This window comes from Geotrypetes seraphini, chromosome 3, assembly GCF_902459505.1.
Source record: "Geotrypetes seraphini chromosome 3, aGeoSer1.1, whole genome shotgun sequence".
In the NCBI taxonomy this organism is placed as follows: Eukaryota; Metazoa; Chordata; class Amphibia; order Gymnophiona; family Dermophiidae; genus Geotrypetes; species Geotrypetes seraphini.
In genome coordinates this window covers 260,568,830-261,145,545 of record NC_047086.1, presented here as the reverse complement: position 1 = coordinate 261,145,545, position 576,716 = coordinate 260,568,830, and the positions used below count along the sequence as shown (strand labels likewise).

General features: G+C 44.1%; 1 protein-coding gene across 2 annotated transcripts; it reads left to right on the top strand.

The window, feature by feature from the left end:
• The first annotated feature begins 196,240 nt into the window (after nt 1-196,240).
• RIOX1 (ribosomal oxygenase 1) lies at nt 196,241-565,234 on the top strand. Of its 2 annotated transcripts, XM_033936262.1 has the most exons (15): nt 196,241-196,452; nt 232,641-232,937; nt 283,517-283,662; nt 341,290-341,389; nt 379,219-379,332; nt 379,866-379,972; nt 403,215-403,322; nt 431,496-431,530; nt 439,844-440,022; nt 455,397-455,501; nt 479,658-479,799; nt 486,050-486,170; nt 521,830-521,929; nt 534,659-534,745; nt 565,106-565,234. In XM_033936262.1, exons 1-15 carry the CDS (start codon nt 196,387-196,389, stop codon nt 565,172-565,174), a joined length of 1,776 nt encoding a protein of 591 aa, XP_033792153.1. In that variant the 5' UTR covers nt 196,241-196,386; the 3' UTR covers nt 565,175-565,234. The 2 variants fall into 2 exon arrangements, with proteins under 2 accessions (XP_033792153.1, XP_033792154.1); XM_033936263.1 differs by lacking the exon at nt 534,659-534,745 and having other exon boundaries at nt 565,106-565,227.
• Nucleotides 565,235-576,716: the final 11,482 nt, after the last annotated feature.

Genomic DNA, 576,716 nt, shown 5'->3' with positions numbered 1-576,716 from the left:
TTAGCAAAGCCTTTCACAGTGTTCCACACAGGTGTCTAATACATGAAATTGCCCTCAGTATGGGCCCAAAGTGACAGACTGGGGCAGGAACTGGTTGAGTGGAAGGCAACCGAGGGTAGTGGTCAGTGGAGATTGCTCTGAGGAAAGGGATGTTTCCAGTGGTGTGCCTCAAAGTTCAGTTCTGTGCCCGTTTGGTTTATATGCCTGCTCTTTTTAACATTTTTGTAAACGATGTTACTGAAGGGCTGTCAGGTAAGATATACCTCTTTGCAGATGATACCAAAATCTGCAATAGAATATACACCCCTGATGGTATGAATAACATGAAGAAAGCAGGGCAGGATTAATTTTTCGAGGGCCCCTAGGCACACAAGTACACTGGGCACCCTGCCCTACCCCACCCTGCCCTGCTTTCTGCTTCACCCCCTGCTCCGCCCCCATTTATTTACCTGTTTCCTTATTTACTTCTTTATTTCCGCTTTATTTCTTTTATTTTAAAATTCTAAACCAACAACAAAGATTACCATACCAGTGCCAGTGTACTGTTTTTCTTCTATTCAACTCCCAAACATCTCTGAACAAATCCCCCCTTCCTTCCTAGAGGAAGAGATCTTCAGCTGGCAGGGCTTTGGGAAGCCCACAAATTTATATTTTTCATTTGGATAGAAGGCATGGGGCATGGTGGGAAGAAAATTTAGTGCCCGCCATTTTCTTGGACTAATACATTTCTCAATAACTTTCAGAGGTTAAAATCTCTTTCTTCAGATCAGTAAACTATATTTCTATTACAGTATCCCTGTCCTGACCTGAGGAAGGGAGTTTTTGGTCTCTGAATTAGTAAAAGATGTATTAAAATTAGTCCAATAAAAAGGATCACCTTATTTCCATTTTCTATTTATAAACATTTAGCAACACAGCTACAATAATAATTTATCCTAAACAAAAAGAAATAAATAAAAGAAATAGAAATTTTTGTCTACCTTTATTTGGTTTCTGCTTTGCTCTATTTCTCATCATTCTCTCCCTTCCATCCACTGTCCCTTTCTCTGCCTCTTCCATATGGCATCTGCTCTCTTTCTATGCCTTTGCCAGAAACTGTGTGCCTCTCTCTTCCATTTCTCTCTCCTCACAATTGGTTGTCATCCATCTACTCCCTTCGCTCCCCCCATGGTGTGGCATCTTCTCTTCCATCTCTCCCTCCTTCTCAGCAGATTTTAGCATTTCTCTCTCCTCCTTTCCTCCCCCCAGATCTGGTATCTGTGTCCTCTCCTTCCCCCATGCTCTGATATCTCTCTCCCTTCCTCCTTTTCTTCACTGGTCTTTCTTCTCAATTTATTTTCTGCCTCTGTCTAAATTCTTTCTTACTATTCAGTTCTCAATTTCCCTCTTTCATTGTGTCTACCTACAGCTTGCCACCTCTTTCCCTCACCCCTTCCAGTATCTAACTCTGTCCTCTTCCCCCGATTCAGCATGTGTCCTTTTTCTCTCTCCTCCCCACTTCCAGCGTATGCTCCACTCTCTCAACCCCTGAAGCACAGCTGAAGATGAATGAGGATATTAGGGCTAAAAACCTAGAAGTATAAGAGTCAGAGGGGTTGTTAGCATGAATATTGAAATCAAAAGAATGAGGGAAGAAAAAGAATGTTTGAGAAAGAAGGAAAACAGCAGTGGCGTACCAAGGGGGGGCGGGGGGGCAGTCCGCCCCGGGTGCACGCTCCAAGGGGGTGCACAGCCGCCTGGGTCTGGAAGCTCCTGCGCTGCTGAAAACGGCACCTCAGCGCGGCTGCCAACTCTGCTCTGGAATAAATACAGCAGCCGCGCTGAAGTGCACAAAGGTCCCGCAATGATTACTTTTGCTGCCGCTGCTTTGGAAGAGGTAAGTGATGTCGGAGGGGGGTGGACCGGCAGCTACAGTCATCGCGGGACCTTGCCTCTGCTGGCCCAGTCCCCCTCCGATGTCACTTACCTCTTCTGAAGCAGCAGCAGCAAAAGTAATCATTGTGGGACCTTGCTGATTTCGATGGAGAAAGAAAGAAGCACAGCAGGGTGGTGGAAGGAGAAAAAGGGGGTCAGGGTGGTATGGAAGTGTGGTGAAGGGTGAGAAAGGGGGTCAGGGTGGTATGGAATCATGGTGAAGGGTTAGAAAAGGAATCAGGGTGGTATAGAAGGGTGGTGAAGGGTGAGAAAGGGGGTCAGGATGGTATGTATGCATGATGAAGGGTGAGAAAAGGAGTCAGGGTGGTATGGAAGCATGGTGAAGGGTGACAAAAGGAGTCAGGGTAGTATGGAAGTGTGGTGAAGGGTGAGAAAGGGGGTCAGGATGGTATGGAAGCATGGTGAAGGGTGAGAAAGGGGGTCAGGGTAGTATGGAAGCATGATGAAGGGTGAGAAAGGGGGTCAGGGTGGTATGGAAGCATGGTGAAGGGTGAGAAAGGGGGAAGATGCTGATGGAAGTGGGGGGAAGGGAGAGGAGAGAGTGAAATGCCAGACCATGGGGGTGTGGGAGGGATGGAAAGGGGAGGCATAAAGTTTCTGGAAAGTGAATAGAAGGAGAGAAGATATCATATAGAAGGGGCAGAGAGAGGGTAGACAGTGGATGAAAGGAAGAGAGTGACAAGAAGATGAGAAAAGCAGAAACCAGAGAAAACAAGGTAGAAAAAAATTATTTTTCTTTTTTTTTTTTTTTGCTTTAGGGGAGATGCATTGCTGTTTCTGTGGTGTTGCATTGTAAGCAGAGTCCAGCTTCTTGGTGCTTCAGTTTAATCTTTGTCTATGTATTTTTATTCCATCTCCCCATTTACAAAATTGTAGAGTGTTTTTTAACGTTGGCATCTGAACTGTTACCACCATGGCTAAAAACCACACTACAGTTTTATAAAAGGGGGAGGGGTTAGTTTGTGATTACATACTAGGCGAAGGTGTTTTCTGTGTTCTGTGTGTTCAGAAAGACTTAGTTTTCTGTGTAGGATTGATCTGTACTAGTCTGGTTTGTTTAGTTTTACAATGGGTTTATTGATTTAATGCTCACTGCAGTATGTAAGATGCTGCCTTTTCCTAGGTACACTCTTGTGTGATGTGTGGATTGTTACTAAAAATCATGTTTTTCATACAGATGAGGGGGTGTCAAAAAAATGATGGGCCCCAGGTGCCACATATGCTAGGTACGCCACTGGAAAACAGTTTTGCTTTTAGTTATTAATCCATATTATTTAGTTATTAATCCACGTGATTTCTTATCAGGACCCCTGAGGAAGAAAGCATTGTCGAAACATGAACCGTGTTAGGTCCATAGCTCCCAATGGTTTGGGTTCTAGATATATTTTATGTGGATTATTTAATTGTACTTTTAAATAAAGCCTGCATCTTGAACATCGCCATCTCCACACAGTCTTTTGTTTTCACTGGACTTGCATTTTCTGTTGAATTAAGGGTCAATTTTTTGCTTGTGTTTTTGAGAAATCTACAAGAGGATGAGAGTAGCAGTCCAACACCACCTCAACGCCCAACCGGGCGAGGCATATGAGAGAACAGGTAGCCTCCATGATACAGGGCAGCAGCAGAAGTAGAATCAGGGCAGATCAGTTAGTGCAAGCAAATGGAGAGATTGAGAGATGGTCGTAGATGTAGGCAAATTTGTTGGAGACAGAGCAGGAATTCTACAGGGCACACGAGAAGGGCAAGGAAGAGGAACAGAAATAAGGTTAGTGATATTGCGGTGTGACCCGCATGAGCAGTGGCGTAATAAGGAGGTGGGGGTGGACTACTCTGGGCACCATCTTGGTGGGGGCATCATCCCTTCTCTGCCCCATATCTCTTTAAAATCTTCACCAACACGAGCAACTACCCTAACCTGTTGTTTGCGCAGGCCTAGCTCCCTCTGAAATCACTTCTGGGTTGCCAGGCCAGGAAGTGACATCAGAGGGAAAGCCTGCACGAGCCGCAGGAAGAGAAGCTGCCCCTACTGGCAAAGATTTAGAGGTAAGGAGGTAGGAAGGGATGGTATGAGTGCAGTGTGGGGTCATGGAAGGAGTGGGGATGGCACGGAAGGAACGGTGGATGGAGAGGAGGGCGTGAGATCTATTTGCATGCACTGCTTTCATCGTATACTAATAGATCTCATGCATATTCATTGGGGAAATCCTGAAAACCTGACTGGATTGCAGCCCTCGAGGACTGACATTTAACACCCCTGGGGTAAATCCAGACATCTGGTAACTCTAGGCAAGATGCATTCAAGGAGAGTGGGAATGGCTGAATGAGAGGAAGGTGGTGTTGAAGCTTTAGAACTGAGAAGAGGGTAGTGGATAAAGTGGAGGGTGAAGTAATGGATTCAAAATGTGAATGGTGTGGTGTTGAGGAGCTCAGTGGCTTGGGATGAAAGGAGAGGTTGGGGAAAGTTAGGAGGAGGAGGAGGCTCAGGGCTAGTCTCACAGCATGAAGCCACGGGGACATATAGGAAGGTTTGTCAGGAGGGTTCAAGCGTGATAGGCATGGTTATGTCAATGTCATAGGAAGGCTGCAGGGTTTCAATATGGGAGAATATAAATCTGCTTGTGCCTTTCAAATCATAGAGAGCCAGTAAATACAGATTACAAGCTAAACTTTCAATATATGCATTACATTTTCAGATAGAAAAAAAAAAAAATCTATAGTTACAGTTAATATTGGTACAGGACAGAGGGTCACAACAAGAAGAAAAAGAGTGATTTAGGGCAGTGATGTTCTTAATCACCTTATCATGTGATCACTTAGCACAAAGCCCATGAAAGGAGGAGGGAAATCAATTTGGCTCTGATGGGCTGATCAGAGTGGGGAAACCTTTCAGAGAGACAAGCCTTTCAATTCCTAGAGAGACAGTAAATACAAATTACAAGCTAAATTTACAATATATGGATTACATTTACAGACAGAAAAAAATCTATGGTTACCAAAAGTTAATACTGGTACAGGACAAAGGGTCACTACAAGAAGAAAAAGAGTGACTTAGGGCAGTGATATTCTTTTTCATCACCTTGTTATGTGATCACTTAAGCACAGAGCCCAAGAAAGGAGGAGGGAAATCAATTCAGTTCTGATAGGTTGATCAGAGTGGGGGAACCCCCGACATCCCATTCCTTCCTCTCATCGGTGATGCCCACCCCTCCCTGACACCCCCCATCAGGAGGGCTGCCCACTCCCTCTCACTACCAGTGATGCCCAACACCCCCTGGCAGGATGGATGCCCACTCCCTCCTGCTGCCAGTGATGTCCATCCCCTCGACACCCCCATACCTTTCAATCCATAGCCGTCCACAGGGATGATTAAATCCTCCGGATGGCAGGCCCACCTCTTCAAAATGGTGGGTCTTTCCCTCCCTGGTGCATTCTGGAATGCACCAGGGAGGGGCATAAGGCTCTGATTGGTCCAGGCGCTTAAGGCCCCTCCTAAACTACTTAGAAACTTTCCTGATGTCTTTAGCACCATCCAGAGAGTGTCGAGGTAGTCCAGGGTCAGAAATGGGGGTGGAACAGGACAGGGCTGGAGTTGGAACAAGGTGGGGCTGGGGGTGGAATAGGACATGGCCATGTGTCAGGGATTTTACAAGGCAAAATATAGTAACTCTATGAATGACCCAACATTGCCTAGGAGTGAAGCCTGATGTATTTCACAGCCTGTTGTCCGGAAGGAGGGATACCTGTACAACGTGGAGGGTGGGGGAGGGAGGGAGGTTGGTACTCTGGAAATTTCTTTGTGGGTTTCTTTTTGTTTGTATGGGGGGGGTGAATCAAAGAGATTTTATTAGTATTTTTACATACAGAAAAACATTAAGAAACAACAATAACCACCCCCTCCTTTTTCATCACATAGCAAATAAAATCATTAAAATAATTTAAAGTTTCTTTGTAGTATAATAATGAAACTGTTCAGTGCTGATTCCGGAACTTGGAGACTTAGCAGATGGCAGGCTAACAGTTGAGCTCCCTCCTATGAGCATAATTTGTTAGTTTTAAAGTAATAAATTTTCTCCAGATTCATTTTAAATTGAAGAGAATGGCATCAACTAAACTAAAACCACAAGAAACTCCTGCTAAATCAACAGGAAAGTCTAAGAGATTTAAGGAAGATCCACAAACAGCCAATGGGGTCCCATTACCTATGGATGCTCTGGATATAATTGATGTAATGGAAGAATTAAGGAATATTAATTTAAACCTAATGGAAATGAAAAAAGAAATGAATATTATGAACAGTAAGTTTGATATTTTAAATAATAGAATGGACAAATTGGAAGATAAAATGGGAAAAATTGAAAATATACAACAAAATTACAAGGAAGATCATAGTATCTTGTTGGAAATTAATAAGAAATTGATTGACATGGAAAACAGATCTAGAAATCAGAATATAAGATTAATTGGATTAAGGGAAGGCGCTGAGGGGAAAAACATTATCTCTTTTTTAGAGGAGATAATACCAAAAATTCTTCCAATAAAAATGAAAAGTTCATTGCAAATAGAGAGAGCACACAGAATTGGAAAGAAAAATGCTCAACATCAAGAAAAACCAAGAACTGTAATATTGAGATTGCTAAGATTCCCTCAAGTACTAGATATTTTAAAAGCTGCAAAAGAGGCAAAAAATATAACATACAAAGACTCTAATATGATCTTTCTCCCAGACTTTGCAAAATAGACTATTCAGGTCAGGAAAAAAGTTTTCCAACTTAGACAACCTTTGAAAGAAATAGGAGCTCAATATCGTTTATATTATCCTGCATTAATGAAAATTACTTACAAAGGAAAATTTCATCAGTTTAGTGATCCAGAAAAACTTAAGGAATTTCTTTCATCCCAAGAAACAGCTATGAATTAAAATTTAATGTACCTAATGGAATTAAAACAATGTCAAGATAAGAAGAAGGGTTTGAAATTTGTTCTCATTGATTTTAATAGAATAGATAAAAGTTTTCTAAAAGACATTAATATGGCTGCTACAAATAACTCATTAACTGTAATGGAACATTTAGTACAGATTCAAATTAATACAGAATGGTAAACAAATGAGTAATTAAATACAGTGGTACCTTGGATTACGAGCATAATCCATTCCAGGAGCATGCTCGTAATCCAAAATACTCGTTTATCAAAGCGAGTTTCCCCATAGGAAATAATGGAAACTCACTTTGATACATTCCCCCCCCCATGAGAACCGGCATTGCTCCTCCCGAAGGCCACCCCTGCGATCCGGCACCCTCCCCCTGCGATCCGGCACCCTCCCCCCGCGATCCAGCACCCCCCGTGATTCGGCACCCCCCCCCCCACTGCAATTGGGCACCCCCCGCCGCTTCTTACCGTTATCTGGGCCTGAGCACCAGCATGTACTGTGCGTTGGTGCCGGTGCCTGAAGATCTGCCTCCTCTTCTTGCTGGGCCTTGAACATCTGCACATGCTCAAGGCCTGAGAGTTCACATCGGAGAGAACGTGAACTCGCAAGCCTTGAGCATGTGCAGATGCTCAAGGCCCAGCAAGAAAAGGAGGCAGATCTTCAGGCACCGGCACCAACCCACAGGACATGCTGGTGCCGGTGCCCAGGCCAAGAAGACGGTAAGAAGTGGCAGGGGGTTGCCCAATCGTGGCGGGGGTGCCTAATTGTGGCGGGGGGGTGCCGAATCGCAGGGGGAGTGTGCCGGATCACGGGGGGGAGGGTGCCGGATCGCAGGGGGAGGGTGCCGGATCGCGAGGGGGTGCTCGTAAATCGAGCCATGCTCGGTTTCTGAGGCGCCGATTTTGCGAATGTTTTGCTCGTCTTGCAAAACACTCGCAAAACGGTGCACTCATAAACCGAGGTACCACTATTCATGTATTCATATATTCATATATTCATATTTACCTGACGACGGAGAGAATGTGGAGGACAGTGGGAGGAGCAAGGAACATTGATTAAGGCCTTGAGGAAATTCCTTCGAGTGGACAACTGAGGAGTTTCTCTGGGGTGTGGAAAGTATGGGATTTCCGTTGAGGGTTAAGGATATGGATCTTTGTGAAAGGTCAGAGGTTGAGTTGTAGGTGAGCTGCTGCTATTTTGTAGTTAATGTTCCCCCTATGGAGATTAGAGCGGCTCGCCTCCTCCCTATGCTCTCTGAAGCGGGGGTTTGGCTGTGGCACTGGGGTGCGGGAAAACTATGGGCTTTGGTCCTGAAATACTTTACGACTTTGCGACTGCAAATTGTTCAGCTGACTTCCTGTTTCACTGCTTCCGGATTTCAGAGACTAACAGGGGTGAGGTGAGCAGTTTCTTTCTCAGGCTCTGGCTCCAGAGATAACGCACTGTAGTGCACTGAGGCATTTATAGAGTAAAGCCCGGTGAAATTTGCACCCCCTGTGTCTTGCCCTCAACCTGGCTTACATCAACTGGCTCTGTGATTGCCTGTTTACGGAGCAGCGGCGGAGTTACAGCTGATTGCAACTTGTGGCTCGGATAGGATCCGGAGACTGGGGTTTGTTTGTTTTTTGTGTGTTTGTGTCATAGCGACTGATTGCCAACTCTAAACATGACTTTTAACCTTTTGGAGAGAGTAATTGATGCCATTTTGTTTGTGATTGGGGAGCAGAAATTGATTTAAATAACTGCTAGCAGATTTAGATTTCTTCAGCGAGAATTTTGATTGGAAAAATTCCTAAGAGCAGAAATTGTATTTCAAAGAGAGCTTTCTACAGACAAACCAAGGGACAAGAATTCTTTCCTAAGGGATTGTTTACTTTTGAGTTAGAATTGTAGACTTTTTCAACTGTGATATATACTGCAGCAAATTGAAGTGATATTGTTAAAATTAATTATGGCCTAAAAGTTTGGTCATGTTAATTATAAAGGTTAATAGAAATGGATGAATTATAGAGAATATAATACTACAATGGTAATTCTAAAATTTAAATGAAATAATATAAGACTTGATAATTATTACTTTATTAATATTAAGAAGGGATGTAAAAGAAATTCAGATGTAGTTTTGATATTTAAAATGTAATTTTAAAGAACAAATGTCTTACTGAATTGATTTAATGAAGATTTTTATATAAAAGCTGGATATTTAATTAAAAAGAATGTAAAGGGTTTTAAATATATAGTTTGCTCAATATTTAATAATAAAGGAGAAGTAGTTAAATAAGATGTTTATGGAAGGGATAGGGTGGCCTGGTCTGAGCAGATGTCTTCAAGTTATCGTATTATTAGGAGGGGAGGGTTAGGGGAGGGCATAGGAAAGGGTTTTTGGTATCATAGAAATTTAATATTTAAGGAATTAAGTGAGGGGAAAGAATGTATTATATAGTAAATTGAAGGGAATGAATTATCTGTATGTAAAGTAAAATAAATTAATGTATTTGTTGAAGTTCAAATGTGCTGGAAATAAATATTTTGATGGAACTTAAATTATTTTCACTAAATGTAAATGGCCTCAACCATCCAATAAAAATAAAGAAAGTACTTTTATTCTTAAAACAACAGAATATTAATTTATATTACATCCACTTATCAGATTTAGAGTCTCAAAAGCTTAAAGGAAACTGGGTGAAACATTGCTTTTATGCCCCAGCTGTAAAGAAAAAAGCAGGTGTTGCAATATTGGTGAATAAGAGATGTAATGCTATGTTCAAATTAATTGCTGCTGATCCCTTAGGAAGGTGGATACATGTAGACATGAATCTGGGAAATACTACCATGGCGCTATTCAATGTTTATGCACCTAATTCGAACCAAATTGAATTTTTCAAATCTCTACAACAATTATTGTTACCACTGGCTGCTTCTAATTTAGTTGTGGCAGGGGATTTTAATGCTGTTATAGATCCTTTAATGGACAAAAAACCTAGCAGAATTATGAAATCATTAGAGTTGGATAATTTGGTTCAAAATTGTGATTTAAAAGATATATGGCGAATATTTCATTTTAATGACCGGGAATTTTCATTTTGCTCCCATGTCCACAAATCATTTTCAAGAATAGATTATATATTTGTTTCAAATGCATTAGTTCAGCAAGTATCACAAGCCTCCATTGATCCAATTATTTTATCTGATCATGGTGGGGTGTGGATTAAAATTAAAATGAGTGACCAGGAGGATAGAAGATCTGTGTGGAGATTTGATAATGCTTTGCTTGTAGAACCAAATTTTATTGAGAAAATTCAGTTAAAAATAAATGATTATTATCAAATAAATAATATGGATGATATTTCAGTGGAGACGTTATGAGATGCTTTTAAGGGAACCATAAGAGGCCAAATTATTTCTTTTTTGGCGTATATTAAAAAACAAATTAAAAATCAATTTTCCAGGTTAGTACAAGAAATTAAGATATTGGAATCAAAATTAATGGATAAATGGGAATATTCTATTTTACAGGATCTTTTGAAAGCTAAAGGGAAATATAATGAGATTTCTTCTAAAATGATAAGGAAAGATTTATTTTCTCAACAGGCATTGTATTATGCAAATTCAAATAAGGCAGGAAGATTACTGTCAAATTATTTAAAAGCAAAAAAACGAAAAACAAATGTAGTGGCGATAAAAGATGAAAAAGTAAATGCTTTTACACAAATTGATTCTATTTTAAAACAATTTTTATAATTTTATAAAGATCTGTATTCTTCTGAGCCTTATTTAGATAAAGAAAAGAATGGATTGGAATTTTTTAATTTAATTAAGGGACCGAAAATTCCTGAGCATATAAAAGAAAGTTTAGAAAAGCCAATATCAATTAAGGAATTGCAAGCAGCATTGAAGTCCCTTAGAGTTGGATCCACTCCAGGTGAAGATGGTTTTACAGTAGAGTTCTATAAATCATTCCAAATTATCCTAGTACCATATTTATTAAATTTATATCAGAATCAACTAACTAATGGTTGTATTACAGGCACCATGGCGGAATCATTAACTATAGTCTTGCCAAAGCCAAATAAAGATCCCAATCTGGTTTCAAACTACAGGCCTATTTCTTTAATTAATGTTGATGGAAAACTTTTAGCTAAAACTTTGTCTATACGTTTGGCTAAAGCTCTCCCTTTTATTATTGGAATGCACCAAACTGGATTCGATGCTCAAAGACATTCTTCTAACAATACTAGGCTTGACTTGCATATGTTGAATTTATCAAAAGCCTTAAATGATCCAGCTTTTTCAGTATCCCTTGATGCAGAGAAGGCCTTTGATCGTGTTGAATGGACCTTCATGTATCAAGCGTTGGAATGGTTTGGTATTGGTTCAGGATTTATACAAATGGTTAAAACATTGTATAGCTCCCTGTTGTTGATATATTTATTGTTAATTTGTTTAGACATATTGTCACACTTATTGTAAGTCTAAAAATGAATAAAGAATTAAAATTTTAAAAAAATACAATGAAAGAAACAATAAAAATAAATTAAAAATCATTATTACAAAAGGTCACAGAAATGTGTGAACAATGGAATCCTTTACATTTTTCATGGTGGGGGAGAGTACGAACTATTAAGATGATGATCTTGCCTGTGGTTTGTTATCAGATGGGTATGTTGCCGGTTTATTTTCAAGTGTCCTTTTATAAAAAATTAAATAGTATTCTTATAAAATTTATTTGGCTAGGTAAAACTCCTAGAGTGGCCTTGGTATCTTTACAAAGGCCAATTTCAGAGGGAGGGGTAAATTTTCCCAATTTTTATAGGTATCATCAAGCCTATATTTTGCGACAGGGTATGTATTGGGTCCTCCCAGAGCTCATGGAAAATCTCCCAGATTGGTTGTGGCTTGAATGGCAACTCATGTCTCCTTTGCGCCTTTGCTATGTGCTCAGTATCAAAATGCCTAGTTACAGTAAAGATAACAGAATATTAGCTGATACATGGAAAACATTGCGTTATGTAATTTAACAACTATTCCAATTCACAAATCTACAAATCAATCTATATGGCTAAACTCCAAGATTCAAATTGGCGGAGAAAGGCTCGCCTGGAAGCATTGGATGATAGCAGGAATATGTCTATTAGATGATGTTATTTCTAATGGTAAAATGCTTGAATTTTCACAGTTGCAACATAAATTTGGCCTTAATAAATCAGAAAGTTTTAGATGGCTGCAACTGAAGCAGGCCATTCAGGCGGGGTTCCCTGACTGGAAAAACCTTAATAATCAATTTAGTATGGAGTTCTTATGTTTTCAGGCGGATTTCTTGGGACACCAGGTCGCCCAGTGGTATAAATTGCTGACTAGATTTATTAAAAAGAAACCAAATACTGGTCTGAGAGACATTTGGAGTATTGAGATTAAGCACCAAATTACTGCGTCTCAATGGCCACGAATTTGGACTTGGTGGATGAGATGTACAGTGTCGGCATCTATGAGACAAACTTGTTTTTTTCTGTTACATAGAGCATTATGGACCCCTGTTCGGTTACAAAAATTGGATAGCTCTAAGTCTAATAAATGTTGGCACTATCATCTCATTTAGATCATTTATTATTCTATTGTCCATTTATTATGAATTTCTGGAAATCAATTTGAGACCAAATTAATTGTTTATTAGATAACCCAGTGGCATTATCATATGATACTGTACTATTTGGTATGGCAATGAGAGCATAAAGTCAGATTTCTATAAATAATAACAAATTATTATTTATAATGACTGGGGTTGCCATTTAACAAATTACGTATAATTGGAAAAATTGGAGTAGATTAAATTATAATTTCTGGTGGAATTCCTTATGTCGTGTTTATAAAATGGAGAGATTTATTGCAATACAGCGGGGGGGTTTCAGGAAATTTCAAGATGTGTGGGAGCCATTTACAAAGTATTGTACTGATTAGATGACATTTTATTTTATTTTTTTTTCCCCTTAAATTTACAAGTTCAATTATGAGGGGGGAGGGGAGGGTAAATTCATTGTTACATATTGTATAAGGTATTGATTATATGATAAGAGAGGGTGGGAAGGGTGGGAGATAAGAGCATATCATTTGTACCATTGATGATTATTAAGTGTTATATTTATTGTTAATTTGTTTGGATATATTGTTACACTTATTGCAAATTTGAAAATGAATAAAGAATTTAAAAAAAAAAAGAAACTGTTCAGTGCTGATTGTATTCTTTTGCAATTTTTTGTATTGTTCAGTTTGTACTGTTGTTATATCCTTTTTTCAATAAAGAAATTTAGAAAACAAAAGATGAGTGATATGCTGCAAACAACTTGCAGGTTCAGATGCATAATCCTAGCATTCAGGACTACTAAATACATTGCACTAGAATGTGAATATGAAAAAGCTATGAGGGCCACCAAAAGATTTCAAGCTTATACATGCAGCTAATTTTGCAAACTGCCTTGACCTGCTTGTTCAGACTAGATATTAACATTAAAATTTAATACTCATATTGATTCTACAATACTTCATAGATACTCGTATATTTTAAAAACTCACTTTACTTTGGATTGTCAGCAGTAGCAAATTCAATAAATGAAACATCTGAGTAACACACTTAAGAGATTGTTTGCAGTTACTATATCAATTTGACAAGATTGAAATTAATGCATTTACAGGATTTAAAGAGCATTTCAGCCAACTGTTTGAGAGTTGCAATGGAGAACTTCGGGGGCTGCATGCAGTTTTGGGACCACCATTGGAGACCAGTGGCCTAGAGCAGTTTTCTTCAACCACCGGTCCGTGGACCAGTGCCGGTACGCAGAAATTTTCTATCGGTCTGCAGGGCCGGCATGTCCATCGGGCCCAGGACAGCGTTCTTCAGCCACGGGCCGGCTCCCTGAGTGCTGCAGTGCACAAAGCTGTGGGAAAAGGCTCCTACACGCGTCCTGCACCTGAACCGGAAGCCTTCTCTCTGACGTCGCAACGTCAGAGGGAAGGCTTCCAGATGAGGCGCAGGACGCGTGCGAGGAGCCACTGCCCACAGCTTTGTGCAATGCAGCACTCAGGGAGCCGGCCCAAAGATGCCGCATTGATCGCACCGTGGACCGGCCTGAAGATAACACCAGGGGCAGGCCAGAAGGCAAGGCACATGGAGGGAGAGAGACAACAATGGTAGGGGAAATGTTTTTATTTTGACTTAATGATTGATTTGCTTGTTCAGGAAGAAATGCATTTGTTTCTTTTCCTCTGGGGTTGTACTGCTTGCAGAGTCTTGCATCTTAGGGTTTGTTTGTAAATATTAGTACTTTTGGTTTTTGGTCCTGCATATGCATGGGGTTATCTGTTTTCTGGTAGGAATGAATGTTGAAAAGCATACAGTGTGCTTTTTGTATTTTAATTTTGTGGTTAACCATTATGTGTTGTTAATACAATTATATTGTGTGTATATATGAAAAATGAATGGAAAAAATGGTGTTACAATTAGTACTATTATGGGGATGAGGTCTGGGGTGGAGATTGAGTGGAGATGGGCACAACTTAACCCAGTGATCTTCAACTGCCAGTCCATGGACCGATGCCGGTCCACAAAATAATTATTTTATTTCCACCAGTCCATAGGTGTCAAAAGGTTGAAGAACACTGGCCTAGAGCATCAGATACGTCTGGGCTGTTCCTGACTTCTAGCTGCCAGGAATTGCAGAAGAGTACATAAGAACATAAGAAGTTGCCTCCGCTGAGGCAGACCATAGGTCCATCCTGCCCAGCTGTCCGCTCCCGCGGCGGCCCATCAGGCCCATCGCCTGAGTAGTGGTCTATATCTATCTATACCCTTCAATCCCTTTTTCTTCTAGGAATCTATCCAAACTTTCTTTGAAACCATTTAATGTTTTCTTGTCTACAACAGCCTCTGGAAGCACGTTCCATGTATCCACCACCCTCTGAGTGAAAAAGAACTTCCTAGCGTTTGTTCTAAACCTGTCCCCTTTCAATTTCTCCGAGTACAGATGTCAAGAAGTTATTTGGATGGTCATGCAAAGAGTTTGGATTTAGCTTATGATTTTTCTTAATAGCTCAAGATGAATTATTTCAGGTAATCTAGGTATTTTCCTGTTCCTCGAGGGTTTATATTCTCATGGACTGTATGACTCTTAGTGTGCATTGATCATTAACATGCACTAAATCTGTTAGTGCATCTTAGTAAAAGGGCTCCTTAATTTTGTACCTGAGGAAATGGAGAGTTAAGTGACTTCTGTAAGACCTCAAGAAGAGGCAGTGAGATTTAAATTGGGCTTTTCTGCTACTTCTCTGATAAGCTCACTGAGAAGTACAACAATTCCAGAGCAAAAACAAAGAATCATAGTAGACTTAAAATCTCAATCCACACAAAGTACAAAAACCCCAAGGATGATTCTCAAGTTTTTTTACAGAAAGGGAGAAGATAGTGAAGGATGAGAGGAAAAGGCACAGTGAACGATAATCTTCTGCTTACTCAATCCAAATGCTTCCCTATGGCAGCCTTAAATTAATTATACAATGGATTTTTCACTTTTGATATTCATAAGAACATAAAAATAGCCATAATGGGTCAGACCAATGGTATCCTGCTTCCAACAATGGCCAATCCAAGTCATAAACATCTGGCAAAAACCCAAATAGTAGTAACATTCCATGCTACCAATCCTAGGGCAAGCAGTGGCTTCTACAATGTCAATCTTAATAGCAGACTAAGAACTTTTCCTCCAAGAACTTGTCCAAACCTTTTTTAAACCCAGATACTCTAACTGCTATTATCACATCCTCTGGCAATGAGTTCCATAGCTTAACTATTCATTGAGTGAAAAAATATTTCCTCCTATATATTTTAAGTTTTTCCATGTAGTTTCATTGAATGTCTTCTAGTTTTTGTACTTTTTGAAACAGTAAAAAATGGATTCACTTCTACCCATTCTACACCACTCAGGATTTTGTAGACCTCAATCACAGAAACATAGAAACATGACTGCAGATAAAGGCCAAATGGCTCATCCAATCTGCTCATCCGCAGCGTCCATAGCATTCATTATCTCCTCCTCTCCCTAAGAGATCCCACATGCCTGTCCCACATCCCCCCTAAGCTATCTCTTTTCCAAGCTGAAGAGCCCTAACCTCTTTAGCCTTTCCTCATTTGATAGAAGTTCCAACCCCTTTAGCATTTCCTCATTTGAGAGAAGTTCCAACCCCTTTATAATTTTGGTTACTCTTCTTTGAACCAAACCATAATTCCGCTATATCTTTTGGTGACCAGACTTGAACACAATACTCAAGGTGAGGTTGCACCATGGAGACAGAGGATGTTTGCCAGCTAATTTATCCTAATAATATGCAATGATCACAATATACAGTATTTGGTAGGAATAATGGAGGGAAAGATATAAGGCAATGCTTCTTGGCCCTCTCCTTGAGGTACACCTAGCCAGTTGACTTTTCAGAAATACCAGGATGAATATGCATGAGATAGATCTTTATAATATCAGTCTCCAATATAGGCAAATTTATCTCTTGCATATTCATTGTAGTCATTCTGAAAACCTAACTGGCTACAGTAGGTGTAGTTCCAGGAGAGGGTTGAGAATCATTAATATAGGGGACGATTTGTAGGCAATGAATGGGGATGATAAGTTATTAGTAGGGGACATATAAAATTTAAATGGGTTATTAAATACCCTCATTAGGACAATAACTGAGTGGCTAGACTTTAGCTCGTATATGACAGAATAAAGGAGCAATTGAAATTCTTCAAAGAATTGCTAATATTGGTACTGTAGTTGCATCACCTTCTAATGAATCACTACTGATTTAAGATGTAGAATAATTCAGCTGCAGCCCCATGATAGTGCAGAACAAGAAACCACGTCACCTGGATCCAGGGCCAGCATTTATTATCTGAGCTTAAGCAAACCGCTGTATTTCCTCAAGCCTCTGCTATTGTACTTGGATAATGATTATAAATATCATTCCCCCTTCCAGCAGAAGCTGCCTGGCAGAGTGAACATACTAAATCACTTGTAAGGCCATTCACTCCGGAGACAACTGCAAGTGTACTTTTAAAAGGCTATGATTAGAGAACTATTAGGAGGGAGTGGGGGGGGGAAGATGCTGCACAAAAGCACAATATTCTAACCATTACCGATTGACAAATCTGCTGCAAAAGTATTAAAAATCTTAACTATTGGTAAATGTTTGATTCTATTTTGATCCAAGGCTTTTTTCCCCCCTGTGCACTTTTGTGGGTTTCTGGGGACATTTGCCCAAGTGATCTAGAGACCTGGGTGAGCTTATTCGGGCCCAATGTGGGATTAAGTTAGAAAAAGTTAATGCCAGAGTTATCTTTTATTTCATAATAACTCAGTAATAAGTGCTCAGTTATAAGAACATAAGCAATGCCTCCGCTGGGTCGTGCCCAGCAGTCCGCTCACGCTGCGGCCCAACAGGTCCAGGACCTGTGTAGTAATCCTCTATCTATACCCCTCCATTCCCTTTTCCAGCAGGAAATTGTCCAAACCTTTCTTGAACCCCAGTACCGTACTCTGCCCTATTATGCCCTCTGGAAGCGCATTCCAGGTGTCCACCACACGTTGGGTAAAGAAGAACTTCCTAGCATTCGTTTTGAATCTGTCACCTTTCAACTTTTCCGAATGCCCTCTTGTTCTTTTATTTTTCGAAAGTTTAAAGAATCTGTCCCTCTCTACTCTCTCTATGCCCTTCATGAATGGGCATCACCTTGCCAATTGGTGGAATTTTGAGATTGCCTACCTAGTTCACTCACTGTACCAGAACCTTTTTTTTGGGGGGGTATACTTTTGAGCTTATTGAATTGTTGTGGCACACCAAACCAAATTATGTATGATCATTAATCACAGAACCTACCACTAACAGGAGGCAAACAATTTTAATTATTATACTGGCTTCAGTCTGATGATACCTAAACATACAGGCCAAGAATGAAGGACAACTCCTATCCAGACATCAGACCAAAGCCAGCAGAGGAGGCACAGAAGCAAAAAACTAGAATTGAGTATTTAGCCTTGAACCCTCCCCCCCCCCACACCTCAAGGGGGTTTGGGGAGATAAAGGATTATTGTATAAAGTTGAAATAAAATTCCAGCCTCACCCCTCTATTTTTATCTCTCCCTTTTCTGTCTCCCCCCTCCTCCCATGCTCTGGTATGTCTCTCCTCTCCTGAAGAGGTGCTGAGTGAGGATACGCTAAAGGGAAGAAAAACTGCATTGGAATATCTTACCTACTGGCATTCAGTCTTGGGAAAAGGTAAACTTGGGCTTCAGTCGATTATTTCATTACTTTCTTAGTTCAGTACTTTACTTTTTCAGCAAAGTCAATTTTGGCAATAGTATAGCTAGAGTCTCTATTAGGATTTTATACAATAACTGTTGTAGTCTAGATTAGGTTTCATTACAGAGCATAAAATAAAATCAGATTAGGGCACTGATAGCGGTTGAGGAAAGTCTCTATTTAGTTTTTTTAATTCCCTCCCACCTTCCCCAGCTCCCACTCATCCCAAGGCTGATCTATTGACTGATAGTCTCTTCAGCCAATTAGAAATAGGTAGGACTTTTTCAGCTTTTTTTTTCATCAGGTGCAAGTACTTCTGCAACCACACTAATGCTATGAAACATTGTGTCACCAAAGCTGTTGCTCAGGTTACAGCTTCTGTCTCTGTGTAGACAGAGAATGTTACCCAAGCAGAGGGAGTGGTTCCGTGTGCAAGCTGGCTTCAGCTTGAATCCCTCATGAAGGAAATAGAGGAACTGAGAAAGGAGGTGGCAAGACAGAAAATCATTCATGAGAATGAGAGGTCCATAGATGAGGCTTCAAAGAGGTCCATAGATGAGAGGTCCATAGAAGAGGCTTCAAAGATTTCCAGCAGTGGGGAAGAGGCTTTGCTAAGGGAAGACAGCTGAACTCAGATTGCAGAACCCTGTAGGATCAATATTGTGACTCCACCTGCTCTTGAACTGAAGAATTTATATGCAGCCCTGAAAGTGAAGGAGATGAGAACATCCCAGGGAGAAGAAGGACCAAAGTTTGAAATCCCCAAAGTTGCAGGAGGCATAAGGTAGTGGTGGTTGGTGATTCCCTACTGAGGGGTATAGAGGCATCCATCTGCAAACCAGACATGATGTCCTGGGAGTTGTACTGTCTGCCTCGTGCCAAACTTCAAGATGTTATGGAGTTCTTGCCATGACTCATCAAGCTTAATGACTATTATCTGATACTACTGATTCATGTTCACATTAATGATACTGCTAGGTACCCCTCTGAACATATCAAAAGTGACTTTGTTGCTCTGAGAAAGAAGGTGAAGCAGTCAGATGCGCAGATGGTATTCTCGTTGATCCTCCCTGTTGAGGGTAAAGGCCTAGGCAGAGTAAGGTCAAAACTAGAAGTTTCTATTTCAGTGCAACAATTTGCTTTTGTTTATCTAAAAGAAGATCTGTACTCGTAATTCCTTGAAGTAAGCAGTATAAGGGCAATTCTATCATTTAGGTGACCTCATTTATATGCATGTGTGCTGGGTTTCAAATGGAGCCAGGCTATACAGCCCCAAATCCTGTTCCTGCATTGGTAAAAAAATAAATAGAAAGGAAAATAACAACATGAAAGAAACATGGCTCATTGTACCATATCCTATCCATGGCCATATTTAACATGATTTTGCCCATGGACATAATTGGAGAGCAATGGGAAGGGGAAGTTTCTGTTCCAGAGATCAGAGACCATAGCCTTATAGAAAGCCGAATCCAGCTCTTGTTTAGACTAGGTCAGGGGTCTCAAAGTCCCTCCTCGAGGGCCGCAATCCAGTCGGGTTTTCAGGATTTCCCCAATGAATATGCATGAGATCTATGTGCACGCACTGCTTTCAGTGCATATTCATTGGGGAAATCCTGAAAACCCGACTGGCTTGTGGCCCTCGAGGAGGGACTTTGAGATCCCTGGACTAGGTATTTGGTACTATCAACATTTGGCACTTCTTAGGCAGTTGCAATTTATTGCCTGTGCCTAAATGAAGGGGTTTGCCCAGTAATTGTTCCAACTAAGCAAAATCTAAATGAGCTGGAGGAAGCTGTTAAGCTGGAGAATAATGTGTTGGGTTTCTTTGGGTTTTGTTTGGTTATTTTTGCAAAATTAAGAGCTAAAATAAGTTCAGTGTGCATTAAATGATGGAGAGAGCAGATATTGGGATATACATATTTGCATGAGGCCTTCATTGTTCTAAACATCATTTTAGGCCAGTCATTGAAGTTGACTATGTTTGGGGCCATGTTCCAGGGCTACTTCCAGCCACTAGATGTCACTGTGAACACTGACAGCCTCTATGATAATGTTAGCCCCTACCTGACCTGGGAATTGAACCAAGATTCTCTACATGGCTAGGTGCAACATTGCCAGTGAGGCCATTGAAATAAGCTAGAGAAAAATAGGGTGTTTTTTTTTAAATCAATCTAATTCCATTGGCATGTTGGCACAGGATATCTTAGAATTATCTCATATAAACTAGTGCTTAAACACACAGAAGATCTATTTATGAGCTGTGTGAAAGAATCTTATAGAAATTTGGAATGTGCTTGCCTATGTGCTGCTCATGAAAATATTTAGTGGAATAATGAATTTGAAAAAAACTGAAAAAGGAAAAGAATTTACTTCATATATTTATAGAAAGGCAGCTACATTTTCTCCTATGTAGTAGTAGCTCTTTCCCTTAGTCATCTACCTCTTATATCTCCTTTTAATTAGAGGCCTGTCTTAAAGGCTAAATATGGAACTTTGGTTCATGTAAACTGAAAAAGAAGGAGGAGAGGTGGAAAAGTCATTTTAGAAGCACTGAACTTATAGGAAGCCTGATTGAAAAGTAATGAGTCTGCCGATGTTTTTCTTTCCAATAAGTAGATGGGGCAACACTGGGCTGGTTCTTGTGAAGCTCATAAATCAACGTTTCTGAACCTGCAGTTGGACTACCATAGCCTTTATTGTTGGGTCACAGTGAGTGAAAGAACTTCATATGTTTCATCATGGCAGATGAAGAAGACGTGTCTGTGAGAGTATGTCAGAGGTGCATGATTGAATTTTGTGTTAAACTTGGTAAGAGCGGTAATGAAACTCTTGAAATGTTAAGGCAAGCATACAATGGTGAAACAATTGGCTGCACTGCGTAATCTCACAGACACCTCTTCCTTAACTGCCATGATGAAACGTTTGAAGTTCTTCCTCTCACTATGACCTAACAATGAAGATTATGGCAGTCCAACTGCAGATTCAGAAACATTGGTATATGAGCTTCACAAGAACAGGCACAGTGTTACCATGTCTACTTCTTAAAACGAAAACAGAGGCATTCTCATAAGTGCCAGCTCTGTGGGTGCTGTGGGTACCTGAACATCCCCAATATTTTTGGGACCTTGCGTGACCAGCACCAGTGAGAGGTTCGGGAATATCTTCCCCTTCTGACCCATGCACCTCCCTCCCTTCCCCTCCAATTCCCGCAATGGCTACCAAGGGGATGCTCCAAGGGCCAACATCACAAATTTCTTTCAGCAGCAACAGCATTCATGGTTTGCTGCTTATGTTGGCTTCAGACTTTCCTCTCTGCTGGGTCCTGCCTACTTCCTGTTTCTACAAAGGCAGAACCTGGCAGAGAGGAAGGCCTGAAGCTGACGAGAGCAGTGAATTGTGAAGGGGAGAGAATTGCTGACTCGATTGGTGGGAGGGAGGAAGAAGGAAGGCTAGGGAAAGGAAAGGAGAGGAATGGAGTGAGGGAAAGAAAGGGAAAGAGATGCCAGAACATGGCGGGGGAGGGAGAAAGGCTAGGGCATGGAGGGAAGGAGACAGAGATGTCAGACCAAGGGGGAAGGAAGAAAGGAGGGAGGGAGGGAAAGGAAGGAGAGGAGATGCCAGAGCATGAAGGGGGAGGGTTAGGGAAGGAGACAGATAAGTGACCAAGGGGAAAGGAAGAAGAGGAGATACCAAAGCATGGAGGAGAAGGTAGAAATTGAAGGGAAGGAAAGAAGAGCGATGCCAGAGCATGGGGGAGGGAAGGAAAGGAGACAGATACCTGACCAAGGGGAAAGGAAGGAGAGAAGATGCTAGAGCATGGAGGGGAAGTAGAGATGGAAGGGAAGGAGAGGAGAGAGATGCCATTGCCATGGCATGGGGGGGACAGAAGGAAAGGAGAAGAGAGAGATGCCAGAGCATAGGGGAGGGAGTAGAGACAGAGAGAGCAAAATGGAAAGGGGGTGAAGCTGAAATGAATCATTTACAAAAGAGAGAAGGGGCACAGAATAGTAAGTTTAAGGAAGGGACATAGAAAGAGGGAAGATGCCATATGGAAGGGGGAGAGGGAAGACAGTGGGTGGAAAAGAGAGAGTGTGTGGACAATGGATGGAAGGGGCAGAAAGAGGGCAGAGTGGATGGAAGGAGCAGAGAAAAAAGGTGGAAAGTGGATGAAATAGGCAGAGAAAGAAGGCACAGTCTGGCTGAAAGGGGCAGATGCATAGGAGAGAGAGGACAAACATTGGATAGAAAGAAGAGAATGAAGAGAAGATGATTAAAGCAAAAACAACAAAAGATAGAAAAAGATTTTTTTGTTGCTTTAGAATAAAATAGTATTGATAAATGTTTATAAACAGAAAATGGAAATAAAGTAATCTTTTTATTGGACTTATTTTAATACATTTTTTTACTAACTTACAGAGTCCAAATCCCCTTCCTCAGGTCAGGACATACCGTAACAACAGTACACTGTACTAACCTGAAGAAGATGGTTTTGGCCTCTAAAAGCTAATTGAAAAATGGATTAATCCAATAAAATGGTATTTTCGTATTTTCCATTTTTGTTTTATTTCTATTTGTTAACTTGTAAAGTGGTGATTGTTATTTGTCAGTTTTTTCAAATTTACATCTGCTACCTTTATATTTTGCAGAGTATTAGGGGCCATGTGTCACTGTTTCTGTGGTGTTTCACCGTATGCAGAGCCTGACTTAATGGCGGTTCCATTTAACTTTTGTCTACATATTTCTATTTGTAGTTAGTGATACCATACTTGGAGAGGGTGTATCTGTGTACTATATGTAAAAAAAACAGTACATTGTTTTCTGTTAGCATTGATGTGCAGGATTAATCTGGCTTGTTTAGTTTTACAATGGGTGTATTGATGTTCTAGTACTTACTGCAGTGTTTAAGATGCTCAAAGAAAAATATTGCAGAAACATTGTACTGTACTTGATGACAAGTCTTTATTTAACCAATCAACCTTGTTTGAATGTGGCCCACCTATATGGAAGTCTTGTTGGATTGTTTTTGTGGTGTTTAAGATGCTGCCTTTTCCTAGATGCACCCTGACTCATGGAGTGCGAAAAATATTTTTTTTTTATAGAGAGAGGAAGGGGGTGTTAAAAATGATCGGCTCCGGGTATCAAATATACTAGGGACTCCACTGCCTTCCCAGTCTCCTTTCAACATCGAAATCTTCTTTTCCAAAGGGCTCCAGAGTGGCAGCCATTCTCACAGGCTTCTGGTGCTGCCTCAAAGCTTTCTGTCTGCCATGATCCACCTTTCTCTGATACAACTTCCTGTTTCTGTGTGGGCGGAGGGAAAGCTTCGGGGTAGCGCCGGAAGACTGTGAGAATGGCTGTGAGAATGACTTTGACAAGAGACTGGATAGGTGAGGAGAAGAGAGGGAGGGAGATGGACAGAAGGGGAAGAGATGCTTGGACTGTAGCGCCACTGGAACTGTTTTAAGTTACCCCAGGGGTGGGATGGGGGTTTGGTGGGATGAGAGCAGGGGGAAACACAGACCAGGGGGGATGTTGCACAGTAAGGGCAGAAAGGAGGAAGGGAGGGAAAATGTTACACTGGGAGGGAGGAGAGATGACTCAAGCAAGGGAGAGATGTCAGATTCCAGAGAAGGGTGACAGATTAGCACCCAAGAAAAAGATCTGGGTATCCTGGTAGACAATACGATGAAACCTTCTGCCTAATGTGCAACGGTGGCCAAAAAAGCAAAAAGGATGCTAGGATTTATTTAAAAAGGGATGGTTAACAGACTAAGAATGTCGTAATGCTCCTGTATCACTCCATGGTATGACCTCATCTGGAGTATTGTGTTCAATTCTGGTCTCCTTATCTCAAGAAAGATATAGTGGTGGTAGAAAAGGTTCAAAGAAGAGCGACCAAGATGGTAAAGGGGATGGAACTTCTCTCGTATGAGGAAAGACTAAAATGGTTAGGGCATTTCAGCTTGGAAAAGAGATGGCTGAGGGGAGATATGACTGAAGTCTACAAAATTCCGAGTGGAGTAGAACAGGTACAAGTGGATCAATTTTTTCACTCCGTCAAAAATTACAAAGACTAGGGGACACTCAATGAACTTACAGGGAAATACTTTTAAAACCAATAGGAGGAAATTTTTTTTTCACTCTGAGAATACTTAAGCTCTGGAACGCATTGCCAGAGGATGTGGTAAGAGCGAATAGCGTAGCTGGTTTTAAGAAAGGTTTGGACAAGTTCCTGGAGGAAAAGTCCATTGTCTGTTATTGAGAAAGACATGACGGGAAGCCACTGCTTGCCCTGCATTGGTAGAACATAAGAACATAAGAATAGATCAATAGGCCATCAAGCCCAGTAGCCCTTTCTCACAGTAGCCAATCCAGGTCAATAGTACCTGGCCAAAACCCAAGGTGTAGCAATATTCCATGCTACTGATATAGGGCAAGCAGTGGCTTCCCCCGTGTCTTTCTCATGGAATGGAATATTGTTACACTTTGGATTTTGGCCAGGTACTAGTGACCTGGATTGGCCACTGTAAGAACCGGCTACTGGGCTTGATGGACCATTGGGCTGACCCATTAAGACTATTCTTATGTTCTTAAGAAGAGAACGAAAGGGAAGGAAGGGAGAAAGATATGCCAGACTGCGGAAAGGAGAGGAAAGAGATGCCAGACTGAAGGAAGGAGAAAAGAGAGATGCCAGACTGTGGAAAGCGGAGAATGGATGAAGAGAGATCTTAGACCACAGGAAGAGGAAAGGAAGGAGAGAGAGATGCCAGACTATGAAAGTGGAGAAAGATAGAAACATAGAAACATGATGGTAGATAAAGGCCAAATTGACCATCCAGTCTGCCCATCCACAGTAACCATTATCTCTTCCTCTTTCTAAGAGATCCCTTGTGCCTATCCCAGGCTTTATTGAATTCAGACAGTCTCTTTCTCCACCACCTTTTCCAGAAGACTGTTCCATGCATCTACCACCATTTCTGTAAAAAAGTATTTCCTTAAATTACTCCTAAGCCTATCACCTCTTAACTTCATGAGGGAGAGTGTGGCGCAGTGGTTAAAGCTACAGCCTCAGCATCCTGGGGTTGTGGGTTCAAACCCACGCTGCTCCTTATGACCCTGGATAAGTCACTTAATTCCTCCATTGCCCCAGGTACATTTAATAGATTGTGAGCCTACCGGGACAGACAGGGAAAATGCTTGAGTACCTGAATAAACCCATGCAAACCATTCTGAACTCTCCTGGGAGAATGGTATAGAAAACTAAATAAATAAAATTCAGAGCCTCCTTTCAAATAAAAGAGACTCAACAAATGCGCATTTATGCCACGTAGGTATTTAAACATCTCTCAAGTTAATAACAAAATATAAATCTAAACGTAAAAAATGTTATTAGCCAAGTGGTGGAAGCACCTACTGAAAAAAACATTTACTTAAAGTGGAGAAAAAGCCTCAACCTTATTTAATGTTTAGACAGCAACCCACTGAGTTTTTTAGCCATTCAACTTCTAGGCAAAAAACTCCACAATTATCAAAAATGTCATTTTCAACATGGGATATCGCCTCACCACTGTGCACAGGGAAAATAGGAAAAAAGAACAAGAGACAATGGTACAATTAGCTTCACATCATAAATGCTGTGAATTTATTGATGATGCTATAGCAGGAAGATTGATACGTTGGAATTGAGCAATACGCTCTGCGAGAGTGATATCATGATATGAAGATAAGTGCAACATTGTCTCTTGTTCTTTTTTCCTATTTTCCCTGTGCACAGTGGTGGAGTGATATATCATGTTGAAAATTACATTTTTGATAATTGTGGAGTTTTTTGCCTATGATACAGAAGTTGGGGGTAAATGGACAATACTCGGACTGGAAGAACGTCACCAGTGGGGTGCCGCAGGGCTCGGTGCTTAGACCCGTGCTCTTCAAAATAATCATAAACAACCTGGAAATGGGTACGACGAGTGAGGTGATTAAATTTGCAGACGATTACAAAGTTATTCAGAGTAGTGAAGATGCAGGGGGATTGTGAACGAGAGGGCACTCTCTAAAGTTAAAAGGGGATAGATTCTGTACAAATGTAAGGAAGTTCTTCTTCACCCAGAGAGTGGTAGAAAACTGGAATGCTCTTCCGGAAGCTGTTATAGGGGAAAACACCCTCCAGGAATTCAAGACAAAGTTAGACAAGTTCCTGCTGAACCAGAATGTACACAGGCAAGGCTAATCTCAGTTAGGGCACTGGTCTTTAACCTAAGGGCCGCGAAGGGAGCAGACTGCTGGGCACGATGGGTCTGACCCAGCAGCAGCAATTCTTATGTTCTTATGTTCTCCCTCTAATCTTTTTCTTCCCTCTCATCTGTACCTCCCTCCCTATGACCAAAAATTCTCCTCTTTCTTCCATTCCCCGTATACACCATCTCTCTTTCCCTTTCACTGACACACTCACAACTAATTCTCCCTTTCTATTCCCTCTCCCACCTCAGCATCTCTTTCCGTTCCTTCCTCCTTCCTCTATCCCAGGTTTATGCCTTCTGTGCCCAAAAAGTAAAAACGCACTCCCTCCCTCCCTTCTGTGTCCCGCATTTGGGCCCCTCCCATGTCCCAATGCGCTTCCTCCATGCTGCAACACACACATGACCTCTCACTCCCTCCTTCCTTTTCTGCTCCCCTCCCACAAGACTGTACTCTTGAGCCCTCCAGTCCTAGAGGTGAGAGGTTCTATATTCCTCTGTCCATCATATCCCTATGTCCATTCCCTGAGTCCTCCTGTCCTAGAGGTGACAGGCTCTGTACCTCTGTGCTAGTCCCTTAGGACTAGCTGGGTTCAAGCTGTTAGAGCAATGGGTTAAGAAACAGTTAAGCCAGGCTTTAAATCACACTTCTTATGTTTCTTATGACCTTCTTCATTGCCTTTTGCCTCATGTACACATTTAGACTTTAAGTCCCATGGAGACTGGACTTATCATACCTCAGTTTTGAATAAGGTTGTAAGTGGCTTCAAGTTTCATTAGGAAAGATAAGCTGAATTGTTTATTTATACTCTTATGCACCTCCTACATAATACAGTCTACCTATGATGATATGTAAATCGTAAGAGAACTACAATGCTCAGGTACTTTTGAGGGGCAAGATACAGTGGGAGTATGATGGGAATGGTATAATCACATACTGTAAATATTAAACTATAGTCAATTGAAGTTAAAAGTGATACAGTAATTGTCCATTGGGTGGTGCGCTCATCCATTAAATGGGGGGGATAATAATAAAAATGGCATGTGTGTGTTCTCACCAGAACAATTTTGATGATGAGATGTTTCTAATAAGCACTCTGCAGCCAGTAGTTCTCTGCAAGGAGAAGCATTAAAGGCATTCAGAGTCAGTGAAGCCCAGGCCTTGGTCTAGACACTACAAATCAAACAGCAGCAATAACAGAACGCCTCTCCACACCATGGCCTGCCTACAGACCATGCGCTTCCCACAACTTCCTAGTTCCTGCCTTCCAGCCGCATTTCTCACAGGGCAGCAGGATTCCCATCATCTCTGTTCCCGTGCAGCTCTCTAGTCACAATCTGGGGTAATGGGAGGATTAAGTGACTTGCCCAGGGTCACAAGTAGTAGATTTAAAACAAACTGGAGAAAATATTTTGTTACTGGGGAATGTGATGAAGGCAGTCAGCTTAGCAGGGTTTAAAAAAATATTTCAATAATTTCTAAAACAAAGGTCCGTAAGCCATCATTAAGATGGACTTGGGGAAATCCATTGCTTATTCCTAGGATAAGCAGCACATAATATGTTTACTCTTTGGGGTCTTGCAAGGTACTTGTGACTTGGGTTGGCCACTATTGGAAATAGGATACTGGGCTTGAATGTCCCAGTATGGAAACTCTTATGTTCAACTCTCCAGCAACATGACCATGCACCATCACTCAGTCTTCCCATTAGGCATTATTACCACTTCTTTCCAAGGCAGTCCACCTCAGTGACTTTGTAGCCCAAATGGTTCAAAGCTCTATTTTGATGCTGAACTGCAGCCTGACTTTGTGCCTATTTTACCTGTCCAGGAAATGCAGTACCAACAATGACCACAAGGTGTCAGTATTGTGTATTAGAGGTTACATGCAAACAGAGCCACAAAGACACATCTTTGAAAAGAAAGGTTTTGAAGCTTGCTTTAAATTTGGCAGTGTTAGTTTCTTGTCGCATATTCAAAGGGAGGGAGTTCCACAATGCAGGTGCTATTACCGAGAAGATTGTATTGTAGGTGTGTCCTAGACTATCTAACTGATGGAAGGAATTGCAAGAAGATTTTGTTGTGACGAAAGAAGAACTCTAGAAGTCATGTACGAAACTAACAGCCTATCCATGAAGGCTAGTGAATGATCTGTTTTTACTTTGAAGGTAAGAAAAAGTAATTTGAATGTAATCCTGTGGGTGATAGGTAACCAGTGTGCATTTTCAGGAGAGGAGTGACATGATCATATTTCTTTTCCTTGAAAATAATTTTTACTGCTGTGTTTTGTATTATCTGAAGCCTTCTGATTTCCTTCTGTGTAATTCCCTGTTAGAGTGAATTACAATAATCTAAATGGGAGATAACCAATGAATGGATGAGGATATTAAGAAATTTGTAATCCAGAGATGAAAGGGACCAAATCATTTTGAGTTTGAAAAAACATTTTTGAACTACTGAACTGACTTGCTTGTTGAAGGATAGCTTATCATCAAGAATCACCCTTAAGAGCTTAATTGATGTAATGGATTGGATAGGCGTTGGCTTAATACAGATAGGGGTTATTAGGGATTCTGTGTCATTTATTGGAAATAGCAAGAAATGCTGATGATACTGGTAGTCTTAAGTATAGGTTTCCTCTGATGAAAAACAAAATAATAAGATTTGACAAACAAGAGCTCCTTTTGAACATAAATTACTGGAAGAATTAAATTGTCTTTATCGACATACTAATTGAATAGAATTTAAATAAGCTCAACACTGAGTGTATTACAACACAACAATGGGTACTGTAGAACATCCCTACTCATTATTGCTGTGATTCTTTCTTCTTAGCAACAATTCTGCTTGTAGCCATAAAAGTTCCATATTGTAGGGACCTTTCTGTACAGTTACTATAACATCCTACTATATTGATCGCACATCATCCTGCTTTCATAGCCTCAGTAATATGTTTGCTATTATCCTGTCTTCTGCAGTATCTCAGCAAGTGTTTTTCTGCTTCTCTCAAATCAGAATCTCCCAAGATGCTCTTAATCTGGAAAAAAGGTTCCCGTTTATGCTCAAATGAAGTAATTCTTTTCTTAAATCTAAATTCCATTCTGCGAGTTTATGGTATTTCATATGCTTGATCATTTTGACAATGATCAAAGGGTATCGTATTTCAGGAAATAACTACAGTGCTGTTACTTAATTCTGTGTCTGTATGGTTTTATAGCTGGGTCACAATGAAATCCTGTTGATGTAGGGGCAGCTTAAGGTCCATTTATCACTGCTGTGATCTGGACATTGTGCAGAGTCGTTTGGCACTGCTGACTATCTTCCAGGGCAAAACATACAAATCAAAGGAAATTTCACTTGTACAAAATAAATCTTTCATTTTCACTGCTGGCTCGAGTTACAGCTGCACTGCTTGTGCTAAGATGGGGAATACAAGGAACAGACTTGCTATAGGGCTCGTTTTTTTGGGGGGGGAGGGGTTAAGAGTAAAAGATTTACACGTTTAACCTTGAATTGGGTTTAAGAGTCCTTCTTGATAATCTTCATCCATCATTATTTGGGGAATTAATTTGACCCAGAAATTTGTTGTGTATCAGGATTAACACATTTTAAGTTTTTTGGCTGAGAGTCGAATATGTGATATATTAGATTTTATAGGGTTGCAGTTATCATGTTATTTTAGCACAAGGTCTCATTGCATAAATTCAGACCCCTGTGCTAAAATAAAATGACTTATGGTAAAATAGCCCATCTTAACAGTAGGACACACTGCTGATTAATTCCCCCTCCCCAACTAATTAGTGCAAAAATGTCCACTCTCTGCCTTCAGATATGCCCCCTCAATGATAAAATTAAAAGTATCTTTAGCATGTGGTTCGCACGGGCCAATCAGGACATTACTACAGGACACCTGAGCACATTTTGTGGTAAGCCCTTTTAAGCTATGGTAAGTAGTAGCATTTGCCACAGCTTAGTAAAAGGACCCCTTTGAGAGTTATGCTCATAAATTGGCCTCTTTGAATATTTCACAAAATTCTTAAATTTAGGGACATAACAAAGTGAGTGGCAAAATGGGTGGATTTAGGGTATAAAAAAAGTTAGGAGCTTAATACTGATTTTCAGCATTAGACACATAAATCTAGGCAAATTAATGGTAGGCCTAAATTTATGAGCATAACTTTTAAGCTCCTTACTTAAGATGAATTTTCAGCTGAAAGCTTATGCTCCTGTTTAGCTAAAAATAAGGCATAAATTTAGAAGACTAACTTAGAAGCATAAATTTAGGAGCTCAAGCATTTTCTGATATCAGACACTTTTTGTTCACTTCCAGTGTTTGATTGTTCTAATTTCAAATGCTTTTCATTAAACAGATTCAAATGGTACAAAACTCAGCAGCGACATTTCTGCTGGAAAAATCGAGACAGATGAGTGCCAACCCGCTACTGAAAGAACAACATTAGTTCCCGATTGAAATTAGGGTGAAATTCAAGATCCTACTGCTGACACACAAAATCATTCATCTCTCTGAACCACAATATCTAGCAGCCAGACTACTTCAGCACACAACAACATGCGTACTATGCTCGAGCCAAAATCACCTGCTGGAAATTCCCTCCTTCAGAGACATCAAATACAAAAGCGTCAGGAAAAAAATGTTTTCAGTGATGGCTCCAAGGTGGTGGAATGCCCTCCCGAAGGAACTAAAACTAGAATAGGATACCGGAAAGTTCAAGAAAGGGATAAAGATCATCCTATTCACAGACTACTTTAACCAATAAAACAACGTAGAGGAGACAGTTGGTTAGCCCTCACTCCCCCTTTCCCCCAATTAGGAACACGATAGGATAGATACAATATGAATATAAATAGACAAAGTCCAGAAGTCCAGAAAACTGGACGCTGAGAAAGATATTATTTCAAAGATAAACATAAAACATGATACAGATATGGGTATATAGATTATATTTAGTTGAATCGGCTAACCTCCTTAGGAGGTGTGTAAAAATTGTGTACTTAGCTGCAATACTAAACCTAGTATATGTGAATATACGTAGGACAATTGATTTGGTATAAACATATGCATATAAGTAGGATGATCGATGTGCCAGTAACATAAGTAGGATGATTGATGTCACTGTTCTGCTTTAGGACCTTCCTCCAGATGAGTGCCTCCTTCCAATGTAACTTCCGGAACACTATGGGCTTACAGCATGGCTCTTGAGTGGGCAGCCCTAGTAAGGAAAGGTTATTCAGAGGCAGTCTTCACTATGCTTCTTAGAGCAAAGAAGCCTTCAACAGTTGCAGCCTAGGCTTAGCCTGGAAGATGTTTCAGCACTGGTGTGCCAAGGACGATGTGGAGCCATTAAGAGCTCCTATATCGGTGGTCCTAGCATTTTTGCAAGCAGGACTTGAGAAGAGTCTGGTGGTTGGTTCTCTAAAAGTACAGGTAGCAGGTCTGTCATGCTTTAGAGCTTGAGGGGAAAAAGCTTCTCTGGCCTCTCACCGTGATGTGACAAGGTTCTTAAAGGGGCCTCTTTGGTTGCATCTTCCGGTGAAACTACCCTTCCCCTCCTGGAATCTTAGTCTGGTCCTTCAAGGCTCCATATGAACCTTTGCAGGAGGCTACCCTACTGGGCCATACTGGGCGATTGCTTTGGCGAGACAGATCTCAGAATTACAAGTACTCTCATGCAGGGAGCCATTCCTCAAAATTACAGAAGCAGGGATTTCCTTGTGCACAGTCCTGTCCTTTTTGCCAAAGATGGTTTTGTCCTTCCACATCAATCAGGAAGTTTGATTGCCCGCATTTCACCGCACAGAGTTGAAGAAAAAAGACACAGTATTGAAATTACTGGACATCCATAGAGTTCTTCTTTATATCTGGAGGTGACCAATGACTTTCGGGTCTCAGATCATCTCTTTGTGCTCACCAGCTAGGCCAAGAGAGGCAAGACAGCATCTAAGGCCTCTACTGTATATCTAGATGGATTAAACTGTCAAGTTCCTTGGCGTATATTAGCTGTGGTAAACAGCCATCAATCTCTTTGAAAGCGCATTCCACCAGAATCGTGACTTCATCATGGGTGGAGGCTTGGTCAGTTTCTCTTGAGGAGGTATAGGGCAGCTACATGGTCCACTCTTCATACTTTAACCAAGCTTTATAGAGTGGACTTGGCAACCAGGAAGGACGCTGATGTTAGGTCCTCGGTGTTGAAGTCAGGCTCAGTTGTCCCACCCTAGATTCAGGGGACTACTTTTGTATGTCTTTAGTATTTAGAACTACTAAACACATTGCATTAGAAAGAAAGATTAGGTTCTAACTTTGATAATCTTCTTTCTTGTAGATGTGTCTAGTAGTCCTGAAATCCTACCCTGTTGGTCAGTTTTGCCTACTTTCTGCCTCAGTCAGAGTGTAAATCTGGGACTGGAGAAATTTTCTACCAGTTATCTAAAATAAGTTTTTTTTTAAAATCATTTTTATGCCTGGGTACATGGCACATAAGAGGCTACGAGCTCCGTAAATGTTAATGCTGGTTGCACACAGTTTATGTCTTGGGTTATATTAACTTTTTATGTACAGTTCATACAGCACAGGAAGATTCTTCATATCCCTCCTTCTTATGTTTCCTGCTTTTGTACAAACTGAAGAAGCATGAGCCAGCCCACTGGGAAGGAGTTGAGAGATGAGTGACATCCTTCTGCAATCAACTTGCATGTGTAGGTCTATAACTCTCGCTTTCAGGACTATTAGACACTTCTACAAGAAAGAAGATTATTGAGGTAAGAACCTAATCTTTCTATATTTTGGAAAAAGGTATATGTAAAACCTTTTCCATATATTTCTTTAACAAATCCATACAAGATAGAATAGGATGCTTTGGAAAGTTTATAAAATGTAAATTAAGAAATTATTGAGCATTTTCTAAAGTCTCTAATTTCCTTGCTGTTAATGTTTTATGTTTTATCAAAGCCAATTGTACTTTCTGAGAACAGCTGCCTGCTCCTCTATTTTATCTATTCTGAGCTGCACTTTTCCCAAGGCAACAGCAGTCCCAGTTGTAATTTCCTGATTTGAGATCACAACAAGTTTTTAAAGTCTTTGATCTAGGGGGCTAAATTCTGAATTAGCTGGCTAGATCCATTTTAATATTGACCTCAAACTGTTTATTCGTTGTTGAATAATTGTAACTATCTTTAAGGAAACATCAAAGGGGCAATTCAATAACTTGGCACCTTCAGTTAGGCACATAAACCTGGATTCTCTAACCGGTACCGTTGTCAGCGGCCACCCTAAAAGCAGCTGCTAATTGTGTGTCAGTCACATGATGGCGCCATTTACAGAATCGTGCCTGGCAAAGATAGGCATTGGAAATGTAGGCCAAGGTTTTCAAGGCCTACATTTTTGGCACCTGTCTTTGACGTGAATCGTGCCTATGTAGGTATCATTGAAATGAAAAGTGTGGAATAACTTGTAAGTTTCATGGCTTCACATCATTCTCTTCTTGGTTGGGCTGAGAACGTTTCAGCAGCCCCTCGTGTACTTTATAGTAGGGTTACTCAACTGTATGCCACTGTCGAGTAGAGAAATACGCGCACAAAAAAAATGCTTATTTCAGTTTGAGATTTTTGGACTTTTCCCCAATTTTGAGACCTTCTTCAGTTTCCAGTGCACATCAGAATTTTAGCATGCCCTAAACAATGCATGTGCATTGTTTTATCAGATAATGCATACTAAATCCGTTTTGCATGCAAACAACTGAATGAAAACTAATAAATGCACATTCCTGCTGTCTAGCAACCTCCCACTTCCCCACAAGCTCACAAAGAAGCTTTAGCTCCACAAACTCAGCTACTGCCACCACCTCTCTCTTTATACTTTATGAAAGAAAACCATCGTATTTTCATTTCACCTTCCTAAGCTCTCCCTTGAAATATGCCTCTTTGGTGTATAATTTAAATGACTTTGAACTTAAAGTTGCATTGCCTACAGTATTGTGGTTTTACATCTTGCCTTTTTATCTTAAAGGTCCTACTGTGCTTTGTAATATAATACTTCAAAATATGCATGCAGCTAGCTCTGGAGTAAAATACTTGATAATATATTCTGGTGTCAGGATAGCACAGAAGCTTCCAAAGCGAAAAGGGAGATAGAACAATGAGATTTCTGCTGCTGGATCCACCGTGAGCTGAGTAAAGAGGCTGAGAGTAAAGAAAAGCGGTCTAAGGTCACAGTGTTAGTTCTCATCCCAGGACTTCTCTTAACTGGCTGTTCACAGATCTAAGCTGTGTCGCACATTCGTCTTTCTTAAATTAATGTGAGAAAGAAGAGTACAGGTGCCAGCTGAGGCACTGTGCTTTAAAAATAATTTTCTTGTTCTTAAAGCTGATAAAATGCAAATCTGAAGGAAATGGGTCAAATGGAACAGAACCATGAATCTTGTGCTAAAATGGGACACAGGTCAAAAATAAGCCCTGCCTCTGTAAGCACTTCTCATAGACTAGAGAGTCAGATATAAGAAAGTTTCTTCCTCCCAAATTTGTCTTGAATATCCTGTATAGATGGGAATATGTTGTGTTCCTTATAAACATGAGTATTGCTTTGCCTATTATGGTTTGGTTTTCTTCACAAGAGAAGCAAATGCTCTTTTGGGCTTTGGGGCATTTAAACAGGTCCAAGAAACACTTTTCTCAGTCATTCTGAATGCCACCAGTTGATTGCATTAAAAAGGACCACATGGTATCTTTTTATAGTTGAATATCCCTAAGGCTGTTGGAATTTCTGGCTACTGCATTAATGACTTTCAAAAAGGACAAGGAAAGGCTGAGGTTTACTTTTATTATTATGTTGAAATAAAAAACACACCATCCAATATTCAACAGGTTTAACAGGGCAGGAGAGGTGGCCTGTGGCCACCTAACCGCTGATATTCAGCGGCCCTTAACTGGACAGCACTGTTGAATATCACCACTAAATACCCCTGTGGGGAAATCTGTGGCAAGAGCTTTGGTGGAGCCTAGAACTTAACTGGTTAGCAGTGATAGTCAGACTGCTAACCAGTTTAGGAAACAGCTAAACTTATGACAGCATAAAAAAGCTGTCTGAATTCTGAATTCAGAACTAACTTCCTCCTGACAATCCTGAAGACAATCAAAGTCCCAGTCTGACCCTCCAACCAGCCCTCCCCCACCCCCCTCATATTACCGTAAGCTTCCTAGGACAACCTGGAATTTCTCTAGTAGTCTAGAGGATCATACAGACAGGAGAGATGCCCACTTATTCGGAGATCTAGCCTTAAAATGGCCACCATGACCCCTACCAGCAATATTTTAGTAGACTGCCACTAGATATCATGGTGGAATTTGAGGTCGAACTCAGGATGGCAGAAGAAAATTGGTATCTCTCCTGCTCATACAATTCCTTAGACTAGGGGTAGGCAATTCCGGTCCTCGAAAGCCACAGGCAGATCTTGTTTTCAGGATATTCACAATAAATATGCATGAAATAGATTTGTATCTCAAGGAGGCAGTGCATGTAAATCCATCTCATACATATTCATTGTGGATATCCTGAAAACCTGACCTGCCTGTGGCTCTCAAGGACCGGAATTGCCTACCCTTGCCCTAGACCAGTGATTCCCAACCCTGTCCTGGAGGAACACCAGGCCAATCGGGTTTTCAGGCTAGCCCTAATGAATATGCATGAGAGAGATTTGCATATGATGGAAGTGATAGGCATGCAAATTTGCTTCATGCATATTCATTAGGGCTAGCCTGAAAACCCAATTGGCTTGGTGTTCCTCCAGGACAGGGTTGGGAACCACTGCCCTAGACCACCAAGGATATTCCAGATAGGTCCAGGGATATCCTACAGGGATGGAGGGATGGGTGCTTAGGTTGAGAATATCATCTTCAGGGGTTCAGAAGGGCCGAGGCACCTGTTTCCTCTTATATGGGTCAAGGTCAATATTCAGCCAGGTCCCACATAAGTATCTTATGCAGGTCCTGGTTGAATATCAGTTTTGACCCATATAAACTCTATCAGCCAGCTTATTTTGAATTAGCCCCAGATATTCTGTGCTTCTGCTCAAACACGGACTAGCATTGAATAGCTGGGGCTAATTCTGTCCACGGTACTCAGTGTTTGAAAAAAGCTGACCATCACAGGCTGAATATAAACTAAGTAAATTACAGAGTGTGATTCTTATTGTCTGGTCCACTCTGGTCACTCCGGTCCATTCTAGGCTTACAGAGGATTAGGCCCTAATAATAGCTCACAAACGTCTCCATCTCACAGCTCCAGCCTACATCATCTCCAAATATCAGCAGTACACCCCCACCCACCCCCTCCGCTCCGAGGCAGAAAGGCAGCTATGCATCCCCCCAGGGAGATCTTGTCAGATGGAAACAGCCCACAAACGCTTCTATAGCCATTTTATCCCGTGTCTATGGAACCAACTGCCTGCTGTGACCAATCCAGTGCCAGCGCAGGCTTAGTCCCAAAAAGGAGCAGCATTAAGAACTTGCGTTCCCTTACCAAGAGAGCTGACCAGGTCAGTAGCAGTAGTCAGGAGTCTGCTGACTACTCTACAGACATGGAGACTGGTCACTCAGCCATACTCAAGAAAATACATTTCAGAATAGGTTTAAGGCTAAACCAATGAGATAGACAGCTGTTAGAGAGAAGTCTGTCACTTTAAGGCAGCCCCAAAAAAGGCAGTATAAGGAAAGCCAGGCTCAACAGTAAGGAGAGCTGGATCCCCTCCCTCGCTCCAGGTGCAGCGGGTGGGGCTACCCCAGGCTTAAAATGCAAGACTTAGAACAGCAGAGGGGAGAGGAGGTGGAAGCTGTAACCAGAAGGGTGCAGGGAACAGCCCAGAGAAGGCTGCAGCAGTGCCCTTCTCCTGAGCCTTAGCTTGGTCATGAGATTGAGATGACCGAGGAAGGACTGGCAGTGCCACAAACCTCCAGGGACCATTCAAGCTGTGAAGCAATGGACATTACCTGTGAACCTGAGGAGCCAATGTTTTGTCCTGACTTCATGGAGGTGGGTCCCTAATGAGCAAAGCAGAACTGTGTTTAATTCTGCAATTTAATAGTTTTTGCCTGTGGTTTGTTTTTTTTTTACTTGGAAAGCAAACCTCTGTAGGAGGAATCTGGAGACTGTTTATGGAAGTTTTTCTTTTTCTCTCCTAAGCAAAGACTATATAATAAAAGTGTAGAAACCAGGAGAAAATGCAGCAGAATTAAGAAAGGTGGGGTTTGTTTGGTTTTTTTTACTGCTTCTCAAATATTTGTTTTGTTCCTACTACCTTTTATTGGCTGAAAAAGTGGTGTTGCAGCAGTTGCAAGTTTTTCTGGATAAGTGTGACATTTTGGATGATCATCAGTTTGGATTTAGACCGAAACACTCCACTGAGCTTCTTGTTCTTTCTGTGCTTGACACCATACGGGGTGGGTCTCATATTTCATGTTTTTAGATATGTCTGCAGCTTTTGACACCATTAATCACCAAATCTTATTAGAACGATTATGGGTGATGGGAATTTCAGGGAAGGTGAGGCAGTGGTATATGTCATTTTTGGAAAACCGTTCTTTTTGTGTTGAGGCGAATGAGAAAAGGTCAGATTGGGCCTTTTTGCCCTGTGGGGCTCCTCAGGGATCTGCCCTGTCAGCGGTCTTGTTTAATATTTACTTGCTTCCACAATGTAAAGTATTATGAACGTTGGCTGTTAAGTTTCATCTTTACGCTGATGATATTCAATTCTTTATTCTGTTGAAAAATCTCAGGATGAAGCGTTATCATACCTGAATGACTGCTTTTCTGTTATTCAGGATTGGATGACGCAAAGCCATTTAAAGTTAAATGTTGCAAAAACAGAAGTGCTATACATTGGCCGTGGGAAGAACATGGCGATTTGTCCTTCTGAGATTTCTCTTGCAGGTGAGGTCGTCCCATTGCGAAGACAGTGCAGGAATATGGGAGTTGTGATTGATTCCACTCTGTCTTTTAAAGTCCAAATTAAGGCAGTGATTTCTAGTGTGTTTTTCAAACTGCGTTTATTGCAGAGGTTGCATATTTATCTGTCAGATGATAACTTTCCTACATTTATCACGTTAACTGTAACACCGCTACTTGATTATTGCAACTCTATTTATTTAGGTTTGCCTGCGTGCTGCATGCTGCATGCCTTATCATTCATGTCTCAAAATTCAATCACGCCGATACTGCGTGCGCTTCATTGGCTGCCTATTGGTATGCAGGTGGAATTTAAAGTTCTGCATGTGATGTTTAAAGTGTTGCAAAACAATTGTCCATCAGTTGTTTGTTATCTTTTTCAGTGGTATTGTCCTTCATGTGAGTTACGGTCTTCAGATGGCTTGACATTGGAAATCCCATCATTAGCAGCTGTAAAGCTCATAAGCAACCTTGTCTGTTCAAGGGCCGGCACTGTGGAATGCCCTACCTCTGTCATTGTGTCAATCGACTATGTTTTGGCAATTCAGAAAATAATAGTTTGAGGATGTGTAGTTCTTTTTCTATTCCAGGTTGAGTGTCAGTACTGGTTTGTGAGGGGTATTTTTGTGTTTTTTTTTCTTTTTTATTGGGAGATGTAAGTTATGTTATAGCTTATGGATGTGCAAGCTCTTTTAATTTTATTTTTACTGTATTCCATTTGTTTGTTGTTTAGAATGATTTTGCATGTGTGTATTGTTCCCCTTCTAGATTTGTAGATAGGCGGATTATATATAATTTTAAATAAATAAATAAAAACGCCTCATGCCCTGAAGACTCTACTGGAGCTATGTAATGCAGTCAAAAGTGAAGACTGGAGTAAGTTCAGTGTGAATCTATAATAATAAAACCCTAGAGCGCACATGCGCTTTTGAAAGATCGTGAGTCCTGTTGGTATGAGGTGTGCTTCTGTGCCAGTCCTCACGGCGCCTGCGCTAACTGGAGGCGCGTGTGCCAGCGACTCCTCCCTCCCGCTGCCGCTCCTCTTCAAAGCAGCCTGCTGAGGTTCGCCAGCCGCTGTAGCGAACCTTGCAGGCCGCTCTCTACCTTCCCGATGGCGAGCCTGCTGCAAGACGATCTGCGCTGAGAGGACCAGCTCCAGTTGGAGGCATGGAGGGGGGGTGGAAACAGAAGGCGGCCACGGAGTAGGCAGGCATTGCACAACAGGGGACCAGGGGGAGAGAGAAAGGGGGCTGCTTTGGGGGTAGGGGGCCACGGAGCACGCAGGCATGGTAGAACAGGGGACCAGGGGAGAGGGAAAGGGGGCTGCTTTGAGGGGAAGGGGGCCACCGAGCACACAGGAATGGTAGAACAGGGGACCAGGGGAGAGGGAAAAGGGGTTGCTTTGGGGGGAAGGGGGCCATGGAGCACGCAGGCATGATAGAGCAGGGGACCAGGGGAGAGAGAAAGGGGGCTGCTTTGGGGAGAGGGGTGTGCTGGGGCAGACAGCAATCATCGGGGGGGAACAGAAGGGGGCCACGGAGCATGCAGGCATGGCACAACAAGGGGAGAGGGAAAGGGGGCTGCTGGGGGGAGGGGTGTGCTGGGGGGGCACAAAACAATCATGCTTTGCTCTGGGAAGGGAGGGGACACAGAAGGGGGCCACGGAGATAAAGGCAGGCATGGCGCAACAGAGAAATACAGGTAGGCAGGGGGCCAGGGAGAGACACAGACAGAACGAATGACAGACAGACAGCGTCCAAGGAGAGAGAGACAAAGAAAAAACCCCAGACAGGCAGACATCTCTAGCACCCGTTAATGTAATGGGCTTAAAGATTAGTAATAATAATAATAACTTTATTCTTGTTTACCGCCCAACAATGAGTTCTGGGCGGTTAACAATCAAGAAGGACTGTATAAGCAGTGAAACTTGCATGTAAACAAGTTAAGACAATAATCATGATACAAACTTATCAAACAAATAGGCTTTCAATAACTTTCTAAAGGCATGATATGATTGAGTTTGAGGAATCAAAGAACTTAACCAGAAATTCATTTTCCATAACTGATAAGCAAAAGTCTTTTCTAAAAATCTTTTATAACGACAAGCTTTTACAAATGAAAACATAAACATATAGACATTGCGAGTAACCAGAATTCAGCTTGTATAATTTAAATTGGAAGGATAGGTATCCTGGAGCTAGGCCAAAAAGAGCTTTAAAGTAAATGCAGCCAAATTTAAAGAGAATTTGCACTTCGAAAGGCAACCAATGTAGTTGTCGATAAAAGGGACATAAGAACCCTGACGATAGGTGATTATTCCATACTTGAGAGGATTGCAGAAGGATGGCATCTACATTCTTCAGCTCTGCCTCCTTCTCCAGTGCTATAGAGCCCCCTTCATTTTTTTCCTTTTGCAAGCGAGTTGAGAAGGTGTGATTGTGATCTGCTCTGACAATATTTTATTATTTGGGGGTTTTAATCTGAGTTTGAGGCTTTTTCAGTGCTGAAGAAGTCCCCAGTGACCCTGTGGCAGCTCTGCCTGAGAGAGGACGCAGATTCTAGGTCAGACGTCTACAGCTGGCAAGGCAACCCTGCATTGGAACTTGTGGAGCTCAGGGTCCATTCCCTTTGAAGTTAGATTACATCCTGATTTATCAGGTGCTTGAACGCAGGCTGTTTGGCCCCAGTTTCGGTCCAGCAGAGTTTAAACAGTGCTGGCTGTGTAAATTGTTCCCCCCATTCATGCATGGATTTGCTTGGGTTGAGGTATCGGTTGGACTTTAAGGGCTAGATTTACAATGCCTACCTTTGCTGGGCGATCCGTGGCCGATCCGTTGCCATCTTCTTGGGCGATCGATTCAGCAAGCCTTCTCATGCAAATTAATGCAATCGTATAGTAACTGAATGGATTGCTACAGAGCGATTGGGACACATGCGCAGACCATCTTATTTTCCTGTAGATGGTCTGCGTATGCATTGGCTCTCAGCACAAGCGTGGGAGGAGGAGGGAGAAGAGGTATCGAGGAGGCTAGATCCAAGGCAAAAGGGACGAAGATAGGGCAAGGCAACTTGGATGAAAGGCTGGGCCAGCAAAGAGCAGACCCATGCAGATGCCCTAGCCAGAACACTAAACCCGCCCCGACTCTCCTGCTCTCTGCTGCCCTGCCCCACAGTGCAAGCCCATGGTTTTAAAGTGGGGCTCCACTGCGAGAAGGGCGGCAGAGAGAAGGAGAGTCACGGCGGCAATTTTCCCCACAGAGAAGCAGACTTGCTGCTTAAACACACGAGACAGGAAGGGCGGCAGATAGTAGGGTTTTTTCCTGGGCTACAGGGCTGGTATTTCAGTACGGGAGAGAGCAGGAAAGGAGTGAGCGACTGGTCCTCACCAGTCGCTTGGTTTCGGATCGGCCAGCTGAGTCGATGTGCCTGAAAAATGTTGGTGAATCACTGACTTCCTAAATTTGCATGCCATTTCCCTCATTTGCATGCGCAGATCGGATCGGGTGCAGACATGATCGGCCAGAAGGTTAGTGAATTAGATCGGGGTCGCAAACCAATCGGTACATGATCAGTTTGCTTAGTGAATCTAGCCCTAAGTCTGACCAACAGCCTGAAGATCCCAGTTTATAGAACTGGTGTGCTGTGTCTTCTCCATTCCAAGCTTCTGTGACAGCAACATCAGGCTAAACCAGCACAGACAGTGAATCCTACCTATTGGTCTCTATGGGAAAATCGGGGGGGGGGGGGGGAGGGAAGGGATCTGAATTTTAAGGTTTTAAGGATTGCTGGGCTGTGTTTAGGGTCCTGCACCTCCAAACAACCCTTCCCCAAATTCTTTACCCTTGGGTGGATTTTCCCAGGCTGTTTTTAGTGCAACTATACTACCACAGCAGCCATCTTGGATTTTGCTGATTTTGAATAAAAGCCTCCAGCTGCCACAATACCCCCTAGATTTGCTCTAAAACCAATTGGGGTAGACTCCTTTTGTGTAGATACCCCTATATCATGCCAGATTTGTGACAGATGGCTGGCGGAACAACAGCCACGTGCCATGTGGTGCTGTGAGACATGTAAGGGAGGGACTAGAGCCTCAGACTTAACCCTATCTGGCATCCTTAAAGGCCAGGTGACTGAAGAGGACCTCTTGTCTGGGGAAAATAACTTTTCCTGAGCCTGGGAATGGAGCTCGAGTGAAGCGCAGGTGCGTGGATGCTGCGGAATCCGGGAAAAGGCAGAGTGAAACCCAAAGAAACAGTTCAGTGGTTCCCAGTCAAGACTTTACCCCAGAATTTGTAAGCTTATTGTGGAAACCCTATTTAAAATGTTGGGGTTCTTCTGCATCGACCAAGAGGGCATTGGTGTATGTGCAAGAGGATGTGTCCTCTCCAAGTGTGCTTTCTACAGCAGATGTTTCTGGGCAGGAACCAGAGAACCAGTCTGATTATGACTGGGGATGTTGGAATTCAGATTGTATGCCTTTACTGTCCCAGAGTGAAGCGTCCCTCCTGGGGGATGCGGGGTCTCAATTAGAGACCAGAGACCAGGAGATTGGAGTCCCTCTGGAAAAAGGTGAAGACCTGACAGTCCACTGCCTATTTAAAGTGATGAAGTTGCTGGAGCTTATTCCGGAGTTATTACGGGAGTTAAAACTAGAGTCTCCACAAGCTGCAGTGTCGCAGTGCTCGATCATGAGTGCTTCCCAGATGCAGACTTCATTTTTTCCATTGCAACTGGATCTTACTTCTCTAATTACGGAATGTTAGGAGGTTCTGGAGTGCTCCTTAAGGGAAGCCAAGACAATTACAAGGATGTATTCCATAGCTCCTGAATTTCAGCTGGCAATTCAGGTTACCAAGCAGACTTCCCTCCCTAGTGAGGGGGATATAATCTTGAAGGATGTACAGGACTATAGAGTGAATGTAGGCCTCAAATGTAAGTTTGAAGCCTTAGCTTTGGGTTTTAAGGTGGCCTCTTTCAAGGCACTTGTTGGTAATGACTTTTTCTTGCCTTTGAACCCACCATGCTTCACTATAAACGGTGTTCCCCTATCAAACTGCACATCCACTAAGATCTTGGGTATGACTATAGACAATTCCTTATCATTGCATGCTCATATTTCTAGAGTATTCTCTTCTTTTCTAGCTTTACACTAACTGTGATCCGCTCTTTCATTTCTATGCAAAAGTAGCTTACGCATTCTTATACATTCTTTGGTATTTTCAAAATTGTTGCAATTCTATCTTAATTGACCTTCTATAATATCTGCTCCACAGACTTCAACTTGTTTAGAACACTACAATCTGTCTTCTTTATAACCGCTCAAAGTATGATCGTGTTGTACCACTCTTAAAGTTGGAACACATTCTCCCAATATGCTCTAGGATTCCTTTTAAAATTAATCTACTTACATTCCAAATTCAAATTGTGGATCTTCCGTCCTTCTAGGCTACCTTCTTGCTTCCTTATGCCCCACAGAAGACCCTTTGCTCAACACAACAAAAGCTTCTTTCAGACATATCTTTCTGGACACTCACAGAAACTCATTTTCTCAGTCATAGTTCCAACTCTTTGGAATTCTCTTTCTCTCTACCTTAGGTCAGAACAATCCTTAAATATTTTCAAATCTCAACTAAAAGCCTATTACTTTGCTATGGCATTCAATTCATTTTCTAGTAACTTCTGCATCTTCAGCTCTCAATTGAATAAAACATTATAGAGCTTCCGGTTGTACTTTTAATTGGAGCATAAATTATTACCGGTACTCCCTTACCAATCGTTACTACCCTTCCCTGTTAACATGTAAACCATGTAATTCGTTCCCTCCCCATTTTTCTTTTGTTTCATGTGTTTGGTCTGAATTTTGTTGGTTTTATTAATGATATAACGTTCCCTTCCCCAGTTTTTTTTAATTGTACACTGCACGGATTTTACCTTTGGTTTATATTTGTGGTCTATCAACTAAACTAAACTAACCTAGTAGCTAGTCGGGACAGGAGCAATTCCTAGTCACCACTGCCCATCAGTCAAAATGGATGCCATACTTGCAAGACAGTCTTGCAAAATTGCCATTTTTGAACTGGAGCCGATATGGGTAAGAGCGACTGTGGAGATTTTGCAAGAGAATCCTGTTTATGTGGCTTGCAAATATGCCAGTAGAAAATATAGCTTATCACCAAAGAAATGTACTATTTATTAGAACATCACAATAGAGAAAGTGTTGCAGTAAAATTTTCAGCTGGAGCACCAATCTTTGTCTGGAAACAGTTAAACCTAGAAAGTAATCTTTCTCCCTCTCCCCCTTCTCCCTCATGTATAATGAACCTACACCTAGAGACCATCTTCATAGTGAGGACACAGAAGGGAGGCTACTTTAAAACACAACAAATGATTATGTCAACCATATTAAAATGTATATGGCAAGGCTTCCCAAACCTGTCCCGAGGACCTTGAGCCAGTTGGTATTTCAGAATTTCCCTCTTGAATTTGCATGACATAAATTTGTATGCAGTGGATACTAATCTATTTTATGCGTATTAATAGCAGATATTCTGAAACCCAGCTACCTGAGAGGTACCCAAAATAGGTTTGGTAAGTTCTAGAATAAGGAGGCTGCAGTAAGCCGGAATTCTCAACTGTTGCTTGCTAATGCCATTTGTCAAAAAGCAATTGCAACATAAAGATAATTGGCAGGCAGGGGAGGGGGATGGGTCAAGGCATGATCTTGTTATTTTCTAGTGTATTTGCAATTTCTGAATTGTAATACGCAATAGTATTTGAGCCAAGCACTAATGAAGCATATCGAGACCGATTTTTTTTAATTATTATTATTATTATTATTATTAAAAGAAATGTGGTCATTGCAGATCACAATCCAAAAGATGGAATGAGTCCATAACAATGCCTAGATCACCCCACATTTTCATGATACAAACACTGGCCCTCTGCTAATATGAATTTAACATTACATGTTCAGTGTGGTGCCATTCAGCATTTAAGAAGAATTTTGTTTTGCAGAAAGAAAACCATAAAGGGCTCCTAAGTAGCAGACTTACAGAAAATAGCATCATATATTTTCGTAAAAGTGGCTAATATTAGAGAGAGAGCTGAATATACTCAGTAAAAAAAATATCAGAAATATTTTCCAGGAACTGAAAATCACACCACACATGGAAGTTAATCTGAGGTGCCAGAAATTATATTTAGAGGAACATACTATTCACTGGCAGCAAATCCGAACTTGATCTACCATTTTGCTCACTTCATATGAACTCTAGAAAAATATGTATTAATAAACATGATATAATTTAGGCAAGGAAACAAGCACTGAGAAGAGATTCTAGTAAGGGAGGGGGAATGGAAATGCTGTAATTTTAGAAACCAAAATAAAAGAAAAAAGAAAGCATGGTTTATTTCTTTTTTTAAAGAATTTAAATGAGAACATATTGGACTGCAATACACTGCAGATAGTGGTTTTCTATCCTGGGAATGGAAGCACAGATTAGTTCTCAAGGAAAAATTTGCAGCAAAATTAATTTGTGAGCCTAAGTCATCTCCTAGTGGCTGTTAGTATGTACTGCAGCTCTTGAATACTGCCTCTAAACAGGGCAGGATTTCGTAGTGTTATGCTGAAACTATGGCTGTGATTGTTGAAGTTTTATATGGTTCAACTCATTTACTGTTTTTTTTTCTGCCTGTTAATTTGAATCTTTCTGGACTGTTGATACATTTCTGTGGTTTGGAACAAAAAAGACTCAACTCTTTTTGCAAGTGCAATGAGAAGTGTGAGTAATCCTTTAAGGCCAAAGTAGAGAGTAATGAGGGGACAGGCAATGGATGGAAAGTGGGAGAGAGGAAGTAAGGTGCTGGATGGAAGGGGAAAAAAAGAGAGGGTGCAGACACTGGATGAAAGGGGAGAAAGGGGGCAGATACTTGATAGAAGGGAGAGGAAGCAGATGCTGAATAGAAGAGATGGGGCAGACGCTGGGTGAAAAGGGAGAGAGGAACTCAGGCACTGGATGGAAAGGAAAGAGAGAGAAAGAGAGGGGTCAGGCGCTGGATGGAAGGGGATGGGAGAGAGGGGGCAGATGCAGGATTGAATGGGGAGAGGAAGCAGTGCTGAATGGAAGGGAGGAGAAGAGGCAGATGGTGGATGAAAGGGGGAGAGAAAAGATCAGGAACTGGATGAAAGGGGGAGAGAGGAGGTCAGGCACTGGATGGAAGGGGAGGGGAGATAGAGGGGTCAGTCACTGGATGGAAGGAGAGAAAGGGTGCAGACTCTGGATGGGGATAGAGGAGCAGATGCTGGATAGAAGGGGGAGAGTAAGCATATGCTGGATGGAAGGGGGAGAGAAAATGTCAGGCACTGGATGGAAGGGGAGGGGAAGAGAGGGGTCAGGTGCTGAATGGAAAGGGAGAGAAAGAAGGGGCAGACACTGGATGGAAGGGAGAGAAGAGAGGAAAGGGATGGAGAGAGAGAGGGGCAGATGCTGAGTAGGTGAGGAGAGGAGAGGGAACAGACGCTGGGAAGAAGGAGGATAAAAGGAGAGGGAGCAGACACTGGATAAAAGGTGAAGAGAGATCAGGGGCAGATGCTGGATGGGGGAGAAGAAAGAGGACAGAGTTAGTGAAAGACTGGGAAATAAGAGGAAGTAAAATAGGAAAGCCAGAGTGAGGGAAAGAGACATCAATCAAAGGAAAACTGTAGATTGTACACTAGGAAATAATTAAATCTGGAGAGAGGCAGAAAAATAATTTGAAGAATGTTGAGTGGAAAAGAAAAAAGAAGAAAAATTGACAAGAATTCTTAGCAAGAGAGTTAAAAGGAAAACAAGGAAAGCAGAAACCAGAGACTGGGACCAACCTAGTTAGAAAAAATAAATGACAAGACAACAAAGGTAGAAAAAAAAATTAATTTTATTTTTAGTTTAAGATAAAGTAGTGTGGTAGCTGTGTCAACAAATGTTAATAAATAATGAAAATGGAAATAAGGCGATATTTTTTTATTAGACTAATTTTAATGCATTTTTTGATTAATGTTTAGAGACCAAACCCTCCCTTCCTCATTTCAGAACAGGGTACTATAACTGCTGTATACTGTCCTGTCCTGAGGAAAGAAGTCTTGGCCTCTAAAAGCTAATTGAATTTAGTCCAATAAAAAGATATCATATTACCTAAATTTTGTTTTATTTCTATTTGTCAACCCAGTAGTGTAGCAAGGGTAGGAGGCACCCAGAGTGGCAATGCCCCCCACTCCCACCTCTCTGCCCCATGCCCTCCTCACCATACACACCCCCGTGCCCTCCCTGCCACCCCCCACTCGCGCCCTTCCTTCCCACCCAGTACTTCTTTATATCTTCACCAGTGTAAGCAGCTTCTACAGCTGCTGATCTTGCTGACTTTCCTTCTGATGTCACTTCCTGGTCCCGTGACCTGGAAGTGATTTCAGAGGAAGCCAGGCCAGTGCAAGCAACAGGCTAGTGTAGTTGCTCGTGCTGACAAAGATTTTAAAGAGGTAGGGGGCTGGAAAGGGAGTGCGCGAGCATGGCGTGGTGGGACAGAGAGGTGCCAGCAACCCCACCAAGATGGCACCCGTGGCAATCCGCCTCCCCTTATTATGCCACTGTGTTAATCTATAGTGTAATGATTGTTTAATATATATATATAAATTTACTTCTGCAATCTTTATATTTTGCACACTATAGGGGAACGTGCATTATTACTTTTTCTTTTTCTCCAGTGTTGCACTGTGGCTTCTTGAGAGAGCATCAGGGAGGGAGCTGGAGAACACGGGGGGACTGTAGAGTAGAACATTGGGGAGGGGGGCAAGTAGAGTAGAATGTGAATTTAAAATTTGGGCACCTATAGATAACTTAAAAGCTAGGATGCTGCACTCCAAGCAGTAATTCACATGTAAGTGCCATTATAGCAGTTACTGAGGTGACATTGCATATTTTAAAATCATCTGCCTTGACCTCTCTGAAAAAAGCAGAATATAAATGACAGGGCGGGGATAAACAAACACAAATAATTAACATTTTCTATGCACACAGTGTGCTTTGTGTAGTTTAATTTTGTGGTTATCATTATGTATCAATAATAAGATTATATTGTGTGTACTGTATATGAAGAATGAATAGAAGAAATGGCATTACAATTAGTACTATTATTATGGGGGAGGGCTATGGGGCCTTCATTGGGTGGGACCTGATGAAGAGTTTGGGCAGGTCTGGAGCGGAACTTGGGCCTTCTCAAACAAAAAAGCGTTCTGCTGCCTATGAATGAAGGGATATAAGTATGATCACACACACACTCCCCCAATGGTCACTGACCCCCCCCCCTCCTACCATCCAAAGATGTGAAACAGTACATACCTGCCTGTATGATACTTCAGATGTTATGGCCAGTTCTAATAGAGCAGGTTTCTGGACTAGCTTAGTGGGCGGTGTAGGCCATAGAGATGGGGACTCAGGTCTATATCCCTCTCTAATTACTGTAAACCAAGAGTGGATGTTATTTAACAAAGGTGGAAAGAAGAGGAAATAAGAGCCAGCATGGTTAAAAGGTGAAGTGAAAGAGGCTATTAGAGCCAAAAAAACATCCTTTAAAGAATGGGAAAAGGATCTGAATGAAGAAAATAAGAAAAGACACAAGTTAGATGCAAAACATTGATAAAGAAAGCTAAGAAAGAATATGAAGAGAAACTTGCCAAAAAGGTAAATACTCATAACAATTTTTAGGTACATCAACCCTCAATCTACCTTTCCCTTCCCTCCCCTCCAGCAGGATTGGGATGCCCTTCCTTGCTGCTCCCATGGGCCCTACAAACATGCAGTGTTTGCCTATACTGCAGACAGTGATAACATCAGATTCCTTCTGACCTCCCTCCCATGGCTTTTCCTCTATCATGTCCTGCCCACACGGTAATAGGAAATTATGACGGAGAGATGGACTCCGGGGCTGGCTGGAGAGTGCCTGTTGATATTGTTGCTGCCAATGCCGGTGAAAACTTCAAGTTTGTAGGGTCCACAGTAGGTGAGACAAAGGGAAGCAAGGAGGCAATCCCAGATCCTCTGGAGGGAATAAAAGGTGGAACGGGAAATAAGGAGGTGATGCTGGACCCATAGGGGAGGGCACTGATTTTGGAATGGCAAGGCAATTTTTAGGGGTGGCACTTGCCATCCCATGCCATCCTAAAGTGATGTCTATGCTAAGCACTCCATGATCACATTACAGAAGCATAGCTCCAATCGCACTGGCTTCCGATCCCAGCAAGAATACAATTTAAATTCTACTGCCTACTATTTAAGATTTTATACGGAGACAGTCCAAACTACCTGAATAACCGCCTCATCCACAACACCGCAACCAGACATAGGAAAACTCACACCTCATTCTCATACCCCCCAATTAAGGAGGTCAAACGGAAAAAACTATATGATGGCCTCCTGGCCACTCAAGCAGCCAAACTAGACAACCAAATCGCCAATCTACTGACGGCATCCCTTGACTACAAGACTTTTAGAAAAGAAATAAAGACCATACTCTTCAAGAAAACTCTGAAAAAAGAAATAATACTGCAAGTCTCAAACTCCACCTCTCACTAAAGCCAACTACCCCAAACAAATAACCTTACCCATTTCTTACTCTTTTTGAAAATGACCAATTTTTTTTTTTTTTGTAAGTTCTTCTTGTAATACATCTTGGATAATTCTTTTGTAATCCGCCTTGAACTGCAAGGTAATGGCGGAATAGAAATCCCTAATGTAATGTAATGTAATATTGAGCAAGCTTCTTCACTTTGTCTAGGAAGAGATAATTTATATTGTGTTTGGCACCTGAGTTATTTGCAAATGTTGCATCTATGGCCCCAATCCTGTCCTTCTTTGAATGGAGAAATTTTGACTGAACAGCAGTTTACATAGCCAAAGATATCTGTTCCAGGAGGCAATAAATGTTTGAAAAAAATCCTCACATGATTATGTGCTGCTGCAGAATGTGAAAGGGCTTGTAAATATCAATCCCATTTTTTTTCTGTATTCTATTCTTTTATAATCAATGTTTATTCTTTGTATAGTTTTAATATGTATAATTCATCATAATCTAGATTGTCTTAGCTGTATTTATTTGCAAATATTTATTTATAAAGAATTGAATAGTCTAATTATTTTATAATCGATTGTATTTTAGTTGCTTTGAGCTTGTCAGCGAAAGTGACCCACAAATAAACTGTTGATTGATTGAATGTAAACTCAATTGGTGTACCCAAACTGCTAATGAGATTTCTTTTCAAAATGATTGGCATTTACTGCTCTGCAGCATATTGGTTCACTTAAGCAGTTTTCAGGCACTGATAATGACAGGCAGGAGCTAATACATGTACTTCTGGGCTTGTTCTTCTAATCCTAGCACTGGCTGGCCTTTCCAGCCTTTTTTGTAGGGTGTGATTCCCACCTTCTAGCATAGGTTTCCTTAATTAGAAGTAAAGACCTTTATTCTAGAGAGTCCAAGCCACCCTCCTGCAGAGTTTTAGGGTCCTAACTGATTCTAAATGATGAGTCAGGATCCCCTGTGTGGTGACATCATCCAGAGATGCCAAGTTACTCAGTTCCATGCTGGAGATTTTGGGATAACCCTGGTTTTGAATTTACATCCCAAAGCAGTGTGGGATGTATAGTGCAGATAATGACAGAGCTTGTAGGGATGAGGCAGAGACAGGGCAGAACTCACCAGGATAGAATGGGGATGAAGATAGACCCCGTGGGGAAAGGCACAAATTTGTCCCTGTGTCATTCTCTCATTCGTAGTCCTTGATTCTACCAATGAAAATCAACACTACAGGTCCCACAATGCATCAGGATAGGGATATTAGAAAATCAGAACTGCTCTAAATCTCTCTCCTGTCTTGGAGTAGCTTGAAGAAAGTTTAAGGAATTAAACCTAAGGTTAAAAACAAAATGACTCCAGTTGTTTAAAAAACTGAATCATTCTACACAGCACAAGTATAATTTTTCAGTAATAACTTTGTTCCATGCTGAATTACTTTTAATCACCAAACAGGAAAAGGGGGAAATGACTTTTATATTTTCAGTGATTTGTTGATTCCTTTGGTATCTGTAGTTGCTGCGTCAACACTGGAGAGTGTAGGTGTACTGTAGCTGAATCAGCACCTCTGACTCATCTACTGATACGTCTTTTAAAATTAAAGTAACAGGCTGGATTTGTAATCCACAAAATACAGGCTTTATTTCAGCCAGTACTTGCCAGTATACAGTACTGACAGCTTTTTCCCTGCCTGCATTTGGCAATTGCCTCAATATGCAGTAGAAGTGAAACCAAAGGGACCTTATAGCCCAGTGGTCTCAAGCTCAAACCCTTTGCAGGGCCACAATTTGGATTTGGAGGTACTTGGAGGGCCTCAGAAAAAATAATTAATGTCTTATTAAAGAAATGACAATTTTGTATGAGGTAAAACTCTTTATAGTTTATAATAATAATAATAATAATTTTATTTTTTGTATACTGCCATACCCAGGGAGTTCTAGGCGGTTCACATATCTTTCCTTTTGGCTAAGTCTTAATAATAATATTGTAATTTATAGCTAAAGAGACATATGATCAAGAAGCTGTTTTATTTTTGTGATTATGATAAACATACCAAGGGCCTCAAAATAGTACCTGGTGGGCTGCATGTGGCCCCCGGGCCGCAAGTTTGAGACCACTGTTATAGCCTGTACATCAACTCAGAGTCTACTGTCTCACCTCCTCCGACACAAGATGTTTGTATCGAGGATGGAAAGACAGACACCATGCGCAGGTGCAGGCAAGGATGGCCCCTTCCAAAGAGTGAGATTTGCAAACCCAATGAGGGAGGCTTTTCTTGCAGAGGATTTGAGGTATAAATCTGGCATGAAGAGACTGAGGACTGAAGAAGGACTTCTGCCTACTCATATTGATGAGCAGTGCCTTCATGTGCACATAAAAATAGATTTTTGCATCATGGGTGACACTTTACATACTATAAATTCAATTTTTTCAATTGTTTACCAATACTAAACCATGTACACATCTGTGGAAATAATTCAGCTGTATTTAAAGATCTCTCATGTTCATAATGTAAACCTGATCAGACACAAGTCTGACATATAGTACAGACAACCACCTTAATATAAATCAGGTCTTGCAAAATGTTCTCAAACCATGTCTGATGTTTTGAGAAACTAAAATTATATTAAAGAACTATGGAGATTGGACTATTTTCTGAACCCTCATTTACACAGAATGAGTAGGATTACCAAAAAGTTGGCACCAGCTCACTGAAAATGCTGCAAAATCAAATTGGAAGTGTCCATTCAATGTTGTTTCTCATCAACATTCAAATATTTGGGCATCCACTTGGCTGACAGCTTCTGCATACCCAGCTGCTCATGGATTATACACCCAACATATTCCCTGGATATCAGTAGTAGTGCTGCCCGATTCAGGAAAAAAAAATTCAATTCATTTCAGCCTATTGAATCGATTTTTCAATTCGATTCAATTTTCCTGCCCAATTGGGTGTTTTTATAAAACATCCTGGTGGGTTTATTTTATAGCCTCTTCACCCACTTTGCCTTCTCCTAACCACACTGGCGCTGTGGTGTAAACAAAATAAACAAACACAAAAGACTTATCCTCTCTCACATTTGCTCTCTGTTAAATCCTAGCTCACAAAAGCTCTGGCAGGATACACTTTTCAAATCTGACATATTGTAATCACAAAACAGAAAATAAAATTATTTTTTTTACGTTTTGTTGTCTGGCCAATATTCAAATCTTGTTGGTCCCAGGCTCTAGTTGTCTTCTGATAACTTTCTTGCCAGGGTCTCCTTTTCTTCTTTCTCCGTGCTAACCATCAATCTTCTATCTCTGTCCACCCCTTCCGTTTCCCTTCCCTCACCTGAAGGTCTGGCATCTTTCCTTTTTTTTGTCTCCATGCACAGATCCATCTTTTCTCAACTACCCTTTCATCCAGCATCTCTCCCTCCTTTCTCACCACCCCAGGATCCACCATTTCTCCCTTTCTGTTCCCAACTACCCTCCTATCCAGTATCTTTATCCCCCCCCCACACACACACACACCATTCCTTGTGTCCAACTTCTCTCCCTTTCTGTTCCTTCCCTCCCTAAATCCCATTATCCACCATCTCTCTCCCACTCCTCTGTTTTTAGACCTATTATTTCTTCCCCCCAAAGTCCGGCATATGCACATATCTTTGAATTCCCCCCTTCCCTCCCTCTGTGTACTTCTACCCCAGGACCCCCTCCCCTGAAGGTCTGTAACCCCCTGAAGGCCTGTGCCCTGAAGGACTGCGCCTCCCCCCTAAGGTCTGTCCCCCCTGAAGGCCTGTCCCCCCAAGGACTGTACCTCCCCCGAAGGTGTGTCCCCCCCTTGAAGGCCTGCACCCCCCCCTGAAGGCCTACACCCCACCCCTGAAGTCCTGCACCCCCCCTGAAGACCTGTCCTTCCTGAAGGACTGTACCTTCCCCCAAAGGACTGCCCCCCCACCGAAAGGCCTGTGTGTTCCGCTCTGGACTCCTGCGCCTCCCTTTACCTGATTGCAGCCTGCAGAAAGGATCGCGGGTACTTTAGCGATCCTTGCAGGTTGCCATAGGCCTCAGGAGCTGTTGTCCTTCTGCCGCGGTCCCGCCCCTCCTCTGATGTCACAGTTAGGATCGCGGCAGAGGGACGACAGCTCCTGAGGCCTATGTCAACTTACAAGGATCGCTAAAGTACCCGCGATCCTTTCTGCAGGCTGCTCTCTGCCGCAGTCAGGTAAAGGGAGGCGTGGGAGGTATCCCAGATAGAATCTACGTGGGTAGGTTTAATCATAGGACTTAAAGAGAGCTCATTATCATTCTGGTGCTGGTCAAATCTCTCAGTTCAGGAACTTACTGGATGCTGTCTCTACACTCCTCCTACAGCACCCTCAGGTTCCAAGAGGAGCTCAGAATCAACTCCCATGGTGGCTTTTGGCCTTCCAACGACTCCCTCCAAGTTCCAATCACTCCTCTCTATCGATGTTGCATTAGCCGCTATGCTTTCTGGTTCTCATGGCTCCATCGACTGCTCCGGGTGCTTCCCTATGTATGGGTCAGAGGGAGAAAGTCTCTCCTCTGGGCTAAGCATTGCATCTAGCTCGGGTAAGGCCACTTTGTTGTCAGCACCCACTCTGAAAGATAGCGCTAGATGAACGACGAATCTTTCAATGGAGGAAAGGGGAAGAGAAGAGGACTCAGAGGGGTAAGTCCTAATCTTCCCCTTTATCTTTCCAATCCTTATAAAAGGAATTTGCAGAAAAGTTTTAAATAGGAAAAGTTCAAACTTCGGAGCCCGTATCAGCGTGTCTGACTAGAACACCATCTTGAATCTCCTCCCCAACAACACTCTTTTCAACTCTTTTCAGTTACAGTGGCAAAATAACACTCAGAATTTAGGAAGTTTGTTGTGCTGAGAACTTTTCAGCATCCCCTCGTAAGAAAGCTAAGAAGCATAAACATTCTTCCCCTTCTAAACATACCATGACATCCTCCCAAGCCTTGACTTCATCAATACATGTTAAATGTTGACATGAAGATGACCATTCTCCATCCATGCAGCTGGTATCTCTGCAAAGGCATACCTCGACATTGAGGTCTTCTACGCTTCACCTACTGGTACAACAGACTGCTTCCATGTCACTGTCTCTCTTGGTACTGATGCTACAGGAAAGAGATCTGAGCTATGTTCAGACAAGAACTTTCAGGGCTATTGCAAATGCAGTCCACACAGGCTTCAAAGGCTACCATGCCTGCCTGAGCCCAGCCCGAGGATGCATTGAAGCATTGATCAAGGGCACGGTCACATACACCAGCTTGACACTGGGTATTGGCATTAACAAGGATGCATCATCTTTCTTGGAATAATTTTCTCCTGTTTCATCTCAATATACCTCGATGCATACTTGATGCTCTCCTCAATGCACACTCTCAGATACACAAATAAGAGAGTACTTTGAGGAGTCTGACTGATATATCTCTACAATCCAGTGAGGACCTGCCAGATTTCTCAGAAGAAGTGTCCTATGGTATATTTTGTATTTTGCATGCCTTCCTTATCAACTGGGAGAACAGATTCCTATACGCATTCCCTCCAATACCTCTCATCAGGAAAACTCTACTTAAACCTTTCCAGGATTGGGGCACCACAATCTTCATCACACACCCCTGGCTGGGTCAACCATCATTCCCTCTTCTTCTATAGCTATCAAATCAGGTTCCTTACAAATTGCAACTGTTTCCTACCCATACAGAATGAAGGCTATCTCCTACATCACAGCACTCGCTCATTTGCACTCACAGCATTGTATCTATCACTGAGAACATAAATACCTACCAACATTTTGCTCCAGTCTTATTGAAGCATCCAGAAAGCCCTCCATGCAAAGGTGTTACAGAACAAAGGCTCTCTCCTACATCCCAACCCTTGCTCAGTAACACTTATGGCATGATATCTATCACTGAGCACATAAATATTTGAAAAAATTTGGTTTTTTTAATTACCTTTTACTATATGTTTTTGGGGGTGGGTTAAGGGAGGGGTACTATCCGAATGATAATGGTGTTCTTTTCACCCTTTTTTTTTTATATATATAAATTTAGTGATTTACAATATCAAAAGATACCAAGGATAAAGGTTATTTACACCAAGTTTTAACAATACTTATACAACGCAAACATTCCTTTTCAAGCCCACAAACAATGGGGAAGCATACAACTTTCCAACTAACAAAAATAAAGAAAACTAAGAATTGGTTCTTGATTCATATGAATCTTGACCATTCCATACTATTTGGGAATCTTACATCCACCAATTTCTCAGTAATGAATCATTTAGAACAATAAGGAAAAATCTGTCATCAGGGACGTGCCAGAGTAAATCAGGGCAGTAGAAGGCCCCGAAGCAGCGTGTGTAGAGTGCTGCACACACTGCTGGAGTCGCAGGTTTGTCGGGAAAGGGGAGCAGGAGAGAAGACATGCACAGCCACTTGCAGCAGGGGCTTAGAGGGCAAGAGAGGAGCTGCAATTGGACAGACTGAGGAAGGAAATGTTTAGATAAAGAAGGGCTGAGAAGTGAGAACTCGATGTGAATACTTCCAATGATCATCTGAAGGTGTGACTTTGCTTGTTAAATTTGAATAGTAAAGACAGATCAGAAGAGGCTTAGTGCTGACAGTGGCAGTTGGACTATGAGTTATCTTGAAGAAGCAGCCGGCTGATATCAGATGATTCAGAAGAGGCTTAGTGCTGACTGCGGCGGTTGGACTGTGAGTTAATTTTAAGAAGTAGTCGGCTCTAGGGGGGCGTGGCCTGATCGCCACGGAAAACACACAGATGGCGTAACGGCTCCTCTTGCACACGCCTAATTCAAATAAAACTGTGCTTTTATATTTGGTTTTTTTTTTACACAGTCTATTATATTTTTGCTGCCAGAACCCTCAACTCATCTCAGAGGAGTAACCCAGACACCCGATGTCCCGGATGAAGGTGTCGCTCATATCCTGGGTCATGCCGAGGTCGCAAATGCGCCAGTTGTACGGGATCTTCGCTTAAATCCCAGCGAAACCGGCACAAAATAAAAAAAAATTGGCACAAACTAAAAAGAACAAAAAAGGAAAAGAAAACTTCTCCAGCGCTGCTCAGCAGTAAGAGGCCTGAGATCTCCAGACTCCTGATGTCCCGGATGAACGTTTTGTTCATGTCTTATGCCATGGCGGAATCGTAAGTGCGCCAGAGATGTGAGACCTTCACCTTCATGCCTCCTGGAATTTTAAACTCCGGCGAAACCGACACAAATTAAAAAAAATAACAATACAAAAAAAAAAACCGGCACAAATAAAAAGGAAAAAAAAAGGGAAAGAAAATTTCTCCAGCGCTGTTCAACAGTAAGAAACCTGAGATCACGAACATCCCTTCAAATACAGGAGTTATTGGAGCTGTTCAGAAGTATGAACTCATTTTCAGATGTGCTCAACATCACAACATGATCTCATTTGGATTTGAGGGGAGTGTGTGGTGCAGTGGTTGGATCTACAGCCTCAGCACCCTGGGGTTGTGGGTTCAAACCCCGCGCTGCTCCTTGTGACCCTGGGCAAGTCACTTAATCCTCCATAGCCCCAGGTACGTTAGATAGATTGTGAGCCCACCGGGACAGAGAGGGAAAAATGCTTGAGTACCTGATTGTAAAAACCGCTTAGATAACCTTGATAGGCGGTATATAAAATCCTAATAAAACTTGAAGCTTCACTTGAGTGACTTTGAACCAGCCTTGGTTACCAGAGATCTCTCTCCCCTGCAGGGAGCTTGCTGCATTCCTTTGAACCTGTATATCACAGGTATATTTGCGGCTGTGGGTAGAAGAGAGTGTGCCTAAGAATAAATCTTATTCAAACTATTTCTGACTCACCTACAGAGCTTTCTCGTATATGTGTAGCAGTTTTAAAGTACGCATCAGATAGGAATGCCGGTAAGATCGGCGAAAACACCTAAACATAAATCATCCTGCTCAGTGCTTAAAATGGCGACGTCACCGACTCCAACTCTAACCTCGGCACAATGGGGTGATTGGGCCCAAGAAATTTCAAAAATGGTCACCGCAGCCCTAGAAGATAAATTTCTTAAATTACAGTTGGCTGTAGACTGTATTAACGATCGTTTTGAAGTACATGCTGGGCGTATTGCAGCAGTGGAGCAAAGGGTGTCTGAAAATGAAGATGCAACATTGCAAGATCGCGAAAATGTGATTGCCTTGCAAAATCAAGTGGCAACATTGACAACACGTTTGGATGACCAAGAAAATCGTCAACGCCGCAATAATCTACGAGTTGTGGGGCTACCTAATCTCCGTGTTGATCAAGATCTATACCATTTTTTTCAGATTTGGCTCCCAAAACAACTTGGCCTGGTGACCCCTGTGACTGGTTTTCTATGCGAGCGGGCACACCGCTTAGGCCAACGTATGGAGGATAACAACCGCTCGCGAACAGTAATTGCTAGATATATTAACTGGAAAGACAAAGAACTCATCATGCAAGCCTTTCGGAAACATGGTCGATTTGAATATGAAGGTCAAAAATTACTATTATTTAATGACTACTCCTTATATGTATCCACCCTTCGCAAGGCAATGGTGCCACTATGTTCCACACTTCATCGTCGGGGAGTGAGGTTCGCACTTGTGTACCCGGCATCTTTACGCATATGGAGAGATGGGAAACCACATACATTCACAGACAAAGTAGCCGCACAACTATTTATAGACTCTATGTCTGAGACTATGATCAATAATACCCCAACGATTTAACTCTACTTGTCATCAGTCGTGCAGTTTTCTTTGAGGTCTCTGTCTGATCAAATCAATTCCAGTTTTGATATTTCAGATTGTGCCAATAAGCTCTTATCTCACTGTACTATGTAATGAAATACATACTTTGTATAGTCTACTAAGTTAAGCACACTAATCTCACATTTTATATTACTGATTAGGTGTGGATTTTGTTAATTGCTTCACATGTGTTATTCTTCTGTGCTCATAGGAGCACCCTTAAAATATTTTAAGATATGCATAATATTATGGTTTACTTCTTTTCTATCAAAAATTAAATCAATTGGAGAAAAAAATCTTTTATAATTCACCTAGTAAATAATATAACATTAACTGTGAATCAAAAAATATTTGAAATATATCTTAAATTATTCTAAAATAATTTATAGAGTGCTCAGTGTGAAATCTTATTCAAAACCAACAGGTTAATAGAATGAAGATGTAATAACATTCCATCATTGCACTCACCTACCTACCAGCCCTGTTTGATTGATTGTTTGTAAATTATTCAGGCTAAATAGTGATGATGAAGAAATAAAGATGAATACTTAGCTGAATGTTGTAAATAAATAAGTATCTCCTCCATAAGATATATTCTTAGATTCAGCTCATTAATACTGGAGGTAGTGTGATGAAGTCTTTTTTGTATATATAACTCGCTGGTTTAGTAGAAAATGTGAAAAAAGTGAGTCTCCAATCCACCATTAAAAATAGTACATCTCAGCATAAAGCTAAAACTCCTTGTAGTGAAAGTAATCCAACATTTCCTCAACACCGATCGTGTTTCACTATGTTTTGCATCATCAGGAGGAAATAACTGAAAAAATAAACATATATAACAGTTCTCAAAAACCTAAACTATTCAATAAATTTTTCTTCAAAACTTAACAAATAAAGTACCTTCGGACCACACAATGGAGAGAATACGCCGACAGGAGCTTCCTACTGAAAGGTTGTATCAGCATGTGACGTCTGACATCAAGACGTAACAGTGTTTTTATAGATCATTTAGAGATCACATGATAGCTAAATGAGTAATGATGTGATATCTTAATTGAGCAATGAGTAATGATGTGATATCTTAATTGAGCAATATATATCTATCATCTTGTGGTCCACTCTATTTCTTTGTTGAGACCATTTGGAATCACTGTGTTCCATGTATAAATCAGACGTTGTTCATGATAGAGAAGTATATGAGAGATATCACCCTGTCTATTGAATTTAAATTGCCTGATTACACAGAATTTAAGGTCATTAAGAGAATGACCAGCTGAATGCCAGTGATCAGTCAAAGGAGCCTCTGATTTAATAGTGCGAATACTGCTCAGGTGTTCTGCTATTCTTAACTTAATAGCTCTTTTAGTTTGACCTATATACATCTTATTGCAAGGACAAAAAATCCCATATATTACTTGAGAGGTGTTACAATCTGAATGTCCCCGTAGGTGATAAATCTTATTTGTATTAGGTACTTTAATTTGATTAGTAGTCAAAGAATGGCAACAGTATTTGCATCTTCCACAGCTGGTATGTCCTGTTGATTCAACAGTAGTTTCATCAATTAAATTGTTGTTGAAATATTCACCTAAATTTTTACTCCTTTTATGAGCAAACATGGGAGCTTCAGAAAATATAGAATGAAACCTTAATATGTTCCAATGTTTGTGTATGATTTTTTGTATAAATGAAGTCTTACAGGAAAATGGTAAAACACAAGTCATTCTTAAATTGCCTTGATCACAGTTATTTTTAGGTAATAATAACCAATCCCGATTGGCATTCTTGGCTCTCTTGTAAGCAACTTTGATACATTGTTCAGGATAGCCCCTATCACGAAATCGTTGTTTCATGATCCCAGCTTGATGATGATATTCAATTGGAGAAGAACATAATCGTTTCAATCTGAGAAATTGACTATTAGGAATACTGTTTTTGAGTTGTTTTGGGTGAAAACTTTTGTAATGAAGAATGGAATTCCTATCAGTGTTTTTCCTATATATAGTTGATTGAAATTGACATGCTGATAGAGAGATTTGAATATCCAAGAAGTTAATACTAGATTTGTCTATATTGGCACTGAACTTGATGTTATGATCACATTCATTTAATTGCATTACAAATTGATTCACTTCTTCTATTGTTCCTTTCCAAATAAAAATAATATCATCAATAAATCTTTTGTAAAATAATATTTTGTTGAAAGACTGGGACTTGTATATGAATTTGTCTTCAAATTGGGCCATAAATAAACATGCCACAGCTGGAGCAACTGTTGCTCCCATGGCAACACCTTTACATTGTAAGTAATATTGATCATTATATAGAAAGTAATTGTTGTTAACCACTAATTGAGCCATGAACATCAAAAGATTCAATTTATTACCTATTTGAGAAGACTTTGTCAAATATAGTTCTATAACTTGTAATGCTACATGCTGGGGTATACATTGGACATAACTTCGCTATATACTAGTATACCCCAGCATGTAGCATTACAAGTTATAGAACTATATTTGACAAAGTCTTCTCAAATAGGTAATAAATTGAATCTTTTGATGTTCATGGCTCAATTAGTGGTTAACAACAATTACTTTCTATATAATGATCAATATTACTTACAATGTAAAGGTGTTGCCATGGGAGCAACAGTTGCTCCAGCTGTGGCATGTTTATTTATGGCCCAATTTGAAGACAAATTCATATACAAGTCCCAGTCTTTCAACAAAATATTATTTTACAAAAGATTTATTGATGATATTATTTTTATTTGGAAAGGAACAATAGAAGAAGTGAATCAATTTGTAATGCAATTAAATGAATGTGATCATAACATCAAGTTCAGTGCCAATATAGACAAATCTAGTATTAACTTCTTGGATATTCAAATCTCTCTATCAGCATGTCAATTTCAATCAACTATATATAGGAAAAACACTGATAGGAATTCCATTCTTCATTACAAAAGTTTTCACCCAAAACAACTCAAAAACAGTATTCCTAATAGTCAATTTCTCAGATTGAAACGATTATGTTCTTCTCCAATTGAATATCATCATCAAGCTGGGATCATGAAACAACGATTTCGTGATAGGGGCTATCCTGAACAATGTATCAAAGTTGCTTACAAGAGAGCCAAGAATGCCAATCGGGATTGGTTATTATTACCTAAAAATAACTGTGATCAAGGCAATTTAAGAATGACTTGTGTTTTACCATTTTCCTGTAAGACTTCATTTATACAAAAAATCATACACAAACATTGGAACATATTAAGGTTTCATTCTATATTTTCTGAAGCTCCCATGTTTGCTCATAAAAGGAGTAAAAATTTAGGTGAATATTTCAACAACAATTTAATTGATGAAACTACTGTTGAATCAACAGGACATACCAGCTGTGGAAGATGCAAATACTGTTGCCATTCTTTGACTACTAATCAAATTAAAGTACCTAATACAAATAAGATTTATCACCTACGGGGACATTCAGATTGTAACACCTCTCAAGTAATATATGGGATTTTTTGTCCTTGCAATAAGATGTATATAGGTCAAACTAAAAGAGCTATTAAGTTAAGAATAGCAGAACACCTGAGCAGTATTCGCACTATTAAATCAGAGGCTCCTTTGACTGATCACTGGCATTCAGCTGGTCATTCTCTTAATGACCTTAAATTCTGTGTAATCAGGCAATTTAAATTCAATAGACAGGGTGATATCTCTCATATACTTCTCTATCATGAACAACGTCTGATTTATACATGGAACACAGTGATTCCAAATGGTCTCAACAAAGAAATAGAGTGGACCACAAGATGATAGATATATATTGCTCAATTAAGATATCACATCATTACTCATTGCTCAATTAAGATATCACATCATTACTCATTTAGCTATCATGTGATCTCTAAATGATCTATAAAAACACTGTTACGTCTTGATGTCAGACGTCACATGCTGATACAACCTTTCAGTAGGAAGCTCCTGTCGGCGTATTCTCTCCATTGTGTGGTCCGAAGGTACTTTATTTGTTAAGTTTTGAAGAAAAATTTATTGAATAGTTTAGGTTTTTGAGAACTGTTATATATGTTTATTTTTTCAGTTATTTCCTCCTGATGACGCAAAACATAGTGAAACACGATCGGTGTTGAGGAAATGTTGGATTACTTTCACTACAAGGAGTTTTAGCTTTATGCTGAGATGTACTATTTTTAATGGTGGATTGGAGACTCACTTTTTTCACATTTTCTACTAAACCAGCGAGTTATATATACAAAAAAGACTTCATCACACTACCTCCAGTATTAATGAGCTGAATCTAAGAATATATCTTATGGAGGAGATACTTATTTATTTACAACATTCAGCTAAGTATTCATCTTTATTTCTTCATCATCACTATTTAGCCTGAATAATTTACAAACAATCAATCAAACAGGGCTGGTAGGTAGGTGAGTGCAATGATGGAATGTTATTACATCTTCATTCTATTAACCTGTTGGTTTTGAATAAGATTTCACACTGAGCACTCTATAAATTATTTTAGAATAATTTAAGATATATTTCAAATATTTTTTGATTCACAGTTAATGTTATATTACTTCTTTTCTAACCATATATTATGCTGATAATACTGATTTCTTCTTTCTTATTTTAATGCTCTTTCTATTTTTCTTCTTAGACAGGAGTGTCTACCTAACTTTACAAATATATCAGCTATTTTTTCTTGACCAAGGGGATATACTTTATATTTCACCAATGCATATCATATATTATGGCTGACCTACATGTCTTTTCTTTTAATGTGAATGGTCTGAATCATCCCATTAAAAGAAAAAAGATATCTAATTATGTGTTCAACAAACATCCAGATATAATTTTCTTACAAGAAACCCACCTTCCACCCGCTGCTGCCACGAAATTCCAACTAAAGGGATATTACGCTCATTTATACTCCCCTGCAACTCATCAACAGAAAAATGGTGTTTCAATATTTCTTAAAGATAAACTCTCTCCCATTATTCATTCAATTAAAACAGGCACGGAGGGAAGATGGTGTCTGGTACATGCTGCGTTGCACTCAGTGGATTTTGTTCTTCTTAATATATATGGCCCGGTTAAAGATCACCCGGAATTTTTTAGAGATATTCAGCTAGCGCTAATTGAATTCGGTTCTTGTTCTCTAATATTGGGAGGGGACTTTAATCAAATCCAAGACTTGTATATTGATAGATCTTCTTATTGTAAACCTTCCAAATCCAAGTCTTTCACAGCTCTTCAGGCTCTAAATGATGCCTTCTCACTTGTAGATCCTTGGCGATTACTTCACCCGAAAGGTAGAGAATACTCACATTTTTCACCACCACACAATACTTACTCGAGAATTGATTTCTTTCTCATATCCTCTTCTCTCATTCAGGATCTTACCAATGCTATTATACATCCAATCTCTCTTACGGATCATGCTGCCATTTCTTTATATATTTCTATCTCGGCTCCATGTAAAGAATCTCCTTCTTGGAGACTGAACAACGCCCTACTTTTAGATGAAGAAACTGTTGAAAAAATTAATTCGTTCACAGTAGAATTTTTTGAAAATAACTCTAAAGATCCTGAAGTTTGTCCTTCCATAGTCTGGGAAGCTTACAAAGCAACCCTTAGAGGTGAATTGATAAAAATTGTCTCTTGGAAAAAAAAAACAGTCCATGATAAAGGAAAAAGAATTAGAAAACTCTATTAAAACATTAGAAATACAACATATGTCTAATCACTTACATGACCCAAATATTCTCCAAAATATCCAAAAACTTAAATATGAATATAATACCTTAGTTTCATGCACAGCCAGACGGGATATCTTCATCTCCAAATCTGGCCATTATATGGGAGATAATCTTATGGGTCGCCCCTTGGCCAGATACCTTAAAATTAAATCCAAAAGATTACATATCACATCTATCCAAAATTTATTAGGACAATTAGTCAAAACAAGATCTTTAATTTCTTCTCAATTTGAAAATTTTTATGCTTCATTATACCAATCTGAATTTGCGGCTTCTGAATCAAATATAGACTCCTTTCTTTCCTCCTTATCTCATCCGACCATATCGGACTCTCTTAAATTGGAACTAGATTCTCCGATAACCATAACAGAAATAGAAGCTGCCATATCTTCCCTACCGACTGGGAAAGCTCCTGGTCCGGACGGTTTCACTAATGAATTTTTTAAACAATTCCAAAACATTTTAGCTCCTCATCTCCTTACATACTATGATTTCCTCCATTCCACTCCAGATAAACAATTTAATTTCACTGAAGCCACCATTGTAGTAATTCCTAAGCCTGACAGAGACGCCACTTTGGTCAAAAACTTCCGTCCTATCTCTCTCCTTAATTTAGATTACAAAATAATGGCAAAATTACTTGCATTAAGACTTACCAAAGTGATTCCACATCTTATACATAAGGATCAAACAGGGTTTATCAAACAAAGATATATAGGAGATAACCTGCGCCTCTTTCACCATATTAATGCTCACGCTAAAACTTTGACAGACCCAATAATAGGCCTAGCTATAGACGCTGAAAAAGCCTTTGATCGAGTGGAGTGGCCTTTTCTTTTCTGTGTCTTGAAATGGTATAACTTTGGCTCATTTTTCACGAAATGGATAGAAACATTATATCACTGTCCCACCGCTCGTATTCTAATTAACAATTCTCTATCCAATAAATTTCCCCTTCACAGAGGCACTAGACAGGGATGTCCTCTCTCACCACTACTGTTCAATTTAGTGTTGGAGCCTCTTCTCTCTGCTATTCGACAAAACCCCTTAATTAACGGTATTCCCTCCTCTGATCGAAACTTTAAATTAGCAGCCTATGCTGATGATGTCTTAATTTTTCTTAGGAACCCTCAATCTTCTCTTCCTCATCTTATACATATCATCAAACAATACTCCCGATTTTCCAGATATTCTGTCAATTGGGAGAAATCAGAAATCTTTCCTCTGAATAATAACATTCTTCAATCAGATTTGGCTAACTTTCCATTCACATGGTCTAATGAAGCTGTGAAATACTTGGGGATTTTAATACACAAGGATCCGGTCCTCGCTCAAGATCTTAATATATCTAAAATCAAAAATTTAATTCTTAACACTACATCTCGGTGGTCTCCACTTTATTTGTCTTGGTGGGGTAGGATAGCATCCATCAAAATGACCCTAGCACCTCAAATTAATTACATTCTCTCTATGCTTCCTCTTTTATGCCAGAAATCATTTTTCCATTGGCTAAATAGGAAGCTATCTGAATTTATATGGAACAAGAAAAAACCTCAAATTGCTCTAGCCAAGCTGAAGGCCTCTAAAATTAACGGTGGTCTTAACTTCCCGGATTTCTATCATTATTATATTGCTTCATTAGCTAAATATGGAGCCTACTGGGTTAATGACTCCTTTTCTCAAGACCCTCCTACTTGGTTTGAAATGGAGTGTTTTCTATGCAAACCTCTACACATCTCCTGCTTACTAACGATATCAATACCTAGACATTTGAGAAAGTATTCTCTGTTAAATTCAACGCAGCATGCTCTCCATCATTTAGATAATATAGCTGAGATCTCAATTAGTGTAAGCCCACTCATGTCTCTTTGGAATAATCCCAAAATCCAAAACCATGGCAAATCCCTTTCATGGAAACGGTGGCAGCGAGCAGGTATATGGTTTGCTCATCAATTGTCTACTCTCACTACGTCAATTCCTTTTGATATACTCTGCTCCAAATACCTGTTGCCTTCCTCTGCCTATTCACAGTGGATCTCACTTATTGAAGTGCTGTCTTCTGTGCATATACGGTATGACTTCATGTCTTCCAAAAACACTATCTACCATTGGTCTTTATGGTCTCTATCAAAAGGAAAAGCTATATCTTTTTTCTATAATATTCTGAGAGATCATTTATTCACTTTTTCATATCAATCTATGAAACACTGGGATAATATACTCACCATTCCGCTATCTGACATTGCTTGGGAATTCTTTTGGTCTTCAACAAACCGCCCACTTCTTTCTTCTAGAGTTTCACAATCAATGTTCTTTATTATGTGGAATGCAATATGGACCCCATTTCGCATGTGGAAAGCCAATTTAAAACTTGACTCTATTTGCTGGAACTGCTTGAAAGAGGAGGGAATTCTTGATCATATGTTTTTTCATTGTACTTTAGTCCGCTCTTTTTGGACCCAAATTTGGAATACCATACAATCTATCACTAACTGCTCAGAAGAAATTTCTATGGACATTATAATCCTTCGATCTCAACATCCCTGCTTCGCGCAATCAAAATGTCCTCCTAAACTCATTGATACCATGATTGTGACTGCTCTCATGCACATTCTGAAAAATTGGAAATCATTTTCGTTATTAGATTATACGTTTTGGTGGAACTCACTATGTATGTATCATAGACTTGAATCATATGCATATGAGAGTAAAATCACACTCCGAATCTCCATGAATTTAAAAAGCAAGAAATCACCCTGGTCATTTTTAGATTCATATGTACGCTCTGCTTTGTAGACACTCCTGTCTTCCCTTCCTTTTCTCCACCTTTCCTCTTTCTTTCCTCTTTCTTTCCTCTCTCTTTTTATTTTTACTCTGTCTTCTTTCATCTTTTTCTCATACAGTCTTCACAAACAACTCCATTACTCTGAGCTTTTCTTAATACTATGGTCCTTTATAATTAATTTTATATTTATAGATCATATATATATACAAAACGTTATCTTATTCTTATGTATTTGAATTGCTCCTTGTATTTTTCAAAATACTCAATAAAAATTTATTTAACTTAAAAAAAAAAAAAAAAAAAGAAGGCCTGAGACTGAAGAAGGAAAGAAAATTGGAGAGACTGAGGTAGGAAATGTTCAGAGAAAGAAGAGCTGAGACTGAAGAAGGAAAAAAATAGGAATAAATATCTACAGGGAAACACAAGATCAGGAGCATACAGAGAAAAAAATACAGCATAGAGGTTTGCAGGAATAAGGAACACATAGAGAAAGTAGAGCAGAGACCCCTGCAAGAAGAGAAAAAGAGCAAAGAGATTGGGGATGAGAAAGAGGTCAGACATGCTTGCAGGAGAAAAAGCGAGGCAGTAATGTTACAGCTGGAGAGTGCAAAGTGAGGAAGAAAGCAGAGACAGCATTACACAGAGAAATGGAGGGGGAGAGAGACAGAAAGAAAAAAAAAAGACAGACATATATTCTAGCACCTGTTAATGTAACGGGCTTAAAGACTAGTTTGATAATAATAGAAAAAGATGTTTAATAATACATTACTCAAGCAAAGCACATGAAAAAATATATATATATTACATACTAAACCTGGAGTCCATGATTTGAAATTATTATGCACCATATTTATGTGACTTTTTAGACTGCTTGCACATATTTTAATTGCTACCAATAAAAAAGGGTTTTGAAGACCAAGCACATACTGCTCCTTTTCTGCATGTGCAGAGGAGACTGTTTCCTTCAAGGTTGCTGGTGTGCTACATGTTTCCAGATGTACAGTATGTGCCATCTTGGAATTTTATTGCTGACAAGACTCCCCACTTTTTGTTGCAATATTCAAGAAGGACTTTTAATAAGCTGTTCAAAGAAATGGGCCTAGTGTGTCCTTATGCAGGTCTTTCCTACATGCAAAGCACATTTCTAGCGCAGTCATAAATTCAGGTTTTTTCTATTATAACATTTTTTGGCTGTACGCTGTTAGCATTAGTACATGGTAGTGGTGTAGGCAAATAGCCAGTTTTGGGTGGATACAATATTTTCTCTGATGCTGCCCTACCCCAACTCTTCACCCCTCCCCCGGCACCTCAAAACTCAAAATATAAATGTTTTAGCTAATGAGGATCCCCAGGCTCTATAAGTTAAATATTTCCTTTGAAGGTGGCCAAAAGAATCTTTTACCAAGTTTGGCAGGCAGCAGCAATGTCCCTGAAACACCAATGTCAGCAACCACACATGCATGAGTCAAAGATGGTGATGCACCCTGCAGAACTTGGTAGAAAGGAATTCTGACCACCTTTGGAGGAGATCCACAGCTGGCGATACTTGGAGATCCCCACCAGCTACTGCAAGAGTCAGGACTGCTGTTAGACTTGCTGGGCCCAGGCTAGAAAATAAAGGAGGAAGCCTTCCTGATCCCCTCTATTCCCTGCCTCCCCTTTAGTCACCATCATAGCAACAGACTCTCTCAAAATACAGAACAAGAGATCCTAATAACTGAACTGGGAACCTCAAGAAGTTAAACTTGGCATGTACTACAACACTAGAGAAATAAAACCAGAAATTAATTTCCTTCACTACTGAACATAATACAAAGACATCTGCTATGCACATTTCCTAAAGCTAATATATTTTATTTAATACATTCAAAAAAAAAATGCTTTTTCTGCCTTTGTTGTCTGGACATTTTATTTTTCCATCATGTTGATTCCAGTTTCTCTTTTCTGCTTTTCTGTTTGTTTTCTGCTAATTCTTCTTCAAGCAGCTGCTGTCCATTTATCTTTTCTCCTCTCTCATTCTATTCCTTCACTATACCTACCTTTGACATATTAATCTTTCCTTTTTCACTTTTTCACTTTTTTCTTTACTGCCTTTCTGTTCACTCAAATTTTACCCTTTTTCTCATTCTTCTCATTTTTACTTTTCAGCTATCAATCAAATTCCATCTTCTTTCATTCACTAGCTCTTCCATTCCCCTACATCTTTAATCAACTCCCTATTACCATATTTTTACCCCCTATAATCATTATCCACCTTTCATTCGTTTCCTTGCCACCGTTCCTTGGCCTCTCCCACATTGTTCTACCATGACCAGCATCTTCTTCCCTCTACCTTTCTATCCCAGTACCTGCTCCATCTTCTTCTCCTCCCTTCCCTTGTAGCCTGACATCGCCTTGTCCCTTCCACTCCCTCCTCCTGCATCTTCCTGTCCCTTCTCTCTTCCTTCCTGCCCCTCTCCCATGGTCCAGCATTTCTCCATCTCTCCTCCCTCCCTCCAATTGCCCAGCATATATTCCTTATATCCATGGATCCATCTCTCTCTTTCTCCCTTCCCCTTCTGTGCATATCACTCCCTTCTTTTCCACCTTCATGTCCAATTTCTCTTCTCCCCCTCTCTTTCCCATTCTCCATCTCTCTCTCTCTTTCTTCCTTGTGCCCTAGTTCTAACAACTCTCTTTTACTTCCTCCTTCTTATTCAGCATTTCTCTCCGCTCCTCTCTACCCTCATGTCCAACATTTCTCCCTCTTACTCCTCTCCCCTTTGTACAACATCTTACTCTCCTACCCTACCCCATCTCAACTCTAATAATCCTCCCTCTCTCACAACCCATGCAACACCTCTTCCTACCACAATATCCCATGTCCAGCAATTCTCTCTCCCACCCCACCCCACCCAATATCCAGCAATTCTACATCTCTCTTCCCAATGCCCCATGCAACATCTCTCCCTCTCTCTCTCCCTTCCTCCTACCCCACCCTATGTACAGCAATTCTCCTTCTGTTCCCCCTATACCCCTTACAACATCTCTCTCTCCCTCCCTCCCACTTCACTCTATGCCATTCTCCCTCTTTCATCCACTACAGCCCATGCAGCATCTCTCCTTCTCAGCCAGCAAATCTTACTCTCTCTTCCTCCACACCCCATGCAATATTTCTCCCTCCCACCCCACCCCATGTTGAGTAGTTCTCCCTCTCTATTCCCCTACACCCCATGCAGCATCTCTCCTTCACACCCACCCCACATCCAGGAATTAACCTTCACTTACCTCCCCTACATACAGTACCTCTTTCCTTCCTCTTATGCACTCTCTACCAGTATGATCGTCGTCCCCCTCCCTCTATCATCACAAATTTGTCTATCACAGGGTTTCCAGCAGCAGCTGTGATTCCTATATGCTGCCCGCAGCTATTTTAGAAGCCACCCCTCTGCTCTGTATTGCTGCTACTGACACAACTTCTTGTTTTTGTCTGGGTAGTATGCAGCAGAGGAGAAACTTTTGGGTTAGCTACGGGCAGCATGTACGAATCGCAGCTGCTGCTGCAACCCTTTGATAGATAAATTTGTAAAGGAAAGAAGGGAGGAAGATGCAGGACTGAGCCCAGGTTGCACCCCCCTAGTGCTGTCAAAAGTACAGAATTACTTTGGGCCTGAGGTTGAGTTGGTTGAATTGGCCCACCTGGGCCTACCCATGGCTATGCCCCTGGCTGCATGGTATTTAGGAGGTACTAAGGGTGCATGCATGTCCATTCTGTACCCCTGACAAACCCCCTTTCAAAAAATTACAAAAAATTAAATTCCATGCAGTTAGCATGTGCAGATGGTGAAACTAATGCAGAATGCTTTAATGCATTCTACATTAGGCCATTTTTCCTGCCTCTTAGTAAAAGGACTTGTTATTTATAAATTTGTTCCTATACTACACTAATCCAGTTTAATTTTTTTCTGATATTAATTTTTTTTAGCTGATGTTCAAATGTTGCCATGCAGGCTCAGATTTAAGAAGCAGCCACTGAAGTGGGAAAAAAGCATGCCCTCCCTTGCTCAGCATATCCCATGATATCCTCCCCCCCCCCAAAAAAAAAAACTATGATTAAGATTAACCATAACACTACTATTTCTACAGCTATGAAAGACCCTGACAAATATATATAAAATCTGTAACAATTTTATAATTAGTCCATATAACCGTAATCAGTTTACAAAAGCCCATATATACTGTTGGTAATGTTTAGTACTAAATATAATGTTATCACAATGTGTTTGAGACCAATTCTATTGTGCCATTAAATAAATTCTGTCGTCTAATGAGTGGATAATGTACTTGCTGCTGCAGCTCCTGGGGTGGGAGGGGAGGGAGGGTGGGAGGGGGTGGGGTTGGTTGCTGTTACACTGTAACTGCGGATTGTTTTTGAAAAAACATATTACTGTACTCATTTGCTGTTGTCGTATGAATGTTCAATAATAAAAAGATTAAAAAACATAATGAGTGGATAACCTTATTGAATGGTTTGCAGAATACATAAACCTCCATCAAGTTTCAGTGGTTGGTATTTGCATTCCAAATAAGTGTGTAAATAACTGAGATAAATGAAGCACATTCTCATTTCTGCATACCCAGAGGAGATAAATTACACGTCCTTTGGGGAAAAGTACATGAAGAAATGAGTGACTGACTAGTGAAGCACTGGAAAACTGCATTCTTTACTATATACCCTACTGTAAATGCTCTTACATGTTCTTGCTTATGCTTCTATTTTTGCTTAATTTCACACTGCCCTAATTAAAAGAAGCCCTTACCAGACAACTATTTTGCACATTAGGTTGCAAGGCTATGAGATGGTATATTGACAGTCTCGTAACAGTTCTGGAAAGTAAATTTACATGCTACATTTTTATACAGCTGTATTGTTCTGGAGAGTATAAGGAACCAGTGCTTGTTCAGCACATTTGATGTCAATCTTTTCTTCTATATTATTATCCTTCTAGCTAGAGAGTCATAAAATATGTTTTTGTTGCACAGAATGCCAGCAAGAGAAACAAAAATAACAAGCAATGACATAGAATAAAGTCCAGGAAACAGGTCCGATAAACAAAGGTTGCCAGGGTATTAACTAAACTAAAAGAGCTTGCCAGCATTCATTCAAGACCTGTAGATGATTAAAGCAGATGTGGATCACAAGGCTTTTGTAAAACCTAGTTCAACATTGGCTGCTCAAACATTTTGTGACAAATTATTAGTAAGAGGGGACACCAACATGCTGGCCTAACACCAGAGCATCGTGTTCCTAATTGAGGAATACTCCATACACACATAACACAGGCAGTTTTGATGGCCTTTTCTCCCATCACTTTCCTGCTCTTAAGCAAATGGTCAATAAATCAGTTGTGAGTAGAAATAAAAGGTCAGAGCTTTATTTAGAAATTGGAACAACTGAACTTCATACCCAAGTCAAGTACCAGGCTGCCACATTGCAAACTAAGATGCACATTATACAACTACACTAAACTTGCAGATAATCCATGGGACCATGTGAATATCTGAGCTACTCTGGAAAATTAAGTTGTTCTAAGAATCTTCAAGACATGGGTGCAGTTTGGAGGGGGAAAGGAGGGCATTGCCCCACCCCCCAATGAGCTGCCCTTATCTCAAGAGTAAGGAGGAAAACCATCCCCCTCCCCTGCAAGTCCAGCATCCCTCCCATCCCACACACCGCCTGTGCAAGTCTGGCACCACTCCAGCGCCCCCTCCCCTTGGGATGCAAATACGTGGTAGATCACCAGCACAGGCAGTATTGAATATGAGCTGCTTCTAGAATGGCCCTACCAGGACATATCTGTGTCGCATCCTGCCTTCATATGGGTGGGACGTGGCATATGGGTGGGACGTGGCACAGAAAAAGCCCTGGCAGGGCTGGCTCAGAGGCGGACTGTATTCAGTGCTGCCTCTGCCAATGACAATGAGAGGTGATGAAGAGGAGCTGAACCTGCATGGGGGGAGGGGATGCAAGAAGGTACCAAAACTCTGTGTGTGGAGCTTGACCCATTGGGGGGCGGAGGAGAAATACTGAACTTTTTGGAGGTGAAACAGCAGAAGAGAGACCCAGATTCCTAGAGCAAGGGGGGGAGGAGAAGACATCTTGGACCTAGGTAGGGAGGGACAGAAAGAAGAGAAAGAGAGAGACCTGGAGCAAAGGGGAGGGTGTTAAGCAGAGACAGACAGACAAACAGAATCTGGACTGGGGAAGGAAGAGATGCTGGACCAGTGGAGGAAGGTAGAGAGCAATGCCAATATATAAGGGTCTGTGTTGCTTTGTGGTGTTCTTTTTGATGTCTTTGTGCCAATATTATACAGAGAGTAAGCTTTAATTCCCTATAGATCAGTCTAACAAACAGTTCATGCACATATACACAAATTAAACATAAAGTAAAGATACATCACCGTTGAAGTAGAGGTACGCATCATCTATGCGAGTGACTGGAGAGATCCAAGTTGCAGTCAAAGATAGAGAGCTTCAAACGGGCCAAACACCCCTTTGGACGTGTCCACACAGAAAAGATCTTCGAAGTTTAACTGTCACTTGCTCCCTTTTATACCTTAACCAAGTCGGATAATTAGCTGATTAATCAATAACTTGCACTTTATGGCCTAAACACCCGAGTTTGAACACTCAAGGAACTGGCCAGGTTCCAGAGTGAACCAAAGGCAGTGTTATTGCTTCTAATGTCACCTATTCACCTTCCCCCCTCATAATGGAACCCGACGTAAGAAACTATACGACAGCCTTCTAGCGACACAGGCAGCGAAAATTGACCCCACCATCACCAAACTAATGATCAACACAACAGACATCAAAGTGTTTCGAAGAGAAATCAAAACATTTCTATTCAAAAAACACGTCCTTACCAACTAATATCCTCCCCTTTCGCACAAGCTCTCCCTCTATTGAATAACACATTAGTCATCTCCTAGAACCTGTCCTTCCAAACATATTCTGACTCCTATATAAGCATTTAGTTTCAAGTTTCAAGTTTATTAGGATTTTATATACCGCCTATCAAGGTTATCTAAGCGGTTTTCACAATCAGGTACTCAAGCATTTTCCCTATCTGTCCCGGCAGGCTCACAATCTATCTAACGTACCTGGGGCTATGGAGGATTAAGTGACTTGCCCAGGGTCACAAGGAGCAGCGGCGGGGTTTACCTCACTATCCAACAAACTTCTTACGTCATTATTAGGTAACTTCTAGTCTGTAACCCGTATATACTGATATTCTCTACTGTATCCTGTTATCACTTGATTCTCTGCTATGTAATTCTTACAACTGAATCCTCTACCACACCATGTAAAGTACATGAATCACTGTTATGTAATTTCTCTAGATAATCGTTGTTACGCAATTCTCTCGGTAATGTCCAGATCTCTTATAATTTGTAATCCGCTTAGAACCGCAAGGCACAGGCGGAATAGAAATCACTAATGTAATGTAATGTAATGTAAAGTAGTTGCAAAAACTTTGGTTTTCCGGATAGGTAACATCATTCCTATCCCTAGGTCATTAAGTGAGATAAACACACATATAGAATAAATATTGTATGTGTGTTTTCCATTAACACAAACTCTGCTTTTCAGAATGGTTTATAATTAAGCTCTACTAATTAATATAAAATAGTGGAAGTGGGTAAATAAATAATTATAAATATGGATGCTCCACTTGTTGAACTGAGAGCACTATCTCAACAGATGAAAAAGCCTCAGGTTTATTCTGGCAGAGCATGAATGCTCAAACCTCTTCCACCCACATCATCGGCAAAAAACTTCCGAGGAGAATGTGCTGCTGCCACTATGTTAATCTTAATACATGACTGTGCTTACTTGAAATGATTGAGAAATTTGGAAAATTTTCAGGTTATACGAAAAATTGGAGTAAATCAGAAATTCTTCCACTCAATGTCCATTGTACAAAAGGTTTGTGTGATTCATTTCCCTTTCTTTGGAGGGAAGATGGAATAAAGTATTTAGGCATTTAGATTAAAAATACGATGGAAGAAACAATGAAAATAAATGAAAAATCGTTATTACAGAAGGTTACAGAAATATGTAAGCAATGGAATCCTTTACATCTTTCATGGTGGGTGAGAGTCCAAACTATCAAGATGATGATTTTGCCTGTGGTTTGTTATCAGATGGGTATGTTGCCAGTTTATTTTCAAAGGTCCTTTTATAAAAAATTAAATAGCATTCTTATAAAGTTTATTTGGCTAGGTAAAACTCCTAGAGTGGCCTTGGTATTTTTACAAAGACCAATTTCAGAGGGAGGGGTAAATTTTCCCAATTTTTATAGGTATCATCAAGCCTATATTTTGCGCCAGGGTATGTATTGGGTCCTTCCAGAGCTCATGGAAAAACTCCCAGATTGGTTGTGGCTAGAATGGCAACTCATGTCTCCATTACGCCTTTATAATGTGAATCTCAGCACCTAATTTTCTTATATGGAGACTATACGCATAATCAGTCCGTCCCTGCAAGAAGTTATCTTACAAGTCTGCCAGACTCCATTTTAACATCCTTTGTTCAATATTTTTATAGTTTATAGATCCTCAGAGGGCCACCTCGCACTCAAATATATTTCATGGTGCGGGGCTTTATGCACCCTTTCGTCACTGGACCTGTCTTTTAAAGTGTGTATAACATACGTTTTTCAATTATGATTAAAGTATAAAGTATATCAAAAGTACTTAGCTTTTTAATTGACGCTAGTCGGGAGGGTGGAATCATAAATGTCCAACATGTTTCGCCCGTCTGTCTACCAGGGCTTTGTCAAGGCTCCCACTCCCTACAAAAAGTTTATAAATATATAAGGTCATATACAGGTTCCCTAAGTATCTAAACCTTAACCATATATCCAATATTAAACATTTTAATGTGTTTTAAAACTGTTAGTTTCTTACCGTTAAGTAACCACATTACGCCTTTGCCATGTGCTCAGTATCAAAATGTCTAGTTACAGTAAAAATAACAGAATATTAGCTGATACATGGAAAACATCGCGTTATGTAAGTAATTTAACAACTATTCCAATTCACAAATCTACAAATCAATCTATATGGCTGAACTCCAAGATTCAAATTGGCGGAGAAGGGCTCGCCTGGAATCAGTGGTATCATGCAGGAATACGTTTATTAGATGATGTTATTTCTAATGGTAAAATGCTTGAATTTTCACAGTTGCAACAGGTGGGGTTCCCTGACTGGAAAAACCTTAACAATCAATATAGTATGGAGTTCTTATGCTTTCAGGTGGACTTCTTGGGTCACCGGGCCACCCAGTGGTATAAATTGCTGACTGGATTTATTAAAAAGAAACCAAACACTGGTCTGAGAGACATTTGGAGCATTGAGATCAAGCATCAAATTACTGCGTCTCAATGGCCACGAATTTGGACTTGGAGGATGAGATGCACAGTGTCGGCATGTATGAGACAAACTTGGTTTTTTTCTGTTACATAGAGCTTTATGGACCCTGTTCGGTTACAAAAATTGGATAGCTCTAAGTCTAATAAATGTTGCCACTGTCATCTCGAAGCAGGGACTTTAGATCATTTATTATTCTATTGTCCTTTTATTATGAATTTTTGGAAATCAATTTGGGACCAAATTAATTGTTTACTAGACAACCCAGTGGCATTATCATATGATACTGTGCTATTTGGTATGGCAATGAGAGCAAAAAGTCAAATTTCTACAAATAATAACAAATTACTACTTATAATGACTGGGGTTGCCATTCAACAAATTACGTATAATTGGAAAAGTTGGAGTATATTAAATTATAATTTTTGGTGGAATTCCTTATGTCATGTTTATAAAATGGAGAGATTTATTGCAATACAGCGGGGATGTTTCAGGAAATTTCAAGATGTATGGGAGCCATTAACAAAGTATTGTACTGATTAGATGATATCTTTTCCCTTAAAATTTACAAGTTCAATTGTGAGAGGGGGAGGGGGGTAATTTTATTGTTACTTATTGTATAAGGTATCTAATATAATAAAACGGTAAGCTGCGCATGCGCACTTCCTATGCGTGCGTCCGTTTTCCGTGAGCTGTAGCTAGGAAGTGCGCATGCGCGGCTTATGGTTTGGCACTTCCCTGCTCTCGAGGCGAAACAAACCATCACAAAGGGAGTGAACGCCGAGTCCTGTGGCACATCCGGATTGTGAGCAGCCCTGCCTTCGGTCCTGTCCCTGTTAAAACGGCTGGCAATAACAAAGTCAGATGCCATGGGTTCTTCCCTTGTGCCAAATTACTAAAGGCTCTGCCGGTCTCGATCCTGCCCATCTCTGAAGTTACTTCCTGATTTTGAGGGGTGGGATCGAGACCGGCAGAGCCTATAGCGATTTAGCAAGAGGGAAAGCCCCCCTGATGTCTGGCTTCGTTATTGCCAGCCGGTTTAGTGGGACCGACACAGGACCGAACTCCCCCCTCCTTCCAGCGGCCGCCAAACAATGCCTTCCTCCCTGCCATTATCCTCAAGGCCTGGACTGCAACACACTCAAAACGAGGCTCCTGCACTCCTGGACCACAGAGCACACCCGATGCCGCTGCCGACACAGCAGCGGCTGACTCCTGCTTCCGATAGGGCAAAGCGACTGCTGACTCCTGCACGCAACTACACGAAGGGCCGGCAGTTTGCAATTGGGCCCACAAGCCTTCCTCTGACGTCAATTCTGATGTCAGAGATAAGGTCTGGGCCTGGACCTGGACTTTCTCTCCGATGGGAATTGACATCGGGGCAAGACTTGCAGACCGCTGGTCCTTCTCTTCCTTTTCTGAAATGGTGAGCACGTCAGAGGGCGGTGAGGGGATGGTGGGGTGGCAACGAGCAGCAACAGAACGCCAGGGGGCGCAGAGGTATATTTGCTCCATAAGACACACACCCTTTTTGGGGGGTGGAAAAAGTGCATCTTATGGAGCAAAAAATACGGTAATTAAATCGGTTAAGTTATAGTTGTTGAGGACAGGGCACTGCAGTTTAACCATGTGAGGAACATATGGTAGGTGACAAAAATAGCAGGCAAGGGGTGGTGGTGGACAGCCAAGGAAAAAAAAAAGAAAGAAAGATACAAATACAGAAAGCGGCTAAGGAGAGAGAAAAATAAATAAAGACAGACACACAAACATATATTCTAGCACCCGTTAATCAGGGGAGGGCTGCAGGGAATGAGAAATCAAGTTTCAAGAATTTACATAAAGATGTACCATTCAGTGTCCCAGTGCTTCAGAGCAGGGGGGAAAAGGAAGGGAGAATGGACAGGGGGAGCAGGCAAGGGGTGGTGGTGGACAGCCAAGGAAAAAGAAAGACAGAAAGCGCAAAGGAGAGACAGAGAGAGAGAAAGAATTAAAGACAGACACACACACATATATTCTAGCACCCGTTAATGTAACGGGCTATAAGACTAGTTGATTATATAATAGGGAAGGGTAGGAGATAAAAGCATATCATTTATACCATTGATGATTATTAAGTGATATATTTATTGTTAATTTGTTTGGACAGATTGTCACACTTATTGTAAGTTTGAAAATGAATAAAGAATATAAAAAATTAAAAAAAATACATGACTCTGCTATGATACATGAGTGATGTCTTAGTTAGTAGCCAAAAAAACTCCAAGAAAATACTGCACAAGATACTAAATAGAAACCATAAACAGCAGCAAAAAAGTCTAATAGACTTTCAAAGTAGCTCACTCTGTCTAGCGCACTAAACTTATAATGATATCATATAACCTGTGAAGGGGGGATCCTCAGTGTAAAGGCTCAGCGAAAGGAGAAAAATCTCCAGCGCTCACATATTCTGGTGAAGGTCTAATAACCTCCACCTGCACTCCATCATCGAGTCCCTCCCGTGTGCTCAAACCAACCAAATAAATCAGTGAAAAAACTAATAAGTGATAATAATAAATCACATTTTCACAGTACTAAAGTAAAGACAGAGTAAGATACTCTGAAAGTCCCCAGCCAACTCCCAGAAAAAAATAATAGCAGACTTAGCTTGCAGACATAGTCCGAAGGTGAAAACAATGGCGGGGCACAAGAACCCACTGCCAAAGTCAGCCCGGTTTCGGAGACTCTGGGTCCCTTCCTCAGGAACCTGTAGCGTTGAGTGGACAGCAGTCATTTGGCCATGAGTGGCAACAGAAGCAAACAAGCCGGAAAAGGGGGAGGAGCTAACAGAGCTGCAGGCAAGGAGCGCTTAACAACTGAACAGAGCACATATGTCATGAAGAAGCAGCCAATCGGACCCAAATGCAGACAACCAATCAGCTACACAATAGTGTTCCACTCAATAGATTCATTCAGTCCATGGGGATGGACTGCATCAAGTTCAAAAATCCAAAACTGTTCCCGTAGCTGAATATGGGCAGACCTGTCACCTCTAAAGTCCATAGTTATTTGTTCAATAATGAACCAAGTCAGATCAGCAAACCTATGGCCCTTATCCAAACAATGAGGTGCAGAAACAGTAGAGGTGTTCAGCTGACTCTCATATTCTGAGAGTCTAGTTTTTATTTTACGGCTGGTCCGTCCCACATACAAAAATTTGCAAGGGCAGATGATGACATAAACCACCCATTGAGATGAACAGGTCGTATGTTGTCTTAACTTGTACTCACGCTGGGAAACAGGATGACACCAAAGAGTTAAAACACACATTACAATGGCCACAAGGTTTATGACTGCCCTGCATATGAGGATTGTTACCATACGATTGACTCAGTAAGTTGCCCAAATTTTTAGGGCGGGAAAAGGCAATTCTAGGCAAATCTTTAAAGCTGTCATGAATGCCTAAAATATGCCAATATTTCCTAATGATACTGGCCACTGTTTGAGCCTAGTCAGAAAAAGAAATAACACACACTTGGCGGTCAACAGCAGAGGTGTTCTGGGGATCTAGCAGTAGCTCGGGGTTGGCATACCGAGCTCTATGGTAGGCAGACAATCAGTGGCGTACCTAGGGTATGTGGCACCCGGGGCCCATCATTTTTTGACACCCCCCCCCCCCCCCCTCATGTAAATTTTTTTTTTTTTTTTTTTTTTGCAATAACCATGAAATGGAATAAATGGTCAGAATAGAAACAGGCAGTGAAAATTTTCTTTTTTCTTTTTTTTTTTTTTTCCAAAGTATTTTTATTGAGAATGGCAAAAGGTCCAGACAAGCAACCATGGTCTGTACAGAAACTTATACATTATCAAAAAGAACACAGAATGAGAGTAACAGCAACAACAAGCATGAACAAGCCTCTCCCAAGAGAAAATTGCCAATGAGAGGCATAGCAATACACAACAAAAGGCCAAAACTTGGGGCAAGCAAACAAATCCCACCCCAGAACCCACAAGAATAATAAGCCGGACTAGACCCTCAGCCATATTTTATAATGAAAAAAACCCCCACAAGCAACAACACCCAGACCGCTCACCAGACACACCAATCCGCACATACAAGCACCCAAGAAACACCCAGCCACCACCCAGACAAAACTACCAGACACACCTACCCCACCAAGCCCAGACCCACCCCCCCTCCCCAGAGAGTGCAAGCGCAAAGTGGACCGTGAAAAGGGCAGCTGCAGAAGTGGAAAGCCCCAGATAAGTAGGTTAGCTAAAGAAAAGCCCACAGATAGAAGAAATCAGGATAACAGAAGTTTCCAACAAATGCTCCCACAGAAAATTTTCTTTTATTGAACCTCATTTATGTAACCATTATTCCAAACATAACATAACATAAATTATGTCTGAATTGTCATGACATCAGAAGTACATATGGAGTAGTTGCAGGTGATGCTTGGGACAGTTCTGATTATGTTAGTTTGGTTTTATGTGTTTTTTTAATAGAAGGGTTTTTTATTTCTTTTTTTAAGGTTTTGTAGTTTGTGGTCGAGGTCAATAGGTTGTAGAGTTGGGGGTCAAGTGTTGCAGCTCGAATGGCTAGGAGGTTGTCGAACAGTTTTTTTCTTTTGACGTTTTTGGTTGGAGGGTGTGTGAATGGTGCGTGAGTTCTCCTATGTCTGTTTGAAGTGGATTGAATTATTTAGCTGAAGAAATTAGTTACCCCCCCCCCATTCCACACACATTAATTCTCTTCCATTTTTGTTCCCATTATAAAAAAACACTGATAAGTTCCCAAGAAAAAAATACATTAAAATAAGAAGTGAAAACAAAGGCCCCTACAGATGAGAACATAACATAAGAATAGCCTAACTGGGTCACACCAATGGTCCATCATGCCCAGTAGCCCATTCTCATGGTAGCCAATAGTGCTGCCCGATTCAGAGAAAAATATTTCATTCGATCCGATTCACCCTGTTGAATCGATTTTTCGATTAGATTCACTGTTAATGACACCGCTTTTTAAGTTTAAACAAAGTATAACAATAAATTTCACAACAACAATAAATTTCACAAAGTACTTAAAAAAAAAAAAATCACATTTTTCCATTAAAGCAGTTCTGGAGACATTTGCTTGAACAGTCTTTTTTCCCAGTCCATAAGCAAGCAATATGAAAAAGATTTCCTTAATTATCTACTCAAACATTTTTGCTATTTACTTTCATTGTACCTATACTATTATTCAGTAGAAAAAATGGACTTAACTGTGCAGGAAATGAATCTCCTCATACACCCACCATATAGTGCAAAAATGTGCAAAGGTCTGTTTTTTTCTTTCGATCACTACATAGCCTAATGCCACACAAGCAGCGCTGTTACAAACATATTCTGAAGGTCAATGCTAAGGTTGACAAAGTTTCCTTCCTTGGACCAGAAGGAGATACTGACAAACCACTGGAAGAGATTCTAAAACAACTACCCAGAAATAACACCCAAAGACCCACTCAGTGTGTGAACCAGTTGAGTGGAGTGGACTAACTGGGGGTGGAAATGGGCCCAGAGTTTGCTCAGCAGAATTTCCCAGACTACCTCTTCCTCTCAACACACTGACATGCTACCACCACCACCAACACTAGGAACACCTCACCGAGTATGCCAGCAATGCTTATAAACTTTATAAAACACATTATTATATTTTCTTATAAAGCATATATTTTAACTGAACTCAGCCTTGCCATTCACAAAAATAGAAAAGTTCCCATTTCAAGCTGTCTCATGTACACTTTTCAAATCTAACATATTGTAATCACAAAACAGAAAATAAAATTATTTTTTCTACCTTTTGTTCTCTGATCAATATTCAAATCTTGTTGGTCCCAGGCTCTTGTTGTCTTGCTTGCCAGGGTCTCCTTTCTCCGTGCTAACCATCCGTCTGCCATCTCTGTTCTCCCCTTCCGTTTCCCTTCCCTCTCCCGGATATCTGGCATCTTTTCTTTTTTTTTGTCTCCATCCACAGATTCACCTTTTCTCCACCTCCCCACCACCCCAGGATCCACCATCTCTCCCTTTCTGTTCCCAACTATCCTCCTATCCAGTATCTCTATCCCCCCTCCACACCATCCCCTGTTTCCAAGTTCTCTCCCTTTCTGTTCCTTCCCTCCCTAAATCCCATTATGCACCATCTCTCTCCCACTCCTCTGTTTTTTAGACCCATTATTTCTAACCCCCAAAGTCTGGCATATGCATGTATCTTTTGAACCCCCCCTTCCCTCTCTCCCTCTGTGTACTTTTACAACCAGGACCCCCCTCCCCCGAAGGTCTGTCCCCCCTCCGAAGGGCTACACCCCACCCCTGAAGACCTGCACCCCCCGAAGGACTTTACCTCCCACCCGAAGGTCTGTCCCCCTCTGAAGGCCTAAACCCCACCCCTGAAGGACTGCACCCCCCCCCCCCCGAAGGCCTGCACTCCCTTGAAGGTCTGCACCCCCCCCGAAGGCCTGTCCCCCCCTTGAAGGCCTGTCCCCCCCCCTTGTAGGCCTGTCCCCCCTTTAAGGCCTGCCTGCCTGCCTTTCCCCCCCTTGAAGGCCTGTCTCCCCCTTGAAGGCCTGCACCCCCCTTGAAGGCCTGCACCCCCCCTTGAAGGCCTGTCCCCCCCCTTGTAGGCCTGTCCCCCCCCTTGTAGGCCTGTCCCCCCCCCTTGTAGGCCTTGTCCCCCCCTTGAAGGCCTGCCTGCCTTCCCCCCCTTGAAGGCCTGCACCCCCTTGAAGGTCTGCACCCCCCCAAAGGCCTACACCCCCCCCCGAAGGTCTGCCCCCCCCTGAAGGCCTGCCTGCCCCCCTTGAAGGCCTGCACCCCTTGAATGTCTGCACCCCCCCCCGAAGGCCTGTCCCCCCTTGAAGGCCTGCCTGCCTGCCTGTCACCCCCTCCCCCTTGAAAGCCTGCTTGCCTGCCCGCCCCCCCCCCCCCTGAAGGCCTGATGCCCCGACCCACCCCGAAGGACCGCTCGCCCCCCTGGCCTCCCCGCACCACCTATGAACAGCCGCAGCAGGATCGCGAAGTCAGCGTCGGGTACCAGCCCTAAGGGGGTGTTCCCGGCCTTGCCGTTCAGTCCCCCGCCACCCCCGAAGGACCGCTCGCCCCCCTGGCCTCCCCGCACCACCTATGAACAGCCGCAGCAGGATCGCGAAGTCAGCGTCAGCGATCCCTGCTGCTTCCTGCGCCACGGTCCCGCCCCTCCTCTGACGTCAGAGGAGGGGCGGGATCGCGTCGTAGGAAGCAGCGCAGGGATGCTGACGCTGACTTCGCGATCCTGCTGCGGCTGTTCATAGGTGGTGCGGGGAGGCCAGGGGGCGAGCGGTCCTTCGGGGGTGGCGGGGGACTGAACGGCAAGGCCGGGAACACCCCCTTAGGGCTGGTACCCGGGGCGGCCCGCCCCCCCCGCCCCCCCCTAGGTACGCCACTGCAATGTTTCACAATAAAAAACCGTTTCTTCAGGGCTCACAGACTCTCACTTTTTCACACATTTTCGATCTCACCAGGACAGTGATCAATGATGTGGTCCTTTAACAACGCCTCTACCATCTTTCCCGGTACTGAAGTCAGACTCATTGGTCTGTAGTTTCCCGGATCTCCCTTCGAACCTTTCTTGAAGACTGGTGTAACATTCTCCACTTTCCAGTCTTCCGGAATCCTTCCTGATTTGATTGACAGATTGGCTATTAGTTGAAACAGTTCAGCTATAACCCCTTTCAGTTCCTTCATTACCCTCAGGTGGATGCCGTCCGGTCCCAGGAATTTATCATTTTTAAGCCTATCAATCTGCCTGCATACCTCTTCAAGACTGACTGTCGACCCTGTCAGTTTCGCGTCTTCATTTCCTGTGTATAGCCTGTCAGCTTCTGGTATATTGGATATATCCTCTTCGGTAAATACAGATGCAAAAAAATGTGTTCAGGAAACCCAGGAAAAGGATCATTGAGGATACGTTAAAACCCTCGACTCAATGTGGCGGCTAAGAAAGCAAATAGAATGTTAGAAATTCATGTATCACATATGATGCTGTTAGCGATTGGTGTATTTATCTTGTTCATATATTTGTTAATTGTGTTATTTCTGTTCTCTTGTTGACTACTTAATAAAAATGATATAAAAAAAGGAATGTTAGGAATTATCAGGAAAAGAATGGAATACAAAAATAAGAATGTTATAATGTCTTCGTATTGCTCCATGGTGTGAATGCACCTTGAATATTGTGTACAATTCTGGTCACCACAGCTGAAGAAAGAAATATCAGAATTAGAAAAAGTACACAGAAGGGCAACAAAAATGATAAAGGGGATGGGATGACTTTCCTATAAGGAAAGACTAAATAAGCTAGGGCTCTTCAATTTGGAGAAGAGATAGCTGAGAGGAGATATGATAGAAGTCTATTAAATACTAAGTAGAGTAGAACAGGTAAACGTGAGTTGCTTGTTTACTCTTTCCAAAAATACTAGGACTAGGGGGCATGCAATGAAGCTGCTAAGTAGTAAATTTAAAACAAATAGGATAAAATATTTATTCACAACATGTAATCAAACACTGGAATTTGTTGCCAGAGAATGTGGTAAAAGCAGTTAGCTTATCAGGGTTTAAAAAGGTTTGGAAATCTTCTTAAAAGTCCATAAAGTCATCATTAAGATGAATGTGGAAGAATTCACTTTCTTTTTTTATTGAGAATATGCGGCATAAAATCTGTTTTACTCTTTTTTTAATTTATAATTTCAAAGAAAAGCTTCCAAGCATTAAACATCTTGAACAGAAAGTTAGATTAAGACAACAATTATTTTTAAATCAAAATTGATAAGGCTTACAAGAAAATTAAACATCACTTAATCTATCTCAAGTCCTCTATATAAATCTGTTTTACTCTTATGGGATCTTGCCAGGTACTTATGATTTGGATTGGCTACTGTTGGAAACAAGATACTGGGCTTGATGGACCTTTGGTCTGTCCCAGTATAGCAATGCTGAATGCTCTTATGGGTCCAAAGTGCTATTTTTTAACTGACATGTGCAATTTATAGAATCATGTGACTAACATTAGGCACAAGCATTTATGCCAATAAAACCAGGCCTAAATGCCTGCACCTAAATTGAGTATGAATCAGGCATATTCTATAACACTGTACTTAACTTTTAAGAACGTTCACGACCACCAGTGCTCTTCCCCTGTCTATTATGTCCCCTTCTGGAATCCAGGCACTAGAATTTATGCACACCACTTTATAGAATACACAGTTCTATTTAGCGCAAACTGGCTTGTTAAACAATTAAGTTTGCATGCAAAGTGGCAATGTGCACAGATTTGCATGCGTAACTTTGACCACAGTTTACAGAATCCAGGGGACGGTTCTTAACATGTTGCATCTTTGCACCTAATCTTGGCATTGCCCCCTAGCCCCTATGTCACTCATTGTAAAGATATGCATCATCGTTTCTGTGATTTAAAATAGTGCATTATTGAACATGTGCAGATCTACTGCCGGGAGAGGGGGGGCTGATCGTCTCTCCTTTTTGAATTTTTGGAAATGGTTTTAGATTAATTTGTTAATTAGGTGTTAACATCCTGTTTCCTCCAATAACATTTTGCTGTCCTTGTACAATCAATCATTCTTTCCAGACTGGACTATTGTAATTCCATCTATCTAGGTCTAACCAAGAAAAATCTTCAAAGACTTCAGCCGATCCAGAACACTGCGGCTAGGTTGATCTTCGCAAAAAGCAAATTTGACCATGTTTCCCCGCTTCTGTCAAAACTTCACTGGCTTCCGTTGATTTCTAGAATTCACTTTAAATGTACCTGCCTAATATTCAAGATCCTACATGGTATTCTTCCTCCCCTAATTCCACTATCCTGGAATTCTTCGAGACCTGACACTACCAGATCCACCCACAAACTTAAACTATCTTTCCCCTCGTTAAAAGGCATCTTGTAAGCAGGTAAATTAGGGAATTCCCTTTTCTTAAAATTCACTGAGCTTTAGAATAACCTCCCTGCCCCACTGCGGAACCTAGGCTCATTCCAGTTATTCTGAAAGCATCTGAAAACCTGGCTTTTCTCCAAACGTAAAGCTATCTATTTAAAATGTAAAGCTAGCTATCCTCTTCATAACCCCTAATTTCTTATGTCCTTCCCTCATTTATTAAATTTACCTGTAAACCGTGCTAAGCTCTATCATTATGGAGATGATGCAGTATACAAACTTAAGGTTTAGCTTTCCCCAAGTGGACTGTCCTTATTGTCTTGAAATGTATCTTACTGAAATGGCTTGAGGGGGACACGTCGGACTACTCTATCTTGCGGTGCCGAATGATTACTCTCCTGATGTGGGAACGCAGAGATGTGATGGACTTTAACTCCCTCTCAGGGCGCGTTTTTCAACATACCTGGGAACCTTTTTGGACCACTATGACCCCCTTGGCTCGTAGCCGATTGCTTAACTGTTGATCCTATGTCTTTCTGTATCACTCTGTTACCATTGGTATGCTTGTGTTGCTTTCTGTTAACCCATTGCCTATGTTGGATTTGTTTTGGGAGGAGGACCTGGGGGTGGGGGAGGTATGGTGGGATGGGGGGAGGGGAGTTCTGTGTGAGGTATTGTACAAAACTTTAAGCTTATTTGTAGATCTTGTTGTGTATTTGTTTGCTTTCTGGATGAGCTCAATAAAATACATTTGAACACAAACTTAAGGTTTAGTTTAGTTTAGTTTAGTTTAACATATATGTATATGTTATATGTATAAATGTTTAAAATACGCACATAGGGGCAAATTATATAAAAGACATTAAATTTAGGCATCCACAATGAGGACATCCAGCGACTTAGCCTTCAAATAAAGGGAATAAGCCCAATTAACAGTTTTAACAAGCAATAATTGGAACTTAGACGTCCAAACATTGGACGCAATCCTACAAATAGATGTCCACAATTTAGTGGATGTCCATCAGAAAAAGCTGCACCTAAAAAATAGGCATGGGCATGGGAGTGGCTTTGATTTGGATGTCCATTTACAGAATTGCATGTTACTGAACATGCTAACGCATCTACCTAGCGCCTAAAATGTAAGCATTGCAAAACCAGGTCTACTTTTGGGCGTTAGATGGACGCAAGTTAGGTAGATGAAACTTAGGCATTACTTAGGTGTGCCATAGGTGTTCGCTTATAGGTAAATGGAGCTTTTATTTTTGGGGTGTAGAGGATTCCAGGTTGACATTAAGGTCAAAATATGTTTAAGAATGCATTACTTATGCAAAGTACATGAAATAAATATATATATTGCATACTAAACCTCTTTTTTGGGGGGTAAAGAGGACTTCTATTTGATAATAATAGAAAAAGATGTTTAATAATGCATTACTCAAGCAAAGCACATGAAAAAAATATATATATTGCATACTAAACTTCTTCCCATATACCATCTCTCCCTGTTCGCCACCCTATGTCCAACATTTCTCCCTCTCTCTTCTCCATGCATATCTCTCTCCCCTCCACCATATGCAGGATTTTTCCCTATCACCCCTTTCTACCTCTTCTCTCCTCCCCCCCAACAATTCTTCCTCTCTCCTTTCTCCCCCATGTGCAGCATCTTTCCTCCCCTCCCACCCATTCCCCTGTGTAGCACCCTCCAATCCCCCTGTATAGTAGTATTCCATTCTTTCCTACTACCCCCCTGTATAGCAGCACCCCACTGACTTTCCCACAGTGAGACCTGACATACCTCTGGGGCCTTCTGAAGCAGCAGTGTAGCGATGGTGGATGGTCAGCAGTGGCATCGCTCTACACAGACTACTCACAGCCTGCCCTGCTAGGGCTTCCCTCTGCCACGTCATCAGTGATGTCATCAGTGACATGGCAGAAGGAAGGCCCCAGCAGGGCAGGCTGTGAGCCAACTGTTCAGAACGATACCTCAGAGGTACGTCAGGTCTTACCGGGGAGGGTGGTTGGTCACTGAATTGGTGAATCCGATTTTCTCGGACAATGAATAGATTTGAATTGATTCACTGAAATGAATCAGTGAATCAATTTGAATTGACGAATCAGGCAGCACTAATGGCCAGTATAATTGCAAGCACCTAAATATTAGGCATTATGTTATACTGATATTCTGTAATGGAACCTAGGCACCCAGGGTCCTATATAGAATAGTCTTTACTGCATGCCTTTGTGGCACCTAAATATGGATGCCAAAGCTATAGAATTGCCCTCCAAAATATCGTGCATTACTGTTTAAATTTGGAAATTGAATGGAATAGCTTTTGGTATGCAATTTCAGTTGGGCTGCTCAAATATATTCTATTCAATGGGGATGCATGCTTTTACTTACTAACTCCATGTTTCTTTAAAGCTTGCAAGCTGAAAGTTGTGTTAAGCCTACTTGGATCTATGGTGTAGAAAAGATTTCAAAACATGCTTCCATGTCAGATCACTTTTATATAAATGAAGTTGGAAATAATCACAACTCTCTAACTTAAGCAATTTTTTTATCTATGCAATATTTAAAAATCAATAAGTAAATGACTTGTACAGCAAAGCTGATTTGAGAAAGAAATAAAATTAAAGGCAACATAATAACTTAAGGAAAACTACTTAAGCCAAATACCCTCAAAACATCAAAAGCCCACAATTTAGAGGATCCAATATCGTTAGAGGAGAAACAAGAAAATAACAATTATCAAGGAAAGGTTAAGCAAAACCATAAGACTAGATATCTTTACGTAATTTTGATAAAAGTTTTCTATCAACAAAAGTTTCTTGGACCAATGATTATATTTTATTCAAGCTACACAGTGGAAGTTTTGTCTGTTTTAATTGCTTGTTAATAAAGCCCCACAGGCTTATGCCTTATACATACAAAAATATTTACAGAGATTTATACTTTAATTAGTTCAAGTTTGTGAAGGGTCTTATTATATTTTTATGTATATTATATTAGTTACATGGGAGGCAATAATGGAACTGCTCACATTGCTACAAACTCTGTGGGTGGTATTTAGCTATGATGTTTTCAGCAATAATCAAAGACAAATTATGCAGGTAATTTTGCGCTGCTAAAAAGTTTCTTCAGAACTTTGTGTCTTGTTTTTCCATGATGCTTTCTCTAGGCCAGCAATCTCAAACTCAAACCCTTTGCAGGGCCACACTTTGGATTTGTAGGTACTTGGAGGGCCACAGAAAATATAGTTAATGTCTTATTAAAGAAATGACAACTTTGCATGAGGTAAAACTCGTTATAGTTTATAAATCTTTCCTTAATTATTTCTGATAATTTCAGCTATACACAGCTGAAAGCAGTGCAACATGCAGAAAGTGAAGTTTAGATAGTTTTTCACTTTCTGCATGTTGCACTGCTTTCAGCTGTGTATAGCTGAAATTATCAGAAGCAATTAATGAAAGATTTATAAACTATATACCTTATGCAAAATTGTGATTTAGATTCTAATCTAAAGTATCAACTGCAAGAGACAAGATTTTGGTGTAGTCCTCTAGGCTTTTTTGTAGAGGGAAGAATCAGTATCTGACTTGTGGCTGGAAAACTTGTGCCTTAAGTGTCCGGTGGTCATGTCCGCAACCGCCTTCAGCTCTCACCTCCTCCAGCACGGGACACAACCGCCATCTTACATCAAGCATTCACCGCCAGGAGAGGTGCCGAATTTTGCAAGAGTTCACGAAACTATGTGCACAAGCACAAGCTGCACTGCCTCCAATGGTTACCTTATGTTCTGGAATGTTGTCCATCTCACTGCTATAACCTCATGCAAGCGCTTTCCTGCGTATATATGCGATTGTCCTCTCTACTCCACCTCACAATCGCGTACGGATGCAGGAAAACACTTGCGTGAAGTTACAGCAGTGAGACAGGCAACGTTCCAGAACAATGGTAATATACCGAGGGCCTCAAAATAGTACCTGGCGGGCCACATGTGGCCCATAGGCTGCAAGTTTGAAACCACTGCTCTAGGCCAAATAAGACACACCAGGAGTAGGCCTCCATACAATATACATAATGTTATCTCCATGGTAGATAGGCAATTTTCAGTTAGCATATTTGACTAAATAAAACACTGTCTTATCTATGGAAATGGCTTTGATCATTCTCCTCCCCATCTGAATTATGTGTGTCTATACAAGATAGTGCTGCCCGATTCAGGGGAAAAAATTTGATTCAGCCTATTGAATCAATTTTTCGATTCGATTCACTTTTCCTGCCCAATTGGGTGTTTTTTAAAAAACATCCTGGTGGATTTATTTTATAACCTCTTCACCCTTTTTATAGCCTCTTCATCCCCTTTGCCTTCTCCTAACCACACTGGCACTTTGGTGTAAACAAACAAAAAAGACTTTTCCTCTCTCTGTTAAATCCTAGCTCACATTTGCGGTCTAACACCAGCTCTGGCAGTATACACGTTAGAGAATGACACGGTGAAAAAATTGGTCCCCGTCACCGCCCCGTCCCCGTCTCACCATCCTCTGCACCGCCCCGTCACCGTCATTCCCTTCACCGCCCCGTCACCGCCACTGCCACCCCATTCACCGCCCCGTCACCGCCACTGCAACCCCATTCACCGCCCCGTCACCGTCACCGCTGCATACATAAAAGCCTCAAACGGGTACGATTTTATATACTTTTCTAATATCTCCCCTATGTATCTGCCATTGCCCCCCCCTGTGTCCATATACCATCCCCATGGCATGTCCCCTTTTTGTCTCTGTCCCTATGCCCCATGCACATAATTTCCCCTCTTTCTGTTACCTTCCTGTGTCCAGATTTCCCCTATCTTCCTCTTCCATACCAGTGTGTCTCTTCTTTTCAACCCCATCTAGCTTTTTTCCCTCTTTCTTCCCCCCCCCCCCTGCTTCTAGCATCTGGCTCACCTGCCTGTCCTTCCCTTTCTTTCCTGCTGTGGGTTTTTCTTTCCGTTTTCATCACCTTGGCCCAGAATCCTTTACCCTTTCACTCCCTCCTTACAGTCTGAGCCGGGAACACGGGTGATCGCACGGTCCTCGCAGCCCCCACTCGCCTGCCCAATTGATCCTAGTGTTTAGCCAGTTCTCTCCCTTCTCCTCACCTTATTTAGCAGGCTTTCTTTTTCAGCGACCTGCACGCTTTCCCAAAGAGCCGCACACGCGCGGCTGCTCAGTGTTCAATCTTCTGCTCTGCTGCAACTTCCTGTTTCCGGTTGCGTCAGAGCAGAAGATCGAAACTGAGCAGCAGCGGCTCTTTGATAGCGTGCGGGTCGCCGAAAAAGAAAATCTACAAACTAAGGTGAGGAGAAGGGAGAGAGCTGGCTAAACACTAGAATCGATTGGGCAGGCGGGTGTGAGCTGCGGGGACCGCGCGATCCTTCATGCCTCACTGCGGGGACAAGACCCATTCACCGCCCCGCGGGCGGTGAATGGCCTTGTCCCCGTCGCCGCAGCGACTGCTAGTTTTCTTCCCCGTTTTCGGTGGTGACCCGCGGCTAAAATGCGGTGGCCGCGGGTAAACCGCCACCGTGTCATTCTCTAATACACGTTTCAAATCTGACATATTGTAATCACAAAATAGAAAATAAAATGATTTTTTATACCTTTTGTTGTCTGGCCCTTATTCAAATCTTGTTGGTCCCAGGCTCTGGTTGTCTTCTGATAACTTGCTTGCCAGGAACTCCTTCTTTCTTGGTGCTAACCATCCATCTTCTATCTCTGTCCTCCCCTTCTGTTTCCCTTCCCTCCCCCGGAGGTCTGGCATCTTTCCTTTTTTTCGTCTCCATCTACAGATCCACCTTTTCTCAACTACCCTTCCATCCCCATCTCTCCCTCCTTCCCTACCACCCAAGGGTCCACCATCTCTCCCTTTCTTTTCCCAACTACCCTCCTATCCAGTTTCTCTATCCCTCCTCCACACCATCCCTTGTGTCCAACTTCTCTCCATTTCTGTTCCTTCCCTCCCTAAATCCCATTGCCCATCATCTCTCTCCCTCTCCTCTGTTTTTAGACCCATTATTTCTTTCCCCTCCCAAGTCCGGCATATGCACGTCTCTTTGAACCCCCCCTTTCCCTCCCTTCGTGTACTTCTACACCAGGACCCATTCCCCTGAAGGTCTGTCTCCCCCCTGAAGGTCTGCCTACCCCCCCTAAGGCTTGCCTATCCCCCCTGAAGCCTTGCACCCAACCCCTGAAGGCCTGCACCCAAGGCCTGCCTGTCCCCCCCTGAAGGCCTGCATCCAAGGCCTGCCTGTCCCCCCTGAAGGCCTGCATCCAAGGCCTGCCTGTCCCCACTGAAGGCCTGCTTCCAAGGCCTGCTTGTCCCCATGAAGGCCTGCATCCAAGGCCTGCCTGTCCCCACTGAAGGTTTGTACAACCCCCCCCCCCCCCAGAAGGCCTGCACCCGCCCTCCCCCCGGAAGGCCTGCGTGTTCCCGCTGGCCTCAATTTACCTCAGTTCATCAGCCTGCATAAGATCGCTAGTGTTAGCGATCTTTGCAAGCTACCATCAGGTCTTCGAGCTGCCTTCTCTGCCTCGGTCCCGCCCCTCCTCTGATGTCCTTTTTGTGAAGTTCACAGCAGTGCCCTGTAAGGTGCCCCACAACTCTGTTGCCATGTCTGGGTGGCCATTCATGACTTTGCTGGCCCACTTCCAAAAGATCTTGTTCTAGGCTTTTGGGACATGGGATTTTTTGGAACGAGAATATAGTATAAATTGCGAGTGAACAGTTCTGGACCCAATTTCTTAATCAGTTTTCCTTCTGTCCTAAGCCTGATGCCCCAGAAGCCAACTGGCACAACTGGAGGATAGCAAATGTTACACCTATCTTCAATAAGGGATCCAGAGGCGACCCGGGGAACTATAGACCGGTCAGCTTAACCTCAGTTCCGGGGAAGATGGCCGAAGCGCTAATCAAGGACATTATCAATGAGCATATAGAAAGAAATAAGCTGATGAGAACAAGCCAGCACGGTTTCTGTACTGGAAGATCTTGCCAAACGAACCTGCTACACTTCTTCGAAGGGATAAGCGAACATTTGGACAAAGGTGACCCCATAGACATAGTATACCTGGACTTCCAGAAAGCCTTTGACAAAGTACCTCACGAGCGCCTACTAAGGAAACTGTGGAACCACGGGGTGGAAGGAGACATACACAGATGGATCGGTAACTGGCTGGCGAACAGGAAGCAGAGGGTAGGAGTAAAGGGACATTATTCTGACTGGAAAGGGGTCACGAGGGGGGTCCCATAGGGGTCAGTGCTGGGACCACTGCTATTCAATATATTTATTAAAGACCTGGAAACAGGGACAAAGTGCGAAGTTGTTAAATTTGCAGATGACACGAAACTCTCCAGTAAGGTTAGATCTGTAGAGGAATGTAAAGAACTTCAAGGGGACCTGAACAAACTGAGTGAGTGGACAAATAAATGGCAGATGAGCTTCAATGTAGAGAAATGTAAAGTTATGCACATAGGGAAAGGGAACCCGATGTACAACTACACACTGGGGGGGGGGGGGTTGTTCTGGGGGAAGGCAACCTAGAAAAGGACTTGGGGGTTTTGGTAGATAGAACAATGAAACCGGCAGCACAGTGCGCAGCAGCCTCAAAAAAGGCAAGCAGAATGTTGGGCATTATCAAAAAAGGTATCACTACCAGAACCAAAGAAGTTATCCTCCCGCTGTATAGGGCGATGGTGCGACCGCATCTGGAGTACTGCGTCCAGTACTGGTCGCCATACCTTAAGAAGGATATGGCGATTCTCGAGAGGGTCCAGAGAAGAACGACAAAAATGATAAAGGGCATGGAAAACCTCTCATATGCTGAGAGGCTGGAGAAGCTGGGGCTCTTTTCCCTGGAAAAGCGGAGACTTAGAAGGGATATGATAGAAACTCATAAGATCATAAAGGGTATAGTGAAGGTAGAGAGGGACAGATTCTTCAGACTAGCAGGGGCTACAAAAACTAGAGGGCACTCAAAAAATTGAAGGGAGATAGGTTCAGAACAAATGCTAGGAAGTTCTTCTTCACGCAGAGGGTGGTGAACACCTGGAATACGCTTCCAGAGGAGGTGGTAGAGCAGAGTACGACTTTGGGGTTTAAAAGGGGATTGGACGAGTTCATGAAGGAAAAGGGGATCCAGGGGTACAATTACTATACAGTACAGAAGGCTGTAAAGTAATAGAGTAGTAGAGTAATAGATCACTACAGGTCATTGACCTGGGGGGCCACCGCGGGAGCGTACTGCTGGGCGTGATGGATCTATGATCTCACTCAGCAGAGGCAGTGCTTATGTGCTTATGCTTATGGGCAAACCTCTCTGAGACTACCTACTGCTCTCTTGCTCCTCTATCTACTAAGACTGTCTCCTACTCCCGTAAGGCCCCCTGGTATCTTCTGTACCATAGAGAACTGAAGCAGAAATGCCGAGTACTGGAGCGTAAATGGAAAAAATCCAAATCCCCTGCGGATAGACAGTCTTGGAGGGACAGTATTAGGTTCTATAATACAGTATTTAAAAAAGCAATTAAGAATTTCTACGATGATAAAATCATCAGATCCAATAACCAAAGCAGTACATTGTTTAACATCTGGCGCTCCTTAACCTCTAAAAACGACTCCTCTATATTCTCCTCCTCTCCAGCTGTGGATGACCTAGCAAAATTTTTCAATCAAAAGGTTGCTACTATAAGAAGCTCTTTTCCATCAGTAGTCACTTACAATTCTGTGGTGCACAGTGACACTAACCCTATCCCAGTAGACAGATCCTGGATAGTCTTTGAGCATGTATCCGAAGTCCAGGTTTCAAAATTGTGCCACAAATTAAGATCTTGCAAATGTGCTCTGGACCCGTTTCCTTCTTACCTATATGAGAAAATTCCCACACAGGCTATTTCATCTCTCACTAGACTTATAAACTCTGCCTTATTATCAGGCCTATTTTCTATAGAAATGTGACACATTGCCCTTACCCCATTACTGAGAAAAGCTGATCTAGACCCATCTTCACCGTTTAACTATCGTCCTATAGCGAATATTCCTCTCCTGACCAAAATGCTAGAGGCTATCATATCTACTCAGCTCTCATCTTATTTAGAGAGATTCTCCATTCTCTTACCTTGCTAATATAGCTTCAGACCCAATTTCAGCACCGAATCCTTACTGACCTCATTAACTTCAAAGGTTCAACAACTATATTCTTGTAATAAGTTTGCAATTCTATTACAATTTGATCTATCTGCGGCCTTTGATGTTGTCCACCACAATATTCTAATTTACCAACTTTCTGAGATAGGCATTGATTCCACAGTCTTAGACTGGTTCTCAAAATTCCTACAATCTCGCTCATACACTCTTAATACGAATGGCACCTTTTCATCCCTTTGGAAGCCATTATGTGGTGTCCCACAGGGATCACCTCTGTCCCCTATTCTTTTCAACATCTATATGTATATCTACTTTGAAACTTTTCAAACTATCTCCTCTTGAAACATTAAATACATATGCAGATGACATCCTTGTCCTCCTTGAGATAGATTCAAATCTTACTAACCTCACTTAGAATATAATAGCATGCATAACGAAACTCCATTCATGGGCCCTCACTGTACAAATGAAGCTGAATGAGTCCAAAACAAAATTACTTTGGCTTGGCCCAAAATTAGATCAGCTACCCACACTTATTTAATTACCTTCTGGTCCCACACTGCAAATTGAATTCTCAAGCATAGTTTTGGGTATCATTATTGACTCTACACTTTCATTTAATGACCATCTCAACTCTCATGTAAAAAAATGTTTTTTTAGTCTTCACATGTTGAGAAAAGTGAGATCCTGCTTCCACCAACATCATTTTGCTGTCCTTGTACAATCAATCATTCTTTCCGGGCTGGACTATTGTAACTCCATCTATTTAAGTCTAACTAAGAAAAATCTTCAAAGACTTCAGCAGATTCAGAATACTGCAGCTAGGTTGATCTTCACAAAAAGTAAATTAGATCATGTTTCCTCGCTTCTGTCAAAACTTCACTGGCTTCCAGTAATTTCTAGGGTTCACTTTAAATATGCCTGCATAACATTCAAGATCTTGCATGGCATTCTTCTTCCTCTAATTTCACTATCTTGAAATTCTACAAGACCTGACATTACCAGATCTATCCAAAAACTTAAACTATCTGCTGCTGCCTGTGACTTTGTGAAGAAAGAAGTGCAGCTGGAAAGGAGGAGGAGGAGGCCTACTTGGATGTCTTAGAGCCAGCCAGAACACAGATACACCCCCTTGAGAGGGGGCATGAACTTGGGATACAGTGAGGGTGATAAGCCACTCTCAAAACGCCCACTCTTTCATATGAAGAAAATTGTATGTGAAGGTTTTCTTTGATAAGTGTTTGAGACATGGACTACACTTCTAATGAGGGTTCCTTGAAAAAGATAATCGAAACGTGGTCCGCGTCAGAACCCTTATAAAGCTTGAAAGCTAAGTACTCGCTTCAATGAGTTGTTTGAACATTGTGAATTTCACCATTCAAAATATTTATTAGCACTTTTATACATATGCGACGATTGGGTGGTAGGTCTGGCTATAGGGACTTTGGGCTAAATTCACTAAGGGCACGGATCCGATCCGATCCGATCCGTAAGGGATCCAATCCGATCCATGTCCGGGGGGCTGATTCACGAATCGCCTTCATGCAAATGAGGGTGATCAGAATCACGAGCACCCAGATCACTCTATAGCGATCCCAACGCATGCGCAGACCATCTGTAGATGGTCTGTGCATGCTTAGAGCAGCAATGACCTTTTTTTTTTTTTACTCTTAACTTTCCTAATTTTTACAAGCCCAGCGAGCCTGTGGTTTTAACCCACTTTAAACCCACGGATTAAAACCACAGGCTCGAAATGCGGGGAATACGATCGGGGCAAAGTGCTGGAAAGTCAGGGGCTGAGAGCAGGAGATAGGGGCAGACAGAGCTGAAAAGTCATCCTTTTGCCGGGACAGGCCGCTCGGCTGCAGCCCGAGGGCTTCGATCTTGCGGCGGCTATTTTTCCTTCTATGTCCCAGCCTGTCACGGGCTTCAAGAAGTGTAGCAAGTGTCAGCGTGAGATTTCTCTTACGGACCCACACTGTCACTGCCTCAAGTGCCTTGGGCTGAAACATCACCTGAAGTCGTGCCTGTGCTGTGCTACGCTTCAGCCTCGAGCTTTCAACTGTCGTTGTATTTTGGTGGATAAGCTCTTCAAGATGGATTCTTCCTCTGATCCTTCGACTTCAAAGGCGACCGAGGCCTCGACTTCGACCGAGGCCCCTCCTGCTTCTACTGCTTCCACCTCGAGCCTCATCAGACCTTCGTCGTTTGCAGCGGCTCTCTCTTCAACATCTGCTGTATCTTCCCCTGTTTCCTCAGGTCAGATAGCTCAGCAGACAGTTCCAGCGGTAGTGATTAAAGTGCCTAAGACTTCCAAGTTGAAGCACACTCACACTGCCTCGGTGGAACCTCCAGCCAGAGCAGGTGGACCGGTTTCAGATGTGGATCCATCCTTACTGGCTTCTTTCCAGACCATGTTGGAGAAGCAATTTATTGAATTCCTTATTAATATGGGACCGAAGCTTCTTCCTCTCATCCAGCCTGGGCATTCAGCAGACTCCCGCGAGGTCGAGCCGCTTATCCTGCCTAAGTCTGAGCTTACACACTCTTTGCAGGGAGCAGAGTCTTTCCGAGTGTCTGGTCTGGCATCCAAGCACGTAAAGCAAGGAGCAGAATCTTTGGAAGTGCCTCGGCATGAATCCTCACACTCTATACAAGGAGCAGAGTCTTTGGGAGTGCATCGAGGTTCCTCCACCAAGCCTCTGGAGCTTCGCTTTACAGCCTCCAGTCCTATCCATTCCTTGATAGCATCGGCTGCTTCTGTCTCTGAGGCGAAGTCTTCTCAATATTCGAGATCTGCTTCCATGCACAGTTCTCACTGACGATCGAGGCCTTCACCGAGGCATCCTTCCAGGCATTGCTCTTCTTCTAAAGAACGACCTTCTTCAACTAAGCCTCGCTCTACTCCTACTTCGATCAGACCACTGACTCCTCCTTCAAGGTCTCCAATGCCGAACCTCGAAGATGCAGCGGTTTCGATTGCCTCGTCCAAGTCTCCATATTCTTTTGATGCCTTTTTTCCTGCCGAAGCTTCATCTTTGACCCAGGCTGCCTCGACGTCCTTGAGTCCTTCTCGAGGCAAAGCATTGGCGGATCAGCTATCTTTCTCATCTTTTCTTCGTCAGATGGCTGTGAACTTCGATCTTCAATTAGATACTGTCTCCAAATACTCTAAGAGTACCTCGAAGTCATGCATCTTCCTCAACCTCCGGCAGAGTCACTTAAGCTTTCTCTTCATAAGCTTTTGAATCAGACTTTTGGTCGATGCCGGGAGACATATACCATACCAGCTGTTCCAGGAAAATTGGACTCTAGGTATAAAACTGTGCATCGCAAAGGGTTTGACAACTCGCAGTTATCTCATCAATCCCTGCTTGTCGAGTCCTCCTCTTCATCACATTTTTTCACAGTGGGGAACGTCTCAGATAGACCTCTTTGCAGATCCCCACAACTACAAACTGCCTCAGTTCTGCTCCAGGATATACTCTCCTCATCCCCTCGAGGCAGATGCTTTTCTTCTGGAATGGATGAATCTCTTCCTATATGCATTCCCTCCATTTCCTCTCATTCTTAAGACTCTGGTCAAGTTGAAAAACGATCATGCCACCATGATTCTCATTGCTCCTCGGTGGCCGAGACAACCTTAGTACTCCTTTCTACTTCAACTCAGCAGCAGGGAGCCATACCTATTACCAGTTTTTCCTTCTCTGCTTACACAGAGTCAAGGATCTCTGCTTCATCCCAACCTGCAGTCTCTACACCTGACAGCTTGGTACCTCTCAACATAACCTCTCTTCAGTTTTCTCAATCTGTATGAGATGTTTTAGAAGCTTCTAGGAAGCTTACCACTAGACAATGCTATCACCAAAAATGGACTAGATTTTCTACGTGGTGTTTTTCTCATCATAAGGAGCCTCAGCATTCCTCCTTATCTTCTGTTTTAGACTATCTTTTGCACTTATCCAATTCTTGCCTCAAGTCTACATCTATCTGAGTCCAGATCAGTGCAATTGCGGCTTTCCATCAGCCTATTGAAGGGAAACCCCTCTCTGCTCATCTGGTGGTTTCCAGATTCATGAAAGGACTTTTCAATGTCAAACCTCCTCTCAAACCGCCTCCTGTGATTTGGGACCTCAATGTTGTCCTTGCTCAACTGATGAAGCCTCCATTTGAACCAATTGATAAGGCTCATCTGAAGTATCTCACTTGGAAAGTGGTGTTTCTCATAGCCCTCACTTCTGCTTGACGAGTCAGTGAGCTGTAAGCTTTAGTTGCTGATCCACCTTTCACTGTGTTCCATCATGACAAGGTGGTTCTTCGTACTCATCCTAAATTCCTCCCTAAAGTGGTCTCGGAATTTCATCTCAACCAATCCATTGTTCTTCCAGTGTTTTTTCCAAAGCCTCATTCTCATCCTGGAGAAGTTGCTCTTCATACTCTGGACTGTAAACGTGCTTTGGACTTCTATTTGGAACACACCAACCACACAGAACTGCTCCTCAACTTTTTGTCTCCTTCAATCCAAATAAGTTGGGACATCCTATTTCTAAGCGTACCATCTCCAACTGGATGGCTGCTTGTATCTCATTCTGCTATGCCCAGGCTGGATTACTCCTTCACAGTAGAGTCACAGCCCATAAAGTTAGAGCAATGACATCTTCAGTAGCTTTCCTCAGATCTGCACCTATTGAGGAAATTTGTAGAGCTGCTACTTGGTCCTCGGTTCATACCTTCACTTCTCACTATTGTCTGGATACTTTCTCCAGACGGGATGGACAGTTTAGCCAAACAGTATTACAAAATTTATTTTCCTAAATTGCCAACACTCCCACCATCTCATTCTGGTTAGCTTGGAGGTCACCCATATGTTAGAATACCTGCCTGCTTGTCCTGGGATAAAGTACAGTTACTTACCGTAACAGGTGTTATCCATGGACAGCAGGCAGCTATTCTCACAACCCACCCACCTCCCCTGGTTGGCTTCTCTGCTAGCTATCTGAACTGAGGAGACGCGCCCTACGCTGGGTGGGAAGGCGCATGCGCGGTGCGGTTGATTCGAAACTTCTAGTTTCTTCAAACAAGTTTGCTTGTGAGGCGTCCACATCCGGACTCCGTCGGTGACATCACCCATATGTGAGAATAGCTGCCTGCTGTCCCTGGATAACACCTGTTACGGTAAGTAACTATGCTTTCCCTCACCTTGTATACTGACATTCTAAAATCAGGTTTTCAATGCAATGTACATTTGCATGTGATAGGATTTACACATGTATAACGCCAATAGGGTTTCTAAAATAAGGACCTAAATGTGGAACAACAAACATTTAGTGCTCCTATAACTAAGCTGCGATAGCAGTCTTAGCGCGCGCGCTAGACGCTAACACCAGCATTGAGCTGGCGTTAGTTCTAGTCGCGTAGTGCGGGTTTAGCATGCGCTAAAAATGCTATTGCAGCTTAGTGAAAGGAGCCTTTAAAATGGAAAAGGAAAATAGATCTGAAAAGTTTAGAAAATCTTAAATGATAGACATTTGAAAGGCTTCAAAGAGGCAAATCTTGCACTATCCAAAGAGAAAAATCTATTTTTTTAGTGTGTGTGAATAGATATGTAGTCAGCTGCTGCGGTAGAAGCAGATATATCACAAACACAAAAATAAATACAAGAAGAAACAATATGTCCCGAAGTGCCACCCCCATAAACTGATGAAAAATTAAACGTAAACTTTATGTGAGAAAGAAACTGAGACTTTTGTAACAAGTGTGACGGAAGACATCAAAAACATGCAGAGTGATTAGCAGGGCAATTTAGTAGAAACCTGGCAGCAACACTTTGTGATTGTTTTGTGATAAGAGGAGCATTATCTTGCACATACCAAATGTATTTTTGGCGTGTTTGCTCTAGCACTCAGAGTCGAAAGATGAGCTTTAAACACACACATACATAATGTATATGAGGTTATCAAAAAATGATGACTGATATGCTATCTTGCTTAATTTTGTACAGATTCAAAACAAGCATTCATCAGAAGCACAGAAAGACCAAACAACTCAAGCACTTATCAATAATTCAATAAGGGGAAAATTCATCAAGGAATGCTAACTGATTCAGTATATACAGTACTGTGTTAGTACATTATGACACTCAAAGGAATATAATGGGCATCTTAGCGTTTAGTGTAAGCTAGTGCGGTTAATGCACTCTAAATTGGTTAGTGACCCTTGATGAATTCCGGCCTCAGAATCATGATGAATTTTTTAAAAAATCTGGAAGTAGCTGTGACAGGGGGTAGTTCCCTGTAACTGGCCAGCCAGTAGAGGGAGCTTGTGCACTGGAGCTCATTGAGAGAGCTTGAGCAGCGGAGTTGATTTGCATAAGAACAGCAAATGCTGCTGGGAGCTATCCACTCACCCTGAGTGGATTGTGGTGCTGAAAAGGACAGTTCCCAGACTGAGAGCTAAGAAGAAAGCAGGTGCTTCTTTGGGAGTTGGGCAATTCTTTGCAGGAGGAATGTTGGTCCTTTGGCCTAACTCCTGGTAAGTCCATTGTAGCCTGGAACTGATAGGGGGCCCAGTGTAGTAGAGTAACCAGGCTGACTTGTCCTGAGGGAGGGAGTGATTGGGGCAGCAGTGGAAAACCCAGTAGTGTGAGGGTGTGTGGGGACCTATACATTGGTAGAGAGGTCAGTAGTGCCTGGAGTTGAAGAAGTGGCTCAGGCTTAACAATCTGTGGTGGGGTCAGTGATGAACAGTCAAAACCGGTGAGGACCTAAGAGACCAGAAAGTAGGGAACTGGCACTGGCCCCACAAGCAGCTGGAAGAGCTGTGGACGATCTGGATGGAAGTCCAAGGCTGATGAGTAAAAGTCTGACAGCTGATCAGCTTTGGGACCAGCGGGGTTGGAGGCAACTGGTGGAGTGTCCAGTAAATGGCACCAATAGAGGTCAGTGGATCCCTAGGAGGCAGCCTAGTAAACCCTGGAAGTATTGCCCAAAGATTTGATGAGCATCTGGCAGAGGGACCGCCTGGGATGGTTGCAATTAGTGGAGTGACTGGTAAATGGCACCAGAAGCTGCTGAACATCCAGAGGGCCAATGGAGGGTTGGAGAGGACTTGGAAGGTCCTGAAGAATGCAGAGAAAAGGGCGGAGCTCATGATGACCAGAAGGTGTTTGGAAGGACCTGGTCACATGTTTTTAGGAGTATGAATACAGTGGGTTTAACCCTGTATGTTTGTTTTAACAGTAACCTGAGAAGGAAACACCTGGGGAGCAGAGATATGTGATGGGGGTTTACCACTCAGACCTTCACATGATCACAGCAGCATATGATAAACACAACATTAAGGGCCTCATTCACTACGGCTTTTCTTCTTTTTCTCTCTGAAAGGGTAGTGAATCTGGCTCTAAGGGTCTTAATTTTAAGATTCCAGCCATCTAGGTGATTATTTTAGAAGACCTCTTCATGATTTAAATGTATAAGTACCAGCGTATACATATGTATTAAGAACATAAGAATTTGCCTCCGCTGAGTCAGACCAGAGGTCCATCGTGCCCAGCGGTCCGCTCCCGCAGCGGCCCATCAGGCCCATTGCCTGAGCAGTGGTCCTTGACTATTTTTATAACCTATCTCTACTCCTATCCCTATAACCTAACCTCAATCCTTATCTGTACCCCTCAATTCCCTTGTTCTCTAGGAACCTATCCAAACCTTCTTTGAAGCCCTGTAACTTGTTTTGGCCTATCACAGTCTCTGGAAGTGCGTTCCACATATCCACCACCCTCTGGGTGAAAAAGTATTTCCTAGCGTTTGTTCTAAACCTGTCCCCTTTCAATTTCTCTGAGTGCCCCCTTGTACTTGTGCTTCCCCATAATTTGAAAAATCTGTCCCTGTCCACTTTTTCTATGCCCTTCAGGATCTTGAAGGTTTCTATCATGTCTCCTCTAAGTCTCCACTTCTCAAGGGAGAATAGCCCCAGCTTTTTTAGCCTGTCAGTATATGAGAGTGTTTCCATACCCTTTATCAGTTTAGTTGCTCTTCTCTGGACTCCCTCGAGTACTGCCATGTCTTTCTTGAGGTATGGTGACAAATACTGGACACAGTACTCCAGATGTGGGCGCACCATTGCGCGATAAAGTGGCAGGATGACTTCCTTCGTCCTGGCCGTGATGCCCTTCTTAATGATTCCAAGCATTTTGTTTGCTTTCCTTGAGGCTGTGGCGCACTGTGCCGATGCCTTCAGTGTTGTATCCACCATTACTCCCAGGTCTCTTTCAAGGTTACTTACCCCCAGCAGTGATCCCCCCATTTTGTAGCTGAACATCGGGTTCTTTTTTCCTACATGCATGACCTTACACTTCCCTATGTTAAAGCTCATTTGCCACTTTTTTGGCCCACTCTTCCAGTGTCGTCAGATCCTTTTGGAGATTTTCACAGTCTTCCGTTGTTTCAACCCTGCTGTATAGTTTGGTGTCGTCTGCGAATTTAATGACCTCACATTTTGTTCCCGCCTCCAGGTCATTTATAAATATATTGAACAGGAGAGGTCCCAACACCGACCCCTGCGGCACCCCGCTCGTAACCCCTTTCCAATCTGAGTAGTGACCCTTCACTCCAACCCTCTGTTTTCTGCCTGCCAGCCAGTTTTTGATCCATCAGTGGACCTCCCCTTGTACCCCGTGGTTCCATAGTTTCTTAAGCAGTCTTTTGTGTGGTACCTTGTCGAAGGCCTTTTGGAAGTCACTGTGACAGGGAAGTTCCTGTCACAGTTAAAAAGACCGCTAGCCCAGTCCAAAGTGCAGCCCTTAAAACTGTTATCCTCAGAATAAAGCCTGGACACCCTGCTAACAGCCAGTACAGCCAGAGAGATGGGAGAAAGGCAGATGATGTCACAGCCAGGAATTCAGGCAGGGAGGGCACAGAAAACAGAGTCTATCCCCTATTACTCCTTTTCCAGAGTAAGGGAGAAACGTGAAACCAACCCAGAAAGGGGTGGAGTCACCCACCATGGTCTACAGGCTCGTAATCCTCAAGTAGCAAGACTAGAGAGAGATCAGGGGAACACAGCTGATCCCAATTGGATAAGAAGAGCATCACACCAGGAAGGCAGTTTCAAAACCTCTCCTATCCACCAGGAAAGAGGGTTTTCACGAGGCCAGCCAGCAAGGAAAGAAAGTCTAACTCCAGAGAGGTACAGTAACTTTCCAATTAAGCCTTGGGGTGAAGGGCTGGAAGTTTATTATGATGATGAAAACTGTTCAGAAAAGCTACCAAGCTCTCAGAGACGGGGATGGGAGGTAAAACAGGAAGTGGAGGACTTAATGGAAACCTCCAATCCCAGGGATACGGAATGGGAAATGTACAGTGAAGCTGACCCAGAAGAAAGTATGCTGGAGGAGGACATGGACATTTGATTGAGCAGTGTGTGGTTGTTTTCTTCCTCCCAGTAATGAGACAAGTCTCTGCCAAGGAAAACAGTGTCTTTAAACCTCATTTCCCCAAGTCCCCAAAGGACTAAAGCTAAAGGACGTTAGGGGATATATCAGGTGGGGCTGAAGACCTTGGTAAAGGGAGGCTTACTCCACACAGCCTGCAAGGCAGGGCTGTGAGCGTCCTTAAAAGGGGACAAAATGTTGGGGAGGGAAACAGAGGCAGAGAAAACATTTTTTTTTCCTCTGACTGGAAAGACATTTGAAAGGAGGGCTGGCACCTGCAGTGCTCAGCCGTGTGGCAAGAACTGTGGCTAATAGAAGCCAGCTACCCTGAGAAGGGAGAATATTGGACATTGAAGGGACTGAAAAGCATATTTGATTTTGATTTACCCTTTTTGTTGATAAGGACTGTCCAGTCCCTGGACTGTGGCACAGAGAAAGTGCACTGGACTTACGTGAGAAGGAACTGCATAATCAATGCCTAGGAGAAGCAATTGTTTATTTTGGGACTTTTTCCCTTTGCCTTAATAAACCCAGTTAAGTTTTGGTTAATAAATCTAGTGTCCAGGTTTTCCTTCCACCCACCATATAAAAGGCACACAAATAAATCTTACCTGCGGTCCGAGCCGGGTTTGCCCGCTCACCTGGGTCCTGTCCCAGCCACAGTATAGAGACTTGGAATGTGACAAAATATCTGCAGCTCCTGCAGCTCACCCAGACTATCCTGAAGATGGTGGTTTTCCCTCTCTCTCTGATTTTATGGATTTTCTTAATCGCTCCCTAGTTACTATTGGTATCTTGAATGAGATGGCTCCTCAAAAGTTCTCTGTTATTCCACCCCATAAGAGCCCACCGTGGTCCCACCCCAATTTTTATCTTTTTAAGTCCCAGCTTAGAAGTGCTGAGAGGAAATGGCATAGGTCACCAACTTCTGCTACCTATTCCTGCTGCCAAGCTAATATTAATACTGTGCGGCAGTTCATTCGGCCTAATTCTCCTTCTATACCACACCATTTCCCATGCTTGCAACAAATCAAGGCAACTTTCTGATTTTTTTTATTTCATCTAACCTACCTCCTCCTCCCCATCCCTTTATTGTTCATAGATTCTTCCATTTGGCACTTACAGGTTCCATCTTTTCCTTCCAAGATGATCCATATCACTTTCTTCTTTCCCCAGTTGCCCTGAATTTCAACTGTTTTTATGTTGGTTTTCACATACAGTGCTAATCCTCCACCTTTTTGGCCAGCTCTATATTTCCTAAAAACAATTACAGACCAGTATCATTGCATTCCACTCATAGGAATCAATAGGTCACATCACTGTGATTATAACAAAATCTAAGTCTGCTTCTAACATCAGGGCTTGCAGATCCTGCACTTTGTTGCTTAGACTGAGAGCATTTGTGCTCATAGCTTTCCAGCTTTATTTTTTTTTATGCTCTCATCTTTGCTTGTTTTTTTTGCCTAGTCTTCCCTTCTGCTTAGTTGTGGATATGATTTAGTAAGTTGGTCCATTTTATTATTACTCCCACTTGTATCTAGCAGAGGCTTCCCCATGTCTTATTGGGCAGACTGTATAAATCATGTAGATCTTTATTTTCCATCATCTACTATTGTTCATATGTAATTCAGTTTATTACAAAAACATAGATCAAGGATTTTGATCAAGGGAGAAATTATTCTCAGAGCATACAAAGATGGTCTGGTTAAAGAGGAGATCTGTGGCCCCAAGATTATGCTGACCATCAAGAATGAAGCTTAAAGTGGTAACAGTACCTTTCATTGTGCTTCAGCCCAGCAAGACCTTACACCTGCTCTATAGCTAGCATAAGTGCTCACACCTACATTATAGTGAATATTTTACCTATTATGCTTGTATTCTATAAAGGAAAGTAGGTGCATATTTTCTGTGATACAGTAGAATAGGCACCACATAGATGCTCTCTAGGCACGTACAGTGGTGCCTCACACAACGAACTTAATTGGTTCCAGGAGCAAGTTTGTTATGCGAAAAGTTTGTTATGTGAAACGCGTTTTCCCATAACAATACATGTAAAAAAAAATAATTCGTTCTCCCTCCCTCCCACTGTCTGTCTGTCATTTTTCCCCATTTCCCTGTGCAGCAGCATAAGGGGTTAGGGAGTTTCTCAGGCTGGCAAACTGTCTTCTCCTCTCCCTCTCTAATGCTCCTCCTATGCTTTCCTTTTCTGTTCTCTTCCTCCTTCACCATCCTCTCCTCTTTGTCCAATCTCTCTCTCTCTGCTTCTCTCCTCCTCTCTGATTTTCTTCTTCTACCTTGCCTCTCCTCCACCCTCTGATGCTCGTCTCTCCTGATTCCCCCCTCTGGTGCTGGCCGACTCGTGGCTGGCACCCATTGGCTGCTGCGCGCGAGACCTGCCAGCGGCCGGATGCAATGGGAAGCAGTCATCTGTTGGAGGCTGTAGTCGGGAGTCAGCGCCGTTAAAGCTGGTGGTCGCCTGTTTGAAAACTGTCACGCCGCTGGACCCGGGAGGCGACAGAGAGCAACCGTTGCCAATCCAGCGCGTCTCTCCCCGTCTCCTCCCTGTGCGCGCATGCTCGCTCTCAGGCCTCCCCTCCCCACCCCACCATCCTAACTCATACCTGAGGCCGTCCACCACCAACACCATTTCCGCAGCTCGCTCGCGCTTCGATACCCCGTCCCCTCTGATGCTGGAAACAGGAAGTGTTTGGGGGGGAGGGCTAGATGCTGGATAATCGGGGGAAACAAGTGAGAGAGGGCAGTTAAGTGCAGTGCCTGCGCGGAAGGATGCAGCTCGGGCGACTTCGTTGTGTGAAACGAAGTCCGTTGTACGAATCAAGACAAGAAGTTCGTTGTGCGCAGCGTTCGTTGTGCGAGGCGTTCGTTAGGCGAGGCACCACTGTATATATAGATGCACTGTTATAGAATTATCCCCATACCCCCATATTCCATAAAGGTTGCCCAAATTTGTGTATTCATTTCTGGATGCAGTCCTGTGATTCACAGGCAAACTGATTAGGTAATAGACCATTAACAATCAATTATTGATGTTAATTTGCATTAATTTGGATTTATGCACTTATTTATTCCTCTCCCTATGACATCCCACGTGCCTATCTCACACTTTCTTGAATTCAGACACAGTCTTTGTCTCCACCACCTCTACCGGGAGACTGTTCCATACATCCATCACCCTTTCAGTAAAAAAGTATTTTCTTAGATTACTCCTGAGCCTATTACATCTTAACTTCATTCTATGCCCTCTAACTCTGGAATTTCCTTTCAGCTGAGACTCGCCTCATGCGTATTTATGCCATGTATGTATTTAAATGTTTCTATTATATCTCCCCTCTCTGCCTTTCCTCCAAAGTATACAAATTAAGATCTTTAAGTCTGTCTCCAAACACCTTATGATATAGACCACCGACCATTTTAGAAGCCTTCCTTGGACCATCTCCATCCTGTTTATATCTTTTTCAAAGTGTGGTCTCAAGAACTATACACAGTATTCTAAATGAGGTCTCACCAGAGTCTTATACAGCAACATCAATGACTTTTATTCTTCTGGCCATTCCTCTCCTTATGCATCCAAGCATCCTTCTAGCTTTTGCTGTTGCCTTTTCAACCTATTTGGCCACTTTAAGAACATCACATGCTATCACACCCAAGTCCTGCTCCTTTTTCATGCACAAATGTTCTTCACCCCCTCAACTGTACCCAAAGGCCTGGATTCTGTAAACAGCACCTAAAATGACTTGCATCTACAAAAATGGTGCCAACTGTGTGACAATCACGCTTGGACATTATTAACAGAATCGCAGCTAAGAAAAAAAACTTAGATGCCGGTAATGTAGGCCAGGGTTTTATAGACCTACGTTTCCAGCGCCTAAGTCAGGGGTGTCCAACTTGCAGCCCCGTGAAGTATTTTGTGCGTCCCCAGTCAAGGGCGATGCAGTGTTTTTCTCTGTTGCCCTCGGGTGTTTACCATCTTGCAGGCTCCCTCCTCTGTCTTGCTGCAGCGTTTGCACATTTGTGCAGCCCCAGAAAAAAATTTTTTGGCCAATGCAGCCCAGGGAAGCCATAAGGTTGGACACCCCTGGCCTAAGTTTTAAGGAGAATCGCACCTAACAGTGCCTAAGATCATCTCCACCCCTAACCACACCTACTTTAACCTTAGGTGCCACTAGCTGCCATGCTGTAGGCATGATTCCGGTGCCTAATGCTTTTAATTTTAATTGGATTTTAATGGTACAGTCGATTACCACACTGATTAAAGCCAATTACGGTAAATTAAGTTTGGTGCAATTTATAGAATATGGCCCAAAGTGTCTTGCGTGCAATCCAAATGGGAGCAAGGTCATAGGAGGGGTACAGGAGGGTCAGGGCAGGAGCATTCCAAAAATGTAAGTGCAATAAAATAGAATTTCTGAGTTACAACAGGTTTCAACCAGCATAAATCTTCACACCTAAAATTGGGCAAAGGAATCAGCACTAAGCACTATTCTATAAAGGGTGCTTGGGGCAGAGTGCCCTTTATAAAATATGAGTTCAGCACAAATCTTTCTGGCATCTAATTTTGGACCCAACAAGCAAGGAACCTCAGTACTCCACTGTGCAACGGAACAACCGCAAAGCAAAACATCGGCCAAACAAGCCAGCAAAGTGGAGCTGAAGAACTGGAAACTCTCATGTTTATTTATAAAATAAAATGAAATCTATAAACCAATAAAACCAATTACAGCTGGCAATAATAACACAAAGTTCCAGGTTTATACCAGTCTGTAAAAAGTAATAGTCATCTGTATGCAAATAATTCCACCTTGTCATATGCAGTGGTAGTAGACATTAAGTTCCACACATACAATATAGCAAATCAGCTGACAAATGGTGTAGCAAATTGGGAACCGGAAGCAGGAAGTTACGTCTGAGGGGAATGGGACGCCAAAGGCAGGAAGGCGCTGCGTCACAGGGGGGTGGGCCAGTGGAGTAGGAAAGTTGTGGGATCCATTGTGAGCGATCTCGAAGACGAGTTAAAGTTTTATGAATTTATTTATTTGGATCAGCTGTGTAATTTAATGAAGGACCCCGACACTGAAACACGGACCATGTAGGGTCCTATTCATCCATCTGGTTCCCAATTTGCTACACCATTTGTCAGCTGATTTGCTCCTGGAACTTTGTGTTATTATTGCCAATTGTTTTTATTGGTTCATGTATTTTATCAATAAACTTGAGAGTTTCCAGTTATCAACTCCACTTTGCCGGCTTTGGCCGGTGTTTTGCTTTATGGTTACCTAATTTTGTGCACCATTTACTGAATCCAGCCCAAAGTGTAGAATGGGTCTGTGAGGATATTCCTCAGCATTATTTTTGTGGGTTATAAATGCTTTTTCAAGCTGTGACCAATGTACCTTTTGTTGTTTATGACTAATACCTAGAGATTATTTCTTTTTACAAGAACTAAAGTTAAACAAACCCCAAACATATTCCAACATTCTGTTTCTAGAGGATTTCGTATGATTGAGTCTTTAGTTCCAAAAGCTAAAGTTGTAAGATCCTTTCTTTCAACAGACTTTTTCCACTCTGTGTCAGTGCCAAAACTCTTTTGAAAAAGTGCACCTAAAGTCAAAAGATAAATGAAACAGAAAAAAAGGAAGCATATTTAATTAATAGATGTGATCTGTCAAAGATCCTGGCAGGCAGATAAATGGAAATGACTTAAGGTTACATTCATTAAGGATTTTTGACCTTGGTGATAAATAGAAGAAAAGCTTTGGTTATACCAGTAGGACCATTAGAATGTTGCTTTCATTGTGGTCAATTTCCTTCTGCTTCAGGTTTCCAACTCAATCAGAACCATCCATAACTGGGCTACAGCATCTTGAGATTCCATTCACAACTAGATGGGGGTAGAGGGTTTCTACATTTTGCATTAGTTCTGCCAAATAATCACAATGACAGTCTTAGCCACACAGAGGGTAATCTAATATAATAAAATGCTAGGCCGCGCATGCGCACTCAAAAGTCGTGTTCCCTGATCCGTCATGGAAACACGAGTGCGCATGCGCGCGTTTTACGTCACCACAGCCTCCCTGCTCTCCACCTCACGCCGCTGCTTTGGGAGTGGGAGTGTGAGCTACTGGAGGGCCCGGTAGAGGAGGGAGCCGGCTGTCGGCGGAGGGCAGACGCGGACCCAGGACGGACTTGCTCCAGCTCGCGCCACCTTTCTTTTCTTTTTCTCCGGCCTGCACCCAACCGTAACTCTCCTCCTTTTCTGGCCCGCCCCGCTGAGAGGGAGAGCGGCGCTGACACTGCCGTCAGCTCAACTTGGCCGCTCCGTCTCTGCCAGGGCTAACAGCAGCAGCCTCCGAAGCTCCTCAGCAGCCTGTCCTGCCCCCTTGAGAAGGGCTCCCGCAGTGTCCGGAAGCGGAGATGGCGGCGCTGCTGCTGGTGGCGCTGCTCCCACTGCTGTGCCTTTGAGCAACGCGCTGGAGCTGGACACCGCCTGTCGGCAGCAGCTCGACCAGATGGCGAATAGCAGCGGCTAACAGGAGGAGACAGAGGGGAGATGCTTGGTTGATGGGAGATAGAGAAAAGGGAGATGCTGGACTGTTGGGGGGATAGAGAAAGGGAGGGGAAAGGAAGGGAGGCCTGGGGGGGCAAAAAAAGGAAGGGAGGCCTACTGCTGGACAGGGGGAGCACGAAGAGGTGCTGATAGACAGGGGGGGAAGGAAGGGAGGCCTGCTGGACAGGGGGAGCAGGAAGAGGTGCTGATGGACAGGGGGGGAAAAAAGGAAGGGAGGCCTACTGCTGGACAGGGGGAGCAGGAAGAGGTGCTGATGGACGGGGGGGAAGGAAGGGAGGCCTATTGCTGGACAGGGGGAGCAGGAAGAGGTGTTGATGGACAGGGGGGGAAAAAAAGGAAGGGAGGCCTACTGCTGGACAGGGGGAGCAGGAAGAGGTGCTGATGGACAGGGGGGAGGTAAAATAAAGGGAGAAGTGCTGCTGCTGGATATGGGGAGCAGTGGAGGGGTGGTGGTGGATACAGGGGAGATAAAAAGAAGGGAGAATGGACAGGGGGAGCACGCAAAGGGTGGTAATGGTTAGCCAAAAGAAAGAAAGACAGAAATACAGAAAGTGGCTAAGGAGACAGAGAGAGAAAGAAATAAAGACAGACACACACACACATATTCTAGCACCCGTTAATGTAACGGGCTATAAAGCTAGTTATGTAATAATTTGCCTATATTTAGGCACCAAGAATACACCAATTTGGAGTATGCACCTACCGTATATACTCGAATATATGTTGATACTAATGTAACAGGTCACATAAGTGCCTATGTTTTATGCTTAAGCACTTACACCTGTCATTGAGCTGGTGTAAATATTTGTGCTTAGATTGTGAATCATAGGCCCTGATTCTATAAAAGTTGCCTAAAGCTAGGTGCCTAGGTCAGCGTGTCTAGCCAATCTAAGCACCTAATTTAATTATTTTAAATGTTTAATTGGCATCAATAACAAGCAATTAGCACCACATAATTGGCTTAAATTAAAATTATTGTGTATATACTAAACCGATGTAACTTTTTTTTCTCTCATAAAAGGGGGAGGGGGTGAAATGTTGCCTTGGGGAATGTGTGGTGCAGTGGTTAGAGCCACAGCCTCAGCCCCCTAAGGTTATGAGTTCAAATCCCATACTGCTTCTTGTGATCCTGGGCAAGTCACTTAATCCATAGCCCCAGGTATATTAAATAGGGTACAAGCCCACTGGGACAGATAGGGAAAAATGCTTGAGTACCTGAATGTAAAACTCGTGGAGGGGCATAATCAAAAAATACATCTAAGTTTATTTTGGGCCTAAGTCAGACATGTCCAAAATCCATTCTCAAAAAATATGTCCAAAATATTTTTTTCGAGAATCATCTACTTGTACGTCCAGCCATTTCATCGTCCAGACCGCTAAGTCATCTATCTTTATACCCCATTCTCTTCCAAACATTTGTCCAAGTCAAAAACGCCTAGAACATATAACATAGTAACATAGTAGATGACGGCAGATATAAACCCAAATGGTCCATCCTGTCTGCCCAACCTGATTCAATTTAAATTTTTTCTTCATAGCTATTTCTGGGCAAGAATCCAAAGCTCTACCCGGTACTGTGCTTGGGTTCCAATTACCGAAATCTCCATCAAAACTGACTCCAGCCCATCTGCACCCTCCCAGCCACTGAAGCACTTCCCCAGCTCACCCTCAACCAAAAGGCCATATACAGATACATACCATGCAAGTCTGCCCAGTACTGGCCTTAGTTCAATATTTACTATTATTTTCTGATTCTAGATCCTCTGTGTTCATCCTACGCTTCTTTGAACTCCGTCACTGTTTTCTTCTCCACCACCTCTCTCGGGAGCACATTCCAGGCATCCACCACCCTCTCTGTAAAGTAGAATTTCCTTACATTGCTCTTGAATCTACCACCCCTCAACCTCAAATTATGTTCTCTGGTTTTACCATTTTCCTTTCTCTGGAAAAGATTTTGTTCTACGTTAATACCCTTCAAGTATTTGAATGTCTGAATCATATCTCCCCTGTCCCTCCTTTCCTCTAGGATATACATATTAAGGGCTTCCGGTCTCTCCTCATACGTCTTCTGGTGCAAGCCACCTATCATTTTCATCGCCCTCTTCTGGACCGCTTCGCCAGATACGGTCTCCAAAACTGAACACAATACTCCAAGTGGGGCCTCACCAATGACCTGTACAGGGGCATCAACACCTTCTTCCTTCTACTGACTATGCCTCTCTTTATACAGCCCAGCATCCTTCTGGCAGCAGCCACCGCCTTGTCACACTATTTTTTCACTTTTAGATCTTCGGACACTAACACCCCAAGGTCCCTCTCGCCGTCCGTACATATCAGCTTCTCACCTCCCAGCATATACGGTTCCTTCCAATTATTAATCCCCAAATGCATTACGCTGTATTTCTTTGCATTTAATTTTAGTTGCCAGACATTAGACCATTTCTCTAACTTGTGCATATCCTTTTTCATATTTTCCACTCCATCTTCGTTGTCTACTCTGTTACAAATCTTGGTATCATCCGCAAAAAGGCAAACTTTTCCTTCTAACCCTTCAGCAATGTCACTCACAAACATATTGAACAGGATCATCTCCAGCACCGAAACCTGAGGGACTCCATTACTCACCTTTTCTTCCTCCAAGTGACTTCCATTAACCATCACCCTCTGGCGTCTGTCTGACAGCCAGTTTCTAACCCAGTTCACCACTTTGGGTCCTAACTTCAGCCCTTCAAGTTTATTCAAGAGCCTCCTATGAGGAACCGTATCAAAGGCTTTGCTGAAATCTAAGTAAATTACATCTAGCCTATGTCCTCGATCCAGCTCTCTGGTCACTCAATCAAAAAATTCAGTCAGGTTCGTTTGGCACGATTTACTTTTTGTAAAGCTATGTTGCCTTGGATCCTGTAACCCATTAGATTCAAGGAAGTACACTATCCTTTCTTTCAGCAACACTTCCATTATTTTTCCAACAACCAAAGTGAGGCTTACCGGCCTGTAGTTTCCCACTTTAGCTCATCTTTTGGATGTGGGAGGGGTCAGCAAAGTGATGGATTGGCCACCCAGACATTGCAACAGAGTAGTGGTGCACCTTACAGGGCACTGCTATGAACGTCACAAAAAGGGAGTCACATAAACATCTCACCACAACTCCCTTGCAGATCATGGTGTGCCCTCCAAAACCTACTAGACCCACCTGTCTACCACCCAATAGCCTTTATGGCTGTAGGTGCCACCCATATGGCAGTTTGAGGGGGTTTGGAGGATGCACATGTTTCACCATGAATGCAGTGGTTAGAGTGGCTTAAGGGACTGGGTCCTCCTTCTATGATTCATTAGCCCCCCCCCCCCCCAGACTACTTAAGCTACCTCTGTGCAGCTCTACTACACTTTCCTATGCCAGGTGCTGATGTTCTGTAGGTAGGTATGTACGTTTTTCCAATTTTTATGGCAGTAGGGGGTCTGTGACCACTGGGGGAGTGTGTGGTGTCTTTGTGTACTTTTTGTCTGCAGTGGTTTTCTGGTCATTATGGATAAATTCTGGGCACTTAGACCTGTTTTTAGATCGCCTTAGTCACTACATATAAGTTCCATCTAGGCAGTCTTGTTAAACTTTCGGTTATACTTGCAGTATGACTTAAGTCTAGGTCAGCCCACGTCCCGCCCAAATTCCTCCCTCACCACTCCTCCTAAAACACCCCTTTCAGCTCTGTGGCTCTGAAAAGGCCTAAGCTGTTTTTAGATACGTCTAAAACCCATTTCGATTATCGGCACTTGGACAACCTATCTTTAAGGTCGTCCAAGTGCCGATTTGGGCAAGATTTTAGACGTATTTCTGTTTCAATTATGAGCCCCTTAAGTTATAAGTGGTATATAAATACTTAATTAAATAAACCAAGGAGTTTATATTCAAGTGCCTTGCCTTGCACCCAGCCCTCCTCTCCTCTCTCCTTCCTTCCCTTTCTACCCTGCCCCTGATTCCCACTGCAGGTCTGCATGAAGCCCTGGTGATCCTCTGGTGTGCTGGGACAGGAGCACTTCTTTCCACATCCTGCCCTGGTCAACTCTAAACTACCCAGCCCGAGACTGTGGGAACTCACAAGAGTGCAGCAGAAACTCACAGCAGTCATTTTCGATCACAGTTTTCACAGGGCAGGAGCATATGAAGATTGCTCTTGCCCTACTTCAGAGCGAGACCACTAGGGCTTTAAAGGTAAGGTCTAGAGGAGTCAGGGAAGAGGGTTTACAGTCAGCTGGGTCCAGATGCGGGAAGGATTTCTCCTGTCCTGGCTCACCACTGGACCACTAGGGCTTCAGGCAGTCCCGTGGGAGCCCTGCAACAGGTCTGAACAGAGGTGGTGGAAACCCCCATTTTGGGTCATTTTTTGGGCTAAAAATTTCAGTTTATATTCGAGTATATAAAGTAATTGAATGGTAGCTGCCTAATTCAGTTAGGCACCTACCACTTTCAGCTAGGTGCCTAGTCCAAGACACCTACCAGAAAGTAGAAACATAGAAACATAGAAGATGACGGCAGAAAAGGGCTACAGCCCATCAAGTCTGCCCACTCTGCTTACCCACCCCCTGTCTATGCCCTAATGACCCAATTTCCTTATCTTGACCCTCGTAGGGATCCCACATGGGTATCCCATTTATTCTTAAAGTCTGGCACGCTGTCTGCCTCGATCACCTGCACCGGAAGCTTGTTCCAATGATCAACCACTCTCTCTGTGAAGAAATACTTTCTGGTGTCGCCATGAAATTTTCCGCCCCTGAGTTTGAGCGGGTGCCCTCTTGTGGCCGAGGGTCCCTTGAGAAAGAAAATATCATCTTCCACTTCGACACGTCCCGTGAGGTACTTAAATGTTTCGATCATGTCTCCCCTCTTCCTACGTTCCTCAAGAGTGTAGAGCTGCAATTTGTTCAGTCTCTCTTCGTACGAGAGACCCTTGAGCCCCGAGATCATCCTGGTGGCCGTCCGTTGAACCAATTCAATTCTGCGCACATCTTTACTGTAATGTGGCCTCCAGAATTGCACACAGTACTCCAGATGAGGTCTCACCATGGCCCTGTACAACGGCATTATGACTTCAGGCTTTCGGCTGACGAAACTTCTATTGATACAACCCAATATCTGCCTTGCCTTAGATAAAGCCTTCTCCACTTGATTGGCAGTTTTCATGTCTGCACTGATGATTACTCCTAAATCTCGTTCTGCTGAAGTCCTAGTTAAAGTTTCTCCGTTCAAGAAGTACGTCCTGCATGGATTTCCGCTTCCGAGGTGCATGACCTTACATTTCTTAGCATTGAAGCCTAGCTGCCAGGTTGAGGACCAACTTTCCAATGTAAGCAGGTCCTGCGCCATATAATTCTGTAAACTGCATTCACTTACTATATTACATAGTTTGGCGTCATCGGCGAATAGTGTTATTTTACCTTGAAGCCCTTGATTCAGATCCCCTATGAATATGTTGAAAAGGAGTGGACCCAGGACCGAGCCCTGAGGCACTCCACTGGTCACCTCCGAAGTTTTAGAGAGGATACCATTAACCACCACCCTCTGAAGTCTGCCACTCAGCCAATCATTGACCCATGCAGTTAGTGTCTCTCCTAACCCCATTGATTCCATCTTGCTTAGCAGCCTGCGGTGTGGGACACTGTCAAAAGCTTTCCTGAAGTCCAGGTACACGACGTCCAAAGACTCTCCCAAGTCCAACTTTCTTGTTACCCAGTCAAAGAAGCTGATGAGATTGGATTGGCAGGACCTACCCTTGGTGAATCCATGCTGACTGGGATCCCGAAGATTCCCTTCATTCAAGATCGTGTCCAATTTGCTTTTAATTAGTGTTTCCATGAGTTTGCACACTATTGATGTGAGACTCACCGGTCTATAATTCGCAGCCTCTGCCCTGCAACCCTTTTTATGCAGAGGAACGACATTAGCTAATTTCCAGTCCAGGGGAACTTTCCCCTTACTTAGGGAGAGATTGAATAGCTCAGCCAACGGTTTCGCCAGGACATCACTCAATTCTCTGAGCATTCTTGGGTGCAAATTGTCTGGTCCCATGGCTTTGTTCACCTTGAGTCTTGCCAGTTCACTGTAAACTTCACCTGGTGTGAACTCAAAATTCTGAAACGGGTCTTCTGTGCTTTGTGTTGCCTTCAACTGGGGACCGTGTCCCGGTGCCTCACAGGTGAAGACTGAGCAGAAGTATTCATTCAGTAGTTCGGCTTTATCGGAATCTGCTTCCACGTAACTTCCGTCCGGTCTTCTAAGGCGTACTATCCCGCCTGTGTTCCTTTTTCTGTCACTAATATACCTGAAGAAGGATTTGTCCCCCTTTTTAATGTTTTTTGCCAGAATTTCTTCCACTCTAAGTTTTGCCTCCCTAACTGCCATTTTGACCGCTGTAGACCTGGTCCTATATTCTACTTTTGCCTCTCTTTTCTCCGTAGGCATTGTTAGGGGCAGATCATGGGCATATTTAGCATCTGGGTGCCTGTTTTGGACTTGGGTGATAACACAGGCAGTGGAACGCTTTTTTGTTTGGGGGAGGGCCCAAAAGCTCCACCATAGACCCCGCCCCAGAATGCCCAAGCTCCAGACCCTGCCAAACTCCAGACCCTGCCAAACTCCGCCCTACACCCTGCCCCATAATAATAGTACTAATTGTAAATGCCATTTCTTCCATTCATTTTTCTTATACACACAATATAATCTTATTAATAACACATAATGGTAACCACAAAATTAAACTACACAAAGCATGCTCTTTATCCCCCTCCCCACCTCTGCACAGCATTTCTTCCTCCATCCTCCACCCCCATGTGCAATATCTCCCTCTCTCTCCCTCTCCACCATCTCTCTATCTCTCATTCCTTTCCTTGCTGCAAAGGGAGTGGGGAAAGTGAGAGAAAGAAAGAGAGAAGGATCTAGGATGCTTCTCTCCAACTCCTTCAATTGCTACATCCAACATTTCTCTCTTTCCTATCCCATGCATTGTGTGCAGCATTTTTTGTCCACCAGCCCCATGGCTAACATTTCTCCTTCTATAACCACTCTCCAGCACCGTGCTAGCAGCATCTTTTGTACCACATCCAACATTTCTCCCTCTCCTATCCCCTACATTGTGTGCAGCATCTTTTGCCCACCAGCCCCATGCCTAACATTTTTCCTTCTATCACCGCTCTCCAGCACCATGCCACATCTCTTCCTCCATTCCCTCCACCATGCCTAACATTCCTCCCTCTTGCATCCCTTTCCATCTGTCTCACTGTTCCCTCTCCACATCCAACATTTCTCTCTCATCTCGCTGTACCTCATTCCTCTCCCATCATCATGTCCAACAATTCTCTCCCTCCCTATGTCTTTCTTCCTTTCCCCATGTATACCATCTCTTTCCCTCCCACTCACACCCATTGTCAACAATTTTCTCTTTCTATTCCCTTCCCCACCCCAGCATCTTTCCCTCCCTCCCTCCATTCTATGTCCCAAGTTCATGTCCCCTCTCTTCTGTGTCCCATTGCATTCTCTCTCTCCCTTCTGTGTCCCAAGTTTATGCCCCCTCCCTTCCTTTTAGCCTTCGCCCCAAGTTTGTGCTCCCTCCCAAGGGTGTGTACCTGTGTTCTGGTCGGCTCTAAGACATCCAAATAGGCCTCCCCCTCCTCCTTTCCAGTTGCACTTCTTTCTTCACAAAGTCACAGGCTGCAGCAGAGTATGGCCAAAGGTCCCGGGTGTGCTGGCTGTGTGGCCTGCTACCAAAAGGAGTGCGGCAACGCAGCTTAGAGGGAACATTGCTTTATTCCTTTTCACTTTTTATCTAATCAACTTTCTATTTCCTTCTCTCATCCCCTACCTTTCACATTTCTCATCATCTTATTCCCTTTTATCTGCTTCCCATTACCACATTTCCCTCGTATACTCATTATTCTGCTCACTCATCTCCTTGATTACTCTTCCACATGAATCCACCAATTCTAGCATCTCCCCTCCTTATGGCTTACTCCACCCTCATTTCCTTCCTCTCTTCTCTCTCCCTCCCACAAGTGCAACATCTCTCCCTCTTTCCTCCTTCTTTCCTTCCACCCCCAGTCCATATCCCCTCTGCCTTTCCCTGTCAATCTCTCCTCTCCCTCTTCTGCTGTCCGTGAGTCATCCATCTCTCTCTCCCTCTTCTGCCCCTTCCCTGAATCTTTTTCTCTTTCACCATTTTATTAATTTATTAATTTTAAAATTTTATGAATCGCTTAAATCTAAGTGATGTACAAAATATTTACATCCACAATTTCAAGCACAAACATTATAAAATGCAGTAAACAAATAAGTCAATCTTCCTTACAAATTTCCTTAATACAGAATTCTTTAAATTTTGCCCTCTCCACCAAATCCATCTCTCCCTCTCCCCATTTTGCCCCCTCCACATGCATCTCTCCCTCTCCCCATTTTGTCCATTCTACATCTCTCTCTCCCTTTCATCTCCTTCTACCATCTCTTCTTGACACCCTCACCCTTCCCCATGTTCATCTCCCCCTCTCTTGCTCCCTCTGTCCTCCTCCAAATCCATCTCTCACTGTTCCCCTTCTACCCCCTCTGCTGTCCCAAAATTCATCTCTCCCTGTCCCTCACAAATTTAGCATCTTTCCATCCATCCTCCCTTCTTCCCTTACCCCATTCCTGAGTCTCACATCTCTCCCTCCTTCCCTCATTTGAATCCAATATCTCTCCCTTCCCCAAAACCTATATCACTCCCTCTCTAACTTCTACTCCTCCCCTGAACCTGAAATGTTTCAGGAGGGGGCTTATTTCTAGGCAGTACTCTTGTGGAAGCGGCATCTTGCTGCCAGCCATCATACCTGCTGGTCGGCTCTCTCTGCCACGAACCATCCCCGACATCTACTCCTTCCCCCACCCCCACCCTGTGCGCGTCTATCCTGAATTTCTTGTAACACTTGCTGGATGGCAAAATCGATTCACATTGTCACACTGCAGCCCGCCCTTTCTGACAACTTCCTGTTTCCACAGGTACACTGGCAAGATGCCACTCCCTTGAGAGTGCTGAGACCTCCGCCTCAGTTGGTGTTTCTCTACCGGTAGGATCCCTGTCGGCCCTATTAATACCATCAATTTTGGGGAAGGCCATAGCCTCTGTGACCTTCCCCATTCTGATGCTTATGGGTGCCAATATTTAGGCTAAGAAAACCCTTGCATAAATAGGATGCACCTAAGGTTAGGAGGCCTACCGGTGTCTAAGTTCACTTTATGTATCATTAAGCACAATTCTATATGTGTCATTAGCCACAATTCTAGTGGTCAGAGCTAAAGCCTCAATGCCCTCAGTTTGTGGGTTCAAACCCTGTGCTGCTCCTTGTGACCCTGGGCAAGTCACTTAATACTCCACTGCCCCAATTACTTAGACAGATTGTGAGCCCACCAGAACAGATAGGGAAAATGCTTGATTTGTAACCTATTCTGAGCTCCTGTAGGAGAAAGGGTTAAAAAAATTGAATAAATAAATAACTTAAGATTGACATGCACTATGTTCCTCGGTGCCTATGTTATAGGTGCTATACTGTATATAGAATCAGGGCCATAGATTACAGTATTTTATAATCTATATGCATTGTGTATAACTGGGTGCCCTGCCCACAATCTGTCCCATCCTCCTTTGAACCTGCAAAGTATATACCATTAAATACTGGCAGATACTTACAGAATATTGCTTAGCTAGAAATGGCTCATTCATGTGCAGATGTGTACACATATATGTTTAAATGACTAGAGTATTGGCATTTACATGCATACTTGCCACTTAAATTTAAGAGCCTCTTATCAAGCTGTGGTAGTGAGTGCTGCTCAGCAAATGCACTGAAGACCATTCAATCCCTATGGGCTTTGGTGCATTTACCACACTGGCCCGCACTATTTGGCTTGATATGAGAGACCCTAAATGACTCTTTATGGAATTATCCCCTAAGTATGACTGGGCAGCAATGCCTGGCTGCCCTGAGCAGCCTGGGTTGCAGTTCTGCCCCAATAACTGAACCAAGGCACTTCATTGCAATATCAGTGAGCTGCCAGGCTGACCTATATAAACTGCTTTGTTGGCACATTACCATTCCACCAGCTGCTTACAAAATTTTTACACTGGACTGAACTAGTCAGGCAGTATTGTTTACAACTAATCTATAACCCTTTAGAATAGAGATGCCACTTACCATTTTATTCTCTTTGTAACAATGGCAAATTTACCAGTTAGGTACTATAAAAAGAGTAAATGTTCAGCTATCCAGGACAATTTGCCAAGTAATAAAAACTAAGAAACCATAAAAGAATGAGATATGATTTGATTTATTCATTTCATAATCCACTTGCCACCAAAAGGGATCAAAGCAGCTACAATAAAAAAATTATACATAAAATAGAGTTGACTTGGGCAACCCAGAATGAGTAATTGCTTTCTGTTAAAAAATGACTTATCTCAGCATAAAAGGACACACTAAGCTAGAGTTACCAATAGGTGTCAAAACTGTTGTACAATTCAGAAAAGTTGGAAAGTGCAGTGAATGCAGTCTGAGCACATATTTTTAGAAATGTCATGGTCACAAGTGTGTATGCTATTTTCCTCTTCTGACCTAAACATATTTCCAAGGTACATTAATCCATTTTAGCGTGGCTACATTGCTTTAAAAATTGACCTTTAATTAGCCCTTTTAGGGAGGTCTGCACCTGAAATACAGACGAGCAGACAGGGAGAATTTACCTTACCTATTCAATACTAATAAGTTGACTATAGATAAAATGTTAGACCGATATTCTGCAGGATTTATGCATTCACTAGCAGGTGGCCCATGCATAACTCCCCCTATTCATATAACTTAAAATTTTATCAGATCATTATTCAGCCTGTAGAAGTCAGCATGTTTTCTCTATGTTTAGATTATTCATATACATGTGTAGATTAGTCAGTTTTATCATCTACATGCATACCTTCAAACACCACCCTTGTTCTACACAAAGTCTGCTCGTGTATACCCCTACTGGCAAAGTACAAGTACATGCCATCAAGTCATGGTCAGTATTTTAATAAGAGACCATTTAATTACATAAATCAGTCTTTCATGTGTGAAAATGGTTTACAAAATTATCCTGCACATGGATAAGTTATCCATTTAGGACCTATAGCTTCAGTAAATGGCGCTGGGACAATGTGCACTAAGTATGAATTCTAAAAAAGTAGTTCCACATGGAATTGTCTTTAGAGAATACTAGCTTAAGTCATTTTTTTACCTACCTTTAGGTGTGAGCAAATGAGGTTTAACATGGATAAGTGTAAGGTGATGCATGTCGGTAACAAAAATCTTATACACGAATACAGGATGCCCGGTGCAGTATTCGGAGAGACCCCCCAGGAAAGAGACTTGGGAGTACTGGTCGACAAGTCAATGAAGCCGTCCGCACAATGCGCGGTGGAGGTGAAAAGGGTGAACAGAATGCTAGGAATGATTAAGAAGGGGATCACAAATAGATCGGAAAAGGTTATCATGCCACTTTACCAGGCCATGGTATGCCCCCCACCTAGTATACTACGTCCAGCACTGGTCATCGTAAATGAAGAAGGACACAGTACTACTCGAAAGGGTCCAGAGAAGAGCGACTAAAATGGTTAAGGATCTGGAGGAGTTGCCGTACAGTGAGAGATTAGAGAAACTGTGCCTCTTCTCCCTTGAAAAGAGGAGACTGAGAGGAGACATGATCGAAACATTCAAGATAATGAAGGGAATAGACTTAGTAAACTAAACTAAACCTTAAGTTTACATACCGCATCCTCTCCATAAAGATAGAGCTCGGCACGGTTTACAGGAACTTAAATAAAAGGAAGGAAAAACATAATAAGAATTAATGATTATAAAGAGTGTAGAGAGATTTACATTTTTGAGAATAGCCAAGTTTTCAGATGCAGCAGGGCAGGAAGGTTATTCCAAAGCTCAGTGATTTTGAAGAAAAGAGATTTCCCTTATTTTCCCGCGTAGATAACGCCTTGTAACAAGGGGAAAGATAGCTTTAGTTTTGGGGTGGATCTGATAGTGTCAGGGCTCATAGAATTCCAAGATAGTGGAATGGGGGGGGGGGATAATGCTATGCAAGATCTTGAATGTTAGGCAGGCACATTTAAAGTGAACCCTAGAAATTACTGGAAGCCATTGAAGTTTTGACAGAAGCGGGGAAACATGATCAAATTTACTTTATGTGAAGATCAACCTAGCCACAGTATTCTGGATCTGCTGAAGTCTTTGAAAACTTTTCTTGGTTAGACTTAGATCGATGGAGTTACAATAGTCCAGCCTGGAAAGAATGATTGATTGTACAAGGACAGCAAAATGTTGTTGGTGGAAGCAGGATCTCACTTTACTCGATATGTGAAGACAAAAAACATTTTTTTTTTACCAGAGAGTTGAGATGGTCATTAAATGAAAGTGTAGAGTCAATAATGATGCCCAAAACTTTGCTTGAGAATTCAATTTGCAGTGTGGGACCAGAAGGTAATGAAATGAGCATGGGTAGCTGATCTAATTTTGGGCCAAGCCAAAGTAGTTTTGTTTTGGACTCAATCAGCTTCATTTGTACAGTGAAGGCCCAGGATTGGAGTTTCGTTATGCATGCTATTATATTCTCAGTGAGGTTAGTAAGGTTCAAATCTATCTCAAGAAGGACAAGGATGTCATCTGCATATGTATATAATGTTTCAAAGGGAGATATATAATGTTTCAAAGTAGACATATAGATGTTGAAAAGAATAGGGGACAGAGGTGATCACTGCGGAACTCCACATAACGGTTTCCAAGGAGATGACATGTTAACAGTGTAAGAGCAGGATTGTATGAATTTCGAGAACCAGTCTAAGACTCTGGAATTAATTCCTATCTCAGAAAGTTGATAAATTAGAATATTGTGGTGGACAACATCAAAGGCCGCAGATAGATCAAATTGTAATAGGATTGCAAACTTATTACAAGAGTGTAGTTGTTGAACCTTTGAAGTTAATGAGGCCAGTAGGGATTCGGTGCTGAAATTGGGACTGAAGCCATATTGACAAGGTAAGAGAATGGAGAATCTCTAAATAAAATGAGAGCTATGATAGCCTCTAGCATTTTGGTCAGGAGAGGAATATTCGCTATAGGACGATAGCTAGATGAAGATGGGTCTAGATCGGCTTTTTTCAGTAATGGAGTCAGGGCAATATGTCCCATTTCTACAGAAAATAGGCCTGACAGTAAGGCAGAGTTTAAAAGTGGTGAGAGATGAAATAGCCTGCTTGGGAATTTTCTCATATAGGTAAGAAGGAAACGAATCCAGAGCACATTTGCAAGATCTTAATTTGTGGCACAATTTAGAAACCTGGGCTTCGGATACATGCTCAAAGATTGTCCAGCATCTGTCTATTGGGATAGGGTTAGTGTTGCTGGGCACCAGAGAATTGTAAGTGACTGCTGATGGAAAAGAGCTTCTTATAGTAGCAACCTTTTCATTGAAAAATTTTGCTAGGTCATCCAATGCTGCAGAGGAGTCGTTTTTAGAGGTTAAGGAGCGCCAGATGTTAAACAATGTACTGCTTTGGTTATTGGATTTGGTGATTTTATCACCGTAGAAATTCTTCCTTGCTTAGTAGATAAAGACAGTAGGGGGTCTGTGATCACTGGGGGAGTGTGTGGTGTCTTTGTGTACTTTTTGTCTGCAGTGGTTTTCTGGTCACTGGATAAATTCTGGGCACTTAGACCTGTTTTTAGATCACCTTAGTCACTTCATATAAGTTCCATCTAGGCAGTCTTGTTAAACTTTTGTTTATACTTGCAGTATGACTAAGTCTAGGTCAGCCCACGTCCCGCCCAAATTCCTCCCTCATCACTCCTCCTAAAACACCCCTTTCAGCTCTGGGTGTACAGTGGCTCTGAAAAGGCCTAAGCTGTTTTTAGATACGTCTAAAACCCATTTCGATTATCGGCACTTTAGAGAGAACATGAGGGCACTCTCTAAAGTCAAAAGGGGATAGATTCCGTACAAACGTAAGGAAGTTCTTCTTCACCCAGAGAATGGTAGAATACTGGAACGCTCTTCTGGAGGCTGTTATAGGGGAAAACACCCTCCAGTGATTCAAGACAAAGTTAGAAAAATTCCTGCTGAACCAGAACGTACGCAGGTAAGGCTAGTCTCAGTTAGGGCACTGGTCTTTGACGTAAGGACCGCCGCGTGAGGAAACTGCTGGGTACGATGGACCACTGGTCTGACCCAGCAGCAGCAATTCTTATGTTCTTATGTAAGTCTATTATAAAGGCTCATGCCTAATTACTGTCATTTAGAGGTGAATATGGAAGTATTCTATAATTATGCTCCTAAAGCCTGAGAATGCCCATGATCATACATGCCCTAACCTTGGCCACACATCCTTTGGAGTTGCACACAAGATGAAGTGGAGGGGTATTTTTGATATGAAGCCTAAGTCCAGGTGTAGATGTTTATAGAAGTACGTCCAAATACTGGATATAGAAAATGACTATTTTCAAAACTGTAAAATGTCTATCCTTTTTTTTTATGACCTTATTAGACATATTCTCATTTAGTGTGTTTTTTGACCATTTTTAAAAAACAAAATGTCCAAATGAAAAACACGCAAAACGGGTCATTGGGAAATAGGAGGCGCCAGCATTTTTAGTAGACTGGCCATGCAGACATCCCAGTAGATCAGTGGGGCACCCTAGGGGGTACTACAGTGAACTTTACATAAAGAATGCCAGGTACACATCTCACCATAACCCCCTTACAGTAAGCCCTCCAAAATTCACCCAAAACCTATTATACCCCACTATATACCACCTCAAATAGCCTTTATGCCTGCAAGTATCTTCTTCTTTTCGCATTTTTAACCTATCCTCTTGTTTTTACCCTATTTGTTCTTACCTCTTGATATTGTAAACCTTTCCTCAATTGTTATTTTGTGTCTAGTATTGTTAATTGTATAGCGTACATTTCCCTGTTGTGTTTATTTTATTGATTTTAATTACATATTTCCCATTGATTTTCTTTTTATATTATTCTAATCTAATCTTCCATTTGTGAGTCGCACAAACCTATACAAGCTCAAGGCGACAGATCAAAGAGGAAGTGGGAAAGTAGAGGGGAGCATGGAGAAGCAAGGGGAGGGGCCTTGAAGTAGGGGGTGCAATACAGAAGCTGAAACAGTTAAATGTCAAAGAGGTGGGTCTTTAGGTTTTTCCTGAATGCGGTGTAGTTTGTCTCTTTCCTGATTACTTCTGGGAGGTCATTCCAGGTTTTTACACCCAGATAAGTTAGCATAGAGTGGAAAATTTGCTTGTAGTGGAGGTATTTTGTGGATAGCAGGTTTAGTTGAATTCTATTAAGGATTCTTCTTGATGTCGACCAAACAGTAAAGAATAGTTGGATGAAAGGGGCTGCTGAGTTTCCGTACAGAATCTGGTGTAAGATACATGAAGTTTTGAAAATTATTCGTGTTGATATTGGGAGCCAGCGTAGTTGCTTGATGAAGGTTGTGACTGAATCATAAGAACATACGAATTGCCGCTGCTGGGTCAAACCAGTGGTCCATCGTACACAGCAGTCCCTCACGCGGTGGCCCCCAAGTCAAAGACCAGTGCTCTAAATGAGTCCAGCCTCACCTGGGTACGTTCCAGTGTAGCAGGAACTTGTCCAACTTTGTCTTAAATCCCTGAAGGGTGTTTTCCCCTACAACAGACTCCGGAAGAGCGTTCCAGTTTTCTACCACTCTCTGGATGAAGAACTTCCTTTCAACTTTAGAGAGTGCCCTCTTGTTCTCCTTACCTTGGAGAGGGTGAACAATCTGTCTTTATCTGCTAAGTCTATTCCCTTCAGTATTTTGAATGTTTCAATCATGTCCTCTCTCAGTCTCCTCTTCTCAAGGGAGAAGAGGCTCAGTTTCTCCAATCTCTCACTGTACAGCAACTCCTCCAGCCCCTTAACCATTTTAGTCACTCCTCTCTGGACCCTTTCGAGTAATACTGTTTCCTTTTTCATGTATGGCGACAAGTGCTGGACGCAGTACTCCAGGTGAGGACACACCATGGCCCGGTACAGCGGCATGATAACCTTCTCCAAACTGTTCGTGATCCCCTTTTTTATCATTCCTAGCATTCTGTTTGCCCTTTTCGCTGCCGATGCACATTGCGCAAACGGCTTCATTGACTTGTCGATCAGAATTCCCAAGTCTCTTTCCTGGGAGGTCTATCCAAGTACCGCCCCGGACATCCTGTATTCATGCATGAGATTTTTGTTATCGACATGCATCACTTTACACTTATCCACGTTGAATCTCATTTGCCATGTCAATGCCCATTTCTCGAGCTTGATTATGTTACGTTACAGATCTTTGCAATCCCCCTGTGTCTTCACTACTCTGAATAACTTTGTATCGTCCGCAAATTTAATCACCTCACTCATCGTACCAATGTCCAGATCGCTTATAAAGATGTTGAAGAGCACGGTCCAAGCACCGAGCCCTGCAGCACCCCACTGGTGATGCACTTCCAGTCCGAGTATTGTCCATCTACCCTTACTCTCTGTTTCCTATGCTCCAGCCAGTTTTTAATCCACGTTAGTATTTCACCCTCGATTCAATTGCTCGCAATTTTCCAAAGTAGTCATTCATATGGAACCTTGTCAAACGCCTTCTGAAAATCCAGATATACAATGTCGTCTAGGTCGCCCTTGTCTATCTGCCTGTTTACTCCCTCGAAGAAGTGCAGCAAATTTATCAAACAAGATCTGCCTTTGCTGAAACCGTGCTGGCTGGTCCTCATCAGACCGTGTCCGTCAAGGTGATCAATGATGCGGTCCTTTATCAGCGCCTCTACCATCTTTCCCAGTACCAAGGTCAGACTCACCGGTCTGTAGTTTCCCGGATCTCCCCTCTAACCTTTTTTGAAGATGGGCGTAACATTCGTCACCTTCCAGTCTTCCGGAATCTTTCCCGATTTGATCGACAGATTGGCTATTAGTTGAAGCAGTTCAGCTATAATCCCTTTCAGTTCCTTGATGACCCTCGGATGGATGCCATCCGGTCCCAGGGATTTATCGCTCTTAAGCCTATCGATCTGCCTGCATACCTCTTCTAGAATGACCGTCAACCCTGTCAGATTCCCGTCTTCGTTTCCAGCATATAGCCTGATGGGTTCCGGTACACTGTGTATATCCTCTTCGGTAAATACAGATGCAAAAAATATGTTCAGTTTGTCAGCGATTGCTTTGTTCTCCTTTAGCACTCCCTTTATTCCATGGTCATCCAACGGTCCCACCGCTTCCTTCACGGGTCATTTCCTCTTAATATATCGGCTTAATATACGACTTGAAGTTTTTCGCCTCCTTGGCTATTTTTTCCTTGGCCCCTTTTACCGCCTTATGGCACCTGTGTTGATGTTGTTTGTGCTTATTCCAGTTTTCGTCCGTTCTTAACCTTTTCCAGTCCTTAAATGAAGTTTTCTTGTCTATGATCGCTTCTTTCACCTCTACTAAGCAACGCTGGTTCCTTGTTCTTTTTCCTCTAGGATCCCTTGTTGATATGTGGTATATATAGATTTTGAGCCTCGGTGACTGTGTCCTTAAAAAGGGACCAAGCTTGCTCTAGCGTTTTTACAGTGCTTATCCTCTTCTTAATCTTCTTCCTCACCATGAGTTTCATCCCTTTGTAATTCCCTTTTCGGAAGTTCAGTGCCATGGCCATCGTTCTGGACCGATGTTTCGCCCCTGCATCCAGGTTGAAGCGGATCATGTTGTGATTGCTGTTTCTCAGCATCCCTTCTACTTCTACACCTTGTGCCGGTCCTTACAGTCCATTTAGAATTAAGTCTAGAATTCCATTTCCTCTTGCATTTTCCTTGACACGTTGTTCCAGGAAGCAATTGCCTACAGAATCCAGGAACTTGGTCTCCCTAGCGCAGCTGGAAGTTCCTAGGTTCCAGTCTATCCCAAGCAGTGGCGTACCAAGAGGGGGGCGGGGGGGAGGTCCGCCCTGGTTGCAGCCTTAGGGGGGGTGCACAGACGGCCCGGTCCCTATCGTGCTCCCACCCTCCCAGCGAGAGCAGCAAACCTCCCTCCAGTAGCGTCGGCTGCTTCGCGGCTTTCTCCTCCCTCTGCCGTGTCACTACTCTGTTACATTAACGGAAAAGTGGAAATTATTCTACCCCTTATGTACCACTCTGGTGGAGAAAAAGGTGCACTTCATGTTCATTTATCCAGCTACCTTGCAATTTCACCATCATGGCCAGTGGCACTCCTTTGATTCCTCTGTAGAAGCTGCCAATTATCTCAACACCCACTTGCTGCATCCGCAGAGACCCACGGGCTGCGGCGCCTGTCGATGGCACGTTTTCTATCCTTCCTTGGTATGCTGCTATGCTGATTGCAATGGGGCAGCCTTACTGGGATTCAGTTTGAGACCCTTTTGGGACTATGGCGGGGAGAGTTGTATTTCCACAATATTTGTTATTCTGGTTCTTGTTTGCACTTTCTATACCTTCTAAGCTTTATTATAATATTGTGTGGGTTACCTATGTATTTTTGATTCTCTACCTTGTGTTAATAATTTTGTTGACTCGGGGCTCAGGAAGGCATCCAATTGAGCCCTTACACACCAGCAGGACCACTTGGGAAAGGTTCTGTTGTTATGTTTAGTACAGGGGTTTGGATTGGGTTGGGGGAGGTGGTGGGGGAGTAGGTAGGGGGGGGACTTCTTTTTTTTCTTTTTTCCTGAGGAGGGGAGTTCTGATCGAGATAGCTCCTTGAATGCTGTGATTGGTGATGAGGAGGAAGTCATGCCATCTTTGGCATTTTTATTATCTCTGGACCCCATTATTTCTTTTTGTCTGTCCTGGATGTGGCTGGGAGCCTGGGATAGTTCTGTTACTGGAATGACGTGGCAATGCAGTATCATTTTCATCAGATGCCCAGGTCCCTAGTGACCACATTATGTCTTATGTCCTGGAATGGCATTACATCCCCTATTAAACGCACAAAAATTCTGAATCAGTTACAACACCATAAGGTAGATATAGTCTGTCTACAAGAAATTCGTCTGACAGATCTTGAACATGCTAAATTGAGAAGATCTTGGGTGGGGGCGGTGTATGCGGCCTCCTCTCCCCAGAAAAAGGCTGGGGTAGCTATTTTAATTCATAAATCTTTGCCGTTTAAGACCCGCCTTGTGGAGTCTGATCCACAGGGCCAATTTCTATTACAGTGGGTACATATTCATTTTACTTGCTAAATGTTTATGCCCCTAATGGTATGATCATTCCTTCTTTGAACATATTGTTGCTATGCTATTGGAGCGCGTAGCTGACCCAGTGTATGTGGCGGGTGATTTTAATCAGACTTGTGATCGGTCCAACCCAGGAGTTCCATCTGGGGGGGCAGGTCTACGTGGCATCCTGTATTTATGTATAACCTTGAATTTGGTTGATCCTTGGCGTTTGCTTCATGTCCAGGAGCAAGATTATACACATAGATGCCATGCTCATGGAATATTTTCTCGCATCGATTACATTTTAACTACTAGACTGTCTTTTCTTAATATTGACGAGGCCATCATTGGACCCTCAGTTATTTTGGATCACTCACTGATCTGGATAGATATCAATGTGGACTTTAGTATCCGAGGTCCCTCTCGCTGGCGTTTCCCTAGCTATTTGTTTCAGGATGCACATTTTTGCAGTTTTCTACAGGAGAAGTGGGGAAATTTTTTTGAATTTAATGGTCAGCATCTTCATGAGCCGGAATTATTTTGGAATACAGCCAAAGTAGTATTATGGGGGGATTGTATTGCCTATGTCATCACGTGCAATAGAAGGTTATCTAGAGGCATTCTTCGTTTGGAATGTGATTTGGCAGCTGCAAAGCGCCATTACATTGTTTGCCCAACTCCAGCATCGAAGGAAACATTATTGTCTATAGAAACGGCTCTTAATTTCCACATCCATGAGCGTACGACAAAGATGCTGTTTTACCAGAAATTTAAATATCATCGTTATAGTAATCGTTCAGGGAAATTATTGGCTTATTTGACAAAAAGGGCGAGAGGCCAGCCATTTATATTCGGTCTCAATGATAAAGTGGGAACTCTGCAACATAAAACGGACCGGATAGCTAATATATTCTTGAAATATTTTCAAGAATTTTATGAGCGCAGGGACCGGGGAGCGGATACTCTTCTCGGGGATTATTTGGAGGATTCGGGTCTCCCAAGGTTAACTGAATCAGAAGTGGAGATCCTTAATGCGCCCCTTACCCTTAGAGAATTACAGAAGGCAATTCAGATTCAATGCAATTATTCTGCCCCGGGACATGACGGCTTTACCGCCGAATTTTATAGGCTGCTGTCCTCTCAGCTTGGACCTCCATTGCAAGACTATTATGACTATGTTATAGAGGGGGGGAGTTTTCCTTCAGGAGCTAATGAAGCCCTCATAATGCTAATTTTAAAACCGAGCAAGGATGCCACCTCTCCTGACTCATATCGCCCTATTTCGCTTCTTAATGTTGATATTTAAATTTTAGCCGAAATATTGGCAGATCGCCTGTCTTCTTTCCTTCCCAGACTTATAGGGCCTGCTCAGGTGGGATTTGTGAAGGGTAGACAAGCTCTGCATAATGTCCGGAAGGTGCTTTTGGCCATGGCCTATGCTCAATCTCAGGATATACCCATGTTATTGGTTAGTTTAGATGCGGCCAGAGCTTTTGATCAGGTAGATTGGAATTATTTGTTTGCGGTTTTGGAATATTTTGGCATCTCTGGCTGGTACACACGGGCGATGCGGACTTTATATAGAGGACCGGTTGAACGGCTGTTGGTTAATGAGATCACGACTGAAGCATTTCTGATTGGCCGAGGAACCCGACAGGGATGCCCGTTATCTCCACTCCTTTTTAACTTTATTTAGAGCCCTTCCTACATACTATAATTAACGATCCGGATGTAGTGGGAATTGCGTTTCCTAATTAGACGGTCAAGGTACTAGCCTTTGCAGATGACTTGATTTTTACACTGACTCAACGACAGCGCTCCATTACTCACCTTTTGAACTCATTAGAGGAGTTCCAATTTTATTCTGGCTTTGCCCTTAATTATCAAAAATCCACGGTTTTGGCTATTCCTTCTACAATACCAGATACTTGAGAGGGTAACTTTCCGTTCTCTTGGGCCCAGACATCTATCTAGTACTTGGGGGTGTGGATACCTAGGGATCTCTCTACCTTATATGCTTACAATGTAACCTCTTTGCTGGAGGACACTTTACTTTGGAAAACTTTTTCTTTGTCAGTAGCGGGACGGGTGGCCCTTTACAATATGGTACTTTTCCCAAAGTGGTTATACCAGTTTCAGGTGCTTCCCCTCTTACTGTCCCTAGCCCATAGGGTTTAACTTACTAGAGGGATTTAACGATATGTTTGGGGGGGGGGGGTAAACCCTGTATGACCTTTGCTAGGCTTTGCCTTCCTAAAGATAAAGGAGGATATGGATTGTTAAATATTCATTGGTATGCAATGGCCTGCCAAATGAGGCATATTAATGATTGGTTTCGGGGTACCTCTTATTTCTCTGTTACTGACTTAGAATTGTCACTGTTATCCCCTTATCATATTAGTTATTTCTACATGTCACAATACTGACCCTTCGTTCTATGGTGGCACATTATCCTATATTTGCCCCTGCAAAGCGGACATGGCGCTGGGTATGTGGATGTCTGAAACTGTCACATAAGATTTCTCCTTTTCTCTCACTTCAGGGAAATAGGGATTTTCTACCGGGAATGCAATCTGTTTCTTTTCAGCGGTAGGCCACTTCTGGTTTACGATATATTTCCCAACTGTTTACTGAAGGGGGTCAATTGGCCTCCTTAGCTTCTTTGCAATGTACATTTGGACTCTCTGGAACGGACATTTTTGCATATTTACAGTCAGTCATTATGTTCGCTCCCTACCTGCTTGTCACTTGACGGACACTTGTCAGGACGCACTTTCAGAGATGTTTAGTTTATCAGCACAACAACTGATTCCTCTCCGTTTTCATCATGTGGGTATTCGAGACTGTCAACCAGGCCCAAACTTTACTATATTAGCTGCTGCTTGGGCAGAAGATCTCCAGTGTGAGCTTTCCACTCGTCAGGTACAGCAAGTGGTGAAAAACTTGAGGAAAGTGTCCACTAATATAATTCAGCTTAAGTTTGTTCTCTGCCTTTATATATCACCCATGCGAGTCTATCAGATGGGCATCAATGCCCGAAATGTTCTCAATTGCACGCTTCGCTGAGACATATGTTCTGGTTTTGCCCTAGTATTTTTCAGTTTTGGCAGCGCTTTGGTCACTACACCACATCTCTCTGGGGAAGACGGTGGACTCCGACTCCCAGAGCACTATTTGGTTTCTAAACTATTGCTTCTCCCAAGCCCAAAGGACTTTCAGCATTTGTAGCTAGAGTAATGTTACTGGACAAGAAGGCAATTTTGTCCCAATGGTTGACAAGTAAACCCCCCGACTTACAGTCAATGGGAAATAGCCAGCTAGGGAGGAGGTAGGACCGCTGGACGAAGGAGACAGGAAGGGAGCGGTGAAGGAGGAGAAAGAAGTCGCAGAAAGACTCAACATGTTCTTCTCGTCTATATTTACAAACGAAGACACAACCAACATACCGGAACCTGAACAAATATTCAATGGAAATCAAGCAGAAAAATTAACATCCATGGAAGTGAGCCTTGATGATGTACACAGGCAGATAGAAAAACTTAAAACTGACAAATCCCCAGGTCCGGACGGAATCCATCCCAGGGTTCTGAAGGAATTAAAGGAGGAGATAGCGGAACTACTGCAGCAAATTTGCAACCTATCCTTGAAAACAGGCATGATCCCGGAGGATTGGAAGATAGACAATGTCACGCCCATCTTTAAAAAGGGATCAAGAGGTGACCCGGGAAACTACAGACCAGTGAGTTTGACCTCGGTTCCGGGGAAACTGACGGAAGCACTGATTAAAGAACACATCGATGAACATCTGGAAAGAAACGAACTTTTGAAAACATCCCAACATGGTTTCTGCAGGGGGAGATCGTGCCTAACGAACTTATTGCACTTCTTCGAAGGAATTAACAAACGGATGGACAGAGGAGACCCCATAGACATCATATACCTTGATTTCCAAAAAGCCTTTGACAAGGTGCCTCACGAACGTCTACTCCGGAAACTGAAGAACCATGGAGTGGACGGAGACGTACATAGATGGATCAGAAACTGGTTGGCGGATAGGAAACAGAGGGTAGGGGTGAAGGGCCACTACTCGGACTGGATGGGGGTCACGAGTGGTGTTCCGCAGGGCTCAGTGCTCGGGCCGCTGCTATTTAATATATTCATAAATGATCTAGAAACAGGCACGAAGTGTGAGATAATAAAATTTGCGGACGATACAAAACTATTTAGTGGAGCTGGGACTAAAGAGGAATGCGAAGAATTGCAAAGGGACTTGAACAAATTGGGGGAATGGGCGGCGAGATGGCAGATGAAGTTCAACGTTGAGAAATGTAAAGTATTGCATGTTGGAAACAGAAACCCGAGGTACAACTATACGATGGGAGGGATATTATTGAATGAGAGCAACCAAGAAAGGGACTTGGGGGTAATGGTGGACATGACAATGAAGCCGACGGCACAGTGCGCAACAGCCGCTAAGAAAGTAAATAGAATGCTAGGCATAATCAAGAAGGGTATTACAACAAGGACAAAAGAAGTTATCCTGCCATTGTATCGGGCGATGGTGCGCCCGCATCTGGAATACTGCGTCCAATATTGGTCTCCGTACCTTAGGAAGGATATGGCGTTACTCGAGAGGGTTCAGAGGAGAGCGACACGCTTGATAAAAGGGATGGAAAACCTCTCATACGCTGAGAGATTGGAGAAACTGGGTCTCTTTTCCCTGGAGAAGAGGAGACTTAGAGGGGATATGATAGAGACTTATAAGATCATGAAGGGCATAGAGAGAGTAGAGAAGGACAGATTCTTCAAACTTTCGAAAAATAAAAGAACAAGAGGACACTTGGAAAAGTTGAAAGGGGACAGATTTAAAACGAATGCTAGGAAGTTCTTCTTTACCCGAGTGGTGGACACCTGGAATGCGCTTCCAGAGGGAGTAATAGGGCAGAGTACAGTACAGGGGTTTAAGAAAGGATTAGACAATTTCCTGCTGGAAAAGGGGATAGAGGGGTATAAATAGAGGATTACTGCACAGGTCCTGGACCTGTTGGGCCGCCGTGTGAGCGGACTGCTGGGCATGATGGACCTCAGGTCTGACCCAGCAGAGGCATTGCTTATGTTCTTATGTAGATCACTGATGATCCTACATGCTTCACTGGAGAGGTGGCATTTTTCAGACTTGGACTTTGGCCTGGGCCGCAGATTCTGTTTGATATGGGAACGTTTTTGGTTGAGTCTTACTCCTCTAGCCAGAAGTCGACTATTGAACTTATAATTTGACTGTGCTTTTATTTCCCGTCCTCGGGAATCTCCTTTTTGTTTTGTTTGTGTTGAGGGTGGGTGGGGGGGAATGGGGAGGGGGTGTGGTTCTTAATGTGCATAATTGTAAGTGTTCTGATTGGTTTTGCTGTTAATGTTTGCTGGCAGTGGCGTACCAAGGGGGGGGGGGCGTGGGGGGCGATCCGCCCCGGGTGCCAAGCCCTGAGGGGGTGCTCCTGGTCCGGTCCGGTTCCCACCCCCTGCGCCGGGTGTCGCGTCTGGAAACAGCCTGCAGCAAGATCGCGATGCCAGCGATCTTTGCCTGCTTCGGCTGTTTCCTCCGCCACGGTCCCGCCCCTCCTCTGACATCAGAGGAGGGGCGGGACCGCGGCAGAGGAAACAGCCAAAGCAAGCAAAGATCGCTGGCATCGCGCGATCTTGCTGCAGGCTGTTTCCCCAGGGAAATGAAGCGGGTGGCCGGGGGAATAAGCAGTGCTTTGTGGTGGTGGTGGTGGTGGTGGGGCCGAGCGGTCCTTCGAGGTACTGTGGGGGGAGCAGCAGGCCTTCAGGGTGGGGCGGGCAGGCAGACCTTGTGGAGGGGGGAGACAGGCCTTTAGGGGGACAGGCCTTCATGGAGAACAGGCAGGCAAGCCTTCAAAGGGGGACAAGCCTTCGGGGGGTGCAGGCCTTTGGGGGGGGACAGGCCTTCAAGGGGGACAGGCAGGCCTTCGGGGGGGGTGACAGGCCATCGGGGGGGTGCAGGCCTTAGGGGGGGACAGGCCTTCCAGGGAGGGCACAGGCCTACAAGGGGGGGACAGGCAGGCAGGCCTTCGAGGGGGGGACAGGCCCTCGGTGGGGACAGGCCTTCAAGGGGGACAGGTAGGCCTTCGGGGGGTGACAGGCCATCGGGGGGGTGCAGGCCTTAGGGGGGGACAGGCCTTCAAGGGGTGGGACAGGCAGGCAGGCAGGCCTTCAAGGGGAGGGACAGGCCTTCGAGGGAGGTGTAGGCCTTCGGGGGGGGATGCCTTCAAGGGGGGGCAGGCCTTCGAGGGGGGTGTAGGCCTTCGAGGGGGGTGTAGGCCTTCGGGAGGCAGGCCTTCAAGGGAACAGGCAGGCAGGCCCTCAAGGGGGGGGACAGGCCTTCGGGGGGTGTAGGCCTTCAGGGGGGTACAGGCCTTCAAGGGGGGCAGGCCTTCAAGGGGAGCAGGCAGGCAGGCCTTCAAGGGGGGGACAGGCCTTCAGGGGTGGGATGCAGACCTTTAAGGGGGGGACAGGCCTTCAGGGGAGGGGGTGGCCCTGGTGTAGAAGTACATGGAGGGAAGGGGGAGGGGTTCAAAGAGACGTGCATATGCCGGACTTTGGGTGGGAAGAAATAATGGTCTGAAAATAGAGGAGAGAGAGAGAGATGATGGACATGGGTTTTAGGGAGGGAAGGAACAGAAAGGGATAGAAGTTGGACACAAAGGATGGTGTGGGGGGGGATAGATATACTGGTTAGGAGGGTAGTTGGGAAAAGAAAGGGAGAGATGGTGGACCCTGGGGTGGTGGGGAAGGAGGGAGAGCTGCTGGATGAAAGGGTAGTTAAGAAAAGGTGGATCTGTAGAGGGAGACAAAAAAAGGAAAGATGCCAGACATCCGGGGGAGGGAAGGGAAATGGAAGGAGAGGACAGAGATGGCAGATGGATGGTTAGCACGGAGAAAGAAGAAAGAAGGAGACCCTGGCAAGCAAATTAACCAGACAACAAAAAGGTAGAAAAACTAATTTTATTTTCTGTTTTGTGATTACAATATGTCAGATTTGAAATGTGTATCCTGCCAGAGCTGGTGTTAGACCGCAAACGTGAGCTAGGATTTAACAGAGAGAGGAAAAGTCCTTTTTGTTTCTTTATTTTATTTACACCACAGCGCCAGTGTGGTTAGGAGAAGCCAAAGGGGGGTGAAAAAGCTATAAAATAAACCCACCAGGATGTTTGAAAAAAACACCCAATTGGGCAGGAAAATCGAATCGATAAACCAATTCAATAGGCTGAATCGAATCGAAATTTTTTTTCCTGAATCTGGCAGCACTAGTTTGCGCTACTGTCTTAGACTTTAGGTCCTGGGATTGGGGAGAGATGGCATCCTCAGTACTTTATAATGCAAGTGAAATGAGGATTTGGTCAGATTTTTGAAGGGTCTGCACTCTGCAGAAGAAAAATATTGTATAGGCCAGGGACATGAGACAGCAGGAAATGGGAACTTTTCTTCCTTCTATTTTTGTGAATGGAAAGGCTGAGGATGTCAGAGAGTTCAGTTAAAATATGTGCATTATAAGAAAATATAATAATGTGTTTTATAAAGTTTATAGCATTGCTGGCCTACCCGGTGAGGTGTTCCTAGTGGTGGTGGCGGCAGCGTGTCAATGTGTTGAGAGGAAGAGGTGATCTGGGAAATTCTGCTGAGCAAACTCCGGGCCCATTTCCACCCCCCAGTTAGTCCACTCCACTCAACTGGTTCACACACTGAGTGGGTCTTTGGGTGTTGTTCCTGGGTAGTTGTTTTGGGATCTCTTCCAGTGGTTTGTCAGTATCTCCTTCTGGTCCAAGGAAGGAAAATTTGTTAACCTTTGCACTGACCTACAGAATATGTTTGTAATACCGCCGCTTGTGTGGCATTAGTCTATGTAGTGATCGAAAGAAAAAACCAGACCTTTGCACATTTTTGCACTATATGGTGGGTGTATGAGGAGATTCACATTTCATGCACAGCTAAGTCCGTGTGAAGTTACCTTGTGCTGTATTTGACATCTAGCAAAGTCTCTGTTTGGAAGGAAAGATCTCAGCTTAAAAATGAAGTGGCCAGAAGTTATGGTAAAAGCAGATAGCGTAGCTGGTTTTAAGAAAGGTTTGGACAAATTCCTGGAGGAAAAGTCCATAGTCTATTATTAAGACATGGGGGAAACATCTGCTTGCCCTGGATCGGTAGCATGGAATGTTGCTACTCTTTGGGTTTTGACCAGGTACTAGTGACCTGGATTGGCTTCCATGAGAATGGGTTACTGGGCATGATGGACCATTGGTCTGACCCAGTTAGGCTATTCTTATGTTATGTTCTCATCTGTAGGGGCCTTTGTTTTCACTTCTTATTTTAATGTATTTTTTTTCTGAGAACTTATCAGTGTTTTTTATAATGGGAACAAAAATGGAAGATAATTAATGTGTGTGGAATGGGGGAGGGTAACTAATTTCTTCAGCTAAATAATTCAATCCACCTCAACCAGACATAGGAGAACTCACGCACCATTCACACACCCTGCAACCAAAAACGGCAAAAGAAAAAAACAGTTCGACAACCTCCTAGCCATTCGAGCTGCAACACTTGACCCCCAACTCTACAACCTATTGACCTTGACCACAAACTACAAAACCTTCAAAAAAGAAAAAAAAACCCTTCTATTCAAAAAACACATAAAACCGAACTAACACAATCAGAACTGTCCCAAGCATCACCTGCAACTACTCCATATGTACTTCTGATGTCATGACAATTCAGACATAATTTATGTTATGTTATGGTATGTTTGGAATAATGGTTACATATATGAGGTTCAATAAAAGAAAATTTTCACTGCCTGTTTCTATTATGACCATTTATTCAGTTTCATGGTTATTACAAAAAATATTTTTTTACATGGGGGGGTGTCAAAAAATTATGGGCCCCGGGTGCCAGATACCCTAGGTACGCCACTGTTTGCTGGCACACTGAAAATTAATAAGTACATTTAAACATAAGATAATACTTTTTTACAGTAAGGGTGGTAGATTTGTGGAATAGTCTTCCAGAAGAGGTTTTGGAAACAAAGACTGTGTCTGAATTCAAGGAAGCATGGAACAGGCACGTGGGATCTTATAGGGAGAGGGAGAGGAAGAGATAGTGGATGCTGCAGATGGGCAAGACTGGATGGGCCATTTGGCCTTTATCTGCCATCATGTTTCCATGTATGTGCCTTTTACACTGGTATTCTAGTTATTTTTCTGGTGAATGTATACACATATGCTCATAAATAATAATAATCTGGCTATGTACCATTCTTTGATATCACATACTTTGCAGGTGGGTGTTCACAAGGGCAGAGTCTGGGTGGAATGTTTGTAAGGCACACACTTATGTACATAGAGAATATTATAAGTTAGACTCATATTTCCCCAATCTAGGTACAGGCATTTATACCAGTTATGTGGCTGGCATGCTTGTACCTAAACACATATGTGTATATATACATATTAAGATTCTATAAAGGAAAATAGGACCCAATTTCTTTTGTAGATAGACACCTAAGTATAGGCAACCCCTATTGAAAAGCACATTTCTGCTACAAGCAGAACAGTCCTGGTGGATGATTTAATCTACAGGATTCAAAAATAACACAGCGTCTTAAATCTAGCACAGAATTTCATTCGTAGCTAGTGTAATTGAACAGTGTTGATAATAGAAGTGTCACTGCTGAGTGATTATTTTGTACATCATGTGGAATGACAGAAGACTTGGTATCAAGAAATACAATCCATGAGACTAAAAATAATTGACAGAGAGATACAGAAATATTTCTTATCATGCTTGACACCACATGCCTGATTAAAAACAATTTCCAAGCACACCTTGATAGGTTGACGATATCTATTACATCTCATGAACTCTAGAATGAAGCTCTCTAGCACAGTGCAAGTACTATAGCAAGCAGTAGCAGTAAATTTGAGAACAAAGATCATACTCTACACACCCTGACTTAAAATGAGATTCATTACTGTCATGACATATACAAAGCCAACCTCTTTGGACACAATAGGAGGTAATTTTATAACAGTGTGCACAATTAACATGTTAATAATGCAATTTAACTCTTTATACATCAAATATGCATTAAAAATTTAATGCACGTTGATGCCTTTTTGTCTCCTCGGCACTGCCCATCACCTGCCACCATTGCCCACTGCCTGCCATAGTCCACTATAATCCCCTTCCTCCCTCCTTATAACTAACCTTTTATAGCCTGCCGACAGTGCTAGTGACTAAAGCAGAACATTGCCGGCAGGCTTGCCAGCTTGTCTCTTATGGGCTCTTCAGTCCCTGCTATACCAGAACAGGAAGTTACATCAGGTGTTCCAGTGTACCAGGGACTGAAGAGATTGCGAGAGGCTGTGGAGCTGGCAAGCCTGACCCAACCATGAAAGGAGGGAGGAAGGAAGTAGAGATAACCAACCACGTGGGGAAGGAGGTAGGCAACCATGGAGAGAAGGAGGGAGGAGAGAGAGAGAAAGAGAGATACCGGGGAGGGGAGGTACATATGGGGGTTAGAGTGATCTTTGAGAAGACCAGATTTTGTAAATATGGATGGGAAAAACAAGGGAGATGGTGACAGAGGAGGGAAGGAGAGAAATAGTGAACACAGAGTGAGAGGGAGGGGAGGGAAGAAGAGAGGATACCCATGGACAGGAAGGGGAAAGAAGCATATAGGGCAGGGAGTAAAGAGGACAGAAAAGAGTGAATAGATAGAGCAGGGAAGCAGAACCAGAGATGCGAAATGGGATGATTAGAAAGATAAAATCACCAGATAATAAAGGTAAGATGAATGCTTTTATTTTTAGTTTAGTGAGGGGGGTAATAGGATTTGATATATTACCTTTCTGTGGGACAACTGAAACATGTCAGTTTTGAGAATTTATGTCTGCTATGTAAATATTGCACTATACAAGTGGAAATGTGAGGGGGTGCTTTATATGATTAATCATGTGATTAAAAATTTTAATTGTGATTAATCATATGATATATATACAGCTGCCGAGACTTCCAGGGGCAATCTTGTGAGGCTTCTGGAAGTCTCCAGCAACTATTTTTGTTGATGAAAGAGCATGGGTAAGGAGTGAATAGGATCGCTCCTGCCCCAGCATGCTGCTAGACCACCAGGGAAAAAAGGTAGACCTGGGGTCCTTCCTCTGGGTCCGGGAGGAGTGTTGATGGTGCCTGTTCGGAGAGGGAGGGGGAATGCTGCCTTTTCTTGTAGGGGACATGCCGATGGTGGGGGAAAGTTTCCCAGTTTGGGGGGAGGGCGGGCTGAAGAAGGGGTGGCAGAAGCAGAGAAGGAATACTAGTGAGAAGGAAGAATGGTACTTTGAGGAGAACTCAATATAAACTGAGACACCCCACCCCCACCCCAAGCAATCCGGATAATCAGCATTTTATTGTATTTATCTTACCTTCTTTTGTTGGTGATTTTATCTTTCTAATCATCTTGTTCCTCTTCTCTGTGCTCTAAACACTATTTCCAGGGCCTCCTGTCTATTCACTCTTTTTTTTCCTCTTTACATCCTGCCCTATATCCATCTTTTACAATCAGATTTTCTTCCATTTTCTTCCTCCTTTTCAAATCTGTCTAGTTTCTGCCTCTTCTCTCCACTCCCTTTACCCACCATTCCATGATCACAATTTCTCTCCTTCCCTCCCCTGTCACCATCCCCCTTGTTTTTTCTATCTCCTATTTCTAGGATCTAGCCCTCTATAAAATTACCCTGCCTCATCCATACCTCTTTCTCCCAGCAAAACTTCCTATGCTCATGAACCTTCTCCTCCCCAGGGTTCCACAATCTCTCTCTCCTTCTGTGGCAAATCTTCTTGCATTCCTGAATCCTCCCCCTCCCCCAAAGTCTGGTATCTCTCTCCTTTCCTCCAATATCTCTCTTCCTTCCCACTACCATCTACTGTGGTCCAGTGTCTCAATCATCTTTCTCCTTCCTCCCCCGTGGTCCAGTATCTTTCTGCAGTCCCTTCCTCCCTTCTTCCCTCTGACGTGACCTTTCCTACAGCCAGCAGTGTCAGTGATTAAGGAAGAGCACTGCCGCTGGCTAGCCAGCTCCAGAGACTCTTGCTGTCTCTGAAGTCCCAGCTGAAGGTGCGATGTGAGAGGTAGGAAGAGAACCAGGAGAGAACAGGGCTCTGGAATCCAAGTGAGGACAGTGTGTCAAGAAGAAGGCGGTGGTCTACAGTTTCAAAAGCAGCGGATAGATCAAGAAGAATGAAGATAGAGTAGTAGCCTTTGGATCTGGCCAGGAAAAGGTAATTGGAGACTTTAGCAAGATCAGTTTCCGTAGAGTGCAGGGGGCAAAAGCCTGATTGGAGTGTATTAAGGATGGCTAGGGATGATAGGAAGTCCAGGCAGAGGCAGTGACCAGCATGTTCAAGTTGCTTGGATAAGAAGGGGAAATGAGTCAATAGCAAGGCAGGTAGGCTATAGTGAAGATTTTATGAGCAGCTTTGTAATTATGGCATGTGAAGGTTTCTATCATGTCCCCTCTAAGTCTCCTCTTCTCCAGAGAGAATAGCCCCAGCGTTTTTAACCTGTCAGCGTAAGAGAAATTTTCCATACCTTTTATCAGTTTAGTCGCCCTCCTCTGCACTCCCTCGAGCACCGCCATGTCCTTTTTGAGGTACGGCGACCAGTATTGAACACAGTACTCCAGGTGCGGGCGCACCATTACGCGATACAGCGGCATGATGACTTCCTTCGTCCTGGTTGTGATACCCTTTTTGATGATGCCCAGCATTCTATTTGCTTTCTTTGAGGCTGTCGCACATTGCGCCGATGGTTTCAGTGATGTGTCAACCATCACCCCCAGATCCCTTTCAAGGTTACTCACCCCTAGCCGTGTTCCCCCCATTTTGTAGCTGAACATCGGGTTCTTTTTCCCTACATGCATGACTTTGCATTTCTCTACGTTAAAACTCATTTGCCACTTATTTGCCCAGTCTTCCAGTCTCGTTAGGTCCCTTTGCAGGTTTTCACAGTCTTCCGTGTTCCTAACCCTGCTGCAGAGTTTGGTGTCATCAGCAAATTTGATAACCTCACATTTTGTCCCCGTCTCCAGATCATCAATAAATATATTGAACAATAGAGGTCCTAGCACCGACCCCTGTGGAACTCCGCTCGTGACCCATTGCCAGTCTGAGTATTTGCCCTTTACTCCAACCCTCTGTTTCCTGCCTGCCAACCAGTGTTTGATCCATCGGTAGATATCCCCTTGCACCCCGTGGTTCCACAGCTTTTTTAGTAGCCGTTCGTGAGGTACCTTGTCGAAGGCTTTTTGGAAGTCAAGGTAAATGATGTCTATGGATTCCCCCTTATCCATCTGGCTGTTTATTCCCTCGAAGAAGTACAGCAAGTTTGTGAGGCACGACCTTCCCTTGCAGAAGCCATGTTGGCTCGCCTTCAGTTGTCCATTTTTTTCTATGTGTTCGCAGATTGTGAAAAGGATTCAGGTCCCAATTCCTGCCCCATACTTTCTCTGTCTCTGTCATTTGTAAGTCAGGTACCTGGGGACACATCTTAAAGACCAGAAACCATCTTTCAAATATGTCCGTCTTTTATTATGAGTTTCACATATTTATACGAATCAGGTTTGTCAGCATGTGATGGCATGTGACGTAAGGTCACATGAAACTTTAAACACATCAGCATTTTTTCTATCTGGAGATTGAAGTCCACAGAGGGTCAGAAAAAGCCTTAACCAGCAGAGCTTCTTAACTAAATCTGTCTGTAAATACGGCTTAACAAAACAATTGAATTCACTTCACATTATCTCTGTTTAAACATTACCTGTCCTTGTATTCTCTTCAAGGAAGGGAAAGATAAACAGGGCCTACCTTTGCATCTTTAAACAACATATGCCTAAGGACACTTACTAAAGTTCTGATACGTGTCCCTTCAAATCCCCTCTTACGTCATGTAAATGACGTCACAAATACACAGCATGAGCTGGAAGGGAGTGATACCCTAGGTATGTCTCTCAAGGAGGGGTCTTTTTAGGAGCTGTAATACGAATAACACAGTACATGAGCAGTCAAGACAAGAGTGCAAATAATAAGAGATTATGCATTCAACTAAAGTGCTGATCCCAAGAATCAAATAAATAAGAGTTACATTTGAACTCAGCAAAGAGGTCTGCTAATTTCTGAATGTCCATAGGAGGACCTATATTGTCAGAAAGAAAAGTACAACAGCTTAAAGTACTGAGGAGAATTTTTCAGAATTCTCAGCTAGAATCATATCTAGGGCCATATGATTTTGAGAACCATCTGAGAAGTGGAGCCTAATTGATCAGTAATACCTTGCAAGGCGTTCCTAGAATAGTTCACAAAGCGTTGCTGATTATAATAATTTTAACTAATCCGATCAACATTCTTATTAATAGTAATAAAGGGAATAAGGAACTCAAACCCAGCCTTAACCTGAGCTCGGGCCTTAAATTCATCTGGGACCCCTCTTGGGACCCCTATAGCATCTATGTATACATGTGATCAGATTTATATCAAGACAAATAAAAGGAAAAACCATGTGAATAGGAAGGATGCCTTTCAGAAAAATATGCAGAAGCATAGTAACCTTAACTAAAGTGCACTGGCCTATCCACTGGCTGGGTAGCTTAACAGGGAGCCAAAAGTCTCCATAAAGCCAGTAAATATCAAATCTGATGCAGCAACAATGGGGCATACCTATGAGCCAAGACAGAACAATAACCTGGGGGTAAATTACCTACAAAACTATCCTGTGTCAGATTAGAAACATGACATGTGTAATTGCCCTTATAGATGGTAACGGCAATATCAAGCTTTTGCTGTCCTGGCAACAAAGGGTATTTAGAACACTACAGTGCACAAAGAGGATAGGTAAAATTAGAGGAGATACTGGTAAATAACCCAAAAAGGCATGGTTGGATACCAGGAGGGAGGTCCAGAGGTACGGTTCCTAGATGGGGTCTAGCTTGAGCACATATGTAACAATTACTCTTATTATGTTGATCAGCAGTGAATTTCATCCATTCTAACCAAAGGTTACGTTCTGAAAACCCTACCTCAACAGCCACAATATCTTCAAAAGTGGGATTGGCAATAGCCATCATGTCAGTAAGTTTATTGAATGTAGGGGCCAGTGGGTTAGTATTTTTTGGGGCCCCCACAAAATGGCGGGAGAGGATGAGTGGAGGTAGATAGATCCCATAAGAAAACTGATGATAGCTAGACCCACCCTTAAACCACATGTCCATAATGTACATACCTTCATCAGTAGGTCTAGGGTTGTCAATAGTAAGAGAAAGCTTAATAATTTGTGCAGGAACACTTTTCCTATAACAGTGTCCAACCTTATGAAGGGTCATACAAGTAAGCAGTGATTTACCATTTTGGTCCACTGTTTTTCAGGGTATTTTCTAGTTTATAAGCCCAGTCAGTATTAATATTCCACCCTACCACTCCCCAGAATGCACACTTAACCCCCCAACGTGAGTTAGTAACATATATATATATGTCCTTAGTTTTAGGAATCTCTGAGGACCAATGGCACAGCCTTGGGATATCAATTGATGAACAGTCCACAATGTCACAATACTCAAAGGAGAAGGTGGCAACTTGCACACTGCTGGAATTATACCAAAGGGTAGCATACTATCGGTCTTTTCTGGATTCCAATTGAAGGACAGCCTTTGCGAGGGAGTAGTCCAGCTTGACGTCGTGTTCGCAAAGAGGTGTCGGGGGTGCTGTTTACAGCAGGAGTGTCATTTACAGATGGGTATGGGCAGAAAGTGTCGTGGACCCAGAACACATCATCCCTGTAGACCCAGTTAGAAATGATCCATACAGGGAGAAAAACTAGCAGCAGCGGTGCCAGTAAGAGAATGATAAAGTTGGTAGAATGCTGCAATGAGATCATTATGTTGTTCCACTGGAGGAGGTGAAATCTGCGCAGGGAAGACTTGCTTCTGGGGTTTTAGGTTAACCCTCTTCAAGCGACTTGCGTGGATCCAAACAGGAAACTCCTCAGTGAGTGCAGCGGGCCTGGGCACAGCGATCACAGTAGTGGGAAGGCCAAAGGGGAAATCCGTCTGCTTCCGATCCTTGGAAAGCTGCTGGATAATCACCAGGCTAGAAAAAATGGGTAGGAATCTGTGGAGAGAAAGGAGAAGTGCAAGACACGTTTCTTTGAACAAGCCCTAATATTTCAATTAGCTTTTGGACGTATTCCTCCTGTATCAAGGGAAAATCTACCCATGGGGCGGGGAAAGGTCATCCCGTGAGAATCTCAAAGGGAGAGCAGCCAGATGTCTGTGCATACAGAAAGAGATACTTGAAAAGAAATGCTTGGAAAGCATTCCAAATATCATTCAGCAGCTGTACTCCAATGTGATCCAAATAAGAGATAGAAAACAAGAGAAACCATGTTGCCTGCACTGAATGTGGCAACATGTAACAATACCAATTCATTCACTTAGCATAGCCATGGCAAAAGAGAGACAATACTCAGTTACTTAAGGTTCTTAATTGAACAATCCAAAAGGATATGTTTTTATCGTGCTGCATATAACTATTATGCACCTCAGAGAAACCATACTGATGTACTGAATGTATTCAGAAATGTATGGATCATATGTAGGGAACACCACGAAATAAACGCTGTATAAAGTAAAACTTTTTCTTATAACCCCTAACTAAACTATATTCAGAATATAAAAGCTATAGGTAAAAGAACATTGCGCAGTTAGGCTAGTAAGAAGTGGAAAAAGAGCTCTAAAAATGGCCAATATTATGTATCCTAGGGTACCCACTAAACTAAAACAAGTAGACATGACACAGACAAAACATAAAGTTTTTAAAACGTGGAGCTATTTCTCCATCTGTCAAGTGTGCAGGGCTGAATTTAACTCTGCAAATAAACACATTGATATAAAAAAACCAAAATAACAAATAATGTATATCATAACCATCTCATATTTGGAAAAAGGCATAAAGCTAATGTCTCTTAGGAGCGTCTCTATCTCTGCAGTGATAAAGAGGACCCATGGAAAACATTAGAAATATCTGTGCCAAAACGGATCTGGGATGGCTATGTATAAATCCGGAAAAAACCATTTTAAATTAGCAACATCCTAATTTCAGCTAAAACAATAGAAAGGAATTGTATTTTCCAATTTATTTTCAATTCACAACCGTGCCAGCTGTAATTATTGAGCTATATATCTCTGTATCAAGGAGCAAAAGGTCAAGAATGAAAATATCACTAGCAAGAAGTTAAAATGTCGAGCGAGCACTACGATAACCAATACCATGATATTGGGCAATGAATAAGGGAGAGCTAGCAGCTGGTATCCAGGGTTTCCCCTCTTTGCACCAAAGTCCGTCCAAAAGGGCGGCTTTGGGCACCTGCCAAACGCCAGGCATGAAATTCAGAGGGAGCTGTGAAAAAAGAGAGGAAGAGAATCCTGTTCACCCGTGAGACCCAAAAGCCCATTTAAAAGAAGGGCTTGAACATCGTGAAGAGTATGAAGGGTAATGGGGTGACCTAGGATCAGAAAAGTAACCATCTCTACCACCATAGCACAAGCAGCCAGGGAACTTGAACAGGAGTGACTATAAAAAAAGGCAACAGAGCGTAATTTACCGCCATGTTCTCCCTTCATGGTGTTACAATAGTCCCAAACAAAGAGATAAAACATGTGGGCATAAGCAGGAAAACCCAAACTTGAGCTAGAAACCAAAGCACATCTTAAATGTCCAACATTTCATAAGTCCATCTGATAAGAGCAGTCATTTCAGAAACCAGGGTCTGTCTCAAAATCTGGTCATAGAAGGAACAAGCAGAGATCCATTGGCGGCAGTGACCAATCATAGCAAGAAAAGTAAGCATGTCTTTCTTGGTAACTGGGAGGGGCAGACCCAGAATAGCAGCAATGCAGAAAGTGCAGATTTTCCTCTGACCATGAGACAAGACAAAACCCAGGTATTTCACTTCAGATTTACACCAGTGCAGTTTATTTCATGACACCTTGTGACCACACACAGACAACCATTATAAAAGGTACAAACTATCAGCCTGACAGGTCTCCTGAATTATGGAACACAAAAAGTTGTACAAAATGAGAATAGGACCATGAGGGGCAGTGCATGACTTGTAGAATAGCCCGAAGGACATTCCACACTAGGTATACTGTTGCTTAAAGGTGAAGGCAGCCTCACCAAAGGGACTAAAAATAAAACATTCTTTAGGACAATGACAGAAAAAAATCATTGGCTGCCGGTGGAATGGTGGAAGAAACATAAGGGCAATGAGAATTACCAAAACATTAACAGCCCGAAAATCTAGGACGAAACAGGGAATGCCATCAGCTTTGGCAACAAGAGCGATGGGCGTATTATAAGAAGAGATGGTGGTTTTGATAATGCCGGAGAAAAGTCAAGAGACAAGCAGTGGAATCTTACCTTACTGCTTTATAAAACCAAGAATGAGTAATTTCAAAGAAGCACTATAGGGGGTCAGTGGAAGCCCAAACAGAGAAGTCTGGGGGAAGGGACAAAAACATTCATGCACAGACCCTGATAATGAAAGCAAAGAACAGATTAGCTTTGCTCTGCACAAGAAAGAAAACCTCTAAAACGGAATTTTTTCTTTTTCTTGTTTCTTTTTTTTAACTACAAGGGAAAGATCTTAGACTGATTCAAACAGCGCATTCAATTCATTCCACATAACAGCATGTCCTACCTCAGTAGTAAACATTGGTGACACAGAAAGATGGGAGCTGAAGGAAAAATGTCATACACACACACAGCCGTACAAGTCTCATTTGTCTAGGAGTAAGTGCCTTTATGACTCATTACAAAAGCAATATAACAATGCAAAAATATTCGCTTATCTTACCTTATAAGCGAGGTACAGTAATAAGAGACAATAAAATCTTATACTCTATAAAAGTTTTAACCTTACAAATGACAGAGTGGGCAGGGGGGTTCTATAAATAATTTCATTCTTTCCGAAAGAATGGCAGCTGCTTATATATATGAGGGGCGCTTACCAAAAGTACCCCGAGATTTTTCCCAAAAAAACTCCATTTACCATTGCTTCCATCATCTTTCCCGGAACCGAGGTCAAGCTCACAGGCCTGTAGTTTCCCGGGTCACCCCTTGATCCCTTCTTAAAGATGGGCGTGACATTTGCTATTTTCCAGTCCTCTGGGATCTCCCCAGTTTTTAGGGAGAGGTTACATATTTGGCGAAGTGTCTCTGCTATTTCGTTTCTCAGTTCTTTTAGTACCCTTGGGTGGATGCCGTCCGGGCCTGGTGATTTGTCGCTCTTCAGTCTATCTATCTGTCTGAGGACATCCTCTTTGCTTACCTCTAGTTGTACCAGCTTTTCGTCGTGTTCCCCGTTTATAATCACCTCGGGTTCTGGGATATTGGATGTGTCCTCTCTGGTGAAGACTGACGAGAAGAATTTGTTTAACCTGTCAGCTATCTCTTTTTCCTCCTTTATCGCTCCTTTCCTGTCTCCGTCGTCCAGTGGTCATATTCTGGGGGAAAAGCGATAGAGGGGTTGGAGATGGGAGCACTTTGAGCAGAGAGTTCATTGAGGCAAAGAAACGGCGAGGGTTGGAACTGAGAGTCAGACAAGTGAAAGAGTGGACTGGAAGGAGGTCAGGAGGAATTTGAAGTGAATGAATTCAGCATGGGTGTGGGATTTGAGCCAGAGACTTCAGCAGACCTGGCACAGGAATGTAAGTAGCAGATTTTTGGGTTCAGCCAGGGATGGGATTTGGCGCTTGGGGAAAGAGTGGTATTATTGGAGGAAACAGCTTCATGTTCAGACTGGTGTAACATAGTGGTAGAAAGGAGGGGTAAAACAGCAGTGGACAGAGTAGTGGCATACCAAGGGGGGCAGTCCATCCTGGGTGCACGCCCCAAGGGGGTGCACAGCTGGCCACCCACCGGGGAATAGGCTGCCGCCAGGGAATAGGCTGCCACTGCCGCAATGAGGAACAAGCCGGCGCCGAGTTCTCCCTGCTTTTCTTCCCCGCGGGGCCGACCAACTCTCGCCATCCGACGTCAATTCTGACGTTGGAGAGGATGTTGGGGGAGGGAATGAGGTCTGGAGGAGAGGAAGCATACAGGAGGCTGAAAGAAGGGAAGAAATATTGGATGCACAGTCAGAAGAATAAAGTGCAACCAGAGACTGATGAAAATATCAAACAAAGGTAGGAAAAATGATTTTATTTTCAATTTAGTGATCAAAATGTGTCCATTTTGAGAATTTATATATGCTGTCTATATTTTGCACTATGGCCACCTTTTACTAAACCGCAATAGCGGGTTTTAGCACAGGGAGCCTATGAGCGTTGAGAGCAGCGTGGGGCATTCAGCACAGCTCCCTGTGCTAAAAACCACTATCGCGGTTTAGTAAAAAGGGAGGGGGTATACTTATCTATTTTTGTATAGTTGTTTCTGAGGTGACATTGCATAAAGTCATCTGCTTTGACCTCTTTGAAAACCCGCAGAATATAAATGATAATTAATATTTTCTCTGTGTACAGTGTGCTTTGTGTTTTTAACATTTTACTGTTGGTAGATCATTTTGACTTGGCCACGAAGGTAAGGGGGAGGGAAGGAGAGGAGCTGCTGAAAAACATCTAGTAATCCTTGCAGGCTTGACAGTGCAGGGGATTATTTTTGTAAAATCATGTTTTGTTATGTGACTGGCATTATTTAGACTTTAATTTCTATGAATAAAAATGATATAAAATTACTTGCTTGTTTTTATGTGCGTGCACTGAAGGAAAGTGGAGAGAGAGTGGGCTGAGGACGCTGAAGGGAAATGGGGAAGAGAGAGTGGGGAGAAGACGCTGATTTATAAATTGACAATTGTACAGAATATTGTTTCTTTTTATACTTTAATATAATAAGTTCAATATAAAACAATTCAAAGCGTGTGGATGGAATCAGGTGGTTTGCAGAGATGGGGACTGAGCTTACGGGGATTAGTCCAATAAAATGGTATTTTCTTATTTCTCATTATTTGTTTTATTTTTATTTGTTAATTTATAAAGTGATGATTGTTATGTATCAGTTTTTTCAAATTTACATCTACTGTCTTTATATGCACAGTATTAGAGGACATGTGTTACTGTTTTTGTGGTGTTGCATTGTATGCAGAGTCTGGTTTCTTGGCGGTTCAGTTTAACTTTTGTCTACATATTTCTATTTTTAGTTTGTGATTATTCCATATTGGGCGAGGGTGTATCTCTGTTCTGTGTGTATGAAAATAACATAGTTTTCAATTGGCATTGACTGCAGGATCAATTGACTATGCGGGATCTAGCTTGTTTAGTTTTGCAATGTATGTGTTGGTGTTCTAGTGCTCACTGCAGTGTTTAAGATGCTGCCTTTTCCTAGGTACACTCTTGTGCGATATGTGGGTTGTTACTAAAAATCATATTGTTCATATAGATGGGGGGTGTCAAAAAATGATGGGCCCCGGGTGTCACATATGCTAGGTACACCACTGGGACAGAGTGCAAGGTTCAATAGCCTGAAGATTCCTAAATGTATTAGTGAAGATCGGCCAGGTCTGGGGGGAAGGGTGATGGGTTGTGAAAGTTATCAGATGGACCAAGTTATCGGGCAATATTTTCCTGCTGCAGCCGGGGTATGCCCTCCAAGTCAGCCTGGCCAGCTAAACTCAAGCAGACCATGTTGTCTCCTAAGATGGCAGCCCCGGGAACACCCACACGCACTATGGTTACCCTTCAAGAGGACACCATGCGGGAACTTCTATGCACCTGTCCACCCTCATCGACGAGGAAGAACTGTAGTGGAGAAATTCATGATAAGAGCAGTTAGAAGAGAGGACAAGATCAAGGCTGTAGTTGTTCTGGAAGGTCACGGTGGAGCATAGCTGATGTTTGAATGAGGATTTTAAGGTTAGAAGCCTAGAAGCATCAGAATCGGAGGGGTCATCAGCATGAATATTAAAATCACCAAAAATGAGGGAAGGAGATGAAGGCTCAAGAAAGTAGAGCCAGGAGTCAAAGTCAATGAGAAAGGAAGAAAGGGACTTACCAAGGTTCAGTAAATGACCACTACATGGAGGGGTAGAGGATCAAATAGACACACAGAATGGATCTCAAAGGAAGAAAAGCAGTAAAACTGATGTGGAAGAAGAGATTGAAATCTCCAAGAGGAGCGTTACGTGATGAAGCCTAGCTGAGCGGTGGCTCACAGTCTGTGCTCCGCAGCTTCCCCACTCATTCCGCTGCATATTTCCTTCCTGTGGCTCTCTGGAACCGACTTTCATGGAGTGCTTTGCTTATCAACTGTTGGGGAGTCTGCCGACCAAGTTATGGGGCAATATCTGCCTGCTGCAGCCAGGGTATGCCCCCAAGTCAGCCTGGCCAGCTAAACTCAAGCAGACCACGTTGTCTCCTAAGATGGCAGCCCCGGGAACACCCACGTGCACCATGGTTTCCCTTCAAGAGGACACCATGCAAGAACTTCTATGCACCTGTTCACCCTCGTCGACGAAAAATTTACTAAATTTCAGGCCTCGGTTGATGACCTCAGGGACTGCATGGAGTGGCAGGGAGCCCAACTTACACAGCTGGAGAGTCGGGTATCCGCACATGATGACGACGCTGAGTGAGCTGCTGTCCATATCCAAGCCCTGGAGACCTGTTGTCACCCTAGAAGCCCGCCTAGAAAACCAGGAGAACCAGGGCCGAAGGAACAAGCTGTGCATCTTGGGACTCCCTGAGATGGTACGAGATGCAGACCTTTGGCCCCTGGTGGAACAGTGGTTACCTGATAAAGTGGGCATGGACCTGGTGGGGGCCTCAGCAGTGGTGGAGCGGGTGCATCAGGTGGGCCGTCAGCGCACTGGAGATGGTAGGCCCAGATCCGTTATAGCCCGATACCTCAACGCAGCGCTCAAGGACAAAATCATGGCACTGAATCGGCGCATGGGTGTGCTTGAACACGAGGGCTCACGACTTCTCCTTTTTAATGACTATTCCCCTGCAGTGGTGGCTAGCTGGCGGGCCCTCGCTCCCTATTGCTCCAAGCTGCGGAATTGGGGCCTGAGTTTCACGGTGCTCTTTCTGCTCAGATGAGAGTCCACACAGCAACTGGTCCCCATAAGTGTGATAGCCTGGCGCAGCTCAAGGGTTTCCTGGTGGAGCAGCAAGGGAACCCCACAGCCTGAGAGCAGCGTGGGATGCATCTGGAGGCTCTGGGCACACTTTGGCCTCACCGGATCTCTGATGGGTTTCCCTCCGTGTTTCTTTTTCTTATGGAGGGGACCCTGAACTGCATGAGTTCACCCTTTTAGAACCCACTTTCCGTGCTGGGCTGAGCAGTACAGCTTCTTGTGATGGGTCGACATTTTGGGATGCCCCATCTTTCTTTCTCAAGCCGGTATTTGGCAATGCTTCTTTGCCTAGGAGCTTGCGGATGGGAATGATGGTGCCCAATCTGACTGCTGGTTAGCCCCTGGTTTTGCTGGGGGTCCCTGAGATAGTTGGCTGTTCCAGAACATGGCTCTTATATACCCTGTGACTTTGGCCTGGTGGAGGGCCACGTGGACTTCTTTGGCCTAGTTTGTTGTTTCCAGGGGAAGCAGGGGGAGGGAGCAGGGCTTGGGGATGTTTTTTGTCTGTTTGGTGGTGGGGTGGGTGGTTGGGTGGGTAGAGTTGCTTGAGGATGGAGATGGGGGGATAAGTTGTCTCAGTGGGGTTTTGGGTGGGGCTGGGGAGGGGTGGTTCAGAGGGGGGAGCAGAAGCCGGGGTGTGGGAGGGTTGTCTAGTGGGAGTGTATGGGGGCTGGGGTATATTTGGAGTCTGGGAGTGGGTTATGAGTGTGTGTGTTCTCATGTGTGGAGGGGAAAGGGGGGGTGGCTGGGGGTCCTTACCCTGTGGTTCTTGGTGTCTGGGTGGATATTGGCTTGGTGAGACCTAGCTAGGGGGTCCCACGGAGTCACTCTTTGACACTGTACTCTTTATTGAATTCCTTTTTGTATCACATAGATACTGGTTGATATAACCTTTCTAACCTTGAATGTAGCGGGCATTAACTTACCAATTAAGTGGTACAAAATCTTCTCTTACCTGAAAAAGGAATGAGCCCAAGTCGTTTTCCTGCAGGAGACACATCTCACAACGGCTGAGCACTGTAAGTTATGGAGAAGCTGGGTTGCGGACATTGCCTATGCTTCCTATAACTCGTTAGAGTGGGATGGTGATTTTAGTGCACAAAGCTCTTGCTTTACGACACACAAAATTGTACAGGACCCCCAGGGGCGATATGTCATCTTGGCTGGGGAGCTGCAGGGGAGAAAGGTAGTGCTCTGCAATTTATATGCCCCAAATGTGTATTCTCCCTCCTTTTTCTTGAGCTTGCTGTCTAACATCCTCTCTTTCACAGGGTATCACCTTTTCTTGGCTGGGGACTTCAATACGGTCAGCAACTCCACTGTAGATTATAAACCCGTACGGCCCATGTGCGCGAGTCAAGCGTTTTGAGGGGTCAATTTCCTCATGCAGGAACTGGACCTTATCGATGCCTGGTGAACATATCATCTGGGTGAGATAGATTTCACTTTTCACTCTAGGGTGCATGATAGTCAATATGGGGATAGACTATCTGTTGGTCCCCACTTCCTGGGTGGGGCAGGTGAAGTGGACCTCCATTGTTGATACGGCCTTTTCTGACCACTCTGCTGTGGTTGTGTGGGTGAGATGGGAAACGAATAGCCCCCAACGGATGTGGAGATTGAATTCTACTCTTTTCTTAGATGGGGACTTTCAAAAATACTTAGCAGATGCTTGGCAGCAATACGCCACCTTTAACGATACCAGGAACATCTCTTCTGTTATTTTCTGGGAGACGGCTAAGGCTTTTTGCGGGGCAAAATCATCGCTTACACTGCCACTAAATGGAAGAGACAGGAGACTGAGCTGGTGTCCCTCACTAACCAACTGTGGGCCAGTAGACAGGCTTTCCTGGATGGGGCAGAGGGATCTGAGCGTCAATCCTATGTGGAGGTTCGGAAACAGATTGATGCCATTCTCTCTGCTCGAGCTTTATCCCACATTCAGGTTTATAAGTATAAACTCCACTATTGGGGAAATAAGGCAGGGAAGCTGATGGCAAACCTGGTGCAGCCCAGTAGAATGGTGTCCTGCATTAATCAACTCAGTCTCTTCTCTAGTCCTGCTGTACCACTCCCGACTCTAAAGATTCATTGAAAAGGTCAGTCAGCAGTTATTCCCTAAGTTTCTTCAGCACCCTCAGTTGTACACATCTGGCCCCATCACTTTGTCTACTTTTATTTCAGCTAGCTCCACATGAACACAACCCTCTGAAAATCAATCAGGGTCTACCACTCCTCCATCCCTATTCATGTTTGTCTTCTGTGGTCCTGCTCCCGGCACTTCAGCCGTGAACACAGAACAGAAATATTTATTAAGCAATTCAGTCTTTATCAGCTTCTACATACTGTATTTTTCCCCTTCACCTTTGAGTCTCACAATGCCACTTTTGTACTTCTTCCTATCACTAATACAATGTTCCCCTGCGAATTCACGGTTCGCGAATTGCGGACTCGCTCATTCGTGGTCTACTCTGACCACCTCTTCCTGTAATAAAGTCCGGCTACACCAATCAGGAGCTGCGTGTCAAAGCAGCTCTTGATTGGTGTAGCCCGACTTTACTACAGGAAAAGGTGGTCGTAGCAGACCGCGAGTGATTTTCTTCACTCACTGGCACTCCAGCTGCCCTCTCCTGCCTCCCCTGCCTTTTTTCACAGGGGTTCCTGGAACAGAACCCCTGCAAATTTCGGGGGCGTACTGTATATCTAAAAAAATGTCTTGTCTCCCCATTTTACTCTGTCAGCTATTTTTTTTCTTCCATTTCCATCTTTGCTTTCCTGACTGCACGACCAGCCTCTCTTAACTTTTCCAGATATTTTTGCCTGTCTTCCTCTTTCTGTGATCTTTTGTAGTTTATGAAAGCTAAACTCTTATTCCTTACCTTCTCAGCTACTACTTTTGAGAAAACAACAATTATTATAGAAGAAGGTGCATTTATGTAAAGAAAATAATAAACTATTAAGTTGTTTAATTGTTTATTATTTTCTTCACATAAATACACCTTCTTCTATAATAATTGTTTTCTCAAAAGTAGTAACTGAGAAGGTAAGGAATAAGAGGTTATAAAGAACAAAATATGTATTGGAAAATATATAAAATCATGATATGTGCTCTTCCAAAGAATGAATCAAAAAAGCTTTCTGACCATACTATTGGATTTCTCTATTTCAATGATAATTGGTTTTAAATTATGTGGTTAATTATTTATCCAGGTAGCAGAGTGTCAGCTGAAAATACATAAGGTACAGACCTGAGTTATGAAAGTTATTCTTCTCTTTTGTCTATTTGTACAAAATTAGGCACAAGATATTTGTATTTTTTTTATTTCTACAAGTAAAACCTGAAAGACAAAGCTGCAAAGGCTTACCAGTATTTAGGTGAAAGTTTTATGTAAAATAACATGCTTTGGAGGTTCAGTATACCTCTAACTATTCCATGCACATCTTGTCATGCACTATTATTTACTCAACAGCAACAAGAGAGACATGACTAGACAGAGGGCATATTTATATTAGATATAATTTGTATAATAATAATGATAAACAGGATCATTTGTGAGGTATGTACTTCTTTATGTCCGCATAGGAATTCAAAGCTAGTTTCTCACAAGAGGAACAGTCAGCCCCTATCTACATCAGTTGCCTCATTAGGCTTTACTGCATTATAGCCTCATTACTATGGAAAGATGAATCTATAAAACTTTGAAATTTCATCTTTCTGTCAAAAAATGTCACCTTCACAATCAAATTAGTAGCTTGTAAGGTCTTAGGAGATGAACTGTGTGAAGAAACAACAGATGGTAGAGAAACACAATTAAACTTGCTCTCTTGATGCCATGTTCCTGAAAGAACAAAATACATATTTTGGAATATTCTTTGTATTCTCATCACCAGTAATAAGAACATAAAAACAGCCATACTGGGTCAGACCAATGGTCTAACTAGCCCAGTTTTCTGTTTCTAACAGTGGCCAACCCACCCAAGTTTCTGCCAGGTATTGTGACCCACCCAGGTCACAATACCAGGCAGTAACCCAAATAGTAGCAACATTTAATGCTATTGATCCAGGGCAAGCAGTGGCTTCCCCTATGTCTGTCTCAATAGCAGTCAGGAACTTGTCCAAACCTTTGTTAAACTCAGCAATGCTAATCACATCCTAAGGCAATAAGCTTAACTGTTCTTTCAGGAAAAAAAAAAATTAAAAAGTACTATATTCCCATGTAATTTAATTGAGTGTACCCTGTTTTTTGTACTTTTTATCCGTTCTACACTACTCAGGATTTTACAGATCTCAATCATATCCCCCCCCCCCCTCAGTGTCTCTTTGCCAAGCTGAAAAGCCCCAACCTCTTTAATTCCCAGGTCACAATACCTGGCAGAAACCCAAATAATAGCAACATTTCATGCTACAGGTCCAGGCAGGGCAGGATTAATTCTTCAAGTGCCCCTAGTCACACAAGTACACTGGGCCCCCTAGCCCTGCCCTACCCCGCCCCTGCCCCACCCCGCCCCACCCCATTTATTTACCTGTTTTCTTATTTACTTCTTTATTTCTACTTGTATTTCTTTTTTTCTTTTAATTTTCTTTTATTCAAATTTTACATTTTAGACAAGCACTTCAACTTGAATATAGATTAAAATTAAGATACAGGAATCATAGATCCAAGATGGCGACTGAGGCGGATGTCTGGTGGTGAGCTCCATGTAAGCGTCCTCTGACTTTCCCTCTCCCGACAACCAGTGGCTAAATTTTCCAACGGAGAAGCGGGGCAGATTGATTCTTTGTTCCCGCTTGGCCTCCGGCTTCGCTGCTTCTATTTCTCAGCAACTGATGGGGAAGAGGAAGGGAGCTACGCAGCTGAATCCTCTGGCAGCCGCGAGCTATGGTAACCTAATCCAGACAACGCTCGACACAGGATTCACACGTCATCAGAGAGGGACCCTATCGGCATCGGGAGGAACACCAGAGTCTTTGGTGAACCTCAGCATGGATCGGGCTTCTCTTAGCCAATCAAAATACAGGCTCCTCTTCAGCCTGGGAGTGGGAACCCTGTGGAAGGAGAGGTACTCCTGCAGACCTGGAGACAGGGACAGCTGGAAAACCTCGGAGAAGCAGTGGGAACTGAGCTGTTGAGAGGTGAAACTCCCACTGTAGCCAGTTTACTGGCACCATCCACAGTAGATGGTAATAACTTAATTTCTGCTCCAATTAGTCAACAATTTGGAGAGAGAGTTAGACCTGTTACAGTCAGTTTAGACACACTGTGGGAAGCCATTGCGACAATGGACTCCAACCTCAACAATGCAGTATCAATGTTACATTTGGATAGTGGCACTGTCAGCTCGCAGGTAAAGGAACATGAACTTAAATTAAGAGAGCAGGATGAAAAAATACAGCAACACGATGTCCAGATCAATTCACTTAAATCACGGGAATTGGAAACTATTAAAGAGCAATCTTTTATTTATAGAAAATTGGAATTTATGGAAAATAAACAGAGGAAGAACAATCTTAGGTTTTTTAATTTTCCAAAGTCTCCTGTGATTTCTGGTCTGGAAATGGTCTGAAAATACATAAAAGAAGTTCTTTTAGTACCAGAAGAAAGCTCTATTCCTACAATAAAAGTAGACTGAACTTAACAAATTTTCTGGATAACTCTCTGGAAGTAATAACTGGGAGGACTACCCTTGTTTCATTTGCCTAAGAATTTGACAGGGATTTGATTTTTTGAACTTATTTCCGACATATGAATAAAACTTTTTTAAGTTCAATAGTTCAATATTTCTAGATATTTCTCATGAGACGCAGAAGAGAAGAAAAGACTTTCTGGTTTATAGACCTAGAGTTATTGCTCTGGGTTCTTCCTTTGTATTACAATTTCCTGCTAAGTGCTGTATCTCATTAGAAGGAAAATCTTTCCTATTTTTTTAACCAAACAGTTGTTACAATTTTTGTGGCCAAGGAAGGGGCAAGTAACCATAGGACCAATGGTGATTCCGACAGTTTAGCGAACTGGCAGTCGGAAGCGGTCTCTTTTTATTTCTATTATGTCCTGATAAATGATTTATGTGATTTCCATCTTTTGTTGTTTGCTTAGGTCTTGGATCATTGTAGATGAAATAATGAATGTTAAATTTTTCTTTCAATAATTCTTTTTTTCTTTTATTATAAAATTCAAAACAAACAACAAAGATTACCATACCAGTGCCAGTGTACAGTTTTAGTTCTATGCAAGCCCCAAACATCTCTCTATCTCCTCCTTTCCTCCCCCCAGATCTGGTATCTGTCTCCTTCCGCCTTTCCTCCTCCTCCCAGGTCTGATATCTGTCTCCTCCCCTTCCCCACTGCTCTGGCATCTCTCTCTCTGCTTCCTTCCTCCCTTCCAGCAAGATCAGGGGGGGGGGGGGGCAGGCCCTCTGGCATAGACAGCAAGATTAGGCCCCCTGCCTGTATAGGCAGCAAGATCCCACCCCCGCCAGCATAGGCAGCAAGATCAGCAACTGCAAGCGGTGCTCAGCCCAAGGCTTCCCTCTGATGCAGCTTCCTCTTTCCACCTGGGCGGTTCGCGACTGAGGGAAACTTTGGGATGAGCACTGCTTGCAGTTGCCGATCTTGCTGCCTATGCCGGCGGGGGGAGGGGGGGGGCTGATCTTGCTGTCTATGCTGGCAGGAGGCCCGATCTTGCTGTTGGCCATCCAGCCCTCCTTCAGCCGCCATTTGGGAAAAAAAAATAGAAAGGTGATGGTGAGTGCCCTCCTTCAGCAGGCCCCCCTCACAATTTCAGGCCCTAGGCTTGTGCCTATTGGGCCAGGGCAACCAGTGGCTTCCCCCATGTCTGTCTCAATAGCAGACTATGGATTTTCCCTTCAGGAACTTGTTCATACCTTTCTTAAACCTAGCTATGCTAACTACATACTCTGACAACGAGCTTAACTATTCTTTGAGTACAAAAAAATATTTTCTCCTATTTGTTTTAAAAGTATTCCCATGTAATTTCATTGAGTGTACCCTGTTTTTTTACTTTTTGAAGGGGGTGAAAAATTGTTTCAGTTTTACCTGTTTTACACCACTCAGGATTTTGTAGACCTGAATCATATCCCCCTTAGCATCTTTTTTCCACGCTGAAGAGCCCCAACCTCTTTAGTTCCACCCCCTTTATGTTCAAATAATTTTTATTGAGTTCAATACAGCAAAGGTACAGAAAAACCTTACAGGTGAAAGCCAGCTCAAAATATTTTAACATTTCAAAGCTACTTCCCACCCACCCATCCACCTCCCCCCCAGAGTGTCTCCAAACAGAAAATATTACACCAACATCAGAGGGATTAAATACCAACAGCAGAAATACAGGAGAAAATTAAGAATTCAAGAGGCAACTCTGCACCAAGGGAGTCATAGTAGTCCAGAAGGGTTCCCACACCCACTGAATGGACCGTCCCCTAAGCAAGGAGAAATCCACAATGTCTCTATGCTCCCACATCAGAAGCATGATCAGTCGAGTCCTCCATAACGACATCAGGGCCATCCGCTTCCAGCCACTTCAGAAATATACATTTCAATGCTATCACCACAGTCCACTGGAGAAGTGTACCAGCACCCCTCTAGCAAGGATAATAATGAGGAACCTCACCAAACAGGACCAAAGGAGAGTGGCGGATCAAAATCCGCCAAATCCTTTCTACAAAAAGAAAGATGCAGTTCCAAAAGGTGACTATGATAGGGCACGTCCAAACCATATGGCCCAAACTCGCTTCAGGGAAATGACATTTAGGATACTCAGTAGTGGCTCGAAAACGAGCAAGATAGGCTCTCTTAGGGGAAATATAAAGCCGCAAAACCAGCTTGTAGTGCTGTTCCCAAAAGGTCATATATTTACGGAGAGCACCCAACTTTGTAATCGCCTTGGTAACCTCATCTTCTGGTAGGTCCACCTGCAAATCCCTCGCCCAAGTCTCATGTAGTGAGCAATGGTCAAGCAAGGGGGACTCATCCTTCAAGTGTCTATGGTGGAATTTTAGACGAACCTGTTGCTGGGAGTCAATGGTATAAACAGTAGATAACTCTTGTCAAAAGGCTGACAGAGAAGCAGGCTCCAGAGATCGCAAGTAATGACTAATGTGTAAATAAGCAAAATCATCTGTAGAGGGTATATCAGTGGTCTCAAACTCAAACCCTTTGCAGGGCCACATTTTGGATTCGTAGGTACTTGGAGGGCCTCAGAAAAAAATAGTTAATGTCTTATTCAAGAAATGACAATTTTGCATGAAGTAAAACTCTTTATAGTTTATAAATCTTTCCTTTTGGCTAAGTCTTAATAATAATATTGTCATTTATAGCTAAAGAGCCATATGATCTAGAAACTGTTTTATTTTACTTTTGTGATTATGATAAACATACTGAGGGCCTCAAAATAGTACCTGGCGGACCGCATGTGGCCCCGGGCCGTGAGTTTGAGACTACTGGGGTATATCATATTCCTTTTGAAGTTGAAGGAAAGGCTTAATTGTCCCTTCATCTGTGACCAGATGAAATAAATAAATAATCCCCCTTGCTTCCCATCAAACAAATATAGCATTGTCAATACCTGAGGGAAATTTAGCATTAAAACATGAAAGCAGAAAAGGTGAAGTAGCGGCCGGGATGACATGAAATTTACAAACCCAGGTCTAAACTCTTCGTAAGGATTTATGTAGAACTTTGCGTGGAAGGGGCTCAGAGCTCGAGGGCAGGATAGAGTGAAAATAAGCACTGAAGTGGATATCCTGAAAGCATGCAAGTTCCAAAGAAGTATTAGTAAAGGTAGCAGCTCCCCAATAGAGATCATTAATATGATGTATGCCACAGCCCACAATCAAAAAACGAAGGTTCAACAGACCAAGTCCCCCCTTAAACCATGGCAAGGCTGGTATCCGATATGGAAGATGAGTCCGTTTGCCTGCCCAAAGGAAACGTACCAAATGGATCAATTTGGCTTCATCCATAGGAGTCAAATAGAGCGGGAGTACCTGAAAAATGATCATGTTATACAAACTAACCCTTCCCATGAGAGATAGGGGATATCTCGGAGTAGTGGTTGATGTTGACTTATCATTTCATAATCACATCAGTCAAATGGTTAAATCTTGTTTCCATAAATTACATCTGATTCGTTCAATCTCTACATTTCTAGATCCTAAATCTGTTAATATATTAATCCATTCTATGATCATATCTAAAATCGATTACTGCAACTCTCTTCTAATCAATATAACACATAAAGAAAAAAGACGGCTTCAGATAATTCAAAATACAGCAATAAAACTTATTCATAAAGCGAAAAAATATGATCATGTTACACCACTAATGATTAAATCACACTGGCTTACTATTTCCCACCGAATTAACTTTAAGATTCTATTTTTAGTATTCAAAGTACTAATCTTTAACGAACCACAATTTATGACAAGAATGATTATTCCATACAATGCCCCGCATTCTCTACGATCATCTTCTTCAAACTTACTAACAATTCCCTCTTTGAAAATCGTTGGCACAAGAAGAAATGATATGTTTTCTGTTATGGCTCCTAAATTGTGGAATTCACTGCCACATTATATTAGAAATGAAAAAGATCTTTCATCTTTTAAAAAATTATTTAAAACTTTTTTTGTTTCAAGACGCTTTTGATGTTTAATATGCCTTATCTTAGACCCTTCACATTTTGTTACAGATATCAACCACATTAACCCCTTTCCCTCCCTTTCATTTTTTTCCTTTTATGTAATTTCCAATATAGAATGAAGTTGTAACTTTTCCCCCCTTTCCTCCTTCAATCATGTCTGTCTTTTATAAGACTGCAAAAATGTTAGTTGATTTATTTAATTTGTATGTTGTTTTTTTATCCAATTGTATGTGAGACCACTAACTAGTGGCTTTTTAAATTGTACATCGCTTAGAAAATTTGTATAAGCGATTCATCAAATGGTAATAAAACTTGAAACTTGAATAAAACTTGATATCACTGTCACAAACGCAACTGAGTCATCAAAGAAATAAACAAGCCAAATATAAATGTGATAGGTCATGAGGCAAATGGACTCCCAAGTATTTCAAGTGAGAATCAGCCCATTGTAGCGGGAAAGGCCCAGGCCAACCAGTATGGATCTCAGGAAGGGAGGGCCACCAACTTGTCATAATTAAAGGAAAGGCCAGAATGAAACCCATATTCAGAAATTAAATCTAAAGTGGTGGGCAGGGACTCCATTGGATTGGTGAGGACAAGAAATAAATCATCCGCTAATGCAAATGTTTTAACAGCTACCCCTGGGAATGCTTTAATAGAGGCCCCCTCTAAGAGCTGGCCAAAGCACCGGAGGCCTTTCTGGCCTATCTCTTAAAAACACCACCCTCTCTTCCTGGCTGAAAAGTTGGAGCAAACAAAATAGGAAGAAAGTGGATTCCCCTAGCCTTGCCCACCAACTTCCCAGAAGCCCTCTTCCACACTCTTAAGGTCCACCTCATAAATGTGTTGTGAACCTCTCCCAATTCCTTCTCACTCAGCTGCAGCCATGGTAGATACCGAACAGTACTTATGTCTTGGGGTCCTTGTAAAAGCCCCTGTTCAACTTGCACCCACAATTTAGCAGGAAATGCATGCCAATCTACCACCGCCCGAAGCTGAGAAATACCAGTTGAGAAATACCTAATTTCCCTTCCCTCTTAAACTTGAACATTGCATACCTAGCCCCTTGAGGATGTCTAACCCCCCCCCCCCGATAAATTTCAATATAATCCTATACCAACGTTGAAAAAACAATGTAGGGATTTCAATAGGCAAAATTTGAAACAAATACAAAAATTTGGGAAGCACCATCATCTGCACTACCTCCATTCTACCCATCTAAGAGAGATACAATTTGTCCCATCGCGCAAAATCCTGCCCCACCGAAGCGACCAATGGAATATAATTATGCCAAAACAGAGAGGTCCAATCAACTCCCAACTGTATCCCCATATATCAAATGGGTCCCTTCACCCACCTAAAGCGGACCCTGCATTTAATCTCCTAGATGACATCATCAGGTATAGAGATGTTCAAGATTTCCATTTTAGTCAGGTTAGCCTTAAATCCTGACAGCTGCCCATACTTGGTCATAAGGTCCTGGAAAGCCAGAAGTATGCTCTCCGAACCCTCTAATAGCTAAAATATCAACAGCAAATAATGATAATTTATGCTCAGTCTTCTGAATATGTAATCCTCTCACCCCGCTCGACTGCCGGATCTTTTGTGCCAGCGGTTCAATCACCAAAGCAAAAGGGAAAGCGGACACCCCTGCCAAATCCCCCAATAAAGCTCAAAGGGAGTAGTATAAGCCCCGTTAATTTTTTTTTAAGTCAATGTATTTTTATTGGAAATTTTTCAACTATAAGAAATATACAAACATATGAACTAAGAATCGAAAGGTATACTCATATAATATATGATACATAACCAATTCACATGTCAACATAGGAAAAAAAAACAAACAGAGGACCATTAAGGATAATACAAGAAGAGTATAACTCACGAAAGGTGTGCCGAGTCGGCAAAATACAAAGCAGCATAAATCCAAGTATCCAGTGGCGCACCAAAGGGGGGGCAATGCGCCCCGGGTGCCAGCCCTGAGGGGGTGCTCCCGGCCTTGCCATTCAGTCCCCCCCCACCCCCGAAGGACCGCTCGCCCCACTGACCTTCCTGCATCACCTGTGAAGCAGCCCGCAGTAGGATCGCGATGTCAGCGATCCCTGAGCTGCTTGGGCGCTGCTTCCTGCGCCGCGGTCCCACCCCTCCTCTGACGTCAGAGGAGGGGGCGGGACCGTGGCACAGGAAGCAGCGCCTAAGCAGTGCAGGGATCGCTGACGTCGCGATCCTGCTGCGGCTGCTTCATAGGTGGTGTGGGGAGGCCAGGGGGGCAAGCGGTCCTTCGGGGTGGGTCGGGGCATCAGGCCTTCAAGGTGGGGCGGGCGGAGGCTTTCAAGGGGGAGGGGGGTGACAGGCAGGCAGGCAGGCCTTTGGGGGGGGGTGCAGACCTTCAAGGGGTGCAGGCCTTCAAGGGGGAGGGACAGGCCTTCAAGAGGGGGCAGGCAGGCCTTCGAGGGGGGGACAGGCCCACAAGGGGGTGGGACAGGCCTACAAGGGGGTGGGACAGGCCTTCGGGGGGGTGCAGGCCTTCGGGGGGTGCAGGCCTTCGGGGGGGGTGCAGGCCTTCAAGGGGGGGGACAGGCCTTCAAGGGGGGAAAGGCAGGCAGGCCTTCAAGGGGGGGACAGGCCTTCGGGGGGGACAGGCTTTCAAGGGGGGTGCAGGCCTTCAAGGGGGGGACAGGCCTTCAAGGGGGGGACAGGCAGGCAGGCCTTCAAGGGGGGACAAGCCTACAAGGGGGGGACAAGCTACAAGGGGGTGGGACAGGCCTTCAAGGGGGGGTGCAGGCCTTCGGGGGGGTGCAGACCTTCAAGGGGGTGCAGGCCTTCAAGGGGGTGCAGGCCTTCAAGGGGGGAACAGGCCTTCAAGTGGGGGACAGGCAGACCTTTAAGGGGGGACAGGCCTACAAGGGGTGGGACAGGCCTTCAAGGGGGGTGCAGGCCTTCAAGGGGGGACAGGCAGACCTTTAAGGGGGGACAGGCCTTTGGGGGGGACCCTGGTTTAGAAGTACACGGAGGGAAGGGGGTGTTCAAAGAGACGTGCATATGCCAAACTTTGGGGGGGGAAGAAATAATGGGTCTGAAAATAGAGGAGGGAGAGAGATGATGGACCATGGGATTTAGGGAGGGAAGGAACAGAAAGGGAGAGAAATTGGACACAAGGGATGGTGTGGAGGAGGGATAGAGATACTGGATAGGAGGGTAATTAGGAAAAGAAAGGGAGAGATGGTGGACTCTAGGGTGGTGGGGAAGGAGGGAGAGATGCCGGATGAAAGGGTAGTTAAGAAAAGGTGGATCTGTGGAGGGAGATGAAAAAAAGGAAAGATACCAGACTTCCTGGGAAGGGAAGGGAAATGGAAAGGGAGGACAGAGTTGGCAGATGGATGGTTAGCATGCAGAAAGAAGGAGACCCTGGCAAGCAAGTTTCAAGTTTATTTAAGCATTTGATGAATCGCCTATTAGAATTGCTAGGCGATGTACATAGTCCAAGTAAAGAAAACAAAGAAACTAACACATTAACAATATAATTACATTAAATACGTACATGAGGGGTGAGGAAAGAAATTAAAAAGTTACAATATTGGATTCGGTAAAAAAGGAAAAAACAGGAGGTAAGGGTTTATAAACCAAAGCACAATTTAAGGAGTATCCCTAAAGCAAGTAAAAGTTTCAAGAATTAAAAGCATCTTTAAATAAATAAGTTTTTAAAAGAAGAAAACCAGAGCCTTGGACCAACAAGATTTGAAATATAACCAGACAACAAAAGGTAGAAAAATTAATTTTATTTTCTGTTTTGTGATTACAATATGTCAGATTTGAAATGTGTATCCTGCCAGAGCTGGTGTTGGACTGCAAACGTGAGCTAGGATTTAACAGAGAGAGGAAAGGTCCTTTTTGTTTCTTTATTTTATTTACACCACAGTGCCAGTGTGGTTAGGAGAAGCCAAAGGGGTGAAAAAGCTATAAAACCCACCAGGAGTTTTGAAAAAAATCACCCAACTGGGCAGGAAAATCGAATTGAAAAACCAATTCAATAGGCTGAATCGAATCGAAATTTTTTTTCCTGAATCTGGCAGCATTAGTTTGCACTACTGTCTTAGACTTTAGGACCTGGGATTGGGGAGAGATGGCAACCTCAGTACTTTATAATGCAAGTGAAATGAGGATTTGGTCAGACTTTTGAAGGGTCTGCAGAAAAAAAATATTGTATAGGCCGGGGACATGAGACAGCAGGAAATGGGAACTTTTCTTCCTTCTATTTTTGTGAATGGAAAGGCTGAGGATGTCAGAGAGTTCAGTTAAAATATGTGCTTTATAAGAAAATATAATAATGTGTTTTATAAAGTTTATAGCATAGCTGGCCTACCCAGTGAGGTGTTCCTAGTGGTGATGGTGGCAGCGTGTCAATGTGTTGAGAGGAAGAGGTGGTCTGGGGAATTCTGCTGAGCAAACTCCGGGCCCATTTTCACCCCCCAGTTAGTCCACTCCACTCAACTGGTTCACACACTGAGTGGGTCTTTGGGTGTTGTTTTGGGATCTCTTCCAGTGGTTTATCAGTATCTCCTTCTGGTCCAAGGAAGGAAACTTTGTTATCCTTAGCATTGACCTACAGAATATGTTTGTAACAGCGCTGCTTGTGTGGCATTAGGCTATGTAGTGATCGAAAGAAAAAAACAGACCTTTGCACATTTTTGCACTATATGGTGGGTGTATGAGGAGATTCACATTTCCTGCATAGCTAAGTCCATGTGAAGTTACCTTGTGCTGTATTTGACATCTAGCAAGGTCTCTGTTTGAAAGGAAAGATCTAAACTTAAAAATGAAGTGGCCAGAAGTTATGGAAAAAGCAGATAGTGTAGCTGGTTTTAAGAAAGATTTGGACAAATTCCTGGAGGAAAAGTCCATAATCTGTTATTAAGACATGGGGGAAGTGTCTGCTTGCCCTGGATCGGTAGCATGGAATGTTGCTACTCTTTGGGTTTTGACCAGGTACTAGTGACCTGGATTGGCTTCCATGAGAATGGGTTACTGGGCATGATGGACCATTGGTCTGACCCATTTAGGCTATTCTTATGTTATGTTCTCATCTGTAGGGGCCTTTGTTTTCACTTCTTATTTTAATGTATTTTTTTTCTGGGAACTTATCAGTGTTTTTTATAATGGGAACAAAAATGGAAGAGAATTAATGTGTGTGGGATGAGGGGGTAACTAATTTCTTCAGCTAAATAATTCAATCCACTTCAAACAGACATAGGAGAACTCACGCACCATTCACACACCCTCCAACCAAAAACGTCAAAAGAAAAAAAACTGTTCGACAACCTCCTAGCCATTCAAGCTGCAACACTCGACCCCCAACTCTACAACCAATTGACATCGACCACAGACTGCAAAACCTTCAAAAAGAAATAAAAACCCTTCTATTCAAAAAACACATAAAACCGAACTAACACAATCAGAACTGTCCCAAATATCACCTGCAACTACTCCATATGTACTTCTGATGTCATGACAATTCAGACATAATTTATGTTATGTTATGTTTGGAATATAAGAAAATTTTCACTGCCTGTTTCTATTCTGACCATTTATTCCGTTTCATGGTCATTACAAAAAATATTTTTTTACATGGGGGGGGTGTCAAAAAATGATGGGCCCCGGGTGCCACATACTCTAGGTATGCCACTGCAAGTATCTAAATATAAACATAATATAAACAAGAATGATGCAGTTAAGTTAGGGCTAATAAGAAAAAATAAAAGAGAAGAAAACAAAAGTTAAGAAGTGGAGCTTTGTAGGTACATCTTAAGGGAGTTCCAAGTATTTTGAAATTGGAGAAAGCAATTGCACATTTTAGCTAAGTATGCTTCATATCTATAAGTCATACACACCAGATGCCACCACTGAGAATGTGGGGCTTTAGTTAGATCTTTCCAAGACCCAAGCAGAATCTTCAGAGCTAAAGATAACAGTACATCCATAAGGAAAGCATCATCTGAAGAAAGTTAATTCTCAAATGCAGAGGATTTCAGCAATAACATCTGATAATTCAAGGAGACATTAATATGAAATGTCATACAAATAGAATCCCAAACAAAGTCCCAGTGGTTTTGTATAGAGGAACAAGAAAATAGGAGGTGTTGTAAAACAGGAGGTCTCAGATTTGCAAGTCCAACAGGATTTTGGGAGGGAGGGGTTAATCCTATGGGATTTTAGAGGGGTCCATTGAACCCTATGTAGAAAGAAGAACATGCTATGCATAATTGAGACTGAGCTAGAGGTATGAAAAGTGAATCTTAGAATGTGAGACCAGGCAGTATCTGAAATAGAGGAGTTAAGATCAGCTTCCCAGGATTGTTTTAGAGATGAGATTGGACTAGGGAAAGTAGACTTAAAAAGTTTGTAAAATTTATGTCCTAATGCTAAATATTGTTTAGATAGGGTAAGGAGAGTGGGTTCAAAGTTTGAGGAGGCAGGATTGAAACCTGATTTTTTGATGGAGGTTCTTAATTGTAACCATTGGTAAAATTGTGAATCGGCGAGCGAGTATTTGACCATCATATCATGAAAGGAAAGCCAGGAACCATCAGAGTGACAAAGGAAAGCGACATCCCATACGCGTTTCTTATACCAATGGGGCCACAATATAGGTTTCTTATCTATCAGAAACTGACTATTACACCATAAGGGACAAAAGTTGGACTTCAACCAAGGATGTTCCAGGTGTTTGTCCAGTTCAAGGAGGATTTTGTGCGTGGTTTGAATAAGGGGATTATGGGAGAATTGATCAGTGTGAGAGGCACCTATTAATCTGATGAAGCATGGGATGAACACAGAAGATTTAGAATCAGAAAATAATATTAAATATTGAACTAGGCCAGTACTGGGCAGACTTGCACGGTCTGTGTCTGTTTGGTGGAGGATGGGCTGGGGAGGGCTTCAATGGCTGGGAGGGTGCAGATGGGCTGGAGTAAGTCTTAACAGAGATTTCAGCAGTTGGAATCCAAGCACAGTACCGGGTAAAGCTTTGGATTCTTGCCCAGAAATAGCTAAGAAGAAAAAAAAAAAAAATTTAAATTGGGCAGACTGGATGGACCATTCGGGTCTTTATCTGCCGTCATCTACTATGTTACTATGTATGAGTGGAATAGGATGGAAGTCTCGAGGAGCAACCAGTTGGGTATATCAAGGGAGTCATTGGAAGAAAGCCATTCCGCACCCTGACGTAGAATGAATGCTTTGTGGTAATGAGTGAGGTCAGGGAAATTAACTCCTCCCATATGTTTTGGGGCTTTTAGTTTTTGCAATGAAATTCTTTGCGGTTTATCATTCCAAAGGAAGGCGAGCATTAACTTTTCCAATTGTTTATAAAAGGGGGCAGGAAATAAAATGGGGAACATATTTAGTGTGTATGTAATTTTGGGAGCCACCATCATTTTTATAGTGTCAAGCCTACCCTACCATGACAGATGTAGAGAATCCAGGAGGCAAGAAGATCTTTAATCTGGGAGAGTAACTTGGACATAATCAACTGAGATGTTAATTGAAGGTCTATGTCAAAGGGCAAACCCAGATATTTAATGCCTGATTTAACCCAGGTAAAAGGATATGAAGTGATGGTGAAAGGGGAACAAGCTGTATTTAGAGGCATGATTTCGGTTTTGTCCCAGTTGACTTTATAGCCAGATATGTTGGAGAAAGAGGAGATTAGTTGCACTAGGGACATGAGGGAGGTTTCGGGTTCAGAGAGGTATAGCAAGACGTCGTTGGTGTACGCCGATAGTTTAAATTCTGTTTTAGCCATCGTTATGCCCTTGATGTTAGGAGATTGCCTGATGGCTGATAATAGGGTTTCTAAAGCTAGATTAAATAGCAATGGGGACATTGGGCATCCCTGCCTAGTACCCCTATGAAGGGTAAATGGGGCAGAGGACTCATCGTTAACTATTATGCTAGCAATAGTATTATTGAAAAGTAAAGAAATCATGTGTGTAAAGGTTTCCGGGAGACCAAAGCGAGACAGTACACAGAATAGATATCTCCACTCTACCCTGTCAAAAGCCTATTCAGCATCAACGGAGGCAACTAGTAGTGGATGATCAGTAGACAGGGCAGAGTGGAGAACATGACATAGTAATCTGGTATTATCAGCACCATATCTCCCTTTCATAAAGCCCACTTGATCTCTATGAGTTAGAGAGGGCATAATTCGTTCTAGCCTGAAAACCAGTAGCTTAGCAAATATTTTATAGTCCAAGTTTAGTACGGAGATAGTTTTTAACTAATTCAATGTCTCTATTCAGTTTCGGGAGAACAATAATGTTTGCTTCATGAAAACAATGTAAGCTATTAGGAGAGGCAATGAGATCTTGATAGTAGGTCAGGAGGTGAGGTGACAGAAGAGATAAGAATGATTTGTAGAATTCTGATGGTAGGCCATCGGGTCCAGGTACTTTTGCTGGTGCCATGGACGAAATATCTTTAGAAATTTCAGATAGAGTAATAGGAAATAAGCTCTCCCCGTAATACCGCCTTCAAACTTTCCCAGATAGGCATTGGAGAAAACTGGTCTATATTATTATGCTCCAAAAACTCATAATTCTTTTGTTCAATAGTCCTAACCGTCTGGGGTCCCTCAAATTATCATTTAACTTCCAATATAAATCTCCCACCCGAGGGGATCCCCAGCTCACATCCATCCATATAGGAGCATGATCGGACCATACAATACTATCAATCTAAGTATCCAATAGTTTATCTCCCCCCCAACTTTTATCAATTCTAGTATACACCTCATGTACTGGGGAGTAAAAAGTGTAATCCCTCCCCAACCAATGCTGCAACCTCCATCCATCTACCACATTGAGAACATCTAAAAAATGCTTCGGGCACTTTCTATCACATTTAAATCTATCCCCCCTTTACCCGTAGAGTCCCAATGAGGATTAAGTACCAAATTAAAATCCCCCCCAATCACTAAATGCCCCACCTTCACCTCCAGTATGCTGGCCAATAATGCCTAAAAAAATTTCCCTTGGCTATGATTAGGAGCATATAGTTTGACCAATGTCACCCGTTCCCCATTTATCTCCCCCGTCCATATGATCCACCTCCTCCCTCATCCCTCCATTCCCTCTCAGGCACTACCTTCAGTTTTTTATAGAATAAAATGCCCATAAATTTTTATTTTCAAATTTATTGGATGCCGAACTCCAGATCGGATAGTTCTTAAATTGAATAAATTTCTCCCCCTTTCCTTATAAAATGAGTTTCTTAGACACAGAAATATCCATGCAGAAACGCTTGACTTCCTTCAACAATAATTGTTTCTTATGAGGCATATTAAAACCCTTAATATTCAAACTCCCCACTCTTAAAGTGCTACCCCCACCCCATCTGCACAGGTAGATCGTACCACCACTCCCCTCTTTGCCAGACCCCTCAGCCATCTCACCCCCATAGTCCCCCCCCCCCACTGAACCTATCTCCCAACTCTCCCAACTTCCTCCATGACTTCAAGTGACTCCACCAGACCCCATTTCCACTCTCAATTTACCTCTCGTTCATACCCCAAACAGCTACATCTCAACTCATATACTCCCCCCATACACTGAGACCCCCTCACACACACCACCTCATGCAAACCCTCACTATCACAAGGTAATCCAATATCAGCACTGGATCCCATCAAAGTACATAGCAAAGACAGTCCAGAAGCAGCCATCATCTCCCTCAGGTGCCAGGGGAATCCATTTAATCGTTCCCGCTCTCCGCCGCCGCCTATCCTGCTCCACTCTGTGGTCTCCGTCTCGCTGACACCACCAAAATCTTTCCAGCGTCTGTATCGCATGTTGTCCCTGAGGGATGTCTCCCACCACCAGCAAGCCTTCCTTCTTCAGGATAGCACTTAACTCTGCCACCGTGGTCATTAGCTTATGGGCCCCATTGATAGTGACAAGCAATCCAAATGGGAAAAGCCACCGATACTGGATAATCTTGCGCTTCAAAACATCTATGAGCGGGCAAAACTCCCTACGCTTCTGAAGTGTGATAGCAGAGATATCCTGAAAGATATCTATTTTATTATTTTTCCAGGTAATGACTCCCGTATCCCTTGCCTTTTTGACCAGACGATCTTTATCAGGAAAATGGTGCAAACATGCTATAATGTCCCGAGGATAGTCATTCTTCTTCGGCCCCAAAGTTTGGTGGGCCTTATCCACTTTCACAGAGGTTGGAGTAGAGTCAGTGCCCCCCCTCCACTGGAAACATCAACTGGTATATATCTTGCACTACTACCATGGAGTTGCCATACTCCTCGTATCAGGGACTCTCCTTATGAGGATGTTATTTCTTCTGAAACGATTTTCCAGGTCCTCCACTCTGAAATAACACTCCAGAATATCCTTTGGTGCCTCCTCCATGGTAGATACCAGCACCTGCACCCTTTTACCCTGGTCTCCCAGCCGTCGCTCCGTATCTTCCACACTCCCCAGCAAATCGGCAAAATCTTTTCTAATCTCTTTGACCACATCTTTTATTTTACCTTTTACCGCTGCTACTTCATTTTTTATATCAGAGGCCCACTGCTTAAGGTCCGCCTTCTTACTACTGCAGCCGCTTCGGTACATCTCGGTCGCGGGGATGCCCCCCACTTTGATTTGTCCTCAGAGGCGCTCTCACCAGACTCGTGTGCGGACAAAGTGAAGACCCTGCGCACATGTCTAAGACCTCCCTTCATACCGCCTCTCTCCTGCAGCCGACCGTCATAATTTTTCTTCTGGGAAGGCATGGCTGATAAGCTTTCCACTCCCCAACACAAAGAGGCAAAATGCTGCAGAGTCAGAGCGAATTCTCTAACCCTCCATCTTGGTCAGTGATGTCACCAGAAGTCCAGGGTGGTCAATTTGATGTATGTGTGTGTGTGGGGGGGGGGGGGGTCATGGTGGCAGAAGGGAGTGAGCATCACTTCTGCCGATTTTTATTGATGGGGAGAGTGGTCCTTCAGGGGGGGTATGGCTCGGCGTGGGGGGGGGTTCGCAATGGCAGGAGGGAGTAGGCATCCCTCCTGCTTCTAGTTTGATTCCAGGGGTCATCAGGGGGGACAGCTAATGGAGGGGGGGCTTCACATTTTTTAATGGGAACAGATACTGTGCATGTGTAACACACGCACTTCTGTGCCATTTAAAAAAAAAAGAAGAAAAAAGCCCCATCAGCTGAGTGGCAGGAGGCTGCTTTGGAGCTTCACCTGCCGCTCAGCTGTTCGGGCTTCCCGAAACTGGCTCTGCGCAAGTGTGAGAGTCGGTTTCTAAGCAAGTGATTGGATTTGATTATGATTGCCCTCCACAAAACTCATCTGCATGGGCAGCCATTTGAACATTGTTGCTGTTTAGAAATCAGCCAAAAAATTGGTCCACGGTGACCATGTTTTGTGCATCTAGCCCTATGTTGTGAGAACTGAGACTAAAGAATGTAACTTGAAAGGCCTAGTTTGTAAAACAGTTGAGAGTTTGAAACTGCAATCAAGATTTCAAGTAAGTTCAAGTTATCAATTATTAACTGGTCTCAGCTTGATTTCTTCCAATTAAGTGAAAGACTGTATGGCCCATCCAGTCTACCCATACACAGTAACCATTATCTCTTCCTCTCTCTAAGAGATCCCACGTGCCAGGTACTAGTGACTTGGATTGGCCTGGATTGGCCACCATGAGAACGGGCTACTGGGCTTGACGGACCATTGGTCTGATCCAGTAAGACTGGACACCTGGAGCAACTCATCCGGAGTACCACAAGGATCACCGCTTTCCCCACTGCTTTTCAATATCTACATGTCTTCATTGGGGGTGAAACTAACCCAACTAGGAATAAAACTATTCAGCTATGCAGATGACTTCACGATCATCATCCCATTCGCCAACTCTATCTCTGAAACCATTCCCAAGGCATCTGATGCCATAAATGAAATGGAACAATGGATGACAGATTTCAAGCTCAAACTCAACCCAGAAAAAACAAAATTATTCGCTGCCTCCCCTCACCCGCTTGACAATACTTCCCCACTATGCATCAATAAACTCAACTACCCTATCCAGCCCACCATGAAGATATTAGGCATAACTCTAGACCAATGCCTAACAATGAAGGAACAAGTGGATTCCCTATTCAAAAAGGGTTTTCTTACTCTCTGGAAGCTCAGAACCATTAAATCATACTTTGATATGTCAACATTCAGAATCCTAGTGCAATCCCTCATACTGAGTCAACTTGATTATTGCAACATCGCCTATCTAGCAATCTCAGCAAAGAATATGAGACGTCTCCAAATAATGCAAAATGCTGCGGTCAGACTTATCTTCGGGCTGAAGAAATTCGATCATGTGACACTCTACTATCGGCAATTGCATTGGCTACCAATGGAAGCCCAAGTAAGGTTTAAATTTGCCTGCCTCTGCTACAAAGTACTATACGGCCTTACCCCCAAGTACATAACAGACCTTTTCTCATTTTCTAATAACAAACTCAAGAGAAACACACACTCAAAACTCATTTCCCCTCCAGTCAAAGGCTGCAAAATGAAAAAACACCATGAACACCTTCTCTCTCACCAAGCAGCCCTATGGGGCAAAGACCTAGACCAACTACTCTCGCCCACTACTTACGGAAAATTTAGAAAACGCCTAAAAACATACCTGTTCCAGAAATACCTAAACAATTGACCCGATCTCCCCCCTCTCCCCCTCCATAATCCACCTAAATTTACTGCACTGTTATAAATATAATATGTTATCTTCATCTTGTCGCAATTCTACGTTGCCATTTATTCCAAACAGGTCCTGTCGGAAATTACCTACCAAAATGTATATCTTATATTTTGCTCAGCAAATTGCATTTCTGTACTATTGCCTCTTAAGGTCTCTGCTCTCTGTATTTCCTCTGTATATTTGCATATTGTATTTCGCTGTATATCCAGCTCTCCTGTATGTCGCTGTGTATCCAGCTCTTCTTACTGTAAACCACCTAGAAGTCACAAGATTGTGGCGGTATAGAAGAATAAAGTTATTATTATTATTATTATTATTAAGGCTATTCTTATGTTCTCATCCCACACCTTCCTGAATTCAGACAGTCTCTGTCACCATCACTTCCTCTGGGAGACCATTCCATTCATCCATCACCCTTTTTGTAAAAAAGCATTTCCTTAGATTACTCCTGAGCCTATCACCTCTCAACTTCATCCTAAGCCCTCTCATTCCAGAACTTCCTTTCAAATGAAAGAGACTCGACTCATGTGCATTTATGCCACATAGGTATTTAAACGTCTCTATCATATCTCCCCTCTCCTGCTTTTCCTCCAAAGTATACAGATTGAGATCTTTAAGTCTGTCCCATATGCCTTATGATGAAGACCATGCACCATTTTAGTAGTTTTCCTCTGGACCAACTCCATCCTTTTTATATCTTTTTGAAGGTGCGGTCTCCAGAATTGTACACAATAATCTAAATGAGGTCTTGCCAGAGTCTTATACAGGGACATCAATACTTCCTTTTTCCTACTGGCCATACCTCTTCCTATGCACCCTATCATCTTTTCTAGCTTTCGCCACCACCTTTTCTATCTGTTTGGCCACCTTAAGATCATCACATATAATCACCCCCAAGTCCCACTCTTCTCTTGTGCACATAAGTTCTTCACCCCCTAAGAAGTACCGTTCCTTTGGGTTTTTGCAGCCCAAATGCATAATACCTTGCATTTCTTAGCATTATTTTTTAGCTACCCCCAAATTTCAGACCATTCTTCAAGCTTCGCTAGGTCAGTCTTCATATTATTTACACCACCCGGGATGTCTATTGCAGATTTTGGTATCATCCGCAAAGAGATAAATCTTACCTGACAGCCCTTCACAATATCATTTATAAAAATGACAAAAAGAACAGGCCCCAAGAACAGAACCTTGAGGCACACCACTGGTAAGGAGAAATTAGGTTCTTACCTGCTAATTTACTTTCTTTTAGCTTCTCCAGACCAGTAGAGGTTAATCTTTACAAATGGGTATATATCCAATCATGACCAGCAGGTGGAGACTGAAAACAAAACTGTGGGACAGTATATAATATACTCCCTTCTCTATTTACCTCAGTCTGCCGAATAGCCAAGCAGAACCAAGAACTGGAAAACAGAAAGAAAACAATACTCCGAACAGGAGTAACAACTAACCTACTCAAATGCTGTTGGAAAATGCAGAGGAGAAATACCAGAAGGAAAATGTCCCCACAGCTCGCCAGCTAAGCCAGCCGAGCCACAGCCGCTGTTCTTTAATTCTCCCCGGCCCTAGAAAAATATTAGAACCCGCAGCCAAAAACAAAAACTGCCCGCGAAACAGCCCCAACAACAACAACAACAGACAGGGTGGGGACCTCTACTGGTCTGGAGAAGCTAAAAGAAAGTAAATTAGCAGGTAAGAACCTAATTTCTCCTTCTTTAGCACTCTCCAGACCAGTAAATGGAACGTACCAAAGCAGTCCCTCTCACGGGCGGGACCCCCGCAGGGCCGATACCAGAACATGCTCACCGAACACCGCGTCCCGACGCGCATGAACATCTACCCGATAATGTCGAACAAAGGAATGCAAGGAGGACCAAACCACAGCCTTACAAATATCCACTGGAGGCACGAGCGACGACTCAGCCCAAGAAGCTGCCTGACCCCGAGTGGAATGAGCCGTGAGAAACTCCGGAACGGGCTTCTGTTTCAGAAGATAAGCGGAAGCAATCATCTCCTTGATCCAGCGCGCAATAGTAGCCTTAGAAGCGCCAGCCCCCCGACGAGGACCCGCCAGAAGGACAAAGAGATGATCGGATTTCCGGACTTCCTGGGTCCGCTGCACATAAGAGTGAAGGAACCGACCGACATCCAACTTGCGCAGCTGCCGTTGCTCAGAAGAGCCCTCCCGACTATCCAAGACTGGGAGGACCACCGATTGATTGACATGAAAAGGAGAAACTACTTTCGGTAGAAAGGAAGGAACAGGCCGCAAGACAACCCACTCCCTAGAAAACTCCAAGAAGGGAGCCCTACAAGAGAAAGCCTGTAGCTCAGAAATACGCCTAGCGGAAGTAATGGCCACCAAAAAGACCGCCTTCAGCATAAGGTCCTTCAAAGAGCAGCCATCCAACGGCTCGAAAGGCGGGCGCATGAAAACATAGAGAACCAGATTGAGATCCCAAGATGGAACAGAGGGCCATATGGGAGGCCTGAGTAACTTGGCCGCCCGCAAAAAGCGAATCACATCAGGAATGGCCGACAAACGCTGACCTGTCGCCAACCCTCGAAAAGCCAACAGGGCCGCAAGTTGAACCCGGAGAGAAGACCAAGCCAGGCCTCTATCCAGGCCATCCTGCAAGAACTCTAGAATGGTAGGCAGGAAAGCGCGAAAAGAGACCACTCCCCGCGCCCGGCACCACCCCTCAAAGAGACGCCAAACCCGCACATAAGCCCGAGAGGTAGAAAGCCTCCGGGACCCCAGAGCTTAGAGATCACCTTATCTGAATATCCCTTCTTACCAAGGTGACCCCTTTCAAGAGCCAAGCCGTAAGACAGAAGGGAGACGGGTCGAACATGGGAATGGAACCCTGCGTCAAAGATCGTCCAAGAGAGGCAGAGGAAGAGGATCCGCCACCAGATGCCTCACCAGATCTGCGTACCACGGACGTCGAGGCCAATCCGGAGTCACCAGATCCACCAGATCCGGATGGTGAACAATGCGAAGAAGTACTCTGCCCACTAATGGCCAAGGAGGGAACACATACAACAGCCCCTCCATTGGCCATGGTTGGACCAGAGCATCCAGACCCTCGGCCAGACTGTCCCTGCGACGACTGAAGAAGCGAGGCACTTTGGCGTTGCCACTTGTGGCCATCAGGTCCATCAGGGGCCGCCCCCAAGCCTGCACTATCAACTGAAAAGCCACGGAGCCGAGACACCACTCTCCTGGATCCAAGAAGTGACGACTGAGAAAGTCCGCCTGAACATTTTCTACCCCGGCAATGTGAGAGGCCGAGAGGTCCAGAAGATGGGACTCCGCCCAAATCATGAGCCGAGCCGCCTCCTGCGCCACCTGAGTGCTCTTGGTGCCCCCCTGATGATTGACATAAGCCACGGCCGTGGCATTGTCCGACAGGACTCTGACCGACTTGCCCAACCAAAGGGAGCGGAAAGCTAACAGCGCCAGACGGACCGCTCTGGTCTCCAACACGTTGATCGACCAGGAGGCCTCCTCCGTGGACTAGGTGCCCTGAGCTGAGTGACCCAAACACTGAGCCCCCCAACCGAGGAGACTTGCATCCGTAAGGAGCACCGTCCACTACGGGAGATCCAGACCCACCCCCTGAACCTGGTGAGGGGTCCGGAGCCACCAACGCAGACTGCAGCACGCCACGCCTCGCAGGGGGACAGGAACATCCAAACCGTGCCTCTGGGGTGACCACCTCTGGAGCAGAGCATACTGAAGAGGACACATGTGGGCCCGCGCCTACCTCACCACGTCCAGGGACGCCGCCATCGACCCAAAGACTTGGAGGAAATCTCGCTCCCGAGGACACCGGGACACCAAAAGAAGGCGAATCTGAGATTGCAATTTGCTTACCCGGGCCTCTGGAAGGAAGACCTTCCCCAAGGAGGTGTCGAACAGAACCCCAAGGTACTCCAGACGCTGAGCCGGGACCAACCGACTCTTGGAAAGGTTGACCACCCAGCCCAGCGACCGGAGAAACTCCACCACCCGAGCCGTAACCCGGGAGCTCTCCTGCAATGACTTTGCCCGAATCAACCAGTCGTCCAGGTAGGGGTGCACCAGCAAGGCCGCCGTGACGACCACCATCACCTTGGTGAACGTCTGGGGAGCCGTGGCCAGACCAAAGGGAAGTGCACAGAACTGATAGTGCCGACCCAAGCTCGCAAAGCGAAGGAAGCACTGATGAGAGGCCCGAATGGGAACATGCAAGTAGGCCTCCGTCAGATCGAGAGAAGTGAGAAGCTCTCCCGGCTGAACCGCCAGAATGACCGACCGCAGAGTTTCCATGCGAAAAGAGGGAATCTTGAGAGCCCTGTTGACCCCCTTCAAATCCAGGATGGGCCGAAAAGTCCCCTCCTTCTTGGGCACCACAAAGTAAATGGAGTACCTGCCGGTGCCCCACTCCGGAGGGGGCACTGGAACAACTGCCTTGAGATCTAGCAAGCGCTGAAGGGTCTGTCGAAAAGCCTGCGTCTTCCAAGGAGCCTGACAGGGAGAGGCTAGGAAAAGGTCCGGCAGAGAGCGGGCGAACTCCAGGGCATAACCATCCCGCACCACCTCCAGGACCCAGTGATCGGACATGATCTCAGCCCATTTGGGAAAAAATTTGCGCAGCCGGGCCCCCACCGGAACCAAAGGGGGCGCTGGCAAGGAGGCATTTTGCAGGACGGGAAGCGGGAGAACCGGCGGAGGGATTCCCTGCCCCCCGACGGGCCCCCCGAAAGGGCTGCATGTGCTGGAAAAACCGACCCCGGGAAAACCCTGGAGCTGGGAAAGAAGCAGCCCCACGCCCAAGGCGATACTTGCGGAACTCCCGCAAACGCCCCCGGGCAGTGCCACCCTGAGACGCTGGGCGGGCATGGTCCTCAGGCAGACGGGGCACCTTTGAGTCCGTCAGAGTCTGAAGCAACTTATCTAATTCCTCCCCAAACAAAAAAGACCCCCGGAAGGGAAATTTAGTAAGTTTAGCTTTGGACGCAGCATCCGCCGACCAAGTGCGAAGCCACAAAATATGCCGCGCGGCCACGCCAAAGGCCATAGACTTAGCCGAGATCCGCACTAAGTCATAAAGAGCATCCGAGAGGAACGAGGCAGCCATCTCAATCTTCTTCACCTCCTGATCCACCAAAGACCAGTCATCAGACTCCCGATCCAGGACACGCTCAGCCCACCGAAACATGGCGCGAGCCACCAGCCCCCCACAACTAGCCGCCTGGACCCCAAAGGCAGAGACCTGAAAATTGTGTTTAAGAATGTTCTCCAACTTGCGCTCCTCAGAGTCCCGCAAGGCAGAATCGCCCTCAACAGGCACGGTATGCCGCTTAGAAATCGCCGAGACCACCGTGTCTACGACTGGCGACGTTAAAGTAGCCCGTTCCCCCTCTGGGATGGGATACAAACGAGCCATGACGCGCGCCAAACAAAATGGCGCCTCCGACGTTTTCCACTGCTCCAGTACAATATCCCGAATATCCTGATGCATGGGAAAAGAGCGGGAAACGGTATGGATCCCCCGAAGCAGAGGGTCCCCCACACGCGGAATCTCCGGTGGCGCAACCTCAAAACGCAACACCGAAGAAACCTATGGAATCAGATCCGGTAGCTCATCTCTCTGAAAAAGGCGCACCATGGACGCCTCTTCGCCGGAAGACAGGAAACCCGACAACCTACCGCCAGCAGCCGTCCCCTCGAGAGGGTCCTGGAAATCCTCGAGAGGGTCCAGGTCCTCATCCAGACTGACACGCTCCTCAGACCATAAATCCTCATCCCAAGACACCCGCGGACGCTTGGACGAGGGAGGAGGAGGAGGGGACGCCACAACAGATGAGAGAGGCAAAGCCGCAGGGAGCGCGGAGGAAACCCCACTCCCCGAAACCCCCTGGGCGCATCCGGGACCCCCAGCCGCCTGAAAATAGGCTCTGCACAAAGAAAAAAATAAATCAGGGGAAAAACCCCCCCGGGGGTCCCAAGGGACTCCCTGCCACAGCAGGGGACCCAGCAGAAACCTGCCCCTGTTTTTCCAATACAGGGGGAAGGTCACCTGAGGTTGCAGACAAAATGGAGGGGCCAGACAGAGAAAATGGCGAAGCTCCCTCCATGGCCTGTAGCGGCTGAGAAGCCTGAACAGTCCCAGCCTCTAAAACAGGCAAGTCGGCATCAGCTGTCAAAAAATCAGCTGAGAGGGAATCCTTCGGGGAATCCCTCCGTGGGCGGTTGGAGAAGACCGGGCTTCCCCACTGCTCCCAGCCGACTCGCGAGGCACCATTGGCGGGGAGCTCTGGGCGCCTGCAGCCGCTGCCGACGGAGCTCCACCACCTCACCGGCCCAAACTACCGAGTTCAGTCCGGCCGCGTGTGCCTTGCGGCTGGACCGAATTGTGTCCCACTCCCCCGGAGAAGGGCACAATTGCTCCATACCCGACCTAGCTAGAAACAAAGTGCCAGTTAGATGAAAAAATACTGTAAAAAACAGTAAACTGACAGGGAAGCAACCCTGCAGACCGGCACTACCTCAGGATTTTTTTTTTTTTTACAGAACAGACTCCACAGGCTCTCGAAGCAATATGCCTTGCTTGAATTAGGGGGCAAGGCTTACTGCTGAGTCTCCTCTAAAAAAATGTGGGGAGGTGGAGGAAGTGGGGGGAGGGACCCCGCTCGAGACCCGCCGGGTTTGACACCCCCGAGGTCGGACGGACCCCCAAACAGGGCCCACCCAAGCTCTGTCCGGCCAAAAACAGGGACTAGAAACCCCCTAAATAAATTCCAACAGCCCTACCAAGGGAGATGGGTACAGCTCACTCAACACCTGCTGGAGACTGAAAGAAGACTGAGGTAAATAGAGAAGGGAGTATATTATATACTGTCCCACAGTTTTGTTTTCAGTCTCCACCTGCTGGTCATGATTGGATATATACCCATTTGTAAAGATTAACCTCTACTGGTCTGGAGAGTGCTAAAGAACGCCCCTTTCCTCAGAGTGATCTCCATTGAACACTACCCTCTGTCGTCTTCCATTCAACCAGTTTCTGATCCAGCCCATCACTTTGGGGTCCAATCTGAGGGCACTCAGTTTATTTATTAGACGTCTGTGTGGAACACTGTCAAAGGTACATTAGCTAGATTGTGAGCCCACCGGGACAGAGAGGGAAAATGCTTGAGTACCTGATTGTAAAACCGCTTAGATAACCTTGATAGGCGGTATATAAAATCCTAATAAACTTGAAACTTGAAAGGCTTTGCTAAAATCTAAATACACCACATCTAGCGCACTCCTCTATCCAATTCTCTGTCAAAGAAATTGATCAGATTTATCTGACAAGACCTACCTCTAGTGAATCCACGTTGCCTTCAGTCCTGTAACCCAACCGATTCCAGAAACTTCACCATTCTCTGTTTTAAAAGCGTTTCCATTAATTTGCTTACCACAGAAGTCAGACGTACTGGCCTGTAATTCCCTACTTCTTCCTTACTTCCACTTTTGTGTAGACTAGAGGGACCACATCCTCCCTTTTCCAGTCCTCTGGTACCACTCCCGACTCTAGAGAAGCATTGAAAAGGTCAGTCAGTGGAACCACTAGAGCTTCCCTCTAGTGTTGCCCGATTTCTGATTTGAATCGATTCGCTTTTTAAAACAATTGGCCTCCTGATTCGGTGACTGACCCTTCTCCCCGTGCTTTCCTAAAGCTGCCTCTTGCTGGCGGTCCACTGCCACTGCCATTTTAGGGAACGAGGGGGGAGGATCAGTCGGGAAGGCCTGCAGCCTCCTCCGAAGGCCTGCATCCCCCGCAAAGGCCTGCATGTTCCCCTTGCTTCCCCGCTCTTACCTTAAGATAATACGTCAGCCTGCAGGATCGCCGGTGCCATAGCGATCCTTGTAGCTGCCGTTGTTGTCAGCGGCACATTCCCTCTGCTGCGGTCCCGCCCCTCCTCTGACGTCAGGGGCAGGATCGCAGCAGAGGGAACATGCCACTGACGACGATGACAGCTGCAAGGATCGCTACAGCACCGGTGATCCTGCAGGCTGCCATATTATCTTAAGGCAAGAGCAGGGAAGCTAGGGGAACATGCAGGCCTTCAGAGAGGAGAACATGCAGGCCTTCGGGGGAGTTGGGTGGGGGGCAGGCTTTCGGGGGGAGGCCTTCAGGGGAAGCTGGGGGAACATGCAGGCCTTCGGGGGGGGGAGGGGCAGGCAGGTCAGGAAATGATATTGTAACAGCAGTATACTTTACTGACCTAAGGAAAGAGGGTTTGACTTCTGAAAGCTAATTAAAAAATGTATTAGTCCAATAAAATTGTATTATCTTATTTTCCAATTTTTGTTTTATTTTTATGTGTTAATTTGTAAAGTGATTTGTTATTTCTCTTTTTTCAAATTTACATCTGCTATCTTTATATTTTGTTCAGTATTGGGGGATATGCACCACTGTTTCTTCACCCCTTACACTGTACCATTCCTTCGATTTGTAGCACAAGCCAGCATGCTGAATGCTCGGCACTGTTCCTATGGTCATAGAATTCCTAGGATTGTCAGAACAGTGCAGAACATTCAGCCCACCAGCCAGTGCTAAAAATCTCTTCCGTGCTTTTGTAAAAAGGGGGGAGAGGGTAGTTTGTGATTACTTATTCCAAATTGGATGAGGTTGGTTCTGTGTGTATGAAAGACATGGTTTTCTGTTAGCATTAACCAGCCTTGTTTGACGAAATGCATCAGGGATGGTTCCTGGGAGCACCTTGAATTAACCTGATTTGAATCTCCTTATTTGCTGATCTTCTTTTGTTCCACGTCGGATTCTTTGGTGAACCGCTTGCCTTGTTGTTTTGTTACAAATTAACATACATGGAGTGGAACGTACCAGAGGAGTTATAGATTGGGTTGTTAATACATACATATGGGTTAAAGTTGGACGACAAAGTGAGGCAGTTGACAGGAGTTGCAAACTTGGTTATTAATATAGACTTATGTTTCAGATAGTATTACTGCTTTACAATGCATCTGAACACTTTTATAATAATAATAATAATAACTTTATTTTTGTATACCGCAGTACCAGAATAGTTCAGAGCGGTTTACATGACAAGAGACTGTACATCTACAGCGAAATTTACAAATAAGTCAATCAATCAATATAACTTAGCGAGTCGGGAGTAGGCAAGAAGGAGATAAAGAGGTTATAAACAAATCAATCGGCGTGGCTTAGGAAGTCGGGTGCAGGTAGGTGGGAGGTGCAGGTAGGGAGAAGGCAGGTAGGTGGGAGGTGCAGGAAGGTGGGAGGTACAAGGCATAGTTAAAAGTAGAGTTACAAGGAGGGCGGGAATCAGAGATATTTGTCAAAGAGATAAGTTTTGATTGACTTCCTGAAAGTTTGGTAGGAGGGAGAATTAGAGATGAGAGTGGATAGACATTTGTTCCATTTGCATGCCTGGAACGCCAGGGATCTGTCGAGGAATCTCTTGTAGATGCAGCACTTTAGGGATGGGAAGGCAAACAAGTGGGCGTTAAGTGTGCGGGTGGGGCCCGGACGGACAAAGTGATCTGATAGGTAGATTGGGGACGAGCCTGTTAGGGTTTTGAAGCAGAGGCAAGCAAATTTGAAGATAATCCTCGCCTCCATAGGCAGCCAGTGCAGTTTTTTGTAGAAGGGGCTTATATGGTCAGATTTTTTGAGATTATAGATGAGTCGAACGGCTGCATTCTGAACGAGTCTTAAGCGTTTGATGGTTTTTTTAAATGAACCTATGTAGATGATATTACAGTAGTCTAGGATGCTCAGGATTAGTGATTGGACCAGTAATCGGAAGGAGAAGAAGTCAAAGTAGTGTTTGATGGTGCGGAGTTTCCAGAGGGTACCAAAACATTTTTTAATCTGAGCATTGGTGTGGGCTTCGAAAGTAAGGCAGTGGTCCAGGATGACTCCAAGGATTTTGATTGTGGGGTTAATTGGGTAGTCTAACCCGTTAAGTTTCAGGGAGGTGTTTGTTAGCTTGTTGTTGGGACTGGCTGGGAAAATTTTGGTTTTTTCTGGGTTCAGCTTTAATTTGAATTGAGTGGCCCATTGTTCTATCTTGGTGAGGATGGATGAGGTGAATTGTTCAATCTCTTGTGAAAGCGAGGTAATGGGAATAATAATAGTGATGTCGTCTGCGTAGATATATGATTTTAGTTTTAGGTTGGATAGCATATGACCTAGTGAAGCCATGTAGACATTGAATAGAGAGGGTGAAAGACGGGAGCCCTGAGGAACTCCGCAGGGATTGTGCCAGGGTTCAGAGTTAAAGTCCTGGGCAAGTAGGTGGGAAGGGAAGGAAAGGAAGGGGGGATTTGTTCAGAGATGTTTGGGGATTGCATAGAACTAAAACTGTACACTGGCACTGGTATGGTAATCTTTGTTGTTTGTTTTGAATTTTATAATAAAAGAAAAAAAGAAATACAAGTGGAAATAAAGAAGTACGAGGGCCGTTCAAAAAGTATCAGGCCTTTATTCATAAAAAATACTCATATTCAGATACAACAATCTTATTCTAATCTCCTTCAAAATAGTCTCCTTGGGCTGCCAAACACTTCTTCCAACGGTTCTGACACTGTTGGAAGCAGTGCTGGAACGCCTCTTTTGAGATTGCTTGCAACTGGTCCGTCACATTCTGCATGATGTCTTCTCTTGACTGAAATCTGGTTCCTTTCAGGGGCATTTTCAGCTTGGGGAAAAGCCAGAAGTCACACGGAGCCATGTCAGGAGAGTAGGGAGTCTGAGGAATCACAGGTGTGTTGTGTTTGGCCAGGAAACTCCATATCAAATGTAAAGAATGGGCAGGTGTGTTATCGTGATGGAGCTGCCAATTGCCCACTGCCCACAGGTATGTTCGAGAATCACAGCGTTACAAAGACGATGTGGAACTTGGTAGTACCCCTTGGTGATGATTGTGCATTTGGTGCGTACTCGTGATGAACCACGCCACTGGAGTCAAAGAAGATGGTCAGCATGACTTTGACATTGCTGCGGACCTACCTTGATATTTTGGCCTCAGGGATGTTGAATGCTTCTATTGTGATGACATCAACTTGGTTTCTGGGTCATACCCATAAACCCAGAACTCATCACCAGTGATCACTGTGCTGAGGAAGTTGGGATCAATGATCACAGTCTCCAGCATGTCCTGTGCGATCTCCAAACGGAGTTGCTTCTGCTTGATCGTTAGCAGCTTTGGCACAAACTTCACTGAAATTCTCCTGAAGCCCAACTCCTCAGTCAAAATGAAATGAATGGATCCAAAGCTGATGCTCACCTCGTCTACAAGTTCTCTGATCGTGATTCGACGATCCTGCATCACCTTGGTCAATGACGATCTCATTTCTGGATGTTGAGGGCCTACCAGAACGTACTTCACTCTCCACTGATATGCGACCATCTCTGAAGCGGTTGTACCACTCCTTTATCTGTGTGGTACCCATTGCTTTGTCCCCGAAGGCCTGTTGAATCTTGTGCCTTGCTGTGAACAAGGCTGTCTGTGAACTTCAATAAGATAAGTTGCTCAACATTTCATATTCTGCTAATTTCACTGGTTTTCAGCATTATATCTGCTTAATTTCTCTTCTCCTACCTGTTTCTTACCTAATAAAAAACAAAAAAGCACAAAAAAATAAACCCTTCTCTTTCCTCTGTTAAATCTCATTTCCTCTTCCTCTTCATAGGAATAAGGGTAAGACTTTGTTAACTCTAATTAAATCCTGGTGCCTGTGGCTCAGGGTGACTAAAGTAGGGAAAATCCTGTTATAAATCCTGTGTTTTAGGGTAGCCACTGATTTGTTATAGAACCTGCATTTCTGTTTAAAATACTGTGTTTTAGGTGGTATAGAGCATATATTTCTGACTCACTAGTTTTTAGCCATTGTGTCTGATTAGGTGGAGAAGGGAGGGGCTCTGTTTTATTCGAAGGTTAATTGCATTATCTTTGGGACATTGCTGTGAACAAGGCTGTCTGTGAACTTCAATAAGATAAGTTGCTCAACATTTCATATTCTGCTCATTTCACTGGTTTTCAGCATTATATCTGCTTAATTTCTCTTCTCCTACCTGTTTCTTACTTTAAAAAAACAAAAAAGCAGAAAAAATAAACCCTTCTCTTTCCTCTGTTAAATCTTATTTCCTCTTCCTCTTCATAGGAATAAGGGTAAGACTTATAGTCCCACCATATATAGAGACCCATATAATCAGGACTACTCAAATCAAGTCACTTCACAACCAATCAAGATGACCTTTATTCTATGCAATCACTGTGGCGCTTTAATTCCAAGACATACTATTTGGAGGCTTAAGGCTTGCCCCATCTGTCTTCAACTTGCTAGTATTAAGGAGGAGCTCTGCAAACTTAAACAGGAATTGAATACAATTAAAGCAGCTTCCATCACTCCACAAAATCATACCAACTTACCACCTCTACCTCAAAGAATAAAACAGCCCAGGAATAAATGGGTCACAGTAGGCTCAGGAAGACTGCGACATGTAACACAGAAACATCCACCTTCACTAATATTACCTCTACAGAATTCTTTCGCTCCACTAGTGCACTGCGATACTCAAGAAAACAGAAGGGAGGTGGGAATGGAACCAATGAAGGTAACTCAAGAGAGCAAGCACACCCTAAGCACAAATAAAAAGGCCAAAAATAGAAAACTATTACTGTTGGGGGATTCCATCATCAGAGGCATTAACCTTGGAACACAAGGCGAGGAGACCAAAATAGTGAAATGTCTTCCAGGATCCTCAGCTACCAGGAGTTCCAGGCAAATACAGACTATAATGAAGGAAGAAACTAAGGATTTTAACACTGATGTTGTCATCCATCTGGGAACAAATGACCTGGCCAACAACTCCACACTTGCAGCACAGAAAGCTTTTCGGGAGCTTGGTGAGGGCGTGAAACCTTTTGTAAAGACTTTAGCTTTTTCTAAAATACTGCCTGCATATGGAAAGGGGGAGCAAAGAGTGAAAAACACAGAGGACTTCAGGTACATAGGAGGATGGGGAAATACATGGAAGGACAAGAAGCTATATTGCACTGATGGGCTACATATTACTACAGCAGGAAAAAGAAATCTTGCAGAGAAATTTAGACAATATTTTTCTAGGCATTTAAACTAGAAGGTGGGGGTGGTGTAAGTACGAAGGACAATTATAGAGACCACCCCCGGCAAAAGAAAAGATATGATAGTAGTAAAAGACTGCAACACAAGCAATATCAGCAACTCATTTCTTAGTATTACAACGGAAAGTGAAACGAAACAAAAATCCATACGAAAAAGGAGATTATCGCTGAAAAATAGCTGGAACGCGATGACCACAAATGCTCGCAGTCTAAGCAACAAAGTTCATGATCTGCAAGCCCTGATGTTAGAGGCAGATCTAGATATTGTCGCTATCACAGAGACATGGTTCAGTGAATCACATGGATGGGATGCAAACATACCGGGATATAATCTTTTTAGGAAGGACAGAGATGGTCATAAAGGTGGAGGAGTAGCTCTCTATGTAAAGATCAATATCCAAGCGACCGAAATGCAAGGGACCTGGGGAGAGGAAGAAGCGATATGGATTGCTCTGAAAAGAGAAGATAGAACTTCTATCTACGTGGGTGTAGTCTACAGACCTCCGACTCAATCGCAGCAAATTGATAAGGATCTGATTGTGGATATCCAAAAGTTTGGAAGGAAAGAGGAGGTTCTGCTGTTGGGAGATTTCAACCTGCCGGATGCGGACTGGAATGTTCCGTCTGCGGAATCGGAAAGAAGTAGAGAGATTGTGGATGCCTTTCAAGAGGCTCTGCTCAGACAAATGGTGACGGAACCCACAAGGGAAAAAGCGATATTGGATCTGGTCCTCACAAATGGAGAGAGTATCTCTAATGTTCGAGTGGGTGCTCACCTGGGTAGTAGCGATCATCAAACGGTTTGGTTTGATATAACGGCTAAAGTGGAGAGCGGCCGCACGATACTTAAAGTCCTAACGTTTCAAACGTACGGACTTTAATGCTATGGGAGAGTACCTGAAGAAAGAGCTGTTAGGATGGGAGGACATAAGAGAAGTGGAAAGACAGTGGTCTAAGCTGAAAGGAGCGATAAAAATGGCTACGGACCTTTATGTGAAGAAAATCAATAAAAACAAGAGAAAAAGGAAGCCGATATGGTTCTCCAACCTAGTGGCTGAGAAAATAAAGGCGAAAGAGTTGGCGTTCGTGAAATATAAAAAAAACCAAGACGAGGAGAGCAGAAAGGACTACAGGGTGAAACTGAAAGAAGCCAAGAGAGAGATACGTCTGGCGAAAGCACAGGCGGAAGAACAAATGGCTAAAAATGTAAAAAAGGGAGACAAAAATTTTTTCAGATATATTAGTGAAAGGAGGAAGATGAAAAAAGGAATTGCTAGGCTAAAAGATGCTGGGAACCAATATGTGGAAAGTGATGTGGAGAAAGCGAATGTGCTAAACAAATACTTCTGTTCTGTGTTCACAGAAGAAAATCCTGGAGAAGGACCGAGATTGTCTAGCAAAGTTACACGGGAAAATGGAGTAGATTCTGCGCCGTTCACGGAGGAGGGTGTTTATGAGCAACTTGAAAAACTGAAGGTGGACAAAGCGATGGGACCAGACAGGATCCATCCCAGGATACTAAGGGAGCTCAGAGAGGTTCTGGCGAGTCCTATTAAAGACTTGTTCAACAAATCTCTGGAGACGGGAGTGATTCCTGGGGATTGGACGAGAGCGGATGTGGTCCCTATTCATAAAAGTGGTCACAGGGATGAAGCAGGAAACTACAGGCCGGTGAGCCTCACTTCAGTTGTTGGAAAAATAATGGAAGTTTTGCTGAAAGAAAGGATTGTGTACTTCCTTGAATCTAATGGGTTACAGGATCCGAGGCAACATGGCTTTACAAAAGGTAAATCGTGCCAAACGAACCTGATTGAATTTTTTGATTGGGTGACCAGAGAGTTGGATCGAGGACATATGCTAGATGTAATTTACTTGGATTTCAGCAAAGCCTTTGATACAGTTCCTCATAGGAGGCTGTTGAACAAACTTGAAGGGCTGAAGTTAGGACCCAAAGTGGTGAACTGGGTCAGAAACTGGCTGTCGGACAGACTTCAAAGGGTGGTGGTTAATAGAAGTCGTTCGAAGGAAGGAAAGGTGAGTAGTGGAGTCCCTCAGGGATCAGTGCTGGGGCCAATCCTGTTCAATATGTTTGTGAGTGACATTGCTGAAGGGATAGAAGGAAAAGTGTGCCTTTTTGCAGATGATACCAAGATTTGTAACAGAGTAGACACCGAAGAGGGAGTGGAAAAGATGAAAGAGGATCTGCAAAAGTTAGAGGAATGGTCTAATGTCTGGCAACTAAAATTCAATGCAAAGAAATGCAGAGTAATGCATTTGGGGATTAATAATAGGAAGGAACCGTATATGCTGGGAGGAGAGAAACTGATATGCACGGACGGGGAGAGGGACCTTGGGGTGATAGTGTCCGAAGATCTAAAGGTGAAAAAACAGTGTGACAAGGCAGTGGCTGCTGCCAGAAGGATGCTGGGCTGTATAAAGAGAGGCGTAGTCAGTAGAAGGAAGAAGGTGTTGATGCCCCTGTACAGGTCATTGGTAAGGCCCCACTTGGAATATTGTGTTCAATTTTGGAGACCGTATCTGGCGAAGGACGTAAGAAGACTTGAGGCGGTCCAGAGGAGGGCGACGAAAATGATAGGAGGCTTGCGCCAGAAGACGTATGAGGAGAGACTGGAAGCCCTGAATATGTATACCCTAGAGCACAGGTGTCAAAGTCGGTCCTCGAGGGCCGGAATCCAGTCGGGTTTTCAGGATTTCCCCAATGAATCTGCATGAGATCTATGTGCATGCACTGCTTTCAATGCATATTCATTGGGGAAATCCTGAAAACCCGACTGGATTACGGCCCTCGAGGAGGGACTTTGACACCCCTGCCCTAGAGGAAAGGAGAGACAGGGGAGATATGATTCAGACGTTCAAATACTTGAAGGGTATTAACGTAGAACAAAATCTTTTTCAGAGAAAGAAAAATGGTAAAACCAGAGGACATAATTTGAGGTTGAGGGGTGGTAGATTCAAGAACAATGTTAGGAAATTCTACTTTACGGAGAGGGTGGTGGATGCCTGGAATGCGCTCCTGAGAGAGGTGGTGGAGAGTAAAACTGTGACTGAGTTCAAAGAAGCGTGGGATGAACACAAAGAGTCTAGAATCAAAAAATAAGATTAAATATTGAACTAAGGCCAGTACTGGGCAGACTTGAATGGTTTGTGTCTGTATATGGCCGTTTGGTGGAGGATGGGCTGGGGAGGGCTTCAATGGCTGGGAGGGTATAGATGGGCTGGAGTAAGTCTTAACAGAGATTTCGGCAGTTGGAACCCAAGCACAGTACCGGGTAAAGCTTTGGATTCTTGCCCAGAAATAACTAAGAAGAAAAAATAAAAAAATTTAAATTGAATCAGGTGGGCAGACTGGATGGACCATTCAGGTCTTTATCTGCCATCATCTACTATGTATGTTACTATGTATGTTTCCACTTGGGAATCGTCAAGCTTTACACAAAATTTAATGCAGTAGCGTTGTTCAACCTTTTCTGTCATTTTGTCAAAAATGAAAATCCACTGGCACTCACTTACACTTCCTCACTCATTGGCGGTCTGCCGGCGATTGACAGCTTCTATAGGCAGGAAAAAATTCAAGCTTGTGCATTAGGGCCACCTACATATGTGCACCAAACCAGGTTTCCCTAGCTTTATTTTACATAAGAAAAATTAGGAACTGATACTTTTTGAATAGCCCTCATAAATAAGAAAACAGGTAAATAAATGGGGACGGGGCGTGGGTGGGGCAGGGGGGGCCCTGTGTACTTGTGTGCCTCGAAGAATTAATCCTGTCCTATGTATCAGCTATTTTTTCTTCCATTTGTATCTTTCCAGCTCATTAGATTCTAGGAAATTCACTATCCTTTCCTTCAGCAACACTTCCATTATTTTTCCAATAACAGAAGTGAGGCTTACTAGCCTATAGTTTCCCGCTTCACCTCTGCGACCACTTTTGTGAAGAGGGAAAACCCATACATGTCCTCTTTTTAGGATACAGTGAGGTTTATGTAGAAGACCTGGGGTCATTCTTCCTATGTGTTTTTTGGGTTTCTCCTGTTTTTTTCTCTGTGAGTGTTTTTTTTATTTCTCCTTTGGTTAAGGTGACCATACATCCCATTTTGAACGGGACAGTCCCGTTTGCGGATCCCCTGTCCCGTTGTCCGCACACACAGCTTCAGGACGCCAAAATGTCCTGTTTTCAGGGACAGCGTCCCAAAGCTGTGCGTGGGGACAACGGGATCACTTCCTGTCCCTCTCTACCGCACCCAAAAAAAAAAAAAAGCCTTCCTCCAGGCCTGCCGCCGCTTCTCCTCTGCTTACCTCCCTGCTGCTAATCGTGCCCAGAAGCTTTCTTCCCGACGTCAATTCTGATGTTGGAGAGGACGTTCCGGGCCAGCCAGGCAGCGATTGGCTGGCCTGGAACGTCCACTCCGATGTCAGAAATGACGTCGGGAAGAAGGCTTCTGGGCGCGATTAGTGGCAGGGAGGTAAGCAGAGGAGCAGCGGCAGTGGATCGGGGGAAGTTTAAATTGGGCCTGGAGGTAGGCTTATTTTTCTGCGGTAGGGGAGGAAGGAGGTAGGCAGGTAGGCAGGCAGGCAGGCAAGCTGGCTGACTGGCTGGCTTTTGCACGGCAGAGAGGTAGGTAGGTAGGCAGACTCTGGGGGAGGTAGGCAGGCAGGAAGGCTGGCTTTGGGGGAGGCAGGCAGGCTGGCTCTGGGGGAGGTAGACAGGCAGGCAGGCTCTGAGGGAGGGCAGGCAGGCTGGCTTTGGGGGAGGTAGGCCGGCAGGCTTTTTGGGAGGGGGTGGGGACAAAGGCTAGAAGACAGTGAGGGGGACATAGGAAGGAGGGATGAAGGAAAGAGAGAAAGAGGCAGAGAAAGGGAGGGGGAGGGAGTTGTAAGTAGAAGAAAGACTAGAGAGATAAAGGCCTGGACCAAAGGGGAAAGACAGGAGGCAGAAGCAGGACTTTGGGAGGTGCAGACAGAAGGGGAGAGCCCCTGAGGAAGAGCAAAGAGAGGCAAGATCATAACAGAGGAGGGAGAGAGAGGGAGACCTGAAACAAAGGTACAAAGGAGAACTGACACTGGATCTGGGGGCACTAAGGACATAGGAAGGAGGCACTGGGGACACTAAGGCTATAGGAAGGAGGCACTGGGGGCACTAAAGACATAAGAAGGAGGTGCTGGGGACACTAAGGACATAGAAAGGGGCACTAAGGACTTAGGAAGGAGGCGCTGGGGACACTAAGGACATAGGAAGGAGGCACTGGGGGCACTAAGGACATAGGAAGGAAGGAGGGAGGGAATAGAAAGGGACAATTGTTGGGCCTGACTTAGTGCAGAAAGAAATGAAAGAAAGGATGCACAGTCAGAAGGAAACGCAGAGAATCATGAAATCACCAGACAGCAAAAATAGGAAAAATGATTTTATTTTCAATTTAGTGATCAAAATGTGTCAGTTTTGAGAATTTATATCTGCTGTCTATATAAATGGTTCCCAACCTTGTCCTGGAGGACCTCCAGGCCAGTCGGTTTTTCAGGCTAGCCCTAATGAATATGCATGAGAGAGATTTGCATATAATGGAAGTGACAGGCATGCAAATCTGCGCCATGCATATTCATTAAGGCTAGCCTGAAAACCCGATTGGCCTGATGGTCCTCCAGGACAGGGTTGGGAACCACTGGTCTATATTTTGCACTATATTTTTCTATAGTTACTGAGGTGACATCTTTGAAAACCCCCCAAATATAAATGATAATTAACATTTTCTCTGTGCATAGGGTGCTTTGTGTTTGTTAAAATTTTATGGTTACCATTATGAAATAATAAGATATTGTGTGTACATGAAAAATGAATGGAAAAAATTGGGGGGCGGGACTGAATATTAATAGATGAAAAAAATAAATGGTCACGTTACCTTTGGCCATTCTTCCTATAACATTGTTTTGGAAGTCAGATTAAACCTGCATAAAATATACAGTATGTAAACTGCTTGGCTTGTACCCACATGAAAGCAATATATATCAAATACATGGATTCAAAGCACTTGGTTGCCACCAGAGGTTTAATCTGTCCTGCTTTTGCGCTCTGATATATCTGCTCCTGATTCATTTCATTTCCCCCTCCGTTCAAGAGACGCAGCCTCAGGCTTCCTCTTTGGGTGAAAGCACAGGAGAGGGGCGGCGCACTAGCTATACACTGCTGCGCCAATCTTCCCGGAAGCCTCTTTCCCGTCCTACACTCTATGGCTCGCACATCGTAGCCAATCAAAAGCCTTTTAGGAGATATCTGGAATAACCCAGACGGCGCGTGGGCCTGTTCTGTTTTCATTCCCAGAGCGCTGGGATAATGGATGGAGCACACGTGAGCGCGTTCACCGTTTATCGAACCCTGAAAGCGTCTCAGCTGCAACAGGTCAGGGGCGTCTAGAAACCGAAAGCTGGAAGGAGGTCAGGGGGAATAGAAACAGCCAGATCTCGTCGTGACGGTTGGCTGGCAGGGAGATTAACGGATGTACCTCTTTGGTCCTGTGTGGATTTTAACGCACATGGACTTCATTTTTGCCGTTTCTCTATAATTGTCCTTCCTATATGAAATTATCCAACTGCTGTTTTAAAATCACATTTACTGAAAAGGGAATCGTCAAGCATACATGCATAGCACAAGAGAGGGTATCCTAGTTTTCCTTGTTATATGTTTAGGGGGAATACATCAACGTGACCGTAAAATGACATAGGCAGGTATTCATCTTTACTCAATTAGACCGGAATTAGCTTTATGTAAGCAATTCTAGAAGGAATAATTTGCAGCTGTAGTGGAGAAAACTATTTTCATTTGCCAATACCGTATATACTGCTGTTAGATTAAAGGGTGCACTTCTAAGAAAGCTTTATTTGATTTTTGTTGGTATTGCTAGAGATGCTAAGTGTGAACCATGGCAAAACGTTAGATTTTTCGGGTAGTATGTTTTGGTTTAAAAAAAAATTGAAGTGTTATGTTGTGTTGTAAATGAAGATAGCAGTATATGGGTATTTTCTTTTCCAGTACGGTAGGTGACAGACATTCTAGATTGGTAATATCCTAGCTGGTTGCTGCAGAAGGATCCACTCCAGATTTTTCACTTTTACCTCTGCAACACTGGACTCTTTAGCTCCCACCTACAGTTCTTCTGCACCCTTACCTGCAAGAGTGCTTGTTCTGCTCTCTCCCATTTTATTTGGTGTATTTTTGTTCCTTTTTCAGGAATTCTGGTGTTTGGAGTTATTTCACAACTTTGCCTACTTGAGAACACACATACTTCGGTCTGTAGCTGACAGGCTGATCCCACTGGGTACTTGTTAGACAGCCTACATAGTTTTCTTTGGTGCTCAGGGCCGTCCCTGGTCTCACCTCCTGTTAAACAGGGGTCGAGCACAGGCAGGCTGTTGGGTGCCCACCTCCACCAATCCCGGTGCGCATCCATTGGTCTGCAGAGGTGGAAGTATAGTCGGGCATCACTGGCAGCCCGACGATCAGGCTTTGCAACACAAATTTTCACACAGGTCCTATAGTGAGTACAGGCTGAAAGCCTGTGAGATGAATCGGGGGAAAGTTGAAAAAGTGGGGGTTTGAGTGTTTTTGAATGTTCCCCCTCTTGAAAAATCCTAAAATTGCCATTTTGAGAGTTTGGGAATAGTGAAAAAATCACAATTTTGGTGTGAATTGTTTGATGGTGGCCATCTTGAATTTTTAACGATTGCATAAGCAAGAGAACAAATTAACATCAAGTTTAATTGAATAACCAGACTTCAAATACCCAAGACACTACTTAAATAAGCTTTCGTGTCCTTACTGGGGTAGTAAAGTTCATCATTGGTCTTGGTAAAGTGAAATGTGCTCTAAATCAATTTTGTAAACTTAATTTCATAGCATATAATAAATATAGATATAAAGTGCTTTTAGTGCTTAAGGTGCTAGAGAGAGGAAGGCACTTATCTTTTGACATTTGACGTGCGGGAGCTGGTGATTTTCGCTTCTTCAAGTCTCTTTAGACCAGTCATTTTTGGTGCATATATAGAAGGAGGCATAGCCCCTGATGAAACCTGAGTGTGAAACGGTTGGGCAGCCATCGGGCACAAAAGATAAATGCCTTCCTCTAATACTAAAAGCACTTTATATCTATATTTAAGTTTCTAAAATTAATTTAGAGCATATGTCACGAAATTAATTTAGAGCACAAAGCCCTCCCCAGCCAGTCCTCAACTGAATGCCCACATACGGGACACATACCATACTAGACTGCCCAGTACCAACCATAGTTCCTTCAATGTATACCCATTATTTTCTGGTTAGAGATCTTCTGTGTTCATCCTACGCTTGTTTGAACTTTGTCACCATTTTCTTCTCCACCACCTCTCGGAAACGCATTCCATGGATCAACCACCCTCTCCTTAAAGATTTTCCTAACATTACTCTTGAATCTACCACCCTTCAACCTCAAATTATGCCCTCTGGTTTTACCATTTTTCTTTCTCCGGAATAGATTTTGTTTTATGTTAATACCTTTCAAGTATTTGAATGTCTGAATCATATCTCCCCTATCCCTCCTTTCCTCTAGGGCAGGGCTGCCCAAGTCTGGTCCTCGAGATCTACTGGTGGGCCAGGTTTTCAGGATATCTACAATGAACATGCATGAGAGAGATTTGCATACCAAGAAGGCAGTGCAGGCAAATCTCTCTCATGCATATTCATTGTGGATATCCTGAAAACCTGGCCTGCCAGTAGATCTCGAGGACCGGACTTGGGCAGCCCTGCTCTAGGGTATATATATTCAGAGCTTCAAGTCTCTCTTCATAGGTTTTCTGGCATAAACTTCCTACAGTTTTGTCACCTTCCTCTGGACCACTTCAAGTCTTTATTTCCTTCGCCAGATACGGTCTCCAAAATTGAACACTATACTCCAAGTGGGGCCTCACCATCGACCTGTACAGGGGCATCAACACCTTCTTTCTTCTACTGGTCACGCCTCTCTCTATACAGCCTAGCATCCTTCTGGCAACAGCCATTACCTTGTCACACTGTTTCTCTGCCTTTAGATCTTCAGACACTATCACCCCAAGGTCCCTCTCCCCTTCCGTGCACATTAGCCTCTCATGTCCCAACACATATGGCTCCTTATTTCTAAACCGCAAATGCATTACTCCACTTCTTTCCGTTGAATTTTTGTTGCCAGATATTGGACCATTCCTCTAACTTTTGCAGATCCTTTTTCATGTTTTCCACTCCCTCCTTGGTCTCTACTCTGTTACAAATCTTGGTATCATCCTGGTATCATCTGCAAAAAGGCAAACCTTTCTTCTAACCCTTCTTCAATGTTGCTCACAAACATATTGAACAGGATTGGCCCAGCGCCGATCCTTGAGGGACTCCACTACTCACCTTTCCATCCTCCAAGCAAATTCCATTAACCACCACCCGCGTCTGCCCGTCAACCAGTTTCTAATCCAGTTCACCACTTTGGGTCCTAACTTCAGCCCATCAAGTTTGTTAAAGAGCCTTCTATGAGGAACCGTGTCAAAGACTTTGCTGAAATCTAAGTAAATTACATCTAGCATATGCCCTTGATCCAATTCTCTAGTCACCCAGTCAAAAAATTCAATCAGATTTGTTTGGCACGACTTACCTTTAATAAAACCATGGTCCTTCTCCAGGATCATCTGTGAACACAGAACAGAAGTATTTGTTTAACATTTTTGCTTTTTTCTCATCACTCTCCACATCGATACATATCATCTTTTAGTCTTGCAATTCTATTTTTCATCTTCTTTCTTTCACTAATATATCTGAAAAAATTTTTGTCTTCCTTTTTTACATTTTTAGCCATTTGCCCTTCTGCTTGCATTTTTGCCAGATGTATCAGTCTCTTGACTTCTTTCAGCTTCGCCCGTTAGTCCTTTCTGTACTTCTCTTGGGTATTTTTTAGATTTAATAAACACCAGCTCTTTTGCCTGAGATGCATGGTTGCCATGCTGGATGTGGTTCCTCTTCAGCATGTTTTGCTCTCTCGCTGGGCTCTGCACAGGGTTGCCTTGCAGACCTGTCTTCCTTGGACTCTTAACTCGAGTAAGCAAGGGCTGGTAGCTTCTCCTGCAATCGCTCCGCAGGGACATACTGCTACACATTTCCTTCTAGATTGTGGTGATGCCAGATGCCAGCCTTTGGGTCTGATGAGCCTGTTCAGGGGTGTTGGACGCTCTCTCAGTGGAAATGATCAATCAATTGTTTGGAGCTCAGAGCATTCAGCTAGCTCTGATGAAATTGTAGAAGCAGTCAGGGTCTTCTCTGACAATTTGAAGGCTGTAGCCTAAGTCAATCACCAGGGAGGATCCAAGAGCACTCCTCTGGCTCAGGAAGCCTGCCTGCCTTTTTCTTTGGGCAGAACATCACCTCCTAGCGCTGTTGGCAGCATATGTGGCAGGAGTCGAGAGTGTTCAAGCAGACTTCCTCAGCAGACAGACCCTGGATCTGGGCGAGTGGGCCCAGTTTGCAGCGGTGTTTTGTGCCATAGTGCGGCACTGGGATCAGCCCTGTTTCGACCTCATGGCCACGGCAAGAAACAATTGTTTCTTCATTCAAAGATCGGCTAGCTCTGAAAGCAAGAGGCTTGACACTGGTGCAGCCTTGGCCTCAGGAGATTCTCCTGTATGTTTTTCCTACTTGACAGATGATTGGCTGGGTCATTTGGCGGATCGTGGTCCTTCTGGGCCTCATTATTCTGGTGGCTCCAGATTGGCCTCGCAGATCTGCTGTCTCCGCAGGGGTTGCAGCCACTGTTCCCTCTAAGCTGTGCGCGCGCACACAACTTGCCGAACCCGCGCACACAAATTAAAATAGCGCGCACAAAAAAATAAATTTTTGCCTTAAATGATTTTCACTGCTAAAATGAAATGTTGCAGAAGACCAGCTGTTCCGATTTCCCATTTATCACATTTATTGAAGCGCTATAATATAAATTTTAAGTCATTCACGTGATTCCGTTATTTTTGACAGTTGAACTTGACACGTCACGTGCCTCATAGGGCCATAGCCTATGGCCCATAGGATATGAAACACTTCCGATTCTTTGACTTCCTGAAGTTCCGCCATATTGTTTATTTCGTGGAATCGTAGTGTGCAACGTGGTACTGCGGTTGTATAACTGTATTCATTTATTAAATTGCAACCAGATATAACTCTTAAAATGTCTAAACCGCAAATGGTGAAAAGTGTAAAATGCAAGAGAGCTGCAACAGCTTTTAGGTCTGAACGGCTTGAAGAAATTGTTGAAACGGAGACACCGGAATCTCGAAATACAGTGCGTGTTCGACTGTGTGAAATATTTACCTATGACGAAGACGATGGAGTTGTGTGTTGTTGCTGTCAAGATGCCAAAGCAACTGGAAAATTCTCTACTGGAAAAATATGGGATGATGTTTGGAAACAGGACTTTCTGAAACGCCATCTATCAAGTAAATCTCATACCAAAAGTATTAGGAAACTCAGAAGTAAAAATCCGAATTTAAGAGGGGGACTGGTTAACATGTTGCTTGAAAGCCCAACCAAAAAAGAAAACAGGCAAATTAGTAATGAACGGAAACGTTCCAGTCCTGATGAAATTAAGGTTCTTGTCGACAGTGTTGTGCTGACCATTAAGATGAATATCTCAATGCTCTCTGTTCAAGATATCAATGAGCACATGGCGAAGTATGTTAGTATACCTGATAGCTAGAGAAGCAAAAACTATGCGTTTGAATTTCTTGGAATTATCAATGGCATCGTGCAAGATGATCGTATGGCAGACATTAAATTAGCAATGTATCATACGTTATTTCTGTCAACAAGTGCTTAATACTCTACTTTAAGTATCAGCCAGTCAATTCAAATGAGTATAGGACATCATTTGGTGGGATGCTACAGTTGGAAGCATGTGATGCTACATCAATAGTAACAGCAATTAGTGAATTCTATAGGAAACATGAACTTGACCTGAATAAAATGGTTATGTTCACCTCTGATGGTGCCTCTGTTATGTTGGGCAAAATAGATTGATGTTGCAGCACAGCTGATAAAAGGCATTCCACATTTAGTGCAGCAACATTGTGTTGCACATCAGGAAGATTTGGGACTTTCTGATTCATGAAAAGAAGTAAAATCGATGAAAGAAGTAGAAACTGTAATGAGAACTGTGTACACGGTGTTCTGTCAGTCTTCTAATAAACGATGCAAATTTCAAGAAATAGCAGATGCATCTGAATGTGAATCAATTGCTTTCAGACCTCTGAATGAAGTGCACTGGTTATCTAGACACTTTGCACTTAAAGCAATTATTCAAAATTATGATCCCCTGTTAAAATATTTTGAAGAAGACAAAGATAATGATCCTATTGCAAAGTACTGCTATAAGAAGCTGAACAGTGAACAATTTCATATTACACTTGAAGTTTTGAATGATGTCTTATCAGAACTGGCTTCCTTAACCATGGCATTTCAAAAACGTGGTTTGACACCATTGGAAGCTTATCATCTTGCACAGGGTAAATTGAACAAACTTCGAATGCAATACTTAGGCGACAAGGTTAAGTGGAGTGATAAAGTCAACAGTCTTCTTGACAACAGGATGAAGTCTGGAGAAAAAGTTTCAGTGGATACTAATTCCATATTAACCTTCATCAACATCCTATGTTTGCATCTGGGTGAAAGATTTCCTGAAAATGAAGTTGAGGAATGGTCTGCTTTTGACTGTACAGCAATATCACAATGCGACTTTGATTTCAGAAATGGACATATCAGATCTTTGTTTAAAGTATAAACAATTTCTTCCAGAGGAAAGTGTTATTATTCAGCAATACAATGACTTTAAATTCCTTGTTGCAGAAAAAAATCAAAAGCAATCTGATAAACAGCTTTCCAGATATGACAAAATTTGTATTTCAGAATGATCAATTTGCAGATTTAGCAAAATTAATGGACATTGGTGCCACATTCTTAGCATCTAGTTCAGATTGTGAGCGTGATTTTAGTCTAATGAACAATGTGAAGACTAAACAAAGGAATCGTTTACATTTAGAGCATTTGGAAATGCTGATGCGTGTTAAGAGTCACCTTCAAGATGGAGGCTCAACAGATCTTGACAGAATTTATTCGGACTGGATAAATATGAAAGATCGCAGGGAAAAACTTTGAAAACTAAATTGCTGTTATTTTCTAAATTTTAAGTATAAAGTACAATGATACCTTATTTATAGGTAGCGCTCAATGAAACATTTCAATGAAACATAATTTATGTTTATTGAAATGAGACTTTATGTTACATAAAGTGTAACTAACAAAGTGTAACTAAAATTACATTGTGTTTTCGTTAATTTAGACTAAACTCAAAGACCTGCCCGTAAATGCCCATAACTGAACTCCGGGCTCTCTGGCAATCATTTTTATAGCGCACACAAATTTAGTTTTTCTTTAAAATGCGCACAGATTAAATTTTTTGCGCACACAGCCTATGAAAAATTAAAGGGAACATTGGTTGCAGCCTTTGGCTAAACACCCATCTGGACCTCCTCATGCAGGGTCCAGTATCCATGGAGGATCCGGGTTGCTTTCCTCTTACGGCATGGCTCTTGAGCATGCAGCCTTGGAGCACAAAGTATATTCCAGTGCAATAGGTGAGACATCTAGACAGATGGGTTATTTCCTCATAGCCACGTGCTGCTGCAGAAGGAATCCACTCTGGGTTTTCACTGCCTCTGCACTTCACTGGGCTCTCTAGCTCCATCTACAGTTCTTTCCTTCTGCACCCTTGCCTGCAGGAGTGTTTGTTCTGCTCTCCCCATTTTAGTTTTTATTCCATGTAATTTCATCCCTCTCAGGTAATTTGGTGCTTGGAGTGATTTTGAAGCTCTGCCTGCTTGAGAATTCACAAGACTTCAATCTGTAGCTGACAGGCTGATCCCACTGGGTACCTGTTGGTCAGCCTGTATAGTTTTCTCTGGAGCTCGGGGCCGTCCCTGACGTGGTCTCACCTACTGTTATGCAAGGGTCGAGCGTAGGCTGTTAAAGCACCCTTAGGGGGCTCGGCAGTGTCTTTCAGGATGCCGGCTGGAAATATACTGCAGCCTGTCTCAGCTCTGAATAGTAGCTGGATAGAGAAGAATCACTGTCACCAACTGGGAATGCCTCTTTGAAGTCTATCTTCAAGCTGCCGGTCAGACACAGAGCCTGACCGTACCCCCACCCCAGACTGACTGATGTACACTGAGAATGGGGGGGGGAGCAAAATATGCAGCTCTTTCCCTGTTAGACACTGCTGAGCCTCCAAAGATGCATAACAGCCTGCACTCAAACCCTGTTCAGCAGTAGGTTAGGGAAAGCGGGGACAGACCCGGTCTCCAAAGATACTTATGCAAGCTGGCTAGACCGTAGTCTGCGACTTCTCTTTGCAAACAGAGCTAAATGGGAAAGCTCTGAGCACTGAAGCACTGAGAAACAAAAAAATACCAAAGAAAATAAGAGACAGAGAGCAGAACAAATACTCCTGGCTCACGTGCACAAGGGAAAAACTGCAGGTTGCAGCACAGCTCTTTGTGAAGTAGAGGAGAGTTGGAGAAAAAATCCAGAATGGATTCCTTCTGCAGAAGGCTCACAGCCATTGAGAGAGAACTTGCAAATCTAGAATGACTCGCCTGTTGCAGTGGAAAATGGAATTAGCTTATGTTGATTACTGTAGCATCATTTATTTAGGAAGAAAAGAAACCATCTTGAAAAAATTGTAAACCTTGTTAAATACTGCAGCCTGAATGATTTTTAAAATCTGAAAGTTTGAGGAAGACCACTTTATTGTTATTGAAATTGTGCTGGTTATCGGCAAAACTATATATTTTTAAACACTTGCTCTTTAGTTTTCTTGATTTTTGCATGATTATGCCCCTAGCTATATGTTTCCACTTATTGATCTATCAGATGGAAATTAAAACCTGGAATCTAGGGAATTCTTTAATTTTGTGCTATCCAAATCCTAGGAAGATTGTTTAAAAGAAATTTTGACAACATATTAATTTCAGGCTGAGAGATGATGGAATGAGTTACCATGTATATTAAGACATCAGACAAAATTTATAGCAATTTTTGGAAATTGTTCAATTTATATATTTAGGAAATATGTTGATTCTAAATAATTCTCTTTGTTTTTATAGTTAAATTTGTAACGATCTTGGGGTCACCTTATCCCTTATTCAGTTAGCCACACTTAACAAGTGTGGACATAAAAGCAAGTGTGGGATATAAAGCACAGTTACTGTAACATGTATTATCCAGGGACAGCAGGCAGATATTTTCACATGTGGGTGACGTCATCCACAGAGTCCCGGTACAGACAGCGGGACACTTTAAGAACTTTAGAAAGTGTGTGACTGCCTACACCGCGCATGCCATGATGCCTTCCCGCCTAACGTAGATGCGCAGCTCCTCAGTTTTGTAAGCCTGCTAAGAAGCTAACCAGGGGAGGTGGGTGGGTTGTGAGACTATCTGCCTACTGTCCCTGGATAACACCTGTTATGGTAACTAACTGAGCTTTATCCCAGGACAAGCAGGCAGCATATTCTCACATGTGGGTGACCTCCAAGCTAACCAGACTGGGATGGTGGGAGAGTTAGCTTTATAGGAAAATAAATTTTGAAGTGCCCATACCTTCTGGAATAAGATTCCAGACAATAATGTGAAGTAAAGGTATGAACTGAGGACCAAGTAGCAGCTTTGCAAATTTCATCAGTGGGGAGTACTGTAGATAGGAGTAGAGCGGAGAAAAGCTACTGAAGCTGCCATAGCTTGAACTTTATGAGCTGTGACCTAGCTCTCAAGTTGCAACCCAGCCTGGCCATAACAGAACAAGATGCAAGCAGCCAATCAATTGGAAATTATTCTCTTGGATACAGGATGCCCCAGCTTGTAAGGATCTAAAGAGACAAAAAATTGGGGAGATGATCTATGTGATTCAGTCCATTGCAAATAGTAAGCCAGTGCTTGTTTGCAGTCCAGAGTATGAAGAGCCATTTCTCCAGGATGACAATGAGACTTGGGAAAAATACTGGAAGAACAATGGATTGATTGAGATGAAACTAGTGTTGATCTTTGGTAAGAAATTTGGATGAGTGTGAAGTACTACCTTGTCATGGTGGAAGCACTGTACATGGTAGATCCGCCACTAAAGCTTGAAGTTCACTCACTCTGTGAGCAGAAGTTAGAAAAATGAGGAAAACCACTTTCGAAGTGAGATATTTGAGATGAGCAGAAGACGTTAGTTCAAATGGAGGCTTCACCAGTGTACCACATTAAGATCCCAAACCACTGGAGGTGGTTTGAATTGAAAAGTTCTTTTATGAATTGGGAAACCATAGAATGAACTGCGAGAGGTTTTCCATTCACTGGTTGATAAAAAGCAGCAATTGCACTGAGATGGACTCTAATGGAAGTGGATTTGAGGCTAGAGTTCGACAAGTGCAGAAGATAATCCAAAACTGAGGAAACAGAGGTGGATTGAGGATCTTGGTGGTGAAGTATACACCAGGCAGACAAATTGGTCAGTTTTTGAGTATAACGTTGTGTGGCTGGTTTTCTGGAAGCATCCAAGATGTCTGACAGGCTGAGAAAATTGTAGATCAGGTGAAGTCAGTCCAAGAGATACCAAGCAGTCAGGTGCACTGACTGCAGGTTGGGGTGTAGAAGAGAACCCTGACTCTGCGTAAGAATAGATGGAAAAATTGGCAATAGGTTTTGGCTCCTTGATACTGAGTTGAAGTAGAAGGGAGAACCATGGTTGTTTGGGCCACTGTGGAGCTATCATGGTGGCAGACTCCTGTTTGAGTTTGACAAGCGTTTTGAGAACAAGAGGAATGGGTGGAAATGCATAGAGGAACTTGTGCGTCCAATCTAGGAGAAAAGCATCCGCTTCTAGGCAATGAGAAGAATATAGTTTGGAGCAAAAGTGGGGTAGCTTGTGGTTGTGGGGAGATGTAAACAGGTCTACTTGAGGCGTCCCCCATTGAGAGAAGATAGGATGGAGAGCTTCTGAGTTCAGTGTCCATTTGTAAAGTTGAAGAATTTGGCTTAGGTTGTCCACTAAGCAATTCTGTTCCCCTTGAATGTAAACAGCTTTTAGGAAGATGTTGCGAGGGATCACACAATTCCAAATCTTTTGAGCCTCTTGACAGAGAAGGAGAGATCCCGTTCCTCCTTGCGTGTTTATATAGTACATGGCCACCTGATTATCTGTCCGGACAAGGAGAACTTGTTTTTGTAGAAGATGCTGAAAAGCCTTGAGAGCATTGAAAATCTCTCCAAGTTCCAACAGATTTATATGATGGCGTTGATCCTTGATGGAAACATCAAAAAGTCCAACAGGACAGAGAATCCACGGGTATAAAACAGTACAAAAGGAAGTGGAAACGGACAATGAACACTCCACTGAAGATCACTGATGTAAAACCAACATGTTTATTTTATAAAAGGACACAAGCAGAAGCTGTGGACCCGACACAGCACTGTGTTTCGGCGTCTGAGGAACGCCTGCATCAGGGGTCACTAAAAATGAAACCAAACCTGTAGCGTATAAGTTTACCGATGGCAGGTCTGGGATAAAACAAAGCTCAGTCCAACTAACATGCCAGAATAAGCAAAATCACTGAAAAGCTGTGGAGCTTTGTTTTATCCCAGACCTGCCATCTGAGAACTTATACGCTACAGGTTTGGTTTCATTTTTAGTGACCCCTGATGCAGGCGTTCCTCAGACACCAAAACACTGAAATAAACAAGTTGGTTTTACATCAGTGATCTTCAGTGGAGTATTCATTGTCCGTTCCCACTTCTTTTGTACTGTTGATCCTTGATGGACCAGAGGCCTTGAGTGCGTAGACCATCTAGGTGAGCTTCCCAAGCAAAGGTTGACGAATCCATGGTTCAAACCTTCTGATGAGGAGGTTTGTGGAATAACAGCCCTCTGGAAAGATTGGAAGAGTGCATCCACCACTGTAGTAATGTGCTGCGAAAGTAGGTCGAGAGCTTGCGACCACTGTGAAGCCAGAGACCATTGAGGGATCCAGAGGTGAAGTCTGGTAAAATTTTAGATGCCATGTGTCCCAGAAGAACCATCATGCGCCTTGCTGAAAGCAATGGAAGCTAAACAACCTGATGACAAAGTTGGATAAGAGTGTCCTGACGCTCTTGAGACAGAAATGCCCTGAGTTGTATTGTCGAGCAGGGTTCCTATAAACTGGAGCTTCCGAGATGGTTGAAGTTGTGATTTGGGGGAGTTGATCTCGAACCCCAAATTCTGAAGAAACAGTATGATCTGATGTGTTGGTAAAAGCACTCCTTGAGACGAAGGATTCTTGATGAGCCAGTCATCCAGATATGGAAAGACTTGAAATCCCTGAGACCTCGAGGCCGTTGCCACTATCACCAGGCATGCACTTGGTGAAAACCGTGGAAGAAGATGCCAGGCCGAAAGGTAGAACCTTGTATTGAAAGTGGTGGTGTGCCACTTGAAATCTCAAGAACTTCCTGGAAGCTGGCTGAATTGGAATGTGAGTGTAGGCTGCCTTGAGATCTAGAGAGCATAGCCAATCATTGCGATCCAAGAGGGGATACAAAGTTGCCAGGGATAAAATTCAAAACTTTTCCTTGCTGAGAAATTTGTTGAAGGCCCTGAGATCCAATATCGGTCGAAGACCTCCTGTCTTCTTCGGGTCAAGGAGTAAAACCCCTGGTTCTGCTGGTCATTCTTGATGGCATTGAGAAGAAGTAATGAATTGATCTGAAGAAGAAGGGAAGACTGGAGAGGGTTTGAAGCAGACTCTCTTGGAGGATGATCTGGAGGGATGGTAACAAAATGAAGAGAGTAACCCTCTCAAATGATATTGAGAACCCAGAGGTTGGAGGTGATCAACTGCCAACAACCTCCAGTTGGCAGAGGGAGAGGCAGATGGAGAGTAATTGAAACTATGCTCTCGAGTAACTGGTCAAAAAGGCTGAGTGGACTTAGAAGGAGCAGACACCTGAGGTTTCTGAGTGCGTTACTTCCTTTGTTTCTTCTACTGTGGTTTGGAAAATGCATCTGGTAAGAAGAAGAGGGCTTGGGTTTAGATTTTAAGCAAGGAATCCCAAAACTTTTCATGGGCGGAGAGCTTTTGAGTGGCATTCCTCAATTGAGTCCCAAAGAGTTCATCTCCTAGACAGGGAATATTGGCCAACAAGTCTTGGAGGTTAACATCCTTATCAGCAATTTTTAGTCATGCCAACCTCCTCATGGCTACAGACATAGAAAAAGCCCTGGAAGATAATTCAAAGGTGTCATGCGCAGACTGCACCATGTGTTGTTTTAACTGGGTAAGGGTGCTAGCTAAATTATGTGTGGGAATTCTGTCTACTGGTGAGATGGAAGATATTTCTGAAATTTAGGCAGTTGTTTAACCAGGTGTTTCATGTAACATGTGATGTAGAAATTGTAATTGATGACACAATTTGCCAACATGGAGTTTTGGTAAAGACGTCTACCAAACCTGTCCATAGTACAAACTTCTCGACCTGGTGGGACTGATGCGTTCACTTTGGATGGGATAGATTTTTTCAGTGTGGACTCTACCACTAAAGACTGAGACAGTTGAGATTTGTCAAATCCTAGACTGGGAATAATTCTGTAGAGGGAGTCCAATTTCCTAGGAGTAATAGGAACAGAGAGAGGGGACTCCCAATTTTTATGAAGGGTTTCTCTCAGGATTCCATGTAAAAGAAGTTTGATAAACTCTTTAGGAGGATGTTTATAATCCATAGTCTCCAAAAATTCAGCAGTATATTTGGAATCTGCTTCAAATGTCTAATGAAGTGAATAAAAGAAAGTGTCTACGAAGGATATGGCTGTCTAGGAGGAGTCTTATAAGGAGATTGTGCCTCCGGAGAGTGACGGGCTGGGTCAAGAACTGGTTGAGTGGAAGGTGACAGAGAGTAGTGATCAATGGAGATCGCTCTGAGAAAAGGGATGTTACTAGTGGTGTGCCTCAAGTTTCTGTTCATGGGCCTGTTTTTTTAAAAACATTTTTATAAACGATTTTGCTGAAGGGTTGATGGGTAAGATTTGCCTCTTTGCGGATGATACCAAAATCTGCAATAGGGTAGACACGCCAGATGGTGTGAATAACATGAAGAAAGACCTGGTGAAGCTTGAAGAATGGTCAGAAATTTTGCAGCTGAAATTTAATGCTAAGAAATACAAGATCATGCATTTGGGCTGCAAAAAACCAAGGGAACGGTACAGTTTAGAGGGTGAAGAACTTATGTGTATGACAGAAGAGCGGGACTTGGATGTGTTGGATGCGATGATCTTAAGGTGGCCAAACAGGTTGAAAAGGTGAAGGTGAAAGCTAGAAGGATGCTATGTTGCATAGGGAGTGGTATGGCCAGTAGGAAAAAGGAGGTATTGATGCCCCTATATAAGACTGTGGCGAGACTTCATTTAAAATATTGTGTACAATTCAGAATATTGTGCACCTTAAGAAAGATGGAGTCTGTCCAGAGGAAGACTACTAAAATGGTGCATATGGGACAGACTTAAAGATCTCAATCTGTATACTTTGGAGGAAAGGCGGGAGAAGGGAGATACGATAGAGACATTTAAATACCCACATGATGTAAATGCGTACGAGTCGAGTCTCTTTCATTTGAAAGGAAACTCTGCAATGAGAGGGCATTGGAAGAAATTAAGAGGTGATAGGCTCTGGAGTAATCGAAGGAAATACTTTTTTACAGAAAGGGTGATAGGCTCTGGAATAATCTAAGGATAGGCACATGGGATCTCTCGGAGAGAGAAAGAGATAATGGTTACTGTGGATGGGCAGACTTGATGGGCTATGGCCTTTATCTGCCATCATGTTTCTATAGGTCTCTGTAGTTGAGGGAGAAGCATCGATATTGAAATCAATATGAAGATCCGAGTCTACAAGTAGTGAAGGAGATCGATGCTGCTTCTTGGCACGGTACCGATCCGATGAAGAAGCGATGCAGTACGTGTTCGTTTTCCGTGACTTTTAAGTTTTGATTTGTGAATCGTTGAGGAGAAGACTTGATGCTTCGACTTAGAATGGTGTCTGGATGCTCAATGCTTCGGAGAATGGCTTGGTGATGAACTACATCGAGATTCATGGCGATGCATTGAGGCAGCAGTGGTGGTACTAGCATCCCGTGTATTCTAACGCTGAGGCTGGGCCAGTACAAGTGGAGTTGGGGTAATAAGCCAAAACATATTCCCATACTCTGCACGAAAGAGAACATTGAGCTTCTCTTGAAAGGTGAGCACCAGTACCTGTGGCTTTGTTGCGGATACCAAAGGTGCTGCGACTTGTTCCGGAAAGGTTGACTTGGATAATGATACACCCCTTGATTTGGAAACGAGTCGCATTAAGGGTCTTCGCTTAGCCGGCATGATTGGTCTTGATGCTTAAGTGGCCTGTGAACCTATCTGGGAAGCTGGTGGCTTCTTAGCTGGCTTACCTGAAGGAGCGATGACCTGCAACACTGGAGTCGATGCAGGTGCATCAGATGAATTCGGTGTCTTCGATGGCGAAGATCTTGAATGACGATGCCTCTGCTCCGTCCATGATGACAGCGAACAATTTCTGCTGCTGTAGAATGTGGCTTTTAATGGAGCGCTTCTTAAACATAGAGCAATGCGCACAGGACTCGACATGATGTTCCGGGCCAAGGCACTATATACACCAATTGTGCGTTGGCACTTGCCACACTTTTTAAACCCCGTTAACAGGTGAGACATTGATGGGAAAACCACCTCAGCTAAATTGAGGCTTAGGCGAAAAAGGAGGTCCCGCTATTGAAGCACCCAAAGGCGAAAATGGGGAAGGGAAAATCTTTTAGTATTTTTTTAAAAACCCGATTAATAGGGAATAAAAAAAAATGAAGAAAAATTAAATGCGTGAATGGGAAGGCAAAGGCTAAAAACGAAGAACATTGAAAAAAGCAAAGCTTAGCTCCATTGAAAACTAAGAACTGAGGAGCTGCTCGTCTATGTTAAGCGGGAAGGCACTCACGCATGTGCGGTATGGGCAGTTGTGAACTTTCTAAAGTTCTTAAAGTGCCGGTGCACTTGGACAGCTGTCCGTACTGGGGCTCTGTGGATATTCCCACATGTGAGAATATGCTGCCTGCTTGTCCTGGGATAAATGTTGCAATGTAATGATAACTGATGACAATTCCAGCCTGTGCTCCCACTCTGTGGATTGAGTTGTTGCAGGCTGCATCAGTCATCTGTTAAGAGGAGATGTTATAGAACAAGGGTGCCCAACATTTGTCCTCAAGGGCCACAATCCAGTCAGCTTCTCAGGATTTCCCCAATGAATATGTATGAGATCTTTTTTATTGAAAATTGCGACAGACTATAACCATCAAACAGTTCAATCATGAAGAAACTTAACAGAAAAAACAAGAAAAGATCAGACCGCCTTGGAGAATAACAGCAGAACCCCAGTATGTAGCTGCTACCAGTTCTACAGTCCAAATGCAACAATGCAACACTCATTTTGTAGTATTTAGTACCCCTTCCAAACACCCCCCAGCCATCTATCACACTAGCAACCATATCCCCAAGCTCGCTGCTCAAAACTCACCAAACAGCCCACACTTACCCCCCCCTCCCCACTCATCCACCCACCTGTCCAGAGCTTCCAACTCTGCCGGAACACCCTTGAGAGCAGGAGAGTCCCCAGCTACCCTGAGAGGGCCTGGGACGGAGCATCCCCAGGGCAGTGAAACAGTAATTCCTTCCAAAAGTCCACATAACATAAATTTTCTATCGGTACTGTGGAAGAGTGCCTGTGGATTTCGTACCAAGCGGTCTCCGCTATTTGAGAAAGCCATTGAGTGTAAGAAGCTACCCGTTCTGAAATCCAATGTTGCAACAAGAGTCTCTTAATCGTCAAGACAGCCAAGTATAGAAATTTTCGTTGAGGTAGAGAGAAAGCTGCCTGTTTCAGCTCTCACTGGTCCCCCCAATAGTAAGATACTATAGTCCCAAGGTACAGGTCGCTGCACTATCTGCTCCAGCAAAGGAAGGGTCCGCAACCATACTTCAGAAGTAGGGCATTCCAGAAAAAGATGAAGTGTACCTGGGACTTTTTTTTACATTTGGGACACAGATCCACCTCCCACAACCCCATTCTTTTCCAATGGACCCGGGATAGGTATGCCCTGTGTAGTATCTTAATTGCATTTCTTTAAGAGTAGTCTTAACCATCCATGGAGTGGACGTTCAAAAAGATCCAGAAACTTTTCCTGTCATAAGGGACAGCCAACTCCCTCTGCCAGGCTTCTGCTGCCTTATATCCATAGGTTGCAGTTTATGTTCAGCCTTCAAGACCTTATACCAAGTGGAAAGTTTGTTCACACACCACAGAATCTGTAAGAATTGAGCGTCTAGGGGACCACAGATCCAAGCATCCCTCCATTTCTGGTGTGAGGAGGTGAAATAATGGTGAACTTTGTGACCAGTCCGACACAAGGCATGCCAAGGTCCCAGTTAGGCCAGGGGTAAAAGTAAAGGGGAAAACCCGGAAGGCAAATTCCAAGGTCTTTTCGGACCAGGATTCTGATAATTTCTTCTTTAACCACCAGAGGGAGCCTGATCTAGCTGAGAATGAGATAGGTGAGCTGTACCCAAGTCGCCACCAGGGGAGCCCAAGAGGCCCCTGGAACACTGCTGACTCAGCCAGAGTAGGGCGTGCCCCTAGGGTATGTAAGCCAGCAGTTGAGAGCAGACAGGCAGGCCGGCTAGGGAGGAGGTTCAGGTTTTGCTTCCCTGAGGAACCCCTCTGGGCCATGCAGGAGCAATAGACCCATACCCATGGAGCTATTGGAAGCTGGACAAGCTGAGGAGCTGCCTGTATCAGAGGAGGAACTGCCCATGGAATGTCAGGAAAGTTTTACAGAGAATGATACTGACTTTGCTAAGCCCATGCAGGTGGATCTGATTACTAGCCGCAAACAGTGAGTTGTGGGTTTTTGGAACTGTTTGCTTGCTTTGTTTTTTGAGAAAGCTGAGAGTGTCAGTTTGGGGAGAGGTTTTGCTGTCACCTTGGGTGGGATTTTGAAGGCCATTGCTGTGGCTTCGTTTTTGACAAAACCTGAATCACTCTCCTTTCCTGGCAGTAATATAAAGTTGCCAGAGGCTTTACCTATTTTTCTTTCAATTATTGTGAATTGTGGAAGCCAGTACCCTGAACTGTAGCTGTGAAACTTGAACAAGCTGCTTGGGAGCAGGCTTGTCTTAGCGCTAGCTGCTTGGGAGCAGGCTAGTCTTAGCGCTACTGAGAGATGAAGACTTAACTGCTAAATTGAACTTTATTTTTGTGCTGTTTTATTTGCTGGGGTTTTTTTTTGTATTTTGTTGCTCTTTGGCTGTTTGGAATTCTGACAATTTTGCAGCTGTAATGATGAGCTACTTACCTGAAGGAAGGAATAAGTAAAACTGAAGTATTTTTGCTATAAACCTCAATTGTGGTGACTTTGCTTTATTTTTGAGTTCCTGCCTTATAACAGTTCAATCCTGCAGGGTGACTCCATTTCGGGTCACATGCTAGTGCTATTTTCTTAGGTAACCACTGGAGGAGCTGTGGAGTCCCGGCCAAATCACAGTACTAGTTACAACCTGGAGAAAGACCCCAAAATGCGTAGAAGACAATGCCCACCTAGCCTGTACTTGAGCAAAAGTAGGGAACACCCCACCTCCCAGGTCCCACAAATCCTTCAGAGATCCACACCCCCTCTGCTCCCATAGCTAAAACCATGACCGACCTATGCCTGGAAGGGATTCAGTGTTTCCAATCAGCTACAGCAAGGGCACTCTGCTGCCACCGCTGTGTATCCAGTATTAACTTACTATAACTGATGCGCAGACTCTTATAAAGAAAGAGATAATAGATCGGAATGCCCTTTCATTTTTATTTACTACCCAGATAGGAAGTGTCTGCAAGGGATATAAGATTTTGGGAAAGAGCACCATCTTAGTTAGGGCCACCCGCCTCCACAGGCCTAATGGCAGATCTTTCCATTTCACACATAAAGCCCTAATCTTTTCAATGTGATGGTGGACATTGTATTCATATACCAGCCTGGGATTGGGGCTCAGATAAACCCCTAGATATCTCATCGGTTTCCTAACTGGGGGAATACTAAGCTTGGTTTGCTAAAGCTCCCATTTGGTGGAACTTAAAAGCAAGAGCTCCAACTTGTTTCAATTCACTCTCAGCTTGGAGATGCTACCAAAAGATCTAACCAGATCCAATGTCCTATCCAAATCAACATTAGACTGCTCCAGATATAACAAGTTATCATCGGCAAAGAGATTAATGCGGCTTTCCTTGTCCCCTATCCTGATGCCTCTAATATTCGGGTCAGGCCTTATTTTAAACGCTAGAGGTTTTATGGCCAGCACAAAGAAAAAGGGAGACAATGGACATACCTGTCTGATCCCTCTACCCAAGTAAAAGGGATCCAGCTGACCATTCACCAAAAGTTGAGCCTGCGGCCTGATGTATAAGCTGCGAATCCACTCATGCAGTTGGTCCTCCATCCCATATTTATGCAAAACCCAAAATAGGTACTGCCATGTCCAATCCAACTATGGCCACGGTACCTCCCACCCCACGCATAGAATGCAACGCCATCATGATCTGGGTAAGATTCATTGACGCATACCGGCCCGGAACAAACCCTGCCTGGTTTTCATGGATCAACAAAGGCAGGAACATGTTCAATCTCTTGGCTAGGATCGCAGGAAGAAGTTTAGCATCTTGATTAAGAAGAGAAATTGGGTGGTAGAATCCCACCTGCTGGGGGTCTTTCCCAGGCTTGGGCAAAAGAACCACATGGGCCATATTACGACTTCCAGTCCTCGCCCGGAATCCATTACATTAAATGCTGCCCCTAGCGTAGGGGAAATCAGATCTGATAATCTGCTATAATAAAACCCTTAGCGCGCATGCGCACTTGAAACTCCGTACATCCGTGCTTTGTGCCTCCGCATGCGCAGTAGTAGCCTGCACAGAGTTTCAAGTGCGCATCTGCGCTAAGCATTTTATTATCTCCATCGCAAGAAGGAGCCTATGGCGGTTTCCACATTGCTCTCCCTCCGCGACGCTGCGAGCCCGGAGCCAGTGTAGATGGCTGAAGCCTGGCTGGAGGAGGACGAGGAGGAGCTTTAAGAGCTCTGCAGAGCAGGAGGTGCTGGATTCAGGAGAGGGAGTGGGAGAAGGGAGTGATGTTGGACTCAAGTGAGGAAAGGAGAGAGAGAGAGAGACAGATGGATGAGAAGGACAGAGGGGGCTACAAGGGGGACAGGGAGAGATGATAGGGAGAGATAGACTTGAGGGAGGATGGAGGGGGCAGGAGAGAGAGATGGCCTTGGGGAAGGATGGAGGGGGACAGGAAAGGGATGAAACAGGGTCAGAGAGAGATGGAAGAGGGTGTGAAAGAGGGAAAGGAAGCGATGGAAATGGTAGGACCGCTGCTGCGTTGGAGCAATGAGGGAGGAGGGGCTGGTACGTCAAGACTGCTGCTGCTGCCTTGGGTAAGTAATGGGGGTCCAGGAGGCCAGACCTAGTGCTGCCCGATTCACGATTCGAATTGATTCACCAATTCGAATCGATTCAATTTTTTACAGTTAAATTAACCATAGCTGCTAAGCAAGAAAAGCCACCACTGCAACCTTAGCACAAATAGAGAAAAACAAGCCTGAGGCTGGACCCCCCCCCCCCCCAGCTAGGCCCGGCTCCGGTGAAAAACAGCGATCCCGCAGTCCCTCTAGTCTCCCGGCCACCACCACCCTCATCTCCTCTCCCCCCCCCCCCCCCCGTGGTCTCACATACCACCCCACATACATCCACAGCCATACCACACTCACCCCCCCCAATTCTGCTGTCCCCTTCCCGGAAAGTCCTCCCCTAACTTTCCAATGCATCCTGCCTAAGAAAGACTGCATGCACTCAACCACCCCTCCCCTCTCCCAAACCCTTATCTAATATCAGCCAGACAGAAAAAATCCCACTAAAACGAGTACATTCTTTCAACCTAACCCCTAAGCATCCCAGATGGGGCCCACATTAGATACCTCGGACCACTCTTCCCTCCAACTTGCTCACCAGTCAAACAAAAACTCCCTGCAACCACAGCCCCAGATCCCTAACAGAACTCACCCACCCGAAAGAACTGAAGGAGAGCTCTGAAAACCAAAAGCATACCCCTACTTCCCAGAAAAAACATGCCCAGAAAGTCCCAACAGACCAAATAGAGTATCCTAAGCAGTTGGGAAACCAATCAAGTAGGTAAGAAAAATAACAAGGAGGTAGCAAGTCATAAAATACCACGGTACATTCCCCGACAATCCCACACTATCGGGGTGACAGCAACACCAACAAGTACAAACAGCCCTCCCCAAACTCAAGCCACCCTCCAGATCCACCACAAAGCACAGCAAAAAGATAGTAAAAAGCAAAAGAAAAAACTACAGGAGATGAAGAAGAAGACACACAGGGATAGCTAATCCAGTCACAAGGAAGGGAAGAACCCAGATCCCCCAGCTACAGGCCGGCAATCGGGGATCCCGCACGCTGCGGCCAAGGGTATAGGATAGAAAAGAAAAGAGAGAACTAGGGCACAGTAAGCAGAACCTCAAGATAAGGTAGGGCATTAAAAGAGAGGAAGACAGAGAGCTGGAAATAACAACAAGTCCTCAATCTTTCGCCGTTCTCCCAGCCGAGATTGAGGTCCATCATGGCTGCAACAGTCGGGGAGCAGTCCCGCAGAGTCAACATGCAGGCTCGAAGCTCCACCAAGCAAAGGCAAGGATGTGCCCTGGGCACATGAGGCAGCCACATGATTCAAGGAGAGAAAAAAGAAAGGAAATGTGAAAAATTAGCAAAGATGTAGTGGCCAGCCTGACCCAGCTTGACCCATTATAGAAGAGAGAAAGTACAAGAAACAAGTAGATAATAAAGAAGGAAAATGTGGAAATAGAAGGGGCCTCTAAGCCTCACCCCATCGGCCCAAAGACAGAAGAGCATTAGCTCAGCCCCCCAAAGGGAGGCAAAAGGTTACATCGGGAGTCCGGGAGACCACAGAAGCGAGAAGGTGGTAAAAGAGAGAAAGAAATGGGGAAGGAAAAAGTGAAAAGTAAGAAACACAATGAGTCTATGGATCCGAATCCTCCGCAGGGGACAAACATAGTGGAGCGAGTAGTAAAGTCCAGTCCCCAATGCTAATCTAACAGTCCAATGTCGGGGATCGCATAGGTAGGATAGTCATCCAGGTAGGCCCTCCAGGAATGTACGAATCTCTGCTGGTGTGGTGAAATATAACGCCTTATTGTCATGGTGTACTCTCAATTTTGCTGAGTATTGTAGAGCAAAACGCATCTTCTTTTGATGAAGCTGTGTGCAATACGGGGCCATTGCTTGGCGCTGCTCCGAAACCCTAGGAGAGTAGTCTTGGAACAGGAGAAGCCACTGGCCTTCATAAGAGATGCCGCCCTTTGATTTGTAGTGGGTCTTGTCGGCAAAGTTAAGAATGCGGGCAATGATGGGCCGCGGCTTCCGATCTCCATTCCGGCACACCCCGATCCGGTGCACTCTCTCGACCAGCAGAGGCGAGCCCCCTGTATCCATCCCTAGCTCCTTAGGTAACCAAGTGGAGACCAGAGTGTGCAGGTCAGTTCCAGTTTGTGATTCCGTCAGATCGATAAGCCGGACATTATTTCGTCAGTTCTGGTTCTCAAGATCCTCAGCTCTTTCCTCCAACCGACGGCATTTTTCCTCCAGGGTCTGGGCACTCCCCTCCAAAGCCATCATACGGTCCTCCTGTGCTGATACCCGGTCCTCCACGTGTTGCAAGCAGGTAGACTGCCGCTCAACCGTGTCTTTGAGGCCATCAACCATGGATTGCAGTCTGGTGAGCTTATCATCCAGAAACGTGGTAAGATGTTTCTTTAGCTCTTCAATCCGTGTCAGCTTGCAACATGATGGTCGGGTTAAGTTGCAGGCGCTCAGGAAGGGTTTGCGCCGCCATCTTAGCTGGTGTGGCAGGGCCTCTCAAAAGTTTAGCAGGCATGCCTTAAAACCCCGGCAAAAAGGATATCGGCGGGTGGCCTGCGACTTACCCCAGCCGATTGAGGTCAATGCAGGCTTACAAGGCAGAGTTTCAGCAGGAAATAATGAAAAAGTAGCCCCGAGTTCGGGAGAGAAGCTCAGACATGTCCGATCAGGCTGAGTGCATCACATGACCTCCCAAAAGGATCTTACATTTACAGGGATATCTCAATTGGAAATTGGCCCCCAATAAAATTACAAACTTTCAATTCAAAAAACCTTCTCCATCAAGTTTGAGTTCATTTTGAGACGTTTGGAAACATACTGATCTTACTGTCCAGAAACGTCACCTCTTTCACCATAAAAAACAGCCTTAGAAGTTCCTCTTTGTCTTGCTGAAAGACAAACCGTCACCACTAGTGTTGAATGACAAATAACTTTGTCCCCTGAGGTTTCCAGGACTTCAGTTAAATTTAAAAGACTAGGAATTTCAGAAGGAACCACTGGGACTGAAGCCTTCTGTTTAGGTACTGACAAGAAATATGTTCTGTGTAAAGGAGGAAGTCCAGTCTCTGGATATTTGAATACAGTGGAACCTTGGTTTGCGAGTAACGTGGTTTGCGAGTGTTTTGCAAGATGAGCAAAACACTCCCACAAACTTTAACTCGCAAAACGAGCATGTCCCAAAAACGAGCACCCCTCCTGCCTGCGAACGCCCCCCTCTGAGAACCGGCATCACACCCCCGTGCTGGAAGTGGTATCCGCCCGCCCACCCAAACAAACTCCTTGCCCCATCTGCATGCCATGCCAGTTCAGGAAAGACCCATCTCTTGCCTGGGCTGGGCCTTGAGCATCTGCACATGCTCAAGGCCCAGCCCAGGTTAGAGGTGGGATCTTTCCTTAACTGGCACTGGCAAACAGCAGATGGGGTAAGAAGCTTGTTTGGGAGGGAGAGCGGGCGGATGCCGCTTCCAGCACAGGGGTGCAATGCAGTTCTCAGGGGGGGGCATTCGCGGGTGGGGGGGAGGGGTGCGATGCCGGTTTGAGCAGGGGGGGAGGGGGGTGATGGAGCAGCGCTGGTAGCCTCAGGGGGCAGGAGGAGGTGGAATGTATCAAGCGAGTTTCCCTTACTTCCTATGGGGAAACTCACTTTGATATACGAGCAATTTGGTTTACGAGCATGCTTCTGGAACAAATTATGCTCGTAAACCAAGGTTCCACTGTATTTCTTTCAAAAACTTTTAGAATAAGGGACTCATAATCGAAAGAGAAAAATGTCCAAAAACCGACCTAAGTCGGCACTTGATGAACATTGCCAAAATATGTCCAAGAGCCGATAATAAAAACGGGTTTTGGACGTATTTCTAAACGACCTAGGCCTTCATAGTGCCGCTGAACGACCAAAGCTAAACTGGGCGTTTCAGGAGGAGTGTCGAGGGCGGGAGTTGGGCGGGATGTGAGCTGGTTTAGACTTAGTCGTACAGCATGTATAACCGAAAGTTATACAGCACAGGATCGACGGAACTTGGACGTTGTGACTTAGAATATTTAAAACATGGTCTAAGTCACAAAAACCACCTAAAGTCACCAGATGAGCACTGCAAACACACAAAATAGACCCCCACACATTACCCCAGTGATCACCTACCCCCCAACCTCATAAAAATCGTAATCACACCTTTAAAATTCAGCCTTCAAACCATCATCACCTGGCAGCCTGGCATAGGAGAGCCTAGTCGTCCAGCACAGAGGCGGCTTAAGGCGTCTTGGGGGTGGGTTAGGGACCCATGTAGAGGAGGACTCATGCCCATAAGCCCCTGTAATCACTGCATTGATAATGAAACATGTGCACTCTCCTATACACCCCCAAAACCCTTTTCTACTGGCATATAAGTGGCTCCTGCAGCCGTAAGGGCTATTAGGGTGGTAGATAAGTGGGTCTAGGCCTCTAGGGGATTCTGGAGGTGGTTTGGGGGGCTCACCATGACCTATAAAGGAGCTGTAGTGAGGAGAAGGCACGGCACCCTTTTTGTGAAGTTCATAGCAGTGCCCTGTAAGGTACCCCACTATTTAGGTGCCATGTCTGGGTGTTCAGTCCATCACTTTGCAGACCCCTCTCACATCCAACAGGGCTTGTTCTAGGCGGTTTTGACTTGAATGAAAAGTTGGACGAAAATATGGTATAAAGATGGATGATTAGCGACTTGGACGATCAGATCGGCAGGACGTATAGTTAGACAATTTTCAAAACAAAATAATTTTTGGACTTATTTTTTGAAAATGTGTCCTAGGCTGTTTTTTACTTTGGACGACTTGAGACTTAGACGAAAACGGACTTAGACGTTCCTTTCGATTATGCCCCTCCACGTCTTTGGGAGACATTGTTAGCACTTTAGGGAAGTTAAGAATTCTAAGATTATTCACTCTTTGGTGATCTCTAAAATCGATTATTGCAATTCTCTCTTCAAAGGAATTGCGTTGAACGAAATAAAGCGCCTTCAAATCATTCAAAATGCCTCAATTAAGCTTATAACCAAATCCGGAAAGTTTGACCACGTAACACCACTTTTTAAAAATGCACATTGGATTCCAGTTATTCATCGAATTACGTATAAGCTTTGTATACTGACTTTCAAAGCTCTTTGTAATAAGACCCCAGCATTTCTATTTAAATTATTAATTCCATACTCTTCAAATAGAGTTTGAGATCTAATGAACAGAACTTATTGATTATTCCTTCATTGAAAGTTATTAATACAAGACGGCAATTAATTTTTTCGGTTACTGCACCACAGACTTGGAATGCCCTTCCAATGTTTTTAAGGGAAGAACAGGAACTTGGAAAATTTAAAAGTAATTTAAAAACATTTCTTTTCAAGGATGCCTTTGAAAACTAATTTTAATATCCTATAACCCTAATAAATTTCATCTTATTATATTTTATTGTTATTTTGTTTACCTTCTGTATTTTTCCCTTAATGTTTCTTCTTTTCTTTATTGATTTGTATTTCACTCCCCCTTACCCAATGTTATGAGTGTGTTAAAATTTAATTTTAATCCCGTGTTGTTTTTTAAATTTTGTCTTTCATTGTATTGTTACCCATCAAATGTAATTTTTAAACTGTTCATCGCTTAGAAGTATGATTAAGCGATTAATCAAAAAAACTATTAAACTTGAAACTTGATTAAGCATTTTTGTATAATTTTTGAAATTTTCCACTTTCCTGGCAAACAATAGTCTGTCCTGCAGTACAGTAGATTGCGAGACTTGTAAAGTTTGAACTCGATCAAGATTTTTAATTTTTTTCTCCTTGAACCTTCATTTCCTCCTGGAATTTATCCAATCTCTGTCCTTGAGTATTTACCAGAGGTAAGGTTCTAGCAAATAATTTGTATAAAGAGTCTTACACTGTTCAAATAGACTCTAATGTAATTTTAGCAGGTCTTACCAGAGGAAGGACTGATGGAATATGTTCTTCACAAGCTGAAAATTTGGCTGCCTGCTCTGAGAATGCTGCCCCCGCCGAGTTGTCCTGAGGAGTTGACTTTCTTAAAACAAATTAAGATTTTTTTTTCGCTTAATGGGGAGATATTTTCATCTTAACCATTATCAAATAAACTGACACAGATGATAACCCAAGGATAATTAGAAAGAATACCAGAGAGAGAGACCCACCAGCTAGCCCCCCCTTCCCCTCCAAACCACAACCTTAAAAGAACTCCTCCAGCTTCCTCAGAGCTCCACCCATCAATCTCACAGGGAGGGGCAGCAGACCCCCCTCAGACAGGCAGGTACCCAAACACACCACACACAATATGCACTCCCCTTACCACTCCATACTCCAGTCACTCCCCACCCAAACCCACCTCCTCCCTTCCCTATCCCGAAGAGACTCTATCCCCCAGGTATCTCCAATAATGCCAAAAGAAAACAGAAACCAAACAGAGGATTATCAGCATAAAGCATATGCGGGGACCCAGGCCCCCACAGCCAATGATCCAACATTGGTACCTCAGTAGTTATCAACCACCCACACCCCTTTGCACCCCACATATCCATATCTGAACTTAAATGATCTCCATCCAGTTCAGGGAAGCCGAAAAGAGCAACCAATAATATGTGCTGACAACATTATCCCGGGAGCAGAGGACCAACTATAGAAGAGCCCTAGCCTGCCAGCTTGCAGCGAACAGCTAGCCAGCCAAAGGTGCCAGAATTGTCAGAGCGGACACTCCCATCTGCGTGGTCCATACAGTCGGTTGACTAATGGCCCCCACCAGTCCCATAGTAAGTATGTAGGTCTTTTAGTCCACCACTCCCTCTTCAGGCTGGGGACCGTGCTCGGGGACATTCAGCGAATCCAAGAATCTTTGAGCTGCGGTCATGTCCGGGAGATGAAGCACCTTGCCTTCACGCCAGATACAAAGGCTGGCCGGATACACCAGTGCAAAGCGCACTCCCCTTTTATAAAGGGATGTGCAAATCAGTGCCATAGCTTGACGGAATAATCATTGAACATAAGTAATTTCTGTCCCTCATATTCCAAAGAAGCAGCTTGCCGGTAAGCTTTTAGTATCATCTCCTTCTCATACCAGTTAACGTAGCGGGAAATAGCAGCCCACGGCTTAGCCTGCTCCTGTGATTTGGCGCCGATCCTATGCGCCCTCTCACAAACATATACAGTGGCAGAGGAGGACAGTCCCAAATGGTCAGGCAGCCAGGTATTAAAGAATCCATACAAATCAACAACAGTCTTTGGGAGTCCCACCACCTGGAGGTTGTTTCTGCGCTGCCAATTTTCATATTCCTCCAGGTGGTCTTAGAGCGGTGACTTACACTCACAGGTTCTCAACCTGTGCATAATCCCGATGGGCCTCATCTTCTTGATCAGATATGCGACGCTAAACCTCTGATGCGCTGGGAGTGGACATCAAATTTTTTGTTGATTCCATCGACCGCCGACTGTAGCTTGTTCAGCCTATCTTCCAAGGCTGTGGTAACCAGGCGGTAAATTTCCTGGGCCCACTCTTCAGCGTTAGAGGGATCGGGTGCTGATGCGTTTCCAACGCCATCTTGGTTTTCAGTGGAAATGATTTGCTTCTTTTTTTTTTGGTTTGAAATGTGTTTTATTAAGAAGCAAACGGACAGACAATGCCAATACAACCAAACAGTGTCCAAGGACATAGCAAATACGGTACATAGTCCAACTCAGAAAGGCTAGGAAGGGCAGAGGAGACAAGAACAGAAAATACTAGCCAATCAGAATGAGCGACAAGTCCCCCCCCCCCCCCCGACCAAGAAATCAGCCAGCACCCAGCAGGACCCAGGACCCACAGAACATCCATGGAGAAGAACCTGAAAAAAGCAACACAATCTGGCCGCGTACTCTTTTTATTACCCCAGAAAAGAAAACCCCCACAACCATACCAGACAGAAACCCCACCACACCCCCACTACACCCCCCATCCCCTACCCCCCCCCCCAGCGAAAGGAGAAAGAAAGAATGAAGAAAAACAAGAAGAAAAAGGAAGAAGAAAGAGAGAAAAAAAAGAGGAACAGAGCAGCATCATTGAGAAGCAGCAATATCAGCAAGGACCTGTTCCCAGAGAGACCTGTACAGCTGAATCGGCCCCTCCATCCGCCCCTCCAAACCCTGCAACTCCCAATGGGCCACTTCCCGAAGTGCCCGCTGCCACCCCACTAATACCGGGGGTTCTACATCTATCCACTTGCGGAGTACACCCCGTTTGGCTACAAGAAGGGCAACATAGATAAAACGCCACTGGGCAGCAGTGAAGCCCTGATCCCAAAACTCCACCTCATGGCCCAAAACTAAAATGTGATAAGACCACTGGACTGGCACCCCCAGGATCTGGACAAGAAAATCCAAAACCCCATTCCAGTAATTGCTCAAGGTCGGGCATTCAATGAGCATGTGCAATAGAGTCCCAGATGCATGCGCACATTTCGTGCAGTCCGCAGATTCCCATAGACCAGCCTGCAGTCCCCGGAGCCGGGTAATATAAGTACGATGAAGCAATTTAAACTGGAGTTCCTGCAGCTGTGCACTACAGACCCCCGCGGTGACATTGGAGAAACAGGCCTGAAGCACCCCGAGGTAACGTCCTCCCCCATCTCCCCAGACCACTTAGCCGCCAGTCCGGACATCAGAGTATCCACCCTTTCTGCCCGTGCAGTCCAGTACCAAAAAGATAAAGAATTGAGAGCAGAAGGGAGGGACATGAAGATCTGATCCACCCGTAAAAAAGAGCCACTCCCCGGGTGACGGCGGAGGTTGGCCATGTAAAAGTGCCTCAACTGGAGATAAGCAAAAAAGGGCATACGAGGCAAAACCCAGTTGGTGTGAAGAGTATCATAGGAGGGAAAAACAAAAGGAGCAGAGCTCAGCGTAGACACGTGACCCATGCAAAAAAACCCTGAACCGTGCCTCAACTCCCCCCGTAGATCCCACACCCGGGGGAAAGTCAGGACTATGGCTGATCAGCTGAAAAGCCCAGTTACCCTGATCCCGACCAATCTGATGTCGCCACCACTGTAGCACCCTGTGTAAAGGAAATAACCAGACCAAGACAAGACCCACTCGGGGGCATCTTCATTGAGGGCAAGTCAAGCATGCTAACGCTCTGTAGGGAGCCGTCCAAGAATCAAACAAGCCCCTTGGAGCAAAACGATATCCAGCAGTAAAGAGCTCATGGATCCAGCGCATCAGGGCGGCAACATTATACAAGCACAGGTCCGGCAGAGCCATCCCCCCCCTATTGCGACTCTGAGTAAGCGTCCGCCAGCTAATTCGTGCCTGTCTATGATGCCAAATAAAGGAACCAATAAAAGACCGGTAGGAACGTTCATCCACCACCTTAATCCAAAGAGGGATCATTTGTAAGGGGTAGAGGAGCTTAGGGAGCAACACCATCTTTACAAGAAGAGCAATTCTACCTCCCAAAGAGAGAGACAAGTCCCCCCAGTGCGCACAGTAGTCCTGCAAAGTTTTCAACCGATCGGAGATGTTGCGACGATAAACAGTGGGCCAATCCGCACTAAGGAAAATGGCCAAATATTTAAGTTCTCCACTAGCCCACCGGAATGGGAAACTGAGATCCGAGCGCGAGACACACGGGGAGGAGACCGGCAAGGCCTCCGACTTGCTGAAATTGATACAGAGACCCGAAAACGCACCAAACGTCCCAATAAGTAGTCAAACAGGGAATCGACTCCTGTGCCCTGCTCACAAACGGCAACATATTGTCCGCAAAAAGAGTAATTTTGCATTCCTCGGTACCCACCCAGATGCCCGAGATGTCAGGACAAGTCCGAATTTTGTGGGCAGTGGCTCTAAGGATGGAAGCAACAAAAGCAGAGATAAGGGGCAACCCTGCCGTGTGCCCCTATACAACAAAAAAGACTCCGTACGACACTTATTAATGAGTAGCTGGGCCGTGGGAGATGTATAGAGATGAGTTATCCACTGATAAAAGGACCCAGAAATGCCGAATTGTTGCGCTACCCAAAAAAGATAAGGCCATGTCACATTGTCGAAAGCCTTTTTCGCGTCCAGGCTAGCCAAAAGCTCATCACCCTCTCTACCCTTACTCTCCCTAAGGGCCACCAACGCCCGCAAGATATTGGAAGATGCAAAACGGCCCGGGACAAAGCCGACCTGGTCAGCATGGACCAGATGGGGAATCACCTGTGGCAGCTGACACGCTAAAATCGCTGTGAGTAGCTTCATGTCCTGATTCAATAAAGAGATAGGCCGATAGGAGCCCACCAACTCCGGGTCCTTCCGTGGCTTCGGCAAAACCACCACATGGGCATGGCTCTGAGTAGGTAGAACATGACCAGTGCTCTGCATGTCGGCATACAGGGCCGCCAATGCCGGCCCAACCTTAGGTTTCAAGATTTTATAAAACTCTGGTCCTATCCCATCCGGCCCAGGGGCCTTCGCCAGTTTCAACATCCCCACCGCCGTATGAATCTCATCACACAAGATAGGTGCATTTAACATGCTTAACTGTAGTTCCAACACCTGAGGTAAAACAAGATCTCGAAAAAAGGAATTACGCGCTTCCAGATCATAAGGGCCCAGCCCATAGAGATCCTGGTAAAAACGAACGAATTGGTCCTCAATCTCTGCCTCCTCCGTGTGAATAGTGTTGTCACTCGCCCGAATGCGGGAAATACGAGTAGCCCTATGAAACGGTCTCACCAGATTAGCCAACAATTTGCCCGCCTTATTTCCCCATTGATACAGCCGGAACTTATAAACATCAATATGGGACAGAGCTCGCTTGGTGAAAATAACATCGATTTGTTTACGCAGGCTCAAATATTCCGCGTGATTGGCCTCCGAGGGCTGTACATGCAGGACGCTCCGACACAAGCGCAACTGCCAAGTGAGAGACACCAAGGCCGCATCACGGCTCCGGCGCTGCTTAACCGTGTAGGCGATAATCTGCTCCCTAAGAAATGCCTTAGCGGCTTCCCAGAAAATGGTATCCGAGACCTCCCCCCCCTCCGTTAGTTTGACAATAAAAGTCCCATTCCGCTGTGAGGTATGCATGAAAAGTTTTATCCAAGTAAAGTGAGGGATTCAGACGCCAGATACGATCTTGAACTGGTCCCTGCCAATATAAAGTGAGGGAGACCGCAGCATGATCACTAAAGGGAACATCCAGGATATGTGTGCGTACCACCCGACCAATAGCCTGTGACGGTAGCAAGATATAATCCAACCGTGAGTGGCCCAGAATAATCCAACCGTGATGCGCCCCAGAATAAAATGTAAAATCTACTTCCCCGGGGTGATGAGCCCTCCACACATCAATCAAGCCCAATTCGCTCATCAGAAAATTCACACCAATCCGCTCGTTGTCTCTCCGCACTGCCCTTGGGGGTTTACAATTTAGGGTAGGGTCGCTAGTAATGTTAAAATCCCCGGCCAGAATGGGGTCATAATTAGGCAAGGCCAACAGCTGAGCCAGCACAGAGGAAAAGAACGAGTGAGCGTATACATTTGGGCCATAGACATTGCACAAGTCCACAGGTTGATCTTGAAGGGTGCCAGCCCAGAGGACAAAACGGCCCTGAGGGTCCACAATAGTCTTGTGTTGGACCGCCACCACTGCCTTGTTGACAAGGATAGCGACACCTCTCTACCTAGAATTATAGGAAGTGTAGACAGCCTCTCCCACCCAATCCCTCATCAATTTGGAATGCTCACTAGAAGTAAGGTGCGTCTCCTGTAAAAAGGCTACCGATACCCTCTCTCTCTTCAGAAAAGACAGCACCTTCTTACGTTTGATGGGAGAATGGAGACCAGCCACATTAAGAGTAATATAGGTCAGGTCAGCCGTAGCCATTAGAACTGCAAAGATGAAGCAAAAAGGTAAACAGTGTATAGACGTCCCAGGAGGCCTCCCAGCCGAGCCCCCCTGGGAGAGGAAAAGGAAAGAAACTCCCAGTCGCTGAGAGGTACCCAGCCCCCCTCCCCCCCAAGAACACTCCAACCACCAAGCACCCGTCTCAAACACCCACCACACAACCCACCACAAAAGCACTCTTATCCCCCACACAATCCCCCACCCCCCAACCTCACCCCCCGAACCCCACCATGTGAAGTAAAAAACCACCCAAGAATACCCGCACCCACCCGCTCCACCCAAACAGAAAACAAGGGAAAAGAAAGGACCCACAGAAAATCCTAAAGGACCCACAGAAAATCCTGCAAGACCATACAACTAGCGAGAAACCCCCAGGAAATAGACCCAGCAGAATGTACACAGGCATGGAGACCACACAGAGAGATCAAAAAGAAGTGAAAGGAACAAAAACATGAGCCCCAAAAGTATCAGGGCAATGCAAATGTACATCAGCTAAGAAAGCCGCTTCCACCCCAGCAGGCGGGAACCGCAATGGGAAGCATCCCAGCGTACTCATCCGGAAAGGCCAGAGATGAACCAAGCTAGCCTCCCAAAGTCCATCCCAGCTCCACAGTGAGGAGCAAGGCTCAGAAACCAGCCAAATAGGCAGTAAGCAGGTCCCGCCAGGCAACAGGGTAACCAAGATACAACGCAGCACAGTCAACTAATCACCAGCAGGCAAAGCCCAAGACAGGGTCCAGAGAGAAAAATGAGAAGAATGGTAGTAGCACCCAGTGCCGCCCAGAGTAGAAGCTGACAGACCCCAGCACCAAGGAGGAAAAAGTTACAGCAGCTTCCTTGATGATCGACCCTAAGGGAGGGCTCATGGAGCCACTGCGTCCCGCAGACCCTCAAGGTCTTCAAGACCTCCAGGTTGTCACAGAGATGTGGTCCAGAGGCTGCCTGAATGCGGACCTGCGCCGGGAACAGAACAGTGAAGAGGACGCCCCGATTCCTCAACGCAGTGCAGTAAGGGGCTAAGGCACGTCTGCTAGCTGCAACCGCAGGCGAGTAGTCATTGAAGAGCAGCAGTTTCTTGCCCTCATGCTCCAATGATCCAGCCTTCCGATACAGGGCAAGAATTTGATCTTTAATCACCACGTTCAGAAAGCGGGCTATCACAGGGCGCGGTCTGGAATCACCCTGACGGAGGCCACCAATGTGGTGGACCCGCTCCACCACCGCCCGCGCCCCGGCCAAATCCAGGCCCACCTGCTCTGGCAGTCATCGCTCCACCAGCTTCCACAGGTCAGGGTCGCGAATGCTCTCCGGTAAGCCCAGGATCCTCAGATTATTACGACGCCCGCAGTTCTCCTGGTCTTCCAAGAGGGTTTGGAGGGTGGTGCATTGAGTTTCCAGAGCTCTGATGCGAGCAGCATCCTGAGTACCTCGATCTTCCTGTGCCGATACCCTGTTTTCCAGCTGAGAAAGCTGGGATCCGTGCCGCTCCACGCTGTCTTTAATATCATCCACGGACGCCTGGAATTTGGTCAGCTTGTCGTCAGTGAGTGCCGATATGTGTCTCAGGAGCTCCCGCAGCATTTCTTCTTGCAGAGCCACTGTCGTTCGCGCCCCAGGCTCCTCCGACGCCATCTTTGGGGAAAATGTGGTCTGCTTATAGCGGGGTGGCCGTGGGGCATTAGCAGGCATAACACAACCGATACGCCTCAGCACTCTCCGAGTTGCACACCCTCCGATGCCTGCAGGTAATCGGCACCAGGTAAGCTGGCGCGTGCACCGGAGAAGAAGGTCTGACCAACAAAAAAGGTCGATTTAGAGCAGGGGGAGGTCGGAGCTCAGGCACAGAGCCACCGCTCAGCAGCGCATCATCACTTGACCCCCATGATTTGCTTCTAATGGCTTTTGGGGTTTTCGCCGGCATACTGGTTCCCTGAGGGCTCAGGCGTACTTTGCAGAGGGCAGCGCCTTGTTGTACATCGCAGGAAGTTAATTTGCCCTCAGGAAGTAGACAATAGGTACCACAAAATAGCCAATATTCATCTGTTGGCCATGGAGCCCAGCAGCACACGTCTTGCCTGGACTAGTGCATCACGTGATCCCCCTGCATGAGATCTTTTGAGTGCACTACCTCTATTGTACTCAAATAGATCTCATGCTTATCCAGCATGGAAATCCTGAAAACTGACAGGGTTATGGCCCTTGAGTGTGGAAGATACTCTCTATCACCATTTATTGTCAACAGTAATAGTACATGGGAAAGCGCCAGAGAAGCCTTTGCCTGTTTCCTGCATCTTGAGGACACTACAGACATAAGCATACATCATGTATGGCTAAGATGACCATACGTCCCGTTTTGAACGGGACAGTCCCGTTTTCGGATCCCGCTGCCTGGCTGGCCCAGAACGTCCTCTCTGACGTCAGAATTGACATCGGGAAGAAAGCTTCCGGGTGCGAGTAGTGGCAGCAGATGAGCAGCGGCGGTGGACCAGGGGAGAAGTTTAAATCGGGCCTGGAGGGAGGCTTTTGTTTTCGGGGGGAGGAGGGGGAAAGGAGGTAGGCTGGCTGGCTGGCTCTGGGGGAGGGAGGTAGGCAGGCTCTGGGGGAGGCAGGCAGGCAGGCTCTGGGGGAGGTAGGCAGGCAGGCTCTGGGGGAGGTAGGCAGGCTGGCTGGCTGATTGGCTCTGGGGGAGGTAGGCAGGCAGACTGGCTGACTTTGGGGGAGACAGGCAGGTTGGCTTTGGGGGAGGTAGGCAGGCAGGCTGGCTGGCTCTGGAGGAGGTAGGCAGGCAGACTGGCTGACTTTGGGGGAGACAGGCAGATTGGCTTTGGGGGAGGTAGGCCGGTAGGCTTTTTGGGAGGGGGTGGGACAAAGGCTAGAAGGCAGTGAGGGGACATAGGAAGGATGGATGAAGGAAGGAGAGAAAACAGCAGAGAAGGAGGGGGGTTGTAAGTAGAAGAAAGACTAAAGGCCTGGACCAAAGAGGAAAGACAGGAGGCAGAAGCAGGACTTTGGGAGGTGCAGACAGAGGGGGAGAGCCCCTGAGGAAGAGCAGAGAGAGGCAAGATCATAACAGAGGAGGGAGAGAGGGAGACCTGGAACAAAGGTACAAAGGAGAACTGACACTGGATTTGGGGGCACTAAGGACATATGAAGGAGGCACTGGGGGCACTAAAGACATAGAAAGGAGGCGCTGGGGACACTAAGGACATAGGAAGGCAGGAGGGAGGGAATAGAAAGGGACAATTGTTGGGCCTGAGTGCAGAAAGAAATGAAAGATAGGATGCACAGTTAGATGGAAATGCAACCAGAGACTCATGAAATCACCAGACAGCAAAGGTAGGAAAAATGATTTTATTTTCAATTTAGTGATAAAAATGTGTCAGTTTTGAGAATTTATATCTGCTGTCTATATTTTGCACTATATTTGTCTATTTTTCTATAGTTACTGAGGTGACATGGTTGAAAACCCCCCAAATATAAATTATAATTAACATTTTCTCTGTATAGGGTGCTTTGTGTTTTTTTAAATTTTATGGTTACCATTATGAAATAATAAGATATTGTGTGTACATGAAAAATGAATGGAAGAAATTGGGGGCAGGGATAGAGCGGGATTGGGGTGGGGCTAGGGCGGGACTGAATATTAATAGATGTCCTGTTTTGATGAAAAAAATAAATGGTCACGTTATGTATGGCGAATAGAAACGCTTAAATAGAAAATTCCAGGAATCCTAACTAATTCATTGGAGGTAGTATACTGTAGATTTGTGCAGATGAGGACAGAGCTTTCAGGGATGGTACAGGGACAGAATTTGTGGGGATGGGGAAAAATTTGTCCCTGTGTCATATTCTACTGAAGTAAGCAGTGGTTATGGGTGATGGTGCAGTAGTTTGCTGGATAGGGTGATTTATAATGCTGAGATGGGCTCTTCAAAATGTTTGTTTTTCTGGTGTGCGTCTTATCTGTGCAAGGGAAGGGGAAATATGACTGGAGTTTAGTAATTTGATATGTTGTGTCCAGTCAAATTTATAGTATTTGCATCTGTCTTGCAGACACCTGGCATTTCAAAGAGGAAAAGAATTGGCATACACTTATCTCTAAAGCGTAAAAAAATAAAGAATCTAAAGCAGCCAAAGACAAAGGTAGAGACCTCTCCAGCTTTCAACCCTGTATCACATCAGTCTAATGGACCTAAACAGCAAAAATACGTAAACAGAGAGCAAGAGGAAGAAAATTCAACTGTAACCCCTATCAGTAACAGAATGGAAAAGGCAAGGAAACCAAGCAAGAAAGCAAAAATACTGAAAAAGGAGGAAATGGAGGTGGTCATTGCCTCCAAAATTCTAAAGGTAAGATTTTATTTCTTTTAGTTTTATTTCTTGTACAATACCACTCGGTTCCTGAACAAGTGGGTAGTCAATCCCATCTTGTGAAATCTCTTATAGGAAGCCTCATTAGCATAGCTTTTTGCTCCTCTTTTACCTCTTGACTGCCCTCCAATTTCCAGTTTTCTTTCTGTAAGTGAGACATTAGGAGCTAGGTTTTCCTACTTGTGTTTATTTTCCTTAAATTCAGTACTTTTATTTTGATTTGTGCTGCAGAGGATCCCTTTGAGGGATAGCTCTGGCTGTGGGAGATCGCAGACTCTTAGGGATAGAATCTGCTTCCAAGGGGACATTCTGCATTATCGGTTTCAGAACTCAGGGATTCCTGGGAGTATAGCTCATCCCAGGTTCATCCACTAGTGGGTTGGAGCACAGGTTGCGCAGCTCCTTGGTGGTGTATCCAGGATTGGGGCCATCAGTGTATCTCTCCCCCCTCCCCGCATCGTGTGTTTAGGATCTGGTGAAGGTCAAGATCTCCAGCCAGGCCATGGGCAAAGAGGCCGTCAGAAGAAACCGGCAGTTCCATTTTCAAGATTTGTTGAGGCAGAGATCTCCTTGTAAGCTTCTTTCTGCAACTCCCAGCACATAGCATGGCATAGTGAGTACCAGGCTGACTGCCTGAGAGATTGATTCAGGGGGATCTTTAAATTTGATTTGTGAAAGTTTCTAGGGATAGTACTGGGTTCTCCCACCTTGAAAATCCTAAGATCGCTAATTTTTTATTTTCTGTGTAGGTTCCCTGGACTGTTTTATGGTGCTAAAATTGCTGCCACCACAGTCATCTTGGATTTCTTGATTTCAATTTACAAGCTTTTATCTGCCTCTAAAACATCTCATTTTAACAAGAAAACAGGTGAGATGGACTTCCCAAAGCTAGATCTTTAGATTCATGCCCTCTTTTGCTGAGGTACTTGGAAGTCACAAGCAAATTTTGTTTGTCAGATCACCTATTTATGCTGGTTGGCGCAGCCCGGAAGGGCAAACCAGCTCTGAAAGCAACCATTTCAAGATGGATCTGAAAGACAACTTCATCTGCCTATATTGTGGCTGGAAAGTGGCTTCCTGTTTTCGGTAAAGGCTCACGCCACGTGATGTGTTGCTTTCTCATGAGTGGGATTGTACAAGAAAGAATATAAAGAGGCAAAAACTCATAACCATTTTTATCCCAGGACAAGCAGGCAGGTATTCTCACATATGGGTGACGTCATCAACGGAGCCCGGATGTGGATGCCTCACAAGCAGACTTGCTTGAAGAAACTCGAAGTTTCGAGTCGCCCGCACCGGGCATGCGCTAGTGCCTTCCCGCCCAGCACAGGGCGCGTCTCCTCGGTTCTCAGTTTTCTGCGGAGCCGAGAAGTCCATCTTTGATTCTCTGCATTTAACTTCGTTCACTTTTTGCCTTCTCTCAACTGCGGTTTGTGTTTTTTTTCTTCACGAATCGCTGTTTTATTTTATTTCTTTTATTTTAGTTCAAAAATAAAAAAAATTTTACATCTTCCGTTCGTTTTCCGGGATAGGCCGCTCGGCCGCAGCCCGAGGGCTTCGATTTTGCGGCGGCTATTTTTCCTTCTATGTCCTGGCCTGCTATAGGCTTTAAGAGGTGTAGCAAGAGTCAGCGCACGATCTCTCTCACGGACGCTGCCTCAAGTGCCTTGGGCCGAAACATCATCCTAGGTCGTGCCTGCCTTGCCAAACACTTCAGCCTCGTGCTTTCAAGTGTCGTTGCATTCTGGTGGACAAGCTTTTCGAGATGGAGCCTCCTACTGATCCCTCGACTTTGAAAGCGTCTTCGGCCTCGACTTCCATCGAGGCTCCTTCAGCGCCTACTGCTTCCACCTCGAGCCTCATCAGACCTTCATTGTTTGCAGCGGCTCTTGCTTCGACGTCATCTGCTCTATCTTCCCCTGTTTCCTCAGGTAAGATAGCTCAGCAGTCGGTTCCGCCGGTGGTGATTAAAGTGTCCAAGACTTCTAAGTCAAAACACTCTCACTCTACCTCAAAGGAGCCTCCAGCCAAAGCAGGTGGTCCAGTTTCAGACGCGAATTCATCCTTGCCGGCTTCTTTCCAGACCATGTTAGAGAAGCTGTTTATTCAGTTCCTTACTAACATGGGACCTAAACTGCTTCCTCTTATCCAGCCTGGGCATTCAGCAGACTCCTGCGAGGTCGAGCCGCTTCCTATGCTCCAGTCTGAGCTTCCACACTCTTTGCAGGGAGCAGAGTCTCTGCGAGTGTCTGGTCTGCCATCCAAGCACGAAAAGCAAGGAGCAGATTCTTTGCGAGTACATTGACGAGAATCCTCGCACTCTAATCAAGGAGCAGTCTCTTTGCTAGTGCATCGAGGTTCCTCTACCAAGCCTCGAGCTTCGATCTACAGCCTCTAACCCTATTCATACATTGGCTGCTTACGTCTCTGAGGCGAAATCTCCTCGATCTTCGAGATCTGGTTCCAGACACTGTTCTCACCACCATTCGAGTCCTTCATCGAGGCATCCTTCCAGGCATCGTTCTTCTTCTCAGGATAGACCATCTTCCTCGAAGCCTCGATCTACTCCAACCTCGACCAGAGCACCGACTCCTCATTCGAGGTCTCCGATGCTGGGCCTCGAGGATGTTCCGGTCTCGATTGCCTTATCCAAGTCACCAGGTTCCTTTGATGCCTTTTTCCATGCCTAGTCTTCTTCTTCGACACAGGCTGCCTCAATGTCCTCAAGTCCTTCTCGAGGCAAAGCATTGGCAGATCAGCTATCTTTCTCGTCTTTCCTGCGACAGATGGCTGTAGACTTCTGTAGACTTATTCATTCTCTGGTGATTTCAAAAATAAATTTCTGTAACTCTCTTTTTAAAGGAATATCATTAAACGAAATTAAATGTCTTCAAATTATCCAAAATATCTCTATTAAACTCATAACCAAATCAAAAAAATTTGACCACGTTACACCACTTCTGAAAAATGCGCACTGGCTCCCAGTCAATCACCGGATAACATACAAACTCTGTTTACTTACCTTTAAAACTCTTTTATACAAAACCCCAGCATTTATATATAAATCATTAATTCCGTACCATCCATCTAGAACATTAAGATCCAATGAGCAACATCTTTTAACCATTCCATCGCTTAAAATCATTAATACCAGACGGCAATTCATCTTTTCTGTGACCGCCCCACAGACATGGAATTCTCTCCCAATTTACTTACGTATGGAGCAGGACCTCGGTAAATTTAAAAGTAATTAAAAAACCTTCCTTTTTAAAGATGCTTTTAGTAGCCCCTAGGCCACAGATTACATATTATTAAATTATGTTTTAATTTATCTTCCTTTTATACTTTTCCTTGTATTGCTTTACTATTCCTAGTTGTATTTTGCTATCCCTTTCTTCCCTATGTTTCTTAAAAGATGTTTTAGTTTTTAACTTAATGTCACTATTCAAAGTTTGTATTGTATTGTTTATATTGCTAATGAATGTAATTACTGTTGAATGTATTTTAAATTGTTAATCGCTTTGAAATCTGACTAAGCGATCAATCAAGAGATATATTAAACTTGATACTGGCTCCAAATATTCTAAAGAGTATTTAGAAGTCATGCACTTTCCTCAACCTCCGGCAGAGTGTCTTAAGCTTCCACTTCATAAGCTTTTGAATCAGACTTTTGCTCGATGCATGCAGATACCTTTTTCCATACAGCAGTTCCAGGAAAATTGGACTTTAGGTATAAAACTGTGCATCGCAAAGGGTTTGACAATTCACAATTATCTCATCAATCCCTGCTTGTTGAATCCTCCTTGAAGAGATCCCATCCTTCCAAGGTCTATGCCACAGTTCCTCCTGGAAGGGAGGGGAAAACTATGGACAAATTTGGATGTCGCATCTACCAGAATTCTATGATGTCCTCAATTATAATTTTTATTTCATCACTTATTTTGAATTTCTTCTTTCTCTTCTACCAAAGTTTTTGTCTTATTTGGATAACCACATACATTTTGAGTTTCAAGAAGTCATTGTTTCTTTCTCTCAATTATGTCTCCATCTCCTCCAATCATCTTATGATGCCTTCGAGTTATCTGCCCGAGCGGCTGCTTGCTCTGTAGTTATGCGTTGTCTTGCTTGGCTTCGTACCATTGACATGGACTCTAACCTTCAAGACCACTTGGCTAACCTTCCTTGTCAAGGCAACGATCTCTTTGATGAATCCATCGAGGCAGCCACCAAGAAATTATCTGACCATGAAAAATCTTTTGCTTCAATAGTCAGACCTAAACCAAAGCCAGCTCCTGCCAAGCCTGCACGCTCTACTGTTATCTATCAAAGGCATTTTGCTCCAAAGCCGGCTCCTTATACTCGCCCTCCTCTGAAAAAACAGCAATCTCAGAAGCAACAGAAACCCCAACCTTCTGCTGCACCTAAGGCTTCTCAGCCTTTTTGACTGTTTACAACAGAGCATAACCTCCACCGTTCTGTCTCTGTCTCTTTTTCCCCCTATGGGAGGTCGTCTCCATCATTTTTACAACCTATGGACGTTAATTACATCCGACCTCTGGGTGCTTACCATCATCAGGAAAGGATACTCTCTTCATTTCACTCAGGTTCCACCAGAGCTTCCTCCTAGAGAGTATCCTTCCAATCCATCCCAGACCGCCCTTCTTCTTCAGGAAGCTCAAGCTCTGCTTCATCTCCATACAATCGAACCAGTTCCCTTGTAACAACAGAACAGGGGTTTTTACTCCCGTTACTTCCTTGTTCCAAAGAAGACATGTGATCTGCGACCCATTCTGGATCTCAGGGCTCTCAACAAATTTCTAGTCAAAGAAAAGTTTTGAATGTTGTCCTTAGCATCCCTTTATCTCCTTCTCGAGCAGAAAGACTGGTTATGCTCTCCCGATCTCAAGGAGGCCTATACTCATATCCCCATTCATCCGGCCTCCCGTCAATATCTCAGATTTTGGATGTGGAATCTGTATTATCAATACAGAATACTAGCCTTCGGCCTGGCCTTGTTTCCCAGAGTGTTCACCAAGTGCCTGGTAGTGGTAGCAGCAGTTCTAAGTAAACATGGTCTTCAGGTATTTCCCTACCTCGACGACTGGCTCATCAAAGATTAAACATCTCAAGGGGTTATTGTAGTGACCCAATGGACTAGCTGCTTCCTACTTTGGGATTCGAAATCAACTTTCCCAAATCTCACCTTCAGCCCTCACAGAATCTACAATTCATTGGAGCTGTTCTGGACACTGTCCAACTCAGAACATTCCTCCCACAACAATGACTGGAAGCTCTTTTTCAACTCTGTCACACAGTGTCTTCCCGCTCTTCCATCTCAGCGAGACACATGATGGTACTTCTGGGTCACATGGCCTCCACAGTACACAGACTTCACCTCGGAATTCCTCAGTGGACCCTGACATCTCAATGGACGCAGGTTTGCGATCCACTTTCTCGACACATAACAGTCACTCCTTCATTGAAGCATCTCTCTGTTGGTGGATGCTCTCTTCCAATCTTTCCAGAGGCTTGCTTTTTCAAATGCACCCTCATCACAAGGTCCTCACGACAGACTCTTCGACCTACTCTTGGGGCGCTCATCTCGATGGTCTCCATACTCAAGGCCTCTGGACCAGTACGGATCGTCAGTGTCATATCAATCAGTTGGAACTCAGAGCAATCCTCAAAGCTCTCCATGCTTTTCAAAATCTACTTCACAACACAGTAGACCTCGTTCGCATGGACAACCAAGTCGCCATGTATTATGTCAACAAACAGGGAGGGACAGGGTCTGCCTCCCTTTGTCAAGAGGTTCTGGAGGTTTGGGACTGGGCAATCCACCACAACACCTTCCTCAAAGCTGTATACATTCAAGGGGCGAAGAATTGCTTGGCGGACAACTTGAGTCGTCTCCTGCAACCTCACGAATGGACTCTCCATTCCTCGCCTCTTCATCACATTTTTTCACAGTGGGGAACGCCACAGATAGACCTCTTTGCAGTTCCCCACAACTACAAACTGCCTCAGTTCTGCTCCAGGATATACTCTCCTCACCGCCTCGAGGCAGATGCTTTTCTTCTGGAATGAACGAATCTTTTTCTCTACGCATTTCCTCCATTCCCTCTCATTCTCAAGACTCTGGTCAATTTGAAGACCGATCATGCCACCATGATTCTAATTGCTGCTCGGTGGCCGAGACAACCTTAGTACTCTTCTACTTCAACTCAGCAGCAGGGAACCATACCTTCTACCAGTTTTTCCTTCTCTGCTTACACACAGTCGAGGATCTCTGCTTCATCCCAACCTGCAGTCTCTACACCTGACAGCCTGGTACCTCTCAACATAACCCCTCTTCAGTTTTCTCAATCTGTAAGAGATGTTTTAGAAGCTTCTAGAAAACTTACCACTAGACAATGCTATCACCAAAAATGGACTAGATTTTCTACATGGTGTTTTTCTCATCATAAGGCGCCTCAGCATTCCTCCTTATCTTCTGTTTTGGACTATCTTTTGCACTTATCCAATTCTGGCCTCAAGTCTACATCTATACGAATCTATCGCAGTGCAATTGCGGCTTTCCATCAGCCTATTGAAGGGAAACCCCTCTCTGCTCATCCAGTGATTTCCAGATTCATGAAAGGACTTTTCAATGTCAGACCTCCTCTCAAACCGCCTCCTGTGGTTTGGGACCTCAATGTTGTCCTTACTCAACTCATGAAGCCTCCATTTGAACCAATTGATAAGGCTCATCTGAAGTATCTCACTTGAAAAGTGGTGTATCTCATTGCCCTCACTTCTGCTCGACGAGTCAGTGAGCTGCAAGCTTTAGTTACTGACCCACCATTCACGGTGTTTCATCATGACAAAGTTGTTCTTCGTACTCATCCGAAATTCCTACCTAAAGTGGTCTCAGAATTTCATCTCAACCAATCCATCGTACTTCCAGTGTTTTTTCCAAAGCCTCATTCTCACCCTGGAGAATCAGCTCTTCATACTCTGGACTGTAAACGTGCTTTGGCCTTCTACTTGGAACGCACCAAACCACACAGAACTGCTCCTCAACTTTTTGTTTCCTTCGACCCAAATAAGTTGGGACATCCTATTTCTAAGCGTACCATCTCCAACTGGATGGCAGCTTGTATCTCTTTCTGCTATGCCCAGGCTGGATTACCCCTTCACAGTAAAGTCACAGCCCATAAAATCAGAGCTATGGCAGCTTCAGTAGCTTTCCTCAGATCTAAACCTATTGAGGAAATTTGCAAGGCTGCTACTTGGTCCTCGGTTCATACCTTCACTTCTCACTATTGTCTGGATACTTTCTCCAGACGGGATGGACAGTTTGGCCAAACAGTATTACAAAATTTATTCTCCTAAATTTCCAACACTCCCACCATCCAATTCAGGTAAGCTTGGAAGTCACTCATATGTGAGAATACCTGCCTGCTTGTCCTGGGATAAAGCACAGTTACTTACCGTAACAGGTAATATCCAGGGACAGCAGGCTGCTATTCTCACAACCCACCCACCTCCCCTGGTTGGCTTCTCTGCTAGCTATCTGAACTGAGGAGACACGCCCTGCGCTGGGCGGGAAGGCACATGCGCGGTGCGGGCGACTCAAAACTTCGAGTTTCTTCAAGCAAGTCTGCTTGTGAGGTGTCCGCATCCGGGCTCCATCAATGACGTCACCCATATGTGAGAATAGATGCCTGCTGTCCCTGGATAACACCTGTTACGGTAAGTAACTGTGCTTTTTAGGTACATCATAAGCAGAAAACCTGTGATGATCAAGGAGCAAAAGGAGTGCTCAGGGAGGATAAGGCCATAGCGGAAAGACTGAATGAATTCTTTGCTTCGGTCTTTACGGAAGAAGATGTAAGAGATCTACCTGAACCGGAAATGGTTTTCAAGGGTGATGATGCGGAGGAACTGAAAGAAATCTTGGTGAATCTGGAAGATGTACTTAGCTAAATCGACAAGTTAAAAATTGATAAATCACCATGACCGGATGGTATACATCCCAGGTTACTAAAAAAACTCAAACATGAAATTGCTGACCTGCTGTTAGTGACCTGTAACCTGTCGCTAAAATCGTCTGTAGTACCTGAAGATTGGAGAGTGGCCAATGTTAACACCAATTTTAAAAAGGGCTCCAGGGGAGATTCGGGAAATTACAGACTAGTAAGCCTCACTTCAATGCCGGGCAAAATGGTAAAAACAATTATTATAAAAAATAAAATTGTGGAACACGTAGACAAACATGATTTAATGAGAAGGAGTAAGCATGGGTTCAGCCTAGGGAGATCTTGCTTTACAAATTTGCTTGACTTATTTGAAGGTGTGAATAAACATGTGGATAAAGGTGGGCCGATTGATATAGTATATCTAGATTTTCAGAAAGCTTTTTATAAAGTTCCTCATGAGAGGCTCCTGAGAAAATTAAAGTGTCATTGGATAGGTGGCAAAGTTCAGTTGTGGATTAGGAATTGGTTATCGGAAAGAAAATAGAGAGTAGGATTAAATGGTCATTTTTCTCAATGGAGGAGAGTAAATAGTGGAGTGCCGCAGAGGTCTGTGCTATTTAACTTATTTATAAATGAATTGGAACGACAAGTAAGGTGATTATATTTGCAGATGACACTAAACTGTTCAAACTTGTTAAAATGCATGCTATTTCACGTTTAACAACCCCAGAACATACACCAGACAACCTTAAATACATTCTTATCCATTCCCACTGGTTTAGATTGCAACAAAAATAATTTAGCATCACATCCTATAGTAGTAGTCAACATTTCAGATAGTAGGGAAGCACATTTAATCCATAGCTCATGAATTGTGGGACAATTTCACCATATATGAATATAGGTATCACTCTTACCACAACCTTTCCAACGCATTCCTTTCCTATTAGGACAGTAACTAGATAATCTGGTTGGATATAGGTACCATCGATATAATACTTTAAGACTTTGTTATATTACATTATCCCAGGACAAGCAGGCAGCATATTCCCACATATGGGTGACGTCACCGACGGAGCCCCGCAGCGGACAGCCTCGAAAGCAAACTTGCTTGAAGATCTCGAACTTTCGAGCACTGCACCGCGCCTGCGCGCGTGCCTTCCCGCCCGAACTAGGGGGCGCATCTCCTGAGAGGATCCTCAGTTCGTTTATTTCCGCGGAGACAAGAAGACACGTTCTCTTTCTCTGCAGCAATTGCCTTCTCATCACCGCGGCTGTTTCTTTCTTAAAGTCGGTCGCTGTGCTTGTTTTTTTATTCCTTTCTTTTTCTTTTCATAAAAATATAAAAAAAAAAAAAAAAATATATTGTTTTTCTTTTTTTGTTCAGCTGTCGAGCTTTGGGCCTAGGCCTAGGCTCCTTCGTTCGACACGGACTTTATTTTTTCCATGTCCCGGCCTCTTACCGGGTTTAAACGTTGTCGACAGTGTAATCGGGTGATTTCTGTCACCGATCCCCACTGCCGTTGTTTACAGTGCCTGGGTTCTTCTCATTCTCCAGAAGATTGTCATCGCTGCTTCACCCTTACTCCACGGGCCTTTCGACGACGTTGTGCTCAATTTTTTCAACTTTTCGGCATGGAGCAATCTTCGGATCCGGCCTCGACCGTAGCGGCTGCTCCGGTCTCGAAGGCTTCGACTCCGACGACCTCTACACCTGTGGTCTCGAAGGCCTCGACCCAGACTCCGGCTGGAGTTTCGGTCTCGAAGGCCTCGACCTATTCTGCCTCGGTTGCCTCGAAGACGACGCCATCCACGAAGTCTTCTACGGGGGGTAAGTCTCCGAGTTCCCTTTCAGGTGCCGTATCCAAGAAGCCACCAGAGTCCTCGACACGTCCACCTTCGAAGCGTACCTCCAAGATAAGGGAATACTCACCTTCGAGGTCGCCCTCTTCGGAGCGTACTGCTGCACCTACGAGGTCAGAATCTTCTGTCTCTGTGCCGATGCTAGAGGACATGTTGAAATCTATACTCACAACTCAGATTTCCTCCTTGGTAGCTCAATTGGTCCCGTCCTCGACCTTGCCTCGGACTGATCAGCCTGTCACTCAACCAGAGCTTCCAGTCTCCAGAGGCCGATCCCGGACACCGAAGAACATTTCTTCATCAGAGTCTTCTCCGGGCTCACCTCCTCCGAAGCATCGATCGAAGCATTCAAGACCTGTTCCTTCTAAGCTTCGGAGGGAGTCTTCGAATTTGGATACCGAGGCTTCTTTACCTTGTTCTTCGAAGTCAAAGTCGAAGCATGGATCTCGACGAGCCTCGACTCGAAGCCCTTCTCGATCCAGAACACCGTCGAAGCCAGTCCGTCGAGACAGTCCTACACATACCTCGACTCATTCTGTAACACGTACACCTGCTACTTCTCCCTCCAGGAGTTTGAAAAGAAAGCATTCTCTTACTCCAACTCACAGTGCAGCTTCTTCGGTCACTCTGCGTCTGGAATCAGACCTTTCACCATATTCTAGAGAGGCTTCTCCATCCTACTCAGTTCAACATAACTCTCGCAGTGGTTCTCCTGAGGAAACATCTGATCCAAAATCAATTTCTTTTGCCAAATTTATCTTTGACATGGGCCAAGCTCTCAAGATAGACCTTCATTCAGACTCAAAATATACTCCTGAATACTTAGCGGATATGGAGCTTCCCCATCCTCCAAAAGAGTCACTCAGATTACCTATGACTCCTGTTCTACAGCAGACCTTCACTCGCAATATGGAAACTCCTTATTCTATCACTGCTATCCCATCCAAATTAGAATCTCGTTATAGAACGGTCCCCTGTAAAGGATATGAAAAGTCTCAACTTTCTCATCAATCTCTAGTTGTAGAATCATCATTGAAGAAAGCACATCCCTCCAAAATCTATGCTTCGGTTCCTCCTGGTAGGGAAGGCCGTACCATGGATAAGTTTGGACGTCGTTTATACCAGAACTCTATGATGGCAAATAGAGTTCTTAATTATAATTACATATTTACGTCCTACTTCAACCATTTTTTAAAGATTTTATCTTCATTTTACCCGGACATCTCTACCAATCGCCTATCAGAATTTAAAAATATCCTTAAGACTCTTTCTCAGTTGAGACTTTTCATGCTACAAGCTTCCTATGATGCCTTTGAACTCTCGTCTAGAGTGTCGGCATTTGCAGTAGCCATGCGTAGATTAGCATGGTTACGGATAGTGGACATGGATCCTAACCTTCAGGATAGATTGGCTAATCTTCCTTGTCAAGGAAATGAATTATTCGATGACTCTATTGAGGCAGCTACAAAGCGTCTTTCAGAACATGAGCGCTCTTTTGCTTCCCTCATTCGTCCAAAACCTAAACCTGTACCAACTAGAGGTTTCAAACAAACTCCACGTCGCTATCCGCAGAAAACAACTCCTGCTTTTTCTAGACCTCCTGCTCGTCGGCCTCCTCCACAACAACGACAACAAAAGTCTCAGACCCCTGCTGCCACCAAGCCTGCTCAGTCTTTTTGACAATCTCGACCTGAGCATTCAAATTTCTCTGTTTCCAAATTCTCCCCTCCCCATAGGGGGTCGCCTGTCCACATTTTACCATCAATGGGAGCTCATAACATCAGATCTCTGGGTACTTACCATCATACGAGAGGGATACTCTCTTCGACTCCTTCAGGTGCCTCCAGATCGCCATCCAAGAGAGTGTCTTTCAAATCAGTCGCATCTTCCTCTTCTTCTTCAAGAAGCTCGAACTCTTCTTCTTCTGCGAGCAGTGGAGGAAGTTCCTCTCTCCCAAAGGAACTCGGGATTTTACTCCCGTTATTTTCTAGTTCCCAAAAAGACGGGGGATTTGCGACCGATTTTGGATCTCAGAGCTCTCAACAAATATCTAGTCAAAGAGAAATTTCGAATGCTCACTCTGCCAACTCTATATTCCTTGATGGATCAAGGGGATTGGATGTGCTCCCTCGATCTCAAAGAGGCCTATACTCATATCCCTATTCATCCAGCATTTCGCAAGTACCTCAGATTCCAAGTAGGAAATCTTCATCTTCAGTACAGGGTTCTCCCCTTCGGACTGGCTTCTTCCCCCAGAGTTTTCACAAAATGCCTTGTGGTTGTGGCTGCAGCTCTTCGCAACCAGGGTCTCCAAGTATTTCCATACCTAGACGACTGGCTCATCAAGGCTCCCTCTCTTTCAGGGGTTATTGCAGCGACCCAACAGACTATTCTTTTTCTACAAAGTCTGGGATTTCACATCAATTTTCCCAAATCTCAGCTGACTCCTTCTCAGTCTCTCCAGTTCATAGGAGCAACTCTGGACACCATCAATCTGAGAGCATACCTCCCACAACCACGTCAGGAGGCTCTCCTTCAAATTTCCTAACAATTCTTCCAACTTTCCACTGTTCCAGCAAGGAAAATGATGGTTCTACTCGGTCACATGGCTTCTACAGTTCATGTGGTTCCTTTTGCCAGACTTCACCTTCGCATTCCTCAATGGACACTGGCATCTCAATGGCAACAATCAGTGGACCCTCCAACTCGACTAATTTCCATCACTCCTTCATTAAAGAAGTCTCTCCGTTGGTGGATGCTCTCTTTGAATCTTTCAAGAGGTTTACTGTTTTACCCTCTTCCTCATCAGAAGGTCCTCACAACCGACTCGTCAATGTACGCATGGGGAGCCCATGTGGACGGTCTTTGCACTCAAGGGCTCTGGACCCAAGCAGACCGGAAGTGTCCTATAAATCTGTTGGAACTCAGAGCGATATTCTATGCTCTCAAAGCTTTTCAGCATCTACTTCACGACATGGTGATTCTAGTACGTACCGACAATCAAGTAGCCATGTATTATGTAAACAAACAGGGAGGGACGGGATCTCATTCCCTCTGTCAAGAGGCTCTGAAATTGTGGCAGTGGGCGATTCTTCACAACATCTTCCTCAGAGCAGTTTATATTCAGGGTCAACACAACTGTTTGGCGGACAAATTGAGTCGTCTTCTACAACCTCACGAATGGACACTCAATTCTCCTACTCTTCGCCAAATTTTTGCTCATTGGGGGACTCCGCAGATAGATCTGTTTGCGTCACCTCTCAACTTCAAACTGCCTCAATTTTGCTCCCGCATCTATACTCCTCAACGTCTCGAAGCGGATGCGTTTCTACTGGACTGGAGGAATCAGTTCCTTTATGCTTTTCCTCCGTTTCCTCTGATTCTCAAGACTCTGGTCAAGTTAAAATCAGACCATGCCACCATGATTCTGATAGCTCCTCGGTGGCCCAGGCAACCTTGGTTCTCCCTTCTACTTCAACTCAGCACCAGGGAGCCTCTACTTCTACCAATATTTCCTTCTCTACTCACGCAGAATCAAGGATCTTTGCTTCATCCCAATCTACAGTCTCTACATTTGACAGCTTGGTACCTTTCTCTATAACAGACTTTTCTCAATTCTCTCCGTCTGTGCAAGATATTTTACTTGCTTCCAGAAAACCATCAACTAGACAATGTTATGGTCAAAAGTGGACAAGATTCTCTGCTTGGTGTTCTACACATAATTTACCACCCAGATCTGCTTCCTTGACATCAGTCCTGGACTATTTACTTCATTTATCACAATCTGGACTAGAGGTCTGCACGGGAACGGGGATCGCGGGGATCCCGCGGGTCTCGCGGGGATCCCGCGGGTTCCCCCCCTGGCCCACGGGACTCCCACGGGGACGCCCCCTGGCCCACGGGACTCCCACGGGGATGCCCCCCTGACCCACGGGACTCCCACGGGGACGCCCCCTTGCCCACGGGACTCCCACGGGGATGAAAACAACCTACCTAAATTCTGGCGATGCAAGCATGCAGCTTACAAGTCTGGCGTCGCGTCGGGAAATAGCCATGTTGAGCAGTGAGCTCAGCACGTACACAGATGAAAGCCTTGCTTGCTGATTGGTCCGGCGGCCCCGCCCCACCGTGCCGCCGGACCAATCAGCAAGCAAGGCTTTCATCTGTGTACGTGCTGAGCTCACTGCTCAGCATGGCTATTTCCCGACGCGGGCATTAGGCTGTTTTTTGTCATTTCGGGTGGGGGATGGCAGCGGCAGCAGCAGCCTGAAAAAGAAATCATCCTGGCCGGGTTCGGTGTCATGCTCCGGAGCTTCTACAGCCTTCCTATCTCCCTCTCCCTTCTACCTGCGGCTCTCTTCGGCAACTCAGCAGCAACGATCGACACAAGCTTCTGGCGTCGGGGCCTACCCTCTGCGAGTCCCGCTTGTTTCAACTTCCTTTTTCCACAAAGGTGGGACTCGTAGAGGGAAGGCCTCGATGTCGGCAGCTTGTCTTGATCACCGCTGCTGACGAGTTGCTTAAGAGAGCCGCGGAGCAGGGGGGTGTTGCCAGGTGCAGGTAGAAGGGAGAGGGCCAGATGCAGGACTCGTGGGTGAGGGAGGAGAAGAGAGAGGGGAGAGAAACAAAAGGAAATATTTCATACTGGGCTGGGCCGGAGTGGAGAGAGGGTGGAAAGATTCTGGCTACAGGGTGCAGTAACAAAGGAAAAGGGGGGAAAGCTGAAAATGGAGATAGTGACACAAAGAAGAGAAAGGGTAAGCAGGACCTTCTGAATAAGGATAGAGATACAGAGGGGACATGAAGAGGAGGTGAAATAGAGACATAGAAGTAATGCTGAAAAAGTGTGTGTGGGGGGGGGAGATAAAGACATTGAAAGGGCAAATGGTGAATATGGGGTAAAGACAAGGACAGAGACAAATGAAGATTCTGAAAAAGTGGTGAGATAGGGATATAGGTGAGATGGACACAAAGAAGGGTGATGCTGGAAAATAGGTGGAATGGTAATTCTGACAGACACAGAAGGGAAATGCTGGATCAAGGAGAGATGGGGCTCAGGCTGGATGGAATGAGGAGAAATGCCTTGTTGGCCCGGAACTTCCTCTCCTACGTCAGAATTGACGTCAGGGAGCGGAATGCTGGTCAGCGCGACGCTTCTGCAGGGAAAGCTTGGGACAGCGGTGGCTTGGGGACTATTCCCCGATGGCGGTGGCAGCAAACCGAGTGGCTTGGGGGAGGGCACGGAGAAAGAAAGAAAGGGGGCAGACAGAGAGACAGAAAGAAGGGGGAACAGGGAGACAGAAAGAAAAAGTTGGGGGAGAGAATGAGGTCTGGAGGAGAGGAAACATACAGGAGGCTGAAAGAAAGGAAGAAAGATTGGATGCACAGTCAGAAGAAGAAAGTGCAACCAGAGACTCATGAAATCACCAAACAGCAAAGATAGGAAAAATGATTTTATTTTCAATTTAGTGATCAAAATGTGTCTGTTTTGAGAATTTATATCTGCTGTCTATATTTTGCACTATGGCTCCCTTTTACTAAACCGCAATATTGTTTTTTAGCGCAGGGAGCCTATGAGCATTGAGAGCAGCGCGAGGCATTCAGCGTAACTCCCTGTGCTAAAACCTACTATTGTGGTTTAGTAAAAAGGGAGGGGGTGTATTTGTCTATTTTTGTATTTTGTTACCGAGGTGACATTGCATAGAGTCATCTGCCTTGGGAAATGTATATGGCAGATATCTTTGTTTTGTGTTCAAAAGAAAAGGAAATGCATTTCTGGTTTTATTTCTACAGTGTTGAAGTACTTGTTGGCCCTTGCTGTGACTGGTGGGGATCCCCAAGCACCGCCAGCAGAGGACCTCCTCTAGAGATGGTCAGAACTCCCCTCCACCAAGCGCAGCAGTCGCTGGCAGCATCCATGAGCCACTGAGGTGCCAGCATCTGTGACTCAGGGACGCTACTGCTGCCTGCCAAGCTTGGCAAAAGGGACCCCAGGCCAACTGCAAAGGAAGTCCTCAGCTGACAGTTTGTGGGTTCTCATCAGCTGAGTATTTATATTTTATATTTACATTAGAGGTTCTGGTAGAAACCCATTTACAAAGTATGTATTCTTCCCAATTAATATTTCCAAATTAATAGTCTCTTTGCTTATTTGTAAATGGGTCTCTACCAGAGCCTTTAATTCAGTAGCATAATTAAATAAAATAACTATTTCTGAAGTTTATAGGGAAGGATGGTGACGGAGGGGATTCCTCGCGGGGACGGGTGGGGACGGAGGGGATTCCTCGCGGGGACGGGTGGGGACGGAGGGGATTCCTCGCGGGGACGGGTGGGGACGGAGGGATTCCTCACGGGGACGGGTGGGGACGGAGGGATTCGTCACGGGGACGGGTGGGGATGGGTGGGATTTTGGCGGGGACGGGTGGGGACGGGTGGGATTTCTGTCCCCGCGCAACTCTCTAATCTGGACTTCAGACTACATCTATCCGAGTCCAGCTTAGTGCTATAGCTGCTTTTCATCAGCCTTTGGATGGAAAATCCCTTTCTGCACACCCTATGATTTCTCGTTTTATGAAAGGACTTCTCAATCTCCATCCTCCTCTTAAACCACCTCCTGTGGTTTGGGATCTCAATGTTGTTTTAGCTCAACTTATGAAATCTCCTTTTGAACCACTTGACAAAGCTCATCTCAAGTATCTCACTTGGAAAGCTGTGTTCCTGATCGCCCTCACTTCTGCTCGTCGTGTCAGTGAGTTACAAGCGCTAGTGGCTGATCCACCTTTCACAGTTTTTCACCATGACAAGGTTGTTCTCCGTACTCATCCTAAATTCTTGCCTAAAGTTGTTTCAGAATTTCATATCAATCAGTCTATTGTTTTGCCTGTATTTTTTCCAAAGCCTCATTCTCACCCAGGAGAGGCGGCTCTTCATACCTTGGACTGTAAACGTGCTTTGGCTTTCTACCTGCAACGCACTCAGCTTCACAGAACGTCTCCTCAACTTTTCATATCTTTTGATCCGAACAGGTTGGGTCGTCCTATATCGAAGCGTACCATCTCCAACTGGATGGCTGCTTGCATTTCTTTTTGCTATGCTCAGGCTGGTCTTCCTCTGCAAGGTCGAGTGACGGGCCACAAAGTTAGAGCTATGGCGGCATCTGTAGCTTTCCTCCGATCAACTCCTATTGAGGAAATCTGCAAGGCTGCCACTTGGTCCTCGGTTCATACTTTCACCTCTCATTATTGTCTGGATACTTTATCCAGGAGGGATGGCCATTTTGGCCAATCTGTTTTGCAAAATCTTTTTTCGTAAATTGCCAACTTCCCTCCATCCCTTTTTACTTAGCTTGGAGGTCACCCATATGTGGGAATATGCTGCCTGCTTGTCCTGGGATAAAGCACAGTTACTTACCGTAACAGTTGTTATCCAGGGACAGCAGGCAGATATTCCCACAACCCTCCCACCTCCCCTGGTTGGCTTCTTGGCTAGGTATCTGAACTGAGGATCCTCTCAGGAGATGCGCCCCCTAGTTCGGGCGGGAAGGCACGCGCGCAGGCGCGGTGCAGTGCTCGAAAGTTCGAGATCTTCAAGCAAGTTTGCTTTCGAGGCTGTCCGCTGCGGGGCTCCGTCGGTGACGTCACCCATATGTGGGAATATCTGCCTGCTGTCCCTGGATAACAACTGTTACGGTAAGTAACTGTGCTTTACATTACATTAGGGACTTCTATTCTGCCTATACCTTGCAGTTCAAGGCGGATTACAGAAGAGCTAACTGGACACTTCCAGTGAAGTTACAACAGTTTTGGTGTTTTTTTTTTGTTTGTTTGTTTTTTTGGTTACAAGGGAGGAGAGGTAGCTGGATTAATTCCGGAAGAACTTGCAAATTAGCTGATATTGATATACGTTGTGATGTCCTATAAATTAATTCCCACTCCTTTACAGAGAGAATGATTCCTAGGTATCTTTCCCATTTTTTTCTATGATCATATACTTCCCTATGCCCACCTTGCAACATTGCATAATATTTAGGGCTCCTTTTGTAAGCGTTTTTAGCGCACGCTATAGTGCACGCTACCTGAAAAACTACCGTCTGCTCAAGAGGAGGCGGTAGCGGCTAGCGCGCACTATTCCGCACGTTAAGGCCCTAACGCACTTTTGTAAAAGAAGCCCTTAGTAATTATTTTCTTTTGATTCATATTATCCATCAACAATTCTTCCCACTGTGTTAAAGGCCCTTGCAGCCATTCTTTAATAGGGAGTGAAAAAAGTAAATGCCTAATTTGTAAATAAATATAAAAATCAGCAGGGGAAAGGGAATATTGCAAACATAATTGTGAAAACGATTTCATTACTACAGCCTCATATAAGTCCCCTAAGATAATTATACCTTTATGAGTCCAACCTTCTAACATTGTTCCCAAACTGGGGCAAATGCATTTAAAGATATCAGTGGTGCAATACTTGACAATCTTTTCATCCTTAGTAATGCAGATCTTACTCTCGGTATCATTTTACAAAAAGATAAAAAAAACAGGATATGCTTCTCTCATGTATATTTTTTTCAATGGTGTCCATAACAAATTTGCCCATTTATTTTGATGAAAGTAACTCCTACAAATCCAAACCCAACCTTTAGGTTTCATATCATACCATTCTCCAATAGATTTTAATTGGGCTGCCATATAATATATGTCTGGTACCCCCAGTCCACCTTTAATTCTAGGACTTAATAACAAAGCTCGTGAAATTCTAAGTGGACGCCTTCGCCATATATAATCAAATACTTTACTTTGCAAGGACTTAATGGCCAATCTGGGAATCTTCAGATGCAAAGTCTAACAATAATATAAGAATCTAGGTAATAGCATCATTTTACATATTGCCACTCTCCCCAGCCAAGAATGAGTCAATCTATGCCATCTATCTAGGTCATTTGACAAATCTTGGAATATTTTCCCATAATTTAACTGATATAAATGTGAAAGATTAGACTGGATTTTTATCCCTAGATATTGTATATAGGACTCAGCCCATATAAAAGGGAGAGTACTCTAGTTGCGGAACTGACTTATCCAGATTTACATTCAAACATTCCGACTTAGATGCATTCATTTTAAATCCTGATAATAAACCATAATCAGTTAAGACTTGTAATATACAAGGAAGAGAACCAACCAGTTCCCCTATTGTCAACAATACATCATCAGCAAATAATGAAATTTTACATTCTTCCCCTGCAATCTGAACCCCTTTAATACCTGGATGATGCATAATTGTAGCAGCTAATGGTTCCATTACTAATGCAAATAAAATTGGGGATAAGGGGCACCCCTGGCGTGTACCCCTAAATAATGGAAATGGATCTGAATAACCCCCATTTATTTTTATTCTAGCAGTTGGATTGGAATAAAGGGCCGATATTCATTGTCTCATATTTGGTCCAAATCCTTAAAATTCAAGAGTTTGGACCCCGCTCCACCCTGTCGAACGCTTTCTCTCAGATTGGGTAATCCTGTCGACAGATATGAGTCTCCAAGGCTGGGGGGCTGTGTGCATGACTGTCCTGGTTCAAGGTCAGTGGGCGCCCTCAGAGTGCAAGTGGTCGATCAATTGCCTGGAACTGCAGGTGATTTGGCTGGCCCTTCTCCACTTCGAGGGTTGTCTCCGTCATCGAGCTGAGGCTCAGCTGCTCTTTTGGTGGGTGGAGAGGCACCTTGTGGTGCTGTCTGCGGTGCATATGGCAGGAATGGACAACGTTCAAGCAGACTTTCTCAGTCGTCAGACATTGGACCCCTGAGAGTGGTCACTCTCTCAAAGAGCATTCAATTGCATAGTGTATCAATGGGGGTGCACCAAGAGGGCTGAACAGTTCCTGTCGTCATCAAGAGGCTGACAGCAAAGGCCTGGACGCTCTGGTTCAGCCCTGGCCCCAGAAAGGTCTTCTTTTATGTCTTCCCTCCGTGGCCCCTGATAGGGCGTCTGTTGAGGTGGATAGTGAACCATGAGGGTCCGGTGTTTCTGGTGACACCCGATTGGTCAAGGTGGCCATGGCATTCCGACTTAGTTCGGTTCCAGCAGGATCTTGGGCTCCAGTTACCTTGTCATTCTCGCCTCTTCACGCAGTGTCTGATTGTGATGCAGGATCAGGATCGGTTTGATCTTACAGCATGGCTCTTGAGTGAACGGCCATGACTGGCTGAGGATATTCTTTGGCGGTGATGCCACGTTGCTTCATAGCAAATAGAAGTCCACAGTGGCTGCCTTTGTGAAGGCTTGGAGGTGTTACCAGGCCCGGGTATTAGGAGGAGAAATGGGCATGGGGCTGGTGGGCAGTGGTGAAAAATGCTGTATATGATCTGGGAGATGAGAGAGGGAGAAATGTTGGATTTGGCAGTAGAGGAGGTGGGAGAGATGCCTGGATCTCTCAAGATAGAGAGAGATAGAGAGAGAGGGGGGAGACATATTGCCAATAGGGGTGGAGGAGAGAGGAAGAAAAGTTGGACTCAAGGAGGGACAGAGAAAAAAATTTGATGGTTGGGGAAGGGAATAGGGTCCGGAGGAGAGGAAGGATGCAGGAGACAGAAATAAATAAATATTGGAAATGCAACCAGAGACTCTTGAACTCACCAGACACCAAAGGTTGGAAAAATTATTTAATTTTCAATTTAGTGATCAAAATGTGTCAGTTTCGTAAATTTATATCTGCTGTCTATATTTTGCTCTATATTTGTCTATTTTTCTATAGTTGTTACTGATTCCATATTTTAAGTCATCTGCCTTGACCTCTTTGAAAATAAAACCGAATATAAATGATAATTACTGTATTTTTCGGACCATAAGACTCACTTTTTCCACCACCAAAAAGGGGGTGGAAAAAGGTGTGTGTCTTATGGACCAAATACACTGCACCCTCCTCCCTGGTACCTTTTTTAGTGGTGTTGGTCCAGTGCGGTCTCCTGGGCGGCTGCTTTTGTCTTAGAAGAGCGACGCACAACGCAGGAGCGCGATCTTTGCGCTTCCTGCCTGGTCGTGCCGCTCTGTGATTGGCTGCAGTCACCAGATGCACCCATGTGTAGAGGAGAAAAAGCTAAGAAGAAAAAAATTTCTGAACCAATTTTTTTTTTCTTGGTTTTACCTCCTCTACAGGTGTTTGCATATTATGGTCCGGTGCATCTTATAGTCCAAAAAATACGGTAACATTTTCTCTGCATACAGTGTGCTTTGTGTTTTTTTAAAATTTTATGATTACCATTATGTATTAATAAGATTTTATTGAGTGTATATGAAAAATGGATGGAAGAAATGATGTTTCAATTAGTACTATTATTATGGGGGTGGGGTCAGGGGCCGGTTTGGGCGGGGTACTCTGTTTGTATTTGTTAGGCTTAGGGGGTACTTGGCTTGAAGAAGTTGAGAAACACTGTTCTAGCATACATTTTATTGATGATTTATAGTTTTCTGTCTGTGGTCCAGTACAGTACTCCCCCCAAATTCACAGGACAGGGGAGGCAGGAGAGGGCAGCTGAGTGCCGGCAGGTGAAGAAAATCACTCGCGGTCTGCTCCGACCGCCTCTTCCTGTAGTAAAGTCAGGCTACACCAATCAGGAGCTGCTTTGACATGCAGCTCCTGATTGGTGTAGCCTGACTTTACTACAGGAAGAGGCGGTTGGAGCAGACCGTGAACTGCGAATTCGCGGGGGAACACTTTATAAGAGTGAAAAGTTTCAGCTTACAGGAGGGTTATTTGTTTTGTTTTGCTTTAATCATGCTGTAGCAAAGTTGTAGACCAGCTGGTGTTTATAGCCACCCCTGAATGTTCTTTTCTTCCTTCAGTGTTCTACAAATCTAGTTTCTGTTGGTCTCACTCTTTAGATAAGACAGATTGGTAAAGCAGTGCTGAACATTTCTATCCCACAGAGAATGGGAATGAAAATGATCCATACTCGAATGCTCAGGAACCTGGCAGAAAGTGCTCTTAGGCATGGTAGTAAGTACCATGTTTCCCCGAAAGTAAGACACTGTCTTAATTTTGGGTCCAAAACACACACTAGGACTTATTTTCGGGGGATGTCCTTTGTGTGTGTGTGTACAACGATCATCTCTCACCCATCCCTTTGTGTTACATCTTTCTATCCCTCCCTCCCATCTCCCCCTGTTCAGCAGAACCCCGAAAGCAATTTCATTGGCCTGGATTCACTAAACTTCCCACTCCGTGGGCGATCTGATCCGTGGCTGGGTGACTGATCCACAACGTGTCCTCATGCAAATGGGGGCGATCGGAGGCACACCCCACACCGATGACATGGATCGCTGCTGAGCGATTCCAATGCATACGCAGACCATCTTCTTTGCCTGTATATCAGGGGTCTCAAAGTCCCTCCTTGAGGGCCGCAATCCAGTCGGGTTTTCAGGATTTCCCCAATAAATATGCATGAGATCTATGTGCATGCACTGCTTTCAATGCATATTCATTGGGGAAATCGTGAAAACCCGACTGGATTGCGGCCCTCAAGGAGGGACTTTGAGATCCCTGCTATAGATGGTCTGCGCATGTGCTTGCTGTCCATGAACAAAACTTTGCTTTTTTATTTTTTACTTTTTTACTTGCGAGCCCGTGATTTTAACCCGCAGGTTTAAAGTGGATTAAAACCATGGGCTTGCACTGCAGGGAAGGGCGGAAAAAGCAGGAGAGTCGGGGCGGCAAAAGCAGGAGAGTCAGGGTAGCAGAGAGCAGAGTTTTTTTTTCAGGGCTGCAGGGCTGGGATTTTAGGGCGGCAGAGAGCAGGAAAGGACGTGAGCGACCGGTCCTCAGCAGTCGCTTCTTTTTTGATCGGCCAACCTAGTCGGTGTTCCTGACTTTATTTAGTGAATCGAGACCCTTCCTACTTGCAAGCCATTTCCCCTCATATGCATGTACAGATTGGATCGGGTCGCAAAGTGGTTGGGACACGATCGGTAGGCTTTAGTGAATCTAGCCAATTGTGTTGCATTAGATCTAATCTAATCTAAACATTGTTCTTGTATACCACATCTTCCCTATAAAATAGAGCTTTAAAGGATTAATAAATTAATTAATTAAAGATAATCCTTAAACTGAATTTCAGATGTCGTAACATTTCTGAAATAAAGCCTTGAGATCTTTGTGGAACAGATAATACATGGGTTTTTCTGAGGTAACTACAATACCAAACAGCTCCAAAAGATAAGCCACTTGCCTGTTTACTGTAATGGAAACCTGTGCTGAAGTGTGTCTGGCACCATTTTGACAACTTTTAAAAAACTGTTACACTCAGTTTTTGGGGTGTCGCAGCCCAACTAAAACTGGCATTTGGGGCTAGAAATCACAGGACTGCTGCAGTGGATGATCTTCACTAATTATGGGGTGCTGTACAGATAATACAAAGCCATTCCCCCCTGTAAAGCAGAACGCAGTCGACCCCACCAGCTCATCCCCTTGCGCAGCATCTTTCCATTCCTCCCTCCCATCGCGAGGCCGATATACCTCTGTTCCAAACAGCGGCAGCAGCAGCAGCACTGGACAGGCTTCTTCGTGGCCTTCCCCGCTGGGGCATTCCTGTGCCACATCACTGATGACATCAGTGATGCGGCAGAGAGATGGGAAGGCTCCAGTGGGGATGGTCACAAAGCAGCCGGTTCAGTGCTGCTATGCAGCTGTTTGGAACAGAGGTCTATCGGCTTCGCAGTGGGAGGGTTGGCGGGGTTCTGCTGCGCAGGATGGGAAGAAGGGATGGAAAGATGCTGTGCAAGATGCTGCATGGGGGGTGGGGAGAAATTAGTGCCGCTGGCGAATTGGGGAGTGTTGGGGACATTTGGGAGGGGCTTCGGAGGTCATCCAACTAGGGCTTATTTTTGGGGTAGGGCTTATATTTGTACCTACCCTGAAAATCATGCTAGGGCTTATTTTCAAGGTAGGTCTTATTTTGGGGGAAACACGGTAGGTGTAATGGCCAAGTTTTTACTTTTGGTAGCTATGATCTCCGGCTCTGCATCTTCTCTTACTCAAGAAGCTGAAGTTACAGCTAGGACTTGGCTGCCCCTGTAATAATGTTGCAGAGCCATTGGCCTTGTCTGAATTCACTTTTAATTCACTTCCTTTTTTTTTATTTTTTTTTTTTTAAGGTGTTATTTTATCTTCATATTTCAGTAGGTTACTACTGGCAGGTAACATCAGCTGATCTTGCTGTTGAATGTTTGTCAGAAATGCAGCATGTTTAGTCTTAACACTCAGTCAGGTTTTCAGAATATCCACAGAGAATACACATGAGATGTTTCCATCACTACCTCCACTTTACGCAAATCTATTCCATGATTGTTCATTGTGGGTATCCTGAAAACCTGACTTCTGTTTGCTGATTTCTCAGGACAGTTAATGAACCAAATCTTTGTAGGGAAGTTACAGGTACAGTATTTAGCTCTGTGATAAACAACCAGTGGAAGATTATACTGAATCTGGTAGGCAAACCTTAAATTTTGCAGTTTTATTCATGATGCTAACTAAAGTTTTCCAAGTTTATAGTTACAATTCTATGACATTAGAAGCACAATTGATGTTTTGTTTTTTTAAAATCTCGTTTTGGTGTAATTCATGTGTTTTGAACAGCTCTGCATGTTTTAAACTTGCACTAATGGCAAGAAGCAAGCAGATCAATAAACCAGGAGGCAGACGATAGGGGCTGATAAGTGCTGGTGCCTGGGCAGGATCCACTGTATAGCCCAAAATAGACTGAATTAATAGCTCAGAGAAGAAGTGAAAAGCACAGTTGGTGCTTGTTGACTTTTTTGCATTTGGTAATCAAATGTCACAGTTCTATTGCTCCTGTGTTTTCTGTAGCATTAATAGACTCAGTACATGGTAGTTAACTGCTGATAAAGATACACATTACTCCTTCCTTACCTCTTCTTTTACCAATTCTCCATTATGCTTTGGAAATATTGATTGGGGGGGGGGAAGTAATTAACAAATTTACTTATATTTATTATATTGCTTTTGCCCTCTTTAGGATGGACATTCTAGAGGTCATTTCTTGAATTGATGAATAATAACATTTCACTCTTACACTCTTTCTAGTGCAATAGGTGTTTCAGGACAAGTGGGTAATATAGTACTTGTAAGCTGTGCATCCTTCCTACTTCACTAGAGAGCTCTGCTGCCCCCTGCAGTTTTCTTTGTTCAAGCAAGCCTGAAGGGGTCTTTCTGATCTGCTCTGCTTATTTCTTTATTTTTGTCAGTCTTTTTGCTTGATTTTGGTGCTAAGAGCTCCTCTAGTCGAGGGTCCAGCTCTGCCTATGTGGAGGAGAAGCAGACTACAGTCTGCAGTTGATAGGCCACGTGCAGCGTGTGAGTCGCTGCATATGCTTTGGCCCATCCCTGCGTGGAGTTGCTGCTGGGGGGGCGATGGAGCATGTTGGCTCCAGCTTGGTGGCAGGGTTGGCTTCAGGAGTGAGGGGTGGTGCAGTGGGTGGGCAGACAGGGAGGCATCCCCGGCGGCTTTGGCTTAAACGAGGGGCAGGCAGGGAATCCTGGTGGGAGGCAGAGAGGGATCCCTGGTGGCGGCCAGGCCACATACCCCCAACAGGCGGCCCGCATATCCCCAAGGGTATGCGTAACGTGTGTTGAGAAACACTTCAGTAGTTGGAACCTAAGAACAGTACCGGGCAGAGCTTTGGATTCTTGTCTAGAAATAGCTAATAAAAAAAAAAAATTTAGATTGAATCAGGTTGGACAGACTGGATGGACCATTCAGGTTTTTATCTGCTGTCATCTACTATGTTATGTTACTGACGTAGCGGATGCTCTTTATAACATCAGAGTCATGAGCAAAGTTTCTGCTTATTTGTTCTTGGCCTGCAGAATGCTCTGGATCAGGCAATAGGCTGGCGACTCTCAGCAGACATCTTTCAAGGGACAAATGTTATTCCGTAAGGGATTGGATAATCTCATGATCAATGTAGCAAATTGTCGACCAAAATCTCTGCCCAACAGCAGACTCAGAACCTCTAGAGGCTCAGGGCAGTTTAAGTTTTGTGGCTTCATGTTTTTTTCATCAGTTCTCAGGAGGAACTGCCTTTCAGAGATCCTTTCCAAGGTTCTAGACGGAGCTTCTCAGGGCCCAGGTGAAGCCAGTTCTCCAGTTCTTGTCCCATTTCAACTTCCAAAAAGATACAATGACATCAGGTCTGGAGCGGTTCCCCTCAAGATAGGTGAACGGCTCTCAGACTATTTACAGACCCGGGTACAGATATTGTCAGATAGTTGGGTACTGGAAATCATTCAGAGTGGTTACAAGTTGGAATTCGCCCAGTCCTTAATAGACTGGTTTGTGGATTTCCCAGCGTGGCAACCATTGTAGGACATTGGATAGAGATTGTTAGATATTCAGGTAATAAAGCCTGTGCCGCCCGAAGATTTGGGCTCAGGCAGATACTCCATATACTTTATCATGCCAAAGAAAGGCTCAAATGATCTTACATCAGTGCAGCGCTCAAAGTTCTGCGCTTTCGCATGGAGACATTTTGATCTGTCATAGCGGCAGTTGCACTGGGGGAGTTCTTAGGCTCTCCATATAAATTCCTGAGATTTCATATTCTGGGAAATCATTACCAGTTCTTGGCCCTTCCCTTTTGGGCTTCTAACAGCACCTCGCATATTCACTGAGGTGATGGTGGTGGTAGCTGCCCACCTACATACGCTGGGCTTATAGGTACATCCATATATGAATGACTGACTGGTTGATCGGAGCTCTGTTTTTCACTGAAGGAGAGCAAGCGGTGACTCAAGTGGTCTGAGTTCTGTAAAACTTGGGTTGGATAGTAAATTTCTGAAAGAGCCGTCTGACTCAGTCAGTCTCTGGAATACCTGGGTGTCTTGTTCAACACGGCAGATGGCTGTGTGTATTTTCAGAGGTACAGACAGAAGCTTTGCGCTCAGATAACGAGCTTGATAGCCAAGCCAGCTCCATCCGTGTGGCACTACCTTCAAGTGCTAGGTTCCATGGAAGTCACAATAGACGTTCTCTGGGTAAAAGCTCACATTTGTCCTCTCCAAAACAAGTTATCTCACTGGTCACCTCAATCAGACTCCCTGCAGATGCCCTGGACACTGGGAGTCTGGACCAGTATGGACTGGTGGCTCTGTCCTTGGTCATTAGCCATGGGCATGCCACTCCGCATAGCTTCCTGGGTAATTGTGACAACAGATGCCAGCTTGTTCGGCTAGGGGGCTCACAGCAACAGTCATTCGATTCATTGACAGTCAACCATCCAGAGAAAGTGGTCGATCTGCAGGCTGAACTTTGAGCCATTTGTCTGGCTTTGCAGAAACTGCAGAATTCTCTGGAAGGGCAAGCGGTCCAAGTCTTCTTAGACAATGGTACTGCCCAGCAGGAACTGGAGGCCTGTTTACTATTCAAGTGGGTGAAGCTTCATCTTCAGGCTCTCTCAGTGGCACATGTATCAGACAGAACCTGGATCCAGGAGAGTGGACGCTGTCTGCATCAACCTTCCAAACCATTGTTTGTCACTGGGGTTGCCCAGTGTTGGATCTCAAGGTCACATCACAGAATAGGAAGGTGGACAGCTGCTTCAGTCGAAGGTCTGAGTCTGGAAACGTGGGTCTAGATGCTTTGGTCCAACTGTGGCCACAAAACGAGCTTTTGTACGTGTTTCTGCCATGGTCCATGATAGAAATATCCTCCATAGGATCACAAGCCATCGGGGAAAGATCATTCTCATGGCTCCAGATTGGCAGATCTGGTGCATCTTCAGAGAGGTCCCAGTCTCAAACTGCAAGTGCAGCCAGATCTCCTTTCTCAGGGATCAGCAGTCATAGAAGATATGGATAGCTTTGTTCTTACGGCATGGCTCTTGAGCATGAGTCGTTAGCCTGCAAGGGATACTTGGGGATAGTCATTGTTACCCTGCTTAGGTCCAAAAACCCATCAACGTCTCTTGCCTATGCTAAGGCATGGAAAACTTTCCAGCTCTGGTGCGTCAAGGAAAAGAAGGAACCTTTTTCTGCTCTGGTCTCTGTGATATTGGCCTTCCTTCAGGCTGGCCTTGACAGGGGGACTTACAGTGGCATTCCTTAAGAGTTAAAATAACAGGACACTCTTGTTTTTAGAGCTTGTGACTGAAGAGCTACATTGGCATCTCATCCTGACACAGCCAGATTCCTAAAGGGAGCACTGCATCTCAGATCCCAGGTAAAACCTCCATTCCCTTCACAGGATATTAGCATGGTTTTGCAGGGTCTCAGCCAAGCTTCATATGAGCCACTGAAGGAAATGTCTTTGGTGGACCTGACGCTCAAGACTGTTTGTTTTTCTTGTAGCTATTACCTTAGTGGGAAGGGTCTTGGAGCAGAACCTTTCCTTAAATTCACTGAAGCTGGAGTTTTTGCACACAGTTCCATATTTTCTACCAAAGGTTATTTTGGTGTTAATGTCAATCAGGAAGTCAGACAGCTGGCATTCTAGTCCACAGTTTCCAAGATGGTCCTGATTCTGAAGAAATTCAGGCTATCTGACCACTTCATTGTTCTTACAAATCCAGCTAAGTACAGTGCACTGGCTTCAAAGGCCACGATTTCCAGATGGGTCCGTAGGGCCATTTTGTCAGCATATACAGGCAGTCCCTGGGTTAAAAATGAGTTCCATTTTTTTTAAACCATTAAGTTTAATTTGTATGTAACTCAGATCCTGTACAGCACAGTCTATAAAAATATTAAATTATTATTGTCTATTACACTGGCTACCATTAGAGGCAAGAGTTCTTTTTAAGTTCTCTTGTATCTGCTTTAAGATGATATCTGGTCTGTCTCCCACTTATCTTCTCTCTCATTTTGAGTAATTTCATTGAGGGAAACCAGAAGTTCTCATATATTCGCTTACCTCAAGATAAATGATTGTTGATACAAGACTTTTTTGGATAAATCTTTTGCATTTCAGGCCGGCAAATTACAATCGTGGTTGAGTAAATGTATTCATCAAGCATCGAATTACTGTTCTTTTTGTAAATTAGTTAAGACCACTCTATTTGATAAATTTATTACATAACACTGGGGTTCCCTTACTGATTGTATTTTATACTCTATTTTACTATTTGTATTTCTATGACTTGATGTACTTCGCTGATTGTCCAACTCCTTTTGTTGTAAACCGCCTAGAACTCCTGGTAGTGGCAGTACAAAAGAACAAAGTTGTTATTATTAAATATTAACATTAAGCATTAAGGAAACAGTCCTCAAAAAAAGTACTGTAGTTTGAATAGAAAAGATAGGTTTACACTTTTGTTTTCATCCGTTCCACTGTTCCCTCTCCACTACTACATCCAACATTTCTCTCTCTCGTCTCTCTTCCCCGTGCATCTGTACCTCACACCTCTCCCACAACCTTGTCCAATATTTCTCTCCCTCCTTGTGCCCACCAATTAATGTGCACCATTGCTTGCCCTCTCTGACACCCATGCTTAACAATTCTCACTTTTTATTCCCTCCCCCACCTCAGCATCTCTTTCCCTCAGTCTCTCCATTCTTCCATCCTATGTCCAAAGTTCATTCTCCCTTCCTTCCTTTGTCCGAAGTTTGTGCTCCCTCCCTTTCTTCTGTGTCTCAACGCGACCTTCCTCCTCCTGTGTCCCAACACGAACCTCATTTTGCTTCCTCTGTTCTGTATTCCAAATTTGTGCCTCCCCTCCTGTGGGTGTTTACCTCCTCTGGCCAGCTCCTTCCTCCCAGCTGCACTTTTCTTTGCAAAGCCGTGTTTCCTGCATGTGACTCGCTGCTGATCCGGAAGGCTTCCGAGTCAGCTGCGGGCAGGAACCGCTGCTCATGGCATTGCGAAGAGAAGTGCGGCTGAGAGGAGGCAGCTGGCCAGTGGAAGTAAACACCCATGGGAGACCGGGAGGCATAAATTTGGGATGCAGAATGGAGGAAAGCACGATGAGAAGGGAGAAGGGGTCGCATTTGGACAGGAAGGGAGGAAGAGGGGGTGTGTTGGCACAGGAAGGGAGAGGCAGGACCCCTGTTCATAAATAGAAGTCTGACATAAGTCAGACGTTCTTAACCCGTGTGGGACATTCTTAACCCGTGTGCATGTGGGGAAACAGTTGCCAGTTTTCATAAAGGTGCATTTGATTAGAAGCATGGCTTCTTCATTGGCAGAAGCTTGGGTGGTCTCCCCAAGGAAATTTGTAAGGCAGCAACTTGATGCACTCTACATACATTTTCCAAGTTTTACGGAGTGGATATAGTGGCAGGGAAGAACTCTGTCTTTGGGTCTTTAGTTTTACGGACCGGCGCAATGGTTCCACCCTAGATTTCTGGGACTGCTTTTGTACATCTCATCCGTCCAGAATGACACACCTATTGCACTAGAGAAAGAGATTAGGTTCTTACCTTGCACTGAAAGGCATATGCAGCACTGCTTGGAAGAGCTTGCAGTCTAACTTGGACAGACAGACATGACATATAGGGTTGGGGATGCAGAACCCAAGGTGAAAGGAGTTAGGAGTCAAAAGCACCCTCAAAGAAGTGGGCTTTTAATTGGTCCTTGAAAACTGTCAGAGATAAAACCCGCCATAAGTACAGTAAGGCAGAAGGGACAGAGTCTGAAATTGGCAGTTGAAGAGAAGGGCAAAGATAGGAGGGACTTAACAGCTGGGGGGGGGGGATCATAAGGAAAAGATCAGCAACTGCCTGGTTTACCACCATTGCTGCTATTTTTGAAAAGTCTTTTATTCTTGGTTTAAAAATAGAAAACAAAGAGTAGGGTTAAATGGTCAATATTCTTAGTAGAGAAGGGTAAATAGTGGGGTTCCCCAGGGATCTGTGCTGGAACTACTGCTTTTTAACATATTTATCAATGATCTAGAGATGGGAGTAACTAGTGAGATAATTAAACACCACCTCCACCCCTTTTACAGAGCTGTGCTAGTGGCTGCCAAGCAGAAAAGCCCTGAAGCTCTTTAAATCCGTATGGGCTTGGGGGAAGTTACCGCAGCGGCCCATGCTATTGGACTTGGTAAAAAAGGAAGTAGATTTGCTGATGACACAGTTATTCAGTTATTAAATTGCAAGAGAATTGTGAAAGACTGGTCATCAAAATGGCAGATGATGTTTAATGTGAGCAAGTGCAACGTGATTCACATGGGAAAGAAGAACCCAAACTATAACTGTGTGATGCAGGGCTCCACATTAGGAGTTGCTGCCTAGAAAAAGGATATAAGTGTCATCAGTGTTCTGCGCGGACTGTCATATGTATGACTACCTCCCCTCGGGGAGACAGTCATACGTATGCAGTCGGTGTCAGGAGCTGAAAAGCTTGAAGAAAGAAGTCGAGCGACTTGAGGACAAGATACAGGAGCTAGAAGGACTTTACACCACGGAGGACCCTACCAGGGCATTTGAAGACTTCAGGAGTGAGAAACACATCGAGAAGGAAGTCAGGGAACTCGAGGAATTCATTGAGGAAGCATACAGGAGGAGGGTGGAAGAGAACGAACTCCAGATGAGAGATGATGCAACACCAACTTGGAAGGGGGAGCAAGAAGCAGATGACCTCAAAGAAGACACCCACAGAAGAATACCACACGAGGGGGAAGAATTGGCTAGTCGATGCCCAGAAGAAGAGAGAGCTAAGCACACCGAGGACATTGACCTGAGACCGATAAGAAAATTGAAGAAGGGAAAGTCAGCGATCCTGGTGGGAGACTCGATATTGAGGCATGTGGACAGCCACATAGCAGGAGGAAGAGAGGATCGACTGGTGACCTGCCTCCCAGGAGCGAGAACCAAGGACATCGTGGACAAAATTGGGAAGGTCCTGGAAGGAGCGGAGACGGAAGAGACCGCAGTAATGATCCACATCGGGACGAATGATGTCAGCAGGAGAGACTACAGAAGAGGCACGCTGATAGAACAGTTCAAGATTCTAGGAAGGAAACTGAAGATGAGGACCCAGAAGATAGCATTCTCAGAGATCCTACCGGTACCAAGGGCAGATGTGAAAAGGCAGGAAGAACTACAATCAATAAATGCATGGATGAGGAGATGGTGTGAGGAAGAAGGGTTCCACTTCGTGAGGAACTGGACAACGTTCTGGGGCAAGAGCAAGCTCTACAGGAGAGATGGACTGCACCTGAGCGTGGCGGGAACAAGACTTCTAGCAAACAACGTCAAGAGAGGAATAGAACAGGCTTTAAACTAAGAGAAAGGGGAAAGCCGACAATCGACCTAGCGTCGATGATTCGGAAGAAGGTATCCCATGAAGATACTGAGGGGAAAAAAGGCAGGGAAGAAACAAGAGACAAATTACAGGAGTCAACTAACCCAGAAGAGGAGGTTAGAAAGATTGTAGCAAAAGAGAAGACACCAAAGACTGAAGCACAGGGAAAAAAAATGAAGACGACAAAATGCCAGGATCTAAACTGCATATATACTAATGCAAGGAGTTTAAGAAACAAAATGGGGGAGCTAGAAGCCATGGCTAATGCAGAGGACATAGACATCATTGGAATCTCTGAAACGTGGTGGAATGAGGAAAACAAATGGGATACAGCACTGCCGGGGTACAAGCTCTATCGCCGGGATAGGTCAGGTCAGAAAGGAGGAGGAATAGCCCTATACATAAAAGAAAGCATACAATCGACAAGAATGGACACAGCAGAGATGATCAACAAACTGGAATCGCTATGGGTTAAAATACCGGGTAGGAAAGGGCATGAAATAAAGATGGGCCTATACTATCGTCCACCCGGGCAAACCGGAGATAGCGATAAAGAAATGGATGCCGAGATGAAGCGAGAATGCAAAAGTGGTTACACAGTTGTTATGGGAGACTTCAACTATCCTGGGATAGACTGGAGTCTTGGAAGCTCAAGATGCGCTAGGGAGACAGAATTCCTGGAGGCTATACAAGATTGCTTCATGGAGCAGCTTGTTAGAGAACCGACAAGAGGAAATGCCACTCTGGATTTAATCCTAAATGGACTAAGGGGACCTGCAAAGGAAGTGGAAGTAGTGGGACCGTTGGGAAACAGTGATCATAATATGATCAAGTTCAAGGTTGAAGTAGGCATACCGAACAGAAAGAGAACCATAGCAACATCTTTCAACTTCAGGAAAGGAAACTATGAAGCAATGAGGGAAATGGTAAGGAAGAAACTTAGGAACACTTCCAAAAAAATGGCAAACAGTAGAACATGCCTGGTCTTTTTTCAAAGACACAGTGAGCGAGGCACAAAATCTGCACATCCCCAGATTCAGAAAGGGGTGCAAAAAGGGTTGAACAAAAGACCCAGTATGGATGACTAAAATAGTGAAGGAAGCGATAGGCAATAAGAAAAATTCATTCAGGGAATGGAAAAAGGACAAAACTGAAGGGAACCAGAAGGAGCACAGGAAGTATCAAAAAGAATGTCACCGTGTGGTTCGAAAAGCCAAAAGAGAGTATGAAGAGAGGCTAGCCAGGGAGGCACGAAATTTCAAACCGTTCTTCAGATATGTTAAAGGGAAACAGCCAGCTAGGGAGGAGGTAGGACCGCTGGACGAAGGAGACAGGAAGGGAGCGGTGAAGGAGGAGAAAGAAGTCGCAGAAAGACTCAACATGTTCTTCTCGTCTGTATTTACAAACGAAGACACAACCAACATACCGGAACCTGAACAAATCTTCAATGGAAATCAAGCAGAAAAATTAACATCCATGGAAGTGAGCCTTGATGATGTACACAGGCAGATAGAAAAACTTAAAACTGACAAATCCCCGGGTCCGGACGGAATCCATCCCAGGGTTCTGAAGGAATTAAAGGAGGAGATAGTGGAACTACTGCAGCAAATTTGCAACCTATCCTTGAAAACGGGCATGATCCCGGAGGATTGGAAGATAGCCAATGTCACGCCCATCTTTAAAAAGGGATCAAGAGGTGACCCGGGAAACTACAGACCAGTGAGTTTGACCTCGGTTCCGGGGAAACTGACGGAAGCACTGATTAAAGAACACATCGATGAACATCTGGAAAGAAACGAACTTTTGAAAACAACCCAACATGGTTTCTGCAGGGGGAGATCGTGCCTAACGAACTTATTGCACTTCTTCGAAGGAATTAACAAACGGATGGACAGAGGAGACCCCATAGACATCATATGATTTCCAAAAAGCCTTTGACAAGGTGCCTCACGAACGTCTACTCCGGAAACTGAAGAACCATGGAGTGGACGGAGACGTACATAGATGGATCAGAAACTGGTTGGCGGGTAGGAAACAGAGGGTAGGGGTGAAGGGCCACTACTCGGACTGGATGGGGGTCACGAGTGGTGTTCCGCAGGGCTCAGTGCTCGGGCCGCTGCTAATTAATATATTCATAAATGATCTAGAAACAGGCACGAAGTGTGAGATAATAAAATTTGCGGACGATACAAAACTATTTAGTGGAGCTGGGACTAAAGAGGAATGCGAAGAATTGCAAAGGGACTTGAACAAATTGGGGGAATGGGCGGCGAGATGGCAGATGAAGTTCAACGTTGAGAAATGTAAAGTATTGCATGTTGGAAACAGAAACTCGAGGTACAACTATACGATGGGAGGGATATTATTGAATGAGAGCAACCAAGAAAGGGACTTGGGGGTAATGGTGGACATGACAATGAAGCCGACGGCACAGTGCGCAACAGCCGCTAAGAAAGCAAATAGAATGCTAGGCATAATCAAGAAGGGTATTACAACAAGGAGAAAAGAAGTTATCCTGCCATTGTATCGGGCGATGGTGCGCCCGCATCTGGAATACTGCGTCCAATATTGGTCTCCGTACCTTAGGAAGGATATGGCGTTACTCGAGAGGGTTCAGAGGAGAGCGACACGCTTGATAAAAGGGATGGAAAACCTCTCATACGCTGAGAGATTGGAGAAACTGGGTCTCTTTTCCCTGGAGAAGAGGAGACTTAGAGGGGATATGATAGAGACTTATAAGATCATGAAGGGCATAGAGAGAGTAGAGAAGGACAGATTCTTCAAACTTTCGAAAAATAAAAGAACAAGAGGACACTTGGAAAAGTTGAAAGGGGACAGATTTAAAACGAATGCTAGGAAGTTCTTCTTTACCCAACGAGTGGTGGACACCTGGAATGCGCTTCCAGAGGGAGTAATAGGGCAGAGTACAGTACAGGGGTTTAAGAAAGGATTGGACAATTTCCTGCTGGAAAAGGGGATAGAGGGGTATAAATAGAGGATTACTGCACAGGTCCTGGACCTGTTGGACCGCCGCTTGAGCGGACTGCTGGGCATGATGGACCTCAGGTCTGACCCAGCAGAGGCATTGCTTATGTTCTTATGTTATCATTGAAACTCTCAGCTCAGTGTGCAGCGGCGGCTAAGAAAGCAAATAGAATGTTAGGAATTATCAGGAAAGAAATGGAAAGCATAGATGAGAATGTTATAATGCCTTTGATAAGCCCTCTGATGAGAACTCAACTGAAATACTGTGTGCAATTCTGGTTGATGCATCTCAAAATATCTTGGATCATTTTTGTTTAAAGACGCATTCAACATATTAGAAAAATGTCTCAAGTGAGTAATCTCCTCTACCTTTTGTATTTTTCGTTTTCCTCCTTTTTTTTTTTTTTTTTTTTTTTCTAAATACAATGTATTTCCCTTCCTTTTACCCTCATGGTCTCAGGTCGGTTGAATAGTATTTTCCCTGTGATTTTTATTGTTTTTTTAAATCTTGATTTTATATAACTAATTTAATTGTAAACTGTTTAGATGTTTCTGATAGACAGTACATCAAGAAATAAACTTGAAACTTGATGCATAGTGGAATTAAAAAAGGTACAGAGAAACATCGGGCTGACTCTACTCTCTTCTGGGAGGCTGCGAAAGCGGTGCTGCGCGGTGAGATCATGTCATATTCCAGCCATCAAAGACGTGCTCGAGATAGGGAGATTTTACACTTGGAACGTAGGGTAGGTGACCTACGTCGGCTTTACGGTCAATCTCACACCTCCTCTTTGCGTTCTCAGCTCTTGGCCTCCCAGTGCAAGCTTCAGGAATGGTTGCATGCTAGAACGGTCAAGTCGCTTGCTTATTATAGGTATCAACTTTTTCGCCATGGGAACCAACGTGGGACGCTCTTGGCAAGGGTGGTCCGTCGGTCAGCGGGCCGTACTCCTGTCCTCCAACTTCGCTCAGATGGGGGGGCCATGGTCCGGACGGATGCCGAGATCAACGCGGTGTTCTTTGACTACTATAGGCAGCTTTATTCACAACAATCTGATTTAATGGATGGCACGGCCTATTTAGATGGCCTTTCCCTTCCGGGTCTGTCTGAGCAGGCAGTGGTGAGCCTTAATGCCCCTATCACGGCTGAGGAGGTAGCAAGAGTAATACAGAATGGGTCGTTGCTGAAGGCCCCCGGGCCGGATGGTTTCCGGATGGAATTCTATAAACTCCTCCATCCCACAATAGCAGCTGTACTGGCTGAGACCTTCACGGCCGCTATTCAGCGGGGTACCCTTCCGGATTCTCTCTCCTCTGCTCAAATAGTCGTGCTGTTGAAGCCTAATAGGGATGCTGCCCTTTCTTCTTCTTACCGTCCTATCTCACTGTTGAATGTGGAGGCCAAGATGTTTGCCAAGGTTTTGGCTAATCGATTGGCTTGTGTTCTTCCTGATTTGATTGCTTCTCCTCAGGTGGGATTTGTGCAGGGGCGTACTAGTGTGAAAAACATTAGATCCATACTGGCTTCTTTAGAATTTGTGGAGAGGACCCGTCTTCCTTCCCTACTGGTCAGCTTTGATGCGGAAAAAGCCTTTGACCGTGTTTCTTGGAACTTTTTATTTGAGGTTTTAACTCGGTATGGCATAACAGGGTTTTTTCAGGATGCGGTTCGGGTGCTTTATCATTCACCTACAGCTTTCGTTTGGGTCAATGGCCATAGTTCTCCTCTGTTTCCCATCCGTCGTGGTACGCGTCAGGGATGTCCCCTTTCTCCATTGCTCTTTGCTCTGTCGTTAGACCCTTTGATCCGTGATATTCAGCTTAATAGAGCTATTTCAGGTATTCGAATTGGTTCTTCCGAATTCAAGATCTCGGCTTTTGCGGATGATCTCTTGGTTCATATTTCAGATCCCATTGTATCTCTTTCCAATCTGATGGCCACTTTTCAGGAATATGGAGATTATTCTGGTTTTAAGCTTAATCTTGACAAATCTTTAGCGTTGGCCACGTCCTCGTCGTTACGGGACTCTTGGCCTGGGCCCTTCCCGCTTCAATGGGCTTCCTCTTCATTTCGTTACTTAGGGATCTTGTTGACGCCTTGTACTTCGGCGTTATATCGCGTCAACATTGATTCTTTGTTTGGTTCCTCGACTGAGTATTTTGCTCGTTGGTCTCCTCTTCCACTGTCTTTATTAGGCAGGATCCATTTGTTTAACATGATCCTTTTTCCAAAATGGCTTTATACTTTGCAGTTACTTCCTTTGTGGCTTTTGAAACGGGATATTACTAAATTGCATTCTATGCTTTCTAGATTCTGCTGGGGGGGTCGACGACCCCGGGTGGCGTTGCGTTACCTGTTTGGCTCGTGGGGAGGCGGGGGACTGGGGTTACCGCAGTTCCGGTTATACAATGCGGCTTGTTTGTTGCGTTACCTGGGGGAGTGGCTTTCGGATCGCCAGGATTTTACTCCGAAACCCTATGAGAAGGATTTTTTTGCCCCTTGGCATATTTTGTCCTTGGTGCAGTCGCCTCGTTCTGCCTTACCGGTGCCATTTAGGGGGAGTGTATTGTTACACTCTCTACGCGTCATCTGGTCTTATGTACTGAATTCTTGGAATGGTACTCCCTCGACTACTAGATACTTACCTATTCAGGGGAATCTGCAATTCAGCCCTGGTAGTGAGAATGCTTGTTTTCGTAAACTGGCATCTCGGGATTATACGCTGCTTGCTCATGTTCTCCAGGCTGATGGTTCTTTAATGTCCTGGGATGTTCTAGCATGTCTGGCATTTTTTCTGTGGGTGACTTTTTTGCGTTTCGGCAACTTCATCATTATATTCAATCTCTCCCCCGAGCCGCTTTGGCGTTTCCTATTGAGGACAGATTTGCGACACTCCTGGATCCCTATTTGGAGACTGGGTTTACGGTTTCAGGCCTTTATAAAGATCTCCAGCGTTGGTTAGGTCCGGCTGATCGTGCTGCACTCCAAGCTCGCTGGTGTCAAGATTTGGGGATGGCTCAGGACGCTTTGGATCTCCCTTCCTTAATTTCCAGAATTCTGGGAGTGTCTGTTAATGCAGATCTCCGGGAGTGTCAATTTAGGGTGATTCATCGCGGCTATTTTACGAAAAGTCAGTTATATTATTCAGGTTATACGGATTCTCCGTTGTGTCCCAAGTGTCTCCAGCAACCCCACTCGTTTATTCATGCCTTTTGGTCCTGTGTGAAAATTAAACTCTTCTGGAGACAGGTTTTATCTTATGTGGAGCGCATTTTTGGTAAGGCACTCCCCCTTTCTGCAGCTGGTCTCCTGCTGGATAAATATGAGGCCTTTTGTTTATCTGATTCGGGTCAGCGGCAGTTTATGAGACGGGTGGGTGTCTTGGGGAAGAAGGTGATTCTGGCTGTTTGGATTGGAGATACCTTGCCCTCCTTCTGGGCTTGGAGGAATCGTTTGCATGCTCTGCTGCTGTTGGAGCGGAAGGATGCGTCTTTTAGCCTGCGAAGAAAACGCCTATTTCTGCGGATCTGGGATTCTTATCTTTTTTCATTATCACCACGGGCTCGAAGTGACATCCTGAATTTATTGTAATTCTCTCTGGGCCCCGAGCTTGTTTCATTTTTGTGGGGCACCAGGTGCACCTTCTGTTTTTCCCCTTTTAATTTTTTTTATTTTTTATTTTTTATTTTTTTTCTCTTCTTTCTTTTCTTCTTTCTCTCTTTTCAGTGTTGGAGTTTAGCTTTTCTCTTTGGCAGTGGGTTATCAGAGTCCAAGCCTACTGCACTAGGGTTCTTCTACTTTTCAGTTCAGGGAGTTTGGGGTGGGGGTGGGGTGGGTGGGGTGTTGAATCCGATCTCATGTATCTGATTATTTTCTTTGTCCTTGTGATTCTTGTTTGTTGGTTGTGTTTTTGTATTACTTGATAATAAAAATTGATTCAACATAAAAAAGGTACAGAGAACAGCAACGAAAATGATAAAGAGATTGGGATGACTTCCCTATAAGGAAACTCAAATACAAATAAAATGTGGAACTTGGAAAGGCTGGGGTTCTTAAGCCTTGAGAAGAGACAACTCAGAGGAGATATGATGAGAGGTTTATAAAATACTGAGTGGAGGAGAAAAGGTAGATGTGAATTGCTCGTTTCCAAAAATATTAGGACTAGGGGGCATGCAATGAAGCTACAAAGTAGAAGATTTAAAACAAACTAGAGAAAATATTTCTTCATTCCAACATGTACGGTAATTAAACTCTGGAAACTATTGCAAGAGAATGTGGCAGGGTGGATTTGATTTAAAATCAAATTGATTTAAATCACTAGTCAGACTTGATTTAAATCATAGTTTTCTACAGAAAGACTCATTCTTGCTAGTATCTTAATATTTACAACCAGATGAAGTTTTCATTTTTTGAAAAATAATTTTTCAGATTAGTTTTACAGTTAAATCATACAATTACTGATCTGGTTATAGTATTAGAAATACATAATTATGAAATTATTGTAAGGTAAACTATCTCCAGTTTAAAAAGTTAATTATTCATATTCATATTGATCAACTTTTCTGCTATACTTTATTGAAAAGAGAAAAATAATCATTACTTTAACATAGTAAATGACAGCAGATAAAAGAATGGTCCATCCAGTCTGCCCAATAAGTACATGCATGACAAATACATGATTAAGTTCAGTTGTCTTTATTCATTGATATTTCTGGGTTATAGACCGTAGAAGTCTGCCCAGAATTGTGCTAGGTTCCAACTACTGGAGTTGCTGTCGAAGCTTACTCCAGCCTATCTAGAACATTCCAAATTACCGGAGTTCCCCTCAAAGCCCTCCCCAGCCCATCCTAAGCCGAATAGCCATAAACAGGACACAAACCGTTCAAGTCTGCGTAGTACGGTCCTTAGTTCTTCCAATTATACCCTTCATTTTCTGATTAGACATCCTCTGTGTTTGTTGCTTGCTCTTTTGAATTCTGCATAATCCTGTCACTGTTTTCTTCATCACCACCTTCCTCAGGAGGGCATTCTAGGCATCTACCACTCTCTCTGAAAAAGAATTTCCTAATATTACTCCTAAGCCTACCACCGGCAACCTCAATTTATGTAACATAAGAACATAAGCGTTGCCTCTGCCGGGTCAGACCAGGGGTCCATCGTGCCCGGCAGTCCGCTCCCGCGGCGGCCCCCCAGGTCCATGACCTGAAAGTGTTCCCTACCTAACCTGAAATATCCATACCCTATTCGCTCAATGTCCTGTACGGTAAACCTCTATCTGTACCCTGTTATCCCCTTCGCTTTCAGGAAGTCATCCAGTCCCTTTTTGAACCCCAGAATTGTATGTCTTTTAGTTTTGCCATTTTCCTTTCTCCGGAAAAGATTTGGTTCTTTATTAACACCTTTTAAATATGTAAATGTCTGTATCATATCTCCCCTATCCCTCTTGTCCTCTACAGCAGGGATGTCCACGTTTTTTTGGCTTGTGAGCTACTTTTAAAATGTCCAAGTCAAAATGATCTACCAACAATAAAATTTTAAAAAACACAAAGCACACTGTATGCAGAGAAAATGTTAATTATCATATTTGGGGATTTTTCAAAGAGGTCAAGGCGATGACTTTAAAATATGCAATGTCACCTCAGTAACAACTATACAAAAATAGACAAATACCTTCTCCTCTTTTACTAAACTGCAATAGCAGTTTAATGCGCAGGGAGCTGCGCTGAATGCCCTGCGCTGCTCACAACTCTCATAGGCTCCCTGCGCTAAAAAATGCAATTATAGTTTAGTAAAAGAGGGACCATAGTGCAATACTTAGACATAAATTCTCAAAACGGACACATTTTGATCACTAAATTGAAAATAAAATCATTTTTCCTATCTTTGTTGTCTGGTAATTGACTGTGCATCCAATATTTCTTCCCTTCTTTCTGCCTCCTGCATGCTTCTTCTCCGGACCTCATTCAGTTCCCCAGCCAACATCTCTCACTGTGCCTCCATGAGTCCAACTTTTTCTTCATCTCTCCCTTCCTGCCCTCTGCCACCCGACACACTCCATTCCCTCCCCCAACTTTTTCTTACTCTCTCCCTGCCCCTCCCCTTTCTTTCTTTTTCGCTGTATCTCCCTGCCCTCCTTCTTTCTTTCTTTCTCTCTCCCTGTCCCTTTCTTTCTGTCATTCTTTCTCTCTCCCTGCCCCTTTCTTGCTGTCTTTCTTTCTCTCTCCCTGCCCCCTTCTTTCTGTCTCTCTCCCCCTTCTTTCTTTCTGTCGGTCTTTCTTTCTCCCTCCCCCTTCTTTCTGTCTGTCTCTTTCCCTGCCCCTTCTTTCTCTCTTCCCCTTTCTTTTTGTCTTTTTTTTCTTCCCCCTTCTTTCTTTGTCTTTTTTTCTCTCCCTGCCCCTCTTTCTTTTTTCTTTCCGTCTCTCTCCCTGCCCCCTTCTGTCTTTCTGTCTCTCTCCCTGCCCCCCCAAGCCACCTCTACCATTGCCAGATGCCCCCAGCAAACACTTCCTCCTGTCTGCTCTTACTCTTATTTCCCAAACTATGTATTTTTCTCTTTTCCCTTCCCCCATTACAGCGCATGCTCCCTCTCTGAGTTCTTGCCACCCTCATAGCCTCCACTGCCACAGCTCCACTCCAAGTTTGTCTCCATCAGTCTGTCACTCTTCCCTTTAGAACTTTCAGACACTTCTGGCTCTTCATAGCAATATTCGCTGTCCCAGTTATTAACCCTTTTAATTCACTTCATCCCTTCATAGTCCCCTCTATTCCTTCCCATGGCTTCACTCCCAACCGTGTGCCGGGCCCACAAGCCTTCCCTCCCCCCCCATGTCAATTCCTAATGTCGGAAAGGAAGTTCCGGGCCAGCCAGGGGAAAGGGGAAGGTTTGTGGGCCCGATGCGGGCCTGGCTTTTGCGGCGTCAGGGAAGCAGGGAGAACGCAAAGGCAACACGAGTCTATCGCGGAGCCCGGGATCGATTCGCGTTGCCATTGCTATTGATCTTTTGGGCACCCCTGCTCTACATTATGTCGCACTGTTTCTGCACCTTCAGATCCTCAGACACTATCACTCCAAGGCCCTCTCCCTTTCAGTGCATATTAGCCTCTCACATCCCAGCACATTCCTTGGATTTCTAATCCACAAATGCATCACTCTGCACTTCTTTGCATTGAACTTTAGTGCCAGACATACCATTCTTCTAACTTTTGCAGATCCTTTTTAATGTTTTCCACTACCTCCAAGGTGTTCACTCTATTACAAATCTTGGTATCATTCGCAAAAAGGCAAACCTTACCGTCTAACTCTTTGGCAGTGTCACTCAAACATACTGAACAAAATCGGCCCCAGCACCAATCCCTGAGGCACTCCCATACTCATCCTTCTCTCCTCTGAGCAAATTCCTTTAACTACCACCCTCTGACGTCTGACTGTCAACCAGTTTATAATCCAGTTCACTACTTTGGGTCCTAAATTCAGCCCATGAAGTTTATTCGGGGGCCTCCTATGAGGAACCGTACCAAAGGCTTTGCTGAAATATAATAATAATAATTTATTTTCTTGTATACCGCTCTACCAGCAGTTCTAGGCGGTTCACAACAGAGAAACAGAGACATTTCAGTTAAAAAATACAATATCGAAAACTCACAACTATTATTATGTAGTATTAGATCAACAATCTTCTTTATCAAATAGGTAAGTTTTCAGTAGTTTCCTAAATGTAAGATAAGAATAGGCTTGGGCAATCAACGGTCTCATCCAGGAATTCATATTCCCTGCCTGATATTCCAATGTCCTGTCCAAGAAAGACTTATAATGACAAGCCCTTGGGGTAGGGAAGATGAACATACCTGAATTTCTAGTACATTTTGTTGAATTGGACAATTTCAGATAGGATACCAAATAAGGGGGTAATAAACCAAAAAGAGCTTTATAACAAATACACCCAAACTTAAAAAAACACTCTTGCCTCAAAAGGCAACCAGTGCAATCTTGCATAAAAAGGACTGACATTATCATATTTCTTAAGGGCAAAGATCAAGCGGACTGCAGCATTACATCTAGCGCACATTCTTTATCCAATTTAAATAGTTTTATTTAACCAAAACAATAACATTCTTATACAATCCCATTTTATTCTGGGACCAGTGGGTTATTTCCGTCCACCCGCCAGGTTCTGTAGGAAGCCTTAAAACTTCAGAGGCTTTTACCCCCTCCCCATCATACCTCATCACTTATCATGCTCCTCTGCTCACCAGTTCTTCTTAAAGGCCAGGCTATAGGAGCTTATCTTTATTGCTCGTGTTTAATTTTGTGGTATTTCAATATTTTTTGTTTGCAGTTTTTGCCCTCGTGCTGTGGAGGTTCCCTGCGGGGACATCCTTGACTGTGGGAGATTGCAGACATTTGGAAAACGTCTTCTGGGGGGGGGTTCCCTGCTGGTCAGTAAGCCCCCTAGATAGCCTGCACAGAGCTTGAACACACCAGGTTTGTCCGCTAGTGGGTAGAGCACAGCCTGAGCAGTTCTGTAGAGGCGCAGCCGGGATCAGAGCCAGACTATGTTCCTCCGCCAGGTGTCTGTGCTGCATGTCCGAGGGTGGTGGAGGTCTCTAACCATGATGGTCAGGCTAGTGGGGCAGTCAGATTTGAAATCCAGATTTCCAGTTTACTGAGGCAAAGGATCTCTCTGTAAGCTGTGTTCAGCTCTGTCTGCAGTTTCTTTTATTCAGCATATTTCACACATTACTGTGAGGGCAAGCTAACAGCTTGAATCAGAGATTTTGGGGAGCTCTTTAAAAAGGGGTTTTTAGGTGGTTTTCCTGCATTCCCCCCCCTTAAAATCATAAAATATCTGTTTTGGAGAGTTCAAACAGGCCCTCAGTGGCCATCTTAAATTTTTCCAGATTTGATTTTAAAGTTATTTTTCATACTTGCCAGCTTCATTTTTGAAAGAAAGCCATATAGATGACCTCCCCAGGGCAGGATGTCATGTATTCATGCCTTATTTGCAGTGGATGGCTGTCAGTTGCACAGCTGTCTTCTACGTGCGCTGCGGCCTGCGAAGGGTGCAAGGTTTGCCCGGATGCGGTGCCTTCAGCTTCTAGGGAGGATCTTTAAGCACCTTCTGCCCTGACACCAGTGAAAATGGCATCAGGTGTCCCTGGGGAGTGCGCTGGCAATGTTTTGGTGAAACGTAAGCATGGCTCTGGCAATAAACCTCATAAATCTTCCAAGCATTCCAAATCTGAGGTGTGGAGGATGGTTTTCTCCCAGAATTGTCTCTGCCTGTTTTCCTTCCACCGGCCTCTATGCCAGTCACAGGGACACCTGCTCCAGAGGACCAGGGTCTGTCTGTCTTGCCTTCCTGCAGGGGTACCAGGGAATAAGACGGCTGTGCCAAACTAGTGCTGCCCGATTCGCGATTCGAATCGATTCGAACCGATTCATTTTTACAAAAAAATGAACTCACCGATTCAAGTCGGCCTCCTTGCTTTCCCTCTGCCGCCGGAGTCGGTTTATCAAATGCAACTTCCGGTTTTGCAAAACCGGAAGTTACATCAGAAGCATGGACTTCGCAAAGGGAGGCTAAAAAGTAGTAGTAAGTTTAAAAAAAATAGCAATGATGAAAGGTCCAGAGAAGTGTGTGTTTTTCGTTTCAGGCATTCTGGCCATTTTCCGTCCCGGTTTGATTTCTGATCATCCCCCCCCCCACCTTTGCGGGAAGAGCAGATTGTGGGGAAGGGGGAGAGCGTGCCTGCCCCCCCCCCAGCAAAAGCCCGAGAACTGTGCCAGCCGATTGTCCTCCACCTGCAGTGGCTGCTCCCAGCCAAAGTGAGAGGAAGGACCTGGGGAGAGGGGCAGCTGAACCCCCCCCAGATGCGCAAGGATCTCACCCGTGGCAAGTGCTGAGCCGACATGTTGCGAATGGCTCTGATGTTGGCCTGGGTTTCCCCCCGCAGAACCTGGCCTGCGTGGTGGTGTGGGAATAGTTCTACGAGCACGGCCGCTGGCGACCTTAATCGGTCACCGTGTGGCACCACATCGAGAATGTGCTGAAGGAGGATGTCCAGGGCAGCATGGTGCTGGGCAAGGTGGACCTGCACCTGGTGTCCTATGTCATCGACCTGCAGTCCATGCACCAGTTCCGCCAGGACACGGGTGAGTGGCCGAGGGGCTAAACTGACGGGCATTTTGCCTGAAGGGGGCGAAGTATGCTACCCCTGGCACTGCTGACCAGCAGGTATCGATGGCATCCTCACCTCAGCAGTCTTGTACAATCAACAAAAATGGACACAGCAGAGACGACCAAAAAGCTGGAATCGCTGTGGGTTAAAATACCGGGAGGGAAAGGGCCCAAAATTAAGATGGGCCTATACTATCGTCCACCTGGGCAAACCGAAGATATCGATGAAGAAATGGAAGCTGAGATGAAGCGAGAATGCAAAAGCGGTAACACGGTTATTATGGGAGACTTCAACTACCCTGGGATAGACTGGAGTCTTGGAAGCTCAAAATGCGCTAGGGAGACAGAATTCCTGGAGGCTATACAAGATTGTTTCATGGAGCAGCTTGTTAGAGAACCAATGAGAGGGAAATGCAACTCTGGATCTAATCCTAAACGGGTTAAGGGGACCTGCAAAGGAAGTAGAGGTAGTGGGACTGTTGGGAAACAGCGATCATAACATGATCAAGTTCAAGGTTGAGGTAGGAATACCGAAAGGAAAAAGAACCATAGCGACAACTTTCAACTTCAGGAAAGGAAACTACGAAGCAATGAGGGAAATGGTAAGGAAGAAACTTAGGAACACTTCCAAAAAATGGCAAACGGTAGAACATGACTGGTCTTTTCTCAAGAACACGGTGAGTGAGGCGCAAAATCTGTATATCCCCAGATTCAGAAAGGGGTGCAGAAAGAGTTGAACAAAAGTCCAGGCGTGGATAACTAAAATAGTGAAGGAAGCGATAGGCAATAAGAAAAATTCATTCAGGAAATGGAAAAAAGACAAAACTGAGGGGAACTGGAAAGAGCACAGGAAGTATCAAAAAGAATGTCACCGAGTGGTTCGAAAAGCCAAAAGAGAGTATGAAGAGAGGCTAACCAGGGAAGCACGAAATTTCAAACCGTTCTTTAGATATGTTAAAGGGAAGCAAACGGCTATGGAGGAGGTGGGACCGCTGGACGACTGAGACAGGAAGGGAGTGGTGAAGGAGGAGAAAGAAGTGGCAAAAAGACTTAACATGTTCTTTTCGTCTGTATTCACAAACGAAGACACTTCAATATAACGGAACCTGAGCAATTCTTCAATGGAAATCAAGCAGAAAAATTAACATCCATGGAAGTGAGCCTTGAAGATGTACGCAGGCAGATAGAAAAACTAAAAACTGACAAATCCCCGGGTCCGGACGGAATCCATCCAAGGGTTCTGAAGGAATTAAAGGAGGAGATAGCGGAACTACTGCAGCAAATTTGCAATCTATCCCTGAAAACAGGCATGATCCCGGAGGACTGGAAGATAGCCAACATTACGCCCATCTTTAAAAAGGGATCAAGAGGTGGCCGGGAAACTATAGACCGGTGAGTCTGACCTTGGTTCTGGGGAAAATGGCGGAAGCACTGATGAAAGAAAACATCGATGAACATTTTGAAAGAAACGACCTTCTGATAACCAGCCAACATGGTTTCTGCAAGGGGAGATCGTGCCTAACAAACTTATTGCACTTCTTCAAAGGAATTAACAAATGGATGGACAAAGGAGACCCCATAGACATCATATATCTAGATTTCCCAAAAAGCCTTTGACAAGGTGCCCCATGAACGCCTACTCTGGAAACTGAAGAACCATGGGGTGGAAGGAGACGTACATAGATGGATCAGAAACTGGTTGGCGGGTAGGAAACAGAGAGTAGGAGTGAAGGGCCATTACTCGGACTGGAGGAGGGTCACGAGTGGGGTCCGCAGGGCTCGGTGCTATTTAATATATTCATAAATGATCTAGAAACAGGGACGAAGTGCGAAATAATAAAATTTGCAGACGACATCAAACTATTTAGTGGAGCTCGGACTAAAGAGGACTGCGAATAATTGCAAAGGGACTTGAACAAACTAGGGGAATGGGCGACGAGATGGCAGATGAAGTTCAGCGTTGAAAAATGTAAAGTATTACATGTGGGAAACAGAAACCCGAGGTACAACTATACGATGGGAGGGATATTATTGAATGAGAGTACACAAGAAAGGGATTTGGGGATAATGGTAGACATGACAATGAAGCCGACGGTACAGTGCGCAGCAGCCGCTAAGATGCAAACAGAATGCTAGGCATAATCAAGAAGGGTATTACAACCAGAATGAAAGAAGTTATCCTGCCATTGTATCGGGCGATGGTGCGTCCACATCTGAAGTACTGCGTCCAATATTGATCGCTGTACCTTAAGAAGGACATGGCGTTACTCGAGAGGGTTCAGAAGAGAGCGACACGTCTGATAAAGGGGATGGAAAACCTTTCATATGCTGAGAGATTGGAGAAACTGGATCTCTTTTCCCTGAAGAAGAGGAGACTTAGAGGGGATATGATAGAGAGGCATAGAGAGGGACAGATTTCTTCAAACTTTCGAATAATAAAAGAACAAGAGGGCATTCAGAAAAGTTGAAAGAGGACAGATTCAAAACGAATGCTAGGAAGTTCTTCTTTACCCAACGTGTGGTGGACACCTAGAATGCGCTTCCAGAGAGTGTAATAGGCAGAGTACGGTACTGGGGTTTAAGAAAGGATTGGACAATTTCCTGCTGGAAAAGGGAATAGAGGGGTATAGATAGAGGATTACTGCACAGGTCCTGGACCTGTTGGGCCACCACGTGAGCCGACTGCTGGGCACGATGGATCTCAGGTCTGACCCAGCAGAGGCACTGCTTATGTTCATTCTCCCTCTTGCTGGTGCCTCTCCATGCACCCAGCAGTGAAGTTTCTCCTCATCATTCTCCCTCCCATAGCCAGTTTGCAGCTTCTCCCCTTCCCCATCCCCCACTTCTGTCCCAAATTCCTTAGTCTGAAATCCAAGATCCTGCTCTCTCTTCTCCCCTACATCTCTCATCAAATGCACATTTCCCTTCTCTCGCCCCTCTCCCCCTCCATAGTCCAACATCTTAATGAGCCATAGGTATAGAGTGCCTTCAGTGACTTTATGACGATCCCCCTCCATAGCATATTTAAAAATATATATATACAGTGAGCCAAAACAGGGCTCAGGATTGGAAGGTGCCAAGGGGTGGTGGGGAAGGAGGGAGAGATACAGGATGAAAGGGTAGTTAAGAAACGGAGATGGTGAATCTGGGGATGGTGGGGTCCATCGCTGCAGCTGCGGGGATGGAGACAAAAAAGGAAAGATGCCAAACCTCCATGGGAGGGAAGGAAAACAGAAGGGGAGGACAGAGATGGAAGATGGATGACAACCAGAGCGTGGGACCAACCTGATTTAAATAATGACCAGACAACAAAAGGTAGAAAAATAATAATAATTTTACTTTCTGTTTTGAGATTACAATATGTCAAATTTGAAATGTGTATCCTGCCAGAGCTGGTATTAGACTGCAAATGTGACTTAGGATTTAACAGAAAAAGGAAAAGTATTTTTTGTTTACACCACAGCGCCAGTGTGGGTAGGAGAGGGAAAGGGGGTGAAGAGGCTATAAACCCACTAGGATGTTTAAAAAAACAACAACACCCAATTGGGCAGGAAAATCGAATCGAAAAATCGATTCAATAGGCTGAATTGAATCAAAATATTTTTTCCTGAATCGGGCAGCACTAGTGCCCACAGTTGCGCCAGACACTCTTCCCATCCCTCTGCTTTCGCAGGTCAATTCTGCGGTAGCCACTGAAGTGATAAATCTGGCAGATCTCCAGGATCCGGACCTATGCGGAGCCCATGATTTGGGGGAGGAACACCACTGTGTGCAAATTTTTCAAACTCTCCAACCTTGTTGATTTGATTTCTGGATCTCTGCAGGAATTGAAACTGCAGATGGAACAGCCAGTCACTGCTGAATGTTCCTTCATGAGTGACCAGAGGCCACAATCTGCCTCTTTTCCTGATCATCCTGACTTTGTTCAGATTCTTACAGATATCTGGGAGACTCTGGAGGGTCCTTTGAAATGTGATTGAACCATGGTGTGACTTTATCCCATGGTAGATGACTTTAACAAGTGCTTTACTTTCCCAAAGGCGGATTCTTCGGTGGTGCAGGTCACCAAGTGCACATCTCTCCCCAGTGATGGGGGTGCGTGTTCCTGAAAGATGTCTAGGACCGAAGGGTACATTTCATCCTTAAGCGTCTGTTTTGGCTGGGGCTGGTGTTAGTGATGTCAGCTTCATTTTGTGGCTTGGGTGTGCCAGTCCAAGCTGCGCCACAATACTGACATGGTGGTGCTTCGTGATTTGGATTTTCTCATCTCTGGAGTGGATTACATGGCTGATGCCTTGTGCAGCATCTTGAAAGTTTTTGCCAGGCTTGGCGCCTATTCTGTTTCAGCTTGCAGAATGTTCTTGATTTAGCAGTGGCCTGGTGAGTCATCTTGAGCCGTTTACCCTTCAAGGGTCAACTTTTGTTTGGCCAGGGTCTGGATGACCTTATGGCCAGCGTTCAGCATCATAATCCCAAGGTATTGCCCGGGGCAGGTCCCACCCGTTTAGGAGTATGGGCCATTCTAATTGTCGTACCTTCCGGCGTTCTCGTCCATACTCGGGTTCTTCCATAGGACAACGGTCCCTTTGACTGCCAAAAGATCCACTATTTATTAAGATAAACAGCACAAAATCTGTTTTACTCTTTGGATCTTGCCAGATACTTTTAACCTGGGTTGGCTACTGTTGGAAATGGGATACTGGGCTTGATTGATCTTTTGATCTCTCCCAGTATTGCAACTCTTATGGTATATCTGGGCAGCTTTCTCTCTACAGATGGCATGCCTGTGTGATGCCACCACCTCTATGACTCTTGTTGCCTGGTAGAAGCTTTCCATTAGCAGTAGCCTGTCTTTCATGCTTCCCCAGGCCTGGGCATACCACCTTTGTGGCATGCTAACTATTGTGATTTCCAGTACTGCAGATGGCTAGATAGAAGCCATTTTCAAAACATGTGAACACGGTTTCCAAAAATAAGATAAAAATCAGTGGAAACAAAATTGGGAAGGAGGGGTTCACTTGATTTTATGTTTAACTACTGTTGATTTGAATTTACTTAAGGGTAAAGTATTTGCAATTTACTTTCAATGTAATGTTTGTACATGCGTGACATATAGGCCTCTGAGCCTTTGTAGGTCAACCAGTAACTGATCTTAACTATTGTATTTAAACTGAAAGATCATAGAGTTTGGGGCAGTCTTGGACAATAAGGAAAAGTATGGAGAGACTTAAAGTACATTGTGAACTTTGTTTTTCACAGACAGAATGGGAAAAGTCATTTTTGATTAAGGGCTTTAGAAGCAACTCACTTATGAGTTTTCTCTGTGCAGACATCCTCAGATGGTGAAAAGTCACGGACTGGGCCTTCTCTGGATTCCGTCTTCCAGGACATGGGGCAGATTCAAAACAGCAAGGACAGGGCTGCCAAGCTTTTTGAGTGGATGATTGCCCCCATTTCTTCAGAGCACTTCTTCAGGTAACTCATTTCAGAGAAACAGATATGACTCCTTCCCCCTGTCCCCCTTGCATATTTTGATATTTTTTGTACTGTTTAAATGAATCTTTTGCAAAGTTTAGTAATTAAGTTACTGATTGACCCTACTATGACACTTCTAATTCTATTCATTGCCTAATGTCAGTTGTATCATATTATACCATTGCCCCTTCGGTCAGCTGTCTCAATATAGAGTTGATATTCACTTGAGGTGGATATTTAAAGACCCACTGAGCGGGTTAGATAAATGGCTAATTTTAGTGTGTTATGTTTAGGTATGTACACTAGGGTGGTCCAAAAAAATTAACACATTTAATTTGTCTATAAGGCTAATTTTTATATCCTTTATATAAAAATGAAGAGCCTGCAAAACAAAATTTTACTTAGTATAGGGGTTGATCCACCTCTCTGTTTTTATGTATTTTTAAACTACCGCTAAGCTTAACAGTATGTTGCAATTCTTGTGCATTCAACAAATAATCAGCAGTCTATAACATAAGAGCTGCCTTTGATGTAGAAGGTCTACACTTGTGTTGAATCCATCAATGTCGGTTAACATTTTCCTATCCCAGTGCAAAAGAAAAGGACTTTATCCCAGGACAAGCAGGCATGATATTCTCACATGTGGGTGACGTCATCTACGGAGCCCCGATGCGGAAGCATTTTCAAGCAAACTTGATTGAAGATTTAAGTTTGCTCTGCTGCTCCACGCATGCGTGCCTTCCTGCTCCACTAGGGGGTGCATCCCCTCGTGGTCTCCAGTTCAAATTTTTCTGCGAGCCTAGAAGCCGTGTTTTTCAGGCTCTGCCCCAACTGCCTTCTAGCACCGCGATTTTTTCTTGTTTTTTCACGATTAAGTCGCTGTGCGCGAATTCTTTACCTTTTTATTTGATTCCTGCTTCGTTTTCGACGACCCGGAGGCTTCCGGGTCCCCGTGGCCGCGTGGCTAATCGAGCCGCGGCTACTTTCGATTTAATGTCCCGGCCTCTGACCGGCTTTAAAAAGTGCACCCGGTGCGAGCGGCTTCTCTCTCTCACAGATCCGCATCGCCGGTGCATCCTCTGTCTGGGGGCGGCTCATCCAACCGACTCCTGCCCCCAGTGCGCTATTTTCCAAAACAGGGCCCTCCGCCGAAGAAAAGCCCGCATGGCGGACCTCTTCACCCCGGACCAACCCTCTACCTCGGCCTCGAGGTCGGCCCCGGCCTCGGCCCCGGCCTTGACCTCGGCCCCGGATACCTCGGCATCGCCTCGAGACTCGACCCCGAAGTCCTCGGGACAACAGAAAGCCTCGGCCCCGGGTAAGTCCCCTCTTCCCTCTTCAGGTTCTGTAACAGCGAAGAAGCCAGCCTCGGGGACAATGGCGACGCATGGCGGAAGCCCCATGCTTACAGCCCCGTCTAAGCCCTCCAAGCCTTCGGGCCGTGCCTCCACCACACGGGAATACTCTGATACGAGGTCGCCCCCGGTGGAGCGCACCGAGGCAGTGGACATGCCTTCGATGCTGTCCGTGCCCGTCTTCCAGGACCTACTCCGAGCGATGATCACGTCGGAGCTGTCCGCTGCAATGGCCCAGTTTCAATCGGCCTCGACCTCGAATGTGCCAGACCAGCCTGAGCCTCGCACCGAACAACCTCGAGGAAGGGTGCGCAATCCTCGCCGCATCCCATCCTCCTCGGACTCCTCGCCGAGGCACCCGAGACGTTCCCCCTCCGCAGACCGCCGAGGGGCAAAATGTTGGGCTAGAACGACAGAAACCTCGAACCGCCGTACCTCCAAGAAGGCCCGAGGTTCACCAACTCTACGAGGCCGTTCTCCCACACCTCGTACGGGACCACTAAGGGTGGCTGAGTTATCACTCTCCAACCCGCGCATCCTCCGAACTCCCCCTCGGACGTATTCTCCGAGGGAGTCCGGATCGAGGTCACCGATCCGACACCGATCGGTACCCCTAACCCCGGCATCGTCTCCGAGGGGCTCCTCGAGACGCCGAAGATCGACAACCCCGGAACACTCTCACACTGCTTCCCCAGTCTCGGAGCATGGATCAGAGCATGAACCTCGATACTCGAGGGAAGCCTCCCTATCCTTCTCCACCCGACAAAGGTCTCGTTCCCCGACCCCGCACGGGGCCCCGGGGACATCTCGCCCATCCTTCACTCGCTTTGTCCAAGACATGGGCCACGCATTGGACTTAGACCTCCAGTCCGACTCCAGATACTCGAAGGAGTACCTGGCGGAGCTGGATATGCCATCACTGCCCAGAGAGTCCCTTCGCTTACCACCCAACCCGGTACTCCAACAGGCCTTCTTCAGGAATCTGGAGACCCCCTACATGGTCACGGCCGTACCCTCCAAAATGGAGGCCAAGTACCGCACAGTACCTTACCCGGGATTCGAGCAACCACAGCTCTCCCACCAATCGCTGCTAGTAGAATCCTCCTTGAAAAAGGCTCACCCGTCCCGGGTCTCAGCAGCGGTCCCCCCAGGCCGAGAAGGCCGAACCCTGGATAAGTTCGGCAGGAGACTATACCAAAACGCAATGATGGCCTCTAGGGTGCAAAGCTACACTTTCACCTTCACATCATACCTCAAACACCTCATTGAACTATTGAGAGCCTTTGAGACTGACCTACCGGCCTCCCGGCAAGGAACGTTCGGCCTGCTTTTAGAGTCCCTCTCCAACCTGCGCCTTCATCTATTCCACGCGGCCTACGATGGCTTCGAACTCTCCTCCAGAGAAGCAGCCTTCGCTGTCGCCATGCGCCGACTAGCCTGGCTGCGCCTGGTCGACATGGACCCCAACTTACAGGACCGGTTGGCTAACCTCCCCTGCGTGGGAAAGGAATTGTTCGATGACACTATCGAGGCGGCGACAAAACGCCTCTCCGAACATGAACGCTCGTTTGCCTCCCTTGTCCGGCAAAAGCCCAAACCGCCAGCGTCCAGGCCATACAGGGCCCCTCCGCGCCGCTACCCACAAAAGTCCACCCCTGCTTTTTCGCGGCCCCCACCCAGACGTCCGCAAGCCCACCACAGGGCCATGCCCAAGTCCCAACCGCCCGCGACCACCAAACCATCCCCGTCCTTTTGATGGGACACGCGGAAGGGGGCGGGCCCCCTCCGCTATAGTCCCAGGCCGCCTCCCCATCGGGGGCCGACTCAAAGCTTTTTACCCTCACTGGGAACAAATCACGTCGGACGCATGGGTCCTTGGCGTGATCTCATCAGGGTACTCTCTCAACTTTCGGGCCATTCCTCCGGACAACCCCCCAAGGAATTGCCCTCCCAACCGGACTCAGCTACCCCTACTCCTCTCCGAAGCTCGAGACCTGCTTCGCCTGAGAGCAGTGGAGAAGGTTCCCCCCGACCAACGGGGGAAGGGCTTCTACTCCCGCTACTTCCTGGTACCGAAAAAAACGGGAGACCTACGCCCAATACTAGACTTGAGACGCCTCAACAAATTCCTGGTACGGGAAAAGTTTCGGATGCTCTCACTACCAACACTTTACCCCCTGATCGACAAGGGCGACTGGCTCTGCTCCCTCGATCTCAAGGAGGCGTACACACATGTCCCAGTGCACCCCGCTCACCGCAAGTTCTTGCGCTTCCAAGTAGGGGACTGGCACCTACAATACCGAGTCCTCCCCTTCGGACTAGCATCATCACCTCGGGTCTTCACTAAGTGCCTCGTGGTGGTAGCAGCAACCTTACGTTCCCAGGGCCTCCAGGTATTCCCCTACCTGGACGACTGGCTAATCAAAGCCCCGTCCAGGGAAGGGGTTATCTCAGCGACCCAACAGACTATTACCTACCTACAAAGTCTGGGGTTCGAAATAAACTTCCCAAAATCTCAACTACGCCCCTCGCAGTCCCTACAGTTCATCGGGGCCACGCTGGACACGGTTCGCCTCCGTTCCTTCCTCCCCCCTCCGCGCCTGGAGGCGTTAGTAAGTCTGAGCCGAAGGATCTCCCTGCTGACCTCAGTATCAGCTCGACAGATGATGACTCTTCTGGGCCACATGGCCTCCACCGTCCATGTCACACCCTTCGCCCGCCTCCATCTGAGAATCCCTCAATGGACCCTGGCGTCTCAATGGCGGCAAGACCGGGACCCGATCGACCACTCAGTGACAGTGACTCCTTCATTGCAACGATCGCTCCGCTGGTGGGCCGACTCTTCAAATCTTTCCAAAGGTTTGCTCTTCCTCACCCCACCCCACAGCAAGGTACTCACCACGGACTCGTCGGAGTACGCTTGGGGAGCCCATCTGGACGGCCTACGCACCCAAGGAATGTGGTCAGCACAAGACCGTCACTGCCACATCAACGTGCTAGAACTTCGGGCCATCTATCTCGCAGCTGTAGCCTTCCAACATCTGCTCCACGACCGAGTGGTTCTCATCCGAACCGACAACCAGGTAGCGATGTACTACGTAAACAAACAGGGGGGGACAGGGTCTTGGCCCCTTTGTCGGGAAGCCCTGCGCCTCTGGAAATGGGCAATCTCCAACAACACCTTCCTCCGAGCGGTGTACATACAAGGAGAACAAAACTGTCTGGCGGACAGACTCAGCCGTCTCCTCCAGCCACACGAGTGGTCACTACACTCTCAGATCCTGCGAGGAGTGTTCGAACGGTGGGGGACACCTCAAATAGACCTGTTCGCGTCCCCTCACAATCACAAGCTGCCTCTCTTCTGCTCCCGGATATACTCCCCGGACCGACTCGAGGCCGACGCCTTCCTCCTCGACTGGGAGGGAAGATTCCTATACGCGTTCCCGCCGTTTCCTATGATACTGCGGACGCTTGTCCACCTGAAAACAGTACAAGCCACCCTGATCCTGATTGCCCCTCGCTGGCCACGCCAGCCGTGGTTTTCCCTGCTACTTCAACTCAGTGTCAGAGATCCACTGCCTCTGCCTCTGTTTCCCTCTCTACTGTCACAGGGTCAGGGTTCACTGTTACATCCCAATCTTCAGTCTCTTCATCTGAATGCTTGGTTTCTCTCCCCCTGACTGCTCTCCCCGTGTCTCAATCAGTCAAGGAGATATTGGAGGCCTCCAGAAAAACCTCGACGAGAACCTGCTACTCCCAAAAGTGGACCAGATTCTCAACCTGGTGCTCCTCCCACAGCCAGGACCCGGTGTCGGTCCCCGTCCCCCTGGTCCTTGACTATCACTTCAACTATCTCATTCCGGCCTAAAGACCAACTCCATTCGAGTACACCTCAGTGCGATTGCGGCCTTTCATCAGCCCCTGGAAGGGAAAGCCCTCTCGCTCCATCCCTTAGTCACTCGCTTCATGAAGGGCCTGCTGAACGTCCACCCCCCTCTCAAACCTCCCCCGGTGGTTTGGGACCTTAACGTGGTTCTGGCTCAATTAATGAAACCCCCTTTTGAGCCACTAGACAAATGCCATCCAAAATTCCTCACTTGGAAGGTAATTTTCTTACTCGCGTTCACCTCCGCACGGCGGGTTAGTGAGCTACAAGCGCTGGTAGCGGACCCACCCTTCACGGTATTCCATCACGACAAGGTGGTACTCCGCACCCATCCAAAGTTCCTACCTAAAGTAGTGTCTGATTTCCATCTCAATCAGTCCATCGTCTTACCCGTGTTTTTCCCCAAGCCCCACTCTCACCCCGGAGAAGTGGCGCTCCACACTCTTGACTGCAAAAGAGCGTTGGCCTTTTACCTCCAACGCACCCAGCCACACCGGAAAGTCCCACAACTGTTTCTGTCCTTCGACCCAAACCGGTTAGGCCACCCAGTTTCCAAACGCACCTTGTCCAACTGGTTGGCCGATTGCATCTCCTTTTGCTACGCTCAGACTGGTCTCGCACTGCATGGTCGAGTAACGGGACACAAAGTCCGAGCGATGGCAGCCTCCGTAGCGTTCCTCAGGTCCACACCTATTGAGGAAATCTGCAAGGCTGCCACATGGTCTTCGGTTCATACCTTCACCTCCCACTACTGTCTGGATTCCCTGTCCAGAAGCGATGGCCGGTTCGGCCAATCGGTATTGCGAAATCTATTTGCTTAAATTGCCAACTTCCCTCCATCCCTCTTCAGTAAGCTTGGAGGTCACCCACATGTGAGAATATCATGCCTGCTTGTCCTGGGATAAAGCACAGTTACTTACCGTAACAGGTGTTATCCAGGGACAGCAGGCATATATTCTCACAACCCGCCCACCTCCCCGAGGTTGGCTTCTTGGCTAGTTAAGTGAACTGGAGACCACCTGCTGTCCCTGGATAACACCTGTTACGGTAAGTAACTGTGCTTTTCAAAGGAACTTTTGTTTTCTTCTGCTGATGTAACTTCTCTCCTAACCTGCATTTGAGATTGTCTGATTGAACTTCTTGAGAGTTATATCAGTAATGTCATGACCCTGAGCAATGTCTCCAGCAACAAACACAGCACTTTGGTTGGAAACATTGACACTATGTAAGGCACCATAACCACAGGAGATATCAAAATATTCTTGTAATATCCATGCTGCTAAATCGTGTCTTGAGCATATTGTCGCAAGACAGCTCAATGAGATTTTCTTCTTCATCAGAGGTAAAGTCAGCTGGAAGTTTGGCTCTGAAGGAATCCAGGCGAATTTCATTGGTTCATAGACAATTGCACGCAAGACATTCGCGCGCGGACAAAATCGCGCAGACAACTGAGCGCGAGACAACTGAGCGAAAGACAATTGGGTGTTAAGACAAGTGAACGCAAAGACAAACGAGCGTGAGACATTTGCGCGCAAGACAATGGAGCGCAACTTATTTTCCGAAATGTGCACGAGCGGGACAACTGAGCGCAAGACAACTGAGCGCAAGACAACTGAGCGCAAGACAACTGAGCGCAAGACAACTGAGCGCAAGACAACTGAGCGCAAGACAACTCAGCGCCAGCAACTGAGCGGTTCATAGACAACGGCGCGAAAGACAAATGTGCGCGCCGACAAGCCGCTCTAAATTACAGTTTTTAGGGGCTCCGACGGGGGGGGGGGGCGTGGGGGGGAACCCCCCCAGTTTACTTAATAGACATCGCGCCGGCATTACGGGGGGTTTGGGGGGGTTGTAACCCCCCACATTTTACTGAAAACTTCACTTTTTCCCTAAAAACAGTAATTTAGAGTGTCGCGGCGGCGCGCGCTGCGCTCAATTGTCTGGCCACGCCTTTGTTCCGGCGCGCTTTTGTCCTGACACCCAACTGGTTCATAGACCTGACACCCAACTCAGTGCGAGACAACTCAGGGCCAGCAACTGAGCGCAAGACGGTGTCGGGTCAAAAGTGCGCCGCGACAAAGGTGCGCCCAGACAATTGAGCGGCGCGCGGAGGCGCGCGCCGCTCTAAATTACGGTTTTTAGAGCTCCGATGGGGGGTTTTGTTGGGGAACCCCCCCTACTTAATAGACGTTGTGTGGTGTTTGGAGGGTTGTAAGTTCCCTTATTATACTGGAAACTTAACAGTTTCCCTGTTTTTTATGGAAAAAGTGAAGTTTTCAGTAAAATGTGTGGAGTTACATTCCCCCAAAACCCCCACAATGCCCCCACAACGTGGCGTCATCTGTAAAAAATAAAGTGGGGGGTTTTCTCCCCTCGACACCCCCGTCAGAGACCTTAAAAATGCATTATTAATTTTGTTAGGCAGGTGCCACTGCGCTGCGCTCAGTTGTCTGCGCGCGGCCTTTGTCCTGGCATGGTCTTGACCTGACACTGTTAAAGCAGAGATGATAGGAATGGGAGAGGGACAAGGACAGCAACATAACTCATAGGGACAGGATGGTGAAATTTAGTTTATCCCAGGACAAGCAGGCAGCATATTCTCACATATGGGTGACGTCATCTACGGAGCCCCAGTGCGGACAGCTTTTCAAGCAAACTTGATTGAAGTTTCAAGTTTGCTACACTGCACCACGCATGTGCATGCCTTCTTGCCCACTAGAGGGCGCATCCCACCTCGTGGTCCTCAGTTCAGTTTTTTCCGCGGAGCCAGAAGCCCTGTGGAAATTGAGCTCCTATTTTTCTGCCTTCTGACACCGCGTCTGGGTTGTTTAGCTCGGTCGCTGTGCTTTATTTATTGTTTTTCCTACACAATCCGTCGTTTTTCGTTGAAAAAAAAAACAAAAACGTTTTGTTTCTTTCGTTCGGCTCCGGGGGCTCCCGGGAGCCGCGGCCGCGGGACTTCGTTCGTTCCCGGCCCCTTTCTTTTTCATGTCCCGTCCCTCGACGGGCTTTAAGAAATGCACCCGGTGTGAGCGGTTACTATCCATCACTGACCCCCACCGGTGGTGCTTGCTCTGCCTTGGACCCGAGCATCCGACTAATTCCTGCGATCGGTGTTCCACTCTTCAGGCCAGAGCGCTCCGTCGACGCCGCGCCAGGATGGCGGAGCTTTTTTCAGTTGACTCCGCGCCCGGGAAGGCCTCGACGTCGGCCTCGGTTTCGGCCCCGGCTTTGACCTCGGCCTCGGCGCCTTCGGTGTCGCCGCGTGCCTCGACTTCGAAGCCGACGCCTGCGACCAAACCTGCCTCGGGTAAGTCCTCTTTTCCATCCCCGACTCCAGGGTCGTCGAAGAAGCCATCCTCGAGCTCCTCTGCGGCGGGTGGGTCGTCCTCGGCCCCGCCCAAGACTCCGGCCACTAATGCCCCGAGGGAATACTCGAGACCGAGGTCGCCCTCCAGGGAGCATCCCCTGGCCTCGGACCTGCCTACAATGGTTGGGATCCCGGCGTTCCAGGACCTGCTCCGAGCATTGATTTCCTCGGAGCTGTCTGGCGCCCTCAAACAACTGCAGCGGGCTGCGACCTCGACTGCTTTGGCCTCGGGGGCACCAACCTCGGCGACCTCGGTCTCGACTCCCTCGGTCTCGGCTACCGGGGCATCACTGACCTCGGCCTCGACCTTGCCCTCGACCTCGGGGGCCCCGCCTGAGAGCAGCGTTCGGCCTCGGGACAAGGTGCGCAGAGTGAGACGGATTTCCTCCTCCTCCTCCTCGAGGTCCTCCCGGGGTTCCTCGCCCTCGGGCCGGCCTTGGGCGAGGCGTCACTCGAGGAAGCCGAAGCGTTCGCGAGGCTCTCCTCGGCGACGTTGCCGCTCCTCGCCGCTCGGGGGCGAGGCCTTGCGGGTTTCGGAGCTTCGTCTCGACAACCCGAGGCTTCTCCGTTCCCCTGCGAGAGGGGGTTCTCGGGACTCCTCGCCGAGGAAAAGGGGGCGTACCTCGATTCCTCGGACGCCTGGGACGTCTCCCAGGGGTTCTTCGAGGCGGAGACGTTCCCCGACCCCCTCGAGACCATTAGATTTGGCCTCATGGGGCTCGGGGTCCGGTAGGGAGCCCCGTTATTCTCATGAGCCTTCCCCCTTTTGTTCGGCAGAGAGGTCGAGAACTCCCTCACCGCCAGCCAGGCAGTCCTCCTTCTCTAGTTTTGTGCAGGACATGGCGCGTGCCTTGGGCCTGGACCTTATGGCTGGGTCGCAATACACTAAGGAGTTCCTCGAGGAGCAGGACCTTCCGGCTCCCCCAAGGGAATCCCCTCGGCTGCCCCTGAACAAGGTCCTTCATCAGACCTTGCTTAAGAACCTGACTTCACCTCTTACAGTCGCAGCGGTGCCGTCTAAGATGGAGTCCAAGTACAGGACGATACCACCCAAGGGGTTTGAGAAGGCTCAACTCTCCCACCAGTCTCTACTGGTCGAGTCTGCGCTCAAAAAGACTCAACCCTCCCGGGTTTCTGTGGCGGTTCCGCCCGGCAGGGAGGGTCGGACCCTTGACAAGTTTGGTCGTCGCCTCTATGCCAATTCCTTCATGGCAACCAGGGCGTTAAATTATGCCTTTACCTTTTCCTCCTATCTACGTGGCATGGTAAAGGATCTGCCCCAATATCGTGAGGCTTTGCCGGACTCCCGCAAGGAAGGGTTCGACAGGTTTGTGTCCAACCTGTCTCAATTGCGATTGTACCTTTTCCATGCGGTTTATGATACGTTTGAGCTGGTATCGAGGGTGTCGGCCTTTGCGGTAGCTATGCGCCGGTTGGCGTGGCTACGCACCCTCGATATGGACCCAAACCGGCAGGAACTCCTTGCGGACTTGCCTTGCGTGGGGTCCGAATTATTCGATGAATCCCTGGAGGCGGCGACCAAACGGCTCTCGGAACAGGAGCGCTCGTTAGCCTCCTTGGTCCGTCCCAAACCTCGAGCCACGCCGCAGAAACCCTTCCGGCCTCCCCCGAGGAGGTCCTCAGAAGTCGACCCCGGCTTTTTCAAGGCCACCGCCTCGGCGCCCCCCTCGACAGGGCAGAGGGGGACAAACCAAATCTCCAGCGCAGGGTCCTGCCAAACCGGCGCCGTCCTTTTGACGGGATAGGCGGATGGGGCCGGCCCCCCTCCGCCATCGCGCCGGACCCCCTTCCCATTGGGGGTCGACTCCGGTCCTTTTACGCGGCCTGGACCGAGATAACATCCGACGCTTGGGTGCTCCGGACCGTCTCCGAGGGCTACTCTCTCAACTGTTGCTCTGCGCCGCCGGAACATTCACCGGGGGCTTGCCCATACAACCGGACCCAGCTCCCTGTCCTCATGGCCGAGGCCAGGGCCTTGTTGAGGCTTCGGGCGGTGGAACCTGTACCCTTCGACCAGCGGGGGCGGGGGTTTTACTCCCGTTACTTTTTGGTCCCAAAGAAGACCGGGGACTTACGCCCCATTCTAGACCTCAGGAAGCTCAACAAGTTCCTGGTCCGGGAGAAGTTCCGGATGTTGTCACTTCCGGTATTATATCCTCTCTTGGAGGAAGGGGACTGGATGTGCTCCCTGGACCTGAAGGAAGCGTACACCCATGTTCCGGTGCATCCCGCTTTCCGCAAATTCTTACGGTTCCAGGTGGGTGAGCTGCACCTGCAGTACAGAGTCCTCCCCTTCGGCCTGGCCTCGTCCCCTCGAGTCTTCACGAAGTGTATGGTGGTAGTCGCTGCAGCACTGAGGTCTCGGGGGTTTCAGGTCTTCCCTTACCTGGACGATTGGCTGATCAAGGCCCTGACCAGGGTTATCTCAGCGACCCTACAGTCTATCGCCTTCCTTCAACGGCTAGGGTTCGAAGTGAACTTTCCCAAGTCCCAATTATGCCCGACCCAATCGCTTCAGTTTATTGGCGCAGTGCTGGACACTGTTCGCCTCCGTTCATTCCTACCTCCTCCGCGGTTGGAGGCTTTGGTTCGGTTGGGTCGTCTGATCCTTCAGCTGCCGATGGTGTCGGCTCAGCGCATGATGATGCTTCTGGGCCACATGGCTTCTACGGTCCACGTCACGCCGTTCGCCAGACTGCACATGAGAATTCCTCAGTGGACTCTGGCCTCTCAGTGGCGCCAGGAGTGCGATCCTGTCTCTTCGAATCTTTCCGGGGGTTTGCTCTTTCTCGTCCCTCCGCATCGCAAGGTTCTGACCACGGACTCCTCGGAGTACGCGTGGGGGGCCCATCTCGACGGTCTGCGGACCCAGGGTCTGTGGTCAGTGGAGGACCGACGCTGTCACATCAATGTGTTGGAGCTTCGCGCCATCTTTCTGGCGGCTCGAGCTTTCTGCCACCTGCTCCGCGATCAGGTAGTCCTTGTTCGAACGGACAACCAGGTGGCCATGTATTATGTGAACAAGCAAGGTGGGACAGGCTCTTGGTCCCTTTGCCGGGAAGCTCTGCGCCTTTGGGAATGGGCGATCTCCCAGAACATCTTCCTACAGGCGGTCTATATACAGGGGGACCAGAACTGCTTGGCAGACAAACTCAGTCGGCTTCTCCAGCCGCACGAGTGGTCCCTCAACTCCAGAGTCTTGCGCGAGGTCTTCGACCGCTGGGGGACTCCACAGGTGGATTTGTTTGCCTCCCCAGAGACTCGCAAACTACCCCTGTATTGTTCTCGGATGTACTCCCCGGACCGTCTGGAAGCGGACGCCTTTCTTCTCGACTGGGGAGGGAGGTTCCTTTATGCGTTTCCTTCTTTTCCGCTGATCTTGAGGACGTTGGTTCGTCTCAAGTCATCCAGAGCCACTATGATTCTCATTGCGCCTCGGTGGCCTCGTCAACACTGGTTCTCCCTGCTTCTTCAACTCAGTGTCAGGGAGCCTCTGCTTCTGCCTGTGTTTCCCTCTCTGCTATCTCAGAGTCGGGGTTCGCTGTTGCATCCCAATCTTCAGTCGTTACACCTGACCGCTTGGTTCCTTTCCACTTGACTTCGGTCCCGGTTTCACAGTCGGTGCGGGACGTTTTGGAAGCCTCTCGCAAAGTCTCGACCAGACTTTGTTATTCCAAGAAGTGGACCAGGTTTTCCTCCTGGTGTTCCTCGCGTCATCTGGATCCGAATTCGGTCCCGGTGTCTTCGGTTCTGGACTATTTGTTACATTTGTCTAATTCCGGCCTGAAGACGACATCTGTCCGGGTACATCTCAGTGCCATTTCGGCTTTCCATCGGCACTTGGATGGACGTTCTCTTTCGCTTCATCCTCTGGTGACGCGTTTTATGAAGGGTCTAATCAATGTTTGTCCCCCTCTGAAGCCCCCTCCTGTCGTTTGGGATTTGAATGTTGTCTTGGCTCAATTAATGAAACCTCCCTTTGAGCCTATCGACAAGTCTCTCCTGAAATTCCTTACTTGGAAGGTGGTATTTCTGATTGCCCTCACATCTGCTCAACGGATTAGTGAGTTGCAAGCTTTGGTGGCGGACCCGCCTTTCACTGTGTTCCATCATGACAAGGTGGTTCTCCGCACCCATCCTAAATTTTTACCTAAAGTTGTGTCTGATTTCCACCTCAATCAGTCCATTGTCCTTCCTGTGTTCTTTCCTAAGCCCCACTCCCATCCTGGCGAGACGGCGCTCCACACGCTTGACTGTAAGAGGGCGTTGGCATTTTATCTCCAACGTACCAGGTCTCATCGGAAGGTTCCTCAATTGTTTTTGTCCTTTGATCCTAATCGTTTAGGACACCCTGTTTCCAAGCGCACCTTGTCCAACTGGTTGGCTGCTTGTATTTCTTTTTGCTACGCTCAGGCTGGTCTTACGCTCCCGGGTCGAGTCACGGGGCATAAGGTCCGGGCGATGGCAGCTTCGGTTGCTTTCCTCCGATCTACTCCTATGGAGGACATATGTAAAACTGCCACTTGGTCTTCGGTTCATACGTTCACCTCCCATTATTGTCTGGACATTTTGTCCAGAAACGACGGCCGGTTTGGCCAGTCGGTGTTACGTAATCTGTTTTCATAAATTGCCATCCTCCCACCTGCCCTTTTTTGGTTGGCTTGGAGGTCACCCACATGTGAGAATATGCTGCCTGCTTGTCCTGGGATAAAGCACAGTTACTTACCGTAACAGGTGTTATCCAGGGACAGCAGGCAGATATTCTCACAACCCGCCCGCCTCCCCGAGGATGGCTTCTTTGCTAGTTATGGAACTGAGGACCACGAGGTGGGATGCGCCCTCTAGTGGGCAAGAAGGCATGCACATGCGTGGTGCAGTGTAGCAAACTTGAAACTTCAAACAAGTTTGCTTGAAAAGCTGTCCGCGCTGGGGCTCCGTAGATGACGTCACCCACATGTGAGAATATCTGCCTGCTGTCCCTGGATAACACCTGTTATGGTAAGTAACTGTGCTTCCTGTGTCCCTGTGTCATTCTCATATTTGAAAAAGAGTTTAATAAATCAAAGTAACAGGGTGGCCAGGTTACCCAGTTCCAGGCTGCAGATTTTATGAAGTGTCTTAATATGTTAAAAGATAATAATAACCAATTTGTTTAATGGCAACCTTAGTCATTATAAGTCATTAAAAGTTCATAATGTCATTGGAGTTTGTGAGTGTAAAAAAAATTCTGGAATCAATAGTTGTATTATAATGTTTTTATTTCTGGGTAACTGTATTATTGAAGAAAGCATAATACAGTGAGCATAGGTCCCCCAGGGCAAAGTTAAATGCTAAGTAAGTATTATTGAACATAAGTAAACATGATGTGAACAGCAAATAATAACATTGAATGATAAAGCTCATTATAAGAAGTTTGAAATTGAAAAGACAATTACATGGTCTAAAAATAGGATGATGATGAGGGCGAAAGCATAAATTCACAGAAAGAGAAGTATTCTGTATGCTTGAGATTCAGTGTTTGAACTGGAGGATGTAAAATATTATATACATACATAAGTATAGTACATATACACATATAGAGTACTTTTCTGTCAATGAGAAAGTATTTTTCCTCATCAAGGGCAAGCACAGGAATATTGGAGAATTGAACATTAAAAGCAGTCGTAAATTGAAAAGACAATTATTGTTCCACATCCTCACTCTCATCTGAAGAAATAAATGCATGTTGTGTCAGAAGTATATGAAGACCTGTTAATGCTTAAAAAAATTATTAGTCAACAGAGATATAATGACTGCAAGAGTAAGCACAGGAACATTGTAGAAATTGACAGGGAGTGGATGAAACTCTAGTGCAAAAGCCTAAATTCACAGAAAGGGAAGTTTCCTGTATGCTTTAGCTATAAAATAGTTAAGCCTTGAGCTTCAGTGTTTGAAATGGAGGATGTAAAAGGCTATGAAGTTTAAAAGATCATATATAGAGATACATACATAAATCTGGTCCATATAGAGTATGTTTTGTTCAATGCTAAAGTATTGTTCCCCGATCAAGCACAGGAATATTTGAAAAATGGACATAGTGTGGAGAAAACTGACTCTTTGGTTCTCATTCAGTCAGTGTGTGTGTGTCTGTGTGCAGTGTGAGCCACAATAGTGGTTGCTGAAACAGGGGTGGTTGGTGGTGAGGTACTTGGATTAACCGAGTACTTTGCAAAAATGTCATAGATTCACAGAGAAGATGGCTTCCTATTATGGATTTTGTGTGCAGAAACACAAATTCTCCAAGCGTGAAGTACTCTGATTAACTGAGTACATGTCGCTCAATGCTAAACTGCTATTCCCCATCAAGAGGAAAGTTAGAAATATAGGTGAAATGGACTGGACCTGGGGGAAACTGGCGCACCTGTTCAATGCTACTGCTTTGACACTGCACTCAGGAAGTACGTATTAAATACATGCTATTACTTCAGGAGACCAGTGCCCCTGTATTATTAATGGTGAGTACTTCTGGATTTAAAGCAAACTAAATGCGCATCTCCTTACAAGAGGCATACAGGAAGATGGGTGACTAAAATTATGCCAGGTGTACACCTTATACATCTATCACATTGTGTGTGCACGAAAGGAAAGATGTTAACATATCACCTCTATGCATTTCATGTAATTTATAGTTAAAGGATTAAGAATGATAAGTTTTCTACTCTATTAAGAACATCTCTAAACAAGATAAGCTGTCAATCTTGTAGCATTACAAATTCTACCTAGTTGACACAGCCATGTAAATTAAAAGTTATGTTTGATAAGGTTTTGCATTTATCCTGTACGCAGTTGTCCTTTATTTTCAATAAACTGTATATTAAAATGTCTTTTAAAAAGTATCATAGATATGATGTCACATTTTTCTGATCATCAAAGGAGAGCTGGCAAGCCAAGTGCAGACATGGGAGCTGAGACGGTAGGAGGCAGGCGAGTCATGATGCTGGAGAATTCAATTGTGAAGTTGTAGTCACAGCTGCTGCGACGCAGGAGGCTGGAGGGCAAAGAAAACACTGCGGTCAGGGAGGGGAGAGAGAGGGAGGGTGAGGGAGAGGGAGGAGAGGGAGAGAGAGGGTGAGGGAGGGAGAGAGAGCCACTCACAGGAGGACTGAAGATCCCACGAGACGGTAAGAGGCAGGCGAGTCATGATGCTGGAGAATTCAATTGTGAAGTTGTAGTCATAGCTGCTGCGACACAGGAGGCTGGAGGGCAAAGAAAACACTGCGGTCAGGGAGGAGAGAGAGAGGGAGGGTGAGGGAGGGAGAGAGAGCCACTCACAGGAGGACTGAAGATCCCACGAGACGGTAGGAGCCAGGCGAGTCATGATGCTGGAGACTGTAGGTGGTGTGGGGTGGGTAAGTTGGGAACGGATGTGAAGGGGTGGGAGTGTGGAGGGGGGTGGATGAAAAGGGGAGGGCTGAGGGCAGGAGGGGGAAGGAGTGAGGCGGGGGAAGAAGGGGAGGGAGTTGTTTTTGTCATTTTTTTGTATTTTTTCTGGGAGGGCTGAGGACAGGAGGGGGAGGGAGTGAGGCGGGGGAAGAAGGGGAGGGAGTTGTTTTTGTCATTTTTTTGTATTTTTTCTGGGAGGGCTGAGGGCAGGAGGGGGAGGGAGTGAGGCGGGGGAAGAAGGGGAGGGAGTTGTTTTTGTCATTTTTTTGTATTTTTTCTGGGAGGGCTGAGGGCAGGAGGGGGGAGGGAGTGAGGCGGGGGAAGAAGGGGAGGGAGTTGTTTTTGTCATTTTTTTGTATTTTTTCTGGGAGGGCTGAGGGCAGGAGGGGGGAGGGAGTGAGGCGGGGGGAAGAAGGGGAGGGAGTTGTTTTTGTCATTTTTTTGTATTTTTTCTGGGAGGGCTGAGGGCAGGAGGGGGAGGGAGTGAGGCGGGGGGGGAAGAAGGGGAGGAAGGAGTGGTGACAAGAGGGTGCAGCTCCCTCGGTAACAGCGGGAGCCATTCACGGGGTGGGAGGGGCACCACGAAGTGCTTCAAGCAAGACCTGTAGTGCCCCTGTCACGTGACGGATGTGTCGGACGGACTCCTCAGCATAGTTGCTCATGTGCTCCACCCCTGCTAAGATGGTAACCACCACCATGTAAATGTCCTCCACTGTTACAGAACTGGGCAGAGGATCTGTGTTTGTGGCAGCGTGAGCCACAATAGTGGTCGCTGCAACAGGGGTGGTGGCCGGTGCAGGGTTGGTCCCACAATCTCTGGTGGAGGGTCGGAGGGGAGCAAAACAGGTGGAACAACGGTTGGGGCTTTGAATGGGGAGGGATGATTTTGACATAGGCGGGGAAGAGGAGTGGGATGCCAATATATCTGCAATGAAAAAGCATGAAAAGCAAGTGGACATTGAAAAGACAATTACGTAGTCAGCATGGTCTTGGCAAATAAAGTGTTACAGTGGAAGCATCTATGAGACAAACTTGGTTATTTTTGCTACATATGAATAAACCTAAGAATTTGATATTATATTAAGAAAATTCAAGTAATGTCTTAAATCTTAAATGTGTTTATTAATTGTACACTTGATGTACGTTGTAAAAATGAATAAAAGATTTTAAAATAAAAAAATTACAGAATCAAAATATCAGAACACTTACTGGACTGGACAGAGAGGTCGCTAAATCTGTCCAGGATGGGGGTTGAGGCAGTACTCATGGAGGTACATGGGAGGGCTGGGGGAGAGGTGATGACAGAGGGTCGAATTTCAGGGAAAAGTTGAAGGCAGAACTGGGGTTTAGGGGGTGGGAGGGAGGGGGAACTGGGCATTGGGAATGAAGGGGCGGGGCAGGGCAGGGTTTGGGGCATTTTCTTAGGGGGATCCTAGAGGGTGGTCTAGGGCGTCGGTGGGGGGAAGTGGGATGAGACTGGGCGGAGGTGGAAGGGGGTTGGGACGTTGGACGGGGCTGGGCAGAGGTGGAAGGGGGTTGGGACGTTGGACTGGGCTGGGCAGAGGTGGAAGGGGATTGGGAGGTGGGGCGTATGCGGGGGATAAGGAATGGCCGGTCAGGGATAGGGGTATCTTCCTCTTCCTCCTCCTCCTCCTCCTCCTGATCCTCCTCTTCCTCTTCCTCCTCACTCGCATCTGAAGACATAAATGCATGTAGTGTCAGAAGTATATGAAGAACTGTTAATGTTTAAAATACATGATTAGTCAACACAGATATTATGACTGCACACCCACCCGATATTTTACTGTAACATGCCTGGGGTGTTGTCCAGATTGCGCCGGACAGCCCGCACCCATGCAGAGTGATGTAGCCTGAGCTCTCGGGCCTTTTTCTTCAAATCCTCAACCTATTATATCATGGAGAGACATGAGTGAGCCATGATATATATATGGGATATGTTAAAACATGGGTAGGCAACTTCAGTTGTCCGTGTTTCAGGATTTCACCAATGAATATGCATTGAAAGCAGTGCATGGAAATAGATTCCAAGCATATTCATTGTGTAAATTCTGAAAACACGACTGGAATACAGCTATTTAACTCAAATAAGTAAATGAGAGACACCATTATCAACTGCGCAATTTTTCAGCAGATGCATGATGACACAGTGCGCGATTTCATGAGATGAGTATCCATTTTTGCCTTCCGCGCAAAAAAACATAAAAATTTCTCTGCGCCAATTTGTCAGCGCGCAATTGTCTATGAACAACATGTATTTAATAAATACTTACGGAGCGCGGTGTGATAGCGCGGGCGTTGAACAGTTGCGCCAGTTTCCCCCAGGCCCTGTCCATTTCCCCTATATTTCGTCTTTTCCCCTTAACGGGGAAAAGCAGTTTAGCATTGAGCGTGAAGTACTCAGTTAATATGAGTACTTCACTTTCGGAGAAGTTGGGCTTCCGCCCACGGAAACCCGCATAGGATGCCATCTTCTCTGTGAATCTATGACGTTTTTGCAAAGCTTATATACCAGTCACTGACCGATGGTGTGTGAATATCGTGAGATTTCCCCTTTTCAGCGCTGCTATTGGGTTATCTAAAACACGTGTTATATGGTTAATCGTCAAACAGATTTTACTTCACTGTAGTGATGAAATGCGCATATTAATTGAGTATGTGTGAATTTTATAGTATATAGTTTTGTAGTACTTGATTGAAACACAATTAGCGTTAGCATGGCCGCATATGTGTTGAAATGCGTGATGACATCAGCATGTCTCCATTAGTGCATAATGATGACGTGTGTCATCATATTAAAGTTAGAGTACTTTTTCGCGCAATTGACGGGTCAGTTTCCCAGCGCGCAATTCACAGGTTTTAGTATAATGAGCGCAAGTGAAAACCGCGCGGATGAACAGAGTTAATGGTGAATGAATAAATGGTGACATTTGTAAATGCGGGTGTGGTGTTTAATTGCGCATGCGCATATGTTGTTCAATGTATGCATGTGCTAACCTATTGATCCTAAATATTCAGATGTGAGTCGCGCCGATATGAAAGTGCAGCGTACATGAGAAAAGGCTTTTTCAAATACTGGCAATAATCTTTTATTTATTTTATACGCAAAAGAATTGGGTGCAAGTCAAATGCGTGAGAGATTGACGCATCCGCGCATGCGCAGCTATTACAGTGTTTGCATATGTGAAACACATAAGAACTATAAAATTATATTAGTTTTAAAAACATCAGGGAGTCATGAGCAAATTATTTTAATTATTACACATCATTTTCCACTCCTAATATATTAATACAGTCATACATCACATATGTTAGGGAAGAGGGATGCGGAGGAAAAGCAATGTTACTTACCGTAACAGTTGTTATCTAGGGACAGCAGGCAGCTATTCTCACTAGTGGGTGACCTCCAAGCTAACCTCAATGGGATGGTGGGAGAGTTGGCAACTTAGGAGAATAAATTTTGTAATACTGTTTGGCCAAACTGTCCATCCCGTCTGGAGAAAGTATCCAGACAATAATGAGAGGTGAATGTATGAACCGAGGACCAAGTGGCAGCCTTACAAATCTCCTCAATCGGTGTCGATCTGAGGAAGGCTACAGAGGCTGCCATTGCTCTGACCCTATGGGCTGTGACCTTACAGGGAAGGGATAATCCAGCCTGGGCATAGCAGAAAGAGATACAAGCCGCCATCCAATTGGAGATGGTGCGCTTCGATACAGGTCGTTCCAACTTGTTCGGATCAAAGGAGATGAAAAGTTGAGGAGCAGTTCTGTGTGGCTTGGTGCGATCCAGGTAGAAAGCCAAAATACGTTTACAGTCCAGAGTATGAAGAGCTGATTCTCCAGGATGAGAATGAGGCTTTGGAAAAAACACTGGAAGAACAATGGATTGGTTGAGATGAAATTCAGAGACCACTTTAGGCAGGAATTTCGGATGAGTGCGGAGGACCACCTTGTCATGATAGAATACTGTGAACGGTGGATCCGCCACTAAGGCCTGAAGCTCACTGACCCTGCGAGCAGACGTGAGGGCCACCAGAAAAACCACTTTCCAGGTGCGGGCATCTCGAAACTTCTGAGTTTCTTCAAGCAAAATATGCTTGTGAGACGTCCGTATCGGGGCTCTGTCAGATGACATCACCCACTAGTGAGAATACCTGTCTGCTTGTCCTGGGATAATACATTACTGCTCAATGCAGTAAGTAAGATGCTGCCTTTTCTATTTACACTTTTGATGATTACTAAACATCATGTTTTCCATAATGATCGTTGTTGTAAATAAATGGATAGAGGTTTAATGAGATGTGCACAGCAGTTTTGGGATTTATTTGGCTGGTTAAAACTCCTAGAGTAGCTTTGGTATCTTTACAAAGATCAATTTCAGAGGGAGGGGTAAATTTTCCACACTTATATAGGTACCATAAAGCTTATATTTTGCGTCATGATATGTATTGGATCCTCCCAGAACTCATGGAAAAAAACCCAGATTGGTTGTGGATAGAATGGCAACTCATGTCTCCATTGCGACTGTCCCATGTTCTCAGTATCAAAATGCCTAGCTATAGTAAGGACAATAGAATACATATGTGTAAACTCCAGGATTCAAGTTGGCGGAGAAAGACTAGTCTGGAAGCATTGGATGATAGCAGGAATACGTATATTGGATGATGTTATTTCTAATGCTGCTATGCAACATAAGTTTGGACTTAATAAATCAGAAAATTGTAGATGGATGCAACTGAAGCATGCCATTCAGTCGTGGTTCCCTGATTGGAAAAACCTTAATAATCATTATAGTATGGAGTTTCTTTGTTTTCAGACAGACTTTTTGGATCACTAGGCCGCCCAGTGGTATAAATTATTAAATGGATTTACTAAAAAGAAATTAAAAATGATACTGTGATATTGGGTATGGATATGAGAGCAAAATATCAGATTTCTGCGAATAACAATAAATTATTACTAATAATGACAGGGGTTGCCATTCAACAAATCACATATAATTGGAAAGACTGGAGGAGATTAAATTATAACTTTTGGTGGAACTCTTTATGATGGGAGAGGGATAGGGATAAAAATCTATGTAATATACCAATGATTGTGTATAAGTGATGTATTTATTGTTACTGTGAATGAAAATATTAACACTTAATGTAATTTTTGAAAATGAATAAATAATCATTTAAAAAAATGGCCACGAATTTGTTGTTGGATGAAGAGATGATCAATGTTTGCAACTATGAGACAAACGAGGGTTGTTATTTAACATAGAGCATCTTGGACACCAGTTATATATTATTATTCATTCTAGGATAAACTATGAATCTTAAAATGAAATGGAAAGATTGGCCAATGATATATTTAATGATGTCAGAATAAATATGATTTGAAGAAATGTTAATCATTTTTTAATCTTACATCAACTGTTCCAATAATAAAACATTTTAATTTAAATGCATCACTTGCAATTCTTTCTAACAATTAATTGTTTACATTGTGTCCTTACTTGTTACTTAGTGGGATAGTACAATAAAAACTTACATTTAATGGCATGGTTATTAATGTCATACTAACATAAAGAAAACAACAAAATGTTTTAACCATTGGTAAATGTTTATTAAAATATTGCATATGTGATAAACATGTAATACACATGTTCAAATGCAGTGTCAAAAACACAAAATCTTTCAGTTCACCATTTATGATCTTTTATGTACAACATGCTGAATTGTTTATAAAGTCTTTATTCGTTTTAAATCATAAACAAGTATGCAATAATATATCCATTAACGGTTGGCACAGCAGTTAAAGATCAGTGAGAGTGAGTAAGTGAGGAGGATGTGGTTATAGCAGTGAAAGAACATCAGGAGCAAATTAACAAACAGTTTAAGTGAAACAGTTGAAACAACAGTTAGCAGGCCTCTGGCTGTCTGGCCCACCAAAAGGAGTTGGGGGACATAGACAATTTAAAGTGTCTCATCTGTTCATGCACCATGTGTAGAAAATAAACATTTTGCTATCAGACCCTTGAAAAAGAAAGACAGTACACACCCTTCAAATTAAATGAGCAACATTTAAAGGGTAGAAAGAGGGAAGGAGCTTAACACTGGCTATCCCTGAAGCCACTCCATCTAAGACACCATCTGACCTTCCCTACGTGAAGGAAAAAGCCTTTGAACACCACCCACAACACCTTGAAAATGTCAAAGCGAGTACAGTATGCTTGAGTGGGTTACCTTGCTCGGCATAAAAAACCTTCACGCTTGGCACATGTCAGAGCAGTGGATACTAGGATAGGTAGGGGCCAGAGGAGGGCTTCAGGGAAACTCCTGGGGGAGAGATCCTGAGCGCAATAGTTTGCAGGCCTCTAGCTTGGGAATACATTCCTGCTTGGGGGACTCTGCTTCTGGGTTCTAGAAAGGCCAATACCTGACAGCAGTTAACCAACATCTGTGGGTCTGAGAGCAACAGTTGGCAGAGCAGTTAACCAACAGTAGTGGGAGAGAGTGAGAAAGATATTGGCAGAGCAGTTAACCAACATCTGTGGGTCTGAGAGCAACAGTTGGCAGAGCAGTTAACCAACAGTAGTGGGAGAGAGTGAGAAAGATATTGGCAGAGCAGTTAACCAACATCTGTGGGTCTGAGAGCAACAGTTGGCAGAGCAGTTAACCAACAGTAGTGGGAGAGAGTGAGAAAGATATTGGCAGAGCAGTTAACCAACATCTGTGGGTCTGAGAGCAACAGTTGGCAGAGCAGTTAACCAACAGTAGTGGGAGAGAGTGAGAAAGATATTGGAAGAGCAGTTAACTAACATCTGTGGGTCTGAGAGCAACAGTTGGCAGAGCAGTTAACCAACAGTAGTGGGAGAAGATATTGGCAGAGCAGTTAACCAACATCTGTGGGTCTGAGAGCAACAGTTGGCAGAGCAGTTAACCAACAGTAGTGGGAGAGAGTGAGAAAGATATTGGCAGAGCAGCTAACTAACATCTGTGGGTCTGAGAGCAACAGTTGGCAGAGCAGTTAACCAACAGTAGTGGGAGAAGATATTGGCAGAGCAGTTAACCAACATCTGTGGGTCTGAGAGCAACAGTTGGCAGAGCAGTTAACCAACAGTAATGGGAGAGAGTGAGAAAGATATTGGCAGAGCAGTTAACCAACATCTGTGGGTCTGAGAGCAACAGTTGGCAGAGCAGTTAACCAACAGTAGTGGGAGAGAGTGAGAAAGATATTGGCAGAGCAGTTAACCAACATCTGTGGGTCTGAGAGCAACAGTTGGCAGAGCAGTTAACCAACAGTAGTGGGAGAGAGTGAGAAAGATATTGGCAGAGCAGTTAACCAACATCTGTGGGTCTGAGAGCAACAGTTGGCAGAGCAGTTAACCAACAGTAGTGGGAGAAGATATTGGCAGAGCAGTTAACCAACATCTGTGGGTCTGAGAGCAACAGTTGGCAGAGCAGTTAACCAACAGTAGTGGGAGAGAGTGAGAAAGATATTGGCAGAGCAGTTAACTAACATCTGTGGGTCTGAGAGCAACAGTTGGCAGAGCAGTTAACCAACAGTAGTGGGAGAAGATATTGGCAGAGCAGTTAACCAACATCTGTGGGTCTGAGAGCAACAGTTGGCAGAGCAGTTAACCAACAGTAATGGGAGAGAGTGAGAAAGATATTGGCAGAGCAGTTAACCAACATCTGTGGGTCTGAGAGCAACAGTTGGCAGAGCAGTTAACCAACAGTAGTGGGAGAGTGTGAGAAAGATATTGGCAGAGCAGTTAACCAACATCTGTGGGTCTGAGAGCAACAGTTGGCAGAGCAGTTAACCAACAGTAGTGGGAGAGAGTGAGAAAGATATTGGCAGAGCAGTTAACCAACATCTGTGGGTCTGAGAGCAACAGTTGGCAGAGCAGTTAACCAACAGTAGTGGGAGAAGATATTGGCAGAGCAGTTAACCAACATCTGTGGGTCTGAGAGCAACAGTTGGCAGAGCAGTTAACCAACTGTAGTGGGAGAGAGTGAGAAAGATATTGGCAGAGCAGTTAACCAACATCTGTTCCTGCACCATGTGTGGAAAACAAACATTTAGCTTGCAGACCCTTGAAAAAAAAGACAACACACCCTTCAAATTAAATGAGCAACATTTAAAGGGTATAAAGAGGGAAGGAGCTTAATACTGGCTATCCCTGAAGCCACTCCATCCAAGACACCATCTGACCTTCTCTACATGAAGGAAAAAGCCTTTGAACACCACCCACAACACCTTGAAAATGTCAAAACGAGTACAGTATGCTTGAGTGGGTTACCTTGTTCGGCATAAAAAACCTTCACACTTGGCACATGTCAGAGCAATAGAGGAGGGCTTCAGAGAAACTCCTGGGGGATAGCTCCTGGATGCAACAGTTAGCAAACCTCTGGCTGTCTGGCACACCAAAAGGAGAGGGGGGACATAGACAATTTAAAATGTCTCATCTGTTCATGCACCATGTGTGCTTGGGAAGACATTCTTGCTTGGGGGACTCTGCTTCTGGGTCCTGCAAAGGCCAACACCTGACTGCCACCATCACGTTTGCACCCCTGTCAACCCATTCTGGGTCCTGCAAAGGCCAACACATGACTGCCATCATCAGGTTTGCACCCCTGTCAACCCATTCTGGGTCCTTGTCTTTTTGTACATCTCATGGTTTCAGAGACAGCACCTGACTGACATTCCTGCTTGGGGGACTCTGCCTCTGGGTCCTGCAAAGGCCAACACCTGACTGCCACCATCACGTTTGCACCCCTGTCAACCCATTCTGAGTCCTTGTCTTTTTGTACATCTCATGGTTTCAGAGACAGCACCTGAGTGACATTCCTGCTTGGGGGACTCTGCTTCTGGGTCCTGCAAAGGCCAACACCTGACTGCCACCATCACGTTTGCACCCCTGTCAACCCATTCTGAGTCCTTGTCTTTTTGTACATCTCATGGTTTCAGAGACAGCACCTGAGTGACATTCCTGCTTGGGGGACTCTGCTTCTGGGTCCTGCAAAGGCCAACACCTGACTGCCACCATCACGTTTGCACCCCTGTCAACCCATTCTGGGTCCTTGTCTTTTTGTACATCTCATGGTTTCAGAGACAGCACCTGACTGACATTCCTGCTTATGTACTTTCTAGGCCACCAAAAACAAGGGAGGAAATGTACAATTTCAAGTTTTTCACATTTTCCTTAACACTGGCTATCCCTGAAGCCGCTCCATCCAAGACACCATCTGACCTTCCCTACGTGAAGGAAAAAGCCTTTGAACACCACCCACAACACCTTGAAAATCTCAAAGTGAGTACAGTATGCTTGAGTGGGTTACCTTGCTCGGCATAAAAAACCTTCACGCTTGGCACATGTCAGAGCAATGGATGCTAGGATAGGTAGGGGCCAGAGGAGAGCTTCAGGGAAACTCCTGGGGGAGAGATCCTGAGCGCAACTGTTTGCAGGCCTCTAGCTTTCAGGCCACCAAAAGGAGAGGGGGACATAGACATTTCAAAGTGTCTCTTCTGTTCCTGCAGCATATGTGCTTGGGAAGACCTTATGGATATGTCAAAGCAAAGTTCAAATCACTGAGTGAACACAATTGTAGCATAGCAACAGGAAAACCTGAACTTCAACATCAAACTCTAAAGTTCCAGATTATGTGCTATACCACGGAGATATTGAAAGAGAGGTCTTTGTCCATATGTTGGCAGCAGCGTTGTTAGTCTTTGCGTCACTCTCACATACGTGCTCTTACTGCTGGGTGGTGCACGGTTACCAACCTGGAATCGAGCAAGCAGCTGTTCTGTGTGATCTTGCTCACGCTGTATATGTTCAAGGAGTTTAAAAATGTTTGGATGGTGGCATGCAACAGAGGATTGAAATGCATGGTGCCAACCTTCAACTGAATTATTGGTCCGAGGCAGTCCATCTTCCACACGGGAGCGCATATTCCACAGAGCAATAGGAAACGGTGGGACACGTCTCCCATTATGCCGCATTCTACCGATGTAATTGTCTTCCCAATAGTCATACACCGGGGTCAGTTCATCTGGTCGACTCTCCTCCAAGGTCTCGAAACATTCAGCAACATCATCCACAGGGACAAAACTTAATGCTAACAGCATTTTGGTGAACAATCTTACTCTCTCCTCATCTCTATAGCTGGCGGTCAGTCCCTCATGTTGAATTCTGCGCCACAATGATTGACCCAGATGGAACAGGCACCCAGAAACTGTAGCATTGGGAAATACTGTGTGGGCAGCTTGCAGACTTGCTATCTCAAAGTCCATCAAGATTGTCAATGGTGCCAATGTGTTTCTGGTTTCCAGCAGTTTCCTCAACACACGTTCATAGTCCTCCTCCCTTTTACTGTTCAACAACATGTAGACCATGGGAAGTGCACGATTGTCTACAAATGCATGGATGGTAAAGACTTGGACAAACAAATGGGGGGTAACTTTGAATGTCCCATCCATGAACCAATGTCCATGTTGCTCCAGCACTTCAAGATTAGATTCTGTTGTGAAAATGAAAATGCGTCTTTCATCATTTTCACCTGAATCCCACAACAGTAATTGTTCACCACGTGTGCTTCTTTGTAGCGGCTCAGGAATTTGTATCTCTCTTATGCAACTGGGATTACCCATTGCTAGATGGCCTGCATTTCTCTTTCTATTAATTGTTCTCTGCATGGAGGTGTATGCAGGCAATAATGTAGCTGCTTCTAAACTTGTACCAGCTGTTGTGCCATGAATGATCTGTCGTGGCCTTTCAACCGTAGCCACAGCTCTTTCACGTATGTCTCCCATCATTCGATCAGCTTCAATTCTGGCATTGTTGGGTGCATGCACATGCGCCGTTATCTCAACAGAAGATCCATCGACAAGCCTCTTTCTTCTTCCCACACAGTCACGGCGCACACACCTCCAGGACGTGGATCCGTCTGCCATCACTCGGTCACGACGATATCGATAGCCCTCATGAACCCAGTGCTCTCTCCCATACTGTGAAGTTATTACTTCCATGTCTATGTCAAATCACTCCTGAAACCATACAATTAATAACATTATCCTATTTTGACTTGCAATTGATATACAATTGCCTATATCATGAATGAACTACTCAAAAGAACATCATACCTGTAAGACTGGAAGTATATCGATGAAACCCTCAGGAACTGTAGTCGACCTTCGACCTTGAACCTGCAAGAGTTATAACATGCATGTAAACTTCATGTTCACCCCCCACCAACCTCCAGCACACAAAAAAACCTGCAAAGGTCAAATAGGTGAGGTTAGGCCATACATATGTAGAGTTCAGCACTATGGCACAACACATTACACCTGCAAGGGTGCGATCCCTGTCAGGAAAACACTGAAGATGTCTGTCCTCTGTTGATCGTGGTCTCTTGATTGTCCTCTGTTGATTGTAGTCACCTTCAATAGTAGATTATATAAGGTTATTGCATACATAGAAGATACAAATCCCTATACCTCTATACTTACCTTGTCTCCAATATTGAACTTCTAGACAAGACTAGGGTTTCAGCAAATTCATATCCCTCAGCACATGACTGCAAGACTAAAATTTATAAGGTTAGCACATAGATATAACAAACAGGACCCACTATGTCTGTACTTACCTTTGCAATCATACATCTAATAGTGGAGATCTGGCTTGCCAACCATCATGGATTAAGAACGTCATTATACCTAAGCGCAGACAGAAGGAAGGCAGAGAGGCCCAAAACAAGGACCCACAACAATGGTATACAATCACCCTCACTACACACCCAAGGCTAAAAGTTTACACCAATAAGCCCTACCATTAGACTACTTATCCTATCCTATTGTTCCAATTTAGCAAAACCAAAAAATGAAGCTATGCATATACCTGTAAATGTGACTATCCTCTTATGTATGATACCTGCAAAAGAAAATGGTACCCATTGCCTTTATAAGAACATAAGAAGTTGCCTCCGCTGAGGCAGACCATAGGTCCATCCTGCTCAGCGGTCCGCTCCCGCGGCGGCCCATCAGGCCCATTGCCTGAGCAATGGTCTATACCTATCTATACCCCCCAATCCCTTTTTCTTCTAGGAATCTATCCAAACCTTCTTTGAAACCATTTAATGTTTTCTTGTCTACAACAGCCTCTGGAAGCGCGTTCCATGTGTCCACTACCCTCTGAGTGAAGAAGAACTTCCTAGCGTTTGTTCTAAACCTGCCCCCTTTCAATTTCTCCAAGTGCCCCCTTGTACTTGTGGTGCCCCTTAATTTAAAAAATCTGTCCCTGTCTACTTTTTCTATGCCCTTCAGGATCTTGAAGGTTTCTATCATGTCTCCTCTAAGTCTTCGCTTTTCCAGGGAGAAAAGTCCCAACTGCTTCAATCTGCTTTCAATACTAGAAACCATGAGCACACACTTATTTTTTTAAAAATCTTTATTCATTTTCAATGACACATCATGTGTACAAGAATCAAAACATTAAAATGAAATACATCACATGTCAATCTGTCTATATTATCACATAATAGATATAAGTACCTCCATTCCCACCCCACTTCCCCACTCTTACTTTTCCAAATATGACTGATAATAGTATAATTTAGACCCCCCCTTCCCAACAATAAGATGGTGTATCTTTAAATAGAAAATTGTGTGTATTCATTACATTAAGATGTTAATGGCTCCCAAATTTTATTAAAATTATTACAACTTCCCTTTTTTATTTACTGTTCTTTCCATTTTGATAATTTCACATTATGAATTGCACCCAAAACTATATACTTGAGTCTTCTATGATCTTTCAAATTATTACTTATATGTTGAATGGTGACTCCAGTGCTGATATTTTACTTTTTTTTTCTCATGTACTTACCCAATAATATTGTATCATTAGATAATGCAACACTCAAATTAAACATATTCATATACTAGTGTTGCTGGCATAAGAGTTTTTACCTCATGCCAACATGTTTCTTTACATCTTTATTACTTTTCAATTCTATAACTCCATCTAATTATGCTTCCAATTAAGATCCATCATCACATTATACATAATCTTAATACCATAACTCAACCTTCTCGCTCTTTTAACATGCGGGAAAACTAAGTGCAAGACGGGTGCAAAACCAGCAGGTCCTTAAAAATCCGTCAGGTCCCTGCCACTTTTAGTCTCTGGCTCTGACAGAGCTGTATGAGAATTTAACTCTGACGGATCCTAGCATGGGAAGAGGAGAGCATTAGGATCCGTCAGAGTTAAATTCTCATACAGCTCTGTCAGAGCCAGAGACTAAAAGTGGCAGGGACCTGACGGATTTTTAAGGTTTAGATCAGGGAGGTCAGTAAGGTCCGCGTTTTACGGTTACGGGACCAAATCGCGTGAGACAACGGCGCGTCGACAACTGAGCAAGGACAACTGAGCGCAAGAAAAGCAGTATGTTAAATGGCTCCGATGGGGGTGGGGGGGACATCGCGCTGCCGTTGTGGGTGGTTTGGGAGGGTTGTAACGGGCAATAAGTTTGGTTTCAAGTATAATGAGGGGGGTTACAACCCCCCCCGAACCCCACCCACAACGGCAGCGCGATGTCCCCCCCACCCCCATCGGAAAATACTGCTTTTCTTCGGCGTGCCGTCAACCTTGCGCTCAGTTGTCCGTGCTCGGTTGTCGACGCGCCGTTGTCTCGCGCAATTTGGTCCCGTAACCGTAAAACGCAGACCTTACGGACCTCCCGGATCTCGTGCGATTTTGTCTACCCCTTCCCGTGCAAGAATGACTATTTGATGCGCGCATGCGCAATGAGCATTCCATGATATATAAACATACCCACATAAAAATATCAGCATACCCAATATAAACAATTCATAGTGAATTTGGCTGATTTTTAAAATTCTACCCTCGCTTTCGTTGCGATTGTGTAGCACACATCTGGTAAGGCGACATTTACAAACACGGTCGTCGCGCGCGTGAGAACGGGAAATGTAAATATCAACATACCCTATATAAACTTCATAATCAATTGCGCTGAGTTTTATGATCATACCCCTCGCTTTTCTTGCGCGTGAACCGGAAATAGAAATATCAACATACCCAATATAAACAGTTCCTAATCAGTTCATCGACCATTGCGCGCACGCAAGACACAACTCTGAGTTTTATAATCATTCCCTCCCTTTACTTGCGCGTGAAAAGGAAATATAAACATACCTGTACGTTCGCTCTCACCGGAGGCGAGAAAAATCAGCGCAAGACAAATATTCATTATAGATCAAGTACTAGTAAAACCAGATCTTTACCTATAACGGACACGGTCAGGCAGCGAAAGGAAGGAGGGCTGGTTCGGAGGACATATATAATGTGGAAACGTAACCATAGTAACGAAAATGCATTCACGTGACTTGTATTTAAATGCTGTTCGGAAAATATATATCATGAGATAACGTAACCATGGTAACGAAAATGCATTCACGTGACTTATGGAATCATACTGAACACGCGTTGACATGATGACGTTTCACGTGCTGTACGTGCAGCGTGTCCTTCAATGGGCAAGCGGCCTCTAGTGGCGTGCTGAATTGTCATTGCGCTGAGTTATCTTGCGCGCAATTGTCTTGCGCTGAGTTGTCGCTGCGCTTAATTGTCTTACGCTGAAATGTCTTACGCTGGATTGTCTTAGCGCTGACTTGTCTTGCGCTGATTTGTCTGCGCGATTTTGTCTGCGCGCGATTGTCTTGCGCGCTTTTGACCTGTCACCATTTCATTGGATCGTCGTCTTGAAAATATTTTTCAACCCATTTGATACTTTGTGATAGGTGATCTTCAAAAACTGATTTTATATTGTCAGACAACTTCATTGAAGATCATGAACTTCTGCAAAAGGGGAAAACAATCTTTGCTACCGTCTTCAATTACTTTTTCCACCATAATTGTAATTTTTTTTTTAAAGCTGAAATCTCGATCAATTTCAAAATGTGCATGTTGCCTCCTTGCAAGGAGAAATTCAGCGTATTTAACTTTTCAAAAATATCACACAAGTATGCTAGTTTCATTAAAAAAAGTCTTGTCTCTACAAAGTTTTTGACATACTTGTGTTTTTCTTCTTCAAGAAAAATGTAAAGTTCTTGTTGTAATTGAAATATACAGGCCAACATATTGCTACAAGAAAGCCAGCATGATAGGCAGTAGTATAACAAACGTGAATTTATCTCCCATGTCTTCATAAAATGTTTTCAAAAAATCTTGCTTTTACTGGGCGAGTCTTTTTTTTTTTTTTAAATTCTTAATTCATTTTTAAACTTTCAATAAGTACAACAAAAATACAATCATTATATACTTTAACATCACTTACTAACCCATCAAAGACTAAATCACATCAAATACCCTCCCTCCTTTATATCCATCATTAGAACTTTAGCCTAATATGTTCTTATTCAAAGGGTGGTGGATGCCTGGAATTCGCTTCCAGAGGAGGTGGTAGGACAGAGTATGATTTTGGGTTTCAAAAAGGGATTGGATGATTTCCCGAAGGAAAAGGGGTTTGAAGGGTATAGTTAGATGGTTTCTATACAGGATATTAAGTAATTAGGGAATAAAATGTTTTAGGTAAAAGATCACATACAGGTCATGGACCTGGGGGGGGGGGGTTCATAGACAAAACCGCGGAAGACAAAGGCGCATGCCGACAACTGAGCGCAAGACGGAGGTGCGCATCAAAGAAAATGACAGTTTTTAGGGGCTCCGACGGGGGTTTTTGTTGGGGAGCCCCCCCACTTTACTTAATACAGATCGTGGCGGTATTGTGGGTGGTTTGGGGGGGGTTGTAACCCCCCTCATTATACTGTAAAATTAACTTTTTCCCTGTTTTTAGGGAAAAAGTGAAGTTTTCAGTAAAATGTGGGCGGTTACAACCCCCCAAACCCCCCACAACGCGGCGCAATCTGTATAAAGTAAAGTGGGGTTCCCCCCCACCCACCCCCGTCGGAGCCCCTAAAAACAGTTATTTTCTTAGGCGCGCACCTCCGCGCTGCGCTCAGTTGTCGGCGCGCGCCTTTGTCTTCCGCGGTTTTGACCTGACACCCCTGGGGGCCGCCGCAGGTGCGGACTGCTGGGCGAGATGGACCCATGGTCTGACTCAGCAGAGGCGACGATTATGTTCTTATTAAAACAACCCCACCCTCCCCACCATCCTGGACATTTATAAACAAAAGGGGAAAGTAAAACTAATCGTATTCAATCTGTACAATATTTGTTAATGGCTCCCAAATATCATTAAACTTCTTAAAGTGCCCTATTGCTCGTTCCATCAAAAACTGTAACTTAATCGATCAGTTTTTCCAATTTTTCGTAATATGTTGAATGGCAACTCCTGTCACTATGAGTAAAAGTTTATGATTATTAGAGGATATTTGGCTCTTATCCCTCATTAATGTACCAAATAATACCGTATCGTATGATAACGCCATCGGATTTTCAAGTAAGTTATTTACTTGGTCCCAAATGGATTTCCAAAAGCTGAGTATCAGAGGACAATAGAACAGTAAATGATCCAATGTCCCAGCTTCAAGATGACAGTGCCAGCATCTGTTAGACTTAGAGCTATCTAACTTTTGTAAACGAACTGGGGTCCAAAATGCTCTATGCAATAGAAAAAAACAAGTTTGTCTCATAGATGCAGACACTGTAACCTCATTCTCCAAGCCCAAATTCGTGGCCATTGAGACGCAATAATTTGATTTTATCTCAATATTCCAAATATCCCGAAGGCTAGTTTTTGGTTTCTTATTTAAAAATCCAGATATTAATTTATTCTACTGAGCGGCCTGGTGTCCCAGGAAGTCCACCTGAAAACATAAGACTGGCAAGTTATATTGATTCTCAAGATTTTCCCATTCAGGGAACCCTTCTGAATGGCCTGCTTCAACTGCAACCATTTGAAATTTTGTGATTTATCAAGATCAAATAAATGTTGCAATCGTGAAAATTCAAGCATCTTACCACCTGAGATAACATCATCCAAAGTACGTATTCCTGCCCTAATCCAATGTTTCCAGATGACCTTAAACCCACCAATTTGAATCTTGGAGTTCAGCCATAGGGACTGACAAGTTGATTTATTAATTGGAACAGGTGTTAAATTATTCACATATTTTAGTGTTTGCCAAGTATCTACTAAGATTCTATTGTCCTTATATAACCTAGGTAGCTTAATACTTAGAACATAACTTGATCTCAAGGGAGACATGAGCTACCATTCCAACCCTAACCAATCCGGAAGATTCTCCATAAGCTCAGGGAGGATCCAATATATACCTTGACGCATTATATAGGCTTGATGATACCTATAAAGATTTGGGAAATTTACCCCCCCCTCCCCCCACAATTGGCTTTTGTAGAGATACTAAAGCAATTCTTGCAATTTTGCCCAGCCAAATAAATTTAGTCAAAGTACTATTTAGTTTCTTATAAGAGGACCCCAGAAAATAAACTGGTAACATACTCATTTGGTAACAAACCACAGGCAAAATCATCATTTTAACAATTTGAACTCTCCCCCCACCAAGACAGATGTAATGGGTTCCAGTGCTCACACATTTCTGTGACCTTTTGTCAGTAGTGATTTTTCATTTACCTTCATTGTCTCTTCTAATGTATTATGAATCCAAATGCCTAAATATTTAATACCCTCATCCTTCCACAGGAAGGGGAACGAATCAAATAAACCTTTTTGACACTAAATATTTAACGGAAGAATCTCTGATTTACCCCAATTTATCTTATATCCTGAAAATTTTCCAAATTTATTTATCAAATTCAATAAGTGTGGAATGGTAGATTCAGGATTCCTCAAATGAAGCAAAATATCATCTGCATATGCAGAGACTTTATATTCCTGACCTATATAAGGAATACCCTGAATATCCTTTGCCTGTTGAATAGCCAATAGCAAGGGTTCCAGAACAATGTCAAAGGAGATAACGGAAACCCTTGTCTAACTCCCCTCTGCAGACAGAAACGCTCAGAAAAATTATTATTAATATACAATCTAGCAGAAGGAGAGATATACAAAGTTTGAATCATTTGTGTAAATCCAGAACCAATATCAAACCAGTCAATTGCTTGATACATAAAGGTCCATTCCACCCGATCAAAAGCCTTTTCTACATCCAAGGATACAGAAAAGGCCAGATCTTCTACGGCTTTTGTTAAATTTAGCATGTGAAAAGCTAATCTGGTGTTATCTGAAGAATGTCTTTGTGCAACAAACCCCGTCTGGTGTATGCCAATGATATAAGGGAGAGCTTTAGCCAATCTTAAGGCCAATAATTTAGCCAATAACTTCCCATCTACATTAATCAAAGATATAGGCCTGTAGTTTGAAATACTGGGTGAGTTTTTATAAATTTTATCACAGGGGGGTAGGAGGGGAGGAGGGGGGTTGTTCTTCTTGGTATGTTGATTTGTAAAATTTCATTGTAACGATTTCCTGTACCTTTGCTGTATTGAGCTCAATAAAACTCCTTTGAATATAGTTTATTGCATCCACCATGTATTCTAGGACCAAATTCATTGTAGGACTCAAATGCTTTGATACGAATACTTCTCTACGTATTATGCAATGGGTCTACATTGTAGCCGGAGCTTTCTTTTGAATAAGTGCTTGTAATTCTCCATAACAGACTGACATTGAACGACCACCATCTGTACAGACCCAATACACTTTGTCCATTCTAAATTATTTTCAGTCATAAATATATTTCTTGTACAATCTCTCTGGAACTGAACAGATGGGATCTTGTATCTCTATTAGCTTCAGCTGCAGGGCAACTAAAAGATGATCCCTCCCCTATGGGCTATCTGCCCGGTGTTCCTGCAGACTGCATGGTTTCATCTCAGTTAACTCTGCTCGTGATTTGTTTTCACTTCCTAGTCCTTTTTTGATTTTTTTTTTTTTTTTTCGTGGGTTTGCCCATGTGCTGCAGATCAACTCTGTGTGAGTGATCCTTTGGCAGGAGATTGCAGGCATTTTAAATTTTGTCTGCTTCCAGAGGGTGCTCTGTAAGCCTGAAACTGCAGTAAGCCCTCTGGACAGCCTGCAGATTGAATTGGGTCTCCAGGTTCGGGAGCCATCTCTCCCCTGGTTCGTCTGCAATGGGGTAGAGCGCAGGCTGCTGTGGTTCTGAGGATGTACGCTGGAATCGGAACCACGCTGCATGTATTCCCTGATTTCCCTGAGGGGTCCTGGTGGTTGTGATCTGAGGTGGCAGGGAAGTTGAGGCGTCCAGAAGATCTGAAAATTCCAGTTTAATCAGCTTCTGAGGTAATGATCTCCCTATGCTTCCACTGTGTATTGCTGGCTGCTATTGAAATGCATTGCAGCACATGTCTTTGTGGTGTCTGTGAGTCACAGAGTTTGCCGATTTGGGGGGTCCTCAAATCGGGGTTTTAGGGGGTTTCCCTGCATGCCCTGGTCCCCCCCACCTGTAAAATCCTAAAATCGCTGTATTTAGCATTTTCCTGCATTTTTAACAGCCGTTTTTCTGTCAAATTTGGCACCCGTGGTGGCAATCTTGGATTTTCTTTAAAGTTTTTAAAACTATATTTTTTGGACTTAGAAGCTTCGTTTTTGCTCCAAACTTCACAGATGGCCACCTCAGGACAGGATGGCTTGTGTTTGCGCAGCCGCATATTCTGTGTGCTGCGGCCCATCAGGGGCATAACCAGTGTGTGGATTCTGCACTTTCCTCCTCCGGAGAGGACCTGCTTTCCTCTGTTGCTGCCAGAGTCGCGATTCCAGCGTCTGGGATGCCGCAATTGTGCAAGGAGGGTGTTTTCGCAAAAACGCAAGCGCAGTTCCAGGGAAAGTCTCATCGAATTTCAAATCTGAGTCCCGCTAATCAACTCAGGCCGCTGAGGACTAATTTCCGCCGGAATTTGTGCATATGATGTCTCAGGCTTTCATGAGAAAGTGGGCTATGCCTGTGTCTCCCTTTCAGACTGCGGAGCGGCAGTCTGTACAGCCTTTGGATTCCAGCATGTCAGTCTGATCCGTGCTGGTTCACCTGAACATCAGCAGCGACTTCCTACTAATGTTGTGGTACCTGTGCCAATTTCTAGGTCGTTGCTGTTGCACGGCGATTCGGTGGGTCCCGCTGTGTGACTACCCTAGCGGTTCTCGGGGATTCCCAGAACGCTGATTCTCATGATGTGGGTGAGTATCAGATGGTGCGCAGGCTAAGTCCAGTTGTCTTTCTGATTTTATCTCTGAATCCTTGCGGACATTGGGACTTGAATCAGACCCTGCAGTTCAGGCAGAGTGTTTGATCATGTGTTCTACACGCCCACTCTCCGCTGCATTTCCAGATCATGAAGACTCGGCAGAAATGCTCTTGGAGTTTGGGGGGCCCCAGAGGGTCCCATTGAGTGCGCTAGGGCCATGGCTAAATTGTATCTCATGGCTTCGGAATTTTCCAAATGCCTAGTCCCGCCAAGGGTGGATTCGGTGGTGGCTCAGATCACTAATTGTACCTCCTTGCCCTCGGATGGAGGGTGGTCCTGACAGATGTCCAGGACCGTAGGCTGGATTTTGTCTTGAAGCGTCTTTTTGATTCTGTTGCGACGGGGGTGCTAACTGCAGCGGTCACTTCCTTTGTGGCCTGGGCATGTCATACTAAATCTCTATGATATTTTGAAGGTTTTTTCTAAGCTGGGTGCTTATTCAGTTTCTGCTAGGAGAATGTTTTGGATTTGCCAGTGGTCAGGTGATTCTTCATCCAAGGCTACTCTGAGCACGCTGCCATTCAAAGGTTCGCTCTTATTTAGCCAGGGTTTGGATGACCTTATGGCGAGTGTGCAGGACCGTAAGCCTTAGGTGCTTCCTGGCCCTAGTTCTTGTCTGTCCAGGGCATCAGGACGGCCGAATTTTCATCCCTTCCGGAGGACCTCGCAGTACGCCAGAACCCCTGGGGTGGGACAGCATTTCGGAGCCTCCTATAGACCTCTCTTTGGAAGTAGAGCAACCCGCAGCCTCCCAACTCTCAACCTTCGATCCCTTCCAAAAGAAAATTATGATGCTAGGGCTCTGGTGAGGCCTCCCTGAATTGGGGGGAGGCTGTCGGCCTTACGGAATGGCTGAAGATAACCTCGGACCAGTGGGTTCTAGAGGTACTCAGGGAAGGTTTTCGACTGCAATTCTTCCGGCTGGCGGCAGACTTCATGTCCTCTCCCGAGGGCAATCCAGATAGAGCTGGCAAGGTGTGCGCTACGGTGCACTGGTTGCTAGATCTGGCAGCTATAGAGTCAGTGCCACAAGGTGATTTGGGCTCCGGGAGATACTCGATTTATTTCGTCGTGCCAAAGAAGGACTCTGTTGATTGCAGACCAGTTCTGGACCTCATAGCAGTGCATACATTCTTGCGAGTTCCGCGTTTCCGCATGGAATCTGTGCGTTCTGTTAGCAGCAGTGGCACCCGGGGAGTGTTTGGCTTCCTTGGATCTCACAGAAGTGTATCTCCACATTCCGATTTTCCCAGAACATCGGAGGTTCCTGAGGTTTCGTGTTCTAAGGAGGCAATTCCAGTTGGCAGTGCTTCCTTTCAGTTTGGCATCAGCGCCCAGAACCTTTACCGAGTTCATGGTGGTGGTGGTTGCCCATCTGCGATCTCTGGGTGTGTTAGTGCATCCGTACCTCGCCGACTGGCTGATCAGAGCTCCCTCGTGGGAGCAGGGCCGCTTGGTGGTTCACCAAGTGGTGTCTTTGCTGGAATGTCTCGGATGTGTGATCAATTTGAAGAAGAGTCGCCTCGTGCCGACCCAGGAATTGGAGTACCTGGGTATCTGGTTTAACACGGGTTTGAACCGGGCGTTTCTTCTAGAATCCAGAAATCTGAAACTCAGGAATGTGATTTGGGACATGTTGGCGGTCCCGGCTCCGCCGGCATGGCAGTACCTGCAGGTGTTGGGTCTCATGATGGCAACCATAGACGTAATTCTGTGGGCGAGAGCTCACCTGCGCCCTCTTCAGTTTTCACTTCTGTTGAGGTGGAATCCCCAGAGAGATGCACTGGGGATGCAGCTGCCTTGGTTGGCAGCGGCGCGCAGCAGTATGTTGTGGTGGTTGAACCCAGTCACTCTGTCCACAGGGCTTCCTCTGCGGGTCTTGGATTGAGTAACACTGACTAAGGATGAGAGAGTCTGGTTAGGTAGCAGTTTGCATGTCCGTCCCGGTACAGGGCCGCTGGATGGGGAGCGGTCTGCGTCGGAGAGAGCCGATGGTCGATCAATCGGCTGGAGCTACGAGCGATCCGGTTAGCTCTGCTTCGGTTCCAAGTGAATCTCCACAGGACGACTGTCATGTGTTCTTGGCCAATGCGACGGCTGTTGCCTGTGTCAACCGTCAAGGGGGCATGAGGAGTCCCTGGCTGGGATTGGAGGCTCGGATGCTCTTTGGATGGGCGGAGCGTCATCTCTGGGATTATATCTGCAGCTCATGTGGCCTGTATCGACAACATTCAGGCAGACTTCCTCAGTCGTCAGACTCTGGACCAGGGAGAATGGTCCCTGTCCGGGTTGGCTTTCGAGACCTTAGTGCACTGCTGGAGGCATCCCACCTTCGATCTGATGGCGTCCTCAGTGAACAGGAAGGTGGACAGATTCTTCAGCTGCCGAGAGGTCGGCAGCGTCAGACTCGATACTCTGGTTCACCCTTAGCCCACAGGAGGACTTCTGTACGTCTTTCCCCCCATGGCCCATGATAGGGCGCGTTTTGTGCCGGGTGTCTTCGCACAGGGGTCTTGTGGCTCTGGACTGGCCCAGACAACCTTGGTACGCAGACCTTGTGAGGTTGAGCTCCGGGAGCAGTCTGCATCTTCCTTGCCATCGGCGGTTCCTCATATAGAGTCCATTTGCACTTCAAGATCTGGACTGCTTTGGACCTATGGCCTGGTGCTTGAGCAGGTAGCCTTGACGACCAGGTGATATTCCTCTGCGGTTATCGCCATGCTCCTACAGAGCAAGCGGAAATCGACAGTCTCGGCCTACGCGAAAGCCTGGAGGTGTTTTCAGACTTGGTGTGTTGGGCTCCAGGTGGACCCTTTGGTTCTGCCAGTGGCTCATGTTCTGGACTTCCTGCAGGATGGCCTCAGGAAGGGTCTGGCAGTCTCTACTCTACATGTTCAAATTGCGAGATTCTCCTGTTTGGGTCCCTCTTTGTTCAAGGATTCTCTGGCTTCTCACCTGGATGTTGTCCGGTTCTTGCGGGGGGGGCAGGGAGGCTGGGGCCTCCCTTGCGACTGCCTTGCCCTTCATGGAGCCTGAATTTGGTCCTACGCTCCCTGACTCGTCCGTCCTATGAACCCCTGGATGAGATCTCTCTGAAAGATCTTACCATTAAGACCGTCTTCCTGGTAGTGGTCACTTCGGCACGGCGAGTGTCGGAGCTTCAGGCTTTGTCGTACAGAGATCCTTTTCTCTGCATCATGGAGTCGGCAGTGATTTTGAGGACTGTGCCTTCTTTTCTTCCGAAAGTGGTTTCTTCTTTCCACATCAACCATGAAGTTCGGTTGCTGGCCTTTGTTCCTTCGGGTTCCAAGTCTCGGGACCATGTTCTGCGGTCTCTGAATATCCGGTATCTTCTTTTGAGATACCCAGAGACCACTACCGATTCCGTCTGTCGGACCATCTGTTTGTCCTAGCGGGCCCTGCGCGTTGGGGTTGGCCTGCTTCCAAGACTACTATTTCGAGTTGGATACAAGCGGCTATTTCCTCGGCCTAAGTGGCAGTGAAGAAGTCTCCCCTTGGGGTGAAGGCTCACTCTACTAGAGGAATGGCTTCCTCGTGGGCTGAATCTCATGCGGTCTCTCCTGAGGAGAATTGTCGGGAGGCCACATGAGCTTCCCTTCATACCTATTCCAGGTTTTACAGGCTTGATGTGGCGGCTACGGGTGATACGGCCTTTGGTGCTTCTGTTCTTGTGGCGGGCTCATCGGGCCCCCCCCCCCTGAGTTTTGGGGACTGCTTTGATACGTCTCATCCGTTTAGCTTCCAGAGAGATTGTACAAGAATGAAAGATTAGGTTTCTTACCTCTGCTAATCTTCCTTCTTGTAGATCTTCTTTGGAAGCTGAATGCCCGCCCATCTGTTTTTTGTCTGATTCGCAGGTCGCCTCTTCAGTAACTGGTAAACTGGATTTCTGTCTTTGACCAGCCTCACTAAGAATTTCATGCGTATTCCCCTTTGTTGGGTTTAAGGGTTGGTGCGGGTTCCCGGGGGGGGGGGGGGGTGGAGTGCGTGCCCCTTCTGATCTTCAGGCTGTGTCCATGTTTCAGGATTTTCCTGGGTTTTGCAGTTTATGATGTTTGCATTATCTGTTTGATTCCAGTTGGCTATTTTTGGCCATAGTTTATAGTATAATACGATATTGAGCAGAAATTAACTGTTAGTGGGAGTCAGTGGCGTACCAAGGGGGGGTGGGGGGGTGTACCAAGGGGGGGTGGGGGGGCACCCTGCCCCGCCCCAGGTGCAGCCTTAGGGGGGGGGGTGCAGAGCCGGACAGGTCCGGAAAATTCCTGGGCTGCGATGGCACTCAGCAGCATCAGTGCCCCCCCTGCCCCACGACAGTACTCAAGTTTGGCCTCCTACTCCCGGCATCAGCAGAACTTCAGATCAGCAACAGATGCTCAGTCAAAAGCTTCCCCTGACTGAACTGCCTGGGCGGAAACAGGAAGCTGAGTCAGGGGAAGCTTTTGACTGAGCACCTGTTGCCGATCTGAAGTTCTGCTGATGCCGGGAGAAGGAGGCCAAACTTGGTGCTGTTGCGGGGCAGGGGCGCCGATGCCGCTGAGTGCCGTCGCAGAAGGGGGGACACCGATGCCGCTGAAAGCCGTCGCGGAGCAGGGGCCTTGCCGATCTTGTTGCCAAAATTGGAAAGGTGAGGGAGAAAGATGGGCCTGTGGTGGATGGAGAGATTGAGAGAAGGGGACAGATGATGGAAGTGGGGGAAAGAGAGAGAAGAAGGCAGATGATGGAAGTGGGGGGAAAGAGAGAGAAGGGGCAGATGATGGAAGTGGGGAGAAGGGGCAGATGATGGAAGTGGGGAGAGAGAAGAGGGCAGATGATGGAAGTGGGGAGAGAGAAGAGGGCAGATGATGGAAGGAGGGGATAAATAAAAGGAGAGCACATGATGGGGGAAAAGGATTGAGTTAGGGAAATACTGGAGGGGGTGAGGACCAAAATCGTGGCCATTGATATTCAGAAATTGTCTGACCAATCTCAATACTCCAAATATCCCTAAGTCCAGTTTTCTTTTTTTTGTTAAAAAATCCATTTAACAATTTATACCATTTTGCGGCTTGGTGACCCAAAAAATCCGCCTGGAAACATAGAACCTGCAGACTATATTGAATATTAAGAGCTTTCCATTCAGGGAACCCTGCCTGAATAGCTTGCTTCAATTGCAACCATTTAAAATATTGTGTTTTATTTAATCCAAATTTATGTTGCAATTGTGAAAAACTAAGCATTGCTCCTTCTGAAATAACATCATTCAATGTTCGTATACCTGCAATTATCCATTGTTTCCAGACAATTTTGTATCCACCAATCTTAATCCTGGAGTTTACCCAAATTGATTGATTTAATGATTTAGCAATTGGTTCTGGTGATAGATTACTAACATATCTTAACGTCTTCCAAGTATCCAATAAAATTCTGTTATCCTTATATCTTCTTGGCATGTTTATATTAATTAGATGTTCTGGATGTAGTGGGAACAGGAGCCGCCATTCTAGATATAGCCAATCTGGTACATTCTCCATGAGATCTGGGAGGATCCAATACATACCCTGTCTTAGAATATAGGCTTGATGGTACCTATAAAAATTTGGAAAATTTACCCCTCCCTCCACAATTGATCTTTGTAAAGATACTAAAGCAATTCTGGGTCTTTTCCCAAACCAAACAAATTTTGTAAGAATATTGTTTAACTTTTTATAAAATGACCCCTGAAAAAATATTGGTATCATACTCATTTGATAACAAACCACAGGCAATATCATCATTTTAATTGTTTGGACTCTTCCCCACCAAGAAAGATGTAAAGGATTCACACATTTCTGTTATTTTTTTTAATAAAAGTTTTTCATTTTCTTTTACTGTATCTTCAATTGTATTTTTGATAATAATACCTAAATATTTTAATCCTTCTTCTTTCCAAATAAATGAATATGAATCAAATAATCCTTTGGTACAGTGAACATTAATTGGAAGAATTTCCGATTTACTCCAATTAATTTTATATCCGGAAAATTTCCCAAATTTCTCTAGAAGATTAAGTAAACTTGGAACAGTATTCCCCGGTTCTCTTAAATATAATAATATATCATCTGCATATGCAGAAAGTTTAAATTCCCAGTAAGAAAATGGGATTCCCTTTATCTCCTTAGTTTGATTAATTGCAATTAATAAGGGTTCTAAAACAATATCAAAAAGTAAGGGGGACAAAGGACATCCTTGTCTAACTCCCCTACACAAGTTAAATCTATCCGTACCTACCAGGTCCACAGTAATGGAGCCTTCTCCCACCACTGGCGTAACCCTTGTGGAGTCCCACAAGGCTCTCCCCTATCCCCCTCCCTATTCAATATTTACTTGACCCCTCTGGCACGAAGCCTAGCAAACTCTAACCTAAAATCGTTCATATATGCAGATGACATCACCATCATTGTTCCCATTACCTCACTCACTCTAGAAACGGAAAAACTCATCGCATCTATCCTCACCAAGTTAGAACTGTGGACCTCAAAACTCAAATTAAAATTGAACTCTGAAAAAACCAAAATCTTCCTAGCGAGTCCCAACCACAAATTAACAAACACTTCCCTCAGACTGAATGGGCTAGATTACCCTATCTTACCCACCATAAAAATCCTTGGAGTCATCCTGGACCGCACCCTAACCTTCGATGACCATACCAGTGCCCAGGTGAAAAAATGTTTCTGTACCCTCTGGAAACTGCGCACCATCAAACGCTACTTCGACCACCAAGCCTTCCGTCTACTCGTTCAATCTCTGGTATTAAGCATATTAGACTACTGCAACATTATTTACCTGGGATCCTATAAAAATACCATCAAACGTCTTAGAACAGTCCAAAATGCGGCCGTCCGCCTCATCTATGATCTCAAAAATACGACCATGTTAGCCCCTACTACACCAAACTCCATTGGCTTCCAGTAGAGGCAAGGATCATCTTTAAGTTCGCCTGCCTCTGTTTCAAAACTCTAACAGGATCTTCCCCAATCTACTTGTCTGAGCACCTTGAAATAGCAGGCCCCTCCCGCACACGAAACGCCCACCTATTCACCTTTCCCTCCCTAAAAGGCTGCCTCTACAAGAGATTCATTGATAGAACCCTAGCATTCCAAGCGGGCAAATGGAACAATTGCCTTACCGCCCTCATCTCCAACTCCCCGCCCTACCACCTGTTCAGGAAGTCACTAAAAACCTACCTCTTCGACAAATTCCGCTAACGCTGCCTTCCCTCCTTCCCTGCACCCTCCTGACCTCGACATCCCTCCATTCCCTCTGACTACGCCCCCCTCCCAAGCCACTATGGCCTCTCTTTCTCTATCTCCGTTTTACCTAACTGCCCTGCCTTTTCATTGCCTCACATTCAACATCACTGTAAATGTACCACCGCTATAACATGTAACATCGCTGTATACGTACAGTCTCTTCTTTAGTATATGCCTTTTTAATACTGCTATTTATGTAACATCTCTGTAAATGTAACAACACTGTAATATGTATCATCGCTGTAAATGTACAGTCTCTTCTATTGTTAACCGCATTGAACTTCCATGGTATTGCGGTATACAAGAATAAAGTTATTATTATTATTATTATCTGATAAATTGTTATTAATATATAATCTTGCACCAGGAGAGCTATACAATGTCTGAATCATTTTAATAAAACCGGGGCCTATTCCAAACCATTCCAGAGCTTGATACATATAACTCCATTCCACTCTATCAAATGCTTTTTCTGCATCTAAAGATAGCATAAAAGCTGGATCATTCATATTTTTCACTAAATTTAAAGAGTGGAATGCTAATCTAGTATTGTTTGATGAGTGTCTTTTAGCAATAAATCCTGTTTGGTGTACATCAATAATAAAAGGAAGAGCTTTTGCCAATCTTATTGCTAATACTTTAGCAATCAACTTACCATCTACATTTAATAAAGAGATAGGCCTGTAGTTTGAAACCAAGGTAGGATCCTTGTTTGGTTTTGGTAAGACAATAATTACCGAATCAATAGTACCTGATATATTCCCATTATTTATCTGATATTGATACAAATTTAATAAATATGGTAAGATGATATTTTGAAATGTTTTATAGAATTCAATAGTATATCCATCACCACCCGGAGCGGATCCAACTATAAGAGACTTCAATGCTGATTCTATTTCTTTTAAAGATATAGGATCTTCTAAACTTCGTTTTATATGATCCGGAACATTTGGTCCAATAAATGAGTTTAAGAAATTTAATCCCTCTTGTTCTTTATTTTCATAAGATTCAGAAGAATATAAATCTTTATAAAAATCAAGAAATTGTATTAAAATATCTTTGGTGTTAGTGTGTGTGTTGCCTTGTGTATCTTTAATTGCAATAATCTTAGATTTCCTTTTTTTGCTTTAAGAAAATTAGCTAATAATCTTCCAGCTTTGTTTGAATTACCATAGTACTGAACTTGCTTATAGAAGATATCTTTCCTCACAAATTGAGAAGAAATCTCATATTTCGCTTTTATTTTTAATAAACTTTGTAATGTATTATGTTCCCAGTTCTTAATTAATTTATTTTCTAATACTTTAATTTGGTTTTCCAGATCAACATATTGTCTTTTAAGTTGTTTTTTGATAAATGCTGAATATGAAATAATATTTCCTCTTATTGTTGCTTTAAATGCGTCCCACAAAATCTCAGCATTAATATTGTCCGAATTATTTATTTGAAAAAATTCATTCATCTTTTATTTAAAATCTTCCAGAAAGTTCGAGTCCGCAAGTAAAGCATTATCAAATCTCCAAATTGGATCGAAATGTACTATATCATTATTCTTAAAGTCAATCCACACACCAGCATGGTCTGAAATTATAATGGGATCAATAACTGCATTCATCACTCGCTGCGCTATATTATTAGACACGAATATATAATCAATTCGTGAGAAAGATTTATGGACCTGAGAACAAAAAGAGAATTCCTGATCATTAAAATGAAGAATACGCCATATATCAACTAAATTACAAGATTGAACCAAATTATCTAAACCTAACGATTTCATAATTCTACTTGGTCTCTTATCCAAAATTGGATCCATTACAGCATTGAAATCCCCTGCTACGATTAAATTAGAAGTAGCCAGTGGTAACAGTAATTGTTGAACTTGTTTGAAAAACTCCATTTGATTCGAATTAGGAGCATATAAATTTAATAAATCCAGGGTTGTATTTCCCAGAACCATTTTGATATGCACCCATCTTCCTAAAGGATCATAGTTTATTAATTTGAAATCAGCATTGCACTTCCTATTTATCAGGACAGCAACCCCAGCTTTTTTCCCCATTGCAGGTGCAAAGAAGCATTTAGAAATCCAACCCCCAGATAACTTTTTAGATTCAATATCAGAAAGGTGCGACTCTTGAATAAAATATATGTCCGCATTTTGCTTTTTAAGGAACGTTAGTACTTTCTTTCTCTTAATAGGATGATTTAAACCATTGACGTTAATAGAATAAATTTTTATATCCATCTATTTTATAATTAAATTTTGACAAATATTTCTAAAATAAAAAAGATGACCAGACCTCAGCACATTAAGTAAATATAATTCATTCATCCAATTCCCCCATCCCTTTCCCCCCCCTAAAATAAGATTATAAAAGAAAAATTCAAATTTTACATTTATCCCATTTTCAATCCTCATCAATATATTATTACTGTGAACCCCCCTCCCTCTCTCTATGCTCCCTCCCCTCCCCCCCATAATCATTGTCTGATCTGGAACACACATTGGTATAGCAGACCCTAAACCCCCTCCCCCAGACAACTAATATCCCTCCATATTGAATTAATATCTCTCAAAATTCATCTATTCTTTTTTCCCCCACATATTTAATATTTCATTATTTCTATCCATACATATTCAATCATTCAATTAATAATTATTATCATTAATATTAATATTTCATTGTAGAAAATAACATAAAATTATCTATAATGAATTCAAATATAACTATTCAAATAAATTTTCATTCATATAAGTTATTCATATAAATAATAGTATCTTAAAAATCTTTATCTCCTTAGTAATTATCTCTTCTTTAAAAAACCCAATTCCCAGAATTATTTAATAATTTTTGTATTTCATATCAATTAGTATCTAGGTAAAATATATCATATTAAGAATCATACTTAATTAATTCATATAAATTATAAATATATCTTCCTTTCAAAGTAATATATATCCTATCTTAATATTTTGTTAACATTTTCAAATTTAACTATAATTCCATGTATATTAAATATTCATTGTTAATTTAAATATATTCATTCATAGTGTTAATATATTACTAATATTAGCATCTAACCAATTTATTTATAACATTCTCATTTAAAAATCAATCATAATATATTCAATATAAATAAATATTTGAATAAAATATATATATTCATATTTATTAATAAAAGTCTAAAATTATTTCCTATTTTATTAATAATCCCTTTTGAAATATGTAATATCCTATATTTATTTCCTCATTTGTTATTCAGGATGGTTAGTAATTAGTAGTTAGGTAAATATATATATTATATTTATAATATCTCTCATAGATAATTAATTTCTTGTTAAATTAAAAATGTATCAGTAAATTCACAATATTGAAAAATTAGTCAAAAGCTCTTCTTCTGCAATAAAATGCAGTAAAAATAACTTGGACCAGTATCAATCCACTTCTTTTTTTTTTTTCCTTCTGTTTTCCTTTTTTTTTCCCCCCTCTTTTCTTCTCTTCAAAATGAGTCTTCTCCATTTTCTCTTTTTCCTTTAATCAATTTTCCTTTATGTAGACATCGGTTCCTCTTGTGATAGAAATTCTTTAAGTTTTGCAGGGTCTTGAAAATACCAGGACTTATTTCCAGTAGATATTCGCATTGTAGATGGATAGTACAAGCCATACATGTAACCTTTTTCTTTCAACTGCTGCCTCAGCATAAGAAACTGCTTTCTGATGTTTGCAGTATGTTTTGCAAAGTCTGGAACCAATAACAATTTAGACCCTTTATAATTTAAATTTTTGTTCACTTTTGCTACTTTCAGGATTTCTAAAGCTTGCTGGTATCTCAAAACTTTAAAAATCAAGGGTCTGGGGCCATTCTGATTCACTGGTTTTTTTGAAGGGATTCTATGTGCACGTTCTATCTCCAACGGCCACTTGGAGTTTAACTGTAACAGTTTAGGTAGTAAGTTCTCTAAAAACTGTACAGTGTCTCCCCCTTCAAGATTTTCAATCAGTCCAAGCACTCTGATGTTCTTCCTTTTCCCCCGATTCTCCAAATCTATCAGCTGATTTTTCAAGCTTTCTACATTTTGTCTTTCACTGTCACACTTTTGTGTGACAGTTTCCAGCAGTTCAATTCTCTCCTCAATCACAGACATCCTCTGCCTGTCAGTCTGGATCTCCTGCCTCAGACCCAGCACCTCCTCCTTTACCTCCGAAATTTTGCCAGCGTTGTCTGTCAGCATTAATTTAATTTTAAATAGCTCTGCCATTATATCTGCTTTATCTGAGAATTCCTCTGTTTCCAACGGGATTGGGACACTCGACGGCGACACCGGAGTCACTTTATATCTTTTTGCCGATACACCGGAAGTGCACGGCTTCTCCGATTTGCCTTGCCTTGTGGTAGCCATTTCAGAAGTTATTTTTTGTTTTTATAACATAGGTGAGCGATTCTTAGCAGCTGTTTCCTTTCCTTTAGTTGTCTGAGTTCAGGGAGCTCTGTTGCTATGCGACCATTTTGCATGCTCCAAGCCACGCCCCCCCCAATTCTGGGTTTTTTCAAAGAGGTCAAGGCAGATGACTCTATGCATTGTCACCTCAGTAACAACCATACAAAAATAGACAAATATACCCCCCATCCTTTTTATTAAACCACAATAGCAGTTTTTAGCGCAGGGAACTGTGCTAAATGCCCAGCACTGCTCTCGACGCTCATAGGCTCCCTGCACTAAAAAACACTATTGCGATTTAGTAAAAGGGGGCCATAGTGCAAAATATAGACAGCATATATAAATTCAGACACATTTTGATCGCTAAATTGAAAATAAAATCATTTTCCTACCTTTGTTTGGTAATTTCATCTGGTTGCACTTTATTCTTCTGACTTTGCATCCAATATTTCTTCCCTTCTTTCAGCCTCCTGTATGCTTCCTCTCCTCCAGACCTCATTCCCTCCCCCAACTTTTTCTTTCTTTCTCTATGTCTGTCTTTCTCTGATTCTGTGCCCCATTTTTTTGCTTTGTTTCTGGTTCCCTGTCCCCCCCTTCTTTCTTTCTTCCTTCCTTCCTCCGTGCCCCATTTTTTGCTTTTTTTCTGGCTCCCTGTCCCCCCCCACCTTCGTTCTTTCTTCCTTCCTGCCTCCCCCATGCCACCACCGCCGCGGAATAGGCTGCTGCCGCTGCCGCAATCGGGAACAGGCTGAAATCTTCCTGCTTCTCTTCTGCACTGGACCGATCAACTCTCGCCGCCTGACGTAAATTCTAACGTCGGAAAGGACGTTCCGGGCAGCCAGGCAGCGATTGGCTAGCCAGAACGTCCTCTCGACGTCATAATTGACGTCGGGCCGCCGCAAGAGTTGGTCGGCCCCGCAGGGAAGAGAAGCAGGGAGATCAAAGACACGGTGCCGGCCTGATCCCCGATGGCAGCAGTGAGAAGGGAAGGGAAGCAGGTTGGGCACCACTGCTCTAGACGAGCCGCACTCTAAGGAGAACAGTTGACCGCCCCCCCCCCCCCTTGGTACGCCACAGGAGCAGCAGCGTGTCTGGCCGGCTCATTTGTTCAAAGCCGCAGGTGGCGGCTCCTTGCGAGATCCGCGCCTGCGTCTGAAGCCTCTCTGATGGTGTGACATCAGAGAGGTTTCCGATGCAGGAGTGGATAGCGCAAGGAGCCGCCAACCCACGGCTTTGAACGAACGAGCCGGCTGCTGCTCCAAAAGGAAGAGAATGATCGCCTCCAGACCGCGGGCCACAAATAAAACCTGGAGAGCCACACGCGGGCCGCGTGTTTGAGACCGCTGCCTTAGAGGGAACACTCTAGGACCCTGGGGGAGCCCGGGCCCCCTGTCACCTCCGGGCCCCTGAATGCAGGACTGGTAGTACTGCCCTGATGGCGGCCCTGCCTCACCTCCTGTAACACATTTACAGGTGAGTAACTTTGCTTTACTTGTGTTAAAAGGGTTAGGTATCCTTTAAGTCAGTGCCCTCCAACTCTGTCCTGGAGGACCACCAGACCAATTGGGTTTTCAGGCTAGCCCTAATGAATATGCATAGAGCAGATTTGCATGCCTTTCACTTCCATTATATGCAAATCTCTCTCATGCATATTCATTAGGGCTAGCCTAAAAACCCGATTGGCCTAGTTGTCCTCCAGGACAGTGTCGGGGACCACTGCTTTAAGTACATACTGTATTTTTCGCTTCATAAGACGCACTTCTTCCACCCCCGAAAAATGGGTGCGTCTTATGGAGCGAAGACAAACCCCCCTTCCCGGTACCTTTTTAAAACACCGCCCGCCCTTTAAAAACACGGCCTGCCTGTCGGCCCTTCCTTTTAAAACATCCCCACCCTTCCTTCCTTCTAAAACACCCCTGCCCCACAGTACCTTTATAAATGCCCCTTAAGCCTTGTGGTCTGACGGTGTATGGGCCGGCTGGAGCGTGCTTTCTGCGCTGTTGCCTGGGCCCACCTCACTTTCTGAATAGCAGCATCAGTTCTCACGGGACTTGCGAGAACTGACTGCAATCATTCAGAAAGTGGGGCAGGCCCAGGTAACAGCGCAGAAAGCATGCTCCTGCTGCCCCATACACCGCTGGACCACCAGGCTTAAGGGACATTTAAAAAGGTACTGTGGGTAAGATTGCATGCAATCGCTGCTGCCAGAGTAGTAAGGAGAAACATGAGGATGAGGTAGAGCAGATGGAAAGGAAAGAAAGGGACTGCATTGGAAGAGGGAAAGAGGGTAAAAGATGCCAGCATCGGTGGGGGAGGGGGGGCAGGCCAGGAAGATATGTAGCCTTGAGGTGAGGTGAGATGGGAGGGGATCTTTAGAAGAAGGGAAGAGACGGGAAAAGCTAAACATGGGGAGAGATAAGAACATAGTAGAGAGATGCTGGGCAAGGAGGGATCGCAGGGTCAGGGATGCAGACTATCAATGGTAGACAGGGAGAGGGCAGGAACAGTGGAACATAGAGGCAATGCTGGAAAATGGAGGAGATTAGGACACTGAGGGACAATGCTGGAAACGGGGCAGATGGGAACATGGAGGTAGGACAGGGACAGAGAAGGAAGATGCTGGGTAGGGCAAATAAGGGTGCAGAAGGAACAAGAATGGTGGACCTGGGAATAGAAGAAATGTCAGAGGGACAGGAGACCCTACACAAACAGAAGAAATAGATAAAAACAGAAAAGAGACACATGGAGTCAAAGTAAATTCCCCCCCCCCAAAAAAAAAAAAAAAAGTGTTCAAACCACAAAGGTAGAAAAAAGTATTTTATTTTGTATTTATTAAATGTTAGCTTTTGGAAATTAACATCTCTGATATCTTGCATTTCAATAAAAAAGAAAAGGTACTGTAGGGTGGGTGGGTGTTTTAACAGGAAAGGCAGGTGGTCGTGGGTGTGTATGTTTTAAAAGGGTACCGGGGGGGAAGGAGAGGAAAAAATTGTTAGTGGGCTGGGACGGATCCCTCCTGTCACAGCCTACCACTAGAGGTGAGGGAGGGGCAGTTTACCTTTCAGGGCAGTAGGACACAGGGTACAGAGCCTGGCAGAGAAGGGGGGACAGGGTACAGAGCCTGAGTGTGGGGTAGGGTACAGAGCCTGAGTGTAGGATTGGGTGCAGAGCCTGACAAGGAGTGAGGGAGGCTGGGTGCACAATTTCAGAATGTTTTTTTCTTGTTTTCCTCCTCTAAATCTATGGTCAGTTGCATCTTAGGGAGCAAAAAATACGTTATCCCAGGACAAGCAGGCAGGTATTCTCACATATGGGTGATGTCATCGACGGAGCCCGGATGCGGATGCCTCGCAAGCAGACTTGCTTGATGAAACTCGAAGTTTCGAGTCGCCCGCACCACGCATGCGCAAGTGCCTTCCCGCCCAGCGCAGGGTGCATCTCCTCAGTTCTCAGTTTTCCGTGGAGCCGAGAGGTCCTTCTCTGATTCTCTGCGTTTAACTTTGTTCCTTTGTGCCTTCTCTCGACCGCGGTTTGTGTTTTTTTTTCCTCATGAATCGCTGTTTTTAGTTTATTTCTTTTATTTTAGTTTAAAAAAAAATTCTGTTTGTTTTCCGGGACAGGCCGCTCGGCCGCAGCCCGAGGGCTTCGATTTTGCGGTGGCTATTTTTCCTTCTATGTCCCGGCATGCTACGGGCTTCAAGAGGTGTAGCAAGTGTCAGTGCGCGATCTCTCTTATGGACCCTCACGGACACTTCCTCAAGTGCCTTGGCCCAAAACATCATCCTAGGTCATGCCTGCCTTGCCAAACACTTTAGCCTCGTGCTTTCAAGCGTCGTTGCATTTTGGTGGACAAGCTCTTCGAGATGGAGTCTCCTACTGATCCCTCGACTTCGAAGGCGTCTTCGGCCTCGACTCCCACTGAGGCTCCTGCGCCTGCTACTTCCACCTCGAGCCTCATCAGACCTTCGTCGTTTGCAGCGGCTCTTGCTTCAACGTCATCTGATGTATCTTCCCCTGTTTCCTCAGGTCAGATAGCTCAGCAGTTAGTTCCGCCGGTGGTGATTAAAGTGTCTAAGACTCCCAAGTCGAAGCACACTCACACTACCTCGAAGGAACCTCCAGCCATAGCAGGTGGTCCGGTTTCAGACGCGGATCCATCCTTGCCGGCTTCTTTCCAGACCATGTTAGAGAAGCAGTTTATTCAGTTCCTTACTAACATGGGACCCAAACTGCTTCCTCTTATCCAGCCTGGGCATTCAGTAGACTCCTGCGAGGTCGAGCCACTTTCTTTGCCCCAGTCTAAACTTACACATTCTTTGCAGGGAGCAGAGTCTCTGCGAGTGTCTGGGCTGCCATCCAAGCACGTAAAGCAAGGAGCAGATTCTTTGCGATTGCCTCGACGAGAATCCTCACACTCTAAACAAGGAGCAGAGTCTTTGAGAGTGCATCAAGGTTCCTCCACCAAGCCTCTGGAGCTTTGATCTACAGCCTCTAATCCTATTCATACATCGGCATCGGCTGCCTATGTCTCCGAGGCAAAATCTCCTCGATCCTCGAGATCTGGTTCCAGACACAGTTCTCACCGACATTCGAGGCCTTCATCTAGGCATCCTTCCAGGCATAGTTCTTCTTCTCATGACAGACCATCTTCCTCGAAGCCTCTATCTACTCCAACCTCGACCAGACCACTGACTCCTCGTTTGAGGTCTCCGATGCCGGACCTCGTGGATGTTCCGGTCTCGATTGCCTCGCCCAAGTCACCAGGTTTCTTTGATGCCTTTTTCCCTGCCGAAGCTTCTTCGACACAGGCTGCCTCGACGTCCTTGAGTCCTTCTCGAGGCAAAGCATTGTCAGATCAGCTATCTTTCTTGTCTTTCCTGCGACAGATGGCTGTAGACTTGGAAATTCAATTGGATACTGGCTCCAAATATTCTAAGGAGTATCTCGAAGTCATGCATCTTCCTCAACCTCTGGCATAGTCTCTTAAGCTTCCATTTCATAAGCTTTTGAATCAGACTTTTGGTCGTTGCATGGAAACACCTTTTTCCATACCGGCTGTTCCAGGGAAATTGGACTCTAGATACAAGACTGTGCATCACAAAGGGTTTGACAACTCTCAGTTGTCTCATCAATCCCTGCTTGTCGAGTCCTCCTTGAAAAGGTCCCATCCTTCCAAGGTTTACGCCACCATCCCTCCTGGAAGGGAAGGGAAAACTATGGACAAATTCGTACATCGCATCTACCAGAATGCTATGATGTCCTCTAAAGTCCTCAATTATAATTTTCATTTCATCACTTACTTTGAATTTCTTCTTTCTCTTCTACCAAAGTTTTTGAATTATTTGGATACCCAAATGCATTTTGAGTTTCAGGAAGTCATTGCTTCTTTCTCTCAATTAAGTCTACATCTCCTCCAATCATCTTATGATGGTTTCGAGTTATCTGCCCGAGCGGCTGCTTGCTGTGTAGCTATGCGTCGTCTTGCCTGGCTTCGTACCATTGACATGGACGCTAACATTCCTTGTGAGGGCAATGACCTCTTTGATGAATCCATGGAGGCAGCCACCAAGAAATTGTCTGACAATGAAAAATCATTTGCTTCTATAGTCAGACCTAAGCCAAAGCCAGCTCCTGCCAAGCCTGCACGCCCTGCTCTTATCTATCAAAGGCGTTTTGCTCCAAAGCCAGCTCCTTATACTCACCCTCCTCTGAAAAAACTGCAACCTCAGAAGCAACAGAAACCCCAATCTTCTGCTGCACCTAAAGCTTCTCAGCGTTTTTGGCTGTTTACAACAGAGCATAACCTCCACCGTTCTGTCTTTGTCTCCTTTTCCCCCTATAGAAGGTCGTCTCCATCATTTTTACAACCAATGGACGATAATTACATCCGACCTCTTGGTGCTTACCATCATCAGGGAAGGATACTCTCTTCATTTCACTCAGGTTCCACCAGAGCTTCCTCCAAGAGAGTATCCTTCCAATCCATCCCAGACCGCCCTTCTTCTTCAGGAAGCTCAAGCTCTGCTTTCTCTCCATGCCATCGAACCAGTTCCCTTGGAACAGCAGAACAGGGAGTTTTACTCCTATTACTTCCTTGTTCCGAAGAAGATGGGCGATCTGCGCCCCATTCTGGATCTCAGGGCTCTCAACAAATTTTAAGTCAAAAAAAATTTTTGAATGTTGTCCCTGGCATCTCTTTATCCCTTTCTCGAGCAGAATGACTTGTTATGTTCTCTGGATCTCAAGCAGGCCTACACTCGTATCCCCATTCATCCGGCCTCCCATCAATATCTCAGATTTCGGGTGGGGAATCTGCATTATCAATACAGAGTACTACCCTTCGGCCTGGCCTCGTCTCCCAGAGTGTTCACCAAGTGCCTTGTAGTAGTAGCAACAGCTCTAAGGAACCATGGTCTTCAGGTTTTTCCCTACCTCGTCGACTGGCTCATCAAAGGGTTATTGTAGCGACCCAATGGACTACCTGGTTCCTACAAAGTTTGGGATTCGTAATCAACTTTCCCAAATCTCACCTTCAGCCCTCACAGAATCTACAATTCATTGGAGCTGTTCTGTACACTGTCCAACTCAAAGCATTCCTTTCACAACAACGTGTGGAAGCTCTTCTTCAACTCTGTCTTACAGTGTCTTCCCGCTCTTCCATCTCAGTGAGACACAGTATTTCTGGGTCACATGGCCTCCACAGTATACGTGACTCCTTTTGCCAGACTTCACCTCAGAATTCCTCAGTGGACCCTGGCATCTCAATGGACGCAAGTTTGCGACCCTCCTTCTAGACACATTTCAGTCACTCCTTCATTCAAGAAGTCTCTCCGTTGGTGGATGCTCTCTTCCAATATTTCCAGAGGCTTGCTTTTTCAAACGCCTCCTCATCAGAAGGTCCTTACGACAGACTGTTCGACCTACACTTGGGGCGCTCATCTCGATGGTCTCCGTACTCAAGGCCACTGGACCAGTACGGATTGTCAATGTCACATAAATCTGTTGGAACTCAGAGCGATTTTCAAGGCTCTCAACGCTTTTCAACATCTTCTTCGCAACCAGGTAGTCCTCATCCGGATGGACAACCAAGTCGCCATGTATTATGTCAACAAACAAGGAGGGACAGGGTCTGCCTCCCTTGTCAAGAGGTTCTGGAGGTTTGGGACTGGGCAATCCGCCACAACACCTTCCTCAAAGCTGTCTACATTCAAGGGGCGAAGAATTGCTTGGCAGACAACTTGAGTCATCTTCTGCAACCTCACGAATGGACTCTCCATTCCTCGCCTCTTCACCACATTTTTTCACAATGGGGAACCCCTCAGATAGACCTCTTTGTGGCTCCCCACAAATTCAAACTGCCTCAGTTCTGCTCCAGGATATACTCTCCTCACTGCCTCGAGGCAGATGCTTTTCTTCTGGAATGGACGAATCTCTTCCTCTACGCATTCCTTCCATTCCCTCTCATTCTGAAGACTCTGGTCAAGTTGAAGAACGATCATGTCACCATGATTCTAATCACTCCTCGGTGGCCAGGACAACCTTGGTGTACTCCCTTCTACTTCAACTCAGCACCAGGGAGCCATACCTTCTACCAGTTTTTCCTTCTCTGCTTACACAGGATCTCTGCTTCATCCCAACATGGAGTCTCTACACCTGACAGCTTGGTACCTTTCAATGTAACTCCTCTTCAGTTTTCTCAATCTGTAAGAGATATCTTAGAATCTTCTAGAAAGCCTACCACTAGACAATGCTATTGCCAAAAGTGGACTAGATTTTCTACGTGGTGTTTTTCTCATCATACGGAGCCTCAACATTCCTCCTTATCTTCTGTTTTGGATTACCTGTTGCACTTATCCAATTCTGGCCTCAAGTTTACATCTATCTGAGTCCATCTCAGTGCAATTGCGGCTTTCCATCAGCCTATTGAAGGGAAACCCCTCTCTCTTCTCATCCAGTGGTTTCCAAATTCATGAAAGGACTCTTCAATATTAACCCTCCTCTCAAACCGCCTCCTGTGATTTGGGACCTCAATGTTGTCCTTACTCAACTCATGAAGCCTGCATTTGAACCAATTGATAAGGCTCAGCTGAAGTATCTCACTTGGAAAGTGGTGTTTCTCATAGCCCTCACTTCCACTCGAAGAGTCAGTGAACTGCAGGCTTTAGTTACTGACCCACCATTCACGGTGTTCCATCGTACTCATCCTAAATTCCTACCTAAAGTGGTCTCGGAATTTCATCTCAACCAATCCATCGTACTTCCAGTGTTTTTTCCAAGGCCTCATTCTCATCCCTGAGAATCAGCTCTTCATACTCTGGACTGTAAATGTGCTTTGGCCTTCTACTTGGAATGCACCAATCCACACAGAACTGCTCCTCAACTTTTTGTTTCCTTTTATCCAAATAAGTTGGGCCATCCTATTTCTAAGCGTACCATCTCCAACTGGATGGTGGCTTGTATCTCTTTCTGCTATGCCAGGCTGGATTACCCCTTCACAGTAAAGTCACAGCCCATAAAGTCAGAGCAATGGCAGCTTCAGTAGCTTTCCTCAGATCTACACCTATTGAGGAAATTTGTAGAGCTGCTACTTGGTCCTCGGTTCATACCTTCACTTCTCACTATTGTCTGGATACTTTCTCCAGACGGGATGGACAGTTTGGCCAAACAGTATTACAAAATTTATTCTCCTAAATTGCCAACACTCCCACCATCCCATTCTGGTTAGCTTGGAGGTCACCCATATGTGAGAATACCTGCCTGCTTGTCATGGGATAAAGCACAGTTACTTACCGTAAAAGGTATTATCCAGGGACAGCAGGCAGCTATTCTAACAACCCACCCACCTCCCCTGGTTGGCTTCTCTGCTAGCTATCTGAACTGCGGAGATGCACCCTGCACTGGGCGGGAAGGCACTTGCGCATGTGTGTTGCGGGCAACTCGAAACTTTGAGTTTCTTCAAGCAAGTCTGCTTGCAAGGCGTCCGCATCCGGGCTCCGTCAATAATGTCACCCATATGTGAGAATAGCTGCCTGCTGTCCCTAGATAACACCTGTTACAGTAAGTAACTGTGCTGTATATGAATTTCATTTTGAAATTCCTTGTATGCTTTAACTTCCATGCTTTTCACATGCAAGGTGTATGGATACCCAGTGCTTCTGATTTTCAAATGGAAACTGGGGGAATTTTCCTTTTGAAAATATGCTTGCAGGGCCTTGTGGTACAAAATGTCTGAGCCTTGGTATAGGACTGCAGGGAGTTTGAGAATTACCTTCCTCATATGTGTTCATTTTGTGTTGCTATCTTCATGGTAACTCCCTATGCAGAGCGAAGTGAAAAACTTGCCAACTTTCCTGGGTGTAGTGCAAGAAAATGAACTGTTAAATTCTATTGTGTAATAACTGTCTCTTCTTCTAGTTTGATTCCTGCTTCTTTGAAGAGTGAGTGTTAATATATTTGTGATGGAAAATACTATTTTTCTCAGAGGCTCAAACTAACCACTTGCTAATCATTCTTTCTTTTTAACAATGATCTATGGCAGTCAGATTTGGGAGAAGCGACCAGCACTAATCCGCCGATACAACCTCGAGTACTACAAAGGCTTGTTTTCTACTGCAGAGTTTAATAGGATTCTACGAGAGGTAGGATGACTTGTAATGTAATATTTATTGGTCACTACTAATATCAAATATTCATGTCTTCTGAATGCATGACTTCAGAGGGCACCCCCTTGTTTTGTTTGTTGCACCTAAGATAAAAAGATTTGCCTGCAAGATCTGGTCAGGGTTCATGAATATGTGTGCAAAAGTTTAGATATTCATGGTCAAGCTGTATATTTCAGTGAATCCCTAAATCAGGGGGTTCTTTACCAGGAATCTGCTGTAGAGATCAAAGAAAAGTTATCTGAGGTCTGTCTTCTCCCTTAATAACATGATGTGAAGATCAAAGTTCAACTTTATCCCAGGGCTAGCAGGTAGCATAGTGTCACGTGGGTGACGTTATCCATGGAGCGCCAGTACGGATAGCTTTAAAAGTGCATCGCCACTTTAAGAACTTAAGAAAGTTTTCGAACTACCCACATCATGCATGTGCGAATGCCTTCCCGCTCAATACAGGCTCGCAGTTCCTCATTTCTTAGTTTTCTGTGGAGCTAAGAAGTCGTGTTTCTGAATGTTTAGTTTTTTGCCATTGCCTTCCCACTCACGCGTTTTTTCTTAATTTATGTTTATTTCTTTTGAAACAATTTTTCCTTGAGGGCTCCAGCCGATGAGACCTTCATTTTTTCCTCAACCATCGCTTTGGCTGACTTGGTCTTTGACCATTTTTTTCTTTCAGGCCGCTAAATGGGCAAAAAAAGGAAGAGAGACTGCTAAAAGTTACCACAGCCAACTTTTCTTCCCTTTTGCCCAGAACACCGGTTAAAACTTGTGCATCGATAATCAGCCGGAAACTTCAACAGGAAAGACTATTCGGCACCAGCATGTGCATCGATCAGATATCTTCATCATTGAAGACGTCAACATTGACACTGACCTCAGGAGAGACATCACTCCATCTTGGTAAGCCAGTTCAGAGGCACCAGCTTCCAAACTGGTGTCACAAGTCACTTTGCATTGCTATTCAAGAAATCCTTAAAGACAAACTAACACAGCAAGAATCATCTCAATCCCCAATAGCAACCCGCTCCACTCCATAATACCATGGGAAATGTCCAGATAACTCCTTATGTAATCCGCCTTGAACCGCAAGGTAATGGCGGAATAGAAATCACTAATGTAATGTAATGTCTCTTGATCGCTGACCAATCGACAACCATCCTCTGGCTAGCCTTGATCTCAAGATGTGCATCCTCTTTGGGGCAAGCCATGACACCAATGGTACCAGCATGAAAACCAGCGGTACCGGTGTTTTTTTTTCTTGTGGATGCATCTACATTGCTTAACTCAGTATTCACTCCCTTGGTACCGGTCTGACCTAAGTACATGGCTACCAGGTCCTGCGGTACCACTTCTCAATGCATTTCTTCACTGAATCCTTCATATCCTTCAAGCTTTCAGTCTAATTCAATTGAGGACTTTTCTGACCCTACAATTAAGTCTCTACTCAACTGTCCACCAACGGCTAAATCTTCTTACACAGTTGGAAAAAATGAGCAATCAAATCTTGGTTCCAACTGTATTAACCCTGTTGGGACCTGATAACCATAGGCCTCTGTTTTTTACAGGTCATTCGAGAGGGATTCTTTTTTCATAAGACTTATGAAACACCCCTCACCATTACGGGAGCTTCCAGAAACTATCCTCTAGTGATAGAGGTGTAAAAAAAAAAAATCAGTGCCTCAGTGCCACCAGTGAGTGAAAGCTACACTATGGACACATTTGGATACCACTTGTACCAGTACTCCATATTACCAATCAGACTTATCAAAGACACAATTTTTTTTTTTTAAATAATTTTTCATAATACAGTTCATACAGAACAGTAAAGAATGAAGATTAACTACATACATAAAACATCCTATATAATAAAACTCTAAGCGCCGCATGCGCACTTAGAGTTTCGTGTTCCCTGCCGCTGTGGTGTGAGATCCGTGGCCGGATTCTATTTTAGAACGCAGCGGCAGGGAACATTCTGGAACTTCCCCCTCTCATTCACTGTGAAAGAAACCGCTGTCACCACCGCCGTTCCTTCTGCTCCCCTCTTGGGAGTGTCCAGTGCAGGCCAATGGGGTTCCTGGGCAGCTGAACGCAGTCTCCAGGCAGCCGCAGCCTCAGCAAACACCGGTCTTCCTCCCAGCTCGGGTCCAGAGCCTTTCCAGTGTCGTCGTCTTGGCCCCCCCCCCCACCCCCCTCCCCTGCACATCCGATCCCCCGTTGAGCCTCCCATCCGACCCTCCAACCGCGGTCTGGCTGCCCCCCTTCCCTTCTCAAGGTCCCGACAAACCTCTTGACTAGCAGCAGCTGCAGCACTCTAAACAGGCTGCTTTGGGGCCTTTTACTGCCCTGATTTGCTCTGCCGGTGACGCAGCAGAGGGAATCGCGGGCAGTAGAAGGCCGCAAAGCAGCCTGTTTAGAGTGCTGCGGCCGCTGCTCGAACCGGGAGGTTTCTGTTCGCCTCGCGGTGGGAGGGTCGGATGGGAGGGTAAATGAGGTCGGCTGCACTTCGGCGGTAGAGGCCGGGGGGGGGGGGGGGAGATGGAAACATGCTGCTTTCAAGGGTTCTACTGCACAGGGGAATGGGAGGGAGGGTTAGAAAAATGATAGGTTCTACTGTACAGGGGGGTTGGGAGGGAGGCTGGCTGGCTTTGGGGGTGGGGGGGCACTGAGGGCACTAAAGACATAGGAGGCACTAAGGACATCGGAAGGTAGCACTGGGCACACTAAAGACATAGGAGGCATTGAGGGCACTAAGAGTATAGAAAGGAGGCACTGAGGGCACTAAGGACATAGGAGGCACTGAGAGCACTAAGGACATAGGAAGGGGCATTAAGGACATAGGAAGGAGGCACTGAAGGCACTAAGAACATAGGATGGGACACTGAGGACATAGGAGGCACTGAGGACATAGGAAGGGGCACTAAGGACATAGGAAGATGGGACACTAAGGACAGGAAGGAGGCACTGGGGGCACTAAGGATATAGGAAGGAGGCACTGAGGTCACTAAGGACATAGGAAGGTGGCACTGGGGGCACTAAGGACATAGGAAGGAGGCACTGAGAGCACTAAAGACAAGATGGGACACTAAGGACATAGGAAAGGGGTCACAGAGAGTCGTCAGGCAGGCATGGCACAACAGAAAAATACAGGCAGACAGGGGGCCAGGGAAACAGAGACAGAAAGAAAGACAGACAGGGACACAGAGAGACACAGAAAGAATGACAGACAGCGTACACGGAGAGAGAGAGGAAAAAAAAAAGATAGACAGACATCTACTCTAGCACCCGTTAATGTAACGGGCTTAAACACTAGTACATAAATAAACAGTTAAAGATAGAATCTTCCTAGCCCACTATAATGGAGGAGTTACTGGCTTTATTGCAAATTGAAATTAAAAGGAAAATATAAGCTCAGGAAAGAAACCTGAGCTAAACCATCTTTGTGCTTATTACTTTAACTCCATACCAAGATCAGCACTTATTTATCCTGTTCTTCTTCCCATGAATGTGGTCCTTGTTCCCATAAATTTAGAAATTGTTGCAAGTGTATAGGGTCCCAATAAATAAATTCTTTGCCTTGAAGTTTGATAACGCACTTGCAAGGAAACTTAAAAAAAAATAAAGCATTCAAGGCTAACACCCGGGACGTTAAATTAAGAACAATTGTTGGGTATAAGGGAGGGCGGGATATTTGATGTGAGTTATACTTTGATGGTATATTAAGTGATGTTAAAGTATAAAATGACTATTTAATGTTACATTTATTGAAAGTTTTAAAAATGAATAAAGACTTAAAAAAAAAGAAATTATTTTCTTCGATACTGAGTTGCTCTAGCAACGTCAGGGAATATTAATACTGAATCACCACTAAATTTCATAGATCTATTTTTAAAATACAATTTCATAATAATTTTTTTATCCAATTCACTTAAGCAAGTAATCAGGAGGGTAGATCTAGTTGAAATAGTATCTTGGGAATCCTCAAGAAAATTGGTTAAATCAAACTCTGTAGATATTAACAGGTCTACCCCCTGATCAGATGTTACTTTTTTTTTCTGAGATATATAACAATTCACAATTTGAATAGACTGCATTTGTTAATCTTAGTACCTCCTTAAAGTATTTTCTAAGTAAAATTTCAGCTGATATTAAATGGGTCATAGGAAAATTAACAAAACGCAGGTTTTTTGACCGAGTTAAATTTTCCATATGAAGTTTTGAATAGATAGATAACATATGAATCTTTATCTGCAGACATGAAAACTTGCTGCAATGTGGAAACATGAGATTCCACTGTCGTTGCCCTTTTATCTAATAGGACTAAATTTAAGTCAACATTTTCAAGTTTTTTAACAACTTCTAATAATAAAAGGCTGAAGATTGTTTAATTGCTGATCTTAACAATTCCTCCACCCTCATATTTATTTGCCATAAGTCTTTCAAGGTAATGCCCTTTGATTCTTCTGTGGGGCTCCGATCATTGGCACTAGTCTCCAAACCAGATATAGCTTTAGGCAATGATATAAATTGTAATTTAGAGGTAGTAGTCGAATTTGGAAGTCCATCTGAAGATACTATGGGTTCCGTATTATGTCCCATAGCCCTGGACATTGGTGGAGGAGGAGTTTTGTCAAGGGGACTTAACGGTTTCCCTGATATTGAGACAGATATTGAGATAAAGGTTATGGTGGAAGGAGTGTTAAGTTTCGTCCATAGGGCCGGCTGTAGCTGGGGTGGAACTTTTAGGTTTTGCCTTCCTCTTACCTATAAGAACAAATAATTCAGTTCTTACCCACACTCAAAGATCTCACCATGGACCTCGCGACTCCTCATGGTTAGATGCCCACCATATTGGAACCTTCTACTGTCTTCTCCTTAAAGCAGGATCAACTATTCTTTTCCAGGATGTCTCTCACTGTTCCATCAATGTTTATACAGGACCTTTAGAAGACATACAGTTCTTTTAAGTTTTTTTTCCTACGTCTATTCCTTAATGAACGTTAGCCACACGTTTACTCCATTGTCTTTTTGATTCCAAAAGCCAGGAGGTTTGGGAGTGGCTGTAGTGGTGGGGTGGGTGGGGGGGGGTGGAGGCCACTACATTAAAAAAATTATATGCCTCCCCACCTCCAAAAATAATTATTATATGCCTCCAGACCTCCAAGAGAGTCTCTTTTCAAGTCCACTCTTCTTATTCGGGGGATGGCATTTCTTCTCAAAGAAGAGTTTTCACCTCTGCAAAGGAACTGGTGTTTTTACTTCTGGTATTTCCTCATTTCAAAAGGAAAGGGAGGTCCACTGCCAATTTTAGACCTCAGGAGTGGGAGGCGGTCCAAGATGGCGGCAGTGTGGTGAAGCGCTCCCGATTAGGACTCTGAGAGTTTTTTGCTTCTTACTAAAATGCCGCATTCTAAGAGAAAGGGAAGTGTTCGGCTTGAGCCCTTGGCAACCAGAACCCCCTTACCTTCTTAGCGGTCCATGGTGGAGTTTGGTTTCACTTCAACCCCGCAAGCGACCAGAGGTCAGTCTGCAGTGCCATCGGTGGGAGGAGACGCCGAGGACCTAGACTTGGGGTTTAACATCTCCCTATCTCCTCTGGGTTCTGTGCCTCCACCTTGTTCTGCTCCCATCGCGGCTCTGATGGGCGAACCCGGTGAGGGAGTCTCGTCTGGGGAAACCCCAATCCAAGGGGCAGTAGCCGTGAGAAGTGAGAAGGAGCAGAGACAGCTGGGAGTAGTAGGAGAAACTACTACCCGACTCGGAACAACTAAGGCAATAACGCTGAAGAGCATTTGGGAAGCTCTCCAGACTTTGAATGCTTCAGTTTCCATATCTTCAAACGAAGTTTCCACATTAGTAAGTACTGTTATTGCTCTGGGGAAGAAACTAGATGGAACTAGGGATGAATTTTCCATATAGATGAAGAATGTCATAGATAAAGTTGAAGAATTACAAGACTTAACAACTGAAATTGTAAAAGAAAAAAGTAATTCTTAATCGTAAGATTGAACAGCTTGAAAATTATAATCGTAGACTGAATTTGAGACTATTAAATGTTCCTAAGTCTTTGAATGCGTCTCCTATTGAGTTGCTTAGGAAATACTTGATTGAAAATTTGGGCTTTTCTTCAGAAAATATGCCTCCTATAAATCGTATCTACTATCTACCGACGAAAAAAGAAATGGGAGCCGCCCCAGAGACTTTGCAAATTAATTTAAATCAATCACCATTAAACATCACGGATATATTGGAATCAACTATTAGAGAAAATTCTGAAAGAGCAACCCTATTGATGTCCTTTGTATTTGAGCAGGATGTTAACAATATTTTTAGGTTGTTTTTTTCATAATTCTCAAAAGTTGTATTATGGGAAAAAAATTTGGATATTTCCAGATGTGACTAAACAAATTCAAGACCGTAGGAAATTATTTCTTGCATTGAAATCAGATGTAATTTCTTTGGGAGGTTTGTTCCTATTATCCTATCCCTGTAAGTGTTTGGTAAAATATTTAGGCGTAAAATATGTTTTCTTCATCCCAGAACAGCTCAAGGCATTTGTAGATATGAAGAAACTGGAAACTTGAAGTGTTTATTGTCAGAGAACAGATATCATAAGAATACGGGATATCCTGTTAAGCCTTTTTGATTAATTATATTCTGAATTGATAATCTTCTTGATATTTTCCTGGAATCTCCCCCTTTGCTCATTTGTTGTGGTCTAAGGAAGATGTAATTTCTTTTTTCATGTGATAATTTTTCCTCATAATATTTGTTTTCTGTATTTCTGTAACAAGAGTTCTTGTAAAAATTTCAAAATCGTATAAATAAATTTTTTTTAAAAAAGACCTCAGGAGCCTGAACAAATTTCCATTAAGGGGAAAACAAGTTTCATATGTTCCCTCTGATAACTTTATATTCCTTCTCAAGTCACACTGACTGGCTATTCTCCCTAGATCTGAAAAGAAGTTTCTTCTCATATTCCAGTGCTTCTGAACTTCTGGAAATTACTCAGATTTCCAATAGCGCAGCACCATTATCAATATAGAGTCCTGCCTTTTGGCCTGGCATCCTCTTTTAGAGAGTCATCAGGGGCCTGATTGTAGTGGCAGCAGCGTTGCAGACAGGGTCTCCGGGTTTTCCTTGGCTGGACGATTGGCTCATCAATGATCAAACCTCGTAATGGTTCCTCGCATTGACTCAGTTCACAATTCTCTTTTTTCATCACTGGGGAATTAAATTTTTTTTCCCCCCAACTTTAAATCTGCGATTTATCAGAGCTCGGCTACACACTTTTTATTTTAGACTGTCTCTCCCTCAACATTGATTCAGCTTTGCAAGTAGACTTATTTTCTTCCATCAATCTTGGCCAGACGTTTGATGGTACTCCTGGGTCACATGGCCTCCACGGTGCATGCTACTCCATTTAAGAGACTTCATCTCGTGAGAGGAAGTGACGTCATCTACCCAAATGGCGGCGTGAATCCTGAGCTCCGGGCCTCGGAGATAGTGCGAGCTGTGCGGCTTCCCAGATAGTGCCATTGCACCGGCAGCGCGAACACTGGTGGCGGGACCGCACGTTGAACAATTGGCGGCTGAAGGAGCTTACTGCAGCGGGAAAATGAAAAGTCAAAGTGGCCGCAATTTGCGGCATCTCGATGCCGCCCCCCCTCTCCTTTGGGGGGAATGGGAGGACAGAACCCGCGGATGAGCTGCAGCAGTGTTTGCTGGGTTTGACGCTGTGTGGCTGGCTGATACTTGTTTGGTCGCCTTGGGGCCCGGCTTGGTTCGGTTCAGTGAACGGCGTGGGACATGGTTGGCTGCCGCTGTCTAGTGGGAAGGTGATTGCTGGCCGCGGATTGCTCATTATGTATTGCTGTGGTAAATATTTTCTACATAAGCTTTAACGCTAAAATACCCAGCAATAGTTTGCAAAAATTTGGAAAATGAGATGCAATAAAGGGGCAGTTTTCATTACTCAAGCAATAACTCTTTAATTGCAGACCCATCTCAGTTAAATGGAGGAGTATTCTGTCTTTATTATAGACAGTTAATAGCCTACAGGAAAACATGGACTCTGAGTTCTAATTCACTTTGTTCTATTCACAGAAACATGGCTGTTATCTGATAATGATATTATTGTCCAAGACTTCCTTCCCCCAGGCTTCAAGATCCTATCGTTAGCTAGAGCCTGGGGAAGGGGAGGAGGTATAGCTATAATTTTTAGAGACCACTTAAACTGCCCTATCCTAAGTTCAAAATCTACTTCCAACCTAGAAATTCTTTCACTCTCATTATCATCCAAATCCCTAGCGGCTGATTTAACAACAATACTGATTTAACAACAATACCAAAAAATGGATTCTAGCCAAAGAGGAATTCTCTGAATTTTTACTATGTAATTCTTTACTAAGCCCTTACAACTTACTATGTGGAGATATTAATATTCACCTCGAGAAAATAGACCAACCAGAAACTACAGAATTTTGGTCACTCATCTCCTCATTAGGTTACTTCAAACCTCCCCCAGTTAAAACCCACCAAAGAGGCCATCAGTTAGACTTAGTCACTTTCTCCACTAGAGAACTGCCCAATCCCAAAATTTATTGGAAACAAGAATACTGGACCGATTCACTATGGTCTGACCACAGACTCTGTAATTTCGAACTTGACTGCCAACTATAGACAACTAAACCAATAAACAACAACTCCAAAACAAGAAATAAAAAATTTCATACTAGCAGAGATAAGATAAATCCCGTTGAGTTCTGGTCTCACTATGAGATCGTATCTGAACAAAATGAAGACACCGAACAATTTATGAACTCATGGACTAATGATAGCACTAACATTCTAAATGAAATGGCTCCCATTAAAACCCGTAGAAAAAGACTTAGAAAACTAGAGGGATGGTTTGATACAGAGCTGCTGATGGCAAAGAGAGAATTAAGAAAGTCGGAAAGACTATGGTTAAAATCAGGAGCACAAGAGCATAGTGTTGCCTGGAGATCAAAATTAAAAACCTACAAAAATCTTTCCATAGAAAAATGAAAAAACTTCTATGCCCATAAAATCAGCAACATTTCAAACAATAGTAGCAGCCTTTTTAAGCTGGTAAATGATTTATACAATATTGAAACATTTACCAACACTCCCGAAGAACCTACTCTAACCGCAAACAGCATGGCTGATTTTTTTCAATTCAAAAATTGAGATCTTCTCTATCTGCCCCGGCCAAGCCCCACTGGTTACCCCATTCTGCAAGATTCTGACGATTCCAGAGTTGATCTGAATTGGAACAAATTTCCAACCATCGATTGGCAAACTTTTAGTAAATTCTACAATAAGTATGTTAATTCCTACTGTAAATTGGACACCTGTCCTCCAAACGTCATGAAATCTGCCCCTATCAATTTTAAGGTCAAGATGTTGACTTGGGTAAACTTTCTACTATCCTCAGGGAAGTTCCCATTGGAACAAGGTCACATTATGATTACACCTATTATAAAAAATGCTATAGAACCTTCTAACATTGCTTCTAACTTTAGACCCATCGCCAATATCCCTTTGGTAACCAAAATATCAGAAGGGGTGGTAAATACCGAACTCACTACATATTTGGAGAAACACAACATCTTACACAACAACCAATCCGGCTTCCGATCAGGGCACAGTACCGAAACAATTATAGCCTCTCTGTTTGATTACCTTCACCTTCTTTTCAGCCAAGGATCAAGTGCTCTGATATTGCAACTTGATCTGAGCAGCGCTTTTGATTTGGTTGACCATGCTATTCTGCTGGATTGCTTGACATCTATCGGAATCTCAGGCCATGTTCTCAATTGGTTCCATGGGTTCCTGGGAAATAGATCCTACAAGGTGTTTAAGGACAATACCATCTCCTACAGTTGGGACAACCCCTGTGGGGTCCCACAGGGCTTCCCTTTGTCCCTCCACCCTGTTTAACATCTATCTTGCCTCCCTAGGAAACCTCTTGCAGAGTCTACAGCTCAAATTCTTCATCTACGCAGACGACATCACCATAGTCATTCCGCTATCCTGCTTTACACCAGAGCTGCTAAATTCGCTATTATCTATCCTAAATCAGGTCGAACTTTGGATGTCAGCGTTTTGTTTAAAGTTAAACCCAGAAAAAACTAAATTCTTCCTGGCAGCCCCAAATGACAAGGAAACCACGCTACATGTGAATGGGCTGGACTAAGGTATTGAGCAATCCTTAAAAACACTAGGAGTCACTTTAGATAAGCACCTCACTTTGGAGAAACACTCCGCCCTAGTATTTAAGAAAAGTATCTCGGTGCTCTGGAAACTTCGCACCATAAAAAAATACTTTGACAACGCCTCTTTTCGTCTGTTGGTACAATCTTCTATTCTGAGTGTCCTGGATTACTGTAATATCATATACAAGATGGCGGCCGGTTAAGTCATCAATTGCACGGTCTCCTCCCTTTTTATTTTTTTGGTTTTCTCTGTTACTTTGTTTTATTTAGTAGCTCACTTTGTTTAATAATCTTTATTTAATCTTATTTTTGATTTATATTGCTTGAGCCTCCACTCGTGAATTCTAGTCTGATAGCTACCGATTTGACCGTTGGTTTCTGGTCTAACAATTTGAAATGCCTACATCCTACCTGTTATTCCTTGCACTTCAGGCAGGTTTAAGTTGAACCTGGCGACTGAGCCATTGCAAGTGTTGGAGAGACACGAGGGAAGCAGCGCTAAGGTCAGCGGGGGTGGCTGAGACTTTGTGAAGCGGTTGGCTATTTAAGATCTGGAGGCGCCATATCTGAAGTGATCTGCATAAACACTGAAGTCGGCGAGGATGCAGCTTCACGTTTTTCTACTGACAGAGTGACACCATCAGGATGGGAGGTCCGCTGAGCCATTATGTTTATCTGAAATTTCACCACGTCCGATTCCTCGCCAACCATAGGAGTGGTGTGGTGAGAGGCGGTATCGGCAGTTGCCAGGGCTGGCAGAGAGGAGCGCTGCCGGACCTAGGAGCGGAGAATTGTGGTTGGCAAGATCTGTGTGAAAGCTGAACTGTCCAGCGCACTGGTCGTCGACCTGGAAACCGAAAGATGTTTTCTTTTTCATCGGAGGAGGTATCCTGTGGTTGGTGTACTTTGGATGAAAACAGCGGCTGATCAGATATAAAGGCTGAAGTGCTTGGGACAGTGATTTTGTTGGTCTGACTGAAGTGATTCTGAGTCCATCTTGACTCTTATATCATCATGTTTACCATATCTTTATTTTACTGTTTTATTTATTTGTTTTATATCTTTATTTTAAATTTTCTTCAGAATTCCATTGCTCAATGGTTTTGTCTTCCACTCATATTCCCTTGTTATTCATTCTTTACACATTTATTATGTCCATATATTTTCTTTTAAATTTTTCCATATTTAGTTTTAATTCAAAAAAATTTAATTTTTATTTAGTTTACTCATTTAATTATTACTGAGTTGTACACTTTGCTTTAAATAGAATTATGACCTTAGAGAGATCAGTGTACTCTTGTTAGGATGTTTCATATCTTGTTTATTATCTCTGTCTTTATTTTTACTCCTACTGCTCAGTAACTGTCTTCTAGGTACTTTAGTTAGATTGTGAGCCTTCGGGACAGTAAGGGAATTCCAAGTACCTATTCTTTATTTATCTTGTATCCTTTAAAGTATATATCTCTGTAAACCGCTTTGAACTTAACGGATTTAGCGGTATATAAGAAATAAATTACATTACATTACATTACTTAGGCGCCTTCAAGAAAATCACCAAGAAGTTGAGGCTGGTCCAAAATACTGCCATCCGGCTCATCTTTGGCTTGAAGAAATGGGAACACATAACCCCTTTCTACCACAAGCTGTAATGGCTGCCATTCGAATCCAGAGTCCTATTTAAGTTCTTATGCATCTGTTACAAAACAGTATTTGGTATGTCGCCGGACTATCTTTACCCTCACTTCAACCTGAGCCACAACAATAAGAGCTCCCACAGAATAAATCTGTTCACTTTTCCCTCACTAAAATCGTGTCACCTTAAAAGATTCTATGAAAGAACCTTCTCCTTTCAAGCGGCCAAACTAAATTCTTGGCTAGCCCAAATTATACTTGATGCCTCTTCATACCTCAATTTTAGAAAGCAGATTAAAACTCAGTTATTCAACAGACAGAATTCCTAATCGTTCCCCATGACTTCCCCTCTCTCTTCTAAGATTGTTGCCCACTCCTTATGGCTTGTATACACTTTTCCTTGTATACTCCTTCCTTATGGTGTGTATACATTTCTCCTCACTTAAATTGTATGCATGTACTTATTGTATCTATTACATCTATGGCATGTATTCTGCTGCATGTACTTATTGCTACATGTACCCATTGCATGTATTTATGCATGTCCTTATCGCTTGTATTTTTTTTTCTCTTGTTCCCTTCACTTAAATTGTAGACGTATAACCAGCATGTTAACTTTTATAATTGCTTTGTTCATTTTTTGTTGTTGTTGTTGTCAATTGCAACTGCACTATTTGTATTGAATCTAACTGCTGTGAACCGCCTAGAACTCCCTGGGTATGGTGGTATACAAAATAAATTTATTATTATTAATTTGTGAAAAGTGATGGTATTTTATTGAAAGAGTCTTTTTTTTAATTTTTTTAATAATTCTTTATTCGTTTTCAAATTAAACAACAAGTGCACAAAAGAATATATTACAACAAATTATTCCACAATAGCACTTTGATATCTACCATATAAAAATCTAGTAAATCAATAACCCCCCTACCACCCACCCTTCATCATATTTTCAATAAAAATATACACATATTATATATCATAGTATAACATATTATGTAAAATTATTTCCCACTCACTCCCCCCTTTAGTGTGCTAAAAAGAAAAAGAAAAGGAGAAGAGAAGAAGTGATGACTATTTACTACAATATTTTGCCAATGGCCCCCATATTTTTATAAAGTTAGTATATATCCCTCTTTGTACTGCTATTGCTCGTTCCATTTTAAATATATGGCATAATGTATTCCACCAAAATGTATAACTAAGGTTTCTGTGATTTTTTCCAATTGTTGGTTATGTGTTGGATGGCAACCCCTGTCATAACTAATAAAAGCTTGTTGTTCTCTGATGATATTTGACTCTTTTTCCTCATCATCATGCCAAATAGCACTGTATCGTAAGAGAATGCCACATGATTTTCCAATAATGCATTTACTTGAGACCATATTGAATTCCAAAATATCTTAATATAGCGACAATAATAAAGTAGATGATCTAATGTCCCAGGTTCCAGATTACAGTGCCAGCTTCTATTAGACTTAGAACTATCTAATTTTTGTAAATGAACAGGGGTCCAAAACACTCTATGTAACAAAAATAACCAAGTTTGTCTCATAGATGCTGACACTGTACATCTCATTCTCCAAGACCAAATTTGTAGCCATTGAGATGCAGAAATTTGGTGCTTGATCTCAATGCTCCAAATGTCTCTCAGACCATTCTTTGGTTTTTTTATTCAAGTATCCAGATAATAATTTATACCACAGTGCGGCTTGATGTCCTAGGAAGTCTGCTTGGAAGCATAGGAACTCCAGACTATACTGATTGTTCAAAGTCTTCCATTCATTGAACCCTACCTGAATGGCCTGCTTCAACTGCAACCATTTAAAGCTTTGTGTTTTACTAAGACCAAATCTATGTTGCAGTTGTGAAAATTCAAGCAGTTTACCATCTGAAATAACATCCTTTAGAGTTCGAATGCCTGCAATAATCCAGTTCTTCCAAAGGACTTGGGCTCCGCCTATTTTAATCTTGAAGTTTATCCATAAAGATTGATTAGTTGACTTATTAATTGGGATAGGTGTTAATTTGCTGATATATCTCAACGTTTTCCAAGTATCCATTAACATTTTATTTTCCCTATATCTCCTAGGCATGTTAATGCTTGGAACATGAACTAAATTCAAAGGAAACAAAAGGCGCCATTCCAAGTTTAACCAATCTGGTGCATTATCTATGAGTTCTGTTAGGATCCAATACATACCCTGACGTAAAATGTAGGCTTGATGGTACCTATAAAAATTTGGAAAATTTACCCCTCGCTCCTCAATTGATTTTTGCAAGGATACTAAAGCAATTCTAGGCATTTTACCAGGCCAAAGATATTTCATTAGAATACCATTAAGCTTTTTATAAAAGGACCCCTGAAAATAAATCGGTATCATACTCATTTGGTAACAAACCACAGATAAAATCATCATTTTAATAATTTGAACTCTCCCCCACCAAGAAAGATGTAAAGAGTCTTGAAAATAATAGTGATTAAAATATTCTCTGAGTAAATTGAAATTTTTGAAAATAAGTGCAATAGCAGGTGGAATATATGGCGAACCACAATAAATTGGACAAATTTCGCTTTAATGATTCATCGAGTGGTAAAAGGACTATGAAAATATCTCCAGCAGCAGCTTCTAAAATGGCGTCTCCAGAACAGCTTCAGTTATTACCAGCAGTGGCCAGTCCAAAAAATAATGCCATAGCTTTGAAAAAGATCCTGGAAGCTGGATTTCAGGACTTAAAGTTAGAGATAAAAGGAGTACAAGATCTTAAATAGCTCTTACTGAAATTAGAGCAGAAATGAGTGAATTGAGAAGCTGGTTTGAGGCTTCTGAACAACATATATAACAGCTGGAAGAAGAAATAAAGGAAATTAAAATGACAATGTCTCAGCAAACGAGATCATAGACTTGCAAACACAAACTGAAGACCTAGATAATAGATCCAGGAGAAATAATCTGCATTTTAAAGGAATACCTGAATCTGATCAATATAGAAACTGCATGGAAGTGGTGAAAGATTTTTGTAGCCAATTATTGGGACCTGAAGAGACTGTGGACAGAACTAATATTATTATCGTAAGAGCACACCGCAGCTTAGGGAAAAATAGATCAGGCAACCCAAAAGATATTATCGTGTGCTTTGGAGATTATTTATTTAAGGAAAAAATACGTCAAGCTGCTCAAAAACATCCACAATTTATATGGAATGGAATTACAGTTGATGTCTTTCAAGATCTGGCTCCTATGACTTTACAGAAAAGAAGAGCCTTTCGTGAGGTGACACAAGTTTTGCGCTCAGAGGGCCATAGATATCGATGGTTGTTCCCTTTTGGAATGTGGCTGACTATTAATGGAAAGTCACGAAGAGTGGACACAGTGGAAGAAGCCTGGACTACCCTGAAAGAGCTGGGCTGTAACAACTTGTCCAATAGTTAAACTGAAGTGACATTGAAGTAAACAGTGAGACAAATAGAGACCTCAAATATGGTTACTCAATCAACTAAGAAACTACCACCTTTGGAGAAATGAGTTACATTAGTGAAACTGAAATACAAATACCGTTTAAATTTAAGGAAAAAAGAAAGAAAAAAAAAAAGAGAAGAGAAAGAAAAAGGAGAATTTATGAATGTTTGGAAGAAAGATGTTTGAGTTATATTAGAGAAGAGGTGTGAAAAGATAGTGAGGATTAATGTGTGAATGAAATTTAGAGTAATAGATACTGAGATGAGAAGATATTGTTATGTTATTGTTTTAATGAGTGGTTGAAACTGTGAAGTATATGGGGATAGTAGCCCTTTGGGAGAGACTTCAACCTTTCTCAATAGTCGGTCAGGCTTGGTCTGGATCGACATGTGTGGGGGAGGGAAGGGAGGGGGAATTTATGGGAAGGAGGGAAGGGGGGAAATAAGAAGAAGGGTTCACAGATGAGAGCGATTAGGATTGGGTCTTGGAATATTAATGGGATGAACAATCCTGGGAAAAGGAGTATAGTTTTTAGACAACTGAAGAAAATGAGGTGGGATATTTGTTTATTACAGGAGATTCACTTAAGACCTAGAGATGTGAGATTTATGGAGAATCCATTATTTGAACAAGTTTGGACACACCAAGGGCAAGAGCAAGTTAACAAAAAAAAGGAAGGGATTGCAATCTTGGTGAAAAAGAGTTATAGATCAGGTATATCGTGACTTATTGGGGAGATGTTTAGCTCTGAGAGGGAATCTCCAGGGACAAAGAATAACAATAGTAAATGTATATGGTCCTAACAGCTCAAATTGAGTTCTACAAGTCTTTGCAGCGCAAATTATTATTATTCCTTCAGGGGGTGATAATTTTAGGGGGAGATTTTAATATGTTCACTAATGGAAGCTTAGACCATTCTAAAGGTGGTAGCCAATGTTCCCTCTAAGCTGAGCACATGAGCGATTGCTCACTGTTTTCATTGGCGTCGCTCATAATTTTTCTCGTGTCGCTCACTAAAATACTGCAGTGGGAAACTGAGGACTGCATAGTAAGATCCCCGACGCACTTCCGACGCAGGTGGGGATCGTGAGAGGAGCCGCTGGCACGTCTTCAGTGGCGTACCAAGTGGGAGGGGGGAGATCCGCCCCGGGTGCTGCCTTAGGGGGGGTGCACAGCCGTCCAGGTCTGGATCTGGCCGGCTGTGTATCCCCACTAAGGCTGCCGTCGGAGAGGAAGTTTGGGCCAGCCAATCGCTGCCTGGCTGGGCGGAACTTCCTCTCCGACGGCAGAATTGACGTCGGGGGAATGCTGGTCGGCCCGACGGTGGGAAGCAGAGAGAGCTTGGGGCAGCTGCGGCGGTGGCTTTGGGGCCTGTTTCCCCCGATGGTGGTAGCAGTGGCTTTGTGGAGGGTAGGGAGAAAGAAAGAAAGAAAGAAAGAAAGAAAGGGGGCAGGCAGGGAAACAGAAGGGAAACAGAAAAAAAGAAAGGGGGCATCAAGAGAGAAAAAAGAAAGAAAGGGCAGGGAGAGAGGAAGAAAAAGTTAGGGGAGGGAATGAGGTCTGGAGGAGAGGAAGCATACAGGCTGAATGAAGGGAAGAAAGATTGGATGCACAATCAGAAGATGAAAGTGCAACCAGAGACTCATGAAATTACCAGACAAGGTAGGAAAAATTATTTTATTTTAAATTTAGTGATCAAAATGTGTCTGAATTTATATATGCTGTCTATATTTTGCACTATGGCCCTCTTTTACTAAACTGCAATAGTGTTTTTTAGCGCAGGGAGCCTATGAGCGTCGAAAGCAGCGCTGGGCATTTAGCGCAGTTCCCTGCGCTAAAATCTGCTATTGTGGTTTAATAAAAAGGAAGGGGAGTATATTTGTCTATTTTTGTATGGTTGTTACTGAGGTGATAATGCATAGAGTCATCTGTCTTGACCTCTTTGAAAAAAACCCAGAATAGGAATGATAATTAACATTTTCTCAGCGTATAGTGTTCTTTGTGTTTTTTAATTTTATTGTTGGTAGATCATTTTGACTTGGTCATTTTAAAGTAGCTCACAAGCCCAAAAAGTTTGGGCACCCCTGAGCTAGAGCATTGAAGCTGTGTATTTCTATTTTACAAAATTTTACAAAACTGTGGAGCGTTTTTTAGCGCCAGCCGTGGTGGTAGCAGCTCTGATGCTCAGAATTCTATGAGCGTCAGAGTTGTTACCACCGTGGCTAAAATCCACACTACAGTTTTGTAAAAGGGGGAGGATTAGTTTGTGATGACATATTCCATACTAGGCGAAGGTGTTTTCTGTGTTCTGTGTGTTCGAAAGACATAGTTTTCTGTTAGGATTGACGGTGTAGGATTGATCTGTGCTGGTCTGGCTTGTTTAGTTTTACAATGGGTGTATTGATGTACTGCTCACTGCAATATGTAAGATGCTGCCTTTTCCTAGGTACTCATGTGTGACGTGTGGCTTGTTACTAAAAATCATGTTTTTCGTACAGATGGGGGGGGGGGGGGGTGCCAAAAAATGATAGGCCCCGGGAGTTACATATGCTAGGTACGCCACTGTATGTAAAGATACCAGAAAGCTTGCGAAGCAAAAACTTTAAGAAATTGTTATTCTTCTAAGTTTTGAGTATTTAACCCTCCCACAATCTCATGGGCACTCGTCCTCCGCGCCTGCTCATAAATTTGTGGAGTATGTAACTTGTCGCTCATGCATATTTTTTTTTGCACACACCTCATCAATCCTTAGAGGGAACATTGGTAGGGACTCAATTAGGGGTCATTCTCGGATTTTCTGGACTTTTATGCATGCTTTAGGCCTGATAGATTGTTGGCGTCTATCGCATGGATCCCAGCGAGACTAAACTCACTACTCTAATGCACATCAAAGCTATACTAGGATAGATGGAATTTGGATCCATAGGAATCAATGGGGGAAGGTTAAACAAACTGAGATAGGAAGTATTCAGATATCTGATCATGCTCCTGTGTGGGTGGACTGTATCGAGATGATTTCTGGGGAAAGAACATGTAAATGGAGGCTTAATGATTCCTTGCTTAATATCCCAGAGGTAGAAAAGGAAATACTTTACACTATAGATGAATACATAGAGTATAATGATAAGGGGGATGTCTCGGATAGGATGCTTTAAAATCAGTTTTGCGGGGCATTTTTATTAAATGGGGAGCCCGATTGAAACGTCAACGAATCCAAACCCAGTTTCATCTAAGGGAACGTCTACTTTCCCTGGAAATGTCACATACAAATACATTAGACCCACATACGCTGATACAAATAAGGCAGGTAAGGGGGAACTGTTGCAACTTCAAATGGAAGAGTTTAATTATATACGAAAGCATTTTCAGTCATATAGATATGAGCATAGTAATAAATGTAGTGCTCAATTGGCTTGTTTCTTTAAAATTAAACAAGCAAAAACATCTATTACAGCGATACGAGATAGCAGGAGGCAAATATAGGTTGCTGATACATAGGTAATTCCTTTTTGGAATTACCGAGAGTTGGATAACCCTGATGAAAATGGGGAAAAAGCTGAGGTACAGTCTTTTTTAGATAAGGTAGTTTTGCCTGCACTATCGTCTGATGAACAAAAGTTACTTAATGGGCCAATTACTTTGGGGGAAGTAATGGGGGTTATTCGGAATGTAAAAGTTGGTAAATCCCCAGGATTGGATGGCTACACGAGCTGTTTTTACAAGAAATTTGGATTACTAGTGGCACCATTGTTATTGCATATAATTAACGGGATCTCAGAAGGAGGTCATCTACCTGACTCTATGAGGGAAGCAAGTATAGTGATCCTTTTGAAACCTGGGAGGGACCCGTTAAGCTGTGGTTCATATAGACCAGCGGTCTCAAACACGCGGCCCATGGGCTGCATGCGGCTCTCCAGGTGCTATTTTGCGGCCCGCAGTCTGGACGCGATGATCAACTGCTCCCTTACTGCAGTTGATTGTTCTGGTGAAAGCTGCGGCCGGCGGCGGCTCCTGGTGTCATCCACACTAGCATTTCTCTTCTCCATTCCCTTGTGGAGCAGCAGCGTGTCTGGCCAGCTCAGACATTGTTGCATTCAAAGCCGCGGGTGGTGGCTCATCGCACTATCCACTCCTGCATCGGAAGCCTCTCTGACGTCACAACATCAGAGAGGCTTCAGACGCAGGCGCGGATCTCGCAAGGAGCCGCCACCCGCGGCTTTGAATGGAAAAATCGACTGAGCAAGGGAGCCGGCCTGACACGCTGCTGCTCCACAAGGAAGGGAACGGAAGGGAAGGGGAAAGAGAAATGCTTCTGCTGCATAGGAAAGGGGGACCCTAGGGAAATGCTGCTGCTGCTGCACAGGGAGAGGGAGGGAAGGGGAGGGGAAAGAGAAATGCCTCTCCTGCACAGGAAAGGGGGAAGGGAAATGCTGCTGCTGCTGCACCACCATAGGGAAAGGGAGGGGGAGGGAAAGGGGAAGAGAAATGCTTCTGCTGCACAGGAAAGGGGGAAGGGAAATGCTGCTTCTGTTGCTGCTGCACCCAAATTGGGGAAAGGGAAGGAAGAAGAAGGAAGACAAGGGAGAGGAAAGGAACAAGAGATGCCAAGTTCATGGGAGGGAGGGAAGGAAAGGAGATACCAGACCATGGAGGGGGAGGGAGAGATGCCAGGGCATGGGGGAGGGAAGGAGACCGATGCCAGGCCAGCGGAAAGGAAGGAAGGAGGGAGGGAGAAAAAGGGAGGGAGAAAAAGGAAGGAACGAGATGTCAGACCATGGAAATAAGGATGGAAAAAGAGAGAGATAGAAGGGGAAGGTAAGACATGGAAACATAGATTTTGAAAAGAAAGCAGAAAAATTGAATATTAAGTTAATGCCAAAGATGGATGCAAGGCAGAAAGTGAAGATAGAGAGAAAAACAGTCAAAGGACAAGAAGGCCCTGGAAACATAGTTAAAAGCTCAGAAAAATAAAGTCACCAGCCAACAAAGGTAGGGAAAAATAGAGTACTTGGAGGGCCGCAGAAAAAATAATTAATGTCTTATTAAAGAAATTACAACTTTGCATGATGTAAAACTCTTTATAGTTTATATATCTTTCCTTTTAACTGTTAAAGGAAAGTTTTATAAACTATAAAGTTTTACCTCATGCAAAGTTGTAATCTAATATAATAAACCGCTAGGCCGCGCATGCGCAGTTCCATCGCGTGCGTCCGTTTTCCATGAGATGTACAGCATCTCAGATAGGAGTGGCATGCGCCCGAAACACTCTCTCTCCTCCCCCGAGACGGATGTCGGACACGGCAGCTGTCGGCCCGTGCTGTTTTTTGATCTGCCCTGCTCCTTGTCTGAAGTCCTCTCTCCTCCCCCGAGGCTGATGTCGGACGCGGCGGCTCTCTCCCCCGAGGCGGATGATCTTATGGGAATCAATGTTCTTCGCTCTGCCCTGCTCCTTGCCTTACTATATTTTTAAGTTGAAAGACCAGGCAGCGGCTCCTCTCAGGATCCCCACCTGCGTCGGAAGTCCAATGCAGTCGGGGATCTTCAGAGCAGCCGCCGCCGCCATGTCTTTCAACTTAAAAATATACTAAGGCAAGGAGCAGGGCAGAACGATCTTCAAAATGGCGGCAAATCGATCTCCGTTCCTCCGGGGGGGGTGTCTGGGAGGAGAGAGATCGCGGCCACACCAAGGAGCTCAGCAACTTTCCGCTGTCCGGGACCCGACTCATTTGCCGCCCCCCTCTTCCCTTACCGCGGGCCCGACTGGCGATTCAAGCAGCATGTGCAGCACTCTTCACACGCTGCTTCGGGCCCTTCTACTGCCCTGATTTACTCTGGCACGTCCGGAGCAAATCAGGGCAGTAGAAGGGCCCGAAGCAGCGTGTGAAGAGTGCTGCACACGCTGCTTGAATCGCCATGTGTAGTCGGGCCTGCGGGAAGGGAAGGGGGGCGGCAAAGGACTCGGGCCCGCGTTTGTAGTCGCGACTGTGGGAAGGGAAAGAGGGTAGAGGAAACACTAATGCAGGCACAGGGAACTGGTGTGGGAGGAGGGAATGCAGCTTTGCACAGACAGACAGAGGGAGGAAGGAAGACAGAAAGACAAGAAGAAAGACACAGGGGCAGGTGCACAGAGAACTGGTGTGGGGGGAGGAAATGCTTTGGACAGACAGACGGAGGAAGGGACACAGAAAGACAAGAAAAAAGACACAGGGGCAGGTGCACAGGGAAATGGTGTGAGGGGAGGAAATGCTGCTTTGGACAGACAGACGGAGGAAGGGACACAGAAAGACAAGAAGAAAGTCACAGGGGCAGGTGCGGGACAGTGGGAGTCGCGTCAGGAGGGGTGCGGGATGCTGCAGAGGGAACTTTTCCAATGGGTGCAACTGGGCGGCTGTCGGGAGCCTCTGATCACGGGCAGAGCAAGGTAAGTGTATCATAGGGATAAGAAGGAGGAGGGGAAGAGAAAAAGGAAGGGACGCCTACTGCTGGACAGGGAAGGAAGGAAAGAGGTGCTGATGGACAGGGGGGGGGAAGAAAAAAGAACGGAGGCCTAATGTTGGACAGGGGGAGAAGGAAGGTGCTGCTGGACAGGGGGGAGGTAAAACACAGGGAGAAGGGCTGCTGCTGCATAAGGAGACCTGTGAAGGGGTGGTGGTGGACACAGGGGAGGTAAAAGGAAGGGAGAATGGACAGGGGGAGCAGGCAAGGGGTGGTGATGGACAGCCAAGGAAAAAGAAAGAAAGAAAGCGACTAAGGAGAGAGAGAGAGAGAAATAAAGAGAGACACACACACATATATTCTAGCACCCGTTAAATGTAATGGGCTATAAGACTAGTTTCTTTAATAAGACATTAACTATTTTTTCTGCGGCCCTCCAAGTACCTACAAATCCAAAATGTGACCCCGCAAAGGGTTTGAGTTTGAGACCACTGATATAAACCCAGCTCCTTACTAAATGTAGATGTTAAAATTATAGCAAAAATTCTGGCAGTACGATTAGGTAAACTACTCCCTAACTTGATTCATATAGATCATTCAGGCTTTATACAACAAGACAAGTAGGTGACAATATTCGACTTACTTTACATTTGATGTGGCAAGTAAAGAAAAATCGGGATCAGGCGATTTTGATGGCGATCGATGCTGAGAAAGCTTTCGATCGGGTATCTTGGGATTTTTTGTGGGCTGTTATGGAAAAGATGGGATTGTGGGGACCTTTTAACGTATGGGTTAAATCGTTATATCATGAGCCCCGAGCATATCTTTGGATTAATTAGATCTATACAGAATTTTTATCTATTGCTAGGGGTACACGTCAGGGCTGCCCGCTCTCCCCATTACTTTTTGCCTTATCTATTGAATCATTAGCAATTTTTATTAGAAATCATCCCCGACTGAAGGGGATTCAGATTGCTGGCATTGATCATCGTATAGCCCTATTTGCCGATGATATCCTTTTATATATAGGAGAGCCAAATTATACAGTGGGACTTTTTAGTGCAAATTTTCGAGGAATTTAGAGGTGTCTGGATTTAAGATCAATTTAGATAAGACCGAAATTATGAATCTTACTTTAGAACCATTAAAGGTATTGGATCTCCAGCGCCTATTCCCATTTAAATGGACACCTAAGGGTATAAAGTATCTAGGTATTCATTTATCAACAGATTTGGACATTCTATATGAGACTAATTATGGATCGATTCTCCGAAAAATTTGGTTGATTCTACAACGTTGGAATGGGTTGTGGCTGTCTTGGGGGGGACATATTGCCGTCCTCCAGATGAATGTGCTACCCCGGTTATTATTTTTGTTCCAGACTCTTCCGATCCCCCTGCCTACTCGGTTGTTTAAGATTATGCAGGCAGAATTTAGAAAATTTATTTGGGTAAATAAAATACCTAGGGTGATGTGGTTAAATAAAGCTCGAGGGGGTAAAAGTGTCCCTAATCTTAGATGGTATTATCAAGCAGCACAAATATGGATGATACTGGACTGGGAATTGAACACACATAAATGGGGTGTTTTGATAGAAAAATCTCTAATCCCTCAGCATAATTTGTCTACTGCACTTTGGTCCTCACAGACAATTCGACAATGGAAATTAGAAACTGATAATCCCTATGTAATACATTTATTAACTTTGTGGAGTAAACTGTGAAAGGAATGTAATAATGGGGTAATATCTTCCATTTTGGCCTCATTAAGGGATGAACCCCAATTTAAGGTGGGCAAAACTAACTCAGTATTTGAAAAATGGGGACAGAACGGAATGATTACCTTTCGAGATCTTTTAAGTACATGGACTCTGATTACGTTCAAATCCTTACTATATACCCCAGGAGTTAAGCCGGGGGACTATTTGGCATATTTACAAGTTAAGCATTATGTGTTGGCTCAGGATTGGGATAAAATTTTATTCTCTGAAACTGAACATTTAGAGAAATTATGGATAATACTACAGAAGGTGCCAAGGATTATCTCAGTTATATATAAATATCTACAGGGGAGAGAAATACCTAAACTCACTTATAGACGCTGGGAAAGAGATTTACATTGTGTATTTACTGTTAAAGAGTGGGATACCATCTGTGAAGAAGTATGTAGAGTATCTGTTTGCGTGTTAATTCAAGAAAATGCATATAAAATACTGAGTCGCTGGTATTATATTTCAGAACGACTCCACAAGATGTATCCCCAGATTTCTGTAAGTTGTTGGCGTTGCCACAACGGAGTAGGCAATTTTCTTCATATATGTTGGGAATGCCCTATATTAACACCTTGTTGGACCAAAGTAGTGGATTTTTTGTCCCATCTACTGGGGGGGTCTTGGTTCCCAATACTCCTCAATGTTGCCTACTAGAGTTGTCTACTAACTGTGAGAATAAATGGCAAATAACATTTATTACGTATGGGCTAGCAGTGATTAGATGTCTTATAGCTGCTTATTGGAAACAACCCTAGGTACCAGATGAATATGAATGGAGAATGAAATTTTTAATGATAGGGAAGATGGAAATTTATGTAGCTAAGCGTAGAGGGCAATACCAACAATCACTACAAACCTGGACTGTTATTAATAAAAAATTGAACCTATTGAATGTATAACATCATAAAGAGAACTTGATTCCAAAATATATACTTGATATATATATACTTGTCACCTTAGACTCTTCTCTATCCTTCAACGAACATCTCCAATCCCTGGTGAAGAAATGCTTCTTCTGCCTTCACATGCTAAGGAAAGTCAGACCCTATTTTCACCAAAAACACTTCGCAGTCCTAGTACAATCCATCATCCTCTCCAGATTGGATTATTGCAATTCTATCTACCTCAGCCTAACCAAGAAAAGCCTCCACAGACTTCAGCGGATTCAGAACGCCGCAGCTAAGCTTGTTTTCGCGAAAAGCAAATTTGATCACGTCTCACCACTCCTGTCTAAGCTCCATTGGCTCCCAGTAATCCCCAGGATCCACTTCAAATGTGCGTGTCTGGCCTACAAGATCCTACATGGCATCCTTCCTGCCGTTATCCCTCTATCCTGGAACTCCCCAACCCCTACTTCCTCCAGATCCTCCCAAATTTTTAAACTATCCTTCCCTTCCATAAAAGGTATTTCCCATGTAGGCAAACTTGGGTCATCCCTCCCCTTTAGAATCACTGAGATCTGGAATAACCTCACCTCCCCTCTCCGAACCTCAAGCTCCCTCCAACTCTTCCGCAAACACCTAAAAACCTGGCTATTCTCAAAACTGTAACACTTCCCCCCTCTTAGGCCTCTCACCTTCCCCCTTTACACCTAACTCTTTAATCTCTCCACTGTAGTTCCTCTCTCATCTTTCTTCCTGTAAACCGTGCCGAGCTCCGCATTCGTGGAGATGGTGCGGTATATAAACCCAAGGTTTAGTTTAGTTTAGTTTATTAGGGCGGGGGAGGGATTGATTTGAAATGATATAAAGCTAAATGTATTTATTGTAATTATTACCTTTGATGTTGATGTATTGTAAAAGTGGATTTGTTTTTCTTTTTCCACATTAGCTGTTTTAATGATGTTTAAAACTTTAATAAAATTTGACAATTTGAAAAAAGAGACTTAATCTCAAGACTCCTTAATAGGCTCTTGCATGTCAATGGTCTCAAGCTCGCTACATTGTCTTAACACTTTACACTTTAACAATCTCTTTAGTGCTGGATGAGCTCTTTCTTGCCTTCTTGGAGGATTTTGTTTCACTTCCACATCAGAAGATTCTGACCATGCACTCATCCTCCTACACTTGCAGGGTTTATCTAAATGGTATTTGCACTTAAAGTTGCTAATCTACTGAACCAGATTCTTTCTATCTATATCTTTTGGAACTCTGAGCAATTTACGATGCTCTTGCAATATTTCAGCACATTGTGACTATCTACATCCTCCTAATTCCCACGGTCGTTCAGGTTGCAATCTGTTACATAAACAAGTAAGGAGACATGGGTTCTCTCCTTCTTTGTCACCATACCCAGAAGACTTGGAGCTGGGCGATTGCTCACAATATATTTTTGAAAGCAGTGTGCATTCAAGGGAAGAAGTATTCTCTTGCAGACAGATTCAGCGGGTTTCTTCAGTCACAGCGAGTGGATGGTCAACTCTGCAGTTCTGTATCACATATTATTTCTTTGGAGGACTCCTCAGATAGGCCTGTTTGCATTCCCCTACAATCACATGTTGCCTCCATTTTGCTCCAGGCAGTATTCTCCCCAATGCCTGGAACTTGATGCATTTCTTCTGGATTGGACACACAAGTTTCTTTATGCATTTCCTCCAATCCCTCTCATCTTCGAGACGCTTGTCAAGCTCAAGCAGGAATTGGTCACCATGATTCTGTTGACCCTCTGTGGCCTGGGCATCCTTGGTTCTCTCTTCTACTCAGCTCAGTATCAAGGAACCAATGCCTCTTCAGATTTTTCCATCTCTTCTAATGCAGAGTCATGGATATCTTCTGCATATCAAACTAAAGGCTTTACACCTAACAGCTTGGTACCTCTCATCCCATCAGATGCATCTTAGAAGTGTCAGGAAAACCGTTTACGCAGCAGTGTTCCAGCAGAAATGGACATGGTTTTCCACTTGGTTTTCTTTTCATGGTCAGACTGCTGTATTCACCTCTATATCTGCAATATTAGATTTCTTTTACATTTAACCAATTTAGGTCTCAAGACCACTTTGATTCGAGTTCATCTTAGTGCTCTCAATGCTTTTCACAGCTCAGTTGAGTGAGCAAAGGAGAGGCAAGGGAGAGCGAAGGAGAGCAGAAGGGAGCAGGAGAAAATACTAATGGGGCAGCGGCGAGAGTAGCTCCGCCCACCCCCACCGTGTCAGCAGAAATCGACCGGGCTCCTCCATGAAAGGAGTCGAGCCAACGGCGCGCAGCAAAGGCGCTCGCCTTAACGAGAGCGCCTCAAGAAGGGCCAAGTCTTTAACACAAGGATACCAAGGAGGCAGCAAGGTAAGGGCCACACAACAAACTGTACAGTTAACACACAACTAACTTTACAGTAGGGTCCACACAACAAACTGTACAGTTAACACACAACTAACTACAGTTAACACATCTAAACAAGCTAGCAGGCAGACCAGCTAGCACACAGCTAGCAACAGCTAGCACCCAGCAGAAACACAAGCTATCAGGCAGACCAGCTAGCACCCAGCAGAGACACAACACCAGCACCACCAAACAGGCCCAACAGACATGGCCAGGAGTACCCAGTAGTCGCACAACCAGACAGACCCAGTTGAGGACACAAACAGGCAGTCCCAGCAGACAACACAGCTAACCAAATTAGCAGTTAACACAATAGTAGTCGCACAACCAGGCAGACCCAGCAGACCACACAACTAACTAACTACAATAACATAGCTAATCAGGCAGACCAGAGTAAACGTCCAACAAGTGATAAGATCAAGAATGGCAGGGAAGACTAGAAGCACCAAGATTGCAATCAAAACCAGCGTTCCAGTTGCCGAAGAGATCCAGAGGACGGCCACAGTCTCCGTGCAGACTGAGGAGGACCCCCGATGGATGACGGAGGTCTCTGTGTAGACCGAAACTGCGCCCCAGCTGAAGACTTCGGTTTCTGTACAGACGGAAGAAGTCATCCAGCAACAGCCTGACGGAGACATCCTGCAAGAGCTGATGAGTCTGATGGAAGAAGTGATGTGCCTGAGAAGTATTCAGGAAGATGAGGCGTTCATCGATGAAGTCCTCCAAGAGCTGTTCCAAGTCTCTGAGCAAGCACATGAAGACAGGACCATCTTCGAGACGCTCGAACTGACCAGACATACAGCACTGGAAGTAACGGTTGGGGTACAAAAACAGACTACAGACATTGACACCTGGCAGCTAGTCACCTCTGCAAGCAAACACAGAAGGCAGTCTTCCTTCTTCATGGAAGCACAGCAGCCAGATTCCAGCTTCTACAAGAAAGACCTGCCAGCAGAATTCAGGAGGATATCCAGGAGTGTGATCTTGAGGCATAGCGGAAGACCCCAGCTCCAGAAGCAACGAAGCCCCCAGCTCCAGAAGCAATGGATCAATGCAGAGTGATTGTCATTAGGGACTCCCTGCTGCGAGGTACTGAGGGACCAGTATGTAGACCAGATCTACAATCAAGAGAAGTTTGCCGTCTGCCAGGAGCCAGGATCCGGGATGTGACTGCCTGCTTAGAAAGACTGCTTAGACATCGAAGAGGGAGTGGAAAATATGAAAAAGGATCTGCAAAAGTTAGAGGAATGGTCTAATGCCTGGCAACTAAAATTCAATGCAGAGTAATGCATTTGGGGATTAATAATAGGAAGGAACCGTATATGCTGGGAGGAGAGAAGCTGATATGCACGGACGGGGAGAGGGATCTTGGGGTGATTGTGTCCGAAGATCTAAAGGCGAAAAAACAGTGTGACAAGGCAGTGGCTGCTGCCAGAAGGATGCTGGGCTGTATAAAGAGAGGCGTAGTCAGTAGAAGGAAGAAAGTGTTGATGCCCCTGTACAGGTCATTGGTAAGGCCCCACTTGGAGTATTGTGTTCAGTTTTGGAGACCGTATCTGGCGAAGGACGTAAGAAGACTTGAGGCGGTCCAGAGGAGGGCAATGAAAATGATAGGAGGCTTGCGCCAGATGACGTATGAGGAGAGACTGGAAGCCCTGAATATGTATACCCTAGAGCAGGGGTGCCCACACTTTTTGGGCTTGCGAGCTACTTTTTAAATGACCAAGTCACAATGATCTACCAACAATAAAATTTTAAAAAAACACAACGCACACTGTACGCATAGAAAATGTTAATCATCATTCCTATTCCAGGGTTTTCAAAGAGATCAAAGCAGATGACTCTATGCACTATCACTTCAGTAACAACCATACAAAAATAGACAAATATACCCCCTCCCTTTTTACTAAACCACGTTAGCAGTTTTTAGTGCAGGGAGCTGCGCTGAATGCTCAGCGCTGCTCTCGACACTCCTAGGCTCCCTGCGCTAAAAACCTCTATTGCGGTTTAGTAAAAGGGGACCTTAGTGTAAAATATAGACAGCAGATATAAATTCAGACACATTTTGATCACTAAATTTAAAATAAAATCATTTTCCCTACCTTGTCTGGTGATTTCATGAGTCTCTGGTTGCACTTTCTTCTTCTGACTGTGCATACAATCTTTCTTCCCTTCTTTTAGCCTGTATGCTTCCTCTCCTCCAGACCTCATTCCTTCCTCCCAACTTTTCCTTCCTCTTCCCTGCCCTTTCTTTCTCTCTGCCTCCTTTTCATTTTTTTCTGTTTATCTTCTTTCCTTCTGTCTCCCTGCCTGCCCTTTTTCTTTCTTTCTCCCTGCCCTCCCCCAAGCCACTGCCATTACCATCGGGGACCAAGACCCAAACGCCACCAATAACAGGCCCCAAGCTCTCCCTGCTTCGGCCAACCAGCATTCCTCTCCCCGACGTCAATTCTGCCGTCGGGAAGAGGAAGGCTGATCAGCCCAAGATCGTGATCAACCTATTGGGGGAAATGCTGCCGGGTCCTGCCTTTGCGGAAACAGAAAGTAGGCAGGACCCGGCAGGAAGAAGAACAAATGCTTCACTAACCTGTCTCCCGCATTAGCCCGTAGCGAACGCTTGCTTCAGGGCTCTCAACATGTGCGCGCCGGCTTCCCTTCTCCCCTCCCCCCCGGACATAACTTCTGGTTTCGGAGGGAAGAGAAGAGAAGCCGGCACGCACACTTTAGAGCCCGGAGCATAAGTTCGCTACGGGCTGAAATCTCCAAGCCGGTTTTTTGTTCAGCAGCGGCAGATGACAGCTGGGCGGATCGCCCAGCTAAAAGGCCCTAGGGAGAAAGAACACTGGAGAGGAAGGCTGATCGGCCCGTAGATCAGGACGGCAACACGAGTCTATCACAGAGCCCGGGATAGGCTCCGCGATCGACTCGCGTTGCCTTCCTGAGCTACTGGTCGATCGCGATCGACGCGTTGGGCACCCCTGCCCTAGAGGAAAGGAGAGACAGGGGAGATATGATTCAGATGTTCAAATACTTGAAGGGTATTAACTTAGAACGAAATCTTTTCCAGAGTAAGGAAAATGGTAAAACCAGAGGACATAATTTGAGGTTGAGGGGTGGTAGATTCAGGGGCAATGTTAGGAAATTCTACTTTACGGAGAGGGTAGTGGATGCCTGGAATGCACTCCTGAGAGAAGTGGTGGAGAGTAAAACTGTGACTGAGTTCAAAGAAGCGTGGGATGAACACAGAGGATTTAGAATCAGAAAATAATATTAAATATTGAACTAAGGCCAGTACTGGGCAGACTTGCACGGTCTGTGTCTGTATATGGCCATTTGGTGGAGGATGGGCTGGGGAGGGCTTCAATGGCTGAGAGGGTGTAGATGGGCTGGAGTAAGTCTTAACAGAGATTTCGGCAGTTGGAACCCAAGCACAGTACTAGGTAAAGCTTTGGATTCTTGCCCAGAAATAGCTAAGAAGAAAAAATTTAATTTGAATCAGGTTGGGCAGACTGGATGGACCATTCGTGTCTTTATCTGCCATCATCTACTATGTTACTATGATTAAGCCCCAAGACTACTACACGATGCTCCTCATCCACGTTGGGACGAACGACGACGCCAGGAACTCCCCGGAGAAGATACCTGAAGACTTTAGTGCCCTGGGTGAGAAGCTGAAGCTGATGGAAGCGCAGGTGGTCTTCTCCTCCATCCTTCCAGTAAGAGACAAGGGGAGAGCTAGGGAAGAACGTATCCAGAGGACAAATGAGTGGCTATGCGGATGGTGCAAAGAAATGAACTTCGGCTTCCTGGACCACGGTGAGGCACTTCAAGGACTGCAGGGATCAGACAGGCTACACCTGACCAGAAGAGGGAAGAACGTCTTTGAACGACGTCTAGCTCGCCTGCTCCGAAAGGCTTTAAACTAGTTGAGCTGGGAGAGGGGACCCACTCTCATCCTATTAGGGTAAACTACTCCATTTTTGAGTCTGAGGTAAGAATTTGCGACAAAGGCAATACTAAGGTAAGTATTTGTGTCAAAGGCAGTACTGAGGGGGGCAAACTAACTCAAACGGGAAAATCTCCATGCAAACCGGACAAACTTAGAGATTGGACAGCCATGTATGTTAATGCACATAATTTGGGCAATAAAATTCTGGAACTGGAAACAGAAATGAGAAGTGCCGACCTAGATGTGGTGGCGATAACGGAAACCTGGTTCTCGGAGTCCCATGGATGGGATATGGCTATACCAGGATATAACTTACTCCGTTGAGACAGAGAAGGCAAAATAGGGGGAGGAGTAGCACTCTACATTAGAAAGGACATCAAAGTTACTAGGATCACAGACATCAAATATACGGGAAAATCCCTCTGGGTAAACTTTGCCAGGGGCAACAACAAATGCCTGTATCTTGGTGTTGTATACAGACCTCCAAGACAACAGGACAACATAGACAAAGAATTAATTGAAGACATCGAGACCATCACTCTGCGTGGAGACACAGTGCTGTTGGGGGACTTCTGTATGCCTGATGAACAAACTTTCAGCTATGACCAGTTGGAGCAGGAGGCTACTAGCCTCCATATGGGGAGCATGCCTCAAACCAATGGTATTGGAACTCACCAGGGATCAGGCGATTCTGGACCTGTTACTCACCAATGGAGACAGTGTCACAGAAGTTTCTGTAGGAGATGCTTTGGCCTCCAGCGACCACAACATGGTGTTGTTTCACCTCAGGAAGGGATTCACTAGGTCAAATACATTGACAAAGGTCCTTAACTTTAAGGGAGCTAACTTCCAGAGCATGGGAGATTTTGTCTATGAGGCACTGCAAAACCAAGACACGACAGACAGTGTGGAGGTTCTGTGGTCGACTCTGAAATCTACCCTGCAAGAAGCAACCAACCTCTACATAAAAATTGAGTAAACGACGGAGAAATAATAGACCCCAGAGGTTCTCCGCGGAGATTTCAAAACTTGTAAAGCAAAAGAAAAATCATTTATATCCTACAAATAATCACAACGACCGGAAGCTAAAGAAACCTATCTGGTAAAATCTAGAACTGTTAAAAAAGCAGTCAGGGATGCCAAACTCTGGATGGAAGAAAATATAGCTAGGCAGGTTAAAAAAGGGGATAAATCCTTTTTCAAGTATTTTAGCGACAGAAGAAAGAACACAGATGGGATTGTGCGCCTAAGGAAACCCAACAGTAACTTTGTAGACTCGGACTCAGATAAAGCTGAACTACTCAACAGCTATTGTTAGGAGACTTCAATATGCCAGATGCAGACTGGAACACCCTCTCCGCGACTACGAGTGGTAGCAAAAGAATATTGACCACCATAAAGGGTGCACAACTCAATCAAATGGTATTAGAGCCCACCAGGGAAAAGGCAATACTGGACCTGGTACTCACAAATGGAGACAGTGTCTCGGAAGTATCAGTGGGAGACACGCTGGCCTCTAGTGACCACAACATGGTTTGGCTCAACCTCAGGAAAGGCTTCTCTAAATCAAACTCAGCAACGAGGGTCCTCAACTTTAGGGGCGCAAACTTTGACCATATGAGAGACTTTGTCCATCAGGAGCTGCAAAATCATGCAGAAATTGACAATCCGGAAACTATGTGGTCATATATAAAATCCATTCTGAACGAAGCATCTAACCGCTACATAAATACAGTAAGCAAACACCGGAGAAACAAAAAACCACAATGGTTCAGCAATGAAATTTCTGGCCTCATTAAAAAGAAAAAAGAAGCATTTATCACCTACAAACATCTTGGAAAAAAGGAGGCAAAAGAAGACTATCTGGCCAGATCTAGAGCTGTCAAGAAAGCAGTCAGAGAAGCCAAACTTCAAACAGAAGAAGATCTAGCACGGAATATTAAAAAGGGGGACAAATCATTCTTCAGGTACATTAGTGACAGGAAGAGAAACAAAGATGGGATAGTACGCCTTAGGCAATCAGACGGAAACTACGCAGAATCTGATAATACCAAGGCAGAACTGCTAAACGAATACTTCTGCTCAGTATTCACCTGTGAAGCGCCAGGAGCTGGTCCACAACTACAGCAAATAGACATCCAAAATGACCTGTTTCATGATTACGAGTTTACACCCAGTAGCGTCTACCACGAACTTTCAAGACTCAAAGTAGACAAAGCCATGGGACCAGACAATCTACACCCCAGGGTACTCAGAGAGCTGAGTGAAGTTCTGGCTGAACCACTAGCCGTGCTCTTCAATCTTTCCATGCGCACGGGAAAAGTACCCCTAGACTGGAAAACAGCTAACGTAATTCCACTTCACAAAAAGGGCTGCAGAACAGAGACAGAAAATTACAGACCGGTGAGTCTTACATCCATAGTGTGCAAACTCATGGAAACACTGATCAAACAGAATCTTGACAAAATTCTAGACGAAGAAAACTTACGTGATCCACACCAACACGGATTTACCAGGGGAAGGTCCTGCCAAACTAATCTGATTGACTTCTTTGACTGGGTAACCAGTCATCTGGATGCCGGGGAGTCCCTAGATGTGATATATTTGGACTTCAGCAAAGCTTTTGATAGCGTCCCACACCGCAGGCTGTTGAACAAACTAAAATCGATGGGATTAGGAGATACATTCACTACATGGGTAAAGGATTGGCTAGATGGTAGGATTCAAAGGGTGATGGTAAACGGTACCCCCTCCAAAACGTCAGCTGTGACGAGTGGAGTACCTCAGGGCTCCGTCTTAGGGCCGATACTATTCAATTTATTCATAGGAGATTTGACCCAAGGACTTAGAGGAAAAGTATCACTGTTTGCCGACGACGCCAAACTATGCAACATAGTAGGCAAAAGCAGTGTACCTGACTTTATGACGCAGGACCTACGACAGTTGGAACAGTGGTCATCAACTTGGCAACTAAGCTTCAATGCCAAAAAATGTAAAGTAATGCACCTAGGCAAAAAAAACCCACACAGAACTTACACACTAAATGGTGAAACCTTGTCCAGTACCACGATAGAACGTGATTTAGGAGTGATCATTAGCAATGATATGAAGGCTGCAAATCAGGTGGAGAAGGCTTCGTCCAAAGCAAGACAAATGATGGGCTGCATCCGTAGGGGTTTTGTCAGCAGAAAACCTGAAGTCATAATGCCACTGTACAGATCCATGGTGAGACCTCATCTCGAGTATTGTGTTCAATTCTGGAGACCACACTACCGGAAAGATGTGTTGAGAATTGAATCGGTTCAGCGAATGGCTACCAGGATGGTCTTGGGGCTCAGGGATCTCACATATGAAGAAAGACTAAAAAAACTGCGGATGTACTCGCTGGAGGAGCGAAGAGAGAGGGGGGACATGATTGAGACCTTTAAGTATATCACGGGGCGTATAGAGATGAAAGATGATATCTTCAGTCTTACAGGGCCCTTGATAACCAGAGGACACTCGCTGAAAATCAGGGGAGGGAAATTTCAGGGTGATGCTAGAAAGTACTTCTTCACCGAAAGGGTGGTCGATCATTGGAACGAGCTGCCTCAGCAGGTGATTGAGGCCAACAGCGTGTCAGATTTTAAGAGAAAATGGGATATTCTAATGGGATCAATAGGGGAGTAAAAGTCAGGGAGTAGGTCATTGGTATGGGCAGACTCGATGGGCTATAGCCCTTTTCTGCCGTCAATTTCTATGTTTCTATGTTTCTATTTCTGCTCAGTCTTTACCTGTGAGGCACCGGGATCCGGACTGCAACTACAGACAAGGGGGTGCTCGGAGGACCCGTTCCGGGATTTTGAATTTACCACGAGCAACATCTACTACGAGCTATCGAAGCTAAAAGTGAACAAAGCCATGGTACCGGATAATCTACACCCCAGAGTACTTCGGGAATTGAGAGATGTCCTGGCAGAGCCGTTAGCCGCGCTTTTCAATCTCTCCTTAAGCAAGGGAAAAGTCTTCTTGGACTGGAAAACTGCTAACATCATTCCGCTCCACAAAAAGGGATGCAGGTCAGAGGCTGAAAATTACAGACCAGTGAGTCTCACATCAATAGTATGGAAACGTTGATTAAAAACAGATTGGATACGATTCTGGATGATGAAAGACTGAGGGATCCCCATCTACATGGATTTACGAAGGGAAGGTCTTGTCAATCCAATCTGATAAGCTTCTTTGGGTAACAAAACAACTGGATAGGGGAGAGTCCCTGGATATCGTGTATTTAGACGTCAGTAAGGCTTTTGATAGTGTCCCACACCTTAGGTTATTAAACAAGATGAATACGATGGGACTAGGAGAAACATTGACTGCATGGGTTAAAGACTGGCTTAGTGATAGACTTCAAAGGGTGGTGGTAAATGGTACTCCCTCAGAAACATCAGAAGTGACCATTGGAATGCCGCAGGGCTCGGTCTTGGGTCCGATACTATTTAATATCTTTGTAAGGGATCTGCCTCGGAGACTTAGAGGTAAAATTACATTATTTGCTGATGACGCTAAGCTATGCAACGTTGTGGGCAGCGCAACCGAGCCCGACACTATGAGGCAGGACCTACGTTTACTGGAACAATGGTCTAATACTTGGCAACTGAGTTTTAATGCCAAAAAGTGTAAGGTTATGCACCTTTGTAGCGGTAACCTCTGCAGAACATACACCCTGAATGGAAAACTTAACAAGAACTGTTGCAGAACGGGACCTGGGTGTAATCATTAGTGAAGATTTGAAAACTGCCAATCAGGTGGAGAAAGCTTCAACCAAGGCTAGACAAATGCTGAGTTGCATCCGAAGAAGTTTTATCAGCCGAAAGCCTGAAGTAATAATGCCGTTGTACAGGTCATTGGTGAGACCTCATCTGGAGTACTGTGTTCAGTTTTGGAGGCCACATTATCAAAAGGATGTGAAGAGAATGGAGTCGGTTCAGCAAATGGCCACCAAGATGGTCTCAGGGCTTAAGGATCTCCCATATGAAGAACGTCTAAGCAGGCTGCAGCTATATTCTCTTGAAGAACGCAGAAAGAGGGGAGACATGATAGAGACATTCAAATATCTCATGGGCCGTATTGAGGTGGAGGAAAATATCTTTTTCCTTACTAGTCCCATGGCAACAAGAGGACATCTGCTCAAACTCAAGGGTAAGAGATTTCATGGTGACATCAAAAAATACTTCTTCACCGAAAGGGTGATTGATTGATGGAATGATCTTCCACGTCAGGTAGTTGAGGCCAGTAAAGCGCTCGACTTCAAGGGACGATGGGATAAACATGTGGATTCGCTCCAGGGAAATGCTTAGAAGGAGGGTTCTTGTTGAGGGAGGGTTCTTTGAGTGGGCAGACTTGTTGGGGCGAAGGCCCTTTTTTGCCGTCATACTCTTATGTTTCTATGTAGACATCTAACTGCTTATCCTATTTTGTCCAGATTCATTAATAGACCTTTTCAAGGTCAAATCACCTTTCATACCACCTCCAGTAGTTTGTGATCTCAATGTTGTTCTCTCTGGACTTATGAAGTCTTCTTTTGAACCAGTGTCTTCGACTTATCTGGAATGCCTCACTTGGACAGTGGTCTTTTCTCTCCTCCACCCCTATTAGCAACATGTCTCCCTCTCTCTCTCACTGTCCATCTATCTTGAGAGATCCAGGCATCTTTCCCACCCCCTCTACTGCCACATCCAACATTTCTCCCTCTCTTATCCCCAGGATCATGTGCAGCATTTCTCACCACTGCCCACCAGTCCCATGCCCATTTCTCCCATCACATTTCTCCCTCCATCACTATGTCCAACATTCTTCTCCCTTGCATCCCATTCAATCTGTCCCTCTGTTCCCTCTTCATCACCATATCCAACATTCCTCCCTCTCATCCTTATATTTCTCATGCATATCTACCTCACTCCTCTCTCTGACCAATTTTCATCTTTCTTCCTTTCCCCATGTTCACCATCTTTTTACCTCTCACTCAGTCATGCCCAACAATTCTCCCTTTCTATTCCCTCCCTCCTGTGTTTCAAGTTAGTGCCCCCTTCCTTCTGTGCCCCATGTTCATGCCCCCTCCCTGCCTTCTGTGTCCCGAGTTCGTATCCCCCCTCCCTGCCTTTCCTTCTTCCCCCCCTCCCCTCTCCTTCCCCTGTGCCATCAGATATCCTTCCTGTCCTTCGCTATACTCCAAAGCTTGCTTCTTTGGGTTGCGGTATCGGAATTGACTCTCACATGCTGACTGCCACTAACCCAGAAATCTCCACTATCCGGAGAGACTTCTGAGTCAGTGGCAGGCAGCATATGGGAATTTCTGCCAATACCCGCAATGAGATTTGACGCTGATTCCCCCCACCCTTCTCCTCGATACTGATTCGCCCTCCGCCTCTGACCTAAACAGCAGTGGTAAACAGGCTGCTCAGCAGTCTGCCCGCCAAAGCTTCCCTTTGCCATGCCATCAGTGATATCATCAGTGACGCAGCAGAGGGAAGGCTGTTGCTTTGACCTGGAGGAAACAAGGGAAGGCTGTTGCTTTGACCTGGAGGAAACAAATCCATTCAAAGCGATTCACCAAAGTGAATTGGTGAATCGATTCAAATGAATCGGGCAGCACCACCGCGTGCCCCCAATAAGTGGCTCATGCACTTGAGAAACACTGGCTTACAGCATTGGGGAGCAAACATTTTGCTCAACAGTTGCATTGAGAAACTGCTGTGCTTTATCACATGACTTCAATGTCCGGTAACTGCATCAATCCCTCAGTTTTACACACTCTTGCTCTTGCTCATGTACACTGAGGTACAGGCTTTTACACACTCTTGCTCTTGCTCATGTACACTGAGGTACAGGCTTTCTCACTTGTTACTGGAATGGTTTCTGTGTTGGAAATTCTGTCTGAGAAGATGAACTTAAATTTAATTTTAGACATGAGAAGTTTTTTACTGTTGTCTCACAAATGTCTCTCTTTCTCTATCCAACAAATCCTGCATCTAGAATGATGTGCAGTTTGGAGTAAATTTGGATGTCACAACTTACAGCAAAGGGAAGAGGGAAACCCACAATCCTCCAGGTCGAGCTCTGTCACTTGTTGTTTGGGACTATTATAAGGTACTTGGCATTAGAACTTGTAATTGAGTAGGCTAATTGTGGCCCTGAATCTGTAGTGCTTATGATAGGATTACCACTTCCCGATAAACTCTAGCTGCATATGGAGGGCCTCTGAGCATGAGCAGATGATGTCACACACATACACGCATGCTATAAGCCAGTGTTTCTCAACTCAGTCCTGGAGTTCCCCCTTGCCAGTCAGGTTTTCAGGGTATCCACAATGAATATGCATAAAAGAAATTTGCAGTGTATGGAGGCAGTATATGCAAATCAAGTTGATGCATATTCATTGTGGATATCTTGAAAACCTGACTGGCAAGGGGGTACTACAGGACCGAGTTGAGAAACACTGCTCTAAGCCTTCCAGATGCGACCGGAACTCGTCGCAGAAGAGAGGAGGCTTGCTGGAGGCGGGGGCAAGGCCAAGGTCGGAGCTTATCTTATATAAATGAACTGGGTGAGGCTGGAGACACGGCAGGGTAACCTGAGCTTATGAGTTGTGCTTTTTTGTTTGTTTGATTTTGTTTTCACAGAATGGCTGTTCTCTGAGATTGTTGAATCCCCAGGCCTTCTCTGTTACCGTGTGGAATTTTTTGTCAGTCTTACAGGAGCACTTTGGAAGCATGTGTGGAGCAAATATGTAAGTTTCGCTGGATTAGATTTTTTTTTATTTTTGCCTTTTTTTCATTGTAGAGTGTGATAATTCTTCATGATATGTAGTAGTCTCAGATTGAATTCAGTTGTGTCCTTTGCTTTCTTGTGAACTAGGCCTCAGCCTACAGAAACTTATTGGTAAACATAAACCTAATATTTCTTTACGTGATTACAGTTTTCTCTAGTAAATTTTCAGGTTAGGACTATTTAGAAACCTGTCAATTTCTAAATAATAGATTGGCTCAGCATCTCAGCAGTGAAACTGTACATTGCTAGGCAATATGACCAAGCAGTTTCCATATTCGTGGCTCAATCTCGAGCTAACCAGGATATGGAATACTGCAGAATCAATGCTAACAGTTCCTGGGAAACGTCGAGAAACAGGTTATGTGTAATAGCTGCCTGTTAAGTGATAAGCATGTGGTAGGCTGGTAAAACGCTTGATCTAGTGTGAAGAAATTGTGAGGAATCTGGTGAAGCAGATGCCCTGGAGATTATGAACATGCATATACTGTTTCCGAGATACTATGTTGGTGTAGTACTAGAGATGGTTTTCATGAGAAGGCAGCAGTACTTAAGTTACAGGTTGACTAGGTCTGTCATATAGGTAGGTTTTAAGGTTTTTTTTAATATTTATTTTATTTTACTTTTATTATCTTCTGTAAACCGCTCGGACCAGTGAAATGAACGAACGGTATAATAAGTTTAATAAACCATAACTTTGATTTCTGCCTCAAAAACCCCTCGATTTGACTCAAAATCGATTTGGGGTAGATTCCCCAGCCCCTAATCTATTGAATGTGGACATTAATTGTACTGGATCAGCGATTGTGTACCATGTGCTGTAATATGCCGGGGGGGGGGAGGGGGGAAAGGTGTTAACTTCGGACTTCGCCTCCTCTGTGTCCTCTTGGGCTGGGGAGCCTGCCTGGGAATGTGACTTCAGAAGAAAATCTCGCCTAGCAATCGTTAATTAAGGTGTGCTCCCCAACCCTTGTTTGAGGCATCTGTGGTGATGGTGAGTAGAGGAGGAGGAGACTGGAATGGATATCCTTGTTTAAGGAACAGAGATTGGATCCACCAAGAAAGAGAAGCTTTTATCTTGGGTGACAGAGAAATCAAGGTTGCCAATGACTGATCACTCTGAGTCCAATTGAGTTTGAGATGCAGGGGATGCATGTGGAACTAGAGCAAGGGATGAAGCCATGTGACCTAAGAGGCGCAAAACTCCGCATGCTGGGAGAGCGGAGGCCTGTCTCGTTTGTTTCGCCAGGGTGATGATTGCTTGATGACGTTCTTCCGATAGATAGGCTCTGGCAGAGACCGTGTCTAGTTGAGCCCCAATATACGTGAGACAGTACGTCGATTGGAGTTTTGATTTGTCAAAATTGATTATGAAACCCAGCACTTGTAGAGAGCGCATTATAGCTTGAATGATAAGAAGCAATTTGCTCTCTGGTGTTTACTACAAAGAGCCAGTCGTCTAAGTAAGGAAATACCATGTGATGATATCTTCTGAGGTCGGCTGCTACCACCACCAAACACTTTGTGAACACACATGGTGCTGATAATAGGCTTAAAAGCAGAACTTTGTACTGGTAATTTTTGTCGAGGAATTGAAATCTCAGAAATCTCCAATGGGAAGGATGAATAGGGATGTGAGTGTAAACATTTTTGAGATCTAAGGTGGCTAACCAGTCGTGTTGTCTGAGAAGAGGAAGAATTGCTGGAAATGAAATCATGCGAAATGTTTCTTGAGGTATGCATTTAGGGGACGAAGATCGAGAATAGGGCAGAGATCGTGTGTTTTCTTTGTTTTTTTGGGAATAAGGAAAAATCTTGAATAGAATCCCTGGTAATGTTGCTGTTTAGGGGCCTCTTCTATGGCATTGTTTTGAAGCAACAGGGAGATCTCCTTTGCTAATTGAGGTATATGATGATGCGGAATGTTGGATGGAAGCGGAAGACAAGATAGAGGATGGTTTGGAAGGAAATTGAGGGAGTATCCCTGGGAAATTATCTTGAGAACCTGAGTCTGTTGTGATGCTTTTCCATGCTGGGGAAAAACTGATTAGCTGACCCCCCTACTAATAGAGGGTCAAAAAGTAGGTATTGGTTTGAGCTGAGGAAGTTGGGTAGCTGAAGGCTGCTTACGCTCTCTTGGACGTTGCTTTTGAGCAATGCAGAAACCTGGGTCCTTGTAGGAGCGGTCCTGGAATAAGGGGTGAAGCGCCTCCAAGGATAGTACTGTTGAAAAAATTGTTGATGGTTTGATCTGCGATAAGTTGACGGATTAACCGATCCGCGATAAGGTTGGGATTGATCTATAAGGTGTTCGGAGAGCTCACGCATGGCTGCAGAATCTTCCATGAGTTGCAACACCGCAGCCTTTACTTTTTCCACATACAGGCTATCTCCCAAACAGGGGACATGAGCTAACCTGTCATGAAGATCTACTCTAAGGTCTAAAGCTTTGAGGCAAGCTGTGCAACGTGACGCAATAGCTACTGCAGTAATCTGAGAGGTCATATCATAAGCATTATAGTTAGTTTTTATTAAATAGAAAGTAGACTCTTGCAATGCCATATGAAGATTTGGAATTTCCTCCAAAGAAGCCGCCTCCAATTGTTGTAAGAAGGAATGCAGGAAATGTAGGATTTACAGTTGATTGGCCATGATTTTTGATGTGAGCATGGAGCCCTGATCGACTTTCTGTCCAATGGAATCAAGGAAACGATGATCTTTTCCAGGAGGCAAGTTGTATTGAGATTTTGAGGATTTTGATTTACGAATAGTGAATTCTAAAACCATAGAATGATGCGGTAACTGTTGCACATCATGTCCTGGCGCTTTCTCAACTCTGTATTTTAGTTCTAGTCTTCTGGAAGCTGTGGAAACTTGACTGTGGCTTTTGCCAGTTAGCCAGCTGCATATCTTGTAGCACTTGATGGACTGGAAGTTCAATGAGATCCTTAGATGGAGTTTGACAAGACTGAAGAATTGCTTGAAAATCTTTCTTATTATGTGGAGTGACAGCCTGGTTAAGACTTAGCAGACTAGAAACCTTTTGGAGAAATTTCAGATAAGAGTATACATCCTGCTTAAACTGTTGCAGTGACGTTTGCATATGGGCAGGAGGGTTACTATCCAGAGGAGGAGACTCCGGTGTATCATACCAGTCCTGAGTAGGCAACATCTGTTGTTGCAGTGAGGGACAAAGTGATGTACAGGGCGACCAAACCATATTTGTAGGATTAGAGAGAGACTTTGTTCTTAAAGGATCCTGAGGTGGATCCTGTTCTATGCAGTCAGGACACTGCTGAAAATCCACTGAGGTGGCCCTCATGAATCCTTGCAACAGTGAGAAAAAGTATACTACCATATTCATAGAACCCTGATCCTGTGAAGTGACTGTGTGAAGCAAATAAGGCATACACAACTGCTTTTGAGCTATAGGGCTGTTGGCCAATACTGGTGGAGAGATTGGGCCTTTAGCTCCAGTTTTTTTTTTTTTTTTTTAGGAAAAGAAGTAAAAGCTTTACCTTGAAACTCCTACTCTATCTCAGATGAGGACTGCAAGGCAGTAACAGTGCCTGCAGGAGGCCTCCATGTGTTACCTTTCAAGGTTGAAGCAGATGCGGACTGTTTCTGCTAGCCTCATGCTGTCTTCACACAAACCAGTGGGGGAGGTGTTTTGCAAGCCTCCAGATCCGACTGCTTCTTTGTGCTTGCTGTGTTTGCCATTATCTTTTTGTCCGATGGCAGTGACAGCAAAGGGCTTCCCTCCCTCGGTGGTACCTGACTTGGGCCCTGAGGGGGAGGAGCCATTGGTGAGGAGCTTTAGGCACCAGAATCGCTATTATGGCAGTCATCTTGGATTTCCCGATTTTGTTTTAAAAGCCTTCATCTGTTACAATGCCTCTTATTTTTGACAGAAAACAGTATAGATGGACTTCTCACGTAGGGATACTTTGGATTCATGTCAGATTTGTGGCAGATGCCTCTCTGAAGGGTGTCATTGTTTCACATGCCTTGCGGCACTTGAGGGGGCGGGACCTTTGGGCTTAGGTGCTCAGCTGGGCCAGAAATTCCAGCAGGAGCCAGAGAAAGCGGACTTGGCATCCCTGGCAAAACTCAGCCGCATGCTGTTAGACAAACATCAGAAGCTAGCGTGGGAGTCCCTGCCAGGACTCTCTGGGTAACCTGAGCAGTGGTTCACTCTCAAATTCATACTTATGATGTATGAAGGCTTTTAAAGTTTTTCAAATGCTAATCTAACCCCACAGGTCTCTCAGTGGAAGTAGCACCAGGGTTTTTAGTGAAATATTTAGGGTCTACCCGAAGGAGCTATGCAGATGTCAAGGGAACCCCAAGCTCTGGTGAACTCAGAGGAAGAAGGTTGAATCCATGCCTTTAATTTCTCATTCAGGATCCTCAGGTTTTGGAGATTCAGCATCCCGGGGGGGGGGAGGGGGGGGTGCTGTCCATGATCAGATGGGAGGGTGTGAAAGGGTGTGAAAGTTGTTCAAACCCAATATCCTACAAAATTTAACTGTGGAGGCACTGCATGAATTAAAGTTGGAGCTGCCTCAAGCCTCCAAAGCTCAGTGCTCGTTGATATACAGCATTAAAGAACAGAATACCTGTTTTCCCTACCATCCAGATATCACTAAGATGTTAACAGATCACTGGAATGTTGCCAAGAGGGCCTTAGGGGTAGCTAAATACATGGCTTCCTGATAGATGCTGAATTCCACCGATTGATGCTGAGTTTCAGCAGCGGTTTGCTATGCCTAAAGTGGATTTGCTGGTGGCGCAGGTTATGAAGCGAACTTCAATCCCTAGTGAAGGGGGAGTAGTCCTCAAAAGACAAATTGAGGCTGCTGCACTGGGACTGAAAGCAGCTGTGGTGGCATCTTATATTGTCCAGGTATTGCACTCTCGACTAAGCCAGGCTCTGGATCCGGACAGCAACATTAATCCTGGGCTGACTATGTTGCGGATACTCTCTAAGACCTTTTCAGGGTTCTGAGCAAGGTCTCAGCATATGCCATTTCCACCTGCAGAATGATCTGAATTAGGCAGTGGGCGGGAGAATCAGCCTCCAAGCCAATCCTGAGCAAACTCCCTTTTCAAGGACAGTTGCTCTTTGGCAAGTGCCTGGATGATCTTGTGGCTAGTGTGGTGGATTGTTCTCCGAAATCCCTGCCAGATAGCAGACCCTGGAATGCGAGGGAGTTTGGCAGGGGAAATTTTTGTGGCTCTTGGGTGGCTTTGCCAGTGTTCGGGAGTGTCCTCCAGTCAGGACATTCCAGGGCTAGAGACAAAGGTTCAGGGGCACCAGATGTTCCCAAGCATCCGTATCCATTTCTTCTGCAGCTTCCAAGAAGCAGCAATGATGTCAGGACACCAGCTGTTCCCCCGAGGGTGGGAGGCAGGCTTGCAGAGTACTGGCAGGCTTGGACACAGATCTTTTCAGATTAGGTGATGGGAGTCATTCGGGAGGGGTATAAACTATAATTGTACCCGCCCCTCCTGAACTTCTTTCTCATTTCTCTAGCAGGGAAGCTGGAAAAAGTGGCCTGGGTGCAGCAGTGGTTCAGAGGCTCATTGCTCTAGTTATCCCAGGACAAGCAGGCAGCATATTCTCTACATGTGGGTGACGTCACCAACGGAGCCACCTAGTGGACATTTTCACAAGCAGACTTGCTCGAAGACCTTCAGGCTTGCGATTGACCCGCGTATGCGCGCATGCCCTTCCCGCCCTGCCTAGGGCATGCATTTCCTCAGCGTGTCCTCAGTTCAATGTTTTCCGTGGAGCCAGAAGCACTGCTCCCTTGCTGCGCGCAATCTCGTTGTCCCTCTTGCACTGCGGCTTTCTTTATTATTTTTGTTTAAGTCACTGTGCTCGCGTCTTTAAATTCTCATTATTTTCATTTTTCCAGTTCGTATATTTTTGACCAGGTTCCCGGTCCTCCCCTGCGGCCGTACTTTTTCTTAAAACCTGGCTTTTCAGCAAATTGTAGCTCTATCCTTCCCCCCTTTCTCTCCCCCCTTCTACACATAAGTTCATGTAATCCTTTTTCTTCTTCTCTACCCACTATTTTAAGTTCTTGTAAACCGTGTTGAGCTCCATTCTCATGGAGATAATGCGGTATATAAACTTAAGGTTTAGATTAGATTAGATTATGTCACGGCCTCGTTCCGGATTTAAAAACTGTACTCAATGTAACCGGGTTATCTCCTTCACCGATCCCCATCGTTGGTGTATTGAGTGCCTGGGTGTAGAGCACTGCGCTGAGTCGTGTCCCCGTTGTGCGTCTCTACAATCGTGGGCTCTTCGAAGGGTGGCCAAGATTCTCCAACTCCTTGGCCCCATGGATCCTGTGGGGCAGGCCTCAAACTCAGCCTTGGCACCCTTGTTGGGGGCCTCAGCCTCAGCTCCCTCGTTGGGGGCCTCAGCCTCGAAGTCCTCGGCCTCGAATGCGCTGACTTCGGCCCCTTCTACTCCAGCCTCGGTAAGTCTCCTCTTTCCTCCTCAGGTGTGTCAGCAAAGAAGCCTTCCTCTGAGTCTCAAGTCAGCACCGCCTCATCGGTGCCTTCGAGACATCACTCTAAGTGTGCCTCCTCATGTAGGGAATACTCTTCCTTGAGGTCGCCCCCGAAGGAGCGCACTGCTGCACCTCCGACCCACCTTCCTTTGGTCTTGGTGCCTATGTTCGAGGACATACTTAAGGCTATTATTGCCACGCAGTTTTCCCCAGTGGTGAGCCAACTAGTCCCGACCTCGACACCTGTGGCCTCAGTTTCGACCCAGTCGCGGTCTGCCCAGCCTGAGCATCCTCTCATTTCTCGAGGCTGTCACCCGCAAGATGCGTCGGGTTCCCTCGAGCGATTCTTCCTCCCCTGAGGCGCCGAGGACTTTTCGGGGGTCCCGGCCGGGGCCCGTGTTTTCCCCGCTACTGGGGCGAGGGTTGCCTCTTCTAAAAGGCCCCGGTCTTTCCCGCCTTGTCGGGGCAGGTCTCCATCTACATACACGCTTGTCCTCGAATTGGACTCTGGTGTTTGTTCCCCATTGAGAAGCTTGCCGGCTTCTAAGGGGCCTTCTTCGAAGCCTGTTGAGGATTTTTCCTATACCCCGTCTTCTCCGAAGCTTTCTCAGCGATTTCCTCGGACTCCGGGGTCTTCCCCAGTCCATTTGACACGGGGATGTTCTTTGACGCCCCCTACGCGCCTTAGTCGAACCTCTTCAGTCTCCCATTCACGGGACTCTGAGGCTCCAGCTTACTATTCCAGGGAGGTTTCTCCCTCGTTCTCGGCTGCGCCCCGCTCTCGGTCGGAGTCTCCTCCGGAGGATGAATCCTCTTCTCGGACCTCCTCCTTTTCTTGTTTCATCTCTGACATGGGCAGAGCTCTGAACTTGGATCTTCAGTCCGACTCCCGCTTTACCCAGGAATACCTGGCGTAACCGGGAGTTAACAATTTGCCTCGTGAGGCACTTCGCCTACCATTGCATCAGATCCTTTGGCAGACGTTTCTACGGAACCTTGAGACACCATATGCTGTCACTGCTATCCCCTCCAAGTTGGTGTCCTGTTACCGGACTAACCCGGTTAAAGGGTTTGAGGGTGCTCAGCTTTCCCACCAATCCTTGGTGGTTGAGTCTTCCTTGAAGAAGTCTAATCCCTCGAAGGTCTATGCTTCCGTCCCCCCTGGCAGGGAGGGCCGTATGATGGACAGATTTGGTCGCCGTCTTTATCAGAACTCGATGATGGCGAACTGTGTCCTTAAGTACAGTTTCTTCGTCACGTCCTACCTCTGGTTGTGTATTGATGCCCTCTGCTCATTCCGGGAGGGGTCATGCCAGAGCCTCGGTGTCAGGAGTTTCGTCTCCTCGTGGAGATGCTCTCCCAGCTCCGCATGTATATGTTTCAGGCCTTTTACGACGCCTTTGAATTATCCTCGAGAGTCACAGCCTTTGCGATCGCTATGCATCGCCTCGCTTGGCTCCGGCTTGTGGATATGGATCCGAATCTACAGGATCATCTTGCCAATCTCCCGTGTGTGGGTCATGAGCTCTTTGATGAGTCCATCGAGGCAGCCATGAAGCGCCTCTCGGACCACGAGCGGTCCTTTGCGTCTCTGGTGAAACTTAAACCTAAGGCCCCTCCGGCTCACCAATATAAAATTCCTCTCCGGAGGTATCCACAGAAATCCACCCATGCTTTCTCTAGGCCTCCTTCGAAATGGCTCCGCAGCAGCAGCGGCGTCTACCTAAAACTCAGCCGTCGGCCCCGGCGAAGACCGAGCCATCTTTTTGACAATTCCAGTCTGAGCCTTCGGGCTCCCTTCCTCATGGAGCCTTCCCCCTTCCCCATCGGGGGTCGTCTCCATCATTTCTATGCCCAGTGGGAAAATCTCACCACCGACAGTTGGGTGCTGTCTATCATCAAAGAGGGATACTCCCTCCCATTCTGTCGCATACCCCCGGACCTGCCTCCAAGAGAGTTTCCTTCTGCTCAGTCTCAGCTTCCTCTCCTTCTGCAGGAAGCTCAGGCCCTTCTTCGCCTTCGGGCGGTCGAGGAGGTTCCCAAGGAACAGTGGAACTCCGGATTTTACTCCCAGTACTTTCTGGTACACAAGAAGACGGGAGATCTGCATCTGATCCTGGACCTCCGTGCTCTGAACAAGTTTCTGGTGCAGGAACGGTTCAAAAATGCTCACCCTTCCCACTTTGTATCCCCTCTTGGACGAGGGGGACTGGACGAGGGGGACTGACTGTGCTCTCTGGACCTCAAGGAGGCGTACATGCACATTCCGATACACCCGGCCTCTTGCCGGTATTTGAGATTCCGGGTGGGGGATCTCCATCTCCAGTATCGTGTTCTTCCCTTCGGCCTGGCGGCCTCTCCATGGGTTTTTTCAAAATGTCTGGTTGTGATAGCTGCAGCCCTGCGCCTCCGTGGCCTGCAGGTGTTTCCCTACCTCGACGACTGGTTGATCGAGGCGTCCTCTCGCAACGAAGTCCTGCGAGCAACGGAACAGACAATCTTGTTACTCCAGAGTCTCGGCTTCGAGGTGAATTTTCCCAAGTCCCACCTCTGCCCGTCCCAGTCTCTCAAATTCATTGGAGTGGTCCTGGACACGGTACGTTTCCGCTCCTTCTTGCTTCAGCCTCGTCAGGAGGCCCTTATCCGTTTGTGCCGAATGGTGACCCATCTACACTCTACGCCGGATCGGCTCATGATGGTCCTCCTGAGTCACATGGCCTCCACAGTACACGTAACACCTTTTGCCAGATTTCACCTCCATATTCCTCAGTGGACTCTGGCGTCCCAGTGGAACCAGGTTCGGAATCCTCTCTCTCGACGCATTGTCATGACTCCTTTGTTGAGGAAGTCTCTACATTAGTTGATGCTCTCTTCCAATCTTTCCAGAGGTTTTCTGTTCCATGCTCCTCCTCCGCAGAAGGTCTTCACGACAGACTCGTCAACCTATGCTTGGGGGGCTCATCTGGACGGTCTGCGCACCCAGGGTCTTTGGTCCTGTGCCGACCGCCTTTGTCACATCAATCTTCTGGAGCTTCGAGTGATTTTCCTCGCTCTGAAAGCCTTTTGTCATCTATTTCGCGACCGTGTGTGCTAGTTTGCACAGACAACCAGGTCGCCATGTATTATCAACAAACAGGGGGGCACGGGGTCCAGGTCTCTGTGCCAGGAGGTGATGTGGCTCTGGGATTGGGCCATCCACCGCAACATATTCATTCGTGCTGTCTACATTCAGGGCCAGCAGAACTGTCTGGCGGACAGGTTGAGTCGTCTTCTGCAGCCTCACGAGTGGTCTCTCCACTCCATGACCCTGCGCCAGATTTTTGCTTGTTGGGGGACTCCTGACGTCGATCTGTTCGCGTCCCCCCTCAATCACAAGTTGCCCCGCTTCTGCTCCAGGGTTTACACCCCTCTCAGGATCGAGGCAGACGCCTTTCTTCTGGATTGGACGAACACGTTCCTGTATGCATTCCCTCCATTCCCTCTGATTCTGAAGACTCTCGTCCATCTCAAGTCTTCGCGTGCCACCATAATTCTGATAGCTCCTCAGTGGCCTCGACAACCTTGGTTCTCCCTTCTGTTGTGACTCAGTTCTAGGGAGCCTCTTCTTCTTCCTGTTTTTCCTTCTCTGCTTCCGCAGAGTTTTTCCTTCTCTGCTTCATCCCAACCTCCAGTCTGCACTTAACGGCTTGGTTCCTCGAGACTTAATTCCCTCGTTCCAGCTCTCCCAGCCTGTCCTGGATGTCCTGGAAGCATCTCGGAAGGAGTCCACTCGCCAATGTTACCATAAGAGATGGACCCGCTTTTCTTCCTGGTTTGCTACTTGACAGCTGGAGCCTCTGTCTGCCTCCTTGTCTGCTGCCTGGATTATCTGCTTTCCTTATCTGGCGCTGGACTCCAGTCCTCTTCGGTCCACTTTAGTGCCATTGCTGCTTTTCATCAGCCGATTGACGGGAAGCCTATCTCTATTCATCCTCTGTTTTCCCGCTTCATGAAAGGTCTTTTCCACGTTCATCTGTCCCTTAAACCTCCTCCGGTGGTTTGGGATCTTAACGTGGTCCTTGCACATTTGATGAAACCCCCGTTCGATCCGCTAACGCGGGCTCACTTGAAGTATCTTACTTGGAAGGTTGTGTTCCTTATTGCTCTCACTTCTGCCCGTCGGGTCAGTGAACTTCAAGCCTTGGTTGCGGACCCCCCTTTCACTGTCTTCCATCATCATAAGGTGGTACTTTGCAACCATCCTAAGTTCTTGCCCAAGATTGTTTCTGATTTTCACATCAACCAATCCATTGTTCTTCCTATGTTTTTTCCAAAGCCCCATTCTCACCCTGGAGAGGCGGCTCTGCATTCTCTTGATTGTAAGCGTGTGCTGGCCTTCTACTTGAGGCGCACCGCTCCTCACCGTACTGCTCCCCAGCTGTTCATCTCTTTCAAACCCAACCGCCTGGGTCACTCTGTTTCTAAGCGGACCATTTCTAACTGGTTGGCCGCTTGTATCTCTTTCTGTTACGCTCAGGCTAGTCTCTCCCTCCTGGGTCGAGTCAGGGGCCACAAGGTCAGAGCGATGGCGGCGTCTGTTGTTTTCCTCCGCTCGACTCCCATCGATGAAATCTGTAAAGCTGCCACTTGGTCCTCGGTTCATACGTTCACCTCGCATTACTGTCTGGATGCTTTCTCCAGGCGTGATGGCCGCTTTGGCCAGTCTGTTTAGCAGCATCTGTTCTCTTAAATTGCCAACTTTCCCTCCATCCCATTGTAGTTAGCTTGGAGGTCACCCACATGTAGAGAATATGCTGCCTGCTTGTCCTGGGATAAAGCACAGTTACTTACCGTAACATGTGTTATCCAGGGACAGCAGCCAGATATTCTCGCAACCCACCTACCTCCCTGTGGTTGGCTTCTTTGCTTGCTATCTGAACTGAGGACACGCTGAGGAGACGCATGCCCTAGACCGGGCAGGAGGGGTCCGCGTGCATGCGCGGGCCAATCGCAAGCCTGAAGGTCTTCGAGCAACGTCCGCTAGGGGGCTTCGTTGGTGACGTCACCCACATGTGGAGAATATCTGCTTGCTGTCCCTGGATAACACCTGTTACGGTAAGTAACCGTGCTGAGCCATAGAGCCTGTACCACAAGGAGAATGGGACTTGGGCAGATACTCAATATACTTCATTGTACCCAAAAGAGACTCAGAAGACTGAAGACCAATTCTGGATCTAAAGTCTGTCAATGCAGCCCTCAAGATCTCCCACTTCTGCATAGAAAATCAGTCATCACCTCTGTTACTCTGGGTGAATACCTTGCTTCTCTGGATCTAGTAGGCATACTTGCATATTCCCATCTATCCAGCTCACGGGAAAGTTCTTGAGGTTCCATATTCTGGGCAAGCTTTTCCAATTCTCTGCTCTTCCCTTTGGCCTAGCAACAACATCACAAACCTTTACCTAGGTGATGGTGGTTGTGGCATTGTACCTCTGCAAGGAGGAATTCAGGTACCATCTTTACCTGGATGATTGGCTCAAAAGAGCACTCTTGAGGGATGAGAGAGCGATAGCGGTGGATCAAGTGGTCTAGCTCCTACAGACGTTGGACTGGTAGTCAACTTCAGCAACAGACACTTGATCCCAGTTCAGTCCCTGGAATACCTTGGAGTCTGCTCTCCTTTGAGTCAAGATGACAAAGAACAGGGTCTTCCTCCCAGAAGCATGCAAAATGAAGCTTGTGAGACAAATTTGGGAAATTCACAGCCTGCCGGTCCTCACAACTTTGATCCAAACAGACTGAGAATTTTAAGTTACAATCCACTCAAGAGGGGCAATGAATTCAAAATGGAACAAAATACCCCCCTTTTTCATCAATACTGGGCAAGTCTCTCAAATTGATATCACCAAATAACACTTTAAAGGCTTTTTGAGTATTTTTAAGTGTGCTCATAAGCTCTTCAGCAAGGCGCCACGACAGCGATACAATGTTGCTATGTAGGGGTGGTTCCTTCTTCACACTTGAAGGTTAGGCTTCTCTCTGACGTCATAAAGCCTGAACAATCTTTCCAGCATGAACCATTGTCTGCAAGAAATCTTTCTAGCATGAACCATGCAAGAAGAGAAAAAGAAGAAATCATCTTTTCTGCCTGCCAGATGCATTCTGGGTATGTTCACCAGAACTGTGTGTTTCTCCAGTCAAGGACATCTGACTATGCCTACATGCTCAGCCCGTGTGAATTTGGGGGAGGCATTGCTTCTATGCTGTTCTTATCTAAGAAGGCGCCTCTCTCCCAAGGCCTGTACGAGACTTTACACAGAAACGCTAAACTAAACTAAACTAAACCTTGGGTTTGTATACTGCACCTTCTCCATAGTTGTGGAGCTCGGCACGGTTTACAGGAATTGTAATGAGAAGGAACTCCATGGAAGGGCTAGATGAAGATCAGAGGGGAGAAGAATGTTAGAGTGTTAGGATGTCAGAAATGGGGGGAGTGTTAGGTTTTGGAGAAGAGCCAGGTTTTCAGATGTTTACGGAAGGGTTGAAGAGCACTCAGGTTTAGAAGAGGGGAGGTAAGGTTGTTCCAGAGCTTGATGAATCTGAAGGAGAGGGAAGTCCCCAGTTTTCCTGGGTGGGAAATGCCTTTTAATGAGGGGAATTTGGGAGGGGGTGGCTATTGATTCAGGTTCTGTTTTTGGATTGGTTCTGGGAGGTCATCTGACGAAAACTAAGGAGAAGGTGTCTAATTAATTACTGGTCTGTGCTAGGGTGTAAGGAAGCTTGGATCTTAGCATAGGTTTCTCTGCACACCTTCTACAATAATTAAGACCTGAGAAATTACCTCTTGTGATTAGCTCTCTTCCAGGGAGTGAAGAAACAGGACTTTATCCAGACCTGGTGTTCATGTGACTTAAGGAACTATTACTGACAGACGTTTACAGCTCACTTCAGTAAATAATGAACTCTTTCTGACCAGAAGAAATGCTATATCGTGCCACGCCAAGAAAGGACTGATTCTATCTCCCTGAGGCTTGACCTGCAGGATGGTGAGCTAGGAATCATATTTTCCTTATCAGCTGGGCTAGGTAGATCTCTGATTGGAAAAGAGTTGTTAATTACTCTGGGTGACATGGGCATGGAGCAACCTGGACTGATGGCTGGAGCCACATTCCTTGACCAGGGGAATGCCACTGTGTAAATTCTAGTGGACAGTTCTTTTTTAAAAAAATTCTTTATTCATTTTTAAACTTACATCAAGTGTACAGTAAATATCAACCAAATATAAAACAACATCACTTGAAAAATTTTCAATATCATACACCAAGAAGATTTAACCCCCACCCCCTCCCAAATTCATATACAACTAATATATACCACATGAAAATAATATCTTACAACAATCATCTATATATTCTTAATGGAAAAACAAGAAATCCCTCCCCCCCAAATCCACATGTGTATTAAGATTGGGAAAAGTGTAACTTATTCATTACTATAATTTAATAATGGTCCCCACCAGTGTTCCCTCTAAGCGGGCGGGTGTTGTGAGCAAACTTTTTTCACTGTGAGCTAAAAATATCGGGCGCCAGCAAGTTATGAGCCAAATAAATATGTTGTCAAAGTTGCTGATACATGAGGACGAGGTATTCAAAGGAATTTTAGGCCTACACGCTAAATTAAATAACGTTAAATAATATTTTTAAGAACACAGAAATTGTAGGGATGAAATGATATCTTAATAAATGTTTTACAACAAATGTAGTTATGTCTGTTACATCCATATGTGTAAACTGTAAATTAAAAACAGTCCAGAAGACAATACGTTTGATGCTTTCAATTTCTAGACCAGTGTTTTTCAACCTTTTTTGGGCAAAGGCACACTTGTTTCATGAAAAAAATCACGAGGCACACCACCATTAGAAAATGTTAAAAAATTTAACTCTCTGCCTATATTGACTATATATAAAGTAATTCTCTTGAATAGGAATCAAATAAACACAAAGAAAGTATTTTATAATTACTTTATTATGAAATAAAAATTATAAAAATTATAAAATACTTTATTCAGTGCGAAACCTGGGCCTGTTTGGCTGAACACAAAGCTGATATTCTGGCTGGAATGGAAGAAAGACACACACGTAGCTCTTCGTCAACAGCTCTCAGTCTCTCTCTGTATTTGGTTTTTATAGCATACAAAAATAGACAAATATACCCTCCATCCTTTTTATTAAACCACAATAGCAGTTTTTAGCGCAGGGAGCTGCGCTGAATGCCCAGCACTGCTCTTGACGCTCATAGGCTCCCTGCGCTAAAAACCACTATTGCGGTTTAGTAAAAGGGGACCATATTGTAAAATATAGACAGCAGATATAAATTCAGAACTGTGCATAGTAAGTGAAGGGAAGTTTTCATCTCTGGGAATTTACCCAGTTAACTATTAAGTTATTTGGGCAAATTCCTTTGAAAACTGTGGTAATACTGCCTCCACTTTGCTAAATTTAAAATAAAATAATTTTTCCTACCTTGTCTGGTGATTTCTGGTTGCACTTTCTTCTTCTGACTGTGCATCCAATCTTTCTTCCCTTCTATCAGCCTGTATGCTTTCTCTCCTCCACACCTCATTCCCTCCCCCAACTTTTTCTTCCTCTCTCCCTGACCTTTCTTTCTTTTTTTTGTTTCTCTTCTTTCCTTCTGTTTCCCTGCCTGCCCCCTTTCTTTCTTTCTCCCAGCCTCCTGTCCAGCAGTAACTCTCTTCCCTTCCTCCCCTCCCAGCAGCATCTCTCCGTCTCCCTCTCCAGTAGCAGCTGTCCCTTTTTTTTCCTTGCCCAGCAGCTTCCCAGATTCCTTTCCCTCCTCCCCTCCCAGAAGCATCTCTCCTTCTTCTCCCTCTCCAGTAGCAGCTGTCCTTTTTTTTCCTGGCCCAGCAGCTTCCCAGATTCCTTTCCCTCCTCCCCTCCCAGAAGCATCTCTCCGTCTTCTTCTCCCTCTCCAGTAGCAGCTGTCCCTTTTTTTCCTAGCCCAGCAGCTTCCCAGATTCCTTTCCCTCCTCCCCTCCCAGAAGCATCTCTCCTTCTTCTCCCTCTCCAGTAGCAGCTGTCCTTTTTTTTCCTGGCCCAGCAGCTTCCCAGATTCCTTTCCCTCCTCCCCTCCCAGAAGCATCTCTCCGTCTCCTTCTCCCTCTCCAGTAGCAGCTGTCCCTTTTTTTCCTAGCCCAGCAGCTTCCCAGATTCCTTTCCCTCCTCCCCTCCCAGAAGCATCTCTCCGTCTCCTTCTCCCTCTCCAGTAGCAGCTGTCCCTTTTTTTCCTAGCCCAGCAGCTTCCCAGATTCCTTTCCCTCCTCCCCTCCCAGAAGCATCTCTCCTTCTTCTCCCTCTCCAGTAGCAGCTGTCCTTTTTTTTCCTGGCCCAGCAGCTTCCCAGATTCCTTTCCCTCCTCCCCTCCCAGAAGCATCTCTCCGTCTCCTTCTCCCTCTCCAGTAGCAGCTGTCCCTTTTTTTCCTAGCCCAGCAGCTTCCCAGATTCCTTTCCCTCCTCCCCTCCCAGAAGCATCTCTCCTTCTTCTCCCTCTCCAGTAGCAGCTGTCCTTTTTTTTCCTGGCCCAGCAGCTTCCCAGATTCCTTTCCCTCCTCCCCTCCCAGATGCATCTCTCCTTCTCCTTCTCCCTCTCCAGTAGCAGCTGTCCCTTTTTTTTCCTGGCCCAGCAGCTTCCCAGATTCCTTTCCCTCCTCCCCTCCCAGAAGCATCTCTCCTTCTCCCTTTCCAGTAGCAGCTGTCCCTTTTTTCCCCTGCCCAGCAGCTTCCCAGACTGATAGTGGTTTTCTCCCCTCCCAGCAGCTCTTCTTACTTCCCAGCGCAGCGATTCACGAAGGCAGCCTCGGGTCCTTTGTTGTGTCGCGCCGCCTCTGAGGAAAGAGGAAGTTGCATCATCAGAGGCAGCCGCGACTCAGCAAAAGCCCCGAGGCTGCCTTCGTGAATCGCTGCGCTGGGAAGTAAAGGAGAGCTGCAGAGAGGGGAGAAAGCCACTGTCGGAGGCTCCCCAAGATCTCTCCGGCCCAGCGCACGCTTCCGATGCTGATCTTGCAGAAGTTCAAATGAGTCAATCTTGCCGGTCCTGCGCTGTGACGAGAAACTTGTGCGCTGCGACCTAATATTTTGTGCGCCAGCGCACGCCAGCGCAGCTTAGCGGGAACACTCCCCACACATCCTTAAATTTATTATAATAACCTTTTTGAACAGCCAACGCTCTTTCCATTTTATACATATGACAAACTGAAGACCACCAAAAAAAATAATTCAGTCTTCTACAATCCTTCCAATTATGTGTTATTTGTTGGATGGCAACTCCTGTTAATATCAATAAAAGCTTGTTATTATTAGCAGATATTTGACATTTAGCTCTCATAGTCATGCCAAGTAAAATTGTGTCATATGACAATGCTACATGGTTCTCTAACAAACAATTTATTTGATCCCAAAAAGACTCCCAAAAAGCCTTAATGAATGGACAATAAAACAATAAATGATCTAAAGTTCCAGCTTCAAGATGACAATGCCAACATCTATTAGACTTAGAGCAATCCAATTTTTGTAAACGAACAGGGGTCCAGAGTGCTCTATGCAACAGGAAAAACCATGTTTGACTCATAGATGCAGACATTGTACACTTCATCCTCCAGGACCAAATACGTGGCCATTGAGACGCACTAATTTGATGCTTAATCTCAGTGTTCCAAATATCTCTAAGTCCAGTTTTTGGTTTCTTATTTAAATAGCCAGATAATTATACCACTGCGCGGCCTGGTGACCCAGGAAGTCTGCCTGAAAGCATAAAAAATCCAAACTAAATTGATTATTAAGAGATTTCCATTTAGGGAACCCTGCCTGAATAGCCTGCTTCGGTTGCAACCACTTATAACTTTGTTTTTTATCTAGACCAAATTTAAGTTGCAGCTGTGAAAAATCCAGCAGTTTGCCATTAGATATAACATCATTTAAGGTTCGTGGGCAGTTCTGATGATGGATGCCCAGTTTATTCGGCTGGGGAGTGCATTACAAGGGACGTCCACTGCAAGGGTGGTGGTCCCTGTCTCAGAGGACTTGATCAATCAACCACTTGGAGCTGAGAGCAATACGATTAGCTCCGCCAGCCCTGTGCAGTGCCTTAGAAGGAAAGGCATTCTGAGTCTTCTCAGACAATGTGACTGCAGTAGCCTATGTAAACAGGCAAGGAGCCACGAAGAGTGCTCCACTGAGCTTGGAAGCTTGCCTGCTTTTTCAGTGGGTGGAAGCCCATCTCTTGACCATCTTGGCAGCTCAAGTAGCTAGGGTGGAGACTATGCAGGCAGACTTCCTAAGTTTGCAGATGTTGGATCCTGGGGAGTGTTCTGTCTCTGGAGAGTCTTCAATTGCATAGTCGAGCACTGGGGGCATCTGACGTTTGACCTCATGGCCTCAGCATCCAACAAAATGGCGGTTCATTTCTTCAGCCGAAGGTATGAGCCTGGAAGCGCCAGGTTGGATGCTCTGGTCCAAGCCTGGCCTGCAGAGGAGCTCTTGTATGTGTTCCTCTATGGCTAATGATAGGCAGAGTGCTTCAACAGGCGAGAACACACCCAGGTCGAGTGAACTTAGTAGTTCCAGATTGGCCGAGGTGACCATGTTATGCAGACTTAGTATTCTGCAGAAGGATGAAGCTCTCAGGCTTTCTTGTCATCTGAATCTTCTCTCCACCGCCCTGGAGGGTCCAGAGCACTTTGGCCTTATGGCATGGCTCTTGAGCACAAAGCCTTAGGGTATAAAGACTATTTACCTAAAGTTATTGCCATGCTTTAGATGTCTAAGAAGCAGTCCACATTAGTTGCCTATGCAAAAGCCTGGAAATATTTCAGGAACTGGTATGAGCAAAAATGCTCGACCTGGTGACCACAGACTTAAAGAGGGGAGTACAATAATTTATCTACCTCAGTAGAAAAGCTTTCAAATAATTTTAGTTTTATTTTTCAGTATAGTCCTCTGATAACTCCATACTCTTCATCCACTTTTCCTGCAATGACTTTAACTCCTTTGAAAAGAAATCTGTTGATCTTCAAACCAGGATTCACACCCAGAAAACAGAGAAACATGGAAACATGATGGCAGATAAAGGCCAAGTGGCCCATCCATTCTGCCCATCCGCAGTAACCATTATGCCTATCCCACATTTTCTTGAATTTAGACACAGACTCTTGTCTCCACCACCTCTTCCAGGAGACTGTTCCACGCATCTACCATCCTTTCTGTAAAAAAGTATTTCCTTAGATTACTCCTCATCCTCTTAAACTTCATCCTATGCCCTCTCATTCTAGAGCTTTCTTTCAAATGAACGAGACTTGACTCATGCATGCTTATGCTACGTAGGTATTTAAATGTCTCTCAAGATCAAAAAGAGTAGTGACAGTAAAACCCAAACGATTCCAAAAAATGTCACTCAACAGCAGTGGGCTACCTCTCTAAGATCCAACATTGAAATTCAAAAACAGGTGAAGAAAAAGCCTCAAAAACGTTTTAAATATGCAGCAATCATTGATGATTCACAGCTGGCATTCTTTTCTTATCATAGGCAAAAAACACACCTGCAGCACAACCTAAAAAGATCTGAAAGGGAAAACCCCACTACTGTGCACAGTATATATTTTTAAAAAATTTTTAAACTTGTTGGAGGCTTTGGCTATGCTGTGGACTTGATTGGACTTGACTGTGTACTGTAGGAGTTTTTGCCTGCCATTGAAAAAAGAAGTAGCAGCAATTCATACTGGTGGAGTTCATTCAGTTCTGTCCTCTGGTGCCAAAGCTAAGTATTTTGCTTCCTTGTTCAGTAATGTTGCATTTAGAACTTTATATTTCATATATTTATTCATAAAAAGTACAAAAAGTTTTTTTTTAAATATATACTGTGCACAGTAATGGATTTTCTCTTTAAGATCTTTTTACATTGTGCTGCGGGTGTGAGTTTTTTTTGTCTATGATAAGAAAAGAATTCCAGCTGTGAATCATCAATGATTGCTGCATATTTAAAACGTTTTTGAGGCTTTTTCTCCACCTGTTTTTGAATTTCAATGTTAGATCTTAGAGAGGTAGCCCATTGCTGGTGAGTGACATATTTTGGAATCATTTGGATTTAAATGTCTCTATCATATCTCATCTCTCGCACCTTCCTGCAAAGTATACATATTGAGACCTTTAAGTTTGTCCCCATACGCCTTACGATGACCATGCAATATTTTAGTAGCTTTCCTCTTGACCGACTCCTTCCTTTTTATATCTTTTTGAAGGTGCAGTCTCTAGAATTGTACACAATATTCTAAATTAGGCTTCACCAGAGCCTTATACAAGGTAATCAATACCTCCTTTATCCTACTGTCCATACCTCTTCCTATGCCACCCTAGTATCCTTCTAGCTTTCGCTGTTACCTTTCCAACCTATTTGTCCACCTTAAGATCATCACATACAATCACACCCAAGTCCCGCTCTTCTGTCATGCACATAGGTTCATCCCCTAAACTGTGCCATTCCTTTGGGGTTTTGTAATGTAATGTAATGTAATTCATTTCTTATATACCGCTACATCCGTTAGGTTCTAAGCGGTTTACAGAAAATATACATTAAGATTAGAAATAAGAAAGGTACTTGGAAAATTCCCTTACTGTCCCGAAGGCTCACAATCTAACTAAAGTACCTGGAGGGTAATAGAGAAGTGAAAAGTAGAGTTAGAGGAAAAATAAAAATAAAATAAACATTTTAAAAAGACAGCATTGATCTAAATACTTTGGAAGGTAGAGGAGAGGAGAGAAAGGAATAGAAGCAGAATGGGTCAGCGTCAGTGATGAAGTGGAGCAAGTAAGTTTAGGAGGAGCGATTGACGTATCCAGAAATGCCGCCCAAATGCATGACCTTGCGTTTTTTAGCATGAAATTTTAGCTGCCAAATTTCAGACCATTCTTTAAGCTTCGCTAGGTCTTTCTTCATGTTGTTCACACCATCAAGGATGTCTACTGTATTGCAGGTTTTGGTATCATCTACAAAGAGGCAGATCTTACCTGACGACAGCCCTTCAGCAATATCGCTTATAAAAATATTGCCATGATTTTGACTGCAGATTTTTCTTTCTTAACCTTTTTTGGGGTGGAGGTTGACTTGTGCTTCCACTGCATTGACTCCATTTTGAAATCAGGACCTCTGTAATAGACTCAAGTCTAATCTCCAGTCACCAAAAGATGAAAAAAAATTCACTTGGTTTCAAGTTTCAAGTTTATTCATATTATTTGATTGAACGCTTTTCCAAATTACAAAGCGTTGCACAAAAGGTAAAAATATGATTTTAGAGAAATCACATATGCATAATACATTAACCAGACCTACATGGGTAATTGCTTTTTAAAACCACAGGAAACGATAGGAAAGAGGGGAGGAAATACAATTTTAAAGAAAAAATACATAAAAGGGAAGTACATAAGGAGGGTAGGAAGAAGAGGATTGCTGGCGGAAGTGAGGTCTAATAAGAGAGCTATTAGAAATCTTGATTTGGAGATGGCTGAAATCGTAAAGTATTACCTCTTAAATGGACATTGTATTTTCAGTTAAAGGCTTTCTTAAAAAGAAGGCACTTTAAGCTACTCTTAAATTTCTGCAAATCTTGTTCGAGTCATATATAAAGGAAGAGAATTCCAAGTCATTGGAGCAGTTATAGAAAAAATAGAAGCACGTCGTGTTCCGATAATTTTCAAGGAAGGAACATTAAGGGTAAACTGTGAAGTAGATCTAAGAACTCTCGATGAGCTCTGTGGAATCAAAAGCCTATCTATAAATGCCGGAGTGTTGGTCTGTATAGTCTTGAAGACTAGAAGAGCTATTTTATATGTAATCCTATATCTTATTGGCAACCAGTGAGCTTTTTGCAGTAATGGGGTGACATATTACTAGGGAATGAACTAGTGTATTAAGTAAGAATTTATCAAGGAGGGGGACTAGTGATCGTATCATTCTCAACTTATAGAAACAATTTTTGACCAATGCACTGATGTGCGAACGAAACGTGAGTTTATTATCTAAACACCCAAAATTTTAGTGTTGTTAGTTTGTTTGAGTGGCTTGTTATCGATTAAGACTGGGGTAATAAGTTGTATCCCTTCTTTCCCTGAGAAGAGCACAGTAGTGGTTTTGTTGATGCTTAGGGATAGCTTATTGGCATTTAGCCAGTCATGGATTTTGGCTAGCTTTTGGTTGGTCTTCACAGAGCATCTCCAAGTTCTCCTGACAGCACTAGATCCTCGTGGCCTTTTGACATGGTGTCAGCATTTGTGGAACCCATCTTGCACTAACCTTGGACAAGCACAACTTTTCATAAATTATTTTCCAAACTGTACCTGCCAAGATTCCTATTTCTTCAGCTATTTGGAAAACCTTAATTTGTCTGTCTGATAAAATTAAATCCTTGACTTTCTTGTACATTTTCTGTGGAAGTTGCTTCCATGGGCCATCCAGTGTAAGGGTCCTATTCAACGGACTTTCTACCCCATTTAAATTGCCTGCTCCAAAATTTTACTTTGTAGGATGATGGGGCAGACTCACCATAAACTGCAGTCATGTGTTCAATGATCTCCATTGCCTTTTTCCTTTCTTTTGTAAGAAATTTTATCACGGAACGGTGCTTCAGATATAGCAGTTTCTTACTTGATTTGCATGAGGACTCTCCTGACATCCTGTCTCTTGGAATGTTAGACTTGCACTGAGCCGCAACTGTGCATAAGTAACCTTGAGATATGTCACAGCATGCACAGACTTTTTTCAATACACTTGCTACTTTTTTTCATACTCAGGTAGATAAATTGTTTGGATGCCCCTCGTATGCATTTTTGTGGAGCTTCCCTGCACCCCTCTTATGTTTGCACTCTAGGACTCGTTAGAAATTTCGTTAGAAACCCAGAGTGATGGGAGGTGGAGCACAAAGATAAAACAATGGTCTTTCTACAACTCTCGTGGCTAATGGGGGTTTAACCCACTGGTCTTGCAAGACAGAAGATTAGCAAGGTAAAAACCTAATCTTTCCATTTCTTATTATAACATTTTTAAAAGGGAGACATGCTCATGTTAGGTTCCAAACTTTGTACAGAAACTTAGTACCAAGGGTTGCACTAATCCCAAAAATCTGAGTCCCCTGTCAGGTTTTGTAATGCTGCAGTGCCTGGACAAGGTGGCTATTTTGTGTTATGTGGAGCTTGGCACTCTTAAGGTGGCCTCCATTCAGCTGAAAAATTTTGTATGATTTAGTATGAGACCTTAGTGAATGTCTACACAAAATTTTATTCAACTTGGAAGAGGCTGAGCATGGAATATTTTCATAATTAGTCCACTTGACCTAAAATGAGCTTAAACTGAGTGGACTGATGGACGGATTGAGTAATGTACATCTTATGGTTTTATAAGCAATATTGAAGCACTGGAGCATATATCACTGAGCTTGGGTGAGACATTAAATCATTGTTCTGGTTGTAGTAATAGTTTTTGAAGAGTATGAATATGCAGTTTCTTAATCACTTCCATTACAGACGTGAATGCTGCTTTCTTGGGGAATGTTCATTGTGTTTGGCTTCAGGCTTATGCCATTAGGTGACCATTTTTGCTGACTGGTGAAAATCCTGACATATTTATCTTCCTTTCCAGCTACTTGACACCTCCAGGTACCCAAGGTTTTGCACCTCACTATGATGACATTGAAGCTTTTGTGATTCAACTGGAAGGAAAAAAACATTGGAGGGTTTACAGACCAAGGTATATGAGTGAATACTGCTTGAAATATTTCAATATTTTTACTGTCCATAAAACAGTGAAGGAGTAGCCTAATGGTTAGTGCAGTGGCCTGAGAACCAGGGGACCAGGTTTGATTTCGTCTGCAGCTCCTTGTGACTCTGGACAAATCACTTAACCATCCATTGCCCCTTTAAGTACCTGTGTATAATATGTAAATTGCTTTTATTGTACTCACAGAAAGACAATATAAAATCCCTTTCTCTTTTTAAATAAGGTGTACCTTTTATTCACTAACTGAATTTAGTGTTTTTCCTAGCAAAAAAATCCTACTCTTGAAGCATATGATGGTACATGGACCAGAACTAGAAAAACAGAATAACATGGTAGTTTTAGTATAATGTGGGTAAATGTGTGTTCAGCCACTTGAAAAGCCCCTTTGAAAGTTGCTTCCACTCACAACACAGTTAGTGTACACACTGTTTCTCCAAGGACAACCAGGCATCATAATCTCTCGTGTGGGTTACCTTATCCGATGGAGCCCAGTTTGGATACTATCTAGTGTAGTATCAGGTTAAATCTTAAGACAGTGCCCCCACCACACATGCACGGGTGCCTTTCCACCCAGCGCTGGAGCATGAGACTATTCTCAGCGCATCAAATCTTTTTTACCTTTTGGTGCCTTCCTTGTGGGTTCTTTTCGTCTTCATATTTTGTCATTTCTTCTGTTTACTTTCCATTTTAAATCATGTTGCCAAATTTTATTTTAGTTCATAGTTTTTGTGGCCTTTGGGTCTCCAAAACCTTTTGTTTGTTTGTTTGTTTGTTTTTTAGTTGTAGAACATCGATTTTCAGTACATCGTGTACTCAAGCTTCCTGAGCTATTGAGTTTCATGACAGCCATCTTTTTCCCTTCAGAGGGTACTGAATAACTTTAAGAGGTGTATTCAGTTCAAAAGGACCATTTCATACTCTGACTCCCATAATTGGTGTGTTGTGCTCAGGTCCTGAGTACTGGGACATTCCGTGAAGAGACTCCTTAAAGTCTGCAGAAATCTGTGTACTATACTTTTTGAATCTGCATTGGCATAGCCTTGCATGGCAGGGGACCTGGCACCAAATACGTAACTTGCATCAACATAAATGTCAAGTGTACCGATACAGCTTTGAGGACATGAATGGTCTCTGTTCTCTGTCAGTACATCATGCATTGTGAGACCTAAGAACCATTGCCCATGGTTCAACTTCCTGGCATGATGCTGACAGACACCTAACCTGCATTTGAGTCTTCATCGCCAGAGAAGTGTCAATTCTCCACAGATTGCTATCTGCTGCATCAACAGCCTTCTGGGATCCTGGAGGTCTCCTACACCTCGACAGGCTGTACCACAAGCTGCCTCCACACCAGCTTACCAGCCTACACTGACACCTATCTGGGCTATGGTGAAAGATGAGCTTTCAGGGCTACTGCTTAAGTAGTCTACGCAGGTTTACAGGGTGCTTGTGCCAGTCTCAGCCCAGTCTGAGGATATAGTGGAGCACCAGTCACAGGGAAAGTCCCATATTCTGGCTCCATATTGACTTTTGGGGGGCAGCGCAAAACAACTGACGGATGCGTTGACATCAGCAGAGGAACTCTGTTCTGCCCTGATGCTCATCCATGCAGAGCCGATGCTATAGCTGTTGCTCTCTACCACATACCTCCCAAGAGAATTAGTTTGAAGAGCTGGCTTCCAAATTTATTGGCGAGATGGAGCAGGATCCATGAAACCTCTCCTGATAGCTTTCAGGCTCCTCCAGAAAATATTTTATTTCATGTGTTTATCTGTGAGATGGCTCAGATAGTACCATTTAAATATGAGGCAGTGGAAATAACTGGTTTGGAGCTTTTCAAATATTGGATTCTGGCTATCCTAGAGAGGGTATCATAGTACCCCTTCATAGAATCATGAAGGCTGCTATTTAAAAATAAATAAATAAATAAAACAAATTACCATATATTTCATTGGTTCTGTAATTCACATAACAGCCTTCAGAAAAAGCTAAACCGCTAGACTCCTTTCTTTTTTTTTTTTTTTGAAATAATGTTTATTAACAGATGCAACACAGAAAGTACAGAAATCCAACAGCACAAGGACACAAAGTCCAAAAAGAGGAAATATAACTCAAACCGTAAAACGAGCAGGCAATCACAGAAAAGAAAATCGGGCCGGACAAGCTCTGCACCCTCCAGTCGCCATCTGCAAAAGTTTTTATGAAAAGAGAAAACAAAAACAACCCCCCAATCATACCACAAATGCACTAACACCAGACATACCATACTATCCGCAACAACCACTCCACAGACACCCCCTCCCACTCACACCAGCACACACCTTTCAAGGCGAACTACACCAAAGCCCCAAACAAGAAGGAAGAGAGGAAAGAGAAAAGAACGAGGAAGAAAAGAGAAAAAAGAAAAGAGAGGAGAGACAGAAGGAACAGTGGCCTTAAGAATGGATATCCAGCTGTGCCACCGATTCCCCAGGACAGAGCATCAAGGCCGCTTTCCAGAACCCCACATAGCATCGAAGATCAATCCCCCCCCCCTTGGGAGAACGATGAATTTCAAAGTGGGCTACCTGAGCAAGCCGGTGTAGCCAATGAGTAAAGGAAGCCACCTGATCAGACACCCAATACTGCAAAAGGAGTTTTTTCACCAAGAGGATGGCTAGGTAGAGGAATTTCCGCTGAGGAAACGAAAAACCAGCCTCCTCCAACACTCTCTGATCTCCCAATAAGAGCATGCCATAGTCACGTGGAATAGGACGGTGCACAATTTGCTCCAAAAAAGGAAGAACCCTCAACCACAAATCAGTGGATGGGCATTCCAAAAAATGATGAACCAAGGTCCCAGCCGAGCGGCTACACCTGGTACATACAGCCCCCTCCCAGAGGCCCATAAGAGCCCCGCGGTGCCTAGAAATATACGCCCTGTGCAATATCTTAAACTGCATTTCCTGGAGATCGGAGGAGCCCCCCAACAGTCTAAGATGGCCAAACAGTGCAAGAAACTCACTCCGATCCCCCAGAAATCCCAGCTCCCTCCTCCACACAGAGGCCACTCCATCAAGGGCCTCCTCAGACAGATTCGCCCGTAGCATACGTCCCCAAGTAGAGAGTTTATTCTGGGCCGCGGGAATCAAGAAGAAAAGTGCATCCAGAGGACCACAGAGCCAAGCATCCCCCCATTTCCGAGCCAGCGTAGTACAGTAGTGGCGGATCTGAAGATACACCCAGAAATGAGTCCCGGGCACATCCCAGCGCTGCTGAATCTGGGCAAAGGAAGGAAATGCAACCCCACTACCCCCATCCCACACATCCCTCAAGGTCCTACACCCCCGCTGCTCCCACACCCGAAGTCGAGAAGGTCCCATCCCCGGAACAAAAGCAAGGTTGCCACACAAAGGCAAGAGTGCCGATGCAGCAGGCGTTTTCTGTTGATGGCGCCTCCACCACCGCCACGCCATCCTAAGTGGCTGGAGAAAATTCATGGTCGAGGAACCCCCGGGAACCGCGGAAGGCGACATATGGAGAAGGGCCAGGAAAGAATGCGGCGCACACCAGGAGGATAGCCATTCCCCAGAGGCATATTTGTAATGTCCAGTCCAGCCCTCATGAATGAAGCGAAGCAAAGCCGCTACGTTATAATGTCTTACATCCGGAAGATTCAAGCCCCCCTGAGATCGGTCCAGCATCAATTTAGTATAGCTAATGCGAGCCCTTTTGCGTCTCCAAATGAAAGAAGAAATGGTGGACCGAAAAGCCCGTACATCCCGAGCGGCAAGCCACACAGGGATAGTCTGTATGGGATACAAGATCTTTGGCAGGAGAACCATTTTGGTGAGAGCCACTCTACCCCACAAACCCAAAGGTAACTCCCTCCAGCGATCACATTGAGCCGCGATTTGCTCGAGAGGGCGACGAATGTTTTGCTGATATAGGAGGGATAAGTCGGGTGTCAGATACACACCTAGGTAACGCAACGGCCCATCTACGGGCGGTATAGAAAGAGCGGAGTGCCAGGGCTCCTTGTGAGTAGAGTCCAAAGGCAACAGCTCAGACTTGGCACAATTAACCCTCAGCCCAGAAAAGTTTCCAAAAGTTCGAACCACCCCAAGTGCTCTCTCCAGATCATCTATGGGATTATCGAGGTAGAGGAGGATGTCATCCGCGAAAAGGTTAATCCTACTCTCCCTAGCTCCTATCCGAATTCCCCGAATGGAAGGATCTGTGCGCAGCTTTACCGCCAAGGGTTCAAGGGCTAGCACGAAGAGGAGGGGGGAAAGGGGACAGCCCTGCCGGGTACCCCTGCCCAAAGGAAAGGGAGCAGTAAGACCCCCGTTCACCAGCAAGCGCGCCTGCGGGCGAAGGTACAAACTACGAATCCATTCAGGGAAACGGCCAACCAGGCCATATTGCTGCAGAACCCAGAATAAAAAATGCCAGGAAATGCTGTCAAAGGCCTTTTCCATGTCTAACCCCACGATAGCCGATTTACTCCCCGTCCCTCGTCTCGAATGCAAGGCCATTAACGCCCGAAACAGATTCATGGAAGCATACCGGCCCGGAACGAAGCCCACCTGGTCTTCATGAATCAATAAAGGGAGGACAGCATTCAGGCGGCGGGCCAGTATCGCCGCCAGTAGCTTTACGTCTTGATTAAGCAGCGAGATCGGGCGGTATGACCCCACTTGGGCAAGATCCTTCCCTGGTTTAGGGAGCAAGACCACATGGGCCATATTTCGCGGTCCCAGGCCCTTTCCTGAATGCAACTCATTAAAAGCATCCCCTAAAGCTGAAGGAACCAAATCTGCCATGATCTTATAGTATTCGGGCCCAAACCCATCTGAGCCTGGCGCTTTCGTGAGTTTCAACGCTTTGATACCCAGCTGGATTTCCGCCGCCGTGACCGGAGCATTCAGAAGGTCAAGCTGGGCATCAGTCACTTGAGGCAAAACCAGATCCCGGAAAAACTCCGTGCGATCAGGTTCTGAGGATTCGCGATGAGAATATAGAGTCTCATAGAATTGCACAAACTGAGACTGAATGTCGTCCGCCCCGGTATAAAGGCGCCCCCCACCATCTTTAATAGACAGGATGACCTGTTGTTTGCGAGGAGGACGCACTAAATTGGCCAGAAGCCGCCCGGCCTTCCCCCCCCCATCTATGCAAACGATAGCGTTGGAAATAGATATCCCTATTGGCCCGCTGCGTCAAAAGGACCTCCAACTGTGATCGGACTTCCCCCAGCCGGCTCCTGTCCTCCACAGAAAGTGAAGCGACATGACGCCGTCTCAGAGCCTGCAGTTCTCCAGAAAGCCTTAAAAGATCAGCCTCCTGGCGCCGCCGTGCCCTAGATACATAAGCAATAATATATCCCCGGAGTACAACCTTAGATGCCTCCCAAAATGTCACCGGATCAACATCCTGGGAAGCGTTATGATGACAATACTCCTGCCAGTGATCCCGGAGGTATCTATGAAACTCCAGATCCTTATACAGATGGCTTGGGAACCGCCACCCCCTGCGCGGAGTATCATTCGTAAGCCTGACCGACAATATTAGCGGGGAATGATCCGATAAGGGAACCTCCTCAATAGAAACATGTTCTACCTGCGGGAGCAGCGAGGGTGACGCCAGAAAGTAATCCAGACGAGCATAAACATCATGAGGGTGCGAGTAGAAAGTGTAGGTATGCTCAGTAGGATGCAAAGTCCGCCACAGATCCATCAAATGCAACTGGTCCATCAAAAAATTAACCCCCTTGGCTCCATGGTCCCCCGGACACACCCTCGCCGGTCTACAGTCCATGGAGGGATCAGCCGTGATATTAAAATCCCCTCCCACAAGGAGTTGATAATCAGAATACTGAGCTATCTGGGCCAAAAGCCCAGAAAAAAATCGGTGACTATACACATTAGGGGCGTAGAGATTACAAAACATCCATTTCTGACCCCACAATTCCCCCAAAACTATCACATATCGCCCCTCCTTATCCTGCAGAGTTTTATGGATATGTATGGGTAATTGTTTGTGAAACAAAATCGCAACCCCCCGCTGTCTAGAGTTAAAGGAAGAGGAGCATACCTCCCCCACCCATTCCCGGCGCAACTTGGCATGCTCAACCCCCGATAGGTGGGTCTCCTGCAGGTAAGCAATATCTATGTGATTTTTCTTGAACCAATTCAACAACTTTTTTCTCTTTACAGGAGAATGGATACCATCCACATTATATGTGGAAATGCGGAGGTTAACCATTATCAAAGAGAAACCTACAGAACAAGACAGGAAATACTAAAAGTAGTGTCAAGAGGAGAGGGACCTCCCAGCTAAGACCCTTCCCTCGCTGCCAGCAGGGCCCCGGCAAGAAAACAGCCGCCCCCACGTGCCTCCGGCCCCGTCTGGAAGCCGCGGGCCCCAATATAAGATAGAAAGGTGTCAGTCCTACACACACACCCCTAACCCGCCCCGAACCACACTGCCATTCAGCCTTCCAAACACCCCACAAACCACTACCAAACACCCCAACAAACACACACCCCTCCCCCCTCCCCAATCCCAGAGAATATGCCCCCAGGACTCTCCCCAAATCCCCCACAGACCCAACAAAACCAGTACCAGAAAACAAAATCCCATAAGGGAAATCAGAGAATAAGGAGTCACTGAGCTGGGCAGCCCACGATCCAATACTAGCTAGATGAGACAGATTCTAGAACAAAATACCATGGTAACACAGAGCAAGAACAAAGACACCAGCTCCTGACAGAAACAGTCACCGGACGGAGACAAGGAATCCAGGCCCCCAGCAGGTTGGCTACGCACACCAGCCGCACCCGCCACGGTGAAGGCAGGGGCCAGCCGCGGCCTCCCCTGCGGAGCCACCAAAAGTTCTCTCGCAACCTCCAGAAAGGTCCAGTTCAAAGATACAAAGGACAGAACTGAACCAAACGTCAGCAAATCAGAAGATCATTCAGTCCCAGAAGAGGACCACCATGAACAGCAGGGGAATCTCTCCTACTCCGAACGGGCCACCCCTTCAGGTCTCAGCTGCCCGGGACTCCTCCGCCCTCTCCAGAAGGACCAGCGGCGTTGATGGTATCCAAGAAGCGCTGCGCCTCCCCCTTGGTCAGCAGAGTATGCACCTTGCCTTCTCTCCAGATCCGCAAGCTTGCAGGGTAGACCAGAGCAAAGCGTACCCCCTTGCGATGCAAGGTGGTACAGATGGGCGCCATTTCCCTCCGCCGAGAGGAAACACCTGCAGAATAGTCATTAAAGAGGAGCAACCGCTGTCCCTCATACTGCAGACCACCAGCCAGACGATAAGGCTTCAAGATTTGTTCCTTCTCCTTCCAGTTTACATACCGGGCAATAGCCGCTCTAGGCTTCGAATTAGCCCCTGAAGTGATTCCCAGCCTGTGTGCTCTTTCACACACAAAAGACATGGCCGAGGTCTCCAAGCCAAGATGTTCTGGCAGCCATGTATGAAAGAACTGGTAAAGCGCATCAGCGCCCTGCAACTCCGGGAGTCCCACAACCCTCAGGTTATTTCGTCTCTGGCGGTTCTCCGTGTCCTCAAGTTTTTCTGTGAGGGCTGCCACCTGGGACTGCAGGCTATCCACCCGCTGCTGTGCCTGAAGGGCCTCATCCTCACGAGCAGAAACACGGTGTTCCACCTCTGTGAGCCGCTGAGCCTGGGTCTCAAATTTTTCGTTGATACCATCCACCGCCAATTGAAGTTTATTTAGGCGGTCCTCCAGGGCAGTGGTCACCAGGCGAGAGATCTCGTGAGCCCAGTCGCCCAGCTCCAGCGGCGGCGAGGCGGAAGCCGACGCCATTTTAGGATCCAGCGTGCTGATTCTGCTCTTCGGAGTTTTGCCTGCTTTAATGGGCATACCGGGGCTTCTCCCACACGGAAAAACACACCGCCGATCCACCCGGCTCTGACGCTCTGTGCCTGCAGTTCCAGAGATACCCCCCGCGACTGCCAGGTATCGATATTTAGCAGATGTTTAGTGGCTCGGATCGCGGAGCCCAGCAACGCACGTCCGTTCACTTCGTGCGCATCACGTGACCCCTCAGACTCCTTTCATAAGCGAGTATTCTGAGTCTGTTTGCTAACTCACCGCATATTGGGCTTTCTACTTCAGAGACTGTCTGAATTCAAGAGGACCTGGGATAGGCACAAGGGATCTCTCAGAGAGAGAAAGAGATAATGGTTACTGTGGATGGGCAGACTAGATGGGCCATTTGGCCTTTTTCTGCCATCATGTTTCTGTACTGCAGAGCATATTCTGTTTTACAGACTTTATCCCTCAAAGACTTCTGACTTTCTGAATATCCACAGAAGATTTCTAGATTGTCATATGTATCTCGCATATATGTTATGTGTGTGCTTGTGTCCCACCAATTCCTCATGTGAGTTTGAGGTGGGTTACAATCAGTGATAAATTTGTTATATGGTAGAGGAAGAGTACAATGTACATTGGTTGCAATTAAAGTGCATAAATCAGATATACAGTAAATCATGTATATTAATATACTGTAGATTAGATTATTAACTATTTTCTCACATTGATGTGGATAATCAATGTATGTCAAAGTTAATATAAGTTCTTTGATATTAGCTTGAAGAAGAGCCATGTTTTCAAGTTTTTTTGAAACTGGATGTAGTTGGGGATAGTCCATATCTTTATGGGTAGCAAATCCAGATTTTTGGAGCTTGGTAGCTGAAAGATTTGCAGTGAGTTGATTTGTGTTTTATTTCCTTTCAGTGGTGGGAAGGATAGTCAGCTTATCAGAGTTACGTGTTTTATAGATCTGCTTAGTAATTCATTGAATATGGAGAAGCTTTCAGGAGCATCTCAATATAAGGATTTGTGTGTTAGGCAGCATTATTTAAATTTTGCTAATTTCTCAATTGGAAACCAGTGTAATTCCTTAAACAGTGGAGTGACATGATCAAATCTTGTCTTACAGAACACAGCTGCAAGATTAATATTTTATACCAGTTGAAGTTTTTTCATTAGTTTTACATAGTAACATAGTAGATGACAGCAGATAAAGACCCGAATGGTCCATCCAGTCTGCCCAACCTGATACAATTTAAATTTTTTTTTTTTTTTTTTTTTTCTTCTTAGCTATTTCTGGGCAAGAATCCAAAGCTTTACCCGGTACTATGCTGGGGTTCCAACTGCCGAAATCTCTGTTAAGACTTACTCCAGCCCATCTACACCCTCCCAGTCATTTAAGCCCTCCCCTGCCCATCCTCCACCAAACGGCCATACACAGACACAGACCGTGCAAGTCTGCCCAGTAACTGGCCTAGTTCAATATTTAATATTATTTTCTGATTCTAAATCTTCTGTGTTCATCCCACGCTTCTTTGAACTCAGTCACAGTTTTACTCTCCACCACCTCTCTCGGGAGCGCATTCCAGGCATCCACCACCCTCTCCGTAAAGTAGAATTTCCTAACATTGACCCTGAATCTACCACCCCTCAACCTCAAATTATGTCCTCTGGTTTTACCATTTTCCTTTCTCTGGAAAAGATTTTGTTCTACGTTAATACCCTTTAAGTATTTGAACGTCTGAATCATATCTCCCCTGTCTCTCCTTTCCTCTAGGGTATACATATTCAGGGCTTCCAGTCTCTCCTCATACGTCTTCTTGCGCAAGCCTCCTATCATTTTCGTCGCCCTCCTCTGGACCGCCTCAAGTCTTCTTACGTCTTTCGCCAGATACGGTCTCCAAAACTGAACACAATACTCCAAGTGGGGCCTCACCAATGACCTGTACAGGGGCATCAACACCTTCTTCCTTCTACTGACTACGCCTCTCTTTATACAGCCCAGAATCCTTCTGGCAGCAGCCACTGCCTTGTCACACTGTTTTTTCACCTTTAGATCTTCGGACACTATCACCCCAAGGTCCCTCTCCCCGTCCGTGCATATCAGCTTCTCTCCTCCCAGCATATACGGTTCCTTCCTATTATTAATCCCCAAATGCATTACTCTGCATTTCTTTGCATTGAATTTTAGTTGCCAGGCATTAGACCATTCCTCTAACTTTTGCAGATCCTTTTTCATATTCTCCACTCCCTCTTCGGTGTCTACTCTGTTACAAATCTTGGTATCATCTGCAAAAAGGCACACTTTTCCTTCTAACCCTTCAGCAATGTCACTTACATACATATTGAACAGGATTGGCCCCAGCACCGAACCCTGAGGGACTCTACTAGTCACCTTTCCTTCCTTCGAGCGACTTCCATTAACCACCACCCTCTGGCGTCTGTCCGACAGCCAGTTTCTGACCCAGTTCACCACTTTGGGTCCTAACTTCAGCCCTTCAAGTTTGTTCAACAGCCTCCTATGAGGAACTGTATCAAAGGCTTTGCTGAAATCCAAGTAAATTACATCTAGCATATGTCCTCGATCCAGCTCTCTGGTCACCCAATCAAAAAATTCAATCAGGTTCGTTTGGCACAATTTACCTTTTGTAAAGCCATGTTGCCTCGGATCCTGTAACCCATTAGATTCAAGAAAATACACTATCCTTTCTTTCAGCAACACTTCCATTATTTTTCCAACAACTGAAGTGAGGCTCACCGGCCGGTAGTTTCCTGCTTCATCCCTGTGACCACTTTTATGAATAGGGACCACATCCGCTCTCCTCCAATCCCCAGGAATCACTCCCGTCTCCAGAGATTTGTTGAACAAGTCTTTAATAGGACTCGCCAGAACCTCTCTGAGCTCCCTTAGTATCCTGGGATGGATCCCGTCTGGTCGCATCGCTTTGTCCAACTTTAGTTTTTCAAGTTGCTCATAAACACCCTCCTCCGTGAACGGCGCAGAATCTACTCCATTTTCTCGTGTAACTTTGCCAGACAATCTCGGTCCTTCTCCAGGATTTTCTTCTGTGAACACAGAACAGAAGTATTTGTTTAGCACATTTGCTTTCTCCTCATCACTCTCCACATATTTGTTCCCAGCATCTTTTAGCCTAGCAATTCCATTTTTTATCTTCCTCCTTTCACTAATATATCTGAAAAAAATTTTATCTCCCTTTTTTACATTTTTAGCCATTTGTTCTTCCGCCTGTGCCTTCGCCAAACGTATCTCTCTCTTGGCTTCTTTCAGTTTCACCCTGTAGTCCTTTCTGCTCTCCTCTTCTTGGGTTTTTTAATATTTCATGAACGCCAACTCTTTCGCCTTTATTTTCTCAGCCACTAGGTTGGAGAACCATATCGGCTTCCTTTTTCTCTTGTTTTTATTGATTTTCTTCACATAAAGGTCCATAGCCATTTTTATCGCTCCTTTCAGCTTAGACCACTGTCTTTCCACTTCTCTTATGTCCTCCCATCCTAACAGCTCTTTCTTCAGGTACTTTCCATTGCATTAAAGTCCGTACGTTTGAAATCTAGGACTTTAAGTATCGTGCGGCCGCTCTCCACTTTAGCCGTTATATCAAACCAAACCGTTTGATGATCGCTACTACCCAGGTGAGCACCCACTCGAACATTAGAGATACTCTCTCCATTTGTGAGGACCAGATCCAATATCGCTTTTTCCTTTGTGGGTTCCGTCACCATTTGTCTGAGCAGAGCCTCTTGAAAGGCATCCACAATCTTCCTACTTCTTTCCGATTCCGCAGACGGAACATTCCAGTCCGCATCCGGCAGGTTGAAATCTCCCAACAGCAGAACCTCCTCTTTCCTTCCAAACTTTTGGATATCCACAATCAGATCCTTATCAATTTGCTGCGATTGAGTCGGAGGTCTGTAGACTACACCCACGTAGATAGAAGTTCCATCTTCTCTTTTCAAAGCAATCCATATCGCTTCTTCCTCTCCCCAGGTCCCTTGCATTTCGGTCGCTTGGATATTGATCTTTACATAGAGAGCTACTCCACCACCTTTATGACCATCTCTGTCCTTCCTAAAAAGATTACATCCCGGTATGTTTGCATCCCATCCATGTGATTCACTGAACCATGTCTCTGTGATAGCAACAATATCTAGATCTGCCTCTAATACCAGGGCTTGCAGATCATGAACTTTGTTGCTTAGACTGCGAGCATTTGTCAGAGTTCCTATGAGTAGAGCATTATAGTAGTCTAACAATGATAAGATTATCAATTGGAACAGTATTCTATAATGTTGGGAAAAGTAGGGTCTAATCTTTCTTAGCTTCTGTAGTGTAACGAAAGATTTACAAACTACATTAGTGATGGTGGTTTTCCTATCTTAGTGTGCTGTCTTAGATGACTAATAGGACTTTTGAGGATTATTCGATGTTGAAGTTGGTTCCATTTGTTAGAGATCGGGGGGATCAAATGTAGCTGTGGTCCAAGCCAGAGTAGTTGGGGGTTTTTTCTGTGTTTAATTTAAGGTGGTGCTTTGCTAATCACTCTTGCACTTTAGTTATTGCTCTTTCCAGTTTGATAGGTAGATGTGTTAAGTTTAGATCTGTTGGAATTAGGAGTAGAATATTGTCTGCATAAAAGAATGACAATTCCCTTTTGTCTAGATGAATTGATTCTAGTTGTCATGAATATGTTGTATAGTAATGGTGAGATGAGTGATCCTTGTGGTACACCTCAAGATGGTATCCAATACTCTTGAGTATCATCTGCCTTTTAGTACTCTGTATCATCTATTTGTCAGGAAACCATGGAACTATTGTAGTACATGTCCTGTGATTCCTAGTTCTGATAGTCTGTTTAGGAAGGGGGGACTGGTGCGGTGGAGAACAGAAGCCTGATGGTGGGAGGGTCCATAGGGACCTATGCACCAGTGAAGAGATCTGGAAGAGAATTCTAGCCCTGGGGTGAAGCCCGGTGGTGGGAGGATCCGCGGGGGCCTATACACCGCCAGGAAAGAGATAAAAGTAGCCAGAGGACCTGGAGTGTCGAGGATGGGATTCAGGCTTGATGACCAGCGGTGGGACCAGTGAAGGAGGATCTAGGTGATGGTGTACCCAAGAGGCCAGGGAGTGAGGGACTGGTGGTGGCCCTATAAGAGGTAGCTGGAGGAGTCCAAGGTTGACAGGATCTGGCTGCTGATCAGCAGTAGGACCAGCTGGGTCGGTGGCAACCGGTGGAGTGATTGGTAATGGCACCAAGAGCTGACAGAAGACTCGCCAGAAAGCAGCCTGGTTGACTTTGGGAGCATTGGCCAGAATTCTGAGGAGTGTACGCCAGAGGGGGACTGGCTGGGATGGTGGCAACTGGTAGAGTGACTGTTAAATGGCACCGGAAGCCACCAAAGACCTGGAGGGCTAATAATGCAGGGTTGGAAGAAGGACTCTTGGGAGGACCTGGAGAGATGGAGTCCAGGGAGGACTCAGAGAATGACCAGGAGGAGCTGAGAAGACCTGGTCATATGTTTTAAGAACTGTGTATTTAACCCTGCTGTGTTATGTGTTACAGAGAGTCAGGGTGCCTGGGGATGGACATGTGATGGGTGTTGCTGCTTGGCCCAGTCATATGATGACACAGGCTCATGGCCATGGGGAGATAATCCACTTGTCCAGAATGTCTACTGGAAAAAATATTAGCAAGGTAAGTACCTAATCTTTCTGTCTTTGGAGCATATTTTGGCAGGACCCTGGGGGTCTGTAGCATAGTATAAGGCCTAAAGGCTGCAATGCAGAATCACTTTTTATTTGACAGAAAAGGAATTCTATATTCAGTTTATTCATGGAGTTAATTTTTTCTATTTCCAGATAGCTCTTGTATATCATAGCTATTCCTCTACCCTTTTTTCTGTTTGTTGATTTATATTTTATGCTTAGTACCTCTCAACCTAACTGCTATTCTACAGTTTTCTCAATATGTACAGGACATTTTAGAGACTTCAAGGAAGCCTTCCACTAGAGAATGCTACAATCAGAAATGGACTAGATTTTCTGCTTGGTGCACTATTCATCACAAGGAGCTTCAGTCTACCTCCTTGTCTTCAGTTTTGGATTACCTGTTCCATTTGTCTCAATCAGGCCTCAAATCCACATCCATTTGAGTCCATCTCAGTGCAATTGCTGCTTACCATCAGCCTATCAAAAGGAAACTCCTCTCTGCTCATCCTGTGGTTTCCAGATTTATGAAAGGACTTTTCAATGTCAAACCACCTCTCAAATTGTCTCCTGTGGTTTGGGATCTCAGTGTTGTTCTTGCTCAATTGATGAAGCCTCCTTTCGAACCAATGGATTCGGCTCATCTTAAATATCTCACTTGGAAAATGGTTTTTCTTATTACTCTCACCTCCGCTCGCAGGGTCAGCGAGCTCCAAGCTTTAGTTGCAGACCCACTTTTCACAGTATTCCATCATAACAAGGTGGTCATCCGTACTCATCCTAAATTCTTATCTAAAGTGGTTTCAGAATTTCATCTCAATCAATCTATTGTACTTCCAGTGTTTTTTCCAAAGCCTCATTCTCACCCTGGAGAAACAGCTCTTCATACTTTGGACTGTAAGCGTGCTTTGGCCTTCTGCTTAGAACGCACCAAATCACACAGATCTGCTCCTCCAACTTTTTCTCTCCTTCGATCCAAATAAGTTGGGACATCCTATTTCTAAGTGTACCATCTCCAACTGGATGGTGGCTTGTATCTCTTTCTGCTATGCCAGGCTGGATTACCCCTTCACAGTAAAGTCATAGCCCATAAAGTCAGAGCGATGGCGGCATCAGTAGCTTTCCTTAGATTTACTCCTATTGAGGAAATCTGCAAGGCTGCCACTTGGTCCTCAGTTCACACATTGAGTTCTCATTATTGTCTGGATACTTTTTCCAGACAGGATGGTATTTCGGCTAGGCAGTTTTATAAAATTTATTCTCGTAAGTAGCCAACAAAAATCCCATTTTGGTTAGCTTGGAGGTCACCCACATGTGAGAATATGCTGCCTGCTTGTCCTAGGATAAAGCACAGTTACTTACCGTAACAGGTGTTATCCAGGGACAGCAGGAAGATATTCTCACAACTCACCCATCTCCCCTGGTTGGCTTCTCTGCTAGCTATCTGAATTAAGGAGAGATGCGCCCTGTGCTTGGTGGGAAGGCACTCGCGCATGCGTGATGTGGCAGTCGCAAACTTTCTGAAGTTCTACAAGCTAGTCTGCTTGCGAAGCTGTCTGCATCCTGGCTCCGTGGATGAATCACCAACATGTGAGAATATCTGCCTGCTGTCCCTGGATAACACCTGTTACAGTAAGTTACTGTAAGGTTTCAGCCTTGAACCCAACAATTCTGCTTTCTCTTTTGACAGTGACAAGTCTCTAACCAGATCATTAAGATCTTCTTGAGTTAGCAGGTGAGGTGGTTTTTCATCCACTTCAGGTTCATACAACTCCTCCACAGCAGCCAGAGGCACATTCTTCATCTGAACTTTTCAGCACATTGTGCTGCAGATATGGAAGGAGGAATTGAAACTGGGTTCTCCAAGTCATTAGGAATGGGTTTAATTGCTAATGGGCAATCAGTATACACAATTTTTTTATTTATTCCTCTTTGTGAATACAGCAATTTTTGTCATGCAAAAATAACAGTCTGAGTGATGATTTGTTAGTTTACGCCACACCATGGGTATAGCAAAAGGCATCTTCTTCCGTTTCCCATTCAGCCACTGTGTTAATCCAGAATAACAGACAGTGCCGCATACATGAGGTGCCCACACTTTATCTTGGTCGCCAACTTTACAGCCAAAATGCTTGTATGCACTTTGATGTGCAGTAAATTGTTCTCAGACATAACAGAAATTATCAGGATGGGTGAACACAAACTTGTCTGTTCATAATAATTATAATATCTTAGACAAAAACAAACAAAATATAAAAATTCACAGGTAGAAAAAGCAGCACAATCACATTTTGGTATACAATTTCAAATTACTGGTATATGTGATCGATGAACTGTCCTAAAATGTTACAGAAACAGTAAAATATCGATGCTTCATGGTAGCATTATTGACAAAAATGATATAAACACAAACTGCTTCATAACTTAAAAACAGGATGTGATAGACGAAAACTGTTTTCAGATTTAGAGTCAGCATGTGACCCTTGTTAAAGTACAGCTGACAGAACTCCAGTAGCAAAATGCTTGTTGACCTACTTGTAGCAGGTATTCTCTGAGGACATCAGGTATATATTCCCTTCCTCCTCCCCTTGGAGTTGTCATCTTAGCTTTCATATTGTGCTGATGGTCCCATGCTACAGCATTGGGCGGGAAGGCAACCACACATGTGCAGAGGGAGCACTATCTCTAATATTTAAAGTGATACTACACTAGACAGTGTCCACTAGAGAGTTGCGCGGGGACAGAAATCTCTCCCTGTCCCCACCAGTATTCCACCTGTTCCCACCTGAATCTCCTCCGTCCCCGTGAGGAATTTCCTCCATCCCCGCCCAACCACATGAGGAATCCCCTTCATCCTCGTGAGGAATCTCCTCTGTCCCCGCCCGTCCCCCTATAAAAGTTACCTGTTCTCATAAAAAGCAGCAATTACTTCTGACAGTTCTGATTTTTTTTTTTAAGTCTTAGTTTATTTAAACCAACAATAAAATGCAATATAAACAAATAACAGAAATAAGAGATGCATACATCACCGGAAAGAATTAGAATAGACATTAGGTCATGTGATTGTAGGGTCGACCATTTCTTGTTCAAAGAAATTAGTTGGATTTTTTGGCAATATAAAGCTCATATCTGTAGTGCAAACAAATCTGGTTCTACCATCTGGCATAGGTAACTTCTGAGAGCTCCTTCCAAGTTCCACAAATGGTTTTTAATATAGCAATGAGTAAATAATCAAACAATACAGCATCAAAATCATTTAAAGCAGAATTGAGAGAGGCACTTTTCAGTACAATGGTTGCATAAGAAAAATGTGCCAAAACTGAACTGGAAACCCCAAAACAAACTCAGCACGTATTTCATTTTGTGCTAAACACATTTGGTGGCATAATCATGAGAAGGACTGGGCTTCCCACTTTGAGCTTAGCCCTCCTCAAAATGAACATCTCCCTTGCTGTAGCTGGTGGGACAATTTGTTTTTCTATCATCTTGGTCCTAGTTTCTGCTTTTGTCTATCTTCTACTAATTCTCTTTCCAGGCCTCGGGAACCCCAGTTCCATCTCTGCGGGAGTCCCATGAGCCTGGGGGGATCCCCGCGGGAGTCCCATAGACTTGAGGGGATCCTTGTTCCCATGCAGACCTCTAGTCAGATGACATCATCCTAAGTTGGAGGGAGAATTACTGTTAGATGCATGTGTAATTGTTGGAGACTTGATTTAGGACTGCTTAGGAACTATAGAGGCATGTGTTACTATCAAAGACACATATAGTTGTTAAATGCATGAGTAATTGGTAGATGCATGCGTAATTACTAGAGACTTGCAATAGAACTGCTTAATGAACTATATCCACTTGGGCCACCTTCAAAAACTACACCAATCCAATTAACAACCATACAAACGATAACTCAAGAATTTACAGGGATACCATTACACTTTTTGTGCTAAGAAAAATACTTTACCCTGCAAACATGAATCTCCTACTGATTTTACTGATCTGTCTGTTAATTGGCAACATCAAAGATGTTAACTCACTCCACCCACAATTATAATCAATCAACTACCCGGATCTATCAATTTTACACATCACTAATTCACAAGAAAACATAACAAATCACATTACTGCTATCTCAAATAAAAGAAGACATCAACGAACACTTAAAAAAAGAATAAGGCAAGTAAAACCCATCAAAACCACTACAGTTACCAAACCTATCCCACCCACATCTGTCCCCTGTGCATACCTTAATACTAGATCTGTCGGGAATAAAGCCTTCCTAATTAATGATTGGATCATCAACAAGCAAATAGCCTGCCTTTTACTAACTGAAACATGGCTACTATCAGAAGATGATCCAATAATAATTGATCTCCTACCAGACAATTTCAAAATCCTTACGCTAAACCGCGTGGAGAAAAAAGGAGGAGGATTAGCAATTATTCTTAAAGAAGGATTTGACTTCGAACTACTGGATTCCAAAATGACCAACCAACTAGAAATTTTAGCCTGTAAAATTAGCAACTGTCAACTAGAAGAATCCATATCCTGCATATTATTCTATGTCCCACCAAAAAGCTGGCCAAAAGCCAAAGAAGACTTCTGTGCATTTGTCCTAAACAATTCAATCGGTCCTTCTTACAATATCATCGCAGGAGACATAAACATACACCTAGATGAAGTGGACATCACAAACGTGAAAGAGTTTAAAAACTTTCTATCCCTACTCAATTACAACCTCCCTCTACCCACACAAACACATGAAAAAGGCCATCAATTGGATGTGGTAGCCATGTCTACAAAGGATATCCCAGACCCTGCCATCTCTCTACTTAAAGGCACCTGGTGTCATGATATCTGGTCTGATCATTTCACTTATTATTTCAAGCTATTCTGGTCTTATCATAAATCTAAAATACGCCCAATGATAAAAAGAGAACATCACACAAGAGGTTATATTAATCCAAAAGAATTCTGGTCACAATACGAATTGCAAACAGAGATAGAAGAAGGAATCGATTTCTGGGATCATTGGATGACAACCAGCACATCTATTTTAGATAAAATCGCCCCTATACATAATAGCAAAAGCAATGCAAATAAATATAACAAACGGTTTGACACCGAACTTCTAAAAATGAAACAACTAGCTAGACGACTGGAAAGAACTTGGAAAAAATCAGGTAAACTAGCAGACTGTAACAACTGAAGAGCTAACATAAAAATCTACAAACAAATGATAAAAGACAAATGTAAAACATTCTACTCAACTAAAATCAACTCATCTTGCAATGGTTCACAAGGAATCAATACAAAAGAGCTATTCAACCTGATCACAAATTTATTTGACACCACTCGCTACACCTCACCCACACACAACATTAAGCTACCCTCTGCAAATGACTTAACTCTGTACTTCGATTCTAAAATTAAAAACCTTAGAATCCATTGCTCAACAAACGACTCTAGTGATCATCAAATAGCTAACACCCAAGGAAATGATATACCGGCAGACATGATCTGGAGCTCCTTTCAAGATTTAAAGTGGAATGATTACATCAGACTATATAACAAATACTCTAGATCCTATTGCATTCTGAACTCATGCCCCCCCAGAAATCATGAAAGCGGCACCTTTAGAATTTAAACTATCGCTGATGCAATACTTGGCTCACAACCTAAAAAATGGGAAGTTCCTCTCTAATAACCCCAATTCTAAAAAATCATAAAGTATCCTCAGCCCTAATATCCAACTACAGACCGGTAGCATCCATTCCATTTATTGTAAAAATTATGGAGGGATTGGTACACACCCAACTGATGGGTTATCTTGATCAATTCTCTCTCCTACATGAAACTCAATCCGGTTTTAGACCGCTATTCAGTACGGAGACAGTAATTGCAGCTATCTTAGACAATTTGCATCTACTGTTTAGTAGGGGCCTTAATGCCCTGGTTATGCAATTTGATATGAGTTCTGCCTTTGATCTAGTAGACCACGTAAAACTGCTGCAATGCCTAGACGCCATTGGTATCAGGGATAAGGTGCTGAACTGGTTCCATGGCTTCCTTATATCCTGCACCTATCAGGTACATTTTAATTATGAGTTTCTGACACCTGGAGCAATCCATCCGGTGTTCCACAAGGGTCTCCACCAGTGTTCCCGCTAAGCTGCGTTGGCCTGCGCTCACGCACAAAATATTACATCGCAGCGCAAAGTTTCTCTTCACAGCGCACACACGCGTCGGTAAGGTAAGGGGACGCATTGGGGGGATTGCACTTCCCCACAATTGCCATGCTTCGGTTCCTCTTCTTCCTTCCTTCCTCCCCCCCCCCCCCCCCCCCGCGGGACCCTGCGGCACCATCAACTCTTACTCCCTCTAATGTCGGCCCTGCAGCTCCAGACTTCCTCGCACCTTCTCCCCTCCCCCTTTGGATCGCTATTATTTTAAATGTTATAGCCGCGGAGCTGTATCCATCAGTGGAGATGTCTAACCTCGGCCTGCCCCGGAACTCTTACTGCAGCAGCCGCCCGTCTAGGCAGGAACAGGAAGTCACTGTTGCAGTAAGAGTTCCGGGGCAGGCCGAGGTTAGACATCTCCACTGATGGATACAGCTCCGCGGCTATAACATTTAAAATAATAGCGATCCAAAGGGGGAGGGGAGAAGGTGCGAGGAAGTCTGGAGCTGCAGGGCCGACATTAGAGGGAGTAAGAGTTGATGGTGCCGCAGGGTCCCGCGGGGGGGGGGGAGGAAGGAAGGAAGAAGAGGAACCGAAGCATGGCAATTGTGGGGAAGTGCAGAGCTGCAGGGAAGAGTGTTGCGGTACCCAGCTGGAGGGAGAAGGAAGATGAGGGAGGGAATTAAAGGAGATGCCAGGGCTTGGAGCATAGGAGGAAGGTATGCCAGTCTAAGGGAAAAGGAAGGGGGAGATGTGAGAGCATGGAGGGGGAGCGAAAGATGGAAGAAAAGGAAAGGAGAGAGATGCCAGAGAATCAGGGAAGGGGAGATACCAGACTATGAGGAGAGGTGTGGGAGAGGGAAGGCGAGGAGAGAGATGCCAGACCAATGGGGTGAAAGGAGAGATGGAAGGGGGAGGCATACAGTTTCTGGAAGGGGCATAGAAGGAGAGAAGATGCCATATAGGGGAAGAGAGACGGCAGACAGTGGATGGAAGGAAGAGAGTTACAAGAAGATGAGGAAAGGAGAAACCACAGAAGACAAAGGTAGAAAAAAATTTCTATTTATTTATTGCTTTAGGAGACATGTGTCACTGTTTCTGTGAAGCATTGTATGCAGAGTCCAGATTCTTGCTGGTTCAATTTAACCTTTGTCTATGTATTTTTATTTTATCCCCCCTTTTACAAAACTGTGAAGCGTTTTTAGCACCAGCCTTGGTGGTAGCAGCTCTGATGCTCAGAATTTTATGAGCATCAGAGCTGTTACCTCCGTAGCTAAAATCCACACTACAGTTTTGTAAAAGAGGGAGGGGTTAGTTTGTGATTACATATTCCTTACTAGGCGAAGGTGTTTTCTGTGTTCTGTGTGTTCGAAAGACATGGTTTTCTGTTAGGATTGACGGTGTAGGATTGATCTGTGCTGGTCTGGCTTGTTTAGTTTTACAATGGGTGTATTGATGTACTGCTCACTGCAATATGTAAGATGCTGCCTTTTCCTAGGTACTCATGTGTGACGTGTGGTTTGTTACTAAAAATCATGTTTTTCTTACAGATGGGGGGGGGGGTGCCAAAAAATGATGGGCCCCGGATGTTACATATGCTAGGTACGCCACTGTATGTAAAGATACCAGAAAGCTGGCGTAGCAAAAACTTCTAAGTTTTGAGTATTTAACCCTCCCACAATCTCACGGGCACTCGTTTCAAGTTTATTGAGATTTTGATTTAAACGCAATATCAAATATTTTCAATGCGTATAACAAAAATAAATTTGGGGAAATAAATAAAACCATTTGAACCAGTGTTCCCGCTAAGCTGCGCTGGCGTGCGCTGGCGCACAAAATATTACATCGCAGCGCACACGTTTCTCGTCACAGCGCACGATCGGAAGAGGCGTACGGCAGATGGCAGGGCGGCGAGAGGAGAATCGGGCGAGTTGGCTCATAACTTGCTGGCGCCCGATATTTTTGGCTCACGGTGAAAAAAGTTTGCTCACAACACCCGCCCGCTTAGAGGGAACACTGGTCTCCACTATCCACATTGCTCTTCAATGTCTACATGTCCTCACTGGGCATGCAGCTAACCCAGCTGGGGATAAAACTATATAGTTATGCAGATGACTTTACGATTATCATCCCATTCACTAATTCTGTCTCTGAAACTATTCCCAAAGCTTCAGAAGCCATAAACGTGATGGAGCAATGGATGACAAACTCAATTCAGAAAAAACGACTTTCTTCGTTGCTTCACCACATCCGCTTGACACCAAATTACCACTATGTATCAGTAACCTTAGTTACCCTATCCAGCCTACCATAAAGATACTAGGTGTAACTCTGGATCAATGCCTAACCATGAAAGACCAGGTAGACTCCATAATCAGAAAGGGATTCTTTACTCTCTGGAAACTCAGATCCATTAAAGCTTATTTCGATACATTGCCTTTCAGAACCCTAGTCCAATCCCTCGTACTGAGTCTACTTGACTACTGTAACATCGCCTATTTAGCAATTTCCCAAAAGAATATGCGATGCCTACAACTGATGCAAAATGCAGCAGTTAGACTGATCTTTGGACTAAAGAAATTTGACCACGTGACACCTTACTACCGGCAGCTGCATTGACTGCCGATGGAGGCACGCGTAAAGTTCAAATTTGCCTGTTTTTGCTTTAAAGCATTATACGGACTTGCCCCTAAATACATTACTGACCTTTTCTCCTTCTCAGCCAACAGACACAAGAGAAGCTCACATTCCAACTTCGTTTCCCCCCCAATGAGAGGTTGCAAACTGAAAAAACACCATGAATACCTTCTCTCACACCAAGCAGCATCATGAGGTAAAGACCTAGAACAATTACTTTCGCCCACTACTTATGAGGAATTTAGGAAACGTCTAAAATCACACCTGTTCCTAAAGCATCTAGACAACTGATCCACTCATCTCTCTCTCCCCCCCCAATAGCGATTAACTTGTCCTATTGATCACTTTTTCCTCAACAATGAATTTCCTGTCCTATTAATTCTCTTTCTTCTACCCCTCTTGAAGACAATCAATTTGTATCTTTGTTTAATCTTTTGTAAACCGCATAGAACTTCACGGTACTGCGGTATATAAGCTGTTATTATTATTATTATTATTATACCTTCACATCCAATTATAATCCAATTATATCACCCTATAAATAATATATTTAGTAATATAATTAAATTCATGATGATATATTTAAACCCCTACACAATAAACTTTTACATCTAAGACCAGAAAACCATGTTAGCTTCAAATTCCTCTTATTTCCCTAAATCAACTTATTATATACCTTATGATATAGAAATTCATCAATAAACATCAATAATTTATCTTCTTCTTATATTAAGATTAAATTAAACCTTCATAAAATTTGTCATCAAATTTAATTATCATTAGCTTATATAATTTAAATTCAGAACAAATTTTAGTTTATTGAATCTTTATAAGATTCAAACAAAACCTATATCTCTTAAAGAATGCATTACCTTACTTTTTAATTAAACCTTTAATTAAATTCTTAAATTAAATCAATTTAATTTAATAGTAAAACTCCAAAGAAAAACCCATATGTAAAACTAAGCACAATTAAAAGCATTCTGAATCTATTTCTTAAATTGCATTAAAATATGAGACATAAATAGTTAAATGTAATTTATTTTCTATCTATATATTACTTTCTTTTAAAAATTCATTTCTATGGAACTATTATCATCATTCCCCCTCTATTTTAAAATTGATTTAGTTATTTTATCTAAAATACAATCGAAGTCAAAATAATAAATTATTTTGTTTTGTTTCACTTACAAAGCTTCCTATGATCAATGAATCTATAAAAATTAATTTAAGCAATTTTTAATTATTAAGGTATCAATTCCCAAAACTAAAACTTATAAATTTCCTTTCAAACCAACCAACAAAACTCCTCCACATGACATTGTTCCATACCCTCAACTTTACTGCAACAGAAGCTTTAAATTGATCTATCTTCCTCTTTCTTTAATACAAAAATTATATATTTTTGAAACATTCTTTCATCTTATCACGAAAGACTTAAACAAATCAATTACTAAAATACCAACTGACTCCAAAAAGTTGTTCATTCGCTTCCCCTAAGAAGTAAACACTTTCGTGGAACTCCTCAAAACTATTCTGAGGACCCAGCATTAAAAAGAATGAGGACGAGGAGAATATCTTTTCCATTTCTAAGTTAGAAACCGATTCTTCAAAAGAATAATAACAAGCTTTTGATGATATTGACAGGAGTTGCCATTCAACAAATAACGTATAACTGGAAAGATTGTACAAGGTTGAATTATTGTTTCTGGTGGAATTCAGTATGTCATGTGTTTAAAATGAAAAGAGCATTGGCAGTTCAAAAAGGTTACTATAATAAATTTAAGGATGTGTGGGGGCCATTTTTTAATTATTATAATGAATAATTTACACTTTTCCCAATTTTTAATTCTTACATGTGGATGGAGGGGGGAGGGGTTGGATTTCTATTAATAATATATATGAATGATAAGATATTATATTCATGTGGTATATTTTTTGTTGTATATGGAAGTGGGAAGGGGTGGGGGTTATATCTTTTTGTTGTATGATATGGTAGATTTTCAAGTGATATTGTATTCTAATTGTTTGATATTTACTGTATACTTGTGAATTATAAAATGAATAAAGAATTTAAAAACAAAAAAAACAAACGATTCTTCTCCACATCCTGTAGCAGGGTGCTTTCCTTACTGCAGTACCTCAATTTTACCTAAGAACTCCTTGGATACTATCTGCAGTACAGTTTAATGATGAGGCAAAGTTAGGATGTGTCTGCTATAGAGATCATCTGCAGGCCGACCACTTATAAACCAGATTGTATCCTAATATCTCTAGTGTCCTTTTGTTGCGTATGTCCTGTGAAGTTATTCTTTAGCCCGAGGGTGCTGAAAAGTGTTGTATAAATCTTAATAGCGATAACACTTGCGAGGGTTTATCAAGCTGTCTGACTCTTGTCAGGTTTGTGGTATTCTGCAGCCGATACTTCCCATAACCTGCTTGCCCGCTTAGCCATTGTGCATATGGATCTGTAAGCCGTCCACTCATAAATGTAAGCTCTGGACCTTGTGCTTCACTACATTCTAGGCAGCTCAAGGCATGTTTAATTACGTCTTTCAGTTTTTCTTATATCATGTTGTAAGGATTCCCATTGCTCTGGGTAGGTCGGATGTCAATGAGAAGAGGTTACTCCTCCCAGCACCAAATGTGCAGCGAACGATCTGCTCCCGGAGGTGACACAACTAAGCTATGCAAAACAGTGCCCTGAAGGTCCGACCCTCTGATATTAGTATCCAGAAGTAGTGTATATTCGGAAAATTCTACGTGCAAATAAATCCTTCAGGATCCTAAATCTTAACTCTTTGTAAATTCAACGGTCACTAGCGCAGATGGAGTTTCTATGAAGGTAGTCTTTTAAAAATCACTCCTGAGACTACGATCTAACATAGAATCCCGGACAAAATTCGACTTCTTATTGTTTTTGCCGTTAAGTCCTATATTTAAAATTGAGTCATAAACATTATTTAACGATTTTATCAACCTCCACGGAGAGTATATTTAAGATAATTTATAAAATATTTAATCAAGTCAAATATACATTCCTCAAGAGACTGAAGAGAAAAATAAATACATCAGGGGAAAAGTTAAAAATCATATCTCTATACAATCCATAATTTTCCTTGTATCTTGTCTACTTTATGTCAACATGGGCTGTTCCTGTTTGTTAATGAATTCATGCAACTTTTCAGGATCATCAAAAGTTGTGGTTTTATTCTCAAAAGTAACTTTCATTATTGCTGGGTATAGTAAGCCGTATTTAGCTCCCATAGCTCTCAATTGTGGCCTCAGCGCTAGAAAGCCTTTTCTTCTTAAAGCTGTACTCCTAGCAAAGTCGGGAACAATATGAATCCATGCATCCTGGCACTTCAAGTTCCTATTTTGTTTTGCCAGCTAAGATATTTCTAGAACCTGTTGATATCTTAGGAGCTTAAAAATTAAAGGATGAGGACCTTTTTGTTTCTCATCTCTCTTGACAGGGATTCTGTGTGCTCTTTCGATTTCGAGAGGAAACTTTGACCTTACAGGTAATATCTTAGGCAAAAAATTTTCTAAGAAGGAAATAGCACTCCCTTTCTCCACCCCTTCCGGCAGACCTAAGATACGTAAATTGCTCCTCCTCTCACGATTAGAAACATCTTCCAGCTCTCGGGTAAGAAATTCAATATTCCATATTGTTGGGTTTTTTTTTAATTTCTTTATTCATTTTATAACTTACAACAAGTGTACAGTAAATATCAAACAAATATATTACAACTAGTTTTTTAGCCCATTACATTAACGGGTGCTAGAATAGATGTGTAGACTTAGGCATTTCTTTCTCTCTTTCTGTGTGTGTCTTTCTTTCTTTCTCCCTGCCCCCCTTTCTTTCTGTCTTTTCTTTCTGTCTCTCCCCCCTGTCCAGCAGTAGCCCTTCTCCCTTCCTTTTACCTCACCTCTGTCCGCAGCACCCCTTTACCTCCCCCTGTCCAGCAGTACCCATTCCCTGCTCCCCCTATAAAGCAGTAGCCCTTCTTCTTTTTACCTACCAATATTCCCATTTCCACCTTTTCCACCCCATCCAGCATCATTAGAGTACCTGTTGCATTGTTGGTGTTCCAGTGTCTCCTCTGCCTTGGGTCTGGGCCGACTATAACTTCCCATGCAGGTTTAAAAAGTAAAATACTTAATGAAGAATCCACTAAAGACTAAAGATATAAAGTACATTTTTCTGTTAATGAATACTCAGTCTAATGGTTAGCACAACCTGGCAAGAGCACTCCCCCTTTCCCTTCTCTTACCTTCTCTTCCCTGCTCCGTTCGGCCCCTCCCCCTTATTTTACTGCCGTTGTCGATGCGGCCTGCTCCTGACCCTCCCACCGCCGACAAACCTCGGGACTCCAGCCGCGTAGGCAGCACTTTAAACACACTGCTTCGCGGCCTTCTACTGGCGATTTCCTCTGCCGCGTCTGTCTCCAATGATATCATCAGAGACGCGGCAGAGGAAATCTGCAGAGAAGGGCGCAAAGCAGCGTGTTTAAAGTGCTGCCTACGCCGCTGGAGCCGGGAGGCGACGGAGAGGGCAGGGGGTGGTAGTGGCCGGCAGCCGCCACTCCGCAGGTGGAGAGCAGGGAAGGGCACGCATGTCACTTGTCTTGCCTCGCGTGAGGCTAGACCGTAAGCCGCGCATGCGCACTTCCTATGTGTGCTACAGCTCACGGAAAATGGACGCACGCATAGGAAGTACGCATGCGCGGCTTACCGTTTTATTATATTAGATATCACTTGAAAATCTACAATATCATACAAGAAGAAGATTTTAACCCCCTCCCAAATTCGAATACAACTATAATATACCTCATGAAAATAATATCTTATGTCTTTCATATATATTATTAATGGAAAACCAAGAATCCCCCCCATCCCAAATCCACATGTGTTCCATATTGTTTTTAACTAACACCGTTTCAGCTGCCTCCAATCTTTCCTCCATATTATTTGTTTTAATTTCAACTTGTTCCATTCTTTTATTGAGAGAAGACAATTCCTCCGTAAGATCATTCACTTTCTTGGCAGTGTCCGAAAAAATCTCTTTCAACTCTCTCAAAATATCAATGTCACCATTTTTTGCTGATGATTTTAATGGTGTCTCTGGATCTGGCTTTGCTCGTTTCACACTTGCCGAAGGTGCAAACGCTGACTCGCTTTTACTCTGCTTTCCTGAAGCCATTATAAGATCTTACCCTTCTTTAAAAACAAATTTGAAAACTTTTCATGTGACTTATTATCACTCTCAGAGTCTATCAATGTGGAGCCCACTCACTATCCGACCTTCTCCATGCGCGACCAAGCCACGCTCCTCAGGTATATGCTCATTCTAACTGTGCTATTGAAATTCAGATCTGCTGGACAAAGATGAAACTCTACCCCAGCCCACTGGTTGTCCAAAGTGATGTTTAGATTTTGAACAGTGGCAGTTTGTGTGTTGGCTAAGCAAAACTGAGTGACCATATGCACTATTTATTTTAAGTTCTTTAGCTATGGGATTGCATTTCATTATTGTTGGATTTTTAATTGTGCCATAACCTTTGGCAAATTCAAGTATAGATCTCCCCATTAGACTCTGCTGGCTATTTTCAAGTGAATTGAAATGGGTCACTAGAGAGGGTAGACTGTTTGGTTTTGATCCAGCTTGACATGTTCTTCAGAATGACTGTTGGAAAGCTGAGGCTACTATTATTGTATAGTCACCTTTGTCTTGATTTTTAATTTAATTTGTGTTGTTTTTAATGTGCAGAAAAAACACTGATGAACTGCCGCAGTTTTCGAGTGGTAAGTAATCTTGTGTTTATATGTGAATACTTGTAGATTGATATGATTGTGTATGTATTTTCCTGCCCTAAACTCTTTTCAAAGAAAACAGCAAGACAGACGGTCTGTGATATTGAAGATGAAAGATACACAAAAGAGAAATAGTCTTTATTACTTCTTTTAAAAGCTCTCGGCTATAAAACACTGTTGCCTAACGTGACCACGTTTCTCCTGTCAGCTGCATCAGATGCAATAAATACCAGTTGGTGATCAATTCCAACTTCCACCAAACTGGTCAGATAAACACCTCCTATTGGGATTGTTTGTGTTGAAAGCCCTTTCAGCACAAACGATCCTGGGCTGAAGTAGTGACTAGCTTTGCTCTCTAGATTTAAAAGAAGCATACACTCGCATTCCTATCTTATCTGCCCACAAGAAGTATCTCAAGTTTCTAGTGAGTTCTCAACATTTTCAATACAGAGTTCTTTCTTTTGAACTAGCCTCTGCACCGAAGGTCTTCATGAAATGCCTAGTAGTAGTAGCTTCGACTCTCTGCTCATATGGATTTCATGTGTTCCCCTATTGGACAATTGATTGATCAAAGCTCAAGCATTCCATCAACTCCACAATTTGTCTACTGGAACACCTTTGTTTCGTTGTGAACTACCAAAAATCTCATCTTCAACCAACTCAAACTTTCTGGACACTACGAAAATTGTGCTTTCCTTCCTCAACAATTTAATTTGCCTACACCTGAAGGCGATCGACAAGGTCCTGCATGAACGTTTACTTTGAAAAATTGAGAGCCATGGAATCGAGGGTGATATACTCACATGGATTAAAAACTGGTTGGCGGATAGAGTGGGAGTAAATGGAAAATACTCGGACTGGAAAAGTGTTACGAGTGGAGTACCGCAGGGTTCGGTGCTTGGGCCCGTGCTCTTCAACATATTTATAAACGACCTAGAAATTGGCACGACGAGTGAGGTGATTAAATTTGTGAACAATACAAAATTATTCAGAGTAGTGAGGACACAGAAGGATTGCGAAGACCTACAACGAAACATAAACATACTCAAGGAATGGGCCACGAAATGGCAAATAAGGTTCCACGTGGATAAGTGCAAGGTGATGCATGTCAGTAACAAAAATAATATGCACAAATACAGGATGTCCGGTGCTATACTCTGAGAGAGCCCCCAGGAAAGAGACTAGGGAGTACTTGTAGACAAGTCAATGAAACCGTCCGCGCAATGCGTAGCGGCAGCGAAAAGAGCAAACAGAATGCTAGGAATGATTAAGAAGAGGATCACAAACAGATCTGAGAAGGTTATCATGCCGCTGTACCAGGCCATGGTACGCCCCCACCTGGAATACTGCGTCCAACACTAGTCGCCGTACATGAAAAAGGACATAGTACTACTCAAAAGGGTCCAGAGAAGAGCAACAAAAATGGTTAAGGGACTGGAGGAGTTGCAGTACAATGAGAGGCTAGAGAAACTGGGCCACTTCTCCCTTGAAAAGAGGAGACTGAGAGGGGACATGATTGAAACATTCAAGATATTGAAAGGAATTGACTTATTAGAGAAAGAGAGATTGTTCACCCTCTCCAAGATAGAGAGAACGAGAGGGAACTTGATAAAGTTAAAAGGGGTTTCCATACAAACATAAGGAAGTTTTTCTTCAGCCAGAGAATAGTAGAAATCTGGAATGCTCTTCCGGAGGCTGTTATAGGGGAAAGCACCCTTCAGGGATTCAAGAAAAGGTTAGATAATTTCCTGCTGGACCAGAACATACGCAAGTAAGGCTAGACTCAAATAGGGCACTGGTCTTTGACTTAAGGTCCCCCACGTGAGCAGACTGCTGGGCACGATGGACCACTGGTCTGACCCAGCAGTGGCAGATCTTATGTTCTTATCAAATGTTACTCCTTCCGGGACACAGCATCAAGTTTGTCATTCCCTTTGCAAGTCTACATCTCAAAACACTGCAATGGACTCTCTCCTCTCAAGCCATAGATTTTGTCTGCACAGATACAAGTAACTTTGGAGCTTTATCAAACTCTTCAGTGGTGGCTCATTCCATCTAACTTCTCCAGTGCTGGGCTGCAGCTATCACCTCGAAGGTCTCCATAATCAGGAAGCATGATCGCCTCAGGAATTAGCTCTCCAGATTAACATGCTGGAACTTCGAGTAATCTGTAATGCCCTCTACACCTTCCAGGACAGATTACAGAATTCATTGATCCTGGTCCGCACTGCTAATCAGGTGGCTATGTACTATATAACAAGCAGAACAAGCAGGGAGGCATAAACTCTTAGCCCCTTTGCCAGGAAGCAGTACAGATCTGGAAATGGGCACTTGCACATACAAAACCTTCCTTAAAGCAGTCTACATTCTGGGAGAAAAGAATTTACTCGCACACAAGTTGAACAGGTTGCCTCAACCTCATGAGTAGTCATTCAACACTCCAATTTTGCGTCAGATCTTCGTAAAGTGAATCTTTTTGCTTCCCTCCTCAACCACAAACTTCCGCTTTTTTGTTCTAACATTTACAATCCTACCTGCTTGGAGACGGATGCGTTTCTCCTAAACTGAAAATATCACTTCCTCTATGCATGTCTCTTATAGGGAAAACTGTACTCAAACTTCACCAGGAGCAATCCCCATAATTCTGATTACACCTCATTTGCTTTGTCAAATATGTTTCCCTCTTCGATTACAGCTCTCCCCCTAGGACCCTATCATTATAAAAATATTTCTAACCCTACTCGCCCAGAACGAAGGCTCACGCTTTCATCCCAATCTTCATTCATTGGCACTTACAGTATGATATCTCTTCCTAAGTAAAAATTGCTTTTTTACATTCTGCATCAGTGTCAAACATCATTGAAGCTACCAGAAAACCTTCTACCAGATATTGTTATAAGCTGAAATTGATTTGCTTCACCATCTGGAATAATCTCAAATCTCTAGATCCACTCACCTGTCTTTTGCAATCAGTCTTTGACTATCTACTTCACCTCTCTAATTCCGGACTTAAAATATCTTCAGTCTGAGTTCACCTCAGTGCAATCAGTGCATTTCATTCCCTGTTGGGCAGCAAACCTCTCTCCATACATCACTTGGTTTCCAGATTCATGAAAGGCTTGTACCACACCAAACCTCTTCTAAAACCACCTACCATTCTTTGGAATCTCAATGTGGTTCTCTCCATTCTAATGAAGTATCCTTTTGAACCCATCTCAATTTCAATTCTTAAATATCTTATGTTTATGTTTATTTTTCATTTGATGGATCGCTTATCCGTAGTTTACTAAGCGATTTACAATAAATACATGAACAATTTGAAACATGTTAATAACAACAAATACTAGGTAAAAGAAACAAATTCCTAAACTGACAAACACTTTAACATTATAAGACGATTAAAAGCATTTTAATGTACATGTTAATAAAATTGCGTGCTAAATAAAGACAAACACATAAACAGACAAATACAAAGAAACATAATGATAAGAGGGGAAAAGTTACATAATAGGTATTTCAAGAAAGGTACATTCAGGGGAAAAAAAGACTAGGAGGGATGACTTAACTACAATAATGAGTATTTTGATTAAAGATTAAAAGCATCTTTAAAAAGAAAAGTTTTTAATTTATTTTTAAACAGACTAAGCTCCTTTTCATTTTTTATATATTGTGGTAGAGAGTTCCAAGTTTGGGGGGCTACAATTGAAAACATATCATGACGTCTGGTACCCACCACTTTCAGGGAAGGGACTACCAGTAACCCCTGAGTCATAGAACGAAGAGAACGTGATAAATTATGTGGAATAAGCATCCGGTTTATAAATGATGGTTCGTTTGTGGATAGAGTTTTAAATACCAGCAATAAGATTTTAAATGTTATGCGGTGAGAGATAGGGAGCCAGTGCGACTCGATCATAAAGGGGGTTGCATGGTCAAATTTTTTACCATTGTATAAAAGTTTAACTGCAGTGTTTTGAATTATTTGTAACCGTTTTTTTTCTTTTTGTGTAATGTTGATTAGTAGTGCATTACAATAATCAAGTTTTGTAATTATCAATGAATGTATTAGAATATTTAAGGATTTAGAGTCAAGAAATTTGGAAATTGAACGGATCATTCGAAGTTTATAGAAGCAAGTTTTAACAACGTTACTGATATGTTCATGGTAGGAAAAATGTTCGTCTATCACAACCCCCAGTATTTTTGTTGAAGAAACTAAATCAATATGAGTATTACTGATGATAAAAGGGGCTGCTAGTTTTAATCCTTGTTTCCATGAAAACAGTATTGCTTTTGTTTTAGGGATATTTAATGCTAATCTATTTTCGGCAAGCCAATTTTTGATGGTGTCTAATTTTTTATTGATCTGGGCGATTTCTTCAATGCATTCGGGATTTAAAGGATGGAACAACTGAATGTCGTCTGCATAAGTGTATGAGGAGAAGCCAATGGATTGGCATAAACTAAATAGAGGTGAAAGAAAAATGTTGAAGAGTAGAGGTGATAGTATGGAACCTTGAGGGATTCCATAACTAAGCGAGTAAGGTTTTGAACTAGTATTGTTAAGATGGACTGTATATTGTCTATTTGCTAAAAAAGAGACAAACCATTGTAACACCTGATCATCTAAAAGTAATGCATGGTCTATAGTGTCAAATGCGGCTGATAGGTCCAAAGAAAAAAGTATAACGGAATTGTGGTGATCTAGGTGATAATTTATATTGGTTGTAAGCCCGATCAAAGAATATTCTGTACTATGGTTTTTTCTAAAACCTGTTTGATTCGGATATAAAACGTTGGTGGATTCAGCAAAGTCAGACAGTTGTTCAAAGACTACTCTTTCAGTTAGCTTGGCCAGAAATGGGATATTAGCGATAGGACGGTAATTTGAAACTTCCTCAGAACTAATTGTCCGATCCTTCAATATGGGTGAAATTATTGCTTTTTTCCAGGATGCTGGCACTGAACCTGTACTAAGACTTTTTAAAATGAAGGAGTGAATAAAGGGACCTAAGTAAGAAAAAAATTTTTTTAGAATAATCGGAGGAATGATTTCTAAACGTGAGCCTTTAATGTTAATTTTTTGGAAAAGATTTTCGATATGTTCAAGAGAAGGTAGATTAAAAGTGGAACATTTAGCAATGGGAAGATAGGTTTCGTGCGAACTGTCGGTGAAATCGACTAACACTGACTGATCAAAATTTTGACGAATATCTCTAATTTTTTTTTGAAAATGATTGGCTAGATCTTGGGCTGATGGATTTTTATTATTGTTACTGTCCTTCTGGACAGTAGGAACAATAGATTTTAGGATGGAATAAAGAATAGATGGATTTTTAGCCTTTGATATTTTATTGGAGTAAAATTGTCCTTTAATCTGATTTATGTGGGAAGTAGTCTTCCTAATCGCTCTTACATCTGCACGCCAAGTCAGTGAACTTCCAAGTAGTGGTTTTAGATTCACCATATACCAGATTCTATTATGATAGGGTGGTACTTTGAACTCATCCGAAATTCCATCCAAAATTTGTCTCGGAATTTCTTCTTTCCAAGACCGCATTCTCACCTGATGAAACAGCTCTCCACACCTTGGACTATAACTAAGCCCTTGCTTTCTACTTAGATCACACCAGGTCTTATAGAGCTGCAACTCGGCTTTTTTTCTCATTTGACGCTAACAGACTGGGTGTTCCTGTTACTAAGAGAACAATATCCATTTGGCTAGCAGATTGTATCTCCTTGACTGATGCTAGGCGGCCATGTCACTACTCACAAAGTACGAGCTATGGTATCTTCAATTGTCCATCTTTGCTCTACACCTATTGACATTTGTAGATCTGCCACTTGGTCCTCAATCCATATTTTCACTTCTCACTACTGATTAGATCAGCACTCTAGAAGAGAGAGACTCAATATAGTAAAGCAGTACTCAGAAATTTATTGTCTCTTTAGAAGCCATCTTCTCTCCATCCTTTTGGAATTTCAACCCTTTTAGAGGCATGAGCCTGACTGCTTAGAAACCTCACTCTCTTCTCTCACTCCTATTGTCAGGTATTTCTCCATCACTCCTTTCTGCTCCTGGATCCAATTCCTCCTGGGTCTCTCTTCCTCATTCTCATCCACCCCCATGCCCAAAATCTCTTTCCCTCCCTTGCACCCTGGGTCCAGTATCTAACTTTACCCTCCCCCTTCTCTGTTCCCCCTTCCACTGCCATATCCAATATTTGTTTCTTTTCTGCTGTCCACTGTCTCTCTCCCCCTGCCTTGAGCCCTGGGTCTATCCCCCCCATGCAGCATCACTCCTTTCCTACTTTCCATCACGTGCCACATTTTTCTCTCTCTCCCCATGCAGTATCTCTCCTTCCCCTGCACCCTGGGGTCCAACATCTCTCCCTTCCAAGTGCAAGAGGAGTGGATCTCGATTAGGGCAATGTTGGGAAGGGTACTTTTAAAACAAGAACATTTTCAGAAAATGTTTTTGAAAACAAATGTCAATGCAGATTGTTCATACTTGACAATACAAAGTTAAGGCTTTGTTAACTTTTTTTAGAAGACTCCTGAAGAAGGTACTAATCAAAGTACAGAAACGCTGGTAGCGTTGTCAGTTTACTTCACTACTTTTCATTAAAGATCCCAAATGGAAGCATCTCTTCTACTGGTAGTGTATTCCATGTTTTTGCAACTTGGTACCAAAGGAGTTAAGTTGGGTCTTATACTTTATTCCTTTCAGAGATGGGAATGATAAGATTGGTCAGTTTGGGTTTCATTGTTCATTTTGTCTTCCTAGTAACTCTGTGTATCTAGAAAAGATTTCAGGGGACTCTTTGTGAAGCTAGGTAGCATGTCTTGAATTCACATCTACACTGGAGTTCATCGGAGCTCTCTTAGACATGACTCAAGTTTGAGCTTTTCTACTGCAGCAGAGAGCTAACAATTTGATTCGCTTGCCCCAGAAAGTCTCTGCTTTGTTAATCATAATAGCACATCTTGTAGTCACTAAAGGTCCTCATCTGCCAATAAAGGGTCCAAATCACAGGGGCTATGTGCCAACTCTATGGATATACCCCAGTCTCAGGAATCACTCTCCTTGGTCATCAGCTATCTCCTTTGATAGAGAAGTCTTTCTCCATATGGTTCAAAAGAGCCCAAGCTGCTTTTGGGATCCAGCTGACTTCCATGTCTTTTCTGGAGGTTAATTTTACACTCGGGGTGAAATACTTGAAGGCAATATCAGAATTTCATCTCAACCAATCCATTGTACTTCCAAGACCTCATTCTCATCCTGGAGAATCAGCTCCTCATACCTTGGACTGTAAGCGAGCTTTGGCCTTCTGCTTAGAACGCACCAAACCACACAGATCTGCTCCTCAACTTTTTCTCTCTTTCGATCCGAACAAGTTGGGACATCCGATTTCTAAGCGAACAATCTCCAACTGGATGGCTGCTTGTATCTCTTTCTGCTATGGTCAGGCTGGACTGCATCTACAGAGTGAAGTCAAAGCCCACAAAGTCAGAGCCATGGCGGCTTCAGTAGCTTTCCTTAGATTCACTCCTATTGAGGACATTTGCAAAGCTGTCACCTGGTCCTCGGTTCATACTTTCACCTCTCATTATTGTCTGGATGTTTTCTCCAGACGGGATGGCCATTTTGGCCTGAATTGCCAACACTCCCACCATCCCATTCTGGTTAGCTTGAAGGTCAACCACAAGTGATAATAGGCTGCCTGCTTGTCCTGGGATAAAGCACAGTTACTTACCGTAACAGGTGTTATCCAGGGACAGCAGGCAGCTATTCTCACAACCCACCCATCTCCCCTGGTTGGCTTCTCTGCTGGCTATCTGAACGGAGGAGACACGCCCTGTTCTGGGCAGGAAGGCACATGCGCGGTGCGGCAGACTTGAAACTTCTTTGTTTTCTACAAGTAAGTCTGCTTGTGAGGCTGTCCACATCTGGGCTCCATGGATGACATCACCCACATGTGAGAATTGCTGCCTGCTGTCCCTGGATAACACCTGTTAACGGTAAATAACTGCTTTTTCTCATTATGGTAAAGTCTGTTCTAATAGCTGGCGTATATTAGGTATTTGGTTAATGCTTCCTTAAACTAAGAAAAGCCTTCCCTAGATCTTAGGTAAGTATTCAGTTTTTGTTTTTGGAGGTTTTTTTTTTAATTTTGTGCAAAAATCTTATTTTAAAGACTAGAAATCTTATTTTAAAGACTAAAAATCTTATTTTAAAGACTTGTGAAAAAGGTAAACATATGTACAATGTAGACATTTAATATTTTCTCTTATTTATTTTAGATAACTTAAGTCAAGAAGAAATTGGAGAGCCTATACTGGATGCAATAGTGGAAGCTGGAGATGTATTATATTTTCCTCGTGGATTTATCCATCAAGGGAACTGTCTTCCAGATGCACACTCCCTTCATATCACAATTTCTTCCTATCAGAAGAACTGCTGGGGGGACTTGCTGGGAAAGGTAGGAAATTGCCTAAATACAGAGGAACTTCACCACTTAAATTTTATCTTAGCCAGAGATGTCAGGATGGCTGAATATAGGGAATTCAGTTTACTGTGGTGATGTCCTTTATAGCAAAGTCTTTGCATATCTCTGTTGAGTTATTAGTGTTGAGTTGATTAGGTTATGTTGGGTTATGCTGCAGGAACGAGTTACTAAATGTCCACTGCAGTATACGAAGGCTGTTCAAAAAGTATCGGACTTTTATTCATAAAAAATATTCGTATTCAGATAAAACAATCTTATACTAATATCCTTCAAAGTAGTCCCCTTGGGCTGCCACACACTTCTTTCAATGGTTCTGCCACTGTCTTTCAATGGTTCTGCCACTTCTTTCAATGGTTCTGCCACTCTTTTGAGATTGATCGCAACTGGCCCATCACATTCTGAATGATGTCTTCTCTTGACTGATATCTGGACCCTTTCAGGGGCATTTTCAACTTGGGGAAAAGGCCGAAGTCACACGGAGCCATATCGGGAGAGTAGGGAGCCTGAAGAATCACAGGTGTGTTGTGTTTGGCCAGGAAACTCCATATCAAATGTGAAGAATGGGCATGTGCATTATCATGATGGAGCTGCCAATTGCCCACTGCCCACAGGTCCGGCCATTTGCGTCTCACAGCGTTATGAAGTTGACGCAGAACCTCTTGGTAGTACCCCTCTTGGTAGTGCCATGTGGTGCATACTAATCTAATCTTCTATTTCTGCATCCTATTTACCCTAGCAACACCGCTTGCTGCTCCAAATTCATCAATAACGCTGAATCTTGTTTAAAGACACTATTTTTCATTTTTACTTTATTTTCCTTGTAATATTATGAATTTCTTTAACATTATCTATTATTTTTAATTCTGCCTTTATTATGTTATATCTCCTCATTTAAATTCTCTTCCAGGTTCTATTTTCCAACGGTTCTCCCTTTTATATCTATTCCTTTTTTCTCCTCTATTCCACTACCAAAGTACTAATCAGATCTATGCTATCTAGTTAAAATGTTTAACATTAATCTTCTTCTTTATTTTTTCACTTCTTTATCAACTTTCAGGTGCTTTAGTTAGATTGTGAGCCTTCGGGACAGTAAGGGAATTTTATTAAGCACCTTTCTTACTTCTTACTTTCAATTTAAATGTATATTTTCTTAAAACCGCTTAGAACCTAACGGATGTAGCGGTATACAAGAAATAAATTACATTACATTACATCACACATACCATGCCACTGGAGTCAAAGAAGACAGTCAACATGACTTTGCCATTGCTGCAGACCTGCCTTGCTTTTTTTGGCATCTGAGATGTTGAATGCTTCCATTGTGATGACATCAACTTGGTTTCTGGGTCGTACCCATAAACCCAGGACTCTTCACCAGTGATCACTGTGCTGAGGAAGTTGGGATAACTGTTCACAGTCTCCAGCATATCTTGTGCAATCTCCAAACGGAGTTGCTTCTGCTCGATTGTTAGCAGCTTTGGCACGAACGTCACTGAAATTCTCCTGAAGCCCAAATCCTCAGTCAAAATGGAATGAACGGATACAATGCTGATTTTCGCCTCATCTACAAATTCTCTGATCGTGATTCGATAATCCTGCATCACTAGGGTCTTCACTTGGTCAATGACAATCTCACTTCTGGATGTTGAGGGCCTACCAGAACGTGCTTCACTCTCCACTGATGAGCGGCTTAGAGTGTCTGACCTAGATGTAAATCACCAGGACCGTCTCGCTAATGCTCCATGTCTAGGTGATGAGCTCTTCGGACCATCTACCGACACTGCCACACTCAGTCTGTTAAGCCTGCTCCTTCATATCAGCGCAGGTTCTCTGCCAAGGCTTCTGCTCCTCCTCATCCTCCACTGAAAAGACAAGCAACAACCACGTCAGGTAAAAACCCAACCGTGTAACTCAGTCAAAACTTTCCCAGCCTTTTTGACGTGTTCCTACAGAGCATACCACAGTTCCACTTCTATAACCTCTCCCTCAGCCTATAGGGGGTCGGCTTCAGTATTACATCAATCGTGAGCTCATCACCTCCAATCTCTGGGTGTTAAACATCATTCGCCAAGGGTATATTCTTTACTTCAACACCCTTCCTCCAGATCATCCTCCAAGAGAGGCTACTTCCAACCCTGTGCAGTCCTCTTCAATGCTATCGAGGAAGATCCTCAGTCAGCAAACTTAGAGATTTTACTCCCATTACTTCTTAGTTCCAAAGAAGATGGGAGGACTTCATCCAATTCTGGATCTCAGGTCCCTCAACATGTTATCTCTAGCCATACTCTATCCTCTCTTGGTTCAAAACGACTAGCTATGCTCTCTGGATCTCAAGGAAGCCTATACTCATATACCGATTCATCTAGCTTCCCAGAAATACCTTCGTTTCCAAGTGAATCAACGTCATTACCAGTACAAGGTACTTCCGTTCGGTACATCTTCTCCACGGGTCTTCACAAAGTGCCTGATTGTGGTTGCGGAAGTCTTACGAACTCACAGTCTTCAGGTCTTTCATTATCTGGACGATCGGTTTATCAAGTCCCACTCGTCTCGGGATGTTGCTCTCGCGACGATTCACACCATCTCATTTCTTCAAACTTTGAGTTTTGAAATCAGTTACCCCAAATCGAACCTTCAACTGACTCAACGGCTCCAGTTCATTTGGGGCCATTCTTGATACCACTGTTATGAGAGCGTTTTTTCCTCCAGATTTTCAAAACGCTCTTCACCTGTGTCAGCAGCTGCTTCACATCAACACAATCTCAGCGAGACGCATGATGATTGTCCTGGGTCACATGGCCTCCACAGTCCGTTTCCCCACTTGCCAGGCTACCCGTTCACACTCCTCAGTGGACCCTTGCTTCTCTGTGGTCTCAAGCGACAGATCATCTCTCACAGTGTATTTCTGTAACCTCGTCTCTTCAACAGTCGATTCACTGGTGGATAATCTCCAATCTGACCAGAGGTCTGCTTTTCCACTTGCCTCCTGATCAACAGGTGATAATGATGGATGCATCCTCTTATGCCTCAGGGGTGCACCTGGATGATCTTCAGACCCAGGGTCAGGGTCACAGAGCACAAATTTCACATCAACTTTCACATCAACTTACTCGTGCTCAGAGCGATGTATTATGCTTTCAAAGCTTTCCAATATCTCTTGAGCCCTCAAGTCCTTCTCCTTCGCATGGACAATCAAATAGCAATGTACTACATAAACAAGCAAGGAGGCACGGGATCTCTCCCGCTTTGCCAGGAGTCCCAGAAAATCTGGCTTTGGGCGACTGCTCGCAACCTTTTCTTGAAGGCAGTCTGCATTCAGGGTGAGAAGAATTCCTTGGCAGACAACCTTAGCAGAACTCTTCAGCCTCACGAATGGACAATCAGCTCTGCAGCTCTCCATCCCATTTTTGTACAGTGGGGCACTCCGCAAGTGGACTTGTTTGCAGCTCCTCGCAATCGCAGTTTGCCCCATTTCTGCTCCAGACTATACTCTCCCCACCATCTGGAAGCCGATGCATATCTTCTGGATTGACCGCAAATGTTTCTCTATGCGTTGCCTCCCACTCCTCTCATGTTGTGGACTCTTTTCAAACTCAAATGGGAATTAGCCACCATGATTCTAATTGCTCCTCGGTGGCCCAGACAACATTGGGTCTCCCTTCTACTTTAGCTCAGCGCCAGGGAGCCAGTACCTCTACCAATTTTTCCTACTCTGCTTAAGCAGAATCAAGGATCCCTTCTATATCCCAACCTGCAATCATTACACCTGACAGCTTGATATCTCTCTGGCTGAATCCATCTGGATTACATCTCTCAGCCTGTCCGCAATATCATAAATGCCTCCAGGAAACCAGCTACTCAACAATGTTATCAACAAAAGTGGACTAGGTTCTCTTCCTGGTGTCTTCTTAATCATCACGATCCAACTTCTTTGTCAGTTGAACTACTGTTGGATTAACTACTTCATCTGTCTGACTCTGGACTTAAATCTAAATCTGTTGGTCCATCTCAGTGCTATTACAGCTTTCCACCTTCCAGTTGAGAGTAAACCTCTCACTGTTCATCCTTTGGTCTCCAGATTCATGAAAGGACTTTTCAGTGTGAAACCACCTCTCAAACCTCCTCCAGTACTCTGAGACCTTAATGTGATCCTTTTCAGGTTAATGAAGCCTCCCTTTGGCCACAGCTCATCTCAAGTTTTTCACCTGGAAAGTTGTTTTTCTCATATCACTTACTTCGACCAGGAGAGTCAGTGAGCTACAAGCATTAGTGGCAGACCCACCATTCACTGTTTTTCACCATGACAAAGTGGTTCTGCTCACCCATCCAAAGTTCTGCTGAAAGTTGTAACTGAGTTTCATCTCAATCAGTCGATTGTCCTTCCAGTTTTTTTACCTAAGCCTCATGCTCATGCAGGAGAAATGGCTTTTCACACTCTGGACTGTAAACGTGCTTTGGCCTATTACATCGACAGGACAAAACCTCATCGTACATTTCCCCAACTCTTCGTATCATTTGATCCTAACAAGTTGGGGCATTCTATTTCCAAATGAACGATTTCCAACTGGTTGGCTGCCTGTACATCTTATGTTATGCTCAGACTGGACTGCAATTGGAGAGCTTCTGTATGGCAGCTTCTGTAGCTTTTCTTAGATCTACTCCTATTGAGGAAATCTGTAAGGCTGCTACCTGGTCCTCGGTTCATACCTTCACCTCACAATATTGTCTGGAATCTTTTTCCAGATGGGATGGGCACTTCGGCCAGTCAGTATTACAAAATTTATTTTCTTAAAGGCCAAACTCCCACCATCCCTTTCTGGTTAGCTTGCAGATCACTTATATGTGAGAATATGCTGCCTGCTTGTCCTGGGATAAAGCACAAAAAGGGGTAGAAACATGGGTGTGTCTTATGGAGCGAATATACCCACCCCCCACCCCTGGTACCTTTTTTTTTTTTAATCCAGGCGATCCAGGCAGGCAGACCCCCCCCCCCCACCCCCAGTACTTTTTATCTAAATTCGGGCAGTCCGGCGCTGAATCTCCTGCCCCTCCAGCGCTGGATGGCTGCCTCCATGCTTTGGCTGAGTGAAGCAAAATGCGGGCGTGAGCTTTTCGCCGCTTGCCTGGTGCTGTAGTGCCTTTCTGTACTGATCTTTATTCTATACCTTTATCGGTGGCATGTTAGCATCGACTCCAGTAGATGCATGCCTTTCTGTACCGATGTTTATTCCATACCTTCATCAGTGGCATATTAGCATTGAGTTTACTTGATGCATGTACTGATGTTTCAGCCACATTGATGCAGTATCGCAGTGACATCGATACTTCCATCTACTTGCATCGGTGGCATATTAGCATTGACTCCGGTTGATGCATGTCTTTTGGTACTGGTGTTTTAACCAGTCGATGCCTCACAGTGGATACTGCCCTATCAATTAAGCATCGAGTCCATTTAATGCATGTCTTTCTGTACCGATGTTTATTCCAAACCTTCATCAGTAGCATATTAGCATCAAGTCTATTTGATGCATGCCTTTCTGTACCGATGTTTATTCCAAGCCTTCATCAGTGACATATTAGCATCGAGTCTATTTGATGCATGTACCGATGTTTCAACCACATCGACGCAGTATGGCAGTGACATCGATACTTCCATCTACGTGCATCAGTGGCATATTAGCATTGACTCCGGTTGATGCATGCATTTCTATACCAATGTTTCAACCACGTCGATGCAGGTGTAATGCGGTGACGTCGATACTTTCATCTACGTGCATCGGTGGCATATTAGCATCGACTCCGGTTGATGCATACCTTTCTGTACCGATGTTTATTCCATACCTTCTTCAGTGTCATATTAGCATTGAGACTTTTGATGCATGCCTTCTGTCTGATGTTTCAACCATGTCGACGTAGGTGTATTGCAGTGACATTGATACTTCCATCTACGTGCATCGGTGGCATATTAGTATCGACTCCAGTTGATGCATGTCTTTCGGTACCGGTGTTTTAACCATGTCGATGCCTCACAGTGGATACTGCCCTGCCAATTAAGCATCGAGTTCATTTAATGCATGGCTTTCTGAACGATACAAGTTGTCATTTCTGAAGTGCATTGCCTTTTCAGGCACTCATGCTTCAACGCCTGTGGCCCCTTCTGTACCACTTGATTTTACATGGTCATGGTGCCTCCTCTTCATTGATGAACATCGGTGCAGGTTATTGGTTGAAGTACAGAGCCTCCTCTTTATCTGCATCGGTTACTGATCCATGCTAAGCATAGCATATTCATTGACAATACTTTCTCCAGGTTCTTCTTACATCGTAGCATCGATGATTATCAAACCTGTATGTGATATTGCCTTGTATGTAGCAGTTTTTCTTCAATACTATGGTGTCCACATCGGTGGTACTTCTCCGAGATACATCATCAAGGATTAACTCCACATCGTTACAGATGTCTCCTCCTATGCAGGTTATATCTCCTCTTGGGCATACATCCTCGTTGAGATCTTCTACCCCTCGATACCCTGCAGCACCATTGCTACCAGCTCATTCTCCTCAGTACTTAGTTTTCCACGGAGCTAAGTAATGTTTCTGAACACTGTTCAGTTTTTTGCCTTTTGTCTTTTCACTCACAAGTATTTTTTCTTCTTTTCTTCAGTTTACTTGGTTTTTTTTTTCTTTAAAAAAAATAAACCCAAAAAACAAAAGAGTGGGGAAACATTTTTTTTTTCCTTTCTTTTGTCCTCGCGGGCTTTGCTCAACGAAGCTTTTTCTTTTTCCCTCAGCCATTGAATTCAATTTGGCTGACGCAGTCTTACATTCGCTGTTAATATTCTTCAATTGTGCGGCAGGCACTGGCCTTTGCAGTTAGTGCTTTCGGGACTTGAATCGGAAAACATCGGCTGCACTCGCTGTTTCTACCCTGCAGACACGTTCAATATTGAGCCATAAACTTCAATGAAAAAATCGTTCAAGACCGGGATGGAGAAGACCTCGCACCTTTGCACGTGACAGCTACATCGACTTCCAGCATCGGGGGAACCAGCTTAGAAGCATCCACTTCTCTGCAAGTATTATAGGTCTCTACAGCATCTCTTGATGCAGGCCACTCGATGATGCCACCGCTCCCCAGCTATGCAGGTTGTCTCTGTCATATGGTTTGCATCCTCATCGAGGTCATCCATTTGAGACAACCTGCTGCACTGATGGTACCAGCTGTTGAGCCATCAGTACCAGTAGATACAACTGGCATCGCAAGTCACTATTGCATCGAGTCCCTTGATGCTGACCAAGCGATGACCACTCTGCAGCTTGCTTCTCCTACATCGAAGTGTGCATTCTTTTTTTTATTTTTTATTTATTAAGAATTTGAAAATTATATCCAAGAACATACTTGTTTAAGAAATACAGAAAGATTTGTACAAACAGGAAATTCAAGAAATAAAATAATCCATAAGTCTTTCTTAGACCACAATCAGATCAAAAATCGAGATTTCCAGATGAAATTAAAGAGATTATTCTATGTGTGCATTCTCTTCAAGGTCATCCTCTCGAGGGGCAAGCCGGAGCACCGATGGTACCAACCGATAAGCCAGCGGTATCATTGTTTTTCTATCCATGAAAGGCTCGATGCGCTTTTCCACCAGGAGTTGGGTGATATCTTTAAACTCCTCACCTCAACATTGACTCACTCGGTACTTGCCCAGCCTCAGCATATGGCCAATGGGTCCTTTGCTACCTCAATCTGTCGCTCTGATATGGCATCGACATGGACATCACTCTCCGCGATATTCCACATTGATCACCGCAAATCTAGCTCTTGGTACTTTCTATCCCCTCTTAGATCATAACGACTACCTGTGTTTCTCTAGCTCTAAAGAAGCTTCCATTCATTCCATCCATTCCACAGGAACTTCCTTACAGGGTTTGGTGCTTGGACCCGTGCTTTTCAACATATTTATAAACGACCTGGAAACTGGTACGACGAGCAAGATGATTAAATTTGCAGACGATTCAAAGTTATTCAGACTAGTGAAGACACAGAAGGATTGTGAAGACCTGCAACGTGACATAAACACGCTCGAGAAATGGGCTGCGACATGGCAAATGAGGTTTAACATGGATAAGTATAGAGTGATGCATGTCGGTAACAAAAATCTTATACATGAATACAGGATGTCTGATGCGATACTTGGAGAGTCCCCCCAAGAAAGAGACTTGGGAGTACTGGTTGACAAGTCAATGAAGCTGTCTGCGTAATGCGCGGTGGTGGCGAAAAGGACAAAGAGAATACTAGGAATGATTAAGAAGGGGATCACGAACTGATCGGAGAAGGTTATCATGCCGCTGTACCGGGCTATGGTATGCCCCCACCTGGAATACTGCGTCCAGCACTGGTCGCCGTACATCAGGGGTGTCAAACTCAATCACATAAGGGGCCAAAATCTGAAAAAAAGGCTAAGTCGCGGACCAAATTTTTAATTAAGATACTTAGGGGTCCTTTTAAGATATGCTAATCTATGTAGCATGCGCTAAATGCGCACCTTAATAAAACGACCCCTAAGTGAGTAAGGCTTAGTGTTAGCAGAAATAAAGGGTTACAACGTCTCCAACCCCACACTGGCTTTGTGTTTTGAAAAGCTGTCCAGACGCCTGGATAGTCGTCTAAAAAGAGGACATGTCTGGGTAAATTTGGATATCTGGTAACCCTATCTTTTAGGCCAGAAAGGTTGGCCCAGGGCCAAGGACATTGAGCAAGGACATTGTAAAAAATGGATCGGGACTGAGTGGGAAATTTTGGGAAAAGGACCTAAGGACGCAATGCAGATGCCCAGAGCCAAGGACATTGAACAAGGACACTGTAAAAGAGGGCTCAGGACTGAGTGGGAATTTTTTTGAAGAAGGACCTAAGGACAAATTGCAGGGGTCTAGGACACAAATGAAATTGGCAAACAGGACTAACAGAGAACAACGGAATCCAGAGGGACAACAGGCTGAGGACGAAACAGACACACCACAGGAGGAGGATGACCGAGACGAGGCTTGGGGACTGGCAACTCACAAGGGGGTCGCCAGGAGCACCAAACCACGAGGAAAACCAGCAAGAAAGGCGAACAACCGGGACTTACATTGCCTATACACTAATGCTAGAAGCCTAAGGGCTAAAATGGGAGAGCTAGAAGTCTTAGCCAGCAAAAAGGGCCTAGACATAATTGGAGTCACAGAAACGTGGTGGACTGATGACAATAAATGGGATGTGGCTTTACCAGGGTTCAAACTCTACAGGAGAGATAGGTCACACAAAAAGGGTGGAGGAATAGCGCTATATATATATATAAAGGATTCCATACCTTCAACCAGGATGGAAACAACAGCAAGGGCGGATGACTTGGAATCACTATGGGTTAAGCTATCCGGAGGAACTGGAGCAGACATAAAATTGGGTCTGTACTATCGCCCACCGGGACAAACGGAAGAAATCGACCAGGATCTGGAGGCTGAACTGGGGCAGGTATGCAAAAGTGGAAGTGTGGTGGTGATGGGGGACTTCAACTACCCGGGAATAGACTGGAGTATAGGGCACTCAAACTGCATGAGGGAGACCAAATTCCTGGAGGTCACGAGGGACTGTTTCATGGAACAGTTGGTCACGGAACCAACATGGGGAGATGCCACTCTTGACCTAATCTTCACCGGACTAGGGGGACCCGCTAAGGAGGCGGCGGTACTAGCCCCACTAGGAAACAGCGATCACAACACGATCCAGTACAGGCTAGAAATGGGATCACCAAAGGTGAAAAGAACTACAACGACAGCACTGAACTTCAAAAAAGGGAATTATGATGCCATGAGGAAAATGGTGGGAAAGAAACTCAAGGACACCGCAAGGAAGATGGAGTCCGTAGAAAAAGCCTGGACCTTACTCAAGGGCACGGTGCACGAAGCACAAAACCTGTGTGTCCCCAAGTTCAGGAAAGGGTGCAAAAAAAATAGAACAAAAAACCCAGTGTGGATAACAAATGCAGTGAAAAAGGCGATAAGTGACAAGAAGGCATCATTCAAAAAATGGAAAAAGGACCAATCAGAGGACAACCAAAAGGAGCACAAAAAACATCAAAAGGAGTATCACCGAGTGGTTAGGAAAGCAAAAAGAATATGAAGAGAGACTGGCGGGGGAAGCAATAAACTTCAAATCATTCTTCAGGTACATCAAGGGGAAGCAACCAGCAAGGGAGGAAGTGGGACCCTTGGATGATGGAGACAGAAAGGGAGTGGTAAAGGAGGAAAAGGAGATAGCTGACAGGTTAAACGAGTTCTTCACTTCAGTTTTCACGAGGGAGGACACAACCAACATTCCGGAACCCGAGGAGAATCTAAAAGGAGACCAGGATGAAAATCTGGTCCAACTAGAGGTGAGCAAGGTGGATGTCCTCAGGCAGATAGACAGGCTAAAGAGCGACAAATCGCCAGGTCAGGACGGCATTCACCCAAGGGTACTCAAGGAACTAAGGAACGAAATAGCTGAACCACTTCAACAAATATGCAACCTATCCTTAAAAACTGGAGAGATTCCTGAAGACTGGAAAATAGCAAATGTCACGCCCATCTTCAAGAAAGGCTCAAGGGGAGACCCAGGAAACTACAGGCCGGTGAGCTTGACCTCGGTCCCGGGAAAGATGATGGAAGCGCTGATTAAAGACAGCATCTGGGAACACATCGAAAACACTGAGCAGCTAAAGCCGAGCCAGCATGGCTTCTGCAAGGGCAGGTCATGCCTCACAAACTTATTATACTTCTTTGAGGGGGTAAACAGCCAGGTGGATAAAGGCGAATCTATAGACATCATTTACCTTGACTTCCAAAAAGCCTTCGACATGGTACCACACGAAAGAACCACGGGGTGCAAGGGGAGGTCCACCGATGGATCAAAAACTGGCTGGCGGACAGGAAACAGAGGGTTGGAATAAAGGGCCATTACTCAGACTGGCAATGGGTCACGAGCGGAGTTCCGCAGGGGTCGGATCTGGGACCGCTCCTGTTCAATATATTTATAAACAATCTGGAGGCAGGAACAAAATGTGAGGTTATTAAATTTGTGGATGACACCAAACTATACAGCAGGGTTGAAAACACGGAGGACTGCAAAGATCTCCAAAAAGATCTGACAGCGCTGGAAGAGTGGGCCAAAAAGTGGCAAATGAGCTTCAACATAGGGAAATGCAAGGTCATGCATGTAGGGAAAAAGAACCCGATGTTCACTTACAAAATGGGGGGATCACCGCTAGGGGTGAGTAACCTTGAAAGAGACCTGGGAGTGCTGGTAGACACATCATTGAAGGCGTCGGCGCAGTGCGCCACAGCCTCAAGGAAGGCAAACAAAATGTTGGGCATCATTAAGAAGGGTATCATGACCAGGACGAAGGAAGTCATCCTGCCACTGTATCGTGCAAAGGTGCGCCCGCACCTGGAGTACTGTGTCCAGTACTGGTTGCCGTACCTCAAGAAGGACATGGCGGTACTTGAGAGAGTCCAGAGAAGAGCAACTAAGCTAATAAAGGGTATGGAGTAGAGAATGACACGGGGAAAAAATCTGTCCCCGCCACCATCCCCGGCCCACCATCCTCTGCACCGCCGTTCCCTTCACCTCACCGTCACCGCCATCCCTTTCACCGCCCCGTCACCGCCACTGCCCTCCCATTCACCGCCCCGTCACCGTCCCAGCTGCATCCATATAAGCCTTAGTACTGTAATATTTAGCTTATTCCTTTCTTATAAATCAAAGTTCCTGCTGCTGAACTAGAGAAAGAGAGGTTCAGCTAGCAGGGCTTTGTTTATAAATTTTTATCAACACAACTAATATATTACTTTATCCTAAAGCAAAAAATAAATAAATAGAATTTTTTTTCTACCTTTGTTGTCTGGTTTCTGCTTTCCACATCTTCTCATTCAATTCCTTCCATCCACTGTGTGTCTTCTCTCTGCGTCTTCCATTTGCTGTTACTGTGCCTCTCCCTTCATCCCCACCCCCCCCAATTGGTCTAGCACCCATCTTCTTCCCATTCTGTCTTCAACATTTCCCTTCAGGGTCTGTTCCTCTCTACCCTCCTTCAATGTCTGTCCTATTCCTTTCCACCACCACCCTTCCCTCCCTCCTTTACCATCTGTTCCTTTCTACCACCCTTCAGCTCCTCTCGCGTGGCCTATCTATCTCCCTCTTATTTTCATGGCACGTTACAATGTAATTTGTGCAAGCCACTGGAGCCTGCGAGCTCGGTCCCTGTCCCATCCCCACAAACCATCTCGCTTCTGTGCTCCTATTTTCCCCATTTCTAATATCTCCCCTATATATCTGCCATTGCCCCCCCCCCCCTGTGTCCATATACCATCCCCATGGTATGTCCCCTTTATGTCTCTGTCCCTATGCCCCATGCACATAATTTCCCCTCTTTCTGTTACCTTCCTGTGTCCAGATTTCCCCTATCTTCCTCTTCCATACCAGTGTGTCTCCTCTTTTCAACCCCATCTAGCTTTTTTCCCTCTTTCTTTCCCCCCCCCTGCTTCTAGCATCTGGCTCACCTGCCTGTCCTTCCCTTTCTTTCCTGCTGTGGGTTTTTCTTTCTGTTTTCATCCCCTTGGCCCAGAATCCTTTTCCTTTTCACTCCCTCCTTCCAGTTTGAGCCGGGAACACGGGCGATCGCACGGTCCTCGCAGCCCCCACCTGCCTGCCCAATCGATCGTAGTGATTAGCCAGCTCTCTCCCTTCTTCTCACCTTAGTTTGCAGGCTTTCTTTTTTGGCGACCTACACACTTTCCCAAAGAGCCGCGCACGCGCGGCTGCTCAGTGTTCAATCTTCTGCTCTGCTGCAACTTCCTGTTTCCGGTTGCGTCAGAGCAGAAGATTGAAACTGAGCAGCAGCGGGTGCGCGGCTCTTTGATAGTCGCCGAAAAAGAAAACCTACAAACTAAGGTGAGGAGAAGGGAGAGAGCTGGCTAATCACTAGGATCGATTGGGCAGGCGGGTGTGGGCTGCGGGAACCGCGCGATCCTTCATGCTTCACTGCGGGGACAAGACCATTCACCGCTCCATGGGGCAGTGAATGGCCTTGTCCCCGTCCCCGCAGTGACTGCTAGTTTTCGTTCCCCGTTTTGGCGGGTTACCCGCGGCTAAATGCGGTGGCCGCGGGTAAACCGCCACCGTGTCATTCTCTAGTATGGAGGACCTCTCATATACTGACAGACTGAAAAAGCTGGGGCTTTTCTCCCTGGAAAAGCGGAGACTTAGAGGAGACATGATAGAAACCTTCAAGATCATGAAGGGCATAGAAAGAGTAGACAGGGACAGATTTTTCAAATTATGAGGAACCACAAGTACAAGGGGGCACTCAGAGAAACTGAAAGGAGAAAGGTTTAGAACAAACGCCAGGAAGTTCTTTTTCACCCAGAGGGTGGTGGATACATGAAACGCGCTACCGGAGGATGTGATAAGCAGGAGCATGCTACAGGGCTTCAAAGAATAGGTACGTGGAAGACAAAGGGATTGAGGGGTACAGATAGGAGTAGAGGTAGGTTATAGGGATAGGATTAGAGGCAGTTACAAAATTAGTCAGGGACACTGTTCAGGCAATTAGGCCTGATGGGCCGCTGCGGGAGAGGACCGCTGGGCAAGATGGACCTCTGGTCTGCCTCAGCGGAGGCAACTTCTTATGTTCTTACAAGGGAGGCAACAAACTGATGACTGTGGCATCTCTTAAGTCCTTCCTCCTTTCCTTTTCAGTCTTTATTATCCATTATATCCCTGTGTTTCCTGAAATAAAGAGAGTTAAAATCTGACTGGCAATTTTTTTTTAATCTATTTAAAACTGTGGAAGTGAGTAAATAAATATAAATAAATGAATAGAAATTCTCCACTTACAAACTCAAGAGCACTATTTCAACAGAAGAAAAGGCCTCAGGTATTATCACGGCAGAGCATGAAAGGTCAAACCTTCTCCACCCACATCATCGGCCGAAAAACTTCAGGAGAGAATGTGCTACTGCCACTACTACTCAAGCAGGACTGGACATGTCCAGAAATCCTCTTCTGTAATCTGCCTTGAATCGCAAGGTAACTGCAGGATAAAAATCACTAATGCAATGTAATGCAATGAGATCACTAGCAGCCTTTCATTTTATGTAGGTAACAGTGATACAATATAATAGCCAACGTTTCACAGTATACAACCGTTTCTTCAGGGCTTTATCTACTTTCACTTCCCCACATATATCTGTGAAAAAAGCATATAAGATCATTTTATGTATCTCTATATGATACCTTGAACTGTGGTGAATATATTAACTGTAGTACTCGCTGCATTGTTTGCTTTCTTGCTCTTACCAGCGTCCTGTCGCTGTAGTGGTTTCTCTTGCATAATTTTAACGAGAGCTGTGCCAATCGATCTACTCCACGTCGATCATGTGCTGAACGTCGGCTACTCTTTGCTGATTGCCCAGCTCAGCTCTGGCAAACATGGATTGGTCTTCTTAGAAGCGCAGTTCATTTAATCTCATTCTCAAAAGCTATATGCAGTATAGACCAGACATTTAGTAGAAATAATACCAGTCTATGCACATATTTAACCCTTTGGGTATTACAGAATCAAGCTTGTAAATCCAACGTTGCTCCTTTCGTTGAAGAAGTAACTGTCTATTCCCTCCTCGTTGATCTAATTCTGTGTGGTCAAGTACATAACACCGGAGCTGACAAAAAAATCATGCTAGTGATCTCAGTCCTGCTTGAGTAGTGGCAGTAGCACATTCTCTCCGGAAGTTTTTCGGCCGATGATGTGGGTGGAGGAGGTTTGAACTTTCAAGCTCTGCCGTGATAATACCTGAGGCCTTTTCTTCCGTTGAAATAGTGCTCTTGAGTTTGTAAGTGGAGTATTTCTATTCATCAGGTTTGTTTTTTTTTAATACAAATTCTTTGATGTGGTTGTATGTGCTCAAGCTTTAATATTTTGATACAGGCAGAAGGAATTTTTTGTTTACCACAGTTTTTCTTGTATTCATAGAATTTTTCTACCTCTCGCCACTTCTGCATCACTGTAAAATGTTGTTAGATTGCAGTTTTGTCTGTCAAGTGCCATATATATATTAAACATCATATTGAAAAATAATTCCTACTCAGTCATCTCCTTATGACATGGTAGGATTTTGAAGCAAGTGGCAATATTGACATCTTGTGCTTATGCCCTCTAACTGTTATAAAAGACTAGGAAGAACGCAAACCATTTTGATTCCTGATTCACTTGGTTACTTCTAAAAATGAACTTGTGATTAAAAGTACATTACTTCTCTTTCTCTAGCTCCTTCCTGCAGCTTTGCAGGTAGCCATTGAAGATGATGTCCAGTTCCGACAAGGGCTTCCTTTAGATTACCTTGAGTATATGGGCGTGCAGAATTCTGACATGGTAATGTATGTTCTGTGCACACAAACCTACCCTTGGCATTAACAGAAATATGCATAATCAGAACCAGATTCTGAGTATTATTATCCTCCAGGGTAGTGTCTATTAACACATGTAGATAGAGATGATTTTGTCTGAATTGCTAGAATGATGAGAGATAATTATTCAGAGTTCTTTGGGTGGCTGATACAGTAAAAGAATGGATGAGGGAAGCCCCTCTGAAATACTCATGCAAGTGGAGATACTGTATTGTAAATTCTAAATTATACAATTTTTAATTTTTACTTTTGAGACTGATTTGTAATTTGGATAAAATGCTATATAATTGAAATACTTGGAATTCAAGTTCATTCTGGATAATGGATGTTTTCCTCATATTTTTGGATAGTATACTTTTCTTCCAGACAGTAAAGCATATGAACCCAATCAGTTAAAAAAAAAAATTAGTCTTTGAGATAAATATGGACCGAAGTCCATGATACTTTTGGATTATAGACATTTAGATATAGGGGCTCATTTTCAAAGCACCTAGACTCGGAAAGTACCATAGGTTAATATGGTACTTCATTTGTCTAAGTGCTTTGAAAATGAATCCCACAATATGTTTTATTGTGAGACTAGTGTTTAAGCCCATTACATTAATGGGTGCTAGAAAGCAGCCCCCTTTTGTCTCCCCGCCCCCCCCCAAGCAAAGCTGTCTGCCTCCCAGCACACCCCTCCCCCCAAAGCAGCCTCCTTTCCCTCTCCCCCTCCAGTTCCTCTCTGACTGTCTCTCCGTGGCCACCTTCTGTCTTCCCCCCCAAGCAAAGCTGTCTGCCTCCCAGCACACCCCTCCACCAAAGCAGCTCCCTTTCCCTCTCCCCCTCCAGTTCATCCCTAACTGTCTCTCCGTGGCCCCCCTTCTGTTTTCCCCCTCCCAAGCAAAGCTGTCTGCCTCCCAGCACACCCCTCCCCCAAAGCAGCCCCCTTTCCCCCTCCAATTCATCTGCCCCATTTCATCTTCTTCCCTTTGATCAAGGTCTCTCCCTACCCCTTAAGATGCATTATCTCTCACCTCCCAGTTCTGGCCCCCATAATTTAACATAGCTGTCTCATTACCGTCACAGCTCTCTTCCCCTGTCCAGTTTTTTTCCCCGTGTCTTTCTTTGGTTAATCCTCTTCCATAAGGTAAAAGATCGGCCCTTTCCCTTGCTCTTCCTTCGATTTCTTTCCACTTTGGTCCAGTATTTCATACTCTCTTCTCCCCCTCCCCTTCTGTGGGTCGGGCGTCATCATTACATTGTCCGCTCCCCGCCGATATGCAGGTTGGCGAGTCACTGGCAGAGCCAGCAAAATACAGGCTGCTTCCAGGAAGCATGGAAGAGAGGCCGCCACTGTTCCTTCTCGCCTGCCTTTGCATCCCCTTGCTGCTGGGTGGCGGCAGCGCCCTGGACCTGCACTTTTTGGGCCTCGAGACCGAAGTGGCACTCAACCTGTCGCTGGGGGCGGACTGGGACACGAAATTTGTAGTGCCGGAAAGGCTCTGGACGCAAGCTGGGAGGAAGACTGGTGGTTGCTGAGATTGCGGCCGCCTGGAGACTGCGCTCAGCTGCACAGGAACCCTGTTACACTCTCGGTGCGCCTCCAGGTCCACATGCAGGGCCTGCACTGCACACTCCAAAGAGGGGAGCAGAAGGAATTGCGGCGGCGACAGTGGTTCATTTCGCAGTGAGTGAGGGCGGGAGCGGGGGGAAGCTCCAGAGTGTTCCCTGCCGCCGCATTCTAAAATAGAATCCGGCCACGGATCACAAAACATAGCAGCAAGGAACAAGAAACCCTAAGTGCGCATGCGCGCTTAGGGTTTTATTATATAGGATTAAATATCTATAATAATAAAACGCTAAGCGCGCATGTGCACTCGTGCCGCGTGTTCCCTGAGTCCTGATCTGTCGGGATGTGGCGGCGCTAGATGACGCAGAGTGAGGGGCCAGCAAAGGAGAGCAGGCACGGGATTCGGCCGGCCCTGCCAGGCAAGACCCCCCTTCCCAACCACACCCAGGCCCTGGCAGTCCCCGCCGGCAGAGGCGGAAAGAGATCTAAGCCCTCAACTCCCAGCTCCGGATGACAAAGTTCATCGCCGCACCCAGGCCCCGGTGGTCCCCGCCGGCAGAGGCAGAAAGAGATCTGTCTCTCGAACCGCACCAGGCGGGGATCGAGAGAGGAGCCGCGGCGTCGGTTTTGAATTTTTTTTTTTTTTTTTGACTACAATGCCTTTAGTGGGTGAAGCACAAAGGACTTTAGTATACTTTAATATTATTATTATTTTTTTTTTAAATTTTTATTTATAGAATTTTCATTCTTTCAATACATGAATCACATAATATAAAATGTATAATAAAATATATTTGTATGTACAAAATCATATCATAAATATTCATCCCTTTCCCCTATTAATTGTTTTTCCGTTTTTCTTTCATATTAATATCTATATTTCCCACCCTAACCCTATATTACTATTATCAATGTGTTAAGATATCTGATCTCTAGAATAATTAGTCAATGGATCCCATATTTTCTTAAAATTTTTAATATTTCCTTGTTGTAAAGCCAAAATTTTCTCCATTTTGTAAATGTGACATACCGAGTTCCACCAGAATGTATAATTTAGTTTGGTAAAATCTTTCCAATTTTGTGTGATTTGCTGCATGGCAACTCCTGTCAATATTAAAAGTAATTTATTATTATTTGCTGATATTGGACTCTGTGTTCTCATTGCAGTACCGAATAATATGGTATCATATGAGAGTCCAACGTGATTTTCTAGTAATATATTTATTTGGGGCCAATTAAATTCCAAAAAGCTTTTATACAGGGACAAAAAAAAATTAAATGATCCAATGTCCCTACTTCTATTTTACAATGCCAACATCTATTAGATCTAGTATTATCTATCTTTTGCAAGCGCGTCGGGGTCCATAACACTCTATGTAATAAAAATAACCATGTTTGACTCATAGATGCTGACTTTGTTAATCTTAATCTCCAGGACCAGAATTTTGGCCATTGAGATGCAGAAATTGTCTGTCCAATCTCAATGCTCCAAATATCCCTAAGTCCAGTTTTCTTTTTTTTATTTAGAAATCCATTTATTAATTTATACCATTTTGCGGCTTGGTGACCCAAGAAATCCGTCTGGAAACATAAAACTTGCAAACTATATTGAGTATTAAGATCTTTCCATTCAGGGAACCCTACCTGAATGGCTTGCTTCAATTGCATCCATTTAAAAAATTGTGTTTTATTTAGTCTAAATTTATTTTGCAATTGTGAAAAACTAAGCAAGGAACCTTCTGATATGACGTCATTTAATGTTCTTATTCCTGCAATTATCCATTGTTTCCAGACGATTTTAATTCCGCCAATTCTGATCCTGGAGTTTACCCATATTGATTGATTTAGAGATTTAGCAATTGGTTCTGGTGTCAGATTATTTATGTATCTTAATGTTTTCCAAGTATCTAATAAGATTCTGTGTTCTTTGTATCTTATAGGCATTGATATAGAAATTAAATGTTCTGGATGTAAAGGGAACAGGAGCCGCCATTCTAAATACAGCCAATCTGGTACATTTTCTAAGAGATCTGGGAGGATCCAATACATACCCTGTCTTAAAATATAGGCTTGATGATACCTATAAAAATTTGGAAAATTTACCCCCCCTTCCATAATTGGTCTTTGTAATGATACTAAAGCGATTCTTGGTCTTTTCCCACACCAAACAAATTTTGTAAGAATATTGTTAAGTTTTTTATAAAATGACCCCTGAAAAAATATTGGAATCATACTCATTTGGTAACAAACTACAGGCAATATCATCATTTTAATTGTTTGAATTCTTCCCCACCAAGAAAGATGTAATGGATTCCATTGCTCACACATTTCTGTTATTTTTTTCAATAAAAGTTTTTCATTCTCTTTGACTGTGTCTTCAATTGTATTTTTGATCATAATTCCTAAGTATTTTATTCCATCCTCTTTCCAAATAAATGAATATGGATCAAATAATCCTTTGGTACAATGAACATTAATTGGGAGGATTTCAGATTTATTCCAATTAATTTTATATCCAGAAAATGTACCGTATTTTTCTATTAAATTAAGCATACATGGAATAGTAATTTCCGGTTCTCTTAAATATAATAATATATCATCTGCATATGCAGATAATTTAAATTCAAAACTGGTAAACGAGATTCCCTTTATTTCCCTAGTTTTGTTTATTGCAATTAATAAAGGTTCTAGGACAACATCAAAAAGTAATGGAGACAAAGGGCATCCTTGTCTAACTCCCCTATGCAAGTTAAATCTAGTTGATAAATTATTGTTAATATATAATCTTGCTCCAGGAGAGCTATACAATGTCTGAATCATTTTAATAAAACCGGATCCTATACCAAACCATTGTAAAGCTTGATATATAAAATTCCATTCCACTCTATCAAAAGCTTTTTCTGCATCTAAAGAAATTAAAAAAGCTGGATCATTTATATTTTTTGCTAAATTTAATGAGTGGAATGCAAGTCTAGTATTGTCTGATGAATGTCTTTTAGCAATAAATCCTGTTTGATGTACATCAATAATGAAAGGAAGAGCTTTTGCCAATCTTAATGCTAATACTTTAGCCATTAATTTATTATCTACATTTAATAATGAAATAGGCCTGTAATTTGAAACCAGAGTAGGATCTTTGTTTGGTTTTGGTAAGACTATAATTATCGATTCTGCCATAGTACCAGATATATTTTCATTCTTTATTTGATATTGAAACAAATTTAACAGATATGGTAATATGATATTTTGGAATGATTTATAAAATTCAACAGTATAACCATCTCCACCTGGAGCGGATCCAACTCTAAGAGACTTCAATGCTGTTTCTATTTCTTTTAAAGATATAGGTTCTTCTAAACTTCCTTTTATATGATCCGGAATATTCGGTCCAATAAAAGAATTTAAGAAAGTTAATCCGTCTTATTCTTTATTTTTATAAGAATTAGAAGTGTATAATTCCTTGTAAAAATCAAGAAATTGTGTTATAATATCTTTTGTGTTGGTATGTGTGTTACCTTGTATATCTTTAATTGCAATAATCTTAGATTTTCTTTTCTTTGCTTTAAGAAAATTTGCTAATAATTTTCCTGCTTTATTTGAATTGCCATAATATTGTACTTGTTTATTGAAAATATCTTTCCTCACAATTTGAGAAGAAATCTCAATATATTTAACTTTTACTTTTAACAACTCTTGTAATGTATTGTTTTCCCATTTTGTAATTAATTTATTTTCTAAAATTTTTATTTGTTTTTCCATATCTTCATATTGTTTTTTAAGTTGTTTTTTAATAAAAGCTGAATATGAAATTATATTTCCTCTCATTGTTGCTTTAAAAGCATCCCATAAAATTTCTATATTAATGTCATCAGAAGTATTAAGTTGAAAGAATTCTTGCATTTTTGCTTTAAGATCTTCTAAGAATTTCGAATCTGCTAATAAATCATTATTAAATCTCCATATTGAATTAAATTGATCAATATTGTAATTCTGAAGGTTAATCCACACACCAGCATGGTCTGAAATTATAATGGGATCAATTACTGCTTTTGATACATGCTGCGCTATGTTATTATTTACAAATATATAATCAATTCTTGAAAAAGATTTATGGACTTGAGAACAAAAAGAATATTCCCGATCATTAAAATGAAGGATACGCCATATATCTATTAAATTACAAGATTGTATTAAATTATCTAGTCCTAAAGATTTTATGATTTTACTTGGTTTTTTGTCTATAATTGGATCCATTACAGCATTGAAATCTCCAGCTACTACTAAATTAGAAGCAGCCAGTGGTAATAATAATTGTTGAATTTGATTGAAAAACTCCTTTTGATTCGAATTAGGAGCATAAAGATTAAATAAATCAAGGGTTGTACTTCCCAAATCCATTTTAATATGTACCCATCTTCCTGAAGGATCAAAATTTATTAATTTAAAGTTAGCAGTGCATTTCTTATTTATCAGGATCGCTACCCCAGCCTTTTTTCCTAAGGCAGGTGAATAGAAACATTTTGATATCCAACCCCCTGTTAACTTCATAGATTCATTATCTGAGAGATGAGTCTCTTGTATAAAGTATATATCGGCGTTTTGCTTATGGAGAAATCCTAATAATTTGTTTCTTTTGATAGGATGATTTAAACCATTGACATTAATTGTATATATTTTAATATCCATTTAAAATTTTAGAACTATTTTGATTTGAATGTAATATAAGTTTTACGATCAGATATCCATACATTGTAACAATATAATTTCCCATTCCCATTTCCCCTCTCCTCCCATCCCACCCTCCCTCCCCCCTAATAAATAGCAGTGCACACTTGGCAACACACATATTAGATCGGTATCAAAAAACACTCCCTGAAAGTCCAAATCTGTTAAGATTCACAAATAAGTCATATATATTATAGTAGTTTTAAAGATAATTAATATCTTCCTTGACATTTCATATTTCTATAAATCCGGTTGAGATTTTATGTTAAATATAGACTTTAAATTAATTTATTATCCTATTATTCAATACACCCTTATTTTAATCTAAATCTAATAAATCATATAGTATAGATTATATTTTAAGTTCCCTTCTATGGTTCCTGTATATCAAATTATATGTTCCATTACTATTTTTGACCTTAATTTAAGTCTTATGTAAATATATTTAATTTTATAAATTTAAAAATATCACATTGTATATTCATATTATACTTATATATATTAAAATGAAATAACCTTTCATTATGTCAAACCCATTCATATACTGTTTTCTATAATATTAATCTTTAAAAACATGAAAAGATTACAAGATATAAAGGTATAAGCTAAGTATGCGACAAAAAAAAAAAATAAATTATATTCCAGAGCTCTCCCCCTTCAAACGCAGAAGTCTCTTTTATTCTTATATCGTGCTCTTTATTTACTAATATTTAATGTCCAGTACTTCCTTCTTCGTAGAAAATCATTCCTTCTTCTTTCACCGCCTCTTTGTATTTTTATATCCAGTTCAATATTCTTATCACATTTTGTTGTATTCCAGGTGATTTCTGTTTTTCATCGTCGTTCAATTTTAAGATATAAGTTGGTCTTTGTTTCTGTTCCATTCATATTTTATTTTAATAGTTTATTATACACCGAAGTAATTCTTTAATATCCATTCGAGAAATAACACCTCCTATTTATAAGTCCTCTTTCCGGTTTCGTGAAGTCTTCTTATTCGCAGATTCTTTCGCATTGATGTCTGGGATTTGTAGTATTTGTAGTATTAAAGAATAGTAAAGATGTTGAAATACTAATTATCTTTTCAATTTGCTTGAGGGGTTAAATTAGTCACATGCATATAGTTCAAATAGTCTTACTGCTATTTTAAAGGAAGGAAGCTCCATCCTATAATCAATTCGCATACAGTTTTTCTAATATTAAAAATTATAATTGAGATCAGTAGAATTCAGCTGATATCTTAACTGTTTCATTCCATTATGGAATACTTAGCCAGACCATATCATTAGCATAAAGATCGTTGAAGTGTAATTTTGAATAAGGTTAAAAACATTCTAAATCGTTACTATGGGTAAACAATATTATTTTAATAAGTGTATATCATAAAATAAAATAAAAGTTTTCCCAGTTAAAATAATATAACTATAATAAAGAGAAATTAAGGTGACATTGGTAATTCTTGGCTTTGTATAAATTTTTGTAGCTCTTCTGCATTGTCAAAAGTTAAAGTTTTATCTGCAATAGTTACTTTCATATTAGCCGGGTATACTATACCAAACTTTGCTCCCATTTCTCTTAGTTGTGGTCTCAAGTCCAGGAGCTTTTTTCTTTTGATCGCCGTACTTTTTGCAAAGCCTGGAACAAAATGAATGCGGGCATCTTGAAATTGTAATCCTTTATTTTGTTTTGCAAGTTGAAAAATTTCTATAACCTGCTGGTGGCGCAACAGTTTAAAGATCAGTGGCCTCGGTCCTTGATACCTTCCTGATCTTTTTGTAGGCACTCTATGTGCTCTTTCAATCTCTATGGGGTACTTGGTTTTTAGAGGAAGTAGTTTAGGTAGTAAATTTTCTATAAATGCCACCGGATTTCCTTTCTCTGCTCCTTCCGGGAGACCAATCAGACGAATATTACTCCTTCTTTCACGATTCGATTGATCCTCCAACTCTTTAGTAAGCAAATCAATTTTCTTTTTTTCATTTATGTTGTTAGAAATTTCTTTTTCAGCTGTTATTAATCTTTCTTCCATGTCATTGCACTTTAACTCCATTAAATCCATTTTTTTATTTAACGTGGATACATCTTCAGTTAAATTGTTAACTTTTTTAGTAAGAAGTAAAAGCATTTCTTTGATTTCTTTCATTACTTCTGGATCTCCTGTTTTTGATCCTATTTCTTGTTCAGGCTTTGCTCTCTTGCTGCTTCCCGAGACCGCAAAATCATTTTTATTTTGTTTTCCTGAAGCCATCGCGTTTTTTTCTTTATTTATCATTAAATAATTCTTAAATCTCCACTTTTAGTAACTTTTTTTTTTCTTTCAAGGACTTTTTTCACGGAGCTCTTCTGTTAGCCGACCTTCCTCATGCGTGTCCAAGCCACGCCCCCAGCGTCGGCTTTGAATTAAAAAATTAACTTTGTAGCGAGAGAGCCTGATTGCACATGTCCATGATATATCCCCTGTTCCTACCTGGGTCAGCAAATTTAAACTCTGTATTACTTTTTTCAGTTCATCGAGCATGGGCAAATGGAAGTCTGTAAAAGAGAGAAAAGTCAACCATAAGAGAGGTTGAGGTCGAGGGTGTGGGAGAGCAGGCAAATTGAGAACGTATAGATTTAATTTTCTCCTTGAAATGTTCGGCAACAGCTTGAGCGGAAGGTCGATTTTGATTGGTGGTGGGTCTTCTGGCATAAGAATAGAGAGAACGGACGATAGAGTATAAAGCAGATGAGTTCTTTGTAGTAGCAATATGTTTAGTGTAGTATTTTTTTTTTTCTTAGCTGTTTATAATGATTTTTGTAGAAGGTGGCAAGATCTTTGTATTTCCTTAGTGTAGAGGATGATCGTTTCTTTCTCCATAGACGTTCAGAGGAGCGTAACTGTTGCCAAATTAAAGATAGGTCATGATTGTACCATGGCTGTTCTTTAAAGGAGGAAGAATTAGTTTGAGAGCTGCCGGGAGCCAAAGAATCTATCATTGATTTGGTTTTGGAGGGCCAGGCTTTGGATTGTTCATTCCGAAAATAGTGCACAGCTTGCCATCAGCTGATTGCAGCAGGGTAATCCCCAGTGCGCACTCTCACCGCGTTTTCCCTGAAATCTGATCTGTTGGGATGTGCCGGCAAGAGTGCGCATGCGCGCTTACTATGTCACTACAGGCGAGCGAATGCGGAGTCCTACTGTCGCCTTCCCGAGCCTGCTACTTACTGTTACCATGGACAGAGAGAGAGACAGAAAGAAAGCCAGACAGATAGGGGGCCAGGGAGAGAGACAGAAAGAAAGACAGACAGGGGGAGAGAGAAAGAAAGAAAGACAGACAGGGGGAAGGGAGAGCGACAGAAAGAAAGACAGACAGAAAGAAAGAAAGGGGGCAGGGAGAGAGACAGAAAGAAAGAAATGCCTAAGTCTACACATCTATTCTAGCAACTGTTAATGTAACGGGCTAATGTAACTAGTGTATTAATATGGTCCATATTTGTAAGGTATAGAGCAGATGTTCAAAAGATTTACCCAGCAAAAACATGACTTTTGGCAGATAAATTTTATCTATTCAGAATTCCTTTTTCCAATGCAATAGGTATGTCATTCTGGACAAGCGATTATCTCCCCATGGCCACGAGCCTCTGCAGAAGAAATTACTTTGGATTTTTTTCTGTAACCCTCCAACTTCACTGAGAGCTCTGCTGCCACCTACAGTTTTTCCCTTCTGCACATGAGCAGGAGGAAGTGTTTCTCTGGAGACAAGCAGGGGAAATGTAGGCACACTTGCTGGTGAAGTCCTCTGACTGAGCCTACATGCCAGTGCTTTCCCCTAGACTCAGCTGTTGTTTTTTTCTTTGACCAGTGCTGTTTCAGGTCACAGCTATCCCCTCTCCTTGCCTCTTCAGTCAAGTTTTGAAGGAAAAAAAAATTAACTAAACATGAAGTAAAATTAATCTTCTTTAATTCATACTACTTGTTCATCCTTAAAAAAAAACAACAATAAACGGACTTTAGTTTCTTTAAAAAAATAAAAATAAGAGGAAAGAAACTTATTTTTTTTTAAACATTCTTTATTCATTTTAAATCATACAACAAGTGCACAAAAATACAAAATAAGAACAATCATACATCACTTGTATATCTTTCATTAATATCATGAATACATAAATAAATAAATAACCCCCTCCCCCTACCCACCATTTCATTATCATGAAACATTACATACCCCCACCACCCTCCCTCCCCCTTTATATAACTAAAATTTCATCAAAGGAAAACAATGCCTATTCATTACAATATTTAACCAGTGGCCCCCAAATCTTTATAAAATTATTATAATTACCTTTCTGCAAAGCAACTACTCTCTCCATCTTAAAAATATGACACAAGGAATTCCACCAAAATATATAATTAAGATTGGTATAATTCTTCCAATTATTCATAATATGCTTAATAGCAACACCCGTCATTATCATTAAAAGTTTGTTGTTATGTGATGATAATTGACTTTTTCTCCTCATAGACATTCCAAACAGAACAGTATCATAGGATAAAGCAACATGGTTTTCTAATAAACAATTTATTTGAGACCAAATTGAATTCCAAAAGTTCATAATGCAGGGACAATGAAAAAGTAGATGATCTAAAGTCCCCGCTTCTAGATTACAGTAAACAAACAGGGGTCCAAAAAGCTCTATGCAACAAAAAGAACCAGGTTTGTCTCATAGATGCTGACACTGTACATCTCATTCTCCAGGACCAAATGCGTGGCCATTGAGAAGCAGAAATCTGATACTTAATCTCAATGCTCCAAATGTCTCAAAACCAGTTTTTTGTTTTTTATTAAGAAATCCAGATAATAATTTATACCACTGCGCAGCTTGATGTCCCAAGAAGTCTGCCTGAAAGCATAGGAACTCCAAACTATATTGATTATTAAAAGTTTTCCATTCAGGGAACCCTACCTGAATAGCCTGCTTCAACTGCAACCATTTAAAACTTTGTGATTTATTAAGACCAAATTTATGTTGCAGTTGTGAAAAATACAGCAGTTTAGCTTCTGAAATAACATCATTTAAAGTTCTTATGCCAGCAATAATCCAGTGCTTCCATAAGACTTGAACTCTGCCAATTTGAATCCTGGAGTTTATCCATAAGGATTGATTAGTTGATTCTTTTATTGGAAAAGGTGTTAAATTACAAATGTATCTCAATGTTTTCCATGTGTCAACCAAAATTCTGTTCTGTTTATACCTCCTAGGCATTCTAATACTGACAACATGAACTAGATGTAAAGGAAACAGTAGACGCCACTCTAAATATAACCAATCTGGAGCATTATCAAAGAGTTCTGGGAGGATCCAATACATACTCTGGCGTAAAATATAGGCTTGATGATACCTATAAAAATTTGGAAATTTTACCCCACCCTCCTCAATTGACTTTTGTAAAGATACTAGAGCAATTCTAGGTCTTTTACCCAGCCAAACAAATTTTGTCAGAATACCATTAAGTTTTTTATAAAAGGACCCCTGAAAAATAATCGGTATCATACTCAGTTGATAACAAACTACAGGCAAGATCATCATTTTAATAGTTTGGACTCTCCCCCACCAAGAAAGATGTAAAGGATTCCATTGCTCACACATTTCTTGTACTTTTTTTAATAAAAGCTTTTCATTTTCTTTTAAAGTGTCATCCAGAGTATTTTTTATCATAATACCAAGATATTTTAATCCATCCTCTTTCCACGTAAATGAGAAGGAATCAAATAATCCTTTAGTACAATGTACATTAAGAGGAAGAATTTCAGACTTACTCCAATTTATTTTATAACCTGAAAACTTTCCAAAGATATCAATCAATTCTAATAAGCAAGGAATAGTAGTTTCTGGATTTCTCAAATAAAGCAAAATATCATCTGCATATGCTGAAACTTTGTATTCTCTATCCGAGAAGAGAATATCCTGTATCCCATTTGCTTGTTGAATAGCTAATAACAAGGGTTCTAATACAATATCAAAAAGCAAAGGAGACAGAGGACAACCCTGTCTAACCCCCCTCTGCAAAATAAACCAATCGGAGAAATTATTATTAATATATAATCTTGCAGAAGGGGAACTATACAAGGTTTGAATCATTTGTATAAATCCAGAACCTATACCAAACCACTCCATTGCCTGATACATGAAAGACCATTCAACACGATCAAAAGCTTTCTCTGCATCTAAAGATGATGCTATTTCTTTCCTTGAAGAGGAAAGAAACTTAATAACTAAACACTATTCAACTTGAAGACTGCCGGCATTTTTTCTTTTTTTTCAGCAACTATCAGTCCTGTTGTTCAGCGGTCACTAGGACAGTGAAGATTTTCTTCATAGACATGATGACTTCGTTGACGACGCTTCATGCCCCTAGCACGGGGAAATCTCCAACATCACACTCTTTGCCAACAGCTCCTCCTGCTCAGGACCCAAGCCAGGTATCACTGGGGGAGGGAAGCCCCTCACTGCTGCTGCCGTCACACGAGAATAAAACGGCACCCACGGCCAGCACAAAAAAGAAACGGCTCCATGCAAACGGAAGCATGCAAATCACGTCCCCTGTCGATTTACTTGAAATCAGTACATGGACAGCAAAAATAGCCCATGTCTGCTTCATCTGCAAAGAACATCAAAGAGAGGCCTGCTATGGGCACTGTTACTGTCTTGCAGTCCTCATCTGACACTATGCTAGATTATGCAGGTACAGCTTTTAATTCTCTTGTATTAAAAAAAAGGAGCTAAAAGGCCACTGTTTCCAGCTGTAGTGCATAAGAACATAAGAAGCGCCATCTCCGGAACAGACCCTAGGTCCATCAAGTCTGGCGATCCGCACATGCGAAGGCCCCGCCAGGTGAACCCTGGCATAGTTTTGGTCCCCATATCGCTCCAAGCTTCTCGTAAAGAAAAGTGCATCTAGCCTACCCCTACCCATGTTACTTCATGCCACTCATAAGGAGATGTACATCTAATTTACCCTTAAATCCTAGAATGGTGGATTCCGCAATTACCTCTTCTGGGAGAGCATTCCAGGTGTCCACCACTCGTTGCGTGAAGCAGAACTTCCTGATATTTGTCTTGAACTTGTCCCCCCTTAGCTTCAGCCCATGTCCTCTTGTCCGTGCCACATTGGACATTGTAAATAACGTTTTTCTTTAGCACTCTCCAGACCAGTAGAGGTTAATCTTTACAAATGGGTATATATCCAATCATGGCAAGCAGGTGGAGACTGAAAACAAAACTGTGGGACAGTATATAATATACTCCCTTCTCTATTTACCTCAGTCTTCTTTCAGTCTCCAGCAGGTGTTGAGTGATCTGTACCCATCTCCCTTGGTAGGGCTGTTGGAATTTGTTTAGGGGGTTTATAGTCCCTGTTTTTGGCCGGACAGAGCTTGGGCGGGCCCTGTTTGGGGGTCCGTCCGACCTCGGGGGTGTCAAACCCGGCGGGTCTCAAGCGGGGTCCCTCCCCTCACTTCCTCCACCTCCCCACATTTTTTTAGAGGAGCCTCAGCAGTAAGCCTTGCCCCCTAAATCAAGCAAGGCATATTGCTTCGAGAGCCTGTGGAGTCTGTTCTGTTAAAAAAAAAAAAAAATCCTGAGGTAGTGCCGGTCTGAAGGGTTGCTTCCCTGTCAGTTTACTGTTTTTTACAGTATTTTTTCATCTAACTGGCACTTTGTTTCTAGCTAGGTCGCGTATGGAGCAATTGTGCCCTTCTCCGGGGGAGTGGGACACAATTAGGTCCAGCCGCGAGGCACTCGCGGCCGGACTGAACTCAGTAGTTTGGCCCGGTGAGGTGGTGGAGCTCCGTCGGCTGCAGGCGCCCAGAGCTCCCCGCCGATGGTGCCTCGCGAGTCGGCTGGGAGCAGTGGGGAAGCCCGGTCTTCCCCAACTGCCCATGGAGGGATTCCCCGAAGGATTCCCTCTCAGCTGATTTTTTGACAGCTGATGCCGACTTGCCTGTTTTAGCGGCTGGGACTGTTCAGGCTTCTCAGCCGCTACAGGCTATGGAGGGAGCATTTTTGGCGGGAAAGTCGTCATTTTCACAGTCTGGCCCCTCCATTTTGTCTTCCACCTCAGGTGACCTTCCCCCTGTATTGGAAAAACAGGGGCAGGTTTCTGCTGGGTCCCCTGCTGTGGCAGGGAGTCCCTTGGGACCCTCAGGGGGTTTTTCCCCTGATTTCTTTTTTTCTTTGTGCAGAGCCTATTTTCAGGCGGCTGGGGGTCCCGGATGCGCCCAGGGGGTTTTGAGGAGTGGGGTTTCCTCCGCGCTCCCTGCGGCTTTGCCACTCTCGTCTGTTGTGGCGTCCCCTCCTCCTCCTCCCTTGTCCAAGCGTCCGCGGGTGTCTTGGGACGAGGATTTATGGTCTGAGGAGCGTGTCGGTTTGGATGAGGACCTGGACCCTTTTGAGGATTTCCAGGACCCTCTCGAGGGGACAGCCGCTGGCGGCGGGTTGTCGGGTTTCCCGTCCTCCGGCAAAGAGGCGTCCGTGGTGCGCCTTTTTCAGAGAGATGAGCTACCGGACCTGATTCAACACGTTTCTTCGGTGTTGCGTTTTGAGGATGCACCGCCGGAGACTCCGCGTGTGGGGGACCCTCTGCTTCGGGGGATCCGTACCGATTCCCGCTCTTTTCCCATGCATCAGGATATTCGGGATATTGTACTGGAACAGTGGAAAATGCCGGAGGCGCCGTTTCGTTTGGCGTGCGTCATGGCTCGTTTGTATCCCATCCCAGAGGGGGATCGGGCTACTTTAACATCGCCAGTCGTAGACACGGTGGTCTCGGCGATTTCTAAGCGGCATACCGTGCCTGTTGAGGGCGGTTCTGCCTTGCGGAACTCTGAGGAGCGCAAGTTGGAGAACATTCTTAAGCAACATTTTCAGGTCTCTGCCTTTGGGGTCCAGGCGGCTATTTGTGGGGGGCTGGTGGCTCGCGCCGTGTTTCGGTGGGCTGAGCATGTCCTGGATCGGGAGTCTGATGACTGGTCTTTGGTGGATCAGGAGGTGGCGAAGATTGAGATGGCTGCCTCGTTCCTCTCGGATGCTCTTTATGACTTGGTGCGGATCTCGGCTAAGTCTATGGCCTTTGGCGTGGCCGCGCGGCGTATTTTGTTGCTGCGCGCTTGGTTGGCGGATGCTGCGTCCAAAGCTAAGCTTACTAAATTTCCCTTCTGGGGGTCTTTTTTGTTTGGGGAGGAATTAGATAAGTTGCTTCAGACTCTGATGGACTCAAAGGTGCCCCGTCTGCCTGAGGACCGTGCCCGCCCGGCGTCTCAGGGTGGCACTGCCCGGGGGCGTTTGCGGGAGTTCCGCAAGTATCGCCTTGGGTGTGGAGCTGCTTCTTTCCCAGCTCCAGGGTTTTCAAGGGGTCAGTTCTTCCAGCGCATGCAGCCCTTTCGGGGGGCCCGTCGGGGGGGCAAGGAATCCCTCCGCCGGTTCCCCCGCTTCCCGTCCTGCACAATGACTCCTTGCCGGCGCCCCCTTTGGTTCCGTTGGGGGCCCGGCTGCGTGACTTTTTCCCCAAATGGGCCGAGATCACGTCCGATCAGTGGGTCCTGGAGGTGGTGCGGGACGGTTATGACCTGGAGTTCGCCCGCTCTCTGCCGGACCTTTTCCTAGCCTCTCCATGTCAGACTCCTTGGAAGACGCAGGCTTTTCGCCAGACCCTTCAGCGCTTGCTAGATCTCAAGGAAGTTGTTCCAGTGCCCCCTCCGGAGTGGGGCACCGGCAGGTACTCCATTTACTTTGTGGTGCCCAAGAAGGAGGGGACCTTTCAGCCCATCCTGGATTTGAAGGGGGTCAACAGGGCTCTCAAGATTCCCTCTTTTCGCATGGAAACTCTGCGGTCGGTCATTCTGGCGGTTCAGCCGGGGGAATTTCTCACTTCTCTCGATCTGACGGAGGCCTACTTGCATGTTCCCATTCGGGCCTCTCATCAGCGCTTCCTTCGCTTTGCGATCTTGGGTCGGCACTATCAGTTCTGTGTGCTTCCCTTTGGTCTGGCCACGGCTCCCCGGACGTTCACCAAGGTGATGGTGGTTGTCGCGGCGGCCTTGCGCTCGGAGGGCATTCTGGTGCACCCCTACCTGGACGACTGGTTGATTCGGGCAAAGTCATTGCAGGAGAGCTCCCGGGTTACGGCTTGAGTGGTGGAGTTTCTCCGGTCGCTGGGCTGGGTGGTCAACCTTTCCAAGAGTCGGTTGGTCCCGGCTCAGCGTCTGGAGTACCTTGGGGTTCTGTTCGACACCTCCTTGGGGAAGGTCTTCCTTCCAGGGGCCCGGGTGAGCAAATTGCAATCTCAGATTCGCCTGCTTTTGGCGTCCCGGTGTCCTCGGGCCCGAGATTTCTTCCAAGTCTTGGGGTCGATGGCGGCGTCCCTGGATGTGGTGAGGTGGGCGCGGGCCCACATGCGTCCTCTTCAGTATGCTCTGCTCCGGAGGTGGTCACTCCAGAGGCACGGTTTGGAGGTTCCTGTCCCCCTGCGAGGCGTGGCGCGCTGCAGTCTGCGTTGGTGGCTCCGGACCCCTCACCTGGTTCAGGGGGTGGGTCTGGATCTCCAGCAGTGGACGGTGCTCCTTACGGATGCGAGTCTCCTCGGTTGGGGGGCTCAGTATTTGGGTCACTCAGCTCAGGTCCACAGAGGAGGCCTCCTGGTCGATCAACGTGTTGGAGACCAGAGCGGTCCGTCTGGCGCTGTTAGCTTTCCGCTCCCTTTGGTTGGGCAAGTCAGTCAGAGTCCTGTCGGACAATGCCGCGGCGGTGGCTTATGTCAATCGTCAGGGGGGCACCAAGAGCACTCAGGTGGCGCAGGAGGCGGCTCGGCTCATGCTTTGGGCGGAGTCCCATCTTCTGGACCTCTCGGCCTCTTACATAGCCGGGGTAGAAAATGTTCAGGCGGACTTCCTCAGTCGTCACTTCTTGGATCCAGGAGAGTGGTGTCTCGGCTCCGTGGCGTTTCAGTTGATAGTGCAGGCTTGGGGGCAGCCCCTGATGGACCTGATGGCCACGAGAGGCAATGCCAAAGTGCCCCGCTTCTTCAGTCGTCGCAGGGACAGTCTGGCCGAGGGTCTGGATGCTCTGGTCCAACCGTGGCCAACGGAGGGGCTGTTGTATGTGTTCCCTCCTTGGCCATTAGTGGACAGAGTACTTCTTCGCATTATTCACCATCCGGGTCTGGTGGTTCTGGTGGCTCCGGATTGGCCTCGACGTCCGTGGTATGCGAATCTGGTGAGGCTTCTGGTGGCGGATCCTCTTCCTCTGCCTCTCTTGGACGATCTTCTGACGCAGGGTCCCATTCCCATGTTCGACCCGTCTCTCTTCTGTCTTACGGCTTGGCTCTTGAAAGGGGTCGCCTTAGTAAGAAGGGATATTCAGATAAGGTGATCTCTACGCTCTTGGGGTCCCGGAGGCTTTCTACCTCTCGGGCTTATGTGCGGGTTTGGCATCTCTTTGAGGGGTGGTGCCGGGCGCGGAGAGTGGTCTCTTTTCGCGCTTCCCTGCCTACCATTCTACAGTTCTTGCAGGATGGCCTGGATAGAGGCCTGGCTTGGTCTTCTCTCCGGGTTCAACTTGCGGCCCTGTCGGCTTTTCGAGGGTTGGTGACAGGTCAGCGTTTGTCGGCCATTCCTGATGTGATTCGCTTTTTGCGGGTGGCCAAGTTGCTCAGGCCTCCCCTACGGCTCTCTGTTCCCTCTTGGGATCTCAATCTGGTTCTCTCTGTTTTGGTGCGCCCGCCTTTCGAGCCGTTGGATGGCTGTTCTTTGAAGGACCTTACTCTGAAGGCGGTCTTTTTGGTGGCCATTACTTCCGCTAGGCGTGTTTCTGAGCTACAGTCTTTCTCTTGTAGGGCTCCCTTCTTGGAGTTTTCTAGGGAGCGGGTTGTCTTGCGGCCTGTTCCTTCCTTTCTGCCGAAAGTAGTTTCTCCTTTTCATGTCAATCAATCGGTGGTCCTCCCAGTCTTGGGTAGTCGGGAGGGCTCTTCTGAGCAATGGCAGCTGCGCAAGTTGGATGTCGGTCGGGTCCTTCGCTCTTATGTGCAGCGGACCCAGGAAGTCCGGAAATCCGATCATCTCTTTGTCCTTCTGGCGGGTCCTTGTCGGGGGGCTGGCGCTTCTAAGGCTACTATTGCGCGCTGGATCAAGGAGACGATTGTTTCCGCTTATCTTCTGAGACAGAAGCCCGTTCCGGAGTTTCTCAAGACTCATTCCACTCGGGGTCAGGCAGCTTCTTGGGCTGAGTCGTCGCTCGTGCCTCCAGTGGATATTTGTAAGGCTGCGGTTTGGTCCTCCTTGCATTCCTTTGTTACACATTATCGGGTAGATGTTCAGGTGCGTCGGGACGCGGTGTTCGGTGAGCGTGTTCTGGTATCGGCCCTGCGGGGGTCCCGCCCGTGAGAGGGACTGCTTTGGTACGTCCCATTTGTAAAGATTAACCTCTACTGGTCTGGAGAGTGCTAAAGAAGGAGAAATTAGGTTCTTACCTGCTAATTTACTTTCTTTTAGCTTCTCCAGACCAGTAGAGGTTCCCACCCTATCTGTTGTTGTTATTGTTGTGTTGTTGGGGCTGTTTCGCGGGCAGTTTTTGTTTTTTGCTGCGGGTTCTAGTATTTTTCTAGGGCTGGGGAGAATTAAAGAACAGCGGCTGTGGCTCGGCTGGCTTAGCTGGCGAGCTGTGGGGACATTTTCCTTTGGGTATTTCTCCTCTGCATTTTCCAACAGCATTTGGGTATGTTAGTTGTTACTCCTGTTCGGAGTATTGTTTTCTTTCTGTTTTCCAGTTCTTGGTTCTGCTTGGCTATTCGGCAGACTGAGGTAAATAGAGAAGGGAGTATATTATATACTGTCCCACAGTTTTGTTTTCAGTCTCCACCTGCTGGTCATGATTGGATATATACCCATTTGTAAAGATTAACCTCTACTGGTCTGGAGAAGCTAAAAGAAAGTAAATTAGCAGGTAAGAACCTAATTTCTCCTTTCCTGCTCTATTTTGTCGATTCCTTTCAGTATTTTGAATGTCTCGATCATATCCCCTCGTAGTCTCCTTTTCACAAGGGAGAACAACCCCAGTCTCTTAAGTCTTTCCTCGTAATCCAGGTTCTCCATACCTTTCACCAGCTTTGTTGCTTGTCTCTGCACCCTCTCTAGCAGTATGATATCCTTCTTTAGGTATGGAGACCAATGCTGGACGCAGTATTCCAAGTGTGGTCTGACCATCGCTCTATAAAGCGGCATTATAACTTTCTCCGATCTACTCGTGATTCCCTTCTTTATCATGCCTAGCATTCTATTCGCGTTCTTCGCTGCCGTCGCACATTGCACCAACAGCTTCAGTGTCCTATCGATTAATACTCCCAGGTCTTTTTCCTGTTCAGATTTTCCCAGAGTTGCACCTGACATACTATACTTGTGTTCCTTATTTTTTCTGCCTAAGTGCATCACTTTGCATTTTTCCACATTAAACTTCATCTGCCATTTATCTGCCCAATTCTCCAATTGGCTCAAGTCACTCTGGAGTTCTTCATTGTCCTTCTGCGATTTGATGGCCCGGCATAGCTTTGTGTCATCTGCAAACTTGATGATTTCACTGGATGTTCTATCCTCTAGGTCATTGATGAAGATATTAAATAAGATGGGCCCAAGTACTGAGCCCTGGGGCACACCGCTAGTCACATTTTCCCAGTCCGAGAACTTCCCATTTATGTCCACTCTCTGCACGACAGCCCTATATCCCCAAAACATTTATCTGTGCCTCATTTGTTGTACACAGAGACCCCACAGGCTCATAGTTCTATGGCTACTGTGCTGAATTTTTTTCTCACTCTTACAAGGTTTCATGAGAGATTGCGCTGTTCTTTTACACCAGCCCTCCTCTTCTCAGGTCACTTCAGAGGATACTCCATAGTATACTGACTGTAAATAACAGTGTCCACTTCCTGACCCTATGTGCCCAGAGCTTATCTCCAATGCTCCAGATAACGGCTTAGTCTCCATTTACATCACTCTGTCCTTCACTGCAACAACAGATGTCTCCTACTCAGGATTGGTATGATATACCAGGATCTCCTCTTCTGGATAGTGACCCTCCTGCCCACACGCAAGAGTCACTGCATCAAAGAATACTCTTATCCTAAATTTCTCCAAAAGCTTTCTAGTCTGCTAAGTCTTAACCAGGCTGTCACATCATCTAATAAGAAAGATTTTCAAGCAATCCTTCAGTATTGCCAAACTCCATCTAAGGGTTTCATTGCACTTCGGTCCATCAGGTGCTACAGGATCTGCAGCTGGCTAATTGGCAAAAGCCACAATCAGTTTCCACAGCTTCCAGAAGGCTAGAACTGAAATTCAGGGTTGAGAAAGCACCAGGACATTGATGTGCAACAGCTACCACATTATTCTTTGGTCTTAGAGTCCGCTATTCGTAGATCAAAATCCTCAAAGTCTCAATACAACTCGCCTCCTGAGAAAGATCATCACTTCCTTGATTCCATCAAGTGAAAGATCTATCAGGGCTCCATGCTCACATCAAAAATCATGGCCCATCAGCTACAAATCCTACATTTCCAGCAACAGTTAGAAGTGTCTTCTCCGGGGGAAATTCCAAACCTCATATGGCATTGCAAGAGTCTACTTTCCATTAAATAAAAACTAATTATGATGCTTATGATACGAGTTCTCAAATTTCTGCAGTGGCCATTGCAATTCATCGCACAGCCTGGCTCAAAGCCTCAGACCTTAGAGTAGATCTTCATGACAGGTTAGCGGACGCCCCCTATTTAGGAGATAGTCTTTTTGGAGAAAAGTAAAGGCTACAGTGTTGCGGCTCACGGAAGATTCTACAGCCATGCATGAGCTCTCTGTACACCCTTTAAATCAATCCCAGCCTTATCTCAATCATCAGCTATCCAACTTCCTAGATAATGTCTCAGGGATACTCCCTCAATTTCCTTCCTAACCATCTTATCTTCAGCCTCCATCCAACATTCCACATCATGATATTCCTCACTTAACAAAGGAAATTTCCCTATTGCTTCAGAACAATGCCATAGAAGAGGTTACCAAACATCAACATTACCTGGGATGCTATTGAAGATTTTTCCTCATTCCCAAGAAAATGCACGATCTCCGATCCATTCTCAACCCTTCGTTCCTTAAATGCATACCTCAAGAAAGAAACATTTCACATGATTTCACTTCCAGCAATTCTTCCTCTTCTCAGACAACACGATTGGTTAGCCACCTTCAATCTCAAAGATGCTTACACTCGCATCCTATTCATCCTCCCCACTGGCAATTTCTCAGATTTCGATTCCTTAACAAACATTACCAGCACAAAGTTCTGCCTTTTGGCCTATCATCAGTACCACATGTGTTCACAAAGTGTTTGGCGGTGGTAGCAGCTGACCTCAGAAGAAATCATAACAAGGTATTTCCTTATCTGGATTACAAGCTTCCTGTAACATACACCAGGGAGAAGTTGCATCTTACCATTCAAGCCACAGTGTACGCCAACCAGCTCATTGTCTCATGTATATTGGGGCAAGACTCGACACAGTAGCTGTGAGGGCCTGTCTACCAGAGGAGCGTCATCAAGCAATCATCACCCTAGCAATCCAAATGGGACAGGCCTCCACTATTCCAGTTTTGCACCTCTTAGGTCATATGGCTGCATTCCTTGCTCTAGTTTCACATGACAGGCTCCACATGCGTCCCCTGCAATGACATCTCAAACTCAACTGGACTCAGAGTAGTCAGTCATTGGCAACCTTGATTCCTCTGCCACCCAAGATAAAAGCTTCTCTTTCTTGGAGGATCCATTCTCCAGCCCTCTGAATGGAAATGTCTTAGTGATCAGTATAGTTTGCTGTTCTTGTGTTTTCAGGTGGACTTTCTGGGACACCAGGCTGCTCAGTGGTACAAATTGATATCTGGATTTATGGATAAAAAAACCAAAGACTGGTCTTCAGGACATTTGGAGCATTGAGATTAAGCATCAAATTACTGCGTCTCAATGGCCACGAATTTGGTCTTGGAGGATGAGATGTACAGTGTCTGCATCTATGAGACAAACTTGTTTTTTTTCTTTTACATAGGGCATTTTGGACCCCGGTGCGTTTACAGAAATTAGGTAGTTCTAAATCTAATAGATGCTGTCACTGTCATCTTGAAGCTGGGACATTAGATCATTTGTTATTCTATTGTCCATTGATTCTTGCTTTTTGGAAATCAATATGGGGGTCAAATAAATTGTATGTTGGAAAATCCAGTGGCATTATCGTATGATACTGTACTGTTTGGCATGTCAATGAGAGCTAAGAGTCAAATATCATCTAAAAATAACAGGCTTTTACTTATGACAGGGGGGTGGAAAAATTGGAAGAGACTTAATTACAGCTTCTGGTGGAACTCTTTGTCACATTTATAAAATGGAAAGGACAATAGCCACACAGCAAGGGATTTTTAGAAAATTTCAGGAGATTTGGGAGACATTAACAAAATATTGTAATGATTGAATATTATATTTCCCCTTAAAAATGCACCATCCAGGGTGGGGGAGGGAGGGAAGGGTTCTTTGATTTGAATATTAAATAAGGTACAGTGGTGCCTCACACAACGAACTTAATTCGTTCCAGGAGCAAGTTTGTTATGCGAAAAGTTCGTTATGTGAAACGCATTTTCCCATAACAATACATGTAAAAAAAAAAAATTCGTTCTGTAGCATAAAATATGCTAAGATGACATAAAAAAATATAAATTTATCTTGTTAGAGCTGTTAGCATGATATAGAGGGGATATATGTGAAGGGGAGGGGAGACAGGGGTTTTGTTGATCCTTGCTGTGTATTATAATCACCCCCCACATACTCCCCAGTACCTTTTTTAATTCCTCTCATCTTTCCCAGCCAGTGGCGTACAGGCCAGAAGTGCAGAGATCAGGAGCAATTCCTCTGCACGCCTGTGTGGGTCCATGCCGATCTCCGAATGGCTGCAGTTAGTTCTTGTGAGTCCCGCGAGAGCTGGCTGCAGTTAGTTCTTGTGAGTCCCGCGAGAGCTGACTGCAGCCATTCAGAGATCAGCGCAGGCCCAGGCAGTAGCACAGAAGGCTTGCTCTTGATCACTGTCTGCGCTTCTGGCTGGGAAATTTGCTAGACCACCACGAGTGAGCGGGTGAGATTAAAGTTGCAGCAGTGGTGGCTTTTTTAAAAAAATATGTGGCGGCGGGGGGAGGTTTAAAAATATGCGGTGGCGGGGGGAGGTTTAAAAATATGCAGCAGCGGCGGCAGGGGGTTTTAAAATATGCAGCAGCAGCGGCAGGGGGGTTTAAAATATGCAGCAGCGGCGGCACAGGGAGCCAGGCGGAGAGAGGGCAGTTAAGCGATGCAGCTCGGGCGACTTCGTTGTGTGAAACGAAGTTCGTTGTGGGAAGCAAGACCTGAAGTTCGTTGTGCGCAGCGTTCGCTGTGCGAGGCGTCCGTTATGCGAGGCACCACTGTATATAGGAATGGGGTTTATGGTAGGTTTTCTTGAATTTAAAGAATGTAATTGATTAGGGTGGAGGGGGGACAAATTCTGATATGGATCTTAACAGAATATTAAGTGTTGTATTGGAGTTTAAAATGTTATAAATGATGTTATACTTATTGTTAAGTTTTTTTAAAAATGAATAAAGAATTGGAAAAAAATAGACTAGTAGTCTATGAAGAGCAGAACCATTGAGTTCATTTGGAGTGATCAGGCCACATGGCATGTGATCTGTTATGTACTAAAGTAATGCATTGATTATCACAGATAAGGTTTCTGATTTAACAAGCTTTTCTTCTCAAAAGGATGATTCTCGCAGAAATTCCTTCATACAGAAGATTCAGAGCTTGATAAAAAAGCTTGCAGAATGTGCTCCCATTGACACTGCAGTGGATCAGAAAGCTAAAGAATTTCTCCATGACTGTCTCCCTCCTATGCTAACTGAAGGTAATTCTCTGCCAGCTTGACTTAACTTTTTAAGGAAGCTCTGGAATAAGGATGAAAGGCATAGAATCAGGAGTCTTTTTGGAAAGGATGAGTGCATGGAACAGCATCTGAGTGGAAGTAGTAGAAATGAGAATGATATCTGAATTCAAGAAAGTCTGAGGGAGAGGATGTTATGGACAGGCAGACCAGATAGGCAGTATGGTCTTTCAGTGCCATCATTACATTTCAGTGTGAGAATTGCAGTGTGGTGTGGAAGTATGAATTGAACAAGAATATAAGGATATTTCTCTGTTAAAAATTGCACTCAGTATTGTACTAAATGAGAAGACGGACTACTGTAGATAAGAGGCAATTCCAGCTGGAATACATATGAGAGCATTTGTCAATAAGTTTAGCATTGTGTTGAATGCATTTGAGCGGCTGGTGTCAGCAGATAGAGTACACTATCTTCTGGTCCTCTGTTGGTTAGTTTGAACCTCTCAGAATGTGGGTGGATAAAAGTATTAAAAATGACAGTCATTGTAGTGCTAAAACACACGCTAAACTATTTTTTGCCTTTGTGAAGAGTGATGTTGAGGAAAATTATCCAAATGAGTTAGGTGGGTAATGAACATTTTGCCTTGATCTGTCAGTTGTCTGAGAATTGCTATATCTCATGCATTTTGTCCATTGAGAGGAGGTATTTCCAGGAGCTGTAGTTTTAGTCAAAAGAAGAAAAGCACTTGCAGTTCTTTGTATATATTTTTTACAATTTCATAGTTTATTAAAATTTGATAAAATGCTTCTCCTGGGATACAAAGCGTTGTACATTAAAATTTAAATATGAATAGGGATCAAACAACAAATAATAAACATAGATATTCTGAGACCGACATACTTGGTTGGGGTTGCAACATGAGAACAATAGGCAAAAAGGGAAGAACTACAATTTGTTAAGAAAGAGCACAGAAAAGGGAGGAACAATAGGAAGGATATGACAGGGCAAGTGATAATTTAAATATATATATATGATAAATCAATTGTAGGCATCTTTAAAAAGAAAGCATTTTAAACTACTCTTGAATTTATCCAAGTTTTGCTCAGCTCTGATGTGTAAGGGGAGAGAGTTCCAAATTAAAGGTGCAATAACTGAGAAAATAAGAGTAAAAGTATTGCCACATTAAAAACAGGTGAATTGATCACTTATACTTTGAAATCTGTCATTGATACAGAGTGAAAATATGCCCATACTTTCACTTTGAAAATTGGGGCAAACCCAACCAGTAAAAAATACATGAGCTTTTTGTCTCAGTGTGGACAGTTTGCCTTCCAAATGCTAGTGTTGTTTCAATGGCGATATGTAATTGATAAAGCAATTTCCTCAGCAACAGCAGCAGATGAATCCAGAGATAGTGGGATAGTACACATCTACCAGCAGGTGAAGATAGAGAACTGATTAACAGGTGGCCCTATTGGTTGGCACCCTAACTGTATCCTCAGTATTCTCTATCTCCCAACAGATGATGGTCGCTGTTCCACGAGCTCCTGGATTCTTGTTTATTCTTCTGTTGAGAGTTTTTCTCTTCAGATAGATTAGAGTGTTTGGTTGAGCGATGCCAACTTTGGGAGTCACACCTGGGCCCCCCCAGGTCCCTGCTCCACCCTCCTCCAGTGGATTGAGGTTTATTCCTGGTCCTCTGTTTTCTTCTTTCCCAGCAAAACAAACAAACAAAAAAAACCCTATTAAGAGGCCAGTGTGCTGTTGCTGGACAGTGCTTTGCTGTCTGTCCCAGTCTGATACTACCAGCCTTAACAACGGTGGATTCAGGTGAGAGTGCTTTTCTTTTTATTTCTTGGTGTTTTTTGGGTCTGCCGGTTTAGTCGCTGGGGTTTTTTGGCCACGAGGTTTGTTTGGAGTGGCTACAGTACTCGGCGGTTGTTTGTTATGGCAGCAGAGGCAGTTAAGAGGTGTTCCCGCTGTGGGAAGCGGCGAACACTGTTGGGCCTCTGTTCGGCAGGCTGTACAGACGGGGTGGAGGACGAAGTGCAGCTTGCACCTGATGTGGTGGCTGTTTCCCACGCAATTGAAGTCGGCCCTGATTCTCCCGCGCTTGCGGATGCTTCCTTTCCGCTTCGGTGCACGTCGGCGGCTGCACCAGCGGTCGGCTGTTCGTCTTTGTCTTCTTCCTTTGCGGGCCCGATTTCTGAACAGGAGCAGACTTTTTCGATGCAGGCCCAACCGAATCCGGTGGCATTTTCCCCAGAGTTTGTCATGTTGATGCACAGAGACTTTTTGATGCAGAGATCTCAGCCTGCTCAGCGCCAGGACTGTATTTGAAATCAGGGGTCGGTTCTTCATGCCAGTGGACCTCCTCTGGAGTCTCAAGCCGCTAAGAGGCGCAGGGTGGCGCCTGTGCACGGCGGGGACCCTCCCTCAGAATTCACATTCCTCCTTTCTCATCCAGATTCTCTGGAAGACGGTGAGGTGGCGGATTTCGAGCTTGAGGATGCGCTGTCTAGGGAAGTGGATGATCCTTCCGCGCTTCGGCTTTTTCATGAGGAGGAATTGCCATCCTTTATTACCAAGGTGCTGTAGTGCCTTAATATTTCTCAGCAGGATATGCAGGCATCGGGTACGGCTAATCCTCTTATGGCGGGCACGAAAAAACCGGCTAAAGTGTTTCTGGTGCATGAAGCGATGCTTGAGATTATTTCTGCGCAGTAGGACACGCTGGAGGCTGGTTTCCGGGTGGCGAACACTATGCGCCAGTTGTATCCCATATCTCAGAACGATAGACGGCAGATAAGGGCCATGGCCCATCTAGTCTGCCCACCCCAATGACCCTCTCCTACTTTTCTCTGTGAATAGATCCCACGTGTCTATCCCATTTGGCCTTAAAATCAGGCACGCTGCTGGCCTCAATAACCTGAAGTGGAAGACTATTCCAGCAATCAACCACCCTTTCAGTGAAAAAGAATTTCCTGGTGTCCCCGTGCAGTTTCCCGCCCCTGATTTTCCACGGATGCCCCCTTGTTGCCGCAGGACCCTTGAAAAAGAAGATATCTTCTTCCACCGCGATGCGGCCCGTGAGATACTTGAATGTCTCGATCATGTCACCCCTCTCTCACCCCTCTCTCTGCGTTCCTCGAGTGAGTACAGCTGCAACTTATCCAGCCGTTCCTCGTATGGGAGATCCTTGAGTCCCGAGACCATCCAGGTGGCCATTCTCTGGACCGACTCCAGTCTCAGCACATCCTTACGGTAATGCGGCCTCCAGAATTGCACACAGTATTCCAGGTGGGGCCTTACCATGGATCTATACAATGGCATAATGACTTCAGGCTTATGGCTGACGAAACTCCTACGTATGCAACCTATGATTTGCCTTGCCTTGGATGAAGCTTGCTCCACTTGATTGGCAGTCTTCATGTTCTCACTGACGATCACCCCTAAAGTCCAAGATGGTCTATTAGCAGAAAGAGCGGGAAACTAGAATTAGAAAGAAAAAGAAAAAAAAGTAAAGTAAAAGAGAAGTCATCACTGCAAAAGTGGGCCATCGAGCATCAGGAGCCAGGGTCATAGTCATCCGGAGAGCCACCACCATAGGTCAAATACCCCAATGGCGTGGATCTCCCTGCAGTCACCCTTCAAGCCCTCCAAGAAGGTGATAATCTCCACTGGGGTGTTAATGTAGAGCGCCCGGTTCTCACGGTGCACCCGAATCTTTGCAGGGTACTGCAAAGCAAACTGGATCTGGTGCTGATGTAGTTGAGTGTAGTTGATTGCCTACTGCTGCTCCGAGACCCAAACTGAATAGTCCCAGAACACCAGGAGTCGCTGGCCCTCATAGGATATGGTTCCCTTAGCTTTGTAGTGCGTCAACAGCTGGGGTTTTTCAGCATAATTGAGTATGTGGGCAATAACTGGTCTTGGCCATTGATCCCATTCGCGGCGCACCCCAAGCCTGTGCACCCTTTCAGAACTACTCGAAAGGGTCCAGAGAAGAGCGACTAAGATGTTTAAGGGGTTAGAGAAGCTGCCTTACAGCGAAAGATTAGAGAAACTAGGCCCTTTCTCCCTCGAACAGAGAAGATTGAGAAGGGTCATGATCGAAACATTCAAGGTACTTAAGGGGGTAGACTTAATAGATAAGGACAGGTTGTTCACCCTCTCCAAGGTAGGAAGAATGAGAGGGCACTCTAAAGTTGATAGGGGATAGATTCCGTATAAATGTAAGGAAGTTCTTCTTCACCCAGAGAGTGGTGGAAAATTGGAACACTCTCCCGGAGTCTGTCATAGGGGAAAACACACTCCAGGGATTCAAGACAAAGTTCCTACTGAACAAGGACGTACGCTGGTAGGGCTAGTCTCAGTTTGGGCGCTGGTCTTTGACCAAAGGGCCGCCGCATGAGTGGACTGCTGGGTATGATGGACCACTGGTCTGACCCAGCAGCGGCATTTCTTATGTTTTCTGTCATGTCCATGTTCAGTTCTTTGGGCAGCCAGGTGGAGACCAGGACCCGCAACTCTGCATCAATGAGGGATTCAGATAGCCCAATTAGCCGGATATTATTGCTGCGTTCCCTCTAAGCTGAGCAGGTGTCCTCCAGCTGCATTGCTACCACTAGGGGGTGGAATATTTTCAGTCGCTAAGGACAGGTATGTTCCCTGGAGTCCTGCAGAACTTGCCTGTCCCTCACAATTGAAAAATGTGACAGTAAAACAGCACCCTCTATTGGTGAGACTGTGGGTGGAGGACTCCTGCTCAGCTTAGAGGGAACAGTGGCCCTGGCTGCGGTTTTCCAAATCATCAGCCCTGTCTTCCAATCGTCCATATTTCTCCTCCAAGGTCTGAATACCGGCATACAGCACCATAGTACAGTCATCCTGTGCTGATATCCGCTCCTCCACCTGTTGCAGCCGGGTGGCCTGCCGTTCCAAAGGGTCTTTAATACTATCTATAGTGGACTGAAGCCTGGTAAGTTTATCATCTAGAAAGGCAGTGAGGTGTTTTTTTTAGTTCATCAGTCGCCTCAGCCTGTGATCGTCGGGCTAGGCAGCACTCGTGCAGGAGGTGTCTGAGCCGCCATCTTTGCAGTGGTGGAAAGGCCTCTCGGGAGCTTAACAGTATTCTAGGTGTGAGCATACCTTGGGGACCGACCAAAAATTGGTACGAGCGTACAGCCCTCTGAACTCTCCAACAGAAGAGGCTGGTTGTGGGCACCTAAATCAAAATCAGAGCTGAGAAATGCTGATAAACTAGCATCAGGGGTCAGAAGAGGTGTCCGAGCATGTCTGCCTAGGTTGAGTGCATCACATGACCCCTGGCAGCTGTGCTACTGCTAGATAGGTCTGGGCCCATTTGTGGCTATATCAGTGTTTTGGCACACTTAATTTTGACTAAAAGAGAGCTTTCCTTTAGACATTTCCTTTTCTTTCGGATTTATTTTCTTTCTGATATGTCTCCCTGTGATTCTCTGGCATTTGTTGTGCTTGAGTAGTAGCATGTTGAATTAATTAATAAAGCGAGAGCATAGACTTGTATCTCTAGATAACCTGACCTTGTTGGTGAAGAAACATTTATTGATGTCCATGTAAACCTTGTTTAAGTAGGTAATGTCGTATCCTGGACTTCTGAATGGTGAGACTGAGAAAAAGTAAAGGTCACAACTTTAAGTCCTGTCTTTAAGTTTTAGTAGGTCCTGATGAAGAGCCTTGAAATTTGGGCGTATATCAGGAACTGTTCTTGGGTTTCTCTCCTGAGTTTTGAAGAATATAATTGAAGAGCACTTTTCCAATTATTACTGTCCATTTTTTGTCAGTTTTTGAACAATACAATTTTATTTATCAAGGCAACATTCATTTACTGTAGCTTATTCCTGTGCCAGAACTCAAGAACTTAGTGAGTTTTGGTACAGGAATAATCTATAGTAAATGAATCTTATCTTGATGAAGGAAACTAATCATATAGCTCTAAACTGACAAAATATGGACTGAGTGATCTTTGGAAAAGTGCTCTTTAGTTGTGATTTTAGGATCAAAAACATTCAATGCATGTGTGAGAATTCCTGCCTTAAACCAAGATCATCTGTACCCAAACTGTGAAATTTGTTCCTATTGCTATTTTCAGTGTGGGGCTAGCTTGCATTTAACATTTGAATACATTTCCAAAGCCAAGTGAAAAAAGGTTTGTGCTTGTGGGGGTCTCCTGTTGTATATAGTATATAATGAGGTCTGGGAATATTGCTTACATTTTAATTTCCTATGCAGCTGAGAGGACCCATACTGTGCTTGGCATCCCAGCAAGGTGGGAAAATGGAGCCATCCAGGACACTGATGTGCAGATGGAAAAGGACACATTGATACGACTTCTTCGGCATGGCATAATCAGGTTTGACTCAATTTTATGGCTTCCTTAAAGCTGACAAAAACTAGTTTGAAAAAATATTTTGTTCATACTTTAAAAAGGAATGATTTTAAAATATATTTAATTTAGTTAAAATAGTTTTTTACAGGTAAAATGGCTTGCTGATGGGAGAAGTGGCCCTGTGGGTGTTGTGCCTGGGTCCATTAGCTCGATGTTGAGAAGGAATCAAAGTACAAAACACACAATTTTCCTTTTATGGATGGACATAACATGGGTCTTGTTTCGGTGAAACTGATTGTGTCAGGGGTCTGAATGTAATAGTAACAGTTTCTCAGCTTTGGGGTGGATGTTGCTGCTTCCCTATCGGCTGACCATGTGGAAAGCTAGATGTGATGCAGAGTAGAGAATGACACGGTAACAAAATTCATCACCGTTCCCGTCCCCATGGATAACCGCGGGAAATAATCCCATGTCATTTTTTAGTGTCTATTTCAGCCTCAGTCCTTCTACACCAGCATTCTTCAAAGCAAAGCTTGTGGGTCAGTGGTTGTGGCCATTCATACTCTGATTCTTCCCTCTCTCCTTAAAGAATGACATGAAGATGGTTTACCGCGGTTAAACGCGGGGACGGGAACGGTGATGAATTTTGTCACCGTGTCATTCTCTAATGCAGAGGACCAGTGGATCAACACCTGGTGCCAATGGTAAGAGACAACTTTGGCTTTCCTTGGCTTTTAATTTCTCCTTTCTGGTGGTTTCTTTAACTTAAGAAGAAATAACTTTGCCTCTCAGTTTACTCATGTTTATATGGCTGTTGAGAATTGTTCCAGTGATCTGATCCAAGGAGTGGGTCTTCATTTCTGATCTACCATGTTTCCCCCAAAATAAGACAGTGTCTTATATTAATTTTAGGCACCAAAAAACGCACTAGTTCTTATGATCATCTCTCCTTCACCCCAATTCTTCCTCTTTCCTTTCTCTCCCCCACTTGTGCAGCATCTTTCCTCCCCTCCCTCCTATCCCTCATGCAGCAGGACCCTTGCCCAGCATCTATCCTTCCCTCTCTCCCTCCCATCCCTCATGCAGTAGGACCCTTGCCCAGCTTCTATGCTCTCCTCCCTCCCATCTGTCGTGCAGCAGGACCCATGCCCAGCATCAGTAACGCAGCAAAGTGCATTCACGGGCGGACAAAGCGGAAGTAGCCTGTTTAGAGTGCTGCTGGCTCAACTCTGCTTAGGGAGGTACCATATGTAGGGCTCGCTCGCAGTCGGTGGGGTTTGGATGGGAGGGAGGGTAGGATGGGAGTTCAGCTGTGGGGCGGGTGCTCGGGGGGAGCGGTACTCACTCAAGGGTTCTGCTGCACAAGGGATGGGAGAGAGGGAAGGGAAACTGCCGGCGAATCCCCAGACTAGGGCTTATTTTTGGGGGTAGGGCTTATATTAAGACCTACCCTGAAAATCCTGCTAGGGCTTATTTTCAGGGTAGGTCTTATTTTCGGGGAAACACAGTAGTACCAGAGGGACTTTCAATATGGTGGTAGTCCCTGTACTATTAGCAGTCCCCTTACTGTTGGAGTTTGGGGCTTTTGCAATGCCTGTCTCATTTTCTGTTGTTACTTTGAAAGTTAGTTGGCAAATGGTAACTCAAAATGGTAAGCTACTCTTAAAATTACTCTCACAACTATTTCAAATGAAACTGTCTAGAAATGATCATTCCAGGATATAATGTCTACAATTGGATACTTGAATTCTGAGACATAGTTTCCCATGTCTGAGGGCACATAGGATGTCACATTCTTACAGAACATAAGAATTGCCGCTCACTTGGAGGCCCTTAGGTCAAAGACCACTGCCCTGAGTCTAGCCTTACCTGCGTACGTTCTGGTTCAGCAGGAACTTGTCTAACTTTGTCTTGAATCCCTGGAGGGTGTTCCAGTTTTCTACCACTGTCTGGGTGAAGAAGAAGTTCCTTACGTTTGTACGGAATCTATCCCCTTTTAACTTTAGAGAGTGCCTTCTCGTTCTCTCTACCTTGGAGAGATTGAACAACCTGTCTTTATCTACTAAGTCTATTCCCTTCATTATCTTGAATGTTTCGATGATGGCCCCTCTCAGTCAAGTTTAAATTCAAGTTTATTTAAAATTTATTATACCGCCCACTCGAGCCTTCTAGGGAGAAGATTCCCAGTTTTTCTAATCTCTCACTGTCCGGCAACTCCTCCAGTCCCTTAACCATTTTAGTCACTCTTCTCTGACCCTCTCGAGTAGTACCGTGTCCTTCTTCATGTACGGCGACCAGTGCTGGACGCAGTATTCCAGGTGGGGCGTACCATGGCCCAGTACAGTGGCATGATAACCTTCTCTGATTTGTTCGTGATCCCCTTCTTAATCATTCCTAGCATTCTGTTTGCCCTTTTCGCCGCCGCCACCACAGCGGCTTCATTGACTTGTCGACAAGTACTCCCAAATGTCTTTCCTGGGGTGTCTTTCCAAGTACTGCACCGGACATCCTGTATTCGTGTATAAGATTTTTCTTACCGACATGCATCACCTTACACTTATCCATGTTAAACCTCATTTGCCATGTCACGGCCCATTTCTCGAGCTTGTTATGTCACTTTGCAGGTCTTCACAATCCTTTTGTGTCTTCACTACTCTGAATAACTTTGTATCGTCTGCAAATTTAATCACCTCGTTTCTCATACCAAGTTCCAGGTCGTTTATAAATATGTTGAAGAGCACACGTCCAAACACTGAACCCTGCGGCACTCCTTTCGTGATGCTTTACCAGTCCGAGTATTGTCCATTTACCCCCACTCTGTTTCCTATCCGCCAATCAGTTTTTAATCCACTTGAGTATTTCACCCTCGATTCCATGGCTTGCAATTTTTCGAAGTAGTCATTCATGTGGGACCTTGTCGAACACCTTCTGAAAATCCAGATATACAGTGTCGACTGGGTCACCCTTGTCTATCTGCATGTTTATTCCCTCAAAGAAGTGCAGCAAGTTCTTTGAGCAAGATCTTCCTTTGCTGAAATCGTGCTGGCTTGTCCTCATCAGATTGTGTCCGTCTAGGTGATCAATGATGCGGTCCTTTATCAGCGCCTCTACCATCTTTCCCGGTACCAAGATCAGAGTCACCGATCTGTAGTTTCCTGGTTCTCCCCTCGAACCTTTCTTGAAGATCGGCATAACATTCGCCACTTTCCAGTCTTCCGGAATCCTTCCCGATTTGATCAACAGATTGGCTATTAGTTGGAGCAGTTCAGCTATAGCCCCTTTCAGTTCCATGATTATCCTCGGATGAATGCCATCCGGTCCTGGGGATTTATCGATTTTAAGCCTATCAATCTGTCTGAATACCTCTACTAGACTGACCGTCAGCCCTTTCAGTTTCCCGTCTTCGTTTGCTGCGTATAGTCTGTCGGCTTCCGGTATGTTGCGTATATCCTCTTCGGTAAATACAGACGCAAAAAATGTGTTTAGTTTGTTGGCGATGGCTTTGTCCTCCTTTATTTGTTTATTTATTTGTCCCTTTATTCCATGGTCATCCAAGAGCCCCACCGTTTCATTCATGGGTCGTTTCCTCTTAATATATAGAAAGAACACCTTGAAGTTTTTTGCCTCCTTGGCTATTTTTTCCTCATAGTCTCTTTTGGCCCCTCTTACCACCTTATGGCACCTTCTTTAATGTTTGTACTTTTTCCAGTTTTCGTCCGTTTTTGACCTTTTCCATTCCTTAAACGAAGTCTTCTTGTCTCTGGTCACTTCCTTCACCTCTACAGTGAGCCATGCCGGTTCCTTGTTCTTTTTCCTCTTGGATCCCTGGTTGATGCGCGGTATATATAGATTTTGCGCTTTGGTGACTGTGTCCTTAAAAAGGGACCATGCTTGCTCTAGTGATTTTACAGTGCTTATCCTCTTCTTAATCTTCTTCCCCATCACGAGTCTCATCACTTCATAATTTCCTTTTCAGAAGTTCAGTGCCGTGGCTATCATTCTGGATCAATATTTTGCCCCTGTGTCCAGGTTGAAGTGGATCATATTGTGATCACTGCTTCCCAGCGTCCCTGTCGATGCGGCTCACTATATTTTCTATCTTGGCTCCGGGTAAGCAGGTCAACAGCCGATCCTGTCTTCCTCCTGCTATATGGCTGTCGACTTGTCTGATGATGGAGTCCCCCACGACGATGTCTATCCTCTCTGCTGTCTCTCCAGCCGCAGGTCCGTGTCCCTGGTGTATGTCCATCTCTCCACCCTAAGGTCCGTGCCCTCTGCGCACTTCCATCTTCCCTCATCCTGGTGTTGGCTTGCACCGGACTTGTCTTCCTGTGGGTTCCCTATGCTACTTCCAGGTCTTGCTGCTTTGTCACCCATTTCTTCCTTGTGGTTGTCCTCCAGGTCATCCTTACTCACTGTAGGTGTATCTTGGCAGTTCCACAGTTGCTGGTGATTCTTCACAGCCTCCCTGTATGCCTTCTCGATGAACTTCTCTAACTCCCGGACTTCTTCCTCAATGGTTTCCGCTGGGTCAGACCAAGGGTCCATCGAGCCCAGCGGTCCGCTCCCGCGGCGGCCCATCAGGTCCATGACCTGTAAGTGATCTTTTGTCTAACCCTTGGATTCCTACTTCCTTATATCCTGAAAACCCTCTTCTTCCCTCTTATCTTTGCCCTTTTTGCTCCTGTGTCCTCCTTTATCTGTAGCTCTCAATCCCCTTATCTTTCAGGAATTTATCTAGTCCCTCTTTGAAACCCCTTAATGTAGTCTGTCCTATTACATCTTCCGGGAGCACATTCCAGGTATCCACCACCCTCTGAGTGAAGAAGAATTTTCTGGCTTTGGTTCTAAATCTGTCCTCTTTCAATTTCTCTGAGTGCCCTCTTGTTTTTGTAGTTCCTAGTACGCTGAAGAACCTGTCCCTCTCCACCCTCTCTATACCTTTCATAATCTTGTAAGTCGCTATCATGTCACCTCTGAGTCTCCGCTTCTCCAGGGTGAAGAGCCCCAGCCTCTCTAACCTCTCAGCGTATGAAAGGTTCTCCATACCCTTAATCATTTGTGTCGCTCTCCTCTGGACCCTCTCAAGTATCGCCATATCCTTCTTAAGGTATAGCGACCAATATTGGATACAGTACTCCAGGTGCAGGTACACCATCGCCCAATACAGCGGTTCTTGTTCTTGTTCTTGTTGCAATATTCTTCTTGATAATACTCAACATTCTGTTTACTTTCTTCGAGGCTGCCGCGTATTGCACCGTTGGTTAAATGGTTGTATCCACCAATACTCCCAAGTCCTTTTCAAGGTTACTTTCCCCCAGTACCAGCCCCCCCCCCATTTTGTAGCTGAACATCGGGTTCTTTTTCCCTATATGAATGACCTTCCATTTCTCTATATTGAAACTCGTCTGCCATTTGTTCGCCCATTCCTCCAATGTTGTCAGGTCTCATTGTAGTTTATCACATTCCTCTATAGTTTTAACCCTGCTACAGAGTTTAGTGTCATCTGTGAATTTTATAACTTCACACTTTGTCCCCGCTTCCAGGTCATTTATAAATACATTGAACAGCAGCGGCCCGACCACAGACCCCTGTGGGACATCATTCGTTACCCTTCTCCAGCCCGAGTAGTGGCTCTTCACTACAACCCTCTGCTTTCTGTCTGCCAACCAGTGTTTAACCCATCTATGTACGTCCCATTCCACCCCGTGGTTCTACAGTTTCCTAAGTAGCCGCTCATGAGGTACCATGCCTGGGAAAAATTTTTGGATGGCTCCAAACAAATGGACCAGTAGCCAACAAGGAGAAATTAATGGGGAGGAAATAGCCCAAGATACTAACTAATATTGAATGGCAATACCATAAAATCTTCCATGGATGGGGGAGAAACCTAGGGGTATGGTTGAACCCAAACTTAGACATGATATCACAGATGAACGCATCGTGAAAAATGCATATGGCAAACACTACTGAGTCAGAGGACTCAAAATCTACCTTACCCACCAAGCAATGTCCAACGTAATAATAAAACTAGTTACCCCAGCAGCATATAACGTAATCAGAAAAATAATATATAATACTGCTCATACTGGACAATACATATCAGTATTAGAAGCCCAACACGCTTGAAGGGCTCTGGCCTCAGAATCGGAGCCTACGCACAGCAGTGAATCACAAACTGAGAAGATCCGTGTAGTTTATACAGCTCCTGCTCCAATCATTGGCCAGTAGTTTAATCTTCTTTTTGAAAAATTTTTTATAAAGCAATTTAATGAAGCTAAAACCCTTTCAACTTTAAAGGGATATTATACATATGTAGTAGCCAGGAATTGAAAAAATGTGAAACCAAAAAGACTTATCTCAGAACTTGACTTGTCTTTATAACATGTTCAGTCACCAGTGTCTAATTTGCCGACGCGGCCACGTTTCGCGGGAATTTTTAACATCCGCTGAGTCAGGGCCACCAGGACATTCAAGATCACAGGCTCAATCAATTCACTCAATCACAAATTTTCAAATTTTGAAAATTTGTGATTGAGTGAATTGATTGAGCCTGTGATCTTGAATGTCCTGGTGGCCCTGACGCAGCGGATGTTAAAAATTCTCGCAAATGTGGCCGCGTCGGCAAATTAGACACTGGTGACTGAACATGTTATAAAGACAAGTCAAGTTCTGAGATAAGTCTTTTTGGTTTCACATTTTTTCAATTCCTGGCTACTACATATGTATAATATCCCTTTAAAGTTGAAAGGGTTTTAGCTTCATTAAATTGCTTTATAAAAATTTTTTCAAAAAAAAGATTAAACTACTGGCCAATGATTGGAGCAGGAGCTGTATAAACTACGCGGATCTTCTCAGTTTGTGATTCACTGCTGTGCGTAGGCTCCGATTCTGAGGCCAGAGCCCTTCAAGCGTGTTGGGCTTCTAATACTGATATGTATTGTCCAGTATGAGCAGTATTATATATTATTTTTCTGACAACGTAATAATAACCCAGGTACTGTCAATTTTTGACTACTGCAATGCAATCCTACTGGGCATCCCAAAATACATGATTAGACAGATTCAAATGGTACAAAATGCAGCAGCAAGATTTCTGCTGGGAAAATCGAGGCACACAAGTGCCACCCCACTACTGAAAGAACTAAACTAGCTCTTGATTAAAAGCAGGGTGAAATTCAAGATCCTACTGCTGATGCACAAAATCATTCATTTCTCTGAACCACAATATTTAGTGGCCAGACTTCATCAGCACACAATAACACGCACTTGAAATAAGATCAAGCCAAAATCACCTGCTGGAAATGCCCTCCTTCAAAGACATCAAATACAAAAGCGTCAGGAAAAGAATGTTCTCGGTGATGGCTCCAAGGTGGTGGAATGCCCTCCCGAAGAAACTAAAACTAGAAAAAGATACCGGAACGTTCAAGAAAGGGATAAAAACCATCCTCTTCATAGACTATCAAATAAAACAACATAGAGGAGACAATTGGCTAGTCTTCCATCCCCCCTCCCCCACAATCAGGAACTCGATAGGAAGAACACAATAGGATATAAATAAACTAAGGACTGAAGCCCAGAAAATTAGACTCTAAGGAAGATAATACTTCAAACATAAGCATAAAACTGAAGGGCTGTTGGGTAAGATTTTCCTCTTTGCGGATGATACCAAAATCTGCAATAGAGTAGATACGCTGGATGGTGTGAATAACATGAAGAAAGACCTGGCGAAGTTTGAAGAATGGTCTAAAATTTGGCAACTAAAATTTAATGCTAAGAAATGCAAGGTCATGTATTTGGGCTGCAAAAACCCGAGGGAACGATACAGTTTAGGGAGTGAAGAACTTACGTGCTTGACAGAAGAGCGGGGTTTGGGTGTGATTATATGTGATGATCTTAAGGTGGCCAAACAGGTTGAAAAGGTGACAGCGAAAGCTAGAAGGATGCTAGGTTGCATAGGGAGAAATATGGCCAGTAGGAAAATGGAGGTATTAATGCCTCTGTATAAGACTTTGGTGAGACCTCATTTAGAATATTGTGTACAATTCTGGAGGCCGCACCTTCAAAAAGATATAAAAAAGATGGAGTTGGTCTAGAGGAAGGGTACTAAAATGGTGTGTGGTCTTCACTAAAATAGTGAAGGAAGCGATAGGCAATAAGAAAAACTCATTCAGAAAATGGAAAAAGGACAAATCTGAGGGAAACTGGAAAGAGCACAGAAAGTATCAAAAAGAATGTCACCGTGTGGTTCGAAAAGCCAAAAAAGAGTATGAAGAGAGGCTAGCCAGGGAAGCACGAAATTTCAAGCCGTTCTTTAGATATATTAAAGGGAAACAGCCGGCTAGGGAGGAGGTGGGACCACTGGACGACGGACACCGGAAGGGAGCGGTGAGGGAAGAGAAAGAGGTTGCAGAAAGACTTAACAGGTTCTTTTCGTCTGTATTTACAAGTGAAGACACAACCAACATACCGGAACCTGAACAAATCTTCAAGGGAAATCAAGCACAGAAGTTAACATCCATGGAAGTGAGCCTTGATGATGTACGCAGGCAGATAGAAAAACTAAAAACTGACAAATCGCCGGGTCCAGATGGAATCCATCCAAGGGTTCTGAAGGAACTAAAGGAGGAAATAGCGGAACTACTGCAGAAAATTTGCAACCTATCTCTGAAAACAGGTGTGATTCCGGAGGATTGGAAGATAGCCAATGTTACGCCCATCTTTAAAAAGGGATCAAGAGGTGACCCGGGAAACTACAGACCGGTGAGTCTGACCTCGGTTCCGGGGAAAATGGCGGAAGCACTGATAAAAGAAAACATCGATGAACATTTTGAAAGAAAGGAACTTCTGATAACCAGCCAACATGGTTTCTGCAGGGGAAGGTCGTGCCTGACTAACTTACTGCACTTCTTCGAAGGAATTAACAAACAGATGGACAGAGGAGACCCCATAGACATCATATACCTAGATTTCCAGAAAGCCTTTGACAAGGTGCCTCATGAACGTCTACTCAGGAAACTGAAGAACCATGGGGTGGACGGAGACGTGCATAGATGGATCGGAAATTGGTTAGAAGGTAGGAAACAGAGGGTAGGGGTGAAGGGCCACTACTCAGACTGGAGAAAGGTCACGAGTGGTTTTCCGCAGGGCTCGGTGCTCGGGCCGCTGCTTTTTAACGTATTCATAAATGATCTAGAAACAGGGACAAAGTGTGAGATAATAAAATTTGCAGACGACACCAAACTATTTATTGGAGCTCGGACAAAGGAGGACTGCGAAGAATTGCAAAGAGACTTGGACAAACTAGGGGAATGGGCAGAGAGATGGCAGATGAAATTCAATGTTGAGAAGTGTAAAGTATTGCATGTGGGAAGCAAAAACCCGAGGTATAATTATGCGATGGGAGGGATGTTATTGAATGAGAGTACCCAAGAAAGGGACTTGGGGGTGATGGTGGACATGACAATGAAGCCGACAGCACAGTGCGAAGCGGCTGCTAAGAGAGCGAATAGAATGCTAGGTATAATCAAGAAGGGTATTACAACCAGAACGAAAGAAGTTATCCTGCCGCTGTATCGGGCAATGGTGCGTCCACATCTTGAGTACTGCGTCCAGTATTGGTCACCGTACCTTAAGAAGGATATGGCATTACTCGAGAGAGTTCAGAGGAGAGCGACAAGACTGATTAAGGGGATGGAAAGCCTTTCATATGCTGAGAGATTGGATAAACTGGGACTCTTTTCCCTGGAAAAGAGAAGATTAAGAGGGGATATGATAGAGACTTACAAGATCATGAAGGGCATAGAGAGAGTAGAGAGGGACAGATTCTTCAAACTTTCAGAAAATAAAAAAACAAGAGGGCATTCGGAAAAGTTGAAAGGGGGCAAATTCAAAACAAATGCTAGGAAGTTCTTCTTTACACAACGTGTGGTGGACACTTGGAATGCAATTCCAGAGGACGTTATAGGGCAGAGTACGGTACTGGGGTTTAAGAAAGGATTGGACAAATTCCTGCTGGAAAAGGGGATAGAGGGGTATAGATAGAAATTTACTGCACAGGTCCTGGACCTGTTGGGCCGCCGCGTGAGCGGACTGCTGGGTGCGATGGACCTCAGGTCTGACCCAGCGGAGGCATTTCTTATGTTCTTCATCATAAGGCTTATGGGGACAGACTTAAATATCTCAATGTGTATACTTTGGAGGAAAGAGGGGAGATATAAAGACGTTTAAATACCTATGTAATGTAAATGTGCATGAGTCGTCTCTTTCATTTGAAAGGAAACTGCAATGAGAGGGCATAGGATGTAATCTAAGGAAATACTTTTTACAGAAAGGGTGATAGATACGTGGAATAGTCTCCCAGAAGAAGTGGTGGAGACAGAGACTGTGAATTCACGTCTGGGATAGGCACGTGGAATCTCTCGGAGAGAAAAAGAGATCATGGATGGGCCATTTGGCCTTTTTCTGCCATCATGTTTCTATGTTTCTGTAAAACACGATACAGATACATGTAAGAACATAAGTAGTCGCCTCCGCCAGGGCAGACCAGAGGTCCATCCCGCCCAGCGGTCCGCTCACGCGGCGGCCCATCAGGCATATTGCCTGAGCAGCAGTCCCTGACTAATTTTATACCTACCTCTACATTTATCTCTAAACCTTCCACTGCTCTTATCTGTACCCCTCAATCCCTTTGTCCTCCAGGAACCTATCCAGGTCTTCCTTGAAACCCTGTACTGTGCTATTTCCTATCACGGCTTCCGGAAGGGTGTTCCATGTGTCCACCACCCTCTGTGTGAAAAAAAATTTCCTTGCGTTTGTTCTAAACCTGTCCCCCTTCAATTTCATCGAGTGGCCCCTTGTTTTTGTTATATTTAGTTGAATAGGCCAAACTCCTTAGGAGGTGTGTAAATATTGTGTGCTTAGCTTCAATAGTAAACCTAATATTAGATGTGAATATAGGTAGGATGATTGATTTGGTATGAACATATGAATATAAGTAGGAAGATCGATGTGCCGGTAGCATAAGTAGGATGATTATGCCATAGTTAGGCTGGTATTAATAACTCTGCATTGTACAGAAGCACCCCCCCCTCCCCCGTAACTCTGTAACTCCTTGGAGCGGCTGGGGCACGGGCAGTGTGTCTGGGAGGGAATGCATGGATGGGAGAACATCGCAGGGGAGGAGACATAGACATCCTGGGACTGTCGGCCAAGTCTCTTCCCTGAAGAAGCCCTTTTTCTGGAAACTAAAATCTTGTTAAAATGTTTATTTTATTTTTATTTTTCCTCTAACTCTACTTTTCACTTCTCTATTACCCTCCAGGTACTTTAGTTAGATTGTGAGCCTTCGGGACAGTAAGGGAATTTTTCAAGTACCTTTCCTATTTCTAATCTTAATGTATATTTTCTGTAAACCGCTTAGAACCTAACGGATGTAGCGGTATATAAGAAATAAATTACATTACATTACATTACATAAAGCCCATGTTTTCTTTTCTTTTTTTTTTTTTAAATATATGTTTATTAAAGGAACAAAGCACAGGAGAAACATACAACGGTCAAGTCAGAATCACCACAATAGAAACAACAATACAAAGGAACAGTGCTACCAGACAAAGAATCAAGCAGGTCAAAGAAAGAGAACTCCCATGCAAAGTCCAAATTTTATACAAAAACACAGAGATACAGAAAGCCCCCCTCCCACACACCACCTCCCCAATGCCACCCACCCATCCCCCCCAACCCCTCCCCCTGCATCCTAGGAAAAGAACCCGCACTAGAAAGAACTCCAACAGTTCAGATAAGCCACCGTCTGTCATTTAGTTGCACCCCGCTTGCGCTGACGCTCCCAATTGGCCATCTGGGACATACAGGCCTGCCACTGCTGAATCGTAGGTCGCACCTCACCAACCCAGTGCTGCAGAATAAGCTTTTTGGTAAGCCCCAGAGCTATCAGTACAAAGCGTCGCAAAGACTCGGCAATACCAGCCTCAACTAGGGGTCCCGTAACACCAAGCAGCAGAGTCTTATAAGACCACTCCATAGACCGCCCCAAAACAACCTCCACCGCCCGAAGCACCTGCACCCACAAAAAACCCACATAAGAGCATTCCAAGAAGTGATGCACCATCATACCCCGGAGGGCCGGGCAGCGTGGGCAAAAAGCATCCGGCCACAGGCCCATGGCACACCCTTTACTTCAGGTAATATAAGCCCTGTGTAAAATCTTAAGATGAATCTCTTGCAAAGCCACATTAGGGGCAGCCCCAACACCCTCAGCAAAACACAGAGTCAGGTCATCAAAGGTGACCTCCTCACCCAACTCAGAGCTCCAAGCCTCAGCCATGGATGTCAAAAACCCGTCAGGCCTTCAGGACCTCCCCAGTTTATACCAGTCCGATAACGTGTTAAACTCTAGAGAGAGGGAAAGGAAAGCCCGATCCAGCGGGGAGAAAGCAGGCACCTGCCCAGACCGCGAACGAAGCGAAAAACAATAACTGCAAAGTTGCAAATAGGCCAATATAGATCCCGCAGTCCAAGTCCATTAATCCTGGCAAGTCTGGAAGCTAGGAATCAACCCCGAGCCCAATTCAGTGACGTGGCCCACAAACCGACAGCTGGTCCTACGAGCTCTCACAAAGAAGGCATGATCACCAGCGGGAAAGTTAGGATTGACTACAAACTCCACAAAGGGAGAGGGGCCCTTCGAGCCCCTGACCAGGACAATTGCACACGCGTACTTATAACTTTCTAGGGTTGTAAAATGAAAATGAAAAAAAATAATGATGCAAAATATTTTCATAAAATCCAAAATCTTATTTTTTATTAGATATCAATATTAGGTCATAAGAGTACACAATTAATTTTATTAGCAAATCAATTGAGTATCTTTTGCATCAGAGAATTATTACAGAAGCCAAAACGCTGGCCTTTCTCCTAACAATTCCAACTTTTTTTTACCAGGTACATGTCCATATATAACTTTTGGTTTAGTGACATCATCAAGTTTGACGACCAATGACATTTCTATGGGTGGTCTCAAAGTTTAGACAAAGAAACATTCCTCCATGTTTAAAAGTTATACAAAGTTTTCAGAAAATTACTTTTGATTTCTGAATTAACATTAACATTCAAAAGAATTCACAATTATTAACATGGTGCTGAGAAATTCTCAGCCCTTCCATGCTGACAGATTCAAATTGCATGGCCTTACACAGAAATCTTACTCTGGAGAAAAGGGGGGTAAATCCCCCTCTCCTCTTCCTGAAGGTGGGCTTCCAATGCCCCCCTTCTTCCTATTCTTGAGACTGACTCTAATCATTTCCAGATGTTGTGCTCAGGATTTTCCTTAGTGTTTCTTCAGATTTAAAATATATAAAATATGTTTTTCAAAGCAGCACAATCATACACTTCAATCCAATCATTCATATTTTGCTTGGCCAAGCTTTCATTCATTCATTCAATAAATCATAATTTTTATTCAAAACTATATCCAATTCAGTTTGAGACACGTTATATCTCAGTTTGGAATATGGAGTCTAATATGCTCTTCCTAACTGGCCTAAGCACATCTGTTATCAATTAGAACCATAAGGCTAAAGGAGGGAAGCTGAACAAAGAACAGAAACTATTCACTGGCACAAGATAGTGGCCAAAGACAGGACAGTTATAGTAACATTCAAAGACCTAAACTGGACTCCATGTAATCATGTAATCATGATTTCCACCATGATTTAGCTCAACAGCAAAGTACACAAGAAAACACCATTCTTTTCCTTATATTAATCTTTAGTGTGTTTTTTCTTCTGGCCTTAGCTACATTATATTTAAATGTTTTATTCCCCTGTTTTTCCGTACGCTTCTATTTGGGCGCGGTCCTTAACTAACACAGATGTTTGTCTAACTAGAATTACCCAGAATCATACGAAAAACTGGCGCTACAAAAATACTGCACTATCATGCTTCTGACATCCATTTCAATATCGTCCCATAAACAGCGCTAGCCACGAGCCACGAGCTACAACAATCCCCTCTTGGATATTACTGAATTTATGAAGCTCGTGGTCTTATCTGTGGAACTGGGGTTTACTCTGGGTACGGTTCTTCTTATGGATCAGTGTGTGTCTGTGCAAGTATATTCTTTTAAATGCCAATTAGATAGCAAAAGCCAGAAAAATGTACTACCTAGGCCTGCAACGGTAGGTGCCTAGAAGATCTTACCCAAAGCTTACTTGAATTCTCTAGTGAGAATGCAAGCAAATCCCATCCACTATTCTAGATAAAACCCATTCAAGTGTACATTTATGTAAGTTGCTGCCTAAGCCATATCATACAGGAAACTTACCATTCCAATGATAGCTAGACAGTCAGTGTCTGTTCTAGGTGCAAGTATAGTCCTAGAGCAGAGTCTGTTGTTTTATTCATAGAGGTATTCATGAAACTCCAGTACTTTTAAAGTTTAAAAGTCAGAAAATTTAGAGTAAGTATAGTTAAAGAAATATAGAACCCTAGATTTCCCTAAGATAAAGAGAACCTCAGTATTACCTAATTTAATTAGTCCCTATGCTCAAAAGTGTTATGTTATAAAATCTTGGAATTAAATCAATAAAGTGTAAAATAATGCACAGTGTTAAGAAAACCCAAATATATGCTTAATATGGAAATGTACTCATGTGCAGATAATGCATGCACATCAGATATAAGTTTTCTTTTTCTGTGTGTGTTGCAGGAACTCATTTCTCAAATTTAAATTAAAATCATTAAAAGGACTGATGATATCAGCTGTTAAACCCAATTAAACAATATTGGGGCACTGTGTTACAGCTTAGAAGCTGCCACTGTGTATAGAAATACAGTCATATGAAATAAAATTTAAAATACAGGATACACAAAATATTTTCTGAGAACAATGCATGAAGACAATGATAAAGAAAATACAGTTATTAATACAATATCATAATAAGCCTATTGAATTATGCAAAAGCATAATTAAAGTTCAGAAGCCTAATTCAAATGGAGTGATTTAAAGTAACATGGTTTAAGATAAAGTCTGTTTTTTCTTTCAAAAATTTTTTATGAGTCCAGAAATGTCTTTTGCAAATAGTTTTAGCAACTTGTAAGATTGGAGTCTCTAAATTAATTTCAGTGAAATTTAAATCATGGCTTTAAAAAGTTCATGCTGCAACGTTTTCATAATTCAAGCTTGGCTTTTCTGTAACTATGGAACTGCTTTTTCTTTACACCCGTACTGGTACAACTGAAAGGTAAGCACAGCTCATTAGTTGAAGACAAAGGAACACTGAAATTCCCGCCAAAAATTCAGCATCGGAATTTTCTCTGTGTTCTCCACAGCTCTAGTGGTGGAATGTGGTACTGCTGATCAGTGTAAATCCTGGAAGGAAAGCACATGGTCATTAACAAAAAGAACAAAGAAAAAAGAAACACATGAAACGTTTTCCCCTCTGCAAACAGTACTAATTCTTGTATTGCAGAGTCACAGAAGATTCAAAAAAGGGTTTTTTCCTGAAACACAAAACACACAGATTAAATAGACTTTTTTCAGGGTCCTGTAGTACCAAAATGGCCACAGGAAAATTTAAACATGCAGACACATTCTCTACATGGTAAAATTAGACTTTGGGAATTATTCTCAATCCAAATTCTTTATTAGGTTCCTATCCTAAAGAGCTTACTTGTAAAAAGTAAGCAAAATTTCAATTCCGAATTCATCCACTTACATAAAAGTTTATTATAATTGTTCTTTTCTGTTAACCAAGTTAGCAAGCCCTTTGTTTCACATTTATTTCGATTTTCAAAAAAAAATATAGGTACTTAACCTCTATTTTTCTTAATCTTTTTATTTTAAACTTCCCAATTTAATTTTAAAATGCATTTAAATTTAATTACTCCCTAATCATACATTCCGGACAATGCACAAGTTTAAAAATACTTTATAAACCATGCAGGGGCACAAAAATTCATATTCAAAACTAATTTGAACCCTGAGATAAAAATATAAAGGCAGGGAAACTTTTTTTCTCATGCACTGCTTTGTTTGCTCACAAAAACAATCTTTCTTGTAAACATGGTATCTGTTTTTTGGAATAAATCTTTTTCTTTTCCACAAAATTATCCTTTCACTGTTGAATACATTCCCAAGTCCAGCAGAATTCTTTCTTTTCTCCCATCTTCCCTATCGAACTCCTCCATAGCAGATCTCACAAGCTTTCTTTCCACATTCCTGTACATTCGTTCTACAGACTATCTCCCTGCTTTGAAACCGCCAGACATTTAACTTTCTTTTCCTTTTTCCTTAACCATCTCGTTTAAATATCACTTTCTGATGCCTTCTAATCCTACATTTCTTTTTCTTTCAACACTCTTACAACTTTTAAAAATACGTGGCATTCACTCTTTATTCTTACTGGGATGCAAACCCACATGATCTTCTAAACACTAAACAAGTTCAGCAAAGGTATCTATTGTTCTCAACACAGCAAGAATCACTTAGCTAGCGTACAGAAGCCCTTGTTTTTCTTAAATTAGATCAAAACTTTTTATCAACATATCGGCTGATCGGAATTCCAAACAGCATGCATTTCCCACATCCTTGATTTTACATTCCTCTGCTAGCTCATAGTTAAAACAGAATTTTAAATCGATACCTGTTTTTTTTTTTTAAAAAAATCGTAGAATTGCAGACAAAGAACCTCCATGCTGTGGAATTTTTCCTCCCCCTCCTCTTTCCTCCCCCATCCCCTCTGCCTGGTAATGAACAAAGGAGAAGCTCCGCCTTCCAGCTCACGTGATAGCTCTGTGGGAGGAAAAAGGTGGGGGTGAAAATCCCCCATTTGCAGCCCGCTCTTTCAAACAAAGGAACAGCATAGAGCGAGAGGACTTCTTGTAAGATCCCATTAACTTTATTTTTCTTTTTCCAGAGACAAGAGAAAAAGTTAGGGCAGAGCAAAACAGACAGAGAGAGACAGAAACTGGAGTTTAGAAAAACAAAGCTACCAGTTGGCTTACTTCAGACAGGCACGGAAAACGCACTGAGGGAGAAGAAGAAGGAGGGGGTGCCCCCAACCCGTTCCTTCAAACAAAGAGACGGAACAGCGAGGGAAACTTTTTTCCAAACAAGTCAGAGTAAAACAGACAGTTTTCTTTTTCACAGAGAGAAAGAGTTAGTTCAGAGACAAAGCTTAGACACACAGCAGGAAAATATATATTTTTTCTCTTCAAACTCAGTAACCTCTATTTTCTCAGCATTTTTAGTATAATTCAAACAAGCAAAAACTTGCCGGCTTTCTCACTTGCAACCTTTCTGGATTCTTAGCCCTATTAATTTGAGCCAGTTCCACAACTATGTCATTCTTTTCTCAGTTTTTTCCTTTCTCTTGTTCCTCTTTAACCTCATAAATATCCATTCCTACTTTAACTTTGTGTGCAATCACCCTGTTCATATCTTTATGATCAGGATATAACATACGCAAACACTTCATACAAACACTTTAAGAAACATACCCCAGGAGGTATTTACAAAACACACTGTAACAGGACAGCTGTAAACCCCGAGAGGAAAAAAACAGAGAGAGAAAGAAAGAAAGATCTGGCCAGAGAGACAGCAGAAAGAAAGTCATAAAGCATAATGAAGATACAATTTTTCTCTATACCCACAAATCTTAACAAACTAAACATATAATACAATATCCCCAAACACTATGCCTATATACAAAGCATTAATTCCTAAAATATAACTTATGGTATTCCGTAGCTTCAAATAAAAGGGCCCCCCAGTCTGTTAATCAAAGAACAGACATACCTTATGTTGCACTTCCAAAAGAAACCCAAAGGTTCAAAAAATGAAACCTAGAAACACAAAGTACGCTGCGGTCCCATCTGGGGTGCCATTTGACCAGGACAATTGCACACGCGTACTTATAACTTTCTAGGGTTGTAAAATGAAAATGAAAAAAAATAATGATGCAAAATATTTTCATAAAATCCAAAATCTTATTTTTTATTAGATATCAATATTAGGTCATAAGAGTACACAATTAATTTTATTAGCAAATCAATTGAGTATCTTTTGCATCAGAGAATTATTACAGAAGCCAAAACGCTGGCCTTTCTCCTAACAATTCCAACTTTTTTTTACCAGGTACATGTCCATATATAACTTTTGGTTTAGTGACATCATCAAGTTTGACGACCAATGACATTTCTATGGGTGGTCTCAAAGTTTAGACAAAGAAACATTCCTCCATGTTTAAAAGTTATACAAAGTTTTCAGAAAATTACTTTTGATTTCTGAATTAACATTAACATTCAAAAGAATTCACAATTATTAACATGGTGCTGAGAAATTCTCAGCCCTTCCATGCTGACAGATTCAAATTGCATGGCCTTACACAGAAATCTTACTCTGGAGAAAAGGGGGGTAAATCCCCCTCTCCTCTTCCTGAAGGTGGGCTTCCAATGCCCCCCTTCTTCCTATTCTTGAGACTGACTCTAATCATTTCCAGATGTTGTGCTCAGGATTTTCCTTAGTGTTTCTTCAGATTTAAAATATATAAAATATGTTTTTCAAAGCAGCACAATCATACACTTCAATCCAATCATTCATATTTTGCTTGGCCAAGCTTTCATTCATTCATTCAATAAATCATAATTTTCATTCAAAACTATATCCAATTCAGTTTGAGACACGTTATATCTCAGTTTGGAATATGGAGTCTAATATGCTCTTCCTAACTGGCCTAAGCACATCTGTTATCAATTAGAACCATAAGGCTAAAGGAGGGAAGCTGAACAAAGAACAGAAACTATTCACTGGCACAAGATAGTGGCCAAAGACAGGACAGTTATAGTAACATTCAAAGACCTAAACTGGACTCCATGTAATCATGTAATCATGATTTCCACCATGATTTAGCTCAACAGCAAAGTACACAAGAAAACACCATTCTTTTCCTTATATTAATCTTTAGTGTGTTTTTTCTTCTGGCCTTAGCTACATTATATTTAAATGTTTTATTCCCCTGTTTTTCCGTACGCTTCTATTTGGGCGCGGTCCTTAACTAACACAGATGTTTGTCTAACTAGAATTACCCAGAATCATACGAAAAACTGGCGCTACAAAAATACTGCACTATCATGCTTCTGACATCCATTTCAATATCGTCCCATAAACAGCGCTAGCCACGAGCCACGAGCTACAACACCCCCCACTTCCCTGCGCCACCAGCACCACGCGCTACGCAAGGGGCGAATCAGGGAGACACAAGTCCCAGCTCCACTCCACAAAGCATTAAACACTGATGACGGAGCTGCCAGCTCTTGCCAGAACTCGGGTGGGGCAAACTTGGATGCACCCGAGTACACCTCATGTACCCAACGGAGCAGAGCCACCACATTATAGAGATGAAGGTCGGGTAAATTCACGCCCCCTTGGGCTCGCTTCCTAATCAATTTGTGATATACAATTCTCGCCTTCCGGGAACGCCAAATGAAAGAAGAAACAATTCCTTTATAAACCTGTACATCTCCATGGTCATTCTTAGATTCCTATGTACGCTCATCTTCTTAGACACTCCTGTTATCCTTTTCTTCTCCTCTCTTCTCTCTTTCATTTTTCTTTCCTTTTTCTTTACTGCTCTCTCTCATCTTTATCTTATATATCCCTTACATACATTTTTAATAATTGGAGCCTTTGCTCCTATACAGTTAAACATAGATTTATATATTTTATATACAGAAAGCTTTATTTTGTTTCTATGTACTGTAAATGATTCTTGTATCCTTTAAAATTCTTAATAAAAATTATTGAACTTAAAAAAAAAAAAAAAACCTGTACATCCGCATGTTTAATCCATAAGGGCGCCATTTGCAGGGGATAAAGCAATTTCGGCAAGAGGACCATCTTAATAAGCGCAATGCACCCAAGAAAGGAAACTGGAAAGTCCATTCACCGCCGACATAACCCTCGAATAGCATCCAGTTTATCCATCACGTTTTTCCGATAGACCACCCGAGGATCCGCATGTAAATAGACCTCCAGATACTTAATTGTACCCCGAGACCATTGGAGTGGAAAAGCAGGATCATCACGTAGAGCACAATGCGAATGAATTGCCAGAGCCTCAGATTTATCAAAGTTAATCTGCAAACTGGAAAACGCACCAAAGTGACGAATAAGCTCTATCAGCACAGGAACTCCCGTAACCGTATCACCCAAAAAAATGAGCATATCGTCCGCAAACAGGTTGATTCTAAATTCCTGAGACCCCAAATGTATACCCCGTAAGGTCCGGTGCTGCCGGATTTTGGCAGCTAGAGGTTCTAGGGCCAACACAAATAACATAGGCGAAAGCGGGCACCCCTGCCGCGTACCCCGCACCAGGGAAAAGGGGGAGGAGAGTGCACTATTCACCAAAATCTGTGCAGTCGGCTGATCATAAAGAGAGCGGATTCCAGCCAGGAAACCCCCCAAAATACCCAACTGTGGCAGGACCCAAAACAGGTAGTCCTATAAAACCTTATCAAACGCCTTTTCGGCATCGAGACTGGCGATAAGGGCATTTTCCTGGCCGGGGTGCCTCCCCAACAGGGCAGGATTCTGCAACACCGACAATGCACGCAAGACATTAGCAGAGGAAAAACGACCCGGAACGAAACCTACCTGGTCCAGATGAACCAGAGAAGGCAAAACCTGACCAAGGAGCGCAGCCAGGATAGCAGCAAACAGTTTGATGTCTTGGTTTAACAAGGAGATTGGCTGATAGGATCCCAGCTGGTCTTCTGGTTTACCGGGCTTTGGGAGTACAACGATATGCGCATGGGTAAGTCTATGCAAAGGCAAGTCCCCCCCCACAGAGGGCCTGACAAAGATATCGGAAGGGGCCCAGTACCCGATCCCCTAGCAGTTTATAATATTCAGGGCCAGGTGCTTTTGCTAATTGTAACGTCCTGATAGCCCTCTGAATTTCCACCGCCTTCCCAGTTCATTAAGCCTATCCCTCTGGCCCTGTGTCAAAACAGGAAGAGAAAGGTCTCTAAAAAATACAGCTCGCTGCTCAGTGTCACAGTCCCCCCGATCATACAGGGCCTGATAGAATGTTACAAAACTCTGTTGAATATCCGACAACGAGGTCACCTCCGAGCCATCCGGAGCCCATATTTTAGAGATATGACGCTTACGGGCTCTCTGAGCGACCAGGGAGACCAGCAATTTCCCCGCTTTGTTTCCCCAGCGATGCAAGCGATACATATACATCTGGATGTCCCTTAAGGCCCTCTGAGCCAGCAACTCATTAATTTGGCATCTCAGCCCCAAATACCGAGTCTTAAGCTCCGCAGACCCGGATTGATGCATTTCCCCCCTCACCAGCCCCAGCTGGCGGGCCAGATCCAGCAGTGTCTGGTCTTGGACCTTTCACTTATGTGTAGTGTAAGCAATGATCTTACCTCTGAGAACAGCTTTACTAGTCTCCCAAAATGTCACCTCAGAAACATCCGCTAGGTAAGAGTCCCATTATTCTTCCAGATAAGTCCGGAAATCAGCATCCTCATACAAGGTGGGATTCATTCTCCAGCCAGACAACAACCTCTGTGACACCTGCGGATGAAGTAGCTCCATCCAAACCAAGTGATGTTCAGAGAGAACACCATCTTCTATCATCACTTGCTTAACTCCGGGCAGAAGGGACGGGGCCACTAACAAATAGTCCAAACGACTATGCACATTGTGCACGGGAGAATGGTAAGTAAAATCAGATTCATCAGGATGGAGCGTATGCCACAGGTCCACAAGTCCCAATTGAGAATTGACAAAGTTGACTCCCTTGTGTTCCCCTTGTTGTAAACGAGGCTTAGGAGGCTTGCAGTCAATAAGAGGATCAGCAGTAATATTGAAATCCCCACCAAGCACTAATTGGTATTCAGAAAAGGGGGCAAGGGCAGCCACAAGGACAGAAGAGAAGTGATGGGAATAAACATTAGGGGCATAGATAGAGCAAAAAGCATATTTTTTCCCCAAGAATTCTCCAACCCAGATCACATAACGACCCTCAGGATCCGAAAGCAGTTTATGTAGCGCGCAAGTATGTTTCTTATGAAAAAGTACAGCCACACCACGTTGTCTGTTATTAAAAGAGGCATATACAAGTTCGCCCACCCAATCCCTCCGTAGCTTGGCATGCTCAGAGGCGCTAAGGTGCATCTCCTGGAGAAGCAAGACATCCACCTGCGATTTTCTGCAGTACTGGAGCATCTTGCTGCGCTTTACAGGGGAGTGCAGCCCATCAACATTAAAACTAGCAATTTTAACTCCACTCATGAGGCCAAGAGACAGCAATGGGGTATGTGAATGACCAAAGACCACATGGGGCAGGAGCAACGGCCTCCCAGCCAAGCCGTCGCTCCCCCCGCTCACCCATGAAACTAGACGGAGCCAGGCTCCCAGGATGCAGCCCACCCTCCCACCCCCTCCCCAACAAAACTTCCTGTTCCTTCAGACAGATCCCCCACAGACATCCCCCCTATCTGAAAGCCCATGTTTTCTAACACCTCATAGAAGCTCTTTGTAACTCTGTATTGTAACACCTCTACAGAAGCTCATGTATTAATAATAATAATAATAACTTTGTTTTTGTATACCGCAATACCACAAACAGTTCAGAGCGGTTCACAATGCAAGAGACTGTACATACACAGCGAAGATAACACCTTTTACAGAAGCTCATGCAAACCTCTGAATTGACTCCCCAGTCATTAGTAGCGGTATAGAAGCTCAAAATAAACAATAAATAACTTGTGAAGGAGTGCAGTGCGCATATTTCAACATAACAGGAGGGAAGTGGACATCCCTCCTGCCTATTTTCTCTTATAGGTTGGTGGGAGTCACCATGGCAGGAGGGAATGGGCATCCCTCCTTACCATTTTCACTGCCACAGGCGGGTGGGGGAGGGGGGTATCAGTTCCCGGTGCTAATTCGTTGGGAGGATGTAGGGGAGAGTCATCATTGGTGGTGGGTGGGGGAGGGGAGGCTTTTTTTTTTTCAATGAGACAGATATTATGTGTGTGTGTAACACACACAGCATCTGTACCCATTTAAATAAAAAAGGGCTAAACTATCAGTGATAGGTAAGCGACAGGTCTTGACTAGTAGCTTTTTTTTTTTTTTTAGATCACTAAAACCCCTGGGTTATTTTGTGCATAGCTAAGCGATGTTTGGGTATTAATCACTTTGTTTGGATATTAATCACTTGGCTAGTTTGCAAGGGGTTTTAGCTAATTTGCATGGCTGGATTGGAAAATGGACAATCAAGGGGGAAAACATGCAGTGAGCCATTTTGTACATCGGGTTGGCAAATGTGATTGTTGCTAAATCAGTCAAAACTGGTATAGCGACGATCGCTGACTAGTGCATCTGGGCCTAAGTCTTGCTTCTGATGGTTAGGAAAGGCTATAATTGTAGTAAGTCATAGATCAGATGATTACCGTATTATATAAAAGTTTGAAATTGATCCGATGTTAGTGGAATAAATAAAGAATCGGAACAATTGCTTCATGAAGTCATCTTATCTCAAGCTCAGCAGCGCCCCCATTGATTAAAAATTGTAATCGCATGATTATTTCTGTAAAGCTCCCTATCACGTTTCCTCTTGCATTGTGCAATGTTTAGATAACAGATGTAAATTCTCAAAACTGACACATTTCAATTTGATTGTCTCACAGAAAAGTGGTATATCAAATCCCATTATTCTCCTTCTCCCCCTTACTAAACTAAAAATAAAATCATTTATCTTACCTTTGTTGTCTGATGATTTTATTTTCTAATCTTCTTGTTCCACATCTCTGGTTCTGCCTCCCTATGCTCTAAACTCTATTTCCAGGACTTTCTGTCTATTCATTCTTTTTTTTTTTCTCCTCTTCACTTCCTGCCTTATAGCCATCTTTCACAATCAACTTGTCTTCCATTTTTCTTTCTCCATTTTAAATCTGTCTAGTTTCCATCTCTTCTCATTTTTTCTTTGCTTCCCTTCCTCTTCCCACCACTCCATAATCACCATTTTTGTCATTATCTCCCTTGTTTTATCAATCCCTCATTTCCAGCATCTGGCCTTTTCAAACATTACTACTGTCCTTACTTCTTTCTCCTAGCAAGTCTTCTGTGCTCCTGAACCCTCTCCTTCCCGCCCCTTCGCCCCCAAAGGGGTCCATGATCTCTCTCTCTCTCTCTCTCTCTCTCCCTCCCCTTCTTTGGCAAATCTTCCTGCGCTCCTGAATCATTCTCTGCCTTCCCTTCCTCCCCCTTAGTCCAGTTCAGCAGTATTTCTGGAGTCCCTCCCTCTGACCTTACATACACTGCCAGCAGTGCCAGCGATTAAGACAGAGTATGTCCAGCTGACTGACTCCAAAGTCTATATATAGCAAGTCCCAGTTACATGGGAATAGGAAGTTGTGTTGCGGATACAAAAGAGTTTCTACTTGAGCTATTGATAACCATTTCCTGCGAACTACAGAAGGGTTGCTCTTTAAGAACTTGAAACTCCTCCCCTTCTGCAGTTGAGAACAATACCCTCCTCAGTTTTCCCATATGCGAGCGAACTCAGAAGGTGTCTTTTGCTTTGCTCTGCTTTTCTTTGCTATTTTGGGGTATTTTTTTCCATTGGATCTTTGAAATTCTTCATGGCTTCAATGCTCGGAGATCTGCTGCTCAAGCATACTCGGGGGAAAGGATGCATTCCTGTGAGGGAGGACTGCCGCTTCCAGGCCAATCTCTCAGAGTACCTGCAGAGCCAGCCTGCTTTGGGTCCCTTCAGGAGTTCGGGGTCCATCCCCCTGGGAGTGGCTCACCTGCTGATTTTATCATAAGCTTGAGCACAGGCTGTGTTGCCCCTGAGTAAGAATCCTCAGGGTATCAGGAAGCCGCCTGCATAATTTCTCTCCCTGTTGCTGTGTGAGGAATTGTGGGGGAGTCTATGGTCGTGGTCCTTCCAACAGACAGAAGAATTCCTTCAATGGTTGAGATCTGAGCAATTTCTGAGGCAGAAAAACTTTCCCTGCAGCTAGACTGATTCAGACAAACAGGCACCAGAAGTCACAGTGAGTACGCCCATTATTCCCTATGAGAAACATGGGGGGGGGGAATTCTGTAGTTTTAGTTTTTGTGGTTTCTGGGGTTACTCGGGTCCCCTCCTCCTAAACTTTAAAATCAGTGTTTTTAATCTATTTGCTTCTTTCTCCAACGGCCCATTTTTGACATGATTATTTTGGCCAGCTTGGATTTTTAGCGATCTTATTTCAAACTTTTTTCTCTGCTTCAAAACTGCTTGTTTTTGCAAGTGACTGCCTCTGAAAGATGCCCCAGGTCTTTCTAGTCCTGGATCCTGCATCGGTTGCGCAGAGTTGCCAGTTGAGGAGTGGCTGTGTTCCACAAGACATGGGAGGAAGGGGCAGGAGCTTCGGGCTCAGCCTCCAGTCAGTCCTCCAAGGCCTTGGAACCCCCTAAATCCCAGAAACTCTGGCAAGAATTTTGAATAGGCGATAAATCAAGCTATTTAATAAACTTGGAAACTTGGAAAGGGGAAGAGTTCCTGCTCAGATGAGCTGAGCAGCGATAAGGTAAAAAGCAAGTACATGGTAGTGAATGATGCATCCCTTCTACTCCAGGGAAGGAGCCTCAGGTCCCCCGCTGTAAGACTTTTCTGATTTTTGTCAGCTTATTATGGAAAACCTGTTTAACGGGACCAGAAAGTGCAGCATTGCCTTCGGGTGAGTCTGCTCTGCCTAAGGGGATCCTTCTCCCAAACAGGCTCCCAGTATTGGTGATCCTTCCAAGCAGGACTGGGATGATTGGAAGATCCTTTCCATGCCTTTATTATCTCAGGGCTCCTCTGTGACAGTGGACCATGTGGGATCCCTTTTGGGGTCCAGTAGCCAGCGACAGATCACAGTGATGACCCCTCAGTGCGTCACCTTTTCAGATCAGCTTCCATTTCCCGTGTCATTTCTGACCCCCTGTTTATGTTGAAACTCGACGCCCAGCAGCCCTCCATCTCTCAGTGCTCCATCATATGCAGCACTAATACACAGACAACTTTTTTCCTGCTCATCTGTATCTTACCTCCTTAGTCACTGATCAGTTGGAGACACCTGAGGATTTCTTAAGGTGGCCAAAACTATGTCTGGCTTTATCCTATGACTCTGGACTTCAGCAGCTGTTTGTCCAACTGAAGGTGGACTCTGCAGTGGCACAGGTGACCCAAGTGCACCTCCCTTTCTAGTGAAGGTGGAGTGATGCACAAGACCATAGAGTGCATGCAATCTTAAAATGACAATTTGAAGCGCTGACTTTCAGTATCAAAGCTGCAGCAGCTGCCTCCTTCGTAGCACAGTCCTGCCATACCAGACTGTAGACTTTCTCTCAGAGCTTTTCCCCACATGTTCAAGGAGGGTGTGGATTACATGGTCAATGCTCTTTGACATCATCAGAGTCCTGAGTGGGGTTTCGGCTTACTCCATTTCTGCCTTTGGATGTTCTGAATCAGACAGTGGGTGAGCAACTCAGCTTCCAAGACCATTCTCAGAAGATTACCCTTCAAGGGGCAGAAGCTGTTTGGCAAGGAGCTCTACAACCTCAAGGCCAGTATGGTGGATTGCCGCCACAAATCCCTTCCAGATAATAGAAGCTGTCAGCCTGCCAGGGGCAGTAGAGGCAATTTTTGTACCTTAGGATATTGCACCAATTTTCTTCAGGTTACTCTTTACAGAGGTCCTTTCAGGGGCCCAGACAGAAATTTGGCAGTTGCAGGTACTAAGCCTTTAAGAAGCAGCAATAACACAAGAAAGATGGCCACCCCGCCTCATATCGGAGGGCTGTCAGCATTCTGGGATAAATGGGAACAGATCTCACCTGACCGTTGGATGGTGGACATAATCAGGGAGGGGTAAAGGATCAAATTTTCTCACCTCTTCTACATCTGTTCCTCAACTCCCCAGCCAGATGGCTGGAAAAGGAGGTTAGAGTCCAAGTGACAGTGCAACGACTCTTAGACATTCATGCCATAGAACCAGTTCCCGAAGATGAATTTGGATCAGGCAGATACTCTTTATATACTTCATAGTGCTAAAGAAAGGCACAAAAGATTGGTGGCCTATTCTGGATTTGAAGTCTTTAAATGTGGCCCTAAAGGTCCCCTGCTTTGGTATGGAAACTGCTCCATCATAGCAGCAGTGGCTCCAGGAGAGTTTCTTGCCCCTCTGGATTTGATGGAGGTGTATCTGAACATCTCTATATTTCCAGCTCACAGGAGATATCTGAGGTTTTATGTCCTCCAGCGCCATTTCCAGTTTGTGACACTTCCTTTCAGTTTAGCCACAGCTCCCTGCACCTTTGACAAGGTTATGGTGGTTGTAGCGGCCCACCTTCGCAGGATGTGTGTCCAGGTGCATCCTTACCTGGACTATTGCCTGATTAGGGCCCCCCCTTTGGAGGACTGCAAACGTATGATCCAGCAAATGGGAGCCTCTTACTAAACAGTCAACTTCCCAAAAAGTCATCTTCAGCCAACTCAGTGCTTGGATTATCTTGGGGTCCGCTTTAGAGAGTTGCGCGGAGACAGAAATCCCACCCGTCCCCACCCGTCCCCGCCAAAGTCCCACCCGTCCCCACCCGTCCCCGTGAGGAATCCCTCCGTCCCCACCCGTCCCCGTGAGGAATCCCTCCGTCCCCACCCGTCCCCGCGAGGAATCCCCTCCGTCCCCACCCGTCCCCGCGAGGAATCCCCTCCGTCCCCGCCCGTCCATATAAACTTCAGAAATAGTTATTTCATTTAATTATGCTACTGAATTAAAGGCTCTGGTAGAAACCCATTTACAAATAAGCAAAAAGACTTTATTAATTTGAAAATATTAATTGGGAAGAATACATACTTTGCAAATGGGTTTCTACCAGAGCCTCTAATGTTTATAAATTTTTATCAACACAACTAATATACTACTTTATCCTGAAGCAAAATAAAAAAAAAGAAATATAATTCTTTTCCTACCTTTGTTGCCTGGTTTCTGCTTTCCTCATGTTCTCATTCAATTCCTTCCATCCACTGTCTCTCTTCCTTCTGCATCTTCCATTTGCTCTGTTACTGTGACTCTCCCTTTCTTCCCCCTTCCAAATTGGTCTGGCACCCATCTTCTTCTCTCCGCTCCCCCATAGTCTGGCATCTGTCTTCTTCCCTGCCAGTGTCTTCTCCCTACTCTCTCTTCCCCATTTCCTTTCAGCGTCCTTCTCCCCCCCATCTTCCCCATGTCCTGTCAGCGTCCTTCTCCCCCCTCTGTCTTCCACATGTGCTTTCAGTGTCCTTCTCCCCCCTCTGTCTTCCCCATGGCCTTTCAGCGTCCTTCTCCACCCACCCCCCCGTCTTCCCCATGTCCTTTCAGCGTCCTTCTCCACCCCTTTGTCTTCCCCATGTGCTTTCAGCATCCTTCTCCCCCCTCTGTCTTCCACAAGTGCTTTCAGAGTCCTTCCCCCCCCCCCGCCCTTCCCATGGCCTTTCAGCGTCCTTCTCCACCCCTTTGTCTTCCCCATGTCCTTTCAGCGTCCTTCTCCACCCCTTTGTCTTCCCCATGTGCTTTCAGCATCCTTCTCCCCCCTCTGTCTTCCACAAGTGCTTTCAGATTCCTTCACCCCCCCCCGCCCTTCCCATGGCCTTTCAGCGTCCTTCTCCACCCCTTTGTATTCCCCATGTGCTTTCAGCGTCCTTCTCCCTCCTCTGTCTTCAAGTGCTTTCAGAGTCCTTCCCCCCTCCTCCCGTCTTCCCCATGGCCTTTCAGCGTCCTTCTCCCCACTCCTTCTCTACCGCCCCGGGTGCAGTACAGCCGGCCAGGTCCCCTTACTTTTGTGGCACTTCCCCGACCGACTGACAACAGCCCCGGTCCGACAAACCTCCCTGCCCTTAACTGCGAATCTAAATTACCTTATTACAGTTGCTGTAAGAAGATAATTTAGATTCGCGGCTACAGGGCAGGAAGGATTGTCGGACCGGGGCTGTTGTCGGTCGGTCGGTCGGGGAAGTGCCACAAAAGTAAGGGGACCTGGCCGGCTGTGCTGCAACCGGGGCGGGATGTGGCGGGGCGGACCGCCCCCTCCCTTGGTAGCCACTCGAACCGCGAGGCTACTCTCCTCCTTACCTGCACTGCCTGCAGCACAGAGCCAAACGGAAGTCTTCCCGACGTCAGCGCTGACGTCGGAGGGAGGGAGGGCTTTGTTTAAGCCCTCCCTCCCCTCCGACGTCAGCGCTGACGTCGGGAAGACTTCCGTTCGGCTCTGTGCTGCAAGCAGAGAAGGTAGGGAGAAGAGCCGCGCGACTGAGTACATCCAGCTTTGTTTAAGCCCTCCCTCCCCTCCGACGTCAGCGCTGACGTCGGGAAGACTTCCGTTCGGCTCTGTGCTGCAAGCAGAGAAGGTAGGGAGAAGAGCCGCGCGACTGAGTACATCCAGCCCCGCAGGAACCCCGCGACCCTCGGAGGCGTCCCCACGGGATCCCCGCGACCCTAGGAGGCGTCCCCACGGGATCCCCGCGACCCTAGGGGCGTCCCCACGGGATCCCCGTGACCCAAAGGGGGAACCCGCGGGATGCCCGCGGGTCCCGCGGGATTCCCGTCGTCCCCGTTCCCGTGCAGCTCTCTAGTCCGCTTCGACACGGTGCAGGGCGATGTCTTTTTTCCTGAGCCATGCAAACAGAAGCTCAGGAAGCAAATCCTAGATATCTTGGCCCTTACAAGCTCCACATCCTGGCAGTATCTGCAAGTGCTGGGCTCGATGGCAGCTTCTTTGAAGTGGTGTCTTGGGCGAGGGCTCATATGCACCCCCTCCAGTACTCCCTTATTTATTTAATTTTCTATACCATTCTCCCAAGGGCGCTCAGAACGGTTTAATTTATTCAGGTATTCAAGCATTTTTCCCGGCAGGCTCACAATCTAATGTACCTGGGGCAATGGGGGGGGGTTTAAGTGACTTGCCTAGGATCACAAGGAGCAGTTTGGATTTGAACCCATAACCTCAGGGTGTTGATTCTGTAGCTTTAACCACTGCGCCAGATGGTCTCCACAACATGGATGGTAGAGGCAAAGTGCAGCCTATGTTGGTGGCTCCAAGGGGAGAACTTGTGAAGAGACATGCTTCTCACAATCGACTCATGGGTGGCCCTCACTACTGATGCCAGCTTTAGTGGCTGGGGGGCCCTCTACTGCAGTCACCCTCTTCAGGGCAAGTGGTCCCCTTCAGAGAGCAAATGGTCTATCGTTCGTCTTGAACTGATAGCCATTCTGTTGCCTTGCTACAGTTGCAGTTTTTTCTGATAGGGAAAGCAGTCAGGGTGTTTTCAGACAACACCACCATGGTATCTTATGGGAACAGACAGAGTGATACCAGAATAATAATAATTATTATTATTATTTTATTTTTATATACCGCTTAACCAAAATATGGTTCTAGGCGGTTTACAACAAATAAGTACAAGTCATACAATGGAGAGTAATTTTAAAAGGAAAAGTCAATTCAAAACAAAATACAATAAATAAGAATTGGTCCTACAGTAGAAAATATGATTTAAAAGAAAAATGCAATTTAAAAGAATGGTTCTAAGCAGATTACAACAAATAAGAACCGACCAAACAGTAAAAATACAATTTAAAAGAAGATACATTGCATGACGGAAGCATAGAATTATTAAACAAAACAACCAGTTAGGATACAAATTTTTCAAACAGTTGGGTCTTCAATAGTTTTCTAAAATCAAGATAAGAAGAGGATCCTAGCATAATTTTACCGAACCAATCATTCAGAGCTCTTTTTATCAAGGTGCGCTTACGGGGGTTAGCGCGTCGGACATTTCATCACGCGCTAACCCCCGTGGCAAGCCAAAATACTAATGCCTCATCAGTGGAGGCGTTAGCAGCTGGCGTGGCAGGCGGTTTAATGTGCAGTATTCCGCACGTTAAACCCCTACCGCGCCTTGATAAAAGGACCCCTCAATTTGGCAGTTTGAAAAGACAGAGTTCTCTCCAGAAATCTTTTGTAACAACATAATTTAGCAGAAGGAAATATAAACAGACAAACTCTGCATGTGACCTTATTTGGGTGGTTCAAAGAAAAATGGGAAACAAGGTATCCAGGTGACAAACCAAAAATTGATTTGTAACAAATGCAGGCAAACTTAAACAAAAGTCTGGCCTCAATCAGCAGCCAGTGGAGTTTCAAATAATATGGTGTAATAAGCTCCCATTTTTTCAATCCAAAGATCAATCGAACTGCGGTGTTTTGAACCACTCAATTTTCTTAAAAGCTCCCAAATAAATAACATTACAATAATCAAGAATACTTAAAACGGATGACTGCACTAACATACGGAATGAAGCTTCATCAAAGTATTTCTTAATAGTATGAAGTTTCCAGAGCACAGCAAAGCATTTCTTCAATAATAGATCAGTATGATTTTCTAAAGTGAGATGTTTATCTATAATCACTCCCAATATTTTTTATAGACTGTTTTATAGTATAGTCAAGACCATTCAAGTGTCATTGGGTGTTACAAGAAAAAATTTAGTTTTTTCTGGATTTAGTTTCAATTTAAAAGCAATCATCCAACACTCAATCTGATTCAGGATAGTTGCTAAAAACTTTATGATCTCTACTGTCAGACAAGTTGGCAGTATAATTATTGTAATGTCATCCGCATAAATATAAAATTTAAGATTTAAATTGTGCAAGAGATTTCCCAGTGAAGCCAAGTAGATATTAAACAAAGTGGGGGATAAAGGCAACCTTGTAGAACCTCACATTGGTTTTTCCAACGATAAGAAAGACTGTTACCTAAAAATCCTCAAAATCAATTTAAGACCTTTCCTGAGATACCAATAGATTCTAAGCAGCCAATAAGAATAGTATGATCCACCAGATCAAAAGCACTGCTCAAATCTAACTGCAAAATCAAAGCACTTGTAACTTCACTGAACAACAATTGAAGATTATCCAGCATAGAGGCCAAGACAGTTTCAGTACTGAAACCTGACCGAAACCCAGTTGGCTATCTTGTAATATATTAAACTTATCCAAGTAAGTAGTTAGTTCTAAGTTAACCAGACCCTCCGAGAATTTAGTAAGCAAAGGGATACTAGCGATAGGTCTGTAGTTGGAAGGAAAGGTAGAAGATTCTTTAGAATTTTTAATAATCGGTTTGATCAGAATCTGACCTAATTCCTCTGGGAAAATCCCATTAGATAATAACAAGTTGGCCCAATTAAACAATTTGGCCTTAAAAGTAACAGGGGCAACTTTCATAACATTCAGAGGACAGCTATCAAGCCTACAGTAAGAGTTGGCATACTTAGCATAGAACTTACAGTTAAAAGCTATAAAATTGTTCAATACATGTCAACTCTAGAATCCGCTAAACACTGAAGTACTGGAAAATACGAATGATTATTAACGGGAACTACTAGAGAAGTTCTCAAATTTTTTATTTTCATATTGAAAAAGTCAGCCAAAACATCAGCAGAAAGGGAAAGTTCTTCAGTGGCACCAGTAAACGCCTCTATATCATAGAGGTCGTTAACCAGATTAAAAAGAGCACTACTATTAGTTGAAGAGTTGCCAATTTTTTGAGCATAGAAAGTGGTATGTTTCTCTTTAATCAAATTTTTATATTCTTTTAATTTTATCTTCCAGATTAATCTATGTTCCATAGTTCCCGATTTTGACCACTGTCTTTCCAATTTTCTGAATTCCCTTTTTACCAGTATCAAATCTGGGTCATACCACCCATCCAGATTTCTATGTCTCTTTCTTCTCAATTTAATAGGGGCCATTTCATTTAAAATATGGGTATTAATATCAGACCAGGAATTCACATCATCAATATCGCTACCTTGATTTGGAAGTATATCAAAGCGAGACCAAAATTCAGCCGGGTTGATCAGGCCTCTGCTGGCTTGAAATGTCTTATTTCTTTTAACTTTAGATTGGACGTTTATTTGCTATTCAAAATCACATAATCGGTGGTCTGACCACATCGAAGAGCTTTCCTCTGCTTGGAAGCCTGGATGTTGTTCCATTAGGCAGAACATCACTTCTGGGTCCTTTTAGCAATTCATGTGGCAGGAGGAGAGAACATCCAAGCCAACTCCTCAGCAGGCAGACTCTGGATCCCTCATAGTTCAGACCTGGGGCAAACCAGACATGGATCTCATGGCCACAGCCAAGAATGTGAAAGCAGTCTGCTTCTACGGTCGAAGAACTGAGCATGGAAGCACAGGGCTAGACACCTTGGTTCACCCTGGCCCACAGAATAACTCTATGTATTTCTGCTGTGGACCATGGTGGGTCGAATCATCCGCAGAATAGCGATCCATCAGGGTCTGGTGTGTTTGCAGAGAGACAAGCCCCTGAAGCTGCCAGTTCATCTGTAGCTCCTCAGCCATGGTCTAGTTCTGATGGAGAAGCCAGAACGCTTTGGTCTCATGGCATGGCTCTTAAGCACGCAGCCTTGATTCAGAACAGTTATTCGGAGGTTGAGTTTACAACTCTCCTTAGAGCTAAGAAGCCTGCGCCAGTTGCGGCTTATGCTAAGACCTGAAAGACTTTCCAGTTATGGGTTCGTCAAGGAGCAAGTTGAGCCAGAGAGGACTTCTGTTCTGATGGTCCTTGCCTTCCTACAAGCAGGTCTTGAAAAGAACCTTGAAGATTTGTCTCTCAAGGTGCAGATTGCCAGTATCTCATGCTTTAAGGCTCAGGGTGGCCGACAGTCTCTGGCTTCTCACCCGGATGTCACTCTGTTTTTGAGGGGGGCTCTCAGACTGAGTCCACTGTTATGCAGACCTTTCCTGTCTTGGGACCTCAGTGTGGTCTTGAGAGACCTGGCCTGTGCTCCATACGAGACTCTTTAGGAGGCTTCCCTGCTAGACCTTATGGTCAAGACAGTGTTTTTGTTTGCCATAGTCTTAGCAAGAAGGATCTCAGAATTGCAGGGAGCCATTTTTCTGTTTCATGGAGTTGGGTGTTTGTTTCTCTGTTCACAGTACCCTCCTTTCTTCCGAAGGTGGTTTCTGCCTTCCATGTCAATCAGGAACTTCATGTACAGACTCCTGTGTACCCGTAACTTAATGACAGATTAGGTTCGTACCTCGATAATCTGGCTTCTGTTAGGATTCACAGGAGTCTGTACTTCACTCCCTGTGCGTATTTTTTGCGATTTGCCTGCTTTCTGCAGACATTGCCAGTGTCTATCTTGTGACCTCTTCTACTATATCTAAGATTAAGAAAAGATGTGTTTCTGGTACTGGGGGATTTCCTTTTCTCTTTCCTCTTGGAAGGGTCAAGTTTCAAGTTTATTATGGATTTGATTAATCGCTTATTCAAAATTCTAAGCGATGTTTGTTATACTTAGTAGACTGGCTCTTTGTTACTCATGTGAGTAATTTATTCACTGTTTCTTGTTCATTGGTTATTAATCATTGTTCTATTTTCTGAGTTTCAGAGCAGAGCAGAATTTGTTTATTTCTAGGGAGTTTCCTTCTCTTCTCTTTTCTTATGTTTTAATGAAATTCGATTGCTTTGGTACCAACTGAGGAGGGTACTGTTCTCCACTTCAGAAGGGGAGTAGTTTCAAGTTCTTAAAGTGATACCTTTCTGCAGTTCACGGGAAAATGATACCCTTCTGCAGCTCAAGTACGGACTCTTGTATATCCTAACAGAACCCAGATTATTGAGGTAAGAACCTAATCTGTCGTCACATCAGCTGTTATAACTTTGTTCCCGCCTAGGCAAGACATGCTTGAGAGACAGACTCTGAAGCCGGCCAGGTAGCAGTGCTCTGATTTAAGCTCTGGCACTGCCTGGCAGCATATGAAAGGTCAGAGGGAGGGAGAGACCCAAGAGAGATACTGGTCCGCAGCAACAGTGGGCAGGCAGAAGGTAGATCGAGGAGGTAGGATAATGTTGTGTGGGAGGAAGGAAGACTACTACTACTATTTATCATTTCTATTGCGCTGAAAGGCATATGCAGCACTATACATATAACATTCAATAGATGTTCTCTACTCAGAAGAGCTTTCAATCTAATTTGGACAGATAGACAAGACATCACAGGGTTGGGGAGTTTCTAGCAGAAGGAATGATACAATGGGTAACGCATTAAACACTTAACCACCCTCACCCCCCTTACAAAACTGCGATAGTGGTTTTGTTTTTTAGTGCGGGCCGGCGCGCTGAATGCTCTATGCTGCCCCCGACACTCATAGAGTTCCTATGAGCGTCAGGAGCAGCGCAGAGTTTTCAGTGCACTGGCCTGCACTAAAAACTGCTATTGTGGTTTTGTAAAAGGTAGGGGGTTAATGCATTAACCACATTATTAACATAGTAAATGTACAGCCCTAGTAAAAATGTGTCTATGCCTAAATATTAAAAACTCTCAATAAAAAATATGTCTGTGCACATTGCTTAGATTGAAGCAATATGATACCAGAACATGTATATTAACTCCTTAAACTGAACCTCTGCAACTCAAATTGTAATAAAAAAAATGACAAACTAGAAAATGATGGCCTGATTAAATTCAACATTTGAACATTTTAAAGCACACAATTCCAAATGGAGTTTCTTGTTGACTGTTAATTTTTCATACTGCAGGATATGTAATGAAGGAGAGAGCTGCTTATTGTACTACACAACAGATAATTCCAGGGTGTACCACAAGGAAGAGCCAAAGTACTTCGAGATAGACCTTGAGGTAAGGGAGCAAATTCCATGAGTCATTTTGTGATTCATTGATGCCAAAGTATGTATTCTTTATTAGTCATTTATGTGCTGTTTGACTGCTGAAGGCTTCAAATATATAATGAGGCTTACATGTAACACTTGTGTGTCATTAGTTTTATCTTCTAGTGCAAAAGTCTTGAGTCAGGGTTGTTCTCCTTTTCTCGTAAGTTTATAGAAAGCACCTTTTTCTCTCAGTTCCACCTTCTGCATCTCTGGACTGTGCCTTGTCTTCAGTTTTTCCTTCTACAAGCAAGTTGGAAGATGTCTTTCTGATCTGCTCTAACTTGAATTTGTTATTTTTGTGTTTTTATCCAAACTGTGAGGCTTCCGATGCTCCAGAGGTCCCCAGTACTACTGGGGCAACTCTGCCTGGGAGAAGGCACAGATTTAGACATCTATAGCCTTTAGGGGGTACCTGTTTGACGAGCCTGCCCTAACGATTTGGTGGCGCAGGGACCGTTCCCCTGTGAGCAAAGCTTGCTCCTGTATATTACCGGAGCTTGAGCGCAGATTGTGTGTGACCCAGTGCTAGTCCTGAGGGCTTTATAACATAACATAACTTCTTCTATACCACCATAATCAAAACAATTTCTAGGCGGTTTACACAGAAGAAGGCTGGACAATCAGCAAAATACAGATAGTTACAAATACAACATTTTACTTAACAATATTCAGTATAAAATTTTTGTTAACCCTGATATCCACTTTTAGGATTAATTTGTCAAGCAACGCTGATTTAATTACTGATTTAATTATCAGGTGCCAGCTGCGTTTCACCCTCCCCCCCAAAGGCGCATGAGGATAATTTCCTTAAAGAGAAGTCCATTGGCCGTTATTGAGAGGGCTTGGGGAACTCCACTGATTATTCCTAGGATAAGCAGCATAAAATCTGTTTTACTACTTGGAATCTAGCTAGGTACTTTGGACCTGGGTTGGCCACTGTTGGAAATAGGATACTAGGCTTGATGGACCTTCAGTCTGTGACCTAGAATGTTCTTATGTGGGAGTCTTGGTTTCAGGCTTGTTCAGGGTCTGACAAGTAGCTCAAAGAAATAAACATTTGGAATGAAATTTCATACTTTTCTGAGGTAGAAGTCTTATCTCCCAGCTGTTGTTTTCAGCTGAAGAAGGCACAGTACTGAAAGTATTGCCACAGAACTGTGAGTACAGTCTATTGCTGTCTAAGGGAAAATTGGGGAGGGGGGATCCCAAAAATGCAGTTTGGAAGGTTTCTGGGGCTAGTATTAAAAGCCCCTATCTGACTCAGAACACCTTAATTTTGCTTAAAATTGTTCTGGATGAACTTTACAAGTTCTGTTAAAGTGGAATTCATGCCAGATTTGCGCTGGATGACTGGCTGAGGAACGTCCATGTTCTATATGAGGGTGGGGGTGGAGCACTGGACTTAGTCCCTCTGGTCTCTCTAGAACGTCCCAGTTGTAGGCAACTCAATGTGTGGGTCAGAAATCCCTCCTAGCAATTCAGTGGATTCAGTGAAGCACAGACGCCTCTGGGTCCTGCAAGAAGACAAGGTGAGTCTCTGCATGAGTCCTTGGGACAGGCATTTACTGGATGTTCGCTGGCTACTTATTCAGTAATTGCAGGCCACCAATGATTTCCGGAAGTCCAACTACCTTTTTGTTCTGTTCTCCAGCCCTAGGAAAGAGGTCATGGTCTCTAAGTTGACAATGGCAAGATGGATTAGAGAGGTGATTGTTTTGGCATACATTTTGACACATCTGGCACCTCCGGTAGTGTTTAAAGCGCATTCTATTAGATCAGTGAAAATCTCTTGGGCGGAGTTGCGGTGTTTCTCCTTGGAGGAAATTTGTCGGGCAGCAACTTGGCCTTCTCAGCACACATTCTGTAAACATTATTGGTTGGACTTGATGGTGTAAGCATATGCCATTTTTAGAGAGTTAGTCCTGTTGGGTGCTTTCCAGGTCCCTTCTAACACAAGGAATGCTTTACTATATTCCACTAGTCTCTGGATTTATCTGCTGCTGACACTAGGGAAGGAAAAATTGTCTTACCTGATTATTTTCTTTCCCTTAGGCACAGCAGATGAATCCCGGGTCCTACCCTACTGTTTCAAGTATCTTTTTAGGGTTCGTATGTTGCATTTTAATCAAGTTTTGTGTCTTTTTTTAATTGTTCTGTGTGGGAAAGGAGTTAAGCAGCATCAGTTTTGCATTCTTTGTTACAAGTACCGTATTTTTTGCTCCATAAGACGCACCCTAGATTTAGAGTAGGAAAACAAGAAAAAAAACATTCTGAACCAAATTGTGCATTAACATATTCCAGGCTCTGCACCCGGCCCCCTCACTCCCTGCCAGGCTCTGCATCCAACCCCACACTCCTAGCCAGGCTCTGCACTCAGTCCCCCCTCCCCTACTAATTGTAATGCCATTTTTTCCTTTCATTTTTCATATACACACAGCAGATATAAATTCTCAAAACTGACACGTTTTGATCACTAAATTGAAAATAAAATCATTTTTCCTACCTGTCTGGTGATTTAATTAGTTTCTGGTTGGACTTCCTTCTGACTCTGCATTCAACATTTCTTTCATAATCCAGCCCCATCCCTTTTGGGTCCAGGTCTCTATCTCTCTCTGTCTTTCTTCTGCTTACAACCCCCCATGTCCAGCATTTGTTCTCCTTTCTTCCAGGTCTTTCTGTGCTTCTCTCTCTCTCCATCCTTCCTTCCTTCCTCCCTCTCTGGTCCAGAATCTTTCCACCTCTCTTTATTCTCTCTTTCTCTTCCCTCTATACACCCCCAAGCCCAACATCTGCCCCCTCTCTTCTGCCTCCCTTTTGTTTCAGGTTTCTCCCTCTCTCTATTATCTATCTGCTAACATTTTCAGTGTGTTTCCCCTCTCTACCCCCTCTAGTCCAGTATCTGCCTTGTCTTCAAGTCTGTTTTCCTGCCTCTCCTCAAGGTCCTTTGGAAGCCTCCTCTCACTGACATCCCCCCCCACCCCCACCACCGGTGTCCAGATCCAGTGTCCCGCCGGGGCCTTTGCGACAGACAGGGCCTTACCTCCAAGCTGCTTCCTGACCCAAAGAGAGAGAGGTCGTCTTCCACACTGTGACCGCCGCTGACCTAATTATGGCAGCCTGATGGGGCAACATGCTTCGGAGGCCAATGGCAGCCTGCTAAGTTCGCTCTGCAGGCTGCCATAATTAGGTCAGCGGCAGTCACAGCGTGGAAGACGACCTCTCTCGCTGGATCAGGAAGCAGCTTGGAGGTAATACCCCGCCCATTGCAAGGGCGGGACGCTGGATCTGGACACCACGAGTGAGAGGAGGCTTTGGGCGCTCACCGATGCTAGGGAGAGCCGTATGGGGCATGGGCATTAAAAAAGGTACGTCGGGGTGGTATGTTTTAAAAGAAAAAAAAAGTACCTTCACTTCATAAGACACACTGACATTTCCACCCACTTTTGGGTGGAAAAAAAGTACATTTTATGGAGCGAAAAATACGGTAATACTAATTGACCAGTAGGCTTGACATTCAATAAGCCAGAGTGCAAAGTCTGAACTGTTTCCGCCTGCTGGTAGATGGGCACTCTCTGTATTCATCTGCTTCACCTAAAGGAAAGAAAATTATCAGGTAAGATATAATTTTTTCACAAAGGTACATATATATAAAATCAAATCATAATAAAATACAGACTTAACACTTAGTAAAGACATAATAAAAGCAAATTAAAATAATGACAAAAAACACAAGCAACATGCACAGCTAGCCTTCTACAGCATCCTTAATAATGGAAACAATTTAGGGCATAAAGCCAAAAGTCTGAGTAAACAATGCCTTCAATTGCTTTTTAAATCCTTTATCCATCAGTAGCCTAAGGGAACTTGGATGTTTACTCTGCTCCTCAGTACTGGCAATAGAGAAAAAAACATGATCTCATCTCTGAGAAATGAATCTTCTCAATGAAATTGTAGTCAAATGTCATGTGCCTTCTCTGTACAGAGATACCTTGGCCTGTAGTTTTTCAAAACAGATGACATAATATGAAATATTGCTCTGGAGGGCCATTGTATCAATGATAAGATTTTAAACTTCATCCAGAATTGAATAGGTGGCCAATGCATTGGTTTTAGATAGGGGTAATGTGATGATGTGGGCTTTCATCAATTGTTACAGCATAAGCCTCTTTTATCCTCAACCCCTGCCAGCGGGGTTTCTGATCAGGTCATTCTACAGAAACTAGAGAGAGTGGGAGTAAATTGACAATACTCGGACTGGGCTTGGTGCTTGGTCCCGTGCTCTTCAATATCTTTATAAACGATCTGGATTAAATTTGCAGATGATACGAAATTATTCAGAGTAGTGAAGACACAGGGGGATTGCAAAGATCTGCAACATGACATAATCAAGCTCGAGAAATAGCAAATGAGGTTCAACGTGGATAAGTGTAAGTGATGCATGTCGGTAACAAAAATCTCATGCACGAATACAGGATGTCTGGGGTGATACTTGGAGAGACCTCCCAAGAAAAAGACTTGGAAGTTCTGATCGACAAGTCGATGAAGCTGTCTGCGCAATGTGCGGCGGTGGCAAAAAGGGCGAACAGAATGCTAGGAATGATAAAGAAGGGGATCACAAACAAATCGGAGAAGGTTATCATGCCGCTGTACCGGGCCAAGGTGCACCCTCACTTGGAGTACTGCGTCTAGCACTGGTTGCAATACATGAAGAAGGACACGGTACTACTCAAAAGGGTCCAGAGAAGAATGACTAAGATGGTTAAGGGGCTGGAGGAGTTGCCGTACAGCAAAAGATTAGAGAAACTGGGCCTCTTCTCCCTCGAAGAGGAGATTGAGAGGGGACATGATCAAAACGTTCAAGATAAAGACAGGTTGTTCACCTTCTCCAAGGTAGAGAAAACGATAGGGCACTCTCTGAAGTTAAAAGGGGATAGATTCCATACCAACCAAGGAAGTTCTTCTTCACCCAGAGAGTGGTGGAGAACTGGAATGCTCTCCCGGAGTCTGTTATAAGGGAAAACACGCTCCAGGCATTCAAGACAAGGTTGGACAAGTTCCTGCTGAACCGAAACGAACGCGGGCTAATCGCAAGCTTGAAGGTCGGGAGGGGCACGCGTGCATGCGCGGGCCAATCGCAACCTTGAAGGTCTTCAAGCAAGTCTGCTTGCGAAAACGTCCGCTAGGGGGCTCCATCGGTGACGTCACCCACATTTAGAGAATATCTGCCTGCTGTCCCTAGATAACACCTGTTACGGTAAGTAACTATGCTTTATCATATCCCTGCAATCAGCTCTGTAGCAAGAAATTAGCCCTAATGTTGAACATAGGGATCGCTGAAAAGTCCTCAGCCCAACCAACAAAGTTGGAGCAACCTCCATCAAGGGCTATACATTTAGTCCAGCAATTTTCTACTTTTTTTGTTCCATATTTTTCCAATGGAATGAAGAAAGTGCAATAATCACTGGACTAAGTGTATAGTTCTCAGTGGAGACTGTCCAAATTTTGTTGGTTGGGCTGAGAACTTTTCAGTGGCTCCTCATAATGTGAGAGAACATTCTCAGCAGACATTTCTACATGGATCTGTTGTTTGTTAAAAATATGCTTTTGTTTTTTGGTGTTTATGGATTCTTGGATTCACAACTATAGTAAGTTCTCCAGCATACTTGATTTTTATGCAAGACAATCGTTAACTCAGAAAGCATTTTTCTTATTATAAAACATATATATTTTAAGTAGGTTTTATTTTCATTTTAATTTCAACTGGCACTTAACGGCCTGCTTCTATCCAAAAGGTTTGAGACAGATTTGCATTATATCATTTAACCTTTTTATTGTAAACTTTAAAACAAAACAAATAAACTTAATTAGTATATGTTCCAGTGCAGTAGATGAGTCATTCTAGACTAGGGTTATTTCCCCATATTTGCATGCTCTGCAGAAGGAATCCACTCCAGATTTTTCACTCTATTTCTATAGGTAGTACTTCACTGATTGGTTTAGCGCCCTCTACAGCATTTGCTTCTACAAGCATGTTTGCAGCTGTGTGTGTTCTGCTCTCCACATTTTATTGTTTTAAATTTGATGTAACGTTATCCCCTTTTTGGGTAGTTTCACGTGTGAAGCAATTTTGGAGCTCTGCCTGCTTGAGAATTCAGTCTGTAGCTGACAGGCCAATCCCCTTTTTGGGTATCCTTTTTGGGTTAGCCAGTCTGCATAGATTTCATTGGAGCTGAGGGCCATCCCTGAAGTAGTCTCACCTTCTGTTAAGCGGGAGTCAAGCGCAGACTGATAGGCATACTTAGGGGGCTCAGCATTGTACCACAGCATGCCAGCTTTGTTTTCGCATCTCTGCCCACCCTGGTGCACAGCCGGTGGTCCGCTTAGGTGAAGGCATAGTGAGAACATTCCCAGCATTGTGGCAGTGAATTCTTCTACAGCTACTGAGAGAGAGCTGTGTGTAAGTGGAGGCCAGTATATCAGGTCACAGTGAGTACAAGGAGCTGGCAGCTTGTGAGAGACATCAGGGAAAGTTTAAAAAGTGAAGGTTTCTGAGTTTCTGCATGTTCCCCCCTCCTGAAAAATCCTAAAATCGCCATTTTTGGACTTTGGGAAGTGTGAAAAATATTGTGTTTTTGGTTTGAATTCAGTACCGGTGGCCATCTTGGATTTTTAGCGATCTTTTTTTTTTTTTTCTTCTCCCTGCTTCTTCAAAACTTTGATTTTTGCCTGGAAAACTGCTGGGAGTCGTAGGGAGTCCTAGGGATCTTCTCTTGTGAATTCATGCCAGGATTGTGCAAATTTAACACTTTTAGAGTGTCCTTGCGCCTCGTGCTGTGATGCACAGCTGGGGTGGGGGGCTGTAACAACTAGCTTAGCTTTTCCCCCACAGAAGCAGGTGATCAGATGCTCAGCCAGAGCAGCAGGGCAGCTTCCATTACTTTCGGGGCTAGGCAGGGCTGGTTCTTTGGTCAGGCAGGGCTACGGACCCTCTGCAGCCTAAGACATGCAAATTTAAGTCATCTAAGGGTGACTCTATGCCCCAGGAGCCGAATACCTTCTCTAAAATCATGAGGTTTTGTAGTCAGAGTTTAAAAAAAAAAAAAGGGCAAAGCATTTTGTTCTGAGCAGTTTCCTTTTCCCCCAGGACATTTTTGTGTGGCGTGGTGCCTTCGGGTGTGTCCTCACCTCCACCTGATCTGGCAGCTGTTCTGCCTGCTCATTATTTGGGGTATCCAGATGCTGATCCTGACTTCTCTGATCCACTGTTTGATTGTGCAGCTCGATCCGGGCTTGTGTGCTGGATCCATGGATTCTTTGGGGGATCCGGATTAGAGAATGACATGGGGAAAAAAATCTGTCCCCGTCACCGGACCACCGTCCCCTTCACTGCCCCGTCACCGGACCACCGTCCCCTTCACTGCCCCGTCCTCGAACCCGCCGTCCCCTTCACTGCCTCTTCCTTGCCATCCCCTTCACCACCCCGTCCCCACAGCATCCACTCTTCTCTCTCATCACCTCACCGCCCTTCAGCAGCCTGAGAATCTCCCTCCCTCCCCCTTACCTTTATGGCGTAAAGAAACTTAAGGGAGGGGAAGGCACGCGGTCACTGATCGCGCGCGCGGCCCCCTCCCTCCAGCCAAATCTATCTCCCTCCTTCCCTCCCCCTTGCCTTCACAGCACTTTAGAAAAGAAACTGATGCCGATGGAGCCTGCCTGTGCCACACTGCAGTCGCGTGTGTGTGGGTGGAAGCTTCTCCTCTGACAATTGTCATTTTATAAACACAAATAAAACAGAGCAAGGTTCAACAAAACCCATCTCCCCTCCCTTTCACAAATATCCCTTCACTATTGTGAAAACTGAACAAACCAAATTACTACAGAATGCTACATAGAAAAATCAAGCTAACAGAATACTTTAGTCACACATGGCAAGAATAATGTTAGGGGAGTGCAACTAGGGCAACTGCCCCCTGGTCAGAAAGAGAGCCCTAAGCCAGCTCTAAGCTGAAGAAGCACAGCCTGGACTTTGGGGTCCCCAGTTATGTCTAATACTAGCTCTAGCAGGATACATATTTCAAATCTGAAATATTCTAATCAGAAAATATAAAATAAATTTATTTTTGTTTTCTTTTTGTTGTCTGGTAATTTTATTCTTCAAATCACATTGGTCTCAGGCTTTGGTTTTAGGTTCCTTCTGTCTTCATCGTGGCATGGCTGGCTTCTGAAGGTAAAATAGGCACAAGAGGAGCTGGGGAGAAGATGCCGAGTCTGACACGGGTGCAATTTTTTTTACCACAGGAGTAAGACTTTTCACCGCTCCCACCAGGTGGTAAAAGGTCTTGTCCCCATTCCCGCAGGGCGGTGAAAGGTTTTGTCCCCATTCCTGCGGTAAACCAGTTGCAAATGTCTCCATTCCTGTGGATTTTCTGCGGTTTACTGCGGTAAACGGTCCCCGTGTCATTCTCTAATCCGGATCCTGATGGTGATCCTACTGTCCTGCGCTTAATTAAGTTTGCGGCTTTGCCTTATCTTCCTGCTGAATCTTTGCAGGAATTGAACTTAGTGATGCAGCTGGCTCCATCCACTTCTCCCTGGCTTTATAGTGGGCACTCGCACTCTGCGACTTTCCCTGGCATCCAGATATGAGTTTTATGGTCTCTGAGCAGTTTGACTCTCCGGAAGGTACTTTGAAGAGTGCTAGAGCTATGTCCTGCTTGTATCCACTGACACAGTAGTGTCGGCAGCTTTTGAGGCAAGCCAAGGTGGATTCCTTGGTGGCACAAGTGATTAAGCACACCTCTCTTCCCAGTGATGGGGGAATTGTGTTAAAAGATATGCAGGACTGCTGTGTGGATGTGGTCCTCAGGAAGCTTTTTGAAACAGCCAATTTAGACATCAAAGCTGCTGTGGCGATGTCTTTTGTCGTATGCGTCTGTCTTGGCTGTGTATACTAGAGACTGATGCGGTGGAGCCGCCTCTTCGGCTGATGGCTGGGACGGATTATATAGTGGATGCCTTTTATGGCCTTTTGAAAGGGCTGGCAAAAGTGTCTGCGTACTCCATTTCATCCCGCCAAATACTCTGGGTCAAGCAGTGGGCTAGTGATTCCACTTCCAAGGCGATTTTAGCGAGGCTGTCTTTTAAGGGGCAGTTATTGTTTGGCAAAGACCTGGATATCCTCATGGATTCGGTATTGGACCATCTCCCAAAGACCTTATCTGATAATAGAACCAGACCCTTCAGGGGTTCTGGGCATTCTAATTTTCAGGGCTCCAGACAGTATGCACATTCCATGTCGCAGTGATTTTCCTAGAGCTTCTGGGCTAAAGGTGTTCCCAACCTTCCAACGCCCATCCTGCACACCCTGCCAGAAAGACACAATGACGCCAGGACACCGAATGCCCCTCTGGGATAGGGGGCTGGCTCTCCGAGTTTCTGCCTGCCTGGATGCGCACTGCAGCAGACCAGTAGGTCTTGGACATTATTCAATTAAGATACAAGCTGGAATTTGCCCAGCCTCTGTCAGATTGATTCGTGGATCCTCCATCCAGATGACCGGACAAGGCACTCAGTCCAGGCTACTGTTCAGCACTTTCTGGATATTCAAGCTAGAAAGCCAGTGTCATGCGACCTCTTGGGCTTAGGCAGATACTCTGTGTACTTTATCATGCCAAAGAAAGGCTTAGAAGATTGGAGGCCTATTCTGGATCTTCAGCATGTGAATGCGATTCTCAGAATTCTCCACTTCCACTGGTCGGTCATTGCAGCAATGGCTCCGGGGGAATTTTTGGTCTCCCTGGATCTTACGGAGGCATACTTACACATGCCTATATTTCCGGCCCACCGCAAGTTTTCTGTGGTTTCATGTGCTGGAGCAGCATTACCAGTTTTTGGCCCTGCCCTTTGGGCTGGTGACAGCGCCTTGGACCTTCACCAAGATGAGGTGGTGGCAGCTTACCTGAGGAATATGGTTCTGCATGTTTACCCTTATGTAAATGACTGGTTGGCCAGAGCTCCCTCCTTGGCCGAGGGACATTGCACAGTGGAGCAGGTGCTTCAGATGCTGGAGGACTTGGGCTGGATTGTCATCCTCAGAGTCATCTGCATTCCACGCAGTCATTGGCATATTTGGGAGTCCTCTTCGATACAGCTGTTGGCTGTGTCTACCTGTCCAAGACTTACAGACAGAAACTGTGTACCCAGATTTCTGCACTTTTCGAGTAGCTGGCTTCTTCGGCGTAGAATTATCTTCAAGTTCTAGGCTCAATGATTGCCACACTGGATGTGGTTTCTTGGGCAAGGGCACACATGCATCCTCTTCAGCATGTATTACTCTCTTGCTGGGCGCCACACTGAGATACTTTGCAGATTTATCTGCCATGGTCTCTAGAGGCTCAGGCAATCATGGACTGGTGGATTTGCCCACAGTCCCTCTGCAAGGGCGTACTATTCCTCATTGTCTCCTGGATCGTGGTGATGGCAGATGCCAGCCTTTGGGGCTGGGGTGCTCATTGCAATCGTTGTACTGTTCAGGGGTTGGACACCCTCACAGAGAAAGTGGTCCATCTGCCCGGTGGAGCTCAGGGCCATTTGGCACAGATGAGGTTGCAGAAGACTCCAGAGGACCGAGTGGTCAAGGTCATCTCCAACTATGCAGCGGCAGTAGCCTATGTCAATCGCCAGGGAAGGACCAAGAGCACTCCTTTGGCTCAGAAAGCCAGCCTTCTTTTTCTTGGGCGGAATGTCTTCTCCTGGCGCTGACAGCAACGCATGTGGCGAGAGTGGACAACGTGCAATCAGACCTCCTCAGCAAATGGTCTCTGGATCAGGGCAAGTGGATCCGGTTCCCACAGACATTTCAGATGATTGTGGAGTGCTGAGGGAATGCCCATGTCTATCTCATGGCCACTTCATGATACAGGAAGGTGCTTTACTTCTTCCATTGAAGTTCTGAGCCCAAAAGCAGATGGCTCGACTCACTGGTACAGTTCTGGCAGCAAGAGTTTTCTCCTGTCTGTTTTTACTCCTGGGCCATTGGTCGATTGTGTCCTTCAGAAGATTTTGGTTCTTCTTGGACGTGTTATGCTGATGGCTTCAACTAGTTCATGCAGGCGTGTGGGTCACAGCCTATGGGCTAAGCACTTCTTCACACCCTTTCATGCAGGGTCCAGTTATCATGCCAGCTCCAGGGCGTTTGCTCTTCCAGCATGGCTTTTGAGTATGCGACTTTTGGGCATATGAGATGTTCTGCCCTTGTTGTTGAGGCTCTTCTAAAGTCTAAGAAGTCGTCCAGGGGGTCGGCATATGCTATGGTGTGGAAGGCCTTCCAATATTGGTGCGTACAAGACCAGGTGGATCCGTATTCAGCTCCAATCTCACTGATGCTCGCCTTTTTTCCCGCTGGAAAGATACTGGCCTTACGGTGGCTTCTCTATGGGTCCCGGTAGCCAGGCTCTCTTACTTAGACCCTGGGACAGTTGGTCCTCTTTGGCGGGTCATCCTGATATCGCTCAATTTTTGCAGGGGGTTCATCATGTCAGATGGCTGGTTCTCCATTCTATCCCTACCTCGGACCTTAGCCTGGTGCTGTCTAGCTTTATCTAGGCTCCCTTTGGCCTTCTTTCAGATGCTTCTCTGTTGGATTTGATGCTCTTGGCCGTTGTTTCAGCTTTTCATGTTGCTCAGACAATGTGTTTGCCTGCCTTTCTGCCGATAGGTTCCTCGACTCGGGACCGCCTGTTATAGCCTCTGGATGTACGCAGGGTTCTGCGTGGATGGAAGATCACTCACGAGTTTTGCCTCTGACCATCTGTTTGTGCTGACTTATTCGATTAAGCGGGGTGCTCCCGTTTCTAGGGCCCAGATATCCAGATGGGTCCATAAGGCCATTTCATCAACCTACATTCTTTCTGGGAAACAGTCCTCTGTTTCTGTCAAGGCGCTTTCTACCAGGAGTGTGATCCGAAGCTAATCTGTCCCTCAGGAGATTTGCGGGGAAGCAATGTTTCCAAGTTTTATAGAGTGGAAGTTTTACAGAGTTGATGTTGCTGCAAGGCAGGACTCGGCCTTTGGATCTTAGAGGCCAGTGCATCAAACCCACCCTAGCTGTTTGGGGGGACTGCTTTTGTACATCCCTATTTTCTAGAATGTCTCACCTTTTGCACTGGAAAAAGAGATTATGTACTTACCCTGGTAAGCTCTTTTCCAGTAGATAGGTGAGACATTCTAGACTCCCCATCCTGGCTTTTCTGTGCCTGTTTACAGTTTGTCTGTTCATGCTTCTTCAGCTGCTTCTGTTTAATTCTATGTTCATTATCTTGGGGAATTGTGCTTTGCTCCTTTGGAATCTGTGTTGGTGGTTAATGATACTATTTCATTACTTTCAGCAGAACACTTTGTTTAGCCTGTTATTTCAGGTGCCTCTACTTTGCATAGGGGGTGCCTCTCGGTGTTTGGGTACTGGCTGTAGAGGGCGCTAAACCGATCAGTGAAGTACTTAGAAACAGAGTGAAAAATCCAGAGTGGATTCCTTCTGCAGAGTATGCGAGTATGGGGAAATAACCCTATTGCCTAGAATGTCTCACCTATCTACTGGAAGAGCTTACCAGGATAAGTATATAATCTCTTTTTTTGTTCTTACTACAGGCACATGTTTTAAAAAAAACATATTTTCTAATTAATGCTATTACTCCTTCAGCATGTTGATGGAATTGAATTCCTCATTCATTCATACCCTATATATGTGTCGGTGAATAGCCTTCCATGTGGAAACTTGGATGAAAAGGTACCTTGACATATTAATGTTTTGAAGTTTTATTTTGAATTGTAGTAATTGAACTGAATTGTCTTAAAACTGTAGACCTAATATGAAGCGGGTGTAGAGAGTCCAAGATATATGACTGTATTACAATTGAATCTGCATTCTGTCGGGTCTAAGGTACATAATATGCAATATTTAAAAATAAATAAAATAATGGAGTCCAACTCTTGCTGTTATATCAAGCCACATTATATGATGAGGTCTCTGTGCTTTTTTTTTTTTCTTTCTTTCTTTCTTTTTCAGAAAATCTACAGCAATTTTAGCATATTGGATGACCAGATTAATATGTGGACAGGTGTTTTTAACTAGAATATTGCTGTTAAAACATCTTGTGGCCTCAGCAATGGTTGCAATCCCACTGAAGCTCATCATAATGATGCACATGTGTAGTGTCTGCCTAGGTCACACCCAACACAGTGTGCATGACCCCGTTTGAAAAACTTGGGAGCAGTGGATGGAAGAATCCACATTTGGGATGTTGCCCCTAGCAAAAAGCATTACAGTAACTTAAAGGGAAAAGGAGAACAGAATAAAACCTTTACATACAGAAGCAAAATTTGTGAGTTTGTATAGAAAAAATTGTCTACATTTTTTGGCTCCTCCTTTGACGACTGCTCTATGCTCTTCAGTTCATCCTTCTACATGCGAATTGAAGGTGTCACTTCGCTGCTCTGTTCAGTTTTTATTTTCAACATTTTTTTACCACTTTAGAGGCTTTCTGATGCTTAGGAGCCAGCTCTACCTTGATGGACACAGACACTCTTGGTTAGTGTTTATAGCTGGGGGGGCACCATGTTTTAGGGCACTTACCTGGCCAGCCTGCACTAACATTGTGACAGTTCAGGGACTGTTCCTTTTGTAGCACTGCTCTCCTCTTGTATCTGCGGATGTTCTTAGGGCTGAGCGCAGGCCGATTGGCCCCTGTCCCTGGGATTTTATTGGGTGCTGACTGCATCACGCCCCCAGCCATTTCCCAAAGAGGAGTGAAGCCCTACCAGTGCTTAACTTAAGTTAAAAATGTTGTTTAAAATAGAAAAAAAAACATTTAAAAGCAAAATGTAGGCGCATACTGGTGCCTAAAAAAACAGTGCTGGAATCGCTTCAACAGAGGCACTGTAGGCATGGATAACGCCAGAAGTGGTGTTAGGTATAAAGCACCTCTGTAGGGGCAATTCATGTAAAATGTGGACAGCTACACCGCAGGAGGGAGAGAGGATAGAATCGTCACCTGCCTGCCGGGAGTAAGAGTGAAGGATGTGGTCAACAGGATCTCCAGGATCATAGATAGCGCTAGAGGAGAGGACATTACTGTGCTTATCCACGTGGGAACCAACGATATGAACGGACGGAAGCATGACAGGGAAGAAATGAAGGGCCAGCTCCGCTCACTCGGAAGAATACTGAAGATCAGGGCCTTCTCCGAGATCCTCCCGGTACCAAGAGCGGATGGAAGGAGACAAGGGGAACGGCAAGTGATCAATGCCTGGATGAGACGATGGTGCGAAGAGGAAGGCTTTGACTTCGTGCGCAATTGGGCAACGTTCTGGGGAAGAAGCAAGTACCACAGGAAGGATGGATTGCACCTCAACGAGGAAGGAGCAAGAGTATTGGCAGGCAACATCAAGAAGGCCATCGAGAAGGCTTTAAACTAAAGGACAGGGGAAAGTCGACCAGTCGATGGTCCGGGAGACAGGATGTCCCAAAGAAGGAACTACAGACAACTACTCAGACACAGGAAGGGACGTGCACAAAGCATATAAGAGAGAGAACACAGGAGCAGAATAGGATACTGTGAAAGAACCAAGGGAGACTGCTAAGCTTAAAGAGTCCAAGAAGGTAACACACAGGGACCTCAAATGTATATACAGTGGTGCCTCACACAACGAACTTAATCCGTTCCAGGAGCAAGTTTGTTATGCGAAACGTTCGTTGTGTGAAACGCGTTTTCCCATAACAATACATGTTAAAAAAAATAATTCGTTCTGTAGCATAAAATATGCTAAGATGACATAAAAAAAGATAAATTTTTGGTTATTATTTTTATTTAGATACATCTAAAAACATAATTGTTTTTTAAAACAACACACATTTTTTAAATTTAAAGACAGACTAAGTAGAGTCTAATTTTACAGTGAGAGGGCAGAGTCTCAGCGGCAAAAACTGGGACTTAACTGTTCATTTTTTTTTTTTTTCTACCGTGTTTCCCCGATGATAAGGCAGGGCCATCAAATAAGACAGCCCCCCCTTTTTAGAAAAAAATGTAAAATAAGGCACCCCCCCCGCAAATAAGCCACCCACCGATACCTGCGCTTACCCGAATCGGGTGGTACGGTGGGTGACTCCATGTGGTCCCTGGCACCCCCGACACGATCGGGGCAAGAGGGAGCTCAAGCCCTCTTGCCCCCCCGACTCCCCGACACGATCGGGGCAAGAGGGAGCTCAAGCCCTCTTGCCCCCCCCCGACTCCCCGACACGATCGGGGCAAGAGGGAGCTCAAGCCCTCTTGCCCCCCCCGACTCCCCGACACGATCGGGGCAAGAGGGAGCTCAAGCCCTCTTGCCCCCCCGACTCCCCGACACGATCGGGGCAAGAGGGAGCTCAAGCCCTCTTGCCCCCCCGACTCCCCGACACGATCGGGGCAAAAGGGAGCCCAAGCCCTCTTGCCCCGCCGATTCCCCAACTCCCCGACAATATCGGGCCAGGAGGGAGCCCAAGTCCTCCTGGCCACGGCGACCCCCTAACCCCACCCCGCACTACATTACGGGCAGGAGGGATCCCAGGCCCTCCTGCCCTCGACGCAAACCCCCCCTCCCCCCAACGACCGCCCCCCCCCCAAGAACCTCCGACCGCCCCCCCAGCCGACCCGCGACCCCCCTGGCCGACCCCCACGACACCCCCAACCCCCTTCCCCGTACCTTTCTGTAGTTGGCCGGACAGACGGGAGCCAAACCCGCCTGTCCGGCAGGCAGCCATCGACGGAATGAGGCCGGATTGGCCCATCCGTCCCAAAGCTCCGCCTACTGGTGGGGCCTAAGGCGCCTGGGCCAATCAGAATAGGCCCGGGAGCCTTAGGTCCCTCCTGGGGGCAGGGCCTGAGGCACATGGTCGGGTTGGGCCCATGTGCCTCAGGCCCCGCCCCCAGGAGGGACCTAAGGCTCCCGGGCCTATTCTGATTGGCCCAGGCGCCTTAGGCCCCACCAGTAGGCGGAGCTTTGGGACGGATGGGCCAATCCGACCTCATTCCGTCGTTGGCTGCCTGCCGGACAGGCGGGTTTGGCTCCCGTCTGTCCGGCCAACTACAGAAAGGTACGGGGAAGGGGGTTGGGGGTGTCGTGGGGTCGGCCAGGGGGGTCGCGGGTCGGCTGGGGGGGCGGTCGGAGGTTCTTGGGGGGGGGTGGTCGTTGGGGGGAGGGGGGGTTTGCGTCGAGGGCAGGAGGGCCTGGGATCCCTCCTGCCCGTAATGTAGTGCAGGGTGGGGTTAGGGGGTCGCCGTGGCCAGGAGGACTTGGGCTCCCTCCTGGCCCGATATTGTGTGGGGAGTTGGGGAATCGGCGGGGCAAGAGGGCTTGGGCTCCTTTTTGCCCCGATCGTGTCGGGGAGTCGGGGGGGGCAAGAGGGAACCAGGCGGAGAGAGGGCAGTTAAGCGCAGTGCCTGCGCGGAAGGATGCAGCTCGGGCGACTTCGTTGTGTGAAACGAAGTTCGTTGTACGGATCAAGACATAAAGTTCGTTGTGCGCAGCGTTCGCTGTGCGAGGCGTCCGTTATGCGAGGCACCACTGTATAAGAACGCTAGAAGTTTGAGAAACAAAATGGGAGAATTAGAAGCAATAGCGAAAAACGACAAATTGGAAATCATTGGCATAACAGAAACCTGGTGGAATGACGAAAACAAATGGGATACAGTACTACAGGGATACAAACTGTACAGAAGAGATAGAGTGGGGCAGAAAGGTGAAGGTATTGCCCTATATGTTTGTGAAGAAATAGAATCTGTGAGAGTGACTATGAAGGAAGAGAAAGAGAAGCTGGAATCCCTCTGGATAAAGATTCCCAGACGCAACGGTGCTGACACCAAGATTGGCCTTTACTACCGACCACCAGGACAGGGGGGAGGAAGCAGACTCGGAAATGATAGAGGAAATTAAATACGAATGTAAGACAGGTAATGTTGTAATCTTGGGGGATTTCAACTTTCCGGGGATAGACTGGGACCTGGGAACCTCAAATTGTAGCAAGGAGGTAATGTTCCTGGAAGTGCTAGGGGACTGCTTCCTGGAACAATTGGTGGGAGAGCCGACAAGAGAACACGTCACCTTGGACTTTGTCCTAAACAGCATTACGGGGCCGGCTAAAGATGTAGAAGTTACAGTCCTGCTGGGGATGAGCGATCATAACTGGATCAACTTCAAACTCGATGTCGGGAAGGGGAAAGGTACTAAAACCTCAACCACGACTTTAAACTTTAAAAGGGGAAGATACGATAGCATGAGAACCATGGTGAAACAATGGATCAAGAAAAAAATGGGCAAAGTCAAAACGGTAGAATAGGCATGGTCCCTTCTGAAAAATACTATCACGGAAGCACAAAGCACATTCCGCGGATGTCCAAAGCAAAGAAAACTAAAGGCAAAGAGAGCCAGCGTGGCTTACTAAAGAGGTAAAAGAAGCCATAAAAGAAAAGGACTCCTCCAAAGCATGGAAACGCACGAAAACAACCGAAACTTGGAACAAACACAAGGATGATCAGAAGAAGTGTCACAGGGCAGTGAGGGATGCCAAAAAGGACTATGAGGAGAAAATAGCGCAGGAGGCCAAAAACTTCAAGCCCTTCGTCAGGTACGTGAAAGGGAGAAAACCCGCAAAAGAGGCAGTGGGACCGCTGGATGACCAGGGAAGGAAAGGATACATCAAGGATGACAAACAAATCACAGACAGACTAAATTCCTTCTTTGCAAAGGAAAACACTACAACAATTCCAGAAGCAGTGAATGTGTTCAAAGGAGCAACAGAGGACAGCCTTACAACAGTAGAAGTGGACTTGGACCAGATTTACTACCAGATCGACAAACTCAAAAGTGACAAATCTCCTGGACCGGACGGAATTCATCCGAGAGTCTTCAAAGAGCTAAAAGTGGAAATAGGAGAACTATTGCAAAAACTTGCCAACCTGTCAATCAAAACAGGACAGATGCTGGACGACTTGAAGATAGTGAACGTCACGCCGATATTTAAAAAGGATCAAGAGGCAACTATAGACTTGTGAGTCTCATGTCGGTCCCTGGGAAGATGGTTGAGGCGCTGATCAAGGATAGCATAACCCGGCACTTAGACACACACGGCCTGATGAGAGCCAGCCAACATGGATTCAGGAAGGGGAAGTCATGTTTGACGAATCTACTTCAATTCTTTGAGACAGTGAACAGACAAATTGATATTGGAGAACCGGTGGCTATTGTATACTTGAATTTTCAGAAAGCGTTCAACAAGGTTCCACATGTGAAACTCCTCAGGAAACTGCAAGGCCATGGAATAGAAGGAGACATACTAAGATGGATAGGCAAATGGCTGGAGAACAGAAGGCAGAGAGTGGGCATAAATGGGAAATTTTCAGACTGGGAGACTGTGACTAGCGGTGTGCCCCAGGGCTCGGTAATTGGGCCCATCTTATTTAATATCTCCATAAATGACCTGGAGAATGGAACATCTAGTGAGATCATCAAGTTTGCAGATGACACAAAGCTAGGCTGGGCAATCAAATCACAGAAGGACAGTGAGGAACTCCAGAGCGACTTGAGCCGATTGGAGAATTGGGCAGATAAATGGCAGATGAAGTTTAATGTGGAAAAATGCAAAGTGATGCACTTAGGCAGAAAAAATAAGGAACACAAGTATAGTATGTCAGGTGCAACTCTGGGAAAAACCGAACAGGAAAGGGATCTAGGCGTATTAATCGATAGGACCCTGAAGCCATCAGCGAAGAACGCAAATAGAATGCTAGGCATGATAAAGAAAGGCATCACAAGTAGATCGGAGAAAGTAATACTACCGCTTTATAGAGCGATGGTTAGACCACACTTGGAATATTGCGTCCAACATTGGTCTCCATACCTAAAGAAGGATTTAAAAATACTCAAGAGGGTGCAGAGACGAGCAACGAAGCTAATAAAGGGCATGGAGAACTTGGAATATGAGGATCGACTTAAGAGACTGGGATTGTTCTCCCTTGAGAAGAGGAGACTGCAAGGGGATATGATCGAGACTTTCAAAATACTGAAAGGAATCAACCAAATAGAGCAGGATAAAAAATTATTTACAATGTCCAATGTGACACAGACAAGAGGACATGGACTGAAGCTAAGGGGGGACAAGTTCAGGACAAATATCAGGAAGATCTGCTTCACACAACGAGTGGTGGACGCCTGGAATGCTCTCCCAGAAGAGGTAATTGCGGAATCCACCGTTCTAGGGTTTAAGGGTAAGTTAGATGCATCTCCTTATGAGTGGCATAAGGTGACATAGGTAAGGGTAAGTTAGATGCACATCTCTTATGAGAAGCTTAGAGTAATATGGGGACTAAAACTATGTCAGGGTACACCTGGCGGGGCCTCCGCGTGTGCGGATTGCCGGACTTGATGGACCTAGGGTCTGTTCCGAAGATGGCACTTCTTATGTTCTTATGTATGCCTTGAAAACCCTGGCCTACATCTCCAGTGCCTATCTTTCCCAAAGGTGTGATTCTATAAACGTTGCCATCATGTGATGTACATATGATTAGTGGCGGTTTTTAAGGCAGCTGACAATGGCGCCATTTATAGAATCCAGACTTAAGTCTTCACCACTTTCCGGCTTACCTGAGGGCTGAGGAAGACATAGCATCTGCTGCACTGTGAGTACTGAGCCTTTATTCTCTATGGGGCACATTGGGAGGGTATCTAAACCCTAGTTTGGGGAGTTTCTGGGGAATGTTTTTGGATTCCCCATCTCCAAAAACCCCTTCCCTGTATTTTTGGCACTTCTTCCTCGCTGCATCATGCTGTTTTTTTTAGTGCCCTTGTGCAGCTGCAGCGGCCATCTTGGATTTTCTGTCCTGATTTTAAAAGCATCTATTTGCCTTAAATCACCTCAATTTTGTTCAAAATTGAGAAATATGAATCCTCAGGGTATTTGGCATTAGATTGTGCCAGATTTTAACTCGATGGCCACCATGTTCCTCTTGCAGGGGGGGGGGGGCACATGAGGGAGACTGGATCCATGTAGTTAGCCCCCTCTGGCCATTCTAAGGCCTTTTGAGTTGCAGGGTTCCTCTTCTCTTGAGCCATCAGATAGTGACTCGCCACCTTCGGCAAAGTACAGGCACGCAGAACCCTGGGAGGGCAGGGGCATTCGGGGGGTTGTTAATGCTTATCTGCCCATGCTAGGCTTTGCCCCTGCTTTTGTTAGCTAATGTTTGAAGCATAAATGGGCTATGAGGGTCCATCTAGTATGCAGATCTGGTCAGGCTCCAGATGAGTCAGCGATTCAAGCTTCCACTTCCTCCGGGTCTTCTCTCTTGAGTACAGTAACCCTGGGGGATCCATGTATCTTGAGAGTGCAGGATTAGTGCGCAAGGGGTATTCAGATGAGTCATTGCTACTCTTTTAAGAGCCCAGAAGCCAGAAACGGTGGCAGCATATACCCAAGACTTGGACATCTTTCCGGAATTGGTGTGCTGGAAAGGGAGTTCAGCTATTTCAGGCCCCTCTTTTGTCTATTCTAGCATTTCTTCAGGATAGGCTAGCAAAAGGACTAGCGTTCGGTTCTCTTAAGGTTCAAGTGGCAAACTTGTCATATTTAGAAGTCATCTGAAGGATATTTCGATAGCTTCTCATCGCAGCACCATTAGATTTTAGAAAGGAGCTACAAAGCTGAAGCCGCCAGCATGGCAGCCTTTTCTGACATAGAATCTTAACCTGCTTCCACCAAAAACACTTTGCCGTCCTCGTACAATCCATTATCCTTTCCAGATTGGACTATTGCAATTCCATTTACCTTAGCGTAACAAAGAAAAGCATTCACAGACTCCAACTAATACAGAACACCGCGGCTAAACTTATCTTCTCAAAAAGTAAGTTTGATCATGTCTCACCGCTCCTATCCAAACTCCACTGGCTTCCCGTTATTTCCAGGGTCCACTTTAAATGTGCCTGTCTAACCTTCAAGATCCTCCATGGTATCCTCCCTCCTTTTATCCCGCTATCCTGGAATTCCTCAAATCCAACCTCCACTAGATCCTCGCAAAAATTAAAACTATCCTACCCCTCCCTAAAAGGCATCTCCCTTGTTGGTAAACTTGGCTCTTCCCTCCCTTTTAGAATTGCTCAGCTCTGGAACAGTCTCCCTTCCCCTCTCCGCAATTTGAGTCCACTTCTACCATTCCGTAATCGTCTGAAGACCTGGCTCTTCTCCAAAACGTAACCCCGTCCCGTTCCTGGCATTCTTACACCTAAACCTCTCTCCTCTCTTACTTATATAATTCCATTGGATTTCCGTTCCTTCCCTAACCATGTAAACCGTGCCGAGCTCCATCAGTGGAGATGATGCGGTATATAAATCCAAGATTTAGTTTAGTTTAGTTTAGTTTGTCCTGCATTCCCTCTGCAAGGTTCCTTATGAGCTTTTAGAGGAAAAGACACTCATGGATCTCACTATCAATAATATCAGAGCTTCAAGCCCTGTTATGCAGGGAACCCTTTCTTTATTTCACCGAGGTAGGTGTTTCACTGTGCATGGTGCATTCTTTTCTTCCAAAGGTCATTTCCACTTTCCATGTGTATCAGGAGGTTCAGCTACCCGCTTTTCATTGAACGGGATAAGGTGTTGACCTTGCTGGATATCCACAGAGTTTTCATCCGGTCCTGGAAATGGTGAATCCTTTCTAATGAAGGTGGACAAAGCAATGGGACCAGATGGGATCCATCCCATCAAACTGAGGGAGATCAGAGAGGTTCTAGCGGGTCCTATTAAAACTTGTTCAACAAATCTCTGGAGACAAAAGTGGTTCCTGGGGATTGGAGAAGAGCGGATGTGGTCCCAATACACAAAAGTGGTCACAGAGATGAAGCAGGAAACTACAAGCCAGTAAGCCTCACATCAGTTGTTGGAAAAATAATGGAAGAAAGGATAGTGAACTTCCTAGAATAAATGGGTTACAGGATCTGAGGCAACATGGCTTTATTAAAGGTAAATTGTGCCAAATGAACCTGATTGAATTTTTTGATTGGGTGACCAGAGAACTGTGTCAAGGACATATGGTAAATGTAATTTACTTAGATTTCAGCAAAGCTTTTAGCACGGTTCCTCATAGGAGGCTCTTGAACAAACTTGATGGGCTGAAGTTAGGACCCAAAGTTGTGAACTGGATTAGAAACTGGGGATTAGAAACTGGATTAGATGCCAGAGGGTGGTGCTTAATGAAAGTCATTCAGAGGAAGGAAGGGTGGAGTTCCTCAGGGTTCGGTGCTGTTCAGTATGTTTGTGAGTGACATTGCTGAAGGGTTAAAAGAAAAGGGTTGCCATTTGCAACTGAGTAGACACCAAGGAGGGAGTGGAAAACATGAAAAAGGACCTGCAAAAGTTAGAGGAATGGTCTAATATCTGGCAACTAAAATTCAATGCAGAGTAATGCATTTGGGGTTTAGACATCGGAAGGAGCCATATGTGCCAGGAGGTGAGAGGCTGATATGCACAGATGGGGAGAGAGACCTTGGGTTGATAGTGTCCAAAGATCTGAAGGCGAGGAAACAGTGTGACAAGTCAGTGGCTGTTGCCAGAAGGATGCTGAGCTGTATAAAGAGAGGCATAGCTAGTAGAAGAAAGAAGGTTTTGATACCCCTGTACAGGTCATTGGTGAGGCCCCACTTCCTCAGTTTTGGAGACCGTATCTGGCAAAGGACATAAGAATACTTGAAGTGGTCCAAAGGAGGGCAACAAAAATTGTAGGAGGTTTGTGCCAAAAGCCATATGAGGAAAGACTGGAAGCCCTAAATATGTATACCCTAGAGGCAGTGGCGTACCAAGGGAGAGGGGAGGGCGGTCGACCCCGGGTGCACGCTTTAAGGGGGTGCACAGCCGGCCGGGTCCGGAAGCTTCCGTGCTGCTCAAAACAGCACCTCAACGCGGCTGCCGACTCTGTTCTGAAATATGAGTTGGCAGCCGCACTGAAGTGCAGCAAGGTCCCGCGATGACTACTTCTGCTGCCTCTGCTCCGGAAGAGGTAAGTGACGGAGTGGGGGGGGGTGAACCGGCAGTCGCAGTCGTCATGGGACCTTGCCACAAATCCCTGCGTCTGCCGGCCCAGCCCCCCTCCGACGTCACTTACCTCTTCCAGAGCAGAGGCAGCAGAAGTAGTCATCGCAGGACCTTGCTGATTTCGATGGAGGGTGGTAAACGGAGAAAAAGGGGGTCAGGGTGGTATGGAAGTGTGGTGAAGGGTGAGAAAGGGGGTCAGGGTGGTGTGGAAGCGTGGTGAAGGGTGAGAAAGGGGGCAGACGCTGATGGAAGTGGAGGGAAGGGAGAGGAGAGAGTGAAATACCAGACCATGGAGGTGTAGGAGAGGAGAGAGATGCCAGACTATTGGAGGAGGGAAGGGAAGAAGATGGATGCCAGACCATGGGGGTGAAGGGAGAGATGGAAGGGGGAGGCATAAAGTTTCTGGAAGGGGAACAGAAGGAGAGAAGATGCCATGTAGAAGGGGCAGAGAGAGGGTAGACAGTGGATGAAAGGAAGAGAGTGACAAAAAGATGAGGAAAGCAGAAACCAGAGAAGACAAGGTAGAAAAAAATTCTATATATATTTTTTTTTTGCTTTAGGGGAGATGCATCGCTGTTTCTGTGGTGTAGCATTGTATGCAGAGTCCAGCTTCTTGGTGCTTCTGTTTAACCTTTGTCTACGTATTTTTATTCTATCTCCCCATTTATAAAACTGTAGAGTGTTTTTTAGCATTGGCATCTGAGCTGTTACCACCATGGCTAAAAACCACACTACAGTTTTGTAAAAGGGGGAGGGGTTAGTTTGTGATTACATACTAAGCAAAGGTGTTTTCTGTGTTCTGTGTGTTCGAAAAGACATGTTTTCTGTTAGGATTGACTGTGTAAGATTGATCTGTACTAGTCTGGCTTGTTTAGTTTTACAATGGGTTTAGTGATGTACTGCTCACTGCAGTATGTAAGATGCTACCTTTTCCTAGGTACACTCTTGTGTGACGTGGATTGTTACTAAAAATCATGTTTTTCATACAGATGGGGGGGGGGGGCAAAAAATGATGGGCCCTGGGTGTCAGATATGCTAAGTACGCCTAGAAGAAAGGAGGAACAGGGGAGATATGATTCAGACGTTCAAATACTTGAAAGGTATTGAGATCGATCCAAGATGGCGATTCGGACAGTTGCATAATGCTGAGTTGTGCGTTAGCGCCATCTTCACCCTCTTCCTTCGGCTGATTTCCTGGCGCAGCTTGGAGGTTTCCCGAGCAGGGCGTTGTTGATTTGCCACCGGTTTCCTTGCAGTGAGTCCGGAGGCTGTGCCGGTTTGCTGTGGGAATGGGGAAGAGGAAGGGAGTTTTGCGGCCAGGACCCCCAGCGGCCATGAGCTCTAAACAGCTGGTACAGATGACGTTGGATGCCAAGCTGCAGCATCAACCAATGGGGGGCCACCCAGGCTTCGGGAGGGTTGCTGATTGAATCAGCAGACCTTAGTGTAGATCAGGCTTCCTTGAGCCCGATCCAGAGGCAGCCTCCTTACCAACCTGCAAGTAGAATTACAACATTGGAGGAGGCGAGACAGCTAAACCAGCCAGGGAATTTGCTGCTGAGCCCCGGAGAAGAAGAGAGCAGAGGAGATGGAGAGTTCTGCTCCCACTGAAGTCCTAGCAACGGTTCCTGCTGCAGTTATGGGTGAGAGTACTTCCACTTCAAACAGAGCAGTTTGGGGGTGATTATTAAGCCTGATATAGTCTGTATGGACAACCTATGGAAGGCCAAGCCACTATGGACTCCAACCTCAAAAAATCCATAGCAATGATACATTCAGATTGTGCTTGTATAAACTCTCAAGTTAAATGCACAAGGAGTTATTCTAAGTGAACAGACTGAGAGTATTAAAAGGCATGAACAGCAAATTGTCGAAATAGAATCTTTGGAGTCAGAGATAATTAAGGAAAGGGCATTTATTCAAAAAAAAAGTTAGAGTACATGGAAAATAGGCAAAGAAGAAATAATATGAGATTGCTAAATTTTCCCAAGTCTCCGATAATCTCCCCTCTGGAAATGGTGTGAAAATACTTCAAAGAGATATTGTTAATACCTGAAGAATCTTTGCCATCTATAATGAGAGTCCAGAGTATTTCAGCAGGTTTCAAGAAACAAATGGTTTCCACCCCAAGAGGAGAAATGGAGCAACAAGCCGAATTAGATCTGACAAAGTTTCTGGAGAGTTCCTTAGAAGTAATTACAGAAAGAACTACACTTATAGTGACATTTGCCTTGGAATTCGATAGAGATTTAATCTTCCGAACTTATTTTAGGCACATGAAAGATCATTTTCAGGATTCATTGGTAAGAATTTATCCAGATATATCTAGAGAGACACAAAAGAAGGGAAAAGATTTCCTTTCCTATAGACCAAGAGTTTTGGCTCTTGGCACATCCTTTGTGTTGACATTTCCAGTGAAATATGTCTCTCACAAGGGAAAAAAATGTTCTGTTTTTAAAATCCAAACAATTACTTGAGTTTGTAATAGCTAGAGAAGGGGGAGGAGTGATTATTGGCACAATGTCTTCAACCACAGCTTAATGAATCGGCCGCCAAGGTGTATGATCAATGTCTCCCATTCCATTTAAGTATTTTATATTATTTACTTTCTAAAATTCCACTTGATATTTTCCTTTTTCTTGGATCAGCCTATTGTGGACTAAATAATATGTATTTCATTTCCTGTATTTGTTTAATAAGATGTTAATTCTTGAATTCTTATGCAAGTTGTTCACTTGTTTATTATACTAAAATTTTGAATAAAGATAAAGTCAAAAAAATAAAGAAATACTTGAAAGGTATTAACATAGAACAAAATCTTCTCCAGAGAAAGGAAAATGGTAAAAACCAGAGGACATAATTTGAGGTTGAGAGGTGGTAGACTCAAGAGCAATGTAAAGAAATTCTTCTTTACGAAGAGGGTGGTGGATGCCTGGAATGCGCTCCCAAGGGATGTAGTGGTGAGGAAAACGGCAAAAGAGTCCAAAAAGGCTTGGGATGAACACAGAGGATCTATTGAACCAAGGCAAGTACTGGGCAGACTTGCACGGTATGCGTCCGTATATGGCCTTTTGGTTGAGGATGGGCTGGGGACGGCGTAGATGGGTTGGAGTGAGCTTTGACGGAGACTTCAATAGTTGGAACCCAAGCACAGTACTGGGTAGAGCTTTGGATTCTTGCCTAGAAATAGCTAAGAAGAAAAATAATAATATTTTAAATTGAATCAGTTTGGGCAGAATGGATGGACCATTCGGGTCTTTATCTGCTGTCATCTACTATGTTACTATGAGCTGGCAGCAAGCAGGAGGGCACCCACGCATGCGCAGTATGGACAGTCTTGATTTTTTAAAGTGAAAGTTCCCATTGGAGGGTCCATGCTAGGTTCTATGGATGGCATCACCCATATGTAAGAATATGCTGCCTGCTTGTCCTGGAATAACTTTAGGATATAGCAGTGGAGCCACTCCACCCCACATAGTACTGGGAGGCAGTCTTATAAGGCTCCAAGAAAACTGAAATTCCTCTTCTAAAGTGATTGGTTCCCTTTTAAATGCAAGGAGTGATCTAGGTCACAGTTCTTCAGCCGCCGGTCTGCGGACCGATGCCGGTCCGCAGAAAATTTCTGCCGGTCCGCGCAGGGCCGGCGAGATCAAGTCGGCAGTTAAATTTCCTGCCAACTGCGGTTCTTGCTGATTAATGTTCCTCCCAGCCTCAGGCGATCAAGATAGGCTGCCAACGTCGGGGCCTTCCCTCTGTGAGTCTCGCCTGTTCGGAAACAGGAAGTTGAAACAAAATAGGCGGGACTCAGAGAGTGAAGGTCCCGACGTCGGCAGCGTGTCTTGATCCTGCCGAGTTGCTGAAGAGGGCCGCGGGGAAGTTGCGATTATACCGGAGAGAGCTGCAGATTCAGGTGCAGGTGGAGGGAGATGGTCAGCGTGTGCAAACAAGATCCTGGGGAGCCTTCACAGTGGCTGTCTCCCCTCCCACCAGCTCTCCAATTTGCCAGGGCAGTGATTTACCGGCAACTTCCTGCAGACAAGTACCAAGAGCTGCTGGAAGGGGAGGAAGCCACTGTAGGAGGCTGGGAAGGTCTGGAAAAAGGAGAGCTGTTACTGGACTTGAAGGGAGTTAGAAGGAGAGATGCTGCTGGGAGGGGAGGAGGGAAAGGGATGGGAAGAGAGTTACTGTTGGATAGAGGGAGGAGGGAAGGGAGAAGAAGGAGAGATGCTGCTGGGAGGGGAGGAGGGAAAGGGATGGGTAGAGAGTTACTGTTGGATAGAGGGAGGAGGGAAGGGAGAAGGAGAGATGCTGCTGGGAGGGGAGGAGGGAAAGGGATGGGAAGAGAGTTAATGTTGGATAGAGGGAGGAGGGAAGGGAGAAGAAGGAGAGATGCTGCTGGGAGGGAGGAGGGAAAGGGATGGGAAGAGAGTTAATGTAGGATAGAGGGAGGAGGGAAGGGAGAAGGAAAAGAAGGAAGGAGGGTAGGGAGAAAGAAAAAAGGAAGGAAACAGCTGGCAGGGAGATTACAGGAGGGGAAGGGGTCAGGGTGGAATGGAGAGATCAGATGAGAGAAAGGGGAGAGAGAGGAATGAGAAAGTAGAGAGACATTGATGCTGGAAAGGGGGTCAGCAGAGAAATAAGAGAGGGATAAAGATGCTAGATCTGGTGTAAGAGATAAAAATGAAGAAGGCAGTGAAGCTGGAATGAATGATGTAAAAAGGAGAGAGGATGATGGACAAGGAAGAGGGGCATAGAAAGAAGTCAGATACATATGGAAGGGGGAGAGGGCAGACATTGGATGGAACGGGCAGATGCTGGAAGAAAAAGAGTGAAAAGAAGATGAAAGCAGAAACCAGAGACAACAAAAGGTAGAAAAAAATAATTTTATTTCTATTTTGTCATTAGAATATATCCTGCTAGAGACATAACTGGGGACTGCAGTATTCTGTTAGCATGATATTTCTATGTAGTATTCTATAATAACTTGGCTTGTTCAGTTTTCTTGGTAGTAGAGGGGATATATGTGAAGGGGAGGGGAGACAGGGGTTTTGTTGGTCTATGCTCTGTATATTTGTATTTATAAAATCACAATTATTCAGAATATTGTTTCTTTTTATACTTTAATAAAATACGTTCAATATAAAATCATAATTGCGGCTTGTGCAGATGGGATCAGATGGTTTGCGGGGACCGAGCTCGCGGAGATGGGGCGTAAACGGGGTTTTTAAATTTTAGTCCTAGTAGTTTGCCGGTCCACAAAATAATTATTTTATTTCTGCCGGTCCACGGGTGTAAAAAGGTTGAAGAACACTTATCTAGGTAATTCAGGTGCCTAGGTAATATTTTGAAGCCTCCCCTTCTCTGGTTCTGTACAAGTGCTTTTACTGTATGCTGGTTTTGGGGTTTGTTTGTTTTTTACCTTCTGGGAAGTTTTCCTTACTTCTATTATCCCAGGACAAGAAGGCAGCATATTCTCAGGTATGGGTGATGTCACCGACGGAGCCCCAGTACAGACCACTTTAAAAGTGCATCGCCACTTTAAGTCTTTGGAAAGTTCGCATTAGCCCGCACATGCATGAGTGTCTTTCCGCCCGACATAGGCGCAGGGTCCCTTAGTTTCCGCGGTGCTAAGAAGACGCATTTATCAACAGCCGTTGAAACTTTTTTGTTCGCTGCCTTCCCGCTCTCGCGGATTTGTGACCTTCAGTCATATTTTTTCTTTTTTATTGTAATTTTCTTTTCTCAAAAAAAATCAAAAACATTTTTGTTTTTTCCCTGTTGCGGACTCCTGTTTGGCCACTTTGGCCTCTGACTTTGATTTAGTGGAGTCTGTCTTCCCGTCAATGTCCCAGTCGCAGACGGGTTTTAAAAAGTGCAGATGCTGTGCTCGGCCCATTTCAGTCACTGACCCACATCGCTGGTGCCTCCAGTGCTTGGGGCCTGAGCACTGTCCTGAAGAGAACCTTGAAAAACCGCCTCATCCAGCAAAAGTTACTCTTTGGCGTTGCGATGGAGGGAGACTCGACACCACTACCAATGTCAACAGCACCGTCCAAGACGCCACCGCACCAATCGACACTGACAGAACCATCGTCAGTGTTGCAGTCTACAGTGGGTAAGCCAGCTAAGAAGCCTTCCCACACTCCGTCTGAGCCTCAGGTCAAAACACGTTTAATAAAAGGTATGGAACTTTTCATACGCTGAAAGATTAGAGAGACTGGGGCTATTTTCGCTGGAGAAGCGGAGACTTAGAGGGGATATGATAGAGACTTACAAGATCACGAAGGTCATAGAGAAAGTGGAGAGGGACAGATTCTTCAAACTTTCAAAATCTGAAAAAACGATAGGGCATTCAGCAAAATTAAAAAGGGACATATTTAGAACCAATGTTAGGAAGTTCTTCACCCAATGGGTGGTGGAAACCTGGAATGCGCTTCCAGAGGGTGTGATAGGACAGGGTACGGTATTGGAGTTCAAGAAGGGATTGGACAATTTTCTGAAGGAAAAGGGGATAGAAGGATATAGATAGAGGGTTACTATACAGGTCCTGGACCTGATGGGCCACCGCGGGAGCGGACTGCTGGGCATGATGGACCTCTGGTCTGACCCAGCAGAGGCTCGGCTTATGTTCTTATGATATTCAGTCATTTAACCAGATAAGTATATTAAAGTTAGGACTGCAAATAGGTTGTCCTAAATTTTTGTCCCAGGTTAAGTGGGCACCGGTCTGAGTATCAGCCAGTACCCAGATAACTTCTGGGACAGCACACATATAGTCCTTTCACATTATTCTCATTAGTAAGGTCCCAAAAATATTGATGAACCACGAAATTGCAAATAACGAAAGTGTAAGTGTAGATGCTTGAAATTCACTCTGGACACTTGGGACCATATCTAGAAGTGAACGCCAGCCTTAAGGGAAAAATGAAAGCAAAGAAAGCTGTTTAGGTTTTTTTAGAGCACATCACAAGTACGCAAACAGTGGCATGAATGGGGAATATTGGTCACAATAGATGCAACTGCAGATATGTGAAATTGTGTATCGGGAACATGTGAATAATGAAAACGGACTATACATTGATATTCAGTGCTGGGAGTCGTGCATGCCCCAGCATTGAATATCTGATGTTAGTTCAGACCATGTCTGAGAGTGGTTTGCTGCTGTGAGTTGAATATTTCACCCATAGCATATAATTCCACAACTTCCTTACCTCTCTAGGTTTCCCCTCGCCCACCCCATCTCCAACCCACGAAAAAGGGCACACACTAGACTTCACCACTTTCCTCGATCTTACCGCCTTCAAAACTTCAACCGACGACACTCGCTGGGAACAAGTCCCCTGGTCTGACCACTTCTTAGGGACTATCTGCCTCCCCATTTTCATGTCACATTTTGAATCCCCACCCCACTCCTCTCATTCCATAACCTTCCGCAAAAAAACCTCGAGCAATCTATTCTGGTCCAAATTCCTCAATCAACTCTCCTCCAACCCTAAACCTACAGACTCCGAATCCCATTGGCGCAACTGGACCGCCCTCTCCGAGTCCACCTATCACTCCCTTGCTCCAATATCCACTAAAACCATCTCCTACCCCCGAAAGGCCCCCTGGTACTTACCTCTTCACAGAGAACTGAAACAGAAATGTCGCGCTTTGGAGCGCAAATGGAAAAAAATCTAAATCCCCCTCCGATAGACAGATCTGGAGGGTCAATATTAAACTTTACAACTCAACACTAAAAAAAGCCAGGAAGAACTTCTTCGGAGACAAGATCTCTAGATCCAGCAACCAGATCAGTGCGCTGTTTAACATCTGGCGCTCCCTAACTACAAAAAAAAGACCCATCCTTGCTCCCACCGTCTCTTTCAGCCGCTGCCCTTGGAAACTTCTTTAATGAAAAGGTTACCACCCTAAGATGCTCCTACCCACCCACAGTCTCCTACAACTCCCTGGCCTCTATTGACCTCAACCCTACCTTACCTGTCTCCACCCCCATTCCAGCCGACAGATCCTGGACCGTCTTCGAGCTTGTTTCCGAATCGCAAGTCTCCAAACTCTGCCTCAAACTAAAAACTTGCAAGTGCACCTTGGATCTTTTCCCCTCCTATCTATTCGAGAATATCTCTACACAGGCCATCACTTCCCTCACCGAACTTATAAACTCTGCCCTAACATCGGGCCTTTTCTCCTCCGACATGGGACATATTTCATTGACCCCTCTACTGAAAAAGGCCGACCTTGACCCCTCCATACCATCAAATTACCGTCCAATAGCAAATATCCCTCTCCTAACCAAGTTATTAGAATCCAACATATCCACTCAACTCTCATCCTACCTAGAAAGATTCTCTATTCTCCTACCCCACCAATTCGACTTCAGACCCAACTTCAGCACCGAATCCCTTCTGGCCTCACTAATCTCTAAGGTGCAACAACTCCATTTTCGCAACAAATTTGCTGTTCTCCTACAATTCGACCTCTCCGCAGCTTTCGACATCGTCCACCACGATATCCTAATCTTCCAACTCTCCGAAATAGGCATAAGCTCCACAGTCCTAGATTGGTTCTCGAAATTCCTACACTTCCGCTCCTACACCGTTAACACAAACGGTACCTCATCCCCTCCCTGGAAGCCGAAATGTGGAGTCCCGCAAGGCTCACCCCGCTCTCCTATCCTTTTTAACATCTACATGTCCTCTCTGAAACTCCTTCATTTATCCCCCCTAGAAACTCTCTACTCCTACGCTGATGACATCCTCATCCTCCTCGAGACAGACTCAAACCTCTCTAACCTTGCTGAGAACATATCCACATGTATAACGAATCTCCAATCCTGGGCCCAATCTGTACAAATGAAACTGATTGAGTCCAAAACAAAACTACTTTGGCTCGGCCCAACATTAGATCATTTACCCACCTCCATCCCATTACCTTCCGGCCCCACTCTTCAGCTTGAGTTTTCAAGCAAAGTCCTAGGCATCGTCTTAGACTCCTCTCTCTCCTTCAATGATCACCTCAACTCCTTGGTAAAAAAAATGCTTCTTTAGTCTTCATATGTTGAGGAAAGTGAGATCCTGCTTTCATCATTCTCACTTCGCCATCCTCGTTCAATCCACCATCCTCTCTAGACTGGACTACTGCAATTCCATCTATATAAGCCTAACTAAGAAAAACCTCCATAGACTTCAGCTAATTCAAAACGCCGCGGCTAAGCTTATTTTCGCAAAAGGCAAGTTCGATCACGTCTCCCCACTCCTCTCCAAGCTTCACTGGCTCCCAGTATACTCCAGAGTCCTCTTTAAATGTGCCTGCTTAGCCTTCAAGATCCTACATGGCGTCCTTCCTCCCGTTATCCCACTCTTTTGGAATTCCTCAAACCCACACTCCACCAGACCCTCCCAAAAACTGAAACTATCATTCCCCTCTATAAAAGGTATATCCCGCGCAGGAAAACTTGGAATATCCCTCCCCTTTAGAACCACAGAACTCTGGAACAACCTCTCATCCCCGCTCAGAAATTCAAGCTCCTTCCAATCCTTCCGCAAACACTTGAAAACTTGGCTCTTTTCAAAAATCTAATCACCTCCCATTCTCTAGTATCCTGTCCCTCTCTATCTTCTCAGTCCCTCTCCTATATCCTTTCATTGTAGTTCCTTTCCTCTTAACTCTGTAAACCGTGCCGAGCTCTGCGCTTGCGGAGATGGCGCGGTATACAAACCTAAGGTTTAGTTTAGTTTAGTTTAGATCCTGGTCTTCCTTCAAACTTATTTCCGAATACCTGGTCTACAATCTCTGCCTCAAATTGAAAACCTGCAACTGTACCTTGGATCCTTTCCCCCCCCACCTTTACGAGAACACTCCCTCTCAGGCCATCTCATCTCTTACCATTCTCATAAACTCCACCCTCCATTCGGGTCTCTTTTCCCCAGAAATGGGCCATATTTCCCTAACCCCACTACTGAAAAAACCCGAGCTTGACCCCTCTTCACCATCCAGCTACCATCCAATAGCCAACATTCCCCTTCTTACCAAGATGCTAGAATCCATCTTATCCACTCAACTAACTTCCTACCTTGAGAAATTCAACATTCTTCAACCCTACCAATACGGCTTCCGTCCCAATTTCAGCACCGAATCCCTTCTGACCTCCTTAATCTCAAAAGTTCAATATATCCATTCCCGCAACAAGTTCACCGTCCTTCTTCAATTCAACCTCTCTGCAGCTTTAGATGTCGTCCATCATGATATTCTTATTTACCAACTCACCGAGATAGGCATAAACTCCACAGCCCTTGACTGGTTCTCAAAGTTCTTACGCTCCCGCTCCTACATAGTCAACATGAAGGGCACTTCCTCCTCCCCTTGGAACCCGATCTGTGGAGTCCCGCAAGGCTCACCTCTCTCTCCTATTCTTTTCAACATTTATATGTCCTCCCTTAAACTCCTCCATCTCTCCCCCCTTGAAACATTCTACACTTAAGCAGATGACATCTTTGTACTCCTTGAGACCGACCGGAACCTCACCAACCTCTCAGCAAACATATCCTCATGTATATCAAACCTTCAATCCTGGGCCCAAACCATGCAGATGAAACTGAACGAATCTAAAACAAAACTTCTCTGGCTCGGCCCAAAATTGGACCAACTGCCCATCTCCATCCCACTGTCCTCTGGCCCCACTCTACATCTTGAATATTCTAGTAAAGTTCTGGGAGTCATCATTGACTCTACACTTTCCTTCAACGACCACCTCAACTCTCTAGTAAAAAAATGTTTCTTCAGCCTTCACATGCTGAGAAAAGTGAGATCTTGTTTCCATCAAAAACACTTTGCCGTCCTTGTCCAATCCATCATCCTTTCTAGACTGGACTACTGCAACTCTATCTACCTTAGCCTAACAAAGAAAAACCTTCATAGACTCCAGCGAATTCAGAATACCGCTGCTAAGCTTATCTTCGCAAAAAGCAAATTCGACCACGTCTCACCACTTTTGTCCAAGCTCCACTGGCTTCCGATAATCTCCAGAGTCCACTTCAAATGTGCCTGCCTCACTTTCAAGATCCTACACGGTATCCTTCCTCCCTTCATTCCTCTTTCTTGGAACTCCTCTAACCCCAATTCCGCCAGATCCACCCAAAAACTGAAACTCTCCTTTCCCTCTCTAAAAGGCGTTTCCCTTGTAGGAAAACTAGGTTCTTCCCTCCCCTTCAGAATCACTCAGCTCTGGAACAACGTTACCTCCCCTCTTAGGAATCTGAGCTCCCTCCAACTCTTCCGTAAACATCTGAAAACCTGGTTATTCTCAAAAATGTAACTCCTCCTCCCTCTCTGGTTAATCTAGTCCTAAATTTTCTCTTCATTTTTCCTCTTCCCTATATTGGAGTTCCTTTCTACCCTAACTCTTGTTAACCGTGTCGAGGTTTACGAATGTAGAGATGATGCGGTATACAAACCTAAGGTTTAGATTAGATTAGATTAAACACTATATTTAAAAAAAAAAAAAAATTAGGTATGCATGGTTTGCAAAATTAGAACAAATTGAGGATTAAAATTATTTTTGTGAAATTTTGAAAATATGTTCTAGCTCAGACATGAGCAAACTAAGGCCCGCGGGCCATATCCGGCCTGTTTAGTTTATTAATCCAGCCTGCGGCGTCAGAGGCAGCCGTAGTTTGCCCATGTCTGCAGCTTAAGGGACTGCTGAACAAAGCACCTACTGTAAACTTTTAGCCATCGCACAGGCACAGCCGACATTAGGTGGGAGCAAACAGGGCAGCTGCCCTGGGCCCCATGGCTTAGGAGGGCCCCCTGTGAACTAGCATGTCTACCCCATTCTATCCTTACTGGTCTGATGCTGTCCTTACCTTCTATCGCTGACAAACCCATTTTTGCTGTAGGAAGTCTACAGCCACAGCAGCCAACCTGAACAGCTGCCTACGGCTCTCTTCCCTGCTTTCCTTTGCCCTAGTCTTCCCATGCAGAACCGGAAGTTGCGTCATTGGGGATTGGCTGCCGCAGCTAAAAGTCCCCTGCAGCAAAACTGGATTTTTCAGCGATGGAAAGTCAGAGCAATATCAGACCGGCGTGGATAGAAGGAGGAAGACATATGGGTGAAGAAATCCCCATTATTAGCTGTAATTTTTTTAAGTAGAAAGGGGGACTTGGGGGTAGGGAGTTAAAAGAAATGCAGACTGAATGTGGGAGTAGGTAAAGGGGAAGAGCTTATGGGACTGGAAACAGAAGGAGGAGGGAGGGAGGAAGGAAGGGAGGAAAGCGAGAGAAAGTGATGGTTGACAGTGATCTGAAAGGAGAGAAGAGAAACAGAGAAGTTGGATGTGGGGTGGAATGAAGGAAGGGGAAATATACTTGAAGAGAAAGTGAGAGATTGTGAGCCTGGAGAGGGAGGGAAAGATAGGGGGAGGCTAGTTGGGAAGAGAAAGGGAGAGATGGTGGATCTGGGATAGAAAGAAGGGAGAGATGGAGAAATGTTAGGTCTGGGGATGGAAGGGAGAGAGAGAAGCAACATCTCTCTCCCTCCAACCCATTGTTCAGCATTAAGGGGGAAGGGAAGAACACAACAATAGAAAAAAGAGGGAACAAAATGTTGGACCATGGGGAAAGAGGAAGAGAGTTGAACCCATGCGAAAGGGAAAAAAATCTATATGTTGGAGACATGCATAGTGAGGGAAATGGAGCAAGAGAGGAGAAAAAAATGAACAGCGGACACTGGAAAGAGAATTAGTAAAAGATGGACAAAAAGCAGAAAGAGAAACTGAGACCAAGATGATGGAATAACAAAATGTCCAGACACAAAGGTAGAAAATAGTGTTTTATTTTAAATGTATTAACTGGAATATGTTATCTCTGGGATATGTGCATCACAAATATTTTTTATTGTAGTCAGTGAAAACCAAAAAAACTTATGGAGTGACGATGTTATTTTGGGGTCAATTCCTTTTGGTTTTGTTTTTTTTTTTATTGTAGTCAGTGTCATAGACTTGCTGCTGATTTGAGGGGAGGGGCTGGAGCCCAAAATGGGTGGATGTGTACCAAATTTCTCCCCGCTTGAATGCAAAATATAAATACTTCAGCTGGTGGAGATCCCCAAGCCCTGGCCACTGAAGAGCTCTTCCTCCAGTCTGGCAACCAGAAGTCTCCAAACTTTGCAGCTAGTGGCAGTATCCTGACTTCCCATTGAAGGAAATGAAGCAACAAAAAGATACCACGGCAGACAGAACCCTTTGGTGGCAGATGCTAGCACTTGAGGGAGGAAGGCGAAACTGGCAAATGTGTACAACTTTGTAACAATGCGCAAAAAGAAAATTAATGAGGATTCATCAGCTGGTAGCCGCAGGAGTACAGTTTCCTCCTGCAGCATCAGACCCCCCCCCCCCCCGGCCAAATTTAAGAACCCATTGTGGCCTACGAATCAAAAGTTTGCCCACCCCTGTTAGCTGATCAGAGAGTACAATCTGGATTTGAACACTCAACTTAAAAACCATTCTTTTTACAGAGCAACTCATACTTTTTAAACTGGAAGTAAACTTATCCTGATCATTCATGTACCGTATTTTCACATAGATAACGCGCACCCGTGTAAAACGCGCACACGGGTATAGCGCGCAAAAAACACATATTTATGTACATATTTATGCTTTTTCTTCCGGCGGTCCCGCCCTTTCTCTGACATCAGAGAAAAGGCAGTACCGCCTGAAGAGGAAGCAGCGCAGCACAGGGCTCTGAGAAGGGGCAGGACCGCCGGCAGAGGAAGCAGCTGGGCTGGCATCCGGAAACAAGGTAGACAGCTTCTCCATGGGGGAGGGGGGGAGGCTGTGGGGGTGCGAGCGGTCCTTCGGGTGGGGATGCGAGCGGTCCTTCGGGGTGGGAGTGCGAGCGCTTCTTCCGGGTGATGAATCGGGGGGGGGGGGGGAACTATGTAAAAAAAATTTTGTATAACGCGCAAGGTTATGCACGGTTTGTAAAAACCACGTATAACGCGCGTGTTATATGCGAGAAAATACGGTAATTTTAAATCTAACCCACAGATTATTTGTCAGTATGATTTAACAGCATTCAAATCTCATCTACTATAGCAGCTGAATGAAGCTGTTATGCTTGTAGCCCATTCATTTCTTCACTGAGTTCTTGTACCACCATAATATCTGCTGAGCTCTTCTCCCTGGCCTGGAAAGAGCATATGCTTACCTCTGATAAAGAACACATTCAGAAGAACAGCTTGGATTTTCTTTCTTAGATTTCATGATAGAGTGGTATAATTCTTTGTTCAATAAATGGTCAGAGCACTGAATAGATGTACAATCATGTGAAAAAATTAGGACACCCCCATGAAATATTCAGTTCTTTCTTAAGAAATGTTCACATATCTATGTCAAATCTTTTTTTTATTTATCTCTGGAAAAGAAAGTGATGTAATTGCAGGTAAACAAAAATTTTCTTTGATTTACTCATGAAACAAAAGATATCCACATTGCACTAGAAAGAAAATTTAGGTTCTTAACCTTGATAATCTTCTTTCTTGTTGACATATCTAGTAGTCCTGAAGCCCCACCCTATACATAGGCTTCACCTGCCTTCTGTTGTAATATCAGTCTGGATTTGGAGAATTCTCTGACTCTCAGATAAAAAAAAAACACTCAAAGTCAAGTCTCTGATAGCAGGATGTGTGAATAGCTGGTTGCACAGTTTTTATATTTGTTTTGATAATGTTAATTGGTATGTTTGAAATGTCTTATGCAAATGTAAGAAGCCTAAGAAACAAGATGGGAAAGTTAGAATAGATTGCACTAAATGAAAATATAGATATAATATGCATCTCTGAAACCTAATGGAAGGAAGATAACCAATGGGACACTGACATACCAGGATACAAGTTATATCGTAGTGATAGAGTGGATCAAATTGGTGGAAGGATAGCATTATATGTTAAGGAGAGCCTTGAATCAAATGGACTGAAAATTCTACAGGAACAGAAATACATCTTGGAATCCCTATGAGTAGAAAGTCCATGTGTAAGGAGGAAAAGAATAGTGATAGGAGTGTACTAGCATCTGCCTGATCAGGATGAACGGACAGATGCTGAAATATCAGAAATTAGGGTAACACAGAAATAAAGGGTGATTTCAACTACCACAATATTGACTGGGTAAATGTATTATCAGGGCATGCTAAGGAGATAAAATTCCTTGATGAAATCAAGGACTTCCTTATGGAGCAGCTGGTTCAGGAACCAACAATTCTGGATCTAGTTCTTAGTGGAGCACATGAATTGGTGAGGGAGGTAATAGTGCTGGGGCTACTTGATAACGATCATAACATGATCAGATTTGATATAATCCATGGAATAAGTTTACACAGGAAATCTAATACAACAGCACTTAACTTTAAAAAAGGAGACTACGATAACAGGAGAATGATAAAAAAGAAACTTAGAGCTGCAACTGCAAAGGTCAAACATATACATCAGGCATGGATGTTATTTAAAAATATCATCCTGAAAGCCCAGACTAGATATATTCCATGTATTTAAAAAGGAGGAAGGAAGACAAAACGTCAGCCAGGGTGTTTAACGAGTGAGGCGAAGGAAGCTATGAGAGCTAAAAGAGAATCCTTCATAATCCTACAAAATGTTGGGCATCATTAAGAAGGGTATTACATCCAGGACGAAGGAAGTGATCCTGCCACTGTACCGTGCAATGGTACGCCCGCACCTGGAGTACTGCGTCCAGTACTGGTCGCCGTACCTCAAGAGGGACATGGCGGTACTTGAGAGAGTCCAGAGAAGAGCAACTAAGCTAATAAGGGGTATGGAGGACTCTCATTTGCTGTCAGACTGAAGAAGCTGGGGCTTTTCTCCCTGGAAAAGCGGAGACTTAGAGGGGACATGATAGAAACCTTCAAGATCATGAAGGGCATAGAAAGAGTGGACAGGGACAGATTTTTTAAATTATGGGGAACCACAAGTACAAGGGGGCACTCTGAGAAATTGAAAGGGGGAAGGTTTAGAACAAACACCAGGAAGTTCTTTTTCACCCAGAGGGTGGTGGACACATGGAACGCGCTACCGGAGGATGTGATAAGCAGGAGCACGCTACAGGACTTCAAAGAAGGTTTGGATAGGTATCTGGAGGACAAAGGGATAGAGGGGTACAGATAGGAGTAGAGGTAGGTTATAGGGATAGGATTAGAGGCAGTTACAAAATTAGTCAGGGGCACTGTTCAGGCAATTAGACCTGATGGGCCGCCGCGGGTGCAGACCGCTGGGCAAGATGGACCTCTGGTCTGCCTCAGCGGAGGCAACTTCTTATGTTCTTATAAAGTGGAAGGATCTGACTAAAAATAATTGTAAACAGCACAAGGAATGTCAAGACAAATGCAGGGTGCTAATACCAGTAAGAAAGGCAAAGGGAGACTTTGAAAAGAAGATTGCACTGAAAGCAAAATCACACAGTGAAAACTTTTGTAAGTACTTTGGTTTACGAGCATAATTCGTTCCAGAAGCATGCTTGTAAACCAAAATACTCGTATATCAAAGCGAGTTTCCCCATAGGAAATAATGGAAACTCGCTTTGATACGTTCCCCCTCCCCCCCCCCGAGGCCAGCGGCGCTGCACCCCCCCCAAGAACCGGCATTGCTACCCCCGCTCATGAAGGCCCCCCCCGCGTGATTCGCCCCCTCGCGATCCGGCAACCCCCCCCCCCCCCCGCTCATGTCGCACCCCCTCCCCGCTGCGATCCGGCATCCACTCACCCACCTGATCACATTTCTTACCCACTTTGGCACCGACACCAGCACCAATGCACAGGACATGCTGATGCCGGTGCCCGAAGATCTGCCTCCTTCTCGCTGGGCCTTGAGCATCTGCGCATGCTCAAGGCCTTCGGGTTCCCGTTCTCTCCGAGAATCTCGGAGAGAACGGGAACCCGAAGGCCTTGAGCATGCGCAGATGCTCAAGGCCCAGCGCAAAGGAGGCAGATCTTCCGGCACCGGCATGTCCTGTGCATTGGTGCCGGTGCCAAACAGGGGTAAGAAATGTGATCGGGTGGGTGGGTGGATGCGACGTGAGCGGAGGGTGCCTGTTCGCGGGGGGCCGTTCATAAAAAGAGGCACGCTCGGTTTCCAAGGCGCCAATTTTACGAATATTTTACTCGTGTTATAAAACACTCGCAAACCAAGGTACCACTGTACTGTATTTTTTGTTCTATAAGACGCACCTGACCATAAGATGCACCCACCTCTAGAGGAGGAAAAACCAAGAAAAAAAAATTCTGAACCAATTTTACAAATGTTTTGCTCATTTTATAAAACACTCGCAAACTGGTGCACTCGCAAACCAAGGTACCACTGTACTGTATTTTTTGTTCTATAAGACGCACCTGACCATAAGATGCACCCACCTCTAGAGGAGGAAAAACCAAGAAAAAAAATTCTGAACCAAATGGTGTGCCCTGTACCTTGTCCCCCCCCTCTGGTGGTCTAGTGGTCCCATGAGAACCTACGGCAGCCATTCAGAAAGCGGTACTGGGCCAAGCAGAAGACCGTAAAGCTTGCTCCTGACCTGTGTGCCGCTGGCCAGGAAATAGGATGAGGGAAGAAAACACGCTGGACCACCAGGTTAAAAAGGTATGACGGACGGGCGGGGGTGTTTAAAAAAAAAAAAAAAAGGTGGTGTGGCAGCAGACGGGTTTAAAAAGGTGGTGCAGTGGCAGGCAGATTTTACAAAGGTAGGGGGGTAACAAAATTTGTATCTTCGCTGTATAAGATGCACCGAGATTTCCACCCACTTTTGGATGGGAAAAAAGTACATCTTATGGAGCAAGAATCCGGGAAGAGAATTGGTTGGACTGCTAGATGATTGAGGGATAAAAGCAGCTCTCAGGGAGGACAAAGCCATAGCAGAGAGATTAAATGAATTCTTTGCTTCAGTCTTCACTTAGGAAGATGTAGGGGAGTTTACCGGTGCCAGAAATGGTATTCAATTTGATGCATTAGAGAAACTCATACAAACCTCTGAAACACTAGATGATGTAATGGGTCAATTTGACAAATTGAACAGTAGTAAATTGCCTGGATTGGATGGTATACATCCCAGAGTGCTGATAGAATTGAAAAATGAACTTGCAGAGCTATTAGTAATTAGTAATTTTTCTTTAAAATCCAGCATAGTACTAGACGCTTGGAGGGTGGCCAATGTGATGCCAATTTTTAAAAAGGGTTCCAAAGGTGATCTGGGAAATTATAGACCGGTGAGTCTGACGTCGGTGCCTGGCACAATGGTACCTATTATAAAGAACAAAATGACAGAACATATACGTAAGCATGGATTAATTGAGAGAAAGCCAACATGAATTAAGTCATGGGAAATCTTGCCTCACCAATCTACTGCATTTCTTTGAAGGGGTGAATGAACATGTGGATAAAGGTGAACCAGTTGATATTTTGTATTTGGATTTTGAAAAGGCATGTGACAAAATACCTCATGAAAGACTTCTGAAGAAATTTGAAAGTCATGGGATAGGAGGTAATGTCCTTTTATGAATTAAGAACTGGTTGAAAGACAGAAAATGGAGAGTAGGTTTAAATGGCCAATATTCTCAATGGAGAAGAGTAAATAGTGGGGTTTTCCAGGAGTCTGTGCTGGGACCACTGCTTTTTAACATTTATCAGCGATCTAGAGATAGGAATAACTAATGAGATAATTACATTTGCTGATGACATAAAGTTGTTCAAAATTGTTAGATCAGAAGAGGATTGTGAAAAGTTGCAAGAGGACCTTGTGAGACTGGAAGATTGGAAGTCAAAATGGCAGATTTGTTTAATGTTAGCAAGTGCAAAGTGATGCATGTGGGAAAGAGGATCCCGAACTATAGCTGTGTGATACTGGGTTCTGTGTTGGGAGTCACTGCCCAGGAAAAGGATCTAGGTATCACTGAGCTGAGGGTTTCAATGTATCCTCAAAAATGTGCAGCGGCTAAGAAAGCAAATAGAATGTTTGGAATTATCAGGAAAGGAATGAAAAACAAAAATGAAAATGTTATAATGTTTCTATGGTACAGCTGCAACTTGAATACTGTGTGCAATTCTGGTCATCATATCTCAGAAAGGATATAGCAGAATTAGAAAAGGTTCAGAGAAGGGTGATGAAAATGATAAAAGGTTTGGGACGACTTCCCTATGAGGAGAAGCTAAAATGGCTAAGGCTCTTCAGCTTGGAGAAGATGGCTGAGGGGTGATATGATGTCTATAAAATAATGAGTGGAGTATAAAGGGTAGATGTGAATCACTTGTTCACTCTTTCTAAAAAATACTAGGACCAGGGGCCATGCGATGAAGCTACTTAGTAGTAGATTTAAAGCAAACCAGAGAAAATATTTCTTCACACAATGTGTAATTAAACTCTGTAATTTGTTTCTAGCTAATGTGGTGATATTGGTTATTTTAGCAGGGTTTAAAAAAGGTTGGATAATTTCCTAAAAGAGAAGTCCATAGGCCATTAATGAGATGGCTTGGGGAAATCCACTGCTTATTCCTAGGATAATCAGCATAAAATCTGTTTTACTACTTGGGATCTAGCTAGGTACTTGGAACCTGGGTTGGCCACTGATGGAAACAGGATACTGGGCTTGATGGACCTTCAGTCTATCCCAGTATGGCAATTCTTATGTTTGTTATAGAGAGCAGAACAGAATTGTGGCCAGGATTTTTTCCACATATCCCTCCTTCCCATTCTGTCTTCCATTACAGTGCGCTTGATTGTATTTGTACAAATTTCAGGGTGCAGGAGTAGCTCTCTGTGAAGGAGGCAGAGTTGAAAGATGATTGATATCATTCTGCATACAACTTACAGGTTCAGATGCATAATTCTAGCATTCAGGACTACTAAACACATCTACAAGAAAAGATTATTGAGCTAACAACCTAATCTTTTTTTAGATGTTGTACAAGCTAAAGCTCATGCTAATGTTTTGGAATGCTTGTTTAGTACAATTTACAAATAACATTTTTTTCTTCTTTTGTAGCTTGCTTTAGCCATGTTCTTGTTTGAGAAAGGCTTGCTGATTACCAAGGAACCTTTGATTCCAGCATGATTGATGTTGAATTACTGTTGGTTGACCCGTCACAAAATAAAATACTACATCAATGTGTAATTCATGTTTTTCAAAAAGAATCAGCACTTGGTCATAATTGCCTACTTTGTACAGACAATACTGTTCTCAGTAGAACATGTATACCCTCCAGTGATTAAAGAAATATGCCTCTTGGCTAATTGGGTAAGAAACACAACAGCTGCTGCCTAAAACACAGATTTACAGAATTACATTACATTACATTAGGGATTTCTATTCCGCCATTACCTTGCAGTTCAAGGCGGATTACAAAAGAATTATCCAAGATGTATTACAACAAGAACTTACAAAAAAAAAAAATTGGTCATTTTCAAAAAGAGTAAGAAATGGGTAAGGTTATTTGTTTGGGGTAGTTGGTTTTAGTGAGAGGTGGAGTTTGAGACTTGCGGTATTATTTCTTTTTTCAGAGTTTTCTTGAAGAGTATGGTCTATTTCTTTTCTAAAAGTCTTGTAGTCCAGGGATGCCGTCAGTAGATTGGCGATTTGGTTGTCTAGTTTGGCTGCTTGAGTGGCCAGGAGGCCATCATATAGTTTTTTCTGTTTGACCTCCTTAATTGAGGGGTATGAGAATGGGGTGTGAGTTTTCCTATGTCTGGTTGCGGTGTTGTGGATGAGGCGGTTATTCAGGTAGTTTGGACTGTCTCCGTATAAAGTCTTAAATAGTAGGCAGTAGAATTTAAATTGTATTCTTGCTGGGATCGGAAGCCAGTGTGATTGGAGATATGTTTCTGTAATTACATTACATTACATTACACTACAGATTTCTATTCCGCCATTACCTTTCGGTTCAAAGCGGATTACAAAAAGAGTTACAACATTAGATCAGAGAAGGTTTCCAAGAGAGGGAAAAGTAGGATCTGGGGTTAGGGAGGGGATGGTAAGAGGGGGGTTAAGCTATATCATGGTATTAAGCTTTATTAAGGGATTTCTTGAAGAGTATAGTTTTTATTTTCTTTCTGAACATCTTGTAGTCTGGGGTTGTTGTCAATAGGTTGGAGACTTGGTTATCTATTTTCGTTGCCTGAGTGGCCAGTAGTCCGTTGTATAGTTTTTTCCGTTTTACTTCTTTGATTGGGGGGTAAGTGAATGGGGTGTGTGTTTTTCTATGCCTGGTAGAGGTGGTTTGGATGAGGCGGTCGTTTAGGTAGGTTGGGCTGTCTCCATTTATAGTTTTAAATAGTGATCATGTTTCTTTAATGAGTAGATTAGTCTTAGTGCTGTGTTTTGGATAGTTTGTAGTTGTTTTGTTATGGTTGAAGGGCATGGGAGGTAGAGGATATTATAGAAGTCAAGTAGGCCTATATTAAGGACTGAACTATGAGCTGGAATTGAGTTTTCTCGAAGAATTTCCGAACTTGTCTTAAGTTTCTCATGATTAAGAATGACTTTTATATTGTTTTATTGATTTGCGGTTGCATGGTGCAGCATTTGTCGATAGTTATTCCTAGCAGTTTTAGGGTGGTTTGTATGGGATAGTTGATTGCGTTGATTTCAATGTTGGTTATGGTTGGTATTTTGTTGTTTTCTAGGAGGATGAATTTCGTTTTATCTGGGTTCAATTTCAGTTTGTGATCTTTCATCCAGGTTGCTATTGATTTTAGTGTTTGGTATATTGTGTTCGTCATGGAGAGTTCAGGTTGATCGAAGGGTATGAGAATGGTAATGTCATCGGCATAGCTGTGGGAGGTTATGCCTTGTTTGTCCAGGTGAGAGCTGAGGGAGGCTGTATAGAGATTGAAGAGAGTCGGGGATAGAGGGGATCCTTGAGGAACTCCGCAGGGGTATGACCAAGGTTCAGATTTTTGTTTGTCTGATTTTACTCTATAGGTTCTTGATTTAAGGGATCCTTCAAACCATGTGTATACTTTATCTGTGATACCTATTGTATCCAGTGAAAAGGATTAGGTCCCAATTCCAGCCCCATACTTTTTCTGTCTCTGTCATTTGAAAGTCAGATGCATCTGGGGACATATTGTAGAGGCAAGAAATGATCTCCAAACATGTCCAATTTTATTATGAGCTTCACATTCCTTTTATATTATTCTAAATGAATCAGTGTTGTCAGCATGTGACGTAAATACAAACCATATATGGACACAGGTCACATGAAACTTTAAAGAAAATAACAAGCATTTTTACTAGCTAGAGACTGAAGTCCACAGAGGGTGCTGTGGTCAGCAGAGCTTATCTTATCTAAAGCTGTTTGCAGATACAGCTTATAAAAACAATTGAATTCACTTCACAACAAGTTAACACACTTATCTTTTCAAACATCAGAGAAGGAAAAACAAACAGAGTCTGGATTTACAGCTTTAAACAACATATGCCTAAGGAAAATTACCAAGGTTCATGATACGTGTCCCTTCAATCCCCTCTTACGTCATGAAAATGACGTCATAAATGCACAGCATGAGCTGAAAGGGAGTGATACTCAAGAGATGTCTCTCGAGGAGGGGTTTTTTAGGAGCTGTAATACGAATAACACAGTACATGAGCAGTCAAAAACAAGAGTGCAGATAATAGAGATTATAACAATAAAAAAGTCTTTTACCCAACCCTGCATTCAACTAAAGTGCTGATCCCAAGAATTAGATAAATCAGAGTTACATTTGAGCTCAGCAAAGAGGTCTGCTAATTTCTGAATGGCCATAGTAGGACCTATATTGTCAGAAATAAAAATACAACAGCATAAAATACTGGGAAGAATTTTACAGAATTCTTAGCTAGAATCATATCTAGGGCCACACGATTTTGAAAACCATCTGAGAAGTGGAGCCTAATTGATCAGTAATACCTTGTAAGGCGTCCCTAGAGTAGTTCACAAAGCGTTGCTGATTATAATAAATTTAATTAATCCGATCAACATTCTTATTAATAGTAATAAAGGGAATAAGGAACTCAAACCCAGCCTTAACCTGAGCTCGGGCCTTAAATTCATCTGGGACCCCTCTTGGGACCCCTATAGCATCTATGTATACATGAAATAAACGCTGTATAAAGTAAAGCTTTTTCTTAAACATATAACCCTTAACTAAACTATATTCAGAATATAAAAGCTATAAGTAAAAGAACATTGCGCAGTTAGGCTAGTAAGAAGTGGAAAAAGAGCTCTAGAAATGGCCAATGTTATGTATCCTGGGGTACCCACTAAACTAAAACAAATAAACATGACACAGACAAAACATAAAGTTTTAAGCGTGGAGCTATTACTCCATCTGTCAAGTGTGCAGGGCTGAATTTAACTCTGCAAATAAACACATTGATATAAAAAACCAAAACAAAGAAACAATAATATATATCATAACCATCTCATATTTGGAAAAAGGCATAAAGCTAATGTCTCTTTGGAGCGTCTCTATCTCTGCAGTGATAAAGAGAACCCTTGGAAAACATTAGAAATATCTGTGCCAAAACTGATCTGGGATGGCTTTGTATACATCCGGAAAAAACATTTTAAATTAGCAACATCCTAATTTCAGCTAAAACAATAGAAAGGAATTGTATTTTCCAATTTGTTTTCAATTCACAACCGTGCCAGCTGTAATTATCGAGCTATATATATCTGTATCAAGGAGCAAAAGGTCAAGAATGAAAATATCACTAGCAAGAAGTTAAAATGTCGAGCGAGCACTACGATAACCAATACCATGATATTGGGCAATGAATAAGGGAGAGCTAGCAGCTGGTATCCAGGGTTTCCCCTCTTTGCACCAAAGTCCGTCCAAAAGGGCGGCTTTGGGCACCTGCCAAACGCCAGGCATCAAGTTCAGAGGGGGGGGTAACAAAGGACTGAAGCTGTGAAAAAAGAGAGGAAGAAAATATTCACCCGTGAGACCCAAGAGCCCATTTAAAAGAAGGGCTTGGAAATCGTGAAAAGTGTGAAGGGTAATGGGGTGACCAAGGGTCAGAGGAGTAACCATCTCTACCACCATAGCACAAGCAGCCAGGGCGTTCTTGAACTGGCGTGACTATAGAAAAAAAGGCAACAGAGCGTAACTTACCGCCATGTTCTCCCTTCATGGTGTTACAATAGTCCCAAACAAAGAGATAAAACATGTGGGCATAAGCAGGAGAACCCAGACCTGAGCTAGAAACCAAAGCACATCTCAAATATCCAACATTTCATGAGTCCATCTGATAAGAGCAGTCATTTCAGAAACCAGGGTCTGTCTCAGAATCTGGTCATAGAAGGAACAAGCAGAGATCCATTGGCGGCAGTGACCAATCATATCAAGAAAAATAAGCATGTCTTTCTTGGTAGCTGGGCGGGGCAGACCCAGAATAGCAGCAGTTTGGAAAGTGCAGATTTTCCTCTGACCATGAGACAGGACAAAACCCAGGTATTTCACTTCAGATTTACACCAGTGCAGTTTATTTCGTGACACCTTGTGACCACACACAGACAACCATTGTAAAAGGTGCAAACTATCAGCCTGACAGGTCTCCTGAATTATGGAACACAAAAAGAGGTATAGAATGAGGACAGGACCATGAGGGGCAGTGCATGACTGTAGAATAACCCGAAGGACAATGGAGTCAACATAGCCCTGGGGCATTCCACACCAGGTATACTGTTGCGTAAAGGTGAAGGCAAAAAAGAGCTGAAAAGCCTCACCAACAGGGACTAAAATAAAACATTCTTTAGGACAATGACAGAAAAAAAAAACACATTGGCTGCCGGTGGAATGGAGGAGAGGAAGGAAAAAACCTCAAGGACAATGGGTGCAATGAGAATTATCAAAACATTAACAGCTCTAAAGTCTGGGACGAAGCGGGGGATGCCATCAGCTTTGACAACAAGAGCGATGGGCGTATTATAAGAAGAGATGGTGGTTTTGATAATGCCGGAGAAAAGACAAGTGACAAGCAGTGGAATCTCATCATACTGCTTGATAAAAACAAGAATGAGTAACTTCAAAGAAACACTATAGGGGGTACATGAAATACAACATTGTCAATGAAAGCCCAAAAACCGGGAAGTCAGGGGGGAGGGACAAAAGCATTCATGCACGGACCCTGATAATGAAAGCTGCTTGTATACAAGCTGCGAAGGAAAGATCTTAGACTGATTCAAACAGCGCTTGCAATTCATTCCACATAACAGCACGTCCTACCTCAATGTTATACGGGAAAGGATTGATGACACAGAAAGATGTGAGCTGAAGGAAGAATGTCACACACACACAGCCGTACAAGTCTCATCTGTCTAGGAGGGGGAGAATCCTAAGTGCCTTTATGACTCATTACAAAAACAATATAACAATGCAAAAATATTCACTTATCTTACCTTATAAGCGAGGTACAGTAATAAGAGACATTAAAATCTTATACTCTATAAAAGGTTGAACCTTACAAATGACAGAGTGGGCAGGGGGGTTCTATAAATAATTTCATTCTTCCCGAATGAATGGCAGCTGCTTATATTCACGAGGGGCGCTTACCAAAAGTACCCCGAGATTTTTCCCAAAAAAACTCCATAATAGAACCCAAAGCTTGAACTTAAAATAAAGGGTTGGTACAGGTCACCACTACCTAGTGAGTATTAAAGAACAGAAAAAATTCAGAAATACTCACAAAATATTGGTGATATCATCTGCCCATCCCGGACGAGCCCCCAACTGAAAAGGATTAGATCCCAATTCCTGCCCCATACTTTCTCTGTCTCTGTCATTTGAAAGTCAGATGCATCTGGGGACATATTGTAGAGGCAAGAAATGATCTCCAAACATGTCCAATTTTATTATGAGCTTCACATTCCTTTTATATTATTCTAAATGAATCAGTGTTGTCAGCATGTGACGTAAATACAAACCATATATGGACACAGGTCACATGAAACTTTAAAGAAAATAACAAGCATTTTTACTAGCTAGAGACTGAAGTCCACAGAGGGTGCTGTGGTCAGCAGAGCTTATCTTATCTAAAGCTGTTTGCAAATACGGTTTATAAAAACAATTGAATTCACTTCACAACAAGTTAACACACATATCTTTTCAAACATCAGAGAAGGAAAAACAGAGTCTGGATTTACAGCTTTAAACAACATATGCCTAAGGAAAATTACCAAGGTTCATGATACGTGTCCCTTCATCCAGGATTTGTAGTAGAATGTTATGGTCCACCAAGTCGAATGCAGCGGTAAGGTCTAGTTGTATAAGCATCATTTTTTTTCCTGTGCTGAGATGTTGTCTGGCTGTGTCTAAGAGAGATCCTAGTAGTGTTTCCGTGCTAAAGTTGTTTCTGAAGCCGGATTGTGTGGGATGGAGTATGTTATGGTTTTCTAGGTAATTGGAGAGGAATTTAGCAACTAGTCCTATTATTTTGATGTATAGTGGAATAGAGGCAATGGATCTGTAGTTGGCTGTTTGGTCTATCGGTCCTTTGGGGTCTTTGGGATCTTCTGCTACAGCGTTTAAAAAAGGCCAGGTAGGATAATACATACCTGTACCCTTTCTTGGATTTTATATATTACATTTTACAGGACAGAGATATTTCAGGTCCATAAATCCAATTGTAGAAATGTTTTCTTCAATTTTGCCACTTTTAATAAGAAAGGGATCAATTTTATCTTGTTAGCTTTTTAACTTGGGCAATGGCTTTTCCAGTACTACACTTTGCAGCCTAATTCTATAAAAAGTGCTAAAAATTACTTGCACAAATTTTGATGCACTTCCAATTTGTAACTAAATTGAATAATATGTCAAACACAATTATTGGTGCTGATAATTGGGATCTTAAGCAATTACTGGCACTAATTAGAATTAAAATTTACAATTTTTTTTAGGTGCAGGATCTGCATATAAATTTTATTCATAGTTCCAAAAAAAAAAAAAAAAAAAAAGGGCATGGCCATGGGAGGGTCAGGGACAGATTAGCGGCATTCCTGCAATTTATGTGTGGTTATATTATTATTTTTTTATTTTTTGAGGGGGTGGGGGTCCATACCTAATTTAGGCATGAGGATTTACACCATGTTTCAGGTGGTGTAAATAGCCATGGGCATGATTCCTGGTGCTATTCTATAAACAGTGCCTAGTTTTGAACACCATTTATAGAATAATGCTAAGCGCTAGTTTTTTGGGTGCCATGTTTAGAATTTAGTTCTTGGCAGCTTAGAGCAGTAGGATGAGAACAGGGCCCTCAAGGTTTAGTTTAAATCTTCTTCTTTCACTGATGCTCCTTGTTAGCTTGGGGCAAAACACTTCACCCTCCATTGCCTTGGGTATGGCAATAAATACAGCTCTTGAATTTTAAGTTGCCTTGAGCTCAGGTTTGGAAAAAGTGAATAGTTAAATGAAAATGCCAAGTCACATTGAAATTGGATCCAGGCATATTGAATAAGGTATATGTTATGTAATACCAGATGTCTGCCTTGCTGCAGCCCCTCTAACTGGAGTACATGAAATTTACATAAACTTTTACTAATCCAAAAAACACGTATCTATAGCTTTACAGCAAAGTGCACATAATATTCCTGGTGAAATTCTGCACAAAAAATAAAAAAATCTAAATTGTGTACAAAATTTGCTAATTCTGCAAGTTTATTTGACATTTAAACAATATTTTTGCTAATTCTCATCCAGAATTTCAGTACAATTCAGTATTTTCATTAAATTATTCTAGAGAATCTCTTTCAATATTATCTCCCACCCCCAGCTAGCATGCATCTCTCATCTCTGTCCCCCTCCCACCATCTCTCACCTATGTCTCCCCCAGTCAGCATCTTTCATCTGTCTCTCCATTATCCCCAATCTAGCATTCCTGTTCACTGCTTCTGTGATGCTGAATTCAGTTAATGGTAACCTGCTGCTAGCTCTGCAAGCTGTCCCCTACCGCAATCCTGCTGAAAAAGAGGAAATGCTATCATTGAGTGTTGGACTGTGGTAGAGGGAAGCCGCAGAGCTCACACAGGCTGCCTGAAGTTGTTGCAAGCAACAATTCAGGCCGCAGCGAGGGATTGCTGACCTGACACCAAAATTTGCACAGACCTCAGCTAATTTTGCGTCCCTGGGGAATTCTACATTGCACAGTAATACAGAATTCCGCCAGGAGTAACATATATACCTGCTTTATAATTCCCTTGCGTAAATCACTTCATAAAGGTGTTCAATAAATCATTTAAAATGTCTACACTTTGTAATGTTTTAAAACCTACACAGTAATAGTAGGAGGACACATTACTCAAGTACTTAATTCATTGTTTAATTCCTGATATGTTACCTTTCTGTGCTACAAAGTGGTTAACATATTAAATGACGGTCCTTTAATGGGCTCACAATCCAAGGAGCCCTTTTACTAAAATGCATTAAGAAATGGGCTTAGTGCATTATAATCCAGGACTTTCACATAAAATAATAATTTATTTTCTTGTATACTGCCCTGCCAGTAGTTCTGGGCGGTTCACAAGAGAAGCTGAAACATTTCAGTGAAGAAATACAATTCAAAAAACATGTTCCTAATTTAAATACACCAATAAAAAAATACATTCAGTTTAAAATGTGAATACCTAATTAAAATACGCCATCGTTATTATACTGTTAAGAATTAACATTCTTGCTTATCGCATAGGTAAGTTTTTTCAATAATTTCCTAAATTTGAGATAAGAGTAAGATTGGACAATCAAAGGGCACATTCACGAGTTCATCTTCCCCGCTTGATATGTCCTGTCCAGAAAGGTTTTATAACGACAGGCCTTTAGAGCAGGGAAGATGAACATACTGGAGTTTCTTATGCATTTATTTGACTTGAATAATTTCATTTAAGATACCAGATAAGACAGTAATAAACCAAAGAGTACCTTGTAACAAATACACCCAAATTTAAAAATCACTCTGGTCTCAAATGGAAGCCAATGCAATCTAGTATAAAAAGAACTTACGTGGTCATATTTCTTTAGACCAAAAATCAGACAGACAGCGGCATTTTGAACCAATTGAAGTCTTAATGAAGTCTTTTTTTGTTAACCCTAGATAGATGATGTTACAATAATCCAGGGTAGACAGTATAATAATAATAACTTTATTTTTCTATACCGCCACAATCTTGCGACTTCTGGGCGGTTCACAAAGAAGAAGAGCTGTACAATCAGTGAATTACAGTAGATGAATACAAGGTGGTTGAAAGGAAAATTATACATAGGTTGAATTATAAGAAATTAACTATTTTACATCTTACAATTGAAAATAGTCGGACACCAGCGAATATCAGGATACAATTATGAAGGAATTTTAGCAGATAGGGAATGTGGATACCTAGTGAGGAAGAAATTCAGGATAAGGTGTGGAAGTTATGTTCGCGGGAGAGTGCCTGGCTAGGACAAGAATTTCTTAAACAAAGTGATCTTTAGTTCTTCCCGGAAGATGCTGTAGGTCAACCTAGCAGTATCGATGAGATAGCCTAGCCATGATTGCTGTCTACCAGCTTGAAACTTGAAAGTTCTGTCCAGGAAGATTCGATATCTGCAGCCAGCGATTTTCAGGTATGCAAACAGATTGTGGTTTCTGGTAGATCTAATGGGGGAATAGAATTCGAAATGAGGTAGAAGGTAATTGGGGGGCCATTCCCCAGATTAATTTATAGCAAAAGCAGGAGAACTTGAATAGAATTCTTTCTTCGATTGGTAACCAGTGCAGCCGTTTGTAGAAGGGACTAACGTGATCACTTTTCTTTAGTCCGAATATTAAGCGGACGGCCATGTTTTGAACTATTCGCAGTTTTCTTACAGTTTTTTTAGGTATCCCCAAGTATATGATGTTACAATAGTCCAGGGTGAATAGAATCAGCGACTGTAAAAATAATCTTAAGGATAGAGGGTTGAAATATTTTTTTATGGTTTTCAGTTTCCAAAGAGTGGAGAAGCATTTTTTTGTCACTGAGTTTATATGATCGGTCATAGTTAATTTGGTATCTAGAGTGACTCCTAATATTCTTATAGTTTTTAATACTGGGTGGTCGTAGCCATTTATTTGTATTGCTGTTGTGGTGATTATTTTCCTTTGGGTTAGCCAGGAAAATTTTTGTTTTTTCTGAGTTTAGTTTCAATTTAAAGTTTGTGGTCCATTGTTCAATTTCCATCAAAATGAAGGAGATGTGTTTGGATGTGGCATTCGTCACATTTGTTATTGGAATTAATATAGAGATGTCATCTGCATAAATGTAATATATTAGATTTAACTTTTGCAGTAGGTGACCTAGGGAGGAGATATATATGTTGAACAAGGTGGGAGATAGTGGGGAGCCTTGAGGGAATCCCGAGGGGCTTTTCCAGGATTCCGAGTAATTCCCATCGTTGACCACTTGATATGATCGTTTAGTTAAGAAGCCTTGAAACCAGGTCCACACACTTCCCGATATTCCCATTGCATCTAGACACGTGAGCATTTTTTCATGGTCCACTAGGTCAAAAGCGCTACTAAAGTCTAATTGTAAGATCAGGGCGCTGGTGCCATGACTGAAGAGATTGTATAGGTGATTAAGGAGAGAGCCAAGGACTGTCTCAGTGCTGAATCCTTTTCTAAAACCTAATTGATGGTCATTTAAGAGATTGAATTTTTCTAAGTGATTTACAAGTTCCAGGTTGACCAACCCTTCCAACATTTTGGTGAAGAAGGGGGTGCTCGCAATGGGTCTGTAGTTGGACGTCAAAGTGAGTGAGGTCTTCTGGTCTTTGGGGATGGGTGTGATTAGAATGTGACCCATATTTTCCTGGTAAATTCCAGTTGTAAGAGTGGATGTTGCCCAGTTAAATAGATCCCTTTTGAATTCAGGAACTGCAACTTGCATGATCTGGGATGGGCATTCGTCTAGAAGACAGTTTGATTTGGCGTATTTATTGAATAATGTGAGGAAGTTAGACCAATCAGGGTGTTCGAATTCATTCCAGTACATATCGACCTTGGGCTCTTTCCTGTGAAGTGAACTGGAAAACGAAGTTGGGTAAAGGTGAAGGTATTGAGGCTCTTAAATCGATGATTTTTTTTGCTAAAGTGGTCAGCAAGGATGTTGACCGTTGGTATCCGTTCATTTTGGGTTTTTAGGATCTGTAATTAGCACTTATAATTTAAATCTTATTTCTCTAATAATCTTATAGTTGTAATGGTGTTATATATAATATTAATATATTCTTGTTGTAAACTATTAAATTGGCATCCTGTCGGTTATATTAAGACGAGTCCGGTTTGTTCATGGACCTAGACCTAAATTCAATTTTATTGCTTGTGATCGATTGCATAGTTTTTTTTCTTCTTTCCTCCCAGCTGAGTGGTTTTTTACTAGCTCTATAGTTGAATAATGGGAGGTCTACATTAAACTCCTTTTATTTATTCAAAGAGTATAAATCCCTATTAAACTTCTGTACCTGGGAGTTTACTGGATCTTTCAAGGACGATCAGGATAGCTTTTTTATTTTCAGTTATGTCCACTGCTCACCGTTACAAAATGGCAGATCATTTACTATTGACGTAGGTTAAATTGCAATACGTATGATTTCATTGGGTAAAATAC

Excerpts from the sequence above, each read along its gene's own strand:
- RIOX1 (XM_033936262.1), top strand. The coding sequence starts at position 196,387 with ATGGATGGAGCACACGTGAGCGCGTTCACCGTTTATCGAACCCTGAAA. Across the intron at positions 379,973-403,214 it reads AGCATGTGTGGAGCAAATAT|CTACTTGACACCTCCAGGTA; the intron begins GTAAGTTTCGCT and ends CTTCCTTTCCAG. Across the intron at positions 431,531-439,843 it reads ACTGCCGCAGTTTTCGAGTG|ATAACTTAAGTCAAGAAGAA; the intron begins GTAAGTAATCTT and ends TATTTATTTTAG.